Source organism: Stegostoma tigrinum, chromosome 12, assembly GCF_030684315.1.
Source record: "Stegostoma tigrinum isolate sSteTig4 chromosome 12, sSteTig4.hap1, whole genome shotgun sequence".
In the NCBI taxonomy this organism is placed as follows: Eukaryota; Metazoa; Chordata; class Chondrichthyes; order Orectolobiformes; family Stegostomatidae; genus Stegostoma; species Stegostoma tigrinum.
In genome coordinates this window covers 53,001,100-53,577,815 of record NC_081365.1, presented here as the reverse complement: position 1 = coordinate 53,577,815, position 576,716 = coordinate 53,001,100, and the positions used below count along the sequence as shown (strand labels likewise).

General features: G+C 40.9%; 7 protein-coding genes and 1 long non-coding RNA gene across 19 annotated transcripts in view; 2 read left to right on the top strand and 6 right to left on the bottom strand.

Annotated features, from left to right (window-relative positions):
- Window positions 1–42,513, top strand: part of LOC125457267 (choline-phosphate cytidylyltransferase B) — a 70,974-nt gene extending 28,461 nt beyond the window's left edge. For 2 of the 5 annotated variants that reach the window (XM_048541251.2, XM_059650335.1), the window contains 7 exons: window positions 15,425–15,524; window positions 21,116–21,232; window positions 22,939–23,090; window positions 25,521–25,599; window positions 28,601–28,743; window positions 33,773–33,961; window positions 39,028–42,511. In XM_048541251.2, coding sequence (XP_048397208.1) covers window positions 15,425–15,524; window positions 21,116–21,232; window positions 22,939–23,090; window positions 25,521–25,599; window positions 28,601–28,743; window positions 33,773–33,961; window positions 39,028–39,228 — 981 coding nt within the window. In that variant the 3' untranslated portion in view covers window positions 39,229–42,511. Of the gene's footprint in view, window positions 1–15,424; window positions 15,525–21,115; window positions 21,233–22,938; window positions 23,091–25,520; window positions 25,600–28,600; window positions 28,744–33,772; window positions 33,962–39,027 lie in introns of all 5 variants that reach the window. The other 3 variants (XM_048541254.2, XM_048541252.2, XM_048541253.2) reach the window with 3 other exon arrangements.
- A 10,787-nt stretch (window positions 42,514–53,300) lies between these two features.
- LOC125456961 (pyruvate dehydrogenase (acetyl-transferring) kinase isozyme 3, mitochondrial) lies at window positions 53,301–106,916 on the bottom strand. 2 transcript variants are annotated; one of them, XM_048540615.2, is made up of 11 exons: window positions 106,554–106,916; window positions 91,046–91,187; window positions 84,160–84,231; window positions 79,639–79,823; window positions 76,923–77,012; window positions 72,477–72,554; window positions 71,241–71,317; window positions 67,460–67,561; window positions 65,837–65,947; window positions 58,560–58,673; window positions 53,301–55,597 (listed from the first exon to the last, which is right to left on the bottom strand). In XM_048540615.2, the coding sequence occupies exons 1-11, from the start codon at window positions 106,657–106,659 to the stop codon at window positions 55,454–55,456; spliced, it is 1,221 nt and encodes a 406-aa protein (XP_048396572.1). In that variant the 5' UTR covers window positions 106,660–106,916; the 3' UTR covers window positions 53,301–55,453. The 2 variants fall into 2 exon arrangements, with proteins under 2 accessions (XP_048396572.1, XP_059506317.1); XM_059650334.1 differs by lacking the exon at window positions 65,837–65,947.
- A 41,579-nt stretch (window positions 106,917–148,495) lies between these two features.
- On the bottom strand, window positions 148,496–181,376 carry LOC125457072 (organic solute transporter subunit alpha-like). The gene is made up of 9 exons (XM_059650039.1): window positions 181,319–181,376; window positions 180,319–180,564; window positions 167,504–167,658; window positions 165,597–165,670; window positions 163,104–163,262; window positions 160,393–160,504; window positions 158,566–158,712; window positions 151,938–152,043; window positions 148,496–151,240 (listed from the first exon to the last, which is right to left on the bottom strand). Exons 2-9 carry the CDS (start codon window positions 180,392–180,394, stop codon window positions 151,062–151,064), a joined length of 1,008 nt encoding a protein of 335 aa, XP_059506022.1. The 5' UTR covers window positions 180,395–180,564; window positions 181,319–181,376; the 3' UTR covers window positions 148,496–151,061.
- A 28,938-nt stretch (window positions 181,377–210,314) lies between these two features.
- Window positions 210,315–243,358, bottom strand: LOC125457108 (organic solute transporter subunit alpha-like). Of its 2 annotated transcripts, none has more exons than XM_059650333.1 (8): window positions 242,688–243,358; window positions 232,369–232,442; window positions 228,143–228,216; window positions 226,661–226,819; window positions 223,002–223,113; window positions 218,797–218,943; window positions 213,485–213,590; window positions 210,315–213,004 (listed from the first exon to the last, which is right to left on the bottom strand). In XM_059650333.1, exons 1-8 carry the CDS (start codon window positions 242,761–242,763, stop codon window positions 212,826–212,828), a joined length of 927 nt encoding a protein of 308 aa, XP_059506316.1. In that variant the 5' UTR covers window positions 242,764–243,358; the 3' UTR covers window positions 210,315–212,825. The 2 variants fall into 2 exon arrangements, with proteins under 2 accessions (XP_059506316.1, XP_059506315.1); XM_059650332.1 differs by having other exon boundaries at window positions 232,369–232,523; window positions 242,688–243,351.
- Window positions 243,359–254,478: 11,120 nt separating this feature from the next.
- LOC125456919 (zinc finger X-chromosomal protein-like) lies at window positions 254,479–292,494 on the bottom strand. Of its 2 annotated transcripts, XM_048540498.2 has the most exons (11): window positions 291,961–292,494; window positions 287,327–287,451; window positions 282,095–282,178; window positions 281,220–281,317; window positions 273,716–274,291; window positions 271,789–271,947; window positions 270,536–270,679; window positions 268,603–268,644; window positions 266,205–266,342; window positions 263,606–263,746; window positions 254,479–258,293 (listed from the first exon to the last, which is right to left on the bottom strand). In XM_048540498.2, exons 4-11 carry the CDS (start codon window positions 281,284–281,286, stop codon window positions 257,098–257,100), a joined length of 2,463 nt encoding a protein of 820 aa, XP_048396455.1. In that variant the 5' UTR covers window positions 281,287–281,317; window positions 282,095–282,178; window positions 287,327–287,451; window positions 291,961–292,494; the 3' UTR covers window positions 254,479–257,097. The 2 variants fall into 2 exon arrangements, with proteins under 2 accessions (XP_048396455.1, XP_048396454.1); XM_048540497.2 differs by lacking the exon at window positions 287,327–287,451.
- igsf11 (immunoglobulin superfamily member 11) lies at window positions 291,155–571,507 on the top strand. 5 transcript variants are annotated; one of them, XM_048540501.2, is made up of 8 exons: window positions 291,155–291,963; window positions 341,534–341,596; window positions 511,493–511,656; window positions 519,241–519,448; window positions 546,767–546,922; window positions 556,180–556,302; window positions 563,406–563,553; window positions 569,267–571,507. In XM_048540501.2, the coding sequence occupies exons 3-8, from the start codon at window positions 511,519–511,521 to the stop codon at window positions 569,697–569,699; spliced, it is 1,206 nt and encodes a 401-aa protein (XP_048396458.1). In that variant the 5' UTR covers window positions 291,155–291,963; window positions 341,534–341,596; window positions 511,493–511,518; the 3' UTR covers window positions 569,700–571,507. The 5 variants fall into 5 exon arrangements, with proteins under 5 accessions (XP_048396458.1, XP_048396457.1, XP_059506312.1 ...); XM_048540500.2 differs by lacking the exons at window positions 291,155–291,963; window positions 341,534–341,596 and adding an exon at window positions 393,826–394,020; XM_059650329.1 differs by lacking the exons at window positions 291,155–291,963; window positions 341,534–341,596 and adding an exon at window positions 394,630–394,729.
- Window positions 317,112–350,551, bottom strand: eif2s3 (eukaryotic translation initiation factor 2, subunit 3 gamma). The gene is made up of 12 exons (XM_048540499.2): window positions 350,418–350,551; window positions 342,837–342,900; window positions 340,868–340,995; window positions 340,194–340,315; window positions 334,717–334,811; window positions 333,244–333,402; window positions 330,423–330,557; window positions 329,188–329,282; window positions 325,278–325,422; window positions 323,186–323,355; window positions 322,348–322,520; window positions 317,112–320,632 (listed from the first exon to the last, which is right to left on the bottom strand). The coding sequence occupies exons 1-12, from the start codon at window positions 350,484–350,486 to the stop codon at window positions 320,569–320,571; spliced, it is 1,419 nt and encodes a 472-aa protein (XP_048396456.1). The 5' UTR covers window positions 350,487–350,551; the 3' UTR covers window positions 317,112–320,568.
- LOC125456922 (uncharacterized) lies at window positions 456,360–528,998 on the bottom strand. The gene is made up of 4 exons (XR_007248540.1): window positions 528,844–528,998; window positions 504,518–504,689; window positions 483,348–483,502; window positions 456,360–456,587 (listed from the first exon to the last, which is right to left on the bottom strand). It is a non-coding gene; the product is annotated as an uncharacterized LOC125456922 (long non-coding RNA).
- Window positions 571,508–576,716: the final 5,209 nt, after the last annotated feature.

The following is a 576,716-nucleotide window of genomic DNA, read 5'->3' as shown; positions in this document are numbered from 1 at the left end:
GGAGATGGGAGAATGTCACTGAGTGTATTCCGATACATCTGGGTAACCTGTCTACCCTAGCTGAATAGCTGGAGATATGTAGCATCATCAAAGTTTAGGTGTGAGACTAACTGTATTGGTGAATATGTGAGGCAAAGTTGAAACTTCTGGATATCAAGTTTAAGTGTTGATAGTTGATATTTCAATGATGTAAGCATCATGCTTTCAGTAACATGTGATGTTGGTGGTGTGACAATACTATTGTTTTAAGGGGTGTCTTTTGTCCTTTTTCTTGAAGAGAGTTTTTAAAGTGAGGTGAATCAGTCTATTTGAATCCAATTATGTAAACAGCTTGGGAGGCCTAGAGAGTTTTTCTTAAGTTGAAACAATACAAGCAGCCTGAAGGAGCAGGGTCAGGCTCCTCCAGAACCAGGATTTTTAATTTTGGTTTTTTTTCAGTAACAGCAACTGGGGCCTTGAGGCTGGGTGGAAGCTGTAATACATCACTCACTGGTACACTCTCTCAGAGTTTTCTTTTGATATTTTTCCTCTTGGACTACAGAATTGCCTGTGAGACAATCTATTTTACTGAATTTGCCTTGCCCAATGGTGTGTTTCAGGACTGTTACTATATTGGAACAGTCAGTATTTAGTAGTTAAATAACGTATTATTCTCTTAAGTTTTGCAGTACAGTTAAGTATTTCAATTTCTTTTTTCTTTTGTTTCATTTTAACTACAGCACATGAATAAAGTGTGTTTTGCTTAATGTTGAGTAGTCTCATCATTGAATTGCATCTGGAATGCAATGTCTGGCACTTGCCTTTAAAATAAGAAAAAGTTAGGTTCTAGACTATCTTCTTAATATATTCTAAGGGGTTTGGTATGGTCCATAACAGTAGAACACCAGACCGGAGTAACCAACAGAAATGCAATCGCTGATCCACGTGAAGTCCTTGAAATATTTCTAGCAAAGTAGTCAGGCAAGAATCCACAAATTAAACTGTGTGGCCCCCACTTCTCAGGGTAGCTCTTCTGGACCTCTTAAACTATCCTTTTCACCTCTGTAATCAACATATTCAGCACTCTATCAGAAAACCTGGGAGTACTTTTTATTATCTGCTCCTGCTGCTCTGCTTTTCCATTCATTTAAAAGTTCCAGAGAAAGTAGCCTTATTAACTGTTGGCCCATTTGATAAATATATAAAAGAATCCACTGTGTATTCTGTCCTGCACTGCATACAAATGATTGAGATCAGCATGCTGAACCCAATACCTTAGGTGAATATGAATGGTAGCTCAGACTGCAGCTAACAGCAAGAGAGGTAGGAAAGTTAATTCTCAAGTTGAAAGTCTATAAAGGGTGGCTTAAATCAGTGGGCGGACATCTGGCAGATGGAGGATAACATGGAAAATAGGGCCTTAAAAAATCAGCAGAAAGATTTGAAAAGCATCATTTTATATAAATGGAATGAAATTGTAGAACTTGGTGATAAAAATAACTGTATATCCTGGTACATAATCACCACAAGTTAAATGTCCAGCGAGCAAATGTTTAGGTAAGCAAATAGAATACTGGCATTTATTGTAAGGAAAATGAAATGCAAAAAAAGGCAATTTTTACTTCAGCTATACAGGATTTTGTGAAACAGTCTGGCATGATGTGTTCAGTTCAGCTGCCTTACTTGAAAATGGATACAATTAGACACATTGGGGAAACCAAGCGGAGGCTTGGAGACCGCTTTGCAGAACACCTCCGCTCAGTTCGCAACAAACAACTGCACCTCCCAGTCGCAAACCATTTCCACTCCCCCTCCCATTCTCTAGATGACATGTCCGTCATGGGCCTCCTGCAGTGCCACAATGATGCCACCCGAAGGTTGCAGGAACAGCAACTCATATTCCGCCTGGGAACCCTGCAGCCTAATGGTATCAATGTGGGCTTCACCAGTTTCAAAATCTCCCCTTCCCCTACTGCATCCCTAAACCAGCCCAGTTCGTCCCCTCCCCCCACTGCACCACACAACCAGCCCAGCTCTTCCCCCCCACCCACTGCATCCCAAAACCAGTCCAACCTGTCTCTGCCTCCCTAACCGGTTCTTCCTCTCACCCATCCCTTCCTCCCACCCCAAGCCGCACCCCCATCTACCTACTAACCTCATCCCACCTCCTTGACCTGTCCGTCTCCCCTGGACTGACCTATCCCCTCCCTACCTCCCCACCTACACTCTCTCCACCTATCTTCATTTCTCTCCATCTTCGGTCTGCCTCCCCCTCTCTCCCTATTTATTCCAGTTCCCTCTCCCCATCCCCCTCTCTGATGAAGGGTCTAGGCCCGAAACGTCAGCTTTTCTGCTCCTGAGATGCTGCTTGGCCTGCTGTGTTCATCCAGCCTCACATTTTATTATCTTGGAATTCTCCAGCATCTGCAGTTCCCATTATCTCTGATATAATTAGACACAGCTAAGTTTTCTCAACTCATTCCTGTGATGAAGGACTTATGAAAAAAAATGCATCAAACAGGTTGAGTTTATGCCCGTTGCAGTTTAAAGAAATGAGTGGTGATCTGATTGAACACATAAGATCTTGAAGGGTTCATTTAAAATTCAGTTACGGAATGTGGGCATCACTGGCTATGCCAGCATTTATTGCTCTTCCCAAATTGCTGACAAGTGGTTAGGACTCAACCACTTTGCTGCGGGTCTGGAGTCACATGTATACTAGACAAGGTAGGGACAGCAAATTTCCTCCTCTAAAGGATATTAGTGAACTAGATGGTGGATATCGAAAAGATGATTCTTTTCTCCGGCAAGATGGGAATTAGGAGACATAGTTTAAAAATTAGTGGTATCCCTTTTAAAATAAAGATAAGGAGTTTATTTTTTCATTCAGAAGCGTTGTCTGTGGCGTTGTCTTGCCCAGAAAGTGGTGAAGGAAGGGTCACAAATTTTTCTTTCAACAGTGTATTTGATAGATTTTTGATAGAGAAGGATATCGGACATATGGAGTAACAAAGAGAAAAGTGTAAATGGGATCACCATCAGATCAGCCAGGAACTTATCAAACGTTGCAGCAGGTTTTAACAGCCAAATAGTCTACTCTTGTTCCTGGATACCATATTCTTATGTTTTCAGGAAATCTAAAATTAGCAGTTGCAAATATAAGGTATAAATATATCATCATTAAATGCAGTCAAGAATACCAGATAAATTACTTTCTTCTGGGAATAGTTAGAATATGAAATTTGCTAAAGCATGAAGAAACTGAAGCACATAGCAAGATAAATTTAAGGGAAAACTAGATTAGCACATGAGTGAGAAAAAGATCACATTGTGTTGAGAGAGTGATCTGTAAAAAGGAAGCTCATAAGGAGCATAAACACCAAAATAGACTTGTTGAGTTGATTCACTTGTTCTTGGATATTAATACTGTGTAAAGAGTCCTGAGGTTTAAGTTTCGCAAACCAGGGAAGGCTGGTTCTGTATTGGTGCAAAAGGATGGCTCCTTGATCAGGCTAAATCCTAAATCCTTGGAAGCAATTGTAGTTGTTGCTACCAGTGCTAATTATTGTCTTTGTTGGCATTCTGGGCACTGCTTCACCAGTGCAGACATATCTGCATCCAATCCTGGCCAACAGATATAACTTCTTGCTTGCATCATTATTTTGGAAACCCCTGGATGATCCTGATTGAGTTCCTCCAGGATGCGGCGGTGACTTTTTCACAATCGTTCTTGCTCTCTGTAGTAATACGTCATTCTCCACAGTGAACTGGTCTCACTGGGTCCAGGAAGGTTTCAATCTGGTTGTGATGGTTCTTCTGTTGCCCCCATTACCACTAGCTGTTTTAGTTTTGCCAGGATGGAATCTTTTTATGTCCACAGTCAAATGTTACCAGTGGTGACTGGAAGGGTGTCCAGGAAGTTTAAAACCAGAACAGACATTTCCAGGGGAAGCAGCACCAGTGGAATATCTACCAGTGGGTGGTTGCTCAAGGCATCCACGTTAGCCACTTGGCTTTCAGGACAGTGTTCCAACTTGCCTGCACTGAGAATAAGGGCCCACTTTTGAATTTGACTAGAAGCTATGGGTGGCACAGCCTTGTCCTCCTCATTAGCCCTAGCAGGGGTTTGAGCTGGTCACCATGACAAATTTACATCTATAACGGTACCAGTGGAAGTTTCTCACACCAAAGATGATCACCAAACCTTCCTTCTCTATCTGGGGTGTATTTGCATTCAGCATCAGCCAAAATCTGGGAAGTATGTGCTATCAAGCGTTCCTCTCCAATGGGCCACTGGTGAGCCAACACTAGTCTGATACCCATATGGGGAGGCATCGCATGTCAGCACTACCTCTCGCTTAGGATCACAGTTGGCTAACATGTCAGATGACAACAGCTGCTTTTTTACTTCTCTAAAGGCGATTTCTTGGCTACATGACCATTTCTAAGGCTGACACTTTTTCAGTAGCAGAGGAAAGGGTGCCAAGACAGAGACCAGGTTATGTATGGATTTCCCGTAATAATTCACTAAGCCAAGGAAAGACTCAAGATGTAGTATAGACATGGGAGCTGGGGCACATATAATTTCCCTCATTTTCTCTTCCAATGTGTGTAATCCAGTTTTGTCGATTCGCTAACCCAAGTAGGTCACTTGAGGCGTCTGGAACACACATGTTTCCCATCTCAGATATACATTTTCCTGGAAGAAATGTTTAAGCTCTATGTTCAATTTCTCCAAGTGCTCTTTATTGGTCTTCCCTGTTATTGGTATATCATCCAGATAAATGGCAACCCGGGTATCCCTTGTAAAATGTTCTCTGTGGTCCACTGGAAAAGGGTGCAGGCTGTTGATACCCCAAATGGCAGCCTTGTATATGGGTACAAACCCTTATGGGTATAAATTGTAGCATACTTCAGGGGCTCCTCATCTAGTTGCAATTGCAGCTGCACATGGCTTATGTCCAACTTCATGAAGGACAGCCTCCCCACCAGTTTTGCATACAAATCCTCTATGGGAGGGATTGGGTATTTATCCAGCTGTGAGAAGTGATTTACCATTTGCTTAAGATCCCCACAAAGACAAACTGAGCCATTAGACTTCACGACTGGTGTGACCAGCGCTGCCTATTCTACAAACTGCACTGGTTTGATGATCCCTTTGCTTTCCACGCTCCTGATTTCTTCCTCCACTTCTCCTGATAATGCAAATGGCACTGGGAGGGCCTTACAAAATTACTGAATTGCTTCCTGGTCAACCTGTAAGGTGGCATTGGCCCCTTTGATAAACCTTAGCTCTTCCTGCAAACCTTTTGGACATTAAATTATGACTTCACTCAGGCAGCCATTTTCTAATCAAAAAATTTTGATCCAACCGAGGTGAATCTTTCTCAACCAATTCCACCCTATCGAGCCTGGGCCTGAGTCTTTTACTACAATCAGTGATAACTGCACCAACTGCTTCTCATAGGAATCCAGATTCAAAGTCGTACCATTTATCTGTAACAATTCCCTGGTGTATGTTTTCAGTCTGGCTAAGGTCTTGGGCAAACCTAAGGGTTGGCATCCAGAGCTAATCTTGTTAAAGACTGGTTTATGACCACAGATACAGCTGTGGCAGCATTAACCTCCATGAGAATTAGGTACCATTTAACTAGACATTGATTTTTAATTGGTTCTGATTTGGATGTCGCTCAGCAAATTAACTGTTCCAAGCCACATCATTCCTGGATACCAGCCTATTGGTTCACTTGCTCAAGTCAAGCCTCATTGGACTCCTTTGCATGTGTCTTGAGTCCAGATGCTGGCAGCAACTACAATGGTCTGCTGGTCCAAATCCTGAAGAATATTGTAGCCAGAGATAGTAGGAACTGCAGACGCTGGAGAATCTGAGATAACAAGGTGTAGAGCTGGATGAAGAAGGGCCTAGGCCTGAAACGTCAGCCTTCCTGCTCCTCTGATGCTGCTTGGCCTGCTGTGTTCATCCAGCTCTACACCTTGTTATCTCAAACATTTTAGCCAATTGTTCGAGGTTCAGCTTTGTCCTGGGGTTTTGCTGTGGGCTGACCTAGGATCCCTCTACTTAGGATATGCCCTGCATGAGGCATTGCAATTACCTGTACTAATGTTCCCCAAATTCAGTCAGACAGCTGAGAGAGTCCACTTCCATTGGGATGCCCTATAGTTGCCATGTTCCACTTACTACATTTTCTAATGACAAAGCCAGTTGCAATTCCTGTTTGAAGTCCAGTTGGGCTTCAGCTAGTAGGCGCTTCTGCGTGGTTATGTCATTAATCCCACATATCAAACGGCGTCTCAACATCTCATTCAGAGTGAGCCCAAAATCACATGCCTCTGCCATTCGTCTCAAACATCATCAAAAATCCTGGAATGGATTCCTCTGGTTCTCTAACAGGTGAATAAAACCAAAGACGTCTCAGAATTAGAGGAAGTTTGGAGTAGTAATATTTTTTAACTAAATCTGTCAACTCTTGTTAGGTTTTAGTATCTGGTACCTCAGGGAAAGTTAAGTTGCCAATAACTGAAAATGCTGCAGGTCCACAAGCAGTCTGAAGAATTACTTATTTCTTTTCGTCTGCATTTTCCTGGAAAGAATAACACATTTTTCCATATTCTGGACCCAGTCTTCAACGGTAGGATCAAATGAGTCAAACTTTCCAAATAGAGGCATGATGCCAGAAGTAGTTACTCAAGCTCAAAGATGACTGTTGATAGAGAGTTTACTTCAGACACATACTGTTTTCCCTTGTTGCCACTGAAATAACTGCACAGATGTGGCATCTTGAGGGCTCCCAGTTTGGTCCAGGTTAGCAACCCCAAGCAAGGATCTCTTGGTTCCACTCACTACACATAAAATGATAATCAGTGGAACACAGGCATTCCTGGGGTGAATTGGGGACAGGTGAGGAGGTTAGGATAGGAGTGCAGGCTATTTTGTTGAGTAGCTTGTCCATCTGACATGTAGATGACAGGCTATTCAGCCAATGAACAGTTGCATTTACTGGCCTGGTAGGAACCAGCCAGATTCTCCAGTACTTCGCACCACCAACCGAGTGGCAGTAGGAAAGCCATACACCAAAGCAGACTCCTCTGCAGCCATCCTAGAATGAACAGATGTCATGTCAGTCTTCACCAGAGTGATACAAGTAGCATCCTGGAAATAGCTGTAAACCAAGAATACAAAGGGAGACAGGATCTCAATAAAATGACAATTACCAGGGAAGTAGTATTGAGGAAATTGTTGGAATTATGAGTTGATAAACTCCCAGGTCCTGATGGATTTCATTCTAGAGACTTAAAAGAAGTAACTAAAGAAATAGCTGTTGTATTGGTTTTAATTACCCAAGATTTATCAGATTCATGGAAAGCTCCTTTAGTCTGGAAAATAGTTCAGTATTGCCTTTATTCAAAAAGAGAAGTAAGTAGAAAGCAGGAAACTACCAGCCAGTTAGTTTACCATCTGTCACATCATAACAGGGCACTTGGACAAATGTAAGATAATCAGCCAACACACACACACACACACACACACACACACACACACACACACACACACACACACAAACACACACACCTGTCCCCTTTTTCCCAGCCCATTCTTTCTTCATTTTCTTCTTGTACTGCCTTGACTTCTGCTTAACTGTGAATGCCAAAGAAAAAAAACCTTCCATGTGTCTACTTGCAAGCCATACTTTTAATTGATAGTGATGGATGTAAATGACCAAAATAAGACCTTTCCATTTTTCTTTCCATGAATTCAGGTTTCTTCCTGCACTGAATGCAGCAAGTTCCAGCCAAGATAGTCTGTGGTCAGCTTTTTGGCTGAGAAGTTCCACACTGCATGAGAGCATTCTGTTGTGAATCATGTCCAACATTTGCTTCCTCCTGCTGGCGATATACTGTGTGGTTATTCAGAATGTCTCTCAACAACGCAGCTATGTTTTGAGCATTCACTTTACCCTTCCATTGCACTAACAGCTTTACTTTCATTTTACACGTGTGTAATGGGTGGAACGGATGTATATTTTGTTTGAGATGGTACGCTCATTAATGGATCATAAAATTGCATTTCTCAATGGCATGGCTTTAATGTTGAGAAATTGATCTGAACATATAATTTTGGAGATGCAGGAGTCCATTTGACAGTATGAGAATGAGTTCATAAAGGTTTTTAATGTTAATATCAGGAATATATTTCCATTTAGTCTACTAGCCTATCTAAAATTGCAAGGTTAGCTGTCAACTGGGTATAGTTTATTGTTAAGGGTAATCATCTTCAAGGAATGGAGCCACAACTATTCAAATAAACCTTGTACTTGCAGGAAACTAAGAACTGACTGTATTAATTTCAATAGGTAAGTAAATTAAAAAAGGCTGGTGAAAACTAATGTAGGTCCTTTACAGTCACAAATGGGGGAATTTATAATGGAAAACAAAGAAATAGCTGACAAACTAAATTCATACTTCACTTCTGTCTACACAAAAGAGGACATGAAAAATGCACTAAAAATGATGGGAAAACACAAGATTTATTGAGAGGTAGGAACTGAGACAAATCTATATTAGTAGTGTTATGGCATTGAGGCAATTGATGGGATTGAAGGCTGATAAATCCACAAGGCCTGATGATCTACATCCCAGAGTACTTAAGGAAGTGGTCCTAGAAACAGTGTAGTGAAAATTTACCAAATTGATTCCTCGGATGGCAGGACCAACCTATGAAGAGAGATTGTGTTGGTTAGGATTATATTCTCTGGAGTTTAGAATGGGGATATTCACCGATGATTACACAATGTCCAACACCATTTGCAACTCCTCAACGACTGAAGCAGTCCATGTCGAAATGCAACAAGATTTGGACAATATCCAGGCTTGGGCTACAAATGACAAATGACATTCACATTCCACAAGTACCAGATAATGACCATCTTCAACAAGTGAAAATCTATCCATTACTCCCTTACATTTAATGGCATTACCATCACTGAAACCCTAATTATTATCATCTGAGGGGTTACCATTGACCAAAAACTGAACAAAAACTCGGCATCTAAATATCATGGCTGGAGAAGGAGAGATACTAGGAATACTTCAGAGCAACTCACTTCCTAACTTCCCAAAGACTGCCCACCATCTACAAGTCGCAAGTCAGGAGCGTGATAGAATATTTCTGCCTTGTCTGGATGAGTGCAGCCCCATCAACACTGAAGAAGCTTGACAAAATTCATGGCAAAGCAGCTTGGGGGTATTACATTCATAAACATTCACTTCCTGTACCATTGACACTCATTAGAAGCACTGTCTATTATATACAAGATGCACTGTAGAAATTTGCAAAGGCTCCTTATACCACTACCTTTGAAGAAGTACAAGTACAGCAAACACAGGGAAACACCACAACCTGAAAGTTCCTCTACAAGCCACTCACCATCCTGACTTGGCGCTCCTTCACTGTTGCTGGTTTGTAATCCTGGAATTCCCTCCCTAATAACACTATTGGTGTACCTACCATTAAATGGACGACTGTGGCTCAAGAAGGCAGTTTACCACCACCAAAAGCTCATAATTCCTAAGATCAGAGAGACCACACAGTCAGAGGCAGAAATAACATCTTTTGTGGGACTTGAATTCTATCATCATAATGATAATCTTCTCCTCTGCTAAGCACATTAAACTAGTTAAGCACATTAAGTTACTTTGCATCAGGAAGCAAAATAGTTTTCTGAAGTAAGACACTAACACATGAGCATCGCTAACTATTAAACCTTGGACATTCTATATCCATTCTCGGAGGCAATTCAGAGTAGAAAAATATTTGGTTCTGTTAGTTAATCAATAGTAAAGGGAATTTCAACTAATTATTGTATCAAAACCAAATCCTCGTCTATTGCAAGGTGTAGAGCTGGATGAACACAGCAGGCCAAGCAGCATCAGAGGAGTAGGAAAGCTGACATTTCAGGCCTAGGCCCTTCTTCAGAAATGGGGGAGGGGAAGGTGGTTCTGAAATAAATAGGGAGAGAGGGGAAGGTGGATAGGAGATGGATAGAGAAGAAGATAGGTGGAGAGGAGACAGACAGGTCAAAGAGCTGGGGATAGAGCCTGTAGAGGTGACTGTAAGTGGGGAGGTTGGGAGGAGATAGGTCAGTCCACGGAGGACGGACAGGTCAAGGGGGCGGGATGAGGTTAGTAGGTAGGAAATGGGGTTGGGGCTTGGGGTGGGAGGAGGGGATAGGTGGGAGGAAGGATAGGTTAGGGAGGCAGGGACGGGCTGGGCTGTTTTTGGTATGTGGTGGGGGAAGGAGATCTTGCACTAAATGACTGCACCTCCCAGTCACGAACCATTTCAACTCCCCCCACATTCCTTCGACGACATGTCCATCCTGGACCTCCTGCAGTTCCACAACGATGCTACCTGAAGGTTACAGAAACAGCAAATCATATTCCACTTGGGAACCCTGCAGCCCAATGGTATCAATGTGGACTTCAAAAGCTTCAAAATCTCCCCTCCCTCAACCACAGCCCAAAACCAGCCCAGCTCATCCCCACCCCCTAACCTGTCCATCCTCCCACCTATCCCCTCCTCCCACCTAACAAGATTTTGAAAAGATTGACACTCATCAGAAGCACTGTTTATTATATACAAGATGCACTGTAGAAATTTGTCAAGGGTTTGAAAACAAGATTGAGGGTTTTTAAATTGAGTCGTTACTTAATTGAGAACCAATGTAGATAAATAATGGATGAGCAGAAATATGTTACAAGTGAAAATATGGGCAACTGGGCTTTGGATAACCTCAAATTCATGGAAGTTAAAATGTGGGAGGTTGGCTAGGTAAATGTTGGAATCAAGTCTTGAGGTAATGGGGATGAATGATGGTTTCAGCAGCAGAAAAACAGACAAGTCAGAATTGGACAATGTTTTAGAGGTGGAAATATGCGATGTAATTGATGGTGTGAATATGTCAGAAGCTCATCTGGGGCCCAACTGCTGATCCTAATAGTATCCCACTATTCACAGCCTGTCAACACAAAAATGGCCCATTTATTCCTCCTGTCTATTTTCTGTCTGCTAGCCAATCCTTAATCCACGCCAGTATTTCTTCCTATCCTATGTGCTTTCATTTGGCTGATCAGCCTCCTGTGGGAGACCTTATTAAAAGGCTTCTGAAAAGCCAAAAATACTACATCCTCACACCCCTTTATCAATTTTGCTAGTAATAGCCTCAAAAATCTCCAACAAATTAATCAAACATGATTTTCCATTCAAAAATCCATGCTAACTGTACCCAGCCAAATCATTATTATCCAAGTGTCTACTTATCATGTACTTTATGATAGATTCAAGTATTTTCCCTACTACTGATGTAAGGTTGATATGTCTGTAGTTCCCCAGTTTCTTTATTGTTCCTTTCTTAAATAGCAAAGTGACATTGGCAAGCTTCCAATCTGCAGGAAGCATTCCAGAATCTATGTAATTTTGAAACATAATGACCAATGCATTAATGAGCTCGAGAACCATTCCCTTCAGCACTCTGGGATGTACACTATCTAGTCCTAGGAAGTAACAACTTTCAGCCTCATTAATTTCTCAAGTATAACTTCCTTCCTAATCGTAATATCCTTTAACTCTTCAATGTCTCTAGCCCACTTGGATCTCCAATTGTGGGTGAGTTCTTGAATCTCCCTCAGTGAAAACAGACAAAGGAATCAAATAACTTCTGCACTGTTTCTCTAACTTCAATTATAAATTCTCTTGGCCCTGCTTTATGGACCCATCTTTTCCAAAAGTTTTCTTTTAACATGTCTGTAGAGGTTTTTACAGTCCATTTTTATAAATATATGTTTATACAATATTTTTCTTTCCCTTTCCATTTGGTGCTCTTCATTTGCTGTATTCTCAAACTTCCCAATCCTCCAATTTATTATAATTTCTGGCCACTTTAAAACCTTTTATATTAAGCTTATATAATCCTTAACTTGCTTTGTTGGCTGTAATTGATTGACCATCTTTGAGTTTTTGCACCTTGAAAGCATGTAAGGTTGGTGTAAGTTACATACAGACTGCCCATTTTCTATGCACTGTCATGACTTTTAATGTATTTTCCCAATCTAGCTCAGACAATTTCCATAATTTCATAATTCTATTCGAGTTTTCCATTATTCAAATTTAAAATCCTTCCTTCAGAACAATCTCACTTTCAAATAAAATACAAAATTCTATTGCAGTTACCTCACCTTAAAAGTTCTTTTACAAAAGGGTTATTAATTAGCCCTTTTTGATTGCAAATGCCTCTAGTCAGCTAATCAACAATCTGCTCTAGAAAGCCATCTCTAAGATATTTCAGAAACATGTCTTCCTCAGATTTAGTGCTCAGTTGGCTCACCCAGTCTATATGCAAAAGCAACTCACTCATGATAACTGTGTTGTCCATGCAATTATCTTTTCTCATCTCCTGATTTATACCACTACTGTTAGGTGACCTTTAAATAATTCCAGCCAATGTCTGCTGCCACTTGCTTTTCTGAGTAGTGTAAGAAGATGCTGCTGGTGTAATAAAGGTGGGGCTAATGTCCCAGAGTGCAGTTTTGAAAAATTTTGGGAGTATATGCTGTTGGAAACATGCTGCTCAAGTGTAGACAGCAAACTCCCAGGAACAAGAATGTGATGATGACCCAGTAATGCTTTCTTATCTGCAGTGATTGAAGAATTTACATTGGCCAGGATACCAGGGAACTCCTCTGCCACTCTTTGAAATGGCGTTAATAGATATTTTACAATGACAAGAGCAGAAACATGAAACCTTGGTTTAACATTTCATCTGAAACACAAAAAGTGCAGTAGTGCTCTTGAGTGTTAGCCATAATTTTAGTTCTCAAGTTTGGAAGTTTGTCTTGAACTTGGAATGTGGTGATTCAGGGGTGAGATGCACCAATTGAGCTATGACTAACACAAACAATCGCAAAAGAATTTGCTTTGTGCTATCAATAGAAGCAAAATACTGTTTCAAAGTAATGGATGAAATGATTGGACTTGGCAATGTGCATCTTTTATATGCTTAACTTTCAACCATGTGCATTTCAGCAATTACTTTGACATTTTTGGCAAACTGGAGAAATCCTGGACTGTTTTCTTAAGTTCATTAATTAAATTTTCTTAACTTGAGCTATTGGAATACAAGCTGAAGAAAAGTTTTGAAAATCAGGAGTATGTTGCATGAATTCCTGTGTTTGTTACAGATAATGTCAGAAAAAAAGTGACAATTGTAGACCAGAGATAATGGGAACTGCAGATGCTGGAGAATCCAAGATAATAAAATGTGAGGCTGGATGAACACAGCAGGCCCAGCAGCATCTCAGGAGCACAAAAGCTGACGTTTCGGGCCTAGACCCTTCATCAAAGACCCTTCATCCCCCTCTCTGATGAAGGGTCTAGGCCCGAAACGTCAGCTTTTGTGCTCCTGAGATGCTGCTTGGCCTGCTGTGTTCATCCAGCCTCACATTTTATTATCGACAATTGTAGACAAGCTTGGTTTGCAGTTGCATGCAAGTTTGCATTTTGCAGATGACTCTCTGAGTTGCTTTCGAAAACTGTAATACACTTATATTGAACATTATAGGTATAGCAGATCATAACATTGATCACAACCATACAAGTGTTCTAGTACAAGAAAATCTGTACTATATATCTACAAATCTGTATGTTATTAAATATTTTGTTCGGAAATGTACTTTCTATCTACAAACCCTGTTGCTGTGTTATAAAGGTGAACTGCCTTATTTTGGAGCAGATTTTCCTTTTTAGCACTAAGACATGTGAACTCAGTGGAGTAAAGGCAAAATCAATAACAAATTTCTTAATTATTTTAGCGAAGCAACATTGTAATTATCCGAAAGGGCAGCTACAAATGAAACCATAAAATAATACTGTAGCATTTGGACTTTTAGGGCATGGAGTGCAATGGTAAAAGGTGTTTTGCAAGGAGTAGTTAAGCCAACATTGAAATTCTGTTTTTGATCACTCATATTGTAAGGACATTAGAGTCAAAGAAAGGATGACAATATAATTATATTTAGAGAACTGCGTATTTTCTTGGGTCAATGACACTGAAAGGAAATTCAATTGAAAATCGTACAATTATCAAAAGATTTGAAACGAAAACCTTTTTTTGTCTGGTTTAGGATTCAGAGATGAGAAAGGTTATTAATTTAAAATTGTGAGTTAGCATGGGTTTAGGAACATTTTTATTTCATAACCAGAGCTGTTATAGCACGAAAAATCCTGTCTCATTGTATGGTGGGTGAAACAATTTGCATCTTTTAAAGAAAGGTTAAATAAACATTTGAAGAAGTGAATGATGAAGAACTACAGTAAAAATGAAAAGGGCCAGTTTTCTTTTCCTAATTGACCAATCAGTATTAAAAGTTAAGTCCATTTAAATTAGATTGTTCATTAAAAGTATACAGTAGTTTGATGGATCTCTTCACCCTACTAATTCTGATGCCATCAACTTCAGTTCTCAAATTACAGCAGAAAGGCCTCAGTATGAGCTAAGCATAAAATGGAGCATGTGTTGAGTTCAGGTAATTGCAAGTTGATCTGATTTGATGTGTTTAAAGTGGTAAAAGAGTTTGAAAGTGTAGATCTGGCAAAACTATTTCCTCTGGTAACAGAATCAATTAGAAGCGGACATAATTCTAAAATTAGAGTTGCCTATTCAGGAGTTAGAAATTAGGAAGCACTGTGCAAGAAACATATATGTAAAATGTGGAAACTTTCTCTTCCAAATGTGGATTCAGGGACAATTGGAGCCATCAAGATTGGGATAGCTAGAGCATTGTTAGGTTACAGTATCAAAGCCTATGGAGGAAAACAGGAAAATCAGTTATGCCATGATCTTGGTGGAACACACTCAAGTAACTGAATAGCCTACACTTCTTTTCAAATGTTTTTATATACTTATTTGAACTCAATTTATGTCTTTAGCTTGACTTTTATCTTGTGACAAGGAGGAAGTTAATTGCAACTCAGTGTAAATTGCTGCATTTGAAAGGTTGCTGCAATAAGACTGGCTAAAATACACATTGGTATACTAATAAAATGAGTCTCAATTTACCTGTGATACTTTGTCATCATTAAAGTCATTTCATCTTAGTATTATAGCACAATATTCTGAGTTAAATAGAGTTTCAAGTTCATCTTGCTATAGTATTGGATTTAACACAGGAGATGATGTTTGTGGATATTAAGTGATTTGATAAAAAGGTGTTATGTAAAGTGCTGAAGAGCCTGAAACTAATTGAACAATCAATCAGTAAAGTATTGTACAGCTTTTCTCTAGCTGTCAGAAATAATTCATGCTATAAACCATACAAAAGCACTGAAGAGTATGCCCTAATTCTTATTTTCTTCCCTTGTTTTTCTCTTCAGACATTCACTGAACCTGCTGCATTTGCAGATGAAACAAGCTGTCAGTGCAAGGCCCCCCACGAAAGATTGACTATTGCTCAGGCCCGTTTTGGAACACCAAGTTAGTCTTTGATTTCCTAACATATTCATTTTTTTTCTTATTACGCTTTGCAATATTTTCAAGGCATTATGCCAGTTCAAATGGGTCTGGGAATTAAGATCTGAAAAATATTTTATTGACTTTACCAGATTGCAGCCAAAGCCATTTGCCAGTGAAGTTAACAATCACCCTTTGTTCCTCTCCTGGCATTTTCCAAAGGACGCATTGTGGCCTCCATGCAAACAACAATCTCATTGCATTGGCCATTATCTTATCAACTTATCCATTCTGAAGAACAAAGATAACACAGGCTTATTTCCCCTATCAACAATCTCCTTAAATCCTCCTTCCCAACATTTCTTTACAATCACCACCAACAACAGTGTGTGGATTTCAAGCGCTTCTTTGTCTCTAAGATTATGGACACTCATTTTCTCCTCAAAGACACACGGCCATAAAAATTTCCAACAGGAGGCCACAACATCATTAACAATCTGGCAACAGGCAGTCTGTTGGTCAGCTATCAACTTGATAAAATCTGTCCCTGTGATTAAACTCCCAGTCTGGATTTTCTCACACCCAAGGTATAGAAGGAGATCTAATCAAAGTTAAATCCGAATAAAAACAGAAAGTCCTGGAGAAAATTAGTAGATCTGGTAGGATCTGTGGAGACAGAAACTGAGCTGATGTTTTGCGATCAATCTTCGGCATTCCAAAGAATAGTTGGATCGAACTCAAAATGTTAACTTTGTTTCTTTCTCAATAGATGCTACCAGACATGTTAAAGTTCTCCAGCGCTTTCTGTCTTTTACTTTTCTAGATCTCCAGCCTCTGCAGTACATTGCTTTCACACGAATTGCATTTTTTTAACTGTGACTATGGTCCATTTTCTGATCTCCTTCTTGACCTCTTTGACAGTGTTGACCATACCCATGATTGTCAAAAACCTCTCTCTGCAGTCTAGTTCATTGCAGTTGCTTGCAGTTTTCACTTATCTCCCTAATTAGAATTATAGCATCACCATCCCCTCATCCTGTCCCACACAGTTAACCATGGCAAACCCAAGAGTCAGATTTCTCCCTAGCCGATATGCTGCCATTTGACCTTACTCATAAACATGTGTCAGTATCAAAATGTGTACTGGTGACATTCAACTCTCCCTCTTCATCAACTGTCTTGCTTTTGTAGGCATTGTCTACTTCTCAACAGGATGATAAATGGGGAGTTTCTAGGTGTGTAGGTGTTCCACTTGAGACTGGAGTTAGATTTCTGGACTGTGGCAAGATCAGTTTTTGAAAAACCAAGTAAATGTTATCATTGGCCAGTGATCCCTGGTGCAAAAGACTGTATATGTGGATTTTGGGTGAGCGTACATTTCGGTCTGATCCTGCTGCAATTAATAATTTGTTGATATTGACTGTTAAACTTATTTGGTGAGATCCCTGAAGATAGCTGAAAAGTGCAATTGCACCTCAGTAAATCTTGTTTGTAGGTCACAATTTTTGATCATCAAATGCCTGGTTGCGATGATGCAGATAGCATCTTATGCTGTTTGCTCATTACAATGAAATGGGGTGCCGCCCAAAGCAATACTTACTATTGATAGGCTGGACGTTGAATAGGGAGCCTGGATGTGTGCATGGATAGCCTGAAGAAAAGCTTACCTGTACTTCTTAAAGGCAGTCTGCAACTTTTAAAGAGAAATGCACCCTGGCTGCTGCAACTAATGTTTGTGCAGTGTTAACAGTTTCAATGGGGCAGCAGAACAGAGAGAGGAAATCAATTATCTTTAGAGCTGGAAAGTGGGCAAAAGATAGTGTTTCCTCAGGGAGTCAAACATACTGCAAAATAAATGGGAGTGGTTATCAACAGTGAGAAGTGCAATAAGACTGGCCGAGATAACAAAGTGTGGAGCTGGATGAACACAACAGGCCAAGCAGCATCTAGGGAGCACAAAAGCTGATGTTTCGGGCCTAGGCCCTTCATCAGAGAAGGTTTTGATGCAGTTTTGGAAAAAATCTTATGGTCTCACTCAAGTGATCAAGGTCAGTGATTGCATTCTTGGATGCCTTTTACAACAACTGTATCAGCATCCTCATACACTGCTCAGTACAGCAAACAACCCCATTACTCACCTATCAGTCATCCTGAGTAATCAGGTCTCATATCTAATGTCAATTACAAATCTGCAAGCCTTACACCTTCCTCTCAAAACTTTCACAAAGTGCCAACTATTCCTCTGTGAGAGGTATATCATTCAAACATTGGGGTTTAATGCCTGTCTGGGGTGTACAACTGAATAAATTGCTCTCTAATTTACTTGCAACACACTCACTGACCCCATTTCTCCTCTTTTACAGCACAAGGTCATATAACATGAGGCAAAGAAATGGTGGCAGGTAGCGTGATCTGCATTTCCTGAGCCCTTTGGAGGAGTCAGTGCAGCAAACTATAGGATTCATAGTGATTGAGGCTATTTGCAACTGGGACACATGCATGTGCACGCACACTTACACTCAACATCATGTGACCTGAAACTTGCAATTGCCAGCCTGTGCAAAGGCTGGTTCTGTATATGGTGACTCCTGAGATATTTGTAGCCAGGCTGGGAGAAAGGTGGCAGCTTTTCGGAGGGCAAAGCCATAAATGAATTCTGTTGCAGCGGACTCAGATGAGGATTGTAAAGGCACACTAAAGAATGTTGATGGGCATGCACACAAAGATGCACACAGGCCTGTCAAAAAGCTCTTGTCAATGGAATATAGGAGTCTGGCTCTAACGTGGGACTGAGTGTTGTGTAGAGCTGGGATCCTATCCTATCCGCTGTGGAAATGGTGGTCAACTCCATAACAGCACCTGTGGACCCAACCTGATGCAACATCTATGGCAGCATAAGGTCTGCATTGGAAGCTCAGACTGAGGGCCTGAGATCTATGCATATTCTTTTGTAAGATCATCTTGACGACATGTCATGATGCAGCTTGTAATTGTCGATATGTTAGTCCCATACAACATATGCCACAGACAGTCAGGTTCTTTCTGAGATAGAGGTCTTGAAGTTTATTAACACACTAACTATTTACACAAATACAATATCACATTTTCACACAGTCTGGATTTTGTGCTTACTTTAAATTACAGACACATAGCTCAATAGTTCAACATTGTCTGCATTATCAGAGGTCTTGTTGGCTAAAGTTGTTATGGAGTGTTTTCTGTGTCATGTCCATTCTTTTGGTGTTTTGGCCAAGAAAAGTAGCAAGGTAGTGGAATATGTAGAAAATGCAGTGCTACTAATCATAGAACATAAAACAGTACAGCACAATTCAGGCCTCTCAATGTTGTGCTGAAATTTTACCTTAATCCTAAGGGCTACCTAACTTCCACCCCTACCTTATACTATCATCCATATGCCTATCTAATAGCCACTTAAATGCCCCGAATGAGGCTATCTCCACTACCCTCTCTGGCAATGCATTCGAAGTCCCTATCGCTCTCTGAGTAAAGAACCTACCTCTGATGTCTCCCCTATATCTACCTCCACTCACTTTAAAACTATGCCCCCTCATAATAGCTACCTCCACACCAGGAAAAAAGCCTCTGGCCGTCTACCCTATACCTCTGATCATTTTGTACACCTCTATCAAGTCGCCTCTCATCCTGCGTCATTCTAAAGACAGAAGCCCTAGTTCTCTCAAACTTTCCTCGTAAGACCTTCCCCCCATTCCAGGCAACATCCTGGCACACCTCCTCAGCACCTTTTCCAATGCTTCCACATCTTTCCTAAAATGGGGCTACCAGAACTTGACACGATACTCCAGATTTGGCCGCACCAGGCTTTATGACAACTGGAGCATAACTTCATGGTTCTTGAGCTCAATCCCTCTATTAATGAAAGCTAACACACCATAACCATGTATCTTCAATGTTTGGGGAAGAGGGGTCTGATTAGCCGTTCACATATAAATGGAGTGATGGGGTCCTGACTGCTTTTGTTCCTTCTTTATCCAAAAGCTTGGTGGCAGGGGTTTCACTCTCATGAAATGCAAGTAGAGTAAAAGGCTGAAGCCCACCAGATATATTGAGACACAGCCCAGGAGGAGTGTAGGCCTCCCACTGAGCAATTTGGGCAGTATAATTATTCCTGAATGTCAGGCATTTCCTCTGTGACAATGAAAGTGGCACAGAGGGGAATCGTGAGCCACATGTTGAGTGAGAAGCCCTTTGTCACCTAGCAACCAGTCTCTGATTTGTCATAGTGGTTGAAATGTAATGGGTGAACTGCCACCATGTGTGGGCTATGTCTCCAGGAAGATATTCATACCTGATGCAGCAATACTTATGCTAACTTCCCTAGCACAAGAACCAGATGTGAATAATGAGGTACTGAAAGATTCACAGACATTTATTTCAACTCCTGATGTACACGCATATTACATTCATAGGAACTTCAGTGTCAGGGCTATTAATTAGCTATTCAGTTACAGAGAGCAGTACATTTCCATCATATCAAGCTTCTTGTGGCACATTTTAAATGCAACTAAGAGTTTTATAATATCCTATGATCTGTTGATGATATCATGACGATGTCTCTTTGTGCCACTGGGAATCTCTCCTCGCTGACAAAGTCTTGTGTCCATTTCTCCTGCATCTCTCTGGATGTTACAACATCTTTGTTCTTGGGCAAGGTTCTCTAATTCATTACAGTTCTAAATGGAGTTTCTAAATTTGTCAAGTTCCCAGGGAGAGATGTCGAACTGGCTCCCTTACTTTATATACTCACCTCCGCAGTTGGTCACTTCAGGGTTAATTTAAGAAAAGGATTCTTCTGTTGTGGTATTTTCCTCCCAAGCCACATTAGATTATGTTTTTAAAGGAACTAATTTAAGCACACTTACATAAGTTAACAATAGAGTGAATTTATTTGTTAGAAAGCAAGAAAAAATAATAACAGAATACACATACAAACGTATTAGATTTGAGAGGTGAGGCCAAAAATATTTAACAATGCATAAAGATCAGTTTCTGGTTCTGTGAAGAGTAGATGATTGGACATTGTTTTCATTATGTTGAGTGATACTGGTAGATGATTTTGAGAGGCTTGGCCTTGCACGTCCACTGAAGGTGGTTTGACTTCTTTCCTTGCAACTGTAGTTTTCCCTGCTTTCTGGCTTCTAGTAAAAACAGAGAGACTTCCTTTCTTTTTACTTGAAGCACAGGAATGATTTCCTCAGCTGCGACTCTCACAGCTCATACCTTTGCCCATAAGTGCACCCATACAAGGGCTGAAAACGGACTTTTAACCCTTGTACCTGTATATTGTGTATCCTTGAAAGAGTGAAGTATGTCTCTTGCCCTGACTGTTCTCTGTCTTCCCAATGAGTTCACAGTCTAAATAAACTCACAGGAGGTTTCAGTGATACCAATATCAGCAATATTACAGAGTTAACCAATATCTTAGATGATAATAGTAGAGAGAAAAAAATACCAAAACTTGTGATTTTATTTGACATGTATATCATTGTTGTGTTTGGTGTTCAATAGTGCAATACTTTTAATAGCTCCCGTTTCCATGCTCATGTGTAATCCTATTTTGGTTTATCCTTTTACAGTTGACAGACCAGTGAGAGTTTATGCAGACGGAATATTTGATCTCTTTCACTCAGGTCATGCTCGGGCTCTCATGCAAGCCAAAAATCTTTTTCCAAATACCTACCTACTTGTTGGAGGTAAGAATGGAGGTGCAAGGCCAATTTAAGAAGCAAACTTTTACGGATGACTCAAAGACTAATTGAGAAATTATGATGATTACACACATCAAAAAATGTGATGGATACTTCTTTGTTGTATATTTGATACCATTTCCCCATAGACCATTAGTTCTGCCATTGCTGGGGTGAATCTGTTAGAAGAGAAATGTCGTCTGCTCTTACAGATTGTTCCCCATACTTTCAATGGAAGATTGTCCTCCTGGATGAAAACTGCTGCCCTGGTTCAGTTGAGAGCTAATATTGACTCAGTCTCTGATCTTATGTACCATTAGTTGTTGTGTCCTGATGATGTTCCAAATGTGAATAGCACATCAGTACAAAAGTGCTAAATAAAAGTGGCTGCTTTACCTATCGACTCCCATACATTTTATGTTGTTTTCTCGATTTTTCCATCACACACTCATGCTTGCCAAGCGTCACTCAATTTTTGGTGTAAAAATATAACCACTTTTGATGATATCACTCTAAAATATAAGCACTGCTTCAAATCTTTAAATGGATTTGCAATCTGTATCATTCTTGCTTTTCTCAAATGTCACCTCTATTATTTCTTCAGTGTTGACAGTTCTGCTCATATCCTCCTACAGCTCCTTTGCTCAGTAATCAAAATGTTCTTGCAACAAGCAATTTTTTTCTTTGATGCAAGTATTAAAGAACACATTAGTGTTAATGACAAGATAAAGTACTGTCAGGTATATTAATAGTTTGATCACAAGAGAAAGTTATAAATTTTCATTGCAAGTGATGGTTAAATAACGGCACACACAATCAATCTTGTATCCAACATATTCGACATGAAAGCAAAGTAAGAGTCATGGAGAAGGAGAGATGCAGATTATTTGTGATTTAACTTATCTTTAAGATATGTACTGACAAACGGTATGACTTAGAGTATCATTAAAACCAGAGTTGCTCAGTGAATAGTGTAAACATTTGCTGTGTTAGTTACCCTCTTCCTTGATGCCAATGACCACATTGTGTTCCATTTATACATTACTTTCACCTATTCTCTACTGCTGCTTTCTAAACAACTGCTAGACATTGCCAGTGACTTGATTTTTTGCATTCCCTTCCCATATGCAAATGACAGACGTTTGCTTGACTTGCTTGCTATTCTCCTATAATCCTACATCTGAAAAGGGTGACTGTCTGTGTGGAGTTTGCACATTCTCCCGATGTCTGAGTGGGTTTCTTCCGGGTGCACCTGTTTCATAAACACTCCAAAGATGTGCAGACTAGGTGGATTGGCCATGCTAAATTGCCCGTAGTGTTCAGGGATGTGTGGATCAGGTGTGTTATGGGGGGGTGATGGGTCTGGGTGGGATGTTCTGTGGATCAGTCTGGACTTGTTGGGCTGAAGGGCCTGTTTCCACACTGTAGGGATTCTATAATCTCTGAAAATAATATATATAAAGTAATTACAAATTGTGCAGTAGCACATCGCTCTTATTTTTAAAATGGAGTGCCCTGAACTATATTGTAAAATATTCCACAAATCCAAATATTTTTATAAGATCATTTTTCTTAAAGTTGAAAGTACAGATAAAAAGGTGAAATGGTGACAGCTATTCACAAAGGTTTGGTGACAGGGCCAGTACTGATGACTATAGGAAATGCTTGTGTAATGGATTTCTAATAAGGATTGTTTGTGCATTTGGTCTCAGTGTGCAGTGATGACCTAACACACCAATACAAAGGTTTTACTGTCATGAATGAGATTGAGCGGTATGATGCCCTAAGACATTGTCGCTATGTTGATGAGGTTATTAGGGATGCACCGTGGACACTATCTCCGGAATTTCTTGAAAAACATAAGGTATGTTTTTTAAACTCTCCTTTCCCCTCCTACCAAGTGGCTATCATTTTGTGAAAATATTTGCATTTATTAACTGTTATAGCTGCTTACTAATTTAATAATTTGAGAAAATTAGTTGTACATAGTTTTTACAGAGAGGGAACTTTCTTGCTCAACTGACAGAATTTCAAAGCTCAGTTAGACTCTCAGTAATATGTGAAAGCACCCTCTACTGACAGATCATTGAAATGCAGTATAGGATCCAAAGTGAATTTGTTCATAATTCCTGTACACTATCTGCATTCACAATTTTACAATTAATTTGTATGAGAATATTTATGCTGAATGTTCACTATATTAGCATTTAATGGGAAAAAGCACTTCAAACGAAGATCAAATCTTCAATATAATTGAAAAGCCCAATGTGTTTGTTGTATTTTGGTTACTAATTTACACAAGCACTAACAGACAAATAAAATGAAACTTACTGCTGCAAATTTATATGAACCACGACAAGTAATGAAGGCAAAAATCGGCACTTCCTTCACTGTGCTGTTTTCAACTTCTACCGAATTCCCTATATTTGCATTCCATTGCAACTTCACTTTTTTTATTAACAGTATTGGTAATCACCATGAGCGGTAAAACTGGCTATCCACAGTCACAAATAATCAAAAACTTCTTCTTGGACTCACAGTGAATAACACCATAAGAAACCATGGTATATGATTATAATTCTTGCATATTGCATGCATTCTTATCCACATTAAGTTGGTTTCATGTGTCATGATTTTTGAGTAACAACGTAAAGATGGTAGCTGAATATTTTGACATTTTCGTGGAGAAGAAATAATTCAACACCTCACAAATTTCTGGCGATTTTTAAAACTGGAAGCTGAGGTCTTTCCACCACTAGGTGACACTGTAGTGCGACGGTTGTGGATCCACTCTTCTGTTTCGCCCTGGGCAAAGTTGTAAAGTTTACTTGTCGCTTGTTTCTCCAAATAAACACTTGATTCCCTGTATTGACAAACATTTTTAATTTTAGTCACTCTCCCATCAGGTATAATTTAAAACTAATAACGTTCCTCCTGTGTCATTTGAGTGCAAATTCCTTGTGTTGTGGTCTGAATAGGAAGTAATTTGTCACCTGAAGTGGGAAGCTCCAATCCTGTTTACAGAATTATGTCTTTAAATTATTGCAGTATCGGCCACTCCGCTCCTTTACTGTTAATTTATTTCATTGACTCCAGGATTCATGTGAGCCTGCAAAGGTCTGATTTTGTTAAATAATTGCTTTGGTAAAATGCCACTTTTAAAATATTTATTAATTATCTATTTCATTTGAAGTAATCACGTTCCATTCATCCATCCAACGCCTGTTTATTTACACAAGAACATAAGAAACAGGAGGTGCAGGTTGATATGTCCTTCAAGCCAGAACTGCCTTTGATCCTCTGAACCTTGTCTCCTCATCATCTCTACTCCACATTCTGCTATTGATGGCAAAGCCTTCAGTCATCTCTACATCACTCTAAAACTGACTACGTAAACCTCTTTACAACTCTCCCTTGAACATGCTTTTCATCTTTCTTTGCTGTTTGCAAGGTAATTTTCCTTCATGAAACAACTTGGCACACATGAAGTTTAAAACATTATGTAAAAGCAAATTGTTACATTTCTTAGGAGTTGTATAATTAAGAATATGTCAGAATCTACATTGAACTTGCTGTAATGAGCTATCCCACTGAAATTTTACATAGAAATATCAATAAGTCATTCAACTCTTCCAGTCTATTTTGGCATGGCTGATCTGTACTCCAACTTTATTTATATATCTTTGTTCTATAATCACATATGCCCTTTCTTTCAAAACTCCATCAATCTCTGTCTTCTCACTGATAACGTGACAGATACTGACCTGGTGCACAATTCAATTTAGTTTTATTCTAGACTTGCAGCGCCATTAATGTAGCCAGTAGTCCAGGATGATTTGATTTCCAATATTATTTCTCTCTTTCTGTAGTAACAGCTGACACCAGTTCTGAGTCAATTCATTGTCTTAGCATTGTAAAAATAAAATCTTCAGTTACAAATGCAGGTAATTTTCACCTTGGGCAGTAGTCTAGCTGAATGGATTGCCTGTTGGTGGTCATACACATCTAATTTTCACCCAGCTGGTTTTGAGAAGTTGAAAATCAGGACAATTCTCGTAATGAAAGGCAATCACTCTATCAGATTACTGCCAAGCTCATTAAATGAAAACTGTACGCAAAGAACCTCTGCGGCACAGGATGCTTCATTTTGACATGCTTTGTATTCACTTCTCTGATAAGGCTAAGACAACATAAAATAAAATCTAGCTTTGTCACATTTAAATCTTCACTTGAGTAACTGATTGGTTGAAAATTCTTCATGTTGTAAATTATTTATAATGACACTTTTTCTTAGATTGATTTTGTGGCACACGATGATATTCCTTATTCCTCTGCTGGATCAGATGATGTCTATAAACACATTAAGGAAGCTGGTATGTTCTTGTTGATCTAACCCTCATATGTTTGCTGTAATTGTTAATGAATAAAAAGTTCACAAACACATTTACTTAAAACATATGGTTGGAGTTCCAATTCTTTCAATATTTGCCTTCATCTGGCTGTTCATTGCATACAGAACAAAAACCACCTACTTTTCTGAGAACCTTTAATGTAGAAAAATATGCCAACATATTTTAAAGAACCACAAGAGAAAAGTCAAAATAGAATTTACAAGGACAACCAAAGATTTTATCAGAGAGATGAGTTCCGAAAAGCATCTGAGAAGAGTGACAGTGATAGAGACATTTAGGGCAAAATTCTACTGGGAGCATGATTTTCAGTATTAGTTTGAAGGTACACAAAAGAAACTAGTGTCAGGTGAATAGAAAGTTTAGTTCATTTAGAGGGCTGGTGGGGACCTACACAAATAGGGAAGATGTGAGACCACAAAGGACATTAATCATGAGGATAAAAATCTAAAGCGTAAGGCGTTGGAGGATTAGAGCTGATCCAAATCAGTGAAAATAGACTTGAGGGATAAGAAGGAATTGATACACAATAAGGTATATATAAGCAGAAATTTGGGTGAGCTGAGCTATACAAAGGTTAAAGATCAGGAGTTTAGCCAGGAGAATACTGGAGTGCTCAAGGCCAAAGACAAAACAGGCATTATGCAGCAGCACTATGCATTCACCCCCTATAGCCTCTTCTGCTTTAATAAGATCATGGCCTCAAACCCACATTCCCACCTATCACTGATAACCTTTGACTCCCTTGTTCATCAATAATCTATCTATCATTACCTTGAAAGGTTTCAATGATCTTGTCTTCATTGTCCAGGAAAAAGTTCCAAAGACTTGAGATCCTCAGAGGAAAAAAAATCTCCATCTCAAATGGGTGAACTGTGTGCCCTAGATCTAGCCTCTCCGCAAGGAGAAACGTCCTTTCAGCATCTGCTCTGTCAGTTCCTCTCAGGATCTTAATCTTCAAGAAAATAACCACTCATTCACTCAAACTCTGATGGACACAATGACTATCCTCATAAGATAATCACCCACTCCCCATCTTAGTAACGGGTGAGTGAACATTTTCTGGACAGTTTCTAATGCATTTGCAACCTTTCTTAAATAAGGAGACCAATACTGTATAAAGTACTCCACATGTGGTCCCACCAATGTTTTGTACAACTGTAACAAAACTTTGCAACTTTTACATTCTACTTCCATTGTAACAAACAATAATATTCTATTTATCTTCCTAATCACTTGTTGTACCTACATACTAATTTTGTGTGATTCATGTACCAGGACACACAAATCCTTCTGTAGCTTAAGCTTCTGCAATCTCTCTCAATTTCAAAAAAATGCAATTTTTCTATCCTTCCCATCAAAGGTGGCCAAGTTCCCATTTGCCCACATTGTACTAGGTCTGCCAAATTTTATCACTCACTTTACCTACCCATATTCTTTGCAGACTCCTCAAACTCTTTTCACAACATACTTTCCTCCTTATCTTTGTAACAGAAGTAAAATTGACAACCAAATATTCAGTCCTTTCACCCAAGTCATTAGGTAGATGGGAAATAACTAAGGCCCCAAAAATGATCCCTGTAGTACACCTTTCCTGACATCCTGCCAACCTGAAAATAGCCCAGTTATTTACACCTTATGCTTCTATTCATGTTATTGTTAACCTCTGCACCATGGGCCCTTATTTTGCACTGCAACCTTTGCTATTGCTCTATGTCAAATGTCTTCTGAAAATAATACATCCACTACTTCCCCTTTATTTGCTGTTTCTTGTTACTTTTTGTGTGAACAAGGCAGTAGATGGGCTGAGGTAGGAGCAGATAGAGACAATATTGTGAAGGTTCATCCAGTTGTTTATTGTGATAGAGAGGTTACAGGGTTGGTAGCTCAGCTCATCATCAGTCGGGACTGTGAAGTGTGAGACATCGAGTTCAGCCTGACGTTTAGGTTAAAAACAACACGAAGTCAGTGAAGAGAAAAAGCTTGCAATAGTTGTGATAAAGCAAAATTATTTCAATCTTCCTACTGGAGAGAGATGAAAACTGGATGTTTGACAATATGGCATCAGTAGAGATCTTAAGAAAAGTGGTGGAGAGATGACCAGTCTGTGTCTGTTGTCTTCAAGCTGTAGTTTGGAGATCAAAAAGGGGCAAGTTTGAAAGAAGAATCCTTAATGAGAGTTTGAAGGTCTAGAGTTTAGAAGAGAAGCCTGTTTGCTCAGAAGGGTATGTGTGCAGCTCAGTCAAAACAGTTTCTCAGAGCTCATTAGTGCAGAGAGATTTTGAAGGGGGATGGTAAATCACACTGAGGACTACACAGAGGGGAAGGAGTAAAAGGAGAGTCCTTGAATCACAGTCATAGTAATAGAGAATGCTGTTTCTGATTTTCATTGTGGCTGGGATGATACTATATAACTGTCCATTTTTACAACGATGCACTTTTTGAGTTACATTGCTTCCCTAAATATTCCTGGGTACAACTTTTTTCCATAAAACTGGCCAAATGGTTTAAAACTTTGACTGATCTGAGTATCTGTCAGTGCAGCTTCGTTTTCAGCCAGCAGCTGGCACTCTATAAAAAGCCAAAGTTCTTGAGTGTTTTTCTTGGGTGAGGAAACCCACCCTAAGGCAACATAGACAGATTTTACATTTGAGGATAAAAGCTTCCAAGTTCAACTTCTTATACCACCAGAACTGAAACTGCTTTGACAGTCCCAAAATTGTGAAGTAAAATGTTCACACACTTCATTGGCACAACGTTATCACCCAGTTCCCAGAGAAAAAGAATAGCTATTTCAAAGAAGATTTATATCTTTTCTGAGAACATCCTAATGTTCCTTATAGTCAATCAGTTACTTTTTATGTATAATCACTATTGTAATTGAGCATTTTACATATTACAGCTAATACAGAATGATTTTAAATAGTCTGTTTAAGTGACTTAGTGCATTTTTTTTTACTTTTAGGCATGTTTGTCCCAACTCAAAGAACAGAGGGCATCTCTACATCTGACCTGATTACCAGAATTGTACGAGATTATGATGTTTATGCCCGACGTAATCTTCAAAGAGGTTACACAGCAAAAGAGCTTAACGTTAGTTTCATAAATGTGAGTCTCCTGTTATGGTCTGGACTTTCATTGTTACTGTACAGTGTCCAAACTAAATGCTAGCTGTGCTTAGTTCAGACTTGAAAAGATTGCTTACAATGCACATTTCTCTGCAGCAAAGATTTTGGTCTGCTGGGAAAGAAAGCCTCTCTTAACAATAACAAAAGCTGCCCTACTGACGTAGACTCGGCATGACTTTCATGCCAGTTGTATGAAAAGAATAAATTAAGCCTGGTGTTGTTGAATTGTACTATTTATTTAATTCATGTTGATTAGCAGACTGTATTTTTATTCCAATAGCTTGTTGTTTTAGTTTGATTTCTCCCTTTTTTTTGGCAGTATTGCTAACGCATTTCCTATTCTCAGTGGAGTCTGAGTCACTGATTTCTTTATGTGGTTAACCATCAATACAATTCCAAGGACTGACCAGTTTTTATTTTTCTTCCTCTAAACCCTGAGTTGCTTTTTTCCCAGACGCCCTTCCAACTAAGAAGAAGCGAACATGGTTGCAACACACAGACACATTCAAATTCTCAGCAGCTGTGATTTACCACTGTGGTATTCAGAGGCAAAATGCTCACACTGCCAGCAGTTTATTCTGAAGCTTTACCTCCACTGTAGCCACTTTCGTAGAACTTTCTGTTGCTCACATTCTCTGTTATTGCAGCAAATTTCTAACTTCATAATTAATTTTCTTGTTCACTCATTGTGTATTGTGGGCTTCATGGGTAATGACACCATACTCCCAGATAGTCATAGGGCTGCTGTCTCATTAGTGAGAGGTCACTGGTGGTGATTTAACCTGAGGGTCACCACAGCTCAAGTAAGGGGAAATGTTGAGATGGAGAGTCTTTCGTAGTAACCTCAGCCATTGCCAGAATTGAACCCACCCTGTTGGCATCCCTCTGCATCACAAACCAGCTGTTAAGCCAACTGAGCTAATGGACCACCCAAGCATGCCCATGGTCAGTAGTCCAAACTGATCTGATGGTATTTTACAAGAAAGAGATGTTTTCCTCACTGACTCTTAAGTAACCAATCTGGTCAAGTGGCAGATTCAATCACCTCGACAAGCAAGGAAGCAAAAAAAAGTCACTGTTTATGTTTCCTTTTCGTTATCTGCACGTTGACTTGAATCAAATATTTTCAGACATGCTAATGGTTTCTGAGAAATACAAAAGTTACATGTCAGTAAGTTGCTAGATATAATTTCCTGAAATAAACCTTCCTGTAATAAACAGGCCCAAAGTTGTCACAGTTCATTATGTTCAAGATTAGTTAACAAAGTATTTATGAGGTAAGAATATCATTCCTAATGTGAAAACATCAACTTGTTTCGTTGAATTATGCAGAATTGAGACAGCAGTGTTGGATTAGTAATGAACTTTACTTGACTTAAAGAACAACATTAAGATATACATATTTAAAATTCTATTGCTGTGTCCTCCTATGTTGTAAACTCTGGACCTTAAACCTGTTTGTGATGATATAATGTCAAGCGAATGAAAAAGTGATGAAAAAATGTCTAAAATATAGGCATCTGCTAAATGAATTCCTCTAATCCTATATATGCCTCAGGATCCCACAGAGTTAGAGAGAGTTACAAATATGATAGTGAGTTGAGTTTGTCTTGTACATACAGAATCCACTGCTGATTGAGATCATTGTAGACTTGCCTTGGAAAAGATCTCCACTTAAATATTAATGAGATGTATCTAAGGATTTAAAGTCCCAAATACCATCTTGTGTGACTCTGACTTGAAGGAAATTATTCTTTGTCACCCCTCTCAATCTATTTGCAGACTTTAACAAAGTTGTCCACACCATCTTCATTTTTAAGATAGGGCATCCATGTGGTGCTGTTGGCTATTAACAGAAAAGTTGTACTCCAGCACAAGCCACGACCTCACCGGCCCAATTAATTTCCCCACTCAATCATTACCATCAAGCCAGGTGATCAACCATTGGTTAATGGAGAATGCAGGAAGGCATACTAGGAGCAGCACCAGGCATACCTGAAGATGAGGTGTCAAACTGCTTAAGCCATCAAACAGGGCTACTTGCCAAACGTCGAGAGCAGCAAGTGATAGACAGAGCTAAGCGATCCCACAACCAATGGATCAGATCTAAGCTCTGCAGTCCTGTAACATGCAGTTGTGAGTGGCGGTGGACAATTAAACAACTCACTGGAGGAGGAGTGGGTTTCACAAATATTCCCATCCTCAATGATGGAAGAGCCCAATACGTCAGTGCAAAAGATAACGCTAAAGCATTCGCCAGTCTTCAGCCAAAGGTTGAGTAGATAATCCATTTCAGCCTCCTCCAGTAGCCACCAGCATTACAGATTCTAGTCTTCAGCCAATTCAAGTCACTCCACATGATATAAAGAAATGGTTGGAAACACTGGATACTGCAAAGGCTACAGGACCTGACAACATTCCAGCAATAGTACTGAAGACTTGTGCTCCAGAACTTGCTGCTCCATGAACCAAGATCTTCCAGTACAGTTACAACACTGGAATCCAGTTGACAATGTGGAAAATTGCCCAGGTATGTCCTGAACATAGAAACAGAACAAATCCAACCTGGCCAATTACAACTCCATCAGTCTACTCCTGATCATCAGTAAAATGATTGAAAGTACTATCAACAGTGCCATCGAGCAGCTCCTGCTCAGAAATAACATACTCAGTGATGCCCAGTTTGGGTTCCACCAGGGCCACCCAACTCCTGACTTCATTACAGCCTTAGTTTAAACATGGACAAAACAGCTGAATTCTAGAGGGGAGGTGAGAGTGACAGCCCTTGATATCAAGGCTGTATTCGACCAAGTGTGGCATCAAGGAGCCCCAGCAAAACTGGAATCAATAGGTATCAGGGAGCAAACCCTCTGCCAGTTGGAGCCATACCTTGCAGATAGGAAGTTGGGTCATGATTGTTGGAGGTCAGCCACCTCCCAGACATGTCAGCAGGAGTTCCTCAGGGTAGTATTCTAGGCCCAACCATCTTCAGCTGCTTCATCAATGACCTTGCCTCCATCATAAGACATCAGTAGGGATGTTCACTGATTAATTGCACAATATTCAGCACTATTCATGATTCTTCAAATACTGAAGCAGTCCATGTTCAAACGCAATAAGGTCTCGGCAATATCCAGGTCTACAAGTGGCAAGTAACAATCGCGCCATACAAATTCCAGGCTATGACCATCACCCTTTCACATTCATTGGTGTTACTGTCACTGAATCTCAACTATCAACATTTACCAGAAGTGCAAATGGAATTGCCCCAGAACATGTGGCTACAAGCGCAGGTCAGAATATAAGAATACTGCAGTGAGTACCTCACCTCCTGACTCCCCATAGCCGGTCCACCACCTACAAGGAATGCGATGGAATACACCTCGCTTACCTGGATGAGTACAGCTCCAAGAACAATTAAGAAACTTGATACCATTCGAGACAAAGCAGCCCGCTTGATTGGCACCACATCCACAAACACCCACTCCCTCCACTACTCAGTGGCAGCAGTGTGTACTAGATACAAGATGCACTGCAGAAATTCCCCAAGATTCTCAGAGAACACCTTCCATACCTAAAACAACTTCCATCTAGAAGGATAAGGGCTGCAGACATATGGGAACATCACCACATTCAAGTTACCCTCCAAGACACTCACCATCTTGACTTAGAAATATATTGCCATTCCTTCAAAGTTGCTGGGTCAAAATCCTGGAATTCCCTCCCGAATGGCAATGTGGGTCAACCCACAGCACGTGGATTGCAGCTCAAGAAGGTAGCTCACTACCACCTTTTCAAGGGCGACTAGGCACTTGAAATAAATGCTGGTCAGCCAGCTATGCCCGCATCCCACAATGAATGAAAGAAAAGTTGCCAAGACCCAGAACTCTGGAATTCCTTTTCTAAAGTTCTCTGCCCCTCTATTTTCTTGTATGTTTTTAAGATACTCCTTCAAACCTGTTTCTTGGGTTAAGCTTTCTTGTTGCCTAGCAGGATAGTTGTTTATGTGGCTCAATGTCTACTTTTGTTGTGTGATGTTTTTATGAAGGGCCTTGAGATATTTTACTTTGGTAAAGGTATCAAGTTTTTACATTTGCACATCCGGTTTTGATCTCTCAAAAATGATCTGCTTTGCGAAGTTTTACATATCGGTAACTCTTCTGAGATAAATTGTAGTTGGTTTGAAAGACAGAAATACAGTATTTTCAAATGGCGAAAACAAAAATGCAGCAAAATGATCTCAGGAGGATATCAGGTTCCCTCACACTCTCAGCACTCACATTTCCCTTTGGTGAGATCTGAGATCTAAAGTTACCATACTGCAAAGTGCACTTCTGTTTACTTCAGTTCTAATGCACCAATGAATCCGAAATAATTTGCAAGGTAGGACTAAACATCAGCACCTTGCTGAGCCTGCATGTTTCCCTTTAGAATTTCTTACTGCCATCTTCATAACTGGATGTCCTAATTGAATCTTACCAACTTGGCAAGAAATACAGCCTTTGATGATTTTCTCCAGGTCATATTTATACATGATGAAAATCTGGTACCCAATATTTGACACCTCCTTTTCATACATTAGGCCTACCTTTTGGGCTGTTATTATCTGTCAGTTTATGGACTGTTTCACTTTTTCTCAGAAATGTTAACCAACTTTTGCTGGTGTCCTATTTCGGTGATCTGATAGATGGCTCAGCTTCTTGCAGTGTGTTCTGCATTTCAAATGAGCAAAAAAAAAGTTCTTCGAGGGGTGTAGACAGCTGAAAATTGACATGACACTGCTTTCTTATTCCACCTTGTGACTAGCTTATTCCAACATTGGAAAAGGCCAGAAATACATTCTCTACCTTTTTGATAAGGAGCTATTTATGGGACTATGAAGGGAGGCAGGCAGAGAACTTGAGAATGGACGAAGATAGTTTTGAAATGGAATAAATTAGATTGCAATGTACTTCATTTTCAGAGATTTTGCTTTCAGTCACTGACCTGAACGTTTCATTCTTTTTCAGGAAAAGAAGTATCGCTTCCAAAATCATGTTGACAAAATGAAAGAAAAAGTAAAGAACGTAGAAGAAAAATCAAAAGAATTTGTTTATAAAGTGGAGGAAAAAAGCCATGATCTTATACAAAAATGGGAAGAGAAATCACGAGAATTTATAGGAAACTTTTTAGAGTTGTTTGGTCCGGATGGAACTTGGGTATGTATCTCAAATGAATTTCCAAGAATTTAGTGGAAAGTTTCTACTAGTGTGTCAATTGCCAGTTATTAATATGGTATTAGAAAAGTTCATTATAGCTACAGTTCTTGGACGGAATTGAATTCTTTGTGGTTCCTGTTAATCAACACTGGTTTCTCGAGACATTCTTAAGTTAACACAAACAGCTGCCAAGAAAACAATATATCAGTAAACACGTGTGACAGCTAATCATCATACTACACACATTCTAGGATAGAGGGGTTGCACTCTCTACAGGTTTTTGAACAATATTAGATTTTAGACTTTGTCAGAATTGTGGAAATTCTCTCGGTTAATCTGCTGGTGACAGGAGCTGTGGAGTGCCATGTTTCTGAAGCACATGGTCAAGATAAAAGTCTTTCTGGTCAGTTGTCACTAAATGTTGTGTGGTAATACCTCTAGTAGAGTTCTTGTTTATCTATCAATGCTAAACAGTTGACATTGCTTCGCCTCATTGCTAAATTTCTTTCAGCTCTGGTTTTGAAATAAGTTCTGAATAATTCCCATACAAGGCCTGCTATCATATCACAGGCTTGCTGTGAAGCAAAGGAGTGAAAATTATTTTAAATAAATACTTTCTATCAAAAACAAAACTTGCAGTCCCGTATTTCACAGGACAGAAATCAGAGCATCTCGGAGAGTGTCATACAGTGAAACATAGCAATACTTATTAAGGATGTAATAACTGAGCATTTGGAAAGCAGTGACAGAGTCAGTCCTAGTCAGCATGGATTCACTAAAGGGAAATCATGCTTGACGAATCTTCTGGAATTTTTCGAGGATGTGATCAGTAGAGTAGACAAAGGTGAAGCAGTAGATGTTGTGTATCTGGACTTTCAGAAGGCTTTTGACAAGGTCCCACACAAGAGATTAGGAAGCAAAATTAAAGCTCATGGTATCAGAGGTAATAGACATGGATAGAGAACTGGTTAGCAGGCAGGAAGCGGAGAGTTGGAATAAACAAGTCCTTTTCAGAGCGGCAGGCAGTGACAAGTTGGGTGCCACAGGGTTCAGTGCTGGGGCCTCAGCTGTTCACAATATATAATAATGAATTGTATAAAAGAGTTAAATACAATATCTTCAAATTTGTGGATGATACTGAGCTGGGTGGCAGTGTGTGCTGTGAGGCGGATGCTGAGAAGCTGCAGGGTGACTTGGACAGACTGGTTGAGTGAACAAATACTCATCAAATGCAATATAATGTGGATAGATGTGAGGTTGTCCACTTTGGTTGCTAAAACAGAAAGGCAGATTACTATCTGAATCAGTTTTGGAAAAGGTGGGGTGCAACAAGATCTGAATGTCATGGTGGAACGTTCGCTGAAGGTTGGGATGCAGGTGCAGCAGGTGGTAAGGAAAGCTAATGGCATGCTGGCCTTCATAGCGAGGGGATTTGAGTATCGGAGTAAGGATGCCTTGCTGCAGTTATACTGGATCTTGGTAAGGCCACACCTTGAGTGATGTGTGCAAATCTGGTTTGCTAGTCTGAGGAAGGACATTTTTTGCTATTGAGGGAGCCCAGTGAACCTTCACCAGACTGATTCAGGTGAGGAGAGAGATATGAGGAAACACTGGATCGACTGGGCCTGTGCTTGCTGGAATTTAGAAGAGTGAAGGAGAATCTCATAGAAACAGTCTAGATGCAGGAAGATGTTCCCAATGTTGGGAAAGTCCAGAACTAGGGTCATAGTCTAAGGTTAAGGGGTAAGCCATTCAGGACTGAGATAAGGAAGAATTTCTTCACTCAGAGAGTTGTGAACCTGTGGAATTGTTTCCCACAGAAAGGTATTGGGGCCAGTTCATTAGATATATTCAAGAAGGAGCTGGACATGGCCCTTGCAGCTAAAGGGATCAAGGGGGAGAAAGCAGGAATGGGATACTGACACTGCATAATCAGCCATGATCATATTGAACGGTGGTGCAAATTCAAAGGGCCGAATGGCCTACTCCAGCAGCGTTTTTCTATGTTTCTATGTTAGCTGCACTGATTGTTAAAGAATTGTTTTCTACCTCCAACTCGAAAGCAGAAAATGCAGAAAACTATGTGTTTGTCATTCTACCTTGGGACAGATGGAGCTGGTGATTTGGACCACAGTGAGAGTAAGGAATCTCGATCAAATATTCAACCAAAATCGCAGAGTCTTCGAGAGACCAGAGACATTCTGTATTCGATGTCTAATTGATAGTGAAATAATGGCCATGCACGAACGTGGCATTTCAACTATTATGGCTGTTTTTGACATTCTATGTTTAGCTAGGGGAGAATTAGTCAGGGTTTGTTCCCTGATCACAATCTAGCTTTGCCTGGTCTAAATGTGTATGCTAATGGTATGTAACCATGGTGCATCAGGACAAGGTGAGAGTTGGCTGAGATGTTGGTAAATAACCCACTGGAAGTGTCTATCTAAAACTGTGGCATGAAATAATGATGATCTTCCACCTGAGAAACTGGTCAATGGCTTCAGGAAGCAGCGAAGGGAGACAAATTAGCACATGACAACTTAAGATAAAAATGTATCTTCAAATGACAAATACAAATGCACCATTTATAACCTGTTATCGAGTGTACCTATCCAAATAGATGCTGATGAAATTTGATTTGAAAAATTGCCATGAGCAGGGGGCTGACCCATGTGTGCTACAGCATGATGTATGGCTGAAACAGCCTGAAGTCCAGCAAGCCCTATCCTGATATTGGTTAAGAAATGTCGTGAACTGTTCCTACTTTCAGGTTGGCAAGGTAAAATTCACATCAGGCAGTAGTAAATTGCCTATTAAGAGGGATTGTTGATTGTTAATTACCTTTTTAGCTGGAGCATGGTGGCTCAGCGGTTGGCACTGCTGCTTCACAGTGCCAGGTACCTAGGTTCGATTCTAACCTCAGGCCAATGTGGAGTTTGCACATTCTCCCCGTATGCATGAGTTTCCTCCTGATGTTTTGTTTCCTCCCACAGTCCAGAGATATGCAGGTCAGGTGGATTGGCCATGCTAAATTGCCCATAGTGTCCAGGGATATGTTGGCTAGGTGGATTAGCCATAGGAAATGTAGAGTAACAGGGAAGGGGTCAGGGTGTGGGTCTGGGTGGAATGCTGTGTGGAAGGTTGGCGTGGGCCTATATGGACCAAACAGCATGCTTCCACACTGTGGGGATTCTATATCACCTCATTAATATGCAGCCTTCCATCATGCCCCCACCACGAGCAAACTGGATGGCAACATAAAAATCAGAGGATACCTGGTGACTTCAGCTCACTGTTTGGTCCAAAGGACCTCCTTGTGTGACAGCAGGCACAAGGTTTTCAGGATATGGGAATAGGCTACACACACTCCACATCCATCGGCATTGCCATCTGACTTGTGCCAGTGAAGAACATTGATGGCATATCTCTGATTCACTACACATTTCAGCAGTTCAGTGCTATGTCTCAGGTCTTACTGTTTTGTGCTTTGCTCCTCAGCCAGAGTGTTGCTGTTTGCCTTTTCATATAGTGCAGACACAAAGCCAATTATCAGCAGTTCTCAATATAGTCGTGGAGGTCAGAGGTCCAAGAGCAATAAGGGTAACAGTGATGTCTGTCCAGGAACTTGAACACAGTCAGTCAGCCACTTGAGGCAGTCAAAGTCAAGATTCTCTGCTTGTGCGGAGTGAGGAGCTGAAGGTCAGTAGCCCACCACCCATCTTTACTCTTTATGCCCTATTGTGGGTTTTCCTCCTGAGAGGAGCAAAAAGCAGATATTAAAGAAGATGAAAGTGGGTTGCAAGAGAGGAGGTAGTCCAAACGGCATACAGGATTTGTGATGCTGAGGGTTGGAAGGTGACAGCAAATGAGAGATGTTGCAGCCAATAGTGTGGTAGAGCATGATCCTTTGTGGGAGGTGGGTCCTGCAGCAGAGATATTCTGTGTGTGAGGTATTGGAGAGAAGATGTCACATATAGTTGCAAAGAGAAGGTTTCAGCTCTTTTTCCTGTACTGCTGGACAATTGTCCAGACTGTAGAGACTGTATTGATGCAGTGGCAATCTCGGTCAAAGCTGATCCAATCTGGTGTTGTAATCACCTCTGCTGGTCTTGAGAGAAGAGAGCATCCACCTCTGCAACATTCCATCCAGCAGTACCTTCAGGCCCCTGGCTGCAAAGTTGGTACCAATTCTGACTTCTCTTCCAGGTCCAGGGCAAATATCAGGAACCAGACAGAGTAGCTGCCTAACAGACCTTAGCTGGATAAACAATACCCTTCAAAGGTGGCACAGGTTCCAGGGACAGCAGACTATTTCAAAATATCCGGGCAGTGGCAAATTATTCTGATTACAGTGAGTGATTTAATGGGGCTAGAATTGGGCCAGAGGGGTGAGGTAGGTAGTTAGTGAGTTGTGCTCAGTGAGAAAGCATGTTGGGAAACTTGACCCAACTGATGCTTGCTAGAAAAAAGTAAGATTCAACACCATGAAACAGCTGATTCATCCAGAACATTACAAAGGCAACCATTTAACAAAAGAACAGACATTGTTTATGAAAAAAAGGTTGGCCTAAGCTTTGAACCTGGTTTAGTTAGCTGCATTCTTTAGAGTTTGCAACCATACTTCTTGTTGTATGTTATTCTGAACTCTTGTTTCTCTTTTTTTTATTGTTGGACTTTTATTTTTCTAATTTTTTTTGTTTCTTTTACCCTAAGAATTTGTACTTAAGAATCTGTACCTAGTTGCCAACTTGTAAACTTTTCACTATATTCGTGTGAGTACATGACAATAAAGCTAATTCTGACTCTAACTGGTGTAGCAAGTTGGGCTCATCATCAAGGCATGTACTGTAGGGTTTTGGCGCTTCCCATGGTTCCTTCTCCAGGAGATTTGGTAGTGTCCGATGATTTCCACACATTTAGCTTGAGATCTCTGTTGGACCACTTCACTATTCACTAGATCAAAGTGAATTTTTCATTCATATTTTATGAAATCCAGGTAAACTTGGCATGCTTGCTCATGGAATGCTTGAAGGTTTACTCAATTTGTTTGTTTCCATGCCTTACAGAAACAAGTTTTCCAAGAGAGAGGTGGACGGATGCTGCAAGCTCTGTCTCCAAGACAAAGCCCGTCAAGTAGCCCAACAAGAGAACGGTCCCAGTCCCCAACATTCCAGTGGCCATTTACCAAAACTTCACCCCCATCTTCCCCGAAAGTTGCTTCTGCCTCCATCAGTAGCATCAGTGATGGAGAGGAGGATGAAAATTGAATGGTTGGGAACATGCAGCAAGTGAGCAGATGAATAGGATCAGCAATGATATAATCTCAGGCGAACCTTAGCCTTTTATCTTTCCTTTCTGTCATTCTCAGGCCCTTAACAGAGTCTGACTAATCCTATTACTATTATAGTGCACGCATTGCAAATATCAGCTTCTAAATTGTCCCCTACTACAAGAATCCGTGCTATATTTAATGTTAGCATCACAATGTTCATGGCTCCTGTGTTGACAGATAAGTCATAAGACAACCCTCAATGTAAAAACCAAATACATCTCAGATGCCAACTATAATAGGGATGTGTAGGTAAACTATTTGTGACTGATACAATGAGAATGATTATAAGCTTGCATCATCAAGTACCATAAACAAAACGAGCTGGAAAATACACAAAGCAATAGAGGCAAATTTTAAGACTTCCTCCTCCTTGAGTTGGATCATAATTATGTTTTATTAAACAGACTTTTTTAAAAAACAAATAACCTTTATCCATAATGTATAATAAACGTGATAAACATTGAATAGATAAAATCATGATAGCACAGCTGTTGTTGATTTTCAAATTATTGAGATGGGAGGAAAGTAACAATTCATAAATAGTGGACAATTTTCAAATGTAGAATTCAATTCAACATTGATTGAATATATCATTTTGACCTTTTGCAATGATTACCATTACAGGAATAAACAAACCAATTAAACCTGCTTTTAAATCCAGCAGTGGAAATATTGGCCCAGAACCTGGAGGGAAAATAACAGTAAATTTAATGTACACACTGTTATTAGTGTGTAAATAACTCAGCAATTAGTGGTAAGGAAAAGATACCTTGTGAGATGTGAATCACCGCAAATTGCTAAAAGATTTGCGCTGTTCTGCCATTAGTCACATGAAAATAGGCATCTGCTGTCAACCTCCCCATTAGTTTTCAAGAAATTTCTGCAAGTATGTTCTTAAAATGAAAGCAACATTGCCATACAAATTTAGGGCTGGTTCCTAATGACACAAAGGCCCTTTTTATGGTATTTATGTTCCTGAAATACCATTCCACTCGTCTCTGGCAGGGAAGGGAAGAAACTGAAACTCAGCGATCTCTTCCTGTCAATAATATCGTTCTTTGAAGATTTTTAGAATTAAAAATTAAAAATTCAAAATAATTTTTAAAATATTTAACCTCTCTTTAAATCCAAATTTTCCCTCTACTTGTTGTTCTTTTTAAGTTTGATTCTAATGCAATCTATTATCTTCTTTGTTCTGCTGTTTCTCTGTGCTTCAGTTTCATTATTTAATGAAATATATCTTTGATCCCTTTTGCTCACTAAGGTCCAAGATAACCCATTAATGTTGCCATGTAGCTATTTACTCGTATTTCTCATAATTTACTGAATACAATTTGGGGAGAGAGGAACAGAAAAAAAAACTAACAATGGGGTATGCTGGAGAATGCCATGCGAGAGCAAATTCTGTGTCTGAGATCAGAGAGAGCACATGATGAATTGTGTTCAGAAGAGCTGAATTTATAATGTGGGATGTGCAACACACTGAGCTGCGCAAAACACATCCAACATAGTAACTTTGGAATACATTGACAGGCAGAAATGCTCACTTGCACGAAATACTTTTTAAACATTTGTGACTTCACTTTACAAAAGAATCTTTTTGTCACTTTTCAAAAACATTATGCAAGAGTAACACTTGATGGTGTTTCATGTCCGCATAGTCATACAGCCTTGGATCAGTGGATCTGAATTGGCCATCAGTCGGCGGTGGCGGGGGGGAACCTAACTCCAGAATTAAATTGTCATTTTGGCAGAATGTAAAGTGGAAGCTATTTCTCAGTAAGAGAGAAGCATCAATACAAATGCTCTTCTGTCCTATCATTTCCACTTGCATTGCTTCACTTGTCAATTTTCTGTGCCTTGCATGCAGAAGTTGAACAAGAATATTCTTTAACTGAAGCAGAGCTAGAGATCAGGCAGGGATAATTGAAGCATTGTGCACACGTGTAATTCATCCACTACATTAAAATTTGATCAACACTTCTAATGATATTCTGTTTAACAGAGCACTAAAATAATTTAGTAGACGTGTTGGTTGAAGCATTGTAACTTTTCACAGTACGTCCAGAGGAGTTGGGAAATTTAAAACGGTTGGCTTCTAGCGATATCGTTTCATTGGGACAAGTTTACATTGGCAGTTTCTTTTCTATGCATGTCTATTAGAATTTACCACAGAAAATATTGCAGCAACTTCACACAGACGATAAGACACTTCAAATCCTACCTATAAAATGTTGAAAACCTAAATGTTTTTCAATTTCTAAATGGTCCCTAATTATAACAAATGCTGGATATTCCATCTTTGGCTAAGGAGGTCGCAGAGAAAATAAATGAAAAACGGTTTCACCCTATATAAAAACACCTTCAAATTAGCTTTGTATCGGAGACAATACCAAACACTATCTTGGTTTCATGAAAAAGCAAGTTTATACGTAAAACAGCAATGGGCATTGAGATGGGGGTTAAACTGTAAACAAAAATCTCATAAGTTTCATTATTCTCCAGTGACTGGGCATTGGAAATGTTCCACATGAGCTTTATAATTAGAACACCCTATGGCAAGACTGTTTATGTTACAACATCATACTGTAATGGAAACTAAAATTGAATCCAGGAGAACTTTGTGAATTGATGGCAAAAGCAGATTTTCTATTTGGTTTTCAGATCATAGTTAGAAAATTAATGAATGGAGGGTTGTCAATTAGAGGTTGTATCAGGTTCTTTTAACATCACACGTTGACCAAAAAGCTGTCCTGAATTCTGGTAACTTCTGAGGTGTTTTGTCTAAGTAATACCATGACATATTTTATTCAAAGCTTTTGTATAATATTCTGTCCATGTATTCAGTACTCTGAAATGTTGATTTACACTCTACTTTATTGCCATACAATTTATATGGAGAAGGTATGTTGTTCCTGAGGCCATTTTGTTGAACTTTTTTTAAAATGACAAAATCTGTCACATGTACTTTACTGTATTTTTAATTTATTAAGATGCACTAGCCAGAAATACAAACAGTAAAAGAACAATAAAGATCAAGTTTAAAGCAACTGATATTCAGCTTACTGCTGTGAGCCCAGTCATTTCCATTGCAGTCCATTTGTTCCAAGCTCCATCTCCACGAAGTTATTTCCACATGTATTTAATCAGAGATTCAAATCATTAAAATGTGATCAATGGGTTAAATGGAAAGAAACCTGTAAGGAAGACAGTCCAAAGAGTGCAAGCACTGCATCTACATCTAAGCCTTATGTTAGATTCATGAGGACACTGCTCAATTTGTAACATCCAGGGAGTTTCCTGTGGGCTAATGTTAGCACTGCAAAATGGTTTAAACAGGCTGGAAAAACACAAAAGATTGAATGTAATTTGTCTTTTAAAAATTTCCCAATGTAAATCAAGTTTCTGTGAAAATATATGCTGGCTTTAAAAGTATTTCATTTTATACGACATATCAAAACTATTTTCCATACAACTGATTACACACCCAATCAAAAATGTACAGATGGCAATCTTCCAACAATTGCTCCAGTTTGTGGTGGTTCAAGGAGTCTCTTTCTGAAGATCAACATACAACTTGCTTCTTTACTGCCTGCTGCACCTGCATGCTTGCTTTCATCCTCAATGTATTGGTCCTGCTCCCTTTTAATTGTGTAGATTTGAATAGTTTCTTAACTGAATAATGCAACCTAGTGAGCTTTGTAGGATTTCTCATTTGAAAGGAAGCTTGAGGATACGATATTCTGCACCAGTTAAGCAACATTGAAATTTTCTGCACAATTCTACCAATGGAATCTGTTAGCAACCTCTATAGATTCAGATTCTCTCCTTAACAATCACTGTTTATCCATTTTTTCATCACAACTAAAAAACATCCATTCATAGATTCATAATTGCATCAATGTTTGCTTTACCCTCTAGTGCAATCATCCTTACTGAAATATCTGGACTGGAACTGTATTGAAATTTGAGACTCAAGCAAATCAAACCCATAATTGATGATTTTAGAAGAACCAAAGTTTGGAAGCAGTCCCAGATATATTGTGTGTTGAGTTTATGTTAAGTATTAATAGTAAATAATGATATTTATGGTCAATGGAAGTTCTATGTGACAGCTTAAATCTATCATACTGAGATGGCTAAATGCCTTGGTCATGACACCATTTTCAGGACTAAAGAGAATTCTATTCACAGCAACATAATAACAGTGAGATAGTGCAAAGATGAACAATTGCGACAATCCTGATGTCAGAAGGAAGCACGAGAAGCAAGTTAATAAACAAGAATGCTTCTGCTTCAGAAACATTTCAGTGAGGTGTCATTTGAGGCTCATAATGTGGTATAGAAAGAATAAACACAAATGTACTTTGTCAGCAGCACATCCGGTAACAGGTTCAGATGGGGAAAACAAATGTAAAAGTTATCTGGGGACATACATAGGAATACTGTGGCAGGTAACTCACCTCCTGACTCCTCAAAGCCTGACCACCATCTACAAGGCACAAGTCAGGAGTGTGATGGAATACTCCCCACTTACCTGGATGAGTGCAGCCCCAACAACATTCGAGAAACTTGACACCACCCAGGACAAAGCAGCTTGCTTGGTTGGCACTACATCCAGAAGCATTCACCCCCTCCACCACCACTACTCAGTAGCAAGATGCTCAGCAGAAATTCACCAAAGATCCTCAGACAGCACCTTCCAAACCCACAACCTCTTCCATCTAGAAGGGCAAGGGCATCAGACAGATGGAAACACCACAACCTCCAAGTCGCTCAGCATCCTGACTTTCCTTCACTGTTGCTGGGTCAAAATCCTGGAATTCCCTTACTAATAGCATTGTGGATCATCTCACTGCAGGAGGATTGCAGTAATTCAAGGCAGCAGCTCACCACCACCTTGTGAAGAGCAACTAGAAATGGACAAGAAATGCTGGCCAGCCAGCGACACCCACATCCCACAAATGAATAGAAAAAAATTACTTCTCCACGGAGGGCAATTCATAGTTGGAAGAGACATAGTTGTGAGAATACTTTGGCTTTAAGGATGCATTTTGTCCTGATTTTTTTTAAAATGAGGAGAGGTTGAGACAGAGACACTGAAGTGGTCTGATCAAGCTAATAAGCAGCTTACGAGGCCTTGGTTTTGTTTTGAAAGTTAAAACAAAACAAGCATCCTGAATGGGTGGGGTTAAGTCCCCACAGAACCAAGAATTTCAGTTTAATTTTCAGTAGCAGTTACTGGGATCTTGAAGCTGGACAGGAAGCTCTTATTCCTCTCTCTGTCACAGCTAAAAGCTAGGGTTCTCTTTCTGTTGCTAGAATTGCATGTGAGATAATCTATTTTATTGACTTTGCCTTTGCAAAAAATGTATTTATGGAACATCTCTATATTGGAACAGTTAACAAATAGTTTATTATTTTGTTAAATAATTTGATAGAGTTACAGTTAAGCCAATTCTTTTCTTTTTATTTTATCTGTATTTTAACTATAGTGCATGAATAAAAAAGTTTGTTTTACATCAAGCCTGATAGTTTGACCAATTGAAATGCATCCAGAATGCAATGCCTGGCATTTGCCTTTAAAATAAGATTTAAAAAGGGCCTAGGCTCTCTTCTTGACATGTGTTGAGAGGGTTTGGTTTGGTCCATAACATACTTCCACCGATAACTTTAAATTTACACTACCTTGTTGTTGAGCTCTCTGCTAATAGATATAGTCATTTTTATCCATAAGCCCCTCAACATTGTACACAGATCAATTAAAACTCCCCTCAGCTTTGTTTCTTCCCGGTGTATCCAATATTTCTTCATGACCATAGTTCATTATTTCTGGAAACATTCTCAGAAAACTCTGAATTCTCTTTAGTGCAATTGAATAAATTCTATGATGCGATGATCGCAGAATAGCAACTTGCAGTCTAACTGGCCATATAGTTTTAGCATAAGCTCCCTGCGAAATGAAAGTTTTTATGTATTTTAACCATCTTATTTAAGTCTCTTTGTTTCGTTTGGAAACTGTGAAAATGAACTCCAAGATCCTTCTATTCCTCTACATTTCTCTTATTCTACAATTTATTGCTTTGCCTTTTGTTTTGCTTTTCAAATGTACGACCTTACAATTCTCTGATTGAATTCCATTTGCCACCTGACTATTCCACAAGCATCATCTTATAAACAAGATGATCAACAACACAGCTAATTTTTATATAAATCTATAAACTTCTTGAATCACTCCCTCTATATTCAAGTCTACATTATAGAATCACGGAGTCATACAGTATGGAAACAAGGCCCTTCATCCATAACAACCATGTTTACCAAACTAAACTAGACCCACTTGTCTGTGTTTGGCACATATTGCTCCTAGCCTTTCCAATTCACGTACCTATCCAAATGTCTTTTAAAATTTGAAACTGTGTCAGCACCTACCAGTTCCTCAAGCAGTTCATTCTACATTTGAACCATATTCTGTGATAATTATGCCTCTTAGATCCTTGTTAAATCTTTCTCCTCTCACTTTAAAGATATGCCCTGTATTTTTGAACTCCTCCAGGAGTTCTTTTGGAAAAGACCTTTACTATTGATCTTATTTATGCCCCTCATAATTTTATAAGCTTCTGTAAGGTTATCCCTTAACCTCCCATGCTTCAGTGAAAAAGCGTTCCAGCCTATTCAGCCTCTCCTTATAATTCAAACCCACCAGTCCTGACAACATCTTTTCTGAACTCTCTCCAATTTAATATCCTTTCTATAAAGGGCAACCAGAATGGTACACAGTGCTCCAAAAGTGCTCACTAACACCCTGTACAATCTCAACATGACATCCCAAGTCCTATACTCAAAAGGTCTGAGCAATGAAAGCAAGCATGCTAAATGCCTTAACCATCCTGTTTCCTTGCGAAGCAAATTTCAAAGAACTATGTGCCTTTACTCCTGGGTCTTTCTATTTGACAACGCTACCCAGGGCTCTACCAGTAACTGGTAAGTCCTGCCCATGTTTGTTTTACCAAAATGTAAGACCTCACAATTATCCAAATTAAATTCCATCTGCCACTCCATTGGCCCCATTGATCAACATCCCTTTGTAATCATAGATAACTTACTTCACTGTTGACTGTACCACCAATTCTGGTGTCATTTGCAAATTTACTAACCATGCCTCCTAAATTTTCATCCAAATCATTTATATAAATGACAAACAAAAGTGACTTTAGTTGACATAAAACATGAATAGCAACAGACCCCTCACGGACCCCACTGGAAACAACCATAATCTATTGCAAACATCAGTTGACTAAAATCTTTTGCTTTTGGCCCAGCAAATTTTCCATTTAACTGTTAAACTCAACAAACGTTATCAAAATCTCAGTGAACCCCACAAAATGGCAGAACAAATATCTCATGTTAGACAGTGATGTTTTTAGCTGTAAATGCTAGGAAAGTTCTGAGTATGCGACTGTGTAAGGGACTCACAGAGCAGTTGAAAGGGCGGTTAGAATCTATGTTGTTTGAACCCGAGTTTTAACTCCTAAAACTCTTTCCTAAATATTGGGGTCGGGCATCTGGCAACATTTTGGGAGTGTTGAGGGCTCCAAAAAAGCTATGTGCCATTAGTAATTCAGTAGAGTGGGAGTTGAAAAATGCATAAGTAGCATTTTCTTGATGCAATTGAGCAAGTTTAGGTCAAATGGAAGCCAGTGATAGTTCTGATTGATGAAGCTAGCTGTGAGTAAAAAGCCAGAGTAGTGCCCATGAGTGCAGTTTCCAGAGTTCATGGGTACTTACACCTGGGAAACTGATCGATTAGAATAGGAGCAGCTGCTGAGGCAGTCACAACTCTTAAGAGGGGGTATCAAGGCTAAGTCAATTAAAGTGAGGAATTGTATCAGAGATAATGGGAACTGCAGATGCTGGAGAATCCAAGATAATAAAATGTGAGGCTGGAGTGCCACAATGATGCCACCCGAAGGTTGCAGGAACAGCAATTCATATTCTGCTTAGGAACCCTGCAGCCCAATGGTATCAATGTGGACTTCACCAGCTTCAAAATCTTCCCTTCCCCCACCGCATCCCAAAACCAGCCCAGTTCGTCCCCTCCCCCCACTGCACCACACAACCAGCCCAGCTCTTCCCCTCCACCCACTGCATCCCAAAACCAGTCCAACCTGTCTCTGCCTCCCTAACCTGTTCTTCCTCTCAACCATCCCTTCCTCCCACCCCAAGCCGCAACTCCATCTCCTACCTACTAACCTCATCCCACCTCCTTGACCTGTCCGTCTTGCCTGGACTGACCTATCTCCTCCCTACCTCCCCACCTATACTCTCCTCTCCACCTATCTTCTTTTCTCTCCATCTTCGGTCTGCCTCCCCCTCTCTCCCTATTTATTCCAGAACCCTCATCCCATCCCCCTCTCTGATGAAGGGTCTAGGCCCGAAACGTCAGCTTTTGTGCTCCTGAGATGCTGCTGGGCCTGCTGTGTTCATCCAGCCTCACATTTTATTATCTTAAAGTGAGGAATTGTAATTCTTTACCTAGTTTAGTGAGAGTTGATGACCTACAGTATCAATAAGTTCTGGGGAAACTGCTGAGAAACAAGTATTAGTCATGCAGTCCAGGGCTTCCTGGCATAACCCTAATGCCTGGCACTTGTGCAAGGATTCCTTAAATTTCAGTGCATCAAGAACGAGAGGTCAGCCCCCTCAAGGGCATCTCAAATAACTGGTCATTGCACTCAGCTGCCTGCCTCCATTTCAGGATTGTATGTCACTGTGATATTATCTTGCACTTTTCCAAAGGTGGCCCAGGTATTCCGACATTAGTTTGAATTCCCATCTAACATACTGTAATTATTTTGTTCACTGATATTTGTATGGTGGTTGGTTTGAAAGGTCGAACCTGGTTAGCAAGGCACTCTATTGCAACGAAAAATGGTGAGCCTTTAAGGTGAGGGTTAGTGTGAGCACCACAGTAATTGAAGTGGCAAAAACAAAGGTGGTTGTTTCAATTTATTGGTGAATTGATGTTGCATAAGGCCCAAAGTGATTTGAGAACCAATAACATAACACTTGTTAGGACCGGTTTTGAATGAGCAACTTGAGGATGTCGCACAGTCATCTCTCCAGAGCCCTGACATTTGATGCCAAAACGCTTGTTGCTGCAGAGCATCCTCCCCATTATTTCTGTCCCACTCTGCTAGGATGTTGTGCGAAACATTACAAAATTTAACATTTCAAGGCCTTTCAGACATATTTCAGTGTTTCAGCAAGTGATGCAGGTACGAATGTCCTACACTGAAACAATCTAATGCTCCAAGAACCGAAAGAACTGCTGATGCCATAAATCAGGAACAAAAGCAGAAGTTGCTGTAAACACAGAGCTCATCTGGCAGCATATGGAAGTTCTGAGGAAATGTCACCACACCCAAAATGTTAACTCTGATTTTACTTCACAGTAGCTGCCAGACCTGCTGAGCATTTCCAGTAACTTCCGTTTTTGAATCAAATGCTCTGCTTTGTTAGACCCTTTGTGGATCAGGAACGTACTGTAGTGCTATACAATTGGCATTGAAGATTTTTTCACTTGTGTCATCGCAAGTTGTGAGTAGAAGACTGTCACCTAGAATTTGACCCATCTAGGTGCAGAGGCACAAGCAGCTATGAAGAACATATTGACTGCAAGAATTCCCTGGGAACTGAACACAAATCAGAGATGTGTCTTCTGAGATCATATACTAACTGTACATTTTTTATGAAGTTTGCAGGCTAGACGCAGGGAGGTCCAATCACTATATCATGCAGTTGTTAATACCCTACAATTGTGGGAAACGCAATAACCTCGCAATCTGGCTCCCTAGATCTATATTGCTGTGCATAAACGTTTTGTCATAAAGGCATCTATGAGCTTATGCAGCCAAGTGCTGCCACCTGCACAACAGTGCACAAATTCCCTGTAGAGTCCCGAAATGAGCCCATGGCATTGGGTTCCCTCCCAGCCCAAGGGCTCAGAGGGTGTCCCAGAGTAAAGTACTGAGAATAATGACTACTTCTTTATATAGCCTCAGCAGTCAAGATTTTTATTGAATTAACATTTCACCATCTGCCCTGATGGGATTTGAATCTACAGCTCCAGGACATCAGACTGGGTTTCTGGATTACTACCACAGTGTTATTACCACTATGCCACTGCACACTCTTCCTGCCTCAGCAGCCATTGACATGACCTCAATTGTTTGCTGGTGCTCAAGATAGGAGTGAGACCCCTTTGGACACACCATCACTTGTTGATACACTGATCTGCCCTTCAGCCATAATGTTACATATGGATCGTGGAATTCACCCTAGTGTTTCTTTAACCAAAAATTCCTGTTCTTACAGAACAACACCATTTTGCTCCGTGGCCGTAGGCCCCCAACCAATGTCCCTCCAGCATCCCGTGGTCACCCTTGACGTCCCCACCAATACAGCTCAGCTTCCTCTCCGCTCTTCCAATAAACTCTTTTAGTTATAACACAGTTCCAACTGATTCACATTCAACAACAAAGACCACATTACCTGCTTTAATAAGTATTCAATGACTGTAAATCATTTCAATTTGCTAGCTGCTGCATGCTGTCAGCATCGAAATCTGTTTCCAACTCACAACCACACACTTTGTCCCCCACACCCCCACCACCTCTCTTCCCACCTCACATGGCCAGCTTTTTTTTTTAAGTTTTAAAAATAAATTTACAACATGCATCTGTTTCAACTATTTATTTTGCTACATCAAATGAGGATTAAATGAGATTCAGATGTAAATATTTCCTGACTTGATGACTGATAGAAGTTTTCTATGTGATTAACTTGCTTAATAACAACGCTGCTGCTACTGCTGAGCTATTGAGGATTCTTCGACTTGGCCATGGAATCAAACTGACTCCAAAATCCACCCCATATTACAAGAATGATAATGAGTACTGTGCGTTGTCTGTTGATTTAAAGCCTGAACTGTTATTCAGTTACTGGTATTGAGTATCAGGGAGTTGCTATCAAACATTGCATACCCTGCATGTGAAAATATTTTACCCAAAAGGTACAGCTTGTCGCCATTTTCTTAAATCCCTTAATTTGAAGAAATGTTCAACAGCAATTCAAAGCAATGCCAAAGTATAGAACATGAAATTTATAGTGGGCTAAGGTCTCAATTAAGCTTGATGAAATGTCAAAGTTTTCTCCAGATACTGCTGAAGGGTGTTTTCAGCAGTGAGTTTTTATTTAAGTTTCACAAAGAATTTATTAGGCTGCTCATTGTATGTATGAGTCACACCTAAATTGTGAAACTGGTAAACATCATTCTGGAATATTTGGTAGCCGACTACAAACACTTCAACTACTTAAAAGTTAACCCTGCAAAACAAAAAGTTCCTGAAATTAATGCTGTAAACTGTCGTTCAGAGAAAAACAGGACCACATAACAATCAACTTTCCCGAAATTTCATTACTTAAGAAGTCGAGGGTAAGCTAAAGCTGCATCAAGGAAAGCACCTGACATTTTAATTTAATAGGTGCTACTCTCATCTTGGACTCAAGTTGTGATTTTAAATGTGTGAAAACATTTGCAATCTCTAATGTTGTTAAACAAACGTAAACGTCTTTCAACATACCCAATGCTCCAGAAATCAAATATTTGCATAAATTCAACTAGAATACTCCACAAATATTTAATTTCCACAAACTGAATGTTACAAAATCTTGATTTTTTTATACATATGAAATACTGTCTCCTTTTAAGGGTTGGTATAGTAGAATATGAAGTTTAAACATGCAAGACGTGTGGGCTCAATCGTGATTTTCATTTGAAAGATCCCTAAAAGCTCATGTTAAGTTGTATTAGTAAAAATATCTAGAGATAGACAAAAAAATTGTTATAACTGTTCTTGTGCTTCTGAGATGCTGCTTGGCCTGCTGTGTTCATCCAGCCTCACATTTTATTATCTTGGAATTCTCCAGCATCTGCAGTTCCCATTATCTCCAATCAAATAACTCCCCACCTCCACTGATCACCATAATTGCATTGAGTCAAATAATGAACACACTTGTTACATGTGTCATCATCTGTGGCCATCCTAATCAACAGTGTCAGGCTGCGTATGATGCACAGTTGAAGTACAAAAACAGTATTTTAGCAAGTGGCAGGATTGTCAGTGGTATATATCTTGCCTTCTTAAATTACGATGTCTTAATTAGATGCTGGCTGTACAATTAAAACACTAACAAAGCAAGCGTAATTTGTTTTGAAGTTCTGGCTCTCACAGAGGTTGAGTTCATCTGTAGCAAAAAAAAACAATAACATACTATGCATCATGTATGGAACAGTCTTGAAATATTCACATAAAAGCTGACATTCCTTCATTAGAGGGTTATTTTTCTCATTAAAGGCCCATGCAAAATAATTGTGACAACTCAAAGACTGGTAAATTAGCATCTATCTATAACGTACTAGAAACTGCATCTGGACATTGGGCCTTAAGTATTAAGTATGATTGTATTAAGTGTGATTGTAAGTTGGTAGCACATTTGTACATGTCTCTTAGTTGACATCAATTGTAATAAAAAAAAACTAGTAATGTAGAATGCTGGAGACTTTTAATCGGTTTGTAGGTGGTAGCCTGAGATGGAGACAGAAAGGTCCAGGAAGGTGAGGGATGTCCAGCATCTGCAGTTCCCATTATCAGTGATGTAGATTGGGCTGTTTACGTGCTATCATTACGTGACCAAAAAATTAAACCCTGTCTCAAATAAACTTAGATTTTTTTTCTGAAAACACAAATGACTTAGCCAATTAGGAACAGAAATTTAAATGAAATAGCTCCAATTCCATATACTTTACACCCTCACAACTTGTGATGATCAGAAATACTGGTCAAAGTAGGTAGTCAAAACATTGTTATTCCTTAAACAATGTGTTTTTCACCAAATAGCCACTGAAACTGTACCCAAAACAATTAATCTACTTGACGATTCAGAGATATATTGGCAAAAAATAGCAGAGATCTGGATAAAGACTTTAGTTGGCTTACCATTGCCAAGTAAATATATTGCAAATTACTCTTCACATATGGGAAAGTTAACTGACAGCTAACAGTCAGGCTTTTTAAATTTGAAGTAAGGCAGATTGAATCTGATTGGTCAAGGCATTGTCTGATTCAATTCTCAGGGAAATGATTGTCAGCTATTTTGATGCTTTGAAACAGGTGCTGCATGTTTACATGCTTTTTTTGTAGGTAGCTTCCAGTACATGCAAGTGCGCCACAGTGCAAACCCAACTGTCAATACTAACTTGATTCTACATAATTCTTTGTACACTCAGGATGATGTACCAAATGTTGCCCAACTTCAGAATCATATCTAATGTTAGACATGGTTGTGCATTTTGTAAGTGTGGGCTGGCTGGGTAGCATCAGTAGTTGGTTGTTGTGAACAGCCTAAGGAATATGTTGCTTGATACGATCTACCAGTCTTTAGTAAGCACAGCCTAAACACTGAGCATCACACTGGCAGTGAAATTCACAAAGCACATTACTCATTTGTGAGACAGACATAGTGCCATTTTGCCTTGATTACAGCATCTGGTAAGTGGTGAACCCAACCATGTATAGTAGCAGCATCAAATAGCTATTCTCTGTTGCTCAAACCTTTGAGATATTGCTGACAGCGAATTCAGGATTGTCAGCTGGATTTGAGTGTGATGCACTGTGTGTACCGGAAGCTACATATATTGATACAGTGCCCCATTCTTGGCAAACAGAAAGAATGTGTACATTCGATCCACCTGCTTCAGCTCAGTAATATGGTTTAAAATTTAAACAGGCTGGTAGTTAACAGGCAATCATCATTAACTGCAGCAGTCTACACAGCAAAGCCTCTATCAGTCAGATTCCATTTGCCAACCAGTCAGCACTCTAATTTTATGTAGCACAAATGTTGTTTTCCCTTCACTTCAGTATTTGTGATTTGTCTTGATGAGTGCAAGATAAACAGCTTCAACAAAATGTCCATTTTCAGTGATCTTGGTTCTGTACATGCATCACTTTAATAAACATTTATGGTGAATAAGTCAGTCAAATTGTGGTTTCAATGCAAGAGTTTAAGATTTCTATCAATCTTTTGAGGATTATATTCTATGAAAATCCACAAATCAAATGCCTTGCATTTATTTTGAAATGCAAACCATCTATACACAAGGAAAACCTTCAGTGTGGACATGATCCAATTCCAATTGTATACGGTGAAGAGGCAGAAAGAACAGCTCTTTTGTGAATCTGAAAGCTTTGACAAGTCATCTTGCAAAATATCTAAGTTTTGGTTTGTAGTCACTTTCATTTCCTCTACACATTTTCACCAACCAAACTGAAGGTCGGCTGAGGCCAAATTTGTTTGCATCACAACTGTACCTATGCATTCTGATATATAATCCACTTTATAACTGTTACTTCATGACATATGTTTTAATAGCTTAAAATAGTGCAATAACAATGCCAAGCAGGTAAGAAATAATCAGCATTTACAAATGTGATTTTGTTTGGTTACTGACACATGGCAACACCAGTAGCATATGAATATCAAGAATATTTGCAAGGGGAAATAAATACTTTTATTAGCTAAAAGAAAAGAACATCCACCCACCCACACCAACTTAGTTTAACATCTTGTTTCGACATTTTGTTCTTTCAGTTGGTGAATACTATATAAATAAATCATTCAAAACAAAGCACTTGTGAGCATGCAATTGACGGTCTAGATGGTTACAATCCAGGCTGCGCTGACATAATTTATTTCTTGCAGAATGAGATCTAACAATTCCAACTGATGATCTTCATGAGATCCCTGACAGAAGGTAGGTCTTTGGCAATTATTCATTAAACCACAGAAAAGAATTGTGCATGTTTACTACAGATTCAGTGAAAAGGCAAGCACTGAGCATAGATCAGCTAGAACAGTTGAATCTTCCACTGTTGGTGTTAACCTAATTTACAGGCTGATCCCCCACCCACAGTCCACTCAGCATCTCTCATCTATTACATCAAAATCAATGTCATTTCTTTTAGAAAATGCAACCTCATTGGTCTGCTAGAAATTACCTTGAGGGGGTAACTTTCAAATGTGACAGAGTGGGTAACTGGTGGTAGTGAACTGCCCAGTAGTTGTACACATGCCACCCAGATTTGCTTCAAACTGATAGCCAGATGGAGTACAACATAAGCAGTCAATGTGATACTCTCCTGCTAAAACTAATTATAGTCTCTAAACTTTAAATTTAAGGACAATTGTTTCAGAAAGGACCATTTTAATTTTACACTACTAACAGCAAATGTCTTCGATGATGCAATGCAAAAGCTCCTTCAAATCAATCCAATAATGCCTGACCAATTTTACCCTGGACAATTTCATCCTGTGAATTTTGGATAGTGGGTTGTCACTAAATAAACTATTTACTGAGAATCCTTTTGCAACTTCCAGTGGAAAAAAAAATTCAGAGCAGCTGTTGTTTGCACTAGTTCCAAAAAGGTGAAATCCATCCTGATTCGCATTTCTTTAGATTTTTGCATTCCTAATTAGTGGAAGTGTCAACAATATTGTGGGAATTTTTGAACATTGAAAGTCAAATATAAGTAGATTTTAACAAGATTAAAAGCAAACCCTCAGTTGAGCAGAAAAATAAAGCAGTTTAAAATTGTATGAAATTCCCAATACTTTTAAATATTAAAATAAATCCTACGTTCTTACATACGTCTGACAAATAATGCTGACCATTTTAAAAAGTTTGATTTCAAGCACTGCTCCATAGAACCATTGTTCAGCTGCACAGGTTCCTCCATCATTTAGCAGTCCAGTATTTTAACAAAATATTATAGATCTATAGAGGCTAAAACATCCAAGTAACACTATTTTTAAAAAAAAGACTAGTACAGTCTAAAGTGCAAAACTGCAAGTGAATTATATGTTTTTTCGGTTAACCTTGTAAGTGTTCCACATCTTCCTAAAGAGGCCTCAGTAATCAAGAGAAGAATTATGTACTCGCCACACATTCTTGATGGATCCAAGGTCACAAACACATATAGCTTAGTCTCAATGGCGTACACAGAACACTGGTCACCAGACTTGAGGTTAGAGCAGGACTACCGATTGGCTTTGTACTTGGAAGCATCCCTTGGTTCACTGCTGGGATTGCTCCAATCATCTGCTTCTGGAGTGGTCTGGTAATGCCGCCAAGCTGATTTATTAAAAACAGGAAGTCGTTCAAATGACTCACTTGACAAAGCCTGGAAAAACAGAAAAACTATTTGAAGTTTAAGAATAAAAGCTTTAGTAGACAACAGTGGAGCACTTTTTAAAAGAAAAAAAAATGTTTTTGGGTCAGTGATTGCACTCTCACATGACACAGAAACTTAAGAGAAACAAAACAGGACATTTAGCCCTTTGGGCATCTTCCAACCTGCAATTAAATAACGGTAGATCTGCTGCTTCATTCCAAATGCCCAACCATACTATTTAGTTTGCAAAGATGGCTAAAAATCAACCTTTTTAAGTATTCTCAAACTTTATTCAGGAATTTTTTAGATTAATTTTATTATGTATGTTTTACATGTTTCAACAGCTTCATATTTTACTTTAATGTTGTCTCTTACCTCTTCTTGTTGCTTTTTTTGGGCAAATTGAGCTCACTCAGAATAATATCTTCAGGTTAGGCATCCCTGGAAGAGGCTTCGCAGTGAGGTTTAACCTCACTCAGAATAATAAACTGTTTTTCATTAAATGCATTTTGAATACTCAATTGTTCTTCTGTGGTTTTATCCATCAACAGATTTATCCAATTTACTGTGGATTTTCTGTCTCATTACATTGAAATCCTTTTTACATAAATATAGAATCAGTGTCTGTTTCACAATTTTCCTTTTCTAATACTATGTTGAACTTGATCATATTTTGATCCACTTATCACTGATACTGGCTGTATCCTTGCATCCTGATACTGCAGGACTACAGGGCTAGGGCTGTTGTAATACAACTTGAAAGAACTGCAGATGCTGAAAATCAGGACCAAAAACAAAGTTGCTGGAAAAGCTCAGCAAGTCTGGCAGCATCTGTGAAGGGGGAAAAAAAAGTGTTAGTGGTTTGGGTCCAGTGACCCTTCCACAGAACCGCAACTCTGGTCTGAGAAAGGGTCACAGGATCTGAAATGTTAACTCTGTTTCTTCCTGTCACTGATACTGCCAGACCTGCTTAGCTTTTCCAGCAACTTTATTTTTGTTATTGTTGTAATGTAAGTTTTATTTTAAATAAACTGTCGAAGTTGATCTTTTTACCTTTAGCTGCTCATTAACAGACTCCTTACAATGAGAATTCAGAAGAAAGCAGCAAGCTGGGACATTTAAAAAAGGGATTATAAAAGCCCAAACTTGGCACGTCTGCACCAATGATACTCTCACTTGTGTAGCCTCAGAATTCCAGTATTAGATCTGGGTTTTGAACGATAAAGGAAATTCAGGAAAGGGAAGCGGTGAAAAGGTGAGTCAGACAGCAGGAAGTACAGTGAGTACGCAGGTCTGGGAGGATACAGGTTGGAGGGTTGCTTGACTTATGGGGAAAAGATGTTATGGGGTTGGGGGGAGCGGGGGGAGAAGGTCGAAGATGAGTAGAGACTGAAAGTCAAAGCACTGCGCGATACGGTCGGAGTAGGTCATCTCAAGTTAAAGGGTTATGGATGGGGGAAAATTGGTGTTAGGTGGGTGTTACAAAGTCACAAAACTGAGGTTTGGCTTTGATTGGGGGCAGGGGGTGGTGGTCTGTTGGTAAGTAAGCTGTCTGAAGTCAAAGGACTGGAGGCTAAGAAGCGGGTGGATGAAGTAAACAGCCTGAAGTCAGAGGGTTGGTAACGGTGATGGGCGGATGGTGAGGAGGCACAAGTCAATGGGATCAAAGCATACAGGAGAATGGAGGTCGCAAGACAAAAGGGTTAATGATGAAGGGTGGAAGAAAAGGCTGTAAGTCAGAGGGTCAGGGAAAGGAAGAATCTACAGTTACATGGAGGGTCAGGATGCAACGGGTTCAGGAAGCAGAGTTGGGAGGTACTTCAAACAGTGAATGGAAATTTAGATTAGATTCCCTACAGTGTGGAAACAGGCCCTTTGTCCCAACAAGTCCATACCGACCCTTGCAACATCCCACCCAAACCTATCCCCTTATAACCCACACACCCCTGATTAGCATGGCCAATCCACCTACCCTGCACATCTTTGGACTGTGGGAGGAAACCGGAGCACCCGGAGGAAACCCACGCAGACACAGGGGGACTGTGCAAACTCCGCACAGACAGTTACCCAAGGCTGGAATCGAACTTGGGTCTCAGGTGCTGTGAGGCTGCAGTGCTAACCACTGCGCCACCGTGCCATCCTTATTAATAATTGTTAACAGTTCTCTGCTACTGCTATAGGTCAGAATGAAACATGATAGCAAATTAAATTTGGTGTCAATGCCAGAGAAATTGCTGTGCACAAATAGGTGTGATTTGATTCATAGAAAAGTCAGTAACCAGAAACAAACTTTATCTCCTCCTTTCAACATTCCTCATCTCCTGTTTTTCCTTATCCTTTTCAAATGCACTGACTCCACCAAAATATGGTTCCATAGACAGGAATTCCACTTCAGAATGGAGAAGACAAACAGAAATTTCTTGCAAGAATAAATATTTTAAAACTACCGACTGAGCAAATAATTCGCTGCTAACATTCTGAATATATACTGGTCACATCCCATACCTAAATTCTTTGTCATTATTATATAAATTAAGGTGAAGTATCCACAGGTAGGAAGCTCCCCAGGTATCACTTTGTCCAATAAAAAGGTGATGCTTTAAGGTTCTTGTACAGCTGCATTGTCCTTGCTCTGGCACAGAAGGTCCAACTTCAAATCTGGGAGATATGTCATCAATGTCCAAATAAGTCAATTAAAAAGTTAAAAATAAATTAAAGAGACATTTGAAGAACCTTGTGGTGCAGTGGTACAGTCTCTATTGTGGGTCAGAAGGTCTGGTTTAAATTCCCATCTCAGGGTGTGATTGCCATGGAGGTGTATCCACTTACTGACACTATGATGGGTTGTAGAGTCAACAGCAATTGGTAACGATTCCTTTTGTGAATAAATCTAAAACTGAGCAAAGATGGACTGGTGCCCTTCATCAACTGTCTGCAGAAATGTGAAAACTTTACTGATGTCGTAAGTTACCTTCAGGTAGATGACTGCATTTGTACCCAGTCCTTCCATAGAGTACAATTTGAGGTCCCCTTGAAAATAACGAGCATATAGGCGAGAGATTGGCAAGCCATATCCAAATCCAGCCTGCAGCCAGAAGTTTAAAAAAAACTTTACAGAATAGCTGCACCGTAACAGTGTCAAACTTAGATTAGACAAAGATTACATACCTGGGCAAAATAAGAGAAAATAATGTGAGAAAATGATGTAAGAATGAGCTACATGAAAATGTTCTTGCGATAAATTTTGAAAATATCTTCACTTATTAAAAGACTGGCTCTAAAGTACAATCTATACTTCAATATGACTATGCATAAAATAACCAAGAGATAAATTGTTTCTGAACATTTAAACCTCTGGACAAAATCTTACGATTTTATTTATCAACAAATTGATTTTATTGCTGGCTACCAGCTAGATTAATATAATTTTCCTGGATATGGAGAATAATTGAACAAGCCTGTAATGATAAATGATTTTGAAGAAAATGACATGCCAAGATCAGCTTGAAAATTGTGGGAGTCTGCAACATGGAAACAAGCAACCGGGCAGCGGCTCAAATATTCAGATAGTCATTGAAACAGCGCAGAGTAGAATAGCAAGTCGGAACCACACAGAATTTCCAACACAGCAGACTCAGTGGGAATTGCCTGGAAAATTGAAACATCTGACAGACAATTCCACTGCATCTGGAAAACCCTGAAAAAGGCCAAAATCAGGAACTTGGGGGATTCTGACTCACTTAAACTTGCCCAAGGAAGGTTAGAGGATTAAATACTTATTGCAAGTCGTGGGTATCTATTGAACCAATTCCCCAATTCCAGCTTCTCTGACCACTTAAACCTGCTATGTATGCCACCCGATTCTGCCAGACCCCAACACTTACCCTTGATGCCCATACCACTGTGCCACCTGACCTTCCCAGACCCCAAGAACCCCGTTCCTTGCCTGATCCCCCAGGGAGCATCGCCCCCAACTCTCTGACTATCCATTCAACATCCCCTTTGCACCTGTTGGAATTGACACAGTTTATCCTGATCGGAGAGACAGTCCCAGAACCGCCAACCAACTTGACAGTAAAATGGTACATGTGCTCAAATTTTAAAATGATAGAAACTGCTAGAAATTCTCAGCAGCATGTATTGGCAGAGAAATAGAGGTAAGGCTTCAGGCAGATGTTCAGTCAGCAGACCAGGAAAAAAGTGGCGGCATGGGGTGACAAAGAAAAGAAACAGAGGATAAGGTGTGTTGCAAGGAGAGGTTGATTTTGGACCAGAAATGAGGAAAGATTAATTATTAAAAAGGAATGAGATGTATGTTAATGTTGCCACTGTGGGTCAAACTTCAGCAGGTGGACTGCAACAGTTCAACAAGGCAGCTCACCACCATGTTCTTAAGGGCAACTAGGGATGGGCAAAAAAAAATGCTGGCCAGCCAGCAATGCCCAAATCCCACAAACGAACAGAAAAAAAGGGGAACGTAATTTGATCAGGAAGGAAACAAAACAATGAGGCAAAAGAAAGTGTAAATGACTCCGTTGCTCCCGTTTACTTTGCCTCTACACCCATCTTTTGTTTAACCCATTAGCAGCTCTTTTTGCCTCAGGAATGAAGGAGTAGTAGCCTTCTAGCGCTAGGCACCCAAGTTCAATTCTACCATCAGGTGGCTACCTGTGTGGAGTTTGCACATTCTCTGTATCTGCACAGTTTCCTCCCACAGTCCAAAGATGTTTGTGTTAGGTGGGGTGGCCATGCTAAATTCCCTGTAGCGTCCATGGATGTGCAGGCTAGGTGGATTAGCCATGGGAAATACAGGATTACAGAGACAGGGTAGGGAGGTGGGTCTGAGTGGGATCATACCTGATTAATTGCCTCAGTGCCATTTTCCCAAGTTACTCCTGTATCTCAATGTAGCATGTATAATCTATTTAATCGCTATGCGGAATATACTCAATGACCAAACTTCCACATTTAATAAATAAAAGAAAATAAGAGGAGGGAGTACTGAGACAGAGATCTACAATCACGGTTTTTGTTATGAAACCGATGGAAAGCTGAAAATAATGATGTGTTTGCAGTCAGCTACGACTGTTTTAATGTAAACACATGAATGGATGGAGCACCACACTGACTAACACTGCTGCCTCACAGTGCTAGGTACCTGTGTTCGATTCCACCCTTGGGCAACTGTGTGGAGTTTGCATATTTTCCCAGTGTCTGCACAGGTTTCCTCCCACAGTCCAAAGATGTGCAGGCTAAGTGGATTGGCCATGCTAAATTGTCCATAGTATCGAGGGATGTGCAGGCTAGGTGGGTTAGCCACAGGAAATACAGGGTGACAGGGATAATGTAGGTCTGGGTGGGGTGCTCTTCAGAGGGTTGGTGTGGACTCAATGTGCCGAATGGCCTACTCCCGTACTGTAGGGACTTATGGATAACTAACGTTTAAGAAAATGCTTCATAAACTTTTTTCCCCACATGACCCCATTTAGACATCAAAATTGCATTCATTCAGATGGTATGGGTAGGGAAGGATTGCAGGGCTTTTAGAATATAAATTCTACCTGTATTTTCTGTACTTGAAATTCTATCAGGGAAGCCAGAATTCTCTGTGAAACACAACATTCAGAACACACTCAGTTCAAGAGTTGCTAGCTGGACAGGAACACTCGATTCTCAGCAATAGGGGAAGGATTTTTTGAACATTTTCAATTGGTCACTCAAGTCACTTCTGGGGTCACTGAAGAGCTGATTGAGAAGTTTACTGAAAGGCAGCAATATACGAATGAGAAGAGAAAGTAAACTCCACACTAAGAATGCTTGTTGGCTGTATTGGAGGGAAAGCAACAACTTCATGGATTCACTTTAGAGAACTGAAAGTGAAAATGAGACCTAGTGAGAAGTCAACTTAGTGACAGATCAAGCGCAGATAATGTTTCTATATAAAATAAAAACCGAAAGAACTGCGGATTCTGTAAATCAGGAACAAAATGTCTGAAAACATGTGTGAAGGAATAATCAGAGTTAATGTTTCGGGTCCGGTGACCCTTCCTCAGAAGGGTTGTTGCTGTTGTTGTCGTCGTCAATGTCTCTATGCTTAGTACTCAAGGCAAGTTTAGGAGGAGTTCATTGGCAGCTCAGTGTTGCATTCAGGGCTTAAGAAAAGTCAATAGACAATAGGTGCTGGAGTGGGCCATTCGGCCCTTTGAGCCAGCATCAACATTCATTATGATCATGGCTGATCATCCACAATCAGTATCCTGTTCCTGCCTTATCTCCATAACCCTTGAGTCCACTACCTCTAAGAGCTCTATCTATCTCTTTCTTGAAAGTATCCAGAGAGTTTGCCTCCACTGCCTTCTGGGGCAGAGCATTCCATGTATCCACCACTCTCTGGGTGAATAAGTTTTTCCTCGACTCTGTTCTAAATGGCCTACCCCTTATTTTTAAACTGCGTCCTCTGGTTCTGGACTCACCCATCAGCAGAAACATGCTTCCTGCTTCCAGAGTGTCCAATCCCTTAATAATCTTATACGTCTCAATCAGATCCCCTCTCATCCTTCTACACTCAAGTGTATACAAGCCCAGTCGCTCCAATCTTTCAATATATGATAGTCCCGCCATTCTGGGAATTGGCCTCATGAACCTACGCCGCACTCCCTCAATAGTAAGAATGTCCTTCCTCAAATTTGGAGACCAAAACTGCACACAATACTCCAGGTGCGGTCTCACCTTGGCCCTGTACAGCTACAGAAGGACCTCTTTGCTCCTATACTCAATTCTTCTTGTTATGAAGGTAAGCATGCTATTAGCTTTCTTCACTGCCTGCTGTACCTGCATGCTTGCTTTCATTGACTGATGTACAAGAACACCTAGATCTCGTTGTACTTCCCCTTTACCTAACTTGACTCCATTGAGATAGTAATCTACCTTCCTGTTCTTGCCACCAAAGTGGATAACCACACATTTATCCACATTAAACTGCATCTGCCATGCATCTGTCCACTCACCTAGCCTGTCCAAGTCACCCTGTATTCTCATAACATCTTCCTCACATTTCACACTGCCACCCAGCTTTGAGTCATCGGCAAATTTGCTAATATTACTTTTAATGCCTGTGTCTATATCATTAATACATATTGTAAACAGCTGCGGTCCCAGCACTGAGCCTTGTGGTACCCCACTGGTCACTGCCTGCCATTCCGAAAGGGACCATTTTATCACTACTCTTGGCTTCCTGTCAGCCAGCCAATTTTCAATCCAAGTCAGTATTTTGCCCCCAATACCATGTGCCCTAATTTTGCTCACTAATCTCCTCTGCGGGACTTTATCGAAGGCTTTCTGAAAGTCCAGGTACACTACATCCACTGGTTCTCCCTTGTCCATCTTCATAGATACATCCTCAAAAAATTCCAGAAGATTAGTCAAGCATGATTTCCGCTTCGTAAATCCATGCTGACTCTGACCTATCCTGTTACTGCTATCCAAATGAGTCGTAATTTCACCTTTTATAATCGACTCCAGCATCGTTCCCACCACTGACGTCAGGCTAACCGGTCTATAATTTCCTGTTTTCTCTCTCCCTCTTTTCTTGAAAAGTGGGACAACATAAGCCACCCTCCAATCTGCACGAACTGATCCTGAATCTATAGAATATTGGAAAATGATTAGCAATGCGTCCACGATTTTTAGAGTCACCTCCTTAAGTACCCTGGGATGCAGACCATCAGGTCCCAGGAACTTATAAGCCTTCAGACCTAACAGTCCATCCAACACCATTTCCTGCCTAATATAAATTCCCTTGAGTTCGTCCATTACCCGAGGTCCTTCAGCCACTATTACATCTGGCAGGTTGCTTGTGTGTGTTGCTTGCTAGTGAAGACAGATCCAAAGTACCTATTCAACTCTTCTGCCATTTCCTTGTTTCCCATAATACATTCACCCGTTTCTGACTTCAAGGGGCCAATTTTAGTCTTAACCATTTTTTTTCTTTTTACAACCCTAAAAGTTTTTACTATCCTCCTTTATATTTTGGCCAGTTTTCCTTCATACCTCATTTTATCTCTGCGTATTGCCTTTTCAGTTATCTTCTGTTGTTCTTTAAAAGCTTCCCAGTCCTCCGGCTTCCCGCTCATCTTTGCTATGTTATGCTTCTTCCCTTTTATCTTTATACAGTCCTTAACTTCCCTCGTCAGCCAGGAAATTAAGGACTGCATAAAGATAAGAGAGAAGCCAGGAAGTCCTGGAAGTTGGGGAGGCTGATAAGGGAAATTTACAGAAAAATCCACAGGGTCTGTCTTAATCACATTTGCAATTTGACGTATACTTTGGAGTATTTGAACATCATATCCTACCAAAGTTTACAGTACTTCAATGCTGATTGTTAGAACTAGCTGCGCATGCATTGTAGACTGCATTATTTCTAACTTGCATTATAATACAGGAATGTTGTTTGTTCCAAATCATGGAATTCTGTCATAATATTTTCTCTTACTAATAAATTTCTCCTAACTTCTGCACTTAAAACAACAATGTTGAAGGTTGTAATTAAAATCACAACTTGACATTTTTCAGGTAATTCATTTAATTCAGCATTCATTTTTCTTAAGGAAGTCATTCAGAATAGCGCCAATGACCACTTCAAACATCAACTTCCAATTCATCCAGAAAAACCACTGACAACAGTTCTAGAATTTCCAATGGCCAGATAGCTGTTACACCAGCACAGACTGGAGTTGCACCTACAGGCAATTAAGGACCCAGTTGTGCACTTTGAAGGAATTGCCAGCAAGTGAATTTTCCACCGAGCAACTCCTCCACAACTGGAACCCTTAAAGAGTCTACATTTATATCAGAGACTTCAGAAAGTTCCAAAGGAGGAAAACAATTATTTGGGAAATGTTAGACTTTATATACATAATTTAATTGCTGAGTAATAGTAAACGGACCACAAATTTGTCTTACTCATGCCCAACTATACTTCTCCTAAATTCTGACTCAACAACCCCTTCCCCAGACCAGACCAAAATGAGATGAAGGAGAACTGAGACAGAGATCTACAACCAGGTTTTTTTTGTTTTTAAAAATCATAAAACCGACGGAAAGCTGAAAACATTCTTGTCTTCGCAGTCATCTATGTTGGTTATAATTTAAACACCTGAATTGATAACTAATGTTTAAGAAAATGCTTCTTTTTTTCTCCCCCATTGCGACCCTATTTAGACAAAACAAAATTAGCATTCATCCAGAGATGATGTGTAGGAAGGGTTTGCAGGACTTTTAAAAGAAAAACAATTCTATCCACATTTTCTGCATATCAAATTGTACCAGAGAAGCCAGAACACAACATTCAGAGCACACTCAGATAAAGAGTTGTTAGGTGGAAACATTCAATTCTCAGCAATAAAGGGAAGGGCTTTTTGCAATATTTCCATTTGGTTACCCAGGACAGTTGAGGTCACTGAAGAGCTGATTGAAAGTTTACTTCGAAAGGCAGCAAGTACATATCCCCACCAATGCACTCCACCACAGTACAGCCAACCTACCCTGAGCAGGACCTGACCTGACCGGACCTGCACACCCAATGAACCGAACATCTCAAACACCCTCAACAGACCCCAATCTTCGCCCAGGCCTGCTTCCCATCACCAGACTTAACAAGTGAGACTACCAGTTCTTTAAAATCGAGCCTAATACATCACTGAAGTGATTTAGCAGAATAGTTAAGAGGGTACAACATCGACCTATAAAACCTATCACTTGCATGGAAGGTGGTCTTGGTTGAGGAGGATACAGATGGGTTTAGTGTTTTATATTACAAAGATATCAATACCCCTGTACTTGTTTATTCCATTAAATATCTTCTTTCCGGCATTAGGGATATTGATATTTTGTTATATGAAAGACACGTGTGCAAAGAAATAACAGGCCAACCATTGTTCTGTCAATTCCATGACAGATGATATTTCAAATAATCCTAAACAAAATATTAACATTCTAGCATTTTCTTCTACTAATCAGCTATAATTTAGCAGATATACAAAAAGTACTATTACTGATTTGCTGCCTTGGTCCTATTTCCAAAATAATTGCCAAAAAAAAAACTCTGGGATACATAGAAAAGACCATAAAGAAAAAGGATGCTAATCTCTAATTTTGCGCTGTTTATAATCTTAAGAATAAATGTTTTTGCAGGATGAGTTTTATTTTTACAGCTCCTTGTAGCCAGTGGATAACACAATATGCGCTTACCAAAGGAGCAGCTTCTGATGGGTGTAAGCTGGGACTGGGTGCAGTTGAATACATGTAATTAAACAGACGGTCAATCTTCCGCAGAGGAACACCACCTCCTTTATCAGATATCTACACAAGTTATAAGACAAATGATTAAAGGGAAAGCTAAAAAAAAACAGCTACTTTCCCAAAGGATTCTATGCATGTCATGAAATGCTGGATGGAGAAAAACTGACCATTTCTTGTATATAATCTAACATTATTATTCAATTGAATTTCCAACGTTGAAAAGGTTAAGAATATGTTTTCTAGCAGAAAATTATCTTTTCATGAGGATTTAAATGTACATCTAAGAAAATTTCACAAAACTCCATAGTCTCAAGATAAAAGCAAAATACTACTGATACTCAAAAACATGAGACAAGAAAAGAAAAATGCTGTAAAGTCTCAACAGGTAAGTCAGCATCTGTACAACATGAAAAGAATTAACATTATAGATCCAGATTCCAATATGAAAGGAATTAAACTGATGGAGATGCATCAATGACTAGGCTCAGAAGATGTACCAACCGTTAATAACAAGATGCAGTTACTGAGCAAACTGAATGTTTATAATTCACCAGTTCATTATAGCTCCATCTACTACTCTTTGAACTAGTAAGCCATCTGAAAAACAAATTTTATTTACAAACAGGACTGAAAAATTTACACTCAAAGGCAGAACCATAGTTAGGTATATTAGCCACAGGAATTAATGGGTCAGACTAGTGGTGTGCCACAGGGATTGGTGCTGGGACCCCAGATATTCGCAATGTATGGAAATAATTTGAATGAGAGAACAAAATTCAACACTTGAAAGTTTGCAGTTGAAACCAAGTTGGGTGAGAGGGTGCGATGACAAGGATGCACAGATCCTTAGCAGGTTATGGGGAGAAAGCAGGATTTAGCAATTGAGTTGGATGATCAGTCACAATCGTGAACAGCAGAACAGGCTTGAAGGGCCAAATCACCTCCTCCTGTTCCTATCTTCTGTGCCTCTATGTTAGCTGTGCAGAATTAAGGAGAATTGTTTCACCCTTTTTTCATTCTCTCTAGTCTATCATATTTCATTGGAAAAGAATAAAAAATAAACTACAAAAAGGAAAATGTATGACTCTGGAGAGGCTTCTTTGAATTTTTGGAATGCACTTGCGCCAAAGTTGAAGGCGACGACAACCTCTTCTATTGCACAAAATGTATCACTTGCACAAGGCTACATAAATCAAGGTGACACATTTCAATTACCTCAGATGAAACTGTTCTTTTAATTATAATCTCCCCAAAACTGTCAACTTCAAAACTTATTGCACAATTAAGAGCAAGTCTGCACAGAAATTTAAACCAACGGTAAAGGTGCAGAATGTTGCGTAAGTTCAGTTTGACTGTAAGAATGCCATGGTAATTTGGACTTGCTGCCAAGTTATTTTTGTCTTCAAGACAGTGCTCAGTAAAGATATATAGCCCTCTAGCGCTTTCTATCAATGTGCTATTACTTTTTAGTTAAGTATACTTCTTTTAGAAAATTCAGCAGAGCAAATACAGCTTTTAATATATATTCAGCACAACATAGAAAATGAAAAGTAATGAAATTGCGGTGCTCACCTTAATTGACAAATCTTCTTTCCCCAGAGTGACCAAAGCTTTGATAGGAGGGTAACCTTCTTTTCTGCCTTCATGAAGTTCTACAGTAGCTCGCATTGAATTCTATGGTAAATATAAGTTCTGTACATTAATCTGATTATCGTCGAGGATAAATTAATTGATCGTGCATTTCTAGAAAGTATAAATGGTGTGCAAACTGCAGAGGAAGACTTAATTCATCGGGTTTTTGTACTTTACATTTTCAAATTACTTTAAGTAACTCCCCAGAGTTACATCCGGTAGTCCTGAAGAATGGTCGGTGGACTTGAAACATTAACCCTATTTCTCTCCATAAATGCCACCAGACTTGAGTTTCTCCAGCAGTTTGTTTCTTTCAGATCTCCAGCATTTGCAGTTCTTTGTTTTACATGATTGCATTTAATAGTTGTGTTTCCTATGTAAAGTATATTCACACAAGTTAAAAACAGGCACAGAGATGACAGGTAGTGAAAATGCCAATCAGCAAAATAATGAATTTATTTCCCACAAAATTGTAAATAAATCATTCATCTGTATTAGCCACATGTGCATTATGTTCAGTCATTCATGGTATGCCTGGCAGGATTGAGCAGTGGAAGCCTCCCATCAAGATGTGAAAATGTGAAGATGAGGAGCATTGTTACTCTGCAGCAAACTGAAACAGGAAACTTTTGCCAATCTCAAAAGAATAATGGTTTCTGGTAGGAAATAATTAATTTGTGAGTAGCTAAGTGGAGACATTAAAATGTTAGCTATTTAAGTGACCCAATATGTAAAGAACTAATATGCAATCAAACCAATCACAACAATTAAATCAATTAAGTTAAGCAGGATGATTTACTGATGCAGGAAAACAGCAAATTCATTTCATAAAGATGAATTGTAATAATTAAATTGTACCGTATGCTCACTTGCTTTGAAATAAAGTGATGTTTCAATTTAAATCAAGCTTGGTCTTGTCAGATGTTTACTTGATAGGTTTTCAGAAGGTTGGAAAATCACATAAGGACATTTACAATTCATAACATAAAGGAGGTACACAATTTTTATCCCGTTAGCTTGTGTTATTGGACAAGTAGATACTTGGCAATGCGTGCCTACTCTAGCAAAAAGGGAAATGACATACATTTATCAAAGTGATGAATGTCAACGAAGAGAAGAAAATAATGTTTCAAGGTATGTTTAGAACAGATATCAATTTAATTTCTGAAATGAATACACAAAATGATCAGTTGAGTCATGGTACCAGAATTAGTTGGTTAACCATTAAACGTGGTCGCAAGTCAAACAACAGCAATAATGTGTACTTAATATGAGAGGCACCAAACATCATACAGGTGATTTTAGGGCATATGGCCAATAGCCAGACTGAAGAGGTAGGTTTTAAGGAATGTCTTAAGATGGAAAGTGAAGTACAGAAATTGAGATATTTAATAAAGGAAGCTTTGAGTTTAGGTTCTTTGTAGCAGCTATTTCTTTAGCAATTTCTGTTTTTAATCGCATCCTACCACACAACGGATGGAAACTAGATGCCATAAATTCTCGACATGCAAGTTACAGCAGATACCTGGTGACTCCACTTGCTGCTAGCTCCTCCAGACCCCAAGTTGGACATTACCATCTGTGTCTTAGGGCACACTCCAGGGCAGTAGTACCAATATAGCCACCATTGATAGAGCAACAAAATGTAGCTGTGCTCAAGACACCAGAATGAGAGACACAAATATTGGAGAATGCAGGCCTTACAAAGATTACAGATTAGGGTCAGATGAGTTAGAGTCATGATGTCATACAGCACAGAAACAAACCCTGCAGTCCAACTTGTCTGCAATGATCAGACATCCCAATCTGACCAAGTCTCTTTTGCCAGCATTTAGCCTTTATCCCTCTAAACCTTTCCTATTCATATACCCATCCTGATGCCTTTTACAGGTTGGGATTCCTCTGGCAGCTCTATCCATACACACACCATCCTCATGAGTTGTGCTAGGATTTGCAAACAAAGACTGAGAATTTTAAAATAGAGGTGTTCCTTAACTGGTGGACAATATACATCAACAAACACAATTAGAATTTAGTTGCTCTGCATGGCATGTTTCATCAGTGCCTGGTTCCTTTAAACTTTTATGTGTTATCACACATACATCAATCATCATTGAATGAGGGATACAATTGTTCACCCAGAAAGCAGCACAGGTTAAACAAACAGTCTTGTGGAAACTCTGGCGAATAGGACTTTGTGTTAGTTGAAGCATAGGTAGTAGAGTTTTGGATCCTGTATAGTCTCCATACATTTGAAAGTGAAAGGCTAGTATGAAGCAAGGGTAGAGTTGGACGGGTGATATTATGAGAGTGGAAATAGGCTCCTTGAGTAAGTAAATGAAACCGCTTAAACATAGTCAACTGCTATCAGTGATTGACGTTTGTTTGAGCATACAGTCAAATGAGGAGAAAAACAGCAATTTGCTGCTTTCCTTCCCCGTGTAGCTGTCCAGAGACCACCACCCACTATGAACCTACTCAGACACCCTATTAACCATTTTGCATTTGTGGGTGCCCCACTGCCCTCGAGGCCTGCTAAATTCCCCCCTGCTGCCCAGTGTCAGGCTTGCCAGAATCCTTTAGACCAATTCTCTGAATTTGAGCCTCAGAATTCCCCCACTGGCCAAGTACTCCCACTGCCTTATACCCCACCTTTGAAGGAAGCCCACCAGCACCACCACATCAGACTCTCTTCTCAAATGAACTATCTGTTACCACAGACAAACAGCTCTCAGGGTGGAGTGTGCTAGTCAGTGCTGCTGATTCCTTGTGACTGACGGCTTGAGTAGTCGCCAAGTCCCAACTGTAGGTTGCTCCTGCACAGGGCACACGCTCAGAGACATTGAGCGATCTCCATGGTGGAGAAAAGTCATTCATTCTGGCTCCAAAAAGATGTGATCAGAGCATTTCAGAAATAGTGAAAAGCTAGGAAACATCAAAGTTGAAAGAGATTTAGGGGCTCATGTACAATGATTACTAAAATTACTCAAAATAGGCTTGCTTATAGAAAATTAAAAAAAGAGTGGTTTGGTTGAAAGTTTAAGGATTTTGCAAGAATTGATATGGTGCTGAAAGAAAACTGTTCTACTGGTGGGGAGACTGGGCTAAGGATATGTGATTGTAAAATCAAGCATAGGCCATTCAAGAAGGTATAGAAACTATAATGCAAATAAATAATGAAATTTAATGAAGTATCTCACCTTCACCTTATTGAGGTAATTGGGGATAGGTAGCAAAAAACAGGCATTGTGGGCAAAGCTTATTTTCCAAAAGATAAAAACTTAATGCAAAAGTAGAAATGTGAAGTTCTATTCCACAAAAAGCAGTGATTTAATTTATAACTGCAGCTTAATTTAGAATTGTAAATTGGAGCTAGACTTTTGTTAGCCTTAACACAAGTATGTCACGACTATTGAAAAGTGCTACCGATTTGCAGGGTTAAATGGCCTATACTCATACCTACAAGTGGTGTATAAATTTAAGGAACGACAGCACTGTGTTAAGCGCATAATTTTGTTGCGCTCAAGTTTGCAGTACTGGCAACTTTTTGATAACTCTAAATATTAATATCAAATTTGAAATTTGGCACTTAGGCATTCATCCAGGAAGACAGGTAGCACCACCACAATCGAACAACACTAAGCTTCCAAAGTGAAAATGCAAGAATTTGTTTGCTACTTTCTTCAGTAATATACTTGTGAAACAAAAATTGCTGACTTACTTTGAAAAGTTCAAACAACATGTGAAAAAGATGCGATGGTACATACACCACTTGGATTGGTCTCACAGATGTTTTTGCTGAAATAAATACACAAATTCATTAACTAGTTATACTCTTTTTTTTGCATCATTCTTCAGTTAGAAATATTCCAAACATGGAAATCTCCAATTTTAATTTGATGACAAATTCAACGACCGTTCATTCAAACTTAATCAAGCTAATGAGCAAACATAACATATTTTAATTTTCTGGTAAGACGGCTAATTAAGGCATCAATGTAAATATTGTGGAGGAGCCCAGGAGTTTGTTTGCATGCCATTTCAATAATTACAGAAGCACAAACAAACAAGTTCAATATGGTTGTGATGAAAAACAACAACCCCAGTTTCAGCACCTCTTTTGGTAAACCTTTTTTTAAAAAATCAACCTGTCTGGAGGAGTTATGACACGTGTTAGAAGCAGGTGGAACTTGAACCTGGACCTTCTGGCCTACAGTTAGTCCATTGTGCCAGAAGAGCCCAGCTTTTTGAAAGGAGAATGCTGGCCAGTGTGGAACAAAGGTTTTAGTATAAACCTGATCAGCTTAACGAACACAGACGGTCAACAGATGCTATCATTTAGGTCATTATTAGTCAGCAAAATATCTGGTTAAGAAGCACATCCAAGGATCAATCAGTATATTCAAAGTAGCCTAACAATCAGTTGGCTGGCATAATAGATAACTGATCTGCATTGCTCTACTGAAAGATGTTTAGATTTGTGATAAATTCATGTTAAGTTGAATTCATTAGTTTGAATCATAGAATCCCTACAGTGCAGGGATCCCACTTGGTCCACTGAGTCTGCACTGACCCTCCGAACATGTATCCCACCCATGCTCAGCTGGCCACCTTATCGCTGTAACACCACATTTGCCATGGAGAACCCAGTTAGCCTGCATATCCCTGGGCACAAGGCAATTTAGCATGGTCTATCCACCTAACCCACACATCTTTGGACTGTGGGAGGAAACCAGAGCAGCTGGCAGAAACCCACGCAGACATGGGGAGAACATGCAACTCCAAGATGTTAAGTGCTAAGCACTGAGTCACTGTGCCATCCATACTGACATGGAATGACAAATTTTGTTTTTGCCATTATTATGCATTAAATAGTCAAAATGTTTAAACTTAATTACTTCAATAGGTATTTCACAAATTAATTTTAGACTGAAGAAAGCTTGCAAAATTTAATTACCATTGAACTCATCAATCTCCAGTTCTGGAGATCCCATATAGTATTGCTCACATAACATCTTTGCAGTCTCATATGCATCTGTGTAAAAAAAAAGGAAATCATAAAGTGCATACAGTACAAATGCAAGCCAAGAACATTGGCTCAATTTAGGAATAGAAGTTTAGCTTCATCACTAAGGTAAAATCAATATTCAGCAGATGACAGATATCGGAAATAGCAGAAACTTCGTGGCAAGAATTCATGGCATCTAGTTCCTTTCCAGTGGGTGGTAGGATGGGTTAAATACAAAAAATGCTGGGAATACTCAGCAGGTCCTCCAGCATCTCTGGAGAGAGAAACAGAGAAACTCAAAACATTAAGTGTTTCTCTCTGCAAAAAAAATGCTTCCAGACCTGCTGAGTTTCTTTAGCAATTTCTTTTAATCGCATCTGACCACACAATGGATAGAAACTAGATGCCGTAAATTCTTGACATAGAAGCCACAGCAGATACCTGGTGACTCCACTCACCGCTAGCTCCTCCAAACCTCCATCTTGGACATTACCATCTATGTCTTAGAGCATGGTCCAGGGCAGGGACCAGGCTGAATCTCGGGGGTAACGCATCATCCTCTGACACTTCCGCCATCTACAATCCAACCCCACAACCCAAGACATTTTTCCATCCCCACCCTTGTCTGCCTTCTGGAGAGACCACTCTCTCCGTGACTCCCTTGTTCGCTCCACACTGCCCTCCAACCCCACCACACCCGGCACCTTCCCCTGCAACTGCAGGAAGTGCTACACTTACCCTCACACCTCCTCCCTCATCCCCATCCCAAGCCCCAAGATGACTTTCCACATTAAGCAGATGTTCACCTGCACATCTGCCAATGTGGTATACTGTATCCATTGTACCCGGTGTGGCTTCCTCTACATTGAGGACACCAAGTGGAGGCTTGGGGACCGCTTTGCAGAACACCTCCGCTCGGTTCGCAATAAACAACTGCACCCCCCAGTCATGAACCATTTTAACTCCCCCTCCCATTCCTCAGATGACATGTCCATCATGGGCTTCCTGCAGTGCCACAATGATGCCACCTGAAGGTTGCAGGAACAGCAACTCATATTCCGCTTGGGAACCCTGCAGCCCAATGGTATCAATGTGGACTTCACAAGCTTCAAAATCTCCCCTTCCCCCACTGCATCCCAAAACCAGCCCGGTTCATCCCCTCGCCCCACTGCATCACAAAACCAGCCCAGCTCGTTCCCTCCCCCCACCGCATCCCAAAACCAGCCCAGCCTGTCTCCGCCTCCCTAACCTGTTCTTCCACTCACCCATCCCTTCTTCCAACCTCAAGCCACACCTCCATTTCCTACCTACTATCGTCATCCCGCCTCCTTGACATGTCCGTCTTCCCTGGACTGACCTATCCTCTCCCTACCTCCCCACCTATACTCTCCTCTCCACCTATCTTCTTTTTTTCTCTCCATCTTCGGTCCGCCTCCCCCTTTCTCCCTATTTATTCCAGAACCCTCTCCCCATCCCCCTATCTGATGAAGGGCCTCGGCCCGAAACGTCAGCTTTTGTGCTCCTGAGATGCTGCTTGGCCTGCTGTGTTCGTCCAGCTTCACACTTTGTTATCTAGAATCTCAGGGGAGCTGCTTGCTTTCTTAACATTCACTCACTCAGGATCCCTGTCTTACCTTTCAATGTTTTGTCCCCACCACTAGGGCTAAAAGATACATAGCACTTCTCTTTTGGCTTGCCTTTTAGCACAGACAGAAAATAAGGAAGCTTATCTTGGTTGTCAGTAATGATCAGTCAAGGGAGTGGACATGTTGTTAAATGGCACCATGCTATGTCAATCTCACACCTGAATCATGTGTCAGCGTAAGTGGCAAAATACACTGCTTCAATCAAATAGCTATGTCTCAAAGTCAAAGGGAGTAGTCCTCAGTTGAGTCAAGGGTGACAGAGGATCCCAGCGAAGGAAGTCAAAGACAGCCTTCAGTATCATTTCCAAGGGCTTAGGAACAGTCATTCAGCCACTCGGGCTGTCAAGGTCAGGATTCTCTTCTCACTGTGGTGGTGAGGAGCCCAGTGGCAGGCATCCCACCAGCTGTCTTGACATTTTCTGCTTTATTATGGGATATTTTCTCCTGCATTGAGAGAAAGGGGAGGATCGAGTGAGATGAAAGTGGGTGGCACAGCAGTTAATGCAGGTAGGGAAAAGGTGTTGAGGTGTCTCCCTTGAGTGAATAAGCAGCACTAAGGCCATGCAGGGTTAGTGGTAACAGGGCTTTGGGTGAGTAACAGCAAGTGAGGGAGGATGTTGCATGCATAAGTGGGAACATGAGCCTTGCTGCGAGGTGTGCGCAGTAGCGGAGCTAGAATGTGAGATAGCAGAGAGAGGATGGCATCATCTACCCAAGTGGAGCAAAGATAATTGACCTTCTTGCTATAGTGGCAGGCATTTCTCCAGAAGGCTGAATCCACACTGATCCAAGTGGCAACCTCAGATCTCATGGTCTCTTCTGCCAGACTTGTAGAACAAGGATATCTGGCTCTGTGCCACTTCATTCAGCAAGACACCCCAGTCCCTGTTCTCAAACCAATGTGCCAATTTCCCTTTATCTGCCATGCAGGGCAGCTCTAAACTGACAATGCTTGTTGAGGTATATAACTGTCTTTCTAAAGATGGTGCCAGCACGAATGATTGCAGGATAACCCAGCAGTAATGAGTACTTCCAGCTATGACATATGGGAGAGCTGGGCCTACATTGTACAAGAGGAGCACTACGTAGATAATGAGGTGAGTTTGGAATAAATGCCCAAGAAAACCTGTGGAGAGAAATCCTCCATGTAATGTAACAAAAATAACACTTTGTCAAAATATAGTAAGATTCCATCTAAAATTTCAGTTCTCATGAAAAACAATCAATCAATTTGAAAAAAAAATATTAACTCCCTTTGAACCTTGACAAATGCCTGGCCTGTGAACGCTTTCCGATATTTTTGATGTTACCGTTAGGTAAGCATTCAGTTAGACAGACAGGAAAAAAAAAGGTAAACATTCCAACTTAAAGAACCAGCAATAACAACAGCATAGGTGTATTATTTTCCAATATTTTAGCACATAATAAGTAAATGACAACAGTTATTTTCTAGCTGGACAAGTTCAGGTACTAACCTGACAACAACCCTGGAATCCGAGATAATGGGAACTGCAGATGCTGGAGAATCCAAGATAACAAAAAGTGTGTAGCTGGATGAACACAGCAGGCCAAGCAGAGGGTCTGATGAAGGGTCTAGGCCCGAAACGTCAGCTTTTGTGCTCCTGAGATGCTGCTTGGCCTGCTGTGTTCATCCAGCTACACACGTTGTTATCTTGAACTACCCTGGAATAATCACCGAATTTGCACCTTAAATCTATCCGTATAAGTTTTAAAATAATCTCAGGCCCTCTGCAGCACTCTGTACAGGGTTAAAATATTTAGTGTTATTTTGCTTTCAAAATGTAATTTTATTAAATCAAGGAATATATAACAGGTGAGGGCACATAACCAAGATGAGACAGAGCCGCATCTTGGTTATGTGCCCTCACCTGTTACATATTCACACCAAGATGAGACATAGTCACATGCAGGTTGGGAACTCAGTGTAAAAGTTCCACAGATTAAGAGTCAGCTGAAGCCCTTGTGAGTGGATTAAACTTTTCAGGCATGACTTCACTGGTGGCAAGCAACCAAAAATCATTTGAGAACTAGCTTGAAAGGGTGACCTTAAAGAGATGACACAGAGCTGGAGAAACCGAGGCATTTAGGGAGGAAATATCAGAAAAAATGTGGGGCGTATACAGTTGAAGATACTTGCCTCAAAGATATCAAAATAGGGAAGGAACTCACAAGCTAGTCAGCCAGTGAAACTGAAAGAAGTCAAGACATAAAGAAGGTAAAGGTGAGAAATAGATTTAGAGACAAATGATGGGAATGTTAAATTGGAGATGTTGTGGGAACTCGGAGCCAATATAGACAGCATGGATGAAAGAGATTTTGTGCACGATATAAATCAGCAAGGATAGAAGACAGGTAGCAGAGATACAGCTGATTTTTTGGATTTGATTAAATGAATGGATACCGTGCTATGCCAGTTATGTTTAAGATCAACTCATCTGGTAAAAGGTAACACACAGTTTATTGGTCCCTTATTTGCATACATTTCAGGCAAAGGCCTGACCCAGTTTTGACGCCTATATTATTACCATAAAAAGATGTATTTAAACATGCGTTATGCACACTCCATCCAGCATATTGGATGATTTAATATTAAACCTAATCAATAACAGTAATATCAATTTCGAGGTCAAGGGCTATACGATGCAACAATCTGAACAAAATTCAGATTAACACCTAGAAAGCTCTAAATTAAACTTCTTACAGAAACTTTCTTCTTGGTGTTTCTCACCTTTAACAACATCAGCAACATTGCAGCTTGGATCTATACTCCCAATATGCTTCGGATGTGCTGGATTTGTGTCACCTCCAAAGAGGAGAGCTGCCATAATAAACAAAAGGAAAAGTACTATTGATCAGGAATTCTTCAATAAAGTTGACTGGAAGTAGATAATCATACCAAATGTAAAATAATCATTAAAATATTGAGTTATTATTTTCTTTGGTACTGATCATGAAATTGCATATTATAATAGCCCTGGTCTGCAAAGAGGGCATGGTTAAGATGATTAAAAAATTAGAATTACAAAATTGTACAGTCAGATATTTAGAAACAAAATTGCTTATACTGCTGTTGAACATTATGGAAGTTCTCCGAGATATTTAAAAACACTATGCTTAACTGAATTTCCTGAAATTTAATAACATTACACAATTCAATTCTGCTTGAACAATATTGCACTATGATTCATCTCCTGTGCAACAAGATGCTCATTATGATAAATAACCTTAGCATATGTTTTTGTGAGATGCCACTGCAGGTCATCAATCCTCAATGATAAACTATTTCTTTTTGTTAGCTGGGCGCCTTAATGTGACCATTTAATTCTACCTTAGCAATTGAAAATGTGGATGCGTGCCACTTTCTGGAACTATTACAATGAATGTGTTAAATGTTCTGACCACACACTAAGATATTGCTCCACAACTTGACACACAGATGAAGTATGGATAATTTGCTTCAGGACAATCAATGGCCACTATTAAGGAGTCAATGAGGAGTGCAGGATGGGGAACAGAAATCCATAGAAAGATCAGTAAGAAAACTAAAGCAAAATGATAGCTTTTAAGAATGCAGCAAAATTACAGCAACTCTAGAAATGTATGAGTAAAAGTACTGACTTGTAGACAATATGAACTTGCATTAAAATACAGAAAGAGTACGACAAGATGAAAGAATATGATATGGAGTGTAATTGCCATTCCTCAGAAAAATCTGTCTATTTGTGTGCAATGTCATTTTCACCAGGTGTCAGCTTTGTTTTTGTGGTTGCATCGTCGCTACTGAGTTACGGACTAGAAAGAGAAGTACAATCTGAACTGGCATTTCAGGGAAATACAGGGAGGAGACACTTGTTTTTGGTTAAGATGTTAAACCAAAGTTCAGTTTTCTCTTTTGGGTGTAAAGCATTCATAAAAGTATTTAAAAATGATCATTAAAATTTATCCTTGTGTCTACAACATTTATTCTTCAACTAAGATCATTCAAAACATGACCATTTAGTCTGTTGCAATGTTGTTTGTGGACTTTGCTGTGTGCAACTGGTTCCTTCATGTTGCTAATTTACAAGAGTGACTACGTTTCAAAGTATTTCATCGGCTGTGAACTGCTTTGGTACATCTAGAGGTTGGGGATGGTACTCTATGTGCAAGTTCTACGATAAACTATTTAACGGAAATATTTTCTTCTTTATGTCAAGTACTTGCTAACAAACTCTCTTGCATGGTTTAAAGCTTAAGGCACTAAAGCTTTTTCAAAATAAACAGAGCTTTGCTGGTAGGAATTTAATTTTAGTTATAGCAAAGAAATTTGGGCTGTTTCTAAAAGGTCATGGTAACCAATTAAGCATTCAAGAACCACTACAGCTATGTTGAGTATCATAAATTTAATCCAGTGTAGTAAATGCAAATAGTTACAACTTTGTGGTGGTGGTTGTGGGTGAAGAAATAGGCAGGTAGGAGAAAGAATCAGAAATTAAATCTTCAATGGGATGCAGCAAGAGAGAGATCCATGACTGCAGAAACACAAATCTTTAAAAGCATTCTTTTAAATGAAAAAAAACGCATAAAGTAGGTAACGGGGAAGTTTTATGAATCCACACAAAGTTTAAATTGAAAGCAGGCAGCGCAACATCCATTATGCAGAAAACATAATAGATTTAATAGATGAAAGGGCTTAGTTACCAGGATTTTAACACATTTGGATTAGTTTCAGTAGAGTTAAGAAAGGTTTAATAGAAATGCTTAAAATTATTAAAGAATCTAAAAAAACTAAACAAAATAATATTTCTATTGGTTGGTGAATCATAAGTAAACAATCTTACAGTGGAAAAAGCCTATAAAGTTTTTCATAAAAATGTTATTGAAACATGGAATGCAAGCTTCACCACAGAACAAGTTTTATTTAAGAAGTCAGATAAACATTGGGATAGGTATTAAGATAAAACAGGAAGAAAACAGAGCTGGCAAAACAGTCAATTTAAAATTTCTTCCATTTTGAAATTTTGGTAACTCTGCATACACAGTTGAATTCAAGGCGGCCAATTTTGTTTTATTAATTAAATGATGCAAATGGGAAAGACAGTGTTTTTAATCCATTCACAGAATGGTGGGGTAACTGCCAAAGTCAACATTCACCGCCCATCTTTAACTGCCAATGAGAAGGAGGTGGTGACCTGCTTCCTCAATGGGCTGGCAGGCCATTTCAGAAGGCAGCTAACGTCTCTATCCTTACTGCTATCCCTACCTTACCTGACCTTACCTGCATGTGACTTCAGATACATAGCAATAAGGTTGACTCTTAATTGCCCTCTGAAATGGCCAAGCAAGGCACTCAGCTCAAGAACAACTAAGGACAGGCAACAAATGTGGGCATAGCAAGTGATGCCCACATCCCATGAAAAAATTACAAGAAACTTTCAAATTTATCACCAAGACAAAAGACTTACTGTGTTGGTTGATAAGCATCCGAAATGAAATACGGCTGGTGTAGAAACGGTCCAGAAAATACTGGACATTACTACTAATAAATGGGTCAAAACCATACTTCTCTTTGTATTCGATAACTCCCTGAGCCATGGTTGGCACTACATCATTGTGTCGATTTCGGATTTTAATCAAAGATTCTAGAAAACTGAGGCAGAAAAATTAATTGAGTCAAGATAGCTATATAGTCAAGTCAAAAATATCAGTTTAACAGAATCCATATAATGTAAACATGTACACAAATATGACTTAAAACTAAAAATATCTAAAACATAGCAAAACATTTGTTCTATGTATTGTCTTTAACCTCCTCTCACAAACTGAGTTCCCTCATCACTGATTTCTTTCTGTCTTCATTCACTGAACGCAACTTCAACTTCAACTCCAACATACGATCCAATGCCAAGCTGTAGTCTGACCTCATGTCTTCTCCATCACAAAAACATCCATTTCTATTTCAACATATCATCCATAGCCACCTTCATTTCAGTTTTTGTCTTGCTGAAACCTTTATCCATGCTATTATATTGTCCAGAATTAACTAATCCAAAACTTTCCAAGCTGACTGCGAATTTTATATTCAATTTATTCACAGAAATTGGATATTGCTGACAAGGCCATTCCTACATCCCCTTGACAGGGGGTGGTGAATTGTGTGCTTAAACCACTGCTGTTCCATTAGTGAAGGTGACCGAACAAAACTGTTAGTTTGGAAGAACCAGAATTTTGAATTAAGGAATAGCGATATTTTTCCAAGTGAGTCTGGGCCTTCACTTGGAAGGCAAACTGCCCCTTCCCCCACCGCATCCCAAAACCAGCCCAGTTCGTCCCCTCCCCCCACTGCACCACACAACCAGCCCAGCTCTTCCCCTCCACCCACTGCATCCCAAAACCAGCCCAGCCTGTCTCTGCCTCCCTAACCTGTTCTTCCTCTCACCCATCCCTTCCTCCCACCTCAAGCCACACCTCCATTTCCTACCTACTAACCTCATCCCACCTCCATGACCTGTCCGTCTTCCCTGGACTGACCCATCTCCTCCCTACCTCCCCACCTATGCTGTCCTCTCCACCTATCTTCTTTTCTCTCCATCTTCGGTCCGCCTCCCCCTCTCTCCCTATTTATTCCAGAACCCTCACCCCATCCCTCTCTCTGAAGAAGGGTCTAGGCCCGAAATGTCAGCTTTTGTGCTCCTGAGATGCTGCTTGGCCTGCTGTGTTCATCCACCTTCACACTTTATAATCTTGGATTCTCCGGCATCTGCAGTTCCCATTATCACTGAAGGCAATTAGAGATGGTTAGTAACACCTTTATCTCATGAATGATAAAAAAAATAGCTGTAGATACTTTGGCCAAGAACAATACTCTTTGGAAATTTTTGGTAGAGACCCTCAAAGATTGTGCATGTTGTAGTAATATTGCCTTTCATTCTTCGAAGTTCCAACGAGTATGTGGCTAACCCACTTGACTTCTCCTCACAAGATAGTCCCTCAATACAGAGAAACAGCCTCGTGAAACTTCTCTGGGCTGTCTTTTCTCTTAGATAAAAAGTTCAAAGCTGTACACAATATTCCAGCTGTGGTCTGACTAGTGCCTAGTGCATTTTTGGTAATACTTCCCTATTCTTATACTCCATTCCTTTAAAATAAAGGTAGACATTTGTCTTCCCTATCAACTGCTGAACTTGGTTGCCAGCTTTAGTCATTCATGCATGAGGATTTCCAAATCCCTCCGTTCTCTAGCTTTCTAGAGTTTTTCTTCAATCAAATAATATTTAGCTTCTCTATTCTTCTTGTCAAAGTGTATGACCTCACATTTTCCTACATCTTATTCCATCTGCCTATTTGGCACCCATGGTTTTGCTCTATCCAGCACACTCAGCCATTTCTTGAAATCATGCAGCGAATTGAAATAGCTGAAGATTGACTGCTGTGAGTGGGCATTTACATGCTGTAATCTCTGTAGTGAAGGTTGAAGACAATCATGGTGCATCCTCATTCTGTCCGTTCCTTTAATTTTCCATCACTGTCACTAACCAAAATTGGCAGAAGTGTAGAACTTTAAGCTAACCTGTTGGTAGGTTCTTATCTATTGCAGTCTGCTTCTGCTGCTTTAGCATGTTTGTAGTCTCATGGTGCTGCTGTTGGCAGGCTCCTCCATTTTTTTCTGAACTACGGCAGGGCACATGACTTGATGGTAATGTTATGTAAGTGATGTGTCAGAGTTTGAGGTGAAAGATTGTGGTTGAATACAATTCTGCTGATGGCCATAGCCCCTCTTGAGTGCTGGATCTATTCTGAAATCAGTGGTGCTACAAGACCAGCTTTGTGATGGTCATTGAAGCCCCATGTCCAGACTACATTCTGTCACTCTTGCCAAGCTGTTCCAGTTCAGTTAAAACGATCTATCTGACAATGTGGAAAATTGCCCCAGGTATGTTCAGTACATAAAAACCACACAGGAAGACGGTCATGGTTATGGAGGTTAGTCATCTCAGCTCCAGGATCTCTGTTCAGGAGTTCCTCAGTGTACGTAAGGTCAGATGTGGGATGTTCGATGATTGCACAATGTTCAGCACCATTTGCAACTCCTCAGATGAAGCAGTCTGTGTTCAAATGCAACAAGACCTGCACAATATCCAGGCCTGAGCTGACAAGTGGCAAGAAACATTCACACCATAAAAATGCCAGGCTATGACCATCACCAATAAGACACAATCAACATCCTGGGGGTTACCACTGAACAGAAACTCAACTGGTCTCACCACATCAACACAGTGGCTACAACTGCAGGTCAGAAGCTTGGAATACTGTGGCAGGTAACTCACTTCCTGACTCCCCAAAGTTTGTCTACCATCCACAAGGCACAAGTCAGGAGTGTGATGGGATACCCTGCACTTGCTTGGATGAGTGCAGCCGCAACATTACACAAGACGTTTAACACCATCCAGGACAAAGCAGCCTGCTTAACTGGCACCACATCTATATAAACACCCACACTCTCCTACCACTGCTCAGTAGCAGAAGAGTGTACGATCTTCAAGAGGCGCCACAGACATTCACAAAAGATCCTCAGACAGTACCTTCCAAACCCATGACCACTTTGATTTAGAAGGTCAAGGGCAACAGATACATGGGAACACCACCTTCAAATTCCTCTCCAAGCCACTCACTATCCTACGGAAATATAGTGCCATTCCTTCATTGTCGCTGGGTTAAAATCCTGGAATTCTCTCTTGGATGGCATTGTAGGTCAACCCACAGCAGGTGGACTGCAGCTATTCAAAAAGGCACTTCATCACCACTTTCTCAAGGGCACCTGGGGATGGGCAGGAGATGCTGCCCAGCCGGCGATGCTCACATCCCACAAAATGATTAAACTTAATAAAAGACTTGTATTTTTTACTGTTTTTCTTGTAAATTTAAGTTTATTCAAAGTTCTGTTGTCTATACCATTACTCATCCTAAACTGTAGTTACCCATCATCTCTGTACTCACTTTGATTCAAAAATCAATCACCACCTCAAACTTGATTTCTGGAAGTCAAATCCCGCCATAGTAATCTTGCCATTTTGTTTCTACCCCCTCTGAGAATTTTGTGCCCTTTCAATTCTGATGTCTTGTGGAATCCCTTCTCTATCTTTTCAGTAGTTAACTCTTGTAACTTTAGCAACTCCCCTCTGCCTCTCAGCATCATCACCCCTCATGACCCAACTCTTTGGTCAGGCTTTTAGGCACCTGTAGAATCTACTTTGGCATCAGCAATTTACTGAACGCTCAAATGAAGCATCTTGGGATATATTCCCATGTTAAATTACAAAAACGTAAAAATTTCTGTCATTTCAGAAAGTTCAGGATCACAAAAAGGTTCTCTAATCTGCATTGGAATACTGGGAGGAAGTAATTCTGAATAGGTCAGCACAAAAAAATTATAACACCTGGAATATGGTGGGATGGAGGTGGGGTTCAGAGAAGAATGGCTGAGCAGAAAAGGAGATAAGGTATTCTCAAATGCACTCAAAACAAATCTGATGCATAAACATAGTGAACTCTGTGGAAGGTGTTAGCTTAACAACGCAAATCAACTCAAAGGAAAATATACTATTTGACATTGACACTGACTTTGGAAGTTTGGCAATGTCAAAATAGTATCTTTTGTTCTGCTGCTGTAATTTTGACGTATTTCAGGAAACCTTCAGCAGCAATTCAATATATAGTTCAGAAAATGTAATAATTTATAATTAAATCTTACACAAGCTCATATTTTAGATGTCAAAAAATATATTGTCAGCAAGATTAGAATAGACTATCAAGGAGAGGACTTCGCTGGCATGCGAAATTGCAGATTTTTGAATGTATTTCAGTCACACATCAAGAAGTGGATTGCAAGGATAGAAGACAGCTTTTAAAAGTGATCATACTGTCAACTGGAAGGTCGTTAGGCATGTAGTACTTTGACAGAAATAGAAAACAATTCAGATTCTTACTCATTCAACACAGGAGGATCTTCAGGCCCTTTGCTCTGAAACTCTAGCAGCTCTAAAAAACTTTGCATATACCTGTAAAAGGGTGACAAAAATGATTTTAGTTGGCAGTCACACCATTAAAAGTCACTTTACAACAATATTTTCAATGTATTTGGCAAAATATTCCACTAAATTTGCAAAGTATTGTTTAAAGTGATGTGAGTTAACTAATCTCAAAACAAGTTAAGCAGCTTTGACAGATTTACTGCATTTTATTTTGCTCGTGGGAAGGGGTAAAACTGAAACCAACCAGGACGGGGGTTTCTCAGTCTAGATGCTCCATGAGGAATGGAGAAAGGTTAACTTATGGAGAAACTTGACATGGGCATAAAAGACAATGAAGATTTAGAAAACAATGAAGATGAAGGAAGAATGACAGTGGTAGACTTAAATCCATAAAAGAGGAAATGTCAAAGTCAGGAGAGAAGTAGGCAAGCTGTGACTAGAAGATCAGAGCCCTATCACTACCACACTGATCTGAATGAAGCAGCTATTGACATTAGAAGTTCAGCAAGGGTCAAGGCTCTAGTTATCGGTACATCAAGAACAAAAGGAGGTTATTTACGCCTTCTTGTTGGCCCCCCAATCTTCTTTGTGGTTCCTCAACTCTGTCAACACAGATTCTACACCTTTCAACCTTACAGCAGTTCTTGCCAGCAATTTGACTTCATTTCTTACTGATCGAGCAGCAGCCCTACTCCCTTTCTTTTCAACAGATTGCATATCCTTGGACATTTAGTTCTCAGCCTTGATATTTTTGCAGTGACACCTGTGATGGATCGGAAATGGTTAACATAATGCCCCAGTTTAAGAAGGATGGGAAACAAAAGATGGGAAATCATAGGCCTTTGGCCTTGGGAAGCACCATTGTATACTCCCTTCTAGTCTGAAAAACAGTGCTGCCTGCTATCCATGCATTAACCAGTTTTGAATCCACTATTCATTTAATCCCAAGGGTTTCAATTCTGCCAAACACAAATGCTGTACCGTGTGCTGGAAGCTCAGATACAATTCAACAGCAAAACATAGTAACATAGAAGACAGGAGGAGAGGATCATTCAGCCCTGAGAGCCTGCTCCACCATTCATCATGATCATGGCTAATTGTCCAACTCAGCTGCTTAATCCTGCTTTTTCCCCATAACCTTTGATCGTATTTGCCCCAAGTGCTATTTCTAGCCACCTCTTGAATACATTCAATATTTTGGCATCAACTACTTCCCGTGGTAATGAATTCCACAGGCTCACACTCTTTGGGTGAAGAAATATCTCATCTCCATCCTAAGTGGTCAACCCTGAATCCACAGACTGCGGGCCCTGGTTCTGGGGCCCATTGAGCACATCCTCCCTGCATCTAGTCCTATTAGAATTTTATAAGTCTCGATCAGATCTGCCCTCATTCGTCTGAACCCCAGTGACAACAATCCCAACCTAGTCAATCTTTCCTCATACATCTGTCCTGCCATCCTTGGCATCAGCCTGGTAAACCTTCGCTGCACTCCCTCGAGAGCAAGAGCATTCGTCCACCGAAAAGGAGGCCAAAAAACTGCACAACAATATTCACACTGTTTCTATTAATTCAAAAAAATCTTGGTGAAGTCAGATTAATACAATTTGCTTTTTACAAAGCTTTATCGACCTGCAATAATTATCCCATTTATATAAAATTTAAATTAATTTTGCCCATGATTGTCTGTGAAAGTTTCTCCTACTAATGATGATTGATTGCTTGTAGTTTCCAACTTTATCCCTCCTAATTTTTTTAAGAACAAGTGAGGTTTAATGTCTGTGGTTCACCGACTATACAATACCATCTCCAAATCCAAGGGAGAATTAGAAAACTGTGGCCAAAGCCTTTGCAATTTCCATCTAAACAGCCCTCAGCAACTTCACATGTATCTCATTCATACTGTATTTCAACTTTGTAGACTGAAACTTTTATTACATTTTTATCCTAACCAACATCACAACTACCTCCTTCTTTACTGGCAGCATCCTCTTTTCTAGTGATGACAGATGCATAGTACTATTTTAATAGCATAGCAAGATAATGCAGTTTCTGAAGTTCTGATGTAGGGTCATTCAACATAGCTACAGAGATACATTTGTGTAGCAGGCATGAAGTAGTGTTTATTGGTACAGGTTGTAGCCTCCACATCAAGCCTTTGCTGAACCTTCTTTTTTTATTTGCTAATTAGTAATACCTTTCCTTTGATTAACTTATACTTGCGTGCTTTCCAAATGTTTTTGGAAGTCTTGTGGCACAAAGGAAAGCATGCCTGCATCTGAGGTAGGACCCAGTAGTCACTGAAGATGTGCACATAACACAACCAAACAGGTTGATAAACAACATGTAAGCTCTTCTAACAACATCAAGGGCAGGGACTAAGAGTGGGAGAATTCTATATGTTGGAGTTTGTACCATTACTATAGCTCCATAAAATAAAAACATCTGTAAAAATTGTCACCGACTTGGACTCGGATCAGTTGGATAGATGGCTGGTGTGGATCAGATTATCATTATGATGGGGTTCAATCCCTGGGCTAACTGAATGGGTTCAGGAATTCACTTCTTTCCCCAGTGGTGGTAGAGGTTGTGGTACTGTGGATTGAATTCTCTTTGCCTTTGGGCAAAGAACTGATCAAGTAAATACATCAGGGTCTTTTTTGTTCATTGTTAAGCCGTTCTTAAACCCTCTTTCTTAGTTTCACTGCCTCTTTCTAATCTTCGCCCTATGGTTTTTACATTCAGCTTCTTTGCTTTATTGCTAATAAGTGACATAACATTTCACTTTCCTGTCTGATTTTAATTTCCATTATTCAGACCATTCTCTCTTTGGAAGCCCTTCCTCTTCCAGAGGAATGTCTTTCTTTGTACTTGAATTTCCTCTTTAAAGATTCCAAAATATATGATGTAACCACAATGATTTCTTTTTCTCTTTTTTGTTAGCAAGTCAGCTGCACACAGTGACTAGGCTTCAAATGGTGACCAGTTCTTTATTTGAGAACATTTGTAGCAATCATCTCAGCAGTTATGACACCACGTTTTATTGTGTTGTCTGGTTATGCCTTTCCAATTTCCTTTAGTACACAGTAGTGTTGTGATAACTGTTGTAATCCAGATAGCCAGACAAATGTTCTGGAGATGAAAAAATAAAGAACTGCTGACACTGGAGATCCGAAACAAACAAAAACAGAAATTGCTGGACAAACTCAGCAGGCCGAGTACCATCTACAGACAGAAAGCAGAGTTAAGGTTTGATAGTTGTATTTGGTATGAGTCACGGTTCTTAAAATGTTGACTGTTTTGCCTCTGCAGATGCTGCCAGGCCTGCCGAGTTTCTCCAGCAATTTCAGTTTCAGTTTGTTAACATTCTTCAAACATGGGTTCAAATCCCACCATGATATTTGTGGAATTTAAATTCAATTTGTAGTAATAAAAAATCCGCAATCCTTACCTGGTCTGCCCTATATGTGACTCAAGCCCCACATTATGGAATTGATTCTGATTTGCATGCTGAAATAGCCTGGCAAGCCATTCAATTCAAGGGCAGATATGGAAAGGATACAAATCCTGTCCTTGTGGTCTTGTAGTACAGTGGGAATGTCCCTACCTCCGAGCCAGAAGATCCAGGTTCAAGTTCATCCGGTCTGGAGGTATGTAACGACATGTCAAAGAATCCCTACACCGCAGTTGGAGGCCATTCAGCCCATCGAGTCTGCAACAACCCTCCAAAGAACACATCCCACAACCCTCCTCCCACCTCTCCCTATAACGCTGCTTTTCCTATGGCACCTGGTCTCACATCTCTGGACACTATCGGCAATACACGTCTTGGAACTGTGGGAGGAAACCTGAGTACTCAGCAGAAATCCACACAGACACAGATAGAATGTGCAAACTCCGCACAGGCAGTCACCTGAGGTTAGAATCGAATTTGGGCCCCTGGCTAACTGCTGTGACAACCTTAAACGATGAGAAATTTGCTCCTGGGTGCCCTTGAATCAGCAGCCTTCCGATTAATAGCCAATCGTGCTAACCCATTCAGCAAGAGACAGACTCAGTTAAAGCATTCATGCTGTCAAACCCCTTAACAACCCTGTATATTTCAATAAGATGACCAATGAGTCGAGTCCCAACCTTCCTAGCCTTTGCTCAAAAGACAGTTCTTCCAAATCAGGGATCATCCTAGCCAAATAGGTTGATTAAAATAACTAATTGCTGGCCAAATCAGTGAATAAAGAAAAATAAAAATAAAAGGGAGTTGCAACCATTTATGAAAAGACATTTTGGGAGTTTGGTAAAAGAAATATTGGAATTCTTTGATTTCATGACCAATAGGCCAAGTACAGCGATGGAGACATAGTACATTGTTTGGGATTTTAACATTAACTTTCCATTCATTGATGCATCCAAATCTACAACTCTCGCAAAGGTACAATGGATCCTGAAAATGCATCCAACTATCGCCTTCACTCAGCCCATCTTCTTGGCCATGGTGTTAGTGTTAGTGAAGTCTTTTATCAGATTCCCTCAGACAACAACTTACTGTACCAGGCAGGTGCCTTCAGTAGTGTTTGGTGGCACAAGAATAGATACTTTGAATCTATAGGTCCAGAAGCAGTAACCTCTTCAACATCACTGTCCTTCTTTTGAGGTTGGAACACTGCTAGATCCACCTCAAGATTCAATGGTATCATATTTTTCTCTTATCTAAATTTCCTTATTTTGATTTTAGGAAACTGTAGACCTGTATGAATGCATACCAAGGAAGTTACAAGCACAAGTAATGCACTCTTGGAATTGGCTAGAGTTATAGGTTGGAAGGACGTGCACTTTCTCAGAGCACTTCTAATTTATCATGAGCAATTCACAGAGAAACAAATGAACTGGGAGTTGGAGTAGGACATTTAAGCAATGCAAAGCTGCACTCACAATCAATGATATCATGGTCAATTTTCTACCTCAACTTGGTCTTCCTGTTTTATTGTCATAAACCCATAACTCCCCAGAACCCAAACAAAATTTCTAAACCCCTGCTCGAATACACTCAATGACTAAGTAACCACAATTCTATGGTGGGTGTAGAGGGGATAAGGTAGGTAGAAAATTCCAAAGATTCACAAACTTTTGAATGAAGATATTTCCCACCTCTCTCCTGAATGGAGAAAAGCATTTATTCTGAAACTGTGATTTCTGAGGTCCCACAATTGGACTAGATCACCTCTCATTTTTTTAACATCCGTGGTATAAAGGCCTAGTTGACAGTCACGTGCAAAGTGCTCCTTGTCTCAAGCTTCCAGCTTCTCTACAAAATGTCCTGCTAATGCTTTTCTAATCCCAAATCCATTGTATATTTATATGCACCAACATCTACAACTCCATGAGCGAAGCAAAGCAATTTAGCAAGTAACAAAAGATCTTCCAGCAACTGAGTTTTGGTCAGTCATGCAAGGTTGAGCTTTTGCAAATGCATGATCTAGAAATGTGATAGTCCTATGTCTGCTTTCAGATGCAAACAATCCTTTAAACTTCCAATCCCAACACAACTGAAATAATTGCACATTGATGAGGAGCTCAAATTTGCTAGCCACTATTTTAGTATAGGCACTAGCATGCTGCATGCTCAAATACACGGCTTATCCCCGATTAAGGGTTTCTCTGCAATACATTTTCAACTCCAAACTGGGTGCATTCCTAACACTCACTTCAACAAAGTCCTCCAGATCCACAATCAGAACAGTTGGATCACAAGATGAGGGAACATCCCCCTTAAGTAAAGTGTCTATACACACCTCTCTCTCCTAAGCTTTTTCATTGTGAGCAGGGTATTGGTCACTAGCACTCTTCTTCTCATTTGAAATGCAAAGCATTGTTCCCTTTCATTTGCCCAGATTATGAAGGATATAACATGGCAAAGTAATTCTTGAAATTCTTATTGGACAATACTGCAATATTGCACGTGATCTTCCACGAACACTCTACCACATTGGCAAACAGCTGTGGAAGTGAAAGGACACAAGCACTATCACATAACCACAATGCAAGGTTGTGCAATGCAATGAAATTTCCTCTCTTCCTCTCATGCTAGGGAATGGCCCAGTGAATAAAGAATATGGTTTACCAGTACAAAGTTAAAATGTCACTTTTAGTGAGACGTGAGCAAGTACCTGCAAAACTCCCAATGAAAGTTCTATTTGTTTCATTCCAGGTTGCAAGATCATGATAAAACAAATAGCACACTTTCCTCTGATCTTTTAAGATTAATGTTTGCTGTAAAGGCAATATCCCAGAAAATATTTAGATTCTTAGCCTAGAATTTGCCAGCTCCTAATGTTTAAAAAAATGCTGAAACATACTTAAGGCATATTGGCTTGACTATTAAATAGATCACGGAAAGAAAAACTTGCAAATCTTACTCTCAGTTAATTTCACATTTAAAATATTTAATCTGAAATTTGCATACTATATTACACTTGGAAATTGACGACAGATCAGTTGATATCAATCACTGTATTCCATATTTATTATGGGGCAATCCTGCTGGAAAAATTACACAGGACAAAGAAAATAAATTTCAATGTCTTTCAACCATATCCCTTTAAAAAGTGTGATGAGGAAATCAGTCATCTGCTGATATCAGTGAGCCTTACGTTCAAATTGTTAGTGGGAAATTGTATTAAAAGTTATACATGTGCATTGCTTCACCATGACCACTGTAATCCACTCTGCACAAAAATTGAGCTTTAAACAGATTCCAAGTACAGCAATTTCTCTGCACAGGTATTCATTACAGAGCATATTTCACTTTATTATTGCTCATCTCTCACAAATAGTATTCACTTACCAGCTCTGGACAAGTCGCACAGAGGGCCTGCTTAGCAGGTTATCAGGCAACAAGTTCACTTCTCTCATTGTGTTAGCCAATCGAACTGGTAGCTCCTTTCGTAAGAACAGAAATGACGTCTTTTCACATGCATTATGACGACCTAATGAAAATGAAAAGGGAATTATCCATTCTAGAGTCTTGACGTCAGTTTGTAAAAACAGGCATATATTAAATAGCCACTCAATTAGTGTGGGATTTGACTCCTTTTATGGACTCATACACTGGGAAGAGATTAAATGCATTTGGGCAATCTTCAGGCACTTTGAATCCTAAGTGCAAAAGCAAAAACTATGCAAACAAATACAGCATACCAGGCTTGGGCGCTGTTCCCAGCTATTTTCTTCAAGAAGAACTATCTAATCCTTTTCCAGTACAATAGCCAATATCAGTTGGTTAAGGGGATTTTTTTCCCGAGGCGGGGGGGTGGGATCAGTTTTGACATTACACTACAAGAATTCAAGGGAAATAAAGGATTTTCATTTACCTAGTGGCTTTCAGGTTTTTAATGATATTGATTGCTAAACTATTGATTATGACAACAGAAAACCTGCACATTGCAACATCCCATATTTAATATTCATTTACTACTGTAAAAATAATTATACCAGCATTTGTTACAGCAGTGCAACTCAGGTGAAGCATGTAAGATTTTACTTTAAAAATTGTGAAGGTAATTGTTTTTCAACTGTTTTTCAATTGAAATGTCATTCTGGGTATAAAACACTGTATTAAATTTCATTTAATTCTTTTTCCAAATTTTAAATTAAATCAATGCCATTTTCCTCTCAACCAGAAATCTCAACAGTGAAAGGTAGCATTTTAAAAATTTTCAAAATTGGTCAATTAATGTTTAAAAAATCTCTAACCCTATCATAAAAGCAAAATACTGCAAATTCAAAATTAAAACAAAATTGTTGAAATTCTAAGTAAGTCCAGTAGTATCTATGGCAAGAATCAGAATTAACATTTTGCATGTTCATTATAATGCTGTTAACAATCATTCTGGACCAATACGTGAATTCTTTACTGCGAACATTAACAGGCCTTTTGTTCAAAGACATCTCTTTAATTTCTCCCATCCTCTATAGTTTATCTCAGCCTTTCATGTTAACATTCCTCCCTGGCTCCAAAATATTTTAACAGCATTAAACTCATCACATGTCTACTTCATAAAATAAAAGGCTGTGGATGCTGGAAATTTGTTTTAAAAAGAAAGCAGAAATTGCTGGATAAACTCAGCAGTTCGAGCCATATGTGTAGAGTTCTGAAGGTGGGTCACTGGACCTGAAATTTACACTCTGCCTTCTCTCCACAGAAGCTGTCAAACCTACAGAGTTTCTCTAGCAATTTCTGTTTGTTTTACATTTCTACTTCCCTTCAGTTCCAAAGAGTCACCTTCAATTTGAAACATAATCCCCATCTCTCTCCACCAATGCTGCCAGCCTTCTAAGTATTGCCATCTAGCATTTTGTTTTTCTGACTCAAATACAAAAGTAATCCAACTGAACTTCATGTTCAGGAAAATAAATATGTTTATTTAACAAAAATTATGAAGTGTACACAAATGCAAAGAAACACCCTCATTTCTAATTACACTTATGAAAAAACTACTCAGGTACTAAATAAAAACAATGGATTTTTGCCAAAATTTATTCTACATTTCCAAGACTACATTCTTAATGCAGCTGCATTTTTCATTTGGAAGAATCGTCCAGCATACATGCACATACTTCATAAGAAGCAATATGATATTTGCAATCCAATCACACTATAAATATCACACTGTACTAAAGGTCAATGCTTTGCTGGAAATTTGTTTACAGCAACTGAAGCACAATATATAATACAAGCTAATATTGTATCCAGTGTTAGCGTTTACTTTGGGTTTACTGACAAGGTTGGTAAAAGGGAAAGCTAATAGAATAAGTAAAATAGGTTACATTCAGTATGGTATGGTCATAATAAACGCTGCCAGACATTATTTTTTACAAACTGTTTACTTCCTTCACATTGTGGAAATAAATAGTGCTATGTCATATTAACTCATACTATACAATGTAAATAAGTTACACTTTGTAACATGTAGTTTGTGAATATTTTAAGGAGCTATATACCAGGGCAAGCATGTACAACATTCATCCAAATTGTGTTTCTCTATATCAGCACAATGCGTTAAGTCATTTGGTCACACAGAACTAAAGTGTTAATGAAAATACACATGTTGTGAAGGATTGTCATCTTGCAATCATCAGGAATGCCAAACTAAAATGGAAAAATACATTTATACTATTTAAGAGGACTACTGGGTGGACTGTAATTGGTTGAGGCAGTGCTATGGAGAATACACCAGTTAGATGATGGCTGGCAGTAAATTGCTAAGCTAAATTTGAACCAGGCAGTTTAATTCTGATTGGTTAATTCCTCCAAATGGCTGTCATCTATTTTGTACACTTGAAACAGGCACACAACGCACATGTCCTGTCTCCAACATATTGTATTAATATATTGCTTCCAGTATGTACAGGAGCAGTTGTATTCAGGTCAGCCAGGTGGACCTCCCTGATTAAACCAAGTTAATGGCCCCATTCAGGGAGCCCGGGCTGACAGGTAAAATCAGGAGTATCAGGCATACTGTTTGCTCTGGAGAGCTGGATCAATGTCAAGGACTCTCCACGTAGAAATAACAGATAACTTGGGAATGGAACATCAGCCTCTGTGGAGTTATTTCACATACAAGCGTGACAAATGTGAGTCAGACTGAATCTTAAACTGGTTGTCACTGTAATATTTGACATAATTAGTATTACTTAGCAAATACTGTCCAACTGTGGAATCAACTACCAGGTTTTGCAAGCTTGAGCCAGTTAACTAGTCTTCAATCAGAAGCAGATACGATGTTAGATTCTCTTCCATTGGCATGGCCTTCCTGACCATTTCAAATAAATTTAATCTTGAGTTACAAATCAGAATTATTCTCAAATTCTTGAAATGTTACGATACAATGATTCTTGTGTCTTCTCAATCAAGTCAGAAAAACAGAAGTGTGACTTTACTGCCAAATATTAATGACACACATAGATTACCTTGATTCAGCTGACAGAAATTCTGATCCATAGTTAAACGAATTTGCACCCAAAATCTGTGAGGGTTTGAGCACATAATCCAGGATAGCACCTCAATGAAGTACTGAGAAAGTGTTGCAATCCTGATGAAATATTAAATTCGACAGGTGAACGTAAGAGATCACCTTATACAATTTAAAGCAGGAAGCTCATATTCAACAAGGTGTAGAGCTGGATGAACAGGCCAAGCAGCATCTTAGGAGCAGGAAAGCTGATGTTTCGGGCCTAGACCCTTCATCAGAAATGGGGGAGGGAATGGGGTTCTGAAATAAATAGGGAGAGAGGGGGAGGTAGATCGAAGATGGATAGAGGAGAAGATAGGTGGAGAAGAGGCAGACAGGTCAAAGAGACAGGGATGGAGCCGGTAAAGGTGAGTATAGGTGGGGAGGTAGGGAGGAGATCGGTCAGTCCAGGGAGGGCAGAAAGGTCAAGGGGGCAGGATGAAATTAGTAGGTAGGAAATTGCTACCTACGGGGGTGCGGCTTGAGGTTGGAGGAGGGCATAGCTGAGAGGATGTGCAGGTTAGGGAAGCGGGGACGAGCTGTGCTGGTTTTGGGATGTGGTGGGGGAGGGAAGATTTTGAAGATTGTGAAATCTACATTGATACTATTGGCCTGCAGGGTTCCCAAGCTGAATGAGTTGCTGTTCCTGCAACCTTCGGGTGGCATCGTTGTGGCACCGCAGGAGGCCCAGGATGGACATGTCGTCTGAGGAATGAGAGAGGGGAGTTGAAATGGTTCATGATTGGGAGGTACAGTTGTTGATTGTGAACTGAGTTCTGCAAAGCTGTCCCCAAGCCTGTGCTTGGTTTCCCCAATGTTGAGGGGGCCTCAACGAGTACAGCAGATGCAGTATACCACATTAGCAAATGTGCTTGGTGAACATCTGCTTGATATGGAATTTCTTCTTTGGGCTTGGGATGGGGGTGAGGGAGGTGGTGTGGGGGCAGGTGTAGCACTTCCTGTGCTTGCAGGTAAAAGTGCCGGGTGTGGTGGGTGTGGAGCGAACAAGGGAGTCACGGAGAGAGCAGTCCATCCGGAAAGCAGACAAGGGTGGGGAGGGAAAAATGTCTTTGGTGGTGGTATTGGATTGCAGATGGCGGAAGTGTCAGAGGATGATGTGTTGGATCCGGAGGTTGGTGGGGTGTAGGTGGGTGGTCTCAAGCCAACCAACTCCACAGCTACCTAGATAACACCTCCTCCCACCCACCTGCCTGCAAAAATGCCATCCCCTATTCCCAATTCCTTTGCATCTGCCGCATCTGCTCCCAGGATGAGGCATTCCATTCCTGCACCTCTCAGATGTCCTTGCTTTTCAAGGATGGCAATTTACGCCCAGCAGTTATCAAGAACGCCCTCGACCGTGTCTCCCACATTTCCTGCAACTCATCCCTCACACCCCATTTCCGCAATAACAACCGAAAAGGAAACCTCTCATCTTCATGTACCACCCCAGCAACCTCCGGATCCAACGCATCGTCCTCGGACACTTCCACCATCAGCAATCCGAGCCCACCACCAAAGACATTTTTTCCTCCCCACCTTTGTCTGCTTTCCGGAGGGACCACTCTCTCCGTGATTCCCTTGTCCGCTCCACACTCCCCTCAAGCCTCACCACACCTGGCACTTTTCCCTGCAACCACAGGAATTCCTACACCTGACCCCACACCTCCTCCCTCATTTCCATCCCAGGCCCCAAGAAGACTTTCCACATCTAGCAGATGTGCAGGTGAACATCTGCTTATGTGGTATGTTGCATCCCTGCACCCGTCGGTGGCCTCCTCTGCATCGCGGAAACCAAGCACAGTCTTAGGGACCACTTTGCAGAACACCTACGCTCAGTTCGCAATAAACAACTGCACCTCCCAGTCGCGAACCATTTCAACTCCCCCCTCCCATTCCTCAGACGACATGTCCATCCTGGGCCTCCTGCAGTGCCACAACGATGCCAATCGAAGGTTGCAGGAACAGCAACTCATATTCAGCTTGAGAACCCTGCAGCCCAATGGTATCAATGTGGATTTCACAATCTTCAAAAACTCCCCTACCCCACCGCATCCCAAAACCAGCACAGCTCATCCCCACCTCCCTAACCTGTTCCTCATCTCACCTATCCCCGCCTCCCACCTCAAGCCGCACCCGCATTTCCTGCCCCCTTGATCTTTCCACCCTCCCTGGACTGACCTATCTCCTCTCTTCCTCCCCACCTACACTCACCTTTACTGGCTCCATCCCCATCTCTTTGACCTGTCAATCTCCTCTCCACCTATCTTCTCCTCTATCCATCTTTGATCCACTCCCCCTCTCTCCCTATTTATTTCAGAACCCCGTTCCCCTCCCCCATTTCTGATGAAGGGTCTCGGCCTGAAACATCAGCTTTCCTGCCCCTAAGATGCTGCTTGGCCTGCTGTTAATCCAGCTCAAGACCTTGTTATCTCGGATTCTTCAGCATCTGCAGTCCCTATTGTCTCAGTTCATATTCAACAGTCTTCCCTCAACTAACACCATTCAAGTAGTACTAATTCATCTCAATTTCCATTTTTTGGGGATTCCCAAATGTAAATTGTTTGTTTTTGGTCATTTACCCATATAAACCTGATTGCATTTTAATTGGTTAAACTGAACTACTGACAGTGTAGCAGGTTGAAATGACTCAATGACATGATTTGGTGCGATACGAATAAGAATTTCTTCTCGTACGGCCACAATTTTGCGGTAAGAAGAATGGAATTAATGCATACAATGAAAAGGTTCAGAGTCAAGGGTAAAAAAAGAGCTTGTGACAATTATAGATATTAATACAGGCTTCCAAATTGAGAGATGAAAATGAGTAAAGATTTGCCATCAGATTAGAAGTATGAGGAGCAGTATTATTCCTCGAGATTTTAATTATTTTCTTACTAAGTGTGACAAAAACAGAAGAAATGTTGAAAAGGGAACCAAATTCCCCAAATCTGCACTCCTTCAAGCATGCCTATCAGGGAGAGATGAGTGTCAACAAAGTTGAGTGTTGATCAAATGTCAAGTAATATGAGCAGAGTCATAGAGTCATATAGCACAGAGTCAGGCCCATCAGCCCAACTCATTCATGCCAACCAGGTTTCCTAAACTGAACTCGTCCCATTTGCCTGCATTTGGCCCACATCCCTTTAAACCTTTCTTATCCATGCATCTGCCTAAATTTCTTTTAAATGTTGAAACTGTACTGGCTTATACCATTTCCTCTGGCAGTTTGTTCCATACATGGACCACTCTAAGGTCCCTTTTAAATCTCCCCTACTCATCTTAAACCTATGTTCTTTAGATTTGATTTGATTTATTTATTGCCATGTCTATTTGTTACAAACACAGTGAGAAGTGTTACTAAGTGTCGCCACTCTCCAACATCAGAAAATAATCCAAAACACAGAATATACAGCCTGAAATATAAAATTCATCTTATATTCTTATCTCAATAAAGTTACGTGGTCTTTAGAACAATTACTGCTTCCAGCTCAGCCACAGGCCTGGATGTGAGCTCGTCCACCCCAATACCCTAAGTCCCTACTACTAAACTGACAACACTGCTGCAACCAGGCTTCACTGACCGCCACTGGAAAAAGAGTCGCCACTTGCTGGCGCCATCTCACCTCGACCAATGCCATCACCACCATAAGATGACGCTGTGCCAACCCTGCCAATGCAACAGCCACTGGTGCTGCAGAGTCCAGCTTTGGGACCAAATTTGCCACCGATGCCACCTCCACTATCAGGGTCCCAGTCCCAGCCACAGCCGAATCTAGATTGCAGGATTAAGCCTGGGACTTGCTCCTTGCTTGCCAGGAGACTTTGGGCTGGGGTGGAGTCACCTCTGGCTTGTCCTGGCATCACTGCTGCTCCTGGATGCCTCATCCTACAACACTTACTCTGCCTCACTGCTTTCCAGGCCCCCACCGTCATCTTCGTCCACCATCCCACGTAGGGCCCATTCTCACCGACACCACTGCAACTGAGACAAAAAGGTAAGAGAAAAGACTTCAAAGAAAAAGAAAAAGAAGCAAAAAGAAAAAAAAAATGAGAAAATAAAAGAAAAGTATACTGTAGTGGATGAGCCCCAGGCTCAGTAGCCCAAATGTTATTATTCCACCACCATTATCTTGTTATTTTGAATGATAATTTTGGACTCTCTTTCCCTGGAGAAAAACCTTTGCTATTCACCTTATCTCTGCCCTTTATGATTTTATAAACTTCTATAAACATTACCCTCAGCCTTCTATGCTTCAGGGATAAAAGTTCCAGCTTCTCTCTGTAACTCAAGCTTTCCACTCTCAGTAATATCCGAGCAATTTTTTTTTGCACTCTTTCCAGTTTAATAATATCCTTACAAGAGCAGGCTGATGAAAATTGTATGCAATATTCCAAATGAGGCCTTATCAATGTCTTGGACAGCTGTAATATGACACCCCAGCTCGTGTACTCATTGCTCTGACCGACACCAAATGCCTTCATCACAATGTTGTCTACCTATGACACCACTTTCACAGAATTACGTACCTGCACCCTGAGGTCTCTCTGACAAATTTCCCCACGGACCTACCATTAACTGGGTAAATTCAGCCCTGGATTGTCTTATCAAAATGCAACACTTTGCATTTATTTAAATTAAAATCCATCTGTCATTCCTCATCCACTGGCCCAGTTGGTCAAGATCTGTTATACTCTTAGATAACCTCCTTCACTGTCCACTACACCACCAATTTTGGTGTTATCTACAAACTTACTAACCATGCCCCCTATATACTCATTGTTTATATAAATTATGAACAACCGTGGACCCAATACTAATCCTTACAGTATATGGCTGGTCACAGGCCTCCAGGTCAAAAAAACAACCTTCTATCACCACCCTCTGTCTCCTAGCGTCAAGCCAATTTTGTATCCAATTGGCTAGCTTCCTTAGATTCCTTGTGATCTCGCCTTACTAACCAATCTACCATATGGAGCCTTGTTCAAGGCTTTGCTAACGCTGAGGTAGACAGCCATTACTGCCCTGCCTTCATATCTCTTCTTGGTCACCTCTTCAAAAAACTCAATCAAATTTGTGAGACATGATTTCCCATGCACAAGTTTTACTGACTATCTCTAATCAGCCCTTGCCTTTCAAAGTTCATGTAGATCCTCCCTTTCAGGATACCCTCCAATAACTTATCCACCACTGATGTTAAGCTCAGCAGTTTGTAGTTTCCTTGCAGCCTTTCTTAAATAATAGCACAACATTAGCCACTCTCCACAGTTTGGGCACCTAACCCATGGCTGTTGATGAAATAAATATCTCTACTAGGAACCCCGCAATCTCTTTAGTTTTCTACAATGTCCTGTGTTACATTTGATCCCATTGACTCATCTACCTTTTTGCATTTTAAGACCTCCAGCACCTCCTTTTTAATAATATGGATTCTTTTCAAGATACCACTGTTTCGTTCTCCGATTCCCTAGCTTCCATGTTTTTCTTCAATATTCTCCCTAGTTTCTCTTTTACCCTTCATATACTTGTAGAATCTCTTTGGATTCTCCTCTACAACATCTGCCAAAGCTAGCTCATGTCCCTTTTCATCCTCCTTATTTCCCTCTTCATCGTACTCCTACGTGCTCTATACTCAAGGGATTCACTTGATCCCAGCTGTTTATATCCTCTTTTTTCTTTCAGGGTCTCAATATCTCCAATCATCCAGTGTTCCCTGCTTCTGCCCACCTGGCCCTTCACATTAACAAGAACACGTTGTCCCTGAACTTTTGTTATCTTCCTTTTGAAAGCATCTCACTGGCCAGATGTCCCTTTACACGAGCAGCCTCTTCCAATAAATTTTTGAAAAGGTTTTTGATTAGTTCCATCAAAATTGGCCTTGCCCCATTTTGGAACTTTAATTTGTGAAACCAGACATATCATTTTCCATATCCATTTTATACTAATAGATTGGTCACAAAGAGCTACTTGTTTAAATTCACTATATACACGAAAATCTCTCCCACTAACACCTCATTGTTCATGAAGTAACAACAATATGATAAGATTTAAGATCTGTAGTTTTTAAAAAAAAACTGTCAGGAAAGAACTAGATGACTACAGGGGATTAGGATAGATTTTAAAAGATGCGAATGAGTTGGGTGAGACGGAAGGATTAAAAAAAAGCAGTAAATGCAAGTACAAAAGTCAGCACATAAAATAAGCATCCTTATAGAGAGAGAAAAACAATTTGAGCTAGATCTATGACTTTTCTTCAGAGGCATTTGGCAACAGGATTGATAGTACTAAAATAAAGAGACTGAAAAAGTATATTGCATGAAAAAAAACTGCTAGTATTGGTTAAACCCCACGGGATAAGCAAGTTAACTTTCTATTAGACGTTAACTGTAACATACATTAGTTAACTATGGGTACAGACTTTTATCACAGCACACTGACATTCAATGTTCAAATAAATTAATATATTCCAAAAGTACAATATTCAATTTATAAACAACCATGTATTCATTGAACTGAATAATAATCTTTAATTTTATGGTGAGCAGTTCTGTGATCAGATAGTTATTTGCAGATAGTAATTTGTAATTTATTTCCCAAACTTTTTGAATGATTAAGAATCCTAAAATAATTCAATCTACATACTTGTCGAGATTTTTGACTGCTGGTCTGCCAATCCAAAATAGTGTCATAAGCTTTTAACGAATCAGACAAGAGGCCAGAAAGCAACAAACTTCATCTGGATCTCTTGACTTCAATCCTTCCCTCCAGCTACAGGGATGATGGAGGTGCGGGGGAGGAGAAGACAATAATGCTTCTTCATAAAAGAAAATCATTTTGTCATACAGTAAATATCTCTACATCTTGCCGAGAGACTTTTTTTTGACAGAAAAGAGTACTAGATTCCAAGAAGCTATAGTTTGTTTCTGATTTCCAATAATCTAAAATGTAAAGTTTTTTTTATTCATTTACTGGATATGGGCATTGATGATCAATTATTACCCATCCCTAATTGTCCAGCAGGCTGTTAAAAATCAAACACATTGCTGTGGATCTAGAGTCACATACAGGTCAGACCAGGTAAGGATAGCAGTTTTCTTCCTTAAAGAGCACTACAGAATTAGATGTCAATTTCCATCAATTGGCAAACAGATTCATGGTCATTATTAGGATCTTAATTTAAGATTTTTGTTAAATTCAAATTCTACCATCAGCTGTGGCAAAATTTGAACCCGGAGTCCTCAAAACAATTCTCTGGTCACTAGATTAAAAGTCCAGCAATACTACCACTACGCCAGTCAGCTTCCCTTATTCAAGATTTGAACCCATAAACAAAAGTACTACTTGTTTAGTCCACTATGGACATGAAAATCTTAGGGCCTCACCATTCATTGTTGCTTTATTTGATGCTTCATTGTAAATGGTGACAGACTGTATCAATATTTTCTCCCTTTTCTTTCCACAAAAAACCTGAAGAAAATATTGCTCTATATTTTTCCCTTCCCATCACTGGAATGATACTGAATCAAATGCAAGTCACCAGTTTACTGTTAAAAAGGAGGCAATTGAAATAGTCACACAAAATAGTGTAACACATGTCAATGCAGTAGTTTAAGAAATTTTGCTGACTAAACATTCCTAAAGTACTGCACTAAATTGCATATTACACCAAAGAATTACACTGTATTTTGTAACACTGAAACTGACCATTAAGATCTATTCCATTTGAATGCTTTGCTGAGCCTCCATCTACCTCAATGTACTCCAATCAATTGACTTTTCCACCTATTTCTCTCATTTTCATGCTTATCTAGCTTCCCACTACATTCATCCATCCAGTCCAATAATTATTGTATATTGTTGCAAGTTCTAATTTTCCCCACATTACAAGTAAATAAATCTCTTCAGAGTTTGGAAATTTTTTTTCAAGGGCTCAGTCATCTATATTTTCCCTAGATTAGGATTCCTCCCTAATTGGAAACATCTCTTCTACATTAATACAGTAACAGAAGTCTTTCAATTTAAGTTCGATAGAAAACCTTATGCTCATATGGAGCATAAACAATGTATTGACCAGTCAGGGCAAATGGTCAATTCTGCATTGTAAATGTCATGGGATAATGAAAATGCCCCTTCACTTCAAAAAAATCTCAGTCTTCCCAATCCCAGAAATTACATAAAGCAATACAAATTTGTTTTGTCTTCTTGGTGGATGTACACTTTCAGTTCTGGTGTCATTCTTATAAATCCATTCTGCACTTCCTCAAAGCATCTACATTCCATTTAAAATACTTGTACAAAGCCCAGGCTGTACTTTAAATATGGTTGAAATCTAGATGTACACCGCGTTATTCTCTACTTTTAAATCCTATTTCACAAGAAAACAAATGTAACTTTCATTGTACTACTTATTCCTTTGTTCACCAGTGTTGATGCTTCTAATAAGTTATGGACGTGCTCTCCTAGATCTCATCAAATTAGACTAACTGCCAAGAAATATGTATTGGCATCTTTGTATCTCCCACCAAAATCATTATCATGGTTATCGATTTAAAATTTATTTGCAACTTCAGAATGTGCTGGATTTTTTTTAGCATCTATGTTTTTGTAACATCTTCCTTAACATTAATTTCTAACAACTGTAAATTTTGATATTCTACTTCTAAAGCTAGGTAGGAGGCTCTGAGACAGCTGCAAATTACCATATTCAAAAGTATAGAATTTTAAATTAACTGCACTTGGAAGAAAAGATTCAATTACAAATCAGACACTTTAAAAAAAATTATTCATTCATGGAATGCGAGTGCTGCTGACAAGGCTAGCAGTTATTGCCAATCTCCAGTTGCCCTTGAGAAGGTAGCGGTGAGCTGCCTTCTTGAGCTGCTGCAGTCCATGAGCTGCAGGTAGACCCAAAATCAAATCAGGGAAGTTATTCTACGATTTTAACCCAATGATACTAAAGGAACAATGATCTATTTCCAAGGATGGATGGTGAGTGGCTTGGAGGGGAACTTGCAGGTGATGGTATTCCCACGTATCTGCTTATGTAAGTTATTCTCAAATATTCACAAATTAATCACAGAACACATGGTTATCTCAGAATACGAAAACTGGCTTGCTTCCCTGTGAGCAACAATTGTAATGTCACACCATAAAGGTATGTGCACTGTTTCAGTGCCAACACTACTGACCTTGAGTCAGAAGGTCACAGGTTCAAGGCCCATTACAGAACTTGTGCATAATCTCAGCTGACAATGCTGTTCAGTACTGAAGGAGTGCTGGACTGTTAGAGTCTGCCATTTGCCTTCTTAGGTAGACATAGAAGATCCAATGGCACCATTCAAAGAATTTGTTGGGATTTCGCCTGGAGACCTTGCCAGTAACTCTTCCTCATCTAACAACTTTGGAATAGGTTAACTGGGGAGCAAAAGCCAAAGAACAAGTTCTCTGGATGCAGATGACATCGATCTGTAGACCTAAATTCCAAGTTTCACAGATTTTTGAATTCCATTGTTTAGCCTAACCATTTTACATATATAAGGGTTCCTGCCTAGTTTTGAAATCATTCCTGGGCACTAAGAGGTCACTTCGTGATTTTCAGCTGACATTCAAAAGCTGTCTAGCTCAGAAATACTGCTACCTCATGGCTTGATAGCACAGATTCCAGCTTTTCAAATCTTGACAACACTGGGTGAAGGAGAGAATGCTTTTTCTTTTGTTTTTACATGTAATATTAGGTGACCGTCAAAATTTAATACCTAAATATTGCTGATGCTAAATACCTCTTACTGTTATAGAGTCATACAGCATTGGAACAGACTCTTTGGTCCAACCATATGCCAACCATATTCCCAAACTAATCTAGTCCCTCCTGCCTGCTCCTAACCAATGTCCGTCCTTGTTGAAAGATATTTCACCAAATCTTTCCCATCCATTTTAAGCTACAAGTCCAGCAATGTTTGCTCCTACACCCACAAATGTAATTTTGAACTGTTTCAAGGATCTTTGAATCCTTCATTTTGCTTCACTATACAGTGCTGTGGCACCTCTCTACGGCTATAGTGAGCAACAAATTTTCCTCAGTTTAGGCATATTCTTTGGCCTGACCAGTAATTCTACACTTGTCCTCAATTTTAGTTCATCTCAGCAGTCTCAGGTCAAAGTAGATTATAAACAATCTTGACATCCTACATGACATCAGATGTCCATTCCTAGTCATCACAATGAGGGGAGGTGATGGCCTAGTGGTATTTTCAATGGACTGTTAGTGCAGAGACTGGTCTTGAGACCCGGGCTCGAATCCTGCCATGGCAGATGCTGGAATTTGAATTCAATAAGTATCTGGAATTATCAGTCTAATGATGACCATGAATCCATTGTTGATTGTTGGAAAAACCAACTAGTTCACTAGCGTATTTTAGGGAAGGAAACGGTCATCCTTACCTGGTCTGGCCTACATGAGACTCCAAAGCCACAACAATGTGGTTGACTCTTAACTGCCCTCTGGGCAATTAGGACGGGCAATAAATATAGCCTAGCCAGCGATGCCCTCATCCCATGAATGAATAATGATCTCCTTCAATATGTGTAACTACCTGCTTCTGTTTTTCTCTCAGCCCATATGCTACCAAAAGGAAACAAACCAATTAGAACAAGGTTGTACATTTAAATCTCAACATGGCAATATGCAAAATGATTCACTATCCATCATGAATTATATGGCTCACATTAAGATCTTCTGAATTTGCCCCATTATCTTTCTACAGAAAGTGAGGCAGGCAATATCACAGGCTCGGGACACAAAATTGAAAGTGGTGAAATCTGAAATTTAAAAATGCTCAACAGGTTTGGTAGCATGCCTTCAGAGAGAAGCGTGTAAAGTTTTCATGAAATAAGTTTAAACACTTCATGATTTTAAAAACCTCTATCAAATCTCCTTTTATCCTTTCTTGCTATAAATAGAAATTTGGTTTATTCAATCTACCCAACAGGTACAGTCCCTCATCACTGTAACTGTTGTTGTAACTCAATTTTTAGTCTCTGCTGTAATCTGTCACTGGACCAGGATTTCCTACCAGTCAATAATAGATTAACGTTCACTTTGCAGACATGTTCCAAAACAATACCAAACAGAGCCAACAATAAGGTAAAGTTTAAGATTAAGATAACATTGATCAGTTTACTATCCATAATGCATTTCACTATCTACCCAGATGCTGACGTCTGAGAATCCAGTGCAATTTATCTCAGAGATCATGATTCCTGGCATACATATCTGAAGAATTAGCACAAGTCATAGAAGAACCAGCACGGAAACAGACCCCTCTCAGTCCAACCTGTCCATGCCGACCACGTATCCTAAATTAATCTAATCGCATTTACCAGCATTTGGCCCATATCCCTCTAAAACCTTGTTATTCATATATACATCTGGGTGCCTTTTAAGTGTTGTATTGTACCAGCCTCCACCTCTTCCCCTGATAATTCATTCTATACACACACCAGCGCCTGCGTGAAAAAGTTGCCACTTAGGTCCCTTTTAAATCTTGCCCCTCTCACCTTAAACCTATGCCCTCTAGTTTTGGATTCACCCATCATGGGGAAAAGACTTCATCTATTCACCCCATCCATGCCCCTCATGTTTTTATATACTCCAATGCTCCAAGGAAAATAGCCTCAAGCCTCTACCTATAACTCAAAAGCTCCAACCCTGGCAACATCCTTATAAATCTTTTCTGAATCTTTTCAAGTTTCACGTCTTTCCTACAGCAGAGAGACCAGAGTTGAACGCAGCATAAAGTTGGGTTCGAAACTGACTCAGAAGTATATTAAAAACGTAGTTTCTATTCCACATACCAAACTTTTCACTAAAGACGAAATTAATCAGTTTCCTTCCTAAAGATTCGAGACATTCAAGTTCCCCGCTTGAACGAGACGTTTCCAAATTGTGAGCCCAATCCTCTGATTTTATGTCGGTAACATTTTGAATTATTTAACGTCGGATCTCCATTTCCCATGTTTTCCTTTTGTTTAAAGCAAAACTTTTTTTTCCCCTCTTGCAAACGTGCAGGGAAGTTGTTATCGTTCAGTAAGTTTTCAGTAAACACACCGCGTACGGAAGCAACTCATTTATTTCACCTGTTTCAGCTCTGAGCACTGCACTTGTTGGTTCACATTTCAGTCGAGCCAAATAGTTAAGCTGCAGCCATTCCAAGACCAGCAGCAGCAGCCCCTAGACAATAAACATCGCAACCTCGTCCATCACATCACTGATGGCATAACAACCTCTCGACGTGTTCAATAGACCGACATACCTCCCACCCTCCACAAACTGTCCAACTCACCGAAATCCAGGAACTGCTTAATGGACAGAGGAGAAGGGGAGAACCGAGAGTAATATTCGACCTGCTTCGGAATGGGGTTTTTCATCAAAAAGCCGAAGAGCCGCATGATGCTCCCTGGGTCGTCAGGCGTATTGCTTATTAAAGAGTGGGTGGTGATTTAGTTTTTACCAAGCAGTGCTTTGGAAGTGGGTCATTAGCAGTTTGTAGGAGAGAATGAGTGCTGATGAAGACAACCAGGCCCCCTCCGCCTACAGCAGCAGAGTAGTTTATGTGTAAACCGGCCCTTCTCCGTCTCTGTCTGTCTCTCTTCCTGATCGTCTCCTTTCGTCACACTCTCCTCTCTCTCTCTCGCGTCCGCATTGCCCACCCTCCCCCAAAGCCCCGCCCACGCACTGATGCTCCGCGAGCCACGCACGTTAACGTTTGAAACAGCCTAACGGTGACAGTTGACGGGAACCCCCGATGTGAAGAGGACAGTCGCAGCAATATCATCTATGCTGGACATCCCACCCACCCTCCCAGTCACTCGAATGTATACACGTTTTTTTTCCGTTGATGGTGAGAGCTCTATTTACGAAGGGAATGTGTGTCACGGTGGGAAGGAAGGGGATGTTGAGGGGCGGGGCCGAGGCGTAGGGTTATGGCGGGTAGTGGGGGGAGTGATGGGGGCGGTGGTATGAGGTTGGAGTGGGGAGTGATGGGGCAGAGGTTTGATGTGGGGGCGTAGTGTGGGAAGTGATGGGGGTGGGGAAGGTGCCGGTTTTGCGACCGCACCGGTCAGGTATGCTGTGTAGGAACTGTCCTTGGCCGCTCGGGAACGTTCACAAATGCACGTTGTTGCGGTGGGCCTGACAAGGGCGTCCGTGACATCCGGAAACGTGAGCCGGAGGCTCTCTCCGTTAGCGAACTGTCGCCTTTTCGGGTCAGGACGGCGAGGGGAGAACAAAGGGAGCTTTCTTAAGGGGGTGGCGTCATATTTGAAGAAAAAAACATGGCTAGCGGTTTTCAGAGGTTAATCATTGTAACCTAAGGCTATCTTGAGTTCCTGATCATGACTGTCTAAAGCTGCATCGTCAATAACTTTTCCTGTCATTTCAGGCTGTTCACCTGTTGCCAGGCTCTGGAAGATGCCTTTCCTCCTCCAAAAATCTACTTTATTCATAAAATTTATAAAAGTACATCTCCATGAGCATTGAATGCCATTTCAAATTCACTTTCTTCTGGATCTGTGTGTTAGGACATTTACAATTAGTTAATATTTACTGCATGCATATCTTGAGTATACAACTTGAGCAAGTTTCACAGTTTGCCTGGGCATAGTAGAGCTGAAGAACCTTAGTGGCTTTTCCCCAATTGTGCCCTTGCAGTTCTTCTCAGTGTGACCTGTTTGCACACTGTAGGGATTCTATGAATGTAGGCATTGCAAAGTTATAAACAGCTCATTACATAAATGACCAAAAAGTTTCAGGTAGGCCAAAGTGTATATTTCACCAAGTTGATTGTCCTTCAGCCACAGTTGAGGTTGTAGATTGTGCAGCCTGAGTTCAGGGATATTCAAGAAAGATTATGATCTTCAAATTCTGAAAAGGAAGACATATTTGGTTAAATTCTATTTGTTGATTGCAATGAGGAGAGAGAGTGAATGCAGTTTCCTTCGCCACAAATTTTGTCAAGTATCCTGTATTTAGAGACCATGGGTATCAGAACACCTGAAGTATCCTGACCTAAGTTATTTGTTTCCAAAATTAAGCTTTATTCATCAAATGTGTAAACCTGCGTTACAAAACATTTCAAATTAAATATTGCAAAAAGTGAAATAAAGTCCAACTTTTCTCTCTAAACCATGACTCAGTACAGTTGCAAAACTCTTGATATTTCCTATACACATCATATATCAGCCTACAGCCAGAGAGTTCCACACGATTTCTGGGCACTTGGTGTACTATGGAAGAAAGACAATGGCCTTTATCACCAACAAGTTATATTTTCATGCTTGTTTGAAAGTTCTGCTAATTAACCATTCTGCAAAATCAGTTTGACTGTTTGCTAGGGAATCATACAACAGGAATTGACATGTATTTGTCCATCAGGAGCTAAACGACATTAGATGCCAAAAACTGTCTATTGAACTTGTGACTAAAGATGTTTTTCTGCATTTTCTCACAAGAGGCCAGCTGAATGAACAAATAATTTTTATTGTCACGTGTATTTGACAGTGAGAGATACATTAAAATACAGCGAAAAACTTTCGTTTGTCACTACAATATGGTGCCTTTTGATAGTTTAAGAATAAGACAAAAATTGAAAAAGATATGCCTTTAAGAGACGTCCATCTATTTCGAGTTGTGACTAGCTCACAACCACCACTGCCTCGCCAAACCCAACTAATGTCGAAGTAACCAATCCTCAGGTACCATCTTTCATCGCTGAGCTGATTCACCTATGCCACTGCCTACACCATACTCACTAACTTCAGAGTGTCTCACCACAGCCCACCTCATCGATGTTGTCAAGATGCCCTTCCAACATCCATTCACCGCAACCAGTGCCAGACTCAACCAGTGATGAAGTTGTCGATCCTCAGGAGCCATCTTTCACAGCTGGGCCTACCTCACTTTGGGTCACTCTCCCCCATGCTGTACCCGCTCTCCTATAACGTCAAGTCCTACGCTAATTGTAATGAGAAAAGTGGTAAGTAAGGTTTAACTGCATGGAGTAAAAACCCTTAGATGTACACTTTATCTATTGCACCTCTATGGGAGCTTCCTCAAGCTTTAATACTTCCGCTAGCACGCACTCTAGACCATCAAATATCTGCAGCACTCCATCATCCACATCTCTATGAACAGAAAAGGCCAATTAAAGATTGGACATACCAAAGAGTGTATTTCAGTGAGTTTGGGATGGTTCTACAGTCTCAATTGATGTTTATTTCAGTGCACATCTCTTGGAATGGCCCGTTGAGAAAATGTCCTGCTTCAAAGAGTTGTTCCAAATGAACCTCAGTAAAATATAACAGTGCATCTCTTTCTTTGCAAAGGCACATTATAAAAAGATGTGAAATCAGTTTGTACTCAATCCCAGCCACCTCCAGTATATCAAGCAGGTGTGCAAGTAGGATCTGATGGGCAGGGCCATTCCCTCCACAGCCAAGATACATAGAACATAGAACAATACAACGCAGAACAGGCCCTTTGGCCCTCGATGTTGCGCCGATCTGTGAATTAATCTAAGCCCATCCCCCTACACTATCCCATCATCATCCATCTGCTTATCCGAGGACTATTTAACTGCCCCCAATGTAGCCGAGTTAGCTACATTGGCTGGCAGGGTGTTCCACGCCCTTGCCACTCAGAGTAAAGAACCTGCCTCTGACATCTGTCTTAAATCTATCACCCCTCAATTTGTAGCTATGCCCCCTCGTACAAGTTGACTTCATCATCCTCAGAAAAAGACTCTCACTGTCCATCCTATCTAATCCTCTGATCATCTTGTATTTCTCTATTAAATCCCCTCTTAGCCTTCTTCTCTCCAATGAGAACAGACCCAAGTCTGTCAGCCTTTCTTCATAAGGCCTTTGCTCCAGACCAGGCAACATCCTCGTAAATCTCCTCTGCACCTTTTCCAATGCTTCTACATCTTTCCTGTAATGGGGCGACCAGAATTGCATGCAATATTCCAAGTGAGGCTGCAGTAGCGTTTTGTGCAGTTGCAGCATGACATCACAGCTCCGGAACTCAATCCCTCTCCCAGTAAAATCTACCACACCGTAAGCCTTCTTAACAGCACTATCAACCTGGATGGCAACTTTCAGGGATCTATGTACATGGACGCCAAGATCCCTCCGTAATCCACACTACCAAGAATCTTTCCATTGGCCCAGTATTCTGCCTTCCTATTATTCTTCCCAAAGTGAATTACAATTGCTTCTGCCCAAATATTCACACCCACAAGCTCTTCATCTACGTGGGGGCTAATCACATAATTGTTAACAGCCTGCAGCCTTGGTCTGTGAATTGGTGACCAGTTATCAGTTACTTACTCCTGGACAAATCTCCATTTGACCCCCAGCTTCAATTCATCTGGAATTGAGGTGTTCCCACTGCTTGAACCAACAGCCGCATAAACAGCACTTACAGTAACTGTCATGTAATTTGTTTTTGGAAAATGCAGCAATCCTTCAACAATCCTTGACTTTTAAATCTATCATTTCCTCATTTCATCCACAATCAAAAATACATAAAAGTAATAAAAATATAGTCTTTCCAGTTGCTAATGAAAAATAATGCTATTCTACCCAGTGCCCTAAACCTAGCTCAATAATGAAAAAGTGCAACCAATGAGGAGCAACTAATGCACTGAATTTGGCTCTCGGAGCTGTTGAATCTCAGCCTTAGACCTGCTCATGTCTGCAAGTGTGTAAATTCACTTCAATATTACTTTGATTTGTCTACAAAAGATTGGACATGGCATTGATACACCAACCATATTTTTCTTCAGTCTGGCACTGGTGTTTACTGGCTGCAATTACCTTGAACTGCCTTTTTACTTTATCCCTGTCATGCTCAAATGTGGCAGCTCTCTCCATGGCATGGTATTTTGCCTCAAGGGCACTTTCTTTCTCTCGAAGTATCCTCTGGTAGGTTTTCTGGAGAGCATATCAAACACAGTACCAGAAAAGTTAAAGCAAGTAAATAGCACACGACCCCACACTTGCCCAGTGCTCAGCAAGCTTATTCAGTGAGTAGAGAAGCCCTTGAAGGCCATGATATTCCAAACATGGTGTTCAAAACGTAAAAGAGAATTTACATACGCAGAATCTTTCAAGCCCTTTGCAAGATGTAATACAACCCAGTTTAATATTAAAAATAGAAAACGCTGGAGAAACTTTCCAGGTCTGGCAACATCTGTGCAGTCAGAAACAGAGTTAACATTTTGAGTCCATTATAAATCTTCTTCAGAACCTTTTCCACAGATGCTGTCTGGCCTGCTGAGTTTCTCAGCATTTTCTCTTTTTATTTCAGATTTCCAGTATTCACAATATTTTGCTTTTATTTGTGTAGTTTAGTAATATGTTGCCGTGGCTTCTTCTAGAGGACTCTGGTGAAGTTGACATTTCCAATCTTAAAAAGTGCACAGAACATTTTAATTTGTTAAAAAGATATCATTCTTTCATTTCAAATGAAAATAAATGAACTGCAGGACCAGGAATAGGTCATCTGGCTCTCGAAATGGCCGAGCAAGCTCAATGTGATCTGTGGACAACTCAAAATTTCCTGATGGCACCCCATAAACCTTAGATCCCCCATGTAATAATCTAACTCAGCCTTGAATAATTCACTGATGCAGCATCCAATGCTTTCAGGGGTAGCAAATTCCACAAATGAATGACCCTCAATAAAACTGTTATTCCTAAAAAGGACACCTCTTGTTCTCAAATTTTTCCCTGCCTTGTTCTAGTCTCCCCTCCACCCACAAAGAGGAAACATTCTCCTAACACCCACCCAGGATGATCTTTCGATAGAAATCACATATTGTTCTTTTTGACGCCAGTTGGTATAGACCCAACTACCCAACATTCCTTCACAAACCAAGTCCTTCATCACAGGAATTACGCAAATAAACCTTACTGCTTTGAGTGAAATTATATCTTCTTCCAATAAAGAAGCCAAAACTACACAGATGTGGATTCACCAATGTTCTGCACAGCAGCAGTAAAACATTCCTACTTTTAGACTCAATTTCTCTTTGCAATAGATGTCAACTTTCCACTTACCTTCCAACTGGTGATAACTACACATTTTGTGATTCATGTAACAGGACTCCTGGACTGTCTGTATCACAGCTCTAATCTCTCTCCATTTACATTGCATACTGTTTTACAATTTTTCCTGTCAAAGTTGAAAAGTTCACAAGTTCCAAAATTGTATCACGGATCATGCTTAGCTCAGTTGGTTGGCTGTCTGGTTTGAGATGCAGAGCAATGCCGATAGTGTAGGTTCAATTCCTGCACAAGCTGAAGTTACCGTAAAGGACTCTTCTCCTCAACCTCTTGACACTTAGGTTAAACCACCACCAGTCCTCTCTCTAACAGGACAGCAGCCCTACGGTCCAGTAGGACTATGGCAGCTTTACCGTGCCTTTATATGTCAGCCAAATGTTAAGCCACTTCGCTTAAACATGCCCATTTCAGAACGTCTACCTGTTCTAGACAACTTACTTTCCAATTTATCTTGATATGAGCAAATTTAGCTCTTATATGCTCTGTCACTTCACCCAAGTCATTGATATAAGTTCAAAATAGTTGAGGACCTAGCACAGACCCCTGTAGCATTTCAACAGATACAACTTGGCTCCCAAAAAGGCCAATTTATCCCATACTGTTAATTAACCAATCTTTCATCCATGATTTTATGTTACCCCTTTTATCACGTGTTCTTTTCTGGTGTAGAAACTTTGGGGCAGCACATTGGCTCAGTGGTTAGCATTGCTGCCTTACAGCACCAGAGACCTGGGTTCGATCCCACCCACGGCCGACTGTCTGTGTGGAGCTTGCACACTCTCCCCGTGTCTGTGTGGGTTTCCTCCGGGTGTTCCAGTTTCCTCCCACAGTCCAAAGATGTGCAGACTAGTGGTTTGGTCATACTAAGTTGCCCATAGCGTTCAGGGATAAGTAGATTAGATGGATTATAGGTGGATGGGTCTGGGAAGGATGCTCTGAGGGTCAGTGTGGACTTGTTGGGCCGAAGGGCCTGTTTCCACACTGTAGGGATTCTAGGAAGACCACTTACAACGGTTGAATACAAAGTGCAGTTTTAACAGCATTGGACAGCATTAGGGTGCATGAACCAAACATAGCAAGGATCTTCAAGCCAAAACAAAATACTGCAGATCCTAGAAACTGGAATTACATCTTGGTGCTTTCTTGAAATCTCTAGTGGTGAGGCATTCCCTTAAATCATTTGACGGTCTACTTAGAGAGCTAACTGGCAGGATTTACCATCTTTTCCCATAGAATCTCAAGAATGTTAGGTGCTGACTACTGCCTAATAGACTTGTGGCAATGGGGGCACTTCAGCATAAACATGTCCCCAAGAGGCAAATGGTGTGGCAAGGTCCAACTAAAGCGAGCGTTCAATGCAATGTAGCTAGGCCATGTTTTACACCATTGGGAAGAATAAAATCTCAGCCCTCAGTAGCACATAATGTTTATGCACTGAGGTCCTATGCATAAATTGATGCAATCTCACTTAGGGCTTACACACAAATTGATGCAGCCACAAAGATGGCCTTCTGGATGAGGCTACTGTTGGGTACATTTTCTTTCATTATTGGGGTTGTTACACCATTTTCCAGTAAACATATTCCAGTTTTAACCTCCAGATAAGGGAGATGACTTGGGTGATTGGATGGTGCAAGAATCGGGAATAGGTTAGACCTGCACTATGTGCAGCAACACAACAAGTGTCCCACACCTGAAGACCAAGTTCTTAATCATTTTGGGGAACGAGCATTTTTTTAAATTTGACATTAGCTACATGCTCCTTCTAGTTTTTTAGCATCAGTTCCCTCTGAACCATATTTCTAGCTCCTTCTAGTAGCCTGACCTGGCAGTGAAGGGGACAAAGAATCAGCCAGTCCAATTCTTAAAAACATAACTTTACTTTTGCTAATGATTTACATTGGATGACCAGGCCAGTTGGAATTAGTTGCATATTCGTAACAGTTTGTGCACTGACAGTGGACCCAAGCAGAAAACAATGACATCATCCATGTATGGGAAAGCTATGACTGGGATCCTCCACTGCCTGTGATTGTCACTGCACTAATGCTTGCATCCTTCCTGGATAGGCTTTACAAAAGACTTGGTACAGCACATGAATAAGAAAAGGAAGAGAGGACAGCCTTGCCTGATGCGAGATTTTATCAGGAGAGTTGCAGATGCCCACCTATTTATTTAAACTGCACATGTTTCCGCAGAGCAGTTGGATTTAATTGTGTATTCCTTCCAAAGTCCTCATTTTGAAGAACAAATCCATCATATCAATGTTTGAATATCTGTCAAACACCTTCTCCTGGTCCAAAAGTACCAGGATCAGACTGATACCCAACCATGGTCTTGCAGTTGCAATCTATGTTTGTTTCAGTATGCATCGCTTGGTATTTCCCATAGATATTTCTATCCCTAAATAGCACAAGGCACTCAGAGATCTTCATTGGCATCCTGATACATTGCCTTCCAGTTTTACACGTCAATGCACACCGAAAGAAAAGTTAGAGGGCGTATTGATTATGTGACTGAAGTATCCCTATCTGCTGGACAGATTTCTGTCTGAATAGTATTCTTTCGTTGTCATTGAGTTTCATGATTTTTAAATGATGAGGTGAGAATTAGCATCCTGTGGATATTGCCCAGATATTTGAATGGGGTCCGACTGATGCGAGGAGATGTCAAGGTGGCGTCAGATTAGCAGTAAGGGAAGGAGGGAGGTGCCAGATCCAGAAGTGGGATCAGTGTGGCAGTAGGGAATAGAGTAGGTATTGGGTCCTGAAGTGGGGCCAGACTGGTCGGAGGGTGTGTGGTGTGGGGAGGTGGCATGCCCAGAGGCGAGGTCATGTTAGTGGCAAAGGAGGGTCCAAAGGGACCAGTCCACTAGATGGAGAAATATTGTGTCCTAAAATAGTCAGGTTGGTGATAGGGGGTATCACAACCACAAAACAGTCAGCCTGGGGTGTTTGGGCAAGAGGAGGTTGGCAGTGTCCGGAATGGGGTCTCACACAGTGGTGGAGGAGGGTTAGAGGGAGGCATTGGGTAGGGTAGGGGTCAGGGGTGAAGTGGGTAGTATTAGATCCAGCAGGGTCATGTCAAGAGTGAGTTGTGGAATTGCCTTGAGTAAGGAAACATCTGGTCAGTGGATTGTTGCTAGGGATCCAGAGCAGTACAAGGCATCCTGGAGGTATTCTGGAGGTATCGGGGTCAATTTAAACGTCATCCAGGAGTTAAGCTGTGTTTTTAATCCTCTAACTTTTCCTGGATAAGCATTAGCCAAAGTGAGTCAGAACCCTCCAAATTTCCTGGATTAAATTGACTCTGTTTGGGATTCCACAGCGGAATTGCCCATCAGAAAATTTAATTTCCAGAGCTATTCCCAAGGCAGCAGCTGAGTCAGGGATTCCTCACAGTCCGGATGTACGACTCCAGTTTGTGCTGCTCCGCTGTCTCTGAAAATTGGATTATCTGGAGCATAAATTCAAGAACAACAAATGATTTATGAAAAGTACAAGCATCATTACCACTTTTTATACTTTATCGCTGATCACCTCCATCTTATCACAGGCTTCTTTTGTTCTTTTTCCTCCTTTTCACTCAATGACTATTGCATAACTAATTTTTCACAGTTCTGTTTAAAGGTTAACAACCAGAAAGCTTGACTCTGTTTTTGTCTCTACGGTTGCTGCCTGACCTACTCAGTATTTCCTGCATTTGCAATATTTGCTTTTGAGCAATTAACCTGTAAGTGAGCTTAACATCTCTCATTTTAAATCCAATGCTGCCAGACCATGAAACCCACCTCCTAGTTCTGCAAAATAAAGGAGAGAGGGATAAACATTGTAACTATGGAAAAGTCAATTTACTGAAAGTGGTTTAACTTTTAAAAACAATATGTGGGTCAAAATTAATCAGCATAGAGGAAAGTATGAACTACTCAATGAGACTCAGTCTGTATTTGTTGAAGGCAGATCATGTTTGGCTAACTTGCATGAGTTCTTTGAAGTAATGGAGAGGACTGATAAGTCCTATTGTTCATATGAACCTTCAAAGGAAAATTAACGCAGTCCTACATAATTGACCTGTTAAACAATTGAACCCCATAGGATTAAAGGAATACTGGCACTGTGAATGCAAAATTGGCTAAGGGGCACAAAGCAAAGAGCAGTGAACGGTTGTTTTTCATAACCATAGAACTCTAAAGAAATAAGAAACAACTTGAACTTATAGGAAGGAATACAACAATGAGAACAAAACATACAATCTGGTGAATGAGAGAGATACAAAAGCCAAAAATGGGTAAAAAAGCAGATAACAGGAAGTATGACAATTAATTTGCCATGGTGGGGACGTGCCGGTGTTGGTCTGGAAGAACAAAGTCAAAAATCACACGACACCAGATTATAGTCAAACAGATTTATTTGAAAGCACAAGCTTTCGCAGCCTCAGTCCTTCTTCAGGTGATAGTGAGAGTGGTAGTATCAGGCACAGAATTTATAAGTAAAAGATCAAAGGCTGACACAACTGCTGAGGATGTACTGAACAAACCTAAGGTGCTGTCAAATCTTTAGTCAGTTAGAAGGTTTAAATTGATTAATGTGTATATGTAATCCCCAAATTCCTTTTAAGTCATGGTTCTGAGAGAACTAAAGGTTTTATCAGTGTAAAGAAGGGGTGATGTTTTAGGTTAGACAGTGCATGATAGTTGTGAGACCTTGTTTAGAACCTGTTTGTGTTTTAGTTTGGAATCTGACTGGTTTTATTTCTAAACTAGTCTACCTAGTCAAGTCAACCTATAACACAGATTACACTGAGAGACTTTGCCATCGCTCCTCTCACAACCTCCTCAATCATCTTGAACACTGACTCTACAGAAAGCGCCATAACCTTGAAATCAAGTAGAGACTTTGTTCTCAGCTTGCCCTCAAGATATAATAGTACAGTTACGAGACAATGCCCAAACAGATGAGGCAATGGAACTACACCACTAACATGTACACCAAGAATAAGAAACTGGAGAAACTTTGCATCGCCACCAGCAATTACAAAGCCTTTCCGGGTACCACAGTTGAAAGCGGTACCACTATGGGAAAATCAATTGTCAACTTATCTGACCACACCCTTCAACTGAATGAGATCAAAGTTCTCAGCCTAGGACTCAATTTATGCCCCACCACCAAAATGCACCTCATTGGTCTTGCAGCACAGAGGAATTCATCAGACGAATGAGACTCCGGGAATTCTTCCAAGATGTCAACAGCATGCCCAATGGGACAACCAACGAACCAGATCAGTCGACAGAGAGATCCATGGGGGAGAGGGTAAAGAAGGAATTGAATTGGACCCCTCTGGACCCCCTGCCTGGGGCCTAAAAGGTATGCTCAAACCATCAGAGATTCATCAGCCACACTCACAAGGTAGTGCAAAATGTCACCTGGGCAATACAATGCCACCTGTGCTCTCAAGACCATTTGCAACATTGTCATCAAACCAGCAGACAGGAGGAGCCATTGTCACATGGAATAGAATGGATTACTGCAAGGAAGTGTACCGACAGCTGAACAACCAGAAACACTACAGGCATCTTACCTGCTGGTCTAACCAAAGAACAAACCTGTCAACTGAACAGACTGGCCAAATCTTTTGATCCAGTCCTTTTGAGTACCCTATACACTGTCATCCCATGTACTTCCCACATAGGTGACTTTACTGCCTTCCAAATGTACATAAAGCCAGCACACTTTGACGTCCCATTGTATCAGGCAATGGGGCGCTGTGTGAACCTCTCTCCCTAAGTCAAGGGCATCTTAAAACCCATTGTGTAGGGAACCCCCAACTTCTGTCACAACACTACAGATTTCTTACAGAAACTCAGCACCCACAGACCAGTCGTACCAGGAACATTCCTCCTCACAATGGACATTTCACACACTACACCAGCATTCCCCACGATGAAAGCATTGCTGCAGCAGCCTCAGTACTCAATACCATCAACTGCCAATTTCCAGATGCCATCCTACAACACATTCACTTCACTCTCAAACACAACATATTCAGCTTAGACAACCAGTTCCTCATCCAGACACAAGGAACACCATGGGCACCAGATTTGCTTCTCAATATGCCAACATTTTCATGCACAGGCTCAAACAAGATGTCTTTGCTGCACAGAACCCCCAACCAATGCTATATATCAGATCCATTGATGACATTTTCTTCCTTTGTACTCATGGCAAGGAATTACTGAAACAACTACATAGTGATATCAACAAGTTTCGTCCCACCATCAGACTTTCCATGGACTACTCTTCAGAATCAATCTCATTCTTGGACACACACATTTCCATCAAGGATGGCTGCCTCAATATATCATCCTACTGCAAGTCTTTAGATAACCTTATGATACTGCACTTCTGTAGCTTGCACCTGAAATGTTAAAACAGCGATCCCCTAAGGACAAGGCCTAGCCATACACAGAATCTGTTTGGACGATGAGGAACACAATAGACTCCTGAAGGTGTTAAAGGACACCCTCATAGGAACAGGATACGATGCTCATCTCATCGATCGCCAGTTCCAACATGCCACAGCAAAAAACCATAATGACCTCCTCAGAAGACAAACACAGGATACATCCGTTAGGATACCATTCGTTGTCCAGTATTTCTGGGAAGTGGAGAAAGTACGCTATATCCTTCACTGCCTTTAACGCATTATCGATGATGATGAGCACCTCGCCAAGATTTTCGCCACACTTCCACTTCTCACCTTCAAACAACAGCCAAACCTTAAACAGACCATTGTTTGCAGCAAACTACGCAGCCTTCAGGACAACATCAACCACAACACTATATAGCCCTGTCATGGAAATCTCTGCGAGACATGTCAGATCTTCGACATGGACAGTACAATCACACTTGGGAACAGAACCCACCATGTGCATGGCAGATACTCATGTGACTCGGCCAACATTGTCCATCTCATACTCTGCGTGCAAGGATGCCCAGGACATGGTATGTTGTCAAAAATATGCAGACACTATGACAATAGATGAACAGACACCACGCAACAATCACCAGACAGGAATGTTCTCTCTCAGTGGGGGAACACTTCAACAGTCAAGGACATTCAGCCTTGGATCTTTGGGTAAATGTCCTCCAAGGCAGACTTTGGGATACACATCAATGCAGGGTTGCTGAGCAGAGGCTGATAGCCAGGTTCAGTACCCACGAGGATGGTCTCATCCATGATCTTGAGTTCATGTCACACTATTAGGTGATATAACACACTATACACTCTCATAGATGCATATATACACAAAAACACTCGCCCCCCACCTGCCCCACACACACACACACACACACACACACACACACACACACACAGACTCTCTCTCTCTATCTCCCCCCACACACACACACACACACACACACACACACACACACACACACACACACACACACACAAACACGCACATTCTCTTTTCACTCATACACACTCTGTCCCCCCTCTCACACACATTCTCTCTCTCCTCCCCTCACACTCACACACACACTCTCCCCACCTCTCTCTCCCTCTCACACACAGACACACACACACTCTCTCTCTCCCACCCCAACACACACACACACCAACACACTACGTCTGTCTCTCTTCCCCCTCACACACACACACCAACACTCTCTCTCTCCCCCCATTACTCTCTCACACACATTCGTGAATCTATGGGGCGAATTTGTATTTGTGGATACGTTTTATTTTGTTTCAAAAGCACACAATTTATAGATAGTTGGTCAATATGGCATTTTATAAATTCCTAGTTTACAAATAAAACCAGTCTGACTCCAAATTAAAACACAAACAAATTCTAAATAAGTTCTCACACCTATCGTGCATTGTCTGACCCAAAATGTTTAAAAACTTTAGTTCTCTCAGGACCGTGACTTGAAAGGAATTTGGGGATTTACATGTACACATTAATCAACTTAAACCTTCGAACTGGTTAAAGATTTGACAGCATCTTTGGTTTGTTCAGTACATCCTCATCAATGGTGTGACCCTTTGCTCTTTTACTTATAAATTCTGTACCTGATACTACCTCTCTCACTAACACCTAAAGAAGGACTGAGGCTACAAAAGCTTGTGTTTTCAAATAAATCTGTTTGACTATAATCTGGTGATGTGTGATTTCTGAATTAATTTGCCAGCAGAAGAAAAATGAAGGCAATAAATTTCATGGTTATTTGGAAATGCTGGGCAGTCAGGAGTGATGTGTGCAATACTAAATTACATGTTAAATAATATCTGAATTAGTATTTATAGTAGAGAAATAACTCAAGAAGAAGAAATCACAGGGAAATTGACAGTGAATCAGACAGGACCCTGCCAAGACAAAAGCAAAACAGCAGTAATGTTGGGAAAACTACAGCATTAAGCCTAGTTTTCCTCTCCAGGTTTTAAAGTAGTAGGTGAGAACATTACAGTCCCCTGAACTATAATCTTCTGAACTACCCTTTAGTTTGAAACATTGTATTGTCCCTCCACTATTTAAGAAAAAGAAAAACTGGAAATCTGGAAATTAGACACCAGTTGACATTACGTCTGAGTTGGAAAGTGCTAGAGTTTATAATTATGGATGGAGATAATTAGCATTTTCAAGATTTTCAGCTGAGAGAGTGCCAGCATGGATTTGTAAAGGATGAAGAGATGGTTTAAGTATGGTAGTGGACAGTGGGATGGTTATGCATGTTATTAATATCGACTTCTAAGTTAATTTATAAGGCTGCTCGTAAAAGATTTATAACTGAAATTGATTCTGGTGGAATTGAAGGAAAATTATTGATTTTGCCAGGAAATTTTAATGCGCAGGTACTCCCATTAGCAGGAAGTAACAATTGGTATTCGGCAAGGCTTCGTGTTGGGGTTTCAACTGTTCATTAGTAGAAACAGCCACATTTGCAAGATTGCAAAGACAGGTGGCATTATAAAGAGTGAAGAAAGAAGCACAAAATTACCAATATATGGTTAGTTTCAGTGAATGGCCAAAACAGTGGCAAATGGATTTCAATGTTGGTAAATGCGAAGGCATCCATTTTAAACCTAAAAGGGATGGTGCAGCATACTTTCCAGATGCTGTAATAAATGGAGGATCAGAGATATTTCGAGACCCATGTATAGAAGACAACTGGAATGTCACCAACAGGTCCAGAAAATAATCAAAAAGACAAATAGATTGCTGGACATTATATCTCACAGATTAGAATAAAAGTGCATAAAAACCCTGCTACAGCTATTCAAAGCCCTGATGAGGCCACAGGCAGAAAACTCTTCACTTCAAGGCACCATGCCTTCAGAAGGATATATTTACTGTTGAGGGATGTCAATGTGGATTTACCAAACCAATAGTGAGAAACTATTATTACTTATTACAGAATTCTAGTACTGACAGTGTAATCTGAAAAGTGGGGGTGCTACCCTAGCAGTATTGTCACTGGACTAATAATCCAGAGACCTAGGTAATGTTCTGTGGTTGGGGAATTACAGTGCAATCATGGCAGATGGTACTTTTTTGAATTCAATAATTGTCCAGAATTAGAAGTCCAATGATGATCATGAAATGAAAGCCAATTGTTATATATAAACAAAGTCTGGTTCACTAATAAGGACCCGAAACGTCAGGCTTTCCTGCTCTTCTGATGCTGCTTGGCCTGCTGTGGTCATCCAGCCTCACACTGTGTTATCTCAGATTCTCCAGCATCAGCAGTTCCTACTACCTCTGGTTCACTAATATCCTTTAGGAAAAACACTGCTGTCCTCACCTGGTCTGGCTTACACGTGACTGCAAACCTACAGAAATGTGGTAGACTGCGAATTGTCCTCTAAAATGACCGGAACAAGCAACTCAGTTGTGTCAACCAAAAGAATGGAAAAAAAATGAAATTGGACTACCTTGCAAAGACTAAGGTGACAGAAACAGTAAACGCAGTCCTGTGCACCCTGCAAAATCCTCCCTACTTTCCGAAACAGAAATTGTTGGAAAAACTCAGCTGGTTCTGTCAGCATCTGTAGAGAAAAAACAGAGTTAATATTTTGGGTCCAGTGACACATTTTCAGTTTTTTTCCTCCTTACTAATACCTGGGGCTAGTGCCAAAATTGGGAGAGCTTTCTCATAGACTAGTCACAGATGTAGTTATATTCATGGAATCATATAGTGTCCCATGCACTGGTCTACTTCCCTGGGTATTTCCTGTTCAGCCAGAAGGACAGACCTAGTAGAGATTGTGGCAGATCTGTGTATAGTCAAGAGGGAGATGCCCTAAGTGTCCTGAATGTTGACTCCAGACCTTTTGAATTCTCATGGCATTGGGGAAAATATGTACAAGGAAACCTCCTGCTGATTACCACCAATCTCGTCAAGTTCTAAAAGATGTACGCGTGGAGGCTGCTCTGTGGAGCACCTACACTCAGTTTGCAACAAACAACAACACCTCCCACTCGCGAACCACTTCAAGTCCCCCTTCCACTCCCTGAATGACATATCCATCTTGGGCTTCCTCCAGTGTCACAACAATGCCACCTGGAAACTGGAGGAACAGCACCTCCTATTCTACTTTGGAATCCTACAACCCAATGGTCTCAATGTGGACTTTACTAGCTTCAAAATCTCCCCACGCCCAACCTCATCCTAAGACCGGCCCCCTGTCTCATCCCCGCCTCCTTGACCAGTCCGTCTTCTCTCTCACCTATTGGCTCCTCCCACCACACTGACCAACCCCCATCCCAACTTCCTACCTACACTCACTTAATCCCCACCTCCTTGACCTGCCTGTCTTCTCTCCCACCTATCTGCCCCACTGTCCACCTTCCATCATCGCCTCCCCCTCTCTCAATTTATTTCAGAATCCCCTTCCCCTCTCCCATTTCTGAAGAAGCATCCAGACCCAAAACGTCAGCTTTCCTGCTCCTCTGATGCTGCCTGGCCTGCTGTGTTCATCCAGCTGTACCCCTTGTTATCTCAGACACCAGCATTGGCAGTTCCTACTATCTCTCAATATCAGAGGATACAGCTTTTGGGCAATTGACAAAGGAATCAGAAACAACATACAGAAACTTGTTTTTGTTTTACAAAACAAATTGCGTTTCAGAATGCACAGCTTGAAAATGTGATTAAAGCTGATTCAACCAAGGAAAATTTGGTTAATAGTTGCAGGGAAGAACATATTGTAGAGATCTGGGGAAAGAGCAGTGGAATGAGACTAATTGGATAAGTTTATCAAAGACCTAGCAAAGCTATGAAAGGCTGAATATCATCTGTACTATATCATAAACTAATTCACTACCAGTCATCCAGGAGTCTAAACTGCATTATTATTTGTTGATCCAAATTTGCTGCTGACTGCAAACTGAGGGGTGAAGCTAACAAAGGAATAGTGCAAGGTATATCGACGTTTGATTTCTTTGGGTTCAGTAGGCAGGAGGGTAAACACTGAATCATTCTGTTATCTAGGCTATAAGTTACTAAAAATATTTTATTAAACAGAAACAAAGTAAGTAAAAGCTGTCAACCACAGTATTACAGAATTTATTATTCTCTTTGGAATACAGAATCAACAAAGGTGTTTTTCCTGTATTAACATTCCATCTAGAGTTGAATGTTGATGGAAAATCCTTTTTTTTTTGTTTTTAATTTATTGGAATTTTTGGCCCAACCAATCACTGTAGGTTTTACAATGGGGAGCAATCTTCCTGAATCTAACCTGCCTAGTCCTGTTAGAATTTTACAGATTCTATATGTTCCCTTCATTCTTCTCAACTACAGTGAACACAATCCTAACCAATTCAATCTCTCCTCATACATCAGTCCTGCCATCCCAAGAATCAATTTGGAAAACCCTCGCTGTACTTAGTAGCAAGAACATCCCCCCTTAGGTAAGGTGACCCAAATTGCATACAATATTCCAGGAATAGCCTCACCAATGCCCTATATAACTATAGCAAGTTTCCTTGTTCCTGTGCAAAAATCCTCTTGCTATGAGGGCAATATTCAGTTTTCCTCCTTTCCTGCCTGCTGCACCTGCATGCTTACTTTCAGCAACTTGTGCGTGAGGATATCCAGGTCTTATAGAGTCATAGAGTTAAATAGCGCAGAAGAAGCCGCTTTGGCCCAATTCGTTCATGCTGACCAGGTTTCCTTAACTAAACTAATCTCTATTGCCTGCATTTGCCCCTTATTCCTCTAAACTTTTGTTATCCATGTACTTGTCCAAAGGTCTTTTAAATGTTGTAATTGTACTAGGCTCTATCACTTCCTCTGGCACCCCTTTCCAAAGGTGCAATACCCTCTGTGTGAAAAAGTTGCACTCCAGGTTTCTTTTAAATCTTTCCCCTTCCACTTCAAGCATATGCCCTTTGTTTTGGACTCCCCTACCTGGAGAAAAGACATTGACCGTTCATTTTATCTATATTCCTCATGATTTTCATAAACCTCTGTAAGGTCACTGTCAGCTTCCTACACGGCAGGGCAAAAGAGTCCCATCTTACTCAGCCTCTCTTAACAACTCATGGCTTCCACGACATCCTTGTAAATCCTTTTTGCACTGTTTCTGGTGTAATAACATCCTATCTTTATCAAGGCGACCAGAATTATACGCTGTACTCCAAATGTGGCCTTATCAATGTTGTAGGCTGTACCATAGCATCCCAACCCTTGCACTCAATGCCCTGACCAATGATGTCAAACTCTTTCTTCACCGTCCTGACTATCTGTGACAGGACTTTCAAGGTACTGTGTACCTGCACGCCTAGGTCTTTCGGTTCAACAACCCTCCTTAGGGCCCTATCATTAACTGGGTAACTCCTGCCCTGATTTGTCTCACCAAAATGCAACACCTCACATTTAACTCTGCCTGCCATTCTTTAGCCCACTAGTCCAGTTGATCAAGATCCCATTATACTCTTAAACAACCTTCTTCACTGAACAGTTTACCATCAATTGCAGTGTCATCAGACTGTGCCTCCAATATTCTCATCCTAATCCTGTATATAAATAACAAGTAACAGTGGAGCTAGCGCCAATCCTTGTGACACACCGCTGGTCACAGGATTCCAGTCTGAATGGCCTGAACATAGAATTCACCACTTTTAAAATCTCTCCACCCCTGGCCTCATCCCACGTCCAACCCTCCCTCTCATTCCTGCCTCCTTGGCCTGACACAATCTTTCCATCTTCCTCCCCACCTATTCGCCCTCCCTTTCCACTAATCAATCCCCACTATTACCTACCTGCATTAACCTATCACCATCCCATCTACCTTCCCCAGCCCAACCCCTCCTCCTTCTATTTATTTTCCAGCTCCGTTCCCCCTCCCCAAACTGATGAAGGGTCCCGACCCAAGACATCAACTTTCCTGTTCCTCTGATGTTACCTGACCTGCTATGTCCCTCCAGCTCCACACTGTGTTGACTTTGTATCCAATTGGCTAGCTTTCCCTGGATCCCATCTGATCTAACCTTACTAATCAGTCTACCATGTGATAGCCAACTTCTGCTGCTCTGCCTTCATCTATCTTCTTGGTCACTTTTTCAAAAAAAACTCTGTCTGATTTATGAGACACAATTTCCCATGCACAAAGCCATGCTGACTGTTGTCAATCAGTCCTTGACTTTCCAAATGCTTGTGGATCCTGTCTGTCAGAATCTCCTGCAACAACCTACCACGACCTACATGAGGCTCACCAATTTGTGATTCCCCAGCTTTTCCTTGCAGTCTTTCTTAAATATTGGCACATTAGCCGCCCTCCAGTCTTCTGGCATCTCACCCATGGCTGTTGATGAAATAAATGTCTCCACGTGGGGTTCCACAGTTTCTTCTCTTGCTTCCCACAAAGTTCTGGGATACACTTGATCATATCAGTCTACCTTTATGCATTTTAAGATCTTCAGAACATCCTCCTCTGTAATGTGGCCTCTTTTCAAGACATCGCTGTTTACTTCCCCAAGTTCCCTGGCTTCCATTTCTTTTTCCATGGTAAAAACTGACATGAAGTATTCATTTCAGGTCTCACTCATGTCTTGTAGTTGCACACATAGACAACCTTGTGGCAGATTCAGAAGACAACAGTATATGATTAACAAGACTGGTAAATTAATAATTAAATGTGCTAATTTTAATCTCTTTATTGTCTGTTCCGTCTGTTTTCAAATATCTTAAAAATATTATTGTTGAAACCCTGATTATTCATGCTATCAGTGGATACAGTCATTGGTTTAGGTTCCTTCACCCAACCTTTCCATTCTTTTGTATCCCTTGTAGAGTTATGAGTGACTTCTGTCCGACCACAAATGCCATTCTAACCCCAGCTGTATTTTCATTACAGGTGTTATTCATGTACAGGAGTCTGGATACCCAACAGTTTGCAATGGACGTTTATAATTGCAGAAGGAAGTTATGCTGGGAGAATAAAGTGTCAGCAATGAAAAAGTCAAAGTTCTGTTTCAATGATGATGCCTATGCATGATTCTAAAAATGCCCGATAGGCATCTCTTTTATTTTTAGCTCATGTCCCTGCTCCATAAAGCCAATAACCTTATAGTAGTGGTGAAGCAGAAATAATTCTGTTAAGCTGTTACTTCATTTTATTCTACATTGCAAAAAGAGCTATTTTCAACTTGAAGTGTTAACTGTGTTTCTCTCTCTACGGATGTTGTTAGATCAGCTGAGTGTTTCTTACACTTTCTATTTTTGTTGCTGATTTCCAATATCCATTTTTTTGCCTTTGTTTTGTTTACATTCCATCCTTTGAGTGCATATGCAGATGCCGAAGAAGTAATTTCAGTATCAATCATTCGGTTGGAAATTGGCGTAACGAGATTGGCTGCTCATTTTTCACAGCACACGAGCTTACCTTTCATAGTGGAAAATAAAACTAGGTGCTATTAAAAATAAATTAAATAAGTTCAATACTGTCTTCAATCAATGTCAACAAAAATAAATGTCACAATAATGCCAGCAATGTTATAATCAGCAGCAAGCTTATTTTTTTCTCCCTAACTCAAGAAATGTTGTACCCTCTTGACTGAGATCAGCTAAGTCAGCACAAACTGAAAATTGAAATAGAAAAGTAGAAACACTGACACATTCAGGCAGCAGCAGTTGGAATAGAATTGTAGGATAATGTTTCAGGTTGATACCTTTGCCACATATTGAAGTTGGAATCTATATGACCAGTTGCATATTGTATTCACCAACTGAATGATCAGAGAAACTGATTCTGGCCTGGAAATTCTGTGGAGTCCTCCTGTTCTCTCACATTACCTACAGCAGGAGATCAGCAAAATCACAAGGAAATCAGAGTTAATGGTTAATGGCTGTTCCTAGTTACTCCTAGAGTTCTGAGGAAGAGTCACCGGACCTGAAACATTAACTCTGTTTTGTCGTCCACAGATGCTGCCAGACCTGCTGAGCTTTTCCAGCAACTTTGTTTTTACTCCTAGAGTTGGTCAAATTCTATGCCAAAGTTCCAAGGGAGGACTTGAAAAACACCTGTAGCATTTTATAACTTCTCATTGTTATCTCTCACTTTATCGCCTGAGTTTTGTAAGGTGTTATTCTTTAATTCCAATCTGTTTCTGCTCCACTCCAAATCATTTCTGAAGAGCATTCTGCTCCAGCTCTGAATACTAGTATAATATCTGCTGTTCACTTTAGTTGGTTGTTTCTAAATGCAAACACACCCCGAGGAGATTATTTGTTGTACAAACACGGAACAGTAATGTTGTTGAACCCAACACAGTTGGAACAGCTTTCGCCACCTGTAACTGTAAGCAACCAAATGTCAATGTTAAAGGTAAAGAGCAAGCACTGGCAACAGTTGGTTTTAGCTAGTACTTAGAAAACAATAAATATTGAATGAGTTCACAAAATATTTGCTTCAAAATCTGTTTCTTACATTAAATATTCTTTGTGATTTTTGAGAAAAATGTTACATCCATGAAATACAGGGAAAGTACTAAAAATAATTTTAGTTTGCGTAAAAATGCTGATGTATACATTTTTGGGCCATGTATGAAGCTGATGCAAAACTTTCAGCTCTGTCACATTGAAGTGAATTTTAATTTATGTGAGCCTCACGGATAGGCAGAGAACTGGTTGAGGAAGGAGATATTGGGTGACTGTAATTTAAAGCACAGAAACTGGCAAGAAATTTTGAAGCTTCTCCAATCTGTTACCAACCAAACTGAACTTCAGTAAGTTATTTTGCATGTAAGCAACTCACTTGGGAGACTTGAGCTGCCATTTCAATATTCTTACAATTTATGTTGGGCTTAACAAACTCAGAATTGGGACCACCATGTTGTACGGGCATACCAGCTGAATATGCTCTAAGAAGTGTTGCTCATGGTAAAGGTTGCTGTCACCATCATCTTTTAGAATTGGAAGTTAGAAGGCCTGCTTGATCTAGTTTGGAAGAGGAAACAAACTTCTTGGTCTAATTAGAACAGTCTCTTGTAGTTAATAAGACGTTATTTATTGCATATTAACAACTAGTTACAGGTTACATTGATATCGTAGATATTGTAACAGAGACTTTGAGAAGGACTAGATTTAAGCATCAATCCTTTGAGAGCCTAAGCTTTTTTGCCCACAGCCCACAAAACATCATCACAGTGGCTGATGCTATTGGCAGTTCTCCATACTGACCCTTTCATACCCAAATGCGACAACTCCCCACAGAGTTTCATTACTAATATTTTGCATTTATAAATATAATTGCATTTACTGCTTCCTCATCACTACCCAAGTCTCTGACATTAAGAATTTAGACTATCCAGAAGTTCCACTATTTCCCTGGAGTGCATTACCCTGAGAACTGGTAGTTTGTTGGACTTTCTTCTTGACAGTCAGAGTTCTTCAGTTCCCTTTAAACTGGAGGACCTTTAATCTCTTTCATTTTCTTTGCAGATGATGTCTTTTCTGCTGAAACAGGAAATTTCTTCTTTACAATTTTCAAGTCACATTTACTGGAGCACATTGTGAGTTGCCCTTTCCTGGAACAGTGAACAAAAAGGACAGAACAGAATTGATGGGCTCTGAACTAAGGGACAACTGCTTGACAACAATGTTTGATTGGCTCCTGACAATTAACCATTACAAGTGTTTGGGCAGTGCAACAAAAGCATCTAGCTTACACAAAGAAAGCAACCAAAATCTTTCACTCTACTCGATGGGGAAGTACTAGAATCATCATCAAGCTAGTGGACCTATGCCTCACCACCCACTTCACTTTCAATAACAAAACCTACAGACAAACCAACGGTACACCCATGGGATCTCGATATCAGGGTTCTTAGCAAAGGCAGTAATGCAGAGACTCGAACAAACAGCTCTGCCAATCATCCAACCCAAACTTTGGGTCCACTATGTGGATGACACCTTTGGCATCACTAAACAAAACAAATTAGAGGAAACCTTCAAGACCATCAATAATATCCTTACTGGCATAACATTCACAAAAGAGGAGGAAAACAATAACAAACTGCCATTCCTAGATGTCACAGTAGAGCGAACAGTCAATGGGGAACTTCAAACCAGCGTCTACAGGAAAACAACACATATGGACCAAATACTGAACTACAGGAGCAACCAGCCCAACACCCACAAACAAAGCTGCATTAGGACATTATTCCAACGAGCCACCACACACTGCAGCACAAAGGAACTACACAGAGCAGAGGAAAATCACCTATACAGCGTATTCAGAAAGAATGGGTACCCTATGAACACAGTCCGCCGATTTCTCAGCAACAAACCCAAACAAACAGACAAAACAGGCTCAGAAACCATAACCACTCTCCCCTACATCAAAGACATTTCCGAAATGACTGCCAGACTATTCAGACCTCTTGGCATCAGGGTAGCCCACAAACCCACCAACACACTGAAACAGCAGCTAATGAACTTAAAAGACCCTATACAGACAACAAGTAAAACGAACGTCATCTACCTTGCAAGAACTGTGACAAACACTACATTGGACAAACAGGCAGAAAGCTAGCCACCAGGATACATGAACATCAACTAGCCACAAAACGACATGACCCACTATCACTCGTATCCTTACATACAGATGAGGAAGGACACCACTTTGATTGGGACAACACATCCATCCTAGGACAAGCCAAACAGAGACATGCACGAGAATTCCTAGAAGCATGGCATTCCAACCAGAACTCCATCAACAAACACATTGATTTGGAGCCAATCTACCATCCCGTGAGAAAAAGAACAGGAAATGACATCACCAACCCAAGGAAACCTAACCAGATAAATAGAAAGCGGGACATAACACCAGCGCTTCGTCGGAGGCTCACTGATGATGTTACCTAGAATGGTGACAAAACGTCTGAAAACTGACCTTCCAGCTCAGCGAGCAAACTCACAGCCAGAACCTCAACCTGAGCTACAAATCTCCTCAAAACTCGCAAGTACTAGAAAGCTAGCTGGATCCCCTTCACTTTTCTGTGTATCTCTGCAAATCCCTGGTGAAGGAGATATAGAACACCTTCGGAGACTTTGAAAGGATGAATCAAAACAATGAATGGAAAATTGAATATTAGAATTATTCAAATTTGTCAACATCAAAGAATCAAAAGGAACCAACAGAACAGAACTACTGAAATTTTGTGGTCTGGAGCAGTGTTATTGACAGTGTTTCCCCTTTTTTTATCCACACTAAATATCGATGTGTCATATATATATGAGAGGGGGCAAATTTCAGAAGGGGTAGAGTTTTAGTTATAGGGTTACAAGTTAGCAGTTTATATTTTTGTCATTGGTTAAAGACAATTTGCAGTAAACAAGTTAGCAGTTTATATTTATGTCATTGGTTCAAGACAATTTGTTTGCAATAAACAATTACTTTCTTGCGAAGTGCACAAAGATGGTACACATATTCTTTTAATTGGACAGTTAAGTAGAATTGGATGGGTTCAGTAGTTATATCGAATTTTTACAGTTGTGATGTCTCCTGGAATGGAGGGGCCTAATTTCCAGTTCAATAATACAGTAAGTCTTGACAGCAAGCTATGTTGCACTTTGATTACATTGGCTCTTAATTTGTTAGTTAGCTTCAGTCAGCAATGTTATTTATAGCCTAACTCATTGTCTTTCCTCACAAGCCATGCTGGCTCTTGTAGTGAGTGGTGTTCAGTGTTGGTGGTTGTTTGGATGGCTGCTCGTGATGTAGAGTCACGTCAACAGTGTGAGTTCAATTCCTGCAATGGCTGAGATTACCATGAAGGAGTCTCTTCCTCAACTTCTCCCCTCGCTTGAGGCATTGTGACCCTCAGGTTAAACCACCACCAGTAGTCTGTCTCTAATCAGAGAGCAGTCCTATGGTCTGGTAAGATTATGGGGCTTTACTTTATTCACAGGTTCCCATCTTATTGACAGTATGAAACAAATTTCTCATGCCTACATTACTGATCTCAATAGTTCCTGCTTTTTTTTTGTTTACTGGCAATCCTTTGACTAGTTGTTCCTGGACTGGCTATTCCTCAACCACCTGTTCTTTGACCAGCTGAACCTTAACTTTGTATGTATATATATATATATATATATATTTCCTACATCGATCCCATTACCATTTGAAGAAGATTGAAGTCAAGTTATGAGTATTCTTGATTTTGAAATATATTAGATTTTCTACAATTTGGAATTTAAGCTATCCTCATGGTGACAGTGTAACCACTGCCAACTATCATTAAAAACCAGTTCAATTACATCCTTTAGGGAAGGAAGCTGCCATCTTTACTTGATCTGGTAACATGTGACTCCAGACCCATAGTGATGTGATTGACTTTTAATCACCCTCTGGGTTAACAGGGGTGGGCAATAAATGCTCCCTTAGCTAACATTCCACAAATAGATTAAACTGGAAACTAAAAAATGATCCTACCTTTATCACAGTTCTTATGAAGAACCTCGTACACCTTGTCAGGACATTATCACAGGTCTGCTTAGGTTTTTAATCCACCCAATTCTGTTGCTTTAATGGTTTTGCAATATCCCTGAGTTTTCATCCTTTGATTAATATTTCCTTCCCATCCTTTTACTTCTGTTTTTGTAGCCATGTTTTGTGGTGTCCACTCATTATGGAAGCGATACTTGATCTCAGCCGTAAGTAATTTTTCTAAAATTCTCACTTTTCCAGCCTGGATTACTGAGCTATTTGCTTTGGTCCACTAAGAGTTTTAAACTTTGCTGACAGAGCTTCTGATTTCTGTTCATTCACTGTCCTGACTTAGAACAACTTGAGAGTTGCTATCTCTTCTGTTGCAGTGTGTTCTCTTCCCATGTTTGAATTCCTTTAACCATTCACTGAAGTATTCTTCCTAGTTTAGGATCATTACTAGGGTTTCTTCTATAGTGTTCTTAAATCTTCAGCTCTTCCCTGCTGCTGATTGTATGAGCAGGTGATTTAAACCTGAATTGGAAGATGTCACACTTCAGCACAATAAGTAGAAAGATCAGTTCAGTAAAATCCACACACCTGTCTGTCATGTTGCTTGGGTATGCCAGGTCAGTGCTGTTTGAGTTCATGACAAAGGTTGCAGGCACCACCCTTTAGTGCAGGAAATTACAGAGCCTTCTTGTCTTGGAAAGGAAAACCACTTCCTGACCTAACTGAAAGCGTCCCGTGGTTATTGAGTATGTGTCCAAGGAATGTAAAGTTTATTTATCACAGTTAGTTGTATTAACTGTCTGTATTCTCCAATACTGTATTATCCATGGCCAGTTTTGTGTCATAGCGGATATCAGATAATACATCCAGTTGGAGGCAAATTCACATCATAGTAGCAACAGTGGCCATCTAGAAAAGACTGCTGAAAATATCCTGGTGACAATTATCTGGAATACTGCTTGAAGACTAACCAGAGAATTTGGGCAAAGGGACGCATCCTTGGTCCTGAGTGGCAGCTGTTTCTCTAAGTACAGACAGGGTATAGATTTGTAGATCAGACACTAATCACCAAGAAAACAATGTCAAATTCTTTTTGATTAGAATGTAAGCTCTTTCAAGAAAGGGGGAAAAAATTAAGATTGATTTAATTCAAAGAAAAAATAAAGGGCTGAAGTGCACTTTTAAGCTACAACACAAAACCAGTGATGTGTGGTGCAGAAGCTGGAAGCCTAATACACTCTGCTGCTGACAGTTGATACAAGTTGATAGATAACAACACATGCAATGTCTATTATTAGAGAACAATATCCTATATCTGTAGCCAATATGTCTTTGATTCTCAAGTTTTTTTTTGTCAGCAAAATCTTGCCTACTGAAATATTATGACACCAGGGGAAGGTCATAATTCTTGAAGTGGTTTGCAAGACAAGAAATATATATTTGTGCAAGTTAACTATTCTAATAATAAAAAAGGAACTGCAGATACTGAAAATCAGAAACAAAAACAGAAATTGTTGGAAAAAACTCAGCAGGACTGGCAGAATCTGTGGAGAGAAAGCAGAGTTAACACTTTGATTCCAGAGACCCTTCTTCAGAACTCCTTCAGAACACAGTCACTTAAAAAAGTATAATTGAGCATGGCCTGTGCAAGGACCCTTGCATAGCCATGTAAATTTTACACATAATTTTCAATCCAGCTATATAGACTGCTCACAGTACTCTTAAGTGGGATCCAACTAGTGTTTTGTATAACTACAGCATAATGTCTGTGTCCCTATGTCCCAGTATTTAGATAATGAAAGCCAACATTCCACGAACCTTCTTGACCATATTCTAACCCTGTATGTGGCATTTTAAAGATCAATGCTCCTGAACTCCCAAAATCTTGTTGCACATCCATTTTGTATTTAACTTTGTGCCTTTTATCATCACAGTGGATAGTGCTTAAGGCACTACTAAACATTAGACCCTTTTAAGACCCTTACACCCTTATACAACATCTCCCCCAAGTTTTCTTTTCCATTATTTATATTTATACATTTGTATATATAATTACTTTTAGCACATCCCCCATCCACTCCCCAACACCCTCCAAATTTCTGACTTCAGTAATTTCTCACTTATCAGTGATAGACAACATGGTTTTGTGCAGGGAAGGTCATGTCTTACCAACTTAGAATTCTTTGAGGGTGTGACAAAATTGATTGATGAGGGAAACACTGTAGATGTCATATACATGGACTTCAGTAAGGCCTTTGATAAGGTTCCTCATGGCAGGCTGCTGGACAAAGTGAAGTCGCATGGGGTCCAGGTGTGCTAGCTAGATGGATAAAAAACTGGCTAGGCAACAGGAGACAGGGTCGTAGTGGAAGGGGGTTTCTCAAATTGGAGACCTGTGACCAGTCCTGTTCCACAGGAATCTGTGCTGGGACCACTGTTGTTTGTGATATACATAAATGATCTGGAGGAAGGTGTAGGTGGTCTGATTAGCAAGTTTGCAGATGACATGAAGATTGGTGGAGTAGCTGATAGTGAAGGGTACTTCAGAAATTACAGCAGAATAGAGATAGATTGGAGAGTTGGCCAGATAAATGGCAGATGGAGTTCAATCCAGGCAAATGCGAGGTGATGCATTTTGGAAGATCTAACTCACGAGCAAACTATACAGTAAATGGAAAAGTCCTGGGGAAAATTGATGTTCAGAGAGATCTGGGTGTTCAGGTCCACTGTTCCCTGAAGGTGGCAATGCAGGTCAATAGGGTGGTCAAGAAGGCATACGGCACGCTTTCCTTCATCAGACGGGCTATTGAGTACAAGTGTTGGCAGGTCATGTTACAGTTGTATAAGACTTTGGTTTGGCCACATTTCGCGCACTGCATACAGTTCTGGTCGCCACATTACCAAAAGGATGTGGATGCTTTGGAGAGGGCGCAGAGAAGGTTCACCAGGATGTTGCTGGTATGGATGGTGCTAGCTATGAAGAAACATTGAGCAGATTAGGATTATTTTCATTAGAAAAACGGAGGTTGAGGGGGGACCTGATTGAGATCTATAAAATCATGAGGGTTATAGACAAGGTGGATAGCAAGAAGCTTTTTCCCAGAGTGGGGGACTCAATTACTAGGGGTCATGAGTTCAAAGTGAGAGAAGGAAAGTTTATGGGAGATATGCATGGAAAGTTCTTTACGCAGAGGGTGGTGGGTACATGGAACGCGTTGCCAGTGGAGGTGGTAGACGCAGATACGATAGTATCTTTTAAGATGTGTCTGAACAGGTACATGGATGGGCAGGGAGCAAAGGGATACAGACCCTTAGAAAATAGATGACAGGTTTAGACAGAGGATCTCGATCGGCGCAGGCTTGGAGGGCCAAAGGGCCTATTCCTGTGCTGTAATTTTCTTTGTTCTTTGTTCTTTGTTCACAAAGTTTGGAGGTTTCACTATTCTCCTCGATGGCATTTTCGTCAGACTTGGAAAATTGGTAGGTTTCTGGATTGAAGACTGTTAACTTTGATTCTTTTCTAGGCAATATGAGGTTGGTAAATCTCTTTAAACTGTAAGATGTTTAACTTATTGGATTTCTTCTGTTGAAGACTTCCTTCCTGATGAAACAGACAATAGTCCTATTGTAATATCAGGAGGATCATTAATCTCATAAATTGCCTTCATGGAGGATTGCTGCACTATTGAAATTTGTAATATTTGATTTGCTGTATCCTGGATTACAAAATAAGTCAGTGTTTAGTCAAAAACACGGCAGATGGAGTTTAATGTAAAGCTTTGCACTTTCGTAGTTAGAATCAAAGGCAAACAATTGTTTAAATACAGAGAGATTTTAAAATGTGCAGTACGGTAGGATCTGGGTGTTCTTATACATGAAACATAAAAAAAAATTAGCATGCCAGTGCAGGAAGTAATTAAGAAGATAAATAGGATTTTGGTCTTCATTTCTAGGAGATTGGAATTAAAATGTAATGAAATATTGTTACAACTGTACAGGGAGTTGGTGAGGCAACACTTGGAATACTGCATTCATTTTCATCCCCATACTTAAGAAAGGATCTATTGGCATTGGAGCAGTTCAAAAGGGATTCACTGGGCTGAAGGGATTGACTTACTAAAAACAGCAAAACAGTTAGGCCTTTATTCATCAGAGTTCATAAAAATGAGGAGTGAGCTTATTGAAACATAACAGATTCTTAGAGGTTAACAGGGAAGTTGTTGAGAAGTTGTCTCCACTAGTGGTAAATCTTGAACTGGGGGCAAAGGTACAGGACAAGCAATGACTTAAAACTGAGATGCACAAGAAATTCTTCTCCCAGAGGGTAGTGTTTGTCTAAAATTCTTGACCCTAGAGAATTGTAGAGTCTAGATAACTGAAAATATTTAAAGAGGAGATAGACATATCTTTGGAATATCAGTTTATTGAGAGTTATCATGAACTGGCATGAAAGAAGTGTTGAGGCCTGAGGCAGATCAGCAATGATCTTGTTGAATGGCAAGTTTGAAGGACTGAATGGTCTACTGCTGCTCTTATTTCTTATGTTCTAATGTCTTTACTCTAACCTGAATCTGTAGACTTTGGTTGTCTTATTTCAATGGTCCTTTTAGTTGGATGCATCATGTCTTCAATCCGCATGAACAGTTTTGTGCTGTCAAACTCCCAGTAAAGTTATTGTTTTGTGTAGACTTTTTTATTTTGATTTGGTACTTCATTTGGATACTTTAACTTGTTCTCAGTGATTGCATTGCTCGTGACACCAGAGCGCTTGCTTCTGCAGTCTTACTATTTGAGGATAGCCCCTTGCTTGGCCTGATCTCTGTCTCTGGTACTGAGGATCCTTCATGAGAGGGTAAGGAAAATACATGATGTCATTGAATTTGTGTCTACTCAGTATCTAAAGCAGACTTGAACCTGTCACTACAGTTTGTTCATCAAGCTGTATTGCCTTCCAGTTTTCTCAGTTGAAGATTTGCCAATTAACCCAAGTTCATTGGCTATCTGATTATTTTCATTTTGTTTTATAAGCTTTGCTGATTCTTGCAAACTGATAGTATACAGACCTAGTATAGTCACAGGTTTCCAACTTGCTGACAGGAAGACATAACTTTCTTATACTAATTTAGCTAATCCCTGTGCCTTCTACCTAGGTTTTGTCCTGAATCTAGAAAGCTCTATCAAATTTTCTAATAGTTGTTCCATGACTGACAATTCCTCAGTCAATGGTTTCCTGATTTTAACAAATTTGATTCGTCCCACCATTTGAAGAAGATGCAGGTCAAAACCTGCATTTATACTCAAAAGTGAGAATTTTTGATTGTGATATTTGTATAAGTTATCTACTTCTTGACATTCTTTGGATTACAGAGTTGCTGTATTATATCTTCAAGTGTTATACCTCCAGACCATGTAACTGCACTGCAGTATGCTGTAAAGAATGTTTCTTTGAAGTTTTGGCAGAGATCTGCAGCTTGGGTTGTGGGTGAGTTTGTTGACTTGCTTGCTGAGCTGTCTTGTTCTTGTTCAGACATTTCGTCACCATGCTAGGTGACATCATCAGTGGATCCTCCAATGAAGTGATGCTATTCTACTCCACTTGGAATTTATACTGTCTAATCCGTTATGGTGAGTAGTGTCATTTCCAGTTTTGATCAGTATGGGTTTGTATAAAACCCGACAGATCAAAACTTGAAATGACTCTACTCATCGTAACAGACTAGACAGTACAAATTCCAAGTGGAGTAGAATAACATTGCTTCATTTTTAGGCTCCACTGATGATGTCACCTAATGTGGTGAATAAATGTCTGAATGAGAATAAGCCAGCTCAGCAAGCAAATCAACAACCTCAGTGTTTCTTCAACTTTGATACACTTTATCCTCTTGCCAAAAAACTAGTTTTGGATCATCTATTCTCCCCAGGAATGCCAATGGATTTTCTTCTATTGTACCCATCTCTTGAGCATCATCATGAGTAGCTTGTGACTATGTCCTACTTTGGTATGTTTTCTGAAGGTGTCCTATTTGAGAGATAAAGCATTCTTATTAATACTTTGATACTGCTTATACCTGTGATATTTCCTTGGACAATGACTGTCAATATTTGGATTCCATCCACTCAATGCTGTGTTTCTCACGTGTCTTTAGAGTTTGTACACCTTAAGAACTGAATGTACTTTGCTGATCTCTAATGATAATGTTGATCTTCTCTTAGGATTGATCTGTGTTGCTTCAGGGGTTTTGCTTCACTCACAGCTTCCTTTAATGTAAAGTTTTATTTTGAATGAAGTAAATCTGACAAAGGTTCATCAGCATTTCCGGCACAGTTCTGTCTGTCATGAATTCTGACTTTAATCACAACAGTCACATCTTTTCACTAATCTGTTAATCAGATTGTTAATAAAATTAGCTGTGGATGTCGAGTGTTTCTAATAAATCTTAGTCTTTCAAGAATCTGATTAGTTCTGTGATTAAAATACTTATCCCTTGTGAACTGTAACAGTATCACCTTTATTCCCAATTGAATGTAGAAATGCATTAACTTGTCCAGCTTCTAATTTAATGTTTAATTTGGAAACAATCCTCATTGAATTTTTAAGTACAGTTTGAATTCTTTGATCCATGTGTCTGCACAGGCTCTCTAATTGAGTATCATGACAAGTGGCATCTATTGCCTTTTGCCCATAACCCTGCATATTGTTTCTATTTAAATAACCATCTAATGCCATCTTGAATTATGTATATTAAGAATTGCTGAACTCTTCATTCTATTTAGTTCATGGCTAAAGTCAAATATTCCTGGCAATATTATTTATGCTGCCATGTCTTCCTAATGTAATCATTCATTTTTCTTGTTTCAAAGATATTAATGCTTTCACATAACAATGTCGCTGCTGATGATTCTTATCGTGGAAGCTTTTCTCATTTTTTTAACTCAAAATGGAGAATTCCCACCTATTGTGAATATAATTGGTGATTCCCACTTTCTGTGAGTAAATGAATGAATGATCTTATTATCACAAATATTTTAGTGAAAAATACAGTAAAATACAAGTGAAAAGCTTCAACTGTCACCATGATCCAGCGCCATTTTGAATAGGTTAAGAATATTTTTACTTTAAAAGATATAGCTTAAAGAGAGTCCATAACCTTTCCACCACTGCTTCACTGCCACCAGTGCCAGACCCAACCAACTTCAAAGTCCCCATTCCTCAGGCATCATTTTTCATTGCCAGACCTACCTCCACCATACCAACTGATGCCAGGTCTCATGCTCACCCATCTGCCAGCCATCCTTTCTGCCATCCACCAGAATCCTGCTCTGGGCTCACCAGCCACCAGCATGCTTTGCCTCCTGACCCCAACAAAACCACCTTCCTATAGCCTTCTGGCTTCATCACCAATGTCGTCACCACAGATGCCACCACAACCAAGCTCTTCCCAGAAGAAAAGTAGGAGCAATTACTAGAAAAAAAAGCAGACGGAGTGGACAAGCCCTGGGCTCAAGAGCTAGATGCTGCCCATTCTGGTGCCACCATCTTAATGCCAGGATAATTCCTGCTATCTTTGCAAAGTTACTGGCTGAATCTCGCTAACTGTGACCTTAATAAACATTGCCATTTCCTCAATGGTTTCATTCTGCAAATTTCTCTACCTGCAGCTTTAATAAATGAGTCCCATTCTCTTAACAGTTTTACTGAAAAAAATCCTACTTTCTGTGGCTCTCTAAAGTGAATTGCAATCCTTTAATTTTTTTTTCAATTTAACCCTTGCTGTTTGCAGTTCCAAATAATGATCCTGATTGCATTTACACTTGTTTTTTTTACGGGATGGGTTCCACTGTGTGTGCAGTTTAAATAAGTGTTCCCACCTTTACCCTGGTTTAAATAATGGATCTCCTGGTTCTACTGCAGACTTAGTAGTCTTTTAATTTTCTCCTTTCATTAGACTTTGTCTTCTTAGGTTTCTAGGTTACCCATTTATCACTTTGATTATGGGCATGCTGACATGCCTGGGTTGCAACATCGTTTTAAGTTGCTCCTGCTGTCCTGATTTCACTCATTGTGGCCATGCTTCATGGTGCCCACCTGCTATGGCGGCAATGCTTAATATGAACTGAAGTATTTTACCTGCTCCTAGCTTTCTGAGCCTGTAAACAGTGACCTTTTTTAATTTTTCCTCCTTGCTCACTAGAGATTTCAACGTTATTTACAGAGCCTCCAACATCCGTTCACTCTCTGGATTACCCTCAACTCAAATCATTATGACAGTTCATCAACACCTGTGTCAATCTGTAACTGCCATGGTGTTTCTAGTACTCTAGCTTCATGGAGTTCCTTGCTCACTTTTGTTGCTGTGCAGCTCTTACCAATCTGAATTTTTTTTTACTATCAATTACAGATTCTACCTTGTTGAATCTTGCTACAAAGTTGCTGGAGGGTTCAAAATGTTCAGTTCTTCCCACTGCTGACTGTCTGTATGCACAGTCTTCTTCTAGCTGATTCTGAAGAAATCTTCAGATCTCTATTGCTGCAAACGTGATGGAGGCAAGTAAATGGAGTCCACACTGCTTGTGACCTAGTTTTAAGATGAATTCTTACCACTGCTCATTTTCGTAGTCTAAATCTACAAGACCAGATCTCTTGTACTTGGTAGTTGACTGAAAAGAGGTTCACGTGTAGTTTATTGCATGAAAATGTCTACCTAGAAGTTACATTAACATGATAGACATTATTGCAGAGACTCTGAGGAAGGCTGAGATAGAAGGTCTTACTCTTTTTGAGATCCTAAGCTGTTCTCCTACAAAGTCTGTATGACCATCATAATATGTTGTCATCTTCAGTGTTAACCCTTTGAGATCATTATACTATTATATGACAAGCACCAATAGATACAGTCAGAATATGCAAGAACAGTAAAAATCCATAAATAAATGCTCTGTATCATAATGAATGGAACATTCGTAAACTAAATGGAAGAACTGATAGCTTAGATACAAAATATAATCTGATGGAATTTAGCATGACAAGCTTGCAAGGTGACCAAGGCCCAGAGGTAAATATATTAAATGGTAGTTGACATTTCATAATGGAAAAGGTGGGAGAGGGTAGCACTGTTATTTGAGAATGAGATTAGTTTAGTAGTAAAAATAGCCTTGATTCAAAAGATTAAAATATAGCATCAGTTTGGGTGGAGATGGAAAGTAGCAAACTAAGTCATTGTAGAAGCTGATGGCCCCCCAGAATTATTTACATGGTAGGATGGAGTAAACAATAAAATTGAATGGGAACTTGTCAGAAAGGTAGTGAATTATCAAGAACAGTTTTAATGATCCTGTCTTAAGCTTCATAAAATGTCAAATACAAGTATAGGAAGATAGTATAAGTGAGGGTGGATTAGAAAAAAAAATAGGTTAATGGGTAGTGTGGTGAAGAATCACTGGTAGACATTTACGAGGATATTTCACAACTCTCAAAAAATGTATTCAATTGAGAAAGAAAATCTCTGAGAAGTTTACACCATCTGTGCTGAACTAAGGAAGGATAGTATAAAATAGAGAGAAAACAAGTATAATCATGAAAAGCTTAACAGGAGGTCAGATAGTTGGAAATAAAATTAGCAACCAGCAAGGAAAGACTAAAAATGAAGAGAAGAATTATTCTGATAAAGGTAGCAGCTGCAGAGATAGTCGATTCAGTGGCTGCCATCTTCTGAAATTCCTTGAACTCCTGAAAGGTTCAGGAGATTGGAAAATCACAATTGTAATACCTCTCTTCAAGAAAGAAGGACTGCTGAAAGCAGAGCACTCTAGGTCAGTTAGCCTGCCACTGCCCTAGGAAAAGTTCTTAACTCTAACATAAAGGAAGTAATAGAATATTTAGAAAATCATAACCATAAGAGGTCAGGTTCAACGTGATTTTGGATAAATTAAATATGACTAATTTATTAGCGTTTATTGTCCAATTTACAAGCATGTTGAGTAATGGGGAACAGTAGATACAATGTGTTTGGTATTCCAAATGATGCCACGTAAATGTGTATTGCATGAGAACGCGTGGTGTTGTGAATAACATGTTAGCAGGAAAAAGGATGCAGAGTTTGGATAAATTGGTTATTTTGGAAAAACGTACCTTGTGGAGTCCCACAGGGATCAATGTGGCATCTTTATTTGCTGCTGACACAAAAATAGATAGGAAGGCAAATCCTGAAGAGAATACAAAAGAATCTGCAAAAAGATTTTGCTAAGTTAAATAATGGGAAAAAGTTTGGCAGTTGAAGAATAATGTGGAAAAATATGAGTTTCTTCACTTTAGCACAAAGAATAGAAAAATAATAGATTATTTACATAGAGACTGTGGAACTTATGTGGTACCTGGGCTTCTACTGGTACATGAACATTAAAAAGTAGCATGCAGGTCATTAGAAAGGCAAATGGGATGCTGTCTTTTGTTAATAGGACTTAAGAATAAAATTTGGGAAGGTTTTCTATAACTTTATAGGGTCCATTGGGACAGCAATTGTCATTGCAGCGCTGTGAATAGTTGGGTCTGTACATGAGAAGGTATTTAATTTCATTGGAAACAGTTCAGCGGACATTTACTCATCTGATTCCACACATTACTGGATTGTTTTATGAGGAGAAACTGATCATGTTGGCGTTTAGAAGAATGAGAGGTACACTTAATGAAAGATTCTGAAGGGACTTGGCAGGGTGGATACTGAGACATGTTTCCTCTTGTGGCAAAGTCTAGGGAGCAAGTTTAGAAGTTGTGGATCTCCCACTTAAGTTTGAAATTAGGGTGATTTTTTTCTCTCTTACAAGATTGTTAAGACTTTAGAATTCACTTCCCCAGACACTAATTGAGGCCGGGTCAATGTGTACACTAGACACCTGAGTTAGACAGATTTTTGATCAGTAAGAGTCAAAATGTTGCGCAGGTAGGGCAGGAAAGTAGAGGTAAGGCCACATCAGATTATTTGTTATCTTACTGAATGGCTTGAGTGGCCAAATGACTTACTCTTGCTCCTAATTCATATAATTGTATTGAATATCTTTTGGAAATCTAACTCCAGTAGGTCTTTTGGTTTCCTTTTTTTCTTTCCTGATCATTGCAAAATGAACTGAATTCATGCACTAAATGTTAAAACTTCTAAAGAAAGTACATTTCCGAACAAATATGATCTGTGAATCTGGATTTAGTGTTTAGAATTACTAATGTTTGACCACTTTGTGGCATTTTTAAAAAGTAATTCATGTCTTGCGTGACTGCACTATCTACTAACGTCTTATTAAATAAACTTTCCTTTTTATTCAGGTGCAATTATGTTTACTTCCAAATACGCCCAAATAAAGACACATCTTGTCCGGTTAAAGGTCATTTACAATCAAATCTCAAGTTTATATATGCACTCTATTGTCAAGAACTATAAATGCTAAATATAACTACCTGACAATAATTAACATTAGAGTTTGTTGCAACTATTATACATTTGATTATGACTGTTCCAAATTCATTACAAGCATTATCTTTGTCTTTGAGGTAATGACATCAACTGCATTTTGATTGTGGTGCTTCATGTTAAAGTTTACTAATGTTAACTCTGATATACTATGAAGCCTGATATAATTTAGCTTTTAAACATTAATCACATCACCAGACAGGTTAAACCACGATATAGCATTGTTAATTGCACTTTAGCCTGAAGCTCTTTGCCAAAGTGGTTCATGGGGTGTTACTCTATCTATATTTATCTTCTGTGATTTAATTTTCTGATGGATCTGCAATTGTCTTTTAGATGTCTAGCAAATGTGTACTTTATTAATGAAAAACCTAAATTTAATAAGACAGTATCCTTTTGTGTTAAATAAAACAACCTGTAATTTGAAGCAATGAGGGGAAAATGTAATCTATTATGCATTTAACACATTTAGTTCAATTCCTTAAAAATATAATTAGAGTGTGACACAGTAATTACATAGGATTGGTCACAGATTTATACAACTGCATGTTCTTCAGTTTAGTGCCAGGACTACTGAGTAAATTCCTGACATAAATAAAAAGTACAATTTGCTTTCAGATAAAATAAATATCTGGCAGCAATTCCATCAAGGAAGTTGTGTTGAGGTCACAGATCACAATTGTGAAGGGTGAGTGTTTTATTAAAGTAATTAGTTCCTGAAATTACTGCCTTGATCTGTCAGGCCTGCTATTCTATATTTTATCTCATTCAATCTTTTCAAAACTATTTTCTTAAGTCTTCTTTGCTGTTATTCTTTGTGATTACTGAGCATTGGAAAAAAAAGTGCTACGATGCATCTCAAAGAGTAACAAAAATGTAACTTACGCACAAGTTACTTGAATGTGTCATTGTATGACAGTTACTAAACACCAGCAATTATCTAAGAAAATATATGATATACGTTAGAGATAATTTTACAAAGTGAAGTTCTCTGTTTGAGGTCTTACCAGATGGAAGACGAGATTATCACACATGTTAATTCTGCTGTACACCTGAAAGTCTTCATTTATCACTTTACATGTGAGCAATGTATTAAAATTCTCACATAAAACTAAAATACATGTTCCAAATATCCATGTCATCATTGGCCAAGGCATTAGCCACTAGGCACACATGGATAATTGTAAATATAGATCTAGCTAAATTGCATTTTTGTTTTGTGAAGAAGAATGAGTCTATTGCAAAGTGCCTCCTAATCCATCAATGCACTGATTCACAGAATCAAAATACCAATTGTGCAAACTTTACAAATTTGATAAAATAATGTGTTTTGTTCCAGATACTATCTGCTTTTGTAGTGGCCACCATAATATACGGCTGAAAAGCATGTCCTTGATGATTGAACTACTACTCTTTCAGGTTTTAAGCAAAATTGTCACAGATAATGTCTTCAGATTAAAGCATTGTGACTGCCCCCTGTACCTTTTCTGCTATGTTCTAGTGATCTGCGGATGGTGGAAGTTCTGCTGCCAGGCAGACTACAATATTAAGTTTAATGTTCTACCTGGTCACACAGGTGCCATTCTTGATTTTGAGGGAAGGTTTTTTCAATCAACATGTTCTAACTTTGGACATACCTCTGGAGCAGGTGGGAATTGAGCCCAGGCCTTCTGGACCAGACATACAGCCATTACCATTGCATCACAAAAGCCCTTGGTCTTGGGAGAACCAGCAGAGAACTGACATTTGCTGTTAAAGTGCTTTTCCTAATCAATGAGAAATGAGTTCTCCCTTGCTTCCCAGAAGAGACAGACATTATAAAATATAAGCTCATGTAATTCTTACCTTCTCCCATGCTGGTGGTATAACAGCTCCATTATGGTTCATTTGTACAAAAAGAACCTACAGTTGTATCAGTTTAGAGCCCATTAAGAGACAATGGTTTTCAAACTCCAATTAGAATTTATCAATTGAGTGCACTTTGCACCTCATATATTAGGACTAGCTGAGACAAGGCTTCAACATAATCCTTAAGATAGAGATCACCAGCAAAAAGTAATTGATTATTTTAACAGAGATAGTAGGAACTGCTGATGCTGGAGAATCTGGGATAACGAGGTGTAGAGCTGGATGAACGCAACAGGCCAAGCAGCATCAGATGAGCAGGAAAGCTGACGTTTCAGGCCTAGACCCTTCTTCAGGAATGGTGGAGGGGAAGGGGGTTCTGAAATAAGTCGGGAGAGAGGGGAAGGCAGATTGAAGATGGATCGAGGAGAAGATAGGTGGAGAGGAGACAGACAGGTCAAAGAGGCGGGGATGGAGCCAGTAAAGGTGAGTGTAGGTGGGGAGTTAAGGAGGGGATAGGTCAGTGGAGACGGACAGGTCAAGGGGGCAGGATGAGATTAGTAGGTAGGAGGTGGGGGTGGGGCTTGAGGTGGGAGGTGGTGATAGGTGGAAGGAAGGACAGGTTAGGGAGGCGGGGACAAGCTGTGCTGGTTTTGGGATGCTATCCCCTCCCTACCTCCCCCTCTATACTTTCCTCTCCACCTATCTTCTCCTCTATCCATCTTCGATCCGCCTCCCCCATCTCCCTATTTATTTCAGAACCGTCTTCCCCCTCCCCCTTTTCTGATGAAGGGTCTAGGCCCAAAACGTCAGCTTTTGTGCTCCTAAGATACTGCTTGGCCTGCTGTGTTCATCCAGCTCCAAACTTTGTTACCTCAGATCCTCTAGCATCTGCAGTTCCCATTACCTCAGTATTGATCTGTTTGTTTCAGTGGAAGAAGGTTTACTAGTAAGGTTCAATCCTTGTGTGTCCTGGCTTGGGTTTGAGCTCTAATATGCTGTGAAGGTCACAGTTGAAGAAACACCCAACCAGTCACTCCTGTGATACAGATAGAGGGCTCTCTTGCTCTGAGTGTTAAAAGCCAACTCATCAGCAAGAGGAAACAGGACAAAGGAAGGGCTCTCTTGCTCTGGTAATGTCTGTCAACTACGGACAAAAGGAAACAGGATGAAAGGATTTTAATTGCCTGCAAAGCCAAACACCTCAAACCCAACTGTTCAACTATCAACATTCCACCATCTACTCCTCACAAGTGACCCAGAGGCTGACCTGTATATCTTTTAGCTTTCATTTTTGTTTGGACTCACTTCTCAGTTCTAATCTGTCTGTCTGTTGTGGTATTATTTATTTTCACATTTTAGTAACGAATGGGCTCACTCTCTGTTAACTTAAGAAAACCATGTTAAAATGGCTCCTTTTAAAATATAAATTCATTTGGTTTGGGAGAAAGGTGTCCTCATGGAATGGATCCTTTGTAAATTAACCCTTTTGCGACCAACCAAGGACATGGATGAAAAAAATGGGGAAACATTTCATCCTTCAGAGCGCTTGACAATTTGGAGCATTCCATCTAGAAACATAATAACTTGGGGTGTTCACTGGAGGTTAGTTGTAATAAATTGGGGCCTCATCTGGAATCTGCTCATTACAATTGCCTATGTTACAATAGTGGCAATATAACAGGCCACACTGTTTTTGGATACTCCTGAAGCTGTGAAAAGGTGATGCATTGTTTTTCCTTTAACTGTTAGAGCACAATCTAAAATAAATTGATTTGATTTTAACAGACACAAAATTAATGTCAAATAAAAGTTATGTAAGTATACACATAAGGAACACATGCGTGTGTTCAACATTTTAATCTAAATTTCATAGCGTGAATGAAATCTGATCACTTGATACTTGTTCACTTGGTCACACATTATTGCTATATATGAAAGCGTAGCAATCAGACAATATTATTTACTTTAATTTGGCATGACTTTGTTACACAGAACCCAATAATGCAAATGTACTGACTTTAATACCTTGTCTATTTAAATTCAGCACTATCAGATAGTGCATATAACTCTTGTGAACACATCAGTGAAAGAATATAATCAGTGCACCAGATTTCAACAATGGTTTTGAAAAATGCTGCCAATTTTGTTGAAAACAGATAAATCGAATAATGTCTTCTCCCAGAAATAAATTCTGCAAAATGGGTTATTTGTATTGTTTAGTACCTCAGATTCACATTTTTCTTACCAAAAATTAATCTTCACATTTGAAAAGATTTAATTTTCAACAAGGCTTAATTTACAAATAATCAGTCTCACACAATATACTGTAATTTGTCCATTGAGAAAAGATTATGGTTTCAAAGTGAAACTTGATGAGAATTACAGCATTTTCAGGTATTAAGTACAGGCTTTATTTCTTAGAATTTGCTTTCTGCTATGTGCTGTTTTGTAGGTTTCTGAAACTTGTGTAATTAATTTACAAATGTTGTTTTTGATTAAATTCTTCATGGCTTAAAAGTAAGCTCCCTCAGTTGGAACATTTTCAAGGAACTACATATGAATAAACTTCATAAGTAAAAACAAAAATACACAACTGAGGATCTGGAACACAAAAAGAAATTAAGGTTTGCCAACTGAACAGGTAGAGTATAAAAATTAAAAGAAGATTGATTTGGCCAGCATGGAAAATGCTTTCAGCAATAACATACGAGTTACAATAGACTGGACACCACTGGGAAAGAAAATAAACTCATTATTTCTTTAATAAGAGATAATAGGAATTGCAGATGCTGGAGAATCCGAGATAACAAGGTGTGGAGCTGAGTAAGGGTCTAGGCCCAAAACGTCAGCTTTCCTGCTCCTAAGATGCTGCTTGGCCTGCTGTGTTCATCCAGCTCCACACCTTGTTATCTCTCATTATTTCTTTGACTGTTTCATTCAAAGAGTATTTTCAGGTAAAATGGAATTGACACCTTTTATGATTAGGACACACATAAGAATTCAAATCTAGAAACTCAAACTAAGTTGCACTCTTCTGTCAATGAACAGAATTTGAAATTTAGTCCAAAAGTATAGAATTATACGGAGGAACGTTGTTGGTAACCTTATGATTAACATGTTTCACCTTTAGCGTGAGACTCAAAATAAAACAATTATTGCACTCCCTTTACCTGGAAACTTGCCAGAAACAGGGATAAGAAGAATACAGGTAATGTGCAAGTTTCTGTATCCTATGAGTTTATTGGATTCAGGCAGTTTCCCCAGTTTTGAATAGGCATTCGGCACCTATCTGCTCATCCCTATGTTTATCTTTTGAGTATGGTTGAATAGTGGTGTATTTGATAAATGGCATTCATAAATAATGCTGGTTGGAAAACATATTTTCTGTCCATTAAAATTAATATAAAATCCAAGATTCTATACAGTATTCCCTATGAGCACTGAACTCTATTAAGAGCATTGCATTAAGGTGTCAGACCTACTTTGCCCGCAAATGCTCTTTAAATGAAACAGTCAACGAAGTAAGAGACAACACTGTGTGGAGCTGGAGGAACACAGCAGGCCAGGCAGCATCAAAGGAGTAGGAAAGTTGACATTTCGGGTCAGGTTTCTGAAGAAACTGACTCCCGCACCTGCAGCTCTTACTATCTCTGAGTTAAAGAAGTAAACTAATTTTCAATCCCAGCCTGTCCAATCAATTGTAACTAGAATATTATTGCAGAAAGCAATTTCTATGCTGGCCAAATTAAGTTTTTTTTTATTTTTCGAATCAACTTGTTTGAAAAACGCTATTGCACACCTCTGAAGCAGTGGGACTTAACAAGATGTAGGGACAGAGCCACTACACAAGAACGCTGAATTGGCGTTATAATTGGATATTTTCTGAATTAAATTTGTTCAGACACATTATTACACATCTCTAGAGCTGGTAGGACTTGAACCTGGGCCTCCTGGCTACTTGTGACAAAAGCCCTTTCAATTTGACCACTGCTGGAACACATGAAATGCAGATTAATCATTATAGCTGTAGAAAATGGACACAGTTAAGAGATGAAATAAGGCCATTGCAATTCCATTGATCCAAACTAAACATCTTTTCCTTAGAACTGCTAATGGATGCTATATCGGCAAATTCCAACGGTGGTGTCCAGGCTCAGTTTTGCAACCAGATTTAGCTCCTTCTTTCTCTTTTCCACTGTTCAGTGATATATTACCAGTTGCAAGAATGGACCAGAATACAGCTAATGAGAACTCAGGAAATACCTCCTTTCAGTATTATTCATCCCTTCAGTCATAGTCTTCAGTTGATGCATCTTTGATCCCTACAGATCTCACGAAACTTTCTCCTTCTTCCTCAAAATTGATTGCTTTAATAACTGTGAGATTCTAACCAGAAGCAATTAGTTGTCGCTGACACGCAATTACAATGATGTTATGCTCTGACATGAATACAGAATAACTCTAGACCCAGAAGTTACAACCAAAGTGTTGGGTTTGGTCTCCATACTTCCTTCAGAAGTTTTCAATGGCATACATACATGATATTCAGAGAGCGATACTGTAATGCCAAATATTCAAAATCCTCCAGTTGTGGATGAATGTTCATCAGATGTCATTACATGGTATATTTGAGACGTCATTTACTTTTTGCATGATTACTTGGATGATACCTTCATTTGATGTCGTAAAAGCAATCCACATAGCCATTTTCAATCAGAGCTGAACCATAAGCAAAGCCAAAGACTTTGGCTCGTGTTGAGTTATTCTAAAATTGTCTGAAACTGGTGAATAATCTAGACTATACTTCCAATGTACATCTGATATAGTCAGAATAGGCATAAAAGAAAAGATCTTGCTAAATGTCTCCCCTGTTGTCAACCTGTTGTAGCAAATAGTAGCATAGTGGTAATGTCACTGGTCGAGTAATCCAGGCTAACGGTCTAGAAATATCAGTTTGAATATCGCTGTGGCAAATGACAACATTTAAATTGAACAAAGATCTGCAATTAAAATCTAGTCTAGTAGTGGACATCAACCATTGGTAAAAGGTTCACTCGTGTCCTTTATGGAAGAAAACCTATTATCCTGATCTGTTCTGGGACCTATGCACGACTCCAGATGCAAAGCAATATATTTGACCTTGAAATAGCCTACCAAATCATTCAGTTCAAGGGCAAAATAAGGATCAGCATCCCAGAACAAAATTTTAAAAACTGCTAAAATAACAGTTCAATTTATTTATGGCATGTGTTTACCTCCATGTATTTGTTCTGCAATCACTGTGACCAGAGATCCATTACATACAGGAACAGGAAACGTTCTCCCCATGAAAATCATGAAAGTTGCGAATCTAAACAAACATTTTTGGAGTTGTGTGAGAAGACAGGCTGGTGTTTTCTTGAAAGCCAAAATGAGCACTGAGAAACTGTCAGTGATAGAACATTTAGCCCTTTCCATTAAAAAGGTATTTTACACTCTCATGGTTTCAACTTCTATTTTGATGCCATTTGCGGGGTTTTGGTTATCTTGTGCTTTTACTGTGGGTTGAATTCCATCTATTTCTTGTTGATTGTATTTTCTCCGGTAGTAGATTCGTGATAACAAAGTGATAATGAACATTTCCATAATGAGAAGCTGCTGGTTCATATCTGGAAGAGACAGAACTGTAATTAGCTAGCTGAATGACTAATTAGTCAAAAGATTTATTTAATCACAACATAGTTACCTGGGCCACTTGTGCAAAAGTATAAATAATTCTCAGCAGAACCTCACAAATTGCTCTCTATCAATGGTAGACAGAGATTGCAGCCTAAAATACAATGCTACAGCCCTATTTCTGGTCTGACATTAATGCTAAAGAGGCTCTGTACCTGCAACAAAATTTTTATTTGCACAAAAGAAATCAAATAAATGTTTTACGTGTCCATTTTAAGCAGGCCTGCACCATCAGAAAAAATAAATTATTCTGTTTGTTTATATGGTTATGTGCTTTTGTCCTAAACACATTGCACCCCTACCGAATATAGGAATGCACTGTGCTAGTAAGATATCAGTTAGGTAATCTTACTAAGTAGTTAGTACAAGCTGTTTCCTCAACCAGATAGCAAAGAAGTCTGTCATATAGAATCTGTACAGTCTACCATCAATGCTGTTCTTTGACTGAGTGGAAAGTGATGGATTTCTGAGTGACAGGGCTAGAGATAACTCTGACATGGAGAATCAGAAACCCTTTTTGTAAGTGGTTTATAGGTACATTTCTCAGATTTAAGTACAACAGGTGCAATTTTTTTTCAAGTTAAAACATACAATGCATTTCAAATAAAATGTTATTTAAAAATAACATACATCCTCCTCTGGCTGTGGGTGAAAGCGGAGGTGCACAGGCTATGCCACCTGACAGTGCTGTTATGTTGATAATGGCAGCTTGGAGTTGTGTGAGAATGAATGAAATCTGCATATATAAAAAAAAAATTAAGAGACCAAGTAAGACAAAAATCATGAGAATTAAAAGCGCATTTCAACAAATTCCTTGAAGGTGACAATTTGATGTCCCATCATGACAAGACAATTAATTAACTGATTAAAGAATTGATTCGACAAACCCAAGTTGAATGTTATAAGTGTCAGGTATGTCAAATTATCTCCTAGGTACAAGTATCAGTCAATCATTTAAACATACCACATGACTTGCATTGAAGCAAATGACTAACATATATTTAAATAATCAGATCGCCATATGATCCACATTGCATATACTTATCAGTTAACACCTTTTTATATGCATGCTTTACCAATCTTTTAAAAGATGGAGTAAAAAAATTGATGAGAAAATAATCAAAATGAATTGGTGAGGTGTTTTAATTGACAAAATGTAAATGAACATAGAAAATACCAGTCAAGGAAAATTACTGATCTCAAAGTCAGAATTATTATGAAGGCAGTTATTCAGCTCATGAAGTCCACAAAGGCTCATGAAGAAATAATCTGCTCACTGATGTTTGGTTTAGGTTCTGCAAGGGTCATTCAGTTCAGATCTCATTACAGCCTTGGTTTAAGTATGAACAAAAGAGCTGAATTCCAGAGATGAGATGAAAATGACTACCCTTGACATCAATAAAAGAAAAACAGAAATTACTGGAAAATCTCAGCAATTCTGGTAGCATCTGTGAAGAGAAATCAGAAATAACATTTCAGGTCCAATGACCTTTCTTCAGAATCCTTTACATCAAGGTAACATTCACCTGAGCATGGCATCAAAAAGCTGTAGGTGAAGTTGATGATTTTTGGGGGGAAAACTCTACTGTTTAGAATCATATCTAGCACAAAGAAAGGTAATTGTGGTTGTTGGATGTCAATCCTCTCAACTCCAGGACATCACTGCAGTATTCCTCAGGGTAGTGTTCTCAACCCAATCATCTAAAGCTGCTTCGTCAATGGCATTCTCTTGATCATAAAGGCAGATGTGGGAATATTCACTACTGATTGTATAATGTTCAGTACCATCCACAACTCAGATACTGAAGCAGTCCCTGTTCACATGCAGCAAAACATGGACAACCTTCAGGTTTGGACTCTTAGTGGCAAATAAATTCATGCCAGTTAATGACATCTCCAACAGAGAGAATTTAACCATCTCCTCTTAATGTTCAATAACACTACCATCATGGAATTTTCCCACGTTTAACATCATTGGGATTACCATTTATGAGAAACTGAACTAGACCAGCCATACAGATGCCACGGGTACAAGAGTATATTAGAAGCTAGGGATCCTGTAGCAAATAACTTACTCTCTGTCTCTCCAAATCCTGTCCATCACCTACAAGGCACAAATCAGGAGAGAGGGGATACTCCTCACTTGTCAGGAGGGGTACAGCTCCAACAATACTCAAGAAGTGTGGCACCGACCAGGACAAACCAAGATAATAAAATGTGAGGCTGGATGAACACAGCAGGCCAAGCAGCATCTCAGGAGCACAAAAGCTGACGTTTCGGGCCTAGACCCTCTCTGATGAAGGGTCTTGGCCCGAAACGTCAGCTTTTGTGCTCCTGAGATGCTGCTTGGCCTGCTGTGTTCATCCAGCTACACATTTTATTATCTTGGTTTCTCCAGCATCTGCAGTTCCCATTATCTCAGGACAAAACAACATGCTTGATTGGTGCCACAGCCACAAATATTCACTCCCTCCACCACGTAATGCACATAGCAGCAATGTATACTATGTACAAGGTGCACTTTAGTAATTCACCAAAGCTCCTTTGACAGCACCTTCCAAAATAGTGAGCTTTACCACCTAAAAGGAAAAAAGCACCAGATGCAGGGTAGCAACACAACCTGCAAGAACTCATACAGGTCATGCTCTATGTTTTTCTGGAAATATATCACCAATCTTTCACTGCTGTTGGGTCAATATCCTGAAACACCCTTTCCAACAGAACTGTGTGTTTACCTACATCCAATGAAATGCAGCAGTTCAAGAAGGCAGTGCACCATCATCTTGTCCACAGCAATTCAGGACAAGCAATAAATGCTGGCCTAGCAAATGATACGCACATGCATGAATGAACAAAATAAAACTTCATGCTGACTTTTTGATCAGCCGTATAGTCAATTCCATTCTGAGCTTTTTTTCCCCATAGCACTACAAGTTTGCTTTCCTCAAGGTATCAGTTAATAATCATTTGAAATTATTGTTTGTTTCTACTGCCACAAACATTGTAGGCAACAGGGTCTAGGTCATTATCACTTGCTGCATATAAATGTTTTCCTTCACATTCTCCCCTTGCATCACCTGCCCAGACCTTTCATCAGCTAATGGGAATTTTCTTTATCTTTGTCTACCTTATCTGTCATAATCTTGTGCATTTCTATCAAATCGCCCCTCAAACCTTCTCTATTCAATGGAGAACAATAGCTCCTCCAACCTACATTTTAGCTACAATTTCTCATCTCTGGAATCATTTTTGAAAATCTCCTCATCACCCTCTCATGGATTCTGTTTTCCAAAGCTATCTCCAGGGGTGAGCAGCAATGTCCTCTCTAAGCTATATGGCTGCGTACATATGCAGTTACTCCAATGTTCCATGTATGGCAATTGGCAGTGGCACACCAATCATGACAGTGATTTCCAGTTCCAGGCCAGCACAGTTGGTAAGAACATTAAAGGGAGCATTGGTGTACAGGAATTGTGCGATATCTAACTGTGCGAGGTCTCCCCGTTCCCCAGTGCAACAGACACTGTTGACCTCACCCCATGACCCACCACATACTCCCATAGCCCCCACACAACAGCATAACTCTTAAGCTGTTTCTTCCATCCTGCAAATGAAAGTCTTTGTCCATGCAGCTACTTTGCATTAATGATACCTCATCACTTTCAAGCTAAATTGGAAGTGAATCAAACAGTCACATGGTGCCACTTTCCCCTATTCGAACATCACTCCACCCTGGTTTCTGGTTTCTCGTATATACCCGTGTGTCTAGAGCAGACCTACTAAAAATGGGGTCCCAGGCCAATCGCTCTCTTTTGCCTTTTCCCAGGGACAGTGTGATTATATCCTGCCTAAATGTTGTGACCAGGACTGTACATGTACACCAGTTATGGAATAGCCAGATTTTTATAAGGATTAAGCACAACTTCCTTGTTATGGCATTCAATATCTCGATTTACAAAGCCATATCATTTACTAATTACTCTCTCAGTAAATCCTGTTGTTTACAAAGATGAATCCACATGAATTCTCTGGTCCCTTTATCCCTACACAGTCTTTAAAATTGTGTCATTAAGTATATATTGCCTTTCATTATTCCTTTTGCCAACACGCATTGCTTCAGACTTCTCTTTATTAAATTCCCTCTGCTATTTGTTTCGTTTTCTCCTGTGGTCTCAGTGAAGGAAAGTGTTGGCTTGCCAAATGTTGTTGAAGTTATTCTTGGCAGCTTGACTCATGATATTTGACCATGTTAAACATCTGTTTATAAAGAAAGGACACCTTTGGCCAGAGGCATTGAATCTGCCTTTGGAAACCCCCAGGAGAGTTTAAAAGGTTTCATTTTCCCTTGAGTCTACAGTTCCTCAGGCAAGACTGAGTATTTTTAAACAAACCTCTATGGACCTTCACCACATAAAAAAAAGTAATAGGTTCAATTAAACAAAGTTTACAATTTTACATAGATGGATAAGACAGAAATTGTATTGATGTCCATATAAATAAATTCCACCATTTTATCACTGCTATCATGGGCTGACAGTTCACTATTTTCTACCTTCAGAAGTGCACTATAGAACATTCAGACACCACGAGTGAAAAATAGTGAATTTAGCAGTAATTGTTATCCTGTTTGTTATATCCTATTCCTGTTGAACACAAGATCGTTCATTTCTGTCTATAAGATGTGTGCCTGGGTATGGATAACGTATTTTTTGAAGTGAAGAAGTGTAAAAGGGACACAATAAATGGAGCTCTAAACTTGTTTTACATACCACTAAAAAATTAATATTGTTTAACTTAATTTATTTTTTCATCAATATGATATATATTATGTTCAGCAATACAGACAAGGAGTAAGAGTAGGCCACTCAGCCTCCATACCTGCTCTGTCATTCAATTCGAACATGGCCGATCTGATTTTAACCTCTACATATCCCCAATAATCTTTCATCTCCTTGGTAATCAAGAATCTATCTACCTCTGCCTTCAAAGCATTTAAAGATTCTGTATCTACTGCCTTTTGAGGAAGAGGATTCCAAAGACTCACAAACTTCAAAGAAAAATGTTTCCTCATCTGTCTTAAATGGGGGTGCCCTTATTTTTAGATTATAACTCCCAGATTCAATTTAATATTTCAATTTAATCACCTCCAACTCTTCTAAAATCCAACAGACACAGACTGAGTGATTCCTTTCCTTATAAAGCAATCTGCTGTTTTGAGCTATTAGCCTAGTAAACCTTCCCTGAACTGCTTCCAAAGCATTAAAATCTTTCTATAAAAGTTTGGTGATTAGTGCTGTGTACAACAATAATAATCCAGATACAGTCTCACCAATGCGTTGTTTAATTGAAGCATTACCTCCTTATTCATACAGTCAATTGCCCTCACTATAAACAAATGTTCAAACCAGCTTGGTACCACATAATTATCTTTATTAAGGAGAACATAGAAGTCTGAATTGTTCTCTCCATTGAATGGCATGGGTAATGGTGAGAAAGTTGGGAAAATATGAAGAAAATGGTAAGTTCTGATTTTCACAGTGAAAACAATTCCAATTTTTCCCTCACTGTTTAAGTAGCAAGCTCCATATCTTGCCAATGAGCAGCAACTTCCTTAGTTCCATGCATTTGCACGTTAACTGAACTTGCTTCATTTCCATGCAGCTCCAAATTCTCCTTTCCATCCCTGAGATCCCACACAATGCCAACACTGATATATGAAAGACAGAGCAGCAGGTAACCTAATTGTAGCAGTTCATCAACTGCTTTTGTGGACCATCATCTGATCCTGGTTTCACAATATCCTTGTGTTCTCCGTGGGTACTATCTTCTTCCACCCTTTATCCAGGCAATTCACATTGCCAACCGACCTGCCTCACTATATCGTCATGCTCGCTCTTGGATTGACTTACCTGCTACTTCAGAACTTTACTTTGCAATGCAGGGACATCTACAACTTGCATATTTCTGTCGTTGATTTGCACACAGAGACATGCGCATGTCATGCATTTACACAGGATGCATCTTATGGCCTTTCTCTTCATTTCTAAATGGTCACTCACTTTGCACTTACTTGGTGGCTATCAGGATCTGTGGCTTGCTTTGCTTTTTATCCTAGAGAAAAGGGCAACAGCTTCTCACTGTTTGTTGCACTGATTATTCAAAGGGATGGCTATTTTGCTAAATGGTACTGCGCTATGCCAAAGTCACAAGCGCAACAAGGGTCAGCACTTCATGCAGCATACATTGTGTGTGCTTCAACCAAATGGCCCTGTCTGAATGTCAAAGGGAACCCTTAATGGGGTCCAGAGAGACTGTTGTTAGTCAGGGATACCAACACAATCAGTCAACGAGCTCATACAATTCCAGTCTGGGGGTTGGCCACGGACAGTATTGCAGGTAAAACCAGTCTGAGGATTACAGCTGCATCAGTCGGAATAGTGAGAAAATGTCAGTCCACAGAATGAGCCAGCCTTCCTGCAATGAGGCAAAAAGGGGGGACTGAATATGATTACAGAGATGGAAAAGCAGTTAATGGTGATGCATTAGCACAGAGGTAGTGAGATGTCTCCAGTGAGTGAGTAGGAAGTGCAAAGGCCAGCAAGGGTTAGTAGTTTGAGAGGATGAGATGCGTGAGAGCTGTTGAGTGGACAAGATGCATGCAGTACTGATGGATGCACTCCATGAACCAAGGTAAGATGGGCAGACTTCCAGCGGGTGGTGGCCCTGTGAGTTTGAAGTAGCAGAGAGAAGATGGTGAGCTGGACGAAGTGAAGTATGAGTACAGAGTAACAGATTCCTTTTCAGGGCCATGTACTCTGCAGTAACTGTGAAACTCCAGAATGTGAAGGGCAGTTCCTGTCTTAGAGCAGCTCTGAGGAAGGATCACCAGACACAAAACATTAACTCTGTTTTTTTTTCCTTTACATCTGCTGCCAGACCTGTTGAGCTTTTCCAGCAACTTTGTTTTTGCTCCTGTCTTACAACATTTGAAATAGTGCACAGCTTGGGGTTTAAGCATGTCGCTAGAACCATGAATAGCACAAAGTCCTAGCAGTGATGACAACTTCCACCCCTCCTGCTGCAATTCCATGACATAGGTATTGAAGATGCCATTTATATAATTAATAAACTGAAAAGCAGGAAATTGCACAAGAAGATACCATAGACCATGGTGGACCACCCACTATAAATCTCACCCCAAATAATCTTCAGCCCACAGTGTTTGTAAGTGGCTACAACATGCACAGTCCAATCTTACCTGATATAGAGTGAATTTTGGAATTATCTTCTGATTTTTTAGTTCACCTTTAACTTTGTTAAAAACAATTCCAATAGGCCACAGTGCAACTATTGTGGATACACCAAGGGAGGAGTTAATCCATATTGCAGGTCCACTAGCAGAAAGCTGTAAGATAAGAAATCAAACTTTTATCTTCACTGAAAATACTTTCACATTGTCAGTTCAATGTCACAAGTTCTTTGGTGTCTTTTGCCGTGTTTCATCATGTCTAATACAGACAGGTTCATCCAGTTTCCCCATGGAGTAACAACTGAACACCTCTTGGTACCTAACCATTGGTACTACAATAGAGATTTGAAACCCAAATATGGACCACAACTCTGAAGACATATGGCTAATCATTAATGTAATAATGTGTGACAGGGCATGAAGAAATGGGAAGTTACTTAGAGTTCTAAACCAGAGTTCATTCAGCACCATTCACTTCAGAACATTCTCTACAGCCACTCTTCATCTTCATTGAACAATACTCTGCAGAGACACTGAAAAATTGTGGTGTGTATTTTTAGAGAGTGTATTATAGCCTTAATTTTAAAAACAATCATTTTTTTTTAAAAAACCACTTAGTTACCTCAAAGAGAGGCAAAATTGTCAAGTTCAATATATAAGATTTGCCAACTGATCACCAACAGTTTTATTTAACTTATTTCTTCCCACCTTGACACTTTTCAGTGTCCTCTTGTCTAGTTTCTTCCCACTAAAATACGTGATTCTTCTGGTGCTTTTTTGTTTCCACATTTCCAGTTTCCTAGTTCTAGTCACCTCCTCTTCGCCATGGGAGTGCAGTCCTTCTATATGTCCATCTCCCATTAGGATGAACTGAAGGTTCTCTGTTACTTCCTTGAAATGAGCACTGTATAGTCCCCATCCACCATCCCCTTTCTTCTGGTTGAGCCCATTGTCACATTGAGCAATTTCTCCAAATCAAAGATGTAGCTATGGGTACTCATGTAGTTATGCCTGTCTCTTTTTGAGATATGTGGAACATTGTTGTTCCAGTCCTGCTTAGGCCCTCCCCTACATTACAGTTTCCAATATACCTATGATGTCTTCAGTGCTGCTTCCTTCTCTATTCTGGAATTTGAAATATTAATCAATATTGCATTTATTTTTGGTCCTTTTCTCACATTCGTCTGATCCACCATTGACCCTCCCATCACTTTCCTGGTTTTGAACTCCACTTATGAGGATAGGCTATGCATCAAAGCCCACTACAAAACTACTAACTCCCACAGTACCTTAACAACACTTCCTCACACTGTGCTTCCATGTGGACGGCTAACAAAGCAAGGGATTACACTATGCATGATAGGATCTTGGAAAGTACTGGAGATCAGAGGGACCTATTCATTGACCCCTGAAGATAATGGGACAGTAGATAAAATGGTACCTGATAAGAATGTATAAGATTCTGACAAGTATGGACAGGGTGGATGGGAAGGCACTTTTTCCATGAGTGAGAAAACTGTCCATGCTCTAGAATAAACCAGGCACATAGATTTAAGATAAGAGATGAAGGGCTAAGAGGAAAGTTAAGGAGAATTTTTTTCACCTAGAGAGTTTAAAAATCATAGCCTGAAAGGGTGGTGAGGTCAAAAACTGTTACAACATTTAAGCAGTATTTTGTTATTCACTTGCATGGCCCTAGCTTCCAGGGCTATTGGCCAAGAGCTGGGAAACTGGATTAGTATAGTCAGATGTTTGTGGATCAATGCGAACATCTCAGGCTGTAGAGGCTCCTTCTGTACCAATAAGTGTCTAGGAGAACAGGGAAAAATAACATACATCATCCAGACTGAATGTCCCATTCACCCAAAGGACTAAGGTGAAGATCATTAGGACTGGCCGTAAGAAAGCAAGCTGAAATGTTCCCAATTTCAGTATGAACATCAGTCGCCTGAAAGGATAGAAACAAATATTAGCATATTTAGACAACAGCTTAAAATGACAAATATAGGTCAAACATATTAAAAGTTAACAAAAGACCATCAAATTATCATAAACAGTTGCTTGTATTAAAGTTTGGTTCAGAATGTTGGCATTTTTTCACTCATGAGAACAGGTAGTGAGAATTAGTAGCAAATCCTGCAAGGAGGACATCATGGCAACAAATAGTCCAGTCATCATATTCACATATATGAGTGTCCCAGAAGAAATCATGAATATTAGTGAAGAGCAAACATCCTACTGGCACTTTGTTTTATTTCGTTCAGATGTTAAGAAGGGCCATGGCAACCTTTGGTTGTTGCATTAAGTTTAGATACACTTAATTTAATTATTTGAAGTTTGCAAACACTGTCAGGATAGAAGAAAACATTTAGATATTATTTACGTTATACATTAATGTTTTATATACACACATTGATACGTACAAAATGTTGCAATCGCTTGTGTTAATTTACAAATGATTAAGCAAAATATTTTGACATATTTACATCCTTTTGTTATTATTAGTTATTCTATTCCTGGGATCCTATATCATTCCGTGAAATGAGAAAGAGTGCCAACAAAGTTTATGTGAAGTTGTCTGGCAAAGAAAAATCTCAAGTAGCTACTGTGAAGTACGAATTGGAATCAGGCAATTTTCCTTTAGGAACTAACAGCACACATAATTCAATAACAATCATAGTTCACCAAGGTAGACTACTGTGTCAGAAGATCATCTACAACTTCATTACACTGTATGTTCAAGCATTAACAATCTCCAATTTTATGGCTTATGGATACAGTATCGCCAGGAGCTAAGATTTTCAAGCCAGGATTTTTTTGTTTTTATTGGCAAACTATTGGCAATTTGTTCAGCAGCTTTAACATCTGAACGAAATAAAACAAAGTGCCAGTAGGATGTTTGCTCTTCACTAATATTCATGATTTCTTCTGGGACACTCATATATGTGAATATGATGACTGGACTATTTGTTGCCATGACGTGCTCCTTGCAGGATTTACTACTAATTCTCACTACCTGTTCTCATGAGTGAAAAAATGCCAACATTCTGAACCAAACTTTAATACAAGCAACTGTTTATGAAAAAACTGGGGATAGGTGTAAAATTGAGGAAATGTTTAAAATATGAAATATTACCTCAAAAACCTATAGAATTACTAAAGAATAGACATAATGGTTTGTCTCTGCATAAGTATATCAGCTTTATTAAATATGGAGTTCCAATGGTTAGCACAGTTGTCTAGCATGTGATTCAGAACAATGCTAATAACAAGATTCAATTCTGATTTTATTTGAGGTAGACCTGTATCCTCACCCTGCCTCTGAAAGTAGAAGGTAATGGAAAGGTATGGTGGCTCAATGGTTAACACTGCTACCTCACAGCGTCGGGGACCCGGGTTCAATTCCACCCTTAGACGACTATCTGTGTGCAGTTTGCATGTTCTCCCTGTGTCTGCATGGGTTTCCTCTGACTGTTCTGGTTTCCTCCCACAGTCCAAAGATGTGCAGGTTTGGTGGATTGGCCATGCTAAATTGCCCATAGTATTCAGGGATGTGTCAATTAGGTGGGCTATAGAGGGATGGGTCTGGGTGGGATGCTCAAGGGTCAGTGTGGACTTGTTGGACTGAAGGGCATGTTTCCCTACTGTAGCGATTCTATGATCTGTGACCACTGATGGAAACTGCAAAGGAAGCAGTTCAGAATGAAGCATCAGCAGGCAACACACGATATATCCATTGTAAAGATTTTCAACATAGAACTCTAATCTACTGTCAGCATAAAGAATTCCATGGTCAAATATAAACCAGGAGATTAAGGATTGTTTTCAGTAATCCATAACAGGTCTTCAAACTCAAACTATAAAAACATTTCACTGAAAAGGAACCGTACAGTGGGGCTGAGTTGGGGGTAGGTAGTGGTGAAGGGATTGAGAGGAATGTGGGAGGTAGGCACGATGAACAAGGGAAGGGTGAACAGGAGGAGGGGTGTCAGGAGGGTCCTTACTCTCTGGTACCCACGCTTTGGCCCCTGATCCTCACTCCCTTCCTGGCCCTCACTGAATGCCCCCTGGCTCCCACTCTGTAGCTCTAACTCTCTCCCCTGCCCTGCCCCCTGATGAAACCCCCCCCCCTTTCAATATTGCTGGGTCTTTGCATATGACGGCATCAAAATTGTAGGTTATGACATATTATGCATGTTTCTGGTTTAGCCTGTGTGTACAGCTGCTCGTGTTTGTGGACATCAGCAGATAATTCCGTCTCCAAATAAAATGGTGATGGAATTTTCACTAGCTCTCCAATTGGTAGAGGAGACTCCCATCATCTCCATTACATACTGACCTGTTTCAGAATCGACATGAAAACATGGTAAACAGGGCTGAATGGCCTGCTCCTGCTCTTTCAAGCCTGCTGTGCCATGGTTGATCATCTAACTTAGTGGTCTTTTCCCACCTTCTCTTCATACTCTTTGATCCCTTTAGGCTTAAGAAATATAACTGATGGTAATTCTGATGGTAATGTTTTTTTCTCAAACAAATCAATAGCTCACCTTGAAATCTTTCCAAAAGGCAAACAAAGACAACAGCAGCAACATGGTCCTGTACTAATCTTCACAGGAGTATTCTGAAAACGTTTCAAGAATAGCTCATCACCTCCAAATTCTTCTATCATCATTCGCTGGAATTTATGGATGACAATTGCAAAATACCTAGAGAAATAATAACAAAATATTTAAAGACTTTTATCTGACAAAATGAAGTTCATTTAAATAATTTTGTATCTTTTTCAGATGTACAATTCTAAATCATAGAATCCCTACAGTATGGAAACAGGCCGTTTGGCCCAAGTCCACACCACCCATCCGAAGAGTATCCCACCCAGACCCATTCCCCTACGCCTGTATTCCCTGTGTCTAAACCAAACACTCCTGGGAACTATGGGCAATTTAGCATCGCCAACTCACCTAGCCTACATGTCTTTGGGCTGTGGGAGGAAATTGAAGTAAACCCATGCAGACATGGGGAAAATGTGCAAACTCCACAGAGACAGTCGCCCAAGGATTGAATCAAACCCGAGTCCCTCGTGCTGTGAGGCAGCAGTGCTAACTACTAAGGCACCATGCTGCCCAAATGTTTTAGAATTTCTCACCATGAACTTTCTTGGCATTTGTAACGTTTCACTCGGTGTTCATGCTGTTCTCCCACTGAAATTAACAATGATGGTATCAGATTTGTCTTATGTTTCAAAGTAACTAGTTGAAGGAAACTTGGAAACAGACAATTTTAAAAATTGTTTCGAAGTTCTATTTCACTCATGACATAGTGCATTACAGCATAAGTATTTTGGGAGGACTGTACCTTATCATTGCTGAGTTGTTTCTAGCCCTAATACAAATTAAGAATATATATTAATCACATCCCACCAAAACAAGTCAGAGCTACCTTACCAAAATCAAAACAGGTAAGGTCAATATATACTTCTGAAGAAGGGTCCAGACCTGAAACATCATCTTTCCTGCTCCTCTGATGCTGCTTGGCCTGTTGTGTTCATCAGCTGTACACCTTGTTATCTCAAGGTCAATATATGGTGGGTATCCACAAAATGTAGATGTAGACTGGCTCCCATGGTTTCTGAACACCAACGGTTTGTGAATCTCATCAACTGAATTATTATAACACTCATTTATACTTCATATAATTACATTTTACTTATTATACATATATTTGCAACTGGTCCAGTGCTGTTGTAGCATGCATCTGGGAACAGGTTGTCTGCTTAACTGGCAAAGATCCAGGAAAAGAAAATGATTTGAAATAATAAGTATTTTTCAATAAATCCTAGAGAATCATGCCAATCTTATCATTTGAGGGATAACTCTGATTCGGTATTCCATATGAGAACTTATGCACAATTCAGTGAATTAGATCAATAAACTTTAGACCCCCATCTCTAAACCCCAGTTCCTGTAAGCATGGTCCTCATTCACATCTTCAGATTGTGAAATTAGCCATTTCAGACTAAAGAGAACTGTAATCAATTTATTTCTGAATATGTTATTAACTATTCTAATAGGGCTCATAATGAAGAATTCATGCAAAAGACAACTTCGGTGATTCATTCTCATTCAACACTAGACACTATAAAGTGATAGAGTAGCATAATTTATGGTAGCTTTCTTTTTGTTTCATACTTTGATATCATTGGGTACCCTTTATTCAAGAATGATGCCTACTGGGTATTCTTGCCATGGCCCTTCAAGTATCTGAACAGGCCATTTCTTGACCTGCAGAGTTTGGACACATGGTGCACAGAAGTGCACTCCAGACTGAGAGTTTTATTTCCTCTTCTTCCCTTTTGAGTTCCAACTCTGCCTCACTAATAAAGTATTTGTATTCGAAGCATGATGAAGCAAGATGTACAAGTTGTCACCATTTGGAAGAAAGTAGCAAGCTACTCTCAGACATTAATGTCAGTGCTGCTGTGTTGCAAGGAGAGTGTCAGAATATCTTTGAAGTATTCGATTTGCCCTCCCCTGGAACGTAGACTATTTGTGAATTAAGAAAACAGGGCCAGGCAGAGAATATGCTTTAGGCCATCTGGACCCACTGCCCAGTCCACAGTTATCCATAGTTGATTTTGCATGAGTTTTGCCTGAATGTCTGTATAACTGACTCAGAAAAGACAGTAATGTTTGACAGTCCTCCCTGCTGAATCTGGAGAATACAGTAAACGCATTGCTCAGAGAATTTCAATAGCACTTTTGTGTCACTGGAATGTTGTCCAGGTCTCAGTGAAATACATGAGTGTGCTACTTTAAAACTCTCAGAGATGGTATGGAAACAGCTGTTAGCCAACTCCATCTCCAATGGCCACAAAAACAATGTATTTTTGTATAAAAATGAGCGATTCGATTGAAAGGCTCTGGAATTCTTGGCTTTGGCAGTAGGTACTTTTAAGGTATTTCTGCTCCCCAGAATTTAGTGAAGACAATTGAAATTTAATGTGTTCTGGCTGTAATAGAAAACTAAAAAGGAATACTCACACTGCTGTCGTCAAATCTGTGATCATCGATGCTAGAGGAATCCACATCCCAATACAGGATGTAGTTGCAATCACCTGAAACAAAATATAAAACTGGTATCTTTTTTATACATCAAGGCCTGCTTAACCACAGTTTAACAATGGCTTAATTTAACAGAATTAATAAAGTAGCCTCAATATATCCATTCCATCACTGAGTTTCTTTTTTTTAATTCACTCATGCGATATGGGGTCACTGGTAGGCCAGCCTTTATTGCTTGTTCCTAATTGCCCTGATGATAGGGTGGGAGCTGTCTTTTTGAATTGCTGCAGTCCATGTGCTGTGGGTAGTCTCACAATGTCTTTAGGGAGGGAAATCCAGGATATTGACCCAGATTTAACATTATTTGCCATGGCCTGTTTTATGGCCTACAATGCACACATTACTCTATTTTCTAGTGCTTCCACTCTGGCCCTTGGTCTTGAAGTTTCTTTTTCTGCCGGGTTCCTGTGTCCAATCTTACTTTAGAAGTCCTCTGTGTGTGCTGCAACCACTGGAGACTTCAGCTGCTCATCCCTGGCATCCAACATTCTGTGTTTCCTTTCCCTGCCACTGCGTGGACCTGGCTGCAAGGTGGCAATTTGCAGAACCAAAAGTCAATGTGTCACACACTAATCCTCAGAATGGTTATGCAGCCTAGAGGGAACATTGCCAACATGTCTCCAGAATATGTACCCTGTACAGCGCATGTTCCTACCCTAGTTCCCACAACTTTCCTTGCCCCCAGTCCCTATTCTCCTTGGCTCTTGTTCTTAATCTGTCTTTTTATCTCGGACCGAGGGTATCTTCTTTGGCTGCTGTGCTCCTGAATCCCATTCTGAAATTGTGCTGAAGACTGGGGCTCCATCTGGTGGCAGAATTGGTCTGTGTCGTTAGTCCTGCATCTTCATTTGCTACCCACACCAACCTTTGCCCTTAGATGGAGCCTAGTTAACCTAAACATACTGTAGGTGAGTATTTCTGTCAAACATTTTACAATGCAGTATTGAGTATTTTATGTTTCTTGTATATTTAATAAAGTATCTCATTTTACAAGTTAACTAGGAATGTGTGGGGCTGCACATGTATGGTTGTATGTTTTAACTTGCACAGAGGTTTCTTTAGACATTTTGTACCTGGAGAAATCAACCTCTAGTTTTAACATTGATTCCTGTGGGACTCCTTCATTCAATTCAAGTTGATTCACTTAAAGTCATGATTATCAGAAAAACAATCAAATATTTATGAGGACATAATGTACTTTAAAAACTAATCATCTTTATTGTTGTGGAAAAGAATTTCGAAATTATCCTTTTAAAATGAATTCCTCAGTTGATATTTATGGGTATGAAACTATCTAATGGCAATGTGATGTATTTTGTTTTTGGTTGTTTCAGTAAGTTTTAGATAGCATATATATTTACCTTAAAATATAGAAATTTGGCTGATAATCAGAATGTTTGTTTTTCTTGGTTATAACTTGCATTTTTATTTTAAGATACTTGAGCTACTTTGGGAAGGACATGACAGGAGGAATGTTGTGAAATTACAACAAAGAATTATGTATAATACAAACAATTAACACATTTTTTGTTTTATGAGAAGGATTATCAACATAACATCACAATACTGAAATGCAAGGGGAAGAGGGGATTATCAGACAGATGTGGCATTCTTTTAAAAAAAAGCCTTGTAGTTCTGAAACAGAGTTCCAAATTAAATTGTACAATTTAAATGGGTAGGTGACTGATCAATTTCAAACCTCTTGGGTGAAATCAAACAGTTTAAATAAGATGGAAAGGGGAGCTATGAATTCTTATGAAAGATTGAAGGTGTTTTCTGAAAACAGGAAAATGATTAAATTGTCAGATATTGCAAAATGTACTTACAGGTGCAGCCCCGTTGACCCACATAATAGTCGCTCTCCTGTTTGTGGCTGGGACTTTTCTTAACAGGTAGATAACTTCCTCAAAATACACAAGATTTGCAATTACAGCCATTAGAGTGAGAACTGTGTACAAGATGATAGCAGGCACACTTAAATCTGTAAAAATAAATAATATTAGTTACTTAAATGAGCTCTCTCCATTGTCATTTTCACAAACAATTTTATAAATATACTGATGATATTTATTTGCATTTGTGCTTAAAAAGATGCTATTGTCAAAGGGCTGGCTTGGGATGAGACAATGGTATGGAAACAATCAGGCAGATGGACAAATGGGAAAAAATACCAGAAGATTCCTGAGTGTCCCATGTTCTGTAATGCTTCATATTAGTGACACTATTTTCCCAAATAGAATCCTACACTTTTCGGGGGTTGGTTCTTCCGTGGAAGGTGGAACCTGTACAAGAAGAACAAGTTGCACCTAAACTAGCGTGGCACCAATATCCTGGCAGGGAGGTTTTATAGTGCCGCTTGGGAGGGTGTAAACTGGTGTGGCAGGGGAATGGGAACAGAAGTAGCTGGTCAGTAAATATAGAGACTGGGGAACAACTTGAGACTAAAATAAATATAGCTAAGAAGCACAATAGTCAGGGAGAGGTTGCTGAGCTCAGCAGAACTGGAGGCTTCGACTAGATTTGCTTTGATGCTAGCAGCATAACAGGTAAGACAAATCAACTTGAACTTGGATTATTGCATGCAATGATGATATTGCAGTTATCACAGAGGTATGGTCGAAAAAGGAACAGGATTGGCAGCTTGACATTCTAGGATATTGATGTTTTAGATAAGACTGAAATGACTCCACAGAGGCCAGTATTCCATCACTAAGTCACCCTTTATTTACACATGGGAAGTCCTTCACATGGTCCACCTCCCTCAGAGTGTCTGGGTGTCAGGATGTCTGACACTCCCCTTTATATCTGTTAGCCAAGGCTCCCTGATTGGACCAGATTAATAGCCCCAGTCAGGGAACTCATTCTATCATGTCCACCTGGCTGACCTTATTATATTCACAGTAGAGGCAGAGAAAGAAGTAAAAGAGGTGGAGGATTTGCATTACTAGTTGGGGAGCATATCACAGCTGTGCTGAGGGAGGACACCCTGGAGGGATCTTGCAGCAAGATATTATGGATAGAGCTCAGGAAAAGGAAGGATGCAGTCACAATGCTGGGACTGTAGTACAGACCTTCCGTCTGCCAGCAGAAGATAGAGGAAGAGATATGTAGTCAGATTCTGGAAAGATGTGACAATAATAGGGTTGTTGTAGTGGGTGATTGTAATTCCCCCATTGCTGACTGGGACTCCCTTTGTACTGGGGGCCTGGGTGGGAAGCAGTTTGTTAGGTGTATTCACAAAGGTTTTTTGAAATGGTATGTAGATAGTCCAATGAGGGAGTGAGCCATATCGGAACTGATATTGGGAAGTAAGCCCAGTCAGATGATCAAAGCTTCGGTCAGGAATCATTCTGAGAAGAGTGACCATAATTCTGTAAATTTTCAGATACCTATGGGTAAGGACAGTGTAGAGGTCAAATGAAGGAGTTAAATTGGGGTAAGGTCAACCATAATCAAATTACACAAGAATAGGAGAATGTGGATTAGGAGCAGCTGTTTCAGGATAAATCCATATCTGACATGCGGGAGTAATTTTAAAAGCAGTTAATCGGTCTGCAGGTCAGGCATGTTGCTGCAAAAATGAAGGACAGGAATGGCAGGATTCAGGATGACAAAGGAAATTATCAGCTTAATCAAAAAAAGGATGTGTACCTAAGGTCTAGGCAACTAAAAACAGATGAAGTCCTTGAAGAATATAGAGAAAGTAAGAAGAAGCTCAAACGGTGAGTTAGGTGGATTAAAACAGTTTATGAAATGTCCTTGGCCAGTAGGGTGAAAGAGAATCCCAAGGTTTACTGGGGATAATGGGAACTGCAGATGCTGGAGATTCCAAGATGATAAAATGTGAGGCTGGATGAACACAGCAGGCCAAGCAGCATCTCAGGAGCACAAAAGCTGACGTTTCGGGCCTAGACCCTTCATCAGAGAGGGGGATGGGGGGAGGGAACTGGAATAAATAGGGAGAGAGGGGGAGGCGGACCGAAGATGGAGAGTAAAGAAGATAGGTGGAGAGGGTGTAGGTGGGGAGGTAGGGAGGGGATAGGTCAGTCCAGGGAAGACGGACAGGTCAAGGAGGTGGGATGAGGTTAGTAGGTAGCTGGGGGTGCGGCTTGGGGTGGGAGGAAGGGATGGGTGAGAGGAAGAACCGGTTAGGGAGGCAGAGACAGGTTGGACTGGTTTTGGGATGCAGTGGGTGGGGGGGAAGAGCTGGGCTGGTTGTGTGGTGCAGTGGGGGGAGGGGATGAACTGGGCTGGTTTAGGGATGCAGTAGGGGAAGGGGAGATTTTGAAACTGGTGAAGTCCACATTGATGCCATATGGCTGCAGGGTTCCCAGGCGGAATATGAGTTGCTGTTCCTGCAACCTTCGGGTGGCATCATTGTGGCAGTGCAGGAGGCCCATGATGGACATGTCATCAAGAGAATGGGAGGGGGAGTGGAAATGGTTTGCGACTGGGAGGTGCAGTTGTTTGTTGCGAACTGAGCGGAGGTGTTCTGCAAAGCGGTCCCCAAGCCTCCGCTTGGTTTCCCCAATGTAGAGGAAGCCGCACCGGGTACAGTGGATGCAGTATACCACATTGGCAGATGTGCAGGTGAACCTCTGCTTAATGTGGAATGTCATCTTGGGGCCTGGGATGGGGGTGAGGGAGGAGGTGTGGGGACAAGTGTAGCATTTCCTGCGGTTGCAGGGGAAGGTGCCGGGTGTGGTGGGGTTGGAGGGCAGTGTGGAGTGAACAAGGGAGTCACGGAGAGAGTGGTCTCTCCGGAAAGCAGACAGGGGAGGGGATGGAAAAATGTCTTGGGTGGTGGGGTCGGATTGTAAATGGCGGAAGTGTCGGAGGATAATGCGTTGTATCCGGAGGTTGGTAGGGTGGTGTGTGAGAACGAGGGGGATCCTCTTGGGGCGGTTGTGGCGGGGGCGGGGTGTGAGGGATGTGTCGCGGGAAATGCGGGAGACGCGGTCAAGGGCGTTCTCGATCACCGTGGGGGGAAAGTTGCGGTCCTTAAAGAACTTGGACATCTGGGATGTGCGGGAGTGGAATGTCTTATCGTGGGAGCAGATGCGGCGGAGGCGGAGGAATTGGGAATAGGGGATGGAATTTTTGCAGGAGGGTGGGTGGGAGGAGGTGTATTCTAGGTAGCTGTGGGAGTCGGTGGGCTTGAAATGGACATCAGTTACAAGCTGGTTGCCTGAGATGGAGACTGAGAGGTCCAGGAAGGTGAGGGATGTGCTGGAGATGGCCCAGGTGAACTGAAGGTTGGGGTGGAAGGTGTTGGTGAAGTGGATGAACTGTTCGAGCTCCTCTGGGGAGCAAGAGGCGGCGCCGATACAGTCATCAATGTACCGGAGGAAGAGGTGGGGTTTGGGGCCTGTGTAGGTGCGGAAGAGGGACTGTTCCACGTAACCTACAAAGAGGCAGGCATAGCTGGGGCCCATGCGGGTGCCCATGGCCACCCCCTTAGTCTGTAGGAAGTGGGAGGAGTCAAAAGAGAAGTTGTTGAGTGTGAGGACGAGTTCAGCTAGGCGGATGAGAGTGTCGGTGGAGGGGGCCTGGTCGGGCCTGCGGGACAGGAAGAAGCGGAGGGCCTTGAGGCCATCTCCATGCGGAATGCAGGTGTACAGGGACTGGACGTCCATGGTGAATATGAGGTGTTGGGGGCCAGGGAATTGGAAGTCCTGGAGGAGGTGGAGGGCGTGGGTGGTGTCACGGACATCGGTGGGGAGTTCCTGGACCAAAGGGGAGAAAATGGAGTCCAGATAGGTGGAGATGAGTTCGGTGGGGCAGGAGCAGGCTGAGACGATGGGTCGACCAGGGCAGGCAGGTTTGTGGATTTTGGGAAGGAGATAGAAACGGGCCGTGCGGGGTTGGGGAACAATGAGGTTGGAGGCTGTGGGTGGGAGGTCCCCTGAGGTGATGAGGTCATGAATGGTGTTGGAGATGATGGTTTGGTGCTCGGGTGTGGGGTCATGATCGAGGAGGCGGTAGGAGGTGGTGTCGGAGAGTTGGCGTCTGGCCTCGGCGATGTAGAGGTCAGTGCGCCATACTACCACTGCGCCACCCTTGTTTGCGGGTTTGATGGTGAGGTTGGGGTTGGAGCGGAGGGAGCGGAGGGCTGCCCGTTCTGCGGGGGAGAGGTTGGAGTGGGTGAGAGGGGTGGAGAGGTTGAGGCGGTTGATGTCTCGACGGCAGTTGGAGATGAAGAGGTCGAGTGAGGGCAGGAGGCCTGGGGGTGGTGTCCAGGAGGAGGACTTGTGTTGGAAGCGGGTGAAGGGGTCAGTGGAAGGAGGGTTGGGCACGGCCCGTTTCTATCTCCTTCCCAAAATCCACAAACCTGCCTGCCCTGGTCGACCCATCGTCTCAGCCTGCTCCTGCCCCACCGAACTCATCTCCACCTATCTGGGCTCCATTTTCTCCCCTTTGGTCCAGGAACTCCCCACCGATGTCCGTGACACCACCCACGCCCTCCACCTCCTCCAGGACTTCCAATTCCCTGGCCCCCAACACCTCATATTCACCATGGACGTCCAGTCCCTGTACACCTGCATTCCGCATGGAGATGGCCTCAAGGCCCTCCGCTTCTTCCTGTCCCGCAGGCCCGACCAGGCCCCCTCCACCGACACTCTCATCCGCCTAGCTGAACTCGTCCTCACACTCAACAACTTCTCTTTTGACTCCTCCCACTTCCTACAGACTAAGGGGGTGGCCATGGGCACCCGCATGGGCCCCAGCTATGCCTGCCTCTTTGTAGGTTACGTGGAACAGTCCCTCTTCCGCACCTACACAGGCCCCAAACCCCACCTCTTCCTCCGGTACATTGATGACTGTATCGGCGCCGCCTCTTGCTCCCCAGAGGAGCTCGAACAGTTCATCCACTTCACCAACACCTTCCACCCCAACCTTCAGTTCACCTGGGCCATCTCCAGCACATCCCTCACCTTCCTGGACCTCTCAGTCTCCATCTCAGGCAACCAGCTTGTAACTGATGTCCATTTCAAGCCCACCGACTCCCACAGCTACCTAGAATACACCTCCTCCCACCCACCCTCCTGCAAAAATTCCATCCCCTATTCCCAATTCCTCCGCCTCCGCCGCATCTGCTCCCACGATAAGACATTCCACTCCCGCACATCCCAGATGTCCAAGTTCTTTAAGGACCGCAACTTTCCCCCCACGGTGATCGAGAACGCCCTTGACCGCGTCTCCCGCATTTCCCGCGACACATCCCTCACACCCCGCCCCCGCCACAACCGCCCCAAGAGGATCCCCCTCGTTCTCACACACCACCCTACCAACCTCCGGATACAACGCATTATCCTCCGACACTTCCGCCATTTACAATCCGACCCCACCACCCAAGACATTTTTCCATCCCCTCCCCTGTCTGCTTTCCGGAGAGACCACTCTCTCCGTGACTCCCTTGTTCACTCCACACTGCCCTCCAACCCCACCACACCCGGCACCTTCCCCTGCAACCGCAGGAAATGCTACACTTGTCCCCACACCTCCTCCCTCACCCCCATCCCAGGCCCCAAGATGACATTCCACATTAAGCAGAGGTTCACCTGCACATCTGCCAATGTGGTATACTGCATCCACTGTACCCGGTGCGGCTTCCTCTACATTGGGGAAACCAAGCGGAGGCTTGGGGACCGCTTTGCAGAACACCTCCGCTCAGTTCGCAACAAACAACTGCACCTCCCAGTCGCAAACCATTTCCACTCCCCCTCCCATTCTCTTGATGACATGTCCATCATGGGCCTCCTGCACTGCCACAATGATGCCACCCGAAGGTTGCAGGAACAGCAACTCATATTCCGCCTGGGAACCCTGCAGCCATATGGCATCAATGTGGACTTCACCAGTTTCAAAATCTCCCCTTCCCCTACTGCATCCCTAAACCAGCCCAGTTCATCCCCTCCCCCCACTGCACCACACAACCAGCCCAGCTCTTCCCCCCCACCCACTGCATCCCAAAACCAGTCCAACCTGTCTCTGCCTCCCTAACCGGTTCTTCCTCTCACCCATCCCTTCCTCCCACCCCAAGCCGCACCCCCAGCTACCTACTAACCTCATCCCACCTCCTTGACCTGTCCGTCTTCCCTGGACTGACCTATCCCCTCCCTACCTCCCCACCTACACCCTCTCCACCTATCTTCTTTACTCTCCATCTTCGGTCCGCCTCCCCCTCTCTCCCTATTTATTCCAGTTCCCTCCCCCCATCCCCCTCTCTGATGAAGGGTCTAGGCCCGAAACGTCAGCTTTTGTGCTCCTGAGATGCTGCTTGGCCTGCTGTGTTCATCCAGCCTCACATTTTATCACCCAAGGTTTACCATCCATATATCGAGAACAAGAGGTTAGCTAGGGAAAGAGCAGGAGCCAGAAGAGGTGAGTGAAATCTTTAATGAGTACTCCACATTTGTTTGCACCAAGTGACATGGGAGGCTAGGGAAAGGTGTGTGAATATTCTTAGGAAAGTCAACATATGCGGAGGAAGTATTGGGCACCTCGAAATGCATTAAGGTAGACAATTCCCCACAGCCAGATGAGATCTATCCCAAGATATCATGGGACGCAAGCAAGGAAATAGCTGGGATCTTAACAGACATCTTTGTATTGTGTTTGGCATCAGGCGAGGTTCCAGAGGACTGGAAATGGCCAATGTTGTTGCTTTGTTTAGCAAGGTATATAGATAAACAGGTAATGACAGGGCAGTGAGCCTGTTGTCACTGGTAGAGGAGCTGTTGGAGAAGACACTGAGATACAGGATTTATTCACATTTGGAAGTGAATAGACTTATTAGGGATAGGCAGCATGGGTTTGTGCAGAGAAGGTCACGTCTCACCAACTTGAGCTTTTTGAGGAGGTGACAAGAATGATTGATGAGGGAAGGACAGTGGATGTTGTCTGCATGGAATTTAGTAAGGCATTTGATAAAACAGCTCATGGCAGGCTGGTACAAAAGGTAGAGTCTCACAGGATCCAGGATGAGCTTGTTGGGTTGATACAAAACAGGCTTGATCGTAGAAGATAGATTATTGGTGGAAGGGTGCTTTTCACAATGGAGATCAGTAACTAGTAGTATTTTGCAGGGATCAGTGCTGGGATATTTGTTGTCTATATTATATATAAATGCTCTGGAGGAAAATGTAGATGGTATGATGAGTAAGTTTGCAGATAGCACCAAAAGTGGCAGATTTGCAGACAGTCAGGACCATTGTCAAAGGATACAGTGAGATATAGCGAAATTACAGATTTGGGCAGATGGAGTTTAATCCAGATAAATGCAAGGTAATGCATTTTGGAAGATCACATTCAGGTGTGAATTATACAATAAATGCCAAAACCCTTAGGAGCTTTGGCACTCAGAGGGATCTGGGCGTACAGGTCCACAGATCCTTGAAATTGGCAACATAGGTCAATAGGTGTTTAAGCAGCTATATAGCACTCTTGTCTTTATTGGCTGGGACATCAAATATAAAAGTTGTCAAATTATGTTACAGCTGTATAAAACTTCAGTCAGGTCACACTGGGAATATCCCATGTTTGGCACATTGCCAGAAGGATGTGGATGGTTCAGAGAGGATGCAAGGAACATTTACCAGGATGTTGCCTGGTCTGGAGGGTTTCAGGTTTTAGACGTTGGATAAACTGGAAAGATGGAGACTGAAGATAAAGCTGAGAGAGGTCTTTGAAATTATGAGATACATAGATGTGGTGGATAGTCAGAGTCTCTTTCCCCGGGTGAAAAGATCAACTACGAGAGAACACAGGCTCAAGGTGACAGTGAGTAAATTTAGGGGAGAAGTGCATGGATTATTTTCCACAAAGAGTGGTAAATGCCTGGAATGCCAGAAGAGGTGGTAGAAGCAGGCACATTAGCAACATTTGAGGCTTGTCTTGATAGACATATAAACAGGAGGCAAACAGAGGGATAGAAACTGCATATGGGCAGTCAGTAGCAGGTCTAAATAAGGATTCAGAATTGGTACAGGCTTCGTAGGCAGCTGAAAGATCTGTTCCTGTGTTAAGTTGTTCTCTGCTTGTTCCTGGAAGTTTTGTTGGTGACATGATTCACTGGAAAAGAATGCTGTATGCATTATCTTATTTAGATAATGTTCAAAATACGTTGTTAATGTTTATGTTGTTTATTTATGATGCTCTGTTTCAGATGTTCAGATGGTGAAACCTCATTCATGCTCTTATTGACTCTAATCAAAACTATTCTAATGCATTCCTGGCTGTTTTTCCATATTCTACGTTCTGTAAATTTGAGGTAAACCAAAACTTTGCATCTATGCCTTAACTCGCACTAAATTCCATTCTATTAGTCATATGTGCGCTGATTTACACTTGCACCCAATCAAACTTGTTGCTTTCAACATTCTCATTGCTGTTTTCAAATCTCTCCAGGACTGAGTGCCCCAATGTCTGTAATCCCCTCTAACCTCACAGCTGTCCACACACTTGCACTGAATTAATTCTGGACTCTTGAACAAGCCAGATTTTCACCAGCCCACCTCAGTGAATTTACTCTTAAGCTACCTGGGGTCTGGAGTTTCCTCCTTTCCTTTCTCCACCTACCATTCCTCCTTTCAGAAAATCCTTACTCTTGACCATTTCCATATGAGACTTGCTGTAATGTTTTGCTTTTCAATTCTCTTGTGAAACACTTAGAATGTTTTATTGCTTTGAATGCACGAAAAATACGTTTCTTTTGTCTCTATACATTATCTGTGATTCCAAAATTTTGTCATCAAATATTTAGCAAACTAAAATATTTTGAAAACCTAACAATAACGGTACATATCCATAACTATAAAGCTACCATTACTGCACTCCAGAAGAGCAATTCATTATATGAACCCTTTAAGATCAGCTGAATCTTATACAAGTGCAACCACCTAGAAACCGATATCGATTTCAAGCCCACCGACTCCCACAGCTACCTAGAATACACCTCCTCCCACCCACCTTCCTGCAAAAATGCCATCCCCTATTCCCAATTACTTCACCTCTGCCGCATCTGCTCCCAGGATAAGGCATTCCACTCCCGTACATCTCAGATGTCCTCGTTTTTCAAGGACCGCAACTTCCCCCTCACAGTGGTCGAGAATGCCCTCAAGTGTGTCTCCAGCATTTCCTGCAACTCATCCCTCACACCCTGTCCCGCAATAGCCACCAAAATAGAAACCCCCTCATCCTCATGTACAACCCCACCAACCTCCGGATCCAATGCATCATCCTCTGACCCCACCACCAAAGACATTTTTCCATCCCTACCCCTGTCTGCTTTCCGGAGGGACCACGCTCTCTGTGACTCCCTTGTCCACTCCACTCTCCCCTCCAACCCCACCACACCCGGCACTTTCCCCTGCAACCGCAGGAAGTGCTACACTTACCCCACACCTCCTCCCTCACCCCCATCCCAGGCCCCAAGATGACTTTCCACAGCAAGCAGATGTTCACCTGCACATCTGCCAATGTGGTATACTGCATCTGCTGTTCCTGTTGTGACCTCTTCTACATTCGGGAAACCAAGCGGAGGCCTGGGGACCGCTTTGCGGAACACCTACGCTTGGTTCGCACTAAACAACTAGTTGTGAACCATTTCAGCTCCCCCTCCCATTCCTTAGACGACATGTCCATCCTAGGCTTCCTGCAGTGCCACAATGATGCCACCCAAAAGGTTGCAGGAACAGCAACTCATATTCCTCTTGGGAACTCTGCAGCCCAATAGTATCAATGTGGATTTCACCAGCTTCTAAATCTCCCCTTCCCCCTACTGCATCCCAAAACCAGCCCACCTTATCCCCGCCTCCCTAACCTGTTCTTCCTCTCACCTATCTCCTCCTCCCACCTCAAGCTGCACCTCCATTTCCTTCCTACTAACTTCATCCCACTCCCTTGACGTGGCTGTCCTCCCTGGTCTGACATATCGCCTCCCTACCTCCCCACCTACACTCACCTTTACAGGCTACATCCCTGCCCCTTTAACTTGCCTGTCTCCTGTCCACCTATCTTCTCCTCTATCCATCTTTGATTCGCCTCCCCCTCTCTCCCTACTTATTTTGGAACCCTCACCATGAACAGTCTAGGCCCGAAACGGTGGCTTTTGTGCTCCTAAGATGTTGCTTGGCCTGCTGTGTTCATCCAGCTCTACACTTTGTTATCTCGGATTCTCCAGCATCTGTAGTTCCCAATATCTCTTATTACAACTGCATATCTGATTTTCTACCCCTCCAATAAATTAATAGAAAAATCTATCGTTTACAGTGTCAATAGAAACCACATTTCCTGTGATGTTGCGCAATTGTTGGCAATAATTGCATTGACACTGTAGTGCTATTTTCAGGATGTATTTAAAATATTTTTAATGAAAATGTAGCCTACTAAGAAGCCCACTTGGCACTACTTTGCAAACCAACCAAAGCAGTAAGCTGATCAGTGGTTGTACCTAACACTCAGAACTGTAGGATTGTATAAAGAAGTAGACTGAATGCATAATGAAGCACTTACTGACCAATTCTAAGTAGAGGTTTTCACTCCTACTACAATTTGTTTTGTTTTATTTTCAAAGAAATACCTTTCTCCAATAGTGCTTCAGTTTTGTTTTAGTCATTTCTTAGTTAATAAAACAAACATGAGTTACTCCAGTCTTCAGCAGCTTGTTTGGATGTTAGAAATTTAAAACACCCATTGCTGCAAGCAGCCTTTGGTTGAGAGTTACAAAATAGTTACATTTGAACACAGATAATGGGAACTGCAGATGCTGGAGAATCCAAGATAACAAAGTGTGGGGCTGGATGAACACAGCAGGCCAAACAGCATCTCAGGAGCACAAAAGCTGACGTTCCCTGAGGTTGGTCCGGAGGGAGGAGGGTAACTTCTTCAGGTTAGGCATCCCTGGAAGAGGCTCAACCTCAGGGAATCTCTCCTCTATCCATCTTCGGTCCGCCTCCCCCTCTCTCCCTATTTATTTCAGAACCCTCTCCCCATCCCCCTCTCTGATGAAGGATCTAGGCCCAAAATGTCAGCTTTTGTGCTCCTGAGATGCTGCTTGGCCTGCTGTGTTCATCCAGCTACACACTTTGTTATCTTACATTTGAACACAGTTTTTGTTTATTTTTTGGGGATAAAAATATTGGCAACAATCGTAAATTTGCAGCAGTGGTAATGGGAACTGCAGATGCTGGAGAATCCGAGATAATAAAATGTGAGGCTGGATGAACACAGCAGGCCCAGCAGCATCTCAGGAGCACAAAAGCTGACGTTTCGGGCCTAGACCCTTCATCAGAGAGGGGGATGGGGTGAGGGTTCTGGAATAAATAGGGAGAGAGGGGGAGGCAGACCGAAGATGGAGAGAGAAGAAGATAGGTGGAGAGGAGAGTGTAGGTGGGGAGGTAGGGACAGGATAGGTCAGTCCAGGGAAGACGGACAGGTCAAGGAGGTGGGATGAGGTTAGTAGGTGGGAGATGGAGGTGCGTCTTAGGGTGGGAGGAAGGGATGGGTGAGAGAAAGAACAGGTTAGGCAGGCAGAAACAGCTTGGACTGGTTTTGGGATGCAGTGGGTGGAGGGGAAGAGCTGGGCTGGTTGTGTGGTGCAGTGGGGGGAGGGAACGAACTGGGCTGGTTTTGGGATGCGGTGGGGGAAGGGGAGATTTTGAAGCTGGTGAAGTCCACATTGATACCATTGGGCTGCAGGGTTCCCAAGCGGAATATGAGTTGCTGTTCCTGCAACAATAATCTGGTGAGATGATTGAAGTGAGATTTAAAGTTTGTTTTTCTCACAGTAGCACTCCCCCAGGGGGTGGTCCCCTTTGAGGAACAAGTCATTTGCCAAGCTATGAAGCAAATCCTGAACACTGCTTTTATGTCAACACATTGTAGAGTAGGATGTGAACACAGAAGATACACTGTCCAGCAAGTCCCAAACCCAACGACTAAAATGAAGCAAAATTGTATCCTCCAGCAGATTGCAGGACAGTTAATGCGCCGAACTAAATCAGTTGATGCTGACTATCAGTGGAAAACTATTTGTTTTGAAATAACTGTGAGTTACAAAACTGGCTGCGGAGAAGTTTAGCAGAAACTTAAACTGTATAAACTGTAACAGAATACGGTCAGCAGATGCAGTGACCAGCAAATTAAGGATTTACCCATATTAACAAACCTGAAAAGGGAGTAGAAACAGTTGGGACGTGAACGGATGAAAACTGAAGAGAGAACGCTATTATTGCTTTAATGTTGGATAGATTTCCCTGGGTCTAATCAAGCAAAGTTCAGCAATAGCCAGATTGCAGCTTCTCGCCTTATCACTTTCGACAAGAGTTAAACTCAGTTCGAGGGGGGATGGCAGTAATTTCGAGGAAGAGGCCGGAAAGTTAGCAATGACAGGGACTGGGTGAAACCGGAGCTCGACACCTCAGACCGAGTGCCTCCGGCGGCAACGAGAGCTCCCTGAGGCGGGGGAGGCACCGGGGCTCTGGCCCCTTTCATCCAGCCGCCTCCCCGACACGGGGAGCTGGGTGTCTCCTCGGCTCTCTGCTGCTCTGCAGCCTATGGCCAGGGACTGATCGACAAAACTCCGCTCTCCACCGACTAGACCGACAAGGGTTTGGTAAAAATCCATTTGCTTACTTACTCTTTAAAATATCCGCGGCTCTGGGCGGGCTGGAACCGCAGTAAAATTCCAGGCTCTGGTTTGCTCCGTCAGACATCTCTCCAAGACACACACAAACTGTCTGTGAGCAAGCAGCAGCGAGACTGAGAGGCGAGGCTCCGCGCCGCTGTCCAAACCAGGCTCGTTGGAGTTGCTCCTTCTCCTCTCACACGTTCACTCTTTGTCACTCGCACAAGTCCATCAAGAGATAATCATCAACTATCAAAGCTGTAAAGCAATTTAGAGATTACAAACTTTGAAACTGAAATGTCACCCCTGCCTTTCCTGACAGCTAATGGGGAAATGGATGGGTCAACCACTGTAAAATGATCCCAATGCAACGGCTCATATCTCACATTACAATAATCCACATTATGGGAACAAGTTGCCTATTGATTTAGAGTCATGCAGTCATAGAGATGGACATTTGTATAGCTGTGTCGAATAGTGCTACAACTTTTCAACTAAAACGCATTAGTGTGACAATTTCTCACGAGTTGCTAACCGTTAATGAAATTAATATCTGATCTTTTTTTCTCCCACTGGTGCCCAGTTGACGGGCAAAGAGAGAACCAGGAAAAGGGAAACGGGAAGAGAAATTGAATTTGGAGGTGAATTATTGCAAGTGCCTCTTTAAGACCATTCCAATAGTACGAAAATATGGCAAAATAAGCATTAAAAACCACCGACAGCAAATGAATGTTTTCTGATTATAATTGGGATTTTTCATTCAGGGAATGCAGATTGGGACAGCATTTATTGTGCATCACCAACCAATTTACGAACATACGTAATGATATCAAAATGAATGAGCAGGAAGTGCAGAGAGCAAGAAGGGTTAGTGTATGAGAGGATGCAGTGAGTGTAAGCACATGACTGGATATCATGCTGAAACTTGTGGGCTATAAGGCTTTGTGAGGTGTGTATGCCGTAGCAGAGTTAGTGAATCATGGCCCGTAACACAGAAAATAGCGCCGCTTACCCTTGAGAGGCTCAGGAAATCCTTGACTTTGCTCTTGGCACTGTTGATCATCCTTGTTGTATTGTCCAACCGGACTGACTTGCACTGCCAACTGTGCTCAGGCTAGATGGCTATAATGTGACTGTTGTCAATTTTATCCAGTGGGATGTCCCTCTTTTTGTGACCCCATCCAGGAACATAACCTTGGGGTGCACTTTATGAAGTGAGGAAGACAACACAGGCTTTTTTTTTCTGAAGAAGGATCCAGACCTGAAACAACAAGATGTAGAGCTGGATGATCACAGCAGGTCAAGCAGCAGCAGAGGAGCAGGAAAGCTGATGTTTCAGGCCTAGGCTGATGCTTCCTGACCTGCTGTGTTCCTCCAGTTCCACACTGTGTTGCCTCTTTGTTTTATTACTGACGTCTCTTGTGCTGTAGCAGTGACCACCACATGCTGAGGGAATGTCGTGGCTTGCAGTATCAAGAATGGTGACCAACTAAGTATGGTGCCAGACCGTTCAGACACAGAACTGCCACCCACTAGTGTTTCTGCCGTGTGTTTTGTCCAGTGGCTTGCTCAGTTTCTCACTTGTGTAGATAGACAAGCATGTGATTGGAAGCAGGAACACACCTCAGCCATCAGCACAAACGATACTATTCAACAAGAATGATGCTAGACTTCAACTTAAGTGAACATTCTACTCAAAGAGATAAATAGGCCTCTCCTGTGTTCTAACAGTTCTTTGATTCTAACAGATTCCTGTAGTGTTTCAAGTCTAATCAAATGGTTAAAATACTGATATGCATTAGTTAACTCAGTCGGTTGGATTGCTTGTTTGCAATACAGAATAAGACAAACAGCATGGGTTCAATTCCCACACTGGCTGAGGTTACCAGAAAGGACTCTCCTGAGGCATAGTGACCTCAGATTAACCTATTACACCAGTCATCTCTCTTGTTTTCTTCCATCGATCTTTCTATATGGTCCAGGTTTCTGAGTTTAATTGTTGTCGACACATACTTCATCCTTACAAAATTGCTACCCTCTTAACTTCACCATCACATCCACCATCTTCTTTTATCATTCATCCTAAATAAGCAAAGCCTTCCTTCCAATGATTCCATCCGTATTTCCTGCTGCCACAGGAAAGCAACGAACCTAATCAAAGACCCCTCTCACCCCCGTTATACTGTCCTGCACCATCTTCCATCAGGCAGAAGACACAAAAGTTTGTAAACACATACTAGCAGATTTAAGAACGGCTCCTTCTCCGCTGTTATCAGGCCTATGAACGGACCTCTCATATAGAGTTGATGTTTCTCAGCACCTTCTGTGTAGCTGAAACACTATATTCTGCATTCTGTTCTATTACACTGATGTACTTGCAAAAGGTGAATTGTATGGATAGCATGCAAAGCAATACTTTTCTCTGTATCTTGCCACATGTAACAATAATAAATCAAACCAAATCAAATCAAAGTTGTCTCATTCTGTGTGATGTCATCCCCTTCAATCCTCAGTCTTACTTTTTCCAGTGTATTCTGACTAATCGCTACTTCTTTTATCTTTTTGGTGTTCATATTGAATCCATATTCTAAACTACCTGCCTTTACTTCATCTACAATATTTTGTAAGTTCTCTCTGATTCTGAAAGAAGGATGGTGTTATTTGTGTCAATTTCTAATGGAACATCTAATTCTTTGAATATTAGTTCCATGTACAGAGTGAACACATTTGCTGACAACACACTGCCTTGTTGTACTGCTAAGAGCTTTTTCTTCCAACCTCCAAACAATTGGGGCAGAAATACACAGAAGATTTTCTTTGCACTTGGGGATTAGTTGTGATTGACTGAAAGTTTGCGGAAAAAGGCGCTCCCATATAGACAAGCCCTTCGGTTTGGTAATTGGACTAATTATTTTGGCTATCATTCAGAATTCATGAGAACAGCCCCAGTGATGCTGAAAGACTTTGGGCCATTTGATTTTGTATACGTAGGCCAAATATTTGGCAAGATAAGAGATGAGCATAATGCATCTTCTGTAGTACTTATACCAGTCTTCCAGAGCGCATTTATGATTCAGAACCTTCATCTTTACTATCGCTGTCCATCTTTCCTCCATTATGGCAAAGTTATGGAGTCCCTGGCAGATAATGCTGATCCCACAGAAAGGGACCCTTTTAGCTGAATTTTAGGTGTTCACAGTAGCAAGACAGGAGGTCGGAGATTCCAGAAACATGTGGTCACCTTCCTATTGCTGTACGATTTTCCCAAAGTCAAGCAGATAGCCCTTCCATCTCGTGGCCAATTGCACCACATAACTGGCCAATTAATATCCCTTTGTCAGAGCATCTTGCATTATACCAGCGGCAAGCGAGCCCGCTGTTCAATGGGGTGATTGCCTGATGAACTTAGGCCTGTCCCTGTAATCTCAGGCACACTCTAATTGAACACCTTGAGATCCATGGAGGGTGCTGAACTGGAAATGGTCATCCCTGCAGCAACACAAACTTAGCCTTCTCAAACTTTCCTCTACCCCATCCCATAATAAGATTGTCACCCATTGCCAGTGCATCTCTGAATGGCCTTAACAATGTGACTGCACCTATCAGCTTCCTTGGGAAATGTCAGTGTTGCTAGTTCTGGATGGGTGCAGTCCCTGCTGTGTTCCAGTGATGCAGCTGAGACTTAAGATCTGCCAGCTCCTGGAGCCGACAGCTATTGGAAGTGAGATCTCCTGGGTTAAAGGGACAGGAGATGAAAGCTCATTAACAATTAGGTTGCCAAATGATCTGGGTTGGCTTTCCCTCCAATCATCTGTGCCACCAGTACATAAACAAAATCCAGTCTTCTTTATACAAGTCTTCAAAGTTCTGCTTCATGGTGACATTGATGCATCAATAATGGTCCCTTGAGCCCATTTCCATTAATGTTACAAATCTGTCCATGGTTGTTGTAAGAGTACCATTAGGCAGGCCTAAAACTAGTCACCTTGATCTTCTTGAAGTCATCTTTCCAGCCTCTACCGATATTAAAATCAGCCTGGCACATTGATTAGAACAGCAAAAAAAACATTGCAGCTGCTTGTTGGGAACTGCGTGCTGGCTTGCGTATTATCTCTAGAATCTTATCCTGTCCTGTTGAATTATAGAGAATTGGTCAGGAGCCATTGCCGGCCTTATACTTCAAGAATTTGGTAAATTTACACAACCCAGATAAGGCGCTATTTCTAACTAGTGGGAAATAAATGAATTCAACCTCTTGAATAAAACATTTGCACTTCTTTGTTGTAGTAGCCTAGAAGGGTTGAAGCCATAAAGTTTGAGTGTTTTGTCATCTTGACATCGACTGACAGCATCATTATGATGAATGCAGATAATTCCAAACAGATGTCACAACTGTGTAATTGTTTCCTTGATCACTGTCAACTTTTGAAGGTAGTGGTATTCAGTCATTGTCAACAGGCTTGCATTTATATGATCTCAGGATGTCACAAAGTGCACCACAGCCAGTGAAATGCTCAGTAAATAGTTTCCATTGGCATGCAGGGAAACACAGTTGTCAATTTGCATATAGTGAGTTCCCACTTCCAGGAAAGTTGTAATCTGACCATTTCAGTAGCATTGATTGATGAATATACATTGCCCAGGGAGGAACTCCCCTGTTCTTCTTTATTATCATGCCATGTGATCTCTTATGCCTACCCTAAGAGAGCAGATAAGGCCTGTATTTAATATCTCAAACAAAAAAACTTACCATAGCATTTACTCAATACTGCATTGAAGTACTGGCCTACGTCAACGTGCTGAAAGCTCTAGTGTGGACTTCAGTTGACAATATTCTGACTTGGAGTCAAAAGTTGTTACCAACTGGCTATAGTTGACACCCTTGATCTGTTCCAACTTACCTGATACAACTATATTGAGCAACTAGGAGGCAGTACGCTTCAACAATCATCTATGTGACAACTTGTTTCAGCTGTAAAGTGTGAAATTTGAAATTTGGCGTGCTACAGTCTTAATGAACAATTGTTAACAGTAGACCTAACTCTGTTTTCTCCTTCAGAGATGCGGCAAGACATGCTGAGCTTTTCCAGCAACTTTGTTTTTGTTCTTGATTGACAGCATCCACAGTTCTTTTGGTTTTAATTGAGCTAATACATAAGTTCAACAAGGTATTTTCATTGCTTCCAAATCAATTTCAGAACACTGACAACCATGTGTTGAGTCTATTATTCTGCAGGTAATGCAACATGAAGGAATAGTGATGTGAGTAGTGAAAAGCATGAATAAAATCTTCTTAAATTACATTATCCAACAGCCTTAACTGAGAGAGTGCAGGCTGATGTCAAGGGCAGGCAAGAAGGCAATTAGTGATTGCTGTTGCAAACTTTCTTAATTAGAGAAAAGGGCAGCAGGTAGGAACTGTATGTATCTTTCAAGACAGATGGGCATTGTCCGCTAATTTGGATTTAGCTTTTCCAATGTCATTGGGAATATACATCATGAGTGTTTAAAATGACGAATAACTGAGTTTAATTACAGCCTGGAGCTTCTTGAATTCTTCTCAAATTTGATTTATTTAAAAATCTGCAAAAGGGACAGAACATCGTGGGAAATTACTGCAGCCCAAGTGAAGAATGCAAAAATGAGGAAGGAAAACTAAGAAGCTGGGAATGTTCCCAAGGGTGATACAGATTGATTTCTCACTCCCTTATTCATATGCTCATGTGGTCAGTTATTTTTTGGAATTTAGTTTTTGGTAATGATGCAAGATGAACAGTGAGCCTTTGGGTTTTGCAAACTCAATATGCACATGTACTTTTTAAAATGGTGTACTTCAATCATACAAAAAGACACTGAAAATCTTGGCCCCAAGTGAATGTTTTTGCTAGTTTGTGCTCGCCTGGTCACTTGTAAATGTCAGTTTCTTTGTGCATTATTTCTATTTGGAAGTCAACTTAGAGTACTGGACTGGAAAGAGCTCTGAGATAATGAGGCACACTGATATATTTTTGTACATATATTCAGGAAGACAAGATTACTTCAAATGGAAAAAGCTTGCTCAAACTTGTTTGTTTCTGCTTTTTAATTTTTCTTATTATTCACCATTCTAACATTAGAGCTCTCTCTTAAAAGTTATTTCTACTTTTGCCTGGTTTATTTCCATGCTTGAAGAAAACAGCAAAACAGACAAGGTCATAAACAAGCAGTCAAAGAGTTGACTAAGTAACAAAGAATAGTCAGACCTCTTAAGGGGGCAGGAAAGAAAAGCCAATAGAAAAGGTTATGATTAATAGCAATTGAAGAAATGTGTGCAATGTGGTTACCGATGCCAGTGGAATGAAAGTGAACCCAATAAGTTACACTGTTGAATGACTACTGACAAGAGAGAGATGGTGGCAGGAAACAGCCAAAGCAGAAGAATAAACTATGTGGTCAGTAGAAGTAGCATGCTGAATTTCCTACAACTGTATTTCCCTAAAAATTAAGAAAATAAATATATTTTGTGAATAAATTGTGCTTTTGTTTTCAACACATTAAATTCTCCATGAGTAATTGATAAATCTAAATTTGAGGACTTTCAGTACAATGAATGTAGGATTATATTTCCATCTGTAGAAAATGCTTTGCAAAACTTAAAAATACAAGTCACAACACAAACTTGCATGACAAGGTCAAGATAATTCTTGCTTCTTTTACATCAGCATTAGTCATGAGTTGACTAATAGCTAGTATTTCAACAAAGATTAAAAAAAAGCAATAAAATGATTTTATAGATGGTAATCTGTATGTTCTCCAGAGCAATGAACTATGAGTTCAATGGTTAGTCTGTGGGCTAGGTATTCAAACATGCTCAATTTTTCAATTGCTCAATGCTGTACTAAGTCTCTGACTGACAGGCAGGAACTGCATGTATCTTTCAAGACAGATGGGCATTGTCCGCTAATTTGGATTTAGCTTTTCCATTGTCATTGGCGATATACATCATGAGTATTTAAAATGATGAATAAATGAGTTTAATTACAGCCCGGAGCTTCTTGAATTCTTCTCAAATTTGACCCAGCAACAAGGATTGCTAATTAGCAGGAGGGTAAATTCTTCTTACCACTGCTAGTTAAAGGTATTACACAGAATTTTACAGACTAGGTACTGGTTAATCATTTCAAGCTGCTCATTGATTTCTCCTTTCCACATTTTACAATGCTGAACTAGGTGGCAATGGATCAGCACTTTTTTCCTCCCAATAATCAACACACAATCCACATTGGGAAAGCCAATATTCATCAAATTCAACAAATCAATACATTGAAAAATCCTGGTATCATGGAACCAAAATTGAGCAACAAAGTGATCCCATCCACTCAGCCACTGACTAGATTTGCTTGGCTCTGTGGCTATTTACTGTATGCACGACAAGACTAAAAGTTGTAGGAACAGAATTAGGCCATTTGGCCCATTCAGTCTGCTCCACTATTCAATCATGTATGATGTATTTCTCAACCCCATTCTCCTGCCTTCTTCCCATAATCATTGATCCCCTTGTTAAGCAAGAACCTGTCTATCTCTACCTTAAATACATTCAATGACTTAACCTCCGTAGCGTACTGTAACAATGAGTTTCACAGATTCATCACCATGTGGCTGATGAAGTTCCTCATCATTTCAGTTCTCAAGGGTCATCCCTTCTCTCTGACGCAGTTCCACGTGGTCCTAGCCTCTCCTACTACATCTTTTCCACATCCACCCTATCTAGATCTCTCAGTATTTTGTCAGGTCCAAAGAGAACACCCTTCATTCTTTTAAACTCCATCCAGTACAGACCCAAAATCCTGACAAGGGTTTATTCTCGTAAACCATCTCTGGACCGACTCCAAAGTCAACACATTCTTCTTTAGATGCAGGGCCCAAACCTGTTCATGATATTCCAAGTGCAAACTGACCACAATCTTATACAGACTCAGCAGAACATCTCTGCTCATATATTTTAGTCCTTTGAAATCAATGCTAACATTGCATTTTTTTTTAACTGCCAACTGAATTTGCATGTTAACCTTAAGAGAATCCTGAACTAGGATTTCCAAGTCCCATTGTGCTTCAGATTTCCATAGCTTTTCACAATTTTGACAACAGTCTATGCCTGTATATTTAATAGTTATTCTGGACGGTTGATACTGTTTGCACCAACCAAGGTTTTAATGGTATCATAATGGCTGATGCAAATAATTTGTCTGCAGTCGTGGGGTAAGGGTATAGTTTGAAAGACTCCCATTTGGATTGGAGAATGATGAGCTGAAGTAAGCAAGGACAAAGCACTAAAAGGCAGGAGCAGCAGTTGCACTAAAGATGAGGGGGAAGGGACAACAAAGAAAGCCACATCCACAATTTAAGCAGCTCTTTACTTCACTGAGAAACATTTCCTGCGGCACCTTTGCTTTGAAAAGGATGCTATCATAAAATCAGCAACATATCTCCTTTTCAATTCTACTAGGGGAACATTATGGCTCTATATCAACAACACATCCACATTTAATTCCCCATAGACAGAGTGATACAGGATGCAATTACACTGAACATTGTCCACATCACAGGTTTCTGCAGGGTATACTAATATTGTTTTGCATGTTCATTATTATTAGCCTGGTATGAACAAGTGGCATATAGATTTTGGTCCATGTGTGTGTGAGCTTTAATAATTTACATGTCATGTTCCATTAAATTGCTGTGAGAGAGAGGCCTTATGGGGTGATAATAGGAATTTGTTTATCTTGGGAGTATTTTACAAGCAGACAAAACAAACATTGCAGAACATTAGCTTGCTTTTAATTGGAAGAATCACAGCTTTTTTTTGCTAAGTGTGCAATCTATAGTTTGGAAAGCATTATGAATCAGTTCATAAATCCTGCTTAAAACTGGATGTGTGAAACTGTTCCTATTAGAGAAAGAAACTAGTTAAGAAAAGTTAGGATATAGGATACCTGAGTCAGGGTTTTTTTTATTTAAAGCCCCAGACCGCAAGTGTTTGGGTAGAATATGTAAAGGGTAATTTAAATTAAGAAAGTTCGAAATCCAATTGTGTGACTAATCAAGATAATCAAGGGCTATCAAATTATCAAGACCAGGAATTGAAAAAAAACAGATAACTTAAACCTGTGGATGTAATAGGAAAGGAAATTCTCTCTAGCGTTTGGGCACTGTGAAATGGTGATGATGTACCAGGTAGAATTGTATATTAACTGTGTGTTTCAAAATGTCTTAAATTATATTATGTTTAATTAGCTTGGTCATTTATATTTTATGTTTTTTTGCAAGTAGAAGATCCTGTTTTAATATTAAAATCAAATCTACAACATTGCATTCTTGCGTTTCAGTGATAAACCACCTCATTAAATTCAAATAAGACAAAATATAATCTATAAAGCTAGTTTTCAGTCTGGGATCTGACTTGTCCAGTAGTAACTTCAGCTGGCATTATAACACCATCAAAATGGGGACTAGTTATTAAACAACAAGTAGAGTCAACTCATAATGACAGCAACAAAACCAAAAGTCTAACTAATCTGTGTATTCAAAAAATGTTTCCACTGCGTAAGATGTAGAGGAGCTGCTCAGTGCATTTATCCAGATTTGTGAACATCTGCTTCAAGTCTGCTATCATGTAGGATCAGCCTTCACCTGAGCAACGAAATGCCTTTGGTACTTATTAATCTACTCCAATTATTTTATAAAGTGTTTCGCAGTTACTATAGCTTGAAAGATAAAATTTCTGAGTTACCATAGAAGTCATTTCACATAGCTTGGTGGCCATTTAAAGAACTTTATTGAAAGTTTTTCCTAACTAAAACCTTCTCGAGGACATATGAACGGCAACCGATACGGTTAATGGAAAAGCCCTGGGGAAAATTGATGTACAGAGAGATCTGGGTGTTCAGGTCCATTGTACCCTGAAGTTGGCAACACAGGTCGATAGAGTGGTCAAGAAGGCATATGGCATGCTTTCATTCATCAGACGCGGTATTGAGTACAAGAGTTGGCAGGTCATGTTATGGTTGTACAGGACTTTGGTTCAACAACATTTGGAATACTGCTTACAGTTTTGTCGCCACATTACCAAAAGGATGTGGATGGTTTGGAGACGGTGCAGAGAAGGTTCACCAAGATGTTGCCTGGTATGAAGGGTGCTAGCTGTGAAGAGAAGTTGAGTAGATTAGGATTATTTACATTAGAAAGATGGAGGTTGAAGGGGGACCTGATTGAGGTCTACAAAACCATGAGAGCTAGATAGCCAGAAGCTTTTTCCCAGAGTGGGGGACTCAATTACTCGGGGTCACGATTTCAAGGTGGGAGGGGAAAGGTTTAAGGGAGATATGCATGGAAAGTTCTTTACGCAGAGGGTGGTGGGTGCTTGGAACGCGTTGCCAGCGGAGGTGGTAGAGGCGGGCACGATAGCGTCATTTAAGATGCATCTAGACAGGTACATGAAAGGGCACCGAGCAGAGGGATACAGATCCTTGGAAAATAGGCAACAGGTTTAGATAGAGAATCTGGATCAGTGCAGGCTTGGAGGGATGAAGGGCCTGTTCCTGTGCTGTAATTTTCTTTGTTCCTTGTTCTTCTGTTCTAACCTTTCCTGATCCTCTGATGCTCCTTGGCCTGCTGTGTTCATCCAGCTCTACACCTTGTTATCTGTTTATTTTTGTTATTTTTGGTTGTGGCTCAAAATATGAAAATGATTGCTTTAAGCCAATGACTTTGGAAGGAGTTGCTGTACATTTAACAATATGTAACTGGAATTTATTGAGAGTTGTGTTACATTATTGTTTTGGTTAATCAGAGAGGAAGATACCTAAGATGCCACAGCACCATGAGTGTGATTTCAGATTGAGCTTCACCCAGAGACAGATTGTCGATTGGCTTGTACAATCAGGACCAGTTGTGGAGGCCAGATCTCACCAGCATGACAAAAACATCGTAATCATTATACAGGAATTCTCTGCTCAGGATGTGTTGTGCTTTTGTCTTTGCTTCCGGTTATGATTGGTTGTAGAACTTAGCGTTTGAGTAAATGTGTGAAAGAATTCCTTCTATTGGCAAGCCTTTAAAGCAGAAGTAATTTGGGTACAGTCAAGATATATTCGCACGAGGGGGAAAGATTGGATCAACAAATCCAGTGCTCACGAGATGTGACTAAATATCAGAGTGTACTACAGTTGAATATAGATATCTCCAGGGGAAAGTAAACAAAAATTGGAGTGAAAAGAGAATGACAGGAGAATTGTGGCCAAAATAAAACAGAATGGACAAGTCTTCTTTAGGCAAAAAAGGAGTGAAAAGGTGATAAAAGAAAGAGTGGGGCTAATTAGAGAACTAATAGGGGATCTATGTGTAGAGATAAGGAATATAGGTGAGGTACTAAATGAACAATCTGTGCCTATCTTCACCCAAGGAGAAAATGCAAACCCAATAATAGTTTAGGAGAAGGTAGTCAAGTCACAGAGTAAACTAAAAATTTATAAGGAGGAGGATTATACAGACTAGTCATACTTTAGGTTGATGGGCTGAATCTTGCATAGTTTTGGCTAAGTGCTAGTTGCATTGAGATTTTTAGAGGGGTTTTTTTCAGAAGGCCTCGCAAGTTTTCTTGCTACATCGTACCAAATTCACCTAATTAATTTAAGATGCAAGATGGCAGCAGAATAAGACGCTCCAGCTAGAGATCCTCTGCTCCATCTGTACTTTTTCATTGTTTTCTCTCTTTTTCTCCTTTCTGCATCTTTTTTCCCAACTTTTGACTTGGACTTACCTAGAGGAGAATGGAGGAGGCAACTCCAAACCATCCCAGAGCAGAGACCAGTACGGGGAATTGAGTCCCGGAGCAGAGGCTGGTGAGGGAGAGCAGATGTGGAGCAGGGGCTGGTGGGGGGAAGCTTGTCCCAGAGTAAACTTACCTTGGAGCAGCTGAAAACTAGTGTGGAGCATACTGGAGGCTTGAAGCAGAACGGGAGCAGTTGTTGCTCTGGGGTCCGGCAGTGGTGGTCAGACCACACGTGGAAGCCCCTATGCTGAGCTATTGCAGTGTCATGTTTATTTGTAATTTGTTTATCTGACTGTAATGTCTATCCTTTTAACTATGTCATATTTCTAACATGCTATGAATCACAGTAAAGTAATGCTACTGCTTTTCTTTTTTACTCCTTTTTTTGTATATAAGATTTGTACCTAGATACTTGTACCTGAGATGGTGCCATAAGTGGTGACATTGTAAAATTTTCACTGTACTCCTGTACACACGTACTTGAGTACAAGTGACAATAAAGGTCATTCTAATTCTAATCATCTAACCATCCCTGTGGTGTTTCTCATTCAATTATTTTTCCTCATTTTATGACATGTAGTTCCTGGAACAATTTATCCCTGCTAGGTTAGGATGAATTGATCATCAACCTGTCACCGGTGCCATTTTTAAAAGGCTGTAGCACGCCTGAATAAGTGCAGTCAGTCCAGAGCTGCCCTGCACAGTTTGTGACATTTGCCCAGACATGACATATGAGGGAAATTTAGTTCCCCACGTTGCTGGCAGGGAAGTGGAGTTCCTGGTGGACAGGGTGATGTCAGACAGAATCTCCTCATCTGCCAGGAGCAGCAAACAAGGCCACGACAACAGACTATGCCCAGTCTGGTCTGATGTTGCCACCCAGGTCAGCGCAGTCTCAGCTATAGGGAGGAATGCACAACACTATAGAAAGCATGTCAATGGCATTCGCCACTCCACCTGCTCAAGTATCACCATCATTTCTCCAATATCTTTCACTCACTCTGTTTCAGCTACTAGACCCAGCTCCCAGAAAGGACCATGCTGTTCCACCGTCATTATTATCGGCAACATTTTCCCTCAGTAGCTGTCAGCAACCCCAAACCTGACTCCACTAACCATGTGAGCCCTCTGCACTGGCTACATATTCACTTGAGATACTTTGTGACCTCCACCAAAAGTAATAGCTGAGCAACATATTTTTATCTCTGTTAACGTATGCCCATCTCTCTTTTCAGGAGGAAAGAAGCCCCTAAAAAGGAAAAAAAGACATTCAGTTCCACACCACTATTACAAAGAGCATCCTGACTTTGACGGCACCAAGCAGCTGAATGGCATTTTCCAAGTCCCTGGACTGGTATCAGAGGCTACCCTAGTCTTACTGATGCTGGGAGCCCCTGAGCAAAGGCTCACTCCTTTGACTTGACGAAGGACTGCTAACAACTGATAAGCTTCCTGACCTTGTGTCTTCAGCAAATGGCAAAGCAGTAGAGGAGTGCTCTGAACTTGGTATCTCTGGCTGATGGGAAAATGCTCAAAAAGGCAAGAGAAGGCAAAGCAAGGTAGGAATCCTCTGAGTAGGCTCAGAGTGTGCTATGAGAGAAAGCAGTGATGCAGCCTGGTCCAGTCCATGAGCTGGGTTCATGTCCCTGAGTGCACATTCTCTTTGCTACAGTATTACAATGATAGTTACCAGTGCAGTCCATAGTGCAGCATTGAAATGCGGATGCATTCTATGGTTGGACTGGAGATGTGAGTTGTTAGAGACTTGCACATGTCAGGTGCCAATATCCATAAACGTGGCCACGCCCAATGGAGCATGATTTCAGATGATGGTACTCATTACAAACATGGAGGTTGTTTGGAGCAAGCAGTGAGCTGAACTCGCCTGGTAGTCTCTCTGACCACCATGTTGAGATTCTATGATGTTTAGCTTGGTTGAAACATTTGGGAAGATAAACAGTGAATATTAGAGAGGCGTGTTGTGCTATCAATAAGACATTTAACAATCTCCCTTATTTGGCAACTTGCTAATGGGACAACGAGGGAGAAACTTGCCTTACTGTTTGATGGATGCAGAAAAAAATACAGTTAGTTACTTCCTGACATCAAAATAGGCCTTGCTGGACTTTTCACATGATTTAGCCACTAATCTCACCATAGCCCATGTCTTTCAGATGCCTGTAAGACTCTACCTGGTAATTCAGCAGGATTGGATTAAATGCATCCAACAATGTTGAGGGAACAGAGGGGAGAAAATACAGGTGCACTGGTCATAATTTTTCAATCCTCCTTTGATGAACAGGTGGTGCCAGAAGACTGGAAAATTAGACATATTACATCTTTGTTGAAAAAGGCTTAAGGCAAATACATACCACTTAGTTTAAAATAAGTGGTGAGAAAAGCTTTAGAAATGACAATTTGGGACTCTAATAGTCATTTCGATACTTGTAGATTTTTAATGTAGAGTTGGCATAGATATGTTAGGGGAAAATCAGCTTTTACTGACTTGCTTTAGTTTTTTGAGAAACGTTGATGATGATAGTGTTATTCTTGCAGCATACATGAATGGCCACTCAACAGGCACATGGAATTAAAGGGACAGTAGAAGCATGGCTACATAATTGGCCGAGTGAAAGGATACAGAATGTGGTTGTGTCAAAGATAGTAGGAACTGCAGATGCTGGAGAATCTGAGATAACAAGTTGTAGAGCTGGATGAACACAGCAGACCAATCAGCATCAGAGGAGTAGGAAGGCTGACATGTTGGGCCTACACCTTTCTTCTGAAGAAGGATCTAGGCCCAAAAGGCAGCCTTCCGGCTCCTCTGATGCTGCTTGGCCTGCTGTGTTCATCCAGCTCGACACCTTGTTATCTCTGTGGTTGTGTAAGGTTGTTTTATGGACCAGAGGAAGGTATATGGTGGAAATCCCCCGGGATAGAGCTCTACTTTTCCTGCTAAATAGTAATAACCTAGACTAAATGTACCTGGCACAACTTCAAAATGTGAAAATGAAACAAAACTTGAATGTATTGTGAATCGTGAGGAGGATAGTGATAAACTAGTGTGAAGTCATTTATTTTGCAGAGAGGTAATATAAAGGACATAATTCTATGTTATTGAAGGTGGCAAGCCAGGTAGGGAATGAAGTTAATAAAGCATGCAGCATCCAAGGCTTTATTAATACAGTATTAAAACATGGAAATTCAGGCTCTTTGGGTGCAGTAATACCCTACATCTAAATAAGAGGTCCTGGCTCCATTGCCGTAATGATGAAAAAGGAGATTTAAATTAATTGGCAAATAAAGCCATGGATGGAATACTGCGTCCAGTTCTGGGCGCCCTATTATAGGAAAGATGTGGATGCTTTGGAGAGGGTTCAGAGGAGGTTTACCAGGATGCTGCCTGGACTGGAGGGCTTATCTTATGAAGAGAGGTTGACTGAGCTCGGTCTCTTTTCATTGGAGAAAAGGAGGAGGAGAGGGGACCTAATTGAGGTATACAAGATAATGAGAGGCATAGATAGAGTCGATAGCCAGAGACTATTTCCCAGGGCAGAAATGGCTAGCACGAGGGGTCATAGTTTTAAGCTGGTTGGTGGAAAGTATAGAGGGGATGTCAGAGGCAGGTTCTTTACGCAGAGAGTTGTGAGAGCATGGAATGCGTTGCCAGCAGCAGTTGTGGAAGCAAGGTCATTGGGGTCATTTAAGAGACTGCTGGACATGCATATGGTCACAGAAATTTGAGGGTGCATCCATGAGGATCAATGGTCGGCACAACATTGTGGGCTGAAGGGCCTGTTCTGTGCTGTACTGTTCTATGTTCTATGTTCTAAAGCAATGATGACAAGGAAAAGCGTTTTCATATTGGCATATGTTTAGGATTTGAATGCATAATCTGAGAATGTCGTGAATATAGGTTCAATTAAGGAACTAAAGGAGGAATTGGATTGCTCTCTGAAAAGGAGATAATGTGCAGTAAAACTGGGTAAAAGGTGGAAGAGAATTAAGGTTAAGTGGCATTAGGTAAATTGGGTTCAGTGGCACTGGTTAAATTGGTCCCATGGAGAGACCTGATATGCTGAATAGTCTCTTGTATTATAATAATGTTGTGAATGAATGAACTTTGGTAGTCTAAATTCTATCAATGTAATTCCAGAGTATGTTAATCATTTATAAGAGATGCCATTTTGACTCTTACGACCATAAATTGTTTTTGAGCAAACTCTTATCTGGTTCCAGATGAAAGGTTAATTGCACATAACTAACGAAGGTGGTGGAATCACTACAGCAGAATATATACAACAGCCATGTTCATGTCACATTGTAAATGTTAACATTTTCATACATAAAATGTAGCTATTGTATTTAAGTTTGACGTTACCTCGTGCAATGGAATAAATAAAACACAAAGTTGCAGCTTTCTAAATTACATGCTTTAGCTGTGAGATTCTTAAATCAGAGAAGCAAACTATTATTGGTTGGAGAACTTGAACTGAGCGCAACAAGATCAGATCTAACCAACAGTAACTTTACCAGTATGCAATGTCTTCTTTCCCAGGTTATCTATTGCTGTTCTGGAGGCTTTAGTCCAGCAAGTTGAAAATGGGAGAGAAGTTATGTTTCTTCCATGTTGCCAGCAGATCATCAGGAATGCACTTCAAAGGCAAAGGGAACCGTTGCCCAGGAAAGGAATTCTAATAGTCTAGCTTCAATAACCTGCTTCTGGTGCAGTAAAAAGTAGAAAGGCCTCATAGAAATGATCAGGTCAGTGAATACATCTTCCCATGACATCTCTTAGCAACTACACATCAAACTCTCTTCTGTTTAAAGCTCCCTAACTAAACAATTAGCAATCAAGATTCATACCTTTTATATGCTCCACCTCGCTCTCATGCATGTACTAATGTTGCAATTCCACATCCATATCAGGCAAAGTCTATATAGTTCCAGTTATAACAGGCACATCACCTAAACATAATGCAATGCACTTTCCTATATATTGGCAAGGCAACATCACACATATCAGTGAATTAGTGGCTGCATCACCTGGATAGTTTGTTGGAGACAATGTTCTGTATTATGGGGTTAGTAGCCGCTGAGGTCATACCATTTAGAATTACCAAGATCATGCTCAATGACAGTATGTTTTGATCTTATACCCCTTCTCAATTCCACTTCACCATTTTCTGATAGGTGACTTGAGGCACAAGCTGCAAATGGTTTGTTCAGGGGTATCTTACTTTCCATCCTAACCCCCTCCCTTCACTACAAATATCCCTGTCTGTATTTAAATCTGTACAACCTCACCATGAAGTACACAATCCAAGGCAAACATCTGATAAAGAAACACTACCGCTTGATCCGATAGTCATAAGCACCTGCTTAGTGACTGGCAATCGCTTTTACTTTATAGGGTAATATCTAGATGAGACTGTGGAGTTCCTAGTCAGGATGGACTGCAGTCAGGTGAAAAGAATAATGTTCATGGAAGTTCACAGATGAGTTCTGTTTCAGGTGACTCATGAGGACTTTGAAGGAGCAGCATTCAGCAGAAAGCTGGTGGCAAACACACTGAAAAACCTGATAGATTGGCTGCCTGCCTCGGAGCTCATTGCCACCAGCAAGGAGAAAGAAGAAGTCCAGGGTTTAGCTTTTAGCTTGAAGCCCATTTCTTTCCCACTGTGGAAGAGATGGTTGTGAGAACACTCAAATTCAGCCATGATGCAATGTTTGGTGGGTGAAGTGTCAACTTGCATTGCAATGCATTCAGGAACTACTGATTGTTTGAACATGGAGGTTGAGATCATGAGATCCATGCTTATTTCTGTGCAAGTCCAGCTTGGTATCATGTAAATTCAGACAGCTGCCATCACAGTTCGGTGGGCCATTCAGCTTGTTACAGCAGCCAGGCTATACTGCCGCATTATTGCCCTAGGGAAGTGCCAGTGCCTTTGCGATGTAACAGCTTGCTCTCCTTACGTAGGATGGTAGTATTTGAACTTGGTAGGGCTCCTTGATGTAATGCTGGGTAAAATGCAGCCTTGATGCCAGTGTTAAAGCTGTTGGATAGAATGACGGCAAATACTGGAGCAAAGGTCTTCAGTACTATTGCTGGAATGTTGTCAAGGCCTACAGCCTATGCAGTATCCAGTGTGGTCAGCTATCGATTGACATAATGTAGAGTGAACCAAATTGGTTGATGACTGGCATCTGTAATGCTGGGGATAGCAAGAAGAGCTTGTTCTCTTCTGGTGCTGTGGCAAGTTAAACAAATATGCGGTTGTATTCAATAGGGGTGCCTAACCCTCATGAATTTGTCTCAGGTTTTCCTGTGCCTGCTCAATTATCCAAGATCCACGGTGTTGCAGGTATCATTCCTGACTGTATTGTCCATGGGAATTTTGTGCACAGTGATCAAGCTGTTAATCATCTAAGGATGACTCTCTACCACGATTTCTAAGCTCTGAGTTACACATGTCAATTGGCCCATATTGAGTTGTTGCTCCTGGAACCCGCAAGTATTTTCTTCAGCTGACAACTTAATGTCCAAAATATGTTGCCCACTGTGGACAAATCAAGTGAAATGCCTACTGAAGTCGCTTTGTTAAATGCCATGGTTACATAATGGACCAAATTCAATCAGCTCGTTTGCTAAAAGGGGATGCTGCTATTAGCTGTCCTCCAATGAAGGATCATACTGCCTGTGTGGTCACTTGTTTTACCAAATCTGTATACAATGCTTAGGTCTGAACCAAACACCACACAGGTAAACCAGTATTGGAAGTGTTTAGAACCACAGGTACCAGCTCATGGTGTACATTATCACAAAACCTGTTATCATCCTTCACCAACACTAGTCTGTTTTCTCATTCTGGGCTTAGAACTAGATGAGGTGGGCCACGTACTTGTGCCTCTGGGTCTCCCACTGTTGCACAGTAAATGGTGGATGCAAATGTTGTTGCTACCATCTGTTGTAGGTTTGTTACTCAATGGGTATACTCACCATTCTCCTGTTAACATGTCTGGTTTTGTTGACCTTGTCACTATCCCTTTTCTCATGCAGCCATCCTCAGGATTGGTAATGAAATATTTCCGCACCATTATAAACATGTACGGTGACAGTTCTGATAAGCTGCACACAATAACTTGTCAATTCTATAGTTGCCAGTCTATCTGATGAAGGTCCAAGGGCTACAATGGTATGAGTTGTAAATTTAAGCATAGGGCTGTGTCTTTTTTACTCCGTCTTCTTCTATTTATGCAGCATTAAGAAAAAGTTGCAGGTCATACACTATAAGTGGTTCAGCATAAAGGTAAGATGCCCCTAGACCAGTTTGTGAGCAGTTCCATTGCGCAGTAACTATCCATTTATTAATAGGTGCTCAGGAATTGTTGGGGAGGCATTTCATATTCCAACAGTCCATGCTACTACTACAGTCAACATGGTTCAATTACCCCCATGACTGAATATTCTAGAAAACATATATTAGTTAATAAATGACTTGCTTCAGTTGTGACCACTGTTTCCAGTGCCCTTTTCCTTTTGTCTCCACGCAGGCACAATTATCACTATTCAGTATTACCTCACAAAGTTCAGTCCACTTTCGGGTAAAACCTGTGTGGCAGCTACACCATTATCCTAACTCTGACTCTGGATATCTCAGTCTGTTTGGCTCCTGCCTTTACTTCATAACTTCTTGTCTCAGTCTGTTCAGTTGCTTGCACAGTTTAACTCTCTCTCTCATGGATCCTTCTTGCTCACTGCCAGTGACAAAATCTTCAGCAATATCATTGGCCTTCCAGTCATTCGTTTATATGGAGTTAATCCAGTCATTCTAAAAGGCATTGCCCTGAGACCCAGTAGGATACATTAGGACCCATTAGACAACAAACCAACCCTTCCCTGTCCTGTCTCCTGGATGGCCTTAGCTAGTGCTGTCTTTATTGTCTTATTCATTAGCTCTATCAAGCACGAGCTTTTCAGATGATAGGGGATGCAAAATTCTTGTTTGATTCCTAGTAACTTACAAATGTTGTGAATCACATGCTTTGAAAACTGTGTTCCCTGCTCCAAATCTGTCTGAAATGGTATTCCCCATCTAGGGATCACCCCTTCTAATATTAATATTAACATTACTCATGCAACTAGTGTAGCTGAACAATCTCACATGGGATAGGATTCCACTCATCTTGTAAATCAGCCAATAGTGACTAAATAGTAGGTATTTTCTGCAACTCAATGTATAGGATCTCATGAAATCCACTTATGACTACTCCTGTGGTCCCTTTTGTTGGAGGTGATGTGACATTTAGATTTTAATGGTCTTCCTGGACTATCTTGGACATGCACCAGGCATCACTGACAATGTTTTGCTCCATCTCTTTACTTCCGTTGCCACCATCATCAGCTACCCAACCTCCCCTATGTGGCTTCCTTCCCATCTTGTGATTTCCTGTACTATATTTTCATAAAGTTGTGCTGAATGCAACATCATGCTGCTACCTTTTTCTCTTTCTGCCAGATGCCATTAGTTTCTTTAACTGCTCTCAGGTGTCCAACTGCCATTTTCCTACCACTTCCATATCCTTGAGTGTATCTGACATGTTCACCTTCAATGACCCAAATGTCGCTACTGCCACCCTGGGCTCACGGCCAGTTGCAGATACCTCCCTGACTGCCTCAACTGCTATAGACCCATACAGCCTATAATCCAAACTAGTCGCACTCGCAGCACTTGGCCCATATTCCTCCAAACATTTCTTATTCGTGTACTTACCTAAACGTTGTTTAAATGTTGTAATTGTACCTGGATCCACCACTTTCTCTGGAAATTGATTCCACACACGAACCACTGTCTGGGTATAAAAAGTCACCCCCCACATCCTTTTTGAATCTCTTCCCTCTCAACTTAAAAAATATGCCCCCTAGTCTAACAATCCCCAAACTTAGGGAAAAAACATCTGCCAATTACCTTGTCAATACTCCTCGTGATTTTAAAAAACTTCTATAAGGTCACCCCTCAACCTCTGACTCTCCAGTGAAAATAAAGCCAGCTGATCCAGTTTCTCCCTATAACTCAAACCTTCCACTCCCAGCAACATTGTGGTAAATCTTTTCTGAACTTTCTCCAGCTCGGAATTGACCTCATCCAATTTAGTAACTAACGGGCAGAAAAGGATGTGCTGGAAGTCTTAGACAATATAAAGGGGGATAAATCTCTGGGACCTGATCTAGTGTTTCCTGACTTGGAACTATATCACCTCCTTCAATGGCACAGGGTCAAATCCCAGCCCTTCCTTCTTAACAGCACAGCTTCATCTCCCCACAAAACAGAATGGACTAGTAGTTTGAAAAGACTGCCCAAGCTGTCAAGGGTTTCTACGTATAGGCTATAAATGCTGGCCTTGCCATGATGCCCGATTCCTAACAAATGTTTTTAAAATGTCTTGGTGTTATCTATGTACAGGACTGCGGCATTCCCACTAGAGTTTTAATGGGTTTGTACAGTTGCTGGAGGTAGTTCCCATGGAGAAAGATGTTATTGGGCAGCAAGCAGTTCATTTAGGAAAATGTTCTGATTTGATGATGAGGTTTATGCATGCTTCTGAAAGTGACTGAACTGGTGTCTATTGTCTTTTTTGTTTCAAGTCCCCCTCTTGACAATTCTGATCATGAATGTTCTTTAGGGAAGAAATAGATCATCCTTACTGAGTCTTACTTGTGGCTCCAGACCCCAAGGAAATACTATTGAATCTTAGCTACTCCCTGCAATGACCTAGCAAGTCAAGAGCAATTAGGGATGTGCAACAAACCCTGCTGCCAGTAGCTGCCGTGTCACATGCAAGATTAGAACAATGTGGAATTCTTCGGCTACCGCTTCACTCCATTCTGCATTATAATGTTCTTACAAATTACACAGGGCCAGCACCAGCCCTGCATCCTGGTTCGCAGCAATTAATGTAATATTGTGTGAAATAGATGCTAGGATTGAACATAAGCAGCTTGGTGGTTGAATTAGTGCAATATAATTGACAATTACGATAATAAACAAGATGAAGAAAACTTAAAATGGGCTCTTTGGGTTAGATGTGTAGACAGCAAGTGAATTTTAATTACACAAGTATTTCTATCACCACTATTGATCAGTTAAATAAATTATTACAACAGTTAAAAAAATTAATGCTGAAAACATTAAGGTTTGCAGGGAAGTAGATGACAAATTTTCCAATTTAGTTTGCTGAAACAGAGTTGACAATGCAACTTCTTTGACTGCTTTGGGAAACAATGTTTGGTAATAAATTGCATGTTTGGTAATAAATTGCACAACTCCACAACAATACTCCCTTTATTAAGCCTGCTCTACATGTGTCAGACCCCCTGCCACCCAAAACAAATATAAAAGTGGTTTTACTTGTACTTTAATTGCAATTATACATCAGTAATAGATCAAGAGCCCTAATATCTGAGATCTTCCCCACCAACATGTTTTCTAAGTTTGTTGAGTTTACATTGAAAGCAGAATAACTGCAGCCTCTGCGTTAATACAAACTGTTTATTTCTTCACCTCAGAAAGCCGTGGAAACTCGTTCAAGATTATTGTTGCAATAGTTTAGTCAGACAAAAGCAATAAACTTATGTCAGAAATCTGAAATTTTAAAAAAATGCTCAAAATACTCAGCAGGTTTGACAGCATCTGTGGAAAGAAGCAGACTCAACAGCTGAACTTTGAATCTCAAAAATGGATGAGCTGGAGTTGATGCAAATGCTTACAGTTTAAAAATCTGAAACCTGATCCCGAACAAACTCTAGAACCAATTGACAATTTAAATATTTTGGTGAGGTTAGCAGCTTTGGATTGAACCTACTTTGCAGGCTAAAAGAGGCCAGTTGGATTTCCCCAAATTCAGGAAACTTAGGACTTGAAAAGGACGAAAGAAACATGTCATGTTCCTTGTATTCAGATTGTGCACAGTAACTGGGCACTCAGCTGGGCTTATACATTTAGGAACTCACTGAAGTTGCAGTTTTTATGTTGGATGTGCACAATATGTTTCGTTAAGCTTTGTAATTCAAAGCTTGGAAGTGAATAGAAGTGAACCAGTGATCTATCCATCACTGCCTGGTCATTTGTGTCCTAGCATGCCATAGAGTTTCAGGTTGCAGGAAAACATGCACTTTGGGGGTTTCCATCTGAACCTTCATCCTGGGCCCAACTGTGAAACTGATCTGGTTATTATCTCAGCCAGCATTTCAGGTTGATGACCTCTATTCAAACTGTAAAATATGAGAACATCAACCTGAAATGCTGGCCGAGATAACATCTAGATCTGTTTCACAGACAGGTCTGGGATGGAGTTTCAGATGGAAATCCCTAAAGTGCATGTTTTCCTGCAGCCTGAAACTCTATGGCATGCTAGAACACAAATGACCAGGCAGTGATGGACAGATCACTGGTTCACTTCTATTCACTTCCAAACTCTGAAACAATTGTGTAATTAAAATTCATTTGCTGTCTGTGCATCTTACCTAAGCAGTCAATTTTAAGTTTTCTTCATCATGTTTGTTATCGTAATTGTCAATTATATTGTACTAATTCAACCACCAAACTGTAAAACATGAGGGTTTGCAGCAAGTTTTTAAAATGTACAAAGATAGGGAAAGAGTGGAAAATAAAAAAGTACAAAAGGGGAGATCTGTGATAAGGCGCGAGGCAAGAGAGATTGCATAGGAAAACATGATGCAAGGCAAAGAAGTTAAATAAAAGGATAGGTCTACAGATGAAGGTAGAGAATCAGCTGCTGTCTAAATAAATGGACACACTGGTCAGGAGCAGAAATTGTTGAATTCAATGTCCTAGATAACACTGACATGATTTCCTAAACTCCTATAATCAAAGGATTGAACAGTGAAGGCAAGCATGCCAAATGTCTTTTTAACTACCCTGTCCACATGTGATGTAAACTTCAAGGAATTATGCACCTGCACCCCTAGGTTCCTCTGTTCCACAATATTGCCCAAGACCCTACCATTAATTGGATAAGCCCTATCCTTGTCTTTTGTACCAAAACACAATATCTCACATTTATCCAAACTAAACTCCATCTGCTGTTTTTCAGCCCATTGACCCATTTGGTCAAGATCCCTTCGTAATCTCAGAAAACCTTCTTCGCTATCTACTATGCCACCAATTTTGGTATTGTCTGCAAACTTACTAACCATGTGATCTATATTCTCATCCAAATTATTTATATAAATGACAAACAAATGAGAACACAGAACCGATCACATCGGAACACCACTGGTCACAGGCCTCTGAAAAGCTACCCTCTACTGGAAAAAATTTCTGGGGCTTGAGTCACGGGAAGGGAAAGGTTAAAAGGTATGTGATCAGAGGTAATGAGAACTGCAGATGCTAGAGAATTGTAGATAACAAAGTGTGGAGCTGGATGAACACAGCAGGCCAAGCAGCATCTTAGGAGCACAAAAGCTGACATTTCGGGTCTAGGCCCTTCATCAGAGCTGGTCTAGGCCCGAAACGTCAGCTTTTGTGTTCCTAAGATGCTGCTTGGCCTGCTGTGTTCACCCAGCTTCACATTTTGTTGTCTTAAAAGGTATGTATTGATTTTCTGTACTTGCACAGGAAGGCACTGTGCAATGGTGAAAGAGTTTTGGGTATGATTCAAAGGTGACTTTGTTTACACAAATGTAACAATTCCTTTAGGATGCTGAAAAAGTGGAGAAATTCTATGTGATAGTGGTGTTGCATTGGAAATAACAGAAATAGTGGAGGATGGTCCATTCAATCTGGAGACTGCTGGGAATTATGATAAGGTCACAAAAAAAGCCTACTGTGGTTTTTGGAAGGAAATAAAGAGGTGGGAATGGTCATGGTCAAGGACCAAGTCAACCATCGTAGAGGTACCTCCTGAGTTGAGCAGAAAGAAAGATATAGCGGAAGTATGGGTATGAAATATGGCTTGTAAGAACAACTGATACAGACAAATTTGGAGGATGGAATGAACTTGCTGGAAGTAAAATTGGAAGAAAGTTTAAACAGATAACTATTTGAATTGATGGGCTTCCATCTTCGAGTCGATCCCCAGAAAAAGAGTTACAGAAGCAAAGAAAGGAAAGGGAAGCGTCAGCAGTGAACCATATGAAAGTGAGTGAGAGGTGGAAATTGAAACTGGTGAACGTTTACAGTTCAGGGCAGGAGTAGGAATTGGCACTGATACAGTCACCATTACTGGAAATAAAAAAGCAAGGGATCTGAGTAAGACTGGGAGTAGAATGTTCCGAATACCCATCAATACACAGTTACACTTAAAACTCATGTAGGTTCCATTGCCACATCAATTATGTTGAAGTAGTAAGTGGAGTAAAAAGGGAAAGGTTTTTAAATGTAATCACAAATTCAGCATAGGTGGTTATGGATAGAAACTATTTAGGCATCCATTCAAGGAAGAAGAGAGCCCTGAGTCATATACATTAATCATATACTTGCTGAATGAAGTATTGTTTTGAAGGAATAATAACATTGTATGACATGCCTCAATGGAAACATTGTTAAATTTTGTTCAAATGCATAGCAAGAAGCATCTTCCAAATGATCGATTTATGCATTGCAATGAGTCTTACATTTTATAATTTTTTACACTAATCCTCTATCATCCTTCAGTACTGAAAGAGTTAATGACTGTTAGACATGATTCCAATGTACAATTAACCTATGCCTGTTGCTTCTGATGCAGTCGAGCTCATACATTGTGCTCCCTGTTTACTTGATTGAAGTGCGCAACTACCACTAAAATAAGTGGTTGTATGCTTCTGCATGGGCATAAAATTATGACAAGATATTCGCTGCATAAAGCCAGCCTGCACCTCATAAAGAGGGCCAATAAAAGGGTAGATGCTGTAAATCAGGAAAACAAAATTGCTGGAAAAGCTCAGTAGGTCTGGCTGCCTCGGTGAAGGGAAAAAACAGAGTTAACATTTCAGGTCCAGTGACCCCTCTTCAGACCCAGTCACCAGACCTGAAACGTTAACTGTGTTTTTTCCTTCACAGATGCTGCCAGACCTGCTGAGTCTCTCCAGAAACTTTGTTTTTGTTTCTGGAAAAGAGAACATGCATTTTAACTGCTGTAGTGTTTGCATTCATACGAGCACTGAATCAGCCCCAAGGACAGCACGACGCAGCAAACCACAAGGTTGTCTGTTGCAACAGTGAAGGCATTACTACAGGAGACTGAATCAAAGAAAGAAATCCTGTATCTACAGGGAGCCTTCAGATACAATGAAGGTAATGGGAGCAGGGAGATACTGCAGCCAATGCCAGTCCCAAGAACCTTGATGTACTGCTGTGAGAAGCTCAATAACGTCAGCGTCAGAGAATGCATGTTCAAATGTAACATTCCAGCAACTGCGTAAGTCTCAAACACTGCTCAATGCAACACCTCTATTTCTAACAATCATTATCAATCAACACTTAAATACCTCAGCAATATCTTCACCCTCACTCTTACACCATTCTCACTGCTGCAAACCTCATGCTCATATGTTGAACACTTAGTCTGATATTCAACATGATAGGCATATTGACTGTACACTTTGTACTACTCAGTGACACATTTCTTGTCTGTTGCAGGTGAAAGCTGTGCAGAACCTCAGGCAGTAGCATATAACCAACAGGGGACAGGCATGTTTGCATCTCCTCACTGTTATAGATGAGTTTGTGTCCACCATTGTTGGAGTGGCCACCACTAAGTCTCTGACCAGCAACAGGGCTGACAGCAAAGTTAATGATCTGTTCCTATGTAATTAGTTCAGCTTCTCACGTTCCATATTCCCTTCATCCCGTGGATATGACTCGCTGGGGTAGTATCCTGGAGACCAAGCCCCACTGTTTACAGAGTCAGCAAAATTACACACATTTAATGATACAAAAACCCCAATTTTTCTCTGACTGTTACGCAGGACAGAAGCAAGCCACGACAAGCTTCCTAAGTATAAATTAAGCAAAATAAGTTAAAATAACTTTATTGTAACACTTCTTTTTACTTTGACATGAACTCTGAAAAAAGGTTTCTATTTATTTAAACATTTAAAAATTCTCTCACACCCACAAAGAAAGAAGACAAAACATTAGTATTATGAGCCACATTCCCTCTAAGCTGTGTGGAGGTCCTGTGAAACTGATTGGCATGTTGCAAATAATTCATTTCTTCTTTTTAAAAGTAGTGTCCAATTTCTAATTTTCATTCTATGTCAAAACAATAAAAAGATGTAGTCTCTTGCACCATAATCCTTTTTGATTTACAAGATGCAGATGATGAAAGAATCCACCTTTTGCTTTCTCCCCTCTCCCTCACTGCAACTCCCCCTTTGCACCTTTAGCTTTTTAGAAACCAAAGAACTGCCACCTGATTGCACAATGGTGCAGGAGCAAGTTGTGGAAGAGGATGAAGAGACTGATAATGATTCTCATCCTTACTGCTGCTAGCACAGAGACTGACACTGAGAGTAGTCGAGAGAGTAGCTTAGAGGGAAGATGCACACATGGAGAGACATATGTGATCCTGAGTCGGAGCAAAGAGAAAGAATAGGGCATTTGTTGATGGGTGAAATTGGACATGAATTACTGAGGACTCTGAGGACACCAAAATGGTGGCATGCAGATGTACAAACACATTGAAAACTTTTGTGCATTTGCAGGGCTCCCAGAAAATCTGCACTCACTTTCAAGGAGTGTGGAGGAGCATAGAGGAGCGTGTCATCCTTTCATATGGCTTTATATTGAGCTTGGAGCTCATTGTTTCCAGCATGAACGCAGGGCCACATTGACTGGAATAGCCATTACATATGTGACAGATGATGTTTCAACTTGCATTGGGGAATTTCTAGTGGGTTGCATTGTCTGGCTGAAGCCATCATGACTGAAAATACCAATGCTCAATGGGTTGGCTGTGAATTACAGCAGTCCCATAATCTGTAAGCATGTCACATACCTTAACGAGGCACCACCCGAGGGAGTGGCACTTGCTCCAAGGAGCACAAGGCTACTTGAATGTGATCAGGATGGCAGCAACTTATCCTCCCACAACTGCCATCCCACTTGTGCCCTTGTTGTTACCCGCCATCCAGCCAACCCAGATTGTTTCTGCTTAATCTGAGTTTCCTCAGACCAAAGCCACGTCTTCTAGGCCTAGAGTTATGCATGGTTGTCCTGCAAGGCTATCTGCAGCCTCTGCCATTGAATATCAGCAGCAGTCCATCAGCCATGCCTTAGCCACTGAGGTAGTACTGTGTCATAGCATTGGGACAGGCAAAGTCATGCATAAGGAGGGCAGTAAGAGAATACACAAGCTTGATTAATTGGATTTTTACTGAATATTTATGGTTGGATTGATAAAGTTGATTTAAAACTTTTGCAGTGGTTTTTATGCCAATGTTGTAGCCTCAGCTACTTATGAAAGGGAAGGATTGGGACTATTTTTGAATAAAGAATTAGGATTATGTTTACCGAGACCATAAATGGAATGAGGTCTTCCAAAGCAGCAGAAGTACTGACTAAAGATGATGGGAACTGCAGATGCTGGAGCCCAAGATAACAAAGTGTGGAGCTGGATGAACACAGCAGGCCAAGCAGCATCTCAGGAACACAAAAGCTGACGTTTCGGGCCTAGACCCTTCATCAGAGAGTAGTGACTAACTAACACTTTGATGGTCTTATCAACAATAAGGCATGTATTCTTTAACTATGGCCTACATAGGGGTCAATCATTGGAGTCATGAGCTGGACTGTCATTCAGAAGCCAGCCTCTTGTTTCTCTTGGTGACTCAAAAGCTAATTGTACAGTAAACCTTTGGAGAATAAAAGCAATATGATTGTTGTAAGTTACCTGGCACTGACCCGTGTTCTACACACTGAGGGAGTGAAATTTTTTTTGCTGTCATGCTCCATCTCTGAACTTACATACATGCCTGCAAAGCAACATATGTTCACTCAATATTACTGCGCACTATGTGAATTGTATAATGTGAGTGAAGCCATATGTCTTAGCCATCTGCCTCTCTTTGGATTGTGTATAGTGTCAGTGTCCTCCCTACACTTCACTTGACAATGAATTGCCCCCAGTTGGCAACATCAACTATTCCAGCCTCAAAAGGAGCTCAACACAAAGAACTTAAAAGTTGGCTATCACCTTCACGACCAATGCCAATGTCATTTCTGTCCTGCTCCGAGGCTGCAAGTGTGGTTGCCAGAGTTGGAAGATTTCAGTGAGTACCACCTTACTGCAATGGACTGACAGAAACTGCTGAGGTTGAGGTATAAGTAGTGCCTGGGCAGATATGGCTTCTTGCTGAAAGCTTTTCTTCCTCATTAAGCAACTTATCCTCCTCAATGCCATCTCTGTTCACTGTCCCTTTCCTGCTCCAGACCAAGCAGAAATTAAGTGACAGCACCAGTCACTTCAAGCACGTTGGCTGAGCAGAATCCTCAAGGACAGAACCAAGGACCTGACCACATGCAGCACTACTTCCTGTAGAATTAAACAGGATTCTGCAGAAACTATACAAAGCAGCAGACACTTTCAGCAAAATTGCAACAGCTAACAGGAATCAATAGCAACCAATTCAGGTGGATTTCTAATCCTTTAACTTGTCCTGTTAAATGCAGTAATTAGTTGGGGTGTTAAGGTTAAAAACATAATTCATGGCATCAAATCAACTGAATGACACAGAATCCACATACTTTATATACTTTTGGCACATGCCCCCTGTGCCTACTTTAACTGCTTACCCAAAATAGTGCTCAGTACAAGAAGCTTCCATCAGATAGTACTTTGAACCCAAATGGCATTCATGGTGCTGAAAGTACAGGTGCTAACAATCAAATGGGTTTGCAGAGCAGCAAAGAAGGGACCTCAGAGCATGAGCAACTGCTCAAAAGGAGGTGAAGGGCGGCACTTGGCAGGAAATCATGTCATCAGAGGATCTTCACAGAACAAGGTTTCATTCAAATTCACTTCATCAAAGGAAACTTTCACCAAACTACATTGCCTGCTGAAGTGATAACTGATGCCTTGAACCAGTGGATCGACAGTACTGCCTACATCAGGCCAGCCTTCCTGCCCTTGACTTTTTAAGCTCCTTCTCCATCAATGACGTGTGTTATTTTAACCACAAGACCAACACAAATTAAAATGAATTGGTTTCAGTTTATTAAAAAGACACAAAATTAATATTGTACATATATGTTAATGACATATGGATAAGAGATGTGTTGAAATAATAAGTATCAGACAGTGGATCACTTAACACTTCATTCACATACTGTTTGCACTTGTTTTTCTTATGCTGCCATAGTCAGTATTTTCCACTTAAATTTGCAAAACAATTCTGCAAACATATTAATTTAAATACCATTCCTGTTTTTCTGGGGATCATTACAGTGTATAACTGTGAGACATAATATAATGAAACAGTGCACATTTATTTTGCATCAGACTTCAACAATTAGTTCTGTAAAACGTGTGATACTTGTGATGATGGGATAAAGACTTAATTTCTGATAATGCTGGTTCCCATGCCAAGATACTGCATTATGAACTGGGTTAAATTAATATTCAATTTTTGTACAAAAAGATCTAATTTACAGTTAGCTTTAATATACAAATTATCAGTCTCCCACTGTGTGCTGTCATTTGCACATTGTATAAAATGTTTTCAATGTGAAGCTCATTGACAATTATAGCATTTTCATGCAATGAAGTAAACTAGCTTTTCATGGAAATTGCTTCTTCCTCCATGCTATTTTGCAAGTCTGAGGAATTTGTCTAATTAATTTATAAAAGCTTCTTTTGATGCCATCTCTTAAAAACTAAAATTCAGATCTTGGTAAGCCTCTAACAGGTTACCCAAGTCCTGATTCTTCTCTCACTCTGCCAGAACCCTAGCAGTTGTTGCCCATCCATCTTACAGTGTGAACAGTATTGCGTTTGGAAACTTTCATCTATCTATCTCAGGTGGAAGTCACATCACAGACAGTTCCTGGCTAATTAAATGGCAGAAACTCCCAGCAGTGTCACCAGGACTATAGGAAGCCCACCACATCAAGGAGCCTTGACTGATGGTGCCTTGAATGTAACTATCAGGTTATGTTGGCAAGACCTTGGCTAGGCGGGGGCAGTATTAAGGCAGAGGTGCTATGAGTCACCACATACAAGACGCTGAGTGAGATGTGAGGAGTGACTTGGGGGGTGGATGGGTAGGCCTTTGTCTGGCACAGGTTGGCTGCTGAGGCTCCTCCCCACCACCTACCCCATGCCTGCCCTGCGCAACACCGACGCTCACAACTAAAGTGGCCATGTTTCCTGACTGGTATTAGCCTCTCCCCTCTGGGTTTAGGAACCGTACGTGGTCATTAATTGTACTCTTAAGGGTGTCAAAGGTGCAAATGTGGGTGGACCACGGGAGGGTCCCCCATCTGATTCCAGGAGGGGAAATGGCTGGCTTTTGGATGAGGAGTACAATACCTGCTAAATGTTACGTGTTTCTCTGCCTGCAAACAAGCCAGTGGAAGAAAGTATTATCCAGCCCCAGGGGAACTACTGATTTAGAAATTCCACAAGAGAACCTCAGAAAAAAATATGGTCCTTGGACAAATTATAATAAACCTTGTGCTTTTTGAGGAAATATTTACAGTTTGACAAATATTTTCTTAACTTCTGGAACGTTTTAAGTTTGGACTCCTACAATTAGTAACCGAAGTGGAGACATTTTCCACACACTGAATTGGGTGAATGAACATTAAGAATCACCAAGTATATTTTTCCTTCAGTATGATACTCTGTAAAAAGATAAACAATGATCTCAATTCATTTTCCAAAGCTAGAAGCCTGTATAACAGTCAAGTAAGCATCCTCAGGTTTGGCCCTGCTGGGAGCTATTTAGCCCAGCATTTACCTTTGAGTTGGATGGACTGCCTGAAGCAGTGATCTATTGAAGAAATTGTATTCACAAGAAATGCTGATCAGGAAAATACAGGCCATTGGCCCAGATCTTCCATCCACTTGAATTAATAAACCAAAAATCTAGGCTACAGGTTTCTAATTTCCTGTCCAGTGCAAATCACAAACACTGTATCTTGCTGGCAGCACCTAAACTAGGGAATCAGCCATAACTCATCTGCACACACTAGGTGAGTGAACCTGTTGAGGAATTAACATGCTCATTTCTACAGCTTTGAGAATCATGTCCAATCCATTGCTGGAATTGTCTGGCATGTTCTAACATCCCAGATAACTGCAACAAAAGGAGCACAATTATTAAAGGAGGCTTGCCATCACTCCAATGAAACATCCCTTCCTCAATCCCTACTAAAATGTAAAACGTTCCTACAAATACTGCCAGTCTGGCCATGGCTCAGATCGCTAGATTATTTCCCTTTCCTCCTCTTCTGTTCACAACGCTCGCTGGTATCACACACAGCAGCCAAGAATGACTCTAAAAGATCACTTGTGGACATAAAACCCTCAGTTAATCCCCTTTGTTCTTGTAAATGTTAATACTGCTGAGCAGCATCAAAGCAAATATATTGGAGCTATTAGGGTGACAGGGTAGTAATTGGAAAAGGCCTAAACAAGTGCTGAGAAGTAACTGATGATGTAACATGAATCCTTGTCATGAGGAAGGTGTTTTATTGTTGCCTTACACATGTGAGCTTTCACCTTCTGTTATGGTACCATTAACATGGTTTCGACCATTTTGTGCTTTTACTGCAGGCTGCATTTCATCTGTTTTTTGTACATTGTATTTCCTCCTGTAGTAGATTTGTGATAATAAAGTGATAAGAAACATTTCCATTATGAGAAGCTGCTGATTCATGTCTGGAAAAGATTGAATTGAAATTAGCTAATTGAATGACTAAATAGGCAAAAGATTAATCACAATAGAGATAACCTAAATCATTTCTGCAAAAGTACAAAAAAAAGAGCAGTTTTGTGAGGCTGTGCTATTAGCATTCAGTAAAACTAGCAGCAAACACTGGTTGGACAATAGGCTACAGTATTCTAGCCTATTTCTGATTTGACATTAATGCTATTGAGACCTTGCATCTGTAACAAAAAATTTGTTTCCAAGAAACTGTTTTACATATTGGCTTTCAAGCATTATTCTGTCTGTTTGTAAAGTATGTGCATTCATTCTAAACATCCTTAATTTCTACCACTTAGGAATATATAAAGAACAAGGTCAATAAAATTAACTTAACACTTGAAAATAGTGAGAAATTTTTATGCTGTCTCCTCAAGTAGAACTTTACAGTGCATTGTAGTTTTAAATGAAAATTGCATTTACAAATAACATACATGCTCCTCTGGCTGCAGGTGAAAATGGAGGTGCACAGGCTATGCCACCTGCTGATGCTGTTGCATTGATAATTAAAGCTTGCAGCTGATTAAGAATGAACGAAATCTGTAGGAAAAAAAGAACAGAAAATTAAAATTCACCTAATATAACAAACCACATTAAGCAAACAATAACAGAAATTGCTGGAAAATCTCAGCAGGTCCAGCAGCATCTACGGAGAGAAATCAGACCTAATTTTCAAGTCCACTGACCCTTATACAGAACCTTCAGACCTCTTTTCAGTTCTGGTCAGTATGGTGGCTTAGTATTTAGCATGGCTTCCTCTAAGTGGCAGGGACCCAGGTTCAATTTCACCCTCAAGTAACTGATAGAATGGAGCCTGCACATTTCCCAGTGTCTGCATGGGCTTTGTCCAGGTGCCCTGGTTTCCTCCCACAGTCCAAACATGTGCAGATCAGGTGGATTGGCTCTAGGAAATGCAGGAATAGGGTAAGGGTATGGATCTGGGTAGGATGCTTGTCAGAGGGTTGGTGGAGTCGATGGACCAAATGGCCTGTTTCTGCACCATAGGGATGCTAGGATTCTAGATGCTGCTACACCTGCTGAGATTTTCCAGCAATTTCTGTTTTTCTTTCAGATTTCCAGCATCTGCAGTTCTTTTGGTTTTTTGCCTATGTTAAGCAAATCTGTACGACAGAAATTGGCATTTGTTAAAGCCTAGAGCCAACCAATTTTGTTCTTGCTTGTCATGGCTTTTAAGGTCTAGTTTAAATATTCTCCAGGAAACATTCTTGTCAATTCTCTCATCAATACAGACAGATAGACTTGCATTGAATAGAGTGCCTGCACCCAAAAGAAAAACCATACAATCAGATTGTCTTGTGATCAAATTGAGAATCATGTACTTTATGTTTGCCCTCACACATGTTTCTCTACTCTTTCAAATGGGAGACAAACGTTTGTTAAGTCAAATAGTTAGGAATTGTTAAGCTGTTTTACCTCACATCCTACATGTGAACAAAAAAAAATGACAACTGGGAGAATCCCATTTCATTCAATCCTAATTCTTTCCTTACATAATAAACCTGAATTGTCATACTACGTTTCTTTATTGATTACTTTGAAAAATGCAGGAACTGACATCTTGCGTTTCGTTATCCAGGTTTGGGTTGTGGCGTTACGCCACACATTTGCTTGGTTTTAAAACTTGCCTGTCAATGTGATCCTTTAGAAGTTGATTTGCTCATTTCGTTTTCTGTGGTCACTGCCAGAGAGAGGGTGGGTGTGCCAACTCTTACTGGATGGAGTTCTGGGAAGTTTGATAGCGCAAAATTTGAATCACAAGAACATATGTTTCTGAAGATCTTTGGCTGTACGTATGCAGGCTGTCTTTGAAAATCCAGGAGGTTTTGTTTATCTTGGATGACCAATTCCCTTGGTAGAACTTGTATCAGTGATAATGGGAACTGCAGATGCTGGAGAATCCAAGATAACAAAGTGTGAAGCTGGATGAACACAGCAGGCCAAGCAGCATCTCAGGAGCACAAAAGCTGACGTTTCGGGCCTAGACCTTTCATCAGAGAGGGGGATGGGGTGAGGGAACTGGAATAAATAGGGAGAGAGGGGGAGGCGGACCGAAGATGGAGAGAAAAGAAGATAGGTGGAGAGGAGAGTATAGGTGGGGAGGTAGGGAGGGGACAGGTCAAGGAGGTGGGATGAGGTTAGTAGGTAGGAAATGGAGGTGCGGCTTGGGGTGGGAGGAAGGGATGGGTGAGAGGAAGAACAGGTTAGGGAGGCAGAGACAGGCTGGGCTGGTTTTGGGATGCAGTGGGGGGAGGGGAAGAGCTGGGCTGGTTGTGTGGTGCAGCGGGGGGAGGGGACGAACTGGGCTGGTTTTGGGATGCAGTGGGGCAAGGGGAGATTTTGAAGCTGGTGAAGTCCACATTGATTCCATTGGGCTGCAGGGTTGCCAAGCAGAATATGAGTTGCTGTTCCTGCAACCTTCGGGTGGCATCATTGTGGCACTGCAGGAGGCCCATGATGGACGTGCCATCTAAAGAATGGGAGGGGGAGTTGAAATGGTTCACGACTGGGAGGTGCAGTTGTTTATTACGAACCGAGCGGAGGTGTTCTGCAAAGTGGTCCCCAAGCCTCCGCTTGGTTTGCCCAATGTAGAGGAAGCCACACCGGGTACAATGGATACAGTATACCACATTGGCAGATGTGCAGGTGAACCTCTGCCTAATATGGAAAGTCATCTTGGGGCCTGGGATAGGGGTGAGGGAGGAGGTGTGGGGGTAAGTGTAGCATTTCCTGCAGTTGCAGGGGAAGGTGCCAGGTGTGGTGGGGTTGGAGGGCAGTGTGGAGCAAACAAGGGAGTCACAGAGAGAGTGGTCTCTCCGGAAAGCAGACAACGGTGAGGATGGAAAAACGTCTTGGGTGGTGGGGTCGGATTGTAGATGGTGGAAGTGTCGGAGGATGATGCGTTGTATCCGGAGGTTGGTGGGGTAGTGTGTGAGAACGAGGGGGATCCTCTTTGGGCGGTTGTGGCGGGGGCGGGGTGTGAGGGATGTGTTGCGGGAAATGCAGGAGACATGGTCAAGGGTGTTATCGACCACTGTGGAGGGAAAAGTTGCGGTCCTCGAAGAACTTGGACATCTGGGACGTGCGGGAGTGGAATGCCTCATCGTGGCGGCAGAGGCGGAGGAATTGGGAATAGGGGATGGAATTTTCGCAGGAGGGTGGGTGGGAGGAGGTGTATTCTAGGTAGCTGTGGGAGTCGGTGGCCTTGAAATGGACATCAGTTACAAGCTGGTTGCCTGAGACGGAGATTGAGAGGTCCAGGAAGGTGAGGGATGTGTTGGAGATGGCCAAGGTGAACTGAAGGTTGGGGTGGAAGGTGTTAAAGTGGATGAACTGTTCAAGCTCCTCTGGGGAGCAAGAGGCGGCGCCGATACAGTCAATGTAATGGAAGAAGAGGTGGGGTTTGGGGCCTGTGTAGGTACGGTGGTAGGACTTAGTTGTTTTCAAGTCAAGCAACAAAATGGCTTCATGTACTTCTACCAGATGAAATCTCACAATACAGTCAATTAAAAGAAATTTAAGATTATTTTTGAATAGCTTCGATAAATCAATGGAATAAATAAAGAATTCATGAATCACTTTAATGAGCACGTGAATAAATTCAAATATTTGTTTTAAGTGTTCTATTTTGTATACTGGTGGATTTCTGAGACATTTGCTGCCCTTCTCTTTTTAGGTAGTTGAAGTCACAGGTTTTAAAAGGTGTTGTCAAAGGAGCCACTGTGTGTTACTGCAGTACATCTTGAAGATGGTGCACCAGTGTGAAGGGAGCTTATGTTGAAGGCAGTAGATGGGATGACAATCAAGCAGTTTGCCAGAGTTAGAAAAAATTGCAGAGGCTGGAATTAGAGATAAGTGTGGAGCTGGAGGAACACAGCAAGCCAGGCAGCTGAAGAAGGGACGCAACCAGGAACATCAACTTTCTGCTCCTCTGCTGCTGCCTGGCCTGTGTTCCTCAGCTCCACACTTATCTATAGGTTTACTGAGTGTTGTTAGACCTGAACCAATTCAGGCAAGTGGAGAGTTTTCCATCACATTCCTGATTAATAACTTATTGATGTGAACAGGCATTGCGGGTGACAGGAAATGGCTTACTTGCTGTAGAATTCCTAGCATCGGGCATGGTCTTGTAGCCACAGCGTGTATAGGATAATGATAGTTGCTTATATAGCAAGGGTAATGGCACTCATTGTGAAGGGATGATAGTTAGATGGCAGTGGCTCATCCGCTCGGTCTGTTTCATTTTCTTGATTTTTTTTCCCTCTTTAGTGGTTTCTCAGTAGCCTGACATGGTGGTCTCTGAGAACCCTGTGGTAAATAGAAAGCGGGACATAACACCAGCGCTTCACCGGAGGCTCACTGATGAAGTTACCTAGAATGGTGACGAAACGTCTGAAAACGAACCTTCTAGTTCAGTGAGCAAACTCACATCCAAAATCTCAACTTGAGCTACAAATCTTCTCAAAACTCACTAACCCTGTGGCTACCTGACATCCCAGTGGCCCAGTGTGACAGTCGCTCAGCCTGGTGTGGCTGTCTCCCAGGCCAGCATGGCTGTCTCCTAGCCTGGTGCAGCTGTCTCCCAGCCTGGAATAGTGATCTCTTGGTGGCCTAGTTTGGCAGGTTCCTGGGCCCAGTGTGATGGTCTCTCAGTGGCCTGGTATGGCCTTCAGGCCTCGAGATAATTCCAGGGCAGTCTCCTGGCCTCGAGGTGAAGCCTTTTGCAGTCTGGACTCAAGGTGCAGTGCAAACAAAAGACTCAGTGCCAGTGTGGACTTGATTGGAAGGACTTATTCTGAACATTTTTTTTTCCTCTAAATTATTATGATCTGTAATACTGGTCTTTTTATTTCTTTATTTTTCCCTAAGAACTTGTACAGAAGAATCTATACCTAGGTACCTTTGTTGCGAAGATGGCACCATAAGTGGTAACTTGTAAACTTTTCACTAAACTCATTTGAGTATGTGACAATAAAGCTAATTCTAATTCTAGATTCTCTTCTTGGAGATGGCCATTGCATGACAGAAATGTTACTTACTGCAGTGACTGGAACAAGGGCCAGGCACATCGTATTCACTATAAGATTCCTGATTTGGGTTGTTAACCTGGACCAATCAGCGAGCCCTGGCTGACAGAAGCAGGAGATTCAGAAGATCTCCTCATTCTAGGGACTGGCTTTAAGTTGGCTAGTCAGAACCCATGTTCTGTGCAGATGTAAATAAAGGGTAACGGGATACAGGCCTCAGAGTCATTTCATGCCCTTTATCCAATATTATCCAGGTCTTGCTGCATATATGAACGAACTGCTTCAGTATCTGAGGAGTTGTGAATGATCCTGAACATCGTGCACCCTTCAGTGAACATCCCTACAACAGACATGATAGAGAGAAGATCATTGATGCAGCTGGAGATCGTGGACATGCAAGTCCTTGCATTGCAGTGGTAATGTCCCTAGCCATAGGCCAGAATGTTTGTGTCCAAGTCCCAGGGTGTGATGGCTACAGAGGTGGGTCAGAACGTTTCCAAAAAATAGGCTGATGGAATGATTGCAAACTTATTGATTTATGCACATATATTAAAAAGTTAATATTCTACAATGAATATTGTGTAATTCGAGGAAAAAAAATTATGTCGAGGGAGGTTCAAACTAATCTAGTACTTAACATTTCTTCCTGTTCAAATAAGAAACAAACATTAAGTAGCAGCAAGACGCAGAATTCAATCTACCTTAAAAAGGAGGAACTTGGGCATTATCTTCTGATTTTTAAGTTCACGTTTGACTTTGTAAAATACAATTGAAAGTGGCCACAGTGCAGACACTGTGGAGACACCAAGGGAAATATTAATCCATAATGCAGGTCCACTAGGAGAAAACTGCAAAATAAGAAATTGCATACTGTCACATTCAGTGAAAATACATCTAACCATTTCTCAGCTCTGTCCCATAAATTATTTGTTTTACTTTTATTGCATTTAATTACACAGACTAGTCAGCAACATAGTCATACTCACAGAATCATAGCTTACAGTCAACATACCAGACACCACCATAACAAATCCCTAGATATGTACTGTCCCACTGGCAGGACAGAGCAAGCAGAGGTGATGACACAGTGGTATACATTCAGGACTTGGTTGCCCTGGAACCTCTCGACTTTGACTCTGCACCCTATGAAGTCTCATGGCTTCAGGTTAAAACAAGCACAAGGAAACATTCTGCTCATTATCTTGAGCTGTCCTTCCTCGGCTAGTGAGTCAGTACTCCTCTATTGTGAGCAACATTTGGCAAAAAAGTGCCGAGGGTGGCAATGGCACAAATTGTACTCTGGGTGGGGAATTTCAATGTCCACCATCAAGAGTGGCTCAGCAGCAACACTACTGATCAAGCTGGTTAGGTCCTAAAGGACATAGCTGCTGGATTGAGTCTGTAGCACATGGGGAGGGAACCAACTGGAAGGAAACATGAACATACTTCACCTCATCCTTATCAACCTGCCAACTGTAGATATATCTGTCCATCTTAATATCGGTCAGGGTGACCAATGCATGGTCTCGTGGAGTCCCACCTTCATATTGAGAAAACCCTCCACCGGTGTTGTGTGGCAATATCTCCATAAAAATAGGTCAAATTTTGAACAGATATAGCCACTCAAGACCTCAGAGCCATCAAAAGCAGAACTGTACTCGAACACGGTCTGCAGCCTTGTGACCCAGCATATCCCCACCCAACCATTATCATCGAGCCATGGGATCAACCTTGGTTCAATACAGAGTGCAGGAGGGCATGCCAGGAACAGCACCAGGCATACCTGAAGAGGAGGCATCAAACTGATGAAGCTACCAAACAGGACTATTTGCAAGCCAACTGCATAAACAGTAAATCACAGGGACAGCAAAGCAGTCCACAATCAATGGACCAGATCCAAGCTCAATAGTTCTGCCACGTGCAGTTATAATGATGCTGAACAATTAAACAGATGAGGTGGCTCCACAAATATCCCCACCTTCAATGATGGAAGAGCGCAGCACATCAGTGCAAAACATAAGGCTGAAGCATTCAATGAAATCTACAGCCAGAAGTGCAGATTATTTATATCAGCTTCGTCCGGTGTTCCCCAGCATTAGAGATATCTGTCTACAACAATTTAATTCACTCAAGGTGATATCAAGAAACAGTTGAAGGCACTGGATACTACAGCTATGGGCCTAAAAATATTCCAGCAAAAGAACTGAGGACTTGTGCTCCAAAACCTGCTGTTCCCTTAGCCTAGATCTTCCAGTACAGCTACAACAGAAGCATCTACTAGACAATGTGGAAAATTACACACACATGTCCTGTACACAAAAAGCAGGACAAATCCAACAGTCAATTAGCGCCCCATCAGTCAATTCTTGATTGTTAGTAAAGGGATGAAAGGTGTCATCAACAGTGCTGTCAGGCAGCATCTGCTCAATATTTACTTGCGATCCCCAGTTTAGGTTCTGCCAAGGCCACTCAGCTTTTGACTTCATTACAGCCTTGGTTCAAACAGAAAAAAAACCCAACGCATTCCAAAGGTGAGGTGAGAGTGGCAGCCCTTGACATCGAGGCTGCATTCAATGAGTGTAGCATCATTGAAACATAGCAAAGCTGGCATCAGGGGAACACTCTACTGGTCGGAGTCATACCTGGCACTTAGAAAGATGGTCGTGGTTGCTGAAGGTCATTCATCTCAGCTCCAGGACATCTCTCCAGGAGTTCCTCAGGGTGGTATCCTAGGCCCAACCATCTTTAGCTACTTCATCAATGACCTTTTCTCCATCATAAAAGGTCAGAAGTGGGGATGTTCGCTGATAATTGCACAATGTTCAGCACCATTTACGACTCCTCAAACACGGAAGCAGTCCATGCTCACATACAACAAGATCTGGACAATATCCAAGAATGGGCTGACAAGTGGCAACATTCGTGCCACTCAAAATGCCAGGCAATGACTACCAATCTAACCAACGTTCCTTGACATTCAATGATGATTTCATCATTTATTGAGGGAATCAACATCATCCCCGGGGGGGTTACCCTTGACCAGAAACTAAGCTGGACTTGCCACATAAAAGACAGTGACTATGAATGCAGATCAGAGATTAGGGATATTGCAGTGAGTAACTCAACTCCAACTCCACAAAGCCTGTCTACTATCTGGATGTTCAGGTCAGGAGTGTGACAGAATACTCCTCACTTACCTGGATAAATGCAGTTTCAACAACCCTCAGAAAGCTTGACACCATCCAAGACAAAGCAGCTCACTTGATTGGCACCCCATCCACTCCCTTGACCACGGTCACTCAGTTGCAGCAACATGGACTATCTACAAGAGGCACTGCAGAAATTCACCAAAGATCCTTAGGCAGCACCTTCCAAACCAACAACCACTTCCATCTAGAATGAAAGGGAAGCAGATATATGGAACACTACCACAAACAAGTTTCTCTCCAAGCCACTCATCATCCTGACTTGTTCCTTCACTATCAGAATCAAAATCTTGGAATTCTCTCCCTCAGGACATTGTGGGTCAACCTACAGCCAGTGACTGCAACAGTTCAAAGGCCACAGCTCAACACCATCTTCATTAACTTGACTGAACTTTTCAAGAAGGCGATCGATGGAAGTACAGCAGCGGATATTAGATAGATTTTAGTTGATCAAAAGCCTAAGGTTCCTCATGGTAAGCTCATCCAGAAGATCAAGTATGGGATCCACAGTGACTTGGCTGCGTGGATTCAGAATTCGCTTGCCCATAGAAAGCAGAGATAGTGGTGGAAGGTTGTTTTTCAGGCTGGAGTTCCATGAATCACGGTGTTCTGCAGAGATCCATACTGGGGCTTCTGCTGCTTGTAATACATATAAAATGAATTAGATGAAAATACAGATGGGTGGATTAGTAACTACAAAACAAGAGGCTAGAAAAACATGTTGTTTTCTCTTGAGTGATGGAGGTTGTGGGGAGATTTGATAGAAGTCTATAAAATTATGAGATGCTTAAAACAGGATTGACAGTCAGAATCTTCCCCCCGCACCCCCGTCGAAATGTTTAAAACTAGGGGGCATGCATTTAAGGTGACTGGGGGAAGTTCAAAGAACAAAGTGGCAAGTTGTTTTTTAAAAGCACAGAGCGGTAGGTATGTGGAACACACTGCTGGGGTTGTGGTGGTGGTGGAGGGAGATATGATAGGGGCATTTAGGAGTCTTTTCGATAAGCACATGAATATGCAATGAATGGAGGGCTATGGACCAAGAGCAGGCAGAAGGGATTAGTTTAATTTGGTGTCAGCATAACATCATGGGCTGAAGGGCCCATTCCTGTGCTGTACAGTTCTATGTTCTATGTTCTCAAGGGCAACTAGGGATGGGCAATAAATGTCAGCTAGCCAGCAACATTCACATTCTGCAAGTGAAGAAAAAAAATTAGATCTGCAACAGACAAGTTCAACCAGCCTGCCGTGGTTAGAGTAATGGCTGAGCTACGCCTGATATTTCTATTTTAGTGCCACATATGACCAATTACAAATTGCCAATTTGGTAACAGCTTTGAAGACATACAGCTAATATTTAGATAACAACATATGGTGGGGCATAATGAAATGGAGGTCAGTTTAGAGTTCCAAGTATCCCTTCAATGTCATTTCTTTTTCAGAATATTCATTATCATTCTCACTGAACATTAAACTGCAGAGACATTGATGAACAATGGTGCACATTTTTAAAAGAGGGAATTGCAACCTTATAGTTTCAATTGTCGGCTGTATAAAAAGGTACTTCTTATTTAACAGCTCATAAAAAGGCAAAATATGTCAATTTCCATCTGTAATTAAAATTTGTCAACATAGCACCAACATTTTTATCCATCCTTTTCAACTATTAACATGTAAATGAAAGGGGAAAAAGAACATACATCATCTGGGATGAAAGTCCCATTAACCCAAAGGACTAATGTGAAGATCATTAGGACTGGCTGTAAGAAAGCAAACTGAAATGTTCCCAATTTCAATATGAACATCAGGCGCCTGAAAGGATAGAAACAAACATCAATGCACATAAACAACAGCTTAAAATGGAAGCATCTATCATTAGCTTATGTCTCCCATTTACCTCTAACGCAGTAATCCAAACAACTTATCTCAAACCACTTTGTGCAGCATCTTATGCAATGTTTCCATGAAGAAAAATAAAGATTTGAATTTATACAGCATCTTTCATGACCTTAGGATGAATCAAAGTATTTACAGACAATTAGGCACTTACAAAAAGTATAGTCACAGTTGGGATGTAGGAAATGCTGCAAACAGTTTGTGCTCAAACTGCAACAAACGGAAGTGTAATAATAGCCAGAATTTTAATATATGGATGTTGACTGGGGAAGAAACAGTGGCAGGACCCATGCAGTACCCACTGGCCATGGAAGTAAGTCGCTTCCTATCTTTATTTCAACCAACTCGTTAGGGCATATTATGCCACCTCTTGGAGGCTGGTAGGACTTAAACCTGGACCATCCGGCCCAGGTGTAGGGATACTACCATTGTGCCACAAAACCCCAGTCTCTCTCTATGCTCTGTAGTTTCTTATTACAAATGCTTTAGGTATTTGATTACCTAATGCCCTTCATTCGTATCATAATGCAATTAATACACATCAGGATCAGTTATATTATTTGGCTAGATGTGTGGTACAGAATAAGGCCAGGAACATGGGTTCAGTCTCTGCACTGACTTTGGTGGTTCATGAGATCTATCTCCTGATTTTAGTCCATGCCTGTGGAGGTGTTACCTTTGAGCACACAACATAAATAACTGTCTCTTCCTCTCTAATGAAAATAACTGCTGATGGCCTTTTTGTGTGGACTATGGCTCCTTGTATTACATTAGCAATATTCTTGCCTTGAACGCCTCACTGAGTCAATCTAAAGTTGCCACCATGAACAGTGGAAGATTGGAATCAGTTCCTTTTCTGTTAGGAACCAAACACAAACATCACTTAACAAAAATTAGGAGTTCACTGTATAGAATACTGTGTCAGAACTGCCATTCTTTGCAGCTTTGCCACATTATGTTATTATGCAGCAGAGAATTCCTGAAATGAAATTTTGCAGGCTCCTTGGAGAATGATGGGAAGTCAGTTAAGACACTTTCCAACCTTATTAATAAATTGCCTGCTTGCTATCCTGTGGGCACAGGTGTTAGGGGCCTATCTAGTTGGGCACCACAAGAATTGCCCAACTTTCCCAGTGACAGAGGGCATTTCAGCTGAAAGTGGCTCTCTGTTCCCAGACAGGCAAACCAAACCTGACTCAAATTGATTTATAGGACACCTTCCTGATGCTTGGCTTGGGTTTGCTGCTCTTCCAGCAGAAGCCACTGCTTGCATTGCTGCCACCTATCTGATTGGCTGGGAACACACAAGGCTGGGAAACCGCTCCTTAAAAGAGGCAGAAGCCCTGACTATGCACAATTAACAAACTGCTGAATGCAAGTTACAGCTGGGGCTTCTATATCTTGCAGTGACGAGGTTGCTCTCAGCTGTCCAGCCAGTGAACCACTGCATTCCAATAAAGTTCCAGCCATTATTTCAGTATGAGAGGAGCCTGGCCGAATCAGGAGGTGAACTACCTCAATGTCTCTGGGCCAGAGAAAGAATAATGTAGGGAAGAACCGATTATGGCTTTTTACTTGATCATCAGTAATCTCATCTGAAAACTCCACTATACGAGATTCTCTGGTAATGATAGGATTGGGATTTATGGGATACCTTCCTCTGGTGAAAACTCACCATCTAAAATCCCCACATGAAAAATGATCACATTGGTAAGATGTCAAAGATTTTCATGGACAGTGAAGGTTACCTCAGAGTACAATAAAATCTGGATCAGATGGGCTAATGAGCTGTGGAATGGCAGATGGAGTTTAATTTAGATAAATATGAGGTGCTGTATTTTACAAAGGCAAATCAGAGCAGGACTTATACACTTAATGGTAAGGTGCTGGGAAGTGTTGCCAAACAAAGAGGCCTAGAGATACAGGTTCTTAGTTCATTTGAAGTGGAGTCACATGTAGACAGGGTGGTGAAGGCGGCATTGGTATGCTTGCCTTCATTGGTCAGTGCATTGAGTATAAGAGTTGGGAGTTTATGTTGCAGCTGTACAGGACATTGGTTAGGCAACTTTTAGAGTATTGCATTCAAGTCTGGTCACCCTGCTATAGGGAAGATGTTGTTAAACTTGAAGTGGCTCAGAAAAGATTTACAAGGATGTTACTGCAATTGGAGAGTTTGAGCTACAAGGACAGGATGAATAAGTTGGGTCTTTTTTCCCTAGAGCGTTCAAGTCTGAGGGTGACCTTGACGAAGCTTATGAAATCATGAGGGGCATGGGAGATAGTAAGAATAGCCAAGATCCTTGTCCCAGAGTCCAAAACTAGTGGGCATAAGTTTGAAGTGAGAGGGAAAAGATTTAAAAGGGGACCTAAGGGGCAACTTTTTCACACAGAGGGAATGTGTATGGAATGAACTGCTCAAGGCAGAGACAGTTACAATTGCATTTAAAGGGCATCTGGATGGATACTTGAACAGGAAGGGTTTAGAGGGATATGATCCAAATACTGGCAAATGGGAATAGATCAGTTAGGATAGCTGATCAGCATGTACAAGTTGGACTTAATGGTCTGTTTCCCTGCTGTATATCGCGATGACTCTGATTCTGACTCAGAGCTGCAGATTAGAATGAAAAAAAATGCTTTCAAAAAATGTATCTGAGAATAAAGATTAAAAAAGAGAAATTGAATAGGAGTTGGGGTCTGGAACACTTTTTCAATTTTTGAAATAATTTATGTTGACATTTCAATGTCATGTATATTACAACTGAGAAGAATAGTAAATATTCCATTTACAAATCCCTAATAATACAATAATATCTCAGTGTTAAACCTCTGTTTACAAAAAAAAAGTAATTTGGAACAGTCTTCCAGTGAAGTTAGGGCAACTGAAAAATTCATAACTAGGATTGATAGATTTTTGAGAGATAAGAATGATAAAAGAAATAAAATTGAGGGATTGTGGGATGGGGAAAGTTGTAAATAGACATGTGATACATATCAGCTCTGATCTAACTGAATGGATTGAGGGGATTAATTGGTTTACTTCTGTTTACATACTCCATTCCAGACATGGAAACTTATTTTGTTTCTCTTGCCTATAAGGGTCTGGATTGACATCATGTAACCTTACTTTGATGAGAACTCTCAGTTAACAATGAGAGCACAATCTTATCCTATCAATGACTCAATAACTCAGAGATACGGGCCAGCTGCAGGCAGATATGACCCGTTTAGTTTGGGAAACTTGGTAGGCATGGATGAGTTGGACTGAAGGGTTGGTTTCAATGCTGTATGATTCTATAACTTCATGGATTATCATCCAGATTCCTTATTAAACTGATCACATATTTTAACTCAACCCCTTATTAAACTCTAACTCCTACAACTCCAAATAAATAATACATGCCAATTATAGAAATCTCAGGTGACAGCTCCACTAACATTTCTGCAAATTAATCTCTCCCACCTTGAAGTTTTTGCAGTTGGTAAACATGGACAGCAACAACAGCAGGGTCCTGTACTGAACGTTATCGGTGTATTTTCAAAATGTATCAAGAAAGCCTCATCGCCATCAAATTCTTCTATCATCATCTCCTGAAACTTGTAGAATGCAATTGCAAAATACCTATAGAAATGATAAAAATTATTCAAGAAATTCATCCTATAAAATATAGTTTATGTATATGAACTTTTGGATTCTTGCTAGGTGTTGTTTTATCCTGAACACTTCAAGGTATTTCTCAGCTACCATCACCATGTATTGGCATTATTTCCTCGAGGGGTTTCCTGTTATGTTCCATGCTGAAAATGTTTTCCAGTTGAAACAAAAAAAAGTTTCCTCTGTGAAGTTTGGTCCACTAATAAATTGTTATATTGGATTGTGAGAGCTGTGTCTGGTTTCTCACCTACCATTGCTCTAAATGTTATTGGATGTAAAAATTAGTTACACTCAACCTAGAGTACAGGGATCACATGTCAAGAAAAATTAGAGCTACCTTGCCAAAAAAACCAAAATTGGATAAAGTACGCATAATGGTACATAGTTACAAAGTGACGTGATATAGATTTTAACCCTTAATTTCTGAATGTTACTAAAAATTGTCAATCCCATCAATTTTATTTTTGGGATATGCCAAGTAGAAATTAAATATTACCATCAGCTTAGAGGGAAATTTGGAAAGACATTCATCACTAGTTTACTCTTATCCAATTCTTAGCTGCAGCACATGTCTGGTAATTGGTTCTTTGCTTACCTGGTAGAGACCAAGAAGAGAGAACCAATTGATTGAAATAAGTGCTTTGCTAGGAATACGAGAAAATAATTCCAATGTTGTCACTTGGGGGATAATACTATGATCCTACAAATGAATATGCACACTTTCTATGGCAGAGAAGAATCAGGCCTGCAACATGCTTATCTCAGTTCCAATTCACATTTTCTTTCATCACAACATTTTGCACTTAGATGAAAGATAGTTTGTGTGAAATTTCCATTATTGTGGCATAAATTAAAAACTAGCTTAACATTCTAAAATCACCTACTGTAGATCAAAAATATCTTTAAACCTACTTTTTAACCAGTCTTGTTCCTAAATGAAGCAATTGTCTTCATCTACCTCAAAGTGAAGAAATTACAAAGAGGGCAATTGCATTCATACTTCATTTTAGACAGTGTAAAGGGAGTCAACTGCACATTTTTGGGGGTTGCATCTTCTCTTTTTGTTGTTTTATACTTTAAAGCTCTTATCAAGGGCAGCACAGTTTAACCCATTCCAACTCTATAAGCCATGTAAATAATTTACTTTTGTAAAAAAAAAGGTTTCACTGAAGGGCTCTTCATTCTAGACAGTAAGCAATTTCAAGACATTTTTACTTCCCAGAATTTAATGAAGACAATTAAAATGCAATGTATACTAGATAGAATAGAAACCTCAACAGAAATACATACGCTGCTGTTGTCAAATCTGTGATCATTGATGCTAGAGGAATCCACATTCCAACACAAGATGTAGTTGCCACCACCTGAAACAAAAATACAAAAGACCATAAGACATAGGAACACAAGTAGGCCTTTCAGCCCATCATGTCTGTTCCGCCATTCAAAGAGATCATGGCTGATCTGGTAACCTTCAATTCCACTTTCCTGCCCTTTTCCTATAATCCTTGATTCCCAAACTGATTAAGCCTTGAATATACTTAATGACAAAGCCTTAACTCTACTCTGCGGAAAGAATTCCACAGATTCGTTACCTTGGGGAGGAAATTTCCTCCTTATCTCTCTGTCTTAAATGTATGACTCCTTGTTCTGAGTCAGATGTACAGCATGGAAACACACCCTTCGGTCCAACTCGTCCATATCTACCAGATATCCTAAATTAATCTAGTCCCATTTGCCAGCAATTGGCCCACATCCCTCTAAACCCTTCCTGTCACATACCCATCCAGATGCTTTTAAATGTTGTAACTATACCAGCCTCCATCACTTCCTGTGGCAGCTCATTCAACACCGCCCTTTGCATGATGATGAAGTTGCCCTTAATTCCCCTTCAAATCATTCCCCTCTCACCTTAAGCCTATGCTCTCGAGGTTTGGACAGTCCTATCCTGGGGAAAAGACCTTTACTTTTCATCCTATCCGTATCCTTTATGATTTTATAAGATAATACCCTCTGGTCCTGGACTCTCCCACAAGAAGTGACTTTTCCACATCCACCCTGTCAAGTCCCTTAAAAATGGGATTTGTTTCACTAAGGTAACTTCTTATTCTTCCATATTCCAACAAGCACAGGGCCAATCTGCTCAACTTCTCTTTATAAGACAGTCCCTCCATACCAGGTATCTGCCTAGCGAACTTAGTCTGAACTATCTCTACTTCCTGTCTATCTTTTCTTAGATAAAGGGCCCAATCTTTCACTGCATTCCAGCTGTGGCTTGACTTGTATAGTTTTAGCAAAACCTCCTTGATTTTAAACTCCGAGATAGTAGGAACTGCAGATGCTGGAGATAACAAGGTGTAGAGTTGATGAACACAGCAGGTCAAGCAGCAGAGGAGCAGGAAAGCTGACATTTCAGGCCTAGAGCCTTCTTCAAGCTCTATCTATGCTAATATATGACCTCAAACACTACAAGCTCTTGTCTTATTAAAATACCACACATTAGGCTACTTATCATATTCTTACTGAAAATTCCAAGCATTACATCTACTGCTTTCCCTTTATCTATCCTGCTCGTTACCTCCTCAAAAGAATTTTAGTAAAATTTGTCAATCATGGTTTCCCTTTAATGAAACCATGCTGATTCTGCTTGATCACATTATGTATTTCTAAATGATCTGCTATTGCATTCTTTATAACAGTCTAACACTTTCCCAATAACAACTGTTACTTCTTTTTAGTGCAAAAGTTAACATTCTTGGATGTTGTAACACAAAGATTTCAAGGACAAAGCAAGATACAATGAATGCTGAAAATCTGAAATTTAAAAAATGAAAAATTTTCTAGGTACTCAGCAAGTCAGGCAGTACCTGCGGTGAAAGAAATAGAGTTAAGAGGAAAGAACGTGATGAGCCTCTTGGCTAACTATGACTGACACTGACTATGTGTATTCGCTCTTGTACCCACTAAAGACTGCTCCCCTTTCACTTTCGGACATTACATGTGCTTCAACTAAAAAGGTTATGTGTTTGCTGCATAAGTTACTGGCACAGGCTGCAGGCATGACATTGTTGCATCCTACAGTGGCACACAGTGACAGGTTCACATGTTGACTGTTCAGTGCTCCCCACCCCCCAAACACCCCACCACATTAAGATGGCTGCCTTGCCTCTATGCTAAAAAGCAATGCGACACACAGAAGCTGGGAGTGGGGATCTCAACAATGAGGACCCTGTCTGCTAAAAAGCAACTGAATGAGGGAGTGCCAAGAACGTAACGTAAGAGCCATAAGGCGCATCCTGTGTTGCTACATGGGATGTGTGTTTGTACCTGCATGTGAAGGGTACTGACAGAAGCGCACAAGTTGTAGGTGTCCCTGAACTCCAAATTAAAGTGCTGAAGGACAGAAGACGGTGAGTGAAGCAGTCCAAGAGCATCCATCAATGTGGCGAGACTGATCGTGCATCTCTGCTCACCCCTGTGGATGAAGGGTTGAGGATGCTGGTGGCCGCTGAGCATCCATAGTCATTGTGGTAAAGACAGGTTGGATAAAGGCGAGACAAGAAACTTGAGAACAGCTGTTGCCACATTCTCACTGTTTTTAATGTTGAGAAGCTGAGCCATCTCGTTCCTGAGGAAGGGAGGGAGAATAGCATGTGGCTTACAAATAAGGTGAGTTAGGCTAATACATGGAGAGGAGTTAGTTGCTGCTCAGGAGTGAGACTCTAAACTCATCATTTAAAGCTGAAGGATGGGGGAGGTGGGGGGGGGGGAAATCAGAAACCCTTTCCTCAACTTTGAGTTTGATTTCTTTTTTCCCTTTCTCACCATATTTTCCCAACTTTTCTCCATTACACATGCCACAGCAGGAAGGTGGAACCCTACCCTCACTTCTAATCCAAGAGCTGAAACATTAACACTGCTCTTGTGTCCACGAATGCAGCCAGACCTGCTGTATATTCCCAGAATTTTCACTGTTTCCAAATTATCTATGTATAGTATATTCCAAATACATTTTTGTGGGACATGGTTAATGACGAATAAGGTGGATTGATTTTGACTGTTTTGTCACATTTTAGATAAGTAGCTCATATACTTAATTTTACACTTAAGGATTTTGTGACAACTCAGACGTTTTTAAAATTCTGTCAGCAGATTCCATTTGCATTATTATTTAAAATATTAAATTGCTCAAACATCAAGAGCTTGCAACAGGATATATATTTCTCTATTGTTTACTTACTACAAGTGTTAATACATTAATAAAAACAGGTTAGGAAAGAGAGGGGAGTTTCAGACAATGTTAGTATTCCTCAAATTTTGGTCCACTATTTTCAAAACTGATCTCCAAGTTATGGCAAGTTGCTCACAATTTATGTGAGCAGGTGATTTTAATTGCCTTGGGGGGAAAAACAGCAAAATAGAAAAGGGACTATATTTTCAAGTCAGGATGGTGAGTGGCTTAGAGGGGAACTTGAAGTTTCTGGTGTTCCCATGTAGCTGCTGCCCTTGTCCTTCTGAACTGCAGTGGGTATGGATTTGGAAAGTGCTGTCTCACGATCATTGGTCAATTTCTGCAGCCCATTTTGTAGGTGGAGATAGTGCATCCTGCTTCCAATGAGCATTGATGGTGGATTGACTGAATATTTGTGCTTGTTGTGCCAATCAATCAGGCTGCTGGGTCTTTAAATGATTTCTAGTCAATGGTAACCCCCATTATGATAGTGGTGGTTCATTGATGGTAATAAATTTCATTGATTGAGGGCAGCACGGTGGCTCAGTGGTTAGCACTGCTGTCGCACAGCACCAGGGACCCAGGTTCAATTCCAGCCTCGGGTGACTGTCTGTGTGGAGTTTGCGCATTCTCCCTGTATCTGCATTGGTTTCCGCCGGGTGCTCCGGTTTCCTCCCACAGTTCAAAGATGTGCAGGTTAGGTGAATTGGCCATGCTAAATTGCCCATAGCATCCAGAGATGTGTAGGTTGGGTGGATTAGCAATGAGAAACATAGGGTTACAAGATAGGGGGTGAATCGTTGTGGGCTTGTTAGGCTGAATGGCTTGTTTCCACATTGTATGGATTCTATAATTCTAATGTAATAGAACATTAACAGGCATTGATTAGGTTCCCTCTTGTTAGTGATATCATTGACTATCACAAATATACCTGATACTAACAGCCCGAGCCTGGATGTTGTTCATGTCTAGCTGCATAAGACCATGGACTGCTCCTGTATCTCAGGAGGTGCGAATGGTGCTGAACATCACGTAACTGTCAGTGAATATGCCCATATCTAACCTTACGATGAGGGAAGATCATTAATAAAGCAGTTGAAGATGGTTGGGTATAGGATAATATCTTGCAGAGATGTTCTGGAGCGGAGATGATTGATCACCAACAAACAACCATCTATGCACTAGGTTTGAGACCTATCATCAGATTTTTTTTTCTTTAAAATCTGTCACTCTTCAAAAACAAGAAAAGTATCAACTTCTTCAGTTAGATGTTCTAAAGCGTACTCACAGATGAAACTCCACTGACCCACATAATAGTTGCTCTCCTGTTTGTGGCAGGGACGTTCCTTAATAGGTAGATAACTTCCTCAAAATACACAAGATTTGCAATTAAAGTCATTAGAGTGAGAACACTGTACAGAATGATAGCAGGCACACTTAAATCTGTGGAAAGAAACATAATCATTATTGACATGAGCAGTTTTCATTACCACCTTGACGTGGTGTTTTTAAAAATTTTATATTATAACTTCTACACATTATGATCTATGATCATTACACAAGTCTATGGAACTGATGTTGTGTATACCCAGCATGATAACACAAATTCAAATGGCGAATTACATCAAACAGCACATTCCTTAGACTATACACAATAAGCAAGGTACTGACTATACTCAATCAGCCACTCTTGGAAATCTCATAGTATAATAATCAATATTAGTTGTGATCTGTGTTAAATAATTCTGGAAGTGTGAAGAATTACACTGACAACCAATTTAGGATTCACAGTGTGATACACTTGCACGTGCTAGAAGCTAAATGTGTTAATACACAGGGCTCATGCTACACTGAGCTTGGTAGTTAATGGACAGTCATCATTAACTGGTATGTTTTCCTTCGATACATTTCTACCCAAGAGAGTCCACTTGCCAAACAATCAGTCCTCTTCTCTCAAACAGTATAAAATGTTGTTTTCCCTTTAAATTGACATTTCTTACAAATTATCCCATCAATTGTATGACTTATAATCATTAGGCCCAGGCCATTGCTCCAGGGGAATAAAAACAGAAAATGCTGGACAAATGTCTGGCAGTATCAGTGGTGGGAGAAAGAGAGTTAATGTTTTGAGTCCAGTATGACTCTTTTTCATAACATTACAGGTATAAAATGGCAAAAAAAAATCAGTTTGCTCTACAGGAATTTCAGCTAACAAGTAACACAAATCACAAACAAGTTAAGACAGCTTGGTAGGTTATCAAAATGAAGGACAGAGGTCATGCTTTAAAGCTGTTGAACTCAATGTTGAGTTCTGGAGGCTGTAAAGCACGAATAGAAAATGGAATGTTGTTCCTCCAACAACTTCATTGGAACACTGCAGCAGACTCAAGGCAGAAATGTTACCATGAGCACAAGATGGTTTATCGAAATGGCAAGTAATTGGAAGGTCAGGAATTGGAAGTCCAATGTACAGAAGTGGATATGCAAAGCAGTCACTCAATCTACATTTAGTCTCTCCCATGCAAAAGAAAACCACATTGGGAGCAGTGAATAAAGTACATAATGAAATAACTCACAGAGACCAGTAGTCCATCACCAAGTCATCCTTTATTTACACATGCATAGTATTTGACACTGGTCTGGCTTCCTCAAAGCCAGCTCTCAGAGTAAACAGAATCTCTGGCACTCCTATTTATATCCAGGTCTCCCTGATTGCACCAGGCTAACAGTCCCAACCAGGGAATTTATATTCTATGAGGTCCACTTGGCTGACCTCAATCATCACAAACAAGACTAAAAACTACCAGTAAAAAGTTGCCTCATCTGGAAGTGGGTGTGAGGAGAGAGGAGGTGGAAGGGCAAGTGTTACATTTTCTGTGATTGCATGGGAAGATACCATGGAGGAGCGAGAAGCATTAGGAGTGATGGAGCAGTGGACTAGGGTATTTGAGGTAAATTTAAGAGGTGGGAGGTTCTAGCGGCTATCAGTGGATAGCCTACCTTTAGAAGTAGGAACAGAGAAGTTAAAGGAAGGGAAGAGTCAGAAATGGATGAGGTGAAGGGGAGAGAAAGATAGAAATCAGAAACAAAAAACTGTTCTTCCAATTACAGGCAAGAGCAACGACATCAACAATGTATCAGAGAAAGAGCTGTGGATGGGGGCCGTGAATAGGACTGGAACGAGGAATATTCTACATATATAATAAATAGACATAATTGGCACCCCTGCGGATACCTATGACTTAAAAAAAGAGAGACAAATTAAAAAGGAGAAAAGTTATTCAAAGGGAGAACAAGCTCAGCCAGGGGAAGGATGGCAATGGATGGAGAGTCTGCAGGGTCTGTTCAAGGACGAAGCAGAGTACTCAGACCATTCCGAGGATCTAGTGAATATAATGGTATGAGGTGGGATTAGGGGAAGGAATAGAGTTGGAGAGAAGGAAGGAAGAATCCAGAGGGGCACTGTTATCTGTGCTTTTTGGAGCTTGTCTACCTTAACACTGAGAGGAAGAGGAAAAATGTCTTGGGAAAGTGTTGGCTGAGACAAGAATGACTGAGAACTGGGAAGGATATGAGATAGCGTGACCTGGCGCTGATGGGAACAGAAGTCCAGACTCTGCACAGGGCAGCAGATAGCATTGAGTGTGAATCTTAGTATGTGATAGGAACAGCTTTGGGGACATGGGTTCAAATCTGACCAAGTCATCGGATTATGTGTAGAAATGGTCATCAGCAAACTGAGTGAACATTCATATGAGAGTGTGTTGTGGTTCAAGAAGGCAGCTCACCATCACCTTCTCAATGGTAATTAAAGGAGGCAAGTAAATTCTGGCTAGCCAGAGATGCTCCCATCACGTAAAAATATAAAAAATGTACTTCTACCTCCTGAGAAAATGGTTGATAAATTACTGACATATTAAAAACAGCCATCAGGTGGAATATAACCAATCCAACTGTATTTGTTCTTAAAAGCAGACACACATGGTTTCCATAAACTCGTATTAAATAGTAAGTGCACCATGGGGAGATGGAGGAAAAGTTGTTTGCATATCAAAAAACAATCAGAACAGAATTGCTTCGAAAATTCCTTAGCTTGAAGAAGTATCACTGAGAAGAGTTCAGAAAGACTTGGAAAAGGACTTACTGTAGTGGAAAGAAACAAAGCTACGATGTAATCAAGTATGTTCCCTGCAAACTGGACTGTTAAGATTTGTAATGAGATCCAATATCCTATGGTTATGTTTCTGACTCGCTGAAACCTTAAAGTGCCATGAAGAGAGACCCCACCCCACCTCCAATTCTAAACTAAATTCAAATCCTTTTAGCCACAGATACACTTTTTTAAAACTCCAGGCTAAGTCACGCTGTCTTCCAATTCCTTGCATCCACTTTCTTACAGATCTAAATTTATTAAGGTGGCCAACTCAACATAGTTAGTGACTCTCTTACATAACACTGCAAATTTAACTGGGAAAGTAAGCAGTGAGAAAGGTGCAGAGGGAAAGGAGACTGGGCAATGTCAAGAAAAATGAGGTGACAAAGTGTGAAGTTATCTAATTTAATGGGAAAATACAAAAACAGAGTATGGGAAGTCCTTGATTTATGACTTAAAAAACACAATCTTATTCAGGTGACCCAAGATATGAACGATTCCAATACTTGGGGACAGGTCCTTTATACTGTCCTGCATTGTGTTTTCACTTGCATACAAATAGGCTTGCAAACTGACTCCAGAACGGAACTGTTTACAACACAGAGAAAGCCTGTACTTTTGAATGAAAGACTAGAAAATGTTTGCATTCGGAGGACCTTAGGTAACCTTCTATGTGAATCACAGAAAGCCAACAACAGATCCAGCAGTCAGGTAGCAACACAAACGGCGTGTTATCCTATAGTTCCGTTGTAACAAAAGGTAAGAGAAAAGAAATCTTCTTAAAATCGTACAGGCCCCTGGTGAGGCTACTGCTTGATTACCATGTAGCTTTAATTTTCTTACCCAAGGTGGCATATTTTAGATAGAAGATGTATTAGGCTGGTTTCTGAATGAGGAGATTAACCCACTGGAAGACAATGAATAGATTCAACATTCCCTGGGATTTAAAAGATGACAGGTGATCAAATCGAGAGATATGAAATTAAAAAGGCACGTGGAGCTGGTAGAAGGACAGTTGCACATAAACTTAAGATATATCAAAATCTTAGATAATTGAATCAGAGATAATGGGAACTGCAGATGCTGGAGAATCCGAGATAACAAAGCGTAGAGCTGGATGAACACAGCAGGCCAAGCAGCATCTTAGGAGCACAAAAGCTGACACTTCTGGCCTAGATCCTTCATCAGAAAAGGGGGAGGGGGGAAAGAGAGTTCTGAAATAAATAGCGAGAGAGGGGGAGGCGGATCAAAGATGGATAGAGGCGAAGACAGGTGGAGAGAAGACAGACAAACTAAAGTGGCGGGGATGGAGCCAGTAGAGATGAGTGTAGGTGGGGAGGTAGGGAGAAGATAGGTCAGTCCAGGGAGGACGGACAGGTCAAGGGTGTGGAATGAGATTAGTAGGTAGGAAATTGAGGTGCAGCTTGAGGTGGGAGGAGGGAATAGGTGAGAGGAAGAACAGGTTAGGGAGGCGGGGATGAACTGGGCTGGTTTTGGGATGCAGTGGGGGCTGAGGGGTGCAGATTTTGAAGCTTGTGAAATCCACTGATACCATTGGGATGCTGAGTTCCCAAGCGAAATATGAGTTGCTGTTCCTGCAACCTTCAGGTGGCATCATTGTGGCACAGCAGGAAGCCCAGGATGGACATGTCGTCTAAGGAATGCGAGGGGGAGTTGAAATGGTTCGTGACTGGGAGGTGCAGTTGTTTATTGCAGAACACCTACACTGGGTTCGCAAAGTGGTCCCCAAGCCTCCGCTTGGTTTCCCCAACATAGAGGAGGCCACAATGGGTACAGTGGATACAGTATACCACATTAGCAGATGTGCAGGTGAACATCTGCTTGATGTGGAAAGTCTTCTTGGGGCCTGGGATGGGGGTGAAGGAGGAGATGTGGGGTCAGGTGTAGCAGTTCCTGCGGTTGCAGGGGAAAGTGCCAGGCTTGGTGGGGTTGGAGGGGAGTGTGGACCGGACAAGGGAATCATGGAGAGAGTGGTCCCTCTGGAAAGCAGACAAGGGTGGGGTTGGAAAAATGTCTTTGGTGGTGGGGTCGGATTTCAGATGGTGGAAGTGTCGGAGGATGATGCGTTGTATCCGCAGGTTGGTGGGGTGGTACATGAGGATGAGGGGGATTTCTGTTTTGGTTGTTATTGCGGGGATGGGGTGTGAAGGATGAGTTGCGGGAAATGCGGGAGACACGGTCGAGGGCATTCTCGATCACTGTGGGGGGGGGGGGGGGGGGATATTTCGCTTGCGGGCCTTGAAAAATGAGGGCATCTGAGATGTGTGGGAGTGGAATGCCTCATCCCAGGAGCAGATGTGGCGGAGGCAAAGGAATTGGGAATAGGGGATGGAATTTTTGCAGGAAGGTGAGTGGGAGGAGGTGCATTCTAGGTAGCTGTGGGAGTCAGTGGGCTTGAAACGGATATCGGATTCTAGATGGTTGCCTGAGATGGAGACTGAGAGGTCCAGGAATGTGTTGAAGATGGTCCAGATGAACTTCAGGTTGGGGTGGAAGGTGTTGGTGAAGTGGATGAACTGTTCAAGCTCCTCTTGGGAGCATGAGGCAGCGCCGATACACAGTCATCAATGTAATGGTGGAAGAGGTGGGGTTTAGGGCCAGTGTAGATGCGGAGGAGGGATTGTTCCACATAACCTACAAAGAGGCAGGCATAGCTTGGGCCCATGTGGGTACCCATGGCCACCCCCTTTCTCTGTAGGAAGTGGAAGGAATTGAAAGAGAAGTTGTTGAGGGTGAGGACAAGTTCAGCTAGGCGGACGAGTGTGTTGGTGGAGGGGGACTGGTCGGGCCTGCAGGACAGGAAGCAGCGGAAGGCATTTAGGCCATCTGCATGGGGAATATAGGTGTATAGGGACTGGACATCCATGGTGAAAATGAGGTGTTGGGGGCCGGGGAGTTGGAAGTTCTGGAGGAGGTGGAGGGCGTGGGTGGTGTCACAGACGTAGGCAGAGAGTTCCTGGACCAAGGGGGAGAAAGTGGAGTCCAGATAGGTGGAGATGATTTCAGTGGGGCAGGAGGACAGACAGGTCAAGGAGGCAGGATTAGTAGGTAGGAAATGAAGGTGCAGCTTGAGGTGGGAGGAGGGTATAGGTGAGAGGAAGAACGGGTAGGGAGGCGGGGACGAGCTGGGCTGGTTTTGGGATGCAGTGGGGGGGGGGGGGGGAGAGAGATTTTGAAGCTTGTGAAATCCACATGGGGTCCCTGCAGCCCAATGGTATCAAAGTGGAATATGAGTTGCTATAAGGTTGCAGGAACAGCAACTCATATTCCGCTTGGGAACCCTGCAGCCCAATAGTATCAATGTGGATTTCACGAACTTCAAAAATCTCCTCTGCCCCCACTGCACCCCAAAACCAGTCCAGCTCGTCCCTGCCTCCCTAACTTGTTCTTCCTCTCATCTATCCCCTCAACCCACCTCAAGCTGCACCTCCATTTACTACCTACTAACCTCATCCCCGCCCTCTTGACCTGTCCGTCCTCCTTGGACTGACCTATCCTCTCCCCACCTACACTCACCTCTACTGGCTCCATTCCCACCCCTTTAATTTGTCATTCTCCTCTCCACCTATCTTCTCCACTATCCATCATCGATCTGCCTCCCCCTCTCCCTATTTCAGAACCCTCTTCCTCTTCCACCTTTTCGGATGAAGAGTCCAGACCCGAAACGTCAGCTTTTGTGCTCCCAAGATGCTGCTTGGCCTGCTGTGTTCATCCAGCCTCACACTTTGTTATCTCTGTATACCAATGCCTTGGCAGGGTGATTTGCTACTGTCACTCAGGAGGGGCTTTTTCTGGTTTGGCCACATTTGGAAAACCATGTACAATTCTGGTTGCCACACTACCAGAAGGATGTGAAGGCTTTGGAGAGGGTGCAGAAAAGATTTACCAGAATGTTGCCTGGTTTGGAGGATATTAGCAGCTAACTTAGGATCATTACAGTCCAGAAGGAAAACATTCAGTTCACTGGCACTCTAAATGAGAATTATTCAGTTGGATGGAAAGAGAGTGCATAGAATAAAAATCTGGGGCAAGTTGGGGTTATGACTGGTTTTGAAATCAAGGCGCAAGAGTTTAAGGCCAAAGTGTGTTTTAATTTTATGCCAACGAGGGCAGTGGTGGTGGATTAACAGGACTTGGTGCAAGTTAAAACATGGACAACATAGGTACGGCTGACTTCAAGTTTACAGAAGGTAGATCAGAGAAGGCTGCATTTGAATAATGAAATCCAGAGGCAATAAAAGCATAGATAGAGTTTTCATTGGTAGATGGGCTGAGACACAGGTAGCATTGGGTGATGGTACAGTTGGAAATAGGTAGTCTCAGGGCAGTGGTCAGAAGGGCTCCTTGTAATTAGACATGACACTAACATTAAGAACACAGTGGATCAGCCTCAGACCACTGCCAGTTAATGGCTACAAAATATGAGTTTGCAGGGGGACCAAAAGTGATGAATGCAAAAGCGTGAGGAGTAGGAACGCAAGTAGACATATAGCCTCTCAAATTTCCTGTGCCATTCAAGTACTCATGCCTGATTTTTTGTCTCAATTCCACTTTCTTATTTCATCCCCACGTGTTTTGATTCTCCAGCATCCAAACATCTATTTATCCCAGCCTCGAACATGCTTATAAATGAACATCCAAAATCCTTTGGATTAAAGAAAAATGAAGAGATTCCTCCTGACCTTAGTCTAAATTACGACTCGTTATTCTGTGGCCATATCCCCCTAGTTCTCACCTCAGAGGCAACCTCTCAGCATCTATGCTGTCAAACCCCTTCAGAATTTTATGTGTTTCAATAAGATATGCTTCATTCTTCTAAACTATACAGACTCGAGGTCCACACTCCCAAACCTTTCTTCATGGGACAATCGTTCAAAGTCAAGAATCATCTAGCAAAAATATTTGCTGCACTAACATCAAAGTAAGTATACCATTCTTTACTTAAGGAGATCAAAATCTTACATGGTGCACAGGTATGGTCTCACCAAAGCCCTCTACAATTTGGACACAACATCCTTATTCTTTCACTCCAGATTCTTTGTGGTAGTCAACAGTCTATTCGACTTCCTAATTGCTGTACCTGCATGTTAACTTTCTGTTTTACTTCTAAGAGGATGCTCGGCTTTCCTTGACATTAAGAGACCATTGGGCCATTCTGAGCATTTGCAAGCTTTCCCCTGCAAGTTGCTTCAATTCAAATCATAATTCTTCCTACCAAAATATGAATAACCTCATAGTAACAGCCATTTGTCACATTATTGACCATTCACAACTGCGTTCATCTATAGCCTCTTTATGCCATCTTCACAGTTTACATTCTCACTTAGCTCCTTATCATTAGCAAACACTGCTTTGGTCTTACTGGCATTTCATTGCAGGAAATTTCTGCTTGCCTACTATTTGATAACAGAAAATCAGTCAGTTAATTTAGAGATAGTTGAAGGATTGAGAGAGGCTGTGATAGGGTAGAACTGGGTGTCATTAGAAGACATGTGGAAACTGACAGTGGTTTGGATGAGTTACAGGCAAATCACACCATACAAGTGCATCAGAGTAACAGGAGCGTACCAGGATACAATGTTAGAGCTGTCTAGAAGTTGCGGAGAGTTCAACATTAACATTAAAACAGGTTCATTCAAAAGTCTGATAACAACAGGGAAGAAGCTGTTCTTGAATCTGTTTGTACATTCACACAGGCTTTTATGCCTGCGGCCTAACAGAAGAGGGTGGAAAAGAGTACAGCCAGGGTGAGAGAAGTCTTCGACTATGTCGGCTGCTTTCCTGAAGCGGCAGTAAGTATAGATGAAGTCAATGGATGGAGATGATAAAACGTGTGGCTGGATGAACACAGCAGGCCTTGCAGCATCCCAGGAGCTGCGGGGCCTGCTGTGTTCATCCAGCCTCATTTTATTATCTTGGATTCTCCAGCATCTGCAGTTCCCATTATCAATGGATGGGAGGCTGGTTTGCGTGATGGGCCGGCTCTGTTCATGACTCTAGTTTCTTGCAGTCTTGGGAACAGCAATTACCACACCACGCTGTTATGTATCCAGGTACAATGCTTTCTATGGCACATCCATGAAAATTTGTAAAAGTATTTATGAAGATGCCAACAATTTTACAAAATAATCATATGTATATAAGAACTAGGCGGACAGGAATAGCCCTTTGGAGAACTTGAGATTATAGTGTGTGTGTGAGAGAGTGAGAGATGATAAAAAAGTACCCTCTCTCTTTACTCCCTCTGTAGCTGCACTGAATTACTTATCATGTGATTTCAACTTAGTTCACAACTCACCATATCACCTCTCCCGAGGTTCTGCCTTCTTTTCTTATAATTTTATTTCATGAGCAAATTCCTCAATCAATAGTCACACCATTTTATTATTACTTCAAGAGGTCTCACTAATCAGGCAATCACAGAGGTCATCTTTGACATCATCCTTGGATCACTGTCTAACTCAAAAGATGATCAAAGTCTTTTTCTACAAAATTGAAGCAGCTGGACAGAAGAGATACGAATGGCAGCTGGCAGCCAAGCCCAGTACTAAGCCATCCAGTGCAACCCAAATTTATAATCACAGACTTGATGCTCAGAGAAAACAGGAATCTGAAAGCCAGTTTAAACAATGTAAGTCGGAAGATCAGGGTGAAGGAAGAATGGGGCAGGGGAGGTCAGAGATCTAAGGATAGCCGTGGTTATCAATGATAGCAGTACAGAATTAAGGAGCCATCGATCTTAGCTCCACAATTTTCCTTGCCACTTCTGACTTCACGATCCGTTCACAAACTATAACTTCACCATCAGCATGGTCTCCAATCACTCTCGCGAGTTAGGCAAGAGAGGCTGAAATGACTGCCGAGTGGCTGCAGGTTGCAGTGTTTGGATCAAATCCAGGCACTTGATTATGGCCACATGTACACGAACTGCAGTTAATGCGCCGAACTAACCCACTTGACACTTATTTGCTTGTTATATCATTGAAATAACTCAGTTACAATACTAGCGGCAGAGAAGGTCACTATAAACTGTAACAGAATACGATCAGCAAATTAAGGATTTACCCAGATTAACAAATCTGAAAAAGGAGGGAATAGAAAGAGTTGGGACGTGAACGGATGAAAACTCCTTTCGAGGGGGATGGCAGTAATTTCGAGGAAGAGGCCGGAAAGTTAGCAATGACAGGGACTGGGTGAAACCGGAGCTCGGCACCTCAGACCGAGTGCCTCCGGCGGCAACGAGAGCTCCCCGAGGCGGGGGAGGCACCGGGGCTCTGGCCCCTTTCATCCAGCCGCCTCCCCGACACGGGGAGCTGGGTGTCTCCTCGGCTCTCTGCTGCTCTGCAGCCTATGGCCAGGGACTGATCGACAAAACTCCGCTCTCCACCGACTAGACCGACAAGGGTTTGGTAAAAATCCATTTGCTTACTTACTCTTTAAAATATCCGCGGCTCTGGGCGGGCTGGAACCGCAGTAAAATTCCAGGCTCTGGTTTGCTCCGTCAGACATCTCTCCAAGACACACACAAACTGTCTGTGAGCACGCAGCAGCGAGACTGAGAGGCGAGGCTCCGCGCCGCTGTCCAAACCAGGCTGGCTGGAGTTGCTCCTTCTCCTCTCACACGTTCGCATTCTTCAAGGTAATCAGAAAAGTATCAACCTGAACACTCATAACTAACCAGGTTAGAGGGTAAACACCCAGCACAAAAGGCTCTAAGGCAATCTGGAGATTACAAGCAAATATTTGTATACAGCAACTGAAACTCAACTCCACCCCTCCAAACAGCTGAAGACGAAAAGGGCTCACCGCCGTACCCCAGAAAAAAAACTGCAGGAGCCCCAAGTGACCTGACCAACGAGCAGCTCGGCCCAAAATGTTACAGCTAACTCAAAAAGCAACTTTAACAACGAATTCTGAACCTGTTAACTTCTCACGAGTAGCTGACAGAAGACTAATATTCAATTATCTATTTGCCGAATACACTTCTAAATCTCCGGAGGCCGCGGGGGTGGGAACTGGACGCTGGAGCACAACCGGGGGGTGGCGGCGGAGTTGCACCGAACGCCCTGTCCGAGTTAAAACAGAAGGGGAAACTGGACCAGATGGGGGAAAAACCACCTTTTAAAGTCTTTCTGCCAATGTACGATGGGGGTCCATTATGTTATCGGACCCCCCCCCCCCCCGTGCGTCAAATGCAGTAAATAATATCTTGCAAGTAAGAATTGCCTTTGGGTTTCTTGCAATTCTAGACAAAATCAAACTCCAGTGTTTGTTCTCCATATGCAAAGACCATTCAGAACTGACCTGCTTTAGTAACTGTGTATGTACGTAAAGATTCTTTTTCATGAATAAAGTTTATTTTTGCAATTAAAAAGAAAGGAACAGGGACTTCAGAGATTCATCTAGAAAAGAAAAAAATGGGCTATGGCTGAGGTCTGACTAGAATTGCAATGGCTGAGAGTGCGAACTGTGGTAATTCTGAGGCTGACCACATGAAGTTGAGATCAGATGCAATCTTCAGATCAGTCACTAGGCTGGAAAACGTCCTGAGCCTGAGAACGGGAGGATTGGTGATTTTTTTTTGGTTGTGTTGGGCCAGACGTTAATGCAGAGTAATCTATAACATGTAGTAGATAATGTATGGTACGTTTTTAATGCAATTGGTTCACTTTGAAAGGTCATTGTTGCTTCTAGTATTGTGTATTTAAGGATGCAGAAGCTATGCAGTTCTTACAATGAGAAAGCCTGCCGTGTAATGTGGATGATCTGCCTGTGAAGCGTAGGCTGTGTTGTTCAGAGCCTCAAGTGTGCAGGTTGAAGGAACTGCATCAGGTTGATAATGTTATTCTTAATAATGTTTGTGGCTCATTTTATTGATGTCAAGGGCTTAACATATAGAATTGTAAAATTGTTGAATGATTATGGTGCAGAGACTATTCAAACCAAAAAGATTGTGCCAACTTCCTGCAGGAGCAACTCAATTAGTTCCACTCCAAACCATTTTTTACTCATAGCCCTACGCATTTTTTTTAGTCTCGGGTGTTGACCTGATTCTGTTGACTTTTATTCATTCACAGGATAGGGGAGGCACTGGCTGGGCCAGCATTTATTGCCCATCTGTGGCATTTGAGAAAGTGGGGGTGAGCTTGAACCACTAATCCATTTGGCTTCAGTAGACCCACAATGCCATCAGATAGGGAGTTCTAAGATTTTAACCCAACAACAGTGGAGGAGCAGTGAGATATTTCCAAATCCGGATTTAGAGTGACATGAAAGGGAAAGTGCAGTTGGTGGTGTTCCCATGTCTGCTGCCCTCGTTCTTCTATGTGGTAGTGATTATAGGTTTGGATGGTGCTGTCTGAAGAGTGTTTTTGTGAATTTCTGCTGAGTATTTTGTAGATGGTACACACTGCTGCTGCTACTGAGCATTAGTGTTGGAGGGAATGGATGTTTGTAGATGTGCTGCCAATCAAGTGGAGTGCTTTGACCTACTGTCGAGCTTCTTGGGTGATGAGACAACTTAGTTATCCATGGCTGATTGTCCTCTTTCCTATAGTCCTTCCTTTTCACTGGTATATACTTCTGCTGAGCACCGAAAAGTTAAATTAAAAGTTCCCTCCTGCTTTCTGGAAATCCAGATACACCACATGCACCAAATTCACAAAAAAACTTGCTGCATTTGGGTGTGGACTGCTTTAGTATCTAAGGAGTTGTAAATGAGAGTGAACATTGTGCAATCATCAGTGAATATCACCACTCATGATCTAATGATGGAGGGAACTTTCAATTTAACTTTCGGTGCTCAGCAGAAGTATATACCAGTGAAAAGGAAGGACTATAGGAAAGAGGACAATCAGCTATGGATAACTAAGGAAATATAGAAGGATATCAAATTGGAAAGTAATGTATACAAAGCGACTAAGATAAGTGGGAAACTAGAGGATTGGGAAATCTTTAAAGGTCAACAGAAATCCCGCAGAAAGTTTAAAAAGAAAGATAAAATAGATTATGAAAGTTAACTGGGTTAGAATATAAAAGCAGATACTGAAAATTTCTACAAATATGAAAATAAAAGAAGTGGCTCAAGTAAACATTGGTTCTTTTGAGGATGAGAGGGGGGATTTAATAATGGGAAATGAGAAAATAGCCAAGGCATTGAATAGGTATCTTGTGTTGGTCTTCACAGTGAAAGACACAATTAACATAGCCTCCTTGTTATCAATTATTGCTATGGCAGGTGAGGACCTAGAAATGACCATTATCACTAAAGAGGTAGTGTTGGGCAAGCTTATGGGGGCTAAAGGTAGACCAGTCTCCTGGCCCTGATAGAATGCATTCCAGGGTACTAAAAGAGATAGTGGGGCAAAATAGCAAGTACACTTGTGGCAATTTCCCAAAATTGGCTGGGGCAGTTCCAGCACAATGGAAAACAACAAATGTGACACCACTATTTAAAAAGGAAGTAGACAAAAAGCAGAACTCTAAGCCCATTAGCTTAACTTCTGTAGTGGGGAAAATGCTTGGATCTACCATCAAGGAAGAAATAGCGAGATGTCTGCATTGCAATTGTCCCATCAGGCAGATGCAGCATGAAAGGTAGGTCATGCTTAACTAATTCACTGGAACTCTCAGGACATTGGTATTGGTCAGTCATCTTAGCTCCAGAAGTTCCTCAGGGTAGTGTTCTAGGCCCAGTCATCTTCAGCTGCTTCATCAATGACCTTCCCTCCATCATTAGATCATAAGTGGTGATATTGACTGATGATTGCACAATGTTCACTCTCATTTACAACTCCTTAGATACTAAAGCAGTCCACACCCAAATGCAGCAAGTTTTTTTGTGAATTTGGTGCATGTGGTGTATCTGGATTTCCAGAAGGCATTCAATAAGGTGCTGCACAAAAGGCTGCTGTGTAGGATAAAGTTGCATGGCATTAAGGGTAATGTATTAGCATAGATAGGGGATTATTAACTCACAGAAAACAGAGTGGGGATAAATGGGTGTTCTTTTTTGGCTGACGATCATTGGCTATTGGTGTGCCTCAGGGATCAGTGTTGGGATGGCAATTATTTATAATGTACACAAATGATTTGGCATTGGGAACCAAGTATAGTGTGTCAAAGTTTGCAGATAATGCTAAGATTAGGGGGATAGCAAAGTGCGCAGAGGACACTGCAAGTCTGCAGAAGTATATAGATAGGTTAAGTGAGTGGGCAGGGTCTGGTAGATGGAGTACAATGTTGGTAAATGTGAGGTCACCTATTTTGGTAGGAATAACAGCAAAATGGACTATTATTTAAATGGTGAAAAATTGCAGCACGCTGCTGTGCCGAGGAACCTAGGTGTCCTTGTGCATGAGTCACAAAATGTTAGTTTGCAGGTAATTAAGAAGGCAAATGGAATTTTGTTCTTCATTGTTATATGAATGGAGTTTAAAAGCAGGGAGGTTATGCTGCAGCTGTGCAAGCTGCAGTTGAGTCCACACCTGGAGTACTGTGTGCACACTTGGTCCCCTTAAGAAAACATTTACTGGAACTGGATGTGGTGCAGAGGAAGTTCATAGGTTGATTCTGGAGTTGGCTTATGAGGGGAGATGAACAGAATGGGAATATACTCAGTGGTAGTAATGCCATTTAATGTCAGGGTATGATGGTTATATTCTGTTTTGTTGGAGATGTTTAATGCCTTGCATTTGTGTGGTGCAAATATTATTTGCTATTTATCAGGTCATTCTGTATATTGTCTAGAACTTGCTGCATTTGGGTATGGACTGCTTTAGTATCTAAGGAGTTGTAAATGAGAGTGAACATTGTGCAATCATCAGTGAATATCACACTTCTGATCTAATGATTGAGGGAAGGTCATTGATGAAGCAGCTGAAGATGACTGGGCCTAGAACACTATCCTGAGGAATGTCTAGAGCTAAGATGACTCACCAATACCACACCCATTTTCCTTTGTGCTGGATATGACTCGAACCAGTGTTGTATTTTCACCCAGATTCATATTGACTCCAGTTTTACTCGGGCTCCTTGATGCCACTCTCAGTCAAATGCATCCTTGATGTCAAGGACAGTCATTCCCACCTCACCTTCAGATTTCAGCCTTTTGTCTATTTTTGCACCTCGTCTGCAATGAGATTAAGAGCTGAGAAGCTGAGGCAGAATACAAACTGCATTAATGAGCAAATTATTATCTGCAAGTACTACTTGATAATCTCATTCATCACTTTACTGATCACAAGAGCATTTATGAGTATCTCCTTGAGAGTTACTGATTCAGTGGTAAAAGATTAAATGTAGCTTATTTTTTTTTGTGCCCAGGTATGTCCTGTCCAATGTTCCACATTGGCAGATAGATGCCTGTGTTGTAGCTGCCCTGGAACAGCATAGCTAGTTCTGAAGAATAAACCTTCAGTTCTTTTGCCCAAATATTGTTGCTAGGGACCAAAGTTGATGTAGCAATATTGCCTGTAACACTTTTTCTGGTGGCATGGATCTCTAAGGTCCATGCACAGCAGCATGTTCTGCAAGTGGAAACCAATATGTCTAGCATGACGATTGGCATCATGGAGCCTTCCAGTGGCTGTGTGACTGTGCAGTTCAGATGGAACGTTACCATGCAGTATCTTGTGTCTTCAGCCATTTCTTGATAGCACTTGGAGTGAATCAAATTGGTTGAAGACCGACATTAAGATGCTCGGGATCTCTGGTGAAGGCACTTCTAGCTGACGATTATTCCGTTGGTGGAAGAGCAAGTAGAGGACACCAAGTTGAAGTGATTGGCAAAAGAAGCAATAATGACATGAAGAAAAGCTATTTTAGATTGTGTGGCCATGATCTGGAATGCAACTTTGGTTCCAGTCTCTCTTATGAGAAGCAGCTGGTTCAGTTACCACTGATTGTTGCAAAAGCCTGATGGGGCAAAATTGGTTGAGAAAGATTTGCCTTGATTAGGTCAACATTTTTCAATTTGAGTATAGCTGCTGGAACGAAGACCTGGAACTTTTTCTAGGAAAGTCTAGGGCCTATCAAAGGAACCGAGGCCACCTTGCATGTTGACCAGGAAGCAATTCCACAATTCTGCAAGGCCTGCCCAGTGCCATTTACCTTGCATGCAAAAGTTGAGGCAGAAATCAGGAGTCTGGAAAGCGAAGGAATCTTTAAACCTTGGCAAAATGGTTAGCACTGGTTGTGTCAATTGTGAGAGCCAATGTCTCAATTCACCATTGTGGGAATTTTAAACAAATGGTAAACTGCTTTTTGCAGCTGGATTAGTATCCAATCGCTCACATCTTGGATTTATACGTAAAGCTGGCAAGGGGTGGGTGCTGTCCTTTTTGAAGCTGGACGTGAGCAATATTTAATTGCAATTTTGACTAGAAGAGGATTCCCAGAAGTACGCTACAATTAATACACATAAACATTTGTGCCAATATACAAGACTACTGTTTTGGTTATCATCAGTCTGTGCCATTTTTAAGCATACAATGGAGAACGTTTTACAAGATCTAACCCAGGTCACCATTTATCTGGATGCCATGCTAATAACAGGGAATACTAATGAGGATCACTTAGAGAACTTGGACATAATCCTTAGAAATTTCTCCCAGGCAGGTGTATGTCTAAGAAGGGAAAAATGCATGTTCCAGATACCCCAAGTGACCGACTTAGTCTACAGAGTCAACAAGACTGTGTTAGACCAATTGGAAGACAAAGTGAGGGCAATCAAAGGTAACAAGGTGTAGAGCTGGATGAACACAGCAGGCCAAGTAGCATCAGATGAGCAAGAAAGCTGACGTTTTGGGCCTACTGCCCTGGCGCTCTCATTTTTTACTGGAGCTTAGGTCTTTCCTTGGGCTGGTGAATTATTATGGAAAGTTCATGCATAAACTGGATCCATCCTGGCACACTTGCATCAACTGTTAAAAAAAAATCAGCTTTGGAAATGGTCTAGTAGCCAAGCCATAGCTTTTAGTGAAGTGAGAAACAACTATCAACCTCTAAGGTGTTGGCACACATGATTCCATGTGACTATTGCGCAGCATTGGGGTAGTATTTAGCTCATAGGTGGCCCCAAAGAGGGGAATGCCCAATAGCATTTGCATCCAGGACTTTGGCTATTGCATAGAGTAAATATGTCCAGATAGAGAAGGAATGCTTGGCAGTCATATTTGGAGTCACGAAGTTCCACCAATACCTTACAAACACTAATTTATACTATAACCACAAACCCCTGCTGTGTTAACTTTAAGAAGACAAGGCAGTGCCACTCATAGCTTCAAGGTGAATTCAGTGGTACTGCCACTGGAGGAGTATGTAATGGTTTTTAAATTTTCTGGATATATGAACAGTCATAGCTGACAATATCAGACTTTGGATGCAGTGAGATCTAGTCCTGGCAAAACTGCAACAGTTATGGGCTGTTACAAGCAGAATTGAAACCTTTTTGTACCTGGAGGGACCAGATCACTGTGTAGGACTGCATATTATTATGGAGACCAAGCAAAGGTCACTGCTAAATACTAGCTGAACTCCACCAGGGTCATTCAGGGGTTTTGTAAATGAAGATTAGATTAGATTCCCTACAGTATGGAAACAGGCCCTTCAGCCCAACAAGTCCTCACCGCCCCTTGGAGCATCCCCCTATAACCCACACACCCCTGAATACTATTGGCAATTTAGCATAGCCGATCCATCTAGCCAGCACATCTTTGGACTGTGGGAAGAAACCGGAGCACCCAGAGGAAACCCATGCAGATACGGGGAGAATGTGCAAACTCCGCACAGTCAGCCAAGTATGGAATCGAACCTGGGTCCCTGGTGCTGTGAGGCTGCAGTGCTAACCACTGAGCCACCGTGCTGCCCGTGGTCCGGCCCTAAAGGATATAGCTGCTAGACTGGGTCTGCAGCAGGTGATGAGGCAACAACATAGTTTACCTCATCCTTACCAATCTGCAAACTGCAGATGTATCTGTCCATGACAGAGGCAGTAAGAGTGACCATTGCACAGTCTTAGTGGAGACAAAGTCCCACCTTCACATTTGAGAACAACCTCCATCGTGTTGTGTGGCACTATCACCGTGCTAAATGGGATAGACTTATGCATCAGGACTGGACATCCCTGAGGCGCTGTGGGCCATCAACAGCAGCAGAATTGTACTCCAGCACAATCTGTAACTTCATGGCCTGGCATATCCCCCACTCAACCATTACCATCAAGCCAGGGGATCAACCCTGGTTCAATGAAGAGTGCAGGAGGGTATGCCAGGAGCAGCACCAGGCATACCTGAAGATGAGGTATCAACCTGGTGAAGCCACCAAACAGGACTACTTGCACACCAAACAGTGAAAGCAGCAAGTGATAGACAGAGCCTAGCAATCCCACAACCAACAGATCAGATCTAAGCTCTGCAGTCCTGCCACATCCAGTCGTGAATGGTGGAGGACAATTAAACAACTCACTGGAGGAGGAGGCTCCACAAATATCCCTGTCCTCCATGATGGAAGAGCCCAGCCCATCAGTGCAAAAGATAAGGCTGAAATTTTCGCAGCTATCTGCAGCCAGAAGTGCCGATCCATCTCAGCCTCCTGCACTGGTCCCCAGCATCACAGATACCAGTCTTCAGCCAATTCGATTCACTCCATGTGATGTCAAGAAACATTTGGAGACACTGGATACTGCAAAGGCAATGGGCCCTGACAACATTCCGGCAATAGTACTGAAGATTTGTGTTCCAGAACTTGCTGCTTCCCTAGCCAAGCTGTTCCAGTACAGTTACAACACTGGTATCTACCTGACAATGTGGAAAATTGCCCAAATATGACTTGTACACAAAAAGCAGGACCAATCCAACCCAGCCAATTACCAACCCATCAGTCTCCTCTCGATCATCAGTAAAGTGATGAAAGGTGTCAGTAACAGCGCCATCAAGCAGCACCTGCTCAGTGACACCCAGTTTGGGTTCTGCTAGGGCCACTCAGCTCCTAATCTCATTACAGCCTTGGTTCAAACACGGACAAAAGAGCTGAATCGCAGAGGTGAGGTGAGATGTTGGCAAGAAATTATGTCTGGTGACCAGGATTGGGTGCAAACATGGCTGCATTGGTGGGTTAATGCCAAGAGTGTCAACATGGACAAAAATTACTTCCAGCAGCTTCCAACATTCATGGGAATGGCTGTGTAAACCATGGCCCATGCAGGTCCTTTCATAGGCTCAATGTTCTTCGGCATTGTGGGCACCCATTCAGAGTGGGTGCATGGAGTCCATTCATGAAACATGGGGATGATAGATAAATTGTGTGCATCTTTTGCAATACATGGAATCCTGGAAATGTTGATCACTGGTCGTGGGCAAACGTTTATCAGCAGGGAATCTGAGTATTTTCTAAAATTGAATGGTATTTGACATACAGGGATAGCACTATATCAACCATCAGCTAATGATCTGGTGGAAACAACAGTCCAAACTTCAAAGGCAGGCTTAAGGAATTAGTTAAACTCTCCTGGAAAAGACTCTGCACTAGGTTAAACCTGAGCTTCCCTGACATGGATGGGTGGGTGGGTGTGAAACAGCCTCATGAACACCAATATCAGACACAAAACTCTGCTCAGCGAAAGACATGGTTTATTTCAGAGGACAAAGTTTTGCGAGTAACCATTAGAATGGCCTTGCATGGACAAGAGGCACGATTGACTGGAGGCCAGGACCAATGATGTATGAAGTTTTATAGGTGTGACAGTCCTCAACAAGCATGTAGACTATGTGAAAACTGCAAACTCACCAAGACTGCAGGAGCACCAATTGTTCTACAGACTTCCTGACTGTTCTGGAACCATGGGTTCTCCCTCTCCACCAGCTGTTAAAAGATACCTCAGAATTTGAAATGGATATGGCCCATGTCACTGTCTTTGCCACCTGAAGAGAATGAATTTCTTCCAAGATGCTTTGGGTGCAAGAGGTGAGCTAATGTGCATTACACACTGTGCATATCAGAAGCAGAGTTGGAGAAGCTGCAAAAAAATGCCTAGGGCCTTGGATGGGGCATGTAATGATTGTAGTGAGGTTAGCCAGGTGCTTCTTGTGGAATGAGTTCTCATTGGACCAGATTAACAGCCCCAATCAGGGAGCCCTGGCTGACAGATAAACATAGGACTATCAGGCATCCTGTTCAGAGAGCTGGCTCTGTGTAAAGGATTCTCCATATGTAAATAAAAGGGTGACTTGGTGATGGGATACCAATAGATTAATTTCAGGTTTTTTTTAAAGTTTCCATTAATTATATTTTTGGTGGTTAAAATAGCTACAATTTTGCTTTAAAGCTCATGTGGGTATGTTAATCAATGCAAACTTTCGAAGTACAAAATACAGAGTACAAACTTTTGATATGTAACATGCTCAATTTGGTAAGTAACCCTGAGAACATCGTGACTTTCATACAAAATCACCACAAATAGTTGCAAATTTCATGCTTTATCTTGTTTTGGAAAAAAAATGGCAGTGCATTTTACTTACTTTGCTGCTACAATAGTTTTCCTGCGGATGTCTGACCTCAACAATTTTCCATCAATGAACAGAAAAGTGTCCTGCAAACAAAGTTCTGGCATGTCTGCAAAAGGCTCTTTTTGCTGACAGTTCTAACTTTCTCAACTTTATAAATTTACTGAAATCTGGGAGATCAAGGTTATGAATTATTGGAAGTCTTCAGCTCTCTCATAAGTACCAAGTTTCAGGCTTCACAGTATTGGCCTTTTAAATATTGTTTTAAATATTCCAAACACAAAATGTTATTTTGCAGACATGTTCAAAACTTTGTGTTTACGAATTAGTCTTTATTGTCACCTATACACCATGGAGCATAGGTGACAAATTTTTAAGTAAAATTTTCTTTTTTACAACTAACAAAGTATTTAGGTACAAGGGTACCATCTTCAAATACTATGCAAGAAAATGGATAAAATAAACCTTGGGGTTGGGAATAATGGAGAGAAATGGGCAAGGTAGCAAACTAAATGCATTTTGCTGACATTTATAAAAAGCAGGGAGAGAAATTTTTAAGAAGAAACTGTGGTTTGGAGTTTCAGAGGGCAGAAGTGAAGTGCCAACAATATTAGAGTAGAAGGGTCAGTGAGGGACAGTTATGAAGGCAGTAAAAGGTACATGTGGAGACACAAGGGAGGTTGAAATGTTAAGGTTATAAAGGGGCTTGATGCTGTGATATCTGAAGATGAGAATCTTAAAATTGACACAAACGAGGGATATGGAGCTTGAACAGAAAACAAGGTGATACAACTTTGAGATGCATCACGCTAAGCAAGGACAGTGAACAATTACTGGCAAATAACCAACTTAGCTACTTCATAAATGTTAAAGACAAGATCAGTGATCCATCCACCCACCTCCTGTGTTTCTGACTTCACACTTTATGGTATATAAAAGTGGATGTAGTCAGAGGTCATCGCCCTACTACAAAGGTGATTTCATACAACCTTCCAAGATTTAACATGTGTTTTCTGTTCAGCATGGTATTTCAATAATGTCAAATTACTGTCATTCCAGGCTCTACTCACCTGCATACTTATACCATAATGACAACTCTTTTTTTTTTAAACCATGCCTTTCTTTCAGCACTGCCTTGCTCCTGTGTTTTTTTTGCTTTGTCACTATAATCCAAATAAGCTATCTTAAGAACTACACCCATGCTATTTTGTTTTTGGCCTCTGTTATTCAACATTCCAAATACAAAGCAACTTAAGCATCCTGCTAAGATAACATATTTTGTCAGAAATGGAGGTGAGGGATACAACATTTTGCTTGGAATCCCATACTGCACTGATAACTGCTTTTAGTCATGTAAAGAACTATAATGGTACAGACCATTATGCTGTTCAGCCATGATTCATTGCATTAGCTGGTGGAGCCACTGTTCAGTATTTCCTCTGATGGATCTTTGTATGATTTTCTTGTTAAAATTTCACGTCCTGGATGGTTTTCTCTTTACAGTAAATGTTTTTTTGAAATTGCTGACCCCAGCTGTCCCCAGGAGGTCTTTGCCTTGGCTGCAGTATTGAAATTCATATTCTAAAAATAGCCTGCAAAGAAACCTATAAATATTTATAGTTTAAAAAAAACTGTACTTACTACTACTTATAATCCCAAAGATTTATTAGCTATTAAAAATCTGTACAGAAATGTATTCATTACCAACAGTGAACAGTATATTTACTACTAACGTATTTATAAAACTGTGGAGAAAATTCAGTAAATAATGCAAAGGAAAATAATCTAAATTTTATTTGTTTACAGATTAAATGAAGTACACTGCTAAATACAATAATGTCACAAAGGATGGTTTTGCTTACAGGCACAGGGACAAAAAAAAACTTCCTTTTCAAATCAGCTGGCATTTTGTTGAACACTCTATATTTTATCCCAGTTTTAAAAAAAATTCTGCACCCATTCAAAAGTCTTCCTCAACTGCCACAAAAACAGATTTAATCCATGAAACAATTTAATTGTTTAACACCTAAAGTTCTCATTCACTGAGCAATTATGTCTGCACAATAAGCAACTATTAACATTTTTAATACAGTAATTTCATTTTTAAAATAAAATTGTAAACATGTACATTTTTCTCTTATTTCCCCTTCATCATTTTTCCCATTATTCTCTGAAAGTAGTATTACATTGGAGCAGCATAGGCAGTTGCAAAGATGATCTGGACCATAGCCTCTGGCACTACACGTACAATGAAGAGTGCTTAAGCTTAACCAACAGCACAGCATCTGTTGTCATGTACAGTTCTAAAGGAAGTTTCAAAAAGTTCTAAATATCAAAATAGCAAATTTAATGCCATATGTTTCTATGAATCCAACTAGGTTTCATTTGGCATACAGTGGATATTATGGCACTTAAAGTTCAAAAATGAGAATGGAGACTATTGCAATATGAAGTTCACATTAATTTAACAAGAAACAGGAGTGGTTGAAGTTACCAAAATGAAACAGTAGAATATTTGTATAATTGCTTTGTCGTATCCAATTCAACGCACTGCAAAATCTATGTTTTCAAGCAGATTTCAAATAAGTTTACACTATTTTATGATAAGGAAGGAAAGGTGGGGAGGGTTAAATTTCAAACAATAAAGCCTTTAAAAACTGCAGATTGTTTTTAATATTTCTTATAGGCTAAAGCATTCTGGAGTGATTTCAAACAAACTTTTTGAAAGAATTTTGATTATGGTTAATCCCTATGCTTCTAAAAAAATCCTTTACAGTAATTGAATGTTATCTTCCACCATAGTTTCTCTTAAATAATGTATGTTCTGCTGTTTCAGCAAAAGATGTATATGCATTGAAAACATGTAGAGGAATTAAGAGTTTTGCCAGTTACATAATGATATGTTGCAATTCTTCCTTTTGAGTTTTCTTTCATTTACGTGCCATTCATACTTTGCTGATGTACCAATGAAGCCAACTTACTGCATTTCAAACGTTGCAGGACGCTGTAGAAATCTCAAGTAGGACATCATCTTGAAGCTCAAAAAAGTGTTATACTGCAATTTTATTATTTTAACCTTCCAATTTTATCAAGTTTCTCAGATGAATAAGCTATTTGAAGGTTACGTCAGAAGGTTATCAACAGTGGTTGTTTGAGGTTATCAAATATACATTCTTTTTACTTTGTGTATAATAAAAGATTTAGACTGAAAGAAAGTCTCTCTTTCACCACACAATTCCCTACAGCACCCCTGCCCTTTACCCCGAACACCTCTCCATATTATGTTCAGACTGAGGTACATCATATAAAGCATTTCCCTACATTTGGAGTTATTTGTTTTAAAATATAGATTTTGCAGCTCATGCAGAACAAATACTAATACATACATATTTTCTTTTAGATTAAGCTGCAGTATTCTACAGAAAGCACAGAACGTTTTTTAAAAAACATATAGCGCTATTTGTTTTATTTTTACAAGTTAAAGACATTGGCAAAATATAATTCTGGAAAAAATGTGTACACTTGTAAAAACATGAGCGATGTCTTTTTTTTTACACACACCATATATGGAAAAGTAAATTTGTTGAGATAATTCTGCCACAACAATACATTGCTAGACCACACCTGACAAAGTGGAATGAAGCACATCTGGAAGTAAAATGTAGTTAGGCAAAGGCCTTTAGTCCCAAGGTTACATCAAGTGAAGTTTTTTTTCCCCCTTTTTTAAAAGATGCAATTGTAATAAAAATGCAAATCCAGATGAGGGCTGAAAACATACCATTACCATAATACACTGAAGCATCAGAAGCACAGATGGAAAAATAACTACAATTCCAACACCAAATGAAATTTCAAAATACAGGAGGATGTGCTGATAACATGGATTTCAGCCAGTAAGCAAGCAAGCTCATAAACGGTAGCACTTCAACAAAACTGAGCAATGATACAAACTAATAAAAGGACCACATTTGCCATCAATAATTAAACTGAAGCTAAACTGTTCTCAGAAAATAGCTAATTTTGGATTCAGTAATTATATAATGGCAGAAGCCAAAGCTGTAGCTGATTGGTTGCAACTAATTTATTACATTCATCTCTCAGGAGCTGACACCATGCCGCAAAACCTGTCCATTTAAATGGATTTCTATGTCTGTGGACATGTAACTTTTCATTTTAGACTCGATCTTCAATCTAAGACACAATACAATTGGAAAAGGGGATAAGTTAGTTCAATTATTGAAGTGAGCTTAACTTCTAAGTCTTTAACAACAAATGTACACAATTTTTTTTTAACCATACAATGGATGTACTGGAAGTAGCTGCTTCCTAACTTGGAAATAGTTCATGGTAACCCCTCGACCAAAACTGCATCCTTATGATGTCGAGAGATATGCTGGTTCTTTTCAGAAGGTCTTCGGAAGCCTTTCTTGCAGTAATCACAACGATGTGGGTAGTCCTTTGTGTGAATTGAAATAACATGCCGTTTAAAGCCTGAGGCATCAGTAGTGCTATATTCACAGTACTCACACTGATAAACCTTTTTCCCACTATGGGTCTTCATATGCTTCTTAAGTTCAACCTGTTGTCGAAAGCCCTTTTTGCAACGTTTACATCTGAATGGCAAATCCTTGGTGTGAACTGAAAGAATATGACGGCTAAGAACAAAAGGGTCTGCAATTTTAAAGTCACAGTGCCTACACTGGTGCAGTTTTTTACCCTTGTGAGTGGACATATGTTTCTTAAGCTCAGAGGGTCGATGAAAGCCTTTATCACATACTTCACACTTATGAGGGTAGTCCTTGGTGTGGACTGAAATAATATGGCGCTTCAAATCACTAGAATTGGAACTTCTGTGATCACAATGTGTACACTGGTGGGTCTTGTGTCCCTGATGCATGATGGCATGTTTCTGTAGTTCTTTGGCATCTGTGAATGTCATCAAGCAATGCTCACATTTGAATGGTAGATCCTTGCTGTGCTTTGTCTTCATATGAGTTTTCAGATTTGAGGCATCAGCTGATTTGTAGTCACAGTACTGGCACTGATAGGGTTTCTCCCCAGTGTGGGTTCGCATGTGCTTCCTCAACTCTGAAGGATGGCGAAATCCCTTGCCGCACTCCACACATATGTGTGGGAAATTCTTGCTATGCACAGCCAAGAGGTGACGATTCAGAAGCCCTTGTTCTGCAGTCTCATACTCGCAAAATTTGCATTTGTGCATCTTTGTGGCTCCCTTTTCACGGTGAACCAATTTGTGCGAAACCAGTGCTCCTGGATGAGAAAATTCTTTGCCACATTCATCACACTCATAGGTCTTCTCCACTTTGTTCATAAGCATGTGACTCTCCAGGTGGTTGTGTAAACTGTTTTTCTTGTTAGTAGTGTAATCACAGTCAGTACACTGGTACTTTTTCTTGGTCAGTTGCTCTGGATGATTTTTCATGTGTCGCTTCAGGAAACCTCTGGACTTGAATTTTTTTCCACAGATCATACATGGATAAACAGTTATGGGATGACCATCAGGTCCTATGATGATTGCTGCAAAAGAATAAAGAATAAAACATCAGTCTTCAGCACCAAAACAATTGCTACAACATCAAACCAGTACCGCTGTTTTGTTTAAAAATAGCTTCCAGGAATATCCTGGTTATTCTTTATTTATTCACAGGATATGGGTGTTGCTAGCTTGGCCAGCATGAGTGGGTCATTACAAATCAACCATAATTGGGCCTGCAATTACATGTAGGCCAGACCAGGTAAGAAAATCAGATTTTCTTCCCTGATGGACATTAGTGAACCAGATTTTTATAAAAATGACAAATTCACTGCTTAAGCTAGTTTTTATTTTTAATTCCAGGATTTTACTGAATGCAAATGTCACCATATGTTATAGTGGGATTCAAACACATAGCCCCAGAACATTAGTTGGGGTTCTAGATTATTAGCTGACTGACATTATCATTACATTATTGTCACAACAGACAGAAAGTGAACAACCTTCTGGAATCTCAACAACAACCTTAAAATGTTACATTTTACAGAAGCTTCGAGATTACAAGAACGAGAAGGCTGCAAACCAAATCCGTCTCCTGTAATAAACTAAATCACTTACGCAAAATAAAATCTCCATTCTTCTCCTACTAGCCCCAGGAATACTGAAAGGCAGCAGCTGTACTCAAAAATGCTCTTAGGTAGCCCTCCCTCATATTTAAACTTTTAAAAGGAGCATAAGTGCTCTGCAATTCATATTGATGCAGTTTGTGTTACCTGACCTAATCCAAACAGATATGAATGGTGCTACATTTGTCTTTAATCTCTCTTAGCTAAGAGAGATTAAGAAGTAGATCCCATCCCTGACTATAATCCATGTAATCTGTTGGAAAGTAAATTATAGATCTGGACAGGGTTAAATAGATTGTGATGCATATTCCTTTGATCAGCCTGTCAACAATAACTGTCAATCTACACAAAGCACAAAAAAAAGCTGTTCATTTGAATGAGCTACCAGACAGCAGCCAGGGCAAAAGAATCCACACGTTAGTGTAAGCCAGTGGCACATCAGAAGGCAGGTGGGGTGAGGGAGTGGGAAAGGGATGATAGTTTTAAAGACAGCACATGACAACTTGGAAATATTAATGTAAAAAAACTTAAAAAGCCAGGTACTTTACACACAATTTAGGCCTAAGAGCCATGACCTCCTCACCTGATTTGGCCTGTACGTGACTCCAGACACACAGTGATGCAAACGACTTTCCACTGCCCTGAAATGACCTAACAAGCTACACAGTTGTATCAAACTGCTAGCAAGTCTGAAGAAAGGTCTGAAACTAGAAAGAGCACCTGGCACTGACCCAAGTACCAAAAACGACAGCGGCAAAAACATCCCTGTCGACACCATAAGAGTCTGCTTTCCCAACATCTAGGCTAAGACCGTGGGACAACTCCCATAGTCCAGTCAAGCCATAGCCATACTCTTGGAATTAGACACAACAGATAAAGTTCCAGACACTACCATCAGCATACCAGAACATGTCATGGCTCACCGCAAGCCGGGTCTCATCAACTCACCAGAGGTAGCAGCACAGTTATAATATAGTTTGGAGAGAACTGACCTAGAAATGGATTTCTGAAGCCATAAAATCCCATTACATAAAATCACATAAACAAGGAAACCTCCTGTTTATTGCAGCATACTGACCACCTTCCATGACCACCCCTGCCCAAACATACCTAATTGCTGCATCAATATTAAATCCATGATGAAGTCACATGGACGAAGTGCTGAAGAATGGGTGGGGGACTTCAAAGGCCAACATCAAGAATAGCTCCACAGCACTAGTACTGATTAAGCTTGCCAAGTCCTAAGCTGCAAGACTACATCTACTGACAATGCCTTCCGATTCCAAAAGAACATAGCTGCGAGACTAGTTCTTAGCAAGTGGTGAGGCAATCAACAAGAGGGAAAATTTACCAAACCTCATCCTCACCAATCTGCCAGTCACAGATACATGCAACCTTAACAGTATCATTAGGAGTAAATGCCACACCATCATTGTGGAGATCCTTCCATTGTGTTACGAGGCACTACATCATACTAAATAGGTCAGAATTCAAAGCTGGGCATCAATAAAGTGCCATGGGCGATCAGCAGCAGAATTATATTCAACCACAATTTGTAACCTCATGCACTGGCACATTTCCCACTCCACTATTAGTACAAAGCAGCAGACCAAAACTTGTAAAATGAAGAGCGCAGGAGGTTATGCCAGCAGAAGCACCAGGCATAGCTATAACTGTGTCTACCTGAAACTACAATACCCAGATGGTAGCATGCCAAACAATGGAAACAGCCCTTAATAGACAGGGCTAAACAACACTATAATCAAAAGATCAGATTTAATCTTTGTACTCCTGCCATTTATGAATGATGAGGGACAAGTAAACAATGATCAGAACTGGGGGCTCAACAAATATTCACATTCTCAACTTTGGGGGATGCCACAGCAAGCCAGTGCAAAAGGTAAGGCTGATATATTTTTATCCATTTACAGAAGTGCCAAGTGGATGATCTAACTCGGGCACCTTGGAGGTCACAGAATCTCAATGATGCAGACAGAGGGCATTTGACCTACTAATTCTGCATAGTATCTCCAAAGAGCATCCCACTCAGATCCAATACCCCACCCTATCCCTGTAACCCTGCATTTATCATGACTAAGCCATATAATCTGCAGATCTCAGGACACAACAGGGCAATTCAGCATCAATCCACCTAACCTACATATCTTTGGACTGCGGGAGGAAACCAGCGCACTGGCAGAAAGCCAACCAGATGAAGGGGAGAGCGTGAAAACTCCACACAGTCACCCAAGGCTGGAACTGAACCTGGTGCTGTGAGGCAGCAGTGCTAACCAGTGTCCCAACCTTGCATTGCTAATACCAGTCTTCAATCCCAATTTGATTCATTCTCCATGATATCAAGAAAAAGCTGAAGGCACTGGATGCTGCAAAGGGTATGGATCCTAACAAGATCCTGCAATAGTAACCAAAGACCAGTGCTCCAAAACTAGTCATGTCCATAACCAAGCTGTTCCAGTACAGCTACAATCCAAGGGTCGCTGACTTTCTACCTACAGTACTGTGTATTAATCCAATGACTGAGGTGATTTTAATTTGGAAGACAACCTCACACCAGGTATTGTCTTACATCATAGCCTCCAATCCTGGGTTCTCAGGGAAGAGAAATCCCTGCCTGTGCCACACTAACCAGCAGGACATCCAGGTACGTGACTGCATAGCCATTGGCTGATTTCCACCTCTCTGTATATCCAGGGTAAATTTCAGGAGCTCTGCAGGTAGCTCAAGGCTGACAGTGTTTATCTAGTGCACAACACCTTTAAAAGATGGTAACAGAACAAAGGATGTTGGTCAATTCTGGGATATCTACTGATTGCCAGGTTGTTCTGGAAATGGCACACAGTAAGATGGAGCTGGAATTGGCCATGAGAAGCCAAAAAGGATAGGTTTGGTAGTTTGTGAGGCAAGTTCAATAAGATATGGCGAGAAAGCTCATTAGATCTTGTAACAAACATCACTCCTAAAAACTCAACACAAACTCTCAGACTTAGCCCAAAAAACCTAAGAATCAGTGGCTTCATGATGGAACAACATGGCACTTAATTTGCTGTTTGATGGCTGACGTATTGGATGTACACTTGCAGATGATGGGTGCAGGAGGGTTCAGGCTTGCCATTCCAAAGTATCCTTCTCAAAGATCAGCTGGACGCTGTCTAGTGTCAGTGTTGGTGGTATGGCTTAATAGCACCATCTGCAAGATCTCAGGCGAAGTAAACCTTTGCAACTGTTTCATCTATCAGATAACTGCTTAGTGTATCCTTGCTCAAGTATTATTGAGATCATAGGATATAGAAGTACTTCATTCATTAAATCTTCTTCACCATTCAATAAGATCATGGTTGATCAGATTGTGAACTTGACTCCCTTTTTCTGCCTGCCACCTCCATAACCCTCCCTTATCAATCAAAAATCTGTCTAACTCAACCTCAAGTATATTCAATCACCCTTCTTTCAATGCTGTGGAAGAAAATTCCAAAAACTAATGACCTTCTGAGAAGAAAATCCTCATTCCATCTTAATTAGGAGACCCTTAATTTTAAAATCGTGGCCCACTTGTTCAAACTCCCCGACGACAAAAAATATACAATCATGCTCCCTGAAAATCTTTACATGTTTTAATAAGATATCATTCTTCTCAAATCCAAACAGTAGAGTTGGAAACTGCTCAATTGTTTCCTAATAAAGCAAATGTGAGCCATGCCAAGTTCTCACACAATTATATTTTTTAAATTGTTAGTTGAGCATATAACACACGTTTCAGCTATAATTTGTAACAGGTAATGGCACATATCTTCACACTAGCTTTGTGAAGATATTGTAGCACAAATAATTAATAGCACTATGATGTCTGTACTTTTTGTAAATGTTTGTCGTTGTTTAATTGGCTGTTTTAATTCATATGCAAGATAACAGGTCAAGACAGGAGAATGGCTCTCAATCTCTACTTTCTGAACAGACCCATGCAAATAATGAAAAAGTAAAAGGAGATACAAGGGAGCAGCATCTGCTGATGAGAAATGCATACTGCACCTAAACTTACCAGGCAGTTATCATAGCATATATTACACAGATATGACAGTTGCCTTTCCGTGATTAGAAGAGCATAGTTGTTTTCAAAATAGTGTGGCAGCTGACCATTGTATTGACAAGTCGGTAGATGGTCGAGGTGGCAGGTGCAGAAGTCAAAATTTGTAATGATAAACGAAAATCTCAGTGCAAAACCTGCTTTACTTACTCTGGAATATGCAGATTTAATTTAGGTTGACTTTATCTTCACAGCTAATGTTATAAGTTTCAGAAATATTAAGTTGGTTCGCTGCAAAGTTCTGCCGAAACACAAGTGCAGCACAAAGCAGAACTTCTACCTCATGATAAGCAACTGGCCACAGTACCAGAGTTTGAAGTGTACATCATCAGCAATTCCTTACCAGGATTAAAGGAGAAGAATTTTTCAAAAAGGGTATGAATGAATGACCAAATTTTCCAGTTATATTGTGTGTGAATGATAGTTCTTGGTGCACTGAATGTCAAAAAAAACCAAAAACTATCACAACAAATCTCCAAAGATATAGTGAAGATATATTTCCTGAAGATATGTGAACAGGAAAGTAGTCAGTTTTGCGAAGTTTAAATTAACCAGTCATTAAATGGTACCATAAAAACATTCTTTTGTCACCAACACAGAATGTGCATCAATGAGAAACATTCTGTACCTGTCTGATACTGTCTACTTTCAAGTCTCCTTCTTTTCCTTGACTTTGGTTTTGCCAGCCTGTTAAGCTCAGCTGTTCCATCTGCCTGTAGGGGGTGGCTGCCAGTTCCATTCTTGTTCTCTACAGTATCAGAACTGTTACCTGAAAGAGTGCAAAACATGGTAATCAATTTCTATTGCTATTTACATATTTTATGTGGAACCCTTAATTGACTTTTTTGAATAAAAAATATTTTCATGTTCATAGAATAAATGAAAAGAATACCTTTTGTTTGTATATTTAGCCACTTATCTTGGTGTATGCCTGGTCCTTTGTTTAAGCAGTAAGAAATTCATTCGATATAGATCCAAAACCACTAGAGAACTAGCTAATCAATTCAGATCGACTGCTTTACATAATTAACTGATTTCTTACACAAAGTCTAAAGACAATCCATTCCCCTATTTGTATAAAAACAAAATAATCTGATAAAAAAATGATATAGTAACAAGGAAGCAGGAGATGGAAAGACAGAAAACGCAGCTGCAAATATGTTTGTAATTTTAAAGAGAGCACATTAGGTAATCTCTCCAAAAGAGAAAGAGAGAGAGAGTTTGGTCACAAACAAACTACATATTTCCGATAAATTGGGAGAAGCTATGAAAGCATGGTTACAATATCACTAAAATTTTAAAACGGACCCTTGCAGTTCAAAAGTTGGTATTAATTGCCATTCACAGTGTCTTAGTATATTTTATTTCACCCAATAAAAAATACAAATGATCTGCATTCATTACAGGACACATTGCAAATTGTAAAGTTTGAATGTAATTATTTCCTCTATATTTTACAGGTAAATAATTCCACTGAGAAGTCTTACATTAGTACAGCGTTCAAATATAAAAGATAGCACTGAACATGTCATTGCTGCTATGCCAGAACCAGTATACAGGATATTAACTTTATCAGTACTACAATTAGTTGAATCAGAAGGGCCACTAAAACAGAGTCATTCCACTTGGAAATCTCAACACGGTAGGTCTTCAGAAAGGTGCCTTAACAAATACGGTCTTAAAAATTCTACTCTGAATCACTATTCACTGATTGATACCAGCAAGTGTACTGAATGCTGAATACAGTACATTTTAGCCGAGTCTGGATAAAGGAAGAAAATGTATTTACATTGCAGCTTTCATGACCTTAGGGCACCCCATGCACTTTACAGACACTACTGTATTTCCGATGCATAGTCACATGCAGATTGTTATGATCTGGAAGTGTTGGCAGCCAACTTATCACAACAAAGTGCTGCATGCTGCAGAGTGCCATGCAATCATGACCAGATAACCTATTTTAGTGACGTCAGTTGATCAATACATATCGACAAAGATTGCACGTTCAAGAATAAACTTCTGACACCACTAAGCCATGACAACGCCTGTGATACTGTTAATGGTTCAATAACTTTATAATGTATTATAGGCTTATGCAAGGTCAATGGGCAACACTAATAGCCATTTATGTGTGCTAAATCTAGAGTAAAGAAAAATTATTCATTTCTGTTCAGAGATATACACATACTGCATTAGAATTATTAATTTAGTCCAGGGAATGCATCTGCTGGTCCTAACAGAAGTAAAAATACCTGTACTTCTTGTGCATATTCTAGTGGCCAAACTTTACAAACAAAAAAAAATCAAATAATCAACAGATGTCAGAAACTACAATTGACTTGTATCTCAGTTAGCTTAGATCCTTAAATGGTAAAATATGCTTCAGCAAATAGACAAATTATGGCTTTGCAAGCATTGCCTAAAATCATTGACTGAATTTTCATAGCCATATATGGCCTTTGCTCCGAATTTTGCCTTCCTATCATAAAACTGCACAATTATTTTGCCCAAAGCTTTGAAATTAAAGCAGGCATTGCTAGAAATAGTCTGCAACTTTGGGAACATCTGTGGAGAGAGAAACAAAGTTAATATTTCAATCAATTAACCTTCCTTAGAACGCAAACTCATGACATTGTCCTTTTTTACATATTAGGCTTTCAGGATCTTACATTTTTGGTTGGGTTTAGTACAGATAATGAAAATATGCATTATTTTTTATTTTCTACATGCCATAAACACCATTCTAAATTACTGTGGGCCATGCTCCTCTGTTAACTTGTACACTCTCATCCACTACGTGCAGAAAGTTGAAGTGAAATTGAACACACTTCACCCCTAGTGGCTTGCTAAGGAACAGCGTTAACAATTTCTTCAAATAGCTTAATGACCTATTGTGCCAGAAAGTTCTGGGGCCTTGAATGAATAGGTAGGTGCTCTAGCAGCTTCAAAAGAGAATAAAATGAAGCCTACTGATTTCAGTAGCTCGAAGCAAAAGTCCAGAAGGCAAAAAAAGTCTTCTCGTCTGTCTAACTGTAAAGTTTTCATGTAGTAATCAGTGAAATGTTAGGGTTTGGGTGGAGGAGAATTTCTGTTCCTGTCTTATGCATTGCCATGATAAGTATAAAATGCAAAAGAAAATTTCATAGACTTTTAATCAGAATCAAGTATATATCATTACACTGAAAATAATCCTACAATAAACCTAAAGAATATGTAAAAATATTTACCATATGCAGTAGCCCAAGCTACAGGCACAAATGTTTTGCTAATGTCTGTGTCTTCAATTTGTTGCTCATGACCTACTGTTGCATCATCTTCTCCTACAATGACCTCCATGTAAACTTCATCTGCAATATCAGTACAACCTGTGAAAACCAATCAACAGGCATGAGAAGTGGCAGAGAATCTCTCTCAATTCCTTTGAAGTAACTCAATATATAATAAAAGCAAAATACTTGCAGAGTAATATCCTTCTGGAACTGCAAAGTTGTGGAAATAAGCCAACTTTGTTCACATTTAGATTTTCCTTTTTCCTCTCAACACTTAAATGTAAATTGATAATTTCCTTTTTATCTCTATGGTGACTCAGTTTCATAAGCAGTGGCAGTGGATGTTTGTGGTGATGAAAGACCAATTTTGGTCATATTATTGATAAGTAAAAACTTTAGCACTATTAAAATGAAACTGATTCAAGTATAATGGGAACAGTGCACCATTATTTAATTATCTGTTGGCTTTCATATATCCAGTTTGAAAATGCTTTTGTCAGCCGAGCAGAAATAATAGCATCTTTCATCTTTTAGGTGCTGGATTCTTTTCCTTCAAGTCTTGAATCATTCATCCATCCATCGTTTACATTCAAATCAGATGATTATGAATGCAACAATTCAAATCACTTTCTGATTGTTGCAAATTTACATAACCAATCTCTTCAATCCATACTATCAAGTTTCAGACTACGCACATAAAAGGCAAAAGATAACAAAATGTGGAGCTCGAGGAACACACAGGTGAGGCAGCATCAGAGAAGCAGGAAAGTTGACGTTTCAGGTCAGGACCCTTCTTCAGAAAAAGGGTCCCGACCCAAAATGTCAACTTTCCTGCTCCTCTGATGATGCCTGGCCCACTGTGTTCCTCCAGCTCCACACTTATCTCGGACTCCAGCATCTGCAGTTTTTAAACTATCTCATACATAAAAGGCTACAAGGTAAGCTACATCTATCTTTCCTAGTTAGAAAAATGAGAGGTGATCTTATTAAGATCATAGTAGCAGATTAAGAAGTCAACATATAGCTCAGACATCAGGAGAAATTTATTCGCTTTAATGGTTGTGAACCTTTGGATTTCTATACTCAAGAGAGTTGTGGGTGCCCAGTTATTAAGTATATACAAGACAAAGATCAACAACTTTTTGGTATGAAAGGATATAAGGCATACGGGACAGTGAAGAAAGGTGGGGTTAAATTAGGAGATTAGCCATAATATTATTAAATGGTGGGCTAACTTGAAGATCTGAATGGCTTACTCATGTTCCTGCTTATTATGAAACCCTGACAGCATCATTCACATAACGCTGATCTTAAGATTTGCACATCAATATTCATCATGGTCTTCAAAAAAATTTTAGGAATATCTATGACGATGACTTCTATCAAAAAATTGCTCAGGTGGGTCTTAGTCACAAAAAGCAGGATTAATTTAACCTGACCGATTATTGCATTATTGGCCAACTCCAGATTCTTGAACCAGTTTTATTTTAGCAACCACGCTGAACAAGAGAAAGTCAATTTGTCTCTCTCCAATCTTCAACTATGTTACAGTTAACAAGTTTCTTCACTATCAACACTAGAACTTGAATGAAACCAATCTTGTTGGCACCATGCCTACAAGAGCAGGGCAGTGGATGAACATTTTGCAATAAACTCCTCACCTCCTGAGCCCTCAAAGCCTTTTAATCATCTAAAATGGCAAAGTCGGGGCATGAATGAGTATTCAGTTGGTCGCACCACTACTTGAAAAGCTTAAAGCAATCAGGATGATGCAGTTCACCTGATTGGATTTCTATCACTTAGGAAGGCGGCAAATTCATTTCTCCCTCAAATCATACCACATTTTGTCTTTCAAAAAGGGACTGAAGCTTGGTACGAATACTTAAAGTTCAGTTCACAACCATATAAAAGTTATAACTGAAAACTTAATTAAATTGAAACCAATTTAGTTTGAAAGTTTATGATATTGTGTTCGGTCATGAGATGATTGCCTCCATTAGGCCATGATTACGGTCAATATCTATTCAATTCGAATTTTTCTTCAAATTTTTGTCTGTAACTACCACCATGAGTATCAATTGCATTAAGACCATTTACTTGATTACATCAAACAAATACAGTGCAATTATGTTGTGATATTGTCTTAAACCTCTTTCCCACAACCTTTTCAACCCACATGCATGTCCTGTGCTACTAATGAATGTGCACAGGAAATATAGTTTAGAATACTTCCATAGACAGTTACTGCTTAAAATGAAGCAATGGCTTGGGTAGTAAACTGCCTAATCAATACTCCAGTGCTATTTAAACTTTAAACTTGCAATTTTAGGATCTGTACAATAAAAGAGGCACTCACTTGTTTGAAGGTAGCAGTTCTCTTCTTGCTGTGTTGTATTCACTATGACATAAGCAAATGTAAGTTATTGATCGCTTGACTATAGGACATATATGTTCAAGGTTGAATTTTTAAATTACTCAAAACAACAAAACTTTTACCCTAGTTTAACCAAACAGTGTATTATTATGGGACAAACACAGCTATCTAGAAGCCAATGTGTTAAAATCCCATGGTGGCAAGTTAGAAAAATTAATAAAATCGCTATTTCTGGCTCACAAAATTACTGCAACTGATTACCAATACAAAACGTAACATGACTAGTTCCAAAATGACATTCCCTGGTAAGATCAATCACTCACGAAGGTGACCTATATTTTCAGGTTAACTATGAAGGATTAATTTATGAGAGTTTGCTGAGGTGAGCCACATCCCAGGAGTAAACAAAATAAATACTGATAAAACGAAGCAGATACAGCAGGGATAATAAAATTATAAAAAAAGGGGTTCCCAAAACAAAGTTTCACAACCATTTCAATACATCTTGAATTACCTCAAGATGCCCTAGAAAAACTGGAGTCAATAAGAATCAACGGGAAAACTCCACAGGTTGGAGTTATACCTAACACAAAAGATGATGTTGGTGCTTGTTGGAACCCTATCATCTCAGCACTGCTACATCAATACAAGACCTCCTCAGAATAGTGTCCTAGACAAACATCTTCACCTACTTCATCAATAACGTTCCTTCCAGGAAGTGGGAATGTTTACCGATGACTGTACAACGTTTAGCACCATTTGCAGTCTTCAAACACATGCTCATATGCAAGAGATGGACAAATCAAGGCTTGGACTGATAAGTGCCAAACAAAGGCCATCTCCAACAAGAGAGAATCTAACCATCTCCCATTCATATTCAATGACATTACCATTACTGAATTTTCTACTGTTAAAATCTTGGGATTATCCTCGACCAAAATCTGAACTGGATTAACCATATAAATACTGTGGGTACAAGAACAGATGATTAGAGGCTAGGCTAGCAAACCAGTTCCTGACCTTCCAAAAGGCATCTACAAGGTATCTGTCAGAAGTGTGACGGAAAATTCTCCAATTTCTTGGGTTTCCCTGGATGTTCCAACAACATCCAAGAACTTTGGTGCTATCCAGGAAAGAGCAGCCCATGTGACCTGCATGCCAGTCACCATCACCAGCATTCACCTTCTTCACCACGGCCATAGTAACAACTGTGTGACCATAAACAAGATGCACACTAGTAGCTCGATAAAAGCTTCTTCTACAACCATAACTGCAAACCTCTATTACCTAGAAGGGTTAATGGGTAGCCAATGGTTAGCAGCATCACAGCACGTAAATTACAAGCCACTTATCATCCTGACTTGGGAGCTACATTGCCATTCCCTCACTGTTACTGGTCAAAATCTTCGAGCTTCCTCCCCAATAGTACTGTGAGTATACAATCCCCATTGTACACGGTAGCTCACGAAAACATTTTCAAGGGAATTTATGGGTGTACAATAAATACTGGACCAGCAAGCAATTCTCACATTGTATGAGATATTTTTAAGAAAAAAAGTTATATACTTATTTCCCTAGTGTATTTTTTTAAAAACATGTTCGTTGTTGTAGTGTTTAACCTGGTTAGTTGCACTCCTGTTGTTTTTACAAAAACAAAGACACATTAAACTTGTACTAATTCATATAATGATTGCCACACCGCATCGAAATAAGTTTTGTTTTAAACCACAATTTCTCATCTTGGAAAAAAAGTAACTCTCTTCTGAATCATCAAAATGCCTTTGTGAAGTTATTACTTAAAACTTTAGCTGAGTATTTAGTACTCACGTGTTGTAGTTTAGAACTGTTGTAGAATGTACATTTTAATTTAGCTCAATGCAAAGAATAATGTTAGTAATTTGTACTGGCTACTTACTTATGTCCTCATCCTCCTGGTTGGGATCATTAACAGTCATGTAAACCATCTTCTCTCGTGATATTCTGCCTACAGTGCTCTGATCCAGTAATCCAACTGCATGATCATTATCAGGTTCACTTTCACCAATATCCACAGTTCCACCTTAAAATTGCAGAACAAAAAAGTTAGCAGCATTTCAACATTAAAATATCCATCAAATCCAACCATTCTAAGTGTCCCCACATTTCAGCTCATTTTCTCAGCTTATAAAAGCTCATCATTTTCTTATTGCTGAATATGTTTCTCAGACTCAAAGCAAGTGGAATTTCACAGAAAGTGACTGTTGTTCTACATAACACAACGTAAGGTTGCAGACTTTAGGAGTCTGTTAATGCAGATACTGCTGTGTAGACAAAAAGACACTACTAAGAACATGCTTCCAAAAGGAACAACTTTATCCATTTAGGGGATGAGGGCATCTCTGGCTAGGCAGCATTTATTACACATCCCTAATTGCCCAGAAGGCAGTTAAGAGTCAACCACATGGCTGTGGGTCTGGAGTCACATGTAGGCCAGACCAGGTAAGGATAGCAGTTTCCTTCCCTAAAGGAAAGGACATTAGTGAACAAGATGGGGTTTTCCGACAATTGACAGTGGATTCACGATTCCAGATATTTTATTGAATTCAAATTCCATCATCTGCCATGGCAAGATTCAAACCCAGGTCCCCAGAACATTATCTGGGTTTCTGGATTAACATTCCAGCGATGAAAACCACTAGGCTATTTCCTCCCTCAACAGAAGTGAGCATACAAAAACAAGGGCAAGTAGGGCAGGCCAAAAGCTGAATTTTAAGAAATTTGCATTCTTGCGGATCCCTCACTTTTCTATTTTCTTGACAGCAAGCTTGAATGGGAGTATAACATTCCAAAGGGACATAACAGCAATAGTAGATTTGGTGCCTCTAACAATCCAAGTTCTGCACAGACACCATAAAACTATTATATGCAAAAATATTGTAAGAAAGCACGTAAAACACATACATTGGATTCTCTTTCAAAATTTGATATTTCTTAGTTACCTCACACAAGGCAAGACCAAAACCATTACACAAAAGCCAAGAAATTAGTTTGGCTAACAATTTTGCCAGAAGTGACCTAGTTTACCCCAAAATATGGTCATAACTCTTTCTCCATCCCAATTGTTTATTAGTTTTTAAGTAATCCATTGAAAAAGATGCTTGAATGGCAGTATTACACCTAATTACTCACCCAAATCATCGTCTCCATCATCTGCTTTGAAAATGTAAACTTTAATGACTTCAGAACAAGCACCATCTGCTTTTAAACGATCACTCTGTGCCGACAGGCCACTTTCAATTTTTAGTTCACTATTTCCTTCATGTCCAATCTTTCCTCCATCATCATCCACTTTTAAAAAAAAGTGCACAATTTACTATTAATGGTATCACAGTTCCTAGCAAAAAAAAATACTTTGATGTGCTTCTTGCAAACCAATTAGTTTTCTAGGAAAACATACCTTTCAATTATTAGACTCCTTTGAGCAAAGTTTTCTACTAAAAATTTATACACAGAACAGAATTATAACATATGTGTAAAAACAAAGTAGAAGTTCTATGTTACCGTTTAAATTTTGCTAGATGAAACTACTATTTAATTAGCAAAACTGAAATTACTACACCATTTTAAATGCTGCAGTTAAAATAAAGTTGAAAGTACACAGCAAGGTTTACGTTCTGGAGACTGATTCAGGAAACATTAAAACATTTCTCTACCCAAGATAATTGAGAACTAGACTTCTCCAAGGGCTGCGAAATGATATGGCAACTGTTAGCCTGTGCTATGAAGAATTTTAACCAGATACAGAGCGAATCTACGAAGAAGTTTTCCAAATAACTCAACCATACACATTACATAGTCCTGTGTGATTTCCTTTAAGCCGGTTTACATGAACCTGTTCAAGATGCAAGTACAGAATACTGAATAGATTTCAAAAAACTAATCTTCAGGCTGAATGACTCAGTTGGAAAATGCACCCATGATTAAACTGCTAAGACAAAAGGACATAAAAAGTGACAGCTATGGAAATTAACAAGAATTGTTGAAACATAATGAAAAATACACAAAATTTGAGCAATATTTAAGTACCCATTCGAGAATTTTGGGCCTTAAAATCTACACCAGGATTTAAAATAAAACATAGTTGACTGATCTAATCTAGAAGTATGTTTTCTTTTGCTTCACTACTGCATCAGAATGATTCTTGCAAAAGGAAGAACAGGTAAAGATGTAAAGGAAAACAAGAGACAGCAAGAGTCCGAGAAAATGAAAGAACAGATCAGGCAACATTTTTAACGAGCTGATTTCTCACACTCTTTATATGTCTTGATAAAGAATGCCAATCCTTAAGTAAATGAATACAGAACTAGACAATTTAAAATGAAACTATTCATTTTGATAACAAGCTTAGGGGCTTGTGTTATAAAATTAAGCTTTGATCATCTTCTGATATTCATTCAGGTTGTCACTCATTGTCCAGCCTCCCACGTTAAAAAAATGTCAGAGTTAAGTCTGTCAAGTACAAGTAGAACCCCTGAAATCATGTCCCAGCAGAAATCACTACCTTTGAAACAATGTTAAGAAATCAAAAGACTCATTTAAGGAGCTCCAGCATAGCTCAATAATGTCTACAGGATTTGAACCTACAGCTTCTCGTCCATACTTTAGTGGGAGTATTGAACCAAGGTCACACCAATCGTTGTTAACATCAAGAGGCAATTGAAATGAATTTTAGGATTTAAAAAAAACCGAAGGTGAAAACAATGAAACCGTTTTACTTAATACAAGCGCTCTTATAGAAAATCATTAGAATGGAGCAGTATGTCAAAGCACCAACACAAAAAAAGTAGCAATATTTGCACACCTGCAACACAGTCTGATTTTGGACGGAGAAGCCACAGGACTTCTATAATTATAAACTAAAACTCACTGTAATAAACTCAATTTATTCCCCCTGCATTTCAGTCACAAATTACAAGTGTTTCAGCCTCTATGTCTCCAATACAATATACAATAATACACTAAACAATTCATTCAGTTACTTTTCAGGGATAAAAAGATCAAGTCCATTAGTATTTCATCTTTCATGTGCCAAAGGCCTACCTCTCTCGTCACTTACAGGAAATCATTAAATAATCCTCACTGGCATCTTTATTTCCTCCTGGAGTCTCAATGGTGACTGGAACGGTCTCCTGATTCTGAACATGTAAACTATGTGTGCCTATCTCAGTCTCTGTAGCAGGGCCTGTCACTAGAACTTCTTCAACGTCAGGTGACAAGGTGTCCGTGACTATTTCAGCTTCTGTGACAGCAACATCCTCAACATTAGCCATGTCAGGCACATCTTCACTTGTCAGGACATGTTCTGAAACACAAATGGTCTCTGAGTTAATGTCAGAAGCCAAAACATCTTCAGGGACTGTACTCAAGGTCTCCTCTGTGGCAACATCTGTGTCCAGTACTTGTTCAGGAACAATAATGGTTTCTGGCTCCTCAATTATTTCAGGGCAGTGAACATCTTCAGCAACAATATCTTCAGTGACAACATCTTCAATTACATCCTGTATTACAACAGAGTCTGTGTCATCAGAGACAAAGTGGGAACCAGAATTGATAGCAGAATCGACAAAGACAGTCTCTTGAACTTCTACAAGAATATGATGTCCATCAATGTGTTCCGAAGTTACTTCTTGAGCTAGGAAAAAAGGTAAATGTTTACTTTCACAATATTATATTGATGTGGAAAACAAGTACAATAAAAAAAATTCAATTTGTTCAGTTGACCTCTCAACATTTACTCACAGACTATTCTACACCCAATAAAATTATCAGCTAAAAGTTACCAATTGCTATTACTATTGGCTATCATAGATTTTTCATAATCATCTTTTATTTTCACAGCATTGTTTGAGACTAGGAATACATTTATTTCCCTCTGGCATAGAATTCGTGATAATCTGTTGCAGTATCCTTGATAGCACTGGTTCCCATGTCGTACTGGAGCTTTGGTTTTTCTTTGGGTTGGTAAATTATTACAGAAAATCCATATTTAACCTGGCTACCTTACAGCTGCTATTGAAAAAGGGTCAGCTTAAAGAAATGGGCACATATCAAAGAAGTAGGCTTTAGAAGAAGAGTAAAAGCAGGTTTCACTGTCTAAGGTGTTGGCCCAGTATTCCAATCAAGGTGTTGTGCTGACTTGCAACCCTCCCCATATGGTATTGGCTCAGAGTTGGGTCACTGGTGGCCTCGATTGTGTATGCTTCCAAGACCACAGCTGATGCAGAACACAAATATGCAGATAGAGAAGAAATATTTTTCAGTCATCTTAACGTGGCAAAGTTCCACCAATACCTTTACAAGCATAACACTGTAATAGTAACAGACCACAAATTCCTGCTAGGGATATTTAAAGAAGTCAAGGCCATGCTGTCTAATTCAGTATTCTCTAGGCATACAATTGCAAGTTGGAACACCATCCGGGTGGGCAAATGACCAATATGGATGTCCTGGGCTGCCTCCCACTGACATACACACTGCTAGTGATGCCTACCCTGGAAGAGACCGTTCTGGTTTTAAATTGTCTGCACACCCTTACAGTCACCGCTAATAATATCCAATTGTGGACACAAAAAGATCCTTTCCTGGTGACAGGGAAAACAAAAAGGCCATCACAAACAGAACTGAAACCTTTATGGACCTGGCAGGATCAGGTCACAGTAGAGGACAGCACATTATTATTGTGACTAAGCGTGATTGCCCCAAGTAAAGGTCGCTGCCAGATACTAGCTGAACTCTTCCAGTGGTATCCAGGTGTTTCCAAAAATGAAGATGGGCTAGAGGCCTGTGCCCAGCAGTCAGCTGCAAGGAACAGCTGCTAGATCTGCTGCTTTTTGTTATTTATATAAATGATTTGGATGTAAATATAGGAGATATGCTCAGTAAGTTTGCAGACAATATCAGAATTGGTGGTGTAACGATTAGCAAAGAAGGTTACCTCAGAGTACAACAGGACCTTGATTCGATGGGTAAATGGGCGAAGGAAAGATTAATCTAGATAAATGTGAGGCACAATATATTGGTAGTGCATAATCAGGGTACGACTTGTATGCTTAATGGTAATGTCCTGGGGAGAGTTGCCGAACAAAGAGACCTTGGACTGTAGGTTCATAGTTCCTTGAAAGTGGAGTCACAAGTAGACAGGGTAGTGAAGTAGGAACTTGGTACACTTGCCTTTATTAGTCAGTGCATTAAGTATAGGAGTTGGGAGGTCAAGTTGTGGCTGTACAGGACATTAGTTAGGCCACTATTGGAATAGTGTGTTCAACTCTGGAATCCGTGTCTTAGGAAAGATGTTGTGAAATTTGAAAGGGTTCAGAAAAGATTTATAAGGATGTTGCCAGAATTGGAGCAGAAGGAGAGGCCGAATAGGTTGGGGCTATTTTCCCTGGAGCGTTGGAGGCTGAAGGGGACCTCATAGAACTTTATAAAATCATGAGGGGTATGGATTATAGTAAATGGTCAAGGTCTTTGGTAGGGGTGCCTAAAACTGGTGAGCATTAGTGTGTGCGCGCGTGTGCGCACATGCGTGCTAAGTCTGGGTGGCTGTGGGTTTGGACGATATTTGGAACACCAAGGTCTGCCACATGCTTCCTCTTAGTGAGAGAGGTAGTTTACTTCCAGGGACAAAGTTTGGTGTAGAAACAATGGAAATGGCCCTGCATGGGTGCAAAGCAAGGTTAACATGAGGTTTGGTCAACATGAGGTTAGGTCCATCACATACAAATTTGGGGTAGGTGAGGCAGCAAACACAGTTATCACATGAAAGCTGCTACCTTGCAAACAGGACAGAAGCAAAACACAGTTCTCCAGCATCTGCAGTTCCTATTATCTCCGGAGCAAAACATAATCAGCTCCACAGATTAGCTAGAAAGACAGTCCGAAAACTTCAGCTCTTCCTCCTTTGTCTAACAAAGAGACCTCAGAGTCCAAGATGGACACAGCCGACGTCACAACCTTGATATTGTTACTGCCTGAAGAGGAGGAATTTCTTCCATGGTGCTCCACTCAAGAGTCAGGGCCACAGTCTGGTATGTGCCACCCAAGTTTGACTCAGAGTTGGAGGAACTGAAATTGGGGTGAAAACATCCCAGGAAAAGCTACGAGGAAAACAGCAGGCCTATATCCCTGGATATGGTGATCGGAGTGAGGTTGGCCAGGTGGATCCCACTGAATATGAGTTCCCTGAATGGGGCTGTTACCCTGGCTGACAGATATAAAAAGTGGAGTCTCAGGGAATGGCACTGAGCTAGCTGGTCAAAGTCCACGCACTGAACACATGTAAATAAAGGATGACTTGGAAATAGGGTACCAGCCTCTGAACCAGAATTAGTTCTGTTATAAAGAAACCAACTACTGTATTGTTTGTCCACAGTTTCTCAAATTGGTGACGTACAGAGGTTCACAACTGGGAAACCGTTCTCGTACATAATCACTCAATGCCAAGTGACAATATTATTCCAAGGTAGCACTCTTTGCTCCAATTTAATTACTCCACAAAGAAAAGAAATATTTTTCCTGATACAGTGGGAAAGAAATATGCTGTGTAAAGAAATATGCTGTGTTTAATGTGGCAAGCATGGAGCTGGGCCAGATAGAAGAGAGCTAAGGATTGGTGAGAAAAAACAGTAGCTGAAAAATGAAGCATCAGTCAGGGTACATTCTCTCTAACAGATCCCAAGATTGCTTGATTGGAAAAAAAAATCAATTAAGATGAAGAAAACAAAATTGTCCTTCTGACAGGTGTCAGGTAGAAAACACAATTAAGGACCAGGCTTCAGAAGATAGCTGAAACACCAACTAAAAAGGAAAGGGGATCTATGGAAAGGGATTGACAGCTCATATTCAAGGAAATCCCGAAGTGCTCCAAAAGGCACATAAAAGTGATAAAATGGTAGTAAGGACAACAGACTGATTAGGAATCAAAAAAAAAGGATTTACACATGGAATCAGGGGCAGAGCTGCCATATTCAATGAATACATTGCATCCTACTTTACCAAGAGAACAGATGCTACCCAGGTGCTGGGAAAAGAAGAAGAAATTTATTCACTAAAGTTGAACTTAGATTGACCTGTCTGTTCTTAAGTGGAAACTGTGGAGGCATTGGCTATTCTCAAGTCTTTCTTAAATTCAGGAGTGATGTCAGAAGACTGGAGAATTACAAACATTATGACCTTGTTTAAAAAGCGTTTAGAGATAACTCCAGAAGTGACAGATGAATCATTTTAACTTATCTGGAGGGGAACCTTACGGAAGCGGTAATTTGGGATGAATAAAGAGTCACAGAAATAAGTTTGGGTAAATTAAGAAAGCCAAGCATGGGTCTCTTCAGAGAAAACCATGCTTTATTATTTTGCTGGAAATTTTTAAGATATGGGAGAGACGATTAATGAGACAAAAAAGTTGTTCATGTGGCATACATGGATTTCCAAAAGCTGTTTGACACCATACCACACAACAGACTTGAGAAAATTTACAACTCATGGAATACAAGCAGTAGCAACATAAACACAAAATTAGCTGAGTAAAGGATTTTAGAGATGTTCACAAAGGGTTGGTACTGGGACCTTGCTTTTCATGACATACGTTAATGATAAAGACCTTGGTGTTTACGGCACAACTTCAAAATTTGCAAAGTACATAAAATTTGGTAACAGTGTGAGCATGAGAAACAGAAATATTACACTGCAAGGTGTGTAGGAGCAAACAGACCTCGGTGTATACACACAAGTCATTAACAGGCAGTTACAGATGTAGTAATGTACAATGAGGTACGATGACTTCCAGATCTCTTGTTTAAGAATCCTGTAGGAGATAGTGGTCACAACATGGTAGAATTTCAAATTCAGTCCGAGTAGGAGCAACTTGAGTCTCAAACTAGTGTCCTCAAATTATACATGAGCAATTCCAATGCCATGATGACAGTATTGTCTAAAGCAGGGTGAAAGGGTCAGTGGATGAGCAGTGTAAGACATTTAAGCATGTATTTCATTATACTCAACAAAAATTCATTCCAGCCAAAAATAACTCAACAAAAAGGATGGACAACCCGTGATTAATAGTAGCAATCAAGGAGAGCAGCCAATCAAAACTGAAGCAAACAAAACAGCACTCTGATAACAAAAACAAAGTTACTGGAAAAGCTCAGCAGGTCTGGCAGCACTTGTGAAGAAAGAAAATCGTTCAGGTACAGTGACCCTTCCAGAGAACAGCAACTTTGTTTTTGTTCCTGATTTACAGCATCCGCAGTTCTTTCGGTTTTATTTAGCGAACTCTAGCATTGACCAAACAATTGGGAATTTGTTTTCAAAAAGAATCAGCAGATGACTGAACAGTCGATGAAGTCGGGAGTGGGGGGGGTGGAATAATGATGAAAGGAAGTTGACAAGAAATATCAAAACACAGCAAAGGCTTAAGTATATATAAAACAAAAGTAGCTAAAAGTGAATGTGGGACCCTTGGAGGATGCCACGGGGAAATTAGTTACATATAACAGGGGGATAGCAGATAATTTGAACATTCAAACAATTTAAATATTTTGCATCACTCTTCATAGTGGAGGACACGATAAACATCCCAAAGATAATAAATAATCAAGGTGCAAATGGGAAGAAATTGAATTGGACAGAAAACTGGTTTGCAGTTCAAAAGAAATTCATTGGTAGATTTCTGGGATGAAGTGGCTAAGTTTAAAAGAACGAGAGATGACCTTAGAAAAAGATACAAAGATTCTGAAGATAAATATGTGGAACTCTCTACCTCACAGAATTATGGAGGTGAGATTACCTAAAGTATTTAAAAAGAGGAGATTGATAGATCTTTGAATTATTGGAATAATGGGCTATGATGGAATGGCACAGAGGAGGAGTTGGGGCCTGGAGATTAGCCATGGTCTGGAACAATGACAGACAAACTTGAGTGGCCAGATGGCCAATTCCTGCTCCCACTTCTTATGTTCGTAAAAGGTAGCAAGATTGGTGGAGAACAGGTAACTAAGCATCCAGTATTCTAGGCTTTGTTTATTAGGGCAGAGAGTACAACAGCAATGAGGCCATCCTAAATTTGTATAAGGCACTAGTTAAACCTCAGCTGGAGTACTGTGTACAGTTCAGAGCACCACACTTCAGTAAAAATATAAACGTACTGGGCTGAGTGCAGAAGGTATACGTGAATGATTTCAGGGAAAAACCCTGAAGATAAGTTTGAAGAGTTTGGGACTATTTTCCTCAGATAGAAGATTAAATGAGGTTTGATGAAAAAGTGTTCAAAACATTATGAGGGGGCTGGACAGAGTAGTTTGGGAGAAACTGTTTCCACTTAGAATCGAATAGAGAAGAGAAACACAGGTTTAAAGAGATTAACGAAAAAAGAAAGTGTAATGAGAATCTGGAATGTATTACCTGGAGGTTTGGTGGAGGCAAGTTCAATCGACGCATGAAAGAAGCTGTTAAATCGTTATTTTAACTGATACAATATGCAGAGTTACAAGAAAAGGCAAGATTGGCACTAAATCATAATGTTTATTCAGAGGACAAGTGCAGACACAATGGAGTGAATGCCCTCATCTTGCACTCTGCCAATTTTGATCCCATGTCAACTCAACTGTTTCCATATTTATCATGGATTTCAGCTCTACGAAAATGACAAGCACTCACTTGCCAACAGTCTTCAATATTCTTGGCATGCAATGTAAAGTCTGTACAAAATAACAAACAAAGCCTGACAAAAGTTGAAATTACAGATTGATTTCAGGTGACAAAAATTAGCACACTGTGATTGAAATCTTATTCCAAGCATAGACATCCAACGAATTGCCTATGATGTAGGAAATCCATTAAAGAAACAGCTAACTTTTCCTGTGTAGATTGCCTGATTTCATTTCTTTTTGTTTTGAGAAGCAAAGCGATCTAGTTTAACCCTCGTCTCTTTTTTTTAAAATGAGCAGGTGAACGAAGGTTTTAAAAATTGAAACTAATGTCAAGAAACTAAACCTTAAAGAAAACAAAAGATCTTCACCACGCCTGGGCAAGCAAACTTAAATAAGAATTCCAACAACATAAACCGTTTTTTTCTCCACGAAAAGGTTATTTTTCTTAATCCTGTGATTTTACATTATGGTTAGCATTGTTGCTGTCACTTTTAGCACATGCAACTGAACTGATCAGGAGTAGTCCTCAGTTTCTTACTAAAAATTTGGTTTTGCATATCCTTTAATAGGAATACAGGACAATTGGTGAAGAGGAAATGAACAGGGTGTCAATTTTCAGGTTGAGACATTCTGAAATTCAAACTCTTAAGGTATATACTTTGACCGAAGACAAAGCAATGTGACAATTCATACCAAAAAGACGATCGAGAACAAGTTGCAATTATAACTGCAAATAACAAAAGGAACTGTCACTTGATCTGAAAAATGCATACCCGGACATGGACAGAATTATTTTCAAGGTTTATGCATTTATGAGAGAAGCACAGCAGTTATCTATGTCTAAATGGAAAAGCTAATCTTGTCACAGAAAAAGCAAATTATACCATGCATAAAACAAATTACTGTTTGGATTACCTGTGTTATCAAAAATCACCTTGGGTTCCTGTTGCTGCAGTTCAAGCCTTCCTACATCTTCATCCATGGTCTACAAATTTCATTAATCACTGCTAAAACTGTTAAAGAACAAAAAATCTTTTTAGAGTCATTTGTGACTTGCATGCAATTATGATTAGTTTCTCACAACATCCTTCCAGAGATAGAAGTTTACAATCATTGAAGATCAACCCCAAAGTTAGGACATATTTGACAACTATGCCTTTAATTATGCACTTCTATCTTAAATGCTACAACTTGCCTGTAGGCGATTAAACAAAAACTATACATACAAATTTCTTACCATCTTTACCAAATAATTAACTATTGCTGACCATAGAATATGAAAACCTATTGCTAGAACAGACTTATTCAGGCTGCACTGCATCTGAATTTGGCAGATTCCAAAAACTGATGCAATGCATATTTTTTGCCTATGCTATTTTAATGATTATGTACCAATTTATTAGCTACACACTTAGCAAATTTTCTGTTGATCTGTAATTCCATGGATCCCAATAATTTTTCACGATATCAGAGACATCAAAAGAAATAAAAGCCTTAAATAGGATAAAACTTGATGTTCACTTCGAAAAATTTCTGCAGTCAAATCCCCAAAGTCAACTCTATTTTTAGAAGAGAACAAGCAATGACGAGTCACTTTTTCAGGCAGAGGAAAAACAAAATGTTATTGAGGCAATATGTAAATGTTTAGCATTAACCTGAACTAACCATTCAAACCAAACATGTTCAACCTGAAATTCACACTGGGTTATCTTAGAACTGCAAGCAATCTTGCGATTTCAGTTTCAAGTGATTTGTTCGGATGCAAATCCCCAGATACTTGAATTACCTACCATTAAAAACATTTTCTCAGTGTGTATAGAAGTAGATCACAGGTTGTGGCACTTAATCCAGCCACATCTAACTGAAGGAGTCACCTGTTAAGAGGAAATAAAGTCCAATTCAATTTTGCTATATATTTCCATCCTTCAAAACCTACAGATTTGGTGTTCCCATATAATAGATGTTTTGTCTGAGGGCAATGAAAGGCTGAAGTGGACATTCTTCACAACATTAGACAGTAACATCTTGACATGAATCTTGATCAGATAGCAACCGCTTTACTCCTGAAAATACCATGGAACTGAAAAGATGTAGTACTTGCCTCCCATTGTTTCTGTAGTAATTGGAACCAGCTGTATCTTGTTGATTATGAGGTCCTTGATTGGGGTTGTTAACCTGGGCCAACCAAGAAACTCGTGGCTGACCAACATAACCAGAAGATTTAGAATCTCTTCAGTGCAGCGGACTGATTCTGAGCTGGTTGGCCACAGCCACCGTCCTGTGCACAAGTAAATAAAGACTTGGTGATGGGGAAAAAAACATGGGGCCATGTCTGAAGATCATCCGCTTACAGGAGTCATCTTGGAGCTGGGCTAAGTATTTCAAGCATCATGTCTTTATTTGGGAAGCTTGACTCATTTGATCCTGCTCTTGAAGACTAGGCCCAGTATGTGGAAAGATTGTGTTTCTTTTAAACTGCGGAAATGACACTGGAACAAATGAAAAGCAACAAGTAATCTTTCTGACTGCATGCAGACCTGCAGCATTTTCAGTTATAAGGGGCTTAACTTTCCCAGAGGCACCAGACACTAAAACTTTGCAAGAGTTGACAGAATTGGTTAAGGAATACTATGACTTCAAACCTCGCCTCTAATTCCGAGATGCTATTGGTTTTATTCAGCTGTTTAGAGAACTGGGGGAGTCCATATTGGGATTTTTGACTCGTTTAAGATGATTGGCAGAGGCATGTGATTTTGGGTTAACGCTGAATGAGATGTTGAGACACCGTCTGGTATGTGGGATTAATGACATTACCACGCAGAAGCGCCTACTAGCTGAAGCCCAACTGGACTTCAACCAGGCACTACAAGTGGCTTTGTTATTAGAAAATGCAGCATGTGGAGCATGGAAGCTACAGGACATCCCAATGGAAATGGACTGTCCAACTGAGCTGGGGGAACACCACTTGAGTGTAGGCAAATGTACAGCCTCACACAGGCCACATCTTGAGTCGGAGGACTCTAGGCCAGCCCATAGCAGAATCCCACAACAAAGCTGAGCCTCGGCCAAGTGACTAAAATGTTCTTCAGGATCTGGGATGGCAAGTCATTATACTTACTGCTGGTATGCAGACTTGAGACTAATCAGGAGCCGTACAAAAGCTTGGCTTGAGTAAGAAAACCCATACGCCAGTACCTAGGACAGTGCACACCCTGGAAAGACTCCCTACACGTGGGTTGGAATAACTGATTTGCTTAGCGACATCCAAATCACAATTGATGACAATTAATGTTTAGTTAAGTGATCACCCAGCTCCTATAGGGGTAAATACCAGCGCAGCTGTATCTGTGGTTGCGCAATTTGTCTTCAATATGATTTGCTTGGGACTCCAACCTTCAAGGCTGCGCCAGACCTCAGCCAGACTGACAGCATACACTGGGAGACCGTTGCAGATTAAGGGTATCAATTTGGTTCCAGTTGCCTACGAGAAGCAGTTGATGCAGTTACCACTGATGGTAGTAAAAAGCTCAGGCCCAAACCTATTGGGGAGGAATTGGTTGAGAAAGATTCACCTATATTGACTCAACAGTGTTCCATTAGAAAATGGTTGCTTCAGTGAAATGCTAGAGAAATAGCAAAGAGTATTTCAGGAAGGGCTTGGGACTATCAAAGGGGGCTAAAGCCACTTTACATGTTGACCAAGCAGCAATTCCAAGATTTTACAAGGCCTGCGCAGTGTCATTTGCCTTGCGGGCACAAGCAGGGGTGGAAATCAGGAGGACAGAGAGCAAAGGAATCATTGAGCCAGTCCAGTTTATAGAATGGGCTGCACCAGTTATACCATTGTGAAGCTTGCTGGCTCAGTTCACCTTTATGGGGATCTGATACAAATGGTAAACCACTTCTCATAGCTGGATATATACCCAATCCCTCATTCTTGTACACAAAGTTTGGGTGGTGGTGCTGTTCTTGATGAAGCTGGACAAGAGCCAAACAACAGGATGAGACCCAGAAGTTTGCTACAATTTATACCCATATACAAAACTGCCATTTGGGATATCATCAGCCTGCATCCCTTTCCAACAGACCACAGAGAACATTATACAAGGATTACGCCAGGTTGCCAATTATCTGGATGATGTATTAATAACAGGGAAGACCAATAAAAAGCACATGGAGAACTTGGATATAGTGCTTAAATGTTTCTCCCAGGCAGGCGTATGCCTTTGGAGGAAAACCATCTGTATTCCAGCATCCCAAGTGACTTACTGAGGTGGGAGGTGGGAGGTGGGAGAAGAGAGGAAGAGAGGGAGATTGATCAAAGGTGCCCCGGCTCCCACATCTGTAATGGAGCTGAGCTCTTTCCTTAGGTTAGTGAATAATTACGGAAAATTCATACATAACTTGGCTTGTACGTTAGCAAGGTAACAAAGTGTGGAGCTGGATGAACACAGCAGGCCAAGCAGTATCTTAGGAGCACAAAAGCTCCTAAGCTTTGTTATCTTGGATTCTCCAGCATCTGCAGTTCCCATTCTCTCTTGCATCTTAGCACCTTTACACTTGCGATCAAAAAAGGGCCAGCCTTGGAAAATGGTCACGGAGCCAAGCAGCCTTTAAGCAAGTGTAAAAGCAGTTATTATCATCCAATGTGTTGGCCCACTATGGCCTGAAATGACCAGTAACGCTGACATGTGATGTCTTCCTGTATAGTATCAAGGTAGTGTTCACTCACCAGTGGTCCAATGGAGAGGAACACTCACTAGCATGTGCTTCCTGGACTTTGGCTGACGCCAAATGCAAATATGCTCAGACAGACAAGGAAGGTGTGGCAGTCATCTTTGGTGTGAGGAAGCTCCACCAGTATCTTTTTTATGGATGAGAATTTTTAATTGTAACAGACCACAAATCCCTGCTAAGGGTACTGAAGGAAGACAAGGTGGTGCTACACAAGGTTTTCAGTAGAATTCCATGTTGGGCCCTCATTCTCAGTGTGTATAAGTTAGAACGCAGTCCACGAAGCTAAGAAGCAAATGGAGATGCCCTGAGCTGCCTCAAACTTGCAGATAATCCACCAGTGGTGCCTCGTCTGGAAGAGCCTGTTTTGGTTTTGAAGTTTCTGGACACCTTCCAGTCACCACTTTTGAGTGTGGTCACAATAAGGTGTCCTCACAAAACTAATGTGGCTAGTGGTAATGGAGCAAAACAAAAGGCCATTACAAACAAGATGATAACCTTTCTAGATCTGGCGAGACCAGATCACTGTATAGTACAGTATATTGCTATGAGGAACAAGGGTGATTGTCCGGTGTAAAGGTTGCCATCAGATACTGGTTGAATGCCACCAGGGTTATCCAGGAGTTTCCAAGGAGAAAATGCTAGCCAGAAGCTATGTCTAGTGGCCAGGTTTGAATGTTGATATAGCTATATTGATGAGGCAGTGCCTAGAGTGTCAACAAGGACAAAAACTGCCACCAGCGGCACCCCAACATTAGTGGGAATTGTATTTATTCCACTCCTTCAACCCTTTGCCCTGATTATTTAAGCTGTCACTACCTTCTACTTGAAGTCTGATGCAAAATATATATTCAACTTCTCCACATTTTTTGGTTGCCCACTATGGTTTCCCTGACTTAATTCTCTACTAGGCCTATGTTCACTTTAGCCACCTCACAATCTTTCTATATACTTAAAGAAACCTTTTTAATGTCCACTTTTATATTAATTGTTAGTTCACCCTCTATTTATTTTCACTTTTTTTTGAAAAACCCTTTTAAAAAGTTTATGAAATTTTCCAATCCTCTGGCCGATTAATTTTTGACAAATTGCATTTTTTTCTTCAATTTAATACTATCCTTGACTTCCATGGGTAACAAGTCAAATTCATGGTTCTCTGCTTAAATGCAGTGTTTGAAACAAAATAAGTGAATTCAGGGCAGAAATAGTGAGTATGATGTAGCCATTATGGAGATGTCTACAAGGAGATCAAATCTGGGAAATAAATATTCAGGGGCACATGACTCCTTGAAAGGACAAGCATGATGGGAAAGGTAGTGGGTAATTTTGCTAATAAAAAATGAAATTTGTACAATAGCAAGAAATGATCAAGACGTTGAATTCGCATGAATGGATGTAAGAAACAAAGGGAAGAACTATAGGCATGCTAACAGTAGCTGTACCGTAAGACATGGAACAAATCAGGAAATAATGAAGGTACGTTTTAAAAAAAGATTATTATTCATGGGTAACTTCAGTCTTCATCTCAATCAAATTGAAAAAGTTAGCCTTGAGGAAGAATTCACAGTATATCTGGGACATTTTCCATTAGCGGTATATTATAGATCCAACCAGGATCTGGTTACTTTGGATTTCATAACATATAATAAGGCAGGTTTAATAACGGATCTCAAAGTAAAAGATCCCTGAGGAAACTGTGGCCACAATACAGTAAAATCTGGGATTCAGTCTGAGTGTGAGAAACCTGGGTCTGAAACAACAAACATAAATGAGTACAAGTTTTGCAGCTCTTCGAATGATACCCCTGGATCCAAACACCTGCTTCACTTGCAAACACACCTCATAACTCTGATCACAGACTGAATTTGAATTACCTAGTCTATGGGGTGGCTAGGTTACTTTCTCCCTCCCAAATGTGACTCAAGTGCCTTCAGCTTGGATTCCAGCTGTCTAACTCAGATCTGAAATTCCTCAAACTGCAAACATTTACTACAGATCTGTTTGCCCTGGATCAAATTAGGATGTTCCTGCTGTGCAGTGGGATCCACTAGACATCACCTGTCTGCAATCAGTATGACATTTTTTTAAAATTAGTTAATCATTCTTTGTATCCCTGTTCTTTACATTTTATTGTACTTTTTTAAAAAATCCACCAGCAGTCTTTTGTTTAACAAGCTATTTTTAGGAAAAAGGGGGAAAAAAATGACCGCAGGCTCAAACATAAATTGAAGATACTATCTCTACTTTTAAAGACTAGAAATACTCAACAATCCTACTTGTTACATTACCTGCACTTGTGTCACACAGGGAAATCCACAATGTCACCCTACTGTTGGTCTCATTGCAAGGAGGTCTCTTGATCCATGCCCTTCATACTCTTGCCATTCACCTCTCACTCTGCAGATTTATTATCCTGCAGTAAGATTTACTGTTAGGTTTACATAACGTGCCTTCTACCTCTCTGCACCAAATTCCCACTTCAAACCAAATTCCCACGTATGCTTCTGGAGGAAAGGTTCCTCGACCCAAAACATGAACTGTGATTTCTCCCCACAGATGTTGCCAGACCTGCTGAGCTTTTCTAGCAATTTATATTTTTATCTCAGATATACTTACTTTGCTCAGAGACAGTAGGAACTGCAGACACTAGAGAATCTGAGATAACAAGGTGTAGAGCTGGATGAACACAGCAGGCCCAGCAGCAGAGTAGCAGAAAGGCTGACGTTTCTGAAGAAGGGTCTAAGCCTGAAACATCAGCCTTCCTGATACTCTTGATGCTGCTTGGCCTGCTGTGTTCACCAATCTCTACACATTGTTATCTCTCTATACTTAAATGGCGTCTGATTCACTCAAAGTCTCCCTCATACTGAATGTGCTCCTTACCAAACCCACACTTCACCTCGTGACTTATGGATATTTCCAGAAGTGGGTCTCAGTTTGTACTGATATTAGCAAAGGCAATACATACAATTCCCAAAATGCTTTCGGTTAAGGAAATAAACAGTCACAGAACCCCCCCCCGCCCCCCCACAGCCAGGGCATAATTTTCAACTTCAGTCAATCACTTCTGTTGTGATAAGCTAACAAAGGGCAACTACTGCCCATGGAACAACATTTGGTGGACATATCACAAGAACAAAATTCTTCACATTTCCACTGTGACCTCTTTGGCTCAGACTCCAGCAGTGTTCCAGTGAATTTGCACATATACACCTTTTATCTTATTAAATCAAGCACTTCAGTATCCCAGACTCGAAGAATTTGATAACATTTGATTGCAACTTCTGCCCCAATTTTGTTCCTTCTTAATTCCAGACAGCAGCTGTCATGATGCTGCCATTCATATCTCCTGTAGAAACTACATTTCTTGTCCCATTACCACTCCCTTTTCTTTTGTACCATCACCATTTTTGTATTACTCGTCTTCCTATCACGAGCCTTCTATTTTGTTTTCTGCCCCTCCCCTCCCTTCTCTATTTTTCCTGCCTCTGTACTTGATGGAACACCTCCAATTTTTCCCCGATTAACCCTGCTCCCTTCTCCATAGTTTTGGCCAGGCCTGAGTATTTCCGGTGTATTTCTGCTTTTATTCCATTAACAGTGGCAATACTTTCAGAACAGGTGAAATCTTATATTGGACAACCTCACTAGCAGGTTGACAGTCCCATTTCTCCAACTCAATGAGAGTGTAGCAGTTTCATAAAATGCTAACAGCTATGCAGGGTGGGGATGGAAGAGGTGAACAGTTGAAAAGTAAATAAACTAGAGTATAGATTGTGCATTCATAGATTACACTTTGTACATTTTTACTTCTAGCTCTTTCCAAAAGAATGTGATACACGTTATCAGTAAATGCTAATTTACAGTCCACTGGCTCCATCAGTTGCACCATCACCCAAAAGAGCAAGTAACAATAAAAGAAGCTTTAACCACGCCTCCCATCTAACCTAACATCCCTCAGTTAATTTTCAGGAAACTACACCATTTATAGAAGTAATCGGAAATGAATACAGTCCTCTAGCTCCTGTTTGATTAATAAGTTATGAATGCACTCACAGCCACTGAAAGTAACTTTCTAAACATAAATTGCTTAAACACAATTGAGAGGTGTTCCAGGATTGTATCAAAAAAAGTTGAGGCCAACTTCCAAAGACACAGTCAGTTTATTCAGTAACTTCAACTTTTTAATAAAATTGGGAGTAACGTTAACTAATTATAGCAAAAAAAAGGCTCCCTCCTCATGCAAAAGTAAGAAGGATTATACACAGGAAGAAATTCATCCCATCTACTGAAACTCCATTTAACCCCTCTTAAAAATAAATTTAATGCATATTAAACACATACACCAAACATTTTACAAAAATGAATAAGGAGAACTACAGCAGACCCTCCATGGATAATTTTGCATATGTAAACGTATGTCAGGAAATTTCTGAGAGAACTACTCATGTTGGCAAGTGATGTTATCAGCCAAATGATAAATGCCAAAGTACTGGCGAACTTGACTTTTGACATTCATGGCTGTGGGTTACAATACTACCATAAAGGGCTCTTGTGATGTTGTATCCCTCCAAGACAGGAAGCAAGGTTCAAGTCTCACTTATTCCTAAGGTTCATTTCTGAACAGGTTAAATAGAAGATTTCTAGAATTCTAAGGTACAGAATCAATAAGGAGAAGCAAATTATGCTTTTATTCACCATTTGGATAGTAAAGAAATTATGTTTGAGAGATTTCTAGTGTCTATTAGTGGTGTTAGGAAGGGCATTGCGAAGAATAATGAACCTTTGTCCTGATGTCTATTTGTAAAGAAAGATGTGAAAAGGGGAGGACATATGACAATCCATAGGAATTACAAAATAGCACTTTGCAAGTTGGATCTTTAAAAGTATTAATGTGGGATCTCATTTATTAGTATGAGCATTTGTAAGTTTGGATATTCATAAACTGAGGACTGTCTGTAATAAACAGCCTTCCTTATTCCTTCCAACCTGTGATCACTGACCACACATCACCCTGTAACAAGCTCAGGAATTTTTCTCTATAATAAACAACAAATAGTTTGAACACAAGTCTCACTGGAGCAGAAGCACAAGGCCAATGTATTAAGGGGTTTACTGAAAAAAGGAAATTATATTTTTCTTCTCAGATTTTAAAGGGGTATTACAGAATAGACAGTTCGAGTGGGGAAAAACCCACGGAGGATGCAATTGCTTAAAAAAAGCAATTTAAAAGAAAATGAATGGCACTGAGCAAAGGTGAATGGCAGGGTTAAAAGATTGAAAAGAATATTAAAAACAAGCAAAAACTGACTTGAAGATTATAATCAGGTAAAACTGAGGTACAAGAAAGTTAGCTAGAAATGTAAAAACAAATAGCAAGTGTCTCGAGAAATTTTTTAAAAATGAGTTAACAAAATGAGCATTGGTTTTATAGAAAGTAAGTCTGGGGAATTCATAATGGAAAATACGGAGATGAAACACAGACACTTTGCATCACCCCCGCCCCATACTGAATATTTAGTGAAACTCTATAAATTGCTCCAAACCACGAAATGGAATAGAATGAGGAACAAGAAAATTAGGATCATCAGGGACGTGGTACCGTACAGATGGTTGGAGCTGCCGACCATCAGTTAGTTCCTTTAGTCCTGATGGGTTTCAATCTATATAGCTTTAATAGTAGCTTGAGATTCCTTAAAAAAAACTCAAGGAGCATTCCGCTTTTTTTTAAAAAAAGGCAAGGGTTAATTTTTCGTGGAACCAGACTCGTTGACAGTATATTAACAGACGGACGAGCTAGTTCTCCCATCACGCCAGAAACTGTACTTGAAACACGAAAAGCGTGCATTTCCACCAAATGCATCAACCATTAAAAATAATAAACGAGCCTATCCTCCCAAAGTCTGAAAACCAAGTTTGCCTGAATGTTTCACATGCGGACAACGTTCAGAGCACTAAGCTGCATCTTATTTATCCGGAATTGCCACAAAAGTATACTGGTGTTTCTAAAGCGGGTGAAATTATTAGTGTACGGCAATGGGGCAGAACAAGAGGTTTTAGAGAAGGGGGGGGGGGTGATGAGGGTTTGCCGGGGTTAATAAAGCGGTGCAGTGACGATTGAGCGGGAAAGCAGCTAAACTGCCGCAGTGCCCATCTGGTGGAGACGATAATCATCATGGAAATGGCGGGCAGTGCAGAAACTTGCTCACCGCCGGGGATGGGGTGGGAGAAGAAACAAGAGCATCGGAAGATGCGTCTGCAGAATTTAAAATTACATCGCAACGAAGGCGCGGGAATGTTTTTGTTTTTTTTTGAAAAAAAAACAAAATACGTTCCTTCGAATGACCCGGCCGCGCGATCCGCTCGTCTCGCAGAAGGGGGCTGGTGTGGGGGAGGGAAAACAAAAGGTGACTCAGGAGCCAGTTGGAGGAGGTGGGGGGTTGGGACAGACTCCATGCTGCCCCTCAGTGAGGGGAAGAAGAAAACCATTCACCACCAAGATGGCGCCGGACGCCTTCCTCCAACCCTGCCCCCAGCCGACATTTTGTCTCTGCCATCGGCCGCACCACGCGCCTTTGCCGCAGCTCCTCGACGACATTTTAATCGAAAATAAAGGGAACGATGGGCTGGTCGCCACCCTTCACTTCAGTCTCGTTTTCTTTTCTGAATGATTTTTTTTCCGGGGAAAACAAAATTCGTGTCCAGTTCTCCAGCAAGGCCTTAAAACTCGACCCGATTGATTGTGTTGGGGGGGGTGTGAGGGGGTTGGGAGAAACCCTCGTGGCCTAAGTGCGGCCTCCTCGCGGCCTACCAACCGCCAATGCTCTAACGGCCGTTCTCGAGCTGCAGCGCGAGCGCCCGCAGGCCGCCTCCCGCCGGCGAAGCGGCCCCAGCTCCGGAGACTTGACTACCCTGCCCTTACCTGGTGAGTCAAACCGGCCGCCGGCGGCCCGATTTCGGGATGATTCGCCTCCTTCGCTGGGCTGGCAGGCTCAGCCTTTCCTGGCTGGGCCGAGTGCTGGAGGGTCGGGTCGGGCCTAGCCCTGCCAATCAGGCTTTGTTGTTTGATGGCTGCGGGGAGGAGGAGGAGGGGCTGACTCGACTCGACTCTGCTCCTCGCTCCCGCCGCCGTCGTAATACGTAACGTCAGAGCCTAACCCCTAGGAAAATGCGGAAGAAGCAAGTGCGGTCAGGCCAGAGACGGGAGAGCAGCAAAAGCCCGCAGACATTTAACATCGTCCCTCGGCGCAGGCCGCTCACCTCGGGCCCTGCCCTCCTCTTCCCTCGGCGCCGAGATCGAGTGAGGGTTTTAACGCACCGCCCTGGATTTTATTTTACTCCCCATTTTTCTTCTTGGTGCGTGTAGTGGCCGGAGTAATAAACGCAAAAGCATTCATGCGGCCGACATTTGTCAGAGACAAATCCCTGGGTTGTGTGTGAGAAGATGCCGGGTCGCCCCCCTCCCACCCCACCCACCGCTCCCTTTGTAGCGCCCACCGATCGGATTGTCTGTCTAATGGAGGGGGGGAGAACGGCAGGCTGAGATGTTCGTGTGTGAAAGACCTCCGCAATATCATTAGTGAGGACATAATATGGTCGGTCGATTGAACACTTGGCCGAGGCATTCACTGGTTTTTGTGGTTATATTTTTGTTTTATCGGTGTGGGGGTAAATTGGGTTCATTTCCTTCGTTGTTCCGACCCCGGTCCGCCATTTTCCATTCCACCATACACCATTTTAATTAATGCTCGCCATTTCCCTCTCCTGTGTAGTCGCCGCCTTCGCCTTTATTGACGTGTGGGAGTCGTGTATTAAATTACGCATGTAGTAGCTTCTGGACGTGCGGCCATTTGATTTTACTTTCTCTCTCCTGTACCCCCCACCACTGATGTCAAGATTATAAAGGAGGGAAGGTACATTATGGGAAGTCAGCCGGTGGGAAGCGCAATGTTGGTGGCAACGAAGACACGTGCGAAGCGGATCATCTAAACGAGGGTGGAATTGGACACCGAATGAGTGTCTTTCAAAAGAGCATGATGAGGGGGAATAATCGGTTGAGATTAGTGAGAGAGTGTTCTGGTACTTTTGTCGGGGGCAGAAACATGGAGCAAATAATGTGAAATCGTCATTAAAGTGGGCGAAAGATTGAGGAGGTAATAGATAAAAGTGGAATGGGGTGCAGACATTTGTGGAAGGTAACAATTATGGTTTTGAAAGGAAGAGGTGCAGTACCTCTGGCAAAGGAACGATTTACAATTCCAACTAACTGGTCAGCAGTGCATGTGTGTGGGCTCATTTGGAGTGAATGAAGTCAGGAGAATGGAAGGTGGGACATATAATCAGAATGGGTTTGCAGTCAACATGACAAGACATTGGAGGTGAGCAGATTCAGGGTTAAAGTGTGGGGAAGTGACCTGATTTTCCGAACAGATGTTGAGTGAGGATAGAACATAGAACATAGAACAGTACAGCACAGAACAGGCCCTTCAGCCCACAATGTTGTGCCGACCATTGATCCTCATGTATGCACCCTCAAATTTCTGTGACCATATACATGTCCAGCAGTCTCTTAAATGACCCCAATGACCTTGCTTCCACAACTGCTGCTGGCAACGCATTCCATGCTCTCACAACTCTCTGCGTAAAGAACCTGCCTCTGACATCCCCTCTATACTTTCCACCAACCAGCTTAAAACTATGACCCCTCGTGCTAGCCATTTCTGCCCTGGGAAATAGTCTCTGGCTATCAACTCTATCTATGCCTCTCATTATCTTGTATACCTCAATTAGGTCCCCTCTCCTCCTTTTCTCCAATGAAAAGAGACCGAGCTCAGTCAACCTCTCTTCATAAGATAAGCCCTCCAGTCCAGGCAGCATCCTGGTAAACCTCCTCTGAACCCTCTCCAAAGCATCCACATCTTTCCTATAATAGGGCGCCCAGAACTGGACGCAGTATTCCAAGTGCGGTCTAACCAAAGTTTTATAGAGCTGCAACAAGACCTCACGACTCTTAAACTCAATCCCCCTGTTAATGAAAGCCAAAACACCATATGCTTTCTTAACAACCCTGTCCACTTGGGTGGCCATTTTAAGGGATCTATGTATCTGCACACCAAGATCCCTCTGTTCCTCCACCCTGCCAAGAATCCTATCCTTAATCCTGTACTCAGCTTTCAAATTCGACCTTCCAAAATGCATCACCTCGCATTTATCCAGGTTGAACTCCATCTGCCACCTCTCAGCCCATCTCTGCATCCTGTCAATGTCCCGCTGCAGCCTACAACAGCCCTCTACACTGTCAACGACACCTCCGACCTTTGTGTCGTCTGCAAACTTGCTGACCTATCCTTCAATCCCCTCGTCCAAGTCATTAATAAAAATTACAAACAGTAGAGGCCCAAGGACAGAGCCCTGTGGAACCCCACTGACCACTGACTTCCAGGCAGAATATTTGCCTTCTACAACCACTCGCTGTCTTCTGTTGGCCAGCCAATTCTGTATCCAAGCAGCTAAGTTCCCCTGTATCCCATTCCTCCTGACCTTCTGAATGAGCCTACCATGGGGAACCTTATCAAATGCCTTACTGAAGTCCATATACACCACATCCACAGCTCGACCCTCATCAACTTTTCTAGTCACATCCTCAAAAAACTCAATAAGGTTTGTAAGGCATGACCTACCCCTCACAAAGCCGTGTTGACTGTATTTGATCAAGCCATGCTCTTCCAGATGGTCATAAATCTTATCCCTCAGAATCCTTTCTAACACCTTGCAGACGACAGACGTGAGACTTAGCGGTCGATAATTGCCGGGGATTTCCCTATTTCCTTTCTTGAAGAGAGGAATTACATTTGCCTCTCTCCAGTCCTCAGGTACGACTCCAGTGGAGAGCGAGGATGCAAAGATCTTCGCAAGTGGCGAAGCAATTGCATTTCTCGCTTCCCAAAGCAGCCGAGGACAAATCTGATCCGGGCCTGGCGACTTGTCAATCTTAATGTTTGACAAAATTTTCAGCACATCAGCTTCGTCTATCTCTATCCATTCCAGCATGCACACCTGCTCTTCAAAGGTTTCATTCACGACAAAGTTCGTTTCTTTCGTAAAGACAGAAGCAAAAAACTCATTTAGGGCTTCCCCTACCTCCTCAGGCTCCACACACAAGTTCCCTATGCTATCCCTAAATGCAGGAAATATGTACTGCTGCTACTCCTCTCAGACTGCATTAATCAGTTGGAGCAGAAATTGTACATGGTTAGGAGGTATAGATTGTGTAGATAGTAGCTTCAGGAAGGTGGTCACATCACAAGTTCAGTCAGGTCGATAATCACCAGGTGAGGCAGGCAGGTAGTGCAGGTGTCTCCTGCAGCTATCCCTCTCTCAAGTAAGCGTACTGCTTTAGATATTGTTAAGGGAGGTAACTTGTCAGGGGAAAATAGCAGCAGCAGTCAGGTCTGTGGCACCACGACTGTGATACCGTGCTTTGCAGCAGAAACAAAGTCCAAGCGAGCAATTACAATCGGGGACACCAGTCAGGAGCACAGACAGGTATTGGTGTGGTGCTGTGAGAGTCTCCAGGAAGGTGTGATGGCTCCCTGGTGCCAGGGTCTAGGACATCACCGAGTGGTTGCAGCAAATTCTTAAAGGGGAGTGTGAGCAGCCGGTGGTCATTGTATACATTGGTACCAATGACATAGATAGAAAAAAGGGCTGAGTCCTGCAGAGAGTACGTAGAAAATTAGGCAGGAGTTTAAAAAGCCAGACCTCAAGGATTGTAATCGCTGGATTACTCCCAGTGCTATGTATTAGTGAGAGTAGGAAAAGGAGGATTGTGCAGATGAATGCATGGCACGGGGCTGGTGCAGGAGGCAGGGTTCAGATAATTTGGATAATTGAGATCTTTTCCGGGGCAGCGGTGACCTGTATAAGAGGAATGAGCTGCACCTGAACTGGAGGAGGAACCAATATCCTGGTGTGGAGATTTGCTGGAGCTATTTGGGAGGATTTAAATGAGTCTCGCAGGGGTTTGGGACCCTAAACAGTTGTGAGATAAAACAGAAGGTTGAGGCGAGCACAGAACCTAAATAGAGCAAGTTAAGTAAACAAGGCAGGTAGGTAACAGCACAGCAGGGAATGAGGAAGACCAATGAATTATGCTGCATTTATTTCAATACAAAACACCTTGCAGGTAAGGCAGGTGAACTCAGGGCATGGATGGGTACATGGAAATGGGGTGTCATGGCTATTACAGAAACATGGTTGAGGGAGGGATAGGACTGTCAACTCAATGTTCCATGGTACAGATGCCATGGGAAGGATAGAGGGGAGGCAAGAGAGGAGTAGAGTGATATCTTGGATGAGGGAAAATGTCACAGCAGTACTTAGTGAGGATATTCCTGGTGGATCATCCAATGAGGCTATATAGGTGGAACTGAGAAAGAAGAAGTGGGTGATCACTTGGATGGAATTGTACTATAGGCCCCTCAACAGTCAGTGGGAAATTAAAGAGCAAGTATGGATGGAAAATTGCTGTTGTAACCCCCTTGTTTAAGAAAGGATCACAGCAAAAGATGGAAAATTATAGGCCTATTAGCCTAACTTCGGTTGTTGGTAAAATTCTAGAATTCATTGTTAAGGATGAGATTTCTAAATTCCTGGAAGTGCAGGGTCAGATTAGAACATGTCAGCATGGATTTAGTAAGGGGAGATCATGCCTGACAAACCTGTTAGAATTCTTTGAAGAGGTAACAAGTAGGTTGGACCAGGGAAACCCAGTAGCAAGTTGAAGAGCTGCAGAACCATAACCAGAAGTTGCAATGTGAGATTGATAATCTGAAACACAAAGCCCAGTGTTACACCAAAGTCCAGGAACTGGTTGACAAGCTCCAGGAAAGCCACAGGTAACGGCACTTTGAGTAGGGCATTCATTTGCAATCACAACCATTTTGAATCCTGTTAATGTACCAAAAGGAAGTGACCTTTTTCAAATCTTTTCCAAAAGTGAGCATCGGATTGCATCCTTTGTCTTGGGGAAATTTGCATAATATGATGGCTTCCCTTTTGCGACGACATCTCCACACTAACTTTCCCACTCTTCACTACGTCCTTTAGCATCAGTGCATCATCCAATTTTCTCTAGGGACCAGTACTCCCCCTCCCCATCATGACATGTGGAAGAAATCCTCTTAATGAGCATCTGCCTCAATCCCAATTAGACCCCTCAAGCCTTGGAGGGATTATAAGTATTTAATCTACTGCCTTCTTTCCGGGAGTAAATTAAGGTCTAATCCATTATGTGGTGACACAGAGGGATTCCATAGATTATAAAGCCACACAGGTGTACAACATGGAAACAGGCATTAATCCCATATTCCTCCAAAGTTTTCCTGTCCATTTTCCCTTCCAAATGTCTTTAAAATATTGTAATTGTACCTGCATCCTCCATTTCCTCTAGCAGTTCATTCCATTTATGCACAACCCACTGTGTGTAGACATTGCCCCTTAGGTCCCTTTTCGATCTTTCCACTGTCACTTTAAATCTATGTCCTCTTGTTTTGGACTCCCATACTCTGGGGAAAAGACTTTGGCTATTCATCTCATTTGTGACACTCATGATTTTGTAAACTTCCATAAGGTCGCCCCTCAGCCACCTCCTGTTCAGGGGAATAACGTCCCAGCCTAACCAGCCTCTACTTCTAACTGAAACCTTCCGGTCTCGGTGACATCCTTGTTAATCCTTTTTGCACCTTCTCCAGTTTAGTGACATCCTTCCTGTAACAGAGTGACCAGAATTTTGCACAGTAGTCCAAATGTGGCTTTGGCAATGTCTTGTACAGCTGTAACACGACACCCCAACTCCTGTACTCGATGCTCTGACCAACAAAGGCATGTGTGCCAAACGTTTTCTTCACCACCTTCTACCTGTGATGCCACTTTCCAGGAACCATGTATCTGCATCCCAAAATCTCTCTGTTTGACAACACCCCCTAGCGGCCTACCATTCCTTGCATTTAGGAGGATGAGAGGGGATCTGATTGAGATGTACTAGATAATTAAAGGATTGGACAATCTGGAGGCAGGAAGCATGTTTCCGTTGATGGGGAAGTCCAGAACCAGAGGACACAGTTTAAAAATAAGGGGTAGGCCCTTTGGAACAGAGTTGAGGAGAAACTTCTTCACCCAGAGAGTGGTGGATATATGGAATGCTGTGCCCCAGAAGGCAATGGAGGCCAACTCTCTGGATACTTTGAAGAAAGAGATAGATAGAGCTCTTAAAGATAGTTGAATCAAGGGTTATGGGGATAAGGCAGGAGCAGGATACTGATTGTGGATGATCAGCCATGATCATAATGAATGGTGGTGCTGGCTCGAAGGGCCGAATGGCCTACTCCTGCACCTATTGTCTCTTGTCCATTATCTATTGTCTATTGTCTATTAACTGTGTAAGTCCTGCCCTGGTTTATCTCACCAAAATGCTACATCTTGCATTATCTGAATTAAGCTCCATCTGCCATTCCTCAGTCCACAGGCCCAATTGGTCAAGATCACATTGTATTCCTAGATAAGCTACTTCACTGCCCATTATACCACCAATTTTGGTGTCATCCACTAACTTACTAATCATGACCCCTATATTCTCAACCAAATTATTTATACAAATGACAAACAACAGTAGACCTAGCACCGATACATGTAGCACACCACTGATTACAGGCCTCCAGCCTGAGAAAGAAACTTGCACCACCGTGTCTCCTACTGTCAAGCCAATTATGTCTCCAAGTGGCGATCTCTCCCTGGATCCCATGTGAGTTAACCTTACTAAACAGTCTACCATGCAGCACTTTGCTAAAGTCCATGTAGACAATGCCTACTACACTGCCTTCATTTATCTTCTTTGTCACCCTTTCAAAAAAACTCAATCAAATCTGTGAGACATAATTTCCCATGCAAGAAGCTATGCTGACTATCCCTAATCAGTCCTTTTCTTTACAAATGCATGAAGATCCTGTCTCTCAGAATCCCCTCCAACAACTTACCCACCACTGATGTTAGCCTCGCCAGTCTGTAATTCCCTGGCTTTTCCTTGCAGCCTTTCTTAAATAATGGCACATTAGCCACCCTCCAGTCGACCAGCAAATCACCAGCAACTGCTGATGATAACAAATATCTCCACTAGGCTACCTGCAATTTCTTCTCTAGTTTCCAACAATGTCCTGGGATACACTAGGTCAGAACCAGGGATTTTTCTACCTTCGTTTGTTTTAAGACCCCTTTTTTCATAATGTGGACTTTTTTCAAGATATCGTTTTTTACTTCTCCAAGTTCCATATTACCACCACCCAAGACATTTTTCCATCCCCACCCTTGTCTGCCTTCTGGAGAGACCACTCTCTCCGTGACTCCCTTGTCCGTTCCACACTCCCCTCCAACTCCACCACACCCGGAACCTTCCCCTGCAGCTGCAGGAAGTGCTACACTTGCCCCCACACCTCCTCTCTCACCCCCATCCCAGGCCCCAAGATGATTTTCCATATTAAGCAGATGTTCACCTACACATCTGCCAATGTGGTATACTGTATCCATTGTACCCGGTGTGGCTTCCTCTACATTGGGGAAACCAAGCGGAGGCTTGGGGACTGCTTTGCAGGACACCTCCGCTCGGTTCGCAATAAACAACTGCACCTCCCAGTCGCGAACCATTTTAACTCACCCTCCCATTCCTTAGACGACATGTCCATCCTGGGCCTTCTACAGTACCACTATGATGCCACCCGAAAGTTGCAGGAACAGCAACTCATATTCTGCTTGGGAACCCTGCAGCTCAATGGTATCAATGTGGACTTCACAAGCTTGAAAATCTCCTCTTCCCCCACTGCATCCCAAAAATAGCCCAGTTCATCCCCCCCCCCGACTGCTTCCCCAAACCAGCCCAGCTCGTCCCCGCCTCCCTAACCTGTTCTTCATCTCACCTATCCCCTCCTCCCACCTCAAGCCGCACCTCCATTTCCAACCTACTAAACTCATCCCGCCTCCTTGACCTGCCCATCCTCCCCGGACTGACCTACGGGAGGCTGCTGAGCAAGGTGAGGGCCCATGGTATTTGAGGTGTACTACTGGCATGGATTGAGGATTGGCTGTCTGAGAGAAGGCAGAGAGTTGGGATAAAAGGCTCTTTTTCAGAATGGCAACCGGTGACAAGTGGTGTCCCACAGGGTTCAGTGTTGGGGCCGCAGCTGTTCACTTTATAAATTAATGATCTGGATGAAGGGGCTGGGGGCATTCTGGCAAAGTTTGCCGATGATACGAAGATAAGTGAACAGGCAGGTAGTACTGAGGAGGTGGGGAGGCTGCAGAAAGATTTAGACCGTTTAGGAGAGTGGTCCAGGAAATGGCTGATGAAATTCAATGTGAGCAAATGCAAGGTTTTGCACTTTGGAAAAAAGAATACAGGCATGGGCTATTTTCTAACCGGTGAGAAAATTCGTAAAGCAAAAGTACAAAGGGATCTGGGAGTGTTGGTCCAGGATTCTCCAGAAGTTAACTTGCAGGTATAGTCCGTGATGTAGAAAGCGAGTGTAATGTTGTTGTTTATCTCAAGAGGGTTGGAATATAAAAGCAGTGATGTGCTTCTGAGACTTTATAAAGTTCTAGTTAGGCCCCATTTAGAATACTGTGTGCAATTCTGGGCCCCACACCTCAGGGAGGACATACTAGTCCTAGAGCGTGTCGAGTGGAGATTCACACGGATGATCCCTGGAATGGTAGGTTTAACTTAGGATGAACGGCTAAGGATCCTGGGGTTGCATTCATTAGAGTTTAGAAGGTTGAGGGGAGATCTAATAGAAACTTACAAGATAACGTATGGCTTAGAAAGGGTGAACGCTGGGAAGTTGTTTCCGTTAGGCGGGGAGACCAGGACCCGTGGGCACAGCCTTAGAATTAGAGGGGGTAAATTTAAAACTGAAATGAGGAGACATTTCTTCAGTCAGAGAATGGTGGGCTTGCGGAATTCATTGCCACGGAGTGCAGCGGAGGGCGGGACGTTAGATGCCTTCAAGGCAGACATCGATAAATTCTTGATCTCACAAGGAATCAAGGGCTACAGGGAGAGTGCAGGGAAGTGGAGTTGAAATGCCCATCAGCCAAGATTTAAATGGCGGAGTGGACTCGACGGGCCGAATGACCTTACTTCCACTCGTATGTCTTATGGAGATCGTGGCTGTAAGATTAATAGGTCTGTAATAATAGGGGATTTTAACTTTACAAATACAGATTAGCATTGCCATAGGTCAAAGGTTTGGCTGGGTAGAATTTGTTAGATGTCGTCAGAAAAACATTCTCAGTCATCATGTCGATGGCCCTACTCAAGAAGGGGCAAAACCTGACCTCCTCTTGGGAAACAGGGCAGGGCAAGTAGCTGAGATGTTTGTGGGACAACACTTTGGGACCAATGACCATAATTCTATTAGTTTCAAAATAGTTATGGAAAAGGATAGGTGTGGTCCACAAGTTAAAGTTCTAACTGGGGCAAGGCCAGTTTGATGGTAATAGGCAAGAGCTTTCAAAAGTTGATTGGGGGCAGGCTATTTACAGATAAAGGGACATTTCATAAGTGGGAGGCTTTCCAAAGCAAGATAATGAGAATTCAGGGCCAGCATGTGCCCGTTAGTGTGAAGGGCAAGTTTGGTAGGAATAGAGAACAATGGATCACTCAAAATATAGAGAAAAAGAAGGAAGCATATGTCAAGTATAGGTAGCTGGGATTAACTGAATCTCTTGAGTATAGGGGGTGTAGGAGTACACTTAAGAGGGAAGCCAGGAGGGCTCAAAGGGTATATGAGATAGCTTTGGCAGACAAGGTAAAGCAAAATCAAAAAGAGATTTTGCAAGTATCTTAAGGGCAAAAGAGTAACGAGGGAGAGGATAAGGCCCCTTAAAGGTCAACAGGTTTATCTGTGTGTCAAGTTACAATAGATGGGTGAGGCCCTCAATGAACACTTCCCACCGATAGGAGTGAGATGTTACTAGAGATCATTGGTGGACAAAAATTAACTGGATATGTTTGGACTGGTGATCCTGGAATGGTGATCAGTTTTGCTGTCATGCAATACTTGAAGTCACCCATCCTGCCCTGCCACTGAATGGCTAAAGTAGTTGTGCACTTGATTAAGTCAAGCCTATCCCACTTAGACTTGAATTAAGCTTTAGGTCATACCACTGAAATGACCAGAAGTGAAAGGCATAGAGCTTTTTGAAGATGTAGAAAATTCGCAAATTAAAAGTGCAAAGGGATCTGGGAGTGTTGGTCCAGGATTCTCTAAAGGTTAACTTGCAGGTAGAGTCTGTAATTAAGAAAGCGAATGTAATGTTGTCGTTTATCTCAAGAGGGTTGGAACATAAAAGCAGCGATGTGCTTCTGAGGCTTTATAAGGCTCTAGTTAGGCCCCATTTAGAATACTGTGTCCACACCTCAGGAAGGACATACTAGCCCTGGAGCGTGTACAGCAGAGATTCACACGGATGATCCCTGGAATGGTAGGTTTAACGTGTGATGAACGGCTAAGGATCCTGGGATTGTACTCATTAGAGTTTAGAAGGTTGAGGGGAGATCTAATAGAAACTTACAAGATAATGTATGGTTTAGAAGGGGTGGACGCTAGGAAGTTGTTTCCGTTAGGCGGAGAGACTAGGACCCGTGGGCACAGCCTTAAAATTAGAGGGGATAAATTTAAAACTGAAATGAGACAACATTTCTTCAGCCAGAGAGTGGTAGGCTTGTGGAATTCATTGCCGCAGAGTGCAGTGGAGGCAGGGACGTTGGATGCCTTCAAGGCAGAGATCGACAAATTCTTGATCTCAAAAGGAATCAAGGACTATGGGGAGAGTGCAAGGAAGTGGTGTTGAAATGCCTATCAGCCATGATGTAAATGGCAGAGTGGACTTGATGGGCTGAATGGCCATCCACTCGTATGTCTTATGCTCTATGAAGGTATCCAAATAACTTGAGCAGATTGGATGCAGAAGTATAAGTAAATGAAATCTGCCAACTTGAATGTTAGGAGGTGGCTCGGAAGGGATTCTGTCTTCCTCCTCCTCCTCAACACAGCAGTAAATGTATTACAAAGGAAATGGAAGAGTGAAGAAGTCTGTACGTAGAAGTAGCTTTTGTGATTGGTCAAGCCATGCGTGATGGAAATGTTAAATATTGGATTCGTTCACAAGTCAGCGTGGGTGAGGAAAGATATTTTGGAGAAACCAGGTGGGCTTAGAGGATGCTTTTCGAGAGAGAATGACTTCCAGGAACAACCCTGTTAAACATCTCAGTCCTATCCCCACCTTCACATCCAGCATATGCAAGGAAATCATCAATACAATTTAAAAATATGAATACAACTGTTTTTGCCCTCACCCTGAACATGTTTCCTTCTTATACTGACAGCAAGTTTGAATGCAGAGTTCAAAGTTATTTTTATTTGTTATACTAGGTTGGGGTTGCTGATGAGAGAAAAGAAGAGGACAGTTGAATTAATGATCATTTAGAATAATTTGTAGATCATATTTACATTTTGAGAATGTTAGGGAGAGACGAACAATAAACGGACAATAACATTCAAGCCTGGAAAGGTGGAGGACGAACAGAAAGTTGAGTACTAAAAGGCTACCTAGGAATTGGGGACAATACATACAAGGTAAAGCACAAAAAAACCTTGCATTTATTTATGTCAGGTATTACCTCAGCATTTTACAGCCCATACTTTTAAGGTATCATTGCAATAATGTATGCAAGGTAGAATTTCAGTGCAAACATCCACAGTAAGATCACTGTAAGATTACCATCGCGAGAGTCTTGAGTAAACAGAACTCTAGACAAAATTGAGAAGGGTAATGATGGTTGATTTGTTCGTAGAATCCAGTGTGGTAGTGGCAGGAGGATTGGCTGCAGCAGGAATAAGATTGGTAAAGTTAGCCCTTTTGCAGACAGGCTGTCTTAGAAGGTTAGTGAGAGGACTGTGGGGTGCTGGAAACTGTATAAGAGCAGTAATGATGACTTGAGAAATACTTTGGAGACTTTGCATTGAAATGATGGATGCCATCATTGCATGCAGGGTATGGCAGAAAAGGATAACAAGAAATCAAGAGGGGGAAAAAGAAAGGTAGAAGGGCTCTGATGTCCAGAGCACCAGACACAATATCCTCACAAAAGAGCACATTCAGGTTTAAAAGACACTTTGATAAGTCCATGAAAGGTTTGAAGGGATATGGGCTAGGAGCAGACAGCTGGGTCTAAGTTTAGTTTGGAATTATATTCATCATGGACTGATTTGACCAAAGAGTCTGTTTCCGTTCTGTTTGACTGAAAGTGATTAGAGATGACATATCCAGGTTTTAAATCAGAGGAATTTCATCTGGATTTCACAGTTTAAACGATCGATGTGCCTGCCATTAAAGAGCAAATTGAAAAGCAACTTCAGCATCCTCGTAGCTATACATATAAAAGTGGTAAGTTTCTGTCCAATTTGTCCCGTACCTCCATAAGCTGTACTTTGCTGAAAAATTTGGCATTCAAATGTAAGAAATGTATTATTTTGCCACTAGATTTCCAATAAATGCTAGAACAAAAATAAATTCTTGACAGTGCAGAGAGAAGCCATTTGGCACGTTGAGTCTGCGCTGATCCTCTTAAACAGCATCTCACCGACCAAGCACCCCCTGCCCTATTCCTGTAGCCTCACATTTACCATGCCTAACCCACCTAAAATGCACATCTTTGGATTTCCACCCTCCCTAATCTCTATCTGTCTCTCATTCTGCTTCTCCCTCCCTCAGCCTACTGTGTTCCCTCACTGTGTCCCTCTATCATCTTCCCATCTTTACACTCTCCTTCACATTCACTCCCTCTCAGTCACACTTCACACTCACACTACTTCCTTGTTGAACTCACACTCCTCTTCAACTCCCGCATCACACTCACTAGCTCACTCAGAAATTCCTCCCTCAAACACAAACTGTCTCTCCCTTGTACATGCCCTCCCTTAGATAGCCTCGTCCTCCCTCACGCTCTGTCCCTTCCACTCTTTCTCTCCCTCCCACACCCACACACTCCTTGATAGTACCATGGGTTAGGAAGTCCACTCTGCAATTTTAATTGTGGGTGACTGCGAGAAATAGGGTGCCTTGCCCTGCCCTCACTGACTACCTGAATTGGAGCCTTTCCAATAAGCTGGATCCTCTTTTCCTTGCACGTTCCCAGTGAACTGAAGCTTTCTTCTGCATTTATTTGGCAATTTGAAAGCTCTTTTTCCCTATACCTGCCTTACAACTTGTAGACACTTTCCATATACCTGTCCAGCAGGCAACCTGCCACGTAATCTTTCTTCTGCCCAACCCAGCAGAATCATCACGGCTCCTGATGCTCAGGCTGAATGAAGTTCCTTGTGGTCGCACAGTTTATTGCTCTTCCAGTCAAATGCCAGTTCACTCTAGCATTTACTGCTGCTAGCTCACAAGTAAAGCAGCACAAACAGACCATTTGTTGGAGTTCATCCACTTTACTAACACCTTCCAACCCAACCTTGAGTTCACCTAGACCATCTCCGATACCTGTCTCTCCTTCCTGGCCCCCTCTGTTTCCATTTCTGACAATCACCTGGAAACCAATATCTATTTCAAGCCTAACCGACTCCCACAGCTACCTAGAATACACTTCCTGTCACCCAACTTCCTGCTAGAATCCCCTATTCCCAATTCCTTTGCCTCTGCTGTATCTGCTCCCAAGATGAGGCATTCCACTCCCGGACATCCCAGATGTCCTCATTTTTCAAGGACCACAACTTCCCCTCCACAGTGGTTGAAAATGCCCTCGACCGCATCTCCTGTATTTCCCGCAACTCATCCCTCACACCCCCTCCCCACAATAACAACAAAGACAGAATCCCCCTCATCCTCACGTACCACGTCACCAACCTCCAGATTCAATGCATCATCTTCTGCCACCTGCAATCTGGCCACATGGCCTAGGACATTTTTCCTTTCCCACCCGTATCTGCCTTCTGGAGGGACTGCTCTCTCTGTGACTCCCTTGTCTGCACCACAGTCCCCACTTGCCCCACCACCCCTGGCACTTTTCCCTGCAGCCACAGCAAGTGCTACACCTCACCCCCATCCAAGGCCCCAAGAAAACCTTCCACACTAAACAGATGTTCACCTGCACATCTGCTAATGTGAAAATTTTAGCCGCTGTTGCAGATGTGGCCTTCTCTACATCGAGAAACCAAGCGGAGGCTTGGAGACCACTTTGTGGAACACACGCTCAGTTCGTGATAAATGACTGCACCTCCCAGTCACGAACCACTTCAACTCCTCCTCCCACTCCTTGGATGACATGTCCACCTGGGTCTCCAGTACCGCAATGATGCCACCCAAAGGTTGCAGGAACAGCACCTCGTATTTTCTTTGGGAACCCTGCAGCCCAATGGTCTCAACGTGGATTTCACAAGCTTCAAAATCTCCCCACCCCCGACCTCATTCCAAAACCAGCCCAACTTGTCCCGCCTCCTTGACCTGACCGTCTTTCCTTGCACCTATCCGCTCCTCTCACCTCACTGACCAATCCCCCACCCCACCTCTTATCTACCAGCCTCATCCCTACCGTCTTGACCTGTCCGTCTTCCCTTGACTGACCAACCCCCATCCTAACACCCCATCTACACTCAACTTTACTGTTTCCATCCCTGCCTCCTTGACCTGTCTGTCTCCTCTCTACCTGTCTGCTCCTTCATCCACCTTCGATCTGCCTCCCTCTGTTTCTCTATTTATTTCAGAGTCCCCTTCCCCTCCCCCGTTTCTGAAGAAAGGTCCAGACCCAAAACGTCAGCTTTCCTGTTCCTCTGATGCTGCCTGGCTTGCTGTGTTCGTCCAGCTTTACACCTTGTAATCTCATCTGTTGGAGAAGCCTGATTTACAAAAAGATAGAGCTTGTCTGTTTAATTAGGTTGTAAGTCTTGATTTTGGTCCAACAGCATTTCTGGTATTGAAAATTTTGAGGCATGAAATATTCTCTCAGAATCTAATTGTTAGAATTTTAAAAACCCTCTTTGACCCTCTTACCTCCCATCTTATGCACATCTTTCTTTCCCTCTTTTTATTTTGTTTCTGACACACCATTTTACATTGAATTATGTACTCATAGTTGAATTTTATTTTGGAATAGAAGCAGAAGAGGAGAAAGCAAATGCTTGATAATGTTGATGGAAGAAAGACAAAAAAGGAAAGCAATGCCAATAGATCTACTCAGGATACGGTAGAAACTAACAGGGAAAAAAAAACTTAACATGGTATTGCATAGAAGTATTTCAAACTTGCACTTTCTGGTTTACATTTAGCATGCTACAATAAATAATTTTCGGGTTGATTTGTCAAGAATTGATTCATTTGTCGAGGGCATTGCATTGAAATTGATCTCTAATTTTTTAAGTTGTGCAAAGTTTAAAGACAGCAGTTAGTGTCAAGAAGTGTTTCATGCCAAGCAACACTGTTAAATCTCCTCTGCACCCTCTCTAATGCAATGACATCCTTTGGAAACAGAATTGTTTACTCTTTACTGAGATTCACCTGCAGAGGGCAATCATTGGAATTGAGCTCTAATTTCTTAAATTGCTGTGCAAAATATTTGAGACAGCTTTAGGTGTTAATTATTACTAAAGATAGCAATAGTAAATATTGATAAATTGATTTCTTTGATAAAAGTCCAAGAAATATGAGCAGAAGAAAACTAAGGCCCATAAAGTTTGCTCACACATTCCTGCTGTTGTTGGGTTTCAGCTACTTCTGCTAGACTCCCTTGATTCCCTGAAATATTTTATTGATATGTCTCAGTCCTGTGTGAATGACCTTACACACTAAAACCCATCCCTTGTTTCTAGATTACCCTGTCAGGAGAAACAATGGGCTGTATTTTTCCAGCCCCTAAACAACATGGGTAATGGTAAGTCATTTGGGAAAATCTGGTGAATTCAGAAAAATGAGAAAAGGATGGATTTTTCATCTGAGATTTGAATTGTGGGATGAAAATCTCACTTGTATGAAATAAGAAGTCTATTTGCATGAAATATCATTATTACTTGTCCTTGCTACGTTTATAAGCAGTTTGATATTCTCTCACCTGGCAGAAAAAAAACTAGATGAAGAACAAGAGAACTTTGCAGCTCAAGCTCACTGTTTGCTCTTTCAGGCCTTCAAATTCTGTGGGTATGCTCCATGCGGAGTGACTATCTGCATCCTTCATGCAATTTGCAGGTGACTAGGAAAATCAGATTGGTAGTGGATCTCAAGAAAAGAAAGTTGTGGAATGTATACGAGCTGTGTTTTTATGGAGCAGCTTGTGGGAGACCCCACTAGGAAATGGGTAATTCTGGATTTAGTGATGCATAATGAGGCAAACTTGGTCAGGGAGCTAAAGATGAAGGAACCCTGAGGATGCAGTGTCCACAATATGATTCAGTTTTGGAGTCATACGGGATAGAAACAACCCTTTGGTCCACGATGTCTATGCCAATGGGGAGAGTGCAGGGAAGTGGAGTTGAAATGCCATCAGCCATGATTAAATGGTGGAGTGGACTCGATGGGCCAAATGGCCTTACTCCCACTCCTATGTCTTATGGTCTTTACGCAAACGCCACTAATCCCATTTACTTGCACTTGGCCCATAGTGTACTACACCCATTTTTAGTACTCATCCAGGTGCTTTTTCAACGTAGTGAGAGTATCTGTCTCCATCATTATTTCAAATGGTATGATTCATATTTCTACCACCCTTTGGATGAAAAAAAATCCTGCTATCTCCACTAAACCATTTGCTCCTCACTTTAAACTATGCTCTCTGGTGTTAGCCACATCTGCCGTGGTGAAGAGATTCTCATTGTCTATTATGCCGTTCCTCTCATAATTTTGTATACCTCAATTAGATTCCCCTCAAACTCCACTGCTTCAAGGAAAACAAATCCAGTTCCATAGCTGATACTTTTCATCCTGGACTACACCCTGGTAAATCTGCACCCTTTCCAATGCAATTGCATCTTTAGGACAGTTTGGTGAATTGAGGAGAAGGCAGGAGAGTGGGGTTGAGAAAGATGCCACCTATGACTGGTGGAGCAGACCCAATGGGCTGAATAGCCTGATTCCGTTCCTGTATCCTATGGAGGTTGGTACTCGACACACATCATCCACACCACATCATTTTATTCATGAGACAATGACGTTGTTTGGATTATCATTTATTGATCATCCCCAGTTGCCCTTGAAAAGGCAGTGGAGAGCTGCCTTTCTGAATTGCTGTTGTCCATTTGGCTTAGGTGCATTCAGTGCTGTTAGGGAGTAAAAGAATTTTGACCCCATGGTACTGAAGGAATGGCGATATATTTACAAGTCAAGATGATCAGTGGATTACAGTCAGTGGTGCTTCCATGAATTTGCTGCCTTTGTTTAGATGGAAGTGGTCATGGGCTTGGAAGGTGTTGCCTAACGATCCTTGGTGATGGCACATCATGATCATAGCACGCTTCTGATTCACTTGGAATAAAAGTTCTATAATACTGCACTTTGGAATGTACAGACATCATGCATTGTAATTTTTCTGCTACCAGGCTACTTGGAAACACTAACAGGTGCCCATTTCAGGGTTTGGAGCACAGGCCTTTTCGTTTGCTATCTTAGCACTCTTACACTTTGTACCCACTTGGATTGCTAACAGCATCTTTGTCTCGCCTTTTTGTACATTGCCACCTCATTCAAAACTTGCAAGTTCATCAAACTTCAGTCCTGCCTGCCCTTTTAGCACAGACACAGAGCTAGACAACTATCAGTCAAAAGGGCAGAGATGGTGCTTTTGATATCGTGCTATATCAGTGTCATATTTGCAACAGCTTGTGTGGCTAACACATTGTGTGCGCTTCAGAAAAATGCACTTCATGTCTCAAAGTCTAAGAAGAGTAGAAGGTATGTTATCTGTCGGGGAATACTGACACAGTATGTCAAAAGACATTATCTGTTAATGGTCCAGGCATTTGGATAAAGTTGGGTGCTTTAGGCTGTTAGGGTCAGATATTTCCAGTGTGTATTAATGAATGAAGAAAATGAGAATACATCTAACTTTGGTAATATAATGTAAGTAAGAATGTTATGGTGTATTGTCTTTATCATTACAGTGTGGGGTATCTATGATCAGTCTGCAGGTCCACTGCAACCAGTTGGGGGATTTGTGGTCAGTCAGCTGGGGAGCTGCACAGAGATCAGGCAGGAATCTGGATAGCATCAGTTGGCAAAGTCTTTGTAAGTTGGTCATGGGGATGAGCCAAGGTTAGTCTTGAATGATAACAAAATGTTATGCTGAACAGAACGTGAGGGAAAAAATAGTCCACTATTAGACAGAGTTCTAACATGTATGTAGCTAAGGACAGATAGCCAGTGAAGCTTGATTCTTGCAATTGCAATGACAGTTGATTAGATAATGATGTAAAGAGGCAATACTTTTACAAATGTGAAATTATATTTCCAATGTCGTATTATGCTTGCCAGTTGCCACTTCTGTGCCATGAGAAACTGTTCCTTTTCATTTCCATTGCACCATATGTTCTGTGAGGGGCTGCTCATGGCTAGCAACAATTGACCTGATGCACAACTGGACTTTAAATATGTCACCAGTGACAGAAATCCTAGACAGTCCCAACACTGATGAGTACTTGAGTTGTTGGTGAGTGCAAGATATGGTGCTGTTGAGGCATAGTGCACACCCACTGAGATTACTTAGATTTCTTTGAAATTCCAGAGAATATTGACTGAATGTATTTAGTCTTTTATCATAAGGATCAATCTAGTGAACCTTTTCTGTAGGTTTCCAATACTAGTCTATTCTTACTTAAAAATGGAAATCAAAATTGCACACACTGTTCCAGGTGATCCGTCAAAATCCCAAACTGCTATAGCAAGTCCTGTTTTTCTACCACTCCAACCTTTTTTACAACTATGGTCAACATATCATTTTCTCTCCAAATTGTGTGGTGTGCTGCATGCAAAACTCTTGTGTTTCTGCTGTAAATACTAACAAAGTCTAAGAACACCAACATTTAACCATTTTTGCTTTAAACTACATTCTCACTACCAAAGTAAATACTTTAACATTTTACCACTTTACACGCCATCTGCCACCTATTGCCTACTCACATTACCTGTCCATTTCAAGGAGTAAGAGGTGTACTTCATAGAATCACTTATACCTCTTTACTTCTTCCTCACACCTTATATTCTTACCTACCTTATATCACCAGCAAAGTTAGATATTTTCTTCATTTAAGTAATTAATTTATTGTAAATAGCTGAGACCCTAGTACTGATCCTTGCAGCGTGCCACTAGTTATGGCCTACGAATTTGACAATGCCCCGTACTCTTGTCCATTTAGATTATCCATTTTGGTTAATTTTCCCCATCTCTGTCTTTAAAGCACAAACCCTAATTTTAAAACACAATCCCTAATTTTTGAGCTCATCCACAAAATGAAATGTCAATGCCCACCTTTTCAAGACCGTTCAGCGCTCATACACCTCAATCAAAGCAGCACACATTCTCCTAAACTCCAGCCTTAACACGACATCCCATTCATTCCAGGTACCATTCTAGTAAGCATACTTTAAACCACCTCCAACATACTCATTTCTGAAGAGTCCTGACCCAAAACATCATCTTTCCTGTTTGTCTGGTGCTGCCTGGCCTGCTGTGTTCCTGCAGCTACATGCTGTGTTATCTCCAACATTTTCATTACCTCATATGCTTCATGAAATAAGGAGACCAAAACTGCGCACAACGTTTGAGATGTGACCTCACAAGTGGTCTGTACAACTCAAGCATAACTTCCTTTCTCTCATATTCTTCTGGACCTGGAGACTTCACAACCCACAGCTCCATCAGTTTGCTTTGTATCATTTTCCTAGTAAATTTCACCACATACCTCTGTTCCTGCAGCTCCAATTTTACAGCTATTACTCAAAATGCTTTTTATATCTTCTATAGAGAAAACAGAAGGAAAAATTTCTTCATTACAATTACTTCTTTCGTGCCTCCACATCCTCACTCTCTAGAGGACCAAAATTAATTTTAAAACATTGAATATTTTCGGCGTGGGCTGAAAAATGACAAGTAACATTTGTGCCACAAGACTGCTCAAGAATGACCATATCTGTTAACAGATAATCTAACCTTCTGCCTCTTGATGTTCAATGGCATTACCATCACTAAATACTGCACTATCAACATCCTGGGGATTACCACTGCCCAGAAACTCAACTGGACTAGCCATATAAATACAGTGATAACAACAGGATAGGACTACTGCAGCAAGTAACTTTCCTCCTATTCCTGAAAGACTATCCACTGAGTATACGTCACAAGTTAAGCATGTGAAGGAATACTCCCCAATTGTCTGAATGAATGCAACTTTAAAAACAATCAGGAAGTTTGAAACCATCCAGGACAAAGCAGCCTGGTCGATTGACACCACATTTACAAGAATCTCCATCACTGATGCTCAGTAGCAGCAGTGTATACTGCCCACAGGATGCATTGCAGAAATTAATCAAAACTCATTAAATAGTACCCTCCAAACCAACAATCAATGCCATATCAAAGGATAAAGGAAATAGATACACAGGAACACTATCGCCTTAAATTTTCCCTTCGCCACTCACTGTCCTGACTTTGTTGCCATTCTTTCCATGTGTTTAGGCTAAAAGCCTCAAATCGACACCCGAACAGCATTACAGATCTATCTATATCACATGGAAGACAGTGGTTGAAGATGCAGCTGCTTACCACCTTGTCATGGGCAACTAAGGTCAGGCTATAAATACTGGCCCAGCAAGTGATTCCCACGTCCCATGAATGAATTAAAAGAAACCCACAGAAACTTATTAACTGATTTTACATTTCCAGCTAGCTTCATCTTGTGCTCTAATTTGTTCTGACTCACTTTTCTTCATTAATACTGCGCTGTTCTTTATATTTTGAACAGTCATCTAATCTGCCACTTACCTTTGTGAATTCATACGCTTTTCCTTAATACTGATTTTTCTTGTCTTTGTTGACCACAAATGATGTGTCCTTAAAATGAAAATTTTCTTTAGATTATAGTTGTAGTGTATTTATTCCACGTATTCTGTAATATCCCTTTAAATGTCTCCCACTGTTTCACCACTGATCTCTTCCCTAGGCCAGTATACTTCACTTCAGACAGATCAGTTCTCATTTACCCTTACTTAAATTTAAATTATAATTTAAAACCCACTCTGTTGGGCAGTAATGTGTCTCATACAGCCTGATTTTCAAAGTCCACTGCTAAGACTTAATGATAGATTTCAGCATTTTCCTGATTGATTACAGGCTAACTATTCTGTAATTCCTTTCATGACCACAGGATGTCCCATCAAGCTTTCCAGCTAATTAATCACTTTTGACACAACTGTTGTCAGTGTTGCCGGGAATAAACTAGTGGATTTAATCCTAGGGTTTTAAAATAAGTAGCTAGTGAGATCATTAGTGCGTTACCTTAATTTCCCAAAACTCTCAACTTGGAAATTACCAAATGTATCTCCTTTATTCAAAAGGAGCAGGCAGAAAGCAGGTCACTGTAGGTCAGTTAATTTAGTATCTGCCGTTGGGATAATAACAGAAACTGTAATTAAAAATGTCGTAGCAGGGAGTTTAGTAAAATTCAAAGTAATCAGAGAGAGTCAACAAAGTTTTGGGCAGGGAAATCATGCTTACCTAATTCATTTTGAGTTCTTTAAGGAAGTAACATGTAGTGTAGATAGAGGAACTGGTGGAACTTCAGAAGGCATTTGATAAAGCTCTACATTGAAAGCTATTGTCAAAAAGAACATTTCATTGTGTATGGGATAACACATTGGCATGGATGGAAGAAAGGCCAGCTAACAAGAAAAGGAGACTAGGCATAAGTGGGTCATTTTTTTGTTGACAAGAATTTAATGAGTTCAATCATAGCTATGCCTTTCAAAACACACTAGCATTAGGGTCCAAATATCATCTGGTTTCATTGTAAGCCAATAAGATGCCACGGCAATAGTTACTGCAGAAAAAAAATGCTCACAGTGTAGTGGGCAACACACCAGTATAGATAGAAGACTTGCTAGCTGGAAGTATACTTAAATGGTTCTTTTTCTGAATGGCAAAATATCAAGTGATATCAATGGAAGGAGCAAAGACAGTAGCAAAATTCACATGATGGAAACATGCAAGGGAAAGTATGCTGTGAAAAACAAAGCTGAGTTTGTCTAATCTGTTGGTTGTATGAATATTCATGTAAGAAGACTCCACAGTTCATAGGAGAGAAACTAAGGGAAGCATTGAACGAGAACTCAAAATTGATAGAGCAATGTTTTGTTTTCTGGATTCAAATCCCCATAAAATGACGGCATTGGGATGGATGTCAAAAACTTTGCTTTGTTGGGTATTTTAAGCTTCCATTCCCTAAATTGCTTTATATATCCAGACAATATTTTTCCCCCATCTCTTACATGACAAACTTATTTTCTATTGTCAAAGAAACTCTGCAGCTTTGCATGACTATGTTTCAGTGGCTGACCACCACTTTGACTAAAGTTTTTTTTAAATAAAATCTATAGAGCCAAACTTTAATCTGGGTTCTGAATTGTACCATCAGCTGCCACCATAACAAGTGATTTGAAGTAATTCAATTTAAGGGAGATTTTTGGGTTTTTTGTAGAAAGAGGAATAGCTACATGAAGGTTCTGAACATAATACATAAGTGTTATGCTGAATTTCACATATGGACTGGATTTTTCAATGTTGCAGAGTTTTCTGGGAGTAGAAAATACAAAACATATTTAACTAAGGCTACAATGAGAGTTAACAGATAAACTGAAGGTCAAAATAGAAGATCTGAAAAGGAGGATATAACTAAAATCCAGCATTTAGAAGGAAAATCTGAAATTAAGATATCATATCCAGAATTAGCTAAGAGACTGTTAGAAACAAAGATACTTGAATTAGAAGAGATTGCGAGAATATCAACGTAAATAAGGAAGCTTGCATTGGAAAGGCGATAAAGAAAAACAGTAGTGGAATGGGGGGAAAAAGGAATTGTGCATGAAATTGAAGGAACTTGAATTCCATAGACATATTTCAGACAGAGATTTGATTAACTTATTATCTACACTAAGTCCTATATTCACTGGGGATGAAGCTAGAAGGTATTTTGTCTCATTCGAATAAGTAGCTGGGCTTACAATGTGACCAGATGATATTTGGACCCTAATGCTAGTGTTTTGAACGGCATAGCTATGATTGTGTATGCGTGTTTGTAAGAACAATCTACAGATTATGAAATGGTTTAAAAAAAAGCAACACACTGACACTTACGATTAGGTAAAAAAAATAAAGAAACAAGGACAACTGGATCTTGTCTACACGAACTTCAGTAAACCATTTGACAAGGTCCCACTCAGCTGTCTGGTCAAAAAAGTAAAAGCCCAGGGGACACAGTCATGTTACAAATTGTATCCAAAGTTGGCTGAGGAAACAGTAATATTGATAGCTGCCCTTGCAAACAGAAAGCTGTTTCAACTGGTGTTCCACAGGGCTTGTTGTTGGAACCGCTGCTGTTTTTCATTTATTAGCAATTTGGACTTGAACATGGGGTACAGGATTGGGAATCATGCAGATGACAAAAATTGACCAAGTAGCGAACAGCCTAGAGGATAGCTGTGAGCTCCAAAATGATATATAGATTGGTAGCAGGAAAACAGCACACAGAGATGTAAGGGAGGTCAAACAGTAAGACGGAATACACAAACAGAAATAAACTGAGAGGGATAGATGAAGTCAAAAGATCTTGGCGTAAAAGTGCTCAAGTTCCTGAGATAGCAGTAAAAGTGGTTAAGATTGTAAAGCAGTGTTGAATGCTGTCCTTTATTGGCAGAAGTATGGAATACAAAAAGTAGGTACATAATAATGAAACTGTATAAGACCGGAGTATTGTATGCAGATCTGGTCACATTACAGAAAGGACCTAATTGCTCCAGAATGAATGCAGAGATTTACTATAATGTTGCCAAGGCTGGAGAATTGTAGCTTTGAGGATCAGAGAAGTTGGGGTTGTTTTCATTAGAACAAGAGGAGGCTGAGGAGAGATATGATTGAAGTATTAAAAACTGTGATGGGTAGAGTTACAGTAGACAGGAGGAAGGAACCTATTTTCCTTCGGCTGTTCAAGAATTAGGGTCACAGAGACAGTAAGTGACAGAAGGATTAGAGGGGACATGAGAAAACTATTTTACACATAAGGTGGTGGGCATCTGAAATTCTCTACCTCTACCAAATTGGCAGTGGAGGCAGAGATCCTGAACTCTTTAAAAAAAGACCTGAAACTGCACCTGAAGTGCTTTAAGCTGCAGGGCTATGGTCCACGTGCAGGAAGATGGGATCAGAAAGGACATCTAGCCCCCTTCTGTGCTATAACATTTCTACGGTTCTAAACATCAATTAAACATTTGTAGAAATTTGAAGCAGAAAAAGAAATATCATGGGATCATTAAAGTTAGAAAATAAATTCAGAATAAGCAATGCTATGATTGCGGAAGAATTCAGAAATGGTACTCCTGCAAAGCTTATTTAGGCAAGAGTCAAGATTCAACAACCCTAAAATCAGCAGTTCCGGCAGATACCCATGATATCTCAAAGGTTACAGTTGGGGTGATGGCATCATTGGAATCTATAAGGCAATTGGAGGAATAAATGGAAAAAAAAATCTGCAAATTGATGATGTACTAGTTTTAAAAACAAAGATACCCAAGTCATAAAGGAGAAAGGTGAGAAGCAAAAAAAATTAGATAAAGAAAATGACATGCTTAGATTGTACTAATACTAGACATACCAAAACCAATTGCTGGTTATTAAAGGGGAGACTAATTACAGTAATTCAATGATAAAGGAATCCTCAGAAAAGGGCACATCAAGAAATGGCTTTTAACACTGTAAACAATGCAAAGAGATTATGTTCCCATAGATTTTACTAATGATTAGTAACTCATGCTAATCACGAACATTTTTCTTTGAATATTAATACAGAATCAGGACAACTCAATGTTCTGAATGTTTTGCTCAAAAAGGAGGATATTTCCTTATTCCTTGAATTAGATACAAGTCAATAAAGATATTGCAACACAGTAGAGTTAGTCAGTCACTAACTAATGTGTACTGAGGATAGTGTTAGTCTTCCAGAGGTTAATGAAAGAAAATATTAACTGGAGATATACACAGGTTACAAACAGTCTGATTATACAGATTTGGATTAAGCTATGACTAAGGAAATGTGATTGGAGTAGTGAAAGAAATCCCTATACAAAGTATTGATTTTAATTAGAGAAATGAACTGGCTGGTTCAAAAAAAGCTACGAGAAACTGAGTTGCTACAAGAGATACAGTCTGAATTGTTTTAAGATTGTGTTGTGACTAGATCTCAGGCCCACAGATATGAAGGGACCTGTACTGGAAATTCAGTTCAGATACAGTTTTTTGAAGTTATCATTTAAATGGATGAAGGTTTAGACAACAAGTCTGACATGTTTAATACATCTTATTTAATAGAAATGGGGAAAAAAAAGGATCTTGAATTAATGGAACTAAATGAAACTACCTACTTGGAACTGAAACTGTACCAATAGTTGAGTGTTATTGCTTGAAGATAAACTACCGAGGAAATTTCAAGCACATGCCAGCTGAAGAGGATTGTTAGATGGACAACTGTACAATCATAAAAATTGAAAAAGTGGCTTGAACTTATGAGCAAAACTGAAGTCCGTAGGATTAAATGAGTAGTGGTTGCATGAATATAAAATTTCCAAAGGAACACAAAAACAGCAGTGTTGACAAAAAAACCCTCAAATATTCAGCAGGTCTGGCATTGTCTATGGACAAACAACCAGAGTTAACATCTTAAAACTGACAAATTTCATTTTGGCCCCCAAGGACTGATGAAAGATCATCGATTCAGAAACTGTTCTCGCTCCATAAATGCTGCCAGCCCCTGCAGAGTATTTCTGGCATTTTGTTTTAATCTGGTACAACTGCAATCAGTAGAATTCACGGATTACCTTTATTCATTCGAGGGCAGAAAAAACAGCAATTTTCTACTGATTAAAAAAAAGAATGGAGTCAAAAATGGCAATTAAATCAGCAACAATGAAGGCCAAATGCCCCTTTAAATTTCTATGGAAGGTGCCACCATCTACTGATGCTGCATTTGATTAAAAAGCAGGTAGAAAATTTATGACTGTTAAGCATTAATCCTATTTCTTACATTAAAAATGGGAATTAATGTATTTGTAGAACAATAAAACACGTTGACTAAAGATCACTAATAAAGACATCATAGGTATAAAACAGTTATAAAAACATCTAAAGTTCACTTCGAAATTTTAAATTATATTACATCATGGGTGCAATTGTAAGTATGAACCTTAAAAGTGATCAGGAAATATTTAAGCTATCATCCAGCTGAGATGAGAATTCCAGAGGCACAGAAACTTAACAGATATTTTCTCAAAATGGAAAACAAAATGTCAGAAAATGGTACAAAGAACATGTTTTACATGTAGCTGCTGCCATACAATTTAAGGGCAGTACGATGGCTCAGTGGTTAGCACGGCTGCCTCACAGCGCTAGAAACCCAGGTTTGATTCCACTCTATAGCAACTGTCTATATGGAGTGTGCACATTCTCCCCTTGTCTACATCGATTTCCTCAGTCCAAAGATAACAAGTTAGATGGATTAGCCATGGTAAATTGTCCATAGTGTAGAGAATGTGCAGGCCGGGGGTGAGGGGGGTAGTCATGGGAAATGTGGGGTTACAGGGATAGGGTAGGGGTCTGGGTGGGATGCTCATTGGAGGGTAGGTGTGGACTCAAAGGCCTGCTTCCACATTGTAGGAATTCTATGATTCCATATCTGCAGTATTCAAGGCATAATTTTATGCCTTGCCATGTTTTTCTTGACTTAGTAATTGTTCCTTTAAATCAGCAGGACTAAAGACTGTGTTGTTTCTTTAATTTTATTCCTATCTCTGTTGCTTGTTGCATAGTTTCAAATCCATAAGTCACCATTGGCTTGTCATCCAAATGCCCTTCTTTTAAAAACAACTGCCTAGGTATTATTTGCCAATAGTGAACATAATGTCTTAGCAATAACTGCCATTTGCTTCCATTTCCTTCACAGTTGACATCTATGGAGTAGTATGTCTAAGAGATGCCCTGACTGAATGCAAAATAGATTAGTCTGTATGGCTTAATTACTCAGTGGCTGAAATAGATTGAATCCCAAAGTTATATAAATAACTTTGCAAGGAGGAACATCACTTCAGAACAAAAAGGACTAACTTGGCTGAGCAAATTTCCATTTGATAATCATAACCACCATTTTTGTTAGCTCATGGCATTGTTTGTAGGACTGGAACATTTCACTAGATTGCTGTAATCAGTTCAAGGTTTCGATTTTTAAGTGACACAAAAGTACCAAATTGTACAACAAAAAATTAAAACACTTTTCAGTAACCAGGATCAATAGCGATTAGTCATTTGATGAACTAGTTGAATAACTATTTCCATTTCACTTCAGACCCCTCACTGCTGCTAAATACCAGTGTCATTTTCCACTTCTCGTATCAACTGCCTTTATTGAGACTGTTTGCAAATGGAAACCAATTGTGCTAGTTGTTTTTGCACGCTCATGCCTGATGGAGTCTGCACATTTGCTTCATACAGGATCGGTACTGACAGCTGTCAAAGATGATTTTCATTCCATTATTCTATACGGAATCAGCCCCAAATTGCAACATATCAGCAAGTTATTCTCTACTCATTGATAAAACATTAGAACTGGTTTTCAGATTGAAGGCTGTTTGAGAGCTCATGTAATAAACACTCAAGACATTCTAATGAAAATAACATTAAGTTTGATATTCAACAAGCATGAAATTCAATGGTCCTTGATCAAGCTTAAATAAATTTGCCTCATCACCCTTTCTCAATGCAATTTATCAAATGCTCTGCAAGGACAATCCCTTGCAGTGCTGGCAAAATTATTCTATTTGAATGAAACAGCAGAAAGATCTAGACTTAGGCAGGAACATATGAAGGTAAAAATGCACATTTAATTTTAAATGTCAAAACACTTTTAATGTTTTATGTTCACTGACTGCCAATGTTGACAGACCTGATTGAATGAAACTTTATTCTTGCAGAGAAAACAACTTCTATTCAAATATAAATTAGACTTCTTTTTGTCACCAGGAGATAGCTGAATTTAAAAAAAACACTTTTCCAAGTCGACTGTCTTGATACCATAAGTTCTTTTAAACCATGTTTAAGTAGTATTTAACTGTATTTGGAAAATGTTATATTCTGCTACAGGCAGTTCACTAGTCCTCTTCAATGATACCATTCTCTCCAGCTTTAATCATCATCAACTGTTGGCTTTATCGTTACACCTCTTCTTATCTGACCCCAGCCAATTAAACTGTGAAAGGAAGAAAGGTTAATTAGTTTAGTGAATGAAACATTGTTAAGTTTATACAATTGTGAATGATATTATCAGTCAATTCCAGTTCACTACCTAGTTGGAATCATTATAAAATAAGATGAACTGCACTGACCCTTACTGGTGCCCTAGGAACAATTTGTTAATCCAGAGAAAGAGGATTAATCCAGGACTTTTCCTGGTGTGTAACATTTTCTATCATGTTAGGTGGTACATTGCTCACTGAGCCATAGGGAAGAAAGAAATGTCATTAATTTGTGATGACTGCGAGTACATGTTTTCTAATTGAGGAAAAGCTTTAGAAATCTTCAACACACAGTAACTTAGGAGTACTAGTTCTTGGTTTTCTTAAGGTTAATTTGCATGTTCAAAGTTGGCAGCCAGGAAGGTAAATGCAATGTTAGCATTCATTTCAAGCAACGTGAAATACAACAGCAGAGCTGCATTGCTGAGGCTACATAAAGTTCTAGTTTGACTGCATTTGTAACAGAGATATAGAACCCACAACTGCTCTCAAAGAAAGGATGTGCTGACACTGGAGAGCGTCCACAGGTGGTTTTCAGGAATGATGCCGGGGATGAAGAGCTTGTCAGATGAAGAGTGGTTGAGGACTTTGGATCTGTACTGGATGGAGTTTAGAAGGATCAGAAGGGGATCTCAGATCACTGATAATGGGAAGGTTTTTCACTAGCAGGAGAGACTAGGACCCAGGAAGCACATTCTCTATGTTAGTAGATGACTATTTAGAAAGGACATGAGGAGTAATTTCTTCAGACATAGTGGTGAATCATAGAGCTCACTGCCACAAATGGCCGCAGAAGCCACGTCACTATATGTATTTAAGATATAGCTAGACAGACAGTTTTTGATCAGGAAAGGGGATCAAAGGTCTTGGAAGAAGAAGGAAGCGAACAGCACGAAAAAATCTGTCATGATTGAATGGCGGGACAGAGTTGATGGACCAAATGGCCTAATTTTGCTCTTATATCTCATGGTCTAAAATAAAATCAGTAAAGTCTGAAGCTTGCTGCAAGTTAATTCTAATTTCTACATGTGTTTCATAATTTGTAACAATTGGTAACACTACAAAAAAAGCAACCCCTTTTAGATCTCTCTGTATTAAAGCCATTCGTAACATGGCAAATAAGCCTATTATATAAAAGTGCTTGCTAAATACAGCCACAAGCTCTGATCGTGGCGAACAGTGTGGTTAATAGTGTAGTTTTTTTCCTTTACTGTTGGAAAGAGCCCCGTTTTAATCAGCAGATTTTGAGATGTGAACAATAGATACAGTTCACATTTTGCCAACTCTGGTACACTTGGAACAGATTCATAATTTTGAATACTTTCAATGTGTTCAATTTTTATACTGGGTATAAACAAAAAGCTGTGGTTAAAGCTTGTTTAAAATCAAAGCAACTTTAACTTTTGTTTTCAATTATCTCTAATACTTAGAAGTAACATTCCATTTCTGCAAAATAATGTTATTTTCTATTCCTAATAATCATCAACAATGCTCTTCCATCATTATTCTCAATATGGCCTTAGAAAGATGTTTCTGGGGTATAATTTTGCATATCCCTACTGAAATAAGTTTCTGAACTTAAGTTGTGAATTTGTTTTGAAGAGTGCAAAAATGAGCTTTCAAAAATTCCCTTGAAACATTTAATACTTATGCCATTTTCTTTACTCACCGCCAGTGTTTCTCTACTCTTCGGCTAAGGGCAATCTTTTCACCAACTTCTGTGCACACTGGATTAGTGAGCACTATCTTCCCCAAATCAGCCTTTACAGCACTGACTCTTCCTCCAGTAGAAAGGGATCCTATATTTACCATCAACACCTCATTTTTGGATAACTTTTGTACCTGAAGAAACAAAATCTGATGCTAAAATTCATTTCTTACAAAAAGTTTTTTAAAAAAATTACACATGGGAATTGGCCTTCGCTGTCTGGTCAGCATTTTCTGCCTGTTCCTAGCTGCACTTGAAGGTGCTAGTGGTGATCTGCCTTCTTGAACCTCTGCACTTCACGTGATGTAGGCAAATCCACAATGACCTTAAGATGGGAGTTCCAGAATTTTGACACAGCGACAGTGAAGGAATGGCGATATATTTCCAAGTCAGGATGGTGAGTGCTTTGGAGAGGAACTTAAAGGTGGTGTTTTCGAATGGAAGTGGTCGTGTGTTTGGAAGGTGCTGTCTAAGGATCTTTGGTAATTTCTTTGGCCACTAATAACTAAATACAATTTCACTATTTAAATAAATGGTGCGATGTACTTAATTTATGTTTTAAATACAAAATAAAATAACGTACTAAGAAATGCTCATTTTAATGTTTTTGTAACAGACCAAGAACTGCTCAAGCATAACTTCAGTAAAATTAGGGTCCGGACACTTATTTAAAAAAAATTGCATTTAATTTTCTTAACTTCACATGCTGAATTTCAGCAGATTAATATGCCACTGAATTCTTAAACTTATTTTCAGATATTATTTTTTAAAACGTGGGCATGCACAATATTGAACTCACCTTTGCTGCTTTCTTGTCTCCTTCTGTACGCACACCCAACAATCGCCTGAGAAGAAAATAGGAGATTTCCAACTCTGTGAAGATTTCTGGAAGAGCTCCAACAGCACCAAGCACCTGTCCCACCATACGATCAGCACGGCACAAAGTTGGATCAATCTTAGTTCCAACACCTAAAAGTAGAAAGTTTATACACTTAAAACATCAGAGGTTTTCATCCTTCCCAACAACTGGGTAGCTATCAACTCTTTCCAATCAATTAGCTACGAGTCTCACAATACACTAGTTATACACAAAAATTCACTATGTGCATGAAGAGAAAATCTACACAGTTCAGAATACTGAATATATTTTATTCTTGTAACAATTTTCTACTTTTACTCATGTTATGATGAGGTCACTGGTCAACTGCTTCGTGGTGGCAAAGCATTTACCCTTTAGGTCATTTTATGTTCTGCTCTGGACTATGGAAAAACACGCTGTATATGTTTGATTGGTCACTGTTGCATTTCATTAAGTGAAGAAAACATGAGAAACAATCGGCTGAAGAAATATGTTGAAATGCTATTGAGACATTATGTTGATCTTACTTCACGCACCTCCTGTGCAGTCTAACTTGTATGCCTCACTCTAAGCACCCTACGATCTGTATGCCCTTGCTTACTATGATCTGCTTGTACTGCTTGCAAACAAAACCTTTTCACTGTACTCAGGTACACATGACTACAATAAATCAAACCAAATAAAAACAGCACTCAAGAGCCTTGATTAAATTCAAAGCAGCAAGAATTTCATGGTTACCATATTGATATGTCCCTGTATTTAATGAACTTTCAGCCAGTAGTTACATTTCAAAACTGGACGGAACCCGCCTCAAAAGATAGTTGCCTGACGATCACCTAACTTTTTTGTATTGATACTATTTCCCTGCCTCAACAAGGAACAATAGGAACATTCCAGGCTGATGGAAGGCAATACTCTATCCTGAAACCAAACTAATCCAATTGGGCCTTAAACTTCCAGCTTCTGTTTCCTGTAAGTTACATGGTCATGCTCCCCACATGCCGATCAGCATTCTGATGCACGGACTCTGGAGGTCCACGCACCAACAAGAAAATTAGAGGAAGTTTTGCTCCAAACTTGCTTGTTGCAACTTCCAAATTCATCTGAAAACGAACATTCTAGAAAGTAGGCAAGAAACCTGACATCCTGCTGAGAATTTTGATTCCACTTCCAAAGCAGCAAACCCATCCATGACATTGGGAGTTTGCATGATCAGAAACCAGAAACAGTTACAACCCATTACATTATTTTACCGGGGGCGGGGGGGGGGGGGGGGAAACGGAGGAGAGAATAATAAACCTTTATTTTAAATCACTCACAATCTCCATGCTGGATTTACCTAACTGGGTCCCACACTGAGGGTAAGAAAACACACCTCTTCCATGACAATATGGTTGATGTCTGCAGTACTTGGCACCGATCATTATCACAGACGGGACTAAAATCTGATGACTCAGTGGTCAAAGAAACTTTTAAAAAAAAAAATCAATTGACTAGGCCACAAAATGTTTTTAAACTGATATTCATTGAGTGGAACTGATCAATTCTAACCTTGGGGACAGGATTAATTTTGAAAAGTCCAGCTTGAAACAGAAGAAACTGAACACTTATGACAGAATGTTATATTTTGAAACTGGACAATAATTTAGCATTTCTACAGATTCTAAGGTATCAAACTTCAAATGTTCAACCAGCAGCATTGTTTGTTATATGCTTTAAAAGTAAGTGGGCTTCTGATTTTTGACTGCTGTTTTAGTTGGCCGAATTCCTACAGTACAATCATATAGAAAAGGTATTTGCTACTTAAAACAACTTAAGATAAATAATAAATAATAGTCCTTTATTAACAATAATGAAGCATAAATGTGGATCATTGGCATTTTCCTCCCATCAAATGGTTTTCTCACCATACTGACAAGCCACCAAAATATTTCCTGCATTGTGTGTTCAGTGATCTTCTGGACTATAACCGACAATCAGGTAATATGCTTTATCAGGTAAAATCTTATTCCAAGTTAAAGATGCTCCTTACCAATAAGGCCACCGGGTACTGCAAACTGAAGGTCATTGTGCTCTGCAAAGAGTGATACAATCTTTGAAAAAATGGGTTTGCACATCAGCTTCCCCTCATGGTCTTTTGACACAATACCAGGTCGAACTTCAAGTTCTTGTCCTACCTGTGACAAAAGAAAGATTGTTTAGGAAGTCACTCATTAGGATGTGGACACCCACTGTCTGGGCCACCATTTATTACTCAGCTCTGTCCTTGAGAAGATGGTGATGCCCACTTCATGCAGGTATGCATCCAGTACCATTAGAAAAGTAGTTGGAAGTTTTCATTATTACCAGATGTTATCAAGTTGGACTCTGTGTGATGTCAACATGATTGTGTTCTTCACTGTCAGTTCTGGCGCTTTAGTTGATGCCAGATAGTCACCTGGTTTCATTCCGTTCTTTAGACTTTGTGAAATAATTGATTCAACTGACATGCAATAATTAGTACAAATGGCTTGCCAGACCATTTTGGAGGGAAGAATCAATTGCTGTTGGTCTGGAGTTATACGTCGACCAGAACAAGTAAGGACGGCAGTTTCTTTCTCTAAAGATTGTTAGTGAATGAGATGGGGTTTTATGAGACTTGACAATGGTTTCATCGTCATTATTTGCCTTAAAATTTCAGATTTTTACTGAATTCAAAAACTACAATTTGATGTAGTGGGACTTGAAGTCAGCTCCTGAAAATATTATCTGGGTCTCTGGATTACTAATTTGGCAACAATACTACTAAGCCATCATCCCCACTCCCTCTAACAAATAAGGCAGCACAAGCCAGCAGCTGTGCCAAGGCTGGGAAGCTACCAGTCACTAGGGATAATGTGACTGAGTGTTGAACAAATATGACAGAATTATATGATTGATGTATTCCAAGAAGAGGCCCAAGATATCTACACCAGCTCTGAGTATTCTGGCTTAATCCCAATTTCCTAACTTTTATGCATATCCTTGCATGTTGTTTCTATTCATAAAGTCATCTAATACCCATGTGAACACCGCATATCAACCCTCATCCACTACAAATCTGTGCAGGGCACAAAAGAATGTGTCTACCTACATAAACCACTGAAACCTAATGTACAAGTATGAAAGAAAAAGGATAATGAAATATTGGGTTTTATCTGAAGACAAAGGAATGACGAAGAAGAGAAAATTTCATTCCAGTTGTAGAGAGTATTCATCAGTTCACATTTGCATTAGATCTTTCAGTTATTCTACTGCCAGCCAGACAGATGCACAGTGCAAATTCACCAGATTGGTTCTGGGTCTCAGAGGACTAAATTACAAGGCCAAGTTGAAAATATTCCCTTGAATACAGATGAACATGGACTTTAAAACACAATAAGGATTTGAAAACATATAAACACAGTAACTACTTCCTTCGCTGGTGGAGACTGGAAAGCAAATAGGCATTTTGTTAAAGTTAGGGTTGGGGCATTTAAGAGTGAAATTAGGTTGATCTGATTCATCTAAAATGCTTTGACTTCAAGGACACTTGAAGCTTTCAACATCAAATTTGATAGATTTTTATTAGGTAAGGATATCCAAGGCTAAGGAATAAAGATGGGAAAATGGAGACAAAGTAGAAATCAGCCACAATGAAATCAAACTGATGTCAGAATTCCTATGCCAAACTGATGAAGAATGCAACAGCTAATACTAAAGATTTGAGGGACAGCACAGATGTACTTCAAACATGAACAAATGTAAAGATTCTCCAGAATGATACTAAAAATGGGAGATTGTAATCATGAAGAAATGTTCAAGTGTTTACCCCGCACCCCTCCCCCACACTAAAATGCAATTTAGGAGGTAAAGGATGAAATCTCAAAAATTCCAGTGGCTAATAACAGATTGTACCAATACCCTAACAGTGGATAACAAAGGGAACAAGGACTCATGATGATCAAAAAGACAAAAACATTTTATCAAAATGTCATTATTAGAACATTAAGGAATATGCATCACAAATAACCAATAAGGCAAAACTATGACGTGAAAAGTACTTAAAATGGAAAACATGAAAAATATTTTAGTAAGGAGAAGAGAAATAAGATTAAAGTCTGTAAACCAAATTGGGAAATCTCAACCCACACAGTTGCCAGTGGGCTGACACTAAACATTTGTGATGAATTTTCTGAAAAAGCATTGATATTATATAGAATACAACAAATATTCAGCCAGGATGGGACGCAATGGCATAGTGGCATCGCTAGACTGTTAACATTCTGGGATCCACGGTTCGAATCGGGCCACAGGAGATGGTGGAATTTGAATTCAATGAAACATATGGAATTAAGAATGAATCCGTTGTTGACTGTCAGAAAAACCACTCTGGTATGCTAATGTCCTTTAGGGAAGGAAATGGTCATCCTTACCTGATCTGGCCTACATGCGACTCCAGACCCACAGCAAAATGGTTGATTCTGAACTGCCCTCTGGCAATTAGGGATGGGCAATAAATGCTGCCTAACCAGGAACATCTCATCCCATTAATGAATAACAAAAGACTTGAGAAACAGGCTGACTATCACAGACAAAAGCTGAGGCTCGAACAACAATGCAAGGTTTCCAGGTGGGAAATAAAGCCTATTGATAAACAATTCCTGTTTAACAAACAGATGGAAAACCAATGAACCAAGCTTAAATTATGTAAGATCAAGAAGAAAGTGGTTTAGCAAATCTTTTCTCAGATATAGTGAATTTCTGGACTGTGTTATCAGCAAATGTTAATTCTCTGCATGACTTCAAGAAAGAGCTGGACAACTATGACTGGGGAACAGGTTGCATCAACCAGAAATTAAGTGGCTTTCAAAATAAAACATGGTCCAAATAATCAGCTAGATTGGTTCTGATCGTCACGAGTGGGTTGGAAAGGGATTTGTATCAGTGATAATGGGAACTGCAGATGTTGGAGAATCCAAGATAACAAACTGTGGAGCTGGATGAACACAGCAGGCCAAACAGCATTTCAGGAGCGCAAAAGCTGACGTTTCGGGCCTAGACCCTTCATCAGGGAGGGGGATGGGGTGAGGGAACTGGAATAAATAGGGAGAGAGGGGGAGGCGGACCGAAGATGGCCCGAAACATCAGCTTTTGTGCTCCTGAGATGCTGCTTGGCCTGCTGTGTTCATCCAGCTCCACACTTTGTTATCTTGGAAAGGGATTTGCCCTGTTTTTATTATCCATGTGTTTTTCTATGCCACCCAACAGACAAATTGGCTGCAGATGTTGTGTTCACTACTGTATGGTCATGATACTTTGGGTCATCATGAGAGAGAAATCGGCTTGTCAAACTAGTTTGTCTTTTCCTAGCTTCTGTTTATGTATTTTATCACAGGAACTAAATTTAAGTTGATGCAGGGTATATCGTTAATACCAATCAAGGCATATTCACTGCTGATTTTAAAGAACAAACACACTTTTTGAATAATAATACAAAACTAAGTGGCTAAAGAGTGTTTTATTTTAAAGCTCTGTACCTAACTAATGTGTACCATTTAGTATAGACCACAATTTGAAACACTGAACTGTATAAACACAGTACTGTTACACAATGATCAAGTGACAAAGCTGCAGTAGGCAAGTTCCTTCAGACACTGGCAATAACTAAAAGCTCATTACTGCCACCATCTGGAATTTATGGGTTCTGAAGACATTTGAAACATACGCAAGTTAGTATATATGCGAAAAGAAAATAACTGAATTGACACAATTAAAAGAAAACAGATTTATCAGTTATAAAGTTTGTATCAGGTTACAGCAACAAATGATCCTCTTCCATGCTATATACTGATACACCAGATTTAAACTTTTTAAACCAACATGGGATCCAATTCAGAGGCTCTCAACCACATTCCATTCCAATTTTTACTCATTGGTCATACCTTTAATACTCCTTTCAGAATGCTTCCACCAGCTACACCACCTTTTAGATCATCTACTTCACAGCCAGGTTTGTTGACATCAAAGGATCGAATAACTGTGTCAATAAAGAAAAACAAAAACAAATTTTAAATTATCTAATTTACCTCAACACCCTTTAAGATCAAGAAAATAAACAAAAATAAACAAAATTAGTTTAGATTTAAGTAGTACCTTAAAAATCACAACGGTAAGAACAGTGAACAGTAAAGAGGTGCTCAGGAAAATAGCCAAAAAGTGGCGAGATTTAAATTCTGACGAATTTAAAAGAATAGCGACAAAACAAATTTTCAGGTTGAACATCTAGGAGTATATTGTGAAGACCGCTAAAAACAGACAGTAAACATGTAAAATGTGGCAAAGATGGTAGAAAAGTAACCCAAGTCTGAAGAGTAGAGTTGCATGACTTGGAATTTCTCCATCTGCTGAAATCTTCTAAATGGTAATGTACTCCGACAGGAACTTATCATGGAAATGGCTTGGCTACTAGTGAGAGAACTCTCTCATAATTTATGGCACGTATATTCAATCAAAATGACCAATATACAATCTCAGGAAACCACACAGAATTCTAGGACATTCAACAAGTGACTTTTCTATTGGAAACTGCCAGTAAGCTCCTACTACCAAATTATAGTCCAGACCACATAGCTGAAGTCCAGGTCAATGAGGAAAACTTTAAGAACACCTCAAAGAATGATTAAAGAGTGATTGGTGCTTTAAGCTACTAGAACAACAGCGATATTCCGATCTGGTTCAGATTCATTAACCAGGCTAAATAGTAAATTTTACTAATATCAGAAACAAGAAACTAACAGACATTAAATATACAACATAGCTTCCAGTTCCAGAACAAGAACATTCCAGGTACAGGTGCTCTGCATGCCAGAACTGTTTTCTGACAAAAAAAATCTAAAAACACCTACTGCCATTCCATTTAAAATCATTTACCCCCGATACCCAAAATCTCAATAACTTCAATACTGATAAAAGATCAAATACATGCGGTGCCTGGTAACAACACGAATATGTCCAATTCAAGATGAAAAACAACTAATAGTTTGAAGTATACTGCATTTATAGAATATTTTCTAGCGCAAGGAATGTAATTTCAGTCCTTTCAGACTTGTTCAAATTATGATCATCCAACATTCAATTATTCAAGATTTTGATGAACAAGGAAAAATAAAACACTCACCAATTAGCCTTGGTTCAGATACAAAATCTCGGATGGGAACTGGAATTTTTTTTACAATATATTCACACACTACTTCAATGTTGTATTTTAGTTGTGCTGAGATTGGAATAATCGGTGCTCCTTCTGCAACTGTACCTGTGTGTCCAAATATGAAAAGGTATTAGGCTATAACTCCAAACAATATACTATTACTTATGAAATTTAAGATATTAATGCAATGACATAATCTCATTATAACGAGCTTCCTATAATCTCAACTTCTAAAGCAACCATCTCACACTGGCTCACAATTCCAAGTATCAGCTTGATCCTTTCAAATGCTGTTGTTCCAAATGAATGTTACCTTGAATGAGTCTGTTTTTTAAAAATTAATAATCATGATGCTTACAAAACAACAAGGCTTGATTGTAGAACAGCTTCATTGCTAAACAAAAATGAATTGCTGGAATAACAACATGTTTGGCGACATCTGTGGAGAGAAATCAGATTAATGCTTCAGGTCCAGTGAACCTTCTTCAGAATTGCACCCGAAACATTAACACTGCTTTCTTCCACAGCCGATGTCAGGCCGGCTGTGTTTTTCCAAAATTATGCATTTTGGCTTCTGATTTCCATCACCTGCTGTTCTTTGTTTTTTTTTCATCATTTCTAAACATACTAGTTAACCACAGTTTCTACTTTTCAAAAGTCAAACCCTTTCAGCGAGTTGTTTTATAATCACTGAATCACGGCCAAGTACTGTTGTAGTCAGTTATTACTAGGGCCTTTCCTCTGGATTAGTGGCCAACATTAACTCCACAATCAAAAATATTTTAATTTGTTGTTTATCTTCTTGTTCTAATTGGGCAGGTCATGCCTTACTAACTTGATCCAGCTCTTGAATGAAGCAATAGATCTTTTTTAAAGATAGACTCAAAATGTATTCAGTGAAAACCACATAACAATGCTCACTTGTATACATATAAATGTGGCCAAAGAAAAGTGGAGTAACAGTGAACAGCTGACTTAGATTACTGGGAAGTATGCTTTCCTGGGGTTGGTATTAGTTTTTTCTGATGTACATTAAATAACCAGACCCAGCTTAAAGTTTCAAGCTTGTAAATAGTGCAAAACCTTGCATTGTGCATGCCTAAGGATTTCTTAAGATTGAAACAGACTTAATTTCTTTTGTGGTGTAATCTAACTTTTAGGAAACCTTGTTTGTTTAAAGTCAGCTGATAGGCATTCACCTGCAAGCTGGTCCAATATAGTTGCAATGCTGGCATTAAGCCAGCAATGTAAAATATTGCCCAGGTATGTCTGTCTAAAAAGAGCAAATAATTCCAAACAGACCTACTACCATCCCATCAGTCTACTCTCGATTATCAGTAAAATGATCGGAAGTGTCATCAACAGTGCTATCAAGCACTAACTGCACAGCAACAGAGTCTGGGTTCCACCAGGACCACTCAGCTCCTGATCTCATTACAGCCTTGCTTCAAACATGGACAAAAGATTCCAAAGGTGAAGGTGAGAGAGAAAGCCCTTGACATCAAGGCTGCATTTGATTGAGCGTGGCATCAAGGTACCATAGCAAAACTAGAATAAGTATGGGAAATCAGGGAAAATTCTCTGCTGGTTGGAATCATACTGGCACAAAGGAAGATAACTGAGGTTGCTCAATGTCAGTCATCTGAGCTCCAGGGCATCTCTTCAGGAGTTCCTCAAGGTAGATTCCTAGCCCCAAACATCTTAGCCATTTCAATCATCTTCTCCCCATGAGGACAGAAGTAGGGATGTTTGCCCAAAATTGCATTGCTCAGCAACATTCTCTGACTTGTTCAGTGTCCGAGGAATAATGTTCAATATCAAAAAATCTGGACAATATCCAAGCTTGGGCTGACAGGTTACAAGCAGCATTCACGCCAGAAAAATGCCATGCAATGACTATCTTCAATAAGACAACATCCTAACCACTGCCCTTTGACATTTAATGGTGTCATTATCATTGACATCCCCCACTACCAACATCCTGGGTGTTACCATTGACCAGAAACTCAAAAGGACTCACCACAAAAGCACAGTGACGAGAGCAGGTCAGTCACTGGATACTCAGAGTAACTCACCCCCTCACTCAAAGCCTATCCACCATCTACAAAGCTCAAAAGAGGAGTGTGATGGGATACTCTCCACTCGCCTGGATAAGTTCAGCTACAACACTAGCAGTTTGACACCATCAGGTTAAAGCAGCATGCTCGACTGGCACCATATCCACAAATAACCACACCCTCAACACTGATGATCAATAGTACTAACGTACACCATCTATAAGATGCACTGCAGAAATTTGGCATAGATCTTCATACAGCATCTTCCACACCCACAACCACTTGCATCTAGAAGAACAAGGACAGCAGAAACATGGGAACAAGGCCACCTGCAAGCTCCTTACTGAGCCACTCGCCATCCTGACTTCGAAACATAATGCCATTCCTCCACTGTCCCTGGGGCAAAATCTTGAAATCCCTCTCCAACAGCGCACAGTGGTTCAAGAAAGCAGATCACCACCTCAAGGCTAACTGGGGACAGGCAATAAATGCTGGACAGCTAGTGACATCCACGTCCCACACTGCTGGTGACATGTTCAAGAGTGCTACAAAAGACAGATTACAACTGAAGAATATGGCTTTTGAAGAGGAGGAAAGAAATGTAACTAAATGAAATTCTACTCAAGAGATGATGCCGGATGACTGGCCAAAATGGTCCTTCATGTGCTATTTCATTCCAAGATTCATGAAATTACAAGTAAAACTGAATGCAGTTTCATTTACAGACAACCTACCCTGAACAAAAGCAAGAATCTGTTCATGCTGTTCCTTTGCTTGACTTTCCTTTACAAGGTCAATCTTGTTCTGCAGAATCAGAATATGTTTCAGTTTCATGATTTCAATAGCAGCCAGATGCTCTGAAGTCTGAGGCTGTGGGCAAGATTCATTACCAGCTGAAGAGAGAAAAAAAAAAGCATTAAACTGTGGCATCAAAAGGATGACTGCTTACAAATCCAAGCTCCCAATAATTTAGTTTCCCACCAACACTTACTAAGTAAAAGAAAGAAAACATTTCAGAAAAAAATATTTGGCATAAAATGCAATGTAGATGATCATAAGCTTGTTACAAAGATGCAGTATGTTTACATACGGCTGGGATGTGGAGTGATGCCCTATAATGCAAAGATACAATTTCAAATCATTCCCCACTTTGATACTTAACAGATAATCATGGTCCAAGAAGTGAATGAAATTTCTTCATGTCACTTTTAGGGCAAGTACAAATGATTTTCATCCTTTATTATTTGCCATTCATATACATACAGCACTGGGAATGGGAAACCCAGTGAACTTGCTCAAATAAGGATGCTGATGCCAACTGCAGTGTCTGCACCACTGTACTGGCTAATTACCAAAGACAACCAATGTTGGGACTGATCATGGGACTTTTGCTGACCCTCAAGATTTGATCACCTATCAGGTGAAGCGCATTGTCATTGAGCCAACAAAAGAATCCGATAATACATAACTAGAAAGTAAGGAAATACTTATCATTTTCAAAAATTAGACATCACTATTAGGTAGGACTTGGAGAACTATTGATAATTACATTTGCTGAGCCTTTGAAATCTCTGCTAAATAAACTCTCGACTTTCATTCTTAGACCAGTCCTTACACAGTTAAGGGAAATAGATTCACACATTTTCTAACAATTAAACAAATAATTCCTGCCATGGAGATCATTTGAAAGGAAATTCTAATTTAATCACAAGAAATTATTAAATTTAAAGAAACAAAGTTTTAACTAACCATTGAATACACTCCCTGAAAGAATGCTAAACATTGATCAGATGGTCATGTACCTAGATTTCTATTCTCTTCCTGGACTAAAAACATTTGCATTCTTCAGCACTGCTTATCGTTTCAACTCAGGTAGCCAATACAGTTCTTGGTTGAGTCTTTGTAACGAGCTCATGATCATCTACATTGCATTTCATGCCAAATTATTTTTTTCTGAAATGTTTTTCATTTACCCAGTAACCCAGACATTCTTATTCACACTTGAAAATTTAACAGGAAAAATACAAGAACTATTGTGGCAAGATTTAAGAAGTGACATAAAATGGTTTTTTTTCAGGATTACAAGGATCTTAAGATTTTGTCTACAAAATCTTACATCAAGAGTACAGAAGTAACCAACAGTCATGAAATTAATAACAACATCCTGCAATTGATGGTGCAAATCCTCCTGTAAACATCCCAATTACCTATTAGAAGCAAAGCTGCATCCATGACAGCAGCTCCGTTCAACATAGTTGCCATCAAGATGTCATGCCCTGGACAATCCACAAAAGAAACGTGCCTAAAACAGAACAAACAAAAACTGAATGATAGGCAATCCCCAAGTTGTGAGCAAGTTCTGTTTGCAAAATGACTCACACACAAGTCAGAACACAATGGAGGATAATACAAAGTAGCCATCTGAAAAGACAGAAATCCTCGTATGTCAGTTCTTGTAAATTAAAAATGTACTCAATACATTTATAAACTATTTAGGAACATCTAAGAGTCAAGATTGAAAGAAAATCACAAGCACTGCCTCAAATTGCCCACTATTTAAAAACTACATCATAGGTAGTCAGATGACAGTTGTAAAGTCCAAAATTTATTTTCATCAAAAGCAGTAACTTTAATTTATTCACTATCTTTAAAGAATAGAAATATCGCAAGGTGGTACAATAGATGTAACCTAACAATAAATGTTTGCATATGGGACATTATCCATGCCAAATGACACGAGTTAGTGATGACTTGCAGCCTTTTGAATGAATATGGTCCATGTGACGTAAGGACACCCACAGTAAGTAAAAGAAAGAGTTCCAGGATTTAAACTAGTGTTAATAAAGGTACTGCAATCAATTTCCAGATCAGGATGGCATTAGACTTGTAGGTATTGTTGTTCTCACATCACTCATAATCTTGCTCTTTGAGATCAAGGCTTCACAAAATAGGGGCTGCAACCTCACTTGAAGACAAGCTAAGATGCTGTGGTTGAGAGTTCCAAGGCAGTAACAGCTGGAGCTTTGACCAAGCAAGTGAGAAACAACTTTAAATCCTTGAATCTTTTGCAAGCTGTTGATACAGTCTAAATAACTCAATCTGTGTCCTTTGTTGTGCATTAGTCTAAGTGGCAGGCTTTAACTGCTTTGGAAAGAACAAAATCTCCTATCCCTCTCCGCCTTATTTTACAAGCCCATCTCCTGGTCTTGCAGTTCTGCCATTTCCACTCCTAGCTCAAAATGAGGTTGTCACTGGAAAAAATTTAGAACCTTTGTTCGAGATTGCACAAGTCACAGATTTGAAAGGTGCTTTTAAAACAGCCTTAGTGAGTTGCTACAGTAATCTTGTACCCAACATAAACTGTTACATTGGCCGACATGGTCAAGGTTCAAGATAACAACTAGCGTATGAACCAAATGTCTTCATTGGTCCTAGATGCTGATGAGTTGAGTGCTGTTGATGCTGCACTCAGCCAGAAAAGTGGACTCCTTGCCAGTGTTGTGTGCATGACTGACAGCCATTGTGGTGAGGTTAGAAGGCAAGTTACATGCTGTTCAATGCCCAGCCTCTCATATGTACCAGTATTAATATGGCTGATCCACTTGTCTTTCTGGTCAATGGTGAGATGCAGGGAATTGATGAAGGAGGATTCAACAAGGTTGATGGCAACAGAAAATTCAGGAGTGACGGTTAGATTCTATTGTTAGAACTGGTGTTTACCTGGCACTTGCGTGGTCTGAAAGCAGTGAGCCAATCATCAGTCCAAGCAACAGGTTATAGAGATAAAAAGGACATTATCATCACTGGATTTAAACAAGATGAGGAGTATGTTAAAATTTGACGACGAGGGAGACCAGAAAGAAAAGTAAGACTAGGATGGAGCTAAAGGGCAAACAGGATTTGCTACAATAAAGGAAATCAACAAGAGGGGAAAAAACTGCCACCTCAACACACCACCCCGTCCCCTGGCCAATATCTTTGTCTCAAGGCTTGCTGCAGTACTCCAGCAAAGCTCACTGCAAGCTGGAAGAACAACACGTCTTTCTGCTTGAGGACCTTCCACCTTCTGGACTCAATATAGAGTTTGGTAGCTTTAAGGCTTGAACTTTCCCATGTCCTTGTACCTACCCCACATATCAGGACTTGTTAACATGCAGTCTGCTATTACACACAACCTATGGCCAGCCACAAACAATTCCCATTAACAAATATTCATCCTCCAGGACATATCACTATCCACTCCTTTGTCTGCCCAATAGTTGTTCTCTCTCTCTCTCTCTCTCAGCTCTATCCCCACCTATCATTTATTCCTTACCACCTTATCTTCTGGTTACGAACCAACATTTTTCTAGCTACCATCAGTTCTGAGGAAGGGTCATTGCACCCAAAATGTTAACTCTGATTTCTTTCTACAGATGCTTCCAGGCCTACTGAACTTTTCCAGCAATATCAGTTTTTGTTCCTGATTTGCAGCATCTGCAGTTCTTCCAGTTTTTCTTTAATACCTAAAAAAGGAGTTGTTGACCTATAGAACCAATAGCACAGGACTGCTGTATGGCTAACACTGAAGCAACATGTCATGGACAGAGCCGAGTGATCCCACAACTAATACATCAGATCTAAGATCTGCAATTCTACCACATCCTGTTGTGAATGGTATACGGCAATGAAGCAACTAAACAGAGCAGGAAGCTCTACAAATATCTAACCTTGAAGTGATGGGGAGGACACCACATCAGTGCAAAAGACAAGGGTATGCATTTGCAAGTATTTTCAAGCAGAAGAGCAGAATGATTATCCACCTCGGTCTTCTCAAAAGTCCCCAGCATGCCTTCAAGGCAGAGATCGACAAATTCTTGATGTCACAAGGAATCAAGGGATATGGGGAGAGTGCGGGGAAGTGGAGTTGAAATGCCCATCAGCCATGATTTAAATGGCAGAGTGGACCTGATGGGCCGAATGGCCTTACTTCTACTTCTATGTCTTATGGTCTTATAGCATCAGAGGCCAGTTTTCAGCCAATTCAGTCCATTCCATGTGCTATCAAAAATAGGGGATGGCACTGGATACTATAAACCCTGACAACATTTCAGCAATAATATTGAAAAGGTGCGCCTCAGAATCAGCCAAGTCCCAATCTAAGCTGACCCACTACATCTACAACATCACCAACTATCCATCAATGCAGAAAATGATCAAACATATCCTGTCTACAAAAATGACAAATTCAACTGTCAATTTCAGCCCATGAGCCTGTGCATCATCAGCAAAGTGATGTCAAGTGTCATCAACAGTGCTATAAAGTGGCACTTACACAGGGAGAGGTGGGACAGTGGCAATGCCACCAGACGAGGAAACCAGAAATCCAGGTCAATGTTCTAGTGTTCGAATCCCACTTCAAGATAATTCAATTAAACAGGAATGAAACAAATGTTAGTCTATCGGTGACCATGTAATCAGCATCAATTGTCATAAAAGCCCATCTGGTTCATCCATGTTCTTTATGGAAGGAAATCTGCTATCCTTATTTGGTCTGACCTACATGTGCATCTCCAAGTCCACAGTGATGGCATTAACTCTTAATTGCCCTCTGAGCAATTAAGGATGCGCAATAAATACCGACCTAGCAACACCACTCCCTCGGAGTGGAAACAATTTAATACCTCATTAACCTTCCCTCCTGCATAAGGTCATAAGTGGAAATGATATGACGCTGGTACATATGTTCAGCACTGTTCATGACTCCTCAGATACCGTAGTGGCCTGTTTAACAATTGCAACCAGACCTGGACACGCTGCCGACGTGGACCGCTATGGCACACACACACACCCTCTCCCCCTCAAATAATCATCCATCAACCAGAAACTGAATTGGATCAGCCATATAAATATGTATTCACGACGTGGTGCAAGTTGTACAACTACAAGAGCACAACAAGAATTCTCAGGTGAGTAAGTCACACCTGACTCCACTATCGACAAAATATGAGTCAGTAGCAGGTTGGAATACTCTTCTCTTTGCCTGGAAGAGTGTGGTACCCAGCAACACAAGCAGCTCAATACCATTCAGATAAAGCAACCTGCTTGACCGAGACGCCATCTACAACCTTCAACGTTCGCTCTCTCCACCAATGCACAGTGAAAGCTGTGAATACCATGTAGAAGATACAGTGCGGCATCTCACCACAGCACCTTCCAAACTTAAGAACTCAAACCATTAGAACTGGTTCTTCCAAAAGAAATAGTTCAAGTGCCAGAATCCAGCAGATCATGTGTCTCCATACAGCTTGTAGAACTAATGATCAAAATACTGGTAAGTGGACACATCAAATCTGCAAGTAGACATTCCTCAATTACAACCCCTTTTGTTCCCACATTGGCTACAAATACAGGAGACAAACACTGGGATTGGAGTAACAAAAAACAACACAGAGGTTGTAGTCTCACCCAGCCGGAGGCCTGCAAAGCAGAACTGCAGAAAGATGTGGGAAGATAGGGCTGCAAGCAATACACCCTGCAATCTGAGTGGGGCAAGAGAGAAACAAAGGCTCCCATGCTCCCATTATAGGCACCAGGTCTCCTACAGGACCAAAATCATGGTGGAGTTGCATTTCAGGTGGACAGCTCCCCATTCCATTCCAAGCACAGGGCGATCAAGCAGCCTCCCAAGCTGAAAGCAAGACAGCGCAAGCAGCAGTATGCATAAGGGAGTGAAAGAATGAATGAATTTTGAGGAGGCCAGTTCAGAAGGCGTTACATTAGAACCAATCACAAGGTAGTCAGTTAATCCCAATTACATAGTTTGACCCCAGTCCCTTTCTCCTTACCCGCTGACCAGGATTTGGGACGTCATCTATATCACTATCTAGCTCTGCTTCTCAAGTTTAAAAAAAGACATAACCTCTCAGTCATTAGCTTTGTTAATGGGCATTTTTTAACAATAATCTTTACTAAAACCTTTTTAAATATGAATTTATCTTCAAATTTTCTTTTAGTTCAGCAATTTTTTTCATACCTGTATGATGCTATGACTATCAACTTTCATTTTGAAATTCACATCTGATATTGTGCCAAAACTTAGCTTTCTGGAATGTGCTCATCAGATTCTTGAAGGTGAAAGAGAAATAATCCAAAATGTGGCCCCTTGCGTGAAAATGTTGAATCCTGAGCTAGAAAAACACGTTACTGCATGAGAACATCACATCTTCCGAGTTCCCTTTCAAGTCACTTGCCATTCAGACTCAGAGCTAGATCAGCTTTCTTTGACTGACAGATTACAAATCCTGGGACTTCCCTCCTAACAGCAGTGCAGGTATATCTTTACCACACTGACTGTAACGGTTCAAAATGACAGCAACCCACCACTTTGACTACTAGGGATAAGCAATAAATGCTGGCCTAACCAACCATGTCCGAATCGTATGAATGAATGAATTAATTAATAAACAAACGAACAAACAGAAAATTCCAAAGCATACTAGAAAAGAGGTGCAAGTACTGAAACAAAAAGAGTTTTCAAACTTCATCTCAGAGTTGCACCCATCAGCAAAAAGAACTATTGTGACATGAAAATGTCACCAGATACAACAAACGCAAGCCAACAAACAGATTCCCAAAAGTGTCTCCGAAACAATTCTGATTAATGTGCTAAATCTCAAATGATTTGCATCTACATTCCACCAACCTGACTAGCTTAAAATTTCCTTTAGTTCCAGGGATATCTGAAGGGAACTCATCTGGCGTGCTGCTACCACATGACCTGTAACAGTCAGGCCTTGGACAACTGGGATCATCAAGTTTGTAAACCTGAAAAGTTACAAATAAATCAATATAGACAAGTCTGAAGTTTTACAAAACACAATTTTTAAAAAATCTACTGGATTAAATTGAAATAAAACAAAGCTATGAATTGCTTAAATATTTTGGTCCAGCTCACAAGGCACTGGATACTTTACATAAAATATTTTCAAGAGCATAATTTTTCAAATAAGCATTACATCAAACATTGGCATTTTGAATTACAAAGGTGAAATGTCTGGTTTCAAGCTACACTTATTGCCTCACTCTGAGTATTCACAGTACAGTATGTATTACCACCATCTATTGAAGAATTTCATAAACACAGAACTACTACATTTAAAGCATATTGTTTATCTTTAGATTTAATAATTTAAATTGAAATCTTGGAAATACCAAATTAGTAAAGAATGGTCTTGACAATGTCACAGCACAAATAAAAGTGAAACTCTTCAAAAAATCTCAATTTAAAAACAAAATCATGTACAGGTTAATATAAGTGAACCTGAATTATTAAGTCAAAATTATGCACCACTCTTCAATCTGTTAGAGTTTTTTTACCTTTGCATTGGCATATCCCAACTTGATAGTAATATTTCTTTCCAGTTCATTTTTAAATCGGACAGTCTGAACACCGGATATAGCTTTAACTACAGTGGACTTGCCGTGGGCTACATGGCCAATTGTGCCTAAGGGAAAACAATTTAAGCTTAAGTAGTTGACACTGTTACTGGACACAACATATCTCAAAATCTGAACTAAACCTCACTCAAAAAGAAATTCCGTATTATTTTTCATTAACTGTGTATCAAAGAACAATTATTTGCAAAGTAGCATGAGATTTCTTCTCTTTAATCACAAAATAAACATTTTAAGTTTCCAAATTTCAAATGCCAAATAACTTTAAAATTCAAACATTTAAAGCTTCTAATGATCACAGTAATTTCTTTTGGCAGGTAGGGCAGGGTACCCATTTCATTCTGTTCTCTCCTAGTATCCTTGAAGTTACTTTTAGAATTAAACAGAGAATAATGCAATGTAGCAAAGGGGAAGAGTGGCCTGACAACTAACATTTCTTTCACTGCTTAAAGTTCTCCCGTGACATGTTGTTCAGAAACTTACTCTTAGCATATATTATAATTCACTTTTGAAAAGTATTCACAATGTTTATGGCCTTGTATGTTTGTGAATTAATAATAATCGTTTCCTTTTCCTTATACACTTCAGAATTCTAAGGGCACAGAACTGTAACAGGACAATGAGCTTTGCCGCTCACTAGCTGCCAGCCAGGTGAGTTCACCCCCATTTTGGCTTTTTTAATTTCGTCTACTTTTCTAATCAACCCGTTCAGAGATGTTATTATCCAGGTCATGTTGCGACTGTACATGACATTGGTGGGGCCCCTTTTGGAGTAGTGTGTCCAGTTCTGGTCGCCCAGTTAGAAGAAGGATATTATCAAGCTGGATAAAAGATTTTATTTTAAATCTGAAAAGATTTACCAGGATGTTATCAGATATGGAAGGTTTCCATTATAAAAGAAAGGCTGCTATGGTGAGACATTTCTCACTGAAGGGTAGGTGGCTGAGAGGTGACCTTGTAAATTTTCATAAAATAATGAGGGGTATAAATAGGGTTAATGATAGGTGTCTTTTCCCAAGGATGGAGGACTTCAAGGCTAGGGGGGACAACTTTAGGACAGAGGAGAGAGATTTAAAAAACACAAGGAATTTTTTTTTTTACATACAATAGTTCGCTCATGGATTGAAATTCCTGAGGTGGGGGTGGATGTGGGCACAATTACAATGTTTAAAAGATACTTGGATAAGTACATGAATAGAAAAGACTGGAGGAATATGGGCCAGGAGCAGGCACGGAGGACTAGTTTAGTTTGGGATTATGTTCAGCATGAACTCGTTGGACCAAAGGGGCGGTTTCTGTGCTGTATGACTCTGACTTCTGGGGCAGGTGAAACATGGACCCAGGCCTCTTGGTCCAGGGGTAGGGACACTATAACATCACAACAGGCGAACGCCCCCACTCCCACCCCCAGCCTGTGGGCCCAGAGCGGGGCACGAATGGCAGCCCATGGGCCCGAGCAAAGATGACTACTGGTTGGGAACCAATGAAGCCCAGTTAGACCGGGTGGAAGCCCTTATAGAAAGACTGTATTGCTTGCCTTGTAAGCTTTACTTCTCATTTTCAAGACAGCACCAGGTATTGGCGACATTGTACATTTTTCACAGTACTCCTGTTCTTTTGTAACTTGAGTACACATGACAATAAACCTAATTCCAATTCTGAACATCCTAATTTTGTTTACATTTAAGATAACAGCAAATCTAAGAACTTATGACTCGACAGAACTCAGTACTGGCTTTCATGTAAAATTTGGCTTTATAAATTCAAGTATCAGAAAATATATACAATATGTTTTGTTTTTAAATAAGTCCATGGCTCTAACATACTACATTCAAAGCAGTCAAACACCTCCAGTAGAAAACAAAATTGATGTAACTGAAAGGTAACTCACCTATATTGATCGTAGCTTGCCTGCTGATGACTTCTGGACTGAGAGGTGTTAATTTGCTAACATCCTGTTGAAAAAAATGCACTGGATCAGAAACTGTTCAATGTTTCATATTTTGCTTTTGGCCAGAGCTGGTCATCATTCTGCCTTTGTCTCCACAGGCAAGAAAAAGTTTTTCATCTTTGACACAAATATTATTCTCCCCTTGCCTTTTGTTCCATGGTATCTTTTTATGTAATCTCTCCAGCCCCCGAGTGCATCCCAGACATTTCCTTCTGTACTTCCTACCCTTTCCTTCCAACAGCATATAACTGACATTTCTATCTTTGTTCAAATGATTTCCACCGCTTATATCATTTTCCTTTGATTTAAAACAATATCAATTCCACTTCTGCTTCACTAGTCAGAATTAGTACAACACATTACAAATTAACTCCTCCCTTCAAGCTAAACAAATTCCACTTTAAGACTCCAACATTACAACCCACAGTTGCAGTACAACTGTTGCCAGGTTTGGTAATTCGGTACTAAAAAATGAGCAATCCACAGATGTTGCTTTCCTGCTAAAACATTCCTATAAAAAGGTGCTGCTTCTTTCCCCTAAATCTGAGAGAATTTTTTTTGGTCAGGCATCAGCACTTCCAACAACCCACAACAGCAACCACATATAGATGGCCAACAGATTACAAATTCAAGTCATATTTTACTTGTGAATATGCTTATTAACAAATTACAAAAGGCAAGAATCCGTATTAGCCCTGAAACCATCTTTGTAATGCCACATCAATTCGACAGACTGCTGAGATGGCCACATTCTTCTGTTGCAAGAATTATACACTCACTACACCATTCTGTCTCCAATTATCTTAGGCCTGTATTCTGGAATTTCTTCTCAATCTTCCTGCCTCCCTCTCCTTATCATTGCCCATCTCTTTGGGCTAGCTTTTTCTCACATCCAGTAACTTATATGGGCACCCATCAATTTGTCTGATGAGACACCAATGAATTACCTTGGACTTCTACTTTCAAGGCGCAACAATAAAGCCTAAATTCTTTATTTGTCTTCAACCACCAGGCAGAGATACCTTACCGCCACTTGTCTCATCCCCCAATCAGAAAGGCAGACCTTGAATTTTAATCGAAAACGTTGAGGGAACTTTGTAGATCATTTTGCCTTATATCAATTTGGTTAACACTGCCTCCAAATAGGCCTGAGCTTTATTGTGTTACAGTGTTCATGAGTGTAGCCTCACAAAACTAACAGCTTTAAGAATCTCACAACGTAAGTGTACGTAAATAGATCCCAGCTCACTGTTAGTGGTGGAGGGTCACTTATCTATCTTCCAACCAGTCATCTCCCAAGAAAAACAGAAATTCCCAGACAACCTCAGGTCTGACAGCACGTGCAGAGAGAAAGCCGAGCCTTGGAGCCTGTCTGAAGGTCACGGGGCCTGAAACGTCAACTCTGCTTTCCCTCCACAGATGCTGTTAGACCTGCTGAGGTTCTCCAGCAATTTGTTTCTGTTTCAGATTTCATAGAACATTACAGCACAGTACAGGCCCTTCGGCCCTCGATGTTGTGCCCATCTGTCATACCGATCTCAAGCCCATTAACCTACACTATTCCATGTACGTCCATATGCTTATCCAATGATGACTTAAATGTACCTAAAGTTGGCGAATCTACTATTGTTGCAGGCAAAGCGTTCCATTCCCTGACTACTCTCTGAGTAAAGAAACTACCTCTGACATCTGTCCTATATCTCTCACCCCTCAATTTAAAGCTATGCCCCCTTGTGCTCGCCGTCACCATCCTAGGAAAAAGGCTCTCCCTATCCACCCTATCTAAGCCTCTGATTATTTTATATGTCTCAATTAAGTCACCTCTCAACCTTCTTCTCTCTAATGAAAACAGCCTCAAGTCCCTCAGCCTTTCCTCGTAAGACCTTCCCTCCATACCAGGCAACATCCTAGTAAATCTCCTCTGCACCCTTTCCAAAGCTTCCACATCCTTCTTATAACGCGGTGACCAGAACTGTACGCAATACTCCAAGTGCGGCCGCACCAGAGTTTTGTACAGCTGCAGCATAACCTCTTGGTTCCGGAACTCGATCCCTCTATTAACAAACCTAAAACACTGTATGCCTTCTTAACAGCCCTGTCAACCTGGGTGGCAACTTTCAAGGATCTGCGTACATGGACACCAAGATCTCTCTGCTCATCTACACTACTAAGAATCTGACCATTAGCCCAGTACTTTGCCTACTGGTCACTCCTACCAAAGTGCATCACCTCACACTTGTCTGCATTAAACTCCATTTGCCACCTCTCAGCCCAGCTCTGCAGCTTATCTATGTCTCTCTGCAACCTATAGCATCCTTCGTCACCATCCACAACTCCACCGACCTTACTGTCGTCTGCAAATTTACTAACCCATCCTTCTACGACCTCATCCAGGTCATTTATAAAAATGACAAACAGCAGTGGACCCAACACCGACCCTTGCGGTACACCACTAGTAACTGGTCTCCAGGATGAACATTTCCCATCAACTACCACCCTCTGTCTTCTTTCAGCAAGCCAATTTCCGATCCAAACTGCTATATCTCCCAAAATTCCATTCCTCCGCATTTTGTACAATAGCCTACTGTGGGGAACCTTATCGAACACTTTGCTGAAATCCATATACACCAAATCAACCGGTTTACTCTCATCTACCTGTTTGGTCACCTTCTCAAAGAACTCAATAAGGTTTTGTGAGGCAATGACCTTCCCTTCACAAAACCGTGCTGACTATCCCTAATCAATTTATTCTTTTCCAGAAGATTATAAATCCTATCCGTTATAACCTTTTCTAACACTTTACCAAAAGACTGAGGTAAGGCTCACTGGTCTACAATTACCAGGGTTGTCTCTACTCCCCTCCTTGAACAGTACTTCCAGCATCTGCAGTTATTTGTTTAGTGAATTCTTCCAAAAGTTGCTTGCTAAACACAGAAACCTCTGAATTCACAAATTCGGAGAACAGCACTCAATCCTGAACATTTGCATCTGTTTAGTCAAAATATTTATTTGGACTTGAATATCCGATATACTTCTCCATTACTATAGATAACTGCAAAGCACTAAGGTAATCTGTACTTAGGATGGGAACCTCCAACTGTTATACCATCGGCAGTGTGTTCTGCAACTAAACACCAACCTGCCCATTTTTAATCGCCAGATTCCAGAATCTGTTTTATCAGGTATTCATATTCTCCCCTTCCAACCCTGATCATCACTCGATAAGAACAGATGCCTATATCAGCTCAAAAGCAAAAGCCATTAACCTCAGTTTGAGCATTGCCAGATGTACCATTTTAGGCACTATGTTTACTTTGATAAATACCTATTCCCAGAAAAATCCTGAGATATTGTATAAAAGTGAAATGCTCATGATAAAACTGATAAATTTATTAGAAACCATGTAATATAAAAGCATCACTTTACGCAGAATAAAGTCAGCAGAAAAAAATAAACAGGTTCAATTCCCTCCACAAAATAAAAACCAGAAGAACTGTGGATGCTGTAAAGCAGAAACAAAAAGATATTGCTGGAAAAGCTCAACAGGTGTGGCAGCATCTATGAAGAAATATCAAAATTAACATTTCTGGTCTGGTGGCCCTTCTTCAGAATGGTCTGAGGAAGGGTCATTGGACCCGAAATATTAACTCTGATTTCTCTTCACAGATACTGCTAGACCTGTTGAGATTTTCCAGCGACTTGATTTTGTTTCTATTCCCTCCACCTTTGCTTTCCGAACCACCACAACTACTCGGGTCCTGAGTCAGATCTTGGATCTGGAAGTAAAGAAGTTTACTCCAGACACCAGACAGGAATCCATGTCTGTTCTTGAGCAATGATGACATTTGTTACAACACGCAGACATACTGGATACTAATTCCTGATCCTACCTACAAAATGCAGTACCATTCAATTCGCAGGAGAGCAGAAGCAATTAAAAACCATGAACAGTTATAAAGGAAAACCATGAAAAACACAATGAGCTACATGATAATGATGCTTCTGTCAGTCCCTCATACATGCAGTGGGCAAATCGTGATTTTCTTACATCCTTTGGGACTTGTACATTATTCGATAAGACTCATCTGAAATGATTATCATTTCAGAATTAACTGTTGCCTGTTTACCTAATCACTATACAGTTCATTGTACTCATTTTGTATATTTTTTTCTGAATACCTCTTCAGTTATTTATCTGTAAAATCTTCCAGTTCTGCAAAACAAATATGCCTGAATGTCAACATGTTGTTTTTGTTTCAGCAAGCTCGTTATTAACTAATTTTGTCCAAAAATTGTTTCATGCTACCCTTACCTTACCTAAACCAACAATGCGATGGACAAGTATGAGACAAACAATAACACTGGACATTAAATATAACAAGGCGCAGGTGAAAACATGCAGTTGTTTTCTTAGATGACAATTGTTTTATTTGCTGAATTATTCCATAAAGTTTATGGACAAAATTGTCTTCATCTCATTTTTAGAAGTTCCATCAGATTTTACTGCCTTTTACCACTTAATACTGGAGATCACTGAAGTCTTGTCTTCAACTGCTGATGCCCATTTGTTCTGTTATCCACTCACTGTGCTCCATCACTGGTGGGCCATCTTTCAATCATCCAGCCGTTACTTTCTCAAAACTATTCCCTGAATCCCTGGGTTTTCCAAAATAAGTTCTAATTGTCTGTGTTTTTAAGTATGATTCCCAAATATTTGTTTATTCCTTTTTAACTCTGATACTTGACATCTGCTTTATTAATCTGGTCTATTAAGCACTGTGTATGAAGTGCTAGAAATGTAAATTTATTTCACACTAGCAGAATTATTGTTCCATTAGAGATCTTATTAAATCTTTAGAGATATCCTTACTAAATCTGAAACTAGTGTGGGCACGATATTTACTTGTGTAAAATTAATACTGTACTTAAAATATAGTTTGCCAAGTAACATGATGTTAAAAAGGCAGTTTTGAAAATTCACAAGCAAATGGAGCAGATGTTTTCGAAGCATATCCAGGTGGTTTTCAAAACCAAAGAAATAAAATCCTGGTGCAACATCAGAATAACAGAGGGATAGAAGTGGGCCATTCAGACTCTCAAGTTTGTTCTGCTATTCTATTAGATCCTAAATTTACATTCATTTTCCACAATAATTTGACAGTTCTATTATACAAAAATCTAACTATTCATTCTATATCAACCAACCAATCCAGTTGACACAAGTGACTGCGAATTAACATGCCTTCGTGGAGCTTAAAAGAAAAATCTGAATTATGAAGGTGATACAGTATTTGGCAACTGCAGGTTCCATTAATACATCACACTCTTTTTACACTGAGAACAAACACGAATAGCATTTACTGAGCATTCAAATATAATTGATTCATAGTATGTCAACTGCTTTGCAGGTTCAATATCTGATGTAGCAAAACTTGGCCAAACGTGCAGAGAACCTTACAGCATAGAACACCAGTCAGCCTATCTGACCTCTACCAGCTCTTTGGTATAGCTGGTTCATCAGTCCCACTCTACTGCACTTTCTTTGATCTTTGCCAAGTTCCCATTTCAATGTTTTTAATCCAATTCCCTTTTCGAAAAATTGTTGTTAAAACTTCCACCACCCTACCAGGCAGTACATTTCAGATCATAACTCGATGTTCAATGTCACGTTTTCTAAAAAGAAAAAGTGACATTGAACATCAATCAGTTCAAATTTGTATCCCATGGTTACCTAACTTTCTGCCTTCGGATACAATTCCACTGTTTCACTCTATCAAAACCATTCATGATTTAGAAAACCTCTTAAGATCTTCTGCTACCTTTGCTCAATGGACAGCACTGCTTCCCCAGTGCTGCCATACCAAATAAAAATCTCTGATCCTGATGCCATTTTAGCTACCTTTTACTACATTCTTTCCAATCCAAAGCGATCTTTCAGAGTTTGACATATAGAACATAAATACTCTAGCTGAAGCAATCTTGTTGATTTGTTTTCTTAGCATCCATTCAAGCACAGATGATGCTGGACAGACAAAGGATCCATTTCTTGTGTGGCCTTCATTTTATGCATTTTTTTGCCTGAGAGGGGTTTAGGATAACATTTTTGCTTTGTATGATGTACCCCTATAATAAAAACGTGTAACCGTTTTCTCCAATTATCCTGCCAAACACCCCTGCTCTATGGGAAGCACAAATAGGATATCTGCAGAAAAATATAGTTGCAGAGTTGTGTAATGAAGAGGATAACTGCAGGATGATAGATATATGGTTTGGTTAAGTAGACAGAAAAGCAACAAATGGAATTTATTCCAGAGAAGTGAGAGGTGATGCATTTAAGGAAGGCAAACATAGCGATGGAATACACAATGAATGGCTGAGCATGGAAAGGATAGAAAAAGTGGGAGACTAGGAGGTCTGTGCCCATAGGCCTCTGAAGGTGGCAGAAAAGTGTTAAAGAAGATATATGGGAGTCTCTCCTTCACTGGGTGAAGTCCTGAATACAAAAACAGGGGTGAGATACTGGAACTATTTTGGAAACCGGTTATGCAACAGGCAGACTTTTGTCTCCACTTCTTGTCGCTGCATTACACGGAAGAGATCATTATTCTTGTGGGAAAACAAGATTTTACAAGAACATTGCCAGGCGTTGAAATTACAGCTGTGAGGAAAGACTTGATAGAGAAGGATAGTTTTCCTCAAAACAGGGAGAGCTGAATAGTAAGTGATGTCTTAAATTATGTTTACAAAATAATGTTGACAAAGCAGACTCGTTTCTCCAAGTGGAGAGATCAATAACCAGAACAGACGGATGGAGGAGGACACGAAAATAGACCTTTTCACCCGGAGGGCGCTGGTATTCGCTGTCCGGTCTAGTGGTTGAGGCGACAACCTTCAAATAAGGGAGCCGATTATTCTGCCAGCTGCAAGATTACAGACGAAGCGGTGGAATGCGAGTAAAGAATGGAGGGGGGGGGGGGGGGGGTAGGGGGTAGGGTTGCAGTTTGTTCCAGCCAACTCCGACATGACGGGCAGAGTGGCATCTCTACGGTGTAAGTTTTTCACCGTTAGACAACCCTCTCTTTTGCGAAAGAAAAAAAACAAAAGGCTGGGTGGAGAAGGAGTGTGTCAATCCCTGCGTTCCGGCACAGAGTCTGAACAGAGATAGAGGCCATTTCTCGCCCCTACCCCGCAGAAATATTGACAAAACTGGTTTCGGGTTCACACTGATAAGGGGGGCGGGCTTCACGCAGTAACGGAAGTTCTTGGCGGGGGCCTCAGGCCGTGACTTGTACTGGCCAAGCCGAGCACAGCGAAGAACGTCCCGCCAGTCCAGCTACAGTAGGCCGTGGGGAGTCTGCTCCTCGTTGCTGCTGCCCTCCGGCCAATAATCCCTGCGCCTCCCTTTCTCTCTCCTCTAGGCCCGCGCCTGTCTCCATGTGCCGGCCCGGGCCGGCTGAGTGAACCCCCGGTCCGAACCCCTCCGCCTCTCTTATACACAACACCCCCGAGCCGAGCACTGACCAGGGCGTTGAGGTCCTGCTTCGCCAGGTGCGGCTGGCCCACAGTGACACCGACATCATCTCCCGTCATCCTGCTCCCGGCCTCCCAACCGCCCGCCACCAACCGCCGCTCCCAGAATGATGCAACCCCTCCAACGCCAACGACACCAGGCCATGCTCAAGACAGCCTTCTGGCCACGGCTCCCGCAATCAGCGCCCCCTCTGGCACTGCAGCCACTTCGCACCCAATCTGCAAAGGTTGTGAAACGAGAGGCTGAACTTGCAATTCAGTTTAGAAGCGGTCGTGGTTACAGTCCCTACCAGTGGTTCAAGGCCCGTCCGTTCCGGAGGCATGACCGTAACCATTGTTAGAACGCTGGAACAATTCTTCAAAGATAATGGGTCTGACTTCAGGGGGAAAAAAAACGGTTGGAGGACATGCTGCATTTATGTCAATGGAGGTGAGGTGGAAAGGGTCAACAGCACCAACTTCCCAGGAGTGACAATAACCAACAACCTGTCCTGGAATTCCATCGTAGATGCAAGAAGGCACTACAATGCTTCTTGTTCCTCAGGTATCTTTTAGTAAATGCAGCATGTCCATAAGAACCCTCAGCAATTGGCTGAAAGGGTGCACCTTTTGTTTTGTCAAGTTAGTTTGACAACTTGGTCAGCAACAAAAACAGAACGTGCTGGAGAATCTCAGCAGGCCTGATAGTGTCTGTGGAGAGAAAAAAAAACAGAATTAATGTTTTGAGTACTGTGACCCTTTGGAATCTAAAATAAGACCTCAAAATTTTAGACTAAGGTCTGACAGATCTAAAACAGAAATGGGGAGGAATTGCTTCTCAGTAATTCTCTCAATACCACAGAATACAGATGCACAATAGAAAGCTTACTGTCCGGGTGCAGGACAGGCTGGTTTTGCTTCTCTCAATACCCCAGAATACAGATGCACAATAGAAAGCACGCTGTCCAGGTGCATGACAGCCTGGTTTGGCAACTGCTATGCCCAGGACAAAAAGGAACTACAGGAGGTTGTGTGCACAGCCCAAACCATCATGGAAGCCAATCTCCAATCCATGGACTCCATTTACACCTCCCGTTGCTGCAGATCTGGTAATGCTTTCCTACAACCTCTTCTATCAGGCAGAAGATACAGATACATAAACACATGCACCAACAGGTTCAAGAACTGTTTCTTCCCTGCCTTTGTTCAACCAAAGAATGGACTCTCTAACTTCAAATAATGTTGACCTTGTTAATGTTGATCTTGCTTTGTGCACCTCCTGTGTACTGTAATCTGAATACCTCACTGGAGTGCTTGTTCTGCTCACAAAACAAAGCTCTTCACTAAGGCGCATGCGACTACAATAAATCAAATCAAGTTAGGGAACAACATGTGTGCAATCCTGGGGAATACCCTAAAAGCTGTTCAATTATAACATAGATTGTAGGAACTGCAGATGCTGGAGAATCTGAGATAACAAGGTGTAGAGCTGGATGAACACAGCAGGCCAAGCAGGAGCAGAGGAGCAGGAAGGCTGAAGTTTTGGGCCTTTTCTTCAGAAAAGGTTTCTGAAAGGTAGTCTGCAACCATCTTAACTAGACATGGTCAAATGACTCCATACTGGCAGAATTTACAAAACAGAATGTCATGCATGCTAAGCAGTGACCACAGCTCATGGTAAACAGAGCTACGTGATCCCACAACCAGCCAATCATATCTAGGCTCTGTTAGAAGAATTCAGACCCTTAAGCCTGCTCCGCTATTTAAAATGATCATGGCTGATCTTATTTCAGCCTCAACTCCACAAGTGCTGCCTGATAGCACTATTATTGAGAGCAAATTGACAGGAAGGTAATTGGCTGCTTTGGATTTTTCCTGCTTTTTGTTTACAAAGCATACTTTGGCAAAATGTTTCACATATTGTGGCAATGCCAGTGTTGTAGCTGAACTAGAACAGCTTGATTTGAGGCATGACAAATTCTGGATCACAGGTCATCCATACTGTTGCTGGAATATTATCAGGGCTCATAGAATAGAATATCCTTCATTGTCATGTGTACTCAAGAGCAGAGGTACAGGAGTACAGTGAAAGGTTTAAAATGTCACCCCATATGGCACCATTTTTGGTACAAGTTACCTAGGTACAGATCTTAGCTACAAAATATAGAAAAAACGGGGGAAAAAAGTTACATTACCTACAGTTGTTCATTATATAAGTTAGAAACATTAGAATAAAATTAAAAAGATAAGTATTACAGTCTTCCAGTAGATCAGTGCAGGGGCTTCCACAAGTGGAGGCTCCCAAGCCTCTTACACTGGTCCCCAGTACTACAACTGTCCCACTCGAGTGTCCGGTCTGCTGGTTGTCGTTGTATTGCTTGGGCCTATACCTCCCCTGGCTCTCCCTTCTCTGCGTGAGCATCCAGACTACTGACCGTCCCTGCTCTGCCCAGGGGCCTACTGTCTGTACCGTCTGCGCCCGGGCCTCCAGCCGGCTCTGCTCCATGCCTGCAGCCCATTCTACCTCAGGAGAGAACACCACAAGGAGAAGAAGGTGTCAAAAGAGAAGAAAATGGGAAATAAATAGAAGGAGCAGAGGAGCTCCGGTTTGAGTGTCCTACTCTGCCGCCATCTTTACTACCTTTGCATTATCCAGTGGGTGCAACCATTTCTTGGCATCACATGAAAGGAAATAAATTAAATGAAGATTTGAAGCTGAAGTTGATTAGCTCCACAGCATCTGTGACGTTGAAAATGTCCAGAGGAGGCTGAAGTGGATCATTAACTCAACACTTCTGGCTGAAGATAATGCAAATGCTTTAACTTTATCTTTTGCGTTCATGTTTTGGCCTCTCTCATGATTCACCATAGAAATATTTGTAGAATCCCATCCTCCAGCATTGTTTAGATGTTCACCACCATTTATGACTAAATGTGGCAGGAACTGCAGAGTTTAAATCTAATCCATTAATTGTGGAAGCGTTTAGTCATGTTAGTCACTTGCTGCTTATGCTGTTTAGCATTCAGTAGGCCTGTGTTTTAATTTCATGAGATAGACAGATCATTTTTAGATTTACCTGATGTTTCTCCTGACATTCCTCCTGCACTTGTCATTGAACCAGAGTTAATCCCCTGACTTGATGATAATGGGAGCGTGGGCCATGAGATTGTAGATTGCACTGTTGTGTAATTCTGCTGCTGCTGATGGCCCAAAGCACTTCATTGATACTCACACCTGAGCTTCTAAATCTGTATGAAATGTATCCCCTTTAGAATGGTAATAGCACCACTCAATAATGAAGGGTACCTCAATGTAAAGACTGACTTTGTCTCCACAAGGACTGTGCAGTGGTCACTCTCACTCTCATTCCCATGCATTGGTGGCAGGCACATTAGTGGGGATAAGATCATCTATGCTTTTCCTCCCATGCTGGTTCCTTCACCACCTGCTGCAAGCCTTGTCGAGCAACTATTATTTGGATTTGTCCAGATTGGTCAGTGGTGGTGCTTCCAAACATTCTTGGTGATAGATTTTGAAGTCCCCATCCAGAGAATATTCCATTGCCAGTCCGAATGCTTCCTCAAATTAATGCATAACGTGGAGGAGTATTGATTAATCATTCAGAGATGGGGTGAGGAGGTGGGGCATGTAGTAATCAGTAGGAGGTGCTTCACCTATGTTTTGACCTGGTGACATGAGACTTCATGGGGCTCAAAGTCAACGTTGAGGATTCCCAGAGCAACTGTCTCCCGGTTGAATATTTCCACCGGGGCTGTTCTGTCAGTCAAACAGAACACACTCAATGTGGCGTTAGTATTCACAGAATTAATTCAGCCCAGCGTGCCTGCACCAGCTCTATTATTTATTGCTAATCTCCTGCCTTTCCTCCATATCTCTGTGCACAGTAAAATACCGATCCCTCTTGAATGCCTCAATTGAACCTGCTCCTGTTGCATTTCCAGGCGGTGCATTCCATACCCTGACAACCTGCTGTGTGAAAAAAAATCTCACATTGCTCTTGCTATGTTTATCCTCTCCTTCTTGTTTCTTTTACATGTGGAAATACTTTCACTTTATCTGCTTTATCCAGACTGCTGTGATTTGGAAAGCCCCAGTCAGGTCTCCTCTTAGTCTTCCTCTCTCCAGGGATAACAGTTCCAATTCTGTCAATCTATCCTCATTGCTGAAGTTTCTCAGACCTGGAACCATTCTGGTTGTTTGGGAAATTTTCCATAAAGCACGATTGCCAGAGGATAACTATATCATGTTGTTGGCTGAATAGTTTTGTGAGACAATTTTCCAAATTTTGTACTGGCGCACTAGTGTTTGCCATTGGCATTTCTTGTGCTCTGATGCAAGATTGTCTGTCTGATTTCGCCCTATAATCACATTGAAGCCAGAACAGGTAAGCATGGTAGATTTCCTTTCCTAAAGGGCATAGTGAACTAAATGAATGTTTACAGCAGTGGTTCTGTGGTCATCAATAGAAATTTACATCCAGATTGTTTTATTTAATTTAAATTCCACCATCTGTCATGAGCTAGGGCATTATATGGGTCTCTGGATTACTTATCCAATTATAATAGCAATGTGGTACTGTTCTCCCAGGTCCTCTGACAGCAGCTTCCAAACCTGCAACATCTACTACCTAGAAGGATAAGGAGAGCAGATGCATGGGAACACCACCACCTGCTATTTCCCTTCAATCAATACGTTATCCTGACTTAAAGTTATATTGACAGTCTTGTGTTGTCGCGAGATCAAAATCTGGAAGCTACCTTCTGAACAGTAACAACTAGGGTACCAACACAAGATGGACAACAGCAGATCTAGAAGCCAGCTTTATTCCACTTTCTCAATGACAATAAATGCTGTCTAATGTCCATGTCACATGAAAGAATAATAGCAATTATGGCTAAGTGATGTAAATCTTGTTAGAAATATCGACACCTAACTTAGTCCCTTCAGGATCTGATATTTACCCTGTGGACATGCATTTCTAGCAAAAACCAGGCTTATCAGCTAATAAAGTACAGAAAGTAATGAATGAAATAATAGAATGACTTTCTCTTTGGTGTTGTTAATTTGAGAGAACAAATATCTTCAAATTAATTTGCAGGTTTTGAACTAGACCCTAGCCAAAACAAGAGGACCAGAAAGAGAAACAAAACAGATAAGCACTAACAGGAAACCGACCAGCCCAATTTCTATGGAAATAAACAATCAAATTAAAGTTGGAAACTAAAACTTCTGCCAATCTGAACTTGTTTAAAATAGGAAACAAAACAAAGCAGATAATTTAAAAATATACTTTAGTTCCATCTTTACAAAGAAAGATACAAATAACATCCCAAAAGTATGAGTGAGCTTAGAGTCTAATGGGAAGGAGGAAATGTAGGAAATTTGTATTAGCAAGGAAGTGGTATTGGGGAAACTAATGGAATTAAAGACACATAAATCCCCAAGGCCTCATAACCTTCATCCCACCATACTTAAGTAAGGCCCTAGAAATAATAAATACACTATTGGTCACCTTGCAAATTTCTGCAGACTCTAGATTAGTTCCTCAGGATTGGAGAGTAGCTTATGTACCCCCTCTATTTAAAAAGGGAAGCAGAGAGACAACAAGGACTTTTGGACTTTGATATTTGCACGACTCTGTTAGTGGATAAATGTTTGGGTCCATTAAAAAGAATGTGATAGCAGAGTGCTTGGAAGATAGTGCCAGGGTCAGACAGGCAGTATGGATTTATGAAAGGGAAATTATGCTTGACCAACCTGATGGAAATATTTGAAGATGTAACTAGTAGAGTCGTTAAGGGGGAGGCAATGGATGTGGCTTTTAATGAGGTATCACAATGGAGATTAGTATGTAAAATTAAAGGAGATAAAATTTGAGGTGTGCATTGAAATGGGTTGAAAACTGATTGACAGACAGGAAACAAAGAGTAGAAAGAAAGATCTTTTTTCTGAGTGGCAGGCACTGACTAGTGGTGCACTGCAGGGAACATTTCTGGGAACCCAGCTTTCACAATATGACAATGTATTCATGATTTACATGAGAAAATTATGTGCTATGTCTCCAAGTTTACAGATTAAAAAAAAGCAGGAAGAGTAAGCTGTGAGGAGGATGCAAAGAGGTTCAGTGTGACTTGAACAAGTTAAGTGGACAATTAAATGACAAATGCATCAGAATGTGGATAAATGTGAGACTATCAATTTGGTAGCAAAAAGAGACAGCTATATTATTATCTGAATGGGGTTAGATTGGGTAAGAGAGAGATACACTGAGACCTGGATGTCATACTCCAGTATTTGAAAGTAAGCTTGTAGATGCAGCAAACGGTGAACAAGGCAAATGGAATGTTGCCCTCCATAGCAAAAAGATTCGACTACAGAAGCAGGGATGACTTGCTACAATTTTACAGAACATTGGTGAGACCACACCTGGAATTTTGCAAACATCTTAAGCCTCTTTATTGAAGGAAGGACATTCTGGATCTGGAGGGAGTGCAAAAACGGTTCACCAAACCAACTCCTGGGATGGTGGGACTGACATGATGAAGAGACTGAATCAGTTAGTACAATTTTGTCTCGAGTTTAAAAGAATAGGGGGGCACCTACCAAATTCTATCTAGGTTGGACCAGGTAGAAACAGGATCAATGACCAGAGAATCTAGAACCTGTGGTTAGAGTTTAAGATTATAGGGTAGGCTTTTAGGAAAGAGATGAGGAAAGATTTCTTCACCCAGAAAGTAGTGAGTCTGTGAAATTCTCTACCACAGAAAATGTTTACGGTTAAAATATTGAAGACTTTCAAGAAAGATGTAGATGTAGTTCTTAGGACTAAAAGATCAAAGGATACGGAGAGGAAGCAGGCACCGGAGTTGGATGAACAGCCATAATCATAACGAATGACAAAGCTGGCTCAAAGGGCTGAACGGCCACTCCTGCTCCTATTTTCTCTGATTGTGTGTAAAAAGACACTAATCAGTTCAAGCTGAGCAGTCACAGTTGATCGGTATTTGCACAGTTGTGCTTTTTATTGCAGTTTTAAGCAGTTTGGGATCACATTTCACAATTCAGTTTGTTTTTCTGCTAAAAGCTGGAATTGAATGACTTAATGGATGACGGGAAACAAAAAATCTTTAAATTTGTAATGGAAGCACAGTGGATCATGAACTTCAGATGCAGCTTTGCAAGTGGACCATATGAAAGAGAAAATAATCCTGAAACATACAAAAATGCCATTTTTCTGCAATGATTTGTGCATCATAGGCGATACAGTTCATTGGTAATGGTCTACCATAACCAGCTAGAAAGTCTTTTAATAACATTGCTTACTTTATATTTATGGCATTTTGTTGGAGCTATGTAACAGGCATCATGGCAGAAATAGCTGTAAAAGCATTTATGAAATAAGAAAGTTTGCATTTGCTGGCACCCTCTGCAAAGAGGTGTTATTCCAAATAGCTGGATGGGTGATAATTGTAGAGTGATTGTTCTTTGTAATATCCAGAGAACATGGCTGCAAATTTGGAAGAATTCACGGCATAAAAATTAATGAATTGCTTCTATCTAATGTAGAGAGATGCTTATGGTCCTTGTGGATTATGACTGATTACACTTATACCAGTGCCGCAAATATGTCCTCAGAAAGTGCCAGTGGTACTTCTTGTTTCTCCAAAGCTGTTCATGCAAATTTGCCAAACTGAGCATGCATGACTGATGGCAAACATACATTTGGAACTGCGATGTCAATAAAATCCTAAGAACATTTCACAAAGCAGGTCTTGCTAACATTGTGGCTGCAAGAAGCAGCTTCAATTACTGACACACACCACAGGTTTCAGAATGCTATTGGTGGTTGCTGCTCTTTGTAAAATACAGCAATGATGTGAATTTTGAAAGCTGTCGCTGTTTCTGCATGAAGGAAATTGAAGTTTGAATTCTTACAGAATTTTTGATGCATTATTGGATGACTTGAAATGAAAATGGCTGATATTGAAGATATTTCCTATGTCATCCTGTAACTATTGAAGGAAACAGTTACCTTTCCTTGCACTCGATTCTGGTGTTCCTGTGATATAGTTGCTGCAGATGTTTTTATAACAAAAAGCACAACTGTGCAACTATTGTTCAGAAACAATGGCAATTCATGGCTATTGCCAGATCGATGTGTCAAAGTCTGCACGTTTGGTTGGTGATAATCTGATGTTCAGACTAGCCATTGTGTTTGGCTTTTGTGTCTTGATCATTAACGTCATGCCCACAAAAGCCGAGCTGAGAAAGCAAACCAAATTCCCAAAATAACCATTTAAAGAATTATCTTCATGCTTTCAAGATTATCTTTCATCATCTCTGATAATTCTACCTATCTCTGGTTGGACTTAATACAAGGTAGGACAACAATCTGAAGAATTTAAATTCAAGGGCTACTTTGACATTTAAATGACATCTGTAGTGAGGCTCCTCTAGTTTTAATAGTTGGAAGACCATAGTTTGCAGGATTGTGGAATTACCCTTAAATGAAGATTGTCTGATGGAGCTGATGTGCACTATGTATGAGAACAAGATGATCAGTGCAAACGTGAAAAGTATGCAAAATTCTGGTAATCCTGGTACATCAGAAGAGATTGTTCCTGCTCACTACTGGCGGGGGTATTATTGTTATTGATTTCAGTATACAGCTTACATTTACTAACTTTTAAATGACTAAACCAAAATATGCTCTAAAATCAAATCTATATTTGCTAATTGTATCTTACAAAAAATAAACAGTATCATCGATGACCATATTTCTCTCTTCTGATGACATCATCTCTTTTTACAGTGATATAGAGAAGGCTGCTATTTTAAACTCAAATCAATATTTCCCCGGTCATATTGATCAAACAATTGAAAAGACAATTTAGGACTTGAAAGTAGCGGAATGAATTCACTGCTGTTTGGATTTTGATCACTGTTTTAAATTGGAAATTGCATTTAATCAGTTTCAATTCTGCTGTCAATATTTTGCTTGATCACGCAGCTAAATTTTTCATGACAATTTTGTAATCTATTATTATTTAAAGTATGACTCTCCTTTTGCTGCAATCAATCTTCAATATACTGTCATAATGTCACTGAAGGCAATGAAAGAACTGTAATGTTTATGTTTGGCAAAGAGAAACAGTCAATATATAACAAGTTGTCACAAAGAGCACTGCACAATTCTGGTTGCAGATACAAGAAGTATGTGGAAGCACTTTGAAGGCGTAAAAAAAAAATCAGGAACCTTACAATCCTCATAAGAGTGGCTATTAAGATTTGTGGTATTTTCCTGCATCCTGCATGCTACATTCCTTTGTCATTATGAGGGGATAGCTCTTACAGCTAGTTATAAGATGAGTAGCTCAGTAACCTAGAGCATTAGGAGGAGGAGAAATAGCATAAAAAGAGGTAGCCTGAATAATCCCTTCTCCATGGACTGTATGTTGCATGTGCAGCTAAGCCAAATCTGTGCCTCACTATGTGATAGTTTTGTGGTCACCATCTTGTATAATTATAGGGATTTAGAGAGTACTGTGGTAGAGGAAAATCATGTACTGGTTTAATTAAAAGAGGTTCTTGTCTAAACTAAGTTGTTTGTTGCTTGTTGGCAACTAGTTACTACATGATGATGATAGACATTATAATGGTGACTATGAGCTGGTCTGGATGTTAGGCCTTACCCCTCCATAATGTATTCTGCCCAAATGGCCACATCGTATCATCATAGTGAGTGGTGCTGAGGGCACACATCACTGTGGACATGTAAGACCCTTTCAGACCTGTATGCAACACAGCTCATGAAAAATTCCTATTTACCTTTCACTAACAATTCTATACCTTACTTGTGCTCTGTTATTGACCACATAGTATTCACTTAGCCACAATGCAAAAATAAAAATCATCTAAGGTTTTGGAGTAGATTTGTAGCTCGGGTTCTGGGTGTTATGTTTGGTTGGCTTGCCAAGTTGGTTTGTTGTTCCACAGACGTTTCATTACCCTGCTGGGTAATATCGTTAGTGCAGCCTCTCATGAAGCGCCGTTGTGTTTTCTTGCCTGGTTTTTATACTCTGGAGTCTGTTGGAATGTATTATTTCACTTCCGGTTTTCCTTCATAGTGGAGTGTATATGGGGTTGGGCTCTATGTGTTTGTTGATGGCTTTCTTTGTGGAGTACCAGGCTTCTAGGAATTCCCGTGCCTGCCTCTGCTTATCTTGTCCCAGGATTTTGGTGGTGTCCCTGTCGAATCGGTGGTTTTCCTTATCCATGTGGATTGAGATGAGTGAGTATTGGTCGTGTCTTTTTGTAGCCAATTGGTGTTCATGTACCCTTGTTCTTAGCTTCCTTCCTGTTTGTCCGATGTAGTGCTTCTCACAGTCTCTGCAGGGAATCTTATAGACGACATTGGTACTGTCCACAGCGGGGAGTGGGTCTTTGGTTCAGGTGAGCAGTTGTTGTAGGGTTGATGTGGGTTTGTGTGCCACTCTAATGCGCAGCAGGCAACAACACACTGCAGCAGCAGAGAACTATGCCGAGAGGAAGAAGAAGACCCCTTCCAGATTTTCAAAGATAGTGGATATCCAAAAAACTGGGTCAGGAGATGCCTACTAAATGAACAACATCAGGAAGATACTACACGCCCTGACATACTCATCACACTACCCTACATCAGGAACACATCGGAACCAACCACAAGACTCCTACGACTGCTGGTCATCAGAGTGGCACACAAACCCAGGACAACTCTATTACAGACATAGTAGGAACTGCAGATGCTGGAGAATCTGAGACAACAAAGTGTAGAGCTGGATGAACACAGCAGGCCAAGCAGCATCAGAGGAGCAGGAAGGCTGAAGTTTTGGGTCTAGGCCCAAAACATCAGCTTCCTGCTCCTTTGATGCTGCTTGGCCTGTTGTGTTCATCCAGCTTTACACTTTGTTATCTCAATCCTGTGATGACTGCTCACCCAAACCAAAGACCCACTCCCCGCTATGGACAGGGTCAATGTCATCTGTATGATTCCCTGCAGAGACTGTGAGTAGCACTACAGTGGACAAACAGGAAGGAAATTAACAACATGGGTACATGAACACCAGCTGGCTACAAAAAGACATGATCAATACTCACTCATCTCTCTCCAAATGGATAAGGAGAACCACCGATTCGGTGGACACTGGGACAACAGCAAAATCCTGGGACAAGATAATCAGAGAGAGGCACGGGAATTCCTAGAAGCCTGGTACTCTACGAAGAAAGCCATCAACAAACACATAGAACTTGACCTCATATACACTCCACTGCGAGGGAAAACCAGAAGTGAGGTAATCCAGCTCAATGGACTCCAGAGTTTAAAAACCAGGCGGGAAAACACAATGGCGCTTCAACAGAGGCTGCACTGATGATGTTACCCAGCAGGGTAATGAAACAACTGCGGAACAACAAACCAGCTCGGTGAGCCAACGAACCACAATAAAAATCATCACTGATAAATAATCTAATTCAAATTTATAAATCAAGCCATCTAATTTTCCCCATAAACATGAATTAAACAGCCTCTTGTGTATTCTCATAGCTTCTGTCATCCATCTGGCTTTGTATGACCTAGTTCTTCGACAGTGTGCTACCCAAGCGGCTGCAGCTTGAGATGTGGACAGCTGTTAACGTTCAATGGAGGAGACTGGAGATGATCCTGAAGGATGACATCAAGTAGCTGTGGTCTGAGAAAGTTCGTCATTAGACTGTACCGCCTTGGCATGGGCATCTGCAGTCTGGGCTTTTTGACTTCTAGGCAACAGCACAGGGACTGGCAAGTTGCACTGCTGGTAAATCAAAGCTATTATGCTGAGAAAGGCCTGCAGGTTTACATTCAAAAAAGCCACCACCACTCTCTGCAACAGAGACCACAATAAGGTATTGGAGGACAGTTTTCATGAATGCTGTGAAACCTTACAGTCTTCTTTTTCACACAGTAATCCATTAATATGGTGACTGGAGCCTGAATTTGTAAGACCTGAGTGTGAATTTCCACTGCAAGACATAGACCTTTGGGAGATGCAACTTGTGCAGTAATGAAAGTTGAAATGTCAGCCATCAGACATTGCGTCATGATTGGGTCCACAGGAATGCTGATGAAATTGACCACCACTACCATGCTGGAAATAGCAGGCTCCAAGATCAGTGCAAAGCCTTGAGTGCATTTGGTGCTGAATTTCCTGAAGCAGCAAACATTTTGTTCTGTGTCCGTCAAATGTTTTTCTCTCCTGCCCTGCTTTTCTGAGTCCTCTGCAGTAGAATCCACAAATGATCTCACTTTTCGACAGGCTGATACCTGACAATCTTTGGCTTTGACCTCCCTGCAGACCACTTGTGTCCAGTGTCACACCATGTGCAGGCCTTTTCTATGTGTTTTTGTTGAAATGACATTTTAGTATCTGAGCTGGTGTGAGATCAAGGAATGATTGTTTAGTCTTCATCTTCACTATCTTTATGGTGTTCCTCAACTGTCTGGCTTGGGGGCATACTTTGCTTATTGGATAGGAAGTAGACACTAAATTAAGGTTATGGTATAGGCCTATTGTTTGCAATCATCAATGTTTGCAATTTAATATTGTTTATATCTTATTCCTGTTTCAATTTTAATTTTTATGAGAAACCCTATTGTATTTTTACTTTTTAAGCATTGATTTAAAATGAAGTGATTTTTCTTTGACTAAGATAAAATTAATAAGTCATGCAGTCAGAAGCAATATTTACAATCATAGAATACCAACAGTATGGAAGCAGACCATTCAGCCCAACATGACCCTCCAAAGACCAACCCACCCAGGCCCACCCCACATTCCCCACAGTTAATCCACCTAGTTTACACATCCCTGGACACTTTAGGCAATTTAGCATGGCCAATCCAACTAACCCACACATCTTAGGACTGTGGGAGGACACTTGAGCACCTGGAGGAAATCCACCCAGACCTGGGGAGAATGTGCAATCTCCACACAGTCACCTGAGAGTGGAATCAAACATGGGTCCCTGGTGGTGTGAGGCAGCAGTGCTAACCACAGTGCCACTGTGCCGTCCAATAGAATTATTAACTCTAACCTTGGGCCTTTCCCCCCCAAGGATATTTTCTACTGCATCATACGCACAGCTGTTGTGACTGAATTATTGTTTTCTTTCCGAGATCAGCAGACTGTAGGGAAATAAAATTGTTTTACATAGCTTGCATAGCGTTAACCTTGATGATCCTTGAACCACAGGCCAGGACAATGAACAGCTTTTCACATTGGGTATCAAGTATATAGAGATGAAGTTTAGTAGTTGGACAACATAACCTAATAACATGATGACATTTGAGAGACACTGTCAGGAATGTGTAAACAGCTTGAATTCTGTGAAGGCTGCCGACCTTGCAAAATCTGTGAGAAGGAATTGATAAAAACCTTTTTTTTGGGAACATGTAAACAAGATATTGAAAGGCTGGAATGTAGTCCAAAATTATACTGAAAGGGAATACTGTTACCAGGATTCATTGCTGCAGCTGACAAGTCCAGTCAACCACTGAAGAAACAGAGGAGGAAAGGCCATTAATAGAATGATTGACCAGAAAACCCACCCTTGTGTAAGGTTACTTAGAGACTCAGTGACATACATACCAAAAATTATTTTACCATTTTGGGGATCTGCCGTGGACAGACCAATTTTGTGTTTCTGTTTTGTGCTATAATAAAGATACTTTTCCCATTTTTAATAAATATATCATATACATATATGCATTTGATTACTGTCAATAATGGTATATATTTTAATTCTTATTTCTTTTATATTATCATATTTTATATCATTGTCTAAAATTAAATGGACATTCTAGTAACAGCAGCACAATCCCCTCTACAGGGCTCAGGATGTGTAGGTGCACTGGTCCCACTCTGGTTGTCTTCAGTTGTACATCAGCTTGTTCTGTAGGAGAAGGGGAAATATTTTGCGACAAGCTTGGAACACCTTTGCTGATGTGATTTAGCTGAAAGATGTGTGGGTGAGGATTAGTTAATGTCTCACTTTCAGCTATTAATCATGACAGATGAAGATGGTTAGGAGGTAATTGATTGGACTGTGGTGCATCTTGTAGCATCTAAAGCTAATGTGTAATTGCGGATATAGTATTTGAGGTTGCATTCACTGATCTTGATCAATTATGTGAGGTCATTGAACTTATGAGTTTAAGAACGTAGAATTGTGGAACATTGACAGCACTGAATGAAGTCATTTGGACTGTTATATTTTGCTGGAGCTCTGCAAAAGAGATTTACCAAATGCTGCTTGTTTACTTTCTCCTCACACTGCTCAAATCTTTCCTTTTTGGATAATGGTCCAGTTCTCTTTTGAAAGCTGAGGTTTAATCTGCCTTCACCATATTCTCAGGCTACACATCTTCAAATCTTAAAAATTTGCTTTTTCGTGTCATGTTGACAATACTTCTTTTGCAAATTATTTTAAATCAGTATCATCTTAGCCCTTTGATCAATGGAATAGCTACCTCCTACCTACCAAGACCAAACCAGCATGAGTTTGAATATTTCAACCAAATCTGTTTTTATTTACTCTTCCTTAAGGAGAACAGCCCCAGTTTTAGTAACCTGAGTCCATGACTGAAGTTCCTCATGAATCATTTGTAATAAAAGAAGGTTTAGGAGATCCAACCCTTCAAGTAAATTCCTCTCTTCAAGCAGGTGATAGCTAATATTATCTTCCAGTATGATCTTTCTATTGCATTTTTTTTGTTATAATGCATATAGAGACCAGTACCTTAAAAAAAACCTTATTTATTTTAACTTCAATATTATTTCCTGGTGGTGTACTTCTTTGGTTACAGGAATAATGAGTGACACCTTATAAGGGGCTGAATGTCATGGGTTATAGCGAGAAACTTTTCAGAATCAGATGATAGGTCTGGCGAGACATCTCAATGTTGGGAGCATCACACAGTGTGATGTGTCTCTCACTAAGCAGTAGTCAATTGCCAACTGAGGGGGATTATTGCTTTCTAAATGACACAGCTTGCCTTATTAATATTCAGCTTCCAATCTTACCTAATGCCCACAAAACAAGCTAGGAGTTGAGAAAACCTGGCAAGGAAATCAGAGAGGTATCTGGAAACTTTATCTCAGTGTTTACAGTGAACAATCTTCATATTGGACACTGGGTACCAACAGCTCAGAGGATGTACCATAAGCACCGGTCATGCACACCCCTTGCCCACAGATATTTGCATCCAAAATGTGCCAGCTGCTATGCAATCTCCTGGCACATTTCTGACTCACTTATGGTATGCTGCTGAGGCTATACTTCGCGCTACACTGGCATCGATAATTATAACTCTGCAGCCAGGATGCTGTACACTTAGGATCAAGCACACTGCTCATGGATTGAATGAGGCTTCCTCTCCATCCTGTGTGCTTGCTGTCATAACTCATGTTCACTCTGAGCCCTACCTACCTTCCCTTGCTAATTAGCACAGATACAAAGTCAGGAAGGTTATTATGGTTGTTGACAGGCCTCAATCAAGTCAAATAGAAAAGCCTTTCCTCATGGCGTTCCAGCACAGCAAGTCAAGAGCAGCCTCCAATCCCAGTCCAGGGGTTTGGACACAGTCAATTAACTGCTTAAGATGGCCAAAGTCTTATCAAAAGGAGTGAGGATCTATATGTCAAGCAACCCAACAGCCAATTTCACTCTTTCAGCTGAACTGGGGACTGCTTTCTTTCTGGAATGAAACAGAGGCTGGTATTAAAGGAGACAAAAGTGGGTAGCCTGGCTGTTTCTTCTAGAGCAGGATGTTTCTGTGCAAGTGAGCAGGCAGTGAAGTGGGCATGCTGGGTGGTATGGTTGGGTTTGGGGTTTGTATAGTGAGTAAGGGAAGATATTACAGGCAATGGGAGAAAGTGACAGAGCGTGGAAAGTGGATAGCATAGAATGGGTGTGAGCTATCAGATAGAAGGTGGTGGGCAATTATGCTGGTGGAGTAGAGGATGTCATTGACCTTCTTCCTGCAGTGCTGCGCATTTCTTCAGATGGTTGAGATTACACAGACCCGAGTGGCACCCTTGAACTAGGCTGGTAGGGCCTGGTGTCATTGTCTCCACTGCAGGCTTTGAGGCAACAGGACTTTGCACCATTCCATCCATCAGGACCTCTAGGTCCCATCTTGCAAAGAGGGTTGTGCATTTCCCCTACAAGGGCCATGTCTGAGAATTGTGCAGGGCAGCTTGAGACAGATAGCATTTGTCAGGTTGCAATTTGTCTGGCTTGTAAAGATGGTGCGGATGCAAGAGATGCCACTCTTTTAGTGGATGTCTAGTGTGTGACAAGTTGTTTCAGGAATGCCGGATTGGTATGTGGTAAGATCGGGATAGAATTGGATGTGAGCAAACATAGGATTTGAGTTAGTAGTTAATGAGGTATGATAGGTAAGAAATCTCACTGGGCCTTGCAGCAAGAATCCCTCAAAAAGCGCAATGCAACTTGCAGTCAGCCCAACTAGTTTCATATTTACATCTGGTTTGGTCACTATTTTTTCTTGTCAATATTTAAAAAGGGAAAAGCATTAGTCAGAGAATGCTTGTCCCAAAGAAAGTAAGTCTGGCCAATTAATAATAAAAAATAAGGAGACGACAAATGAATTGAACAGTTATTTTGCATTGGTCTTCACTGTACAGGACACTTGTAACATCCGAGAGGTAACTGTGAATCAGGAAATGGAAAGAAGGAGGAACTGAAGAAAATTAGCTAGGAGTACTTAGCTAATTGGATATAAAATTGGCTTGAAGGTAGGAGACAGAAGGTGATTCTTTAAGGCTGTTTTATTTTCCGTTTGTATTGATTTTGGACACATTGCTGTCCCTGTCCCAGGTATGTTTGATGGGGTTAGTGTGAGGGGAGTTTGTTATTAGTTAAAATGAGTGGAGGAACTTCCTTTGGATTTTGAAACCATTGTTTTCCCTGTCCTGGGGAATGTTCCATGTGGTCGGAGCAGAGGGTTTTGTTTTTTCTTAATAGTCTCCTTTGCTTTTGAATGCAGCAGAGTAAGTTTATTTCACGATTCAATGCCTTGTTGTCCCTACTCAAGAACGATTGGTGGGTCAAAGGGTGACTTTTTTTGTTTATTTATTGATTTTCCTTTTTCCAGAATCGAAGGTTCTTTCTTTCTGTTTTGAGAGTCGAGGAAACTTGTCTTCTGGTTAGATAGAGTAGTGGAAACTTTACTCTGTATTTTACTGCTGCTGTCCCCAGCCCAGGAGTGTCTGATGGGGGTGGTTTTGGAGGTGTCTTCACTTTTTTGTTTGTATCCTTTGTTCAAGAGAGTAGAAGGTTGCTTTTTGGATTGGAGGCCTGTAACCTGCTGTATGCCACAAGGATCAGTGGTGGGTCTACTGTTTTTTGTCATTTATATAAATGATTTGGATGTGAATATAGGAGCCAAGGTTAGTAAGTTTACATATGGCATCAAAATTGGTGACATAGTGGGCAGTGAAGAAGATTATCTCAGAATACAACAGGACCATGATTGGATGGACCAGTGGGACATGGAGTGGCAGATGGGGTTTAATTTAGATAAACATGAGGTATTGCATTCTAATAAGGGCAATCAGGGCAGGACTGATAAGTTGAGAGTAGGGACCTGGGGTATGTGTTTGAGACCTAGGGGTGCAGGCTTTGTTCAGGGTGCTGAAGACTTGGTACTGAAGAAGACATTTGGCACCCTTGCTTTCGTTGGTCAGAAAAATGAGTGTAGAAGTTGGGATGTCATGTTGTGGCTGTACAGGATATGGGTGAGTTCACTTTTGGAATACTGTGTACAATTCTAGTCATGCTTCCATAGAAAGAATGTTTGTTAAATTTGAGAGTGTGCAGAAAAGATTTACAAAGATTTTGCTGAGTCTGGAGGGTTCAAGTTATAGGGAGAGGTGGAATGGCCTGGTGCTTTTGTCCCTGGAGCATCAGAGGCTGAGAAATGATCTTATTGAGGTTTATAAAATCATCAGAGTCATGGATAGGGTGGATAGCCAAAGTCTTTATCCTAGGGTGGGGAAGTCCAAAACAAGAGGGCACAGTTTAAGGTGAGAGGGGGAAAATTTGAAAAGGACCTGAGGTGTCAGAGGAAATGGTGGAGGCTGGTACAATTACAATGTTTAAAAGGCATCCGATGGGTATATAATAGAAAGTGTTTAATAGGGATATGGACCAAATGCTGGAAAATGGATTGCGTCAGGTTGGGATGTCTGTTCAGAGTGGGAAAGTTGGACCAAAGGTTTTGTTTCCATGCTGTATGAATCAATAGCTGGTGGAAGCAGAGTCTTCAAATATTTTTAAGGCAGAGATTGATTATTAAGAGGCTGCATGCCCTATTTCTACTCTGAATTAATTTGGGTTTAATGCCTTGCGTTTATATTTACTTTTCATGACCACAGGACATCTGAACTAAGCCCTTTTTGTATCTCAGGTCTAATGCAGTAAACATAGCAGCCAACCTCTACAAACCAAGGTCTACAAATAGCAATGGGTGAGAGATAAACATTGACTAGAACGTCTTTCTACTTTTTTAACAACAACTGTAATGAAACATTTTTATGTCCTCCTTTGAGAATAGGTGGTTTGTTGTTTATACTTCCAACAAATAGAATGTTGTCATTTATAACTGAGATGAGGAGAAATTCCTTTTCTTGAAGGGTTGTCAATCCTCAGAATTCTCTAGTTCTTCTCGCCTCTGAGATACTAATGTAAACCACAGAAATTCTTTAATCATACCCATGTCTACTGGCTTAGCTAAAAAAAATTGTCTTGAAGTGAGTGTACAGCTGGATGAACACAGCAGGCCAAGCAGCATCCCACTCCTCTGATGTTCATCCAGCTCTACGCCTTGTTATCTCAGATTCTCCAGCATCTGCAGTTCCTACTATCTTTGAAGTGAGTGTAGGAGCTTAGAGATGAAACTCACATTTTCAGGATAAGGAGAAGAAAGAAGATGATCTCCTCGATTCAAGAAATTCCAACATGATGTATAAGCTCACATTTGAGTTTAATATTGAGACACATTTAAATAGACTTAACACGAAGCTGCGAGGCAGGAATCCTTTTGTACACAACTTATACTCTATTAAAACTTTCAAGACCAAACTGGCCTTGTTTTCAAAGCAAATGACGCCCACAGAGATAGCAGAGTATCCAGGTCAAAAGATTTGGAAATGTTGCAAGAGCAGACAAGAGAAACACATAAAAATCTTGACTTGCGTGGCAAATTTTTTTGTCAGTTCTGTGGTGTTAAATAGACACAGATGACATCGAAGTTAGTGTCACTCCTACTATCATTTTATTTAAGAAAGCTTCACAAGATTTACAACTTTAGATCATTGATCTGCAGTATGATTCCATCTTCAAGGGAAAAGACAATACAGTACAACTAGACAAAGTTTATGCCTTCTTGAATGAACCTAAGTCTCCAAATATTTGCAAAAAGACAGAAAATCTCTGCTTCATTTAGTTCTCCCTATGGACGAAAACAAATGTTTTCTTGGTGAAGTACAATAAATCTCACCAGAGGTTGTGGTTAACTAACCAGAATCTCAGTTTCTTATTGCGGATTTCCACTATAATGACGGCAATATTTGATGCCATTACAGAGACAGCTGGTCAGAGAGTTACTTAAAGGGATGACAGTGGACAGGCAATGGCAAACATTCAAGGAATGCATTGGACAGCTTCAACAATTGTTTTTTTCCTATTTGTAGCAAAAGCAAAATGGGTAAGACGGCCAATCCATGGCTTACCAAGGAAATTACAGAGAGTATATGATTCAAGGAAGAAGCATACAAATTGGCCAAATGAAATAACATGGCTGAAGATTGGGAGCTGTTTAGAACACAGCAAAGAAAGACCAAAGGATTGATTAAGATACGGAAAATGCAGTAGAAAAGTAAGCTTGCAGGGAACATAAAGATTGACGCTGTGTTTCTGTATACTTAAAGAGAAAGAGATTGGTAAAGTCAAATGTAGGCCCCTGACAGACAGAAACTGGGGAATGTATAATAGGGAACAAAGAAATGGCTGAGGAATTAAACACATACTTCAGTTCTGTCTTCACAAAAGAGGACATAAATCAGATGCTGGAATTGTTGGAGGATGCAAGATTCAGTTAGAGGGAAGAGCTGAGGGAGATCAATATTAGTAGAAAAATGGTGCTGGAAAAATTGTTGGGATTGAAGGCTGGGCTTTATCGTTTACATCCTTGAGTAGTTAAGGAAGTTGCTGTAGAAATAGTGGATGCATTGGTGGTCATCTTCTAGGATTCTATAGACTCTGAAGCAGTTCCTGCAGATTGAAGTGTGGCTAATGTCATTCTAATATTCAAATAGGGATGAAGAGAGAAAACAGTGAATTACAGACCAGTGAGCCTAACATCTGTAGTGGGAAAAATTCTCAAATCCATTGTTAAGGATTTTATAGCAGAGCTTCTAGAAAGCAGTGGAAGGATCAGACAGAGTCAACATAAATTTAAGAAGGGGAAAATCATACTTGACAAATTATTTGGAGTTCTATGAAAATGTAACTAGTAGATTTGGCAAGGGGGAGCTAGTCAATGTAGTATATTTGGACTTTCAGAAAGCTTTTTACAAAGTCCCACATGAGAGATTAATGTGCAAGATTAAAGTGCATGCGACTGGGTGAAGTGTATTGAGATGGATAGGAAACTGGTTGGCAGAGATGAAGTAAAGAGTCGGAATTAATGGGTCCTTTCCAAATTGGCAGGCAGCAACTAGTGGGATGCCGCAGTGATTGGTGCTGGGAATCCCAGCTATTCACAATATATGGGGCGGCACAAAAGCTCAGTGGTTAGTATTGCTGCTTCACAGTATCAGGGTCTCAAGTTTAATTCCACTCTCGGGTGACTGTCTGTGTGGAGTTTGTACATTCTCCCCGTGTTTGCATGGGTTTCCTCTGAAGTTTCCAGTTTCCTCCCACAGCCCAAAGATGTGCAGGCCAGGTGAATTGGCCGTGCTAAATTGCCCATAGTGTTCAGGGATATGTAGGTGAGGTGGGTTATGGGGGATGGGTCTGGGTGGGATGCTCCGTGGGTCAGTGTGTACTTGTTGGGCTGAAGGGCCTGTTTCCACATTGCAGGGATTCTATGATTAATTCTATGACTCATTAATGATTTGGACGAGGAAACAAAATGTAATATCTCTAAGTTTGCAGACGATACCAAGTTGGGTGGGAGGATAAACTGTGACAAGGATGCACAGATCCTTCAGCATGATCTTGACAGGTTGGATGAGTAGGAAAATCAATGGCAGATGCAGTATAATTTGGATAAATGTGATGTTATTCACTTCAGAAGCAAAAACAAGAAGGCAGATTACTATCTGAATGGCTGTAAATTGGGAGAGGGGAGTGTGCAGTGGGACCTGGTTGTCCTTGTGCACCAATCGCAGAAGGTAAGCATGCAGGTGCAGCAGATGGCAAAGAAGGCAAATGGTATGTTGGCCTTCATTGCGAGAGGTTTTGCGTACAGGAGAAGTGATGTGTTATTACAGTTGTATAGGGCCTTGGTGAGACCACACCTGGAATATTTTGTGCGGTTTTAGCCTCCTTTTCTGAGGAAGGATGCTCTTGCTCTCAAGGGAGTACAGCGAAGGTTTGCCAGACTGATTCTGGAGATGGCAGGTCTGACCTATGAGGAGACATTGACTAGGTTGGAATTGATATCACTAGAGTTCAGATGAATGAGGGGGAATCTCATAGAGACTTACAAAATTCTAATAGGATTGGACAGGGTAAACGCAGGGAGGATGTTCCTGATGCTGGGTGTGTCCAGAACTACGAATCATAGTATGAGGCTTCAGGGTTGACCATTTAGGATGGAGATGAGGAGACATTTCTTTACCCAAACAGTGGTGACCTGTAGAATTCGTTACCACAGGAAGTAGTTGATGCCAAAACATTGAATGTAGAGGCAATAGACATAGCGCTTGATGGCAAATGGGATCAAGGGTAATAGGGAGAAAGCAGGATTAGGCTATTGAGTTGGACGATCAGCTATAATTGTGAAGAAGGGTGGGTCAGGCTCAAAGGGCGAATGGCCTCCACCTGCTCTTATCTTCAATGTTTCTAGGATTCTAAATGTTAACATGAAATCACAAGACATAGAAAACAAAGGGTAATTTTGGTGTCCTGGGTATAATGTGTTGTTATGATGGTATAATTGCCATATTAACAGAGGGTTTATGTCTATTCGTTTCAAAAATGATCAATATTTTAACTGTTCCTTTATTCAACATTTATGCTTCCCTCTCCCCATATAACTTGCGGCTCTAGATGAAAATGTTGCCCATTCCTGGTTGAAGATTATTACCTTCCACTGTCAAGACTCAGAGTTAAAGCTTGGCATCTGTCCTGGAGCGTAAATTGTGTCTGTGGGTTTTATGGAAAGAAATAAACATGAAGTGTTTCTGTAATGCTTCTTTTAAAAATTGATTATGAAAATTGACTTTATTGTATTGAACTTATTTGTCCATGAATATTTATATTTAAATGTTAAGTGTTGTTTGAACTGTTATGTTGAAGGATTCACTGAATATCACGTCAGGAAACTAAATAATGTTGTTCGACACAATCATTGGTCTCATTTCTCCACCCAACAATGCCTTTTAACTGAGCATTGTACTTTCTATTCCCTGTGGTTAGCTCTTTTAAAACCCTAAGATGCAAGCCGTCAGGACCATGAGATTTGTCCTTTTTTAGCCCAATTAATTTCTCCCATATTAGTTCTTTGCTCATACTCTTTCCTGTAATTGTGTCTTTTGTGCCTCATACCTCATATCATTGCACAGGATTATGTCATTCCCACCCATTGATTAAATATGCATATTGAAATCAATTAGCAGCGGTAGATGGGGAGAAAAAGGACTGAAGATAACTGTAATTCTTTTAAAATGATTTTTAAATGCTCCCTAGTAAATGAGGCTCATAAAAATTCTGACAATATGAGCAGAAATTAGATTGATGAGGGTAAGAATGTAATTAGCATAAATTAGATTAATTAAAGTACTAATATCATTACCATAAATTGAACTTATTAAAATGTAATTATTTTGTACATTGTGAATGTCAAACTGTGTATGAAACTATTAAATCCTTGGTAGTGATTGGTTTGTGTTGTCACATATGAGCAAGGAGACTTCATTATTTCCTGATGTCTGAGTCCATCAATTTCAGGATGGACATCAGCAGATAATGAAACCAAAATTATCGGTCACTGACATCATAGTGCACTGCATGCAAAGAGAAACAGTGAATAAGTTACACATAATGCATTTGGCATACTGTGAAAATTAGTTTAAAAATTTAAAGTGTAATCCTTTTCTCGATTGATGTGAAGAAGTTGATTTGCTTTTTAGGTATAAAACTGTGTTCTCTGCTGTGCCTCATAAACACATTAAGTCCAGTGTTGTAACAGAACACAATGAAAATTGTAATTTTCATTCTATAAGTGAATTGTTATTTCAAGTACTTCAGTGATATATCTTCAAGGGGTATTACACAATTATCTAGATCAATTCTATAAGTTTAGAGATACATCCTGAGGACTGCAGTTATTCTTCACATTGGAATATTTTTTCCAGTAGTGATAGAACAACTGTAATTTGCTGTGCAACATGACTACCAATAGGGAATGGAGATTAGGCAGTTCTATGTAAGAATTAGATTATGGAATTTGTTGACAAACACTAACTAAATTCATTTACTGAAAGGAAGAGAGGATTCAATTAAAATAATCTGAGATAACAAGGCATAGAACTGGATGAACACAGCAGGCCAAGCAGCATCAGAGGAGCAAGATAGCTGACATTTCGGGCCTAGACCCTTCTTTCTGAAGAAGGGTCCAGGCCCGAAACGTGAGCCTTCTTGCTCCTCTGCTGCTTGGCCTGCTGTGTTCATCTAGCTCGACACCTTGTTATCTCTGATTATCCAGCATCTGCAGTTCCTACTATCTCTACAATAATTAGGTTGATGTTTTTACATACAACGGAGAATGACAGACCTATTGGCAGAAATTTCAGCTAAGAACGTGTTGATTTCGTCAAAAAATGGAGTTGATGAACTGAGTATGTCTTAATTATCTAGCCCATACATATTTCCAAAATGTACATGATACTTTTGTGCTCTTTGAAACTGCGGCTGCATGTAAGGATTTTGTCACGCATCTTAATACACCGAATCCATGCTCCGGTTTGATTTGGAAATGACACAGCCTAACACATAGAACTTCCCCAATATGCTTGCTAAAAAAATCAGCCCCTGGATTCTCCATGCTGTGAAGTGACCTTCACCAGTCAATATACATCCCCCTCTCTGATGAAGGGTCAAGGCCCGAAATGTCAGCTTTTGCGCTCCTGAGATGCTGCTGGGCCTGCTGTGTTCATCCAGCCTCACATTTTATTATCTTGGATTCTCCAGCATCTGCAGTTCCCATTATCACCAATATGCATGGTAGGATTTGTTTGGCTCCATGTGCCATAAGATTGGCTTTATCAACAATTTCATAAGTAGGCTTTAGCCATTTACTCACTTTGCAAGCTTGGCACAGTGATAGATTGCATCAAAACTATCCCAGATGACTATGGCTAATATGACCAGGTAATTGTTCACCATTAATCAAGCAAACTGCAGAAAGGCTGCCATGCTCACACTCGAAAAATGCCCAGTCTACCTCAAGCAATCCTGGAAGAGAAAGTATCCAATATTTGAACAACAGCTTAAGGAAGCCGTTTATACCACTACTCTGATGTTGTGATTACACGGGTGCTCTTTTCCTCCAACAGGACGGGTGCTGTCCGTCCAAAATGAGGCTTCACAACTGGGAATTGTTATGTATAAATTCCCGTGAATCTATGATGCCAGGTACATTGGCCATATGCCGCAAAATGTAGCTGATCAAATTAAATGAAATGTTGCTTCATAATCAGCAGATCATAGATTATACTGAACCAGTCCACTTTGCAAAACACAAAACAAAAGACTTATTTTAGAGATAATGGGAACTGCAGATGCTGGAGAATCCGAGATAACAAAGTGTGGAGCTGGATCAACACAGCAGGCCAAGCAGCATCTTAGCAGCACAAAAGCTGACGTTTTGGGCCTAGACCCTTCACCCTTTTCTGATGAAGGGTCTAGGCCTGAAACGTCAGCTTTTGTGCTCCTAAGATGCTGCTTGGCCTGCTGTGCTCATCCAGCTCCACACTTTGTTATCACCTATTTTAGATATGATTCTGCTATTGTGCAGCCCTTTTTAAATAATTCAGTGTGTGCAAATACTTATACCAACAATCAAACTAAGATGACCAATCGAGCTCATGATATGACTTACACTTGCACAAGGTGATATACATAAACATACAAGGACCTATTCTTGGCAAATAAAAGGTATGTGTCCAAGCCTTGTACCTTCTTAAAATTATCTGGAGGCCATAGTTCCCCATTACTTTCTCCATGGGAATGCTGCAACCAGTCAAATACCAGCCAATCAGCATACTCTCCCCATATCATGAATTGATCATTTATTGTTTTTCTGCCTGTACTGATGAGTGCAAGGTAAAACCTTCAGAAACATTTATTTCATTTCACCAATGCATAAGAGTCTAAAGTGATAAAGCTTTGTTCACCCGATATGACTACGACCATATCTGTAGTTAGTCTAAATTGTGCTAGAATCATGAATTGAATTCATTCTGTCTTTTCTATGCATTGGGTAGCCAAAGATAAATAAAGTGGAACATAAGTGGCGTCAAACATTAGGGAATAACTCTGACTGTCTTAAGTTAGTGCCACCATTTCATATATATTTGAGTATCTGATTTAAAGACATTTATCGGGAAATTCAGGTAATACACTTGCATTATGGACCCCAAACAGAGCAATTAAGTCTCCAACATGGTGGGCAGGTAGTATGGACTTTCAGCAAAAACTGTGCCAAACCACTATATTGGTTCAGGCAAGGATGTTATTTATGCACATTAATGCCCACAGTTCACTTGCTTGTTTATTAATGATTTTCTAGCATAGAACTTAAAAATAAACTTAAATCAGTCAGGCAGAATCAGCATAGTTCTCTGGAATGGAAGTCATGTTTGATCAATTTATTAGAGTTTTTAGAGGCAATGCGGATAAAGGGGATTCTGTAACTGTGGTGTATTTAGATTAAAAGAAGGCATTTGACAAGTTGCTATATCAAATGTTACTGCGTACGAAGCCATGGTGTGAACAATTGGTCAGTTAACTGGACCAGTGAACATAAATGGATCATTTTCAGGTTGGCAAGGGATCATCACAGGGGGACCAACATTTTACAACTTAATTATGGGCTTTGATGAAGATATTGGTCTGTGTGCTTGCTAGATGTGCTCGTGACACAACAAAGGAAAGTAACACGTGACAAGAACATAGGGAGTCCATTAAGCATACAGAAAGGTATAAGAAGATAACAAATGGAGTGTAGTGTAGAAAAACATAAGTCTGTTAGTTTGGCTGAAAGATTAGTAAATGGTGTATTACGCAAATGGAAGGAAACTACAGAATTCATCATTATAAAGGGAATTGAGCTTCCTGATGCATGAATCACAAAATGGGAATGTGTGTATATTTAGCAAGGGAACATAAAGGTAGGAAAGTTTTACTGCTGTTGTACAAGGTGTTAGCAAGATCACATTTAGAGTTAGTGGATATGGTTTTGGTCCCCTTATTTATGTAAGGATATAATTATGTTGGGAACAGTGGAGAGAATGTTCAATTAACTGATTCCTGGAAGAAGCAGTCTTATCTGATGTGGTATTATTGGATATGTTGGGCCTGTATCCATTGTAGTTTAGTAGAGAATGAGAGATGACCTTATCATATGTAAGATCCTGAGTGGACTTGACTGGCTGGATACTAAGGAGAAGCTTCCTTTGTGGGACATATCAGAACTAGGAGATTTAAGATTAAGATGCAGAGATTTTTTTTCTCTTCAGAGGATCATTAGTTTTTGAAAGCTATGGAGGTTGTGTCATTTAATGTTCTTATAGATGAGACGAATAGATTCTTCATCAACAAATGAGTACAAACATATGGGTGGAGGATGTGCAGATTGTAGATTGTCACAATCTATTAAGTGACAGTAGATGCTCAAGGGGCTGAATAGCCCATATCTATTGTTACTTTGTATGTTTGAATATTGAAATCTCAGACGGTTGCCCTGAATGCAGCTGGCATCTGGCTGGCTGTATTCAGAAGGCTCAGCTTCATTTGTGGCCTAACCTGCACTTCTGAAAAGGGGCCAATGCAAGGTAGCCACAAAAATATAATTCTTTCCCTCAAATTGGAGCCAAGAGGAGCAAGAGTTCTCCGATCGATCTTATTTTAGTTATACTGACTGCTGCAGGTCAGCCCTCCCCTACACCCCCATTGCCCCTCTAATGTTGCCCCCTCCCAAATTCCTCTCCACACCTTCTCCATGTTCCTGCCTTGATACTTCTCCCTGGCATCTTTGTTGCCGTCCTTCCAATTGTCTTCTAACTTGATCACATACAAGTTTCCTTCGTGATTTTGATGAGGTAGGGTTGCTAACGCTCTCTGAATGGGGAGGAGATGACCAAATTCACCCCTAATTCCTGATAGCTACTAAATGCATTCTGGGACAGTTTAAAATCACAGGATTCCATTCATTGGCTCCTAATGGGCACTCATCCCATTTAAATTAACAGGATGAATGACTGTGGATCACATGTAGGTGCAGCCTGGTGACCTGGAAAGTGTATGTTCTGGCCACGAGTGCAAGCTGAGCTCCCCGTGCTCAAGAATATTCCTGCTTGCTGCTCTGTCTGTTTTTATCTCACTGGAACTTGGTGCAAACTTACGAGTGACCCTCAGTTCTGCTGTTGACCTGGTTTTCGGTCAGGATTCATGAGAATGAGATGCAGAGGACAATCAGCCAACCGAAGTCACCCAGCCAGAAGCTAAAGTTACTAAACTAGTGAGTGATAACCAATAACAAACCAATAATACTTGGCAGTGAAGGCACCGGCTATGCTGGACCTACATTTTGAAGTGCTCAGGATGAGTCAGACCAGTGTGTTTCCCTTGCTAGTTTTACTAGAATTTCTCTTTGACTGGACAACTGTCTGAACTCTGCTTCCCTGAAAAATTCAGACCTACTGTACTTGCCTTGTGGCAATCTGGACCCCAGCAGAAGAAGAAAGTTTCCTCAAAAATCACCAAACAATACTGCTTGGAGCCTCATGCTCTTTGCTGCTGTGGTAGAATAATTGTGTTGATAATGCCTAAACACCAACAGTAGAAAGCTTTCAGCAAATGTCTTGACTCAGAATCTTAGAGACATGAGCTGTGTTAATTAAGCAAAGAAATGTTGTTGCTTAAATAAACCTCCCCTAGAAAACAACTAAGTTCATAGTTTTAATAATTACTAACATAGCTAAAAGTAAAATAAATAGGCCTTATGTTGCACAGAATTGGAAATGCTAGTCAAAGGTCAATCAATGACATCATCATGTTCAGAGAAGAAAATTCTCTTGGCATAGCTGTGTTCTGAGTTGGCAACTCTAACATGAAGTCACTGCTGGTAATATTATGGCAAAAGATTCAAGGTCTTTGCTGGAGAGCTGCCTGGGGAGGCACAGCAGGTATCTCAAATACACCGCTTTCATTTAAATAAGTTCCAGGACCCAATTTGACATGGGCCTTGGGCCTTGGGCCTATCCCATTCAGGTACTGGGATTGATTCCTGGGCCCAGTTCACAGTGGCATGAATGAATTTTAAGGTCTTTGGTGTCAGTTTTGACTTTGGATCATGCAAATCACATAGACCCTGCAGAGTGTGACAGGGACAAGGAGGCAGAAAGCATACAGCCGACTTAGTGCTTTAATTGACTGAGCTGTGCTGATGTCCAGATTGGGAGTTTGAGATTTGAAAGGTGAAGAAATTGATGTGCAGGTAAATCCTGTAACTGAAGAAGGATTTGTCGATGTGGATGATAAGCAGTGACCTGACAGACTATAACTGACTTGGATTTGACGTTCTGTAGCAGTTAGTCTAGGGATGACGATGGGGTGCTGTGATTTGGATATGGACCAAAGGAGCAGTTGAATAGTTGTCTTGGTAGAATCTCATGGGAGCAAACACTAGCTTCTGCAACATTGATTTCTAAATTGGTATAAAATATTCAGTGTAAAGGGGCATGACGTTCCTAATTTTCCTGATCTTATGGTGACAGGAAAATTGGGGGTGCATGGGGAAGAAGAAAATGGGGAAAGCTGCATTGGGACAGCTTCCCAATACCGTCCTTTCACCGAGAATGACACAGGAAGTGAACAGTAGCAGTCAACAGGCAAGTTTAAGACTGTAAATACGGGTGATTCAGAGTGCTTGTGGACATTTTGTTGGTAGCAGTGTAGGGGCCTGTGAAGATCACCAGCTGAATGAAGGCATACTTTCTACAACAGGCTGGGCCATTGGAGTTGTTGGCTCCACGCCACTAACAGGAGGCTGCAAATATGAAAGACCACAATTCACAAGGGTTTCCCCTCCATCACTACTCATCTACCAGTACAGATCATGGCTCTTTTCATATTTCAAGTGCAAACCAATATGGGCATCTTAGTGATAGTAGGAACTGCAGAGATGCTGGAGAATCTGAGATAGCAAGGTGTAGAGCAGGATGAACACAGCAGGCCAAGCAGCATCAGAGGAGCAGGAAAGCTGACATTTCGGGCCTCGACCCTTCTTCAAAAGCAGCAACATTTCTTTACTTAATTAACACAGCTCATGTCTCTAAGACACTGAGTCACTACACTTGCAGAAAGCTTTCTACAGTTGGTGTTTAGGCATTATTAATGAAATTATTCCACCTCAGCAGCAAAGAGAATGAATCTGCAAGCAGTATTGTTTGGTGATTTTTGGATCCTGAGGAAACTTTCGTCTGCTGCTGGGGTCCAGATTGCCACAAGGCAAGTACAGTAGGTATAAATTTTTTCAGGGAAGCAGAGTTCAGATAGTTGTCCAGTCACAGGGAAATACTAGTAAAACTAGCAATTGAAACACATTGGTCTGGCTCATCCTGTGCACTTCAAAATGTAGGCTGGTGCATTCACTTCCAAGTATTACTGTTTTGTTATTGGCTATCACTCACTGTTTAGTAACTTCAGCTTCTGGCTGGTTGACTTCGGTTGGCTGACTGTCCTCTGCACCTCATTCTCATGAATCCTGACTAAAAACCAGGTCAACAGCAGAACTGAGGGTTGTTTGTAAGTTTGCACTAACTACCAGTGAGATAAAAACAGACATACGGTAGGTATGAATTTTTCAGGGAAGCAGAGTTCAGACAGTTGTCTGGTCAGAGGGAAATACTAGTAAAACTAGCAAATGAAACACACAGGTCTGACTCATCCTGTGCACTTCAAAATGTAGGTCCAGCATAGCTGGTGCATTCAGAAGAACGGTCTAGGCCCGAAACGTCAGCTTTCCTGCTCCTCTGATGTTGGTTGGTCTGCTCTATTAATCCAGCTCCACACCTTGTTATCTGGGAATCTTAGTGTTGAGTCATAGAGTTCTATCGTATAGAGAAAGGCTCTTCAGTCCATCAAGTTTGCACCAGTCAGAAGTAACCACTCAACTATTCTAATCCCATTTTCCAGCATTTGGCCCAGAGCCATGTGCACCTTGACTTTGCAAGTGCACATCAAAATATTCTTAAATATTTTGAGGGTTTCTGCCTCTACCACTTCTACAGGCAGTGAGTTCCAGATTGTCACCATCTTGTGCGTTTAAAAAAAACACATCTCCTCTAAACCTTTTGCCCCATCCTTACGTCCAAGCCAATGATCCCTCCACCAACGGAGCAAAGTTTCTTCCTGTCTGTCCTATCTATGCCCCTCATAATTTTATACAGATCAACCATATACCACCTTAGGCTCCTCTGCTGCAAGGAAATCAATAGTGATTGTAACGAGGCCAGCCAGGTGCACCTCATAGAATATGACTTCTCTGATTGGAGCTGTTAACCTGGTCTGGTCAGGGAGCCCTGGCTGACAGATATAAACAGGAGATTCTGTTCTCTCTGAGAACTGGCCCTGAGAATGTCAGACCCGTGTCAAATACTATGTACCTGTGAATAAATGATGGCTTGGTGACGGAATATTGAATTTGGTGGAGTTATTTCAAAACGAAACCCAGTTTAACCAATCTCTGTTCATGACCAAAACTCTCTAGCCCGGGTAACATACTGGTAAATCTCCTCTCCACCCTCTCCAATGTAATCACATTCTAAGCGCAGCTCTAAGACATAAAGTCATGGTTGCTTTATTCAGAAATGTATTTATAGTTGAATAAAAAACAAATTGAATCAACCTGACTCTCCTTTTTGAATAATACCTTGACTAGTCACAACTAATATTTTTATTTCTGTTTTTTGCATGTGGTTATCACAATTCACTGAAAATGTAGGGACAGTAGGGACTGCCGATGCTAGAGTCTGAGATAACAAGGTGTAGAGCTGGATGAAGATAGCAGGCCAGGCAGCATCAGAGGAGCAGGAAAGCTTATGTTTTGGGTTTGGACGCTTCTTCTGAAGAAGGGTCTGAAGAAGGATTTAGACCTGAAATGTCAGCTTTCCTGCTGCTGAGATGCTGCCTGGTCTGCTGTGTTCATTCAGCTCTACACCTTGTTGTCAATGAAAATTTAGTTCTCTGGGAAATCAGGGTGCCAATGGCCAAGGTTTTCTTGAGGGACAGGCATGTTATTATCCACATACCTTAGAAAAATTATATAAATGCAATATCAAACATCAACAAACAGAGGTTGTGAGCATAAAAAGTAAGAATATCTGGCACAAGCAAGACAAATAATAGTTATGCAGCTGACCAGTCCTTGAGGAGTAAAATTCTTAACCTGACATTACAATAATTTTCCAATTGACTTATATCCTCAGCAGTAGCAGAAGACGTACATATCTCTGACTTCTTGGTGAATTTTTTTTCCATGCTTTTGTTTTTTTTTACTCTCCTTGCTCTGTTGCTCAAAAACAGCTGTTGAAATGTAGCTTGGTGTCTGTTTTTGAGTCTAGTTCCACTGTCTTCACTGTTGGTCATCTGGCAGGTGAGCATTTCATCTCCCATTAAGTGAAATTTATCATACGTTTGTGAATTCAAACAGGAGATCTAAATTTCTTGAGGCTAACTTAGTTTGCCCTGATTTGATATCTTTTCATGAACGTGATCATTTCATATTCATGGGTTTTGTGATTACTGAGAGAGGGTGATGGGTTGTTGGCAAGGGGTTTGCTTCCTTTCAGCATTTTGTTGCCCAATGTCCAATGATACAATTAGGCATGAATGGCTTTTGATTAAGGAACCACCAAGGTGTCAAGTTGTGTACAGAGAAGTGTGGTATTGATGACAATATGGCGACAGGCTTGTCTGCAGTTGGTTAATCCCAGAGGCCTGTAGTGATCATTATTTAGTCACCTAAGGGCTCAAATTGGCAGCAGGACCAGGAAGTCCACCGGGGCCTTCCAACCCAAAACTTAATTCTAGCAAGGGCCCGAAGGTGGTACAGTTTAAGTGTAACACCACACCATCTAAATAAGTGCCCTTCCTCCTTCTAAGTTCGCCATAACATCTTTAAATAAATCAAACAATAATCAAAAATTCGAAAAAGAAGTATCTTCCAGCATGTGCATATTTACATATGACCAGAAGAGGGTGCTATTCCACTTCTGTCTACTCAGTTAATATGTTGCACAATGCTCCAACTTCCATACAACTTGTCTGTTGCTTTTTGTATTTTTGTAACAGAATATTGGCCCACATGCAAAGATAGCTGACAAAAAAGTGAACAACATATTGCATGCAAGGGTACAGACAGTCACTGGTCTTAGGTGTCCCAAAGCCAGAACATGCCTACCTGAGTGACTGACATCGCTTGACCCATGCGTAAGGGCATCACCATCTGCATGTTTGGAGATGGCCCTACCGTGGCTGAGTTTATGTATGTCTGGAAAGCTTGGGACTGAGAATATGGGAGTGGGGACAAAGGCCAGGAATGGGGGCATATGTTGGGAGCTGGACATGGGCCTGTAATGCAATGCCAACAGTGCAGCTGGCCAGCTCTTCACGATGTGAGAGAGTAATTCAGTGTGTTTAACTTTGGACATGGTGGCAGATGAAATTTAATGTGGAGAGATCCATTTAGGTAAAAGGAATGCAGAGAGACAATATAAAACAAAGGGTACAACTCTAAAGGGGGAGAGAAGCTGTGAGATCTGAGTCATTAGGCTTGCATAAGTTTTTGAAAGTGGCAGGTCAGATTATGAAAGCAATCAATAAAGCAGACAGCATCCTATAATTTATTATTAGAGGCAATGGTATACAAAAACGAGGAGGTAATGCATAGACCAGTGGTTTAATCATAAGAGGCAAAAAAAATCACAAAAATGGTTTCAATGATAGCAAACCTCAGTTATGTGGATCATTTAGAAAATTAAGTACTGTGTCCCTTATATAAGGGAAGACTTAATGGAGATTTGATAGCTATTATAAGGGCCAAGACAGACTAGATAAGGAAAAGCAAAATGTTCCCATTGGCTGAACCATCAAGACCAAGACAGTACAGATTTAAGATAATGGATGAAAGAAGCATTGGCAAAATGAAGAAAAAGGTTTTCACATCGTGAATGTTTAAGATCTAGAATTCAATGCCTGAGAATGTGTCGGTGGAAGTTGAAACCAAATGTTCAATTGGAATTCTATTATTATTTGGAAAGGAACAATGTGCAGTGCTCCAGGGTGAAAGTGGGGAGTGCCATTGGGTACATTTCACTTTCGGAGCACCAGCACAAACAGAATGGGCTGAATAGCCTATTTGTTTGTTGTAACAATTCTGTTCATCCATGAGTTCCAAAATGAAAGCATTCAGCTCAGTATTAAAGTCACGGAGATGCATACTTCCTTCTTCCCAAACCCCTTTCTCCTTCCTATGTGAAGTGACCTGTAATGTTATGCATACAGTGCTGCTTTTTCCATTGCTCTCAATGGTGGTGAACAGTTACCAATCATTGCTTCCTGCTTCGGTTTTGGACCTAAATTCTGTGCAGTTCCACAGTAGGCCCCCTAGGTTTATTTAATCTCATATTCATTTTATTTTGTTCATAGTTTTGAGCATTCCCGGAATTCACTGGGCTATGGAGTTGCAGGTGAATTTGGTAATCTCGGTGATCCAGCATGTTCTGTGGAAATAATACCAGATTAGACTGATGGAAGTTCAAAGTCTTGCTCATTTGAACATAGCACAAAACAAGTAAAGTACTCACAAAGTCAGCCAGGATATAGCTTCTATCTAGTAGAGTGTGTGGGAAAGCCTTAGATGAGAAAGAATTTTATTGGAAACATGGACAGATGCCTCCATTTCAGATTCAATCCCCAACCTTCCCGAATGAATCTCTAACGTTATGGGGTAATTTTTGGAACCTGGAATGAGAATTATCAGACCAGCCATGATCTCAGTGAATGGCAGAGCAGACTTGATGGACTAAATCACCTACTGCAGTACTTACATCTTATGGTCTGATTAAGACAATAAGCTGTCTTGGGCTTTTTAAAATTTTTGTTACTCTTTGCTTCACTTGAGCTTATCTACTTGTTAATTAAAAGCTATGATTGTTGGTTTTTGTCCCAACAACATGAATTCTCAAATTTCGAAGAAAAGGCAGAGAATCAACGGATTATTTTCCAAACTGAGATAACAAAGTGTGGAGCTGGATGAACACAGCAGGCCATGCAGCATCTTAGGAGCACAAAAGCTGATGTTTCGGGCCTAGACCCTTCATTTTCCAAACTGGTCTTCTTTGCTATCTTCTGACTAGATTATTATGAGCGAAATGCACGTTGTGCTTAATTTTTCAACCCAGCTGTAAAGTTTGTGTTGCTACACCTTTAACAGAAAAAACACAATGCTTTAGAAACTAGAGATAGTAAGAACCGCTGATGCTGGAGTCACAGATAACACAATGCAGAGCTGGAGGAACACAGCAGGCCAGGCAGCTTCAGAGAAAAGAAACATCAACCTTCCTGCTCCTCTGATGCTGCCTGGCCTGCTGTGTTGCTCCAACTCCACACTGTGTCATCTCACACATTAGATACTAATTGGTGCTCCACTGTGTTTGTTTTCAAATCATTGGTGGATTTGATGAATGTGGAAGCAAATAGTTAAAAAAACCCGGCTGGACAATATGAACAATACAAAACAATGGCTACACTATTGATGGACCGCTCTACTTATATTAAGCGTCTGCCTTTAGTTGTTTCGGTCCCTCTGTAACATCTACTTTTATACTCCAGACACCAATTTGAGACAACCATCTGCTTGGAATAGCGTTAGTGGGTGAATAATACAGTTTTCTGGTCACAAGCAGTTGCTGTTACAATTTCTGTTTTCTCTCAACACCGTTAACACATAGTCACAGTATTTTGCATGTGTCATAACCAGACCCCTGTCTTTAAGCTGAAGCACATAATCGTATTCTTAATTTGACTGAACAGTATTCCAGAGGAAGTAATCAGTCTTTTATAGTTAGGGGCTATAAAATTGCTCACCACATACTCCTGATTTTTCAACATAATTTTAGGGCTGTTGTCAAGTTGCTCACTACTGATGCAAATTTACATGTTTCGACAGTCTTTCTGATTCCAATATGCAGATAATCTGATTGTCACTGTTTGGATTGATGTTTGAGTGTCTGATGGGAACAAGTACAAGATCTGAGAGAATATGACAGAGCAGACACTGAGAAGCTGTTTCCCACGCTGAGCAACTATAGAACTGGGCTGCAAAGTCAGTGAATTTATTCAAAATGAGTATGACAGATTTTGGGACTTAAAGGCAATGAAGGCATATTGGAATTAGGTAGAAAAGTGGGGCTCAGAGTGAGGACCAAAAATTATCTGATTAAACTGGGAAAATGTCACTTGCAAGTTGCCCTCCAAGTCACTCACCATGCTGGCCTACAATTCCTCAGTGTCACTGGGTCAAAATCTGGTATGTCCTCCCTAATGGCGTTGTGGATCGACCTACAGTGAATGGACTGCAGCAGTTCAAGAAGGCTGCTCACCAGCACCTTCTCAAGAGTAACTCCGGATACGAAATAAATGCTGGTCAGCCAGCAACTCTTACGAATGAATACAAAAGAAAGATATCAGGATCAGGATTGAGAGGTTTTATGATCAGTACCTTTCCTACTTTTTATGTTCTCTGTCCCTGCATTGATAGATTTAGGTCCTGCTCTGATAGGAAGTTTAGAACTCTGGGCCCTATTGTGTGTATCCTAGGAACTAGGAATACAGGGAGGCTCATAGAAACATGGGGATAAGAGCTGGCCATTCACTCCTTTGAGCCTTTCTGCCATTCACTTGGGTTATGGTTGACCTTTAACTCAACTGCATCCTATCTCCTTGATACTACAACCCTTAATCGCCTTGCCTAACAAAAATATGACAATTTCAGTATTCAATGTGTTCGACTGACCTCATTGACTAGATCTACTTGACTAGCTTCAAATGCCTTGTGCGGTGAGAGTTCTGGCCTCCCAGCACCTTTAAAGTGATATCACCTTCTTGACATCACCTCTGAAAGACCAAATTCTAAGTTTATGGGTTATACCACATTGTTCTGGATCCTTGTTTCAGAGAAACTGTTTTGATATCCTCCCTGTCCGCACTTAACAACTGCATTAATCACCTTGCATATCCCAATTAGACAGCTGGAATTAATGGATGGAAGATTATGATGTGTGGTTTCTTGACATGCATATTTGACAGGCAACTATGTTTACTGAGAGCACACAAACAGAATAATTATGTTTGTTATACAGTCAACTGATGTAAATGTTAAGTTTGCACCTCTCTGAAGTCCTATTGCTAACAAGATATAATTAGAAATGTTTAAATTTGAGCTGTCACAATGCTGTGCCTTACATGCTTAAAATATTTTAAATTCCTCCCTTGTGAATTAAAAAAAATGCCTCACAGAGTACTTTTTTATTAATTTATGAGCATGGACATCACTAGTTAGACCAACATTTATTGTCCATCCCTAATTGGGGTGAAATGTGAGAACTGCTGGAGAATATGAGGGAACTGTCATTTTATGGGGGAAAAGGAAAGTGGACAGGAATATCAGATGATAAATCTTCTTGGCTGGCCGAATACATTCTAAAATAAAATTGAGTGTTATCATACTGCTGGGAATAGAAGATTCTGCAATGGGACCATCTACGCTGATGCTCTGCTGCAATATGACTGAATTAAGCATCATTTGAAATAATGTCCATGAAACGCTAAATATGTTGAATAGTTCAGCAGGTTGTCAAAAATGTAACTATTTGAATAAGAATAGAGAACTCTCCCAGTCTTCAATGGATAATATTCCATTACCCATCAACATAACCAAAAAGAAATTAATAAAAGCATTGTTGTCAGTGTAATATTCCTGTTGTAAAAGAGTTGTAATGTTTGCCTATGAAAATCATTGAAGTTAAAAAAAAGTGGAAACAATTTTGGCTTGTTAGTTTACTATTAAATGCAATTGTTAATATTTTGATGTATATTTTAATAGTACGTACAATTCCTTTATCAGGGAAAACATATAGTTACATATAAATAAACTATAAAGAATCAAAGACTTTTGGATGTCTGCAAAGTGCTTTGCAGCTGCCCTTGAAATGGAAAGTATGCCTTGTGGAGGCTGCAGTTCTGAGCGATTGCAGCAGAGGCCAGTGTGTAAATTTAGGAATAATTTCAGGCACCACCGCAGCTTAATTCAAGTTTATTAGTTCAATAATGTAATTCATTATCTTTCTGTACAAGCTCTTTCACATTTAACTCACGGAGGACTGCAGAAGAACATTATACGTTTTTGAACTTGAATGGTTATATTCTTTTACAAAATAGTGAAAACACATTACAAAAAAAATGTTTTATGAATCCTTCTCTAATATTAGCTTGTAGTATTCGGTATGAGACATGTACATAAATTTATTGTTTTAAAATGTTAAAAATAGCAGTAATTTTACAAATTAGCAATTTCTGTGGTACTAGCATATAAATGCTTAAAGTTCATATAGTATCCAGACAATGAGATTATCATGGATGTGTTAAACTGTTTAAAATAAATGGACCAATCCTTCCATTAAAAGAGAAGACAAAGGATGTCATATAAATATGTCAAATGTTTGTTTGCAAGCACTGCTATAATAATTTATGGTCTGTGTTATTAAGGTAAAACACAAAATAAAATAAACCTTTTCTGTCACTTCTCAAATAAAAATTTGCTAAGACCATGGCAGTGTTAGACAGACAGAAATTAGGGAAGCTGACTGAAATAATGATCAAAGAGGTAGTTTGTGAGAATGCTTTATTAGGATGGTGGAAAACAAGCAAAGCACATGTATAAGAAAGAAAATTGCAGAGTGCAGATTGAGGTCACAGAAGGTATGATCGCTGATTGTGAAGTGGTCGGAGGAGGAGTACAGCATAACAGCAGCAAAAGAACAGAACACACTAGCTGGGAAATATTATCAGAAAAGATTGCAGGCAAGAGAATTATCAGCATAAATTGTATTCATAATTTTGTAACAGGCTATTACATGGTATAGTAATTTGTATTTTTTTGATTCAAAGTAATTAGATCAAATCTTTTCTCTTTTAATTTTAAAGATGTCTTTTCTAGTCGTGACCTTGAATTACAAACTTTGGTTTCATCAATAATTTTGAAGAAGGCTGACCTCATGGGCACTTTTGAGTTGAACTCTTACAAATGTTTCTAGCAATTTTCCACTCTGAATTAATCCTAATGGCGCGACTTTACTGATTGTAGGCAAGGAGGATTTCTGGATAGCAGTAGCTATTAAATAACTATGCGAAGGGACATTGTGTTACGCTTGACTGGGAGGAAAGTCTAGTGCTGTCATCCTTTAGCTCAGTTGTGACCTCAATCTGCAGAGGAAATAGAATTTCTGCATGTATTATGCAACTTTTGATGTGTTGCTGGAGGAAGTGGAGAATTGCTTCCTTTGGAGCAGAACAGTACCATTCTTAGAAGAAGCCTGCACTGCCTGAAAGAAGATGAAGAGTGAATTTAACCTCCTACATCCCATGAAATGAAAGTGAATGTGAACAAAATCTGGCAGCCTCATTAAGGCTGTTAAGGAAGGCTATTCGATATTTCCCTATTCAAATGTTCTGTGCACTCTCAGAATTACTGACCTGGATATTTGATCATGTACATGTTCTTCTCAAATTTTTACCTCCAACATTTTAGATGGTAGTCCATTTTTCTTTTCCCAGAGAATCCTAGACTTGTAGAACAGGCTGGCTATCTGCATTGGATGTATTACTTAACTGTATACTTTTAAGAGAAAGAGGGTGACTGGTTTGTGACTGTGGCAGAAATCACATATGAACAAGGTAGGTATAATTTCACATCAGTCATGGTCCATATTGTCTCTTGGACAACATTTTATCATTCAGGAGACTGCATGGAGGATAAGGAGCTTCTTGGCCTAGTTCATACAATTTCACAATTATGTGGGATAAACTAGATAGACCAACTAGCAAAATAGACTATTAGAAAGAATGTCTTTTTCTGTTACATTTTGATTTCTATATGGCTATTCTCTATGTGGTACATCAGAGTGCTTATGGAGAGGAGACAGTGAAGATAGGAAAGTACCAAATATATAGGGTGAAGATCTCAGAGATGCTGGTTGCAGATACAAGAGAGGAAATGGGGAGAATGAATTTTGGTGTTTCCCATATTCACTCATAACTTTGTCTTTCACTTTTCAGTTCACTTACACATTCAGAGGTGAGCACAGAAGCAGTGGATAGTAGCAGATTTGAATATCTTACCATGTCAGTGATATTGTGCTGCCTTTATTCTAAAATGTATTCTTATTATTTCTGCAGGGAATGTGAATGATAAATTTCACACAATAACCTTGACACTTTCAAAGCACCAAAAATGTTCCATCATGATACTTAAAGTAGTGAAAGTGTATCGGGCAAATATTTACCAGCAAGTGTCCATGTCTGAAATAAATTGAGTTGTACCATATAATATGTAAAATTCTATATACAATGCCTAAATGGCGTGGCTTTGGACGTTCTTACTCCTCATAGTTTAAGAAATATCATATTTCAACCTTTTTGGGGTTTAATAGCATTCCATCTCTCTTTGGCTATATTTCTAATTAGCTAACCTGACACATTCTGTTATTTCTTCTATTATTATACCGGAATTTCAGCACTTACAGACTTAATTTGTTGAAATGTTATGCTGTTTTATAAGCGGTATAACTTTGCGTTTGTAAATTCTCTCTCCAAAACATCTAAGATCCCTTGTAATTACAATGAAAATCTTTGTTTAATGTCTTTTTCAGTACCCAAAACATTTCGGTTGCTAACGTTACAACTTTAGCTAATGAAACTTAACCTGGAATGCTTCAAGTTGTATTGGGAGAATGTTTGGTCTTTTAGATCCTTTCTGATGTGTCACATAAGCATTTGACATGGCTTAGAAAAATTAGCTGACATTCTGGGAAATGTGGTATTATAGCACTGATAACAGAATTGAGAGCACTAGGCACACCATGTCCATAAGGCTGTCTGGCTTCTTGTTCTTATCCACTGCTGAAGGTTCCAAAATCCAAAAATAGAAGTTTTTTTTTGTTTGGCAACACTGCCTGTTTTCATGAGCGGCCATTTGGTCTGCACACTTAAATCATTTAAGGATATAAACTCTAGTTCTGAAATAAAAATTATTATGTTGGCAAAGCTCAAGGTAAAAACTCAACAACTCAAGGTAAAAACTCACCATGTGTCATTTACTTCTAAAGTGACAGCACCATTGTAGATATTCCCACTTTGGAGGATAGAGGGGACTGGAGTAATTTACAAAAGGGAATGATTGGTGAAACATAGGACATGACCAAAGAGCTGCAAATACATGGTGATGTTGAGTTAAGGCATATTTCATACAATCCCTACGGTGTAGAAACAGGCCATTTGTCCCAACAATTCACACTAATTCTCTGAAGAGCATTCCACCTATACTCACATCCCCACCCGATCCCTGTAATCCTGCACTTCCCATAGCTAATCCCCCTAACCTACACATCCCTGGACGCTATGGGCTATTTAACATGGCCAGTCCACCTAACCTGCATATTTTTTGGACTGTGGGAGGAAACTGGGGAGGAAACCCATTTACTTGGGAATTTAATCTGAGCCCCCGGCACTGTGAGGCAGCAGTGCTAACCACTGCAACACTATACCACATAGGAGCTAACAACCTATTCAGCTGCATGACACTTTTGCATCTTACCATATGTTAGCTTATAAAGAGGTCATTTGCAATTTGTTAATGTGAAACATTTAAATTTACATCCTTCAAAATGGATTCCTCAAATAACCTGTAGATAACAACTCTAAGAAATGGGTCTCTTGCTAGGGGTTGGTGGCAATGATTTACAAGATCACATGATAAATATAAACAGTAAAACCCATGCATCATTCTTGTATTCGGATAGAACACAGCCAGTGCCATTTTCTTTATATAAGGGAAGCTAATCTAAGGCTTTAAATTGCAGGATTGGTCTGATGCTGAACAGTCAATTTCCTTAAGAGCACTTTGTTCAGTTGGCTTTTCTCAGATGACGTGATGCGGGTTTCCCACTCATTCTTGAAGAAATGGACTGGATTTTGTCCTAGATATGTTTGGGTAGTACAGTCTCAGCAGTGACCAGAGCTACTTTTAAAAACAAAAACATAAAAATGGACAGTATTATCTGTGTCTGGTCACAGTGACAAGGATCTGTCTTTGTTGTTGTTTCCCTCTTGTTCCTTGGTGATGCCATCTGAAAGAACAGCATTGGTGACATCCAGTTCTTTGTCACCACCTTTGCTCCCGCTCCTTTGAAGTGATCAGAATGCATACTTAAAGTCCAACACTGGAGGAACAGAAACTTCCTCCAATTGAATATTGGGAAGACAGAAACCATTATTTTCAATTCCTGTTCCAAACTCCTTTCCCTGGAAACTGACTTCATCTCTGTCCTTGGCAAAAGTATGAAAATAAAACAGTCAATTCCCGTCCTTGGCATCACATTTGATTGTAAGATGAGCTGCCATCTTATATTCAAACCATCACTATGACCTCCCATTTCTACCTTTGTAACATAGCTTGACTGCATTCCAGTCTCAGCTCATCTGCTACTGAAAACTTCATTCATACATTTGCTCTTTGTACTTGACCATTCCAATGTATTCCTGGCTAGTCTACCCTCTGTACATTTGAGATCATTTGAACGCTATTATCGACTCTTAGATCACATGAAGTTCTATTTACTTCAACCTGTGCTGGCTGACTATCACTGGCTAACTGGTCAAGCAAAGCCTTAATTTAAAAATTTTCATCCTTGTTTTCAAATTGCTTCATAGCCTCACCTCTCCCCGTTACTATGATCTCCATCAGCCCTCAGATGTCTACGCTTACTAATTCTAGCCTCTAGACCAGTCTTTCCCAAAGATTTTCCTCATTGTGACCCAATTTTGATATTTAAAAATTATCCGAGCTCTGTGAGAACTGAGAGATTGAGGACCTGCTAGAGAGGGAGCATAAGTGTTAAAACTTGCACACAGCTTGCGACCCCAAAAATGTCAGCTCTGAATCCACATTGGGGTCTTGACATCAATTTTGAGAAGCCACCTTCGAGAGTATCCATCACTTTAACCGCTCTGCTTTTGGTGCCTGTTCGTTCAGTTCCCAGGCTCGAGGATATTCTTTCCCGATCTCGCTTTCCTTCTTTAAGTTCGACTTTAATACCTACCTTTTTTGAACAAGCTTTTGGTCTTTTGACCTAATGCCTTCTTATCCGGGTTTCTTGCTTTTATAAAGCATACGTGAAAAACCTTGGGATGTTCCATTGTGCTGAAGGCACTATCTAAATGCAAGCTGTTGTTGGTAAGTCGTTCCACAAGGCCACTTTTTTTCTTTGTGTAACAACTGGGACAGGAGATACTTCAACGCCCGCGATGTGTATAAGGGTGGCACTGAAGTGCCGGTTGCATTTCCAAGTGGTAAAAATATGGGAAATATTGAATGAATGAGACTGGGTTAGCCCAAGCGGGGACAGATCAGCAGAGGGCGCAGCGCTAGAGAATGGAAGCCTGGGTTCCTGGGAGCGGCTGTCAATCAAGGGCTGCGTGAGGCTCGGGCAGTGGAGCTCACTTCTTGCCCGGCTCTGGGAACAGCTTCAACCTGCTGAAATTAACTCCGAGAAACCCAGGGCAACATTTCGGCACTGCAGACTGGTGTATCACCCCTCCCACCTTGTTTCATTCTTCTGCCTTCCCCGAAACCTTGTCCCAAGATGGTGCTGAAACAGTGTCATTGGAACCTGTGGATTCCTTGCTTTGCGTTAATTTGTTTCCAAGGTAAGACTTAAACGTTAATATATTAAAGGAACGTGCGTCTCAAGTATCAACACAGAGTTGGGAGAAAGTTAACTTTGGGAGTTAACAAAACACTTTGCTAATGAGGTCTTAACGGGTTCTTTCATTTTCTTTTATTATGTTTGTTGTTTTGTGGTTTGGACTCGATTGTTAGTTGGAAGTAACACCGAGCGGTGATTGGATAGAGAGGTCTGTTGCAGACTGTAATGTGTTAGAAGTGGAGAGTGTTGCTTTTAATATCAGTACCGGTAACTGATACAAAGTGGGTAGAGCAAGCGAACTGGTCAGTAAAGAATCACACATTTACACAGTACTACTAGCTTTTGGCCCTACCCGTTGAACAGTGCAATAATAAATATGAGACGTGTTCACGATTTGTAGGATTGTTTGCATATGTGTGACCGGAAACAAGTGTAAACAACGTTACTGATGATTCTGAAAGAATAGTCAGAAACTGCATGAAATGTGTTTTCAAATGTAGGTCATGTTTGCTAAGATGGAAGCGCTAAAACATCCGATGTATTTAAAGAGATTGCGTGTTTCCCAGGCTTTGTCCAGAATTGGCAATCGCAGTTAATGACATAACTTTGAATCAGAAATTCTAATTTTCTTTTAATGCAAGTAGTTGACGAGAAAGAGAGTGAGAGGAGCATACTTTTGAAGATCTTTAAACGCATAGTAAGAAAAGAAAGTGAGTACAAGAAATTGCATACCGTTGTCAAATATATTCTGGAGTATCTTAGTTTTTACAGTTTTGGTTTGCAATATTTTTTTAAAAATTACGTGCAGTTTTGGTTGACGTGTATGTCAGTTATTCTTAGTCTGTGTAAATATGCATTTTTGGCAGATGAATTAGAACTGTAACAATTTTGTCACTGTGCTCTCATTTAAGCAACAAAAGTAAGTATTTGACACAATTTAGATGATTTTATAATGAAAGGTTCAGAGAGTCTTCAGAAAATTTCAGGACTACTAAGCATTAGAATCAGGAACAGGAGTAGGTCATCTGGCCCTTTGAGTCCACTCTGATCGTTTCATGGCCTCACTCCACTTACCCACCCTCTCACCATAACCCTAAATTTCTTTTACTGTTCAAAAAATTATCTGCCTCAGCTTGTTTTCTTAAAAAAAACTTCAATGAGGAAGCCTCAACTACTTCACTGGCCAGGACATTGCACAGATTCACAACCCTTGAAGACGTTCCTCCTCAATTCAGTCTTAAATCTGGCCCTCTTAATTTTGAGTCTACACACTCTTGTTTTAGTTTCAACCAGATCTGTATCCTCACTGCTTCTATCTTATCGATTTCCTTCATAATTTTATAAATTCCATAAAATCCCCCCCCCCCCTCAACATTCTGCTAAATTCCAATGAATATAATCCCAGTCTCCTCAGTCTCTTCTCATAGGCCAAACTTCTCAGCTCTGGAATCAACCTAGCGAATCTACCCTGTGCCCTCTCCAGTGCCAGTACATCCTTTCCTAAGTAAGGAGACCAAAACTGCACACAGTACTCCAGGTGTGGCCTCACCAGCATCCTATACAGCTGTAACATAACCTCCCTGCTTTCTAACTCAGTCCCTCTAGCAATGAAGGACAAAATTCTATTTGCCGCCTTACTTGCCTGTTGTACCTGCAAACCAACCTTCTGTGATTCATGTATAAGGATACCCAGGCCTCTTTGTACACCAGAATGCTGCAATTTTTTTTAACTATTTAAGTCATTGTCCTTTTTACTATTATTCTACCAAGATGGATGACTTCACATTTTTGAAAATTGTACTCCATCTGCCAGACTCATTTGAACTATCTATATCCCTTTGCAGACCGAGTCCTCCACGTACTTTGCAGATAGAGTTTTGGGTAAAATCAAGTAGATTGTCAGAAAGGGCAGGGTTAGTCGTGGTAAGAGAGTATGAGTGGCCAAAGTCTCTCAAAGGTTGTGGGGGGGTGGGCAGGGGATGATGATAAAATGATAGGTGCTATATTTGAATGCATAAAGTATTCTGAAGAAAATAACTTAGTCAAGTAGAGTTAATTATGGAATTTGTTGTTGCTTATCTCCACCCAAACCCAGGACAGAACACACTTTTGGGAGTAGTTTATAGGCCCTTGAACATTGATAACAACTCTGAACAGAATATTAATCAGGAGTATTCAACAATGTCGTAAGGGCTGGAAGATTTTAGTATTTAGATCGTGAAGCCACCATAGTCTTGCCAGACCATGGCGCTGCTCTCTTAATAGAGGAAGGCAACAGGTGGTGGTTTCACCTGAAGGTCACCAAGTCTCGGGTGAGAGAAGAGGTTGAGAAGAAAAGTCTTCATGGTAATGTCAGCTGCTGTGGAAATTGAGCCCTTGCTGTCCAGACAACTGAGCTAGCTACACCCCTTACCTGAGATGTGAAACTTTTATAGACTAGGAGTAAACCAAATTGGCCAACGTATTTTGCAGGATAAGTTAGTGCGTTGCATTCAACACAGCTTTCCTGAACAGTGATCTATAGATCATAGAACATTACAGCACAGTACAGGCCCTTTGGCCCTTGATGTTGTGCCGACCTGTCATACCGATCTGAAGCCCATCTAACATACACTATTCAATGTACGTCCATATGCTTATCCAATGATGACTTAAATGCACCTAAAGTTGGTGAATCTACTACCGTTGCAGGCAAAGCGTTCCATTCCCCTACTACCCTGTCAGCTGAGGGGTCAACAAGGCAAGAGGCTCCTTCTGAGCTAATATGGTGTAATGAGACTGTGTGGGTTAGTAAAGGGTTCTCCGAGGAGGGGATTGCAATATGACAGCATTTTGTATTCAGTTCAATGGAAATATAGGTAGGTCTGAATTGAGGGTTCAAATTTAAAGCCAGTAATGAGGGGTGAATTGACTGAGGTACAGAGGGAATTTAATTACCATTATTTATCTACCATAAGATATTTTAATTATGAATTATTTTTTCTTTATTGTTAAATACACCTTTCATTTTGGAGAATTAAAAACTCCACTGGGGAACTGGCATAATCTTGGCCAACCAGAGAGATTCATGATTTACAGGGTTGAAGGGCTGCACAGTAAACCTGAGGATTGGAAAACACTTATAATAATCAAAGGCTGATCAAGAAATTGATAGAGCGAGAGAAAGTAGAATATGATAATACATTAGCAAGAAGCTTAAAAACGTTCTAAAGTGTTTGACAAGTTAATGAATAAAATTAGATTGATGGTAAATGTGGGTTCCTGAGGTAGTATTTATTTGGGAAGTAAGGACATGGCAGAGATGTTAAATATTGTGACTGTCTTCTCAAAAGACTGAAATCATATGTTGGAAATATTCATGAACCCTTCGATTTTTTTTCCCCACAGAGGAGAACCTGATGTATTACGTGAATGCACTGGAGAAATTAACCGAACTAAAAGTTAAACCTCACTGGTTTGATGATTTCTAACTTGTGCTTTTAAGATATGGTTTTAAGGTTTAGGTAGGAGGGCACTTGACAAATCCCAATTTGACACATTCTGCATGGATTTATGAATTGGAAATCATATTTGACAGATCTTGACAAATATGAGGGTAAAATCCACATTGTAGGTAAGAGAGAGATGAAATGGACACGGATTTTTAGAATGAATTTGACAAGGTTCAACACAGGAGGTGGTTATACTAGATTTGGCGTTTATAGAAGTACGAAACATGTACATATGAATTTGGAATTGGTTAACAAACCAAGCAGGTATACCTGTGCAATTATTCACATGCAGAGTGTAACTAGTGCAGAACTTGGCAGCTGTTTATTATCTAAGAAGACCAAGTGTCTGAGTACAATCAATCCAAGTTGCTGCTGATACTTTCTTATTTTCTCACCTAATTTTGAAAGAGGATGCAAAATGTTTATGAAGGGACGTAGACTGGTTAATGAAATTCTATGTATTTTGATGGTGAATAGATAAACTAAATATTTTTAGAACAAGAGATCTAGTCAATACTGAAATTCAGAAAAAATTATATGCTTGTAACGTCTGTGAAATGAAGTTTGGAAAATGATCTCCTCCTCCCCTCCCCATCAAGATAGACTTTCTATCATAATTTTTGCAAAAAAAACCTACAGCATTGAAAAAGAGATCATTTTATCCAAGCACCACTGAAGAAACATTTACCCTTTTATCATACCCTTTAAATATTCTGACAATAAATAATTTATTCATTTCCCCTCTTTTTCCAGTGGCAATCCTGGATTCTGCTTCTACCAGTCTTTCTTTTGGGACACATGGTCCAACAGAACAGTGCTTCTCTTTTAAAATGCCTAACTTAAACTTTTTTGCAAAGTTTGGATTAACCATTTTCTGTCCGCCCTTATTTTCTGTCTTTGCAATCGCTGATACAATCAGTATACATGTGTATTATTTGCTATTTTCACTGTTTCCACTGGTATATTCAAATGATATAAAAATAATGCTAATATTAATTATGTAATTATAGAATAGTAATGTTCGGCAAAGGTCAATGACAGTAATTGTATCCTAGGTCTATATTGAAAATTGATGAGTCACTGGAATAAGTAGCGGTCATATCTACTTCATGCTTTATGAACTTTGCAGTTAGCTAGTTTAACATTTTATGTCTTATAACGTATGAAGGATTTCAGGATAGAATATTGAAGCACTCTAGTGCTATGGTTATAAGAATGACGTTGTGAAAGAAGTGCACAAGAGAAGGCTGAACCAGTATAAAATGCTTCTTTTTGTGACCAATATTATAGAAAAGTAATAAGGTTGCTCTACTTGCTGTTGAGTTTGGACTATGAGTTTATGTTCCTGTGTTATACTTTTCTCATTTCTGGTCTGAACATGTAAGCTACTTATTCTTTCCAATCAGTAAACATGATCCAGTCCTCCTTCAATGGTTCTACAGTCACAATATTTGTCATCTGTTAAAACTCTGCACACATCTATCTAGATAATATTACATTCCATGTACATATTTGGTTGGATATATATGACAACCAAGTGGAAATCTATGGTCACAAAGTTTAACTTTTTATTTTAAAAAAACAATTCAACTTCAAGTTGTGTTGGCTAAACTGTATGTGTGCTGAAATGCCACGCAACTGTTGTTTCCTACGTGTGCCGATCTACACTGAGAATTTAAACGTTTTTGCTTCACAGATCCTTTCATCTCCCCTGCCTATCTCTGCAGCCTCCTCCACCCCTGCTATTTTCTGACAACTCTTCCAATTATGACCTCATGCATTCCTGTCAAAAATAAATTCTGCACTTCATTCATTTTTATTAATTTGCCTTGGGGGAATGAAGCAAATTGTCAAAAACTGACTTATTCAGATGCTGTTGGTGTTTGAGTCTGTTTTGTTATTTTCCTTCTAAAATTACAGTGAGTAATCTTTGTACATTCACTTGCAATTCCCGTAATATTAGGCTGTGTGAGGGGTTATTCAAATACAAGTTATCGCAGTGGATGCTACTATAACTCACTTTTGTAGACTGTGTTCACTGACTCCTAGGCCATTCCTCACTACTACCTTGATTCTGTCTCCAAACACCCCCTCAAGTTCCCAGCATCCCGTTCTACCTGTGCACAGAAATAGCAGCATTCAACTAAATCAATTTATCTAATCAGCTGAGAGCCACAGTCTCAGATTTGTTTTTTTTTTTGCTTGGAAAGACAGAGGGTTGGTGGAGTTTGAAAAGGTCATTTTTTTTGAGTAAAGATGGTAATGTGATAGTTGTAGCAGTGTCTACTCGAAGTTGTACAGATGAAAACTATTTTGAGTACACTGAGGCATTCTGTTTCTGTGTTAGATGCTCAATGACCTATTTACAAGCTTTTTAAAATAATGTTCAATTAATAAACCTGTAATTGCTCCATGTATGAAGCATGTCTTCAAGAAGGAGATAGGAATGGAAAATATTTTTTGAATGGGATTCACACCCAATATATGCATTTGAAACTGGAGCACGGCAATGTTTAGAACTTTGCCAAGTATGCTTATGCTCTGCCGTGCAGCCTTTGCTTGCTCATAGCAGATTTTGAATTTGCTGATGCACAAAATAAATTTTCACAGAAATTTTAGGGAATACCTAGCTCAAAACGGCCTAATTTGCACCCAGTTAGGTGATCACGCATCTGAAGTGACAGCATGATTTCATCTTTGTTTAGGCATTACCAAATAAATCTGCACTTACTTTGGCCCACAAGTGAAGAAGGGGCAGTGCAGTGGCTCAGTGGTTAGCATTGTTGCCTCTCCGGGACCTGGGTTTGATTCCACTCTTGGACAACCGTGTGAGTGGAGTTTACACATTCTGCCCGTGTCTGTGTGGGTTTGTGCTGGGTGCTCTGATTTCTTCCCACAGTCAAAAGGGGTGCAAGTTAGTTGGATTGGCCATACTAAATAGCCCATAGTGTTCAGGGATTTGTAGATTAGGTGCGTTAGCATGGGCAATACAAGGTGAAAGGAATAGATTAGGAGAATGGGAATGGATGGCATGCCCTTTCAGGGGTTGCTATGGACCCATTGCCAAATGGCCTGCCCACACTGTGGAGAATCTATTTTAAAAAATCGAGACACAGTTGACGTGTATTTAGAATGAAATAGTGACCGTGGATTTGCACATTTTAGATTTGCTGCATTTTTAATGCAGTTAAATATTTAGATGCTGTCACCATCAGCTTGTGGGTGATGTTTAATTTTATTTGAATTGTTTGCTTTCTCTAGAATCGACTGTGTATTTGCTGATGGAAACATATATTGTAGCATTAATAAAAGATAGTCATTTTCCAGCAGCACTTTTGGAAGTATTGTTACAGGAGCTGGAGGCCCAATGATAGATGTTAGATACAGTCCTCATGGCACTCCTTGCTGCACCTCTTACTGGAAATAGCACCTTTTGGAGATGTGTCACGTATCGGTAAGCAAATGGCAAAGTGAAAAGGGGTCCAAGGTGTTGCAACGCCTGTTGTAATTATTGGAAGAATATTTTCTCTGGATCATACAAGTTATCACATATATTGTAGTATTTTATAAAAAAATTTCTCAATGTTCCACAACATCCATGTACACTTAAGTTGCTTAGTGTATTAAGAAACTTATGAAAATTTCAGCAATAGAAATAAAGACTCGCATTTATTGAGTATGACTTGTGACTTTGGGATGTAGCGAAGTGTTTTCAAAGTATATTTAAATTGTAGTTGCTATTGTAATATCAGAAATACTAGTCAATTTGAGTGCAGCATGTTCTCTCAAACAGTAATGTAGTAATGACCAGGTAACATGTTTGTTGTGAAATTGATTTGAGGGATGGATATTGATCAGTTATGGGGTAACTTCCCAACTGTTCCTTTGAAATAATACATTAGTGTCATGTTATGTCCAACTCAGAAGGCAGATGGAGTCTTGGTGACATCAGAATGACAGTGTAACACTCCTTAGGTATTTGGAGTGTGGTATAGACTGCTTTCATTTCTTAATATAATGTGATGTGAGCATTTGTTGCCTTTATTGAATTGCCCTTGAATGAAATGGCCAGCTAGGCTATTTCAGAGGGCATTTACTGTGGCTTGGGAGTTGCATGTGGGCCAGACCAAGTAAGGACAGCAGATTTCTTTCCCAAACACAGATAACACAAGAACTAGGAGCAGGAGTGGGCCGTTTGGCCCTTTGAGCCTGCTGCACCATTCAATAAGATCATGGCTGATCTTTTCGTGGACTCAGATCCACTTACCCGCGTTCTCACCATATCCCTTACTTCCCTTATTCAAAAAAATTATCTACCTTAGCTTTAAAAGCGTTTACTGAAGTAGCATCAACTACTTCACTGGGCAAGGAATTCCATAGAGGAGCATGAGGTGCACCAGATGAACTTTTTACAATAACAATAGTGACCATACAAAATTGATACTAGTTTTCGATTGCAGCATTAGTTAATTGCATTCACATGCTCTTAGCGTGACAGCGTTTGAAGCCATGTCCTCAGCTATAGTCTAGGCTGCTGAATTACCAGTCCATTGACATCACTATTATGCCACTGACTCCATGTTTGCAGAGTGGGACATAAATCCACAATTTTGTGACTCTGGTGGAGGTTCTGCCAACTGAACTCAGGTTGACTCCACCAAGGACTCTGTTTTTGTTTTTGGAGCAACATTCAGTGGAATTCGAGAGATTTTGGTCCTCTGGATGTACTTTGTTTGCATTATTGAGTAAATCTGGAGCAGCATATGCAACATGGCACTCTTTTCTTATGCACAACATTTTGTTTTACATACGCTAACCAATAATCGCAAAGATGGATCTTTCCCACTGATGGGTAAAGAGCCTGCAGTTTAGTATCAACAAAAAATTTTAGTTGTGACTTGTGCAGTTAATTAGAATGATTCAACACAATGTGCCGTGCTTTGACCTCTTAAAATTCTTAAAAAAAAATTATATACAACTTGTGTATAGTGCCAAGAAATCTACAATCGTTCCTGTGATGGAGTGAGGGCACACATATAAATTCTGCTTTTTTAATTAAACAAACAGTTGAGAAATTTCCCATGTCTGGACACATGTATAATTTAGCTCCCCTCATTCAGTATCGTTTTCAGTTTGTTATTAACAAAATTGCCACTCTAGAGCCACACTAGGGGGCAATTTTGAGCTGTGAACGCTAAGATATAGGACAAAATTTGAAGCAGCCCAAATTTTATCTCTCTTTCAATTCAAGATTTCTGCTGGACAAAGATGTTTGTCCATTCTGTCCAGGATGCTTTACTGATCTAGGCTTCAGATATTAGGGGCAGAAGTGTCCATTAGTCTTCAATGATAAGACAATTTTCTGAACCTAAAAAACCTGAGTGAAAGAAAGTTCATGTACCAATATGCTGTATCCATTGTCCCTTCTGTTTGGCGTTAAGCTGTTAGGCTTGGGTCATTTTTGATCACTTATTCAATTCTGTTATGAAGTAGTTAAACACGTTTTTAATTAATTGATTCATTGTTCCTTTAAATGATCTTTTGTATGGGAACAGAATCACAAAACCTTTTTTTAAATTTTAAAAAGGTAGAAAATCTTACGATTATGGCTGCAGAATTTCATGATTCTTCAAATTATTTAGAAGAGTTACTGCATCTCAAGAATTGTATGCATTACTAAAGCGGCATATTTTAAGGAATAACTTTTTTAATGAGTGAACTTGATGAACCATGGCATCCCACCAGTCAGAAAATTGATGTTCCCTGAACACTGCCAGGATAATAGGAATCTCAAATTCTATTGAAGCTGTAAAAGTTATTTGAATGAGAATTTTGGTCTTTTAAGTGCAATACCTGTGGTTTATGGAGCAGAGAGTGCACATAGAATGGCATTTTAAAAAAAAAAATCCCTTGAATTAGCATTAGCAGAACTATTTATTCCAATCATGGAATAAAATAAACCAAAAACAAAGCTGAATTTTTGTGTAAATTATAAACTGAGTATTATTGAGCTGATTTAAATAATTTGGTTATTTTAACTGAATATAAAGCATCTCATCTATTTTTAATGCATAGTCTTTAGTCCAAATATGCATATGGTAAATATGCATATTTGGCAAGAGAATAGTTTACAGTAAACAGTCAGTGTGCTGGTTGATAATATAAGCAGACTGGAGTAGATGCAGTTGTCTGGAACACATTTCAAAACTACTACTTATGCATTTTTAAAATAGGTTCTGCTTTAGCTTGTTCTGTAAATTGACCAGTAATAGGATGACAACTAGGTGAAATAAACCCCAAATTATTGATGTAAAATTCCAGACCACTACAGGGAATATTAGTGACATCAGTCTTAGAGCATTTACAGAGGCCATGTTTACAAAAGCAAAAACTTCAGTTTTATCCCCACACACAAAAAAAAAGGAAATGGCAAACTCTTCTTCAGATTATAGATTTCCCTCAAGTCTAGGTCCTCATGATTTGTACACACATTGGCCTACAGGTTCCTTGGGACAAATCCAACGCTTTCATGAATCACTCCATTAGTTGGCAACAGTGTATGACCACCAGCACTATGTCGTGCAAGTTTTCTTTGCTTTCCAAGCAATTGGACTATCATTTCTGCCAAACTATCATCCCTCATTTTTAGGTGTGTTGCAAGTGATAGACTGGGTGCTTGGCAACAAGGACACTAGAAATCTTTTCTACTTGTTTTGTTTCTCCAAATGAACAATAATGGTTTTGACAGCTCCTGGTGGGGTGCCGTAACAAAATAAACGACACCCTTCTGTCCTTGGCAAATGATGGTTGTCAGGATCCGTTGATTGGCCAGAAATCTATGCAATAATTAGATGTACAGGTCAAGTGGAGCCCTCATTAAGCAGACTGTTAGCATTCTGAGGTGGTAACACTGTTATCTCCACAGGTTTGGTAGAACCTTTTCCCAAAACATCCTGGAACAATCATTTTTGTTTTGAATGTGCTGTATCAGTTTGTGATTTTCTACAATGTGGATGGCGTCAGCAGCTACTCTTGGATGAAGACCTTCAACATGATGGAGGTGACAACATTCAAGATATGAAAGAAACGAATGAAATGGGACAGTTCCAACTGTTAGAGCTGAATAATTCCTGATCCTATGTATTATACATATTTTATTATCATGACTTCTCAAATTTCTGTCCTTGTCACTCTGAAACAAGTGGAAAGGACGCTCTTGGTCTTTGTGGATTGATTTATTCGTTTATCTGGAACTTAAGACTTGAAGTGGGCACACCACATGTTTTATATTTAATAGTTTAATATTGTCCTTGATTTTTTTAAAACTTCCAGGGAGTACTGGCTAAGCAACAAACACAGAAAATGTTGGGAAAACTCAGTAGGTCTGGCAGTATCTGTGGAGACAGTTAATATTGCAACTTCAGTCTGACTGTTTCTCGAAATATGAATACAAATAACAAGTTTTATAGATTTTAACTTAGTTTTAGATTGCTGTTGTATCGTCAGAAGAAATTTCATTTTACATTGAACCCAGTGAGTGCTGTAAAATTTGTCGCTGAATTTATGGCATTGCATTTATATTATAAATCCAAAATTTGACAGTAATTGAACTCGAGTGCAGATCTTTGTTTGTCTCCGAAATGTTTTAACAAGATAATCAGAAAGCTACAGTACATTTTTTTTATTGCAGTGAGTTTTAGATGATGGTGATGTTCTCTATGCTGTCAGGGCGTCTATTTAATTTCCAGTCTTCAAAACCTGAATTTCAAAACAACTGAAGACAGCCGTGTCTGAGAAAATCACGTCAGCTCGCAAGCCTTCAAGATGAAAGCAGAAATAGCAACTTTCGTTTGCGGAGAGCTGGATATTAAAGATAATTTAAATGAAATTGCATGGAATCAATGTAGTGACTGTGAAGGATACGTATTGAAAGGTTCCATGGTAATTAGTTTCCACTTTGCACTTAGTAGACCAACAGAAGGGAATATTTCCTGTTTAATGTTCTGCCTCGGTGACTAAAGTGTTATCACACTAATGGTATAGTACTGCTGACGAGTATCTTCCTTGGCAAAAGATTATTGTCTCTTTGGTCGCATTGGAAATTTTCTACATCATTGGAATCTGAATATACTTGATGGAGTGTTTCATTATCCTTTCTAAAAATAAAGATTAGACTGTGTGCAGCTCGGGTGAAGCAAAGATTTCTTGACTATTCGCAAAAGGGTTAGAGCTTGACATTTAATGTTCTGTGGAAGTGATTGTTTTTTAAGGGGGTGTAAATGACCTCTGCCAGGATCAGATGAAGTGAGTAACAGCTTCAGCATTTATGAAACATCATTACCGTGATCATACTCAGTTTTATTGTAGATACCCAATTGCATGATAATGGAACCTAATACATATGTGTTTTGGTTCCCTAATATTTTGAACTGATCACTCTTTAAGCTTGAAATGGTGAAAGCCGTTTTGGTTGATACTAGCTATGCTGCCTGTACAAATGAATTAGTTTCAGCTGGCTCTTATTGTCTATTCTGTGACACTCTTTCTAGATAAGCTGTGAATGTGGTCCCTTGACATGCATGCTCATAACGACACAGTTCTTAAATAAAATAAAACAGAAGTGTATATGGTGAAAATCTGAAATACAAATGGAAATAGTGGAGAAATTCAGCAGGTCCAGCAGCATTTATGAAGAGAAAGCAGAGTTAACTTTTCAGGTCTGGTGACCTTTTTTTCAGATCTCTGGAACTTGAACCCATGCTGCCTGTTTTATAGGTGGAAACACTGCCACTATACCTCAAGCCCTTGACATGTGAGCATGACTGAAAATCCTGTTAATATCCACCTCCTGAATGCAATGGAACACTTGATTACTTGATTATTAAATCTCCTTGCTTTGAATTAACCATTTGCTCATTATCAAAATGATGCAAACAATATTTGTGTTAAATTGTCAAATGACTCTTGTATGCAATGCTACTGTTTCCACTTCTTTGGACCAAAAGTTAAAGTCGCTTCCACTTGGTTCAGAAGTGTGTCATTAACATGTCCAACCAGGTTGATTTAGAAAAAAATTAAATTGTTAAATGTTCATGTTGAATCACCTAAAATTACAGCATAGCTGCAGATTTACCCCAGCTGATTCTTGTTGGTGTTGATGCTTTATGTGAGCAGTACTGCTCATTTCATGTCTGAACATTGTATTCCGGTATTCATTTTATTCTTCTCAACCACCTGTTTAGACTAATCTTCAATATTGACATGGTCTCTGTTGCAGTAACTAACTTGTTCATTTTCCTGCCTCAGAAAGTTCTGTAAATTAAAATTTTCAACCTTGCAAGTCATCTGAAAATCAAGCAAAGCTATCCCAACATTTCTATTTTCTAAGAGTATAATCATATTGATTTTTCCTGCTCCACTAGATAGAACGAATAAGTGTTACAGTTTCACAATCTGCAAATGCAAACACATCAGCTGTTCTGGTGATTGCCATTGAATTTGTGACAAAAGTTCTTAAAAATACTTGATCATCCCTGGGGAAATTGCAGGATCAGAGATGGAGGAGGAATCTCAGTTCTGGTGAGCAGGAGTCCTGATCAAGTGAAACCAATGTTGTATATTTTTAGTTACCAACCTACCCTACTGAAGTAGTCATCAAATATTAGGAAATTGTTATCTGAACCCCTGGGAGAAGAGAAGGCTAAGGTGAGATGTTGTGAAGATATTCAAAATTGAAATAATCAAATTCAGTTCTGAGGAAGGGTCACCGGACCTGAAATGTTAACTCTGATTTTTGTTTTCTTCACAGATGCTGCCAGACCAGCTGAGTTTTTCCAGCAACTTCAATTTTTGCTGAAAATCATGAGGCATGTGGGCAGAACAGATCAGGGAAAGTATACTTCCGTTGTTGGAGAGATTGAGAACAAGAAGGCACATATTTAAGACCTTTGACTTGAGAAGAAGTAGCGACAAGGGAAAAGTTTTATCACACAGTCATTGGTTAGGGCCTGAACTGTGTTATTTTGTGTGTGGAGGAGGCAGGTTCTGTTAAGGAATTGGATTACAGTCTGAAAGGGCCAAAAGTGCAGGGCTATGTGATGAATAAGGGGCACTGGCAATAAATGAGTTTGTCCTTCAGATGCAAAGGACTTAATGGCTTTTTCTTTGCTGTCATCATTTTAATGATTCTAAATTCTGGTTGGCTCACATGAGCCTCCTCTCCTGTTGTCTTTTTAAAGACATTATAGTTGTCTAACCAGGAGCAGTGTCTGGAATGGCACTGTATCTTGTTTTAAAAAATAGATTTGTAAATACTCATTCTGACAGCTGCGCTATGGCTACTTCATTTGTCCTTTTGATCTGAAATATGATTCCCAAACTGGGGAAACCATTTCGTTTATATTTAGAATGTACTAGTTTGTCTGAGTATTGAGTTGAATGGGATATTTATGTCTCGAGAAATGCTTTTGAAATATACAGTTTCCTTCTAGGATGTTAAGTTTACAGTTGATCTTGCTATGCACCACTCTAGAGTATCCACAGCGTGAAATACTTAAGTCATGTATTCATGTCCCAATACAGTGAATTTTCTACATTTAGCGAAGCAATTCAATTTTTAGCAATTTTTCTGTTGTGCCTATCAAGGCACTTATTTTCAAGTTCGATTAGTTGAAGGTATCACCACCAGAAAATATTTAATATTTTAATGTCGCAAATTAAATTTCTTCACAATGATTTCACTATTTTCAATTGGTGGCATGATGCTTCACCTGAGGTTGAGAGTGAGTTGTGACTTATGCTTAAGTTCGAAAACAGCAGATTTTTCTGAAGAAAATGATAGGCAAGTGGAGGTCTCATTGAAATAATTCCAGTCAGATGTTGCACTTAATTTTTCATTCATGTGCTCGTTGTTTCACTGCTAATTGCTGATGCCTTACTCTATTGTTGGCACGTGCTGAATCCACTACCACAACCCGGTAGATGGACTGGAGTCTGTGTAATGTGGGTCTCATCATACATTCCAAAACGTAAATTTCTTGTTCTAGAACATTTGAAATAGAATTCTTTCATATTTGCTTTGGAACCAACCAAAGTGAAAAGTTTCGAGGGTCAAAATTCTGGAACACGCTCTTTACCTAGTGGTACCGAGGATGTACCTGCACCATTGTTCCACAACATTTCCAGTATCAAGGCATACTTCAAGGAGATAGATAACACCATTGTACACTCACTTTTCCCAGTTGTATTGATTGTTCATAAATGTCACATTTACTTCCATTTACTATGATTTATGGCCTTACTAGAAAGGTTTGCAACATAGTGTATACAGCCAGCTAAAGAAGGATCAAAAGCATTAATGTTCCAAATCTATTGCGGAAAAATATATTGTCTTCAGTTTTGAGCACAGACATGTTTTCAATGGATGTTTTTTTGGAACTATTGTCTGTGAATACCACATCAGTATTTGCTACCTTCTCTCTGCAAATGAGGCACATTAGTAAGAGGTGTTGGGTGGAATCACATCACACTCAGGTCCGCTTTTGAGCTGTAAAGAATTTACACCAGTTGGGAAAGTGCCGCTGGGCAGTCCAGGGACTTGTCTGATCGTAGGGAAACATTTTCACTTTTTGTACAATTTGTTTTTAGCCCATCATGGCTGTTGCAAGCCAATTGTAATTATTAATTGAACGCGCACTCCTCCAATCAAGTTAATCATGTGGCTGCATGATCAGTCTGTGGACATCTTTAGGTCATATCGTGATCTGATGACGTACACCAGATCCCCTTGTCATTTACTCTTGGGCCATCATAACATACCTTTATTGAACCACATGCCAGACTTGACTCCTGTGCCAGTTACACAGCACTCCTCAGCAAGGACCTCTTCTATCCACCTTTTTACGCCGTATATTCACAGGAATCCTGTAATGCCTACATACATCAAACTCTATTTTTAAATGTGACGTGGGGGTCTTGATGTCATCTGAGTGTGCGATCAGTGTATGGCCAGATATTTCCCTTTCCCATGATGAATGCTAGACTTTGAGCCAGCCTGGTGCAGAGGCTTTGATCAGCAATGCTCAAGGCTGTGTTATCTAACTATCTCTTAAACAAGCAACTGGATCTGTTCCACAGGTCCCTTTGTTTGCATTTCACAAGACCCTTTGTGCTGTCTTAGTCATTACCTTGAATGTATCCTCATTTTGTGAAGGCAGTTAATTACTCGAAGTTTTTATGGTTTAATTTCAAGCAGCCAAGCATGAGAGCTGCTGTTTCAGCTCAAATTCTTCCTTGGTTGTTTCATGCTGCTTCAGCCATGGACATCCCTGACACAGCCAAGCAGCATCTCCTGGCCCTGAAAATCCAAAATCCCAATAATCCCTCCTCATATTTTCTTTTGGGTCACATGTTTTGTTGAATTAACAGAAAAGTTGTCCCTCGTCAGAAAACTTCTCAACTTTTCCTCATCATTGATTTTGGTTTTCAGTGCTATGACTTTTAAAAAAAATTCCAAACAACAATTTGCTTTATAATTTGTGCTGTGTGGAAATTAGTTGAAGCAGGCAGGTGACTTCAGATATTTCAAATGTTCTCCTCTTAAGTGAGTATGCAAGTTTCCTTGCATCCCTGAAGTATGATCCCTGATCATTGTGCTTGCTCATGCCGACTGTTTGGATATAAATCTGTACAAGCAGGCCACATAATGAGCGGACTCTCTTTCTCCTGTGAGGGAAATGCCTAAGCATACATGCTGCTGAATTTCTGCACCCCTGTGGTATTGGAAGTCTGCACGAAGCAGCACACTTCTTGGCTGGTCACAACCCACCAACACACTGCAGTACCCCCGTTGAAAACCTCTGGTCTAACACTATTGGACTACACTGGTTCACGAAGGCAGCTAATCTCCACTTTCTCCTGTAGGTCAATATGGATGAGCAATAAATGCGGACCTCCTGCAAACAGCTACTTGGTAAAGAAAGGGGATCCATGGAACGGCGCTTCATGGGTCTCATAATATAAAATACACATCTTTTGAACATATCTTTGCTTCCTGTCAGCCTTTTATAAACACAAACTGCTATGTGATGGTTTAGGTTGCAGCCTAGACAAGCCTGTATTTCAAATAGTTATGTGGCATCTCAAAATGTGACATTTTGATATAAATTTATCCACCTCCCTTTGACTTATTGTGTAATGGAATCCACGTGGTGTTGTCATTTAGCTATGTGTACATCATGTATGGTTTGTAAGAACCATACCTTTGTTTTATTTTGCCTTTTAAAAGCTGTGGACTGCAATAAGAGAAGTGTTTTGTAAAAATAGGAATTTATCAGGATGGCTGCATAGTTTGTTAACAAGGAAATCCAAGCCTATTCTGAACTTTTTTTAAATGGCTATGGGTTCCTGCAGTTTGCAGATGATCAGGAGCTTTATTGGTGAAGTTGGTTGGTTCACAGTGAACTGGGAAGGATGGAAGAGGAGACACATTACAGACATGGACAGTGAGAGAGATCGAAATACGCGCAATTGTTCTCCCCACAGAAGCAACTTGTTGTGGAATTTTTAAAAAATTTGTTTAAAGTTGAAAAAAAACTAATTAGAATCAGAAACCCTACAGTGTGGAGGCAGGCCATTCAACCCATCAGGTTCATCCCACTCAGACTCTTTTTTTTTTCTCTCCCACCCCCACCCCACACAATCCTATCCCTGGAACCCTGCATATCCCATAGCTAATCCACCTAACCTACACATCTTTAGACTATGGGAGGAAACTGGAGCACCCAGAGGAAACCCGCACAGAAACTGGGAAAATGCACTAACTCCAACAGTTGCAACTTTTTTGAACTGATAGATTGATGAAGTGTGCCCAACAGTAATCATGAGATGATGATGCATAAATTGCTAAATGAAGAGTTTCTGAAAACTGTCAGATCTTGCTGGAGCACATGAATGTGGGAGAGAAACTACCCCCCCCCCCACCCACCCCACAATAACTGTCGCACTGCTGTGTAACGGTAATCTGTGATGTTCAGCCACCATCTCTGCAAAGATTGTAGTGAACGAATGTGATTTTCAAAGGCTTTGATTTTGTACTTCACAAGTTTCATGGCTTGCTCGAATACTGCAGCTAACAGTTTGATATTACTTTATTGACAAGAACTTTACAGTGGAAGATGCAGCCTAATGATCTGAATGTCAGGATTCTGCTTTATTTTTTTGAAACCTTCATTGGCAAATCCTTTTGACTTTCCCTGTCCATGGAGACAGTCAGTGCAAATGCTACAACTTATTGCCCTGGTAAGTTAATTTTTTTTGTGTCTTTCCTCAAATGGATATCTGTTACCCAAAATATTTCTTTACAATTCACATGACTGACTTGGTAGCCTGCAAAAATAAATCCCGGGTGGAGTTCCCCTCAACACACTGAATGTTGGTTAGCAGCTGGCAGTGAGCACACGTCTGACTGCAAAGTAAACTTCACACTCATTACTAACTTCTCAACACATCCAGCTGATGTGTTGTCAAGCTGCCATTTTAACTATAATACAGACAGTGGAATTTTGTTAATCTCTTTCCTTCACTCAACTCTTCCTGCCCTTATTGCTTACAAGAAAATATTTAACGGGAGATAAGTATGCTTTTGCGCCTAAAAAGTGCTGTAAGTTTTTGCAATCAACTGGGTAAGTTGATAAGTGGAGAGCCAGTTCATCCTGTCTTCCATTGTAGTAACAGGTGGTAGCTAAAGGTGAAAAGAAGTGGAGGATATCATTCAGAGTTGCATGAAAGTGATCAAGTAAGAAAAATATGTCAACCATAAAGCTGTTGATAGTGATGTGTATATGTGGTTTGACCAACAGAGAGCTGGTATCAAGCCTGGTATTCAGTTTTTCCCCCAAACAAATGGAAAATCAGATTGCTTATCTGAATTTCAAGCCAACACAGGACAGTTGCAAGATTCACATTGTGTAGCATATCTGAAGTGAGACAAGAATAATGGCTCACGGATGAGCTACCCTAATGTTGCTTCCAAATAAACTAGAGAACCTTATGCACTGATATAATGAAGATCAAGTCTACAATTGTGATGAAACAACTATGTACAGGTATTTCTCCTATAAAGTGACAGTTCTGTTCTTGTGTGACCTTGCTTGTAGAAAATTGCATTTTAGGGAAATCACCATACTGCCCAGGAGGATGTTCGTATTATCCAAACGGTGTCTACTATTCATGAATACGAATTGGTTGTAACAGATTTAACAAAACACGTGTAATAACAGAAATACCTGTATTACAAAATATTGCTAGAGATGGAACTAGTGAGATAGAACAGCCCCGACAAAACATGTGAATAGAAGCAGATAAAGTCTACGTTAACAGTCCTCCCTTTTGGTCCAGCAGAACTGACTTTGTTCATCCTCTGTGTTCCCCAAATTGCACTTCGTTCAGTATCTATTGTAAGATTACAAACTTGAAATACATTAATAATATGAAATCATGGATGATCTTTGTTTTTAAAAATCTGTTTCCACGATCAATGTTTTTTCTTTTATTTATTCACAGGATGAGGGCATCACTGGTTAGGCTAGCATTTATTTATCCTCCCTAATTGCCCAGAAGGAGGTTAAGAGTTAGCCACTTGCTGTGGCTCTGGAATCACATGTAGGCCAGACCAGGTAAGAATGGCCATTTCCTTCCCTAAGTACATTTGTGAACCAGATAGGTTTTTCCTGACAATTGACAATGGATTCCTGGTCATCACGAGATACTTAATTCCAGATATTGATTGAATTTAAAATCAAGTTCCACGATCTGCCATGGCAGGATCTGAACTGGGGTCCACAGAATACTACTTGGGTTTCTGGATTAACAGTGCAGCAATAATGCCACTAAACCATTGCGCCCCCCCCCCCCCCACCCCCCGCTTCGATTTGAATAAATGTCAGCAAAGATTTTAGACACACACTAATGGAAGCTCACGTTGTTTGACAACTGCTGCTTTGTACCCAACTCCAGATAACTGGGTAGATACATTCTTCTCTCGTTAGTGACTGAAAAGGATTACATCAACAATCCAACCCCTTGACAAAGACAACATCTCTATATAACTACAGAAGAAAGTTGATGAAGAAACAGGTGGGCAGTAAGGTGGTCGTGAAAACTTGCCTAAGAGGACTGTGTGAGACAGAAACAAATGAATTGTTGGTTTCCATCCCAATGATTCCATGGACGTTTTCAAACGCTTCCCTAACGAATACTTGAAAGCAAGAAGTGTGTTGTCAATTCAATGTCCACGATTGAAACATCAATGCCACGTCCATACTTTGGATCTGAAATGGAGATGTAACCCATTCATGGCAGAATGTCAATTTTAGTGATAGCACTGATCGGCAATAAACATCAGAGAGCCAAAAACTTAACTGCAACGTTCAATACTGATGACTGTCCAAGAAAGCAACTTGCTGCCAGAGTTCCCAAGGAGCTCCTTGGGGAATGATGGCAGATAGTGAAGTATTGACCAGAATGATAGATCAAAATCCTCTGTCCAGCAAACTGAAGATGATGATCCCAAAACTAGCTATTCCCATAATCCAATGCAGTCACACATGACCTAGAAGAATCTATGTAATGGTTGGATGACAAGGAAAAAAATCAACTGCAAGTGAGACCATTTCAGAACACCTTTGCTACATGTAAGGAAGAAGCAAGGAATGAACGCGAACAGGTACATGTTAATAATTACGTAGCTGTTGTTGAATAATGCATAAATAATCACACTGCTGTTACCAGAAGAAAGGAAAAAATTATTTGAATTGCTTGTTTACACTGGTTTGATGCTTTTGAAGGGTCTGACCTCATAACGTGGTCTGACCCATAGAACCTTGGACAATTTGCAGTACAGAAAGAGGACATGCAGCTCATCATGTCTGAGTAAGTTAACCACCCATTCCGATCCCAGGTACCAGCACCTGAATTCTTCAGGAGCAGATCAGAGTTCTATTTTTAAATGGGTTGAAGTTTTTCATCCAGCCACCAAACTGAGTGATGATATTTAGATGCTCATCACTCTGCTTTCCCTCCATGTCCCCTCTAATCCTCCCCATTTACTACCAACTTAAATCAGTGTCACCTAGGAACTGACCCTCCTGAGAGGGGAAATGGGCCTTGGCTGACCACAATAGCTCAGCCTCTTCCTGCTCTAAGGAAAGTAAACCAGACTTTCCCCAGCTGCAATTTTCAAAACCTGACAGTCTTGTAAATCTTCTTTACAGTCTCTGTAGCAATGATGTCCTTTCTATAATGTCCTGGTCAGACCAGTGTACTCCTTTCCACTGTGGCCTAACCAGTTTTTTAATGTAGTTACAGCATTGCTGCTCTGTTAGGGATGATAATAACAAATAAACCAAAGCACCCCATTGGCTGCCTTTCCCACCTTCATTCACCTATCCTACCACCTTAACAAACCCACGGACATATAGGTGAAGATTTCTCACTTCTCTACCCTCCTCAAAACTGTTCTCTTTATTATGTGCTCGCTTGCTTTGTTTGCCCTCCCCAAATCCTTAACCTGTTAGTTTGCAGATTGTAAAATGTGAGGCTGGATGAACACAGCAGGCCAAGCAGCATCTCAGGAGCACAAAAGCTGACGTTTCGGGCCTAGACCCTTCATCAGAGAGGGGGCTGGGGGGAGGGAACTGAAATAAATAGGGAGAGGGGGGGAGGCGGACCGAAGATGGAGAGTAAAGAAGATAGGTGGAGAGGGTGTAGGTGGGGAGGTAGGGAGGGGATAGGTCAGTGTGACCTATCCCCTCCCTACCTCCCCACCTACACCCTCTCCACCTATCTTCTTTACTCTCCATCTTCGATCCCCTCCCTACCTCCCCACCTACACCCTCTCCACCTATCTTCTTTACTCTCCATCTTCGGTCCGCCTCCCCCCCTCTCCCTATTTATTCCAGTTCCCTCCCCCCATCCCCCTCTCTGATGAAGGGTCTAGGCCCGAAACGTCAGCTTTTGTGCTCCTGAGATGCTGCTTGGCCTGCTGTGTTCATCCAGCCTCACATTTTATTATCTTGGAATCTCCAGCATCTGCAGTTCCCATTATCTCAGTTTGCAGATTGTGTTCCATTTGCTGCTCGTCTGCTCATTGAATCAAATCATTGATATATGATCCCAGTGATTAGGTATTCTTATGAAGGTGTGACCACTTGGAATTTTATCTGCAGAGAGCAGTGATCCTAATGCCTGAGGCAAGATTTGCCAGTTAAAAATTTTGAAGTGTGGATGTCGGCATGCGGTTCTCCAGGTTGCATCATTTTCAGATTTATCATTTTAATTTTAAGAGATGCTAACTGATATTGTGCTGCTTTCTTCATTTCCTATGCCTGTTCTTTGTGTGCAGAGACCATTATTTAAAATTGGGAATAATGTTGAATTTGGCAGGCATTGCCCTCTTTGCCATGGTAGCTTGTGCATTTCTTAAACAGATTGAACCTCCTTTTTTGTTTGTTTCATGTTGCACAATTGGTTTTAAATTTTAGTGGATATCATTTTGGTGATTTATGCCTCGTAGATACAAGGCAATGCCAATTTCTGGTGGTGAGAGTTGGTAGATGGTGCTTTTTCTTAAGAACCACCATCAATAATGATCTATTTTTCAAGAATAATTTGCCTTTCTGTCAGGCATTAATTGTGTTGACATTGAGTTCCATTCACACTGGCAATTCTATGGTACTTTGTCCAAGTGTTTATTTCATTCTACACAGCCTGATCAGCAAGCTGTTTTATCATGGGGACCATTTTATAGTGAGAATTAACTATGTGTATTGTCTCCTCGTGTGATTTCCAGATGTGCACACTTGTAGCAGGAATTAGTTTGCAATAAGCAGGGTTAAAAATAGGCAGATTTCATCTTTTTTCTAACTTGAGTAGTTGGATTTATCAGCCCTTATAGCTCAGTACAATATCAGGAGCTGCTTCTGCTTGGTTTTGAGGTATTTACAATCGAATGTTATAATTTCTTAATGTATATGCTACATACCTGAAGAATTTCTTTTCCTGTGACTTCAGTATAGAGTTTGAGATACTTCAAATATATGCTTCACTTACAAGTGTGACATCTTCGAATGCTTGTATTTGAATGAGAAATGTCTTTTCTGTCATGAGTGTTTTTTTCCCAACTTCAATAATACCAGCTTCAAAACTGTTTGAATGTCCTTTCTGACTTTGGAGACATTGCAAATTGCTCTGAGCATACAATGAACAGAGTATTAATTGTTTCCAAATCATTGGAAATTCAGTGAAATTTTATGACAGCTGTTGTAAAAATAAATGACAGCATTGTGCATTTCCTTTGTTTGATTGAATGGCCAATTGCATGATTTGTTAATTTCATCAAAGTGTATGTTTAGGATTAGGCAGTGAGTAATTCTTATCGTTCAAGAATTGTTCCTTTATTGTTTGGTCCCATGGCAGTTGTAACATGAACAAATAATATTTAGCCATTGCAAAAATCTATCAATTTTAATTTTTTTATTACTTTATTTGAAGGTGATTTGACTTTGTTTATCAATGCTATAACATTACTAGCTGTCAACTTTTTATTTCCTTCGCAACAGACAATCTGAAATGTATAGTAAGAACTTTTCAGTGATTTCCAAATGGAAGCTTTCACCTTGCTTGGGTGAACTTCTACACAGATCAACTTGTCAATTTGTTGGTTAGGTTTAAAGTGTTCTGTACCTTTCATTCTCATTGTACTTTGAGGGATTGCAGTTGAACTAGTTTTATGATTTTCTTACTATAGATTGGTTGACGAGGGGGATTGTGATTTGATAGATAATAGGAATTCTTATACGAAGCTTGGTTGCAAAGCTAAATTGGCACTAGCTGATTGAAACTTTGTTCAAACTTTGTACTGAACGTGTCCACGGACCAGTGCACAATTTGGAAATTAAAAGCTTGTCTTCAAATTTGATTTCTGAAGGAAAAACTAATGGTGCTTAGTCACCTTTTTGTTTGTAATCATTTTGGTCCTGGAAAGCACATTTCTGTATTTTGCCCCCACAAAACAGTACAGGTTTGCTGAAAAGTTGATTTGAGAAAAATGTGATGCAAAAAAAGTACGATTAGATTTTACGCTGTTCAAACATGGTGGAGCAGCTGCACTGTATTTTTGACAGATGGATCTTCCCACTTGACTGGTTCTGTTTTATCTGCATGATGAAAGTAAGAGTGAAAAAGCATAAAAACCTAAGGGAGTTTTTGTCAGCTGGGGGGAAAATTTGTTTGCATAAAACAAAAGGCCATGTTTCACTCTCCTGAAATCTGTTTTGAAGGATAATAAGATGTGAAATGAACTGCATGACCTCTAATATTTAAATTATCAATGTATACTGCACAAAAATACTGTCGGCATGACTTTTTGTGCATGTACTCTGTAAAGTAGTGGTAGAAAACTTTAAAATATGTAGGTTTAATTTGGATGAAGGAGGATACAAAGTCATAACTGATGCCCTGTGAGCATGGGCCACAAGAACGTGTTCTATGTGGGAAAGGTGCAGGAAGTGTTCCAATATAATGGTTTGGGTTTTGCAGTCAACAATGAGAAGATTGGTGCTTGCTGAATGCTGCCATAATGATTTACGGGACTTAAAAATGTCAGATTTGTTTTATTCTCTCATGCCAGTTCCATTCTGATGTCAAGCAGCAGGCAGGCTGATCAGCTAATTGGGTTGAAGAATCCTCAGCAAAAGGCAGGAAATGTCCAGAAAGTGAAATATAGTTGGGGACACAGCGGTAGGCAATGGCCTAGTGGTATTTTTGCTAGACTATTAATCCAGAAACCCAGTTAATGTTCTGGGGACAAGGGGTTCGAATCCCACCACGGCGGTTGGTGGAATTTGAATTCAGTAATTTAGAAAAAAGTGTGGAATGAAGAATTTACTGATCACCATGAAATCATTGCCAAATGTCCGAAAACCCCATCTGGTTCACTGAGGCCCTTCAGGCAAGAAAATCTGCCACTCTCACCTGGTTTGGCTTACATGTGACTCCAGACCCACAGTGACGTGGTTGACTCTCAGTTGCCTTCTGACATGGCCTAGCAAACCATTCAGTTGTACCAGTCGCTACCAAGCCTCAAAGAAATGAAGCTGGGCAGATCACCCTGGCATCGACCTAGGCACTGGAAAAGACAATGGTGGAAACAGCCCTGTCAACCATGCAAAATCTCCTCGCTAACATCTGGGGGTTAGTACCAAAACTGGGAGAGCTGTCTCTCAGACTAGTCAAGCAACAGCCTGACATTGTCTGTAAGGTATGATTCTATGAGTATGACTGCCCCAGACAGCACTATTACCATCCATCATTTTGTCCTGTCCCACTGGCAGAACAGACCCAGCAGAGGGGGTGGCACGGGCATAGATAGTTGGGAGGGTGTTGTACTAGTTGTCCTCAACATTGACTCCAGACCCCATGAAGTCTTATGGCTTCAGATTAAACATGGGCAAGGAAACCTGCTGCTGATTACCATGTATAGTCCTCCCTCAACTGATGAATCACTACTCCTCTATGTTAAACAACACTTTGAGAAAGCACTGAGGAAGGCAAGGACACAAAATATACTATAGGTGGGAGTATTTCAATGTCCATCAGCAAGAGTGGCTCGGCAGCAGTACTGCAGATCAAGCTGGTTGGATCCTAAAGGACATAACTGCTAGACTCGGTCTGCGGCAGGTAGTGAGGGAAACGACAAGTCGGGGGGGGTGGTGGGAAACATACTTGACCTCGCCCTTACTAACCTGCTAGCTGCAGTTGCATCTGTCCTTGACAGTATTGGTAAGAGTGACCATCGCACCATCCTTGTGGAGACTCCAAACAGTGAACACAGCAAGTGACAGAACTAAGTGATTGTACAACCTACAGACCAGATCTAAGCTCTGCAGTCCTGCCGCATCCAGTTGTGAATGGTGGTGGACAATTAAACAACTCACTGGAGGAGGAGGCTCCACAAATATCCCCACCCTCAATGATGGAAGAGCCCAGCACATCAGTGCAAAAGACAAGGCTGAAGTTTTCGCAGCTATCTTCAGCCAGAAGTGCCGAGTGGATGATGCATTGCGGCCGCCTCCAGTGGTCCCCAGCATCACAGATACCAGTCTTCAGCCAATTCAGTTCACTCCACGTGATGTCAAGAAATGGTTGGAGACACCGATACTGCAAAGGCTATGGGCCCTGACAACATTCCAGCAACAGTACTGAAAACTTTGTGCTCCACAACCTGCTGCTCCCCTACCAAGTTGCTCCAATACAGTTAGAACACTGGTTTCGACCCGACAATGTGGAAAATTACCCAAGTATGTCCTGTACGTTAAAAAGCAGGTCAAATCCAACTCAGCCAATTACTGCCCCATCAGTCTCCTCTCGATCATCAGTAAAGTGATGGAACATGTCATCAACAGTGCTATAAAGCAGCAGCTGCTCAGCAATAACCTGCTTAGTGACGCCCAGTTTGGGTTCCGCCAGGGCCACTCAGGCCCTGACCTCATTACAGCCTTGGTTCAAACACGGACAAAAGAGCTGAATTCCAGAGGTGAGGTGAGAGTGACAGCCCTTGATGTCAAGGCTGCATTTGATCGAGTGTGGCGTCCAAGAAGCCCTGGCAAAACTAGAATCAATGAGTATCAGGGAGAAAACTCTCCAATGGTGGGAGTCATACCTGACACATCGGAAGATGGTCACGGTCATTGCAGGTCAATCATCTCAGCTCCAGGGGATTTCTGCGGGATATCCTCAGCCCAACCGTCTACAGCTGCTTCGTCAATGACCTTCCCTCCATCATAAGGTCAGAAGTGGGGATGTTCGCCGATGATTGCACAATGGTCCGCACCATTCGTGACTCCTCAGATAGTGAAACAGTCCATGTTCACATGCAGCAAGCTCTGGATAATATCCAGGCTTGGGCTGACGAGTGGCAAGTGACATTCGCGCCACACAAATGTCAGGCAAAGACCATCACCAATAAAAAACAATCTAACCACCGCTCTTGACATTCAACGGTGTTAGCATCACTGAATCTCCCACTATCAACATCCTGGGGGTTATCATTGACCAGAAGCTCAACAGGACTCACCACATAAACAAACATAGCGGCTTACAAGAGCAGGCCTGAATCTGGGTATACTACAGTGAGAAACATGCCTCCTGCCTCCTGACTCCTCAAAGCCTGTCTACAAGGCAGGAGTGTGATGGAATACTGCCCACATGCCTGGATGAGTGCAGCTCCCATAACACTCCTCCAGGACAAAAAGCAGCCAGTTTGATTGGTACTACATCCACAACCATCCACTCTTCCCACCACCAATACTCTGAGTGGCAGAGTGTACTATCTACAAGATGCACCTGCAGAAATTCACCAAAGATCCTCAGACAGCCCCTTTTCAAACCCACGACCACTTCCACCTGGAAGGACAAGGCTAGCAATATATAGGAACACCACTACCTCCAAGTTCCCCTCCAAGCCGGTCCCCATCCTGACTTGGAAATATATCAGCATTCCTTCAGTGTTGCTTGATCAAAACCCTGGAATTCCTTCCCTAATAGCATTGTGGCTCAACCCACAGCAGGTGGACTGCAGGAGTTCAAGAAGGCAGTTCACCACCACCACCACCTCAAGGGCAATGAGGGATGGGCAATAAATGTTGGCCACTCAGTGATGCCCACATCCCACAAATGAATAGAAAAAACTGCACATAGAATCCAAGGAGAAGCATAAATATCAGAATAAAAATTTTAGAACTTTTGTTTAAAAATATGCAACTTGCAAATATTTACATTTTAGAGGGAAAAATTAAACATGAATTTGAACCACGTCTGGGACTATTCCATAATGCCTTGGTTGCTTAGCAATAGCAGAGCTTTTTAAATTCAAAGTCAAACAGAATGTTAAGCCTTGTTCAGAGTTAGTTGACAACCAATCATTCATTGGCAATGAAATGATTTCAGCGTAACGATGAGAACAACGCAGCCTCTGGGTGAGTAGGATATCATCTGACAGCTCACTCTAGATTTGCACGTTGAAACTGCATGTGAGCAGACCCCAGCCATCGTTGATAGTTGAACATGCTATTAATGGCCTGTACTGACCAAAGTCGTCTTTGCTACTTCAAGTTCTGGGCCCCTCTGCTCACTTTTTGTACATTTGTGTGGGGGCACAATGGAATTCACAAAGACATTTAAATGTGCATGTTTTTGGAAAAGAAGATTAGTTCAAATGCTTGGTATCCGCACCTTAATCAAAAAAACATATGAAGTTTCACAACAAATGCATGTATGCTTTGCATGAGCAGATGGTTCTTTTTCATGAATGTTGATTGCAAAATATAATTTCTTGACTTGCCATTACATTTCACTCTACTCCAGTTTCTTTTTGTATTTGTAGTCAATTAGACTCTGACATTTGATACTTCTGGTTAAGTGACTTAAACATGTCAAGCCAGGGCAAGGTGGGCACATCATAGTGCTTCATCAATAGATTTTGGATTGTTGAGACAAAATGAAGTGCTGTCATGTTTTCTTTGATAAAATCATGAGAGGCGTAACATTGCGTAATCTGCTTGGTTGACTTTTTTAAAGGGTTTTGTGCAGTTGGTTTTTTTAATCAACCTGTAAGACATCTAATGACCTACACCTCCAGGACAGGTGGGAATTGAACCTAGACCTCCTGGCGCAGAGTAGGGACATTACCATTACTCCACAACCCTAAGGGCAGTGTATTTCTGAGTCTATTCTAAATCAGGTCTCCCAGAATACACGAACTGATTCAGTTCCTCCGTTTGCATTCCTTTGCAACGTAGATGGTTTGGGTGCTTATCTCGGAAGTGGAAATTAATTTATCTTCTCAAATACATGAACAGTATTGACTTATCTGTATGTGCTACAAGTGAGCTTTTAGGGCATTCTATACAATGCTCTTGAATGTTTACCCCATTAAACTAAATTAGTTTCTGTTTCATGTTTTTTAAAGTGGGGTCTGATTGGTCATAATCTTTTGAACCCAATTTGTTCAACATGCAGTGTACCTCCTTTTTGATTTGCTTTGGCTTCATTCGAATCCTTATTAATTCCTCAACGTATTCTGGCATTTTTTCCTTTCAATACATTGAGCTAATAGACACTTTTGCTTAGTTTAGCAAAGGGTATCCTCCTAATTAGTTATGAAAATAATCATGATTTATCGGTCACTGCATAGGTATTAAATGGGTGAGCTAATTTGCCCTGGAACTAGGATTTGTGAATAATAGATTTATTATCTGATGCCTTGTGTTCCTGTCAAAATATTTCATTTTGAAAGGCAATCTTTAATCTGATTTAAGTCAGTCTAGCCTCATGATGTTTATTTTAAGAATTCTTGTTGCTTAAAACACTGTCTGAACAGCACTATTGTATCTGATCAGATACAATGAGCACAATTCATTTAATCTCTTTTTACCCCTTTATTCTCTGTGAATTGCTTTGCGTATTCATATTTTTGCTTTTCTTTTTGCTACTTTTCAATGTATAGAGATTAAAGATGTTTTTTTTGTATTAATCTGAACTAATATAATTAGAATAATTGACTGTTTGCTTGCTTTTGGTCCCTGTCAGAGAGTTAACTCATCCTTCATTTAGTCTTTTGGGTTTTCTGTCTGAACAGTGGAGGCAGGATCATTGAATATATTTGCCTGGACTTGACAGATCCTTTGATCAGAGTAGAAGTTGAGACTTTTTTTGTTGGGAGGGGGTTGGATTGTGTGTGTGTGGTGGGGTGCGGGGTGTACAAGCTGGGAGCTGAGTTTAGGCTACAGTCAGATCAGCCACGATCTTTGTGATTGGCAGAGCAGCTTCAAGGAACTAAATGGCCTACTGGCCTACTATTTTTATGATGTATGTTCTAAACAAAAGTGTTTAACTGTTGTCCAATGCGCTGGGCTAGTGTATATATTATTTTCAGAAATCTCTCTAAAGTATTTTGTTTATAAATGTATGTTGATTTGCCATTTGTCTTTTTTTTCCTAAAAAATGAACTGATGTTTAGTTTCGCTAGAAACTGTTCAAAACAAAAATCTGAAAACAAATTGGGCCACTACCAGATTTCATGTCTTTGTTTAGAAGTCAATTTTAACACCTTTTGTTGCATGATAGCTCAGAGTTTTCATTTTGTACTCCCCCACTGTTTGCTTGACTATCTCCTTTTGTTCAGGAGTTGCAGCACCCCACAGCCCATAATTATCAAAACTAATGATCTGTGATGACTGTGGTTATTTTCCCAGATGACCAGTCCTACTACTTTGTGATATTTGCCATCTTGACGAGAATGGGTTCCTTGGTAAGAGTTCAGAGATAATGGGAACTGCAGATGCTGGAGAATCCAAGATAACAAAGTGTGGAGCTGGATGAACACAGCAGGCCAAGCAGCAGCTCAGGAGCACAAAAGCTGACGTTTCGGGCCTAGACCCTTCATCAGAAAAGGAGGATGAGGAGAGGATTCTGAAATAAATAGGGAGAGAGGGGGAGGCGGACCGAAGGTGGAGAGGAGAGTATGGTGGGGAGGTAGAGAGGGGATAGGTCAGTCCGGGGAGGACGGACAGGTCAAGGGGGTGGGATGAGGTTAGTAGGTAGGAGATGGAGGGGACAATGGGAGCTGCAGATGCTGGAGAGGCCAAGATAACAAAGTGTGGGGCTGGATGAACACAGCAGGCCAAGCAGCATCTTAGGAGCACAAAAGCCTCTGCTTGGTTTCCCCGATTGTAGAGGAAGCCACACCATGTATAGTGGATGCAGTATACCACATTGACGGATGTGCAGGTGAGCGTCTCCTTGATGTGGAAAGTCAACTTGGGGTGTGGGAGGTGGTGTGGGGGCAGGTGCAGCACTTCCTGCGGTTGCAGGGGAAAGTGCCGGGTGTGGTGTGGTTGGAGGGGAGTGTGGAGTGGACAAGGGAGTCACAGAGAGTGGTCTCTCTGGAAGGCAGACAAGGGTGGAGATGGAAAAATGTCTTTAGTGGTGGAGTTGGATTGCAGATGGCGGAAGTGTCGGAGGATGATGCGTTGTATCCGGAGGTTGGTGGGGTGGTATGTGAGGATGAGGGGGGATTCTCTTTTGGCGGTTATTGCGAGGGCGGAGTGTGAGGGATGAGTTCTGGGAAATGCGGGAGATATGGTCGAGGGCATTCTGGGATGTTGCGGCCCTTGAATAACGAGGGCATCTGGGATGTGCAGGAGTGGAATGCATCATCCTGGGAGCAGATGCGGCGGAGGCAAAGAATTGGGAATGGGGGATGGAATTTTTGCAGGAAGGTGGGTGGAAGGAGCTGTGGGAGTCACTGGGCTTGAAATGGTCAACGGTTTGTAGGTGGTTGCCTGACATGGAGACAGAAAGGTCCAGGAAGGTAAGGGATGTGTTGGAGATGGTCCAGGTGAACTTGAGGTTGGGGTGGATGCTGTCGGTGAAATGGATGAACTGGGTGAACTGTTCGAGCTCCTCTGGGGAGCATGAGGCGGCGCCGATACAGTCATCAATGTAACCGAGGAAGAGGTGGGGTTTAGGGTCAGGGTAGGTGCAAAAGATGGACTGTTCCACATAACCTACAAAGAGGCAGGCATAGCTTGGGTCGATGCGGGTACTCATGGTCACCCCCTTAGTCTGTAGGAAGTGGGAGGAATCGAAAGAGAAGTTGTTGAGGGTGAGGACGAGTTCGGCTAGGCGGATGAGGGTGTCGGTGGAGAGGGACTGGTCGGGTATGCGGGACAGGAAGAAGTGGAGGGCCTTAAGGCCATCTGCATGGGGACTACACCTGCATTCCCCATGCAGATGGCCTTAAGGCCCTCCGCTTCTTCCTGTCACCTGCATTCCCCAATAATCTCATTCCTCATTTCCCTAAATATCCTCCGCAGTCTTGGTGACATCAGTTAAAATGTGGGTCAGCATCCTTGTGTACACTGACAACCAGTCAAACTTTTTCACTGCTGTCCTGGAAACTACTTCACCTTTCTTGACCGTTTCTTTGTATTTCTGTTTGTGCAATCAAGCTTCTAGTCGAATGAGCCATAATTTTCTCCAGCTAAATGGAATTATTCAACTGCTCGTTTTTGTTTGGTTTGATTACGAAGTGCTACATTGAGCAGGATTCTTAATCTTAATGTCACAAAGTGCATACTTTTACATGCCAGTTCAAGGTCATGATTTTGAATAGAGCCTAGTTAGATGGAAATGCAGAGTAATATTTCCACCTGTTTTTCAGATCATATGCCTGTTCAAGTGATCAAGGGGGAAATTCACCTGGGCTGACATCACTGCAGCATCGCTAATGGAAAAATGAATTTGTTGTGGCATTCTGAATGACTAAAGCAATGACTAGAAATTTTGAAGCCTTTGTTGGTTTAAAACAGTTGGAGCTAGTTGGGGATGATGTGAAGGAGGCTAGAGGTATGCATAGCACACACTGGTTAGCCGTCAGTAAATGTTATCATATGGTCTGAATGAAGTGTTTGGCACAAGGTTTGCATAAACAGTTGGCCAAGTGCCTTTTTCAAGCAGGTGAACTGGAAACTACAAGATCTGAAAGCAGAGATAGTAGGAACTGCAGATGCTGGAGAATCTGAGATAACGAGGTGTAGAGCTGGATGAACACAGCAGGCCAAGCAGCATCAGAGGAGCTGGAAGGCTGACTTTTTGGGCCTAGACCCTCCTTCAGAAAAAATGAAAGCAACTTGTTGACTGTACGGTTTCAGAAGGAGCTATTGTTGAGCTGGTCTTGTCTGTACTCTTCCATGTGAGTGGCGTATGAGTGTTGCAATTTCAAGGCCAAGCCTCATCCAGTATTATTATAGAAAAGTACTTCATAATTGTGCTGAGATCTGTGAGCATGCTAGTGGAGGTTTCATTTCTTAGTTACTCTGGATAGCAGTATTTGAGGAGAAATATAGCAGAATTGTGACTGCTAGTTTAAGTTTCCCTCCACGTGGCAAATCTTGCCATTGGATTGAAATCTAAAGACTATTATAATAAATCAAAATTGAATTCTAATAAACCAGATCAAGTCAGGAACTTTGTGTGTAATTATTAATAGTGGACCATGAACAATTTGTTTTATGTGTGTGTATACAGTACACATGAATGAATACCTATTGCTCCAACTGAGAAGTTTTTTGCCTTATTATATAAAGGGAAATCGGAGGAAGTTACTGAACGTTTTCAGGTTGCAACTGTGTTGTCATGTCTCACAATCAGTATGCCTATCCGAGGCATTCTCATGACATCACTGTTAGATTGTGTGACCTAAGGCTATGAAGTTCTACTTCTCCATCTTAACTTCGATCACTTGAAGCATGACATTCTACTGAATGCATGTTCTGTTATAAACTGACAACATTTAACAAGACCAAATGCTTCTGTGCCTGAGACATGTAATGGTTATGTATAATAGTTAGCTGTTGGTGTGACCATAGGTGAGAACGTTCAAGTACTGTGGACGTTTTTAACTTGGTCAGTTAAATAAGAGGGCTGAAATGACCATGAATGGCAGCAGATGTAATTGGCTATCTGGAGGGATATACTACCTACACAATGTCATACCTAGAGAGGTAAAAGCAGCTTCAAACAACAGTCTTTGAAAGAGGTTGGGATTGATGTGGGGTTGGGGGTGTGGGAGGGGGGAGAAAGGGAGAAGAGGCAAGTCAGAACAGACTGGGCTATGATCTCTCTTTTATGCCTCCAAGGACAATGACACCCTGGGAGAACAACTGGTTGCTGCCTGTCTCTGCCCACATGCTAGAAACTGAGCCTCCCCTACTCCCAGTGTCGTCTCCAAAGTTAAAGATCTTAAATAGTATTCAGAATTCCCCAGTTTACCTGTCTTTTACATCCAGCTTGGCAAAAAAGTAAAGACAAGGTTTTAGCAGTTAGAATCTATTCCTTTACAATAGTTAGTGAGAATTACAGAAGACCAATTTATGAATCACTGACATAAACTCTGTTAGTTAAAACTTTAACCCCCTTTGAAATTACCCCTCAGCATGCACATTGAAACAGAGACAAATAAAGATGTTTGTGGATAAAGGGGGAAAAACTGGAAAGCAGTTCAGTGCTCCTTGTCCACAGAGTTTACTGAAATGGTCTTTTTGTTGGACAGAGAGCTGCTTCTTGCTTTGCCTTCTCCAGGTACTTTCCCTTGTTTACAGGAAGTACAGTGTGACAGGCTCAGATGTACAAAGGTCCTTGACTTTTAATTAATAAGCCACAGCTTACAGCAACTGAAAAGGGGAAATAAATTGGCTATCCTCAGGCTAGAGGTGCTTTTTATGAGAGCAAAAACAGCTCCTTCCTTTTCAGAGGTCCGATGGTTTCTAATATTCATGCCCACAAGCTGTTTAGCAATCTCAGGGCTGGTCACATCATTGACAGGCAGGAGGCCTTTGTCATCTGGAACTTGTGGTCATTTCACAGACAAATCAGATATCTGTTGTTAGCTAGATCTTCATTTGTACATATCCCATGGCTGCAGTTCATCTATAACTAGACTTTCTAGGTGGATGAACCAACCGCTGTGTAAACGGCTCATTCAATGACAGTTAGATTACCTGATTGTAAGAAGTGCGGAAATCCTTCAACAATCATTGGCTTTCAAAACCTTGCTTTCCCCATTTCAGTCTGCAATCAAAGACACAGTCTTCAACAAGGCTATCAATGCAACCCAATACCAGTCAAATTGTATATGTTCTCCGTGAACAATTTGGAGACTGATGCGTATGACTTGCCTTGTTTCTAATCTTTGCAAATGCTTTGCCTCAGTATTTTTTCTTGTCTATTGTAATTAATAAATTCAACTCATTTTGTTAATTCAAAAAAGCCTGTTCAAATTGGCTGCTTTTTTACAAGACAATTGATTTAATCTGATGTAAAGAATCCAAAAGGGAAGGAATCCTAAGGGGAGCCCGTTCATCTGTCCTCACCTGGGACTTAACATCTCGGGATATTCTGGCTGGAACTGTAACAAATTGGGGATCCTCACCCAGAGGTTGGGCCTAACGGCTATAATAATTAGGATAGTTGGATTTCTTTAATATCACCATATCCATGCCCAGGTTTCTGCTTTGGGAGATAAGAATGCCCTGCTTGCCAATGTAGTTAACTCAGCCACATTCGGGCCATTTAAACAGTCCTTGGATAAGCATATGGATGATGATGGGATAGTGTGGGGGAATGGGCTTAGATTAGTTCACAGGTTGGCGCAACATCCAGGGCCGAAGGGCCTGTTCTGCGCTGTATTTTTCTATGTTCTATGTTCTAAATGCATGCACATCAGGAAAGATTCTCTTATGGATGGAAAACTCACATCACTAACTAATCTGAATTGAAATTAACTGTTGTCCTATGAATCTACTTTATTGAGCTCCAATATTATTTTGCTTCCTTTGATTCCAGAGCTCTACCCAAATGATGGATTCTCGCTTTTTGGAACTTAATAACAATGAAGAGATCATTGTCCGACGCTGAGAATTATTTCTCCTCATCTTGGCCTTTATCTAAATAAGCCTCTGAAGGGGCAAGTACTTCTACTTTCGGATGCAGATCATTTATATAAATAACAAGGCACGATTTGTATCATCCACAAAATTACTAAATTAGAAGGTATTGTTGATAGCGAGGAAGAGTATGAAAAATTACACAGCGATCTTTATCAGATGGGGAAGTGGGCTGAGGATTGGCAAATACAGTTCAATACAGATAAGTGTGAGGTGTTGCACCTTGGAAAGTCAAACCAAAGTAGGACTTGTGTAGTAAGTGGTAAGGTTCTGAGGATTGTGGTGGAACAAAGGGACCTAGGAGTACAAGTACATAGTTCATTGAAAGCAGTGTCACAGGTGGACAGGGCGGTGAAGAAGGCATTTACCATGCTGGCCTTCACCGGTTGATGCATTAAGTATAGGAGTTGGGATTTTGTTACCGCTGTATAAGTTGTTGGTGAGGCCGCACGTAGAATATTGCCAGGTTTTGGTCACCCTGTTGTAGATAAGACACAGTTAAACTAGAAAGTGTGCAAAGAAAATTTACGAGGATGTTGCCAGGACTAGTAGACCTGAGTTTTATAGGGAGAGTTTGGACCGGCTTAGGACTTTACTCCTTGGAACATAGGAAAATGAGGCATGGCCTTTATTGAAGTGTATAAAATCGTGAGGGGTGCAGACAGGACGAATGCATATAGACTGTTTCCCAGGGATGAGGAATTGAAAATTAGAGGGTATAGATTTATGGTTAGAGGGGAAAGATTTTAAGAAGGACCTGAGGGGCAACTTCTTCACAGAGTGGTGCGTAAATGGAATGGACTGCCGGAGAAAGTGTTTTGAGGCAGGTACCATAGCAACATTTAAAAATAACATTTTGGATGGGAAGGGTTTAGAGGGATATGGATCAAAAGAAGGCATTGGAACTTAACTGAGTGGGCAGCATGGACCAATTTGGGCTGAAGGGCCTGTTTCCATGCTGCATTACTCTATGGCTCGAAATGAAAAACACAAGATGCAGATTTGGTGAAGACAGTGAGTATGGTTTCATCAGTGGATGCCCACAGCACTTGTGTAATTGTCCTTTCTGCTGTGTAATAACCTCCCCTTTCTGCATATGTGTGTCTGTGTATATGATGTATGGTTAATGACTAACAGGATTTTAATCCTATTATGAATGACTGGAAAACTTGCTTTTTTTGTCTTTTAACCATGTAGAAGACTTCATGTTATCTGTAAATCAGTATTGTAACTGTACTGGTGACCAAACAGGGTGTTGAAAAAGTCTGCTGCAATGAAAAGGGTATAATGCAGAATTCTTGATAACAAAGTGTGAAGCTGGATGAACACAGCAGACCGAGCAGCATTTTAGGAGCACAAAAGCTGATGTTTCGGCCTAGACCCTTCAGAGGGCGCTGATGAAGTGTCTCGGCCCGAAACGTCAGCTTTTGTGCTCCTAAGATGCTGCTCGGCCTGCTGTGTTCATCCAACTTCACACTTTGTAATTTTGGATTCTCCAGCATCTGCAGTTCCCATTATTTCTGAATGCAGAAATTTTATTGCATTATTTTGATCTGCAATTGTTTATTCACTCTGTTTCTTGTGTCTTGGGCGATCTTTCATTTGAAGTGACAATGGGAGATTAGGAGTATGTCCGCTGAAATTCCAAGTGTATATTATTTGGGTAAAGACACTACATTACATGATATTGAGTGATACCACCAAAAAAAGTCTTGCAAAAACGGCCAAGCTGTATTTGCTGATGACATCTGGATCAGTGCAACTCCAGGTAGTATGAGGTATCATTTGTCCACTGTATTGCTCGTGTTTGCTATCCAATGATTTATTCCTGGAAAATGCACATATGAAGAATGAGTCCATCTCAGCTGGTATATCTTGTCACGGTGAGGAAGTCAGCCAGGTCTCCCAAGTGAAAACGGTCATTTGGATAAAGCATTGGCAAGTTATTAGTGACTGGACCCATTTTCCATCGAGTCCAAACTTTCAAGAGCAGCAGGTAGAATACTTTTGTGTTAGATACTGTATGTGGCTATCAACATTTGCTCATAATACAGTACATAGTTGTGGCTTTGATCATGCTCATCTGCACTACAGGTTGAGCTGGAGCATCTGATTTTTATTTCACTTGATATTTTGTTTGTGAAACTGTTAAAGATCTTGACTGCAAACTCCAATTAAAAGTGGAAGCATTGTTTACTGTGAACGTACAAGAGACCAAAATCTCCAGTTATGAGATTGGATCAGTGAATATTAATGTGAAAACATTTTGAGGATGTTTTATGCGAGGCAGCACTGCCAGTAATTTGTACAGATGGTTCAATATGATTGAACAAGACTCTTAAAATAGCACTATATTAATAACTAGGGAAAGCAGTATTAGCATAACATGACAATCTGGGCACAACCTTTCTGAGCTGATGTTTTCTCGGCTTATGAACATGGAAACAAATATGTTCAGTTTCTTAAATTGTTCACTTTGGGGCATTAGACAGAATTGAAAGATGATACAATGAGTCAAATGAATACGTGGTTTTTGCTCTTGCATTCCTGCAGAGGAACAGAATATTCCCCGAATGAAAAGTGAGAGTGAATTTCTGAGGAAGGGTCACTCAAACCGAAATGTTAACTGTGCTTTCTCTCCGCAGATGCTAGCAGGTCTGAGCTTTATAATCAGTCTCTATCTTTGTTTCTGATCTACGACCTCTGCAATTCTTTCGATTTTTGTGAATTTCTGAATGACTGTTGTTAGCATTGTTGACAGAAGCACCAAGTTTGGAAGGATAAACTGCTTTCTAAGGTTAAGACTGGACAGTTCATAGCTCCATCTAACAGCCCAGTGTGATTAGCTGAGACGCTACCGATCAATTGGGTGGATGTGGCTGAAATGTCGGTAGCTTCGGGTTTTTTATAGGCCTTTTTAAAATATCGCAATAGTTCAACGTCATATTCTGTAAGCAGGATCTTTCTTCAAATTTGGAAAGTGTGAATTTTTTGTCTATCTTTACAGAGGTAAAAACACACAGATTAGGTTGTACACTTTTGACCGAAACAACATCCTTTTCAAATGTTGCAAATTAACAGGCAAATTGACTGAGGCAGTAAACCACTCCAATCTCCATTTTACAATTGAGCAGTAATATGTAGCATGCAAAGGTGTAAGGATAGTTTTTATTTGGGCTTTTGCATAAAGTATTAGCCAGTTATTTGAGACATGACCTATATGCAGCATTGGTAGGGGAAACGGTTGATTCTGAGGCAATGACTCCCCAGGTATTCCGGCTCGGAGATTTGATTTTGTTACCACATGAATGTGCCTGTTGCTGTGATGGAAATCCCTTTTTCTTTGGGAGGAAGAGCTAGAGACTTAAATCACTTCTGTTTGTGATGCCACACATACAGGGGCATTTAAGTGTTGTACATCCTTAAAAGGTAGAACGACTAAATTAAAGCAACCCTGTTTTTTTTTTGCGAAACCCCAATGGCAAATCCAGTATGTTTAGACTATGTAACCAAAGCTGATTCCAACAAATTAACTAGAATTTACGTTTAAATGGATGGCCAGGCTTTAGATACATGTCAGATCATGGAGGCTCGATCAGAAAAGTACATAACAATTGTAGGTGCTGTGGTAGTGGTAGTGTCCCTACCTCTTGCCATGAGGCCCAATGTGAAGTCCTGTCTGCCTTGATTTGTCCAAATAGGTTGATTTTTAAAATAATCCTCCGACTTGTTAGCTATCTATTGGTGCAAGAATGCACTTCAACAGCAGTCTTTTGTCTCAATCTCTTCCCTTGCCTGAGGCATGGTGACCCTCGGGTTAAACCACGATCGGTTATTTCTCTCCTTACTGACAGAGCAGCCCTATGGCCTGGTAAGACAATGGCAACTTGACCTTTTGTACTTACTCCGTGTACCTTGTCACACTTTACTATGCAAATATCCTGAACACATTGAGTCATGTTTCCATTTCAAATCTTTGATTTTAACTAGGCTCGTGGAAGGCTTTTGAAATTCTATTTGATTTGACAAATGGTCTTTTCAATTAAGTTGCAGATTGGCAAGGAACTGATTCCTTGTTAAGTTCCCGGGATTAACAAACTTATCCAAGTGCTAGAAATATTTTTCGCTTAACATCCACACAGTGAAAGTTAAACACAAAAGCTGGTTTTCATGGGAACCAGTATCGGAGAAGCTGTGTTGTTCACCTCGTGAGTTACTGTCAGAATCATCAGGCCTTACTGCACTGCCTGATAATTGCTTGTTATAATTAATTCCTGGTGTAGTTAGTTGTGTACATGTTAGCAAAGAAATTGAAGTATCAGGGGCAACATTTTTCCACTGGGATAGCTCCAGTAATGCTCATTGACGTCTTGAAATTTTAATTCAGTGAGCATAACAATATTTTTGACTGCAGTATTCATGATGCAGTGCAAAAGTATAGATACAATACCTAAGGCTGGCTGGACAGATGCCATTGTATACTAAAGCTCTTGCTTCCTGCTTCCGACATCTTGTATTCCTTCTGAATTTGTGCAATGCTGCCAACACGAAGGTGCAATCACATTCCTTGTTTGTTACTGACATTGTGTTGCCATATTATTGTCTACCTCTATATTGCACTACTTTGGTGATAATTCCACTTAAACAATGAAATGGTATGTTTATGTCATGAGATAAAGCTGGACCTACCAGAATAAATACACATCATTGTTCATTGGAATTACATTTCAAATTGATTTCACCTTTTTACTTTTTTCCTTTGGTTTTGTAATTGCAATGTTGACATCTTTGCATAAGCTGTTTTTGAAATGAAATGCTTCAATACTTCCACTGGAAGCATCTGTGGTAGCTAAGCAGCTTGAAGGTTTTGAGGGGTAAGACATCCAAGCACTTGGAGGGACAGGGTTTGATTAGGAATAGTCAGCATGGCTTTGTGCGTGGGAGATGATGCCTCACAAATTTATGATTTCTTTGAAGTGAAGGTTGATGAGGGCAGGGCAGTATACATAGTCCTAATGAATTTCACTAAGGTCTTTGAGAAAGTTCCACACGGTAGGTTGCTTGAGTAGGTTACATCACATGGAATCCAAGGAAAGCCGGCATTTTGGGTATATAATTGGTTTGATGGTAGGAAGTAGAGAGTAATAGTGGAAGGATGCTCGTCAGACTGGAGAACTACGACGAATGGCATGCCTCGAAATCGGTGCTTCACCCATTGTTGTTTTGTTATGTATATTGATGATTTGGATGAGAATATACAAGCGTGATTAGTAAGTATGCAGATGACACTAAAGTGGACGATATGGACAGTGAGGAAGGTTATCAGAAATTGCAGCAGGATCTTGATCAGCTGGAAAATGGGCCGAGAATTGGCAAATGGAGTTTAATTTAGATAAGTTTGAGATGTTGCTTTCTGGAAAGTCATATCGAGGTAGGAGTTTCATGGTGAATGACAAGGTGTCAAGGAGCGTGGTGAAACAGAGGGACCATGGAGTGCAGGTGCACTGTTCTCTGAAAGTGGAGTCACAGGTAGACAAGGCAGTGAAGAAGGCTTTTGGCATGCTGACTTTCATCAGTCAGGGCATGGAGTATAGAGGTTGGGAAGTCATGTTGCAGTTGTACAGGACATTGGTGAGGCCTCACTTGGAGTACTGTGTTTCAGTTTTGGTCACCTTCCTACAAGAAGGATGTTATTAAACTGGAAAGAATGCAGAAGAAAATTATACAGATGTTGCCAGGACAAAAGAAACTGATTTACAGGGAGAGGTTGGACATGTTAGGACTTTGTCCTTTAGACGTAGAAGACTAAGGGGGGATATTATGGAAATATGTAAGATCACGAGAGGCAAGGATAGGCTGAATGTTCTCAGTCTTATTCCCAGGGTTGGTGAATCGACTAGAGGGCATCAGTTTAAGGGGAAAGAATACTTGAGGGGCAACTTTTTTTAAAAAACAGAGGGTGGTACACATATGGAACGAGCTGCTAGCGGAAGTGGTTGAGGTAGGTACATTAACAACATTTAAAAGGCATTTGGATGAATACATGGACAGGAAAAGTTTGGAAGGATGTGGGCCATGTGCAGGAAAATGGGGTTGGCATGAATGGACATTTTAGTCGGCATGGACCAGTTTTGACTGTAGGGCTTATCTCTGTGCATTAGGATTCTGTGACTCTGATTGGAGTATGTAAGTTAAACTTCTCTCTTTATTGCTGAACTGAAGACTATATAATGGGTGAAATGAGGTATGAGATGCAAAATACAATATTTTAGGTATCTCATTCTTGGCAACTTAATTATAAATGGCATCAAAGGACTGGGCTGTACTGTTGAACCTCTTAAAAGCTGTTTACAATATCACCTTTGGTAGTTTCCACTGTCTGTTGTTTTACAGTCACCTTTTTCTTAACATCTGTGATATGAAGATGTGAGCTGAATTTAAATTATTGAAATGATTGGGCTCCATGTCTTTACACACTTTGAAGACACTGGACTTAATTCTCCACAGTCACAGCTGGAAATCACTAGAGATTGCAGAATAATTTTGAACATTTTGTTGTCTTCTCCTGACCCAAACCCATTTCTTAAATCCCCCTTTTTTATTTCTTCCTCCATTCATCCGTCTTGGTCTCTTACCTTTACTGTCCTCTCATCCTTTCCTCTCCTTCCTGGTACTTTGCACCCCTCCTTTTCAACACTAGATGAGCCCATTATTCTCCTTTCTGCCTGTATTGACAACCCTTGAAGGGCCATCCATCCTCAAGCAAATGATCAGTTTCACCACTGGCAAACATTGCGTATGTGTCATTCCTTATGGCTTGTCTGATCAATTGCTCATTGATATTTGCGTGTTCCTCCTTGGAACAAGAATTATCTTTCGGTTTTAATCATTTTGACCTCTACCTCAGATTGTTCAGGTGTTGCCATCGAATCAACTGTATGATGTTTACAAAACAATTCTATGACCAGGTTTATCTGCTTAGCTCGGTTTAATTGATAAATAGACCATATTATCACTTGATGTCAAAAGTGTGTATTTTAAGACAAGACTTTGGCCTTCCAGTGAAAGCTCATTCTATTACTTTTAAGTTATGGCACTTAATTAAATGCACATTATTTTCAGATACAGAACAAATTAAAACCAGTCACTTTCTCAATCACCTTAGGTTGTCATCAGGCTTCATTTCTTACTATCGTTTCATTTCATTTTTTCATTTCGGTTCAATTAACCCAGCAAATTTTAGTTTGATTGACAAAAGGTTTGTCGGCATGAAACTCTTGTGCCTTCCACCTTACCATAAAACATTTTTTTTCCCCTCTCTCCATTCCCATTTTACTTTATCAAGAAACTAGTTACGTGTCTAGCTGTCTTCCGGTTTGGCCAATGATCATCCACCTGAAATGTTCCCTCTCCACAAATACTCCATGATCTGCTGACTATTTACAGAATTTTCTGTTTGTACTTCAGATTTGATCCAGCTGCAGTATTTTACTTTGGTAACTATTCACCACTTCTGTTTCCCATCACTTGGCCAGATTTTGTCTGTGATAACCAAGTGTGGAGCTGGATGAACACAGCAGGCCTAGGCCCTTCCCGAAACGTCAGCTTTTGTGCTCCTAAAATGCTGCTTGGCCTGTTGTGTTCACCCAGCTTCACACTTTGTTATCTCGGATTCTCCAGCATCTGCAGTTCCCATTATCTCTGGTACAATTTTTACCTGTTGTTCCAGTCCTTTTTTATTCCATAGGCTTTAAATTTGATGAGAGGCCTGTTATGTGGCACTTAGTCAAACACCATTTCATAGTTTATGAGCATGATATCAAATACATTACTCCGTTTAAGTCTGGTAGCATCTGTGAAGAGGAAGAGTCATCAGACCCAAAATGTTAACCCTGTTTTATTTTCCTTTACAGATGCTGCCAGACCTGCTGAGCTTTTCCAGCAACTTCTGTTTTTGTTCCTGATTTACATCAAGTGCACTTCGTTCAGTTTTTTACTCCCTTTAAGTCTCTCAGCTTGCTAAATACAGTTTGTCATTTTAAAAAGCCTGTGCCAGCTTACATATATGGCTGACAACCAGCTCTAACTTGATGATACTGTCCATTTCTGCTATTGGCCTTGCTGATGATCTAAGGCAGGATTGGTTGACCATTCTTAAATTGTCCTTGGTATTTATTGGCTATTAGCACCATTCTGTTTTTTTTCCAAGTGTTTGCAATAAAACTGTCCTTTACCAAAGGCTTGTTCGTGTTGATCTGATTAGTTGCCTAGGCCTCTGTTAGGGTGAATTAATTTCAGTCAGACCTGAGTATTTTGAATTGGGAAAAGTAAACTAATTGTTTACTTTTGGACTGCACCAATGCATAACTGTGTGTGTGTGCTGGTTTGCATTCACTGAACATATGTTAACTGTTTACCTTTGGTTCATCTGATTTTTCTTTTTGACCTTTTGTCTCATTTTCTTAAAAACATTTATGTTTTGCAACCTTCTAATTGTGTCGACCAAGTGGCCTTGTAAGATTTCAAACTCTGACGGCTTTAGCTGTTTCCTCAGTGTTATCTCTAACTCTGGTATGCGGCTGCCCTGTTATCTCATACTTAACTCTTGTGGTTGAGCTAATTTTCATGGGGGATTAAAAAAAAACTCTTCTTTTCCCACATTTGCTTTCTGTTAAAAGTGTAAAAGAAAACTTGGACCATATGAACTTCTTAATTTTAAGCTTAATTAAGTCATTAGTGCAGAAGAAGCTATATATTTTGCTTTTTTAAATGGAAGTTTATTTTGACCATCATTGTATGTCAGAAATAGGAAAGCAAATTATGCTGCACAGAAAGTTGCATTGCATTGTACTATCAATTAATCAAGAACTTTAAAAGGAGGTCTAAAAAATCTTTCATTTGTATTATTTGCTAATGATATTTCTGTCCTCAATTTTGTATTTTTATGGTGAACTCAAAAAACATGTAAATCCATGTGTACTTTTAAATTTCCATCTCTGTGACAGGTAGCAGTGCATTAACTGACTTTCATGAGTTGGTTAATTTTACAATAGGACAATGTATCCTTGACTTCGTTTAGGGAATAGGTTTTTGATTCCATCCTAGATATTGACAATGCGAGGTTCAGGAATGGCTGGCCATTGAGCCTCACGTGGTGATGGTTGGGTTCTGTGGAGCTGGCCATTGTGTGGTACAAATTTTACCTGCTGCTTATCAGCCCGAGTCTCCGTTATCCAGACCTTTCCGCATTTGGACCTGGGTAGCTTCAATATCTGAGAAACTTCAAATAGTGCTGAAAATTGTGCAATTGTCAGTGAACGTTTGGACCTCTGACTTTGTGTGATGCAGGTAAAGTCGTTTGATATATGTTATCCTGAGGAATTTAGGGCTCTTGTGTAATAGTATTACCCCCTCTGGATCTTCAGTTCAAGCCCTAGATACTCTGGAATTGTATATTAGCATCTCTGAACACATTGAACACATTGATTAGAACTATGTAATAAAATATCTACCCAGTGGAATTCCTGTGTTGAGCTACTTGACCAGAGGTGGTTGATCTCCAGTAACCACAACCATCTTTCTTTTGTACCATGTATGATTTGAGCCAGCAGAGAGCTTTCTACTAGATCCTACTAGACATTGCTAGGGCTCCTTGATGCTTACTCTGTCAACTGCTGTCTTGATACAAGGGTTGTCACCCTTGTCTTCCCTTGAGTTCATTTTTCTTTCTTTTGTCTGTGTTTGGACCGAGCTAAAATATCAGGAGCTGAATGTTGCTCGGTTTTGGTTCCACCAGAGCCAATGAGCAGATTATTTAGTGGGGGCCACTTGAAGACATTGTTGATGATCCTCTCTGTCACCTTGCTCATGATTGTGAGTAAACTTGACAGAACAGCAGTTGGCTGGAGCCGGTCTTTTTCATGGACAAGACCATTCTGGGAATTTCTCTTCAGCATTGTAATTGTACTTGGAACAGCTTGGCGAGACATGTGCTGGTGTCGCGGGTATGTCTTCAGTACTGTTGCAATAAAGCTGTCAGGGCTGCTAGTTGAGGTGTATCCACGGTCTTTAGCCATATCTTGATTTTATGCAAAATGGGTAGAATTGGCTGAAGGGGCGTGCCTATGCTGCAGGGGGCTGTCGGAAGAAGGGAAATGGATCCTCTATTTTTCTGGCTGAAAATATTTATGTGACATTCATTCTTGGTTTGTCAGATGATATTGTTAATAACTTATGCAAGAAGAGCAAGTCTTCTGGTGCATGGACTTGTCACCCGAGTAACAGCCAAGCTAATAAATGCAAAGACAAACATTTACCAGAGTAACTGTTTGCACCTACGTTTTGTGCAAAATTTCAATAGCATTCATTGATGCTAGGTTAATATTTTTGAGTGATTTGCATCGGGTAATTAATGTAACCGTGGATGTGCTTGCACATTGTGCCCTAACAACATTAAATTGAATCTGATTCCAATTTGCACATCACCTTAGAAACAATCTTTATTTGCAAGTGTGTGATGTTTCGTGTTTTTATCTCGCATCGTAAAATTTTACGCAACGTTTTAATAACCTATTTCGCCCAATTCATAATGGAGCAACCTCCTGCCTAATGCAGTAATTTAGATAGAAAACAAGTGGTCAAGATTATTAATGCACTTCGGTATATTTTAGAAGAGCTTTCATTTTCCAAAAGTGTGCGAAATTCATGTGGCTTAACTGCAGGTCATAAAAGTCAGCCAGGTGTGTTGCTGGAGATATCAATGTTTGGAAGCACTTAAGAAATTGCAGCAGCTGAAGTCGTAGGTACCCCAGTGTTTAACAATAGAATTGTTGTTAGAATGCTGTTTTGATAATTCGTATCAAATTCCTTTTTCTGTAACTTGCTTAGTGGATATAATACTATGTATCTTACTGGGTTAATGCTGAGTGGCAAAAGCAGGGGTATTTTGGAGAAATGTGCTAATATTAGCCACTACGAGCAAGTGTTCTTCACAACAATTTGATGTACGTGAAGATGCTGAACTTAATGTTCTTGTGTGCACTAAACCGAATGTCCCAACAAAGTGCCTCTCAAAAATATGACGTGTCTGTGTACGCGCACGCGTGTGTTTATATTATAGTGCCTTCAGTACTCCAGCTTTCCTGCAGAACTTTGGAACCATGTAATTGGGTACGCTGTGATATTTTGGGATGGAAGGATGATGCTTCCATTCCTCTTTCCTTTACTTCTGTGGGTTTAGTGGTAGAGTATTAACCACTGGTGGGTTTTAACAAGGAGCTTATGTATTTAAAAATATACAGTTTATTGTATGATATCAATTATTTGCATGTTATGTGAGATAATTAAATGTTTAACTAAGGCTATTTTCCGTCACAGATCTGCCCCATTTGAGATCCAGATTTTTCTCCCAGATTTCCCCACTGAAACTGAAATGACATCTTCAGACAGACTGGAGCTTAATATAGACTCCTACATGAATCTTTTCAAAATTGTTAGCATGTATAATATCCCCCTCAGGCTGATTCTTTTCTCCCCAGAGTTCATATATATGAAAATACATATAGTCTGGCAATTCAATTTCATGAGATCAGGAGGTTTCAAATTTCTTTCAGTTTGTGTGCGCTTCAGACTTTGAAAATTATTAGGCCTTTGGCTTGAGGATTGTTTACCTTTGATTCTGTAGTTCATCTTGCATGGCCTGGAAATTGCCTGTTGGCTGAAACAGCAGTTAACTCTTGAGTATCTTTCTGCAAGAGGCAGTTCATTTTCACTCAGGTGGTTAGTTCATTAACTTATCTGGAGGACCTCCTAGTCATGTGAATGTCTTTCATGGAGAAACTTTTAAACTGATAAATCAGATAGTTGCCTGATTGCAACATCTTTTTTTGTTTATAATCTCAATCATGGAAGATGGCTTCTCCATAGGAAATAAGTACTTTGTTCTTTGAATTATCCAAGATTTGTGGACCAGGTCACTACTACTTTTTAATGGTGTCGTGATTCATTGGACATTGCTAGGGCTTCCATGGTATCATATGCAGCTCATTTTTATTTTATACCAGCGAATGTTTATTCTCAATTCGCTAACAGATCTGTGTTGAAGTTTGTAAACTTTGTCAACTTGCTGTTTAGGTTGAACATTACATCTGTTTTTAGTTATTTTATTGATCATTTTCCCAACCTCAGTCATAGTACTGGAGGGTTACTTTACATTGATACTGATAATTTTGTAGATAAAGAACTGAAATGATCCCCTTGAATTTGTGTTGTATCATTTTCTGTCATTCCAATGACCGTTTGTGCTGCAGACCTCTTTTGTTGCTGCCTGAACAGCTTCAGCTAATGATTTCTCAGTCGGCTGGAGTGGGTTGTACTGCTCATTCCTGTAGTCAGCATTTGCTTTTTAATTTTTTTTCTGAGATTTCTGCTAGCTTTATATACTTTAGTGAGGAGAGGAATGGAAAATAATTTCACTCTTATATAGCCGCAGATTTAAGCTCCTGTGAACACCATGAAACTGTACATTGTATCGGGCTGTAGATGTCATACATATGGACTTCAGTAAGGTGTTTGTTAAGGTTCCCCATGGTAGGCTGATGGAGAAAGTGAAGTCGCATGGGGTCCAGGGTGTGCTAGCTAGATAGATTAAAAAACTGGCTGGGCAACAGGAGACAGTTGTAGTGGAAGGGAGTTTCTCAAAATGGAGAACTGTGACCAGTGGCATTCCACAGGGATCCATGTTGGGACCACTGTTGTTTGTGATATACATAAATGATCTGGAGGAAGGTACAGATGGTTTGATTAGCAAGTTTGCAGATGACACTAATATTGGTGGAGTAGCAGATAATGAAGGGGACTGTCGGAGAATGCAGCAGAATATAGATAGATTGGAGAGTTGGGCAGAGACATGGCAGATGGAGTTCAATTCAGGCAAATACGAGGTGATGCATTTTGGAAGATCCAATTCAAGACTGAACTACATGGTAAATGGAAAATTTTCCTGGGGAAAATGGATGCACAGAGAGATCTGCGTGTTCTGTTCCATTGTACCCTGCAGGCAGATAGAGTGGTCAAGAACGCATATGGCATGCTTTCATTCATCGGACGGGGTATTGAGCACAAGAGTTGGCGGGTCATGTTACAGTTGTATAGGACTCTGGTTCGACCACATTTGTGTGCAGTTCTGGCCAGCACGTTAACAAAAGGATGTGGACGCTTTGGAGAGGGCACAGAGGTGGTTCACCAGGATGTTGCCCGCTATAGAAGGCGCTAGCTGTGAAGAGAGGTTGAGTAGATTAGGATTATTTACATTAGAAAGACGAAAGTTGAGGGGGAACCTGATTGAGGTCTACAAAATCATGAGGTATAGACAGGGTTGGCAGTAAGAAACTTTTACCCCCCAAGAGTGGGTGACTCAATTACGAAGGGTCACAATTTCAAGGTGAGAGGGGAAAAGTTTAAGGGAGATATGCATGGAAAGTTCTTTACGCAGAGGGTGGTGGGTACCTGGAACGCGTTGCCAGCGGAGGTGTTAGTCAGGCACGATAGCGTCATTTAAGATGTATCTAGACTGATATATGAATGGGCAGGGAGCAGAGGGATACAGATCCTTGGAAAATAGGAGACAGGTTTAGATAGAGGATATGGATTCGCGCAGGCTTGGAGTGCCGAAGGCCTGTTCTTGTGTTGTAATTTTTTTTGTTCTTTGAAACAAATTCCTTGTGCCAATACAACACAAAAGTGAGAAGTATTGGTTGGAAATCATTTTTACGTTCACAACTCTTTTTTATGCTTTCTTTGTGTTGCAGATCTGCTTGTAATATACTTTTAAAAAAAACTTTTTTATTCTTAATTCGTGTGTTGTTGGCTGGGCCAGCATTTATTTCCATTTCTAGTTGCCTTTATTGAGGGAGTGATGAGCTGCTGCAGTCCATTTTTCAGTGATCTGAGGGAGGGTGTTCCAGGATTTTCACCCACCAATGGTGAAGAAACAGGGATATATTTCTAAAACAGGACAGTGGGTGACTTGGAGGGATCTTATTGATGGTACTGCTATGTGTCGACTGCCCTTGACTTTTGAGATGGTAATAGATGTAGGGTTTGGAAGGCTCAGAGTTACTCCACCTGGACCATTTAGCTTTGTCTCCGTTGCTGTAACTTTAGACTTGGTATTTGATGTGACAAGACCATGCCATTCATTCTTGTACCAATCTCAAAATTAATGAGAGGGTACTCATTGACATAGAGGTTTTTTCAAAATCTAACTGGTTTGGATGAACAATTTCCCATAGGAATGCTGTGAGAATGTTTGTTTGTTTTTCTAATGCTGGTGGTATGGTTGAATTAAAATCTTTACATCAGTAAAGATTTTTTTTCTTGCTGCTGTGAAACTGCATCCTACTTCTGTACATTTTTTTGAAAGTAACAAAATATTACAAATGCAGCATTCATTTGCCAGAGCTGGGAATTCCTTGAATCTGAGAATTTTTTTTGTTCCAAGCAGTGACATTGAATCTTAGTATCTGCTATGCAGCCTAGTCTTCATTTTGGCTTGTCACCTGTGCTTTTACAATGTTGACGGCGACATGCGTTCTGAGCCTGAAGTACTCCTTTCAGTTTTAAAAATTCCTAGTCTTCTCAGCCTTTTTTGTACTGTACATTTTAAAGTCTAAAGTAACCTCTAACTGGGAATGTACTTCCCTGGTGTAATCTGTAATTGCCATTTGTGAAAAGCCTTTAAACTCTTTCTGGTTCTTGCTACTTTTTACCAAATCTGAAGTACAGGCTTTCAATTAGAATGTTATCTTTCTCTTCGTTGGTCCTTCCACGATTTCCTGCTGATTGCTTGATCTAAGTGCTTAAAGCTGCTGTCCGACTCTATTAGTTCATGACATGGAAAAGAGGGTTCTTGAGCTGTTAATTCAATTTTTCTTCTGTAGAATTCTTCTGAGGTTCACTGGATTTCTTAACACCATTTTACTTTGTACTAAGCAACGATGCGTGCCACTTCTCACCAGGTGGTAATTGGGGCTAATAATTTGCTATTATCATTCCTCTTCCCCTGACTGGATCTAAGGGCCTATTTGATGCACACTAGAGGACGAACAACCACTTTGTTTCTTGTTCCAACTAACATTTCTTAATTTTTTTTCAGTTTATTGCATTATTGTAGTTAGGTGTAGGTGACATGTCATCAATTAGGTATTTCTCCTAAGATGGGGAGACAATGACCTTGTGGTATTATCGCTAGAATATTAATCCAGAAACTTGGCTAATTTTCAAGGGATCTGGGTTCAAAGCCTGCCACATCAGATGGTGGAGTTTGAATTCAATTTTGAAAAAAAAGTCTGGAATTAAGAATCTTCTGATGATCATAAAACCATCAATAATTGATTGCCATAAAACTTCATCTGATTCATTAATGTCCATCATCCTCTCCTGATCTGGCCTTTATGTCACTCGCGGCCCACAACAATGTGGTTGGCACTCAACTACCCTCTGGGCAATTAGGAATAGGCAATAAATGCTGGCCTAGTCAGTGGCACAAGCATCCTGTGAATGAATTTTTAAAAAAATTGTTGGGAGACATCGATAACATATCAGTCCTCTCTGAAATCCAAAGCTATTTGCCCTGATTTCTTCACTCAGGATTATAGAACATAGAACATTACAGCACAGTACAGGCCCTTCGGCCCTCGATGTTGTGCCGACCTGTCATACCGAACTCAAGCCCATCTAATCTACACTATTATGCTGTATCACATTGGGTGGTGTGTAATGCGTATAACATTAACACTTTTTAGAACCATAATCTTACCTTGCAAACATGTTATGGTTATATGTTCAGAGATAATAGGAACTGCAGATGCTGGAGAATTCCAAGATAATAACATGTGAGGCTGGATGAACACAGCAGGCCAAGCAGCATCTCAGGAGCACAAAAACTGACGTTTCGGGCCTGGACCCTTCATCAGAGAGGGGGATGGGGAGAGGGAACTGGAATAAATAGGGAGAGAGGGGGAGGCGGACCGAAGATGGAGAGTAAAGAAGATAGGTGGAGAGAGTGTAGGTGGGGAGGTAGGGAGGGGATAGGTCAGTCCAGGGAAGACGGACAGGTCAAGGAGGTGGGATGAGGTTAGTAGGTAGCTAGGGGTGCGGCTTGGGGTGGGAGGAAGGGATGGGTGAGAGGAAGAACAGGTTAGGGAGGCAGAGACAGGTTGGACTGGTTTTGGGATGCAGTGGGTGGGGGGGGGGAAGAGCTGGGCTGGTCGTGTGGTGCAGTGGGGGGAGGGGACGAACTGGGCTGGTTTAGGGATGCAGTAGGGGAAGGGGAGATTTTGAAACTGGTGAAGTCCAACTGCACCTCCCAGTCGCAAACCATTTCCACTCCCCCTCCCATTCTCTAGATGACATGTCCATCATGGGCCTCCTGCAGTGCCACAATGATGCCACCCGAAGGTTGCAGGAACAGCAACTCATATTCCGCCTGGGAACCCTGCAAAACTCCCACTTCCTACAGACTAAGGGAGTGGCCATGGGCACCCGCATGGGCCCCAGCAATGCCTGCCTCTTTGTAGGTTACGTGGAACAGTCCCTCTTCCGCACCTACACAGGCCCCAAACCCCACCTCTTCCTCCGGTACATTGATGACTGTATCGGCGCCGCCTCTTGCTCCCCAGAGGAGCTCGAACAGTTCATCCACTTCACCAACACCTTCCACCCCAACCTTCAGTTCACCTGGGTCATCTCCAGCACATCCCTCACCTTCCTGGACCTCTCAGTCTCTATCTCAGGCAACCAGCTTGTAACTGATGTCCATTTCAAGCCCACCGACTCCCACAGCTACCTAGAATACACCTCCTCCCACCCACCCTCCTGCAAAAATTCCATCTCCTATTCCCAATTCCTCCGCCTCCGCCGCATCTGCTCCCACGATAAGACATTCCACTCCCGCACATCCCAGATGTCCAAGTTCTTTAAGGACCGCAACTTTCCCCCCACAGTGATCGAGAACGCCCTTGACCGCGTCTCCCGTATTTCCCGCAACACATCCCTCACACCCCGCCCCCGCCACAACCGCCCCAAGAGGATCCCCCTCGTTTTCACACACCACCCTACCAACCTCCGGATACAGCGCATTATCCTCCGACACTTCCGCCATTTACAATCCGACCCCACCACCCAAGACATTTTTCTATCCCCTCCCCTGTCAGCTTTCCGGAGAGACCACTCTCTCCGTGACTCCCTTGTTCGCTCCACACTGCCCTCCAACCCCACCACACCCGGCACCTTCCCCTGCAACCGCAGGAAATACTACACTTGTCCTCACACCTCCTCCCTCACCCCCATCCCAGGCCCCAAGATGACATTCCACATTGTCAGATGTGCAGGTGAACCTCTGCTTAATGTGGTATACTGCATCCACTGTACCCGGTGCGGCTTCCTCTACATTGGGGAAACCAAGCGGAGGCTTGGGGACCGCTTTGCAGAACACCTCCGCTCAGTTCGCAACAAACAACTGCACCTCCCAGTCGCAAACCATTTCCACTCCCCCTCCCATTCTCTAGATGACATGTCCGTCATGGGCCTCCTGCAGTGCCACAATGATGCCACCCGAAGGTTGCAGGAACAGCAACTCATATTCCGCCTGGGAACCATGCAGCCATATGGTATCAATGTGGACTTCACCAGTTTCAAAATCTCCCCTTCCCCTACTGCATCCCTAAACCAGCCCAGTTCGTCCCCTCCCCCCACTGCACCACACAACCAGCCCAGCTCTTCCCCCCCCCACCCACTGCATCCCAAAACCAGTCCAACCTGTCTCTGCCTCCCTAACCGGTTCTTCCTCTCACCCATCCCTACCTCCCACCCCAAGCCGCACCCCCAGCTACCTACTAACCTCATCCCACCTCCTTGACCTGTCCGTCTTCCCTGGACTGACCCTCCCTACCTCCCCACCTACACTCTCTCCACCCATCTTCTTTACTCTCCATCTTCGGTCCGCCTCCCCCTCTCTCCCTATTTAATCCAGTTCCCTCTCCCCATCCCCCTCTCTGATGAAGGGTCTAGGCCCGAAACGTCAGCTTTTGTGCTCCTGAGATGCTGCTTGGCCTGCTGTGTTCATCCAGCCTCACATTTTATTATCTATGGTTATATGTTACTGGTTTAGAAGTAGGGAATGGCCAAATGTTTGGATATAATGGCATTTGTGCAAAGAAAGCTGTGTTAACATGTCACATTGGCTTTTCATCAGCTCTCAGCAGAAATGAGGTTCTATTGTAAATTGAAGGTGGCATAGAAAGAAACCACTGTAATGTGTCTTTCTTTAATTGAGCCAACTGATGCAGAACAAAGACTGCGTTCACCAATACTTCACACATGCTTTATTCCTCTTTACCAGGTCTGATTTGTCTTAAGTTAGGGACATCAGGCAGTGAGGTGTAGTAAAGTGCATTAGCTGAGACCTTAGCGTTAAGTCAGCAGGGATACGTAATGGTAACAGGAGCAAAAATAGAGATTAAAAGTGTTGTTTGGAGTTCTTGATTAGCTTACAGGACTAGACTTTCTGGGGTCAGTCAGTTAGTGACTCTGTACAGTCACAATGCACTGTGGAAGATGGTTTGAATGAGCATTAATACAAATAAGCAGATTGAGACGTATAGCAGATTAGCTACGTGGTTGTTCAGGACAGTTGCCTGTTCTTCCTCTTACATCATTGTTGAGGTGCAATGCTCAGCATTTGTGTCAGAAGAAAGTAGAGTTGCTGGATCTCTCCACCATATCTCCCCACCCCCGTTCAAACTCTCCAAAACAAAAAATTTGCAAACGCCCAAAGAAACTTGTCATTTCAATAAAGAATTATTTATTAATGAAGTGGGTGCCAGGCTTGGGATCTCTGAAGACGTGTAACTTGTAGTGTATTCCTCAATTCTTTTTAATAGTAGCGTAAGGCATAAAATTGTCAATTGAACCAGCACCCATGCATACATCCTGTTGAGCAGAGTTAAATTGTAAGTTTGAGTTCATAATATATGGTTTGGCAAGTTGTACTTTGCATAATTAATTCTGGTTAAAATAGGCAGGAATATTGCCTTCCCACCCACTTTCCCCCACCAAATTCCTTGCAAAATTAATTGCTAATTAGTTTTGACATTAGAGTATTAAATTAGTGTAGGTTAACCAACAGCTATTTCCTGGATGTCTTAAATCAGAATGAAGATTTTAATATTACGAAATAACCCAAAATCTAAAAGAACCTACTTACAGTTCGTGTGCACAACCCTTTGAAATTTCATTTAATGGGATTTAAATTTTCGTTCTTCAACATGGAGGGTGGTCACTATTTACTTAGTGAATTTGAAGGGTGTGAGGTAGGTTACATTTCTGCATTGATATTACCATATCAAGCAGTGGAGCTGCAATTTAATTGAGTTGACCCCCATTAGCTCCAACGTTATGGAAGACTACTGGCTTTGTCCACAGTGTGCAGCAAGCAGAAATTTTAAATGCTCAACCAGTGTGGCTGAATAATACATATTGCCACCTACTCTGCCTCTAGGTTGACTAAGTGCATTGGCTTATTTTAGGAACCAACACTAGTTGGCTCTAGTCCTTCAGTTTGGGTTGGAATTCCTGTTTCCAATTCAGATCAAACTGAAAGCACCCACTGAACAGTGGAGGAGTCTTGGTCAGGAATCCTTCAGCGAAAGCAGCAGATTCCAGTCTAAGGATGCATTCAGCCAGCTGTGGAATGAACTGATGCTCAGAACATTCCCATTCTTTTTGACAGGTGCCATATCCTGTGGGTTAAAGCAACTGAGAGATGGTCATTATGGCTATTAGGCCGGTGGATGAGGAGTAAAGGTGCCTAGTGGTTTGGTAGGACATGAGGCAGGTAACTGAGGGCTTGATGTAGGTGGGGTCTAGTGGAGAGGCTTTTGTTCTGCGGATTGAAATAGGATTTGGATCATATCATGTTTAGAGGGGTAGATTTCAGTTCTGGATGCGGGTTGGTATTAAAGCAAGTTTTAATTCCTCTAAATTTTCCTGGCTAGGGTGAATCACAACAATTTGAAGTCTGACGGTAACTCTCGGTTGAGGACATTATTGTTTTGGATCCGGTGGGGGGGTGGTGGGTGGAATCACAGATGCTGGCTAATTACCCATTAGAAACTTCAATTGCCCTGGAGAGTAAACTCATTGGGATCTCTGTATGGTCTCTGCTCAACTCCTCTGGATGCTTTTGCAATGTCTATCATCTGATAGAAAGCTCTGAACCAATGACATCTGTGTTGCTGATCTGCGTAGACCTTCTGTTATTTAGGGGAACTAGAAGCTGTGCTTGTATTTTTACATAACCTGCAAGTCAAGGCACATTTTCTGAGCTGCCAGTAATGCTTTGAATTCTGTTCCATGCTTCTGCAAATTTTTCAGCTTGATGCAGTTCATAGAAACATATACTTTTACCTTCGTCATTAGCCTTGGCAGAAGAAAATTCAAAGACCCATGCCTTTTGTGAGTTCCACCACTTTATTTAACTATTTTTGCTTTTCTAAGCCTGTTGAAGTATTGATATAATTTCGATTCCCTGTGCTAAACCGCATCATTGCAAGTTCAGTACCTGTACCACCAGAGGTCTTGGCGTGTGCCTCTTTCACTTATTGCTTTGTCACAGAATGGCAAAGATTGGGAGAAATGGAGGTGTGTGAAAAGCCTGAATAATGAGGGGACAAATAACGATGCTGCATGAAAAAAGTTTGTTGGATCTGGCTTGTAAGTTGGAGTACCATTTACTGTGCAGACTGTGGCATTACTGCATTTGAGCACAGTACAGATTAGGAGGATGTTAATTGGCCTTTGCTGAGATGCATGGTTAATTGTAACAATGCTCAACCATTGTGAATCTGATTTTTTTTTCCCCCCTGTGCACTTATAAGCAAAGCATCAGGGCAAACGTTAAGTGTGTATGGTATAGCATGTATGGAAAGAAATGGGAGGCTTTTAATCATTAAAATTGAACCTCAACAAAAGTACAGCAGAAGTGCTTCTGCAATACGCGGATGTTCCTAATCTTGTGGAAACTTGCCATTAACTAATTTAAAAATAAATTTAGGAAGAGCCCTATTTGCCTGCTTCCATCACAATCCAGTATTCTGCTGTCAGCATGGCTATCTGTCAGATAAGACAAACTCAAATCTCATCTGTATCTCAGATGTATGTTAAGTACAGATGGCTTATTTGTACATATACTCCCTGCTGACTTGATCTTTATTCATTCCACAGTGCCTTAAAAACTGAATATCTAGTAATCAGCACGTTGATGTTTGTGGGACCTTGCTGTCCTGATTATCTGCCACATTTCTTGCATTACAAGGCATTTATACCTCAAACTAACTTTGACTACAAGGCACTTTTGGATATCTTCATCTCATGAAAGGCTCCGTATGAATGCAACTTATTTCCTTTTTAATAGATGAGATTTCATTCTTTAACATTAAATGTTATTAAGCAGAAAAAATTGCAAAGCATAAAATGAAAGAGTTGCAGTGTTTTGAACCTTTGGGAGAATTTTGTTACGCTGAAGCTGTGTTACATTTATTTATTATTTATTACTTCAGCTTAAATTGATGTAAACTGCGAAGCTAAACTGTTGGGCACTTAGGTAATGATCATAAATTAGATCAGTACTGAAACATTCTGGCATAATATTGTATGCACACTTCTGTATGTCTGCATACTTGAATCATTGTTGTAAATCAGTTTCTGCAAGTATTTCATCTGTATGCAAATTTCAGTTTTAATACCCTCTATTAGCATAAATGTTAAATGCAATATGTAGGATTACCATTTGGCTCACTGGTTGCTCTTTACACAATAATATTATGATGCAAATGTCCTATAGCCATATGTGATGTACCATCAGGTACTCTTGATTTTGGTAGTAAATAAACTTGGTCTGATTTGTTTCTTTTTTGGTATTAGATGCAGAATTAATTAATTTCCTTTTATTCAAAGAAGCCTGATTAACATCTGAATGCCAGCTTTGTACCTTGGGTATCCTGCTGTTGTTGCACAAACACAAGAGCTTTGTGTCCTGGCTGCTTGAGGCCAGAAACATGTCGAAAAGTGTTTTGTCTAATGGCTTCTAAATAACTGAATGGGTGATGTCAAAGTTCTCTCTTTGTCCTAGTTTTGTGTGGGTTGGCAGGGTTGGAGAATTGAGAAAGCTCCTTCTGTCTTGCATCCAGTGACAGTACTGTGTGTACTGGGAGGTAATGGTACATTTGCAAACCAGGGCCAGCAGTGTGATAATATGGTAACTTTTTATTTCTGATAGTTAGTTAGTAAAACGTCCACCTGCTGTTCTCAAGGAGTTGGTCCCTGCTGATGAATCAGTCAGTGGAGGTGGAGAGTGGTAGAACCCAGGCGTTTTCTTTTTCTCTGAAGTGAGCCACTTTTTCCTTCAGTTAAAGTTTTCTGTTGTATCCAGGGTGGTCACTTGGAAGGTGTTGGCGGGCTGAGGTTGTTACTATCGAACCTAAGTTTTCATAGACTTCTGCTGTAACTCTGCAAACCTGGTAATCCCTCCCCCCCCAACTCCATCCTCACAACCTTCCCTGGAGAGAAATAGCATAAACATGGGAGCTCTGTCAGGATAATTTATGTAGTCATGAACAAGAAAAGGACTTGTGCTTCTAAAAAGGGCTGCTATTATAGGGAGAGGCGGTGGCAGGACGGGTGAGGTAGGAGGAAAATTGAAGCCAGTATGGGGCTGGGTGGGAGAAGAGGGTCAGTCATGCGGTTAGGGAACGTCAGTCTGTGGGGTGATTGTGGATAGAAGTTGCAGTTAGATCCCAGGGTGCAGTTGGCTGCGCTGTAGGAAAATGCAGTCATTGGAGAGGAAGGGCTGTCTCTGCTGCGAGGGAATGCAGCCTTTTGGTGCAACAGTAAACCAGGGGAGCTAGGCTCCCAGCAGAGGAATTCAGGCACTTTGCATAGATACAGTTGGGCCCAGATAAAATATGTACAGTGGAAATTACAGTTGAGATTAGCAGTGTTTCAAATGTATTTTCAAGCAAAATATTATGATATCCTCAGCATTTTCATTATTAAATAGATTCAACAGGGAGAGCCGTCATCAATCCCAAACATAAAGTTGAAATTTTCTGTTGAACCACCATAACCCTCTTTCCAATGAGAACAAGTGCAAACATGTATATGTTTGGTCAAAGCTTAAAGTGCCAGTAGCTTTCATTTGGTTATTCTGCCCTGTTTTATGGGTAGAAGTTAGGTTAGGGCTAGAATTATTGCAAAAAATTCTGCAAAATTATGTCATTAATGTTTGCATTGAACAGCAACAAAATGACAGTCTTTAGTTTTCAAATATGGGTGTTTGCCAATGATGACTGCGCATTTTCCAGGATTACTTGAGGTTCAGTTGTCTTTGTTTGGTGTACTAGAAAGGATGTCACCCTTAAAGTTACCTTTCAGCTTAGGGAGCAGTAGAAACTCCGCTACTTATCAAGTTAATACATGTTCTGGGGGTTTCATGGCAATGGCTGCATTATCTCTACATTATATGAATAAATGCTTGAAACTCGATCAGGAATCTGTACCCTTTTTGAATCACTGCTGATGCATAAATAAACGCTCACAAGTCGGAAGATATTCAAATAACAACTGAATTATCCTGAGCTAACTTGTTTAATTTACAAAGGCTGTTATTTAAGCATATTATTGCAAAGCAGCACTTCATGATTGGGCACTCGACCAGGAACCTTTTGCCTTTTGATTGATTAATTATTAGCAGTTTGCTTTGCATCTGGAGTGTATTTTCTAAGTGAAGTTGTTTGACCTTGCAGTCTCCTTTGGATAGAGTGGGATGTAATAGAGAAAGAAGTATAGGACTGTTTTGGGCATCCTCAGAGGAGCAGCTGTTCTTTCACTTTTATATACTTGATTAGTGTCCATGCAGGTCGAGGTTCATTTATAAATCCCTTAAACCTATGCACGTGGAATGAGCTGTGGAGTTGTCAATTACTGTCCTACAATTTGTGGTGGCATGTCATTAGCAATAATATTGATCAGTACATGGTGAAAGTGTGTGTTCCAAGTAGCCCTGATGTGCTGACATTGGAGTTGGTATCAGACATTGATGTTAGGATAAAGAGTCATTGTTTACTGGTCTCGAAGGACTGTAGAACAGTGCCAGTTGGGAAAACCCAGAGGAAAAGTGATCCCTTTACTTGCACGGAGCAAGGCTTTATCGCAGCACTGAAGTAGCTACAGTCTAGTTTTCCCTGTGATTGTTGCTACCAGCAGTTGCATTAGATCTCAGAGCAGCTGAAATTCTTTGTTCTTGCTCATGTCTTCCATAAACATAGAAACTGGAGAAAGACTTTGCTCTTACACGACTAAGTATTTCATTTTATATAAGACATCCAAATAGTAATGGAAATTGACTGGTTACAGTTGCTCCACATGATGTTTGTTGCTTGAAGGCCTTTCTAACAAAGCAATATCATGTGATGTACTCCTGAATTGTGATTGTAAATCTGTTATAATGGGTGTATTCGTCAGAACAAAGTAGCGATTATACTAGTGGAGGAGCAAAGAATGAAGACGCTTTTGTATATGTGGACAGAAATAAATGAATATCATTTTGAGCTGAAGAAGCAAGTGGAGGGAGGAAAGGGCAAAACAAAGCTTAGGCAATGAAATACCACAATTGTTTGGAAAAGAAATAATTTTGCGGTTCATTTTTGTAATCTTGTAAAGACTTGTATATTTCCTCCTCACCCCTCCCGTCAATTTTACTCCATTTCTTCAATCGTGAATACGTTGGTCTGTGTCTGGTATGAAGACCAATGATGAGCACTGATTAGCCTCATCACCATCTCATGACAATAAAACTAACATTAGCATCATTTGTGGGTAATTACAATCCAGAAGCTGCTGTCCAATTTATTGGTGTAATCCAAAAGCATTACTAAACTGTTACTCGGAGCCATTTGGCATTAAAATACAGGAAAAGCACATGATTATGGTACCTCACTTTTTTGAGCTTTTGACTAGGTAGATTGTACATTCAAGTTTTTGAACTGAATTTTTAATACCTGACAAATGTTAATTACTGACGAATAAAGTTTTTGTGTCCCTGAAAAATTACTCTTTGAATGCACGGAGTATCATTGCTTCAGATTTCACCTGTTGTGAAATTCATTCAATGCTTTAACTTGTATTTCTTGGTCCAGACTCTGTGCTTGTGAAATTGAACTCTTCGGGTTTTTGAGTAGATTTCCGGCTCGGGTCGTGGATGTTCCGGTTGGTTGGCTTGCTGAGCTGGATTTTTGTTCCACAGATGTTTCATTACTCTGCTGGGTAACATCCTCAGTGCAGCCTCTGAAGTGCTGTTGTCTTTTCCCACCTGTTATTTAAACTCTACAGTGTCTGTTGAGCTTCCAGTTTTCCTTTGCAATGGAGTATGTGTAGTGTCTAGCTGTTTGTTGATGGGCTTGTTAGTGGAGAACCAGACCTCTAGGAATTCTCTGCTTGTTTCTGCTTGGCCTGACCCATGATCCTGGTGTTGTCCCAGTCAAACTGACGGTTTTCCTTTAGCTATGTGGGTGAAGATGAGTGAGTATTGGTTGTTTGTTTTTTGTTGGTAGTTGGTGTTCATGTACTCTTGTGGCTAATTTTCTTCCTGTCTGCCCAATATATTGTTTTGTTGCAATCTTTGCAGGGGATCTTGTATATGACATTGGTCCTGTCCATTGTGGGTAATGGGTCTTTGGTTTGGGTTCGCAGTTGGCGTAGTGTTGATGTGGGTTTCTGTGCTACTCTGATGCCCAGTGGTCGTAGGAGATTTGTTGTCTGTTCAGATATGTTCCTGATGTATGGTAACATGAGGAGTGTATTGTTATTTGTGTAACGTGTATCGTCTGATCCAGTTTTTTTGGGTATCTCTCCTCCTTGAATACTTGGAGGAGGTACTCCTCTTTTTGGCGTAGTTCTGTGTTGCTGCAGTGTGTTGTTGCCTGTTTAAATAGGGGTGGCAGGGTGGCTCAGTGGTGAGCACTGCTGCCTCACAGCCCCAGGGACCCAGGTTCAATTCCACCCATGGGCAACTGTCTGTGTGGAGTTTGCACAATCTCCCAGTGTCTGCTTGGGTTTCCTCTGGTGGCTGTGCTTTCTTCCCACAGTCCAAAGATGTGCAGGCTGAGTGGATTGCCCATGCTAAGTTGCCCATAATGCCCAAGGATGTTTAGGTTAGGTGGGTTAGACACAGGGAATCGGGGTAGGGGAATGAGTTTGGGCAGGTTGCTGTCGGAGGTGCAGTGTGGACTTGCTGGTCCCAATGGCCTGTCCCCATACTGTAGGGATTCGATGAATACCATACCTTTGCCTCTTCGATGTAACTTCATTTGTGGTCGTTAGGATGGTTGCTGTTGGAATTCAACACTTGGTCTGTGTGTGTGTGTGGCTTTCCTGTGTACCTTTTTTTGGGAATTTCCTGGTGGTCCTGTGTTCCAGCACGAAGTCCGTGAATTGGTGCTGTTTGTTCTTCTCCTCTTCCTTGGTGAATCTGATCCCAGTGAGTGTGCTGTTGATTAGCTCATGTGTCTGCTGTAGTTTGGTCCATTGAATAATTACGAAGGAGTCGTCCATTAGTGTATCCGTCGTTTTGGCTGGATTAGCGGAAGGGCCGTGCTTTTGAGTCTCTGCTTCGCAGCTTCACCTATTAGTCCGGAGATAGGTGATCCCATGGGTGTCCCATTGATCTGATTGTATATTTGTCCATTTAAAGGTGAAGTGGGTGGTGAGGTACAGGCCCAGTAGCTTCATGTTGTCTGTGGAGATGGTGTCACTCGGGTCTTGTTCTTGTTTCAGTAGTGTTGCCAGTGTTTCTCTTGCTAGTGGTATGTCTACAGAGATTATATTCAGCCACAAGAGTACATGAACATCAACTAGCAACCCTATATATTCTCCACGGCGAAGGAAAACCGGAAGCAAGGTAACCCAGCTCAACGGACACCAAGAGTTTAAATACCAGGCAGGAAAACACAATGGTGCTTCATCTGAGGCTGCACTGATGATATTACTCAGCAGGGTAATGAAACATCTGAAGAACGACGAACCAGCTCAGCAAGCCAATGAACTCTTCAGGGCTGGTGCTTGAAGTGAAACAATAAAAACTGGAATGCTTATTCCAGTATGACTTCTGTGATGATGTCTGACTGGTGAAAGTACAGCTGGGCCATGGGTATGAGGATTGATCGGGTGTGCTGTTTAGCAGCTTCAGGTTGATTCAAAAGACAGTCTGCACAGAACCAGTTGAGGCCCTGTCGTATCAATATGTTAAGTTTTATGCTTGAGATTCTCCACAAATGCTCTATACTACATCTGAAGTCATGTTACACAGCAATTAGCAGTTCCCAGGCACAGAGCCAATAGGTTGTGTACAAATAATGTTCCCTTTTATGACAGTCATATCTTTTGCAGTCTTGAGGTGTGATCTGGAGAAGACAAGAGGTAATAGAAGGTTTATCATTTGGTTTTGGAAGGGAGAACAAAAGAACTGTATTTAAGTAGGGGTGGGTGTGTGTGGAAAGCAGTAGAATGCTGCAATGTGGAAAGGATTTGGGGTACTTGTGCATGAAACACAAAGTGGGCACATGGGTACATCAGATAATCAGAAAGACTAATGAATGTTGGACTTTCTTTCAAGAGGCTTGGAGTAAAAAGTAGAAATGTCTACTGTAACTGGACAAGGTACTGATGAGACTACACCTGGAGGACTGTGAACAGTTTTGATCCCTTTATTTAAGGAAAGATATCATTTCACTGGAGGCAGTTTGAGATGTTTCCCTAGCCTGATACCTGCAGTGGAGTTTAGAAGAATGTGTGATGACCTCATTACAAGGTATAGGATTGTTTTAGAGGCTAGACAACATAAATGCTGAGAAGATGGGTCTTGGAGCAGAGGGCACAGTCTCACAAATGGCCATCAATTTTAAGCTTTGAGATGAGGAAGAATTTCTTCTGAGGGTTGAGTTTTTGGAACTCATTGCCACAGAGAGCTGTGGGATACTGACCTTTGTGTATATTTCAAGTTGACAATTGTGGGTAATGAGGGAAAGGCAGGAAAGTGGATGTGAGGAATAGTAGAGGAGGCTCAAGGGCCAAATGACGACCTCCTATGCCCATTTCTTCGAGTCTTAAGGGAGAGCCTGCACAAGCACTGGAGGTATTGTTGCAGTTCCTCTTGGCCTGTGCATCTGATAGAAACAAGGTAGCTGTACCTGATATGTGGCACCATTTAAATGTAGCTGCTAGAAGCTGTTTATATACATTTTGGAGGGCCCAAGGTAATAGACTTCTGTGCCAGGAATCTGTCTGCTGGTGTACCCCTGTGTATTTTTGGATGATGTCCCATGTTCGCGAATAAACTAAGATTTGAAGTTTAAAATTCACCATCAAACTGGGAACTTGCCAAATAAACCTATCTGACGTAGATTTGGGTCTTTGCAGTCATGAAATAACCTGCCAGCAGAGCCCTACCAGCCCCAGTATCCAATTCCTGAGAAGAAAGTGACTTTCAATTTCTGGCTTAACCTTAACTAAATTAACACTCTACAAAGGCACAGAAACACTGCCAACCAAAAAAGGAGCAACTTCCATCTATCTCTGGTCTTGGAAGTGGCAAGACGTGATAGTGGAGTTGTCAACTTCGGAATCTGGTTCCTCAATCTCATTTGCATTCTAATTCTAATAGCTATAGGCTTGACTTGCGGGCTCTAATCTCTTGTTCTGGAGGCCTCGTGATCATAACATATGATGGGAATGCTCTGGAGCTTCAACAATGTAAAATAATTTGTTGCAGGCAGCTGTTTCATTGTCACTTTGTGGCCCTGCAGTGCAGCAGTTCTTCAGATGTACGTAGGGATCCACAGAGTGATAATGTTAGCCTTAAATATAGTTGTTTGGAAACTGAGCAGAGACTGTAGACCTTGGGGAGGAAGGACCATGACAACTGTGACTGCTTTGCTCCAGATAAGCTTGACATGAACAGATAGTCAAAATTTGAGTCCTTTCAGATGCCATCCCCTCAAAATTGTTTTGCAATTCACCAATGAGCTCTGCTATTTATTATAAGAGCTAATCTATTACTTTTCTTTTGTCTAAAGATTAAATATTTATATTGATTTGCTGGTCTGCTATAGCTGGATACATGCACAAATGCAAAGTCCTCATACCTAATTCCTAATAGCCTAGTCCTAATTCCTCCCACTTCTTACAGACAAAGGGGGTAGCCATGGGTACCCGCATGGGCCCAAGCTGTGCCCACCTCTTTGTAGGGTATGTGGAACAATCTCTCTTCCAAAGCTACACCTAGCCCTATCCCCCATCTCTTCCTCCGTTATATTGACAGTTTTGGTGCCGACTTGTGGTCCCACGAGGAGCTCGAACAGTTCATCCACTTCATTAACATCTTCTACCCCAACCTTGATTAGATGAGATTCCCTACAGTGTGGAAACATGCCCTTTGGCCCAACAAGTCCACATCGCCCCTTGAAGATCCCACCCAGACCCATCCCCCTATAACCCACTCACTCCTGAACACTATGGGCAAGTTAGCATGGTCAATCCACCTAGCCTGCACATCCTTGGACTGTGGGAGGAAACCGGAGTACCCTGAGGAAACCCACGCAGTCATGGGGAGAATGTGCAAACTCCGTACAGACAGTAGCCCGACACTGGGATTGAACCCGGGTCCCTGGCGCTGTGAGGCTGCAGTGCTAACCACTGAGCCACCGTGCCACCCAAAAGTTTACCTGGACTATCTCTGAGACCTCTCTCTCCTTCCTGGACCCCTCTATCTCCATCTCCTGGAAACTGATATCCATTTCACGCCTACTGACTCCCACAACTACCTAGAATATTCCTCCTCTCACCCACCTTCCTGTAAAAAGGCCATCCCCAATTCCCAATTCCTTTCGCCTCCACTACATCAGCCCCCGAGATTAGGCATTCCACTCCTGAACATCCCAGATGTTCTGTTTTTATTTGTTCAGAAACCACAACACTCCCTTCACAGTGATCGAAAATGCCCTCGATCGTGTCTCCCACATTTCCCGTAACTCATCCCTCAGACCCCTATCCGCAAGAATAACCAAAACAGAATCCCCCTCATCCTCACATACCACCCCATCATCCTCTGACATTTCCGCCATCTGCAATCCGACCCCCCCCCCCCCCCCCCCCCCACCACCACCCACCAAAGACGTTTTTTCACTCCCCACCCTTTATGTGCTTTCCGGAGGGACCACTCTCTCCGTGACTCCCTTGTCTGCTCCACACTGCCCTCCGGCACTTCGCTCTACATCCCGCAGCAAGTGCTACACCTGCCCCTACACCTCCCCCCTCACCCTCATCCCTGGCCCTAAGAAGATGTTTCACATCAATCAGATGTTCACCTGCGCATATGTTAATGTGATATATTGTATCCGCTGTTCCCATTGTGGCCTCCTCTACATCGGAGAAACCAAATGGAGGCTTGAGGACCGCTTTGCAGATCACCTACTGCTCAGTTCGCAACAAACAACTACACCTCCCAGTCGCAAACCATTACAACTACCCACCTTCCCACCACTCTTCGGACGACGTGTCCATCTTGGGCCTCCTGCATTGCCACAATGACCTGCCACCCAAAAGATGCAGGAACAGCATCTCATATTTCGCTTGGGAACCCTGCGGCCCAAGGGTATCAATGTGTATTTCACAAGCTTCAAGCTTCAAAATCTCCCCTCCACCGATCACATTCCAAAATCAGCCCAGCTAGTCCACGCCCCCCTTAACCATTCCTCCCACTTCAAGCCCCACACCATCTCCTACCCATTAACCTCATCCCACCCCCTTGACCTGTCTGTCCTCCCTGGACTGACCTATCCCCTCCCTAACTCCCCACCTACATTCACCTTCACTAGCTCTAACCCTGCCTCTTTGACCTGTCTGTCTCCTTTCACCCTACCTTCTCCTTTATCCATCTTCTGTCCACCTCCCCCTGTCTCCCTATTTATTTCAGAATCGCCTTCCCCTCCCCCATTTCTGAGGAAGGGTCCCAACCCAAAATGTCAAACTTCCCTGCTCCTCTGCTGCTTGGCCTGCTGTGTTCATCCAGCCTCTCACTGTGTCATCTCCAAAGTCCTAATACTCTCCCAACATAGAAATGAAAACAGTCACTTGAAAATGTTGATAAAATGTGAGGCTGTGTTCATCCAGCCTCACATTTTATCATCTTGGAATCTCCAGCATCTGCAGTTCCCATTATCTCTGATACTTGAAAATGTTGACTGTGTTGCTCAATGAATTGAACAATTCATCAAATTATTTTGTTACCACATTCGGATATACAGGAACAGGTTTAATTTCTGGTCTCTGTTGGGCTAGTTTAATCTCACTCACTAGCTGGGAATTTGGGTTGCTGTATTTAAGGAGGGTGAGTAATTACAGTCATGGGCCATTTTATCACTGCAGATAAATTGTCACGTATGCATATGTTATGACCATACTCTGTGTGTGAAAATTTTGTTAAACATGCTATCTGGGCATCTTTTTAGTCTCTTGCAAGTTCCTTCCAATGTATAACAGATATTTAAAAAAATTGAAAACCAACTTTGTATGTACATGGATAATGGGAACTGCAGATGCTGGAGAATCCAAGGTAACAAAGTGTGGAGCTGGATGAACACAGCAGGCCAAGCAGCATCTCAGGAGCACAAAAGCTGATGTTTCAGGCCTAGACCCTTCATTAGTGAGGGGGTTGGGGAAAGGGAACTGGAATAAATAGGGAGCAAGGGGGAGGCAGACCGAAGATGGAGAGAAAACAAGATAGGTAGAGAGGAGAGTATAGGTGGGGAGGTAGGGAGGGGATAGGTCAGTCCAGAGAAGACGGACAGGTCATGGAGGTGGGATGAGGTTAGTAGGTAGGAAATGGAGATGCGGCTTGAGGTGAGAGGAAGGGATGGGTGAGAGGAAGAACAGGTTAGGGAAACAGAGATAGGCTGGGCTGGTTTTGGGATGCGTTGGGGGAAGGGGAGATTTTGAAGCTTGTGAAGTCCACATTGACACCATTGGGCTGCAGGGTTCCCAAGTGGAATATGAGTTGCTGTACCCGCATGGGCCTAAGCTATGCCTGCCTCTTTGTAGGTTACGTGGAACAGTCCCTCTTCCGCACCTACACTGACCCTAAACTCAACCTCTTCCTCCGTTACATTGATGCCTGTATTGGTGCTGCCTCTTGCTCCCCAGAGGAGCTCGAACAGTTCATCCACTTCACCAACACCTTCCACCCCAACCTTCAGTTCACCTGGGCCATCTCCAGCACATCCCTCACCTTCCTGGACCTCTCAGTCTCCGTCTCAGGCAACCAGCTTGTAACTGATGCCCATTTCAAGCCCACTGACTCCCACAGCTACCGAGAATACACCACCTCCCACCCACCCTCCTGCAAAAATTCCATCCCCTATTCCCAATTCCTCCGCCTCCGCCGCATCTGCTCCCAGAAGTCCACATTCTTCAAGGACCGCAACTTTCCCCCCACAGTGGTAGAGAACGCCCTTGACCGCGTCTCCCGCATTTCCCGCAACACATGCCTCACACCCCGCCCCCGCCACAACCTCCCCCAGAGGATCCCCCTCGTTCTCACATTCCACCCCACCAACCTCCGGATAGAACGTACCATCCTCCGACACTTCCGCCATCTACAATCCGACCCCACCACCCCAAGCTATTTTTCCATCCCCATCCTTGTCTGCCTTCCGGAGAGACCCTCTCTCCGCGACTCCTTTGTCCGTTCCACACTCCCCTCCAACCACACCACGCCCAGCACCTTCCCCTGCAACCGCAGGAAGTGCTACACTTGCCCCCACATCACCTCCCTCACCCCTAACCCAGGCCCCAAGATGACCTTCCATATCAAGCAGATGTTCACCTGCACATCTGCCAGTGTGGTATATTGCATCCATTGTACCCGGTGTGGCTACCTCTACATTGGGGAAGCCAAGCGGAGGCTTGGGGACCGCTTTGCAGAACACCTCCGCTTGGTTTGCAACAAACAGCTGCACCTCCCAGTTGCAAACCATTTCCGCTCCCCCTCCCATTCTTTAGATGACATGTCTGTCATGGGCCTCCTGCAGTGCCACAATGATGCCACCCGAAGGTTGCCAGAACAGCAACTCCTATTTCGCTTGGGAACCCTGCAGCCCCATGGTATCAATGTGGATTTCACAAGCTTCAAAATCTCCCCTTCCCCCACTGCATCCCAAAACCAGCCCAGCCTGTCTCTGCTTCCCTAACCTGTTCTTCCTCTCACCCATCCCTTCCTCCCACCTCCAGCCACACCTTCATTTCCTACCTACCACCTCATCCCGCCTCCTTGACCTGTCCATCTTCCCTGGACTGAGCTATCCCCTCCCTACCTCCTCACGTATACTCTCCTCTCTACCTATCTTCTTTACTCTCCATCTTCGGTCCGCCTCCCCCTCTCTCCCTATTTATTCCAGTTCCCTTTCCCCATCCCCCTCTCTGATGAAGGGTCTAGGCCCGAAACGTCAGCTTTTGTGCTCCTGAGATGCTGCTTGGTCTGGTGTCTTCATCCAGCTCCACACTTTGTTATCTTGTATGTATATGGTATCCCTTTTAATTATGCTTTCCTGTTGCATGATTTCATGACCCTGCAATGCTACAGGAAACCTACCTAGCTCATGTTGTAGCCTTCCACTGTAGTTCTTGGAGGAAACTGACAAAATGGGCAGTGATGTAGTAATATAAATCATTCATACTACTTACACTGTGTAAGATGCATGAAGTTACCTATAACATATAACTCAGTGAAGGATCTCCAGATAGTGGAACACACTGATAAGTTATGAGTATATTTACTTAGCAAGGTTCATGTTTGATCTTGCAGTTTTGCAGATTACTACTCCCTATTTCATTACATAAAGCCGCAGCAACAGTTGACCCAATTTTACGTTCTTTCAGGCAAGCACATCAAAGCAGGAACAACTAAGCATTTGTGCATCTCGCTAAACTGTGCCCTGAAGAGCAATAAAGATATTCTATGTTAATTATGGCTGTATTTTCTTTCGATCACAAATCAATTCCAAAATTGATATGGTTATATCTAGGATGTCTTGCTGGCTACTAACTTTACTTAAAAACTTCAAAAAATAATCTGAAGTTGGATAAGATAGATAAATTTAACTTTTCATATCTACAAAAACACGCAAAAGTGAAATCTAAGAAATAATAAGTAGAGATTAGGTGAAAGGCTGAGAAGATTTTAACTAATTTCCTTTTCACTATTGGCAATAAAAACTGTAGGATTGTTTAAATCTGTTTTTCAACAGCCAGCAGAGTGGAACTTTTCTTCATATTGAAGGAAATAATCAAACGTTATTAAAATAAATCTTAATAAATTTGCTTCAGAGGTTGCTCAGGATCTACCAGAATTCCAAGAATGGAGTTTGCTAAATATTTGTTAGTGATGTCAGGCCATCATGCAACCACATGAGTTTGTACATTGTTGAAACTGATGCCTGAGATTTGTACCTCTCGCCTGTGGCTGAAATGGAAATATCTCACTGCTGGCACTTGAAATCACTAGTTCTGTGACTGTTGTATGGACAGTTGCTGGAATTAGTTCAATTCACTGATTTAATGATGGGTCCGCAACTTGCAGTCTCACTTCAAATTACTTAGGTGGTGTCTTGACTTGTCAGTTGTCTGTGTCAACTATTATTGAGATCAATTTTGAGGGAATTACTAACTGCCAATGTTCGGAAAGCACCTAGGATGCCGTAGATTTTATTTTTGACCTGTTTTCAACTTGAACTCTGAGATTACTCTTTTGGGAATGATTGCTTGCCTCATGAGGAACTGCGTTTGTCTCTGATTCTCTGATCCACGTTACAATGAGACCATAGGTGCAAACCAGCATCTCTCATTCATTCCTTTTAGTGCAAGTAAATCTTCGATATAAACAGTAAGTAATCGAGAAACCCAGCAGGTCTGATAGAGTATGTGGAGAGAGAAAAACAGTGTTAATGTTTCGAGTCCAGTATGACACCTGAAGAAGAATAATCAAATAGTTACACACCAAAGAAGCAAGATAAAAGTTCTGATCCTCATTAGGAACAGGAAATCATTTCCAGAGACAACACGTTATGGAGCTGGAGGAACACAGCAGGCCAGGCTGCATCTGTGCTGTGTTCATGACAAATGACAACATCTTCCATTTGCCAACAGTTGCCTCCTTGACCTGACACACAATCTGTCCATCATCTCTCCCACCTATCATCTGTTCCTCCCACCTCACTGACCTACACTCACCTATCACCATCACACCTACCTTTCCCAGCCACACACCCCTCCCCTCTATTTATTTCCAAGTGCCTTTTCCCCTCCCCATTTCTAAAGAAGGCTCCCAACCGGAAATGTCAACTTTCCTGCCTGTCTGATGCTGCCTGACCTCCTGTGTTGTTCCAGCTTCACACTGTGTTGTCTCTGACTCCAGCATCTGCAGTTCTTGCTATCTCTAAATAATCATTTCGACACTGTCTCTTTATTTCAGTTTCCAGCATTGACAGTATTTTATTTCTATTCGAATAACTCTGGTTGCATTTATTTGTGGTGCCTCCATTATCCTTCATCTCTTCAAGCACCTATCTTGAATATTGCCATAGTACCTACCTTAACCACCGAATTTCACATCGTGACCACTCCTAGAACAGGCTTCTCTTGCTCTTTTGTTTTCGGTGTCTCAAGTTTCATCCTGCAAGTGGCAAGCCCTTGTTTGAAATCCCCTCAGTTATTGGGAAGAAGCTGCTTTTTTGTCTAGTTTCTGTCATCATTACTGACTATATCCTAGGATGGTGATGGCGAGCGTGAGGGGTGAAAGATATAGGACAGATGTCAGAGGTAGTTTCTTTACTCAGAGTAGTAAGGGAATGGAAGGCTTTGCTTGCAACGGTAGTAGATTCGCCAACTTCAGGTACATTTAAGTCATCATTGGGCAAGCATATGGACGTACATGGAATAGTGTAGGTTAGATGGGCTTGAGATCGGTATGATAGGTCAGCACAACATTGAGGGCTGAAGGGCCTGTACTGTGCTGTAATGTTCTATGCTCTATGTTCTATAATTTAAAAAAAAAAGCCCCTTTCATTTCAGAATCCACTTCGCTTCCCCTATTTCTGAAGAAGGGTCTAGACCTGAAACGTCAGCTTTCCTGCTCCTCTAATGCTGCTTGGCCTTCTGTGTTCATTCAGCTCTACACCTTGTTATCCCTCTTTTTTTAAAAAAAACAAGTTTCCATTGTCGTGTTTAAATTAAACATCTCTCCTCTGCCTATGTCTCAAAAAAAAGCAATCTTTCCTTTTCAAATCAAATATCTAGGCTTCATAAAACAGAACTGAGGAATTTGAACAGCACTGATTTGTAGAGATGAAGATCTCCTATTGTGAAGGCCATAAAATTAGGAATTAGTCTTTGATTTTGGGCATTGATGGTTGAATTATCTGATCCGTGATGAGAGGTCTCAATATTGCGTTCAGTCTGCTATAGATTGTGCTGCTATTACTTAAGTAGATTATTGCTTGGTGGACAAGATTTAGACTAAGTAGTTGTATTGGAATCAAGGTTGTGAATTGCAGGTTTTTTTGTATTGGGTGGTTGGGGGGGGCACGTGGCGGTTTTAGATTTACTTTGTTTCGTAACAGCATGATCTTAAACTTGGATGCGATTGGATATGGTGTGTTTTGGCAACTTTTCTCTTAGTGTCACATTCCTCATCATTGGTTAGGTACCCCCTCCATCAATTTTTTTTTCATTTTTCTTGGGCTTTGTCTGTTCTGGAGTGCAATTTGGAAAATCCAGCATTGTTTTCTGATTGATTCTCATGAATATTTTGGCGTCTTATTTGCTGCTGGCCATGGGAATGTCAGCTGATGATGGTGAAATCAAACATCTACAATGCTGCGTTCTGCCTTTGAGATGCCCTTTCTGGCTCAACATCTTTTTGAAATTCTGTGTACTGCAAAAATCTTATCTCCTTCTGCCAATCTTGCGATTAAACCACTTTGACATGTCACTCATCCTTAAGGTTGGTGGCAGCATGTTTCTGTCCAGTTATAAACTAGCATGGAGGCAATGAAACAAGCTGCACACAATCACTTTTCAACATGCAGCAGCTATACTCTCATTCAAGGTGCAAAATCTGAAAAAGTGGTGTGTCAACCATGGATAAAGAGGGACATTCAGCATTGCATAAGAAAGGCCTATGAAGTTGCAAGAAATGGTGGTAATTCTGAGCATTTGAAGATCCATAAAATGCAACAAAGCAAGACCAAAGAAACCTTTTAAGTGAAAGGAGAACATAATATTAATGCAATGTAGGGGAGAAAAAATATTGATTCTATAGGTATGTAAGAAAAGCAACATTTGGCTAACAGGGACCCTTCTTCAGCCTGCTGTGCTCCTCCAGCTCCACACTCTGTTAGCTCTGAGTCCAGCATCTGCAGTTCTGACTATCCTGTATAACTGCTGGCCCTGATGTGGGACAGAGGGAGAGCCATCCCTGTAGCTACCAACAGAATAGGGGTCCCAGGCAGCTACTTTTCCTGAGATCTCAGCACAGCTATCTCCCTGAAGCCTACTGACTCAGGGCTGTTCCGTACCAGGGGAACCAATGGCAACTGACCATGATGGATAGGATCAGGGTAAACGCTAAGGCTTTCTAAAGGTATTTAAGGAGTAAAAGAATGACGAGAGTAAGATTAGGGCCAATCAAGGATAGTAGTGGGAAGTTGTGTGTGGAGTCAGAGGAGATAGGGGAAGCACTAAATGAATATTTTTCGACAGCATTCACTCGAGAAAATGACAATGTTGTCGAGGAGAATACTGAGATACAGGCTACTAGACTAGGTGGGATTAAGGCTCACAAGGATGAGGTATTAGAAATCCTACAGAGTGTGAGGATAGATAAGTCCCCTGGGTCAGATGGGATTTATCCTAGGATCCTCTGGGAAGCCAGGGAGGAGATTGCCGAGCCTTTGGCATTGATCTTTAACTCGTCATTGTCTACAGGAATGGTGCCGGATGACTGGAGGATAGCAAATGTGGTTCCCCTGTTCAAGAAGGGGAGTAGAGACAACCCTGGGAATTATAGACCAGCGAGCCTTACTTCAGTTGTTGGTAAAGTGTTGGAAAAGGTTATAAGGGATAGGATTTATTATCATCTAGAAAAGAATAAATTGATTAGGGATAGTCAGCATGGTTTTGTGAAGGGAAGGTCGTGCCTCACGAACCTTATTGAGTTTTTTGAGAAGGTGACCAAACAGGTAGATGAGAGTAAACCGGTTGATTTGGTGTATATGGATTTCAGCAAGGCGTTCGATAAGGTTCCCCACAGTAAGCTATTGTACAAAATGCAGAGGAATGGAGTTGTGGGAGATATAGCAGTTTGGATCGGAAATTGACTTGCTGAAAGAAGACAGAGGGTGGTAGTTGATGGGAAATGTTCATCCTGGAGACCAGTTACTAGTGGTGTACCGCAAGGGTCGGTGTTGGGTCCACTGCTGTTTGTCATTTTTATGAATGACCTGGATGAGGGCGTGGAAGGATGGGTTAGTAAATTTGCAGACGGCAGTAAAGTCGGTGGAGTTGCGGATAGTGACGAAGGATGCTGTAGGTTGCAGAGAGACATAGATAAGCTGCAGAGCTGGGCTGAGAGGTGGCAAATGGAGTTCAATGCGGACAAGTGTGAGGTGATGCACTTTGGTAGGAGTAACCGGAAGGCAAAGTACTGGGCTAATGGTAAGATTCTTGGCAGTGTAGATGAGCAGAGAGATCTCGGTGTCCATGTACACAGATCCTTGAAAATTGCCACCCAGGTTGACAGGGCTGTTAAGAAGGCAGACAGTGTTTTAGCTTTTATTAATAGAGGGATTGAGTTCCGGAACCAAGAGGTTATGGTGAAGCTGTACAAAACTCTGGTGCAGCCGCACTTGGAGTATTGCGTACAGTTCTGGTCACCGCATTATAGGAAGGATGTGGAAGCTTTGGAAAGGGTGCAGAGGAGATTTACTAGGATGTTGCCTGGTATGGACGGAAGGTCTTACGAGCAAAGTCTGAGGGTCTTGAGGCTGTTTTCGTTAGAGAGAAGAAGGTTGAGAGGTGACTTAATTGAGACATATAAAATAATCAGAGGGTTGGATAGGGAGAGCCTTTTTCCGAGGATGGTGATGGCGAGCACGAGAGGGCATAGCTTTAAATTGAGGGGTGAAAGATATAGGACAGATGTCAGAGGTAGTTTCTTTACTCGGAGAGTAGTAAGGGAATGGAACGCTTTGCCTGCAACGGTAGTAGATTCGCCAACTTTAAGTACGTTTAAGTCGTCGTTGGACAAGCATATGGACGCACATGGAGTAGTGTAGGTTAGATGGACTTCAGATTGGTATGACAGGTCGGCACAACATCGAGGGGCCGAAGGGCCTGTTACGTTCTATGTGACCAGCTGACCTGACGACTGTCAACCTCGGAAAACCACTGACCTGACTGACAAGGCCTCCGACACATCCTGATGTTAAAACCAGCTCATAAAACCACCACAAAGTAAGAGAAACCAAGTTCTCAAACCAGACTGAACACTGTCCGAAGCCTTAAGTGAAGCACCAGCTACAGCAAGTGTAAACAGCCAGTTGTATTTCATTGTCGTGTTTATCCCCAGTTTATTCGTCAAGACCCAAAGTATTAAACCTAGCTAGCAAGGAAAGGTGGCAGTTCAGGGCAACCCAAAGGTCAAGAAGACTGTTTAAAATGTCTGTGTTTTGAAGCCACTGTTTAGTTTCTATTAGTAGTTAGCCTGTGCCAAGTTAATAACCTGGCAGTGTCAGTTTCACTGTTTTGCACTGTTTACCTTTTTAACTCTTGTAATTTTATTTATCTTCAGGTTTATTTCCCTGTTTATTACTTTTTCCTTTTATTTCTTGTGATATACTCAACATTGCATTTAATAAACGAGGAGATTGTTTGCAGTGAAACACCTGCCAACTGCCGCCTTCACTTCATATTCCTAAATTAAGTCCAGTGTCGGAACCACGGATCTGGGGGTGATTTGAACCACTTAAAAATCAGCAAATTACTGATCGCAGACCAGAATCCCTACACATGCTATTATTTAAAAAGGGATTGGGAGAGAATACCAGCAAATACTACCTGTTAACCTTCCGTCAGCCTCAGGAACAATACTAGAATCTGTTGTAAAGGATGTGATAAATAGCCAACTGATTTGATGACAATTTGTTTCGGACATCGCGTGGAGTTTTGAATGGGAAATTGTGTTTGAAATTTGTTTCTTTTGGAAGATGTCACTAACCAGATTTGCTAAACGAGAGCTAATTGACATAACATATATTTCAATTTTGAAAAGATTTTTGATAAAGCTCCCCACAGGGGGCTGATTAGAAAGATTAAAGTACATGGAGTCAGATGTAACATACTGGCATGGATTAATGATTGTCCAACAGAAAACAGCGGAGGAATAAATGGGTCTTGCTGGTGTTGGCAGGCTGTGACTATAGGGGGTACCACAAGGAATCGTACTTAGGGCCCTAGATTCACAATCCATGATATGGAGTTGGCGACCAAATGTAATGTTTGCACATGGTACAATTCTAGGTGGAAATGTTTGTCATGAGGAGGATGCAATGTGGCTTTGCTGGGATTTGGGGAGGGTAAGTGAGCTGGCAAGAAAGTGGGAGACAAAATATAATGTGTATAAATTAGATTATCCACTTTGGTAGGAGAAACAGATCTGTAGCGTTTCTCTTAAATGGAAAGAGGCTTGAAAGTATAATTATACAAAGGGAGTCTTTGCCGATCAGTCATTGAAGGCTAATATGTAGGTGCAGCAAGCTATCAGGATGGCTAATGGCATGTTAGCCTTCATTGCAAGAGGATTTGAGTGCAGGAGTTGTGAAACCTTGATTCAGTTGGTTGGTTAGAGCTTGGTTAGATCACATCAGGGTTATTGTGTGCAGGTTTTGTCTGCATATCTCAGTAAAGAAATTATTTCTATAGATAGAGAGCAATGAAGGTTCACTGGACTTGCTCCTGGAATGGTGAAACTTTCCTACGAAGAGATATTCAGCAAACTAAGCCTGCATTATCTAGAGATTTTACTTTGCAAAAAGAGTAGTGATCTCCTGGTAATCTGCCAAGTGCTGCATCTACCCTGTCTGTCACATTAAAGGTGATAAGGAAGATGCCATTTGGGTCCGAGATGTGGAGAAGTTAAAGCTCAGCCTTTGAGTACGTTTAAGATAGGGTTTGACTGATTGATATTTGATGACAAATGGCATACAGGGTTAGAGGGATGGCGTGAGTAAAAGATATTGTGTTCGATCAGCCATGATCATATTGAACATGCCTGAGCACGAGGCCCTTGTGCTGTGGATATTGGGCTCTAATATACCCACTACCTGCCCTGTGCCTTGACTGGTAAGGAAGATGCCTACCATGTTGGGTACAGCACATGTTTAGTGCTGAGAAATGAGGGCTAAAGTGGAGAAAGTTATTACTGGTATCCTGTGTTGATCAGTCATCTTCATGCTTTCTGTTTCATGTGTGCTTCATGCATGCTTTACTCTGTGCAGAAATGTGATTGACAGTGAATTTATTATTGTTATTATTTAATCAAAATTTTGCCAGTGATAAATGGTTTTAATATTCTTTATAATGTCATTAACTGTAAGTTTGAAATGAAAATTTAATTTAAAAGAATTGATTTGAATGGTGTATTAACTACACAAATATTTTCAGTAATTATGTGCATGTGAAATCATTCAGCTTGACTTCTGCTCAAAACATTAAAGAGTCTCTTATGGTGCAGTGATAGTGTCCCTACCTCTGACTAGAAGACCCAGGTCCAAGTCTCAACTGCTTATAAGGTATATAAATGACATCTCTGAACAGGTAGGTTTCTTCAAAAAACAAACCTCAGTATCTTCAATGCATTCATGAGTGCTGCTGTTTTTAAGGATTAAGAAATGGAAAATTTGTATGCAAAAGATTACTTGCACTGCCTCAATTGGTTTGAGGGTCAACAGAGGGAAACAAAAAAAAACTGCATTTCAGATTTACGACGAATTGACACTCTGGAAAGGTCACTATTTTTAAACATTTTCCATGATTGACTGTCACTGAATATTTCTTGATCTTTGTTAACTTCATATTTGTGCACTGTTTTGCCTTTGTATCAGTTGGAATTCATGGTTGTTGAACTTGATGGTTTAAGACTACCACACAGGTCACAAGATAAATAACAGATAGTGAGAAGCTATGACTATTATTATGGCTGTGTTAACTGTTAAGTTTTAGAGACAAAAATGATTACCCACCCAGCAATCAGTCAACAGATCTACACCACAGAACTTTTTTTTAAACAGTCTCACATTACCTATAATCTTGAATGTTGTTTTTACTTTTCCTGGGAACAAGCAAATGATAATCCACACTGTCGCCCAAAATACCACCCACCAAAAACCACCATCACTTGGATTTCTCCTCTCTGTCTGTTCTAGCAATTCACCTAAGTATGAAATTTCCCTGAGAGCCTTGCAGTAGTTTCTGGCTATGCATTCCATAAAAATGTCATTGTAACCTAATAACTGTATGGACTTCAGCTCAACTTGATGTGTACGTGTATTGTTGCTCAGGGCTTTAAACGTAAAGAGCGCCATATCTACAAATAGTGCACTGTACATAGTTGCTGGTTCTATAGCTGGTAGCTGCTTTCTCTATGTCTGATCCATGCTGTCTGCTTCCAAGCTCAGTCGGGAATTTTGAGCAACACTGTAGATTTCTTCCTCGAGAATCAGGGTGACTTTGTCACTCAACATTGAATTTGAGCCTCTCCTGCAGCTTGTGTGCAGTGAAGGATAATGTAAATATGCCTTCTATTGAGACATAAGCCTGGCTACCTTTTTTTTCCCTTGACTTTTCCAACCTGGTGACCTGCAACTGCATTCTGAGAGAAATGCAGTACTTCATTGAACAAAATAAACTTCTAGCCTGCAGCCCCTTTCCTTGACAGTGTGGTATATTTTGGGATAATGTCAGATGTAAATGTAAAGGAAGCTTTAACACAACCCCTTTTGTCTGTAGAATATGAGAAACATGTATTGTAAACTCTGTCGAGAGAAATCTATCTTTAACTCGGGAAGAAAAGTGCTTTTGGCCAATAAGGCTTACTACTTGAGGGCAAAAAAAAAGGTGTGGAATACTCCAATTGGCTGTAAGTCTGAACTTACGTGCAGTGATGCATTTGGCTAAACCCAAAAGGGTGTCTCTTCCTCTGAAGAAGTTTATCCAGGTGTCTCACTGCTCCAGTATCTTAAGGTAAAGACCAGATAAACAGCTCATAGAATCAAAATTGTAGAATCCCTGCAGTGTGAAAGCAGGCTATTCTGTCCATCTAGTCCATACTAACCCTCTGAAGAGCTTCCCACCCTGACCTACCCCTCTACCCCATCCCTGTAAGCCTGTATTCCTATGGCCAATCCATCTAAACTGCACATCTTTGGACTGTGGGAGGAAACCAGAGCATCTGGAGGAAACCCACGCAGAAACGCGGAGAATATGCAAACTCTACACCGTCACCCAAAGGTGGAGTTGACCCTGTGTCCCTGGCACTGTCAGGCAGCAGTGCTAACTACTGAGCCACTGTGATGCTGTCGTGAAAAACATTTTAAGAGATTTGTTGAATTTAACCGTGGCTTCAGTTCACCTGTAGTAGAAATTTCTACAGATCAGAAAATGAAACAGATATCTTTGGAGATGTGCTTGCATCAAGTAAATTGCACTGTACTTTCCCTAATTTAATGCTTTCTGTCTGTGGGACCTTCAGTGGACTGAAATGGGTCATCTGCTTCTTTTGTGCTAACTCATTGACTTAGGTTATTATTTTAAAGATATTGTCATCCTTTTTTTCAAAGAAAAGTCCTTGTCTTTTTACGTGAATACTGAAAGCCCTATTCTATTTTAATGTCAGGGAGGTATTCTTGGTACATTTTTGTACTAAATTCAGGTGCGGAGGTACCTGCTGGCTGACCTATGTCCTTTTTCTAACTTTGATATCCATCTTTGGCATCAAGAATTGCAAGGCCAGATACAAAGCCTGATTTGACCTCACGGTGAATGTGTTCTGCACTGTTGGGATTTTTTTGTATGCCATTTATCTTGGGGCCTTATGATTTTGTGTTGAACGAAAGACAGTTTTGTGGTTTCTGTTTGAGACTGGCCAGGATAAACTTCGGTAGGTTCCTCCTGTACATTGTAGAGAGCAGTATAATGCAGACAAATCTGAGGATTCAAAACTGGGAATTAAAATTTTCCCCACTGAGGAATATTAATTGAAAGTTAAATGGAAAATTGTAAGCAAATCCAGTGATCTGATGCATTTTGCTTTTACTAAACTCTCAAACCCAGGGAGAGAGAGCCCTTGGGCATCACTTGAAAAGGTAATGAGTTAAACCACAACTTGACCTGAGGCTTCACTTTTCAGAAGAAACAGTGATATTTTTCAGCAATTTATCGCTTTTCTTTTGTGTTCAAGTTGAAATCATAATTTTTCTGTATTTCTCATGCCTTTTTACCTTTTTTAAATGTACCAGTTGTAATTTTCATGTACATGTCTCTCTCTGTTGTGCAATGAGGAAAATCTAAACTTCAGTTGAACAATGAGTGAACGCGAATCCGATTTGTGTGCTTGGTGTTCTTGATCAACTTGACCAGTCACTTCTTCTGTCCACAAGGAGTGGTTTGGTTTGTCAGTACCGCCAATTCACAGACTACACAGATCCTTAGAAAAAGCCGTATTTGTAGTTTAGGTTTGATGGAAAACAATAAAGTAGACCCTTCTGGGAGATTACTTATCTCTGAAATCATATTCTAACTTTTTAATTTCCCAAATTTGATAGAATTGCACTTTTTATTGTCATTTGCATTTTTATTTCAGCTCAGTGTATTTTTGAAATTATTTTGAAGTTCTAATTGCATTTTCTTGGTGCAATTTTCTAATTTTCAGGTGTCTTGCTGTGTGAATAGATGACAAAAGATATTGCAGTATAATGAAATGAAAACTTTCAGTGCCTTTGTAGCTAGAGGCTGGGCTGTTGCATTTAGTGAGCTGGTCAACTTAGGCAGCCAGCCCTCATGTCTGAAATGATGTATTGAAATAAGAGTGCTATAATTCTATGGTGAATATAATGCTGATTTGACTTGGTGTTGTACCACAGGGTGATATTTGGAAAATGTTACGTTTTTAAAACTCTTTTTGTGACTTATTAGCAAGGAAATTATTCATATTGTAAAAAGGACCTCTTTGCTGTGAATTGATTTCACACAAACAGCATCAACATGTTTCACATCTTTTGTCCCTAAACATTGTGTATAATCACAGTTGGATCTTATTTATCAGGTACTTTGGTATCTTCTCATGAAGCACCCGCAGTTATCAATCTTTTGTCATGTATCATGTCTTTTAAGGTACGAGATCAACCTCTGCCTATCTCTTGTAATACATCAACAAAAAGTACACACTTTCAGATGTGTTCTCACCAGGACCAAATACAGTTTTAAAACCATTCCAAATAATAACCGAATGAACTGCAGATGCTGTAAATCAGGAGCGAAAGCAAAGTGGCTGGAAAAGCTCAGCAGGTCTGGCAGCATCTGTGAAGGAAAATACAGAGTTAACGCTTCAAGTCCAGTGACCCTTCCTCAGAACTGATGGTGGCTGGGAAAACATCAGTTTGTACATAGAAAAAAGTGGAGGGGGAATGAGTCTGCATTTAAAATAATTCCACTGTATTGTCATGTTTGCATTGCACTTTGCAAGATTAAAATCCTCCATAGTGACTTCCATCATAATCATTCTTAGATTTTTAAATGAATGCTACCCTATAATAACAGATGCTTTTTCTCTTGCCCAGTAGTCTTAAACATGCAACTTTATACGGGTGTTTAGAGTTCTCCCTACTGAATTTCCCCATACAAATGTAGACATGCTATTTACCTGCACTGCTGTAATTGAGTCACATTTTCCTGTTCTGTAATAGCATTTCAAATTAATGTAAAGTGGTGTTCTTCAAAACTGCAACAGCAAAACTTTAATGGCAGCCATTAGCACTTCAGGGGTTGTGGGCGCTGGATAATCAGAGCCTGACATCTTGTGTTATTCTCAGCATACCAGCACAGAAACGTGTTGAATCTTGACATCCTTTTAATCTTGATTGGACTTACCAGCACAATTCACTGTATGAGCTGCAGCTCTCGGTGAAGGTTATTAATATCGTCCTCAAAGTACAGGAAACTAAGGCCTGTTTGGTCTAATGTAGTTGAAGAAAATCATTTCCTGATCTAACTAGAATAGTCTGTTGTAATTAACAAGATACCGTTTATTGGCTGTCAGAGGGAAGTTACAGATTACGTTAATAGGCTAGACCTTGTTACCAAGACTTGGAAGAGAATTAGATGTTAGGTGTCTCTACTTGGGGTTCATAAACTGATCTGCCCACAAGGTGGTGTTTATGGCACTTCTCAGTAAAGAATCTCCTTGTTTTCTATTGTTAATGATATTTATGTAGAGAGATACGTGCACTGTGACTCTATCTTGTTCCAAGTCTCTGCCTTTACAAATCCGGGAGATGTGGAGTTTTCACTATTCTCGTAAAATGTGTTCTTTTCAGACTTGGAAGACTGGTACTTTGCTGGATGGGAGACTGTTGTCTTCAACCTAAAACTGTCTGGAAGGGAATAAGTAGATCCCTTTTAAACTGGAGTTTCTTTGCGTTATCCTGAATGGTTAGATATTGGCTGTTTCTTCTCGGCGGTAGCTTCAATGGAGTTGTATGTATCTCATCTTCAGTCTGCATCAGCAGATATTGTCAATTCACCTGCAGGTTTGCACTGAAGCAAATAAACCTTTTTACATACACATGTTGACTGGTTTGGACTCTCGCATTCGCCCTCCGTCTCTACATTAATTGAGCGGCAGGTGATGGAGCACCAGTCTTCAGCATTATTGCCAGAATGTTGTCAGGGTCCAATTTATACTGGGCATCAAATGCGAAGTAAATGCTTTGATATATCATTGAAGGAAATGACAGTTGAAATTTATATTTATGCTGTTCACAAAAAAGATTGGCTTAAAAACAGCAGAGGATAGCTAATAATATTCTGTGGTTCGCTTTAAGTTTGATATATCTTGTAAAAGCTCAAAATATTGTATTGTCTTTCTCCTTTGTGTGAGAGCTGAGAAATTTTGTCGCGTTGGCAATGGAACATTCAGGGAGATGTTAATAGTCATGAGTTCTCAGTTGAATCACTACCATTTGAAATTTACTAATGAATGGAGAAAGACATGAAATAGAGAGAAAAAAATAATTTCTAGCAGTGAGGCATAGTATAGTGAAGCTATTAATCTTAAATATGTTGTCATTTGATGTGGAATTGAATTGTTTTTCAATGCTTGAGGAAGTTAATCGTTGTAAATCAGTCTCCTATTTGGGTGCAGGCTGATTTCTCCGTCAATATGAATAGTGCCATGTCATAGCAATTCAACCTTAAAACAAAGTTAGCTGAAATTCACATCGTCCCTAATTTTGTCTGGGATTTGTAACATGTAAACAGATCATGTGCAGTTGTCCAGGGGTTACCTTTTGGTGTGGAACATCGGGCAAAGCTGTAAATAATTTCGAGCAGAGATAATGGGAACTGCAGATGCTGGAGAGTTCCAAGATAATAAAATGTGAGGCTGGATGAACACAGCAGGCCAAGCAGCATCTCAGGAGCACAAAAGCTGACGTTTCGGGCCTAGACCCTTCATCAGAGAGGGGGATGGGGAGAGGGAACTGGAATAAATAGGGAGAGAGGGGGAGGCGGACCGAAGATGGAGAGTAAAGAAGATAGGTGGAGAGAGTGTAGGTGGGGAGGTAGGGAGGGGATAGGTCAGTCCAGGGAAGACGGACAGGTCAAGGAGGTGGGATGAGGTTAGTAGGTAGCTGGGGGTGCGGCTTGGGGTGGGAGGAAGGGATGGGTGAGAGGAAGAATCGGTTAGGGAGGCAGAGACAGGTTGGACTGGTTTTGGGATGCAGTGGGTGGGGGGGAAGAGCTGGGCTGGTTGTGTGGTGCAGTGGGGGGAGGGGACAAACTGGGCTGGTTTAGGGATGCAGTAGGGGAAGGGGAGATTTTGAAACTGGTGAAGTCCACATTGATACCATATGGCTGCAGGGTTCCCAGGCGGAATATGAGTTGCTGTTCCTGCAACCTTCGGGTGGCATCATTGTGGCAGTGCAGGAGGCCCATGATGGACATGTCATCTAGAGAATGGGATGGGGGAAAGTTGCGGTCCTTAAAGAACTTGCACATCTGGGATTTGCGGGAGTGGAATGTCTTATCGTGGGAGCAGATGCGGCGGAGGCGGAGGAATTGGGAATAGGGGATGGAATTTTTGCAGGAGGGTGGGTGGGAGGAGGTGTATTCTAGGTAGCTGTGGGAGTCGGTGGGCTTGAAATGGACATCAGTTACAAACTCGTTGCCTGAGATGGAGACTGAGAGGTCCAGGAAGGTGAGGGATGTGCTGGAGATGGCCCAGGTGAACTGAAGGTTGGGGTGGAAGGTGTTGGTGAAGTGGATGAACTGTTCGAGCTCCTCTGGGGAGCAAGAGGCGGTGCCGATACAGTCATGAATGTACCGGAGGAAGAGGTGGGGTTTGGGGCCTGTGTAGGTGCGGAAGAGGGACTGTTCCACGTAACCTACAAAGAGGCAGGCATAGCTGGGGCCCATGCGGGTGCCCATGGCCACCCCCTTAGTCTGTAGGAAGTAGGAACCACACCCGGCACCTTCCCCTGCAACCGCAGGAAATGCTACACTTGTCACATCCCAGATGTCCAAGTTCTTTAAGGACCGCAACTTTCCCCCCACAGTGATCGAGAACGCCCTTGACCGCGTCTCCCGTATTTCCCGCAACACATCCCTCACACCCCGCCCCCGCCACAACCACCCCAAGAGGATCCCCCTCGTTCTCACACACCACCCCACCAACCTCCGGATACAACGCATTATCCTCCGACACTTCCGCCATTTACAATCCGACCCCACCACCCAAGACATTTTTCCATCCCCTCCCCGTCTGCTTTCCGGAGAGACCACTCTCTCCATGACTCCCTTGTTCGCTCCACACTGCCCTCCAACCCCACCACACCCGGCACCTTCCCCTGCAACCGCAGGAAATGCTACACTTGTCCCCACACCTCCTCCCTCACCCCCACCCCAGGCCCCAAGATGACATTCCACATTAAGTAGAGGTTCACCTGCACATCTGCCAATGTGGTATACTGCATCCACTGTACCCGGTGCGGCTTCCTCTACATTGGGGAAACCAAGCGGAGGCTGGGGGACCGCTTTGCAGAACACCTCCGCTCAGTTCACAACAAACAACTGCACCTCCCAGTCGCAAACCATTTCCACTCCCCCTCCCATTCTTCACCACACAACCAGCCCAGCTCTGCCCCCCCCCACCCACTGCATCCCAAAACCAGTAACCGGTTCTTCCTCTCACCCATCCCTTCCTCCCACCCCAAGCCGCACCCCCAGCTACCTACTAACCTCATCCCACCTCCTTGACCTGTCCGTCTTCCCTGGACTGACCTATCCCCTCCCTACCTCCCCACCTACACTCTCTCCACCTATCTTCTTTACTCTCCATCTTCGGTCCGCCTCCCCCCCTCTCCCTATTTATTCCAGTTCCCTCTCCCCATCCCCCTCTCTGATGAAGGGTCTAGGCCCGAAACGTCAGCTTTTGTGCTCCTGAGATGCTGCTTGGCCTGCTGTGTTCATCCAGCCTCACATTTTAATAATTTCGAGCATGATGGTTGATTTCTGAATCTCTGTGAGTTGCAGATTTTTATTTCCTTTCATTGAAATGTGCAACAAGGTGATCACAAACCCAAGATCTAATTGAAGTGATTTTGAATATTTGCATTTTGCTTACTTTAGAATCATTTGAAATATAAACACAACAATCATACATATGCACGCATCTAGGACAACATGCAATTGTGGTATACCAGTTCTGAGGAAAGGTCACCGGACCTGAAACTTTAACTCTGTGTTCTCCTTCACTGATGCTGCCAGACCTGCTGAGCCTTTCTAGCAACATTGTTTTTGTTCATGAATTGTGGTATGCTAATGGGCTGTTGTACCATTTTTTTTTAAAGAAGGTCAGCTAACACCATCCACAAGTGGAAAAGTCAGTTTGGTTATATCCTGTTAATCTAAGGTTGATTTCTGTCTTGTAATTTTTTTCAAATAAAAAGTTGTTTTACATTTATCCTTATTCAATTTGTCATTTTTACTTTTTCTGTTTGGCACTAGGGTTAGGCAGAGATAGAACTGTAACTCTCCAAATGATTAAGCTGGAAATGGTATCAGAATTTATTGCACTAATACAAGGGTTAATTTTGTTTTCATGTACTCTGTATGTTAACAGGGATCATTTGTCTTGGGGATGCTTGCAAATAGCACTTGACATTTTTAAATGGGATGGAAAAACTTTGGTTTGATTTAACGTAAACGTTTACAGGCTAACAATGCGTCAGCGCAGTTCTCCTGTCACTGTGGTATACTTTCAGTTTTGCATCCAAAGTGGAATAGCTTGAGAGGACCTGCAAGTGATAGGCCCTTGTTCAGCCTGTCTGGGACAGTCTACATTATGTGAAGTTCCTGGGTAGATTCCACAGAGAGCATTGCTGGGTCGGCAACTGTTCACCATATAGGTTGACTTGAAGGAAAGAAATGATTGTAATGTAGCCAGATTTGCAGACAAAACACAAATAGCTGGAAAGGGAGGTTGTAAGAGGCATATAACCCATTTATAGAAAGGTATTGATACGTTAAGTGAGCGGGTTAACAAGTTGGCAAATCAAGTATAATGTGGGAAAATGCAAAGTTGCTCGTCTTGGCTGGGTGAATAAAAGAACAGAATATTATTCAAATGGAGAAAGGCTGCAACACAAAGGGACTTGGGAATACTTTTGCATAAAATGCAAACTAGCAGACAGGCGAACAGATAATCGGGAAGGGATATGGAATATTGGTCTTTATTTCATGGGGTTGGAGTATAAGGGGAGCCTTGCTGCAATGGTTAAAATTGCTGGTGAGACCACATCTGCAGCATTGTGACCAGTTTTGATCTCATTGTTGAAGGAAAGATATTGTCTTGGTGGAGGCAGTTCAGAGAAGGTTCACTGGGATGACTCCTGGTATGGAGTGATTATGAGCAAAGGCTAAATCGGTTGGGACTCTTCAACTCACAGGAGTTCAGAAGAATGAGAGGTGGTTTTGTTGAAACATAAGATTCTAAAGGGGCTTGATAGCATAAATGCTGTAAGAATACTCCCCTACACAGGAGAGCCTGGTACTAGAGAGCATAGATTCAGGATAAAGGGACACCAATTTAAGACAGAGCTGAGGAATTTCTTCTCTGATCATGAAAGTCTCTTTGGAACTCCTTGCTACAGCAAACTGTCGGGACTGAGATAGATTCTTGATCAGTAGGGGAATCAAGCATTATGGGGAAAGGAGCGCAGGGAAGTGGCAGTGAAAAATGTTGGATCAGCTATGATCCTATTGAATGGTGGAGTGGGCTGAATGGCCTACTCCTGTTCCATTTTCTTACAATATTATGGTCAAAGTTCGTTGTCCACAGTGCTGTCTGTGTTAATCGCTGGGCTGCCCTTGAAGTTTTCCTCCCTCCAATCTAACTGATGGACTGATCTCAAAATCTCTCAACCCTTGTTCTTCACTGCTAGATTTCTCTTTTAACTCTTTTCTAGCTTACTATCATGTTTCTGGTCTGCTCACAGCTTGCCATCATGTAGAAGTATCAGCTGCTTTTGGGACCTTGATACAGTTGAGGGCTGAACACAAGGTGAGTAGTAACTATAAATACATACAGAAGCATGGTAGTGAAGAGTTTCACAAGTATTGCTTCCATTGGGCCTCAGTCCATTGTGATCTGATATCATTATGACATAGGTACAGACACATGCTCAGCGGTTCTTACCACACTGTTGGTACAGTGAACGTTTTACTTCACAACGATATGCTAATTTCATCCCCAAGATCTCCTTTTCACAATGTCTCTTAGTTTGCTACGCTTGAAGATTCTTGTGTTTGAACGTTAATAAGCCGCTTTCTTGCTGCTTCAATAACTTGATCATTTAATGACTGTGGTATCTCACGTCCCCTCCCAAAAAATATCAGGAAACATTTCTTTTAGATACTTCTCATACAATAAATTATCTGCTCAATCACTATATGCTTGACATGTGCTCACTTCATGCGGTTTCCAATCCTGTTCATACTTAAACTACATTCTGAAGAAGGGTCACTGGACCTGAAGAATTAACTCTGATGATTTCTCTCCTTTTCCAGCAATTTCCTTTTTTGTTTCTGAGGAGTTTAATAACAGGTTACCTTTCGAAGCCTCACCCCAGAGGGATCAGGCTAGTAAGCATCGTGAAAATTTGTTGGGGGTGGACTTGCTGCTTATTTGCCACCATCACATAATTATTCCTTAACCTCTGGGCAACTTAGAGGCTTTTCTTCCATGAGAAAGCTGTACTTTGGCTGAGAACTGGTCTTGTGCTGGGCATTTAGATCACTGCTTGTTTGTTCTAAATTGTGCTCTCATTTTTTTTTAAAAAGAAAACAGTATTTTGTTTGCCGCAAGCTATTCTAACTGAGTCATGGTGAAATATTCTGCATGGTTTTAAATATTTTTAGCCATGTGTAAACTTTCTCTAACTATGATGGAATGATAGTGTGATTAATAACTGACATCCACTATGCCACCAGTCACGGTATCAGTAGAAATGTGTTGATTCGATTACCGAAATAGAACAGTAGAACATAGAACAGTACAGCACAGAACAGGCCCTTCAGCCCACGATGTTGTGCCGACCATGCTTTACCTCTTGCTTTACTGTTAGGCCTCCTACTATTCATAATAAGAGACCTCGCCAGAGTCCTTTGAGCTCAAATTAATTCAATCATTATAAACAAAACTTACTCTTATAGCCACTGGCAATTGCTGGTTAACCCCCTAAGCTTTGATCTGGAATTCAAGCTATATGCCCCAATCCCAAACTCTGGCGCACATACCAAATGGCAAAAGACTAGTCACTTCTGAGATAATTTAAGCAATAAAGTTTAAAAGGGAGAGAAAAATACACTGTTTGGCCAAGAGTCTAGAAACAAAGGATACATGTCCACTGGATTTATCAATGAAATAGATTTGCAGAGAGCGATAAACTGAAGGTCAAATTTAAATTCTGATTGCAGTCAACCTGGATTTGAGATTTTGGGACATGGTCACAATCAACAGCCTCGCATATTACAAGGTGGTAAGAAATACCGCGTTTGAAAGCTCTGTCAGGTTCCCATGGTGTCAGATGTCCACGGTAGCAAGTTAGCAGTGACTCGTGGCTTCAGGGATGGAGGAGCGCTTACGGAGATAAGACTTGGACATTTCACTTTCTTCTTGGCTCTGTTTCTTGTATTTCTGCTTTTTTAAAAAAAATTCTGTTTTTTGTATCTAAAATGGTGATATTTTGTGTCTAAGATGGTTGTTTCTGTTATTCCTGTTCTGTGTTTAGGATGACACCTGAGACTGGTGACTTTGTACACTTTTCACTGTACTCCTGTATCCCTGTACTTAAACACCCATGACCATAAAAGCTAATTTTAATTCTAGATTAGAAACCTGTAAGTTCCAGGGTGTTTGACTTTTGGGTCCGTCGAACAGAATTCAAAATCCAAAGAAGGTCGTTTGGCAGCCATAAGCACAGATGCTCCCATGCTGGTTTCAAAATCACTTTTTTTGCAGCAATTCATGCAATAGCCTCCATTACTTACCTCTATGAAAGCATTGCCGTGTTGCTTTCTCCAAAGGCTTTTGTTTTTTTCCCATGAATGGCAGATAGCTTACAGCACACAATAAATTGCTGACCTCATTCCTTGCCTGATCCAGAAAATAACCAAATAATTTCATATCTTCCAATGTTTCCAGATAGTCCTTTAAATATTTTCCCAACAATACTTAACAAATCTGCTTTTCTGAATACAATGTGTACTTTGGATCATGTTACCTTAAATCTACAGTAGTTTTCACTCAGTGGGACTATTGATATTGGCTTGTTTCACCTCCGGTTTTCTTTCACTATCCAAGAGTCTGCATCCAAATGTTGTTCACCAGTCCACACTTGCCTTCATCTCTTCTGTTTTACACTCGTTCTGGTTTCAGCTGAAAGACAAATTGAGATTGTTGTGATAATAAAATGTGAGGCTGGATGAACACAGCAGGCCCAGCAGCATCTCAGGAGCACAAAAGCTGACCTTTCGGGCCTAGACCCTTCATCTAGGCCCGAAAGGTCAGCTTTTGTGCTCCTAAGATGCTGCTTGGCCTGCTGTGTTCATCCAGCTCTACACTTTGTTATCTTGGATTCTCCAGCATCTGCAGTTCCCATTATCACTTAAGATTGTTGTGTCTTTGTTTTCAATGTCTTTCTTTTTCCTCAAAATTTGATTCTTGAATTTCTGATCCTGATTTGTCCCACTCATTTGTTTTTGTGTTAAAGCAGCTGATTCTCTTTTGGCATTCCACATTATTTTTTATTTTATAAAATTTTGTTATTGAAACAACAACTTTAGCTTTTCCTTGTATTTAATACAAATATAGAATTGTTTTAGTGAAGTTACAGTTCTACCTAAAATCTGCGGCATTATCTATCTTCATTACTGCCCCAGACAACATCAGGTGATAGATTGCCTATAGCACTGAAAAAGGCATTTTAATTCATTCATTCATTCATTACTCCCCATCAGTTCCAAGGAAGAGTCATACTGGACTCCAAGTGTTAACCTTGTTTCTCCAACCGTTGATGCTGCCAGATGCAGATTCTGCGGTATTTTCTGTTTCTTTTATTTGAGATTTCAGCTATCCGCAGTCTTTTGCTTTTGTTCTGTGGAAAACATGCTCATAGCTCATGTGAGGATCCTGAATTAGATATTCTTCACCATTTTGCATGTTCTCTAAACCCACTACCTGCCACCCTCCGTTACGCGCTCACACCAGCACTGTTCAAACAAAATTCTGAGCAAGCTTCAAAAACTATATGATATCTTTGCACATGATACTCCAGTATCTTTTGGCCTGATTGAAGTGTTTTGAGACCTTTGTTATTTTCAAATAAATCAAACATATAGCAGTGTGTTGTTGGGTGTCAGTGTTCAGAGAAAGAGATTTGGGTCAATTTCTGGCAGGGGAATCCTTCTTCAGAACACAGTGCTTGGTAGTAGGGGAGGAGCGGGGGGCATGTTGCACCTTTTGAAATCGGTTTTTATCCATCATATTGTGAATGAGAGATTTTCTCTGCCCATGTCCAGGTTGCAGAACATTAGATTTGGATTTCTGAATCTTAACGTTAGCTGATATTGATGGATTTTCTTGTGACCTTTATGAAGGCAAGCTATTCCTAGAACAGCAGAGAGGCTAAGGAATTCATTTTTCATGGTTTCCATTTCATTTAGAGGTGAGTTAGTGTTTATTCAATGAATTTCATGAAAGTTTGTTGACCATTTCTCCATTAGATTCCAACAGGTAGTATGTGCAAAGCTGTCACTTGGAGCAATCCTCACAGTTACTACAGCCACTAAAGCAAAATTCACAGCCATGTTTTTGGTGGTAACATGGGGACAATTGTTGTGAGCCTTGGGCGAAGATTTGTTGCTCTGCAACATGCCAAAGGAAGTCTTGGTATTTTTAAAAGAAAAATCACACTTGGAATTTTTCTGTGTGACCCTGACTTGGAAAATAGGACAACAGAAGTTAGGTGAGGTAGGTGTTCAAGAGGAGCCCAGTCAGCTCTTCAAGCATGCTTTGCCACCCAATTACATTCTGGCTGAGCACCTATTTCAGTGCAGGCGAATAGGATTACCTCTCTCTTTTCCTTAATGTCAGTGGATTCTAGATATCTATTTATTTTTCTGTCTGGAACATGCTTAATGATTGACCTTCGACAGTCTACGGGGGAAAGAATTCCAAAGATTCACCATCCTTTTGCGTGGCACAGGTCCTTTTGCTTCATATGGCCTACCCCATATTCTGAAATGTCTCCTCATTATAGACACACTAGCCCGTGGGAAACATCTCACTCTCAACTGCACTGTCATGGCGTGTATCATTTTGTCAGTTTTAATGAGATCACTTCTTGTTCTTGCCTTAAATCCTTTTGAAATAAGGCCAACTTATGATTTGCCTTCCTAATTGCTTGCTCCACCCTTCAGTAGTAATGAATTACTTGCTGCAGTGGTTCACTTTACCTAACGAAGGATCCGACCCAGATGCGTCCTCCCATGCCAAGTGTTCTGCTATGTTGCTGTGATGCATGAAATGTGAAGAGTATAAATCCATAGGACAGTCTTTTACTTTGTAAGCCTTCATTCATTACTGAGTATGTCATGCATCTTCCTTTCTTCTACCTCCCAGTCCTTTTTTTCCCCATGTGTGGGGTGAGCAAAGTGGCATATTGTTCCTTTTGTTTCATTATCACCTCATGCTGCGATTGTACATCCAGTTTTGCATAGAAATATTACTTTTGCTGTTTGTTTTTGAAGAAGCACATTGACCGGATTATTTTTCCTGTCAGACTTTAAAAGCCACGTCATCTGAAAGATTACAGTAGTATATTGTTGGCTGAGCTTGTGAGCAGCAAAAATTGCTTATGCATGTGATGCTGATGACAGTTCTAAGTTTGATCAATTCCAATTACAAACTAATTGATTAAGCATGACTACTGTATTCATTCACAACCCTCAAAGGCGAAAGCAGAAGCAGCTGGAGGTATTCATCATTAACATTCTCATGTTCTGTTGTGTGATCGCCTTGTGGTTTGAAATCAAGCAGAAACTGCTGTAAGGCAGTCATGCCGGTCTGTTTCAGGATTCTGTCACATAAAGTGCGACATTGTTTCACAGCGTGTTAGAGATTTTGAAAACAGAAGAAGTCATGCAGCAGAATTACCCTGTCAATCATTCTGCTTCTATCACCCATGTAGAATTTAGCTCATCAACGATCTACACTGCTATTAAGATGGGTTCACACCTTTCATCAGATTTCTTCCTCTGGTGCTTTAATAAAGTAAATTACACATTTGTAATGGCACCATCAATTGTGTTATGTCCTGTGGTTAGTATGTCAGGACACCTTTTAATGAATATACGCATGATATCGTTGCTATTATAACATGTGACCTGAGGGTATAAAGATCTCATACTCCATCATATCTCTTGAATGACAACTCTACTTCGAAGTAAGTGACATCTGTTAGACACATACCATCTAATGGTTATGTTTAATGTTAAATTATAATAAATGTCTGGATTCTTCAATATCCTGAATTGCGCCCAGTTTATGTTGCGGGAAATAACACAAACACAGCAAGCAGATAAAACACTATGGAGTCAGAGAGATGTACAGCATGTAAACAGATTCTTCGGTCCAACTTGTTCATGCCAACTAGACATCCTAAATTAATCTAATCCCCTTTGCCAGCGTTTGGCCCATATCTTCTAAACCATTCCAATTTGTTTACCTATCCAAATGCCTTTTAAATGTTGTAGTTTTACCAGCCCCGACCACTTCGTCTGACAGCTCATTCCATGTCCGCATCACCCTCTGCCTGAGAAAGTTGCCCCTTGGGTTCCTTTTAAATCTTTCTCCTCCTCCTTTAAAGCTGTGCCTTCAGGTTTTGAAATAGACATTTTCTACTCACCCTGTCCATGCCATTCATGATTTAAACTTCTAATATTGAGCAAATATTTGCATTGTGCTGTTGCATTTTTGTGTAATGCCAATGGAAGAAGGATTATTATCCCAAGTGTCAGTTATGATCTGAAACAAAATGCAAGTAATCTTGTCCAGAAACCTATTGCATAACCATTCCATAACATTGGTCATACTTCCTCAAAGGTGGAGGACAATTAAAATGACAAACAAAGGGGGAGCAAGTAGAAAACTGCAAAACTGTGGTCCAGACAAAGTGTGAGTCAGGAACACAGATAATTGAACGTCAGTGATTAGTTTCTGGAGTAGGCCACAAAACCAGATCCTACAAAGTAATCACTAATCATGGTGTGACATTGGTTTGAGCTGGCTTCTGCTCTTTTGCAATGTACTGCACACCCAATCATTGAGAAAGCAAGTGCGGACAAACTCCTGGTGTGGTGATGTTGAGTGATAACATCCAGCAGCAAGACAGCCAAATTGTCAAACAATTGCAAAAGTGAGCTTCTCTGCTGATGAGAATATAGTTATTAGAGGAGGATGAATTGGCAAATTTCTGAGGAGTTTGATTAAAGTTTGAAATATTAGCCTTGTATACGCTGCTTGAATTGTTTCTCCAATTGTGAAATTGAAAACTTGCCTGTGTACAGCCAAGTATATCTGTTTGGGATAAAGTTGTATCTTTTCACAAGGATGGGGCATGTATTATATCTCATGGTCAATTTAACTTTAACAGTTGTGCAGTAATGATACCATTGCTGCAAACTATCTTCAGGCTGTATGTTGTAAAACACTCTGACTCTGGGGAGCAAGAGGTGGCGCCGATACAGTCATCATGTAGGTTACGTGGAACAGTCCCTCTTCTGCACCTACACAGGCCCCAAACCCCACCTCTTCCTCCGGTACATTCATGACTGTATTGGCGCCGCCTCTTGCTCCCCAGAGGAGCTCGAACAGTTCATCCACTTCACCAACACCTTCCACCCCAACCTTCAGTTCACCTTGGCCATCTCCAGCACATCCCTCACCTTCCTGGACCACTCAGTCTCCATCTCAGGCAACCAGCTTGTAACTGATGTCCATTTCAAGCCCACCGACTCCCACAGCTACGTAGAATACACCTCCTCCCACCCACCCTCCTGCAAAAATTCCATCCCCTATTCCCAATTCCTCCGCCTCCGCCGCATCTGCTCCCACGATAAGACATTCCACTCCCGCACATCCCAGATGTCCAAGTTCTTTTAAGGACCGCAACTTTCCCCCCACAGTGATCGAGAACGCCCTTCACCGCGTCTCCCGTATTTCCCGCAACACATACCTCACACCCCGCCCCCGCCACAACCGCCCCAAGAGGATCCCCCTCGTCTCACACAGCACCCTACCAACCTCCGGATACAACGCATTATCCTCCGACACTTCCGCCATTTACAATCCGACCCCACCACCCAAGACATTTTTCCATCCCCTCCCCGTCAGCTTTCCGGAGAGACCACTCTCTCCGTGACTCCCTTGTTCGCTCCACACTGCCCTCCAACCCCACCACACCCGGCACTTTCCCCTGCAACCGCAGGAAATGCTACACTTGTCCCCACACCTCCTCCCTCACCCCCATCCGAGGCCCCAAGATGACATTCCACATTAAGCAGAGGTTCACATCTGCCAATGTGGTATACTGCATCCACTGTACCCGGTGCGGCTTCCTCTACATTGGGGAAACCAAGTGGAGGCTTGGGGTCCGCTTTGCAGAACACCTCCGCTCAGTTCGCAACAAACAACTGCACCTCCCAGTCGCAAACCATTTCCACTCCCCCTCCCATTCTCTTGATGACATGTCCATCATGGGCCTCCTGCAGTGCCACAATGATGCCACCCGAAGGTTGCAGGAACAGCAACTCATATTCCGCCTGGGAACCCTGCAGCCATATGGTATCAATGTGGACTTCACCAGTTTCAAAATCTCCCCTTCCCCTACTGCATCCCTAAACCAGCCCAGTTCGTCCCCTCCCCCCACTGCACCACACAACCAGCCCAGCTCGTTCCCCCCCCCCCCCCCCCCCCAACTGCATCCCAAAACCAGTCCAACCTGTCTCTGCCTCCCTAACCGGTTCTTCCTCTCACCCATCCCTTCCTCCCACCCCAAGCCGCACCCCCAGCTACCTACTAACCTCATCCCACCTCCTTGACCTGTCCGTCTTCCCTGGACTGACCTATCCCCTCCCTACCTCCCCACCTACACTCTCTCCACCTATCTTCTTTACTCTCCATCTTCGGTCCGCCTCCCCCTCTCTCCCTATTTATTCCAGTTCCCTCTCCCCATCCCCCTCTCTGATGAAGGGTCTAGGCCCGAAACGTCAGCTTTTGTGCTCCTGAGATGCTGCTTGGCCTGCTGTGTTCATCCAGCCTCACATTTTATTATCTCACTTCAATCACTGTTAGTTTTAAAAGTGAATTGAGATCATGTTTGGGAAATTATTTTCATGAAATGAGAACTTAACTGACAGGCAAAGCAAGCATTTAGTGCTCAGCATTTTAGTCCTGTGTTGAGTAGAAGTCGGATAAAAGGATTAGTTCTGAATTAATCATTAGCATGTTTGCATCTATTGTGATGATCCCATGGCTTTCAGAGGTGTATTTTGCCCCTTTTTTATGAAGAAACGTTGAGACAGATGCCGAGCAGTTTGCTCAAAGCTAAGAAAGTAAACAGCTTGTGAGGCCATGGGGTTTTCCTGAAGTTGGAATAATAGAAGTGGGTGGTGGGTCAAGCTCCCACAGAACCTAGATTTTTAGGTTTAACTTTCTGTAGTTGCTGTGGCAATAAAGCTGGACATGGAAGCTCTTATTCTCTCGCTGTTACAGTTAAAAGCTGGGGGTTCTCTTCCTGCTGCTGGAGTTGCATGTGCCGTTGCCGAGGGTGTGTTTATGAGGGTATTACTACATTGGAACAGTTAATAAGTAATAGTTAAGCTTTGTTATTTAGTTAAGCATTTTGGTACAGTTAGAATTCAGCCAATCTTTTATTTTTTGTCTGTATTTTCGTGGTAGTGTAAAAATAAATTGCGTTTAGCTGTAAGTAAAAATGTTGATTAATTGAATAGCATCTTGAATGCAATGCCTTACATTTACCACCTTAAAAAATTAAGGAAAAGTTACGTTACAGGCTCTCTTCTGAATGTATATTTTGGAGGTTGGGTGGGGGATAGTGGGGGTTGGTCTGGTCCATAACTATACATGTAGGTTTAAATTTCAAACATTTGATATTCAGTTCTCAAGGCTCCTAACTAAAGTGAAAACTGTATTTATCCTTGGGAGAGCTAGTTTCTCAGAAACCATTTTATCTTTCTGGTCAGAAAGTAAGATGATTGGTTTACTTTGCAGTGGACATAAGAAAACCTTTTGATCGATAAATATCTTATGAAAAATACAAAAACGAAAGATTTGCGTATAATGTGGTCATCTTGAATTGTCACTTGATTTATTTTGTTTTGAGAATAAGACATCCCGCGTCCAATTAATTATCAGACAAATTTCCAAATTTCTGTTTAAATAAAAACAAGGAGCTCAAAATAATGGTTTCTCAAAGTCATATGACTGATCTTGGTATTTCATTTTTGCCCAAAAAGCCAACAGACTTATCTTGACATCGATTGCAAAAGGAGTCAATTAGCATTCTATCAATCTTGAACAGTACAACTGGTCTTTGTAAAGTGTGGAAGTCCAAAACTATTAATAAAACCTGGAGACTAGAATAACTTCTCTGGGGAATTTGCTTTGTGAAGCGGTAACACCTCAAGGTTAACTTACAGCAGTTGTCTTGAATTTTGATTTGTATAACGCACACTGTGAAGCACCATCTTAAACCAAACCTTGGGAAAACGTCTGAAAGACGCCATGAGAGAAAATAAGAGGGGTTGCCATCAGGAAATAGGAGGGGGAGAAAAAGAACAAATCAAAGAAGGAATGTGCACTGATCTAGACTATCAAGGGCCACAGCTATGTCGTGTTAGTGAAATAAAGGAGCTTGCAATCTCACCTGGAACTACTTCTGCTCAGTCCACCTATGGAACCAACCCGCAATTAGTCAGGTACGGAAGTCATCAGTTACTGAAGCCCACCTTTGAGTTTGAGTTTCTGTCTCAATGTGGGGCAGGAGTTGAGTCTTCAAGCAATTAACAGTTCAGCAATGACAGCAAACTGACTTTACTTTAACCTTTATCAGCTAATGAGACCCAAGTATCTTACATCTGTACCTGCATTTATCATTTTTTGATAGTAATCAAGGAAAATAAAAACACATTTTACCTAACTTATTGTGCAACTATTGCTAAAAATTACCATCCTTTTATTATGCTTAAGCCTGAAGCTATGCAGTTGTTTTTTTTTTAATTGGAACACTCAAAATAGAAGCTAATTGGGCTGAACGAGTGATATAAATGCACAGTTTGTAGACCACTTCAGGAATAGGTCTGGTGTAATTGTGACAAAATCGTGAAAAGATAACACCATCTGGGAGGCAAGTACTCAAAGTTCCCTTTTCCTGAGTTGTGAAAAAGTGCCATTGTCTGAGTGAACATGGAAGGAGCTGGGGAGTTACCTGATTCTGCTTGGTTATTGACCATTTTATTTTGAGCATTCCTAGATTCCACTGAAAATGTGTGGGTTTGTCTTGCGTTTAGATCTTGTTCTGATGTCTCTGGAAGAGATGTCACTAGCTCAATAATGCTACCCACCAGAATTCCCACTCATGTAAATACTTTAGGCTCCAGCATGAAGCATCCCTGCATGATGGTGGGAGTGTGGCCAGTGGAATGTCTGGAATCTAGAAGCAAATTTCATAGTTGCATTGCTGGTGAACGTTTTCCATTTAAAACTTGATCAGCTGTTTGAGGTACTTTGCCAGCAGCCAGATTAACAGTTACAATATTATCAGATTAATGCTTAATGGATTTGTATGTCTATTCTTTATGTATTCGAGTGGCATTACTAACCAATTTAAGCTAGTGGATAACACATTTTATAATTCCCTTGACGTATTTGTCCAGTACCGGTGAGAGCAGCAGCTTCTATGCTGATGCTCCAAAGCCATAAGTAAAGGATTAGCAATGCAAATATAATCATCGATTCAACACTCTTGCAAGGTAAATCAGGCAAGTTATAGTGCACTATTTGTTGCATTGTTATCCTTTTCAGTGTTAACAAATGATGGCAGCAAATCCCTGTGGCCCAGCTGCTTGTAGTCACGTGACCACGCATTCATGCTCCTTGATCATTCTAATGTGTATGTCAACAGGCAAGTATATACCAACCCCTTAGTCTTCAGCCCTTTTCCCAGTCTACAGTGAGTTGTTTAATTGTCCTGAGTTCCCCAGATGAGAAATGCAATGGAAATTAAAAATAAAGACAAAAAAGTGCTTATATTAAGTGCCAGGTAGAAAATAGAAAATAGAATTGAGAAACAAGAAGAACACAGTAAGTTTAGAGGGAATATGACAAACAGATTAATGAAATAAAGAGAGTTTGAGAGAAAAGACTCTTGCCTCTTAAATGGAGACTCCCAAAGTCCAAATTAATTACAAGGTAGTAAGAGGAGGATTAGTGACAGTGAAGAATTATAAAGCAAAATTTAACCTGGAGACAAAAAGGGAAAAAAATGGTCTCTTTACTGGAGTAAGGATGTAATTGCATTGGAGGCAATTCAGCGAAGGTCCTCTTGATTGGCTCTTGATTGAGACTTTATGTAATGACAGTGTGAGGTAATTGGATCTATAGTGTCTGGAGTTGTGAGGAATATAGGGAAATCTAATTTGAGCATTCATCTTGGCAGGGGAGACACTGAAAGCTTCTTTCCCCAGCTCAAGAATGTCAAACATAGCAACTTGCAGGATAAGGGAGAAATAATTTCGAACTGAGACTCATTCCGTTCTTCAGACTCGTGCTTCTTCGCTGTGACCACCAAGTTTCTGGAGGCTCTGGATGTGAGTTTGCTTGCTGAGCTGGAAGGTTAGTTTTCAGACGTTTCGTCACCATTCTAGGTAACGTCATCAGTGAGCCTCCGACGAAGCGCTGGTGTTATGTCCCGCTTTCTATTTATATGTTTAGGTTTAGAAAGTGGGACATAACACCAGCACTTCGTCGGAGGCTCACTGATGATGTTACCTAGAATGGTGACGAAATGTCTGAAAACTAACCTTCCAGCTCAGCGAGCAAACTCACAACCAGAACCTCAACCTGAGCTACAAATCTTCTCAAAACTTGCTTTCTGGAGGCTTTCCAATGCACCAAATATTTGGTTGCATACTGCCATTAGGATTAATTTGGAGCATGACATATTGGAGTTCTCATCTGACTTTGGCAGCAGACCCTGTCGCGAGCTCATCTTCCGGTGAGTTGATATCTCCATTGGTTTTTGCTGCGTTCAGTACATCTTGGTTCCTGTGCAGTTTGGCCTTGTGTTTCCTTGTGCAGATTTTGCCTCTATCTTAGCGTTTAAAATATGTTAGTTTCCAGGCTGGCAGCCGTAGGTATGTATGGCTGAGGGTTAATGTAAGTTCTTCCATGTGTGGTGTGGAGTGGGGTGGGTAGGAAGGGGGTTAGGTACCAAGAGCTCAGTTGTAGTCAAAAGACAGGACACAAGTATCAATAGCTTCTTGTTTTTGTCATCCACAGTTTGAGTGAGGAGAAATTGTTAGATGAAGAAGAAGGTTTATTGCTCACTGTCTCCAGTCTTTGCAGCCCTGTGAAAGGCCATAGCCTTGATGTCTTTTGGCCATTAAGGTTCCTTCCATGAGGTTAAAATAAATAGGCACAGTTGTCCTCCTTGATTTTATTGCTGCTGCTGCTTGTGATGCATCGGCTCCTCCAACTGGCTGAGATGAAGTACACTGGTGTGTTCTTTTTTACTCAGAGGTATTGTGGCTGTCTTGGATAGATCGCTGCCTGGATGTGCAAACTGTGAGTGATGGGTGTGAAGAATTGCTATCACGTAAAGCCATATGAGGGTGTGGAATCGATGGATTGAGCTTGGTACTATTGCACAGATCTCAGAAAGGCACGATATCTTTATATTTAACATAACTAGATCTCCATGTTACACTCAAATGTTTCTTTTGGTGGCAGTTAGACTGTTAACAAGCAGTCAACTAATTATTCTGTTAGTGAGCCAACAAACTGTGTGTGTGTGTAATATATAGTAATACCAACCTAAGTAAGCACGCTATGCAGACTGTTGAGGTAGGGAATGCTTGTGGTGCATTGGCAGTGTCCATATCTCTGAGCTAGGAGTCCTGGATTCATGTACTACTTGCTCCACTGTTGTGGCGTAATATAAAATGAGAAACTGTGGATGATGGAGATTTGAAACAAAAACAGAAATTGCTGGAGAAACTCAGCAGGTCTGGCAGCATCTGTGGGAAGAAAGCAAAGTTTGAGTCCAGTGACTCTTCATCAGAATTGTTTGAAGCTAGGAAAAACTGGCATTTATACTGAAAACTAAGTGGGGAGGTGGAGGAAAGGGGAGAGGTGCTGAGACAGTTGGAGATGAAGCCGAGAGAGGGAGGGAGGGATGAAAGGTAGGTAAGTGAGATTATGGGAAGCATACAAGACTAAGATGAATCAGAGATTGTAAGCACCAAGACTGATAGAGGGTTTGCTGTGTTGAATGCAATCCGTAAAAAGTGACAGTGAGCGTAGGAGGACATGGGAATGGGTGACTGTGCTAAGAGCAACCCATCTCATGGCAGGACCAAATGTGCGGGTGGGTAAAGAACATGGAAGGATGGAATCGGGTTGTAAAGTTATTGACTTCTCTGATGAGTCCTAGAGGCTGTAGGATCTCCAGGTGGAAAATGAGATGTTCTTTGGGCTTGTGCTGAGGCTCACTGGGGCACTGCAATCAGGCCTGTGACAAATGTTGGTGTGGGAGCACAGTGGTGTGCTAAAGCGGCGGGCAATTGGAAGTTCAGGGTCATTTTTACAGACAGAATGTAGGGGCTGTGCAGAGCCATCAACCAATATGCCTTTGTGTCTCCAGTGTGGAAGAGACCACAGTTTTGAGCAGTAAATATGGTGGACTAGATTTGAGTGAGTGAAGTGCAGGTGAATTACTGCTTCATCTAGGTGTATCAGGGGCTGTGGTTGGTGAGGAGGGAGGAGTTAAATGGGAGTTAAATTGATCAACTTTTCCAATTTAGAACGAGAGAGGAAGCAGTATCAATCATGTAATTGACGTACCAGAGTGATAATTATGGGGAGGGACCTGAGTGAGATTGGAACAAGAACTTTCCGCATATTCTACAAAGAGACAGGTATAACTGGGGCCCATGTGGGTATCTATCGCCACACTTTTTCTTTCCTCTGAAGAAAAAGAGAGAAGTTCAATATCAACACAGCTAACCCATTTTCTCCCACTTGGCTGTTATTATCTCTTATTTAGCTTTTGTTCCTTCCTTTCTTGCCTGCTATCCATAATATCCTTGTTTGCCCACCCCTTTTGATATCTCCGTGGACTCCACCTCCACCTCTCTGCTCACCTCTCCACTCTGCTACTTTGACTCCATCATAAATATCAGTTTTCCAAGCTATTAACAGTTTCGAACTCAAAACCTTATCTCTGCTTCTTTCAGTTTGTGAACCATAATATCTCTGCACAGGTTGATTTTGAATATTATCTGTCTAGGATGTGTCTCACCTTCTACCTTCATCAATACCAAGACCTCCTGTGCATTGTCAGAAGGCCATGATGCTTGCATTTGCACATGCTCAGTCTCAAATTGTTAGACTCACCTATCAAAGAACATCCATCACTAAAAGCCATTGTGGGCGTCCCGTTTTAGGTATGTGGACTGCCTTTAACTAACATTCGAGTTGTGATGTCAGGCCTCATTGATGTGTGTGGTCATAGAACAGCAAGGGTACTGTCAGCTCGATGTAGCAATCATTTAACCATCAGGCAATGCAAATTTAACATGCTGCCTATGATGCAATGAACTGAGGTGGGTTAGTCACAGTCTGAGATCCCTTTACTTTAAGGTGCTTACCAATTTAACCCCATGGAATCTTGATTGTGTTTTGCAGCAGAAAATGCGGTTTAGTAAGATAGTGTAGAGATAGAATACAGTTTTGTTTATTGAGTGACTGATCTTTGGTTTGGAAGAAATTGAAGGTCATAGTTATATTTTGGATTATTGATTCCAATTACCTTAGTGCTGTGCTGGGTTTAAAAAAAAGGAAAAGGACGTGAGTGAAAATGCAAACAATTTAGCTTCTTGTTTAGTATCTCTGTTTATGTTAGGATTTAGTCTTCAAAGAACACTAATCCTTCTCTGTTTTAGGCTTTATTCTGACTACTAAACAACATCACGTACTTTCATTTAGATGCAATAGAAATTATTTCTTAGTTTTCCAAGTATCTCTAAGGATGAGACCGGGCTGGAACTGAGTCTGACTAAAATGTTGCGCCATGCATATCTCTGAACGAAATGATGCGATATTTAATTGTTCAAGAGGTGGAAAAATTCCTTTTGAATATGAAGATAAAGCCAATAAATAACAATGACCCCCCCTCCTTACAAGAATAATATAAAATGAAAAAGTCATCCAAAAGACTAGTGGCTGTGTTCTTGTTTGTAGAGCTTTCCGTGGCCTTGAATCCATTTACCTTGATAATATCCCTCAACCCAACACACCCCCAGAATATCTATTCTCCTCCAATTCTAGCTTGTTACCCAACTCTGATTATGAGGTGGCGATTTTTAGAAATTCCTTCTCGGCATATTTTCACCTGGTGTAGATGAGGCCAGCACTTGTTGTCTATCCCAGAATGCCCTGGAAAAGGTGATGGCAAGCCAGCTTCTTCAACAGTGGCAGTTCATCTGGTGTCAGTACATTCACAGTGCTGTTGGGAATAGAGTCAAAAATTTTGACCCAGGAACAGTGATATAGCTCCAAGTCCGGAGGATGTATGGCTTGGAGGGGACTTAGCTGGTGGTGCTTCTGCATTTTTTTCCTTAGATTGTAGAGGTCACTGGTTTGGCAAATATTGTTGTAGGTGTCCTGGTGAGTTGTTGCAATGTATCCTGGAGTGATACACATTGTGTATCTGTGATCGTGGGAGTGAACATTCAAATGACAGACGGGGTATTGATCAAGTAGGTCACTGTGCTGGGTGGTGTCAAGCTTCTTGAGGGTTTCCGGAACTGCACTCCACCAGGCAAGATGCATGTCGCATTACACTTCTGACTTGAGTCTTGTAAATGGTGGTTGGACTGTGGAGAAATGTGGAGTGAGTTTGCTAGCGAAGACTAGCCATGTAAACACTGCGACTAGAGGAGCAGGCCAGAGGCTGAGTTCAGAGCAGTTTCTGATCAACAGTAACCACAGTATTGTTGATAATGAGCTATTCAGCAGTGTACTTGTTGGAGATGTTCATTGCTGGATGCTGTGGCAGGAATATTACTTGGCACTTATCAGTCCAAGCTTTATATTGTACTGGCCTGACTGCTTTTGGACAATGACTGACTTGAGTTTTCAGTATCTGAGTTTTGTGACATACCAATGAGGTATGTACAATTCGAAGATTTGTAGGTTGTAGACTTGCTGACTGAACCGGTGCGTTTGTTCGTCAACGTTTTGTCGCCTTGCTAGGTAACGTTGTCAGTGGGCCTCCGGTGAAGTGTCGGTGTTCTGTCCTGCTTGTTATTTGTATGCCTCGGTTTGCTGGGGTGGTTGGTATTACATCTGGTTTTGTTCTTCAGTGGTTTGTATATCGGGTCCAGTTCAATGTGTTTGTTGTTGGGGTCCCAGGCCTCCAGGAACTCCCTGGCATCTCTCTGTTTGGCTTGTGCTTTTATATGTCATCCCAGTCGAATTTGTGTCCTCCATTGTCCGTGTGTATTGAGAATTTGTCTTGTCTCTTGGTGCCTAGTTGGTGTTCATGTATCCTTTATTGTCAGTTTTCTTCCAGTTTGGCCTATGTGATGTAAATGAGAGATGACCACAAGACTACTCAGGGTAGCCCACAAACCAACAACGACACTATGACAGCTACTGACGAACACAGAGGATCCCATACTCGCAACCAATAAAACTAATGTAATATATGAAGTACCATGCAAGGACTGTGAGAAACGTTACATAGCTATGTACAGTGCTGTATAGGTAAAGTTTGAATGTGAAGACTCTGTCAGTGAATTTAATGTCAACTTTAATCTTGAATGTTTTACAACTGCGCTGTTGGTTACAAATCTACAATGCACAGCTACATAATATAAATTCCCCAGTCAGGAAGATGATTACTACACACAGCAGCTGGGGAAAGCGGATGGCTGCTGGAATCGTGGTGAGTGAATTCTTTTGAAGACCTCAAGCAAGGCACACATGGGGAAATACAAGAAAAAACTCGATGGCCATAATATTTGTTCAGGGTTGTAATGAGGGTGCTTTTTATCAGGAATTGTGGATTTTTGCAGCACAGAATCTTGTAAATGTTTTGAACAATAATGCAGCCTGACAGCTGTCCAGATTGACAGGCTGCGTCAAGGTGGGAAAAGAGGGTGCTGAAGGTTTTTGGTGAATTGGATACTTATTGATGGGGTATGGAGCAGAGTAGTTGGATTTCATGGAGGAGAAGTAGCTTCTTATTCAGGGAGAGCATCCAATGAAAAGCACCTCTTAGAATCCATTTGCTACCACATCTCATCCACTGCATATACTCTGTATCCTGTTATGTATACCTGTTTACATAATCAGAAGTTAAAACCTGACCTCTGAATCTTCTAAAGAGCGAATGTCAGTATTTCTGGTAAAGAGGAGGAAACGGTCATACTGGGAAAATGGAATTAACACAATTCTGTTTTCATAATGTCATGGCCATCATCCACGCTGAGTCATAGGAATGAAGACCTGTACTATAGATACAGCTTTTAATTTTCTCACACAATAAATGTAATGACAGCAAGCAGGCTAGAGGCTAGTGTTCACGTTTACAGATGGAAATAAAAATGGAGTTATGCTGCCAATGAATGGCAGTAACTAGGGAGTGTTGGCAGGTGGTAAGTCAATGTGCTGTTTACTCAACTTTTTTTTGTGGACGATTATTTGCGTCAAATCAAACTTTAGCTCCAGCATGAAATGCATGATGCCTACTTTCATTGTACATTATGTAACTAATTTGTTACAGTAGCTACTCAAAAACATTGATTTTTTACAAAGAAAATTTGAAAGGAAGTTTGAAATTAATTTAAGATTAGTCATGTTTTGCTGTGTATCTATTCTGCACCAGAAAATGTTGCCAAAAGTTTCATGATTTTAGAAGATCATTTTGCATTTTAGTCATTCACCATTCTACATCTAAAGGTATCAATCTAAATTGTTCGATTGTAGCTTCTGGCAATGTTTCATTTTCTCAAATTGTACTCAAGTACACTTCAGTCAAAAGTGTGGCTAGGTACAACTTAATTTTTCCGTGAATTTTCATGATCCAAGGGAGTTCATTTGAGCTGTACATGCATGTCAAAAATGGATAACCAACTGGTGACGACGAAATATTAAAACTGAGCTTCAATCACTCTTAACAGTCTACTTGTTGAGATACGCATTTCATACCAATGTACTTAGATCAACCTTGGTGTTTTGCAGCTGACCCAAAGATGTTTAATCGACTTACTCAGACAAGCTTTTGAGATGCTCCAGGAGATTCAGGAATTGAACCTGGACCTTTTGGCCAGTGGTAGGGACCCTACCACTAACTTGAGAGAACTCTCTGGCTCCTTTCATGTGATACAATTTAATGGAGGAATACGCAGTTGAGCAGTTGGTCCCGGAGTCAGATCAGTGGGAAATGAATAAAAGAATGAGAGAAGGGCAAAGCGGAAAGAGGTCAATTTTGGCATTAGTGATGTTGAAAGAAATAACGTCAACATTCCATATGAATAGACTTGCACACTGTTGTATCAACTGTTAATTAACATTCACCCCCCGCCTCTGTGATTCACACCATGGATATTTTAATTAACATGACAGCGGGTCATGGAATAAAACAAATAGATTTTGATCACCTACAGTACATATGAATAATCTATACAATATGAAGGAATAGCTGTCAATTTCTTTATCTTTCAGGCTGTCCTACTTCAGGAAAACCATTCTTTATACTTCTCAGTTTGCCTGTTTTCAAAGGTGCATTTCACAGATAAGACCTCGTGATTTATGTGTTTTGGAATTCTGTTTAAAAACAATCTTAGTTGTTTACTTCAAAAATATTGCCCACAGCCAAGGCTTCATGACTTTTATTGTTGGATCCCTTGCAAATCAGCTTTACTGACGACTTATCTTTCTATACATGTCTTCTACGCTATAGTCAATTGTTTCTTTCGCAATTACTTGTTACATTAGCCACAAAGCAGTACGCTAACAGGTAATGTTGTCTGAGACACTAACTTGCTTACTTAGGCTTTTGTTGTTTTTCCTGTTCATTTCAGAAAGCCTTTTGTTTTAGAACTAGTTATAGCTGTTGCACGGGCCAGTCTGATTATTACCCCTGTACTTAGCCTTTAAGAGCCAGGGGAGGTACAGACTTGGAGTTGTGAGCAATGAATTCGTCTATCTTCCAGCAAAGAACTTTCCAAATTATGGATGCCTCAAACAGACTGAGGAAGGTGAGACAACATACGTTAGTGACGTTTTCTTGACTGTTATAAAGCTAGCCACTAGTGTTTACATTTGGGATGTATCCCAGGTCCCTGGCATGCTGTCAATTTGGTACTCTCTTCTGGAAATCTCTGGTGGATACCTGATAGGAATGCAGGCACCTGCAAGATTTGTATAAATTACTTGGCCTCCTTGACATCCCCACTTTTTTGGGGTCTGTGCCAGACATCACTGAAAAGCAGATTTTAGCACGTGCATCTGGATCATGGAGCAAAGAGACTTTCGGAGCATGTTTTTTTTCCACTTGAACAACACAACAGTGTGCTGACTGGGTCATGGGTGGACGGCATGAATCTCTGGATGTATGCAGCAATGAAATCTCAACGTTTCAGTGTCCACATTATCTTCAGAAATTCCTAATACATGAGATAAATGCACACTATTACTCTAATGTAATTAATGGGTAGTACAATGGAAATTTAATGAAAAATTGATGGCAAACATCTTGACATACTCCACTTTTGACTAAATGCTCATTTACACATCATGAGCAAACTTAAAAGGGTCTGAATTGTTATTCAAAAGGAACTGTGAATATCATGTATTTCTTTGTCTGTCTCCTATCAGTGGAGTTGGCCATAGGCTTGCACTCAAGACTGATTTTTGTATTATTTGTTGTTTTGTAGTTGCCAGCTTTTGCTATTTTCCTTATGTGACATAGCTGTTCTTCAACCTCTCAGAATTCATGTAAAACACACAACCATTTGTGTCGGGAAAGAAAACTATTAATAGTTTCTAAAATCAGATTACAAGGGATTGTCTCCATAGCAATAGAAAACACCTGCTCCCCTTCCTCATGTCTCTCTATGGTCACTACTCAGTAAGACAAACTCCTGGCAGCTGGGACTGTCTTAATCTACTTATAGCAATGTTAATCACTTCCTAAGATGGCATAAGCATCAAAGTACAATCATGTAATAGCTGATGTTATGTCATATTGTAGAATTCTGATTCATCACTTTTTATTAGGAATTATTGCTACCACTTTTGTACCATGTTGTGTTGGATTCTAACATCTGCATTGCTAATACCATTTTGTTAATAGGAGGGAAATCCGATTGCACCTCTGAGTCATGCCAAGAAGTCTATACCTCCACTAATGTAAATACAGATTACTGCAACCATTGCATAAACAAACTGATGAAATAGTGAATAGAGGAATAGCAGTTCTCAATGTGGCATTTCTAGTTCCTTATCAGTACAGAGCAGCAGTGAATATATAATAGGTTTTAAGTGCAGACAGGGCTTGATTAATGCAGGGAAAAGACACAGCTGACACACACAGTTAAGGCTGACACATGGGAACTGGGTGCTTGCATGAGAGACCAAGGAATGGCATCCAGCATTAGGAAGTAAGGAAGAATAGAGAAATTGAAGATGAGTATAATTAGCAGGATGTTCAGAATGAAAAGACTATCACCGAGTGTGATCAGAAGCATTCCTTTTCCAGCAGATTGATTTTGTTACTTTCCTTAGATGTTGAAGAAATCTTTGCAAGATGTGAACTCAAGGAAATCTCTTGTAAAAACTATCTTCGAACATAAATAGTCTGCGATTTACAAAATCTAAGTAAAATCACTTCCGAAAGGAAAGCAATAATCTATGAAGTCATACAATTCAAAGGTACTGAAGGTTTATCAGGGACATTTTTATTCCTATTAGGTGGAACCACAGTGTAGATTTGCTTCAATCCCTTCTATCTGAATGGAGTGGTGCATGGAGATACAGAATTTGCTAATAGCAATAAAACTGAGATGAAGCTGGAACATCTGTCTCTCAAAAAGAGTCACTGGTAGATGAATTATAATATGCTGTGGCCTACATAGTTTGAAGTTTAATTTTATAAAATTTCCAAAAATAGCCCAATTTGCCTAAAGCTGCCTCTGATTATGTTGAGTGCATGAGAGAAATAAGCAGCAGTAAAGATTTAATATTTTGCTATATTTGGACTTTGAATGTTGCATCCTGGCAAAATCCTGTATAAGTGAATAGTTTTGCCCCAATATTTTAAGGAGTGTTTCCTCTGAAGCAAGATCTTTGACCTGAGATACTATTTTTTGGTCTCTGCGTAGACGTTGATAGAACTGCTGAGTATTTCCAGCATTTTCTGTTTTTACGTTGTATGTTGATTTTCACTTTGCCTATAGACTGAGTAGTCTTTGTCATTATATGCACATTTAACAGACTTTGAGCTTAACACAGCTTTATAGTTGCAGAATGTTGGGCCTGGGTTTGAGAGAACTCCCTGATAGGAAAAAAAATGGAATATTCAGATCTAGTAGAGAATAGCCTAATAAAGTTATGATTTTGGTTTATTGCTTTTCAGTTGCTTTCCCCTGCTCCTAACTCTAGCCAATTGCAAACAATCTGGAAACAGTTGTTATTCACCTCAAACGTCAATTTCCCTCTATTGTACTAAATAGTAGTTTGAAGGAAAACTCTAACCTCTGTTGCCATGATGCCGAAACTAAACTGACTATCATTGGGCTATGTGACCTACAGCGTGTGGGATAACTATAGTGACATTACCCACTCTGTATATTTAGCAACAATCTTGATCTCTTCAATTCTGCGTAAGAGTCGGTGTGTTCCTGAGTATTGCCAAAATAAAGCACATTAACCCAAACGTCTCATTCAAGTATTCCAACTCCCATATATATTGAAGGAGTACCTGGAAAATGTTGAGTATTCCCCCCAACTTGTCAGCCACCTTTCTCTAAAGGCCATCATTGGTGAAAAGATCCAACACCAGATTACTTGCATCAGCTCAGCCTTCTACAAACTATAATAAAGATACCTGCAAGTGAACAAAAGTCCTAATGTGCAGAGCTGTTGCACCACACACCTGGACTACAGTGAGATCTGGACTGAGTCCACCGATTCCCTTTTATTCTTTATTCACGTGCTGGATGAGGGCATTGCTGGCTAGACAGCATTTATTGCCCATCCCTAATTGTCCAGAGAGCAGTTAAGAGTCAACCACATTGCTGTTGGCGTGGAGTCAAGTGTAGGCCAGACCAGGTAAGAGTGGCAGTTTTCTTCCCTGAAGGGCATTAAGGAATCAGATGGGTTTTTCTGACAATCAACAATGGGTTCACGGTCATTGTTAGATTCTTAATTCCAGATATTTTATTGAATTCAAATTCTACCATCTGCCAAGGCAGGATTTGAACTGGGGTCCCCAGATCATTATCTGGGTTTCTGGATTAACAGTCCAACGATAATACCTCCAGGCCGTTGCCTCTTCTCAAGCTCCAGAGAAATGCTGTCAGCAATTCAACAGGAGGACTTTCAAACAAATCTAATTTGACACCCTGAAGCTTTGCTTGAAATGTGACAGCATTGACTTGAATGCCTAAGAACAGCTTGCTGCAAGTTGATAGCACAATCTTGCTTGACACCATTCTGGATTTTGAAGGCATGTGTTTCAGATCTTTTCCTGCCATCATCTTAGCATGAAGCAATTGCAGGATTGTGATCAGGTTGCTTGGACATTCAAATCTCTGGACAAAATGTACAGACCCTCACGGTTTATTGAATTAAATCCTTTGAATGGAGTGAATTGGATTTGACTGGCACCAAAGCCTGCGTAAGAGGTTCTCTAAATAGTTGAATACAAGATTGTTTCTGGCAGGATTTTCTCCGCTACAGCAAAGCCGTACTTCAGAAGAATGCCTGTCATGATATTCTCTGCCATGGACAACAGGGAGCTACCTTGATCATTTCCACACTATACTTTATCTTCATTTTCAAAAAGTTACATTGATCACATACCTGAATCCACAGGGTGAGGTCATGGAGTCTTGATGTGGGTCAAAACCTACCAGCTTTGAACATCTGAGCTGGAATACCGTCAGCGATACTGGCTTAGTTGTCTTTGTTTGTTGCAGTTCTCCCATCAATGGAGACATACCTATGGTTTCCACCACATGGTCCTAGGAGATAGCTGAGAGAAGATCAGCGGTTATCACAATTGATTCATGGCTGAGTAGTTGTTTGAAGTGTTCTTTTTAGCATTGAAGAATGACATTGTCTCTCTTTAAAGGTGACACTCTTTCTGTGAGTAAAAGGGATTTTGTTAATTTGACTTCAGTTCATGGCCCTGGTGTCTTCGTAAAAGACTTTGCATGTCATGCTAGTTAGCATACTGTTGAAGTTATTAAACCTTCTCTTCCCAGTCAACAACATGATGTTGTGGCTTTGTATTAGAGTGACAACTTTCAACTATTACAATGATAACTGTGGACCTGCATGAACAAGCAGAGCAGTAAATCAGTCTTGTTATTGAATTTAAGATTATTTGTAGGATTATTATAGAATTGGGTAACAATTGGAGAAATTCCAATCTTGTTGAGTGTACAAAATAGACAGTATTTTTTGATATTTTAGGTTGTAACGGCATATAGTGGAATGCTGTAAGGAAAAATCCCAAAGTCTCGTTTACTTACTCTCTATATGACTGACCTGGAAGAGGCAACAGGGGATAATGTATTGAAATTCACTGATTTTAAAAACAAAAATAGGAGGGAAAGTATGTTGTGATGAGGATTTAAGGAAATGGCAAGAAAATATAGAAAGGGAGAGTGAATGGGCAAATACTTAATCAGGTGTGTGTATATGCATACAGCCTTCTCTTCAGTGAAGTCAGTGGTAAAGCAACTGAGAAGGCTATAAAATATTCTGCTACTAACTTTCACTTAAGTTGAATGTCCTTTCCTGTAGTTTCCCATGGCAGAAAAAGTGAATGTTGGTGAATTTTCTGAATCCTTTGATATTAAGGTAATGTTCTTCTACATCCAAGGTGATCCTTGAATCCTCAAACTCAGAAATGTTTCAAAATCTGTGAAGTGTACATGTGTAGGCTGGGATTTGAACCTGTTTTGAGATTGGGAAAATAGTGATTTAGATATGGGTAAACTACTTCAGTTTATAAAAAAAATGTTTTGACATCATTGGACAGTAACAATGAAAGAGGAAAGTCAATGAAGGTACCTTTTAATCTAACCATGACTAAGGTAAGTCAGTTTTAACCAATTCAAAAATGTGATCACTGTGCAGATTTGGAATGATGAATGTAAAAGAATTGAAAAGGTTTTGGATGTTTTGTCAAATAAGTGCCTGTGCAACAGAATTTTTAATCTTGTCAAACTTGACCATTTTGCAGTATCACTTTTAAATTCTATCCCAAGCTGTAAATTATGAAGTAAATTTGACACTTCTTTTCTTAGAGCTACAGTAATGTCATTCTTATTGACCCACTCAACTTGTAGTAAATCTTACCGTGAGGGCAAGAATAAGAAAATCCCTGATCTTTATATCTGCTAGCTGACTCATGCTGAATGAAAATCTATCTTCTAGCTGGAAGAAATGAAAGTGATCAAAATATCGAGGGGAAATGCAAAGTTACTGCTTTTATATTTGTTATCTATCATTTATACCTGTCTTTACAATGTCAGTAAATAACTTGTAAGTCGCAAGTTAAGGCAGAAATGTCAGGTATAAGGAGGCAAGCATCTGGGCAGATTAACAGGAACTTCGAAAGAAGTTCTGAAGATGTTAGGTCCTGCTATGAGTGCAAAGTTTTGATTAGACTGGGAGCATTAAGAAACAATAAAATCATGGGTGTACAAAAAGCATCGGGTGCAATGGCTAGCTAAGCGGTGGCCTACAGACATTATCGCTTTTTTTTGTGAAATGTAACCCTAAGTACTCCTTTAATTTAACAACATGAACAAGATGTTCTACAAAAGGAAAATCAGGAGCACTGAAGTTTCCCAGTTTGAAGCTACTGCTATTTTCTAATTGGGAGCAAAATTGTAAGGAGCATGTTGCCTTTAACCAGAGCTCGCGTTGTCTAATAATATACCTACAAGTTAAATTGGATAGAGTTCTCCTTTTAATGGTAAGTGGATTGAGACAGTTTATTCCTGGCTTTGTTAGTAGTTGAGATGCTAAGTACTACTGTGGTATTAACTTGCAGTGTTATTCACGAGTCATGAACTAAATCGGAAAACGTTCTGGTTGTTAGCTCATTTTGTCTGTAACAGCATCAGTGCCTAGCATGGTGATGAGACGTCGGTATGATAACCAGCCAGCTTGGCGAGTGAGCCAACAATCTCCATCTACAACCTAAGCTACAAATTTTTGCAAGAATCTGAAGGAAAAAAGATCCATCTGCATTTTTTTTTGCAGTGGCCTCATGTTGAGTTGCCGTTGTGGTCTCTAAAACTAAAGCTGATTATCCAAGTTGATGCTTTTCAGAGAAAATGAATAATTAGATAGTTGTCCACAACTGATGGCATTGTTTAATCCCCAGCTGAAATGTGTAGCATCAAAATGATGGGAGGAAAACGTAAGGCAAAAACCATCACACAGTAGGTAAACAGCATGGACAAATTACAAATTCATCAAACCTGCGTATACATGAACCAGTATATTCTGGTGACGCTCTTGGATTATGGAAAACGCTGTCATCTCAAACCCAAAAGATCATGGCTTTAAACCTCATTTACAGTAAATTGAGCACTTATCAAAATTGACACTTTGTGAATGATATGTTTTAAATTGGATGTTAAAATGTGGCACCAACTACCGGAGATGGAAAATTCCATGATCCTCTTTGAAGAACAGGGTGGGTACTTTGCTGTTATACCAAACAATATTCGTAACTGTATAAAATATTACTTCTTTCCCTTTCATTTGCCTAAGATCATGATTGCCTCACAAAAATTTTTTATTTCAATTGAAAAGTTACTTCAACTCTTAGCAAGGCAAAAGCTCAGAAAGTAAACCTAAAATAGATGTGGAATTTTTCCTGCTTGAAATTTGAATTAATGAGTATAGAAAATTAGCCCAGAAGTTGAGTTGTGTAAAGCTATTTAAAGTACTTGACTCTACTCTTGTGTTCTAATTACTCCCCGGAGCTGACATGTTAAGCTGGAATGCCAGTTCATATTAAGTCCATAGTTACAGAATTGAATTCTTTGTTAAACTGTTTGCTGTTCTGTGTTGTTCTTTGAGTACTGTTGTTTTTGAACTCTGAATAAATCAGAAAGTCTCAAATTATACATAAGGGCATATAATTTTTGAAGAAGCCCACAAGAGTGAAAAAAATAGAATATTCTAGTAAAAATTCTATTCTGACAAAACTTAAGTAATTAATTGAATCTAATTGTCACCAAAAAGATCAATTACAGATAAAATTATCAGACAAAGATGTATTGCAATCTGAAGGAAAATCCTTTTTATTTGAACTGTGTTTGCTGATAGCCAAGATGTCAATATTATACAGCAGCCAATAGCGCAAAAGTACTGCTTACTATGACTTTTGGAGGTCAAAGTGTTATTTGAAAAGGACCGTACTCAAAGCTGGTTCTGAAGGAGGTCCCGACCGAAACGTCGACTTTCCTACTCCTCTGGTGCTACCTGGCCTGTTGTGTTCCTCCAGATCCACAGTCTATCGACTGACTCCAGCATCTGCAGTTCCTGCTGTCTACTCAAAGCTACCTGGTTAGGAGATTTTCCTGTAACTATAGCTATTATAGAACCATCAGTTGTAGTTTTGGAAAGAACTTTGCAATTTGCTGCAACAAGCAACGGTAGGGCTTATACAATTCAATGGTAGAGCCTTGGGTCGCGTTGTAGAGCACAGCAACCTTGGGGTGCATGCAGATAATTTTTTGAAGCATCTATATCACATATAGACAGGGTGGTTAAAAAGGCATTTGGCACGCTTGCCTTTATTTCTCAGCCTTTTGAGTGCAGGAGTTGGGAAATCATGTTGAGGTTGTGAAGGACATTGGTGAGGCCTCTTCTGAAGTACTATGTCCAGTTCTGGTCACCCAGTTATAGAAAGGATATTGCAAACCTGGAGAGGGTTCAGAAATGATTTACCAGGACGTTGCGATACGGAGGTTGAATTATAAAGGAAGGCTGGGACATTTTTCACTTGAGCAGAGGAGGTTATAGAAGTTTAAAAATAATGAGAGGCATAGATAGGGTTAACAGTATTTGTCTTTTCGATAGGATGGGGGATTTTGAGACTAGGGGACACATTTTTAACATGAGAAGAGAGAGATTTTAAAAAAGACACGAGGCAAATATTTTACGCAGTGAGTGATTTGTGTCTGAAAAGAACTTCCTGAAAAAGTGCTGGACGTGGGTACAGTCATAACATTTTATAAGACATTTTGGATAGATAATGAATAGGAAGTGTTTGGACGGATATGGACCAGCAGCAGGCAGGTGGGACTAGTTCAGTTCAGGATTAGGTTCGGCATGGACAGGCCTGCCCCCACTGCATCCCAAAACCAGCCCAGCTTGTCCATGCCTCCCTAACCTGTTCTTCCTCTCACCCGTCCCCTCCTCCCACCTCAAGCCGCACCTCCATTTCCTGCCTACTAACGTCATCCCGCCTCCTTGACCTGTCCGTCTTCCCTGGACTGACCTATCCCCTCCCTACCTCCCCGTCTATATTCTCCTCTCCACCTATCTTCTCTTCTCCCCATCTTCGGTCCGCCTCCCCCTCTCTCCCTATTTATTCCAGAACCCTCTCCCCATCCCCCTCTCTGATGAAGGGTCGAGGCCCGAAACGTCAGCTTTTGTGCTCCTGAGATGCTGCTTGGCCTGCTGTGTTCATCCTTCTTCACACTTTGTTATCATGGACTGAAGGGTTTGTTTTTGTGCTGTGTGACTCTGACGCTATAACTGAATGCAGCGGAGCTTAGGACCATTGTATTTCTTGTTGCTGAAAAGTTACAATGCCAGTTTCGACAGTTAATTGCAGTCCTTAACGCAGATTGCTGACGGTGTGAAGAAATGCAACATTCTCCACAGATTCTCTTAAAAATTGCAACAGTGCACTCACTTGGGAGAACAAGAATGTCATAGGGTGATAGACAATATGCCTTCCACACATTTATTATTTTTTGTAAATTAGTGATAATATAAAGTAGAGTTTGTGATCATGTGCTTTAGTAAAAGTAGGTAGTTAATTTGAAGCCATTCCTCATTTCTTTTTGAACATCCTGGGCACTGAAACATTGTTCATTGCCTAAAGTATGGTCATCCACTAAAATTATAAATTCAGTAAATAGCCCTTCACAGTGCAGTGTGGTCAAGATGTTCACAAAGTTGCTTTGAGAAAATAAATGTTAACGTCATCCTCAATAGTAGGGTATTTAGACCTAGAACTCTTTTCAACTGGATTTGTCACAAATAATGTCGACTCTTGCATGCTGTCAGGGGCACACGCTTAAAAGTTAGCCTTCACTCAATTCACTCAGTTTTGATACAAGTAAAACCAGGGTAACAGAAACAAAGGAGATGCGATCCAGATCTTAATTGCTATTACTGAGTAGCTCACAGGATGCTGAGAAAAAGGGCCACAGTCTGAACCAATGTCCTGTTGGCCTAGAACAACCTTTTCAATTATAATCTCCGGTCTTTTCTTTTTGTTTTTTCACTTTCAAGTACCAGCTCAGAGAGAACTCTGCTTAAGTAAAACAAGGTGTGTTTTGGGGGGAGATAGCATTTGGTTACAAAAAAGAACAATAAATCTGGCTGACGGAGAAGTGGTGAAGGATGTGCCACCTTTCCACTAGTGATCGAAGAGAGATTTTGTTTCAAAGTCTAAGACTAGAGACTTACCCTGCAGCTGCCTTGCTTTTGTACCAAATGAAAGAAATTCTATCAATTCTTCTAAAAATGGAGTGGGTTGGAGGGGAAAGAGGAAAGAAAGTCAGTTATCTGACACAATGTACATTTACTCAATCTTGGATGATTTGATGACTTGAATGAGCCTGAAACACACAAATTGAGTGTGGACATTAGTGTTCAAAGTGATTTGGGCGGATATTTTTAGCAGAAGGTGAAATTGCCTGTGTTTGTACCATGAAAGAGATTCTGTTCAATCTCTTAACTTTTTATTTATCTCACCTGATCTCTCTCCCAATGGAGTTCAGTTTTGGAGATCACTTCCTGGTTTCAGTGTCACCTTTATTTGATTTTTCAAATAAAACGTGACTATTTTGCCAATTTGATCTGTGTAAAATAAGCAGTGAAAATGTGGCAGCCAATTCACTTAAATCTGTTTTGTACTATTGCGTAGACCAATTTCATTCCAAAATTCACCCCCCCCCCCCAATTTTGTTTTGCGATGGTTGGTTGCAGAATCTCTGTTTCCATTTTTATTTTTATTTCATTTTTAAGCATGCTTTTCTCTTGCAAAGCTGTTCACTGAGAGAGTGAAATATAATCTGTGGCAGTAAATTGATTAGAGTTAGTTCACATCTGAATTTTCAAATTCTGTTACCTTACCCCTTTGTATGGTGTAAACAATGGAATGCCCATTGAAAAACCAAGCTATTATTGTGGAGTGGAGTGAACACACAACTGTCATCAATTCTTTCAGGCTATCTGCTGTTCTGATGCGAGGCCAGCTCATAAAAATTCCTGATGAGAAATAGCTTTGTCTTTTGTCGATTATAAAGATAACAGGTTCTATTCTGTAGCACACTTGTGGGATGAATGCAAAATTTGTAATTCGCAATTGTCAGGTTGTGGCATTATCTAATCACCTTGATTAAATTATACACTGCCCATAGATTTTTAATAGAACTTCTACTGTATATGAAAAGTTCATTAAGATTGCATCACACACCATGCTCAAGAACAACATGTTTGTCAATTGCTTTCATGGCATTAGTTTTGTATTGTACACATTCAATATTATTAACCTTTTCTTGGCAGGTTGGGTGGAATTATTAGAAGTTACTATGAGTAGCAAGAGTGTGCAGGTTGCCAGAGGTGAAACAGCCGAACTACCATGTACCTTCATTACAAGTGCAGCTCTAACTCAACTGAATATCATCTGGACTGTGACACCTCTCTCAAATGTCAATCAGCCAGAACAGGTTGGTCCTTAAGATTGTTGTTTTTATAAATTAATGTGGTCATGCTTGCTTGCCATCAAGTTTGCACAGTGGGCAAAAATGTCATGGGCCCATTTGTGAGAATGTTGAATAGACCAATCTTGTAACTTGGGAAACTATGGGAATCTGTGTGTATATTGACCACTGAAGATGGGATTGTTGTAGATAGTACAAGATTTGCAGATTTCTCAAGTAGAATGTTAAGGCAAGTGACTGACTTGTTTGATAGCTTCATCTCTTCATATTAGAATATGAGATTCAGACAATGGCTAGTCATCTAGATTGCCATTCTGTACTTTGTGGTGCAGCTGTTAATGGCTTCATTTGGTATTGCTAGCCTTTTCAATAATATACTGTAAAAGAGCTAATGGGCACAGCATGGCGATTACTATGCAGGCCCTGTATGATTTCTACGACGAAGGAGGAATCCTGTACTGTAGATGCGGAAAACTTGAAAGGTTGTGATTTTTAAACCTGTTGGACTAAAATCCGGCGTTGTATGATTTTTTAAAAAACTTTATGCACCCAAGTCCAACACCAGCACTTCAACAATATTGCGCAGAACTGGTTGTGGTAACGTGCTAAGCCATTTGGCCACTTTTTGTTGTGCAGAACTAGACATAAATAAAATGTGCATCATCTTAAAGGGACATCGGTTTTGTGGATCTTGGGAACTCCAGGCACACAGGAACACAGTGCACCATGAGGACAAACTCTGTTGTTATTGACATCTTTGAATGCTGATTTGGTCCTCATGATGCATGATCTGATTGTTAACTGTCTAGATGGTGCATACACAGTGCATTCACAGGTCATGGTCAGTCTTGGGTTGGCTAGGTAGTGTCTGACATTTTCATTGGTTTCTTTAGAAGTAATGGGCACCTTTTGTGATATCACTTTCCACTTAGATTCATTCGTGTCAATCACCTTAAAACTTTGACCTTTTTTAGTTACACCTTGTCCCAATCCCTTACCAAGATAGTGACGCCAGTTTGTATGTCTGCTTAATGTACATGATTTTGCCTTCTTGCTTAACTATCATCCCCAATTTTCTAACTGATGCATCCAGAATGTTCACAACTGCTGTATGACTGACCCTAATTCTAATGTTTTTAATACAAGCACATATGCATGTCTGTGTCCATTCCTTATTACAAACTTTGTTATAACTAAGCCATGTTGCATTTTGAAACATAAGTTTTGCGCAAAAGACATGTTATGCTCATTAGAAAACGTTTTTTCATTAGCCTGAGCCATAAAGCAATAAAACCATCAACCTTTGATCTGGACCAAATGGTTTCTGTCAGGAGAAAGTCGTTTAACAATTAACCACGCTCAAACCAAATGTAAGCTAATTGCATGTTTGATTAATCACTTCTGTATCATCAATTATGGAAAAATTGCTCATTCTACAAATTAGATTGTGATCATTTTTCAATGATCTTGACTGGACCTGATGGAAGTTTCTCTGGGCCTGGACTTTGCACCAGTAACAATTATGAACCTATCTAATGCACCATCATCATTCTTCTAAGATTGTCAACAATTCTGAAGTCTGTATTCTGTCGATGATTTTACACTTTCTGTGGACCATAATACAGAAGCACAGAAGTCAGGCCATTCAACCCATTAGTCCAGTCTGCCATTCAGTGACTTCATGGCTGATCTGGTTACCTCAAATCTCTCATGGTCTGACAAATATCAGACAAACATTTCATCATAATTTTCCTTCATTTTCTGCCTAGCACTTGGTTGCTTTACTGATTTAAAGATCCCTCCATCTCCACCTTCAATATACTTCACAGCACAACTTCTCCAGCCCTCTGTGATTAAAGAATAAACAGATTCACTGTCCTCTGATAGAAGAGATTCCTCCTTATCTCTTTTGTAAAAGGCAAACCCTAATTCTGAGATTATACTGTCTGTTCCTCGACTCTGCCTTGACAGAAAACAACCCTTCCACATCTAAGATAACAAAGTGTGGAGCTGGATGAACACAGCAGGCCAAGCAGCATCCCAGGAGCACAAAAGCTGACATTCTGGGCCTCGACCCTTCATCAGAGCACTCTGATGAAGGGTCTAGGCCCGAAATGTCAGCTTTTGTGCTCCCGAGATGCTGCTTGGCCTGCTGTGTATATCCAGCTCCACACTTCGATATCTTGGATTCTCCAGCATCTGAAGTTCCCATTATTTCTGAACCCTTCCACATCTACCTTGTCAAATCCCCTAAGAATCTCATATGTTTCAATTAGGTAAGCAGTAGATGTCTCCCAGAGACTCAAAGTAGTCGCTACTTAAAAGTTACCCTTTAGTCCTAGTTTTCTTGCTGCATTAACCACTGGGGGGAAAAAAAATGCACTCATTGATTGAGATATTACTATTTCTAGTAACACCAAATTTGTAATTACTGCTGAGCAACCTCACTGGTGGCTAAAAATAAAATCTAATTTTATATTTTTGGAATGCCAAATTTTTCCATTATAATCAAATAAATGACATGTTTACTTTTATGAACATTCCAATCATGTATCTGTTTCTTTCTATAAATCATAACTCAACTCAAAGTGAATTCTGTGTGGCTGGTTTGCTGACTGAGAGAATACTTCAGTATGATTGGTTATTTTTCTTGTTTGACGTTTACTACTGGATATTTGGAGATCCAAGTTTAAACTGACATTAGGCGAAGGAAATCTATGACTGTAGGTTGCATTTTCTTTGAGGTCAATGCCTCTTTTTTTTCAGTTGAACAATTAAGCATTTAGCTTGTCCTTTTGGATTCTGTTGACAAATTGTTGTTGAGAATCATACATGCTGGTAAAGTTGAGGCGTTTTAAAGGAACATTGCTAAAGGGCTGCTTGTGAAACAAATGGAGTCACAAGATCAAGTTGGCAAAATAGATCCAAATGACTAAGAGCTTATTAGCCATTGTACCACACTGCAGGTTGAAGGTTCATAAACCTACAAAGAAAGATGTAATGTTGAATTGTGAGGTGGTAACAGAAAGTAAATTTGCAAGTTATTGGCTAATGATTGAAGAACGAACTGGCATAACTGCTCTTCAGGAATGAGAGCTATCAACTGACCTTGTGCAGTTTCTTTCACCACTGCGTCATTGAATTGTAATGTCTTCATGAACTATAAATACTCCTTTCTTTGGTTTCCACATCCTAAGAACACATTTAAAAAAAACAAACTTCAGTAAGGCATTTGATAAGGTTCCCCATGGTAGGCTCATTCAGAAGGTCAGGAGGAATGGGATACAGGGGAACTTAGCTGTCTGGATGCAGAATTGGCTGGCCAACAGAAGACAGCGAGTGGTAGTAGAAGGAAAATATTCTGCCTGGAAGTCAGTGGTGAGTGGGGTTCCACAGGGCTCTGTCCTTGGGCCTCTACTGTTTGTAATTTTTATAAATGACTTGGATGAGGGGATTGAAGGACGGGTCAGCAAGTTTGCAGACGACACAAAGGTCGGAGGGGTCGTTGACAGTATAGAGGGCTGTTGTAGGCTGCAGTGGGACATTGACAGGATGCAGAGATGGGCTGAGAGGTGGCAGATGGAGTTCAACCTGGATAAATGCGAGGTGATGCATTTTGGAAGGTCAAATTTGAAAGCTGAGTACAGGATTAAGGATAGGATTCTTGGCGGTGTGGAGGAACAGAGGGATCTTGGTGTGCAGATACATAGATCCCTTAAAATGGCCACCCAAGTGGACATGGTTGTTAAGAAAGCATATGGTGTTTTGGCTTTCATTAACAGGGGGATTGAGTTTAAGAGTCATGAGATCTTGTTGCAGCTCTATAAAACTTTGGTTAGACCGCACTTGGAATACTGCGTCCAGCTCTGGTCGCCCTATTATAGGAAAGATGTGGATGCTTTGGAGAGGGTTCAAAGGAGGTTTACCAGGATGCTGCCTGGACTGGAGGGCTTATCTTATGAAGAGAGGTTGACTGAGCTCGGTCTCTCTTCATTGGAGAAAAGGAGGAGGAGAGGGGACCTAATTGAGGTATACAAGATAATGAGAGGCATAGATAAAGTTGATAGCCAGCGACTATTTCCTAGGGCAGAAATGGCTAACATGAGGGGTCATAGTTTTAAGCTGGTTGGAGGAAAGTATAGAGGGGATGTCAGAGGCGTGTTCTTTACACAGAGAGTTGTGAGAGCATGGAATGCGTTGCCAGCAGCAGTTGTGGAAGCAAGGTCATTGGGGACATTTAAGAGACTGCAGGACATGCATATGGTCACAGAAATTTGAGGGTGCAGACATGAGGATCAATGGTCGGCACAACATCGTGGGCTGAAGGGCCTGTGCTGTGCTGTACGTTTCTATGTTCTATGTTCTATGAAAAGCCGGGTGAATCATTGCAAATGTTCGCAGATTTCCTTTTGGTCTTGTAATCTGCAGGTGAACAAATTAAACTGGTCAACCTTTTGTAGCCAAATGAAATCATAGAATCCCTGCAGTGTGGAAACAGGCACTTCGGCCCAACGAGTCCCCACCGACTGTCCGAAGAGAATCCACCCAGACCCATCCCACTTCACTATTCCTGTAACAATGCATTTCCTGTCGCTAATACACTTAATCTACTCATCCCGAAACACTACAGGCAATTTAGCATGGCCAATCCATCTAGCTTGCACATCTTCGGACTGTGGGAGGAAACCAGGGCACCCAGAGGAAATTGATGCAGACACGGGGAGAATGTGAAAACTCCACATAGACCGTTGCCCGAGGCTGGAATCGAACCCAGGTCCCTGCTGCTGTGAGGCAGCAGTGCTAACCACTGAGCCACTTTGCCACCCTCAACGAATACCTTACTGGAACATATTTTGCGATTCTGCTTTCTTTGCAAATGGGCTTTGAGTAGTGCTCCTTCATGCACTGTGGCCTGAATGACACAGCTTGACTCCAACACAAGTTTATTTAACTGAGAGCTCTATTCTTACATTTTCAAGGTTGAAAGGAGTTCAAAAAGGAATAAAGTATGTCTTGCCACCCACAAATGAAGGCAGTTTCAGTTTAAAGAATTTCTTCAAAGTACTTGAGTATGACCAAAGCTTTGTGCATCTGGGCAAAGCAATATAAAACAGAGCTGTGTGATAGTGGCCAAAATGTGCATCAACCTTTTGAGTTAAGATTTTGGCAGTGTTAAAAAGTGTTCTGGTCAGGTCATGGGTGAGACTTTCTTTTAATTCCCATCTGTTTGAAGAAGGTATGTTACTTCTGCCTGAGGAGAGTTTGAGAAAGTAGACTTTCAAAATATTTGCTCCTTTTGTGATGATCTTGAGTTTCAATCGAGTTTATATATTTATGGCTTACAAGTCCTTTTGGACTGGTAATCTTTATGATACTGAAATATTCTCTAGCTAAATAGCAGCTTTGCATTTTCAAAGTTACACTTTACATCTTGTTGTCACATAGAAGAAAGCTAGACCTCCAACACCTTACCAGAGTGACTGAGAGCTGTACTGGCTAAAACAATCTCAAAATCTTTGAAAGTATTCATGCTTTACTTCCATTCATTGTTGAAAAATATGTCAAGTATTACACTTATACGCTGGATGTAATTTTCTACCATCATGTTAAAACTTAAGATGCAATAATCACTGCCCTCTGCATTTTTTTACTTAATCATCTTGTCTCACTTCATTGCTTGGAACCAGAACTAGCAATAATTCCTTTCTTGTTGGATTAGACATACAGCACCCCCCTGAACACAATCTAGGAATGCATGCTCCTTGCCCTTTATGCTACCACTTTCCAGTCTTTAATAAGGTGACCGAAGCCCCCAGTACACGTACTCCATGACGTAGCCTTTGTAATTTCCTGACGGATTTGTTCTTGTACCTCCTTTCTGCTAGTATGTGGTTTGTCGACAGCACCGAAGCAACACACTCTTCTTACTCCTTAGTTCTTGCTGAAATGAATATGTCCTTGAACATGCTGAAGCACTCTTTCTTTATAGAACTACAGTGCTCTCCATAGACAATAATACCACTTGTCAGTTTTATCCTATTCCTACCTTTTCTGAATACCTTGTCACTTAGAATATTTAATACTTACACCTGCTCTTCCTTCAGCTAGATCTCCATTATCTCGATAGCATTATAATCCAATACACCAATCTTAAGAACGATGGTCTGTGAATTCACGTACATGCAGTGTTTGAAAATCACAGACTAGGCTTACATTCATTGCCCATCCTTGGTTGCTGTTGAGAAGGTGGTGGTGAGCTGCCTTCTTGAACTACTGCTATTGGATGGAGGAATACCCACAGTGCCATTAGGGAGGAGGTTCAAGGATTTCGACTGACACTGAAATATCACTTTATATTTCCAAGTCAGGGTAATGAGTGGCTTGGAGGGGAGCTTGCAGGTGCTGGTGTTCCCATATACCTTGCACTCTTACCCTTCTTAATGGGAGTTGTTGTTGGTGTAACCCTCATTTTACGCCAATTCCAACGATTAGCTTACTCTGCTCTGTTCCAGAGCTGTCTGTGTATCCCTGCATTTCATGCACCCTGGTATTACTTTCAAACATTGTCTCCTGCGCCCCACCCTCCTGCTGATTAAGTGCTTTTGGAAAAGGTTTACACTATCAAAATGCTCCATTAGGTACTTGGACTCTTTTCAGTTGAGATGCAGTGCAATTGACGTATACAGATGCCGTTTCCCCCAGAGATAGTCGGAGCCTCACGTGAATGTAACACCCTTCCTTCTGCACCACCTTTCAAGACGTGCATTCACCTGTTTTATTCTCGGGTTTGATCAAGCAGAGAGTGCAGATGGAAAAGTAGGGTAGAAGCTTAGGATATGTGGTTTGACCCTGATGCACCCTGTACACCCAACTGAATGCGTTGCCCCCTCTTCCCAACTTCGTTCGTGCCTGTCTTTATTTTTAGGTGGGGGAAAAAAGCTACTTTCACAGTTATATTTTGCCAAGTTCAGTTGTTCCTGATTATTTACTTGCAAATTGTGTTTGGGAGGTGACTTTGGGGTGAGTGAGCAGGTGACTGGTTGGGCATCTGACCTATTTTAGATGCTGTCAGCTGGCAAAAATGCCTCCACCATGGTTAAGTAACATTCAGCCCATGAGTTTAGAGACAATAGCTATAACGTGAGCTGTGACCACCTTGTCTGTGCTGTACATTAAACATAATATAGCTCAAGTAACAAAGTAATTTTGATCATAAAATTTCAGCACAAGTGGGTTGAACTGCCTAATATGATTTTGTACAATTACAGGAATTGTACATTTTCTGAGGATTAACAGGATTGAAAAAGTATGAAATTGTCAAAATGTTGTATTGGGTCTAAGTAAGCATATGGGGACCTCAAATTGGCATTTCTCAGGTGACGCACTATAGGACCCATCGTGTTGCAGAAATCAGCACAAACATATAGGTACTTAGCTGTATTGTTGCTCAGTTCTAAAAACTTAAGCTGAAATCAAGCATGTGCAGGTCTGAAGTAAATGTATGTGACACTGTGCATTTTAGAATTGGTCAATGGCCACAATAAATTAAACACAATATATTCTATTTGTTCTTTTTTTTTTCTGTCACAGGTAATTTTGTACCAGGGAGGCCAGATAATTAGTGGAGCCACCCAGTTTAATTCCCGTGTCGGCTTTGTCGTCACCATGCCGAGCACAGTTGCCTCCATCTTCATTAATAATACACAACTGTCAGACACAGGGACATATCAATGCTTGGTGAACAACCTGCCTGACAGAGGAGAAAGGAACATAGGCATTCTTGGATTGTCTGTATTAGGTACATTATTTCTTCTTCTGTCTTTTTCTGAGATTATGATCCGGTATGCAATGCATTAGGTATAATTTTGGCATTCTGTGCAAGAGTTATTGCTTCCCAGTTACCATGAGGGGGCACCCATGACAGTATGACTTGTGATGACAGTTGGTCCACCTTTTATTGCACGGTTATTCAGTATTCCGAAGAGATGAAGCTGCAAATGACCATGATCAAAGAACAAAGAAACCTTTGTTCAGCAAAGGAACAGGTCCTTCGGCCCTCCAAGCCTGCTCCGATCGAGATCCTCTGTCTAACCTGTCATCTCTTTTCTAACGGTCTGTGCCCATTTGCTCCCTGCCCATCCATGTACCTGTCCAAATATATCTTAAAAGATGCTAACATGTCTGCGTCTACCACCTCCGCTGGCAACGCATTCCAGGCACCCACCACCCTCTGTAAAGAACTTTCCATGCATATCTCCCTTAAACTTTCCTCCTCTCACTTTGAACTCATGACCCCTAGTAATTGAGTCCCCCACTCTGGGGGAAAAAGCTTTTTGCTATCCACCCTGTCTATACCCCTCATGATTTTGTAGACCTCAATCAGGTCCCCCCTCAATCTCCGTCTTTCTAATGAAAATAATCCTAATCTATTCAACCTCTCTTCATAGCTAGCACCCTCCATACCAGGCAACATCCTGGTGAACCTCCTCTGCACCCTCTCCAAAGCATCCACATCCTTTTTTGTAATGTGGCGACCAGAACTGCACACAGTACTCCAAATGTGGCCGAACCAAAGTCCTATACAACTGCGACATGACCTGCCACCTCTTGTACTCAATACCCTGTCCAATGAAGGAAAACATGCCATATGCCTTTTTGACCACCCTATTGACCTGCGTTGTCACCTTCAGGGAACAATGGACCTGAACACTCGGATCTCTCTGTTCATCAATTTTCCCTAGGACTTTTCCATTTACTGTATAGTTCGCCCTTGAATTTGATCTTTCAAAATGCATCACCTCGCACTTGCCCAGATCCTTCAGTGACAGAATGAATGGTGAAATTGAGGCGATGTTGCTGACGAGCAAGTTTATTTTCTAGACTGGCTTTTAAGCTTACAGGTCAACTTGAGACTGCCATTTTCATACCTATTTTCACTTGCTATTAATCCCCACACCTCAAAATTGTGTTAAAATTCAGTTATGTAACATTGGGCTATCCACTTAGTGTATTTATAATCTAAGGGTATCAAGATGTTGAATTCTCACCATCTATTTTGTAATTTAAGCACTGTCATATTTGAACTACTGTAACCAAAGCTATACTTTATGAAGCATCCTGACTTGAGTGTCAATGAATTATAAAAGATGGCAACTGGATGTGAAGGCATCAACTAAAATTAAAAAGTTTGCACTGGTCTTGCATCCATTATCTTGCCCTGAGGTGGAGTGGAAATGGCAGGAAAAAAAAAAGCACAATTGGATGAGAAGACATTTTACATTTTTCACCTAGAACTAGATTTCCCGTTATTATCACCTCTGGCCACCTTTCCCGGAATGCTATATTTATGTGCTTATGGGTACCGGGAGTTCGTGTTCCTGGTGGAATTTATTATTCACTACTACTTATCATCACATGGGATCACTTACAGGAGAGAAGATTTGCAGGAGGGCTAGTCACGCCTCTTATTTCAGTAAATAGCAGGCAAGAGCTGAGTTTACTGCCCCCTCTTTCTCTGAAATTCCTCTTGGGACTCTTCTACTCCTTCATCTCTTTCAGACCTTTTCTGATGCAACAATAATTTCATTTCCCCCCCTCCCAGTATGAGAGGGGTAATCATGTCCCTGTGGTTATCGTGGTCTATGATGATGAGCAGACATTTTGGCCTCGAGTGACAACACTGCAAAGAGTGGAGTTGAGCATCTTGGGACAACCATGGAAAAACATGCTGTTAGTTCATAAAATGTGAGGCTGGATGAACACAGCAGGCCAAGCAGCATCTCAGGAGCACAAAAGCTGACGTTTCGGGCCTAGACCCTTCATCAGAGAGGGGGATGGGGAGAGGGTTCTGGAATAACCCTCTCCCCATCCCCCTCTCTGATGAAGGGTCTAGGCCCGAAACGTCAGCTTTTGTGCTCCTGAGATGCTGCTTGGCCTGCTGTGTTCATCCAGCCTCACATTTTATTATCTTGGAATCTCCAGCATCTGCAGTTCCCATTATCTCTGTTAGTTCATGTGCTTTTTGAGATACCTGACTTCATTAAATTGTAAAGGAAAACCGAAAGAAAGGCGGATGCTGTAAGTCAGGAACAAAAACAGAAGTTGCTGAAAACCCTCAGCAGATCTGGCAGGGTCTGTGAAGAAAAAAACAAGAAGAATTGTAAGAACTGCATCTGGCTGAGATACAAGTGCATAGGACTCATACATTGACTGTCAAAAAGGGGGAGAGGAATGGTCACCGGACCCAAAACGTTAACTGTGTTTTATTCTTCACAGATGCTGCCAGATCTGCTGAGCTTTTCCAGCAACTTTGTTTTTGTTCATTAAATTTCATATGATCAACTCGTCCAAGCTGACCAGGTTTCTTAAAACAAGCCAGCTTTTGGTCAGATGATGAGAAGACAGAAAATGTGTTAATAGTTGCCACAACTGGTTTTAAAGATAAGAATGTATACAACTTCAATAACATGATTATAAATTCTCTGGTGCTTTAGCAATTTCGATAGATACACAGATACTTGCATATTTCCCTTTCGCAAAGTAAATCAAGATCACTATGATGTATAATTTAGCTTTGATATCTGTAGATTAGATGCAGTTCTTGCTTTGGTCTCAAATACAATCACAATGGACGGGCATTGTGACTGAATTTCAAAGAATGACATCCTTATAATTCATTGATCTTTTTCATGTTTTCATTTATTAGTCATCATGTCTGTAAAATGTGAAGGGAGCAATTTAAGGCTCCCTGAATGACAATGTTACGAATGTTCAATCTAGGACTTGAACATAAATGCAACAATCCTGTAATCTCAAAAAAAACTGATCATTTATCTAAATGCTGGTTATGGTATCTTGCTGAATGTAAGCTGGTTGCCTTGTTCCTCTAAAATGCAACAGAGGTTTTACATCACATGTACTTAATTGGACATCCTGAGATCATAGGTGCTCATTTTAGATGCAAATTTTACCTTCTTCCAGACATTAGATTGCAAAGATTTCACACGCTTCTGTTTTGTTCCAGTGTTTTTCATTTGTGTTATAATTTAAAACTAATAGAGCAGTCACTCCAACGTGCTGCAGCGGTGTTGAAATTGTACTAATACACAGAAAAAGACTGAGCAGACTTAGATAAAAATTTTGTAGTATACTCGTGTATGATGCTACTTTATTAAAATTAAAGTTGAAGCAACTTGCAACCTGTGCAAGATTTATGCTTATTTAAATAATTCTGAAACTGCCAATTTTGATCACTCTCAGCCCTCCGTGTTCTAGATTGGCGCAAAAAGAAATTTTTGGCAGCTTCTATGTCTGCCATGTTACTGCCCTTAATCTGCTATGTTAGAAATTCTAGCACATTTCAGGTCTGCTGGCGAAGTGTTCTCTTCAGTGGCAGATGAGGAGGAATTGTGACATGATCACACTAACTAACTGGTATATTTCCCCTTGCTATCATCTTTTCATGTCTCCTTCAAATTATGGGCCCAGTATGGTTGTGTGTGTAACTTCTCATCAAGATGCTCATCTTCTATTAAAGAGATTCTTAGCGAAGATGAAATTACATTTGTAGGCTTTTTCAATTTCTTGGAACTGCTGTTAAGATTTCGCAAAATTCCTATGCCATTTTATTTCAGAATTTCACTTAAATTCTCCATTACATGTGGAGAAATTCAGTTGTGTGCGAAATCACTTGATGAAATATTCATTATGGAGAAAGCAGAGCATCAGGTGAACCAGGCTGATCAACCTTTCACCTTTTTAAAGGTTGTGATATGGTAGGTATTAGGAAGGCCTGACCAGTCTGGGCATGATTGTTAACTAACTGTTCTGAGATTAAAATCTTTGCTTTATGGCCAGACCGGTCAGGCCTGTACCTTTTTAAGACATGACATTGTGACAAGTGATGTTCTGGTACAAAGACACTCGCCTTGCCTGTAGTCACTCTCTTTGTGCCATGGAGTCAATGTAGTCAATTGTGTGTATAACGTACAGTGACATCAATAAGTAAAGAATGTAGACTGTGTCTAACTGTGATATGTGTTATAAATAACTTGAACTTTATTTACAACACTATTATTCAACAAGTATCTGACTATCTGTAGGACATTGAACATATAGAAACTTAAAGAAACCCCATCATGGTGGCAATAAGTAGGCATTCAAAGCTGGCTTATGCTATTAAGTGAATGCTGAATGATGAAAAGGTGATATTCTAACAGTTGTGAAACTGCTTATTCCTAATAGCCATCCATTAGTCAGCCTTGGTTCAGAGGTCAGGTTCCCTTGTCCCACCAAGACTGGGGTCCAGAATTTCAAGAGATGCACCAGCTGTGTTTCTCCAGAAGGTTACAGATAGTAGGAACTGCCGATACTGGAGAATCTGAGATAACACGGTGAACACAGCAGGCCAAGCAGCATCAGAGGAGCAGGAAAGTTTTTGAAGTTTCGGGTCGAGACCCTTTTTTAGAAATGGGGGAGGGGAAGGGGATTCTGAAATAAATAGGGAGACAGGGGAACGTGGATAGAAGATGGATAAAGGAGAAGATAGGTTGAGAGGAGACAGACAGATCAAAGAGGCAGGGTTAGAGCCTGTGAAGGTGAACGTAGGTGGGGAGTTAGGGAGGGGATAGGTCAGTCCAGGGAGGATGGACAGGTCAAGGAGGCAGGATGAGGTTAGTGGGTTCCCAAACGAAATATGAGATGCTGTCCCTGCATCTTTTGGGTGGCATCATTGTGGCAATGCAGGAGGCCCAGCATGGACACGTCACCCGAGGTGTTGGTTGGGGGTGTGGGGAGTTGAAATGGTTCGCGACTGGGAGGTGTAGTTGAGCCCACGGAGGCTTGGGGACCGCTTTGTGGAACACCTGTGGTCAGTCTACAACAAACAACTACACCTCCTAGTCATGAACTGTTGCAGCTACCCCTTCCACTCTTTGGACAACATGTCCATCTTGGGCCTCCTGCGGTGCCACAATGACGCCACCTAAAAGATACAGGAACAACATCTCATATTTCAATTGGGAACCCTGCAGCCCAAGGGTATCAATGTGGACTTCACAAGCTTCAAAATCTCCCCTCACGCGACCACATCCCAAAACCGTCCCAGCTAGTCCCCTCCTCCCACCTCAGGTCCCACCCCGATCTCCTACCCACTAACCTCATCCAGCCTCCTTGACCTGTCCAGCCTCCCTGGATTGACCTATTCCCTCCCTAACTCCCCACCTACATTCATCTTTGCTGGGTCTAACCCCGCTTCTTTGACCTGTCTGTCTCCTCTCAACCTATCTTCTCCTTTTATCCACCTTCAATCTGCCTCCCCCATTTCCCTATTTATTTCAGAATCCCCTTCCCCTCCCCTATTTCTGAAGAAGTGTCTCGACCCGAAACATCATACTTTCCTGCTCCTCTGATGCTGCTTGGCCTGCTGTGTTCGTCCAGCTTACGCTGTGTTTTCACAAGAGGGTACTGGGTTAAAATGAGCTAAATACTGAGCAATATCACCTGGAGGAACCAAAAGTTCAATCCAGTGCTCCATGAAGGATGTGAAGGAGAGTCCTTCAGGAGAGCAACCTCAGCCAGTGTACAGGTTTGTAAATCACAGTCAGACAGCACACATGGCAAATGTAAAAGTACCATTAGAAATGTTGAAGGTTTTATCTTCATCCAAAAGGAATAGACAATGTGCACTGTATGCCAAAATTGACACTGCCACTGGTGCAAGTACAAATAACTCCCTTTTAATGTATGTTACACAAGATGCACTCAGGAAATTGGTACAAAGTGGCGCAGTCCGTACAAAATAGCCGAATTCCTTACGTTATGTATAAAATCCCATTCTATTCGTCTTATGTGCCAATCTGTCTCCTCAGGATAGACACCCAAAACTGCTTTTGCATCATTCAAACAGATGGGCGACTAGTCTGCCAGTGTGCACAGAGTGACATGTTATCATTGTCCATGGGGTGACAAATTCATCAACTCAAGTACTAAAGATTCCAAACCGTAGCATTGAGTCAATCCATCACTGATTAACCTTTACCCAGACTGGTTTGATGCAGTTGGCAACTTTAAAAGTGATAGTGTTACATCAGAAAGACTGCACATTCCAGGATCAAGCTTCCTTGTAAGATCAGTAACCCTATTTGGGCTCAAATTGCAATTAAAATCCACGTACAAAAAGAAATCAGTGACAAAAGGTGGCAGTCTACATACACATTTAGGGCAACTGAACGATGTAACATAAAGATGCATAAGCAAGATTCCTAACATGGGAGAGCTTAATTGCAAATTTTCAGATGCCAAGCTTTTTTCTAAGTTTGGTGCCAAGAATGGATATCAGACCATAAGCCTTTCTCTGGAAATGGAACTGACCACTTTTAAAGGAACTGTTGTTAGAAACTGTTTGCTCAGATCATCATTTTGGTTTATCTGTAAAGCAAAGTAAATTTCAACAACCGATGGATTATATCTTAACTATGGAGAATTTACTAGATTGTTACTTGTGACACAGAAACATCACAGTTCCCAGGGGGACTAAGCATGGAAATGAGACAAACCTACACTGACAAGAGAACGTGGCCATGTTTTCATCACTGGGAAGTATCAAATCGATTTGAGCCAAATCAAATTCTCTAGTTCGATCTGTGTGCCAATTGGTATAGGACCTGATTGTAACAAATTAGAAGGAAGAAAAAGATGCCTACCTCTGTTTTGCTTTTCTTAAACATTCCATCCTCAGATATTTTGCATTTTATGACCAAGATAACACCTCAGAAATACACCATATATATATGGCAGGAAGATTATCAACACATTTTTGAATCTTGCAAATACACTTTAGATATGTACTTCAATAAGTTTGATCCCTCCAAGCGCTTCCACGGTTGAAGGAAATGCATCTTGGAAAAGTTTTGGGTCCCTTCTCTCATTTATGTTGAAGGATAACAAGCCTTTTGCGTTTGTTTCTAATCATAGAGTCATGAAGCATGGAAACAGACCCTTCACTCCAATTGTTGTAAGCTGACCAAGTTTGCCAAACTAAACTAGTCCCACTTGCCTCCTTCTGACAACTCAGCCTAACAACAGCAACACAAAGTGGGACTTCTGCTGTCGTTTTCTGGATACAATAATCTTATTGGTGCATGTTCAGCAAACGCTTCCTTGTTCATAGTGAGCACAAGCTGTGAGAAATGACGAATTAAAAACCTCTTGAGTGTACCTCCATGACTGAACCATCTATTTGTAAAATCTCATGGATATAATTGCAAACAATAAAATAAACCAGGTTCTTGAATGACCATCTCTGCCCTTGATTTGGTTTTATTATAGTCACATGTACCTAAGTACAGTGAAAACCTTTGTTTTGGGACCACTACAGGCAGATCATAGCGAACAAGGACAGACAGACCATAGGGTGCTTGACAGAACAAGCTGTACAAGGTTATGGCTGTATAGGACGTTCACAAAGCAAGGTCAACACTAGCAACATCAGCAATTATTTGGATTTAAAGAGTTCCATTCAGCAGTCTAATAATGGCAGGGAAGAAGCCGTTCTTGAACCTGATGGTATGTGCTTCAAGTTTCAGTATCTTCCGCCTGATGGAAGAGCTTGGACGAGAGCATTCCCGGGGTAGGAGGGTCTTTGGCAGCCTTTCTGCGGCACTGAGCTGAGTAAATGGAGTCCATGGAAGACTTATGACCAGCCTTTTGCATTTATTGGCTGTGCACACAATATTCTGTAGCTTTTTATTGTTCTGGGCAAAGCAGTTGTCATGCCAGGCTGTTATGCACCTGAATAGAATGCTTTCTGTGGTGCATCTGTAGAAGTTGGTGAGGGTCCTTTTAAAGATATGCTGAATTTATGAAGAAGTGGCGTGCCTTCTTGACCTTTTTTACATGCGAGGTCCAGGACATGATGTTGGTTATCAACACTCCAAGGAATTTGATGCTCTTGACCCTCTCCACATTAGTTCTGTAGATGTAGTTAGGGGGTATACTACTCCTTTCTTCCTGAAATCAGTGATCAGCTCTGTTGTTCTGGTGACATTGAGAGACTTATTTGACTCCTAAACCCCACTAAGAACAAAATGTTCCTTTTATACCTGAAAGTGCTTATTGTTAATTGAATCTAAACTGGAAGATAGGCTTAATCTCCTATTTTGGTCACTGCCAAGGAGATCAGATTTAACAAATTATACCAAACAAAAACCTTCCTGTTTTTGTTATGAAAGTGGATAACTTTGCATTTACCCACATTGTACTTAATCTGTGGTACGTTTGCCCACTCACCTTGTCCAAATTACACTGAACCATCTCTGCTACAGTTCACCTTTTACACACGGTCCCTGTGTGGGACGTTTATCACAAGCCTTTTCGATGTCCAAGTAAATTGTGTCCAGAGGTCCCCTCCTGTCAATTCTACTCCATGGGGTCTCTAACTTATGAGCGACAGGTTTATAAACACTCATACTTAGAAATACAATCACTGACAGGAATGTAATTTTTAAAGGCATGACATTGAACCATTTCATGTACTTATAATCAGCTCCCTTGCATTGTACATTATATATCTAGAAAATTCCAGAAGATTTGTCAGGCATGACTTCCCACCTGTAGATTTGTGTTGACTGTCTAATCCTGTTATTGTTTTTCCAAGTGCTCTGCTAGTAAATCTTTTATCATGGGCTAGCATTTCCCTACAAACTCCCTGTTTTCTCGCCACCTTTCTTTAAATAATTGGCTTAGATTGCCTACCTTCAGATCAACAGGAACATACAGAGATTAAGGGAACAAAGAAAAAAAACAGTGCAGTTTTCCAAGACCACTTTAATTTTCGTAAGACTGTATGAGGTATGATTGTTGAAACAACAAAAGTTGTTTTGTAAAATGCATTTCTAAATGTTGCCTATAACAATATGTATTAGAACTGGCAAAGCAATTGGTCGTACTGGATTTACTCAGGAATCATGACCCAGAAATAGTCGTCATCTCACAGCTAGGGAACACCTTGGATTTGGTGACAATAATACAATTGAAATTGATATTTGATTTGAGAAAAGTGGAGAGACCGACGCTTTAAGTATATGTAAAGATAGCTTCAGGGGATGAGAAATAAACTGAATTCGACTCTGCTTTCTGAGTTGAACTTAAAGATAAACAGTGGGAAGTATTTAAAGAACATTTGAATTGACTTACAAAAGAAAGTGTCTTGTATGCTGAAGACATGCACGCGTAACTCTCAGTCTGCGCTCTCTCTCAATCTCTGTGTTGTCATACGGTCTGTCCAAATTAATTCTGGTTGATCTGAAAATTCTTCCAATAAAATTTTGAGAGGTCCAAACCTCAGAACCAAAGACAACAATCAACAAAAACAAATTGCTGGAAAATCTGAGCAGCTCTGACAGTATTTAATGCTTCGGATTTGATACGATTCGGTTTATTGTAGTCACGTGTATTTAAGTACAGTGAAAAGCTTTGTTTGCAAGCTGTACAATGCAGATTCTGTATGCCCTTCCTTACAATGTCGTAATCCAGTGACATCCTCAAAACTGATGGCAGCTAGAAAACGGATGGTTTTTATACAGAAGATGAGATTGGGAGTGGTTGGGTGAGTTTAAATGATAGGTGGAGATGTAGCATGAAGAGAGAGAAAAGGCTGCTCACGGGGACAATCAGTGGGACTGTGGGTAGTGTCTAGTATTCCAGTGCAGGGGTGGGGTAAATCATGGGAAAAATGCCCAAGTCCCAAAACCAATTCTAAACCACCAATGTCATTCTCAACATGGTAACTTTGTCAGGCTAAATAGTGTTCAGAACGTTGGTATTCAATTTGACCCTTAATTATGTTTCTGATTCCACATCCTCTTCTCCACACAGTATACATTCACTTCTGTATTATCGAGCATCTCCATTTCTACCTTGATGCATTTAAAGCTCTTGTCAACCTTTTGATATTTACTCAAATCTAATATTCTGATGTCCTCCTGGTCAGCCTGAAATTACCACTGTCCATGACCTATGTTGGCTCTGTCTCCGAACACTGCTCCCCCCTCCCCCCACCCCGTGCCCCCATTCCCTCAAATGTGAAGTTGTCATCTTCATGTTTAACCTCTTTGGTCTAAACTGATCCTTGCACTGCAGGAGAGCAGCTTGGGACCTATTACCATGTTGGCAAGTCACGTTCTTCACAAGACTTATAGTACTGATGATGCCTTACTTTCAAGCAGTTTGACCCTGACATGGAGCCATCGCTGGTTCTGTACTTGGAGCTTGTTTTCAGGCGGTCTGCTGCTGCCTTCTGTATTGTATTGACATGATGTTCTGAGAAAGAAAGCTAGAGTTCTGGTACGTACCCGTTGGGTCAGCTCCAGTTATACTGGATGCAGAATGCTAACTCTGTTTCCCTATTCACAGATGCTGCCACATTTGTTGTGTTTTTCCAGTATTTTCTCTTCTTTTTTTCAGAGTTGCAGAATGTGCAGTATTTTGCTTTTATAACCCCAGTCATTGCTACCCACCTTGTACCTGATTCTGGCCCCAAAAGTTATTCTGAAAACCTTTCGAGGTGATTGTAGGCTTCAGGGTGGTGACTGATAGTTGAAAATCTTGAGACTCCGTGAATGGAAATATCGTTCAGTCTGTGCAGTTATGTCTTCTGCAGTGACATCTCATTCCTTAGAGTGCTTAATGTAAGGTGGAAAAAACAATAATTTTCCTGAACCAGTTAATTAAAGAATATTACCATGAATTTTTGCTAAGTCACATTTTTAAGCTAACTCTCATATTTAGCATTATTGTATGGGTTATGCAGAAGGCTGCATTCTATCACAAGTTTTTTCTACTTAATTTTATTTTCCTTTAATATTACAGCATTTTAAGGCAACAAGTTGCAGTGTTAGACTATAATATTTTCATAATTTAATGATGGAGGAAAATGCTGTATTGCACAGATAATTCAAGACTTTGCTTTCAAATTGATTTATTACCATTTTTACAATGTTCTGTTAGTTTGAAGCAATGCACTAGAGGGTGCTGTCGTGACATTTACCTCTATTTTACTTCTGCTGGGATATCATGCTTTGTCATGGTGATTATTCGCATTATACTCAAAAGTAAAAGATAATTCAGGGCAAAATTCTAGACGATAGAATGAAATCAAGTAGATTGTACAAAATATTTTCCAAAGCAGTTGAGTCAAGGGCAACTCCAAGAGCGAGGGCACATTTATTCTTAAAAGTTGGCGGTAGGTCACTCAAATCAGAAAATGCTGTTTTACACAAATTTGAACTCTCCCCGTAAGACAATGGATGCTAGGTTGTTTTGACCTTCAAAACTAATGTAAGCAGATAGACTTGGTAATAAGGTTGTCTGGTATTTGAGTAAATGCAGGAAAGTGAGTTGAGTTACAGATCAGGAAAGATACAATTGAGAGGTAGAGCAAACTTGGGGTGATTGGCTTGCTGCTGTTTCTATTGTTCCCACCTAGTGCTGTACATCCACAAATGTAATTATGCCTATTTTTGTATATATGCATAGATTATCAGGGTATTCCTGGCTCTCAGCATTGTAAAATATATCTCCTTTTATTATTTTTAAATAAAAATCCAAACACTTGCAGTAATGTTATAATTGGACAAAAGTTTTCCTTCAAAGAAATCATTGATTGACAGCTCTGCTCCTTCCCAACACTATTAGCATCCAGCGGACAATGTTAGATACAATAAAAATACATCTTCATCTCCCAAAATATTGTCAGAAAATGGGATACACCAAAAGCAGATTCACCCAGCTCCTCAATTTAAAGAAGAAAGATCAAAACAATCTGGGTGTAATAGCGATTTTTGTCTGTGCTGAAAATAAACAAATTATCCATGATTTTGTTTCTGCTATCCCAAACTCTAATGTAATAAAGTAGTTCTGATGAATGAGGCTTGCTGCATTGAAGGTGATCTGTTGATTTAAGGACAGTGACACAGGTTGCTTTCCAAATTGATTTCTTTTTCCCTCTCTCACTTTCATAGTTATAGCACCTTTTAGAAAGATACCATCCTGGATTGAGAAACTTGCATATGAATATTTGTTTTTATGTCATGTGCTGCTAAAGGGAGCTCAGCTCAGCATAACATTCACTACTCTGTTTGACCTTTCTTTCTCCTCCTATGCTACGGCCTTCACTAGCTGTGAACTCCAAATGGCCTGGCAATATTTGGTAATCTGTTCAAGTTTATGCTCCCACTTCATGCTGCTAAACGGGAGATTTCCAGTGACCTTGCCTTTCATCTCATTCTGAAAGGTCATGAGCAAAGGCTCTTTAATCCTGTGAAGCATTAATTCCAGTAATGCATTTGGATTTTTAATTGTTGCAATAATTTAATTTTTCTTTCCATCCTTAAAGTTACAAATGTTCAGATTGGCCCATGTTTCTCAATATTTTAGTGATCAGTTTAATAATGACTTTTCTTGAGCGAAAGGAATGGGAGAGCAGGTGACCACTGTTTTTCCAGCAACTTCTGTTTTTATTCCTGATTTAGAGCCTCCGCAGTTCTTTCGGTAACAACCGTGGTTTGAGTTATTTCAAGACACTGTAGTTTTTTTAAAAAAACTTGTGAAATTATTAATGCTAAAACTTAGCGTAATATGTTGGGCGAGGAATTATTTGGATGTTGGGCCATTTTTATATCTTGATCATCTGGGATTCATTGTGAGCATCTCTAGGCTGAAGCCAGACTGTATTCCGGGAGCTCTGTGTGCATTCTCCTGGAAATTTCAAACACTATGGAAATAATGTTTTAAGATTAGATTATCCATTTTTGACATGAAGTATAAGTCTTGAATGATCTAAGAGCTCCATAATGTGATTAAAAATATCATAAAAAGAAAATAAATTTTGTTGATATTTGTTTTTGTTGACATTTTGATCGCTTATCTCGCTTTATCTTTTGTTGTGACAATTATTTAGTCTCAGTTAGAAGTCACCATTTTACTTACACATTCTCCCAAGGCCTGTTTTTATGGTGATGATAGCACTTTTTCAGAGCTGAATGCTCAGGTAGGGAAGTACGTTGATAAAAGCATGAAATAACATCACAAATATAAAATTGTAAAATGTAGGTGTGATCTAGGAGCTTATATATGTCTTATTGCTGCTGCAACACCGTGTTTGTCTGGGGAACACTTGAAGGACATTTGATATTTCGCTGCTTGACAGAGTTTATCCGATAAATGAAGAACTTAATGTCAATATATCAAGGGTTATATGCAGTCTTTTGCCAAAGATTTGTTGTGATTACTCTCTGAACTGCAATTGAATGCTTGCTCACAAATAAGTTTTTGATTTCTTGTGGTTAAAGCAGGCGGTCGCACATTGGGTTGTCTTTTTCTTAGTTATGAAAATAGTTATATTTTCACTGAGTTTGTGGAGATGAGTGCAAAAATCCTTGTACACAATATTTATGTAAAGAAGAGGCAAATGAAATCTCTCTCCATTACAGTATGGAAATGTTGGGATTAAAAAATGCAAATGATGGAAATACATAGCAGGCCAGGCAGGATCTGTGGAGAGAGAGGCAGAGTTATTATTTCAAATTACACTTAATGGTAAGTGTTGCTGAACACGGACACTTTGGAGAGCAGGTTCATTGTTCCTTGAAAATGAGTTGCAGGTAGATGGGATATTGAAGAAGGCATTTGGTATGCTTGCCTTTATTGGTCAATACATAGAGTTGTGGCTGTACAGGACATTGGTTAGACCACTATTGGAATACTGCATGCAATTTTGGTTTCCCTGCTATAGGAAGGATGTTGTGAAACTTGAAAGGTTCCAGAAAAGATTTACGAGGATGTTGCCAGGTTGGAGGGTTTGAGCTATAGGGCGAGGCTGAATATGGTGTAGCTATTTTCCCTGGAACGTCGGAGGCTGAGGCATGACCTTTATAGAGGTTTATAAAATCATGACCGGCCTCGACAATGTGAGCAGCCAAGGTCTTTTCTCTGGGATGGAGGAGTCCAAAACTAGAGGGCATAGGGTTAAGGAGAGGGGGGGAAAGATTTAAAAGTGACTAAGTGGCAACTTTTTCATACAGAGGGTGGTGTATGGATCAAGCTACCAGAGGAGGTGATGGAAGTTAGTACAATTACAACATTTAGAAAGCATCTGGATGGGTATATGACCCGGAAAGATTTAGACTGACATAGACCGAATGCAGGCAAATGGAACTAGATTAATTTGGGATATTTGGTTGGTATGGATGAGTTGGACCAAAAGGTCTGTGTCTGTGCTGTACATTTCCATGACTCTGACTCTAAGTTGATGATCTTTCATCAAAACTGGGAAAAGTTAGAGATGTAATAAGTTTTGAGCAAGCGGAGTGTGTGTGTGCCAAGATCAAAGGATGGTCTGTAATAGGGTGGACACAAGCACAAGATGAGAGGGAAGAAATCATGAACAATGAAAATGGTGAGAGTCCACAGAGATTCTGTCAGGCAGAAGAGCAAATCTTCAAGCTAGACATTCCTGGATGTGGAATGGAAGTGAATTAGATATTAATCAGAATGTAGAATGGTACAGATGCTTGAAATCTGAATTTAAAACAGAATAATCCTGAAAATATTCAGACACATGCTGCATTATCCATTGAATATTTCAGCATTTTCTGTTCTTATTTCAGGCTTCCAGTATCTCCAGCACTCAGATTATTGATGGAAAAATGGAATCTGTTACATATCCAACCCGAATCGGGTAGCCAGAACTTGCACCAAGCATTGTGTTTTAAAATGAGGAATTGCTGCCCAAAAACATGAATACAATGTACATACAGCGTTGAGAAAGAAGCACCACTGCTAGCCCACCTCCTTTCGTGCAGAGTATGATTTTAATGACAAGTACATTCAGTATCAGTATACTCGGCATTTTACAAATTCTTTCACTTCTGAATTGTGTTTGAAGCTGGACCATATCAGCTGATACAGCAGATGTTATGTTTATTTTGCTGTCAGAAGGTAACTGTTGCTATTTTAGTTAGAAATCATCTAATCTGTTGACAGAGACTTGCTGACCCAATGCAGTGCCAATTGTGGGATAAAGTTGTCAGTGCTGTTGTTGGTGTGGTGAAGCACATCTTCTCAGGTTCAGTGTTAGATCTCTGAATGTGTCAAGACACAGCTGAGAGTCCAATTAAATATTAAGGGAAGGATTTGTAGTGTCTGAATTGGACAGCTTGTCAATGCAATAGAAAATAAAGGCTGGTAAAATATTGAAGTCCTGCCACTAAATCTTACGAGCATCTTGTATAAAACCTCATATCATTGAGTCACAATATACATATGGATGAGGACAGCTTTTTGACTGAATGTAACTCATCTATCCACTGGAAACCCGATCCTCCTTCAGAACACATTATAGTCACAGCTTCTAATCTTCATAGCTTTGGAAGTGGGGCCAGAGGAATTTGGGTGTACAGATAGTATACAGCCTTCACAACCAAAGGGAGTGGTCAGTTACAGCCTAGTGGGTCAAACATTGGTTCAACTGAGAAATGTTTGGAAATATGAATGCAATGTACTTGGAAAGGCACAGGTGGAAATTTGAAAACCAAGCAGTTTATGGCAGCAATGATATTTGAAGAACTGGATTGAATAATTTGACAAAGTAATGGAGAGGAAGGATGATCATGCAGTTGATGTGGTCTCAATGGCTTTTCAAAACAAATCTGAAGAAGTACCTCTTGGTAGATTTGTCATCAAAATTGAAGTCCATAAAGAAAACAAAGGGAGATGTCTGTATGACTACAAAATTGGTTAGGGGACCCATAGCAAAGAAAGAAATGTTGGTTGTTTTAAGGCTGGAAGGAAGTGTGCACTAGTGTCTTACAGTGATTGGTGTTCAGACCACTGTTGTCCTTTTTATGTTTTAAGACATGGATGGCACAAAACTTGGAAATATGGCAAATATAGGAGGTTAGGAACAGACTTTGCCAGGATGAGGATTTCGAAATGTACAGACATAAATGTAATGAAATATAATGCAGAGATGGGATAACAAATTGGTATTAAGAATGGGGAAATGCAATCTAAGTTAAATGGGACAGTTTTAAAAAGGGTACAAGAAAGGAAGGACGTCAGTTTATAGGGGCAAAAATTTTTGAAGGTGGCAGAACAAGTTGAGATGGCTGGTACAAAGGCAGATGGAGATAGCAAGAACTGCAGATGCTGGAGTCAGAGTCAATCCAGTGTGGAGCTGGAGGAACACAACAGGTCAGGCAGCATCAGAGCAGCAAGGGAGCCAATGTTTTGGGTTGGGACCCTTCACCCGGACTGGGGAGGGGGAAGGAGCTGGGAAATAGAGAGAGGAGGGGTAGGGCTGGGGGAAGGTAGGTGGGATAGTGGTAGGTGGATTGCACGAACGGGGTGGTGGGGATTGGTCGGTGGGAATGGTGGGGTTGATAGGTGGGAAAGAAAATAGACAGGCTGTGTCAGGCCAAGGAGGCAGGGTTGAGGCCGGGGCCAGGGAGATTTTGAAACTGGTGAATTATATGTTCAGGCCATCATGCTGATGGCTCCCGAGGTAGAATATGAAGTGTCGTTCTTCCAGTTTGCGTGCAGCATCTTTGTGGCACTGGAGGAGGGCCAGGATGAGCATGTTACCAAGGGAGAATTAAAATGGTTGGCAACTGGAAGGTGGTGTTGATTATAGTATACAGAGCATAGATGCTTCGTGAATTGATCTCGCCGATTTAGAGTAGGCCACATTGATGGACCAGGTAGGAGGATGTACAGATGTCTCCCGTCAGATATGAAAAGTTTGTCTGGGGCCTTGGATGGAGGTGAGAGGGGAGGCATAAGGGTAGGTGTAGCACCTCCTGCGGTTTCAGGGAAAGGTGCGTGCTGGGTGTGGTGGGGTTGGTAGGGAGTGTGGAATGGATGAGGGAGTGGTGGAGTAAGCAGTCCCTAAGAGATGCAGATTGGGGTGGGGAGGGAAATATCTCTTCGGTGGGGTTGGACTGCAGGTGCCAAAAGTGGCAGAGGATGATACGGTGGTTGGTGGGTGGTATATAAGGACCAGCGCGACTCTATTATTGTTGGAGGGAGGTGGTTTGAGGGCAGTAGTGTGGGAACTGCAAGAGATGTGGTGGAGGAGATTTTTGATCAATGGAGGGTTGGGGGCGGGGGGCGCGGGGAGTGGGGTGGATTTTGCGGTCATTGAGATGAGAGGACATGTCCAGGAGTGGAATGCTCCACCTTGGGAGTTGGAACAGATGTGGCAGAGGTGAAGGAATTGGGAGTAAGGGAACTCATTCTTGCAGGAGGGTGGTTGAAAGGAGATGTAGTCAAAGTAGCTGAGGGAGTCAGTGGGTTTGAAGTAGATCATAGAAATCCCTACAGTGTGGACACGGGCCTTTCGGCCCAACAAGTCCACACCGAACCTCAGCGTCCCACTCAGACTCATCCCCGCCACCCCCCCCCCACCCCCCCCCCCCCCCACCCCCCATAACCCACCTAATCTAAATATCCTATGGGCAATTTAGCATGGCCAATTCACCTAACCCGCACATCTTTGGACTACGGGAGGAAACCGGAGTACCCTGAGGAAACCCACGCAGGCATGGGGAGAATGTGCAAACTCCACACAGACAGTCGCCTGAGGCTGAAATCGAACCCGGGTCCCTGGCGCTGTGAGGCTGCAGTGCTAACCACTGAGCCACATGCTGCCTGAAATGGCGGTGCTGAGACAGTTACCTGGAGATGGTGACAGAGAAGCCCAGGAAGGGGAGGGGGGTGGTATTGGAGATGGTCCAGGTAAATTTGAGGTTGGGATGAAACTGTTCAAGCTTCTCATGGGAGCATGAGGCAGCACTGATACAGTAGTCATTGTAGCGGAGGAAGAGGTGAGGGATGGTGCTAGTGTAAATAGGCAGCAAGATTTCCCAGACGATGGAGACCGTTTTGATTAAGCGGTGACCCACCCCCAAACCCCTGGCAAATATTATTGAAGTATTCGAATCCCTCCCCAGTGTTTCTTTGGCTTTTGGCAACAGTGGGAAGCTAACTGAGGCTAACAGTGCGGTGTCAATGATCCAGCCTTTTTTAAGATTGTGTGACATTTTTCTAAGGCATACTAGAGATCCACGACATCTGGATGTGAGTTTGCTCGCTGAGCTGGAAGGTTAGTTTCCAGACGTTTCGTCACTTTTTTTATTTGAAAAAATATACTTTATTCATAAGATGTACAAAACATAAAACATATTTATACACCTACCCGGTCATGCAAGCCGCTCTGGGTTACCCAGGGGGTACATACACCAACTAAAAGAAAAAAAAACAAACAAAGAAGAAAAAAAAAGCAAAGAAAATACCTCGGCAGTCGTCACCCCGCACAGTCCCAGTTGGCCCCCTGACCAGTTGGGGAAGGCGCCAGCTTGGCCCAGTTACCAGGTAGGGCCCTTTTTTCTATTCTGGACGAGGGGTTTCATACTGTGGTCTTTACCCACCGTGCCTTGGCGGCGGATGCCCCAAGCTTTAGCACGTCCCTCAGCACGTAGTCCTGGAGCTTGGAGTGCGCCAATCTGCAACATTCGGTCGGGGTCAGTTCTTTCAGCTGGCAGACCAGCAAGTTGCGGGCAGACCAAAGAGCGTCTTTCACCACATGGATGGACCTCCAGGTGCAGTTGATGTTGGTCTCGGTGTGCGTCCCCGGAAACAGCCCGTAGAGCACGGAGTCCCGCGTCACAGAGCTGCTCGGGACGAACTTCGACAAATACCACTGAATCCCCCTCCAGACATCCTGTGCATAGGCACACTCCAGAAGGAAGTGATCGACAGTCTCGTCCCCCCTGCAGCAAACTTGAGGGCAGCGTGCGGTGGCGCAGAGATTCTGGGCATGCATAAAGGATCTCACTGGCAGAGCCCCTCTCACCACCAGCCAAGCAATGTCCTTGTGCTTGTTTGAAAGTTCTGGCGATGAGGCATTATGCCAAACGACTTTGGCAGTCTGCGTGGGGAACCACACGACGGGATCCAGCTTCTCCTTTTCCCGAAGGGTCTCGAGGATACCACGTGCTGACCACTGCTTGACGGCCTTGTGGTCAAAGGTGTTTCCCTTTTAAAATTTCTCCACGAAGGACAGGTGGTACGGAACGGTCCAACTACTCGGAGCGTTCCGCGGCAACGAGGCCAGGCCCGTCCTTCGCAACACCGGGGACAGGTAGAACCTCAGTAAGTAGTGACACTTGGTGTTTGCACACTGAGGATCTACGCACAGCTTGATGCAGCCGCACACAAAGGTAGCCGTCAGGGTGAGGGTGGCGTTCGGTACATCCTTTCCCCCATTTTCCAGATCTTTGTACGTGGTGTCCCTGCGGACCCGGTCCATCCTCGACCCCCAAATGAAGTGGAAGATGGCCCGGGTGACCGCAGTGGCGCTGGTCCAGGGAATAGGCCAGGCCTGCGCCACATACAACAGTACCGAAAGCCCCTCGCACCTGACAACCAGGTTCTTACCCGCGATGGAGAGGGACCGGAGCGTCCACCTGCCCAGCTTCTGCTTCAGTTTGGTGATACGCTCCTCCCAAGTCTTAGTGCACGCCCCAGCTCCACCGAACCAAACACCCAGCACCTTCAGGTAGTCTGTCCTGACGGTGAAGGGGATGAAGGAGCGGTCGTCCCAGTTCCTGAAGAACATGACCTCGCTCTTACCCCTATTGACTTTGGCACCCGAGGCAAGTTCAAACTGGCCGCAGATGTCCAACAGCCTACTCACCGACCGACGATTGGTGCAGAAGACAGCGACATCGTCCATGTACAGGGAGGTCTTGACCTGAAGGCCTCCGCTGCCTGGGATAGTCACGCCCTTCAGGCTCACGTCCTTCCTGATGGATGCGGCGAAGGCCTCCACACAGCACACGAACAAGGCAGGTGAGATTGGGCAGCCCTGCCTGACTCCAGATCTAACAGGAAAACTGTCTGATTCCCACCCGTTGTTCGAGACTGCGCTAACGATGTTGGCGTAGAGCAGCCGGATCCAATTGCGGATGCCCTCCCCGAACCCCAATTTGGAGAGGACGTCCATCATGTAAGCATGAGAGACCCTGTCGAAGGCCTTCTCCTGGTCCAGGCTGACGAGGCAGGTGTCCACCCGCCTGTCCTGCAAGTAGGAGATCGTATCCCTGATGAGCGCGAGGCTCTCAGCGATCTTCCTGCCCGGCACAGCACAGGTTTGGTCAGGGTGAATCACCGACTCCAGGACAGACCTGACCCGGTTGGCTATGACCTTGGCCAGGATTTTGTAGTCCACGTTCAATAGTGAAATGGGACGCCAATTCTTAATTTCTTCCCTCTCCCCCTTCCTCTTGTAAATGAGGGTGATGATGCCCTTCCTCATGGACTTGCACATTTCCCCTGCCCGAAGCGCACTATCGTACACCTCCAGCAGGTCCTGGCCGACCAGGTCCCACAGAGCGGAATACAGCTCGACTGGTAAGCCGTCGCTCCCGGGAGTCCTATTCCTCTCCAAGGACTTGAGGGCTCTGGTCAGCTCGTCCAGGGATATCGGCCGGTCCAGCCACTCCCTCGTGCCGTTGTCTAAGACCTCCTTGATAGACGACAGGAACGACTCAGATGCCGTGCTGTCCGTGGGCTTCGTGTCGTACGGTCCGGCATAGAAGGATCTGCTGATCCTCAAAATGTCGGGAGAGACAATGTCACCGAGCCGTCGTCCTCCTTCAGCCGGCTCAGCACAGAGCTCTCTTTGTGCACCTTCTCAGAAAAAACGCGAGCACGTCTCGTCCTGCTCCACGGAGCGGACCCTGGACCGGAAGATTATCCTGGAGGCCTCCGCGGCAAAGAGCGAGGCTTGCTGGCCCCTCACCTCTCTGAGGTCCTCCGTGACATCGACCCCCATCAACTGCAGAAGGAGCAGGTTCTGCACCCTTTTCTGGAGTCGCGACAGCTTTCCCTGCCTCTCTCTCGCCTTCCAAACACCCTTGAGGACAAAGAACCTCTTGATGTTCTCCTTCACTGTCTCCCACCAGTTGCCCAGAGACTGAGGGGTTTCACGGTTCTCCAACTGGCGTACTCCCTCTTAAGCTCCTCGACGTTCTCTGGGGTCAACAGAGTCGTGTTGAGCTTCCATGTCCCCTTGCCGGCCGGCTGGTCGTCCTGTCAGTGACAGTCGTCCAGCAGGAGGCAGTGGTCAGAGAAGAACACTGGCTCGATGCCGGTGGACCTGACCGAGAACGTCCGTGACACAAACAGGAAGTCTGTCCTTGAGCGGATAGACCCGTCTGGCCGCGACCAGGTGTACCTCCGCTGCGCTCCGTCTGCAGGGGTGCTGAAGACGTCGAGCAGCTTGGCGTCCTTCACCGTGCCCATCAGGAATCTGGACGTGACGTCCAGTTGACTCCCCCCACCCGCTGTTCCCCCGCCGGATCTTCCATCTGCATCGATGATGCAGTTGAAGTCTCCGCCTAGGATGACCGGCCTGGACGTAGCCAGCAGGGGTGGAAGCCGCTGCAGGACGGCCAACCGCTCATTCCATACCGCTGGGGCGTACACGTTGATCAGCCTCAGGGGAGCGTTCCTGTAGGCGACATCAGCCACTAGGAGGCGCCCCCCCACCACCTCCTGAACTTGAGAGATAGTGAAGTCGCGCCCCCGCAGCAGAATAGCCAGGCCCGAGGAGCGACAGTCGTTACCCCCCGACCAGATCGAAGGCCCACAGGTCCAGGCGCCGGACCATTTCCCGTACCTGCTGAGGTGCGGTATCCTGCACTCCTGCAGAAACAGGAGGTCCACCCTGACAGTGGTCAGGTAGGCCAACGTGGATACACATTTCGCGGTTGACTTAACACTGCGCACATTAATGCTCGCAACTCGTACCCCCATTGTGGGCAGTGACCGCAGTACCATCCCCAAGTCCAAGGTCCAGCCCCTCCATCTGTCCCTTCATGCCCCTTGCCTGGGCCAACTGCTGGACGCTCTCCGGGCTCAGGAAACCGTCCGTGCTGCCTTCCGGGTGGCATCCCACCGTCAGGGGTGCGGAGGCAGGAGAGTCTGGCTCCGGGCCAGGCTGGGGACGTGCTGTTTCCTCCTTCCCGCCTGGAAGTTCTGGGCAGCCCTCCAGTGCCCCAGCAGCACTTGACTGGGTGTTGGAGGGAGCCTCAGGACGCCTCCCATCACCTGGAAGCGGAGTGCTTCTTTCCTTCTCCCTCGAGATCTTTAACTTCTGCTTCGGGCGACCCTCTCCGAATCCCCCTCGTCAGAGGAGCTCTTATAGCCCCCCTGTAGCTGCCTCTTCCCGCTTGATGGTTACGGTTCCTGGGCCCATTGATGCACCTTCCTCCTCGCTTTTCAGACCGTCGTCCACTCCCCTGGGTCGCCTGTCGCCGCCTCCATCGACTCCGGGTTGTCGGGGGGAGCGGAGCCTGGAGGGGCGCTTTGCTGGCCTCGGGCCCGTCCTGCGGGGCTGGGACCTCCTGCACGGCCTGGCCCTCCTGCACATTAGTGGGGTCCTTGCTGGGCCCTGGTGCCTTCCTCTCGTCCGGGGGCGCTGGCCCCGCATTGCCCCTGCCGGCAACCTGGGCGTAGGTGGTCCCCCACCGCGGGCATGCCCTATAGAGGTGGCCCGCTTCCCCGCATAGGTTGCAGCTTTTCTCTTGTGGGCAATCCTTTGCAAGGTGTCCCTCCTCCCTGCAGTTCCTGCAGATGGTGGCTTTGCAGTCGGCCGCCACGTGACCTGACCTACCACAGGCATGGCAGACTTTAGGTTGCCCTGCATAGGTCAGGTAGCCCTTGCTCCCGCCGATCGTGAAGCTGGACGGTGGGTGTACGACATTCCCGTCCGCGCCCATCCTCAGCGTCACCTTGACCTGCCTCTTACTGGTCCAGATGCCAAAGGGGTCCGTGATGTCAATTAGGTCCCCTTCCACCTTCACGTACCTTCCGAGGAAGGTCAGGACATCAACTGCTGGCACACGCGGGTTGTACATGTGGACAGTCACCATACGGCTCCTCTGCGCTGGCATCACAAACAGTGGGACAGCAGTCAATACAGAGAGGGGGCCCTCACCTCCTTTCTCCTTGAAAACCTCCGGGAAGCGTTCGCAAAGCTTGGCACTCCTGAAGGTTACATCGTAAAAACCTCCTCTGGGGAAATCCTGCAGGCAGTAAATGTCTGCAGCAGCGAACCCACAACAGTCCAACAGGACCCTCTTCATGAAGAAGGTGCGGTCCACAGGTGCACCTTCATCCACCTTCTTTACAGAAACATGGATGGTGTTCTGGACCCCCTGACCTGGGGCACGAGCACTTGCCGCAGCCATCGTTGCAGGTTGGCTGCTCCCCTGAACCAGCGTTAGGCCGAAGCCAGCATTAAGATCCACTGGTCGCAAGGGTGCACAGCCAACCCGACGTCCTCCTTTCACCTCCAACACAGCGCTCTCCCCCTCTCGGTCCACAAAAGAGTGGGTCTTTATTTTGTTCCAGATGTAAGCTGGTTCACTGAGCTTGAAGGTTTGTTCCCAGATGTTTTGTCACCATTCTAGGTTACATCAACAGTGAGCCTCCGATCAAGTGCTGGTGTTACGTTCGGCTTTCTATTTATCTGTTTAGGTTTCCTTGGGTTGGTGATACAATTTCCTGCATTGGTGATGTCATTTCCTGTTCTCTTTCTCAGAGGATGGTAGATGGGCTCCAAATCAATGTGTGTTGATGGAGTTCCGGTTGGAATGCCATGCTTCTAGGAATTCTCGTGCGTGTCTCTGTTTGGCTTGTCCTAGGATGGATATGTTGTCCCAATCAAAGTGGTGTCCTTCCTCATCTGTATGTAAGGATACTAGTGATAGTGGGTCATGTCGTTTTGTTTTAGTGTGTTGGTGGGTTTGTGGGCTACCCTAATGCCAAGAGGCAGCTCATGAACTTGAAAGACCCTATACAGGCAACAAGCAAAACGAACGTCATCTACAAAATACCTTGCAAGAACTGTGACAAAAACTACATTGGACAAACAGGCGGAAAGCTAGCCACCAGGATACATGAACATCAACTAGCCACAAAACGACATGACCCACTATCACTCGTATCCTTACACACAGATGAGGAAGGACACCACTTTGATTGGGACAACATATCCATCCTAGGACAAGCCAAACAGAGACATTCACTAGAAGTCCTAGAAGCATGGCATTCCAACCAGAACTCCATCAACAAACACATTGATTTGGAGCCAATCTACCATCCCCTGAGAAAAAGAACAGGAAATGACATCACCAACTCAGGAAATGACATCACCAACCTAAGGAAACCTCAACAGATAAATAGAAAGCAGGACATAACACCAACGCTTCGTCGGAGGCTCACTGATGTTACCTAGAATGGTGACGAAAGGTCTGAAAACTAACCTTCCAGCTCAGTGAGCAAACTCACATCCAGAACCTCAACCTGAGCTACAAATCTTCTCAAAACTCGCTATCCACTACATCTGCAATTCATCTTCTCATCAGAGGTGAGCACAGCAGGAGAATGGGCTACCATGGAATTGTTATGCAGTTATCTTTAAATTAACACGTGGACTTGTGGTTTCATGTCAAATTGTAAAATGAAGACCACCTGATAAATCTAGGTGTTTTAGATTTGTATACCAGCTCTAGAGTTCACTCTGTGCTTCAAGCTTGACACGACTGACCTGGCTGTGGTCTCAGCTCCAGTTTCCTGCAAATCTTGTACACCCGCTTAACTGCAATCCCCCAAATCCTTGACTCGCTTGTCCATTAGAAATGCACGTGACTCTATTGAATAAATAACAACACCCAGTCTCCACTATCCCTTGGGGGTAAAAGGCTTCCAAGTGCTCATAAGTCTCTGGAGGAGAAACAAAAACACTACCTCTGTCTTAAAATGAAAATCTCTTATTCTTGGACTAGACCCAGTAGTTTTGGCTCCTCCCTCTGTTATCCAATCTATTCAGTCTTAGAGTCATACACTGTGGAAACAGACCCAATGTTTGATTACTTCAATAAAATCAGCTTGCATTCTCCTAAACTCCAATGGGTGTAGGTCATGCCTGCTGAATGTTTCTTCACAAAATAACCTTTCTTGCCGGAAATGAATCAAACTAACCTCCTTCCAATGGCTACTAAAGCAATTGTCTTTGTTTATTCAAATGAGGAAACCAAAAATATTAGCAGTATTCCAGACGTGTTCTCACCAGTGCCCTTCTTCAGCTACAGTAAAGCTTCTGGACTTACACATTCCATTCCTTTTGCAATAATGAACAGCAATCACTCGAGTGAGTTTTGCTTGCATTATTGGTTAGTGGGAGGGCTTCCTGTACAATTAAGGCTGGTGGGTGGGCTACCAAAGCCATGGGTCCAATAGGAGACATTCTGGCTTGAAAGTAACTGCATTACTGCAGGTTTGGGGAGCTGAGGAGAGGATAGAATGTGTGCATCTTGAGCCACCCTCTCAGTGCTTCTAAAATGTTAAAAATGAAGATGCCATAACTCTGTACTGCTGTGAACAATGCACAGATTGTAGGAATGAGAGGAAACCTTTGAATCAGTCTGGAATGCTAACTGCTTTCCTCCATCTACCACTGGGAGGTCACTTGCAGGCAGATCCCATGCGAAGCTACAGTGCAAGGCCTACAGGCTGACGGGGAGCTTCCAGTTGTGCTCTGATCATTGATAAGCCATTATTACTTCCCTGCTTCGGAGACGATTATCCATTCCACCCTGATCTGACCTTTGTGACAATAGTTTAGTGGTTATGAGACAGCCGACAAATTTGCTGATCAGAGATAGATTTGTTACTCCCATGGTAGGGCCAGAGTTCTGCCGATGGCTTTACTTGATGTAACATCTGTGGTTTATCTTTTCTGTATCAGTTAATTCCTTGGGAAGCCATTGAGATCCGTAATCAATCACCTCATTGAAAGGAAAAGTGTATTGTGGAATGATGTTCAATATTTTTGAAACTGTTAGGATTCTTAGACCGGTTTCTTATTTGAGAATTTAATACACAGTTCCACACCATAAAAGTACCTAAAAGCCATGGAGTTATACAGCATGGAAACAGACCCTTCAGTCCAACTTGTCCACGCCAACCAGACATCCCAATCTGATCTAGTCCCATTTCCTAGCACTTAGCCCGTATCCCTCTAAACCTTTCCTATTTATGGGCCCGTCCAGATGCCTTTTAAATGTTTTATTTGTACCAGCTCCCACCTCTTCCTATACCAGCTCATTTCATTCGAGCACCACCTTCTGATTGAAAAAGTTACCCCTCAGATCCCTTTAAAATCTTGTCCCTCCCCTCTTAAATCTAGTTTGGGATCTCCTACCCTGGGAAAATTACCTTGGCCGTTCACCTCATCCGTGCCCCTCATGACTTTACAAACCTCTGTACGGTCACCCCTCAACCTCTGCTGCAGGGAAAATAGCCCCAGTCTATTTGCCCTCTCCCAATAGCTCAAACCCTCCAGTCCCAGCAACATTGTTGTAAATCATTCCTGTACCATCTCAAGTTTAACAACATCCTTCCTGTAGAAGGGTGACCAGAATTGAAGGCAGTGTTCTAAAATATTCTCACCAAACGTCATCTTCACCATGTGGTCTACTTGTGACTCCACTTTCAAGGAGCAATGCAGCTGCACCACTAAGTGGTTTTGTTTGGCAACACTCCCCAGAGCCTTACCATTAATTGTGCAAAGGTAAAATCAGAAGTCAAGGTGTCTGTACTTGACTGAGCCCCTAGCCTGTGTAAATTGAAGACTGTTATGTATGAATTGTGCTACTTTTTCTGGAAAAAAAGACATGATTGGAGCGTCATACAGCATTATAGAACTTGGAATGGTGATTACTGTCACTAACTTGAGATTCAGATGTAATGCGCGCATGTTTCTGGAAATTAATAATTTTTGTGTAAAATGAATGTAATTTACTTCTGTTTGTCTAACAGTTTTGTGGCATTCCTCACTGAAGTTAAACAAGTTGAAGAGCTGCTCAATACTGTTTCTCCCCCATAAGACCTGTTTGCTCCTGTATTCTCGTTGGTTTAAATTGGGAGTTGCATTTTACTGATGCTCTAACCATGCTACTTAAGCCTGATGTTTTGTATTCTCTTCTTTCAGTGCCACCTGCTATCCCATCGTGTAGACTTCAAGGAACTGTTGATGCTGGACATGATGTCACACTCACTTGTAATTCGAAAGAAGCTATCCCCATCCCAGCGTATTCCTGGGAAAAACTGGATTCTTTTGATAAATTACCACCAATGTCAGTCCAGGGTAATGTACATGGATATCAGTATTTACCACGTTAGATCTTTTCGCTTTGATTTTTTTTTGTACTGTTGTGAGTCTGAATCTTTTTTTAAAAAGGATAGTTGGTCTTGTGGCTTTGTAGATGCTAAATGAACAATTTCTTGCTGTATGTCTTAAAATCTGATTTTTCATTTCAATTAAAGGGATAACACTGTCAGACATAGAGAAGTCTGGTTCTCAAAGTCAAACTGCAATGTTACCTCATTATTGCTAGCTTATAGCAGTGGCTGATAGGAATCTATCAATTAAATCAATAGTGATGATGGTGCTTTCGTTGTAATTACCATGAAATACTTGTTTCACTTATATAAGGAGACCTAGAAACACTTCCACGGAGAAGTTTGTTTTTGAAATGCTGCATGGGAAATATTGATAAAAATAAATGCAATGTGTAAGTACAACAGTGGCATTGAACCATAAATTTTTGCAAATGCGAACAAGAGAAATGACAAGATTAATGTGAACGTCATGACTGGGGGAAATAAAGATCAGACGGCATTAATCAAAGGAATAGTGAAATAGATTGGTGTAAAATGCCAGGAGATTATAGGTAATAGTGATAGACCAGGATACTATGCTTAGGCAGGAATCATATAATGCAGCAGATATAGATTACAACATTGAGATGCTACATTGGCATGGGACATTGCTATTCACCTCTGCAGACCTCTCCATGCTTGCTGCTACGGATAACAAATGAAGAGAACTCCGGCAGTCTGCGGCCTTTTCTACAGTGGAAGTGGGTTTGCAAGCAGAACATTTATATCTTGAACGATTGCTGTCACCTCTGGCAGCACTGTGCTGAATGTTTGGTGAAAGAAAATGAACATTTTTATGAAAGCAGAATAATTCTGTGACAGTAGATGGGGCACCTAGAATTATGCCACCATTAGTGCAAGCCAAACATGAGGAATATAGAAACATTAGCAAGTTTGGAATGAGAAAAAAGGTCATTTGGCACATTGAGCCCACTCTTTGCAATGCATCATGTGCAATTCATGCTGTCATGGACTCAATACAACTTATTTAATCTCTTGGGGAAAAAGAAATAACTATAGAGAAAAGCAAAAGCGCAAAACTGTTTGAAATTTTCTTTCAAAGAATATCTGGTGAAATTGTATGATATTACCCTAATGTGTTACAATCTATAATATTCACCTGCCGTGTTTTATTGTTTGACAGTTTTATGGTGCTGGTTGCCTGAAGCCATGATGCAGCATAGAATATTTGGTCTCCTATATTAATGGTTATTCTAATTGCCTGTTTGGAAACCTGTTACTTATCCCTTGCCTATTCAAATATCTTAATTTAAATTATGTTAGGGGAAATTGTTGTTTTAGGAAGAAAAAATGTTTGACAGACCTGTGTAATTTTAATAATGGCGCACCACACATGAAATGCAACTACACTGAATGAATGCGTAGCATTCTCATGATGTAAATCATTGGGCTGAAAGTGTACCAAGTAATATGACAAGTGCAGATAAAATTAGTAACCATTTAGAAAAGCAGGGATTCATCAAGGATGGCCACAATGGACTTGGCAAAGGCAATGCTCTTTTTGAAAGTGCAATAGATTTTTAATGACAATATCAACTGGAAGTAAGAGAATGTAGTAAAAATAGTGAATATGGACATTTAGACTCTTGTTTAAGCTCTCTGATATGAAGCTACAGATACAGGATACAAGAGTGAGGGAAGAAAGAATGGGAGCAAATTCATATCACAGGGCCTTGTACAGCTTTGTTGCAGGCAGAGTTGAGACAAAAAGGAATTGCATCTAGTAAGTGAAAACTGACTAAACATGAAGCAGAGAGTTACAGGGGAAGAAAGTAGGGCAGTGCAGTTATCTTTGAGTTGCTCTTGCAATGTACGACAGGCTGAAGGGACTATTTCTCCAACAGAAACTTCTGTGATTTAGTGGTTTCACATATTAAAGCATTGCTTAAGATGTTGTGGGAATTTTTGGCATCTGTGACCCTTGTCAGCAGACAGCAACCAAATGGGGATCTTTAGTGTGTTTAAAAAAGCCTTTATTGCAACCTGTAGCAAGGGCCCCGTTACACACTGGAGGCCCAGAAGAAAGGGTTCCAATGTCAGTTATACTCTTGGATTCAGTTACAAGAAATTAACACACGCCAATTAAAAGAACTCCGGCAGTCTGCTGTCCTTTCTACAGTGGAAGTGGGTTTGCAAGCACAACATTTATATCTTGAACGAGTGCTGTCACCTCTGGCAGCACTGTGCTGAATGTTTGGTGAAAAAAAAGAACATTTTTATGAAAGCAGAACAATTCTGTGACAGTAGATGGGGCACCTAGAAATATGCCACCACTAGTGCAAGCCAAACATGAGGAGTATAGAAACATTAGCAAGGTTGGATTGAGAAAAAGGGTCCAATCATTACTAACAATTAGGTTTGTATCATGCATAGTGTGAGAGTACAACTAACAAATCAGAACATGGCTATGCCTATCTGACTAACGTACAATCAGTGTGAAGGCATGACCATATTATCAAATCTAATTTTACTCCTGCTACAATTTATTCTTAACATGATTAAGATCGTTCTTAACCTGATATCTGCAGGGGAACAAGCACTAATCCTCTATGGAGACTCAGTGCAACGTTGGCGGTGGTTACTGATTTTCGATTTGCTGCCACTCTATGATTTTTGTTGGAAGGGTGGGTGTGAACGATTTTTTAAAAATCCAAATATGACCTTAATTCAGTGGCGGCCTGACACTGCCTTAGTGAGTGGCCAATTATCACTGAATAATGTTAGGTCTCTGTGGAAAGCCAGTGCAGGATTAGCAACAATCCTTCAGCTAGTGGGCAAGACCAGTGTCTCTGCTATAACATGGTGTCGAGCTGGACGAACACAGGAGGCCAAGCAGCATCAGAGGAGCAGGAAAGTTGATGTTTTTGGCATAGACCCTTCTTCAGAAATGCCTCTGCTACTGAGTTTGGCCCTAACTCTCATTACAGCACTAGCCAAGAAGCAATGTGGCTTATTTTTGCCTTCACTAAAGTGGAAGTGTTTGTTTCCTCAGTTTGTGAAAGTACTTAATTATGGGCAACTGATACCACTTAAAAAACGATGGATACTTTGGCTAGTTTCCCAACATATTAACAGGAGTTTAGGACTGAATTACCCATGGAAATTAAGATGAAGGCAGGTAATAACTGACATTGTAACACCATCATCACCCCTCCCAAAAATTAAATAACTAATTTTCTGCCTCCTGCTAGTGATTTTTTTTCAGTTGAAGACTCGATAACCTTATCCAAGGAGTTGCCTTGGAACTGTTGCTAAACTTGATGGTGCAAAATAAGATTCAATTAATGCATGGTCAAAAGGATAATAATCAGTGAATCGCTGCGGGTAAATTACTTGATATAATAATGTCACTTCGGCTTCATGATGTATCAGCCTCCTCTGAGATTCTGATAATATCATTGGAGATTACTGTTTAAAAAACTTTTTCAAGCTAAAAAGAATCAAAAATTGGCAGAAATGCATCATCACCAATAAAATATCCTCTTCCAATTTTGATCCTCTTGCATTTTGTTTTAATATTTTTTTTCTAATTTTCAAGAGGTTAATTCTTAAAATAATATTTGTAGGTTTCGTCTTCCCCCACCCAGAATACATTCTGTGCCCACACCACGTTCGGTGCTTCCTTCGAGTAGCTGCCTACACTGAGGAGTACAGGGTCCTCAGCTGAAGGGAAGGGTAGATGTCAATCAGCAGGAGGTTTCCTCATTCATATTTGTCCTGACACCATGAGACTTCATATGGTGCAGAGCCCCAGCTGGATCTTACTGTACCACCACCCCTACCAGTGAATGATGGTAATACATGGGACATTGTCTGTATAATTCTGAGGGTATGACTATTTCAGGCTGTTGCTTGACTGGTCGGTGGGGCGCTGTCTCAATTTTATCACTAGTCCCCACATGTTAGTAAAGAGGAGTTTGCAGATTTGACAGTTGCCATTTCCAGTGTCAGCTGTTTTGTCTGATTTCATGCTTTACTTGAGACTTGCTAGTGATTGATGCAACTGAATGGCCTGCTAGGCCATTTCAGAGGGCACCTAAGATTCAACTATATTGCTGTAGATCTGGAGTCATATGTAGGCTAGTGCAAGTAAAGATGTCAGATTTCTTTCCCTAAAGGGCATTACTGAACCAGGTGGATTTTTACGATAATTGACAATGGTACAAGGTCATCATTTAACCTTTTAAATTTCACATTTTATCAAATTCAAATTCTACAGTCCGCCATGAGAAGATAGAATCAAAATGATTGCATATAACCAAATCACAACTTACAACCAATATGTAGCTTTTTCCTCGTTATTCATTACCTTGGTTAAAGGTCATCAAGTTTTAAATTAAAGTTTCTTTGCCAATGTTGTTGACTGCTGTAGTTTTCGAGACTCTTGATAATTTCATTGTCTGTGGAACCTAGAACAGTCATTCAGGGCAATGTTTTGAATCGGGCAGAACCTTCAAAAATTTCCCAGTAACCAGTGGATTATTAGAACAATTTATGCAGTCGACTGCAGGGTTGTGTAACTTCAGTAGTTTTGTAAGATGTATATGATGAAATATAGCCTGGAATTAACTGGAAACATAATACATGGAAATTTCCAGTTGTCTTTTGAGGTTAGCCATTGAAAACTACTCGTAGACCTTGACAAAGAACTCTCAGGGCTCTGGACCCTTACCCAATCTGACAACCCTTACCCCAAGATCAATTAGAAGACAAACATGTCGTGGAAATACAAAAATTACAGGCCTTTTGGAATATTTACGTCTGCATTAAGAAAATTAACCTAAATAAACCATACTTCCTAAAACTGCAGTTGGCTTGTATATTAATTTACATTTTCCTTACATATGGTTTTATCTTGAGCATCAGCTTCATGTTGAGGCATCTTTATAACTTTTTCTTTTGCATATGTCCCTTCTGCCGCAGGATACACTTTGTGGGTGTCACTCAAATACCTTCTACATTTAGATTCCAGTCTTAGAGCCAGCAATGCGATTAGAACCACCTATTTGATGCATTATAATGAACTCACATGAAATCTACAAGGCTATAAAAACCACTCGCAGCCTCTGCTCTTGGAATTCGTTGTTTGTACGTTTTACCTGTGCTAATGAGAGCTGGCCAGATATGACTTGAAGGAGAAAAATCTGAAATAGCGATCACCCTCTAGATTTTTGATGCCATATCTGCTTCTGCATATTTTCTTTGAGCCAGTGGCTATTGATGAAGTGGGAACAGATGGTGTTCTAAGCTGGGTGCATGTGTCCAGCAAGTATCCTCCTTTTGGTTGGATGTTTCTTCTCCACTTACTGAGTTGCTAAGTTTCTGAATTCCTTTGCAGTGCAGCAGAGTGCTTCATTATGTTGTTATCTTGTACTGAGGTTGTTTTAACAATTGTTCATTTTACTTGTTCAAGGGTAAAGGGTTCAGTTCAATCACTTCTGAAGGCTTAGACCTTTCTTAGTATACCATATAGTGCATGCATGATCACAGGTAGGAGCTGCCTGGATGCTTCAGAGAATGCTCTGACAAAGAGTCATCTAGATTTAAAACATTAGCTTGCATGGATGCTGCCTGATGTGGTGTAATCACCAGTATTTGTTGTTTACAGTAATGAGTGTGGACAAACTGCACATAGTTCTGAGTCACCTGGAGTGTGGAACTTAAAATCCTGAGCACCCATATGTGGAAGAGAGTTGATCAACAAGCAAAAGACTACTTCCAACTTCTGCGAATATACAATAGGTTTTGCAATAGGGGCGGCACAGTGGCTCAGTGGTTAGCACAGCAGCCTCACAGCGCCAGGGACCTGAGTTCGATTCCAACCTCGGGCGACTGTCTGTGCGGAGTTTGCACATTCTCCCCGTGTCTGCATGGGTTTCTTCCGGGTGCTCTGGTTTCCTCCCACAGTCCAAAGATGTGCAGGCTAAGTGGATTGGCCACGCTAAATTGCTCATAGTGTTCAGGGCTGTGTGGGTTTTAGGGGGAACGGGTCTGGGTGGGATGCTTCAAGGGGCGGTGTGGACTTGTTGGGCCTAAGGGCCTGTTTCCACATAGTAGGGAATCTAATCAAATCAAAATAGTTGGCTAATGCAGATGAATTCACATTTTTTGGTGCTACCAGGGTGAACATAGCAATGTTGTGACCATATCTGTAAGAATTCAAATGTTGGGAAACTATTTATGCACTCACTGATTTCTTGTCATCATGGAGGCATACCCAGTAATTGGAGCACAGCAGAAAAGTGTTTATGGTTGTGAAAACCATTAATCTCAGCCCCATCTTTGTAGGAATTCCTCAGAGCTGTTTTCAAAGTCAGTCAGCATCTGTTTCAGAAATGACCTGTCTCTCCACCCCCCACCTCTCCCCACAACATTGTGTCAGAAATAGGCTTTGTTCTCTAGTGGTTGCTTTGTTTTAGTCCCATTTGTAATTCCTCAGATATGGAGTTGTCTGTGTGACAAAACCTAGACTGGGTCAAGGTTTGTACTGGTGAGTAGTATTCGTGCTATATAAATGCAAGGCAGTGACCATCTCCAACAAGAATTTATCTTAAACCACATTTCAATGAAATTGAATTGTATTACCAACATTGGACTCTCTCATTCTCAACATCCTGTGGGACACAATTCACCAGACACTGGCCTGCAACTTGAATACTGTGGCTAGAAGAGAATCAGAATCTGAGAATTTTACAGGAAGTAACTCCTCATGGCTTGTTGATCATCTGCAAGCCTGGATTGTGATGAAATACACTTCATTTGCCTGCATGACTGCAGCTCTAACAACATTTAAAAAGCTGACATCATTCCAGTGCAAAGCATCAAACTTGATTGACATCTGGTGCACTCCCTCAAGTGCTCACCCCTTCCGTAGTTGATATAATATGACAGCCATGTATTTCATCTGCAAAATTCACTGAAGCAATTCATCAAGGTTTTCTCAATAGTGATTCACTAACCACTGCCCCTGCCATATAGGGGCAACATTCTCAATAGGATCACAACCATATTTCCGCTCAAATGTAATGCTGACTTGAAAAAACAATCACTATCACTGTTGTTTGGTTAGAATCCTACAGTTCCCTTTGTGTGTGTGTGTGTGTGTGTGTGTGTGTGTGTGTGTGTGTGTGTGTGTGTGTGTGTGTGTCAAGAAGCTCACCACCATCTTCAAGAAATTCGAAATGTCCTTGCGAGTCTCTCACACAACCCTTGAATGAATAAATAACAAACAGAGGGCCAAATGAGCTGGCTGACTTTGAAGACAATGCATCACTGCTTTATTCAGTCAACCTTGTCATTGGATTGAAAAATTGCCAGTTGAGAACAGGAGTTGACATGCAATCACATTGGGCACGGTGCCAGGATTTGAACAAATATGAGGCCACAGCGATGAAAGTCAACCTGCTACTACTTCTTTACAATAGAACCTTGAGGAGAAAATTGGGTTCTGAATGACACTTTTCCATTCAGCAACACTGAAGAAAAGTATTCGAATCACAGACTCTTTTTCACTTCCTGCAAAATATGTTACAGATAAGGATGAGCAAATCAAAATGGGGAAGAGATAACATTGTGTGGAGCTGGAGGAACACAACAGGCAAGGAAGCATCAGAGGAGCAGGAAAGTTGACATTTCGTGTTAGGACCCTTCAGAAATGTGGAGGAGAAAGGGAGCTGCGATATAAACAGAGATGAGGGTTGGGGCTGGAGAAGGTAGGTGGGGTGGTGATAGGTGAGTGCAGGTAGGGAGTGGTGGGAATTTGGTCAGTGAGATGGGAGGGGCGGATAGGTATTGGAAAAGATAGACAAGTTGTGCCATCCCCACCTTCTCTCCCGCTTGTTGACCCCTCCCAGTTCTGGAGTGCAGCAGTACAAAGCCTCCATGTAGAAAAGAGTCAGTAATAATTATTGAGAAATTTTTCAGCTTGTCTTTTGGGCCTATTGCCTCAGTAGGGATCCTGATGCATGTTGAGCACTGAGTTTATAGATTGCCCTGTGTCTTGTACTGTGTCTCTTTCTGCAGAAGAAAACAGCAGGATAATTCCCATTAGCATTTCATAGAATCCGTACAGAGCAGAAGCAGGTCATTTGGCCCATCGAGTCCATACCTACCTTCCGAAGAACATCCCAACCAGACCCCACCCCCCCCCCCCACCCCACTACCTATCCCTGCAACCCTGCCATTTCCCATAGCTAATTCACCTAGCCTGCATATCCCTGAACACTGTGGGCAATTTAGCATGGCCAATTAACCAAACCTGCACATCTTTGGACTGTGGGAGAAAACCAGAGCAACTGGAGGAAACCCATGTAGACGGGAACAATGTGCAAACTTCACACTGATCCTGGGTGTCTAACATTGAGACAGCAGTGCTAACCAGCGAGCCACCGTGTTGCCCATTGCGAAAGCATTAGAAAGCATTTAATAGCAACGTCCAAATAGCGGTCTGCCCTAGACTGAGATGAGGAGAAATTTTTTTATCATAGAGTGGAGGGTCTTTGCAGCTCTCTTCAGAGAGCAGTGGAGATGCGATAATTGAGGTAAAAGTAGATGGATTTTTGATTAACAAGGGAGTCAAAAGTCAGCAGGGATAGGCAGTCAAGTGGAATTGAGGCCACAACTGGATCAGCCATGATCCTATTGAATGGAGGAGCAGGCTTGAATGAAATGACCTAGTTACTATCCCCTAATTTGTATGTTCATAATGATGATATACCTGTAACTTGTGGAAGTGTAGGTTTTATTGTAATAGTTTAATTGCACTTTTGGTAAAATGATGGCTGTGGACAGGGAGCAGTTCTCAGAAAATTCCCAGGCTGTGTTTCTACCCGAAATGTGAACTAACGTTTATATTCGGGGGTCCAGCTGGAGCTGCATTTTAACTTTCAACTTTCTATGTTTGTTTTAAATTCCTAGTGATTTAAAAAAAAATTAGCCATAATTAAATAGAGGCGCACTAGTAGCTTGCTTTGGGGAGATGGGTCTTTCCTGTGGTTTTTTTTAGAGTTACAATAATTGTCAGTGAGAATGCTAGGAAGTGTCCGAGCTGAGCAAGGGTGCTGTCTAGTCAGTGAGGTGAAATGCTTTGGAACTATTCAAAAATGAACTTTATTAATCAGCAAATTATCATCAATCACATGAATGTTGAACGTATTGTTTCAGATCCAATGCAGGGGACATTGATTCTCCGGAATATCAGCACTGCAACAAATGGTTTGTATCAGTGTACAGCTTCTAACACAATTGGATCCAGTACCTGTACCATTGACCTACAGGTTGTTGCTTGTAAGTACACTGTTAATGCTGTCTTCTTACAGAAAACTCTAATTTTGTGAATTTTTCTCCTCCTCTAAGTGCAGAATTCAGCTTGACCTGCTTCTATACCAAGGGTTAATAGCAATGAGGGTTTTAAAACAGAGCATTTGCAGACATTATCCATTTAGATTCCAGAGATATAAGCAAAAAGGTTAAGCTCATCAAACAAACATTTAAGGCAACGTAATAATCATTTTAAAAAATCTATCTTAGACACCAAAACTGATAATACAACTCTTCTTTAGCAATAACTTATGCTGTTCTACAGCAGTAGTTTTGAAAGTTGTTTAGTGAGAAAATTAGGTACGTCATGCATTAGATAAATAAGACCATTACTGCAGTTGAACTTGAGTCTTAAATAGGAATTTTACCATCTTCTCATTGTATCCATTGGAGCAGGTCCTTTAGCTCATTTATTCTGGAAATACACTGGAGAGTCAGCTTGGACAATATCCATGTCCTAATGTGTGTCCACAACCTCGTGAATCAGAGTCGTGCTGACAATTCTGATGTGGTATTAGGGAATGGAGATTCTTAAGTAAGATCTTATAATCAGTTTATAGAAATATAAGATTTGTTTTATAAATTTTGCCGATCTTAACATGGCATCCTATTATTTGTAACTCTCCAACTTTCCAGCCAACACTTGGAAGAGGTGCTGTTGTAGATTTCTCTTTAACAGGCGCTGGTTATTCTTTAATGCTTTGTCTTACTGGCTATCCTTCCTTTGTTTTCACTTGGTTTTTGATATAAAGCTGTGTACAGCAGTAGTCAGACTTCCTTATTTACCAGTACCATTCATCGGATGGTGACGAGAAGTGTGAATACACAAATAAGTGGTCTTACCTTGGACCAGTTGCAGCTCACACCCTGCTCCCCTGGCTGAGCTAAATTGAGTTAGCTTGAGTGCAGGCCATTCCACAAAATCATCTTACCTCTGTGGAAACTTTTGCTCTGGGAAAGTATCCAGCTGAAACATTAGGAGACACTAGTTGCAGTGTTAAACTTGCTAATTTTTTTTAAAACAGTGAATTTTTTGATTTGCAAATGTATGAAATAGAAGTAGTAGACATTTAGGTCTGTTTGCCTTCTGTGCTGTTCATTAAGACCACTGGCTTCTGAGGCAGAAGGTTTTAAGGTCATGAAATCCTCAGGGGGTAGAAATAGATCCTTATCCCCAATCTGAAAGGGAGGCTCTTAATTTTAAAACATCATCCCCCAGTTATGGACTGACCCACAAGAGGAAACATCCTTGTCGCATCCATCTTGTCAAAACTTTGGTTTCTTATACACTTCAAATTAGTCTTCTCTCAGCCTCTGAAAGTGAAAGTGATAACATGCCCAGTCTGTCCAATCCATAAGACAAGCTGATCATTCCAGATATCAGTATAAAGCCGTCTTTGATCTGTTCCAATGCATTTACATCCTTCCTTAAGTAAGGAGACCAAAGCTGCACACAGTATTCGAGATGTGTTCACACCAATGTCATGCACAACCGAAGCATAACATCCTTAGTTTTATGTTCAGTTCCTCTTGTAATGACAGATAATACCCCATTAGATTTTGCACTTTATGTGCTGTACCTGTATTCCAGCTTTTTTGTGACTTGTGCACCAGGACATGTAAATTCCTCAGCACTTCTGAATTCTCCATTTATATAATGCTCTGCAGCCTTGTTCATTTCAAATGTTGTCTTCTTAAGCATCTGAGATAAACTTGGAAGAATGAATGGAAGAACGGTATTAGTGTAGATACTATCATTATACTTCTTTTAAAAAAGTTACTTTTGTAGATACACAATAATTTTCATTTCGATATGTGTAGATTTAAATTTTGTGTTAGATGCAGTTAACATTAATAGATAAAGAAAACACTCAAATCTGTCAAAATATTTCTGAAGCTTGTCATTTAGTAATCCTATGGCATGAGCTTATATGCCTCTGCCACTTGGTATTCATTGGCTGCTTGTCATTTGAGCAGCTCTTTAAAAAGATATTACTGTCAAAGGACTGCGTCATTTTAGTTGACAATTGAAGCAAGTCTGTGGGGATGAAAGTCACCTCTCTTTCATGGTTGTTAATAGTCTTAAATGAAATTAGTTCAGGCAATCACAATCCAGTTCTCTGGGGATACAGGTCCATAGCACAGACCTCCCAATACTTTGGCACTAATTGACACTAATGAGGCAATCTCTTAGAGACATTATGAGGCTGCCTAAAGTGAGAAATGGAAATGTCATGCTAATATAGTGAGGGTAGAGGAGGGGATACCAATGAGGTTTCTGCAGCAAATGATATTTGTAATGTTATACAAGTAGTAATCTTAGACTTTTCATTGGCTCGCTCCCAGACAGATGTTTTGCACATTTCATTCATTAAAATTTCTGTAAAAATTAGGAAGCAGTAATTTTCTTCTGATCATATTGCTGTGGAACTATCAGAAGTCTGTGTTTTTAAGACTTAATTTTAGCTATAAAATAGACGGTAAGGAAATCCGAGTCCTGATGAGCTACAGACAAACATGGTGTGATGTGATAAAGGAGCATGAGACCACCTGAATAGAGAAACGAAGCAAGGAGGATTTACATTCATTCAGGACTATTTACAGCCTCCAGATGTTCCAAACTGTCTGTAAGCCAACAAAGTTCTTTTTAAGTGTAGTCGTGATTGCATAAAAAGCAGCAGTTAAGTAGCATTCTTTAAGGATCCACAAACAACAATAAGATGGACAATGAGGAAATGTCAACTGTATCGCATTAATAGCTCCAAGAGGAGATGGTCCCTCAAATGGGACCGCACCTGCTCAGTAATGCACTGATGTGGGAGCAAAATTTATGTAATCCTGACTCCGGATCTTGAACAAGTGATCTGTAGCCCAAACCCCATGGTAACAACTTCTGCCATCACACAAGTTGCAGTGTTTTCCTGTTTTCCTCCTCTATCCTCACTCAGGGCCCAGGCATACCTTCCAGGTGAAGTAATTTACCTGCATATCATTCAATTCAGATTACTGTATTTGCTGCCCCCAATCTGGTCTCCTATCATCTGGGGAGAGGAAACTTTGGTGACAGCCTTGCGGAACATTTTCTGTTCATCCATTAAAAACCAAGCTCCCAGTTGCTTGCCACTTCAACATATCACTGTGTTCCCATGCCAACATGTCTGAGTCAAGCCTGCTACAGTGCTCCATAAAGTTCAATGCAAGCTCGGGTAACAATGCCCCATCTTGTGCCTAGATATATTAGGTCTCGGACTCAAAATCAAATTTAACAAATTTAGAGTACGGAGACTTTCATCCATGTTCATTACCCATTCCCACACCCCTAAGCCCTGTTCTGTGACTGTTGCTTCCAGCATAGCCAATCCAGTTTTAATTTTTCACCCTTCCCCTTAGCACTTATTCAGCATTTATTTCTCTTCCAGCTAACATCTGCAATCCCTTTAGTCTGCTTCTCTTTTTTCCTCTCTGAATACTGTCTCCATCTTTTCTACTTGTGCCTTCATCTCCCTCCCCCTCTTCTTCCCCATCCCCTGCCAAACTCCACTTGAACCCCACCCCTTCTCATTAGTATAAATGCCAACATTTTCCAGGTGCTTTCATTTCTGAAGAAGGGTCAATGAACTTGAAACTTTAATTCTGTTTTTCTTTCTTTAGATGCTGCCAGGCCTTCTGAGTTTCTCCAGCACTTTGTTTCTGTTTCAAATTTCCAGTATCCACAGTTCTTTGTTTTGTATTAGACAATTAGGTAGTCTGTTTTAAGTTTTGAAGGAGAGTTGGATGTTGGCTGGGAATCTGGGGGGGAAAAAAACTCCCTTGCTGTCCTTTGATAATGCCTTGAAATCTGAGGGGACAGACATCTTGAATTATTGACTTTATCAAGGGATGGTCCATTCAAAGGGGTAACATTCCCTCTGTTATGCACTGTGAGAGCTCAATTTATATAATCCACACTCTGGTTGCTGAAGCCCTAATCCGTGAATACACAGACTCTGGAGATGCTGAATGGACTAGGACTGAAATGTTGACTCTCTTATTCCTCTGATGCTACCTGATCTGTTGTGTTCCTCCAACTCCACACAGAACATAGAACAATACAGTGCAGAACAGGCCCTTCGGCCCTCGCTGTTGCACTGACCTGTGAACTAATCTAAACCCCTCCCCCTACGCTATCCCATCATCATCCATATGCTTATCCAAGGACCGTTTAAATGGCCCTAATGAGGCTGAGTTAACTACATTGACAGGCAGGGCATTCCACACCCTTACCACTCTGAGTAAAGAACCTGCCTCTGACATCTGTCTTAAATCTATCACCCCTCAATTTGTAGCTATGCCCCCTCGTACAAGCTGACATCATCATCCTCGGAAAAAGACTCTCACTGCCCACCCTATCTAATCCTCCGATCATCTTGTATGTCTCGACTCAATCCCCTCTTAGTCTTCTTCTCTCCAATGAGAACAGACCCAAGTCCCTCAGCCTTTCTTCAGAAGACCTTCCCTCCAGACCAGGCAACATCCTGGTAAGTCTCCTCTGCACCTTTTCCAATGCTTCCACATCCTTCCTGTATTGGGGCGACCAGAACTGTACGCAATATTCCAAGTGAGGCCGCACTAGTGTTTTGTACAGTTGCAGAATGACATCACGGCTCTGGAACTCAACCCCTCTACCAATAAAACCTAACACACCGTAAGCCGCCTTAACAGCACTATCAACCTGGGTGGCAACTTTCAGGGATCTATGTACATGGAAACCAAGATCCCTCTGCACATCCACACTACCAAGAATCTTTCCATTGACCCAGTATCTGCCTTCCTATTATTCTTCCCAAATTGAATCACCTCATTTATCTTCATTGAACTCCATTTGCCACCTTTCAGCCCAATTCTGTAGTTTATCCAAGTCTCCCTGCAACCTGCAACATTCTTCCATACTGTCCACCACCCCACCGACTTTAGTGTCATCTGCAAACTTACTAACCCATCCACCTATGCCTGCATCCAAGTCATTTATAAAATTGACAAACAGCAGTGGTCCCAAAAAAAGATCCTTGAGGCACACCACTAGTAACCTGACTCCAGGCTGAATATTTTTCATCAACCACCACTCGTTGCCTTCTTACAGAAAGCCAGTTTCTAATCCAAACTGCTAAATCTCCCTCAATCCCATGCCTCTGTATTTTCTCCAAGAGCCTATCATGTGGAGCCTTATATTATACTATATTAGATTCCCTACAGTGTGGAAACAGGCCCTTCGGCCCAACAAGTCTACACTGCCCCTTGAAGCATCCCACCCAGACCCATCCCCCTATAACCCACACAACCACTGAACACTGGGCAATTTAGCATGGCCGATCCACCTAGCCTGCACATCTTTGGACTGTGGGAGGAAACTGGAGCAGCTGGAGGAAACCCATGCAGACACAGCGAGAACGCGCACACTCCACACAGACAGTCGCCCGAGGCTGGAATTGAACCTGGGTCACTGGCGCTGTGAGGCTGCAGAGCTAACCACTGTGCCACCCCCTTTTGAAGAGCTAGCTGCTGTTTTACAGAGCTTAACAGCCAGATGTTGAGTGACAATCCCCTGCCTGCTTCTGCTGGCCAAATGATGTGTGGAAATGGCTTTACTGAAGTCCTTGTACACCATGTCAACTGCCTTTCCCTCATCCACATGCTTGGTGACCTTCTCAAAAAACTCAGAGGTTTGTGAGACACGATCTGCCCTTGATGAATCCATGTTGACTATCTCCCATCAAAGTGTTGCTTGCTAGATGATTATAAATCCTATCTCTTATAATCCTTTCCAAAACGTTTCCTACAACAGACGTAAGGGTCACTGGTCTAAAGTATAGACGAATATGTAGAGTTCTACTACTGTCCCAAAGTAAGGTTAACTAATTTATAGTCTTGTATGTGAATGTCCAATTCAATTCCAATTCATAGAAAAGCTTGAATTTTTATGACATGTTTTCTAGAAGTCTGCAATGGTCTCAGTCAATTCTGGAGAACAGTGAAGACTCCAAAGAGCAGTCAGTTCATTTGTGATGCTTTGCAATTTTGAGATGTGCATGTTTTTGCACATGCCTCTGATTCTTGAACTTGTTCTTACCTCACTGTTCTCATTCCACTGGAAGTATGCTGAATGCTGTGTTGATGTGAATGAATATTTATTTTTTGCCATGCTTGCAGCTGAGTTAATGTTGTGTAGGTCAACATTCAGACATTGCCCTCATAATTTGTGTGTAGAATTGCCACAATGTTGAGAACTTATTCAGAGTGGGTGTGCAGAAGTTCCAATAGTGAGCTCACTGATTTAAAAAAAACTTTCATTATATCCCAAAACATTTATTTTAAAATGGTTTATAGAAGCTAAAGATGTCATTGCTCTGTTGGGTCGATAGTTGTATTAATGTACTGTATGTAGGTTCAAATTAAACAATACCCTTATCTGAAGGTACATCAGAATGTAGGATTACTGATAGAAGAATCACTTGCCTGGATGAGTACAAGGAGCGGCATGGTGACTCGGTGGTTAGCACTGCTGCCTCATAGCGCCAGGGACCGGGTTCGATTCCACCCTTGGGCGACTGTCTATGTGGAGTTTGCACGTTCTCCCCATGTCTGCGTGGGTTTCCTCTGGGTGCTCCGGTTTCCTCCCATAGTCCAAAGATGTGCAGGTTAGGTGGATTATTGGCCTTGCTAAATTGCCCATAGTGTTCAGAAACGTGTAGATTAGGTGGGTTATCAGGGGATGGGTCAGTGTGGACTTGTTGGGCTGAAGGGCCTTGTCCCAAAGTCTAGGGATTCTATGATTCGAAAGGTCATCTATCTAGACAGTATTCATTTACAATTCACTGTGATACGTCCAAGGCCTGTAGGATAGTACCGAGGTCCTGACCTCCCTCAGAGAATAGGAACAAGTAAATTGGAGAATAGCTGACCTAGAAAGCATAAGATACTAGGCATTAGATTACCTGCCTGTTGTGAGGTGATGCAGATTGTACAGAGTACTTACCCTAAAAATTGGGTGTGAGGAGAAAAAGTTTAAATTCACCTTTCTTTTGCCTCAACAGCACAACTGCAGAATGTTGGAATAATAATTGGAGCTGTGGTGACAGGTATCCTGGCACTTCTCCTCTGCATCTTTTCCATTGTTGTCATTGTGGTCTACTGGAAGAACAAAAACAAGTATGAAGAGGAGGAAATTCCCAATGAGATCAGGTTAATACTTCAGAACATTAAGAAATTTATATAGTGTTTACACAGTCCTTTGCGAAGTATTTCATAAATAATTACTTCTGTGGCACAGCCACTGTTCTATTGCAAAAATGTGGCAACATATTTGAATTCAGCCAGGTCAAAGATAAAAGAATGACACCAGTTAAACTGTGTTTTGGTGATGCTGGTCATTACAGTTACAACAAAAGAAGTCTGTTGCTTCTATTTCAATAGTTATAATGGTTTTTCTTTTAAATGCCCAGCTGAACAGCAAATGGAGGCTTCCTATTTCATCTGACACATCTACTTCCGGGAGTTAAATCCCACTCCAGCTACTCAAGGGTCAAAAGTTATTTAATGCTCATGTCCACTACATATACGGTGTTGCCCTATCGGATGTGTCCCCTATGGGATGTGACGTCCAGCTGAAGTCCCATTTGCCCTCCTGGTTGACGTCAAAGAACTGATTGCATTGCTGCCAAGAAAAGCATGGGAGTTCTCAGTGGACTCCAAGTGCCAAGTTCTTCCTTAACTCAAATTGTCAAATTAGATACCCTGGTCCTCATCACATGTTGTTTGTGAGACCTTGCTCAGTGGAAATTTGCTGATATGTTTCATGGATTTCAACAGTGATTGTACATCAAAAGTATTCACTTGGCCATGAATTGCTTTTGGAATGTTTTGAAATCACAAATGAAAAGTTCTTTCCTGCACCAAAATCAATGATGATGTGAGCTAAAATAACTCTATTTCTCTGACAATTAGTTTGTCTCCCATTAGGCATGGAAAGACATTTTCTGTTACTTTCTGTTTTCAGAATTTTTTTTAGCAGAACAGGATCATTGTTACAAAACAAATATTTCTAATGTATTACAATAAAGATTTCAGTTTTGTAATCTAGCAAAATCTGTCGTGAGAAGAGTTGTCGGCCTGCCATAATGCATTAAGGTAATAGTGCTCAATTTTATGAGGCCTGTATAATTAATTCAAGCTTCCTGCACAATTCTGGTTGTGAATAGCAGCTAATAAGTGATGCACAAAAACTGGCCAGCCAATTTGAAGGAATATATAAAAATTAGGGATAAAAGACAGCACAGAGGGGGAAGTATTAATCCAACTGAATGTCAACTATTTGTCAGCCTTTTCTAAGGATGGGAACGGGCAATAATAGGCTGAATGAGGTGAAAGGAATCCTAATGTAGAGAAAGAAAATGGAGTCTGTGAAAAAATTGTATTCAGAAGTGGTTGCCTGTCTGTAACAAACTGATGAAGTTGAATGTAGTGGTTCAGGAGGTGATGTAAAATGTCTTTAGCACTTTGGAGCATCTTCCTCAAGCAGCACATTCTGTCCATCAGGAAGTGGGTACAGTCTGTAAAGCTTTGCATGTTGAAGGTCAATCAACTTAGCTCCAGGACATCTTTGTAGGAGTATCCAAGGCCTGACCAGCTTATCCATCCATGTGATGACAAATTAAGATATTAGTTAATAATACTTAATAAAAGCAATGTTTATTTTAAACTGACTGACTTTTGAATTCAGATTGATTTGGCACCATTTCTTCTTTTGCCTGAAGTTCTTCTCTCTTCAGGCGTCTTTTCTTGTTCACTGGACCCCTAAGAATCACAATACCTTCATTGGTTTCCTTCGAAGTAGTGGATATCTCAGTGACATTACTTCGTACTCTCTCCTGATTCAGTCGTTAACATGACAGGCTACTAACAAAATGACCATCGAATCAATCTGCCAGTTTCTCCTTCACAGATGCTTTCAGACCTGTTGAGCTTTTCCAACAACTTTGTTTTTGTTCCTACCAATTTTGACATGTTTACCAATAATGTGGCACAAGTAGGACAATTTGTATTCTGGCCAGGAGAATGTAGTAACACATCCCAGTCATTAGCTATCATCCAAAATATCCAAAATGATATATCTAAACTTTCTCCAAAACTAATGAATGTCATTCAACTAAAAGAACCACAATAACTGAAATAATTAGAATTCAGAATAACATTCAGAATAACATTCAGAATAGCCATATAAAACAAATATACAAAGTCTATTGCATACTTTGTTACAACTAAACCACTTTTTAAAATACAGCTGTGTTGTGAAGGAAAAGCTTGTTGTCACATTAAAGTATTTTCACAACAAGTTTATGTGAACTTGAACTATAAAAACATACGTCATATCAAAATCCATGAACTCACTTTGGCCACGTGGCTATGCTTCCTTACCTCTGCAACGAACCGCAGTCAAACAAAATAGAATTTAGTCTCTCGCTTGTTTAATCAAGTCAAAATGAATAATTGGTGAAACATTAACTTCTCCACTTTAAGCAGGTCCTTGACAACTTTCGAGTTTGTGTTAACATGGAGTACGTGAAATGTGTCAACATGCACTGGATATTCAGTGGCTTTGACATCATTAACTCATTGAGGGGCACAATTAAGCAGCTTAGAGGGTTCAGAGATTTACCAGGAAGTTGCTGGGTATGGAAGGCTTGAGTTTGAGAAAGGCTGGAAATGCTGGGACTCTTTTTTTTTCCCCACTGGACTGTATATGGTTGAGAGACGACCTGATAGAAGCTTATAAAATAACGAGAGGTACAGCTGGAGTTGATGGTCATTTCCCTCAGATGGGGAATTTCAAGACGAGGGGACACGTTTTTAAGGTGAGAGGAAAGAGATTTTAAGAAAGACGGGCAAATTTTTTTACACAGAGGATGGTTCACGTGTGGAATGAACTTCCTGGAAAATGTGGTGGGTGCGGATACACTTACAATGTTTAAAAGACATTTGGATAGATATTTGAATAGGAAAGCTTTGGAGGGAATAGGAAAAGTTTGGACCAGGAGTGGGCAGTTGGGACTAGTTTGGTTTGGGATTATGGTAAGCATGGACTGGTTGGACCAAAGGGTCTATTCTATGCTGTATGACTCTATGACCACTTAGGACAAAGTAGCAACTCATCCGTGAGCTAAGCACCTTCAAAGGTAATTAACAATGGTTAATAAATGCTGGTCTTGCCAGAGACTCCCACATTTCATGATGTGGGAAAAGAACAGTTTGGTGTCATGTGTAGTTTGCTATTGTCTTAGAAACCTGACACCTGGAAACTTGCTATATTTGTGCAGAGAAATGATGCACTTGTTTCTCCTTGGAAAGCAAACATTTTTGATGCATCTCTGGACAGGATCTGGCGATGTAAGTGTTGCGACGCATGTGAACAACACAGATGCAGTGACATCTGAAGTACTTTAGATGCGTTGTCGACGCTAGATTTTCACCTGTAGAATGTACATGGATCTATTTTGATCTGTGCTTTTTCAGTTCAATTATAAGCAAATTCAGGAAGTGAAATGTAGTGCGTTGCTGACTCCACAGCATGGAAATAGACCCTCTTGTCCAACTTGTGCATGCCAACCAGATGTCCCAAATTAATTTAGACCCAATGCCAGCACTTGTCCCATATCCTTCCAAACACTTCCTATTCCTATACTGATTCAGGTGCTGTTTAAATGTTGTAATTGTACCAGCCTCCACCACTTAAGCTGGCAACTTATTCTATACACATACCACCTTCTGCTTAAACAAGTTGCCCCTTAGGACCCTTTTTAAATTCTTCTCCTCTCAGCTATGTCTTCTAGTTTTGGATTCCCCTACCCTGGGGAAAATACCTTGGAAATTCAATCTATGACCCTCATGATTTTATAAGCCTCTGTAAGTTCACCCCTCAGCCTCTGAAACTCCAGGAAAAATAACCCAAGCCTATTCAACAAATATGTGTTGCTTTGTAATTGGTATTAAGCAAATTTTACCAATTGTTTCTTTTGTAAGCTCCGTTGAAGAAAATTTATGGAAATGTACATTCTATTTTCATTGTGACGGGCACCTGACTTATTGGGTTAAATGAATTAATGCAGTTTGCGATCTGAATGCTTTATCACTTACATTTGTCATCCTTCAAGCTAAATTCACATATCCTAATAATAACTCCAGAAAAAAAGGGGAGTACTTTGAAAAAATGAATTGATGGATTATGGAATGATGGATGACTGTCAAGAGGTCTGTGGACCTTGAATTTTTTTTGGCTTTCTGACCAGTTTGAACTACCTGTTTGAATTAAGTGCATTAAACGAGAAATTTAATTGGGGGGAAAAAATTTAATTTAATTAATTTACTTTAAAAACTTAAATTAGGTAAAATGTCTTGTTTAATGATAGCTTGATGGTGTAATGTGTTAAAGCATCAATGCATGGATGGTAGTGTGATGAGACACAATTTTGCTTCTCTCTGATTTTTCCCTACTGTCACACTGCTGTGAATATGGGTACTTAATGGAGGGCTGGCTCAACACCATATGCTGTGCTTTTATCCACAGAACAATTGGTCAAAGCAACTTCACATATACCTAACTGCTAGAAGAGTGAAACAGATGATCAGAAGATTGTGCTTTCTCTGTTTTTATGTGGGTGAGAAACTAGGTCAAACTGATAGGAGTGCCAAAGCCACTTTGATTTCAAAGTTGCTAGGCAACTCCATGAAGATGCTGGGGTAATTTACTTCATGGTATGTTCTAAATTGCAGAATAGTAGTATTATTATCAGTGAATTCCATGGAATTAATCTAAAGGCTTTTGGTTTACTTCTACAATGTTTCAAGAAAACTGATGTTGATTTTACTTCAGGTGATTATAATTGGCACAAATCGTGTTGTTATTTTGTATTATTCATGAATGCACCGCAAGGCTCTTGCTGTCAGTCAAATTTGGATTCCTGTGAACTGAAGAATCCGAGATCATCGTATTTTTTATATGCCACAGTAGTTTCATACCTTTGCTATTAGGGTTAATAGACTTCACCATAAAGATGCTATTTTTTGATAATTGTGGGACAATCAAAATACATAGAGAACAAGTGACATATAGTTGGTTCTGCTACAATGCAATGGTTGTGTTCCTGTGCAACTTTGCATTATAGAAAATTGTGCTATATAAATAGTGGGGGCTATAGGAAAAGCAGGGGTAGGAGCAGACCGCTAAAAAAATCACTCAAAAAAACACTCAAAAGCCTAACACAAAGGATAGCGCAGTTTGAATACATGTTTATTTCATTTCTAATAATGAGATAAAAGTAAATTTAACACTGTATCTTGGTGGGGGGGTGGGGGGGGGGCGGAATAAAAGGTCAAGATAACTTGATGGGGAGGAAGTATTGAGTTTGTTCTGTTGTTCATGTTAATCGTCATGGTGACATGGAGACTCTTACAGCGCTAACATTGCACACGCTCAGGGAAAAGCCCGCGAAACAATCACGTGATGATGACACATACTCCTCCGCACACTAATGGAATCGAGTTATGACCAACACCAGTTCATATTTTAGAAATAACATTCCCCTATTTGTTAGCCATGTTATAGCCAATTCCTGTTGCCGGAAGATGGATTCTAGCAGAACTGACTGCACCTCAATGAGGAGTCCTATGCAATGACAGCGTGGATTGGAATGATGGTCATATCTGAACAATAGTGATTTTGAATACAGGATCAGTGTAATAATCTGTTGAATTTATTTTTAATTCTGTGATTAATCAATTTTAGCACTTTAACCCCTGGAATAAATAGTTGTATTGTTTATTGACACCATAGGTGCAGCAGAATTAGTTGATGATCAATGATTATTCTGAGTACTTGTTAATTCAATGTTCCTTTCTTCAGGGAAGATGACATTCCACCATCATCATCATCCTCTAAAGGTTTCCATCCAGCTGGTTCCTCTGAAAATGTTACCCTCACATCAGTAAACACATTAAATGCCCCCTACTGGCAAAGAAAGAAGCCTACGTACGAGTTAAATCCATTCAGTCGGTATAATGGACACACGCTCCACTCAATTGCGACAACGTCGAGTCAACCACGTAACCGACCAGTGTACACAAATGGGAGCTACCACACCACGCCAAAGGCAATGATTGTTGCTTCAAGTTTATCACCATCTTCACACAACCTAGCAAGGTGCAATGGCTCACTTGTTCGTACGACACCTTCACAGCATGCACTCTCCTATGCTGTTAGCCATGCAAATCTTCAACGAATGGGCGGCATACCTGTCATGGTACCGGCACAGAACAGGGCAGGATCTCTGGTATAGATAACATTTAATTGATAGACTGAAGACTGTACTCGTGACCTAAATTTCAGTTACAGATTGATATTTTCTCATGTTACAACAAAACACACTTTCTCGCCCAGTCCCTGATCTGTGGGAGGAGTTGTATAAAAAGCAAAGCTGTTTCATGCCTGAGTTTGATTTATGTACAGCTGCATTTTGTCTTAAAATTAACACATCTCTGAAGTCTTTTGCTTTTCACCATCATTGATAGACACTGAATTGTTTTAAATTCTTAGGAAAAAAAAGTGTAAATTTCCCAAAAGAAATAAGACATTTGCTTGAAATTAAAGCGGAGTGATTTGCGTGCAGTTTCTTAATAATGATCGAGAGACTGAAAACGTATCTGACATTAAGTTACTACCCTCAAGATGGGAAATGAGAAGAATTTTCATCAAGTACAATTCACAGGTCTGTTTCCCCTCTATTTACTGTTCAGATACCTGGAACTGCAATATGGGACAGACGAAATGTTTCAATAAAGGGCAATGTTGAAAATTGGTAAGTTCTAGAAAATTACTGAGAATTTCACAGTTCAAAGTATTCTAAGTGTATTAAAAGCCCAAAAATTAGAAAAGAATTGTCAATTGGACATGACATTGGAAGTATATAGTTTTCTTTGAAGGGAATGATTTGAGATCATCCCCAATCGGCCTCGGATACCACCAAACACGCTTTTGCTGAAATGCTCGTCTTAGAGCAATTCTACACGGAAAAAAGTGGCATTATTTAGAGACAGCACAACTAACTGAGAAAGCAAGACAATTGAGACGATTAAAAAGAACAGAATGGAATTACTGACATATGCCTTCAACCACAAAAAGGGGTTCATAAATAACTGGACAGAAGGGGCTCCCAACTGCTGTGTGGAACAGTAAACCAGTACTTTGCAATGGTTTTGTCTGAACAACGAAGTTCAAAATGATTGTTTGTGGTATTGAGAAATGTTATTTAGAAACGCTGAACTTAATGCTTCAAGGTATTGTTAAGATCTACGTATAAGCATTTTCAGAAGAAATATTTGTTTCATTTACCTATTAAGAGATTAGGTTACATATACATCACAACAGCAAATTGTGTTTACACAGGTTAATGGTTTCTATAGTTTCTATTGCTGTTGTGCATTATTTATGTCAAATAGAGCTCTGTCGCTGGAACGTTGGTGCTTGGTACAGGTTCTGGCTTCCCCAACAACCTTGTTACAACTAGACTATGATCCAGCTGAAGGTTCCTTTTCTGCGCATGATAGATTGAAGGATAATATTAGTTACCATTTTTTGAGTTCTTTGGTTGCTGTGGAGGTTTTTTTTTGCTGAATTGGACGCTCTTTAGCTAAAGAATGACCCATTTCTCAATTATCTCAACACCTTGTATGAGGCATTTGGCACTTAGTGAATAATAAAAATATCTGAGCCATTTTATTTAAATTGAAGAGGAGCTGCTTCCATCTGTTATGTAAATACAGACTGTTGCTTACAGCGACACTGCTAAAATAAATTGCCCAGAAGCTGCTAACCATAACAGCAAATACAAGTCTAGCAATTTGTTTTTCACTGATATGTAGTGCTGAAATTCAAATAAACAGCCCAGATAATTGGAAACAAAATCTCCAATATCATTTGAATGAAAGTGCTGATCAGTGAAATGAATTCATTGGTAGAATTGCACCAAAGCTCCTGTCAACAACTCCATTGATTGCAACCATTTTTGCATAAATTTTGTTTATTGTATTAATGAGTTTAAAAAAATTCATTATTAGCCATTTTAAATTTTTTGATCTTTGTGCACACCTATAATCTGTTAAATGTATAATAAAACATATTAGCACCAAAAATGATATTTTGCGTTTTTAATTTTTAAAAATTACACAACTGGATGCAATTGAATTGTGTCTTGTTAGCTTATGAGCGTTTCAATTAGTTGTACAAAAAAAAAGAGTTTGAACAAGTAATTTTGACATGGGTTTGAAGGGTACAGAGAACTCTAAGCTATTTGGTAAAGCACACTTGTCCCACAACAGATGCTTGAAAATAATTACTTGTCTATTTTTGATTAACCATCAACATTTCTAAATCATTTATGTACTTGCATTTTATTGTTCAACAGTCAGATGCTGCCGGCAATATTACACTAATGAACATGTAATGCACCACATATGTTAAAGTTGTAAAACTGTCTAAATCAAAAATGTTTCATGATTTACAGGCCAGAGATGCTATAAATGCATTATGGGCTAAAACAATGGTTTTATTGTGCCATATAGTGTTATGGGTGCTGTTTTGGTACCCAAAACGTGTGACAGTGTTTATGTACCTTGATGAAGCTGTAGCCTCAGGTAAGTTGGAGAACTACAGAGTTTGTGGATTTTGATGCATTTGGCTTGTAGCCCTGAAGTGAAGTTGGCTGCGTTGAAACCTGTGGTTCTAGCCAGTGCCTGCTCTAACATACGCAGAGTGGCATGTCTTCAGCAGCAGGTGGGAAACTACTTCAACCACTGATCCAATTTAAAGAAGATGATCAGCAGCTTTTAGTTTAGTCACTCATTAATGCCTGTTTGGATTTGTACCAATGTTTGGAGATTTCACAGGGAATTGTGCTGCACGTGGAGGAGATCATGGTCGAGGGCTAGGATTCTGGTTGGGCTACTTGGTCTCAGTCTTGTGTGTTATAGTTGCTGTTGCCCTTAGATTTCACTGCAGCAAATAGCAGAAGCAACAAAGTGAATACATGGCTTTGTTCCCAGAGAGGAGAGGAGGATGGGGCTGTCTGTAGGAAGTCTTAAGCACCAAGTGCCTTCCATGAGTATCTCTTCCACTACCTCTTCAGCAAGGATCAGGAATGCATTATGTGTGTTTTATGAAAGAGAATTCCCAGTCACCCCTCACAACCAGATCTGCAACTTTGGAGTAGAGCAAGAATGCTGTTGCCAGTGGCTAGGATGATGACCATGGCACTACATTTCCTTGTGTCAGGCTCCTTCCAGGGTGGATCAGGTGATATCTAACAATTCATAGATCACAGCCCATCGACTTGATCAGAAAGGTCACATGTTGTTTGTGAGAACAGGAAGGTTTGGTGTGTTATTTCTGATCACAGAGAAGGTGCAGTGTGTGCATGTGTGGTTTCACCAGGTTGGTGGGATTCACTGTGGCACAAGGTGCTATTGATTGTGTGCATGCTTTTGCAGCCATCACACCTAACAGCTGAAATACACTATAATCTCAAAGATTACTACTTTTGAATATGCATTTGGTGTGTGCGACAGCAACTGTGATGCTTTTATTCTGGGCCAGAGCTTGGTGCAGAATTCTGTGCGAGTTTTCTGTGTTTGGTGACTGGGTGTTGAGAACCACCCACTTCACACTTAACCCAATGGTTTATTGCACACTCAAACGATATGTGCTCAGGAAGCACACAATAAGAGCCATGTCAGCACAAAGAAAGTATTATGCAGCAGCCCCTTGAGGTTCAGAAGCAAGAGTTCTGCATTTTGCTCTCCACTGGTTCTTGTATGAATCATGGTGGTCCTGTCATCATGACCATTGAGGGAATAGTCCCCACCATTAAGAATTAATTGACAAACTCAAGAACTGGAAGGCTAATGGTGGGGAGGAAACAATTGGCAAATCCATAGACTGTGTGGTGAGAGTAGGTGGATTAGATATCTTCAGCATATATTGCTGGCCATGGCATTAGCCATGACCATGCTAATGATGGCAATCAATGTCCTCTTTAAGTGGGTGTGGGCATATGGCCACACTTGGGTTCTGTAGGTTTGGTTCTTCTCTGATTATAGACCATCTTATCCTGCAAGAGAGAGGAAATCTGATGGAATGTGTTTGACTGTCGAATAGCTGTCTGCGTGAAAGCTGAGATGTGAAGCTTGAGAGAGTGAAGTGATGCTCTGAACATTAACTGCGAGTCTGATTGTCAGCTATTGCAGTTTCTATTACATTTTGTTTTCTGTGAGGGCTCAACCAACTTTATCCAAATTTCACCAATTCATGGGGTTGTGAGGATCTCATAAGGAATGAGGGTGGGGTGGCAGGGTCCTGCAATCATTCTGTGCAGCCAGGAAGTGCATTGCTGTTTCTTCTAACTCCTTCAAAACAGGCCGGTATTGAGTGTTCTCCAATGGCTTCTCTGAGGTGCATCTCAGTTGGAAATTATTTTGGACCTTTTTTGTAGTGGGTCAAACATCTGTACACTATGGACATTGGTTTCTGCTTTGCTGATTATACCTACTTCCCATCTTTAAACATAAGTGGGACAATGTTGAATTCTGACCCGATTGTTCACTGCTATCAGTTTTCAATGGGACAATTCTGACACGCTGGCAGCAGCAAAACAGCTTTAAGGACCCACAAAGTCCATACTTTTTCAAGGCAAGGATTAGGTCGAAAATTGGAGCAGGATCCTTTAATAACAATTTACCCCTCTTTCGGGCTCTGAGAAAATCTGAGGTAAATGGATGGCATATTTCATATGATCATAACGGTGAAACTTGATGTAATCTTTGCAGTTGTGTCTCGAAGGCATTGTGAGATTCTCCAACAATTTCCCCAGCGGTAAGTATACGTATAAAGAAAGTATGTTTACTCTACAAGGGCAATCTATGGGCCCACAAGGAATTTCAGGCCTACTCGAGAAAGCATTGGGAGAGCAATTGCATTCATTTAGGTCTCAGGCCACATTGCTTTCTCGATGTCATTAGTGCTGAGTCTGATGTGAGCCTGTGTCCCTTGCTAATAAACAAGCACTTCCCTGGGAGCTAGGATGGGGGAATCATTATGAAGATTGCAGGGTAAATGGAATTCTTATTTCAAGTGGCATAGCACAGCTGGATCAATTGCATCTGATGTTTTAACAGGCTGTACAATGAAATGAGGTATCTGAATATTTCACCTGCAATTTTGTGTCACGTGTTTTAGAAAAAGTAGTTTGGCTAATTAACAGCTGACAACCCATCATTTAACGCTACACGAAACGTCAGCTTTCCTGCTCCTCTGCTGCCTGACCTCCTGTGTTCCTGCAGCTCCACACTGCATTATCTCAGACTCCAGCATTGGCAATTCTCACTATCTCTTGTAAAGCCTGGAGTTGTTGGTTGTTGGTCGGCCTCCTCATTAATTGTACCTCGGAACACAATTCCAATACTTAAGTAAGCGGACCTTGCATTGTTGTTTGACAGCTTAACCCCGTGCATGTTTAGGAGGAGCCCTCAGTGTCATTGCCATCCTATAATAACAGAGCCAACTTGTAGAAAACAGTTGTTTTTGGCACATCAGAGCTGCGACATGCATGTAGTTCTACCATCATAAAGCAATATGATATATAGCAATAGTCTGGCGTTTTATATCTCATCATGATGTTATCACAGCATGCAATAAACTTTGAAATGCACCATGGTGTGATAACATCTTCTGAGTAAAGAATATTATCAAAAGACATGTTTTATAGTTCACTCCTGCAGAACAGTGTAGTTCTCTTAATTGCTGCCGTTTGGGAATGGGAAGGTAATAGTACTGTAATTATTTCTCACTGATACAGTATGGTAAGAATGACTTGAATCTGATCTGCCAAATTAGATTTTGAATTAATTTACTAACTTAATTCTGAGCATGATTTTGTTTTAAGTTGAAAACCCAAGTTGACAATACAGCTTGAGTTCAAGGGTAAAAAAGTGAAAGGCATAGGAATCAAACGAAAAGCAACAATGCTGTGATATTGTGAGTTTGCATTTTAACAGCTTACAATGAATGATGAAACCTGTAATGAAACAAATCTCATCAATTTTCCTTCGAATTTCACAATGACTTTATTGTAATAATGTTCCAAAGTGGTTCATTAAAGCGTTGAGAGGAAAGTGAAAGCCTTCCGTGAAAAGAACTATGCCAATATTTTTGAGAAAATCTGGAACGATGTTGAAGGTAACAATAATTAATTTGTAAAATAAAAACTGAAAGAACTGTGGATGCTGTAAATCAGGAACAAAAACAGAAGTTGCTGGAAAATCTTGGCATGTTTGGCAGCATCTGTGAAGGAAAAAACAACATTAACATTTCGGGTTGGATCAACCTTCCTCGTTTTACTCTGATTATCGAGGTTGGGGATACTTATTGGATCCTTCTTCTCGAGTGACTTATGAATGGCGATAGACAAGCAAATGACTGTGTGTAGCAGTATTGCAGAGCTTCGATCTAATCTAATATTTGTGGGTCAAAAACCTCTGTCTTTCACTTGCTGCTTACGTGGTTTGGCATGTGAATATACCTGTTCCTGAACCAAGGTTCTGAGGAAGTGTCACTGGATCCGAAACTTTCACTCTGTTTTCTCCTCCACAGATGTTGCCAGACCGGCTGAGCTGTTCCTGTTCTGTAGTTTCACAAAGTTGACATGACATGTCTATTTAGGTCTGCATGGCGATATCTAGCATGCCCTCCTGCACACATAGAACATAGAACATAGAACATTACAGCACAGTACAGGCCCTTCGGCCCTCGATGTTGTGCCGACCTGTCATACCGATCTCAAGCCCATCGAACCTACACTATTCCATGTACATCCATATGCTTATCCAATGACGACTTAAATGTACCTAAAGTTGGCAAATCTACTACCGTTGCAGGCAAAGCGCTCCATTCCCTTACTACTCTCTGAGTAAAGAAACTACCTCTGACATCTGTCCTATATCTTTCACCCCTCAATTTAAAGCTATGACCCCTCGTGCTTGCCGTCACCATCCTAGGAAAAAGGCTCTCCCTATCCACCCTATCTAACCCTCTGATTATTTTATATGTCTCAATTAAGTCATCTCTCAACCTTCTTCTCTTGTCTGTCCTGCCACAGCTGCTTTTCTGTCTATTCCTACAAGAGTCTTTGAACCAAGGTTGATCCCCGATGCTAATGGTAGTGTGAGGCTATTCTGGGCCATGAGATTGCAGATTATGGTAGGCGACAACTCTGCTGCTGTTGATGGCTCATTGCAGTTGTATTTAA

Excerpts from the sequence above, each read along its gene's own strand:
- LOC125456961 (XM_048540615.2), bottom strand. The coding sequence starts at position 106,659 with ATGCGGCTCTTCGGCTTTTTGATGAAAAACCCCATTCCGAAGCAGGTC. Across the intron at positions 65,948-67,459 it reads AAGAAGATTTGTCAATTAAG|ATATCTGATAAAGGAGGTGG; the intron begins GTGAGCACCGCA and ends TAACTTGTGTAG. Across the intron at positions 58,674-65,836 it reads CATCAGAAGCTGCTCCTTTG|GCTGGATTTGGATATGGCTT; the intron begins GTAAGCGCATAT and ends TTCTGGCTGCAG.
- LOC125457072 (XM_059650039.1), bottom strand. The coding sequence starts at position 180,394 with ATGTCTGACGGAGCAAACCAGAGCCTGGAATTTTACTGCGGTTCCAGC. Across the intron at positions 158,713-160,392 it reads GGACATTCAGTCTGGATGAT|CTTTCTGCTAGTGGACCTGC; the intron begins GTATGTTATTTT and ends CTTATCTTACAG. Across the intron at positions 152,044-158,565 it reads CAAAATTCACTCTATATCAG|ATTTCATTCATTCTCACACA; the intron begins GTAAGATTGGAC and ends TTATATATGCAG.
- LOC125457108 (XM_059650332.1), bottom strand. The coding sequence starts at position 242,763 with ATGTCTGACGGAGCAAACCAGAGCCTGGAATTTTACTGCGGTTCCAGC. Across the intron at positions 223,114-226,660 it reads CCAACTGCAAAAACTTCAAG|GCGCCTGATGTTCATATTGA; the intron begins GTGGGAGAGATT and ends CTATCCTTTCAG. Across the intron at positions 213,591-218,796 it reads CCAAGTTCCTCCTTTTTAAG|ATTTCGTTCATTCTTAATCA; the intron begins GTAGATTGAATT and ends TTTTTCCTACAG.
- LOC125456919 (XM_048540498.2), bottom strand. The coding sequence starts at position 281,286 with ATGGATGAAGATGTAGGAAGGCTTGAACTGCAGCAACAGGAACCCAAG. Across the intron at positions 274,292-281,219 it reads GGTGATTTTTGATAACACAG|CTCAAGAAGTAACTTCGGAA; the intron begins GTAATCCAAACA and ends CTTTTTTCCTAG. Across the intron at positions 270,680-271,788 it reads TGATGGAGACGATGATTTGG|GTGGAACTGTGGATATTGGT; the intron begins GTGAGTAATTAG and ends TGCAATTTTAAG.
- eif2s3 (XM_048540499.2), bottom strand. The coding sequence starts at position 350,486 with ATGACGGGAGATGATGTCGGTGTCACTGTGGGCCAGCCGCACCTGGCG. Across the intron at positions 333,403-334,716 it reads TGCAGCTTTGCTTCTAATAG|CTGGTAATGAATCTTGCCCA; the intron begins GTAATTGGGATG and ends TTCTCTCTTCAG. Across the intron at positions 323,356-325,277 it reads AGTACCCGGTGGCCTTATTG|GTGTTGGAACTAAGATTGAT; the intron begins GTAAGGAGCATC and ends TTCTACTTTTAG.
- igsf11 (XM_059650329.1), top strand. The coding sequence starts at position 394,654 with ATGCAAGTAGTTGACGAGAAAGAGAGTGAGAGGAGCATACTTTTGAAG. Across the intron at positions 519,449-546,766 it reads TCTTGGATTGTCTGTATTAG|TGCCACCTGCTATCCCATCG; the intron begins GTACATTATTTC and ends CTCTTCTTTCAG. Across the intron at positions 556,303-563,405 it reads TGACCTACAGGTTGTTGCTT|CACAACTGCAGAATGTTGGA; the intron begins GTAAGTACACTG and ends TTGCCTCAACAG.